Here is a 576716-nt window from a genome sequence, read left to right as displayed (position 1 = left end):
CAGGAAGGAGGCTGGCAGAGCTCCCTGCAGCAGACCAGACCATCCAGCACAGCTTTTGCAAGGTAGCTGTGAATTCCTTTTTGTGGTTACCCCCATATATAGGGATCTGCTTGCCATAGGGCTTTGATATGGGTGGTGGGACAAGACTGAGAAGTCTCTGAATATTTAATTTAAAACAGACTGGAAAATGTGCTGGCTTTAAAAACAAAAACTATCTAAAAAGGCCTATAAGTGGCTTGTTTCATGTCAGAAAATTACAAAAACTTCTGGAGCAAATGTTTATTCATTCATTCATTCATTCATTCATTTATAAATGCACTTATGTTCAAGTTGTTTTGCAACTCAGAAGGTCTGAGTGAGAACTGTGAAGCATGTGTTGTGCTTTTATTTTATTTTATTTTTCTTGTGTGTGAACTGCTCTCCAATAACTTGCAGGGACTTCAGGGTAAATCTGGCCAACATGTGAATGCAGCACCTCCATTCCAGAGGAGATGTGTGTTAAAGGGCTTTAAAAGCCTCGTGTGAAAAACCTCCTGGAATCAAACTTTACTGAATTTGTTCAGAATTCTGAGAAAACAAACATAGGCTCACCCTGCATGGTTGAAAGTCTCCTTTGCTAATCTGCAGCGAGGGGCCTATTTTAATAATTAGTGTTGCTAGTGTGTTCTAGGCATTAAAAGTAGCACAAATATATAGTACTCAATGTCTAGCACTATATACTGTGAAGTGTGCATGTGTGTATTCAGTGAAATGTATTTCCAGGCAGCATACTTATTTTGAAATATCAGACTTAAATCCTTGGGGGCCTGGGATGTGTGGAGGCCCTGGACTTTGTGGGGCTGGGGGCCCATTTTAAAATCTCATCTTGGCCCATTCCAACCTTGCTATGCCCCTGGCGGTCACTACACATGGGTTTCTGCACAACACCAGCACAGAAGAAACTTCCATGTAGAAAATGAGTCTCTTGTAAATTGACCGTGAATTTTCCATCCATGACTGGGATATTTGAGAGTTTAGAGTCAATAATAAAAGAACAGCACACTGCTTGTGACAGGAAGGGGCAAATTACAATGATTTCTTAGTCTGGCAGGGGCTGGTTTTGGCCCTGGCAGAACTTGGCTGTCTTGCTCCTGTTTCAACTGCCTCTGTCTAGTGTGGCAAACTAATGTATCCTCCTACCTCTTGATGTCAAAGTAAGCACTGGTGTGGTGAATGCACATATACCCCATCATGAGCCAACAGTCATCACAAGACAAAGGCTGGCAGGAATCATTCACTGGTTTATAGACACACACACACACCCCGCTTCTTCTTCCCCTATTTTGCTAGTGGCTATTTGGGCAGGCGATCCTCTAGGACAAAGTCATGTTTTTTAAAAAGCATGAGATGAGACAGAGAAAATGACACTTGGAATCCTCACAGAACTCCTGACTGTTGTTCTAAGTCTTTTAAAGAGATGGCTCATGTTTTCAGGTTTTGATCAACAACCATGTCTAGACGGTACAGTGTTCCTTTTAACAAGGATTTCCAAATATTGTTGACTACAAGTCCCATCATTCCTGTTTGGACAGGGGCGCAATTTCAGTGCTTGCCCTAGCCACTATTTTCCCTAGTTACACCTCTGGGATGAAGGGAGGGGGGAGAACGAACTGGGGAGAGCAGCTGAAGGGATGGGGGGGGAGAGGGAGAAATTCTGCACCAGGTCAACTAGTAAATTTTATTGACTCAAGGTTTTCAAAAGAACAGTAAGCACAAAATAAAGGGGAAAAAGAAAAACAGCACAATTGCAGCACATTAAGGTACAAATGACAACAAAATCAAATCAATGTTTATTTCAATCAAAGATCAAATACAGAGTTCAAAAACAATAAAAGAAAAATATTACAACTAACTGGATCATGACTGTGTCAATTGTTGTCATATTTTCACCATCAACTAAACAATACAGGACAACATTGATAGCAAAGAAATGCATTGGTTTGGTGTCCTTTTCTGTTGGGGAATCTAGAAAGCTAAGCAAAGGAAACCCAATATCATAGAAACCAAATGTTTCACTCTGATTTACACTTTTGCACATTTGAGATCTTAATGCAGACATTGCAATCAATTCCCACACTCTACTTAACCATCCTTTGCATGATGAGGGAGCTGTCTCTTTCCAACTGCTTGCCCATGCTACTATAGGCATTTATACAATTTTTTTTAACACAATTCAATATTGTGAGAGCCTATAATCAGATCATCATTAACAATGTGCAATAAGATGAATCTGAGCTCTTTTCTGATTGCTCAGCTCAATAATTCCCCACTTTTTATCTTCATCATATCTTCCTGAACTCACGGTCACTCCCACCAAAGATGGAAATAAGATCCAGTGGCTGCACAATACAGACAACAGGATAGTGATTATGAACTCGGACTTGTCTAGTGTACCAGTGTGTCATTAACTTTACTTGTATCTCTTGGAAGTTAGTGCATTCTGCTGATATGAATTTCAATCATTCCTTGTGAATGGATTCAGATGTCCTTGACTTACTGCCCCCATTCAAGGTGCTGAATCTCAGACAATTGTACCTGGGTTGTCCATTAATATGACAAGAGAGCCATAGTGGTGTAGTGGTTAGAGTGCTGGACTAGGACCGGGGAGACCCGAGTTCAAATCCCCATTCAGCCATGAAACTAGCTGGGTGACTCTGGGCCAGTCACTTCTCTCTCAGCCTAGCCTACTTCACAGGGTTGTTGTGAAAGAGAAATTCAAGTATGTAGTACATCGCTCTGGGCTCCTTGGAGGAAGAGTGGGATATAAATGTTTAAAAATATATAATAATAATAACAACAACAACAACAACAACAACAAACAACACCTGTCTGACTGTGTAAACAAGAAATAATAAAAATATGATTGCAATGGTTTCAGCTCTGCTAGCATCTAAAAGATCTAAATACTACTGCTAGCAGCAAAGATCTAAACACTGGATGGCATGTGAGCAAACAGTTCAGCGAGCCCTCCCCACACACACATTATTAGGTGAAAGGGGAAAGTGTGTGCAAGGAGGAGGAGGGATGTGTTCGTGCACATCCCTAATCATGGGTGGGTGGGGCAGGACTGGAAGTGCCATCCCAACTGACCCTGTTTATATGCCTTACCTCTTCTAGGGTTAGAGCCCCTGAAGGTGCCTTTCCCACTTGTGCCATAAACATTTACACGTCTGCCATCTTGAAATGGGGTGGATGACTTCTGAGGTATCCCTACAACAATTATGCTATTGAGGTGTCCCTATGTGTCCCTACAACTGCACCGAAATTGGTCCATATTGGTGCAGGTATTGCAAAGTTGATGTTGGGGTGTGGGGGAGAGAGAGACAGACATACCCAGGCTGCCTTCAGATGTAACGCAGCGGTGTGTGTCCAGTGGATCTGTGGTTCTGTGCCCACCCATCTGACTCTCCCGTCTGCATTCAGACATACTGGAGAGCAGAGGTTGCTGGCTGTGCAGGTTTCCTTCTTTCATGAAGGACAGTCCGCACAGCCGGAGCGAGGGAGGCTAACTGTAGTGCCAGTGTTTGGAGGTGAATTGAAACACATTAAGTAAAATTAACAGGGCTCCTTCTATTGCTTCTACTACCACTGTTTCTATTACTACACCAACAAAAACAACAGAATTGGTGCTCGTCCATAACTTTTTGCTGCCTGAAGTGGAGCATCAAATGCAATAACCCCAATTCCTTCCTTCCTTCCTTCCTTCCTTCCTTCCTTCCTTCCTTCCTTCCTTCCTTCCATTTCACCATCCTTTCTCTGTAGACTGACCATGGTAATGGTGCTGGTGGGCTGCTGTGATGCACCTGAGAACAGGCCCATAATCTTCTGTCTGAAGCAGCCCACTTCATCCTGCTTCATGGTAAGGCCAGCCCTGAACATAGTAACAACAGCACTGATAAAGATGTTTATCCCTCAAACTTCAAATGTGTGACAGGAAAGGAAAAGTCTTGACCGCTTTCTAAAAGTAAGAATAGGCAGGCTTCTGAGGGAGACCCGATCACAAAGGTGTCATTTCAGAAGGAATGTGGTCTGTAGTGCCCCACCAACCTATCTTTAGATCAGTGAAGGTCCAGACTCAGAGAGCACAGCTTCAATGGATGCCTGATTGCTCGAGGGTGTTCCTACAGAAGGAGGCCCAGATCAGCTCCCAGGATGTCTCAGGACACACGATAGTGCCACCTTGCTGAAGCCAAGCAGGTCTAGGTTTGGACAATACCTGGATGGGTGATTGTCTGAGAACACATGTAAGTTGCCTTGAGTGAGATGATGGACAATTATGCGTAGAAGAAATTAATAAGGAGGCTATGATCCAGGGAAATGTGCTGCAATAAGGATGGGCTTCTCTCCCACTGGGCCGCCCATCCCTGAAGCAGTTCACTCTGTGTGGAAGTGCAACCATTGCACATTTAGGGCTTCCCTGTCTCACTTTTGTGCATTGTAAATGTGTGTTTATTTCTGATGCATTCTGCACGGTCTTCATGCCTTCATTCAAGGCAGTTATTCTGCTGTGGGGGCATTTCATTTTCCCCACACTCAAACCACAATATTTTGTATCGGGGGCGGGGGGAGACTACTTTCTTCATCTTGTATATTGTGGTGCGGCATGCAGTGGTGAGCACACTGCTGACATCTATTGGATACATTTATGACTTGATTCATGACTTGACTGTGACTTCCATCCCTTCCCAGTGCCTGCACTCTTTAGATAACTTAAAATTTAAAAAAGCTTAGGAACAGAATGCAGCCTACATTTTTAGCCTACTTTCCTGAAGGAAAGTACACTTATGAGATCACCCAGCATTCTGTGTGGCCACATTCACATGTAACACAAAACTGAGGTCTCTTCACCTGCACGTCAGAATGCGGGCAACCACAATTAAAACAAAAAATGGACCCGCGGTTTCCCTACCCAAACAGAATTGTACCTTCAGTTTTCACAAAGTTTTGCCACTTCTAACCCCAGTTTAGCGGTCCCAGTTTTACATCCCACTGGAATGAGCAGGAGCCCTGTATTCCACAGGAGAATTCCCCCATGGATTATGCCCAGGATTTGTGGCATTAAATGCCAAATATCATACTTTTTTTCTGAAAGAAAAGCCATACATTGGCAGAAGCCCAAAACTAGATGTTCAGAAGCAACCTGCAGTTCCTGACCACTTCTTGCTGCTGAATGTCTAGTTTGGCTCAAACTTGTTTTGGCTTCTGAAGCTGAGTATTTTTATTTTTGCTTTTATTCATGTATTTGTTTTTATATTATTTTATAAAGAGCTATTTAATAGACGATCTGTACCTGAAACGGCCAATTTCGGGTGATTCGGATCCGAACCGAATCACCCCCGAAGCCCCCCGAAATTATTCGGATCCGAAACGAATCACCCCTGTTTCGGATCCGAAATATTTGTTGTTTCGGCCCTCCATTTTGTGGCTGATAAATGCCTTCTTCTTCCCCCTCCATTTTGAGCAATGACATCAATTTGAATTTCCCGCCTTTTTGCCTCCCATTGACGTCAATGCAAAAAGGTCTGATATGATGTCTACGCAAATTTCGGGTCCCAGGCCCAAAAGAGTGGGGTGGGGTGGTAGTGCGTAATGGGTGGAGGCTACCACCCAAATTGCAGAGGGATTGGGCAGAGGGCTGATTTTTGGTGAATTTCTGAAGTTTTTGTGTCTTTGTGGACGATTGGGGGCATAACGTGGGATCTGGGGCAGAAGAGTGGGGTGGGGTGGTAGTGCCTAATTGGTGGAGGCTACCACCCCAATTGCAGAGTGATTGGGCAAAGGGCTGATTTTTGGTGAATTGTTGAAGTTTACGCGTCTTTAAGGTTTTTCCCCATTAGGGAGGGTGTATTGCTTCACTTCGGGGGGAAAGGAGTGGCCCAGAGCTGTGTGGGGTTGGTGGTAGTGCAAGATAGGGGCAAGGAAGCTACCAGATTTTTTTCAAAGGATTTGGGCAGAGGGCTGATTTTTGGTGAATTGTTGAAGTTTACGCGTCTTTAAGGTTTTTCCTCATAAGGTATAATGGAGGTTTCAGCAGCCCCATAAGTGAACTTGGGAGGTGCTGGGGTGGCCCAGAGAGAGTGGTCATGTAGTGCACATAGGGTGCCAACCACCCCCATGGGTTTCTAACCCATAGGGTACAGGGTTCTGTTGTTTCTTAGCTGTTCTGAGTGTAGATTCTATGATAGCAAATGAGAGTGGATTCATGGTGTCTCATTGAAAATCTCATTTGCTATTAAAGAATCTACACTCAGAACACCTCAGAAGCAACAAAACTCCAACAAATGAAATCACCAAAAATCAGCCCTCTGCCCAAATCCTTTGAAAAAATTCAGGTAGCTTCCTTGCCCCTACCCTGCACTACCACCAACCCCACACCACTCTAGGCCACAGTTTCTCAACCGCCAGTCCCCGGACCGCTGCCGGTCCCCAGGGGGGTGAGTGCCGGTCCATGCAAGTCCTTTAACACCCTCTCCTTTTCAAGCATGCCAGTCCTTTAACACCCTGGAGATTAGCTCCCTGGAGCTAATCTTTAACCAGGCAGCCTTCGCTGCAGGGCTCTGTCTTCCTCCGGAGTCCCAGACAGCCTTTTCTCACTCCCAGCTAATCTCTCCAGTCTCTTTGATGAGAGGAGATAGCGAGAGCGAGTGACGTCACACACGAGGCAGGTAGCAGGGCAAGTGAGAGGGAGTGCTTGGCTTGGCTGGAGTGCTGCATGCATAAACTCTGTTCTGAACTTCTGCATGCATAAACTGAACTACTACAGAGGAGGAACAGAGGAAGGCAGGCAGGCAAAAGATAAGAAAACAATCAAAAGTAAGCAATAGTGCTGATCAAATGAAAAAAGAAGGGAAAGATAAGAAGAATGAAAGGGGTGGGGGTGAGGGGTGGGCTGATCATGTACTGACTCAACAAAAGGGGATGAAATCAAATAAAATGGGATTTTTAAAAGCAAGCATACAGGAGAGAACAAGTACAATCTGTGTGAACTGAGAAATAAAATGGGGGGGGGATGAGGGAGATGAAGAAAGGGGTGGCTAGGGTGAGCTACTGACTTACCAAAAAGGGGATGAAGCTAACATAAATTGGGATTTTTAAAAGCAAACATGCAGGCAGGAGAGAGAACTAGTGCAATCTGTGTGGACTGAGAAAACCAGTGGAAAAAAGAGATCACAAGAAAGGGGATGGAGTGGGGGCTGGGTGTAGCAAGGTATGAAATGGTGAATAGAGGAGAGCGGAGGGAAAGAAGGATGAAGAAGAGACCCACTAAAAGTCTTCCCACTCATGTGTGAGTACATAGTACTCCCCCTCTCCCTTAAACCTCTGCCTAAAAATCATTACAGTTGTAAAAACCTGGATATATATGAATGTGTGGTATGAAGGGTTAAATCTCCCACTCCATTCCCTGTGGTTTACTTTCCTAATGGGGATGCCATATTGATGTGTAAAGTTCATTACCATAACATCACCTTTTCAAGGTAATGAGTGTTTTAGTTCTGAGTGTACTGCTTGGAGGTTTTTTGGATGGTGTTTGGTTACAGACTTCCAGTATGATATGAGATGTCATGTTTTAAGCTTCCTATCAATTAAGTTGATAAGCTGGTTTTATGGTAGCAAACATGCATCGTCCCATTTGCTAAGGAGAGCAAGGGCAGTGATTACCAAATGAAGAGAGGAGGAAAGCTGGAGGGGAAGTACTGTGTGTGTAAGAGAGAGTACTATTTTAAAAGCAATATTAAATTACTATTTTTATGCATTTAAGAAGCAAGATATTATGTATACAGGAACTTGACACAAGTTCCTGCCTGCATGTTTATATGCAAAATAGATAGATGAGGAGTAAGAAAAGACAGAATTGGAAGAATGGAGTGTAAGGTTGCAACCTATTTTTAAAATATTGTAATGTTAAATCTGGACTGGACAAATCTCAGGTGCCAGGGAGCCATGATGTCTCATCCTTTCCTCCCTCCTCCTTTTGAGCCAGAACTTCAAATGTTAAATATTGATTAAATTCATTTTCATCAATTTCACTTTGATTTAATTGATTGATTAAGTGTTATTTTAATAACCAGCACCCTAAAAATTGACCTCGGCCCCCATGGGCCAAGTCACGGTCAGTTTTGGCCCATCAGGACATTTGAGTGGTGAACGCCTGTACTCATAGATAAACTTGAAACCCCTTTGCTAACTGCTGGTCTGGGACTAGAAACTGCACACAAAAAATGTAGCGGTCCTTGAAACTCTGCATGATGAATTTAGCGGTCCTTGACTCCAAAAAGGTTGAGAAACACTGTTCTAGGCCACCCCTTTCCCCCCAACGTGAAGTGATACACCCTCCATTATACCTAATGGCAGAAAACCTTAAAAACGCGTAAACTTCAACAATTCACCAAAAATCAGCCCTTTGCCCAATCACTCTGAAATTGGGGTGGTAGCCTCCACCCATTGGGAACTACCACCCCACCTCACTCTTTTGGCCCAAATCCCACGTTATGCCCCCAATCTGCCCCAAAGACACTAAAACTTCAAAAATTCACCAAAAATCAGCCCTTTGGCCAATCCCTCTGCAATTTGGGTGGTAGCTTCCACCCATTAGGCTCTACCACCCCACCCCACTCTTTTGGCCCCAGGACCCGTTTTTAATCCGAATTGATTCAGATTCGGATTCATTCGGATCCGAATCGAATCGGGGGTGATTGGGATGGGCCAGATTCGGATCCAAAACAGATCAGGGGTGTTTCGATTCAGATCTGAATCGAAACACCGAAAACCCGAATTGCACACCCCTACTATTTAATATATTTTTCATTCTATGGTTTTGTTCTAAAGTTTTGGTTGTATATCACTAAGCATTTTAGGGAAAGCTTTTTTTTTTAATGACTCGAATAAACAGACACAAATTACTTTCCTATTGTTGCAACCATATATAAACAGTTCTGCTGAAACAAAAAGCTATTCATGACAGCATTTGCATCACCATTTCCAATTCCCAAAACAAACCTCACTGCAACAAATTATTCCAGTTGAAATAAGCTAGGTCTGCCTAAGCCCCATTGGAAGTAATGAGGCTTAAGTTAGTCACATCTAATTTGCTCCAGTTAGACTTGGTCATGATTCATCTCTAACTTCAGCTGTATCCTGCCCATTGCCTTCAGCTCAACAAATGCCTTTTTAGCATTCATTTGAGTTCAGTCTGAAATATAACAAAAGCCTCTAGTAATTCTCAACCTTCCTCATATTTTGGTCAATTTCCAGTGAACTGCATGTATGCAAGGCATAAACTAGATCCTGCTTTTGAACATCAGCAGGTTTATGGAGCAATGCTGAGAGCAGAGCTGCATGTTCTTTTTAAATTAAGGCAATAATTTACTTCCTAATTCTCAGCATCATTTTATTGGTATCTTACAGCTTTGAAAATATCAAGACATTCTCTTTTAATTAAAGTCTGCTGAGGCATTCCAAACTACCAATAATACTTTAACATTTAAAGAATGACACTTGTAGCTTGACAACCATAAAGGGTGAAAAATACAATGAAGAACTACAGTAGAAAGATGTTCATTATTAATGATATAGCCCAGAGTCTCTAAAGCAGCATTGGAAGAAATGTCAGCAGACTTCATATATGCAGCCAGTAGTTTATCTGTTTCCATTCAATATTTGCTGGAGAAATCACAGAGTTCTCTCAGGCTGCAGCAGCACATAATCTCTTTGAAGGTTTTCCTCATCTCTTGGCTCCGGAATGCGTAAATAAGTGGATCAATGATAGAGTTGCACATGATAAGGATGAGGTACAAGTTAAAATGGGACATGAAACAAATGCAGTATGGATTGTGAGGGCATGAGATGTAGAAAAGCAGGTGGAGAAAGAGTGGGGCCCAGCACACCACAAACACCCCAATCAAGATGGTCAAAGTGATGGCTCCCTTCATGTTGGCACCTTGACGAATTGGGCCGGTCCCCCGAAGAATTGCAATCTTTTTCATATGCAGCCGTGCCAGCATGAACATGTGGACGTAGAGGGAAGCCATGAGGACCAACATGGTGAAGAACATGCTGATGAGGCAAATGATGACCACACTGCTGTCAGAGTAAATAATGAACAAGATGCCTGAAACAGTACAAGCAGCCCAGATACAAGTGATGATGATAACAACGCGCCTCACTGTCATGATGTTATGGTACTGGAGAGCATAGAAGATCGTAAAATACCTGTCCACAGCTATTGAAAGCAGACTGCAAATGGACGCAAGCAAGGAGCCACAAATCACAGAATCAATGATATTGTCAATGTTGATAGTGAAGCCTTGTGCTTCTGCATCTGTGTTGTTCAACAGGGTGATCACAATGGTTTCCGATCCATTCGAGACACTCACCAGCATATCGGCCACAGCTAAGCTGCAAATAAAAAAATACATTGGCGAATGCAAATTCTTGTTCTTGGCTATGGCCACAATCACCAGAATGTTCTCTAATAAACTGATGAAGCCTAGAGTGACAAACACTTCTGGTGAGACAAAAAGTTGTTCGTAGCACTCTTCCGTAGAGTAACTCTTCCCCATTGATCTATTCATGCCACCAACATGTAGTCTGTAGCTGTGATTCCAGGAGTTCAGCGACTGATGAACTCCATACTGATGGGTGAAGTTCATCTTACAAAGCACTAATCCAAAAGCAGGTGGTGCTTTGTCAGCTTGCTTGTTAATTCAATCCACTGATGCCTGATTTTCTCCTTTTGATGGTCCTTTGGGATTTTCACTGGCTAGGTAGCTGTAGCTAAGAGGCAGAATGCAATTTCAAGCAATGGCATGGTAGAGAACAGCAGGAAATCAGACTCCAACATGCAAGATAAAGATACAGTATTTTGCAGTCATTGCTAGCTTATCCGACTTCACAACCATCTGTACCCAGTGGGTGGTATAGCTGTATGCTGTTCCCCTATCAGAAAGCCCAGAGTTTCAACTGTTACAAGAAGTACTTCTCTGTTCTTCTTTCTTCTAAGATTAAAGCCGCAAGACCAAAATGCTCTAGTCCCTGATGCTGAGCAAAAAATAATTTCAAACTATAAATACTACTCAGCTTCCCATGCCGTGCTTGCCTGCTGCAGCATCTAATATTGTGTTGGTGGTGGGGGAGAAAGTAGTCAAAGGCATGCCCCACCTCCAATTTGCTGATCGGCCAATGGGAAGAGAAGGATGTGTGAGTGCAGGAGATGCTAGATGCATTTCAGAATTTCTATCCGGCTTGGAAAACAGCTTCAAAGGCTATACAGCTGCTGAGACATTGAGACAAATGCTATACAGCTGCAGGAGAGTCAACAGGAGTGCAGCTTTATTTGCTTCCTTCGATTTTTGTTTGGAGCTTATAACATTTCTCAGGATTGCTGTGGCCCCCAAAGACGCTCAGTGTGATGTAGAAAATAAATCCTCAAAATGCACACTAAGCACACACATAAGGAGGCTACGCACCAGGAACCTGTGCGCAATTCCCCCAGTCTTTCTGCCAGAAAGCTAAAGACTTCCCAGCACTGCCCATGCTCTCTCTGGAAGCACTCTGCAAGATTGAAAACATGTCGCTGACCCTCAGCGGTGTGTTTATGATCTTGTAGAACACTTCCAGAGCGTGGGCTGCACTTGAAAGTCATAGAGCCTTGGCACAACAGCACACTTGCTAGGGGGCTGGAGAAATGGGGGAGGGGTGATTTAACTGTTTATCCCTGCCATGGGGTCCCAGTCCAGATTGGGCCCCCTTGTGGCTGCTATTTTCCCTGGAAAGGAAGGCACACATAGGTGCTTTTCTCTTGGGGCCATCAGCTGCCACCATTCGGCTCCCAATATGGGATCAGGATCTTGGCAGGGGCAAAAGGTTAAAGCCTCTCTCTCTCATGTTTTCTGCGCTCAGTTGTAACACTGGCTGGCTTCCAGACTAATGAAGCACCAGTGCAACAGAAGAAACACCTGTAGCATCAGTGCTTCTAAAGAACTGCAAGCTTGCACCAGTATTTGTGTGTGAGAAGGGCTGAGGCAGCAGAAGAGCTGAATTAGGTGAACTTTTCAGAAGCACTGATGCTTCTCCCATTGCACCAGTCCTTTTAAAATCAGGAGGTCAGTCACTGCTTCTGATTTTGAGGAAGCACGGCCAGAACTAGACCCAGTCGTAGGACCCATTAGTGAGCCAGGGCCTGAAAGAACCCTAAACTGAAGCCCTCCAGAAATGGCTCCTCTAGAGCCTGAACCCCTGAAACCCATTTCCCACACCTTTGAGTTCTTCACACACCAGCACCGGCAACAAACTAGGTAGCATCTGATGGTGACAAGGAGGAATTCCAGACTCTAGGCCAGAGGGCTGCCCCTTTAAAGATTTCAACACATTGAGCAGGGAGGTGGAGCCCAGGAGGGGTAGCCTGAGTTCAGAAGTAATTAAGGGTTAATTTGGACAGTCGGTCAGTCAGTCTGTCTCTGACTGGAGTTGGGACAACTTGCTTTTTAGACTTATGAGCCTGCAGCCTCACCTTGCACGTTCTCCTTTGTGGAACAAGACACAGCCCTCTCCCTGGTGTCATTCCAGAGCAAGCCCTTTGTGGCTCTTATCAGGTCTCCTTATGTGTTTAATGTAATGTGTAGTTTGGCCTCCAGTGTTGTGTAGCAATTAATGTCAGACTAGGACTGGGAAGAACACTCTTTTTTCAGAGGATCCCCTCACTTCAGGTAACTAAAGGCCTCTGAGTTCCCAGGAGAGAGGGACTGATTATTAAACCAGTAGTAAACTAGATGCTATGAGTTGTGCACAATTGGCACTTTCATGGTGTGTGTGTGTGTGTGTGTGTTTCAATTTAAATAGTTGCTGTGGGGTGTGTGTGTGTGTGAGAGAGAGAGAGAGAGACTGGGACTACAATCTAAAAGAGAAGGTATTTAACCCTCTGCCCCAGCCATAGTCCTCATCTGGATTGGGCCCCCAAAGCTTCTCTTTTCTCTGGAGAATATAGCAGCTATATGGAGCCTGGTTCAGACTGGAACCATGGCAGCAGAAGAGTATTAATGCCTGAGTTTACCATGCTGACCATTTTGTGGACAATGAGTAGCATTACCAGATCAGAAAGGAACACTTTGGATTTATGTCTAAACAAATGAATTGCATTATGATCAACTGAAATGTAGAAGATAGTTCTATTTACAGGTACTTTTTAGAGTAGCTGCAAAAGCAGATTTCAGATTTCTATGAGACTCTTAATAGGAGAGAGCCTATCATTCCCTGACTACAAATGAGACATTCATTTCCCTAAACTGTTTATTTCTAGACAAGTTGACAGTGCAAATTGATGAAAGGTTTTTTGTGTTGTTGTTTTTTAAATGATATAATCAATCTACATTTATTGAAAGCCCCTGTTGCTCAGTGGGGAAAGGATGCTGGCTGGTGAGCCAGGGGCTGAGAATTCAACTCCCTGCTAGGGTACTTGGGCAAGTATTAGTTATGGAGGAGAGCTGGTCTTGTAGCAGCAAGTATGAATTTCTCCCTTTGCTAGGCAGGGTACACCCTGGTTTGCATATGAATGGGAAACTACATGTGTGAGTTGTAATATATTCCCCTTAGGGGTGGGGCCACTCTGGGAAGTGCACTCGCATGAAGAAGTTCCCAAGTTCCCTCCCTGGCATCTCCAAGATACGGCTGAGAGAAACTCTTGCCTGCAACCCTAGAGAAGCCTCTGCCAGTCTGGGTAGACAATACTGAGCTAGATGGCCTGACTTGGACCAATGGCCTGACTTGGTAGAAGGCAACTTCCTGTGTTCCCAAGAGGGGGACACACCATACCTAGACTTGAATACAGATCCAAGTGCCAATGAACATGAAGCAGCTATGGAGGAGTCATAAAGAATATAGACCAACCAATTCAGTGGCAGTGTTGCAGGAGGAACAGGGTGAGAAGGTATCTAACCTTCCAACCCAGCCATAGTCCTGATCTGCATTGGGCCCCCAAAGCTGCTCTTTTCTCTGGGGAAAATAGCAGCTGTATAGGGCCTTCAAGGGAATAAAAGTCAGAAGCTCAGGGAGATAGGCTATCAGCCAGAGCCCCGTGAAGGTCTTCCCCCAGATACTGCAGTCATCTAATCATACTCATCAAACGGACTTCAAAAACTGTTAAGTGCAAAGCTCAGTTATGGTCCCTTTAAAGAGATACTCCTTATCGTGGAGAGGAGCTTGGTTCTGACCTTCGTTGGAACAAGTTGCCAGCCTCAGAAATATTTGAGGTCTTGCCATTCACATCCAGAGAAACCGGTTCTGTGTTCCTGGCTGCGTACTCCCTGCTTTGTCCCATGGGGTCCTGCTAGAGGCCAGGACACTCCTCTTTTCAACTTTTTTTTCTCTGTGTGTGTGTGTGTGTGTGTGTGTGTGTGTGTGTGTGTGTTCTTGCTTCATTCTAAATTGCCTTCACTTACTGTCGGGGATGCTGTCATGTACCAAAGCCAAATTTTGACATAGTCCTGTTCACTGTGTTATGAGTATTTTACCTAATTAAGGATAAGAACAGCCCTGATGGATCAGGCCCAAGGCCAATCTAGTCCAGCATCCTATTTCATACAGCGGCCCACCAGATGCCATTGGGAAGCCCACATGTGAGGGCACACCCTTTCTCCTGATGTTGCTGTCCTGCAACTGGTATTTAGAGGCATCTTGCCTCTGAGGCTGGAGGTGACCTATAGCCCTTAGACTAGTAGCCATTAATAGACTTGTCCTCCATGAATTTATCTAAACCCTTCTTAAAGCCATCCAGGCTGTTGGCTGTTACCACATCTTGTGGTAGAGAATGTCACTGGATTAGTCATTCCATGTGACTAATCCAGAAAACATTGCCTTCAATCTCAATTGCCCTCATTCACCCTCAGAGATGTCGTCATCTGGCCAAAAGTGCTGTTTGATTTTTCTGAGAACATCCATATAACTGATCTGGGAAGGAGAAAGAAGCAGCAACTAGAAGGAATGATGCTGTTTTTTAAAAAAAGTGAATATTTGCACAGAGCACACTGTGCTGAAGTCACTATTAAAAATTTCTGTTTTATAATTTTATTTATCTCGTATTTCTATATTGCCTGGTATATACATCTCTAGGCAGTGTACAGATTAAAAAACACAACAAATGTAAAAACAGTATAAAACAATTAAAATTCACAAAACAAATAAAACAATCTCGCGAAATAAACATGCATTAAATAGTTTTTAAAATTTTCAGTTAAAAGCCTGCAAAAACAGGAATGTCTTGAGAGTCTTCCTAAAAGCAAATCAAGGACATGCTCTTATTTCAACAGGGAGTATATTCCAAACCCCCAGTGCAGCCACAGAGAAGTCACCACCAAACGAGGCAGCGGCAACCATAACTGGACCTCTCCAGACGATCTCAATAGGCAAAAAGATTCTTGACAAAGGAGGTGCTCTAAGTAACCTGGACCCTAGCCATTAAGGGCTTTATATGCAATAACCAGCACTTTGTATTTCACCCAGAAACATATCGGCAGCCAGAGCAATTCTTTCAAAATAGATGTTATATGGTCCCTTCGGGTTGTCCCAGAGACCAGTCTGGCTGCCACATTCTGTACCAATTGTAGTTTCCGGACTATGTACAGAGGCAGCCCCATGCAGAGTGCATTACAGTAGTCACGCTTAGAGGTTACCAGCAGATGCACCACGGTTTTAAGGTCATCTACCTCCAGAAATGGACATAGCTGATGTATTGGCCAAAGCTGATAAAAAGCGCTTCTGGCCACTGCCCCAACCTGAGAAACTAGGGAGAGTTTGGGATCCAGGAGCACTCACAAGCTACGTACCTGATCTTTCAAGGGGAGTGTAACCCTACCCAAAACAAGCAAATCTAAACCATCTCCTGGGTCCCAACCACCACCACCCCCCGCCGCAGTCAGTACCTCCATCTGGAGGTAACCAGTTATGGAGGAATATGACATGGTATTTAAGCAATGCTAATCTTAGAGGAAATCCTTTAAATAACAATACTGCTGATGTTTAAACCCTGTAAAATTGTGTCAAGTATGTGTGTGAGAGAGAGACAGTCTAGATAAGTGTTAGAAATACCCTAAGGCTGATATTTACTATTATGGCTGTGCTCCATGATGAAGGCATTTCAGTTGAAAGTGCTAGATAATGGAAATTATGGATTATTTACCATATAACCTGAAGACAGTTTTACTTGGTGATGTGAAAAGTGTGGTGGTAACAGATAACACTGAGCTGATATTTTCTTTATTGTCCAGTGAAACTCTGTATTGCCTCTCTTCCTGAAAGTCTTTGTATGCCCCTTCATTAATCGAATAGTTCAAACCAGGGGATCCCAAGCTGTGGTTCCCAACCTCCAGATGTTGCTGAACTACAACTCCCATCATCCCCAGTGGCACACCTAGGGAAACTGGGCACCCAAACCGCCCCTGCCATGAAGCCTCCCGCTGCCGTGGGCCCTCCTCCCTGATATTCTAGCCACCCATGTGCATGGGTGGGGGGTGAGGCGAGAAGGCCTCTCTGCCACCCGTGGCAACGGGCAGAGCAGGAACAGCCGCTGAGCTTGACTGTCTGGCTCAGCAGCCTCTGAGAACTGTGTGGTGCTCCAGTGCGCCTGTGCAGTTAGAATACAGTGTCACAAGTCCATGACATCGTGAGCTTGTGACACTGTATTCTAACTGTGCAGGAGCACCGGAGTGCCTCAAAGTTCTCAGAGGCCTCTGAGCCGGACAGTCAGGTTCAGCGGCCATTCCTGCTCCGCCCGCTGCCCCCACGGGTAGCGGGGAGGCCTGCTTGTCTCACCCACCCCCCACCCCTGGCCCCATATGGGCAGTTAGAATATCAGGGAGGAGGGCTCATGGCGGTGGGAGGCCCCCCGGCACTTGGAGGCCATGGGTCGGGGCCCCAAAGTTACAAGGATGTACTCTGATCATCCCCAGTCAAATTGTAGCTGGGGGTAATAGGAGTTGGAGTTCAGCAACATCTGGAGTACCACAGGTAGGGAATCCCAGCTTTAAACGTGTTTGAGATAATGCACTATCTACAAACTGACTTATTTTAGATCATCTTAAATAAGTGAGAAGGCAAATGAATTTGTGTAAAGATGGATTTTACTTGTAAACTATTGGAATATAAATTCTAATGATGCATTTCCTTATTTCTTATGATTATTATAACCAATATGTGTCTCTTCATTGGCAATAAAGAAATATAAACTGGATAATAGTTAGGACAACCCACTTTAGACCTTCAAAAAGAGGGACACTGTACTCCCAAGAGTGCCCGAAGCCCCAACCCAGTGCTGACATACTCAGAAACATCACCCCTGCACTGAACACAGTTACAGCATTTGAAGAGAGACGCTGTAATTGCAAAGAGATTATTTATGTGATTGGAAGGCTGCTTCAGAGTTCCAGTCACAGAATAATCTCTTCACATTTGTCTCGGCAAACAATGTAGCCATGTTCAGCACGGAGTTGAGGTTTCTGAGTATGTCAGCACCATGGGGTGAAGATTGCAGGCTCACTCTCGGGATGCTGTACTTATGTACACTCGCACTACTTTTCGAAAGTCTGAAGAGGGCTCTAATGTGGTTTTTGCTATTGGTTTTTCATTATAACCAGAAAATATGTGCCGTGTAGGCAGGCAGAATTATGCTTCCTCTGGAAGGTGAGGAGCAGACTCGTCCACTCCAAATTCTACTTAAGCAAAATCTGATTTATTTATTTATTGGTTTGTTTTGGCACAGAACATATAATTCTCTCCTTTTTGCCTGCCTAATTATAAGGCATAGTGTCTTATATAAGGTTCACAAATACATTTATTTAGCATCTTGAAGACAGGTCTTGTTGTAAGTGGATGTAATAAAATAACCATAGTTACGAAAAAGAAGAGGCAGGTAAAATATGTTAACTTTAACAGTTATCAGGAACATTGGAGAAGAGATGGCTTTTATGCTTGATCTATTGTTGCCAAAGTCTCTTTTTTGTTCCATTAAATATATTCAAACATCCCATTTTGGTTCAAAGTTTTTTGTATTTACTGTCACCTGTCTTCTTACCTTGGCTAACAATTGTCATCCATCCATCACCTAATTGATTATTTTATTTTTATTTATTTATTCAATGTATATATCACCGTTCCTAAAGTGGCTTGGGGCAGTTAACAAAATAAAAAATGCACAATAAAATAAAGTAAGAAAACATTTAAACCAGCTTAAAATTCATTAAAATTAAAACTATAAATATCATTAGAAGCCAGACTAAAAAGATGGGTTGTAAGGCTTTCCTGAAGGCCTCCAAGGAAAATAATCCTCTTATGTCCATGGGGAGCATGCTCCACAAACCAAGAGTGACAACTGAGAAGGCCGGATCCCAGGTTGCCACTGGATGGATCCCTCCTGATGATCGTAATGAGCAGTGGGGCTCTTGTGGAGAAAAGTGCTCTCTCAGGTAACGCAGACCTAAGCCATTCAGGGCTTTAAAGATAATAACCAGCACTTTGTAATTTGCCTGGAAACATATTGGCAGCCAGTGCAATTGCTTAAGAACAGGCATAATGGGGTCTCTCCGAGATACTCCAGAGACCAATCTGGCTGCTGCATTTTGGACTAACTGTTATACGAATATGACGAATATTTATATACCACTTTTCCAAAAAAAGTTCCCAAAGCAGTTTACATAGATTTAAATAAAATGGCTCCCTGACCCCAAAGGGCTCACAATCTAAAAAAAAACAACCACGCATAAGATAGACACCAGCAACAGCCACAGGAGAGATGCTGTGCCGGGGATGGATAGGGCCAGTTGCTCTTCCCCCTGCTAAATACAAGAGAATCGCCACTTTTAAAAGGTGCCTCTTTGCTCAGTTAGCAGTTATAAAGAGAGTCTTGTTAAGAGTCTTCATTATTATTTTTAAGAAAAAGTTACTGTGGAGACCTACTCCACCCCTTCCTCTGACAGGCCCCATCTTTTAAATTTCAGTCTTCACCCCAAGGCATGAGTTGCAGTCCTATCACTCACAGCTGAATGTGTGAAGTGCATCAATTGAAAAGCATGATGTCTGAGGGAATATGAAGTAATATCAATGCTCTGCCTACAGTTTGAGGGTGCTTTGTTTTGTTTTGAATCGATCATGGCTGTTATATACATGCAGGTTGTCACTTCAGCTTGCATATTCAATGTACCACTTCACTGCATCTGTGAACTCACTCATCTAAGTATCAATTTTCCATATTGTTCTAAGAAAAATATATCTTTCGAGAAGAACTTTTTCTTTGCCCTTCAAAATTTGACAGTTGACTTAAAACAATGAGCAATGAAAGTTCTTATGGGTTGTTAATTAAGCTTTCACTTTGAAAACAAGCCTGTGTCTGCAGCTGTAAGGGCTTCGCAACAGAATGGATCATCTCGGCAATAAACAAAGCATTTGCAGTAACGATGGTCCATTTTGTTGCCAAGCCCTTACAGCTGCACATATACATATGCTCATTTTATGAAGTGAAAGCTAAATAAAGAACCCATTAAGGATTGTCATGGCTGATTCTAGATGACACATTTTCAAAATATGCATGCTAATGTATTATAAGTAGACTCTCAATCTTTCCTGTGGCAGCTGCTTTTTAGAAGGCAGACTGTAAAAGGACAGGTTTCATAATATAAACTTATTCTGTTTTCCTGGTTTTTTTTTAACCTTTTAGTGTTATCAACCACATTGACATTGCTCTATGCTCCAGAGTATATTAGTCATGCTTAGAGTTGATACCATTGTTGCCGATTCTGGATTTGAGCCATAAGATTACTTTGCAATATTGTTGTGGCAACAGTTGCTACGTTGCAGCGCAAAGATTCGTGCTGAATCTTTAAAATCATTGGCGAAGCAGCTATGGCTTATTCCAGACATTGAGGCTCTTCACACAATTAGTGTGAAGAGCTGTACGGGGGTTTGCGGGGAGAGCGGGCTTGGCAGACGATCCAAAGGCAGCCTGGGGCAGCCGAACTGGCCACCCACATGGCTGCCGGCTCCGTCACTGAGCCGGTGGGGGCTGTGGGGATCGGGGGCCATGTAGCCCCCGGAAGTTCCAGGATGCCCCGCATGAGCGTGCAAGGCATCCTGGAGAGACCCCCAAGCCCAGGAGTCTACTCGTGTGTTGCCACACGCCGCAGCAACACACAAGCAAAAAGACAGGATTTATGGAGGCTTGCTGCCGGGAGCCGCACTGCTCCCGTTGCAGCACACGGTCACCCAAAAGCAGGCTAGGCTCCCTTAGCCCACTTTTGGGTGATGGTGAGAATAGTCTCATTATTTACCTTGTCCTTTCATTTCCCCACCCTCCACTTCCCTGCCTGCTGTAACCAGCAAGAGCCCAGGTGTGCTGCAAAGTAGGTAGTGGGGGAAAGGAGTAAAAAGACCCAGAAAGCCTGCAGAAGCCAAGCAGATTTGACTCCTACTTTGTTAGTGATTTTAAAGATCCAGCACAGTAAAGCCTCCCAGTAAACTCGTGGTAAAGCCTGCTGTGTGTAAAAGTCCCTGGAGAGTTTACAGACAGCAAGCTTTACTGCAAGTTTACTGCAAGGCTTTACTGCAAATTTGAAGTTAACCCCATAAAAGATGAAAAAATTGGATTTTTTTTTTTTTACCCTGGTTATAAATCAGGCTACACTCTAACACACAATGAAAAACCCAAATCATGTGTGAAGTGCTTCCTGATAGCTCGCAGGAACTTCGGGGTAAATCTGGCCAATATGTGAACTCCCACCTCCATTCTGGAGGAGATGCGAGCTAAAAGCCCTGTGTGAAAAACACCCCAACTGAGCAAAGAGGCACCTTTTTAAAAGTGGTGATTCTCTTTATGTGTCAGGGGGAGAGCAACTGGCCCTATCCATTCCCGGCACAGCATCCCTCCAGTGGCTGTTGCTGGTGTCCATCTTATGCTTCTTTTTTAGATTGTGAGCCCTTTGGGGGCAGAAAGCCATTTTATTTATTTATTTATTTATATCTCTATAAACCACTTTGGGAACTTTTGTTGAAAAGCGGTATATAAATATTCATCGTATTCATAAAACTCCATTCCACCTTTTCCTTATCATACAGTTTGTAGCTGCCTTGAACTTGAGCTTGGAGATGCGGAACAGTGGTGTAGAGAACGTATCCTTAACAATCCCTTCCAATGTTTTGGCTTGTGTTGCTCTCAATGGAGTGTCAAACTACCATGTGGCCATAGGGCTTGTATTGAAACTTGTAACAAGATTTTAGGTTTATTCAGACATGTTGTGGTATATGCTTTCCAGTGCTTGTACACATGTATGTGCTTCTGTATGCATGGCTGTACACACATTCATTTTTAAAAGTTAACTTGGGTATCAAATGCAGGGTACAGATAGGAAGTATATTGCTGTACGTGCATTGAACATAATGTGTGAATAACTATGTGCATACAGATCTGCATACTCTATACATAGATTGTGTGTGTGTTGAACATAATATGTGAACAGGGTGTTTGTCTTTACTTGTTAACTCTGCTTAACAAGATGCCTTGAGGCACTACATGAAGTCCAGGGTCTGAGACAGAAATACAATTGAATTTAGAGAAAGAACAGGCAAGCCTCTCTAAAAAGTAAAGCCATCGTTTGAAGAAATGAGTTTAAGAGATACGGGAGTGGGGAGACAATGACGATGACTACAGTTCTTGGCAAGATAGTGAAATTATAGGGGGGTTTTTTTGCCAGGACTTTATATTTTCCAAGTATAAGATTCAAAGATAATGCTTCAATATTATATTGCAAAAAACAGTGGCTGATATGATGCACAGCAGTCTGGTGATGGTGTCAACCATGCCAGGGCTGTTGCTGTGAATACACATGCAGTCCCAATGCTGCTGAGAATGAGTGGTTGTGCAAGAAGCACTCCCACAATTATGCCCTGTTATCAACAGCATTGGGGGCTTCCTATGTGCCTACAGCAGCAGAGGCGCTTTTACCCCTGGACTTTGGGGCTGATATCCAGCATTGGATCCCGGGTGGGCTTCCAAATCCTTCTTAGTCTGTCCCGGGTGGTGTAGTTGCATTAAAAATTTGTTTAAAATACTGAGGGGGGGGAGGGGGCTCCAAAGGCTTTTAGATCCAGACTCCAAAGTTACCCAGGCACACCTCTGTACAGCAGCCCCCCGCATAGTTTGCACCATCATCAGAACACTGTGCATCATATCAGGCACTGTATTTTAAAAGCATTTGTTGGTGCTCCCCTGGTTATACCTCATAATAATTATAGCAGTATTATAAACACATTAAACATTCCCACCCCCACTTTATTTGGGGTTTCTGCTGGATTCTGAAGTCCTCAGTTAGAAAGAATGGGCCTAGTGCACTCAGATACTTTCCCAGGAATGCCCCATTGTAGCTCTGCCAAGATTGGTTCCAACAGCTGCTATAAAACATTTCGAGCTCTGGTGATGTAGTCACCTATAAAGCACCTGCATAAACTGGCCCCGATGTACTGGAACTACAAACTCCAGGAATGGTTTGGGAAAGTCCACACCCTCATTGTTCACAAACTGTTTGCAAAATTTTCTTAGGTCTCTCTGGATGTCACTAAATGCCAGTGTGTTGAACTCCAGGAATTTCCATTCAAGAAATGACAGCAACGAAGTAAAGTACATCTGCAATTCTGTGCAAAAAGAGAGAGCAATCAGAAGGCAAGACTGGCTTTGGAGTATTCCAGGTCAGCACTTTGTTACACTTCATGTCATTGTTGCTTCTTGACCCATGGCTAATTTTTGTACGTCTCCTGCCCATATCTGCTTACTGCATTTTAGCAGCTGTGCCTACAGACAACTAAGTCAATTAGAGAGCAGTGAGCCAGAAATAGAGAAACCTTGAGACAGGATCACAAAGTAGATGTGTCCTGAAGCAGCTATTGACAAGACAGACTTCATTATTTAGGGGGCCTTAGATGAGAGATCATTACTGGGTCTTTTTAACCCATAGAAAGTGTGTATCACACAAAAGAGAATTATCCAAAGAGAGAACTGGCTAGTAGTAAAACATCGAAATAGCATTTAGTACAACACCTCCTGGAAGAAATGTTTATGGGTTTTGTTTCAAGTTAGCAATTTTAATCCAGCAATTTGTATGCATAGTTATTCTGCAAATTCCTGCAAGAAACATTCTCCCTATTAAAGACATCAGATATACAATTTGCAACTCCACCATACCTTACAGTGTTCCACCATAGCACTAGAATGTAGAATATTTTTCTGGAGATGTATACAAATTTGGTAGCTGTTACTTTTAACAAATGGCAATAGCAAGCCTTCTTCAGAGTCAGGACAAAGCAAAAACTAAGGTAGTCCCTTTGTGTTTTTAAAAAAAAATGGTTTCACCCGCTCTCAAGGTGTATATTATTATTAACATTTATGTAATACTTTTCTTCATCTTCTTCATCATCATCATCATCAACAACAACAACTTCTAACAACAAACGAGGTGGGCCAGGAAGATGAGCAGTATGGCTAGACCAATTACAGAAAGATTTGTATCTTTTGGATGAATTTCAGCCAGTTTCTGTCAAAGGCTCTGGGGGCAGAGGCAATGTCTTTTCTGATCCCTTGATTTCCCTCATGGCTTCCAGCTGTGTTCACTTCAGATGCCCAGGGTGTTTTTCACACAGGGCTTTTAAAGCCCTTTAGCTCGCGCCTCCTCCGAAATGGAGTGTGTTCATATATCGGACATATTTATCCTGAAGTCCCTGCAAGCTACTGGGGAGCACTTCACAGACAATTCAGTTTTTTCACTGCGCCTTAGAGTGTAGCTCAATTTATATCTGGGGTAAATAAAAAAATTCACTTTTTGCGTCAGTTTTTTGGGACAAATTCAAGTTCACAGTAAACTCCACTGTAAAGCCTGCTGTGTGAAAAACACCCTGCCCCAGTTGTCTGTCTATCAGTTGCATTTGTATTTCTCCTCTCCTGCAAATGCAGCATATATCATCTTCCCTCCTAATCCTCATTTAATCAGGCATCTTCTCCTGTCAGTGCAACACTTCTTAACAAATTCCACATGTGGAAGTGGTAAACATTCAAATATCAGGCTCAGGTTCAATCATACAAATTGCATGTTTGCACAGAATGTATTGATTTTCATGAATTACTTCAAGTGCATCACCTGAGGTTTGCTCATTAGAAGTGCAAGTTCCTTGTTTTGTTTTCATTTGGTGCAAAAGATGGAAGATCCAGTATATTCATTATTATATTATGATGCTGGGTGCTCTCATGAGCTTATGGGCATGTGGGACAGTTGTGCATGTAAGTAATAAATACATAAACAAACAGACTCGCATCAACATAGACGGCATCAGAGGAATGACCATGCAACAGGGTACAAGTGTATGATGAAGTAGAAAGAATATGATGGAGAGTGTGATTGATTGCAAGATACCTTAGTGGAGAACAGGTTTCACTTCCCAGTGGAAAATAAGATCTTCAGGACTGAAGTAAAGAGATGGAAAATTCCAGCTTCCAAGAGCAGGGAAATTCCAAGACCAGGAAAGCACTTGCCCAAGTGCCTGTCCCAGCAGCTTTCCTGCATGGAGCATCCTTCCTCACTCCCTCTAGTCTGCCATTCTCGTGAGAGAGTGTTCTGTGCCAAACAGACGGTTCTGCTCATGAGTAAGGGAGCGAACATCCCCGCCGGGAAGGGGCTGGGGCCTCCCTTCCCCACCCTCTCTGTGTGAAAAATAAAACTTGGCAGCTGCAGCTTCCTTGTTTGGGCCCACCTTGGGGCTCCCCGCTCCTGGCGCTGTGATGGGGTGCCCTGCTTGTGCTTCCACTTGGAGTGCTTGTGGACACCCATGACAGCCGGCCCCAAGCAGGTGGGCGGCTTGACAAACTGGCCGGTCTGGGATGGGGCGTGTTGGTGTCTCTGTAGCCTGGCAACTCCATAGCTGCTTGGCTGACAGGAGAAGCAAGGCTAGTTTTCTGAGCGGCTGCCAGCAAGAAGTGCCGAAAGGCTGGACCCACCATCTCTATGACTGGAGTAAGGGAATGGGTGCTTAACTGTGGTTAGGGATGGGTCAGGGTTCAGGCATAACACTTTGGTGGCATAACTGCAGTTATCAGTGGTGAACGATGGGGAAAATCTCAGGTTCGAACTGGAGTTAGGCAGACTGGAGTTAACTTTTTAGGCTTAAGTAGGGTTTTCCATGTTGAGGCATACTACAGTTACAAACACTGTTAGCTTTAACTGCAGTAAAACTGTACATCCAGACCGGGCCCAAATGTCCTCCCCCTCTGTTTTTCAAAAGCAACCAATACAAATAGGCTAAAGTTGAACCATGGAATTTGTGAAGGAACATAAACATGCCTCTAAGTAAGCGCAGAGTGCCTTCCTTGCCCATGCCTCTAAGCAACACCTTCTAAGTGTTGGGAATTCTCTCTGGTAAGAGATACCCTTCTATTACAGCAGAGTGCACTGAGGTACAACACAGTGGAGTCTGCCTAGGCATGCGTGTATGCTGAGAGTAAAAGAAACTTGGAGCCAGTTCATAGCTTCAAATCAATATAAGGAGTCTTTATTGGTGAACTCCATTCTAGATAGTAAAGTGGAGAGATGGGATCTCTAATCTAGCTTGCTAGATGGATGCAGAGGGATGGTTTCTGCATCTCTGCACACATGGTGCAGGGAGAGAGGAGCGTGTGTGTTGCAAGGGAGAAGAAAGGGAAGATGAAGAGGCAGGCAGGCAGGAAGTCCCTGAGTCCCTACATATCAAAGGGATAGTGTCAGAGCAGTATAGAAGGGATGACCAATGTCTTGACTCCTCTAGCCCTCTGACTCTCTAGTCTGTCCCCCTCTGTCATTGAGACATGAGACAGTGCAGAGTCCTTCACTTCCAACACTAAGCTCATCCTCACACACATAACGTCAAGGATCAGAGCTCTTTTTAGGAGAGGGCACTGTGACTCACAGTGACTGACTCATGCCCTCCTTTTGAAGCAAAAATCACTAGTATTTCTCATAAATGTGAGAAGGAAGCTCGGATAACAATGCTTTGTACATATTTAACCACAATTTCTAACTGCAACCGTCTATCAATATTGAGAGAATAAAAGATATTTGCCCTTTGCTGCAACCTATGGATTATCTCTGGCATGTCCTGTTTCTGCTATACTTCCACAATCTTGTGCTCCAGTTTGACTGATAGCACAGCAAGGAAGTAACTTGCCTAGGGAACAAGAGGTTGCTGGTTCGAATCCCCGCTGGTAGGTTTCCCAGACTATGGGAAACACCTATTTTGGGCAGGAGCAATATAGGAAGATGCTGAAAGGCATCATCTCATATTGCGCAGGAGGAGGCAATGGTAAACCCCTCCTGTATTCTACCAAAGAAAACCACATGGCTCTGTGGGCGCCAGAAGTCGACACTGACTCGATGGCACAACTTTAAAATGTTAATAAAAGCATAATGCAAAGAAAACTGAAGAACAGAAAATAGCTGCCCTTTGCCAACTGGTGTGTGTCTGCTTTTCAAAAGCATCAGCTGCTCACAGAGAGCACTGTTACATAGCAGAATGTTTACACTAATTACTCCATGTATAAATATTCAAATATTTCACCTTTCGTATAAGACAATTAGAAGCTTCACTCTGCTTTAAAATACACCAAGCTTGTTTACATTATAAAACAGACTCCCAATTCATAGGCCCTTTCAGACACATTGTTTGAAAGCTTCATTACACAAAGTTAATAGTTGTTTTAACTGAAAAGGCTGTAAGTCACTGCAATGTGTGGGAAGAATCTTTCCAACAATTAGTTCACTGCAGTAAACTGGGTGATATGGGTTTAAATACATGAATAATCATTCAGCCCTCGGAGAATTTCCCAGCATGTTTTACAAATTCTTTTCAGATTCTATTGATCATTGATAAAATCCACTGTGAATTGTCCCTGAGCAAGCCTTCTTGAAAGGAGTATGAGTTATGAAATATCTGTGCTGATCCACAAATCCTATTCCTTTCTATGGGACATGAACAAAACAAATTAATTTCTTCTTGGTGGATTGTGTCAAGTATCAAATATCAAAAGTAAAGGACAAAAAAGTCATCAGATACAACTGATACGTGAGTCAAATAAAGTTCTGTAGATAAGCAAAGCAGCTTAGCTGCAGGAACAAAACGAAGAATGACTCTCAAGATAAAGCATTATAAACAAAATGAAGTCCCTTGAAATTAAACTAAGTACCCCCCCCTACAATAACTGAGAATTAACTGAAATAATGGAGCAAGGAAGAACAGAACAAGGACAGGCTGGAACAGGGAAGACTGAGAAAATACAAGGACACCGTCTGCGAGAAAAAAGGCAAAGTTACTGACAGTAATCGGTGCCAAGAACAGTCTGCTTAATATAGGGCTCAAGATAACCAGCAGCCAGTCAGGCTTTCCTGACTCAGCACTTCTATTTCCTCTCCTGTGAGATCTTGCACCTGCGTGCCTCCCACTGAGCCTTTCTCTTGAGATGCCTTCTTAACACAGGCGAAATTCCAGCTTCCTCCTGATCAGCCTCCTCAGCCCTCATGCCTACCAGCTGTTCCAATTCCTCAGCTCCAGAGTCTGTTCTCCCAGCCAAATCCTGCTGCTGTGCCTCTGAGCCTGCATTCCCAAGCGAGTCCTCCCGTTCCTCCTTTGACTCTTCTGAGTCAGAGGTCTGAGCCATGACAGCACCATTACAGAATAGCCAAAACAGATACAGGTACCCTAATATAAAGTTATTTAATTACTGCATACGAAACAGTAATACCATAACATTTAATATTATACAATCTAAAATAAGTGCCTAAGCACTTATCAGATATCTCCATGATTTCAAATTTATTGGCCAGAATGTTGGAGGGTCAGAACAGGTTTACTTCTTAGTAAGCCATTGAGCAAAAATAATGGCTAACTAATGCAGCATTGGTGCTATGGGGCGGGGCAAGTTTTTCAATCTACCCTTCCCTCTGAAGCCTGCCATGCCCCCTGAAAATATGTCTCTGAGGGTCATGCAGCCTTCAGAACATATTTTCTAGAGGTGGGTAGGTTTTAGAGGCAAGGGGAGATTAACAAATATTGCCCATCTGCTGTAAAATAGTGATGTGCCCGGACCGGTTTGGAGGCCATTCTAAAGGCCTCCAGACCGGTCCGGACCTGGGCGGTTCGGGGTTCGGGCGATTCGGGTGGGGGGTTGCTTTAAGAGCGGGGGAGGGTTTAATTACCCCTCCCGCTGCTTTCCCCCTCCAGCGCCCATAGTTCCTTTAGAATTGGAGCAGCAGGATACCTCCCTGCCACCCCTTCCCCCGTTCCACTGCTCAAGGCTCCCAGGAGGACCCAGAGAAGTCTTCTGCGCGCGTGCACATCACGTCTTTAAAGCTATCCCCTAAGGGGAGGTTGCAGCATAATACCTACGGAGGGATTGCGGCGGCAGCGGAGGCAGTGATTGGAGCGGCAGGATACCTCCCTGCCGCCCCTTCCCCCGTTCCACTTCTAAAGGCTCGGACTGCCTTAGGCTCCCAGGACCCAGAAGTCTTCTGCGCGTGCCCGCGCTTCACAATGTGAAGTTCGCACACGCGCAGAAGACTTCTGGGTCCTTGGAGCCTAAGGCAGTCTGAGCCTTTAGAAGTGGAACGGGGGAAGGGGCGGCAGGGAGGTATCCTGCCACCCCAATTACTGCCACCGCCATCGCAATACCTCCGTATTGGGGGAAAGCGGTGGGAGGGGTAAGTAAACCCTCCCCCCGCTCTTAAAGCAACCCCCCACCCCAGTGCCGGACCGCAGTTCGGCGGTTCCGTGCACACCCCTACCATAAAACTAGCACAGCATTAGTATGGATGTGAGCCACTGCTTCCACACATTTCCTTACATCTCCACCAGTAGAAAATGCTAGAGATTCTCTTTCTTTTTAATGAATGCTGAACTTTCATGGAGGGTTAGAATATCTCTGAAGGAGGACAAGCCCATAGATATCCCCGCCCCCACAATGGCTACAGTCATCATGCAATAATTCTTCAGTCCAGAAAAGTTTGTTTTCCCCATTGTGTTTAAATAGAAAATCAAAATTCTCCCCCCACCAAAAATTAAAAAATACAATCAAGGTGGTGCTAAATGGAGGGTAAAAGAGAATGGGCACAGTAAGAATGGTGCACCATTGCTAGAAAGTGATTACTCATTTCAGTGAGGTTGATGAGGTTCAAGATCTTGTCCTTCTTCCAACAGAGGAGACTTGTTTGCATCACAGTGCGCATCCAGCCCTTGAACATGTGGATCCCTATGCAAGATGAGTAAATTGTGACTAGTCAGAGCTGGATCAGGCCAATGACTATAAGATTTTCTTAAACATGGCAGATAATCAAGGAGAAGTCATGGAGAGGTTCAGCACTCAGTATTGCTCCCAGCATTTGTAAAGAACCATTTTATTGTTATTGAGGATACTGGACTAGGTGGGCCTTGGGTCTGATCCAGCAGGGCTGTTCTTATAAGCCACAGCTGCCAAGGGCAGTTCAAATCTGGTCCAGATTTGAGCCAAACCAGCCAGCCGGCCCACACATCCCTATTTGGGGAGGGACTAGAAATAATATATCAAGCTATGTTAGCATTGTTCCTCTGCATTGCTGAGAGGCTGTAGGCATAGACATTAGCAGGAGCTACCATCCCTGCTATTTTCATCCAATTCTGCTTGAAAGTAACTTGTAACAGGATTACGGGATTACAAGTCACCTATGCACTTGAAATCCCTCACACCGATTTGCTTGACATGTTTCAGGCTGTTTTGCAGCAGCCAAGCTGGTCTCTGGGTCATTTCAAGGAGACCACTTGTATATTAAAAGAACTGCACTGGCTACCAATATGTTTCCGGGCAAAATACAACGTGCTGGTTATAACCTATAAAGCCCTAAACAGCTTAGACCCCAGTTATTTAAGAGAACATCTTCTTCATTATGAGCCTCACTACTCATTGAGATCATCCGGAGAGGTCCATCTGCAGTTACCACCAGTTTGTTTTCTGGCCACTCAGGGGTGGGCCTTTTCTTTTGCTGCGCTGAAGCTTTGGAATGCACATCCTGCTGAAATAAGACCCTTTCCATCTCTTCTAAGAATACTCTTAAGCCACATTTATTCACCCCAGTTTTTAAATTAGGATTAGGATTTTAAACTGTTTAAATGTTTAAATTTATGTTCTAATTCATTTTATGTTTGTTGTAAACTGTGCAGAGACATGAGCTTCGGGTGATGTGCAAATATACCAAATAAATAATCTCTTGGGGGTGAGAATAGTCTACCGTGTGTCTAGGCTTGTCTGGAAATGGGGAGACAAGGGGTGTATCCCCTGTAAGTAAGTAAGTTTATTGTTGCAACCACAGGTCATAACACACATATTAAAGCATAACAGAACAATATAAAACATAATAGCTAATACATCGTGCTTAAAGAAAAACAGATGACATAATAAGACAGTAAAAAGCATAATAACTAGTTAAACAACATGCTAAACAACATGAAAATAGAAAGAGATATAATCCTAAATACCTAACTGTAGTTACAACTCTGATGGGTTCAACTCGAATAAGAGAGCTAGTCCTAGAACTACAACTTAGCCAGCTTTGTAGCAGGGCTAGCAGATACATTTAACTTCCTAATTTTAAAATACAATGAAGCAAAAATTGTCATTTGATAACTCACACAAGGAAACATATCCACCAGCAAGTAATTAACACATTCTTTTCCAGAACCCGTGAATTTAGCAATCATCTGACCAAGTGTCCCCCCCCCCACGTATTGTTCCATAAAAGGAGCAGTGTAGGACATAATGTTTAATGTCCTCCACTTGCCCCTGGACACAGGGCAGAAATGCTGTTCCATGGGAACTTTGTGAAATCTACCCTCAAGATATGCCGAGGGCATAGTTTGAAAACATAAACCGGTAAATGGCTTTCATAGTGATGCACTGGTGAGGTAGATCCACTGCGAAGTGCATCTGTTTTTCTTGAAGCACGGATACCATAGGGAGAACTTTGAACGTTGGACCAAACCAGCATCTCAGCTGGCATCCCACTCAGTGAACCAATCATGGATTTTTCCCTACCCCAGGACTTAAGTTCCTCTAGTGGAGGAAGAGAGTAGTACGTTTGTAGAATACGAGATCGCATATCTACCCACTGATTCCCCTCTTCGTAATGCCAACAGCATGATTTAAATAGATGGTCTTCTGGAAGGTTGTCAAGTTTTCTTAAAATATTTTAGTAGTATCAGATGGACTCTAACAGAGATTGTGGGCAGCCCTGCCTTCATTCTTAGATGCACAGGAGGGGTGCCTGGGGTAAGGCCTAGAATTTTCCTCAGGAAATTATTCTGGACGATTTCTCACTCACTTTCAGATTCCACCACCAAACCTCTGCCCAATACAGAAGCTGCTGAATTACTTTGCCCTGAAATATTTTGAGTGCAGGAGCTATTAATTGCCCCTCACCCCCAGAGAAGAATTTTAAAATGATCCCCACTGCACATGCAGTTAATAGGGCTGCATTAAAATGGACTGGCCAAGACAAAGATTTCTGAAAGGAGAGACCCAAATATTTAAAGAAGGGGCATTGCTCTATTGGCTCAGTGTTAATTGTTCATCCACATTTGATTCTATTGATACCAAAAACTGCCACTTTTGTTTTATTGTAGTTGATCCTCAGCTTCTCCTCTTTGCAGTTGATGAAAGGTCAATAAATGCAACATAAAGTTTTTTTAAATGACAATTAGCATATTTCTGGATCAAGGCCTTCAAAGTGTTCAGTGTTCAGACTGGCTCGACAGGGCAGGGAGTGTTTCCCTTTAAAAGAAGGTACGGAGCAACTTACCTGCTCATCCCCACCCCACAGCGTTTTAACCGGCAGCGCCTGCTCTCCAAATGGCTGCACGGAGCTGCAGCACTGTTCCCTGCAGCCTCCGCATGGCATTGGCATGCACATGGTGTTGCTGACCACTCACATGGCCAGCAAATGTGTGCACTGCCCATATGCATGCTGATGACACATGGAGGCTGCAGGGAACAGTGCAGTGTGGGCACTGCCAGTAGAAAAGTTACAGTGGTGGGGACATGCAGCTAAGGTATGGAAGCTGCAGGGAACAGCGCCCAGCCCTGCACAGCTGTTTGGAGAGTGGAAGCCACCAGCTGCAGGGAACAGTGCTGTAGATACACAGCTATTTGCAGAGCAGGTGCTGCCGGCGGAAAAGCAGCAGGGCGGGGATGAGCAGGTAAGGTGCTTTTTAAGGGAACTGCTCCCTGCCCCCATCAACGAGTGCACAGACGGCTCATTCACATCATAAGAACAGCCCTGCTGGATCAGGCCCAAGGCCCATCTAGTTCGGTATCCTGTTTCACACAGTGGCCCACCAGATGCCGCTAGAAGCCACAGGCAGGAGTTGAGGACATGCCCTCTCTCCTGCTGTTACTCCTCTGCAACTGGTATTCAGAGGAATCCTGCCTTGGAGGCTGGAGGTGGCCTATAGCCCTCCAACTAGTAGCCAATGATAGACCTCTCCTCCATGAAGTTATCCAAACCCCTCTTAAAGCCTTCCAGGTTGTTGGCTGTCACCACATCTTGTGGCAGAGAATTCCACAAGTTGATTTTGTGTTGTGTGAAGAAATACTTCTGTTAGTTGGTCGTAGATTTCCCGGCAATCAATTTCATGGGATGACCCCTGGTTCTAGTGTTATGGGAGAGGGAGAAGAATTTCTCTTTCTCCACTCCATGCAGGATTTTTTTGACCTCTATTATGTCTCCTCACAATCATCTTTTTTTTCTAAACTAAATAGCCCCAGATGTTGTAGCCTTGCCTCATAAGAAAGGTTCTCTAAGCCTCTGATCATCTTGTTTTCCCTCTTCTGCACCTTTTCCAGTTCTACAATGCCCTTTTTTAGATGTGGTGACCAGAATTGTACACAGTACTCCAGGTTTGGCCGCACAACAGTTTTGTATAGGGGCATTATAATATTAGCAGTTTTATTTTCAATCCCCTTCCTAATGTTCCCTAGCACAGAATTGGCCTTTTTCACAGCTGCTGCACATTGAGTCGACACTTTCAACAAGCTGCTCACCATGAAACCAAGTTCCCTCTCCTGTTCAGTCACCGACAGATCAGATCCCATCAGCGTATACTTGAAGTTGGGGTCTTTCATCCCAATGTGCATCACTTTACACTTGCCAACATTGAACCGCATTTGCCATTTTGTCGCCCACTCCCCCAGTTTGGAGAGGTCCTTTTGGAGTGCCTCACAATCCATTTTGGATTTCACTACCTGAAACAGTTTGGTATCATCTGCAAATCTGGCCACCTCACTGCTTACCCCTACTTCTAGATCATTTATGAATAAATTAAAAAGCACCAGTCCCAGTACAGATCCCTGGGGGACTCCACTTCTTACTTCCCTCCATTGTGAAAACTCTCCATTTATCCCTACCCTCTGTTTCCTGACTTTCAACCAGTTAGCAATCCACACATGTACTTGTCCCCTTATCCCATGACCGCTAAGTTTCCTCAGGAATCTTTGATGAGAAACTTTGTCAAAAGCTTTTTGGAAGTCCAGGTATACTATGTCAACTGGATCACCTTGATCCACACACTTGTTGACACTCTCAAAGAACTCCAAAAGGTTGGTGAGGCAAGATTTACCTTTGCAGAAGCCATGCTGGTTCTCCCCCAGCAGGGCCTGTTCTTCTATGTGCTTTACAATTTAATCCTTGAGGATGCTTTCCATCAATTTACCTGGAACAGATGTTAAGCTAAGAGACTTGTAATTTCCCGGATCATCCCTGGATCCTAAGTTATATATTTTAGCAAGGAGGTAGGCAATTTCACATTTGAGTTCTTTGAGGACTCTTGGATGGATGCCATCTGGCCCTGGCAATTTGCTAGTTTTCAGTTTTTCCAGACAGCTTAGAACATAATCTCTTGTCACTGCTATCTGATTCAGTTCTTTAGCCTCCATCCCCGAAAAGCCTGGTTCAGGAACAGGTATAAACTCAGTATCCTCTTCCATGAAGACAGACACAAAGAACTCATTTAGCTTCTCTGCAACCTCCATATCCTCCTTAATAATCCTTTCACTCCCTCATTATCCAATGGTCCAACCACCTCCCTGGCAGGTTTCCTGCATCCAAAGTATTTAAATAAGTTCTTGTTATTCCCCTTGATGCTTTTAGCTAAATGTTCCTCAAACATCCCTAGAGGATACATCCAGGAGGCTGATTGGACAGTAATTACAAGTTCCCTACCTATTACCTTTTTAGTATATTGGATAAATATTACTTTGTTTCCAGTTTGGGGGGACCACCCAAGTCTTACCAATTTTTGAGAAAAACCTCACTAAAATGGGAGTCCAATGGTGGGCATTCAATTTAAATACCTCAGGAGGCACCATATCCTCTCAAGGGGCTTTCCCCCAAGGTCAAGGCACCAGTCAACTGCTTGCACTCTAGTGCTGCAATTGCTGGCCACTCTGGAAGGGGGCCAGATTTAGGAATTGGATGTTCATAAGTTGTCTCATTCTGAGAGCTACCATAGATAGCTGAGAAGTATTGAAACCAGGTCTCAGATGGGATATGTTCATCTTCGATGGAACTGAATGCCAGTTGCCACCATTTCACAGAACTTCCTAGCATTTCTCTGGATTATAGAGAAACCCAGCTCTCTCCATTGCTCTTTATAATAGGGGAGTTTCTTAACTTTCAAAAACTCCTTGTATTGAGAGTGGAACTGTATTAATGATTGAATCAAGGGGTCAGATCTTTCCACCCTAACTCTGGTCTCGAGTTGTTGCAAGGCCTGTCTCTCAAACTTCCTTCTTGAACCTTTCCTTCTATGGCCCCTCTGAGTTTGACCTGAGTTTGATCTGCTGTGGCCAAATGCGGGTTCATTATAGAAAAAATATCATGAATGTGAGCTGGATAGTATTGCAAGTAGCCTTTGTTTCAACAACTGCTGTAACAAAGTTGTGATCTTCTAATTAAGAGCTGTACTCCATTTAAGGCATTGTTTACCTTGGGTAAGACCCTCTAATTTCTAGTATGTTACAGGAATTATGAATTACTAATTTATAGTATGTTACATACTATCACAGCGTATGTTATAGTATGTTACAGTACATACAGAAAAGGTAAATGACCAAGGGCTGATGGTCACTCTTGATTTATTAAGTATGTCAAAATAATGAACCCATGAAAGGAATGTCAGTGATACCAAAATGTAATCTATGTCACTGACACTTTTAGCACTTAAAAAGATGTAGAATCTATGCGAGTTATCACTGTCAGTACCATGAAGACTATAAAGTCCAAATATGAAAGCCAGATTCAGGAGGGAAAGCCCATTCAGCAGGTTATCTAAGGAGGTCCATGTGAGATATCATGAGTCCTCTAAACTAGTTTGTATGTTTTTAATAAAGCTATTTATATTCTAGCATTGAAATATCCAACTAGTAGGATCCCAGATATTTGCTAACTATATGAACTGTCTGCATATACTCACTGAGGTGGAAACCGGCTTAAGGGAGCACAGCCCGGTTTCCACTGCGCGTGAGAACTGCTGGGAGCTGTGTGGCTCTTGGCGGCAAGCCCGCTTAATTCACCCTCCCCTTAAACTAGGTTAGCAGAGCACGCAATCCGCTAACCCCATTTAGTTGGTCATGTGTCATCACGGTGCAGCTCCATTCCATGGTGATTCATGAGAAGATCCCTGACTGGGAGGCTACAACAAGTCTCCCAGCGTCAGGGGCTCCCCAGAATGCCCTGTGTACCTGCAGAGAGCATGCTGGGACTTCCAGGGGCCAGGAGGCCCCCAATCTTCACTGTCCCAACCAACTCTGGCCGCCCAGAGCAATCTGACTGCTCGTGTGCAGGGAAAGTGGGTCAAGCCCACTCACCCCACAAACCCACTTCAGGCCTTACTATAATTTTTAATTTAATTTAATTTAACATTTTATATCCCACTCTTCCTCCAAGGAGCCCAGAGCAGGGTACTACATACTTAAGTTCCTCCTCATAACAACCCTGTGAAGTAGGTTAGGCTGAGAGAGAAGTGACTGGCCCAGAGTCACCCAGCTAGTATCATGGCTGAATTGGGATTTGAACTCGGGTCTCCCCAGTCCTAGTCCAGCACTCTAACCACTACACCACGCTGGACCAATCCCTTTGGTTAATATCTCCCTCAAGCTCCACTGATATTAATGTTTAATAGCCCTCCAGTTGTTCTCCCATGGGGACCCTGCCTGGTGGCTGGTAAAGCACAACTGTGGAAGCCCTACAAGTATAATAAAGACCTTTCCTGCCATCATGTATCCTGCAAAAAGAGGACATCAAGGTTTTTCAGGTATTGTTCAAAATTATTATCCACAAACTTATTCTGCTACCTAACAATATTCCTTTTATGGACCCAGGGTCTTTCGACAGTTAGTAGGGTTTGAAGATGCTAGCAAGTTGGGATCTTCCATGAGAGTGCCTCTTCTACATCAGGACTGGGGATTTACATAGATGTTAAATAGCGAGGGGGGAGAAAAAGGAGGGGAGAAAAAAATAACTGCTTTGCATAGAATCAGGAAAAGAGAATAGAGGGGTGGAAGAAGAAGAGGGGGTGGGAGAAAGGACTGGGGTAAACGGCTCTGTCAATGTAGTGTTTGTGTGTGGGTGTGGGAGTTTCAAGTTTATTACAATCCATGACCAAATCAGAACATACAGCCATAGTAAACACATAATTACACCAAAATAACACTTTTACATATCTGACATCAAACCAGATAAACTCCCACATGCTTTGATGTTCAATAATTAGTTCCAGTCCAGCTTAGCACCCTTTACAATCTCTTGACAGATTCTAATAGCCGCCGCACAAAACTTAGCAACATTGTAGGTGATATCTGCCTTCTTGTCTGCTAAAAGAAAAGAAACAGAATTTTTCTGAATATCCTCGTAGGTGTATTAAAATGGTGTAATAAGATTGTTACGTAGATCTCTATAAAGGGGGCAATAAAGCATCACATGTCCAGCAGTTTCAATTTCACCTGATCCACATGGACAAATCCGGTCTTTACGGGGAATGCTATGAAACCTACCTTGTAATAATACAGAGGAGAGAACATTAAATTGTGCTCTAGAGAAAGATCTTTGATGTCTAGCAATTACAAGGGTGGTAAAATAATTAGATGGTTCACTTCTAGTTCTCTCCATCCAAACCTTAATATCGTTCAGAACTAAATTTAAATCATTCTGAAATTCAATATCAAATATATGCTGTTTAATCACTTCTCTGGCCTGATTGTATCCCAGTGACGTGAACATATCTACAGAAAGACCATAATTCAAAGGTTTTCTTAACAGACTGCTTCCATCTTGATTGGCACTTATCACCCACTGTTAATGGTTCTAAACCTACTGGGCAGAACTGACCTTTAACCAGAAGTTGAGAATTATGATTTGGGGTTGGGGGTAGATTTGGACACAAAACAAATCAGGGATGATTTGTTTGGGGCACAAATTGAATTTTTAAAAATCGATTTGTGCATAGTGTGTGCTTGTGCCTGAATTGCCTGCAGGCTGTGAGAGGAGGATTAAGATGTGCTTTGAATCCTTCCTGTACTCTGCTGCTCTGGACTGAGGCAGTGATGCTGAAGCCAGAGATTCACCCTGGCTCATTCTGACCCTTCATTTGATTGCAGCTCATCTGCTGCTGTTCTGCTGCTGCCGCCACAGGCTCTGCAAGGACCTCACATGTCATGATCTGCCTCCTCCCTCCCCCCCCCTCTCTCTCTCACACACACACACACACACACACACCCCACCACTCCACTCCACTCCACTCCACTCCGGCCTCCTCTTCCTCCTCCCTCCCTGAACTTTGTGGAGGCAGCAAAACGGCAGCCCTGGACTCAGGTGTGTGTTAAGAGAGCCCCACCTGCACTGATTTGCCCTGAGCTGCGAACTTCCCTAGGGACAGCCCTGACATGCCCCTCATCATGCAGGGGTTCCCAACCAGTTGTCCTCCAGGTGTTGCTGAACAACAACTCCCATCATCCCCAGCCACAGTACATTGTGGCTAGGGATCACAACATCTGAAGGACCACAGGTTGGGAACCCCCATCATCATGCATTTGAGCAAGTCTGTATTGTCTGAACTGGTCCTATGATAAAAAGGGATACGAGAACACTTTAATGTGTCTAATGACAAACACATTAATGACAACCTGTGTGTTGGTTGCTAAATACTTATATTACAAAACCAAACAAAATTGCCCTATATATCTGCTGCCCATAAGCAATGGTTTTTTGTTATGGTTGGTGGTGGTGGTGGTGGTTTTTTTTACAAACAAGCAGTGAAGATAAATATGGACCCATTTGTAAGAATCAAGATGAACCCTTTTTTAATTGTTGGGGGCAGGGAAGAGAAAAATATTAGCATGCTTGGAGGATGGCTGTTGTTTGGTTTAGACTTTTCCGTTGAAGCATTGCACCAATACAGTTTCACAGGCCAGGTTTTCATTTACTTCATCTTTTTATACTTAATAACCTCAGTGATGTATGAAGAACCTAATTAAAAAGGTAAAGCATGATTTCCCTTGGGCCTAATGTTAGTGAATAATCTTTTCAGATTCATAAACAGATCTCTGTTTGAAGTTGAACTAATCACTCTTATTACTTATTGATATTCAAGAATCAGTAGGCTCTATTCCTCAGATTTTGAGCCAACTATCACTTAGACTGCCTACCAAAAGCTTCCCTTATATCAAAGTTGGTTTTTTTTTAAGGTTTTAGGAGTTTATTTAGTGATGTTTTATCTTCTGAAGCCTTATAAGGTTTGCAAAGATCTAAAACATGCTCAGGGAGAGGGTGTTTGTGAGTGACCAGGCTGTACTGAGAGATGCCCATCCTCTTTCTGGGGTGGTTCTTCTCTCCCTTCTGGCAATGGAACATGGAGATTTCTTCACTGGGATCCACAACTCTCCTATCCTGTGGTTTGTTTTGCTCCATCCCTTTCTCTCTTAGTCTTCCTGTGAGTTTTTCAGGATACCAGCATCCTCCACAGCCTCTGTGGCTGTCTCATCATCAGCTCTGCTTCTAAATCCCTCCCTACATGCCTTGCAAGAGTTCGGAATCCTGTCTTGTGATACCCCATACTCTGATGATATCCTCAGTTCCCACGAGGCCTAGGCCCTCTCTCTCTCCTGCATCCCAGGCTCTGATTTGCAGAGCAGTTATTCAGCCTGGCTCTCCCCTCTCTCCATCTCCCAGCCAACCTCTCAGGACATTACTGGGACATTACTCCCTGCAGTCGTTTTAAAGCCTGCTCAGGAGCCACCATGATCACAGGTGGTTTCCCCCTTTTTTTTGCCCAGTGAAACCTGCTGGACCATTGCAGTAAGAATGAAAATGACCCTGGTTGAGGGTCATTTGTGCAAAATGACACAAAAAATGGCTGTGGTTGGGAGATACTGGCTGACATCCTCACTAATGAAGCATCGGTGCAACAGGAGAAGCCCCAGTGTAGCCCCAGTCCTTCTGAAAAGTTCCAGACTAATGCAGCACAGGCATGTGTGTGGGTGTGCACACAATTCTGATGATCTCTCCTTCCCCTAGAAACTCTCTGTTTCATCCAAGAATATGCCCAAAGGCTGCGCAGCCCTCAAGGACATATTTTGGGGTTTTAGTTAATGCTTCCTCGGGAAAGGGAGCTGGTCAAAATTTGCCCCCACTGATGCTTCATTAGGATGTCAGCCACTGACCATTTGAATTTTTTAAAATGATATTTTAACAGTGCACTGATTTCATATTACCAGCTACTAATTTGCTATATCTTTGATCTACAGGCATCCCAATACTAAGCAATTTTTTTCACTGAGTTCATTGGTAAGAATGCTTATTGCAACCTTAGGACAAACTACACGAAATGCTCAGTTGTATCAGGTGTAACTTTCTCCCTTATTGTTTTCTTCTATAAAATGCAGCTACAGATGCTGCTATTATTCTTTTTTTAAAAAAAATCCACACAAATTAATATAGCAATGCCATTAAATAATAATTCTATATAATATACCAAACAGATGAGAAATATCTTTAGAACAAAGTAGCTTCACTTGCCAATGCTAAATAAATATTTTCCAAATATTCACAAAAGTGTCACTCCTTTGCCTGTCATCTCCTATCCTAATACTGTATATGCCATGAATTTTACCATTGTTGCAAAGTGATACGATGCTTCCTCCCACTCAGCTGCACTCAATATTGTTGTCAATTCCAGCATCTCTCATAAACTCTAGCAACAGTTATCATACAAGCAGAAAGTTCAACATACATCTTAGAAAGCTATTTAAAATAAGATAAGAGAAAGATAAGAGAGTCAGACTCTATCCTTACTTACTTATTTATTGAATTTATATACCGCCTAGTATAAAAATCTCTAGGCGGTGTACAAAATTAAAAAAATAACACACATTTAAAATTCATAAATTCACATTACCTTCTCCATTGCTGCCTGAAACCAGAACCCCAATTTCTGCCTGAAAATAGAACCCAAATCTCTCTGCCATAAATGGTGTGTGGGGGGGGCGGGGGTAGGTGGGGCTGACTTCCTATTTCTTTTTTTACACTTCCAATACATTCTTTTGCTAATATGATGCACAGCTTTACAAAGCTATAATGCTGCATTCGGGGGCTGCTGCAAAGTTGAAAATCAGCCCTGATGCTGTTAAGAATGGGTAATTGTAGCAGCAGTACTTCTGCAGTCTTCTGCTGCTGCTGGCACAACCACTCATTCTTAACAGCATTGGGGTTGCCTTCTGACTCTGCAACAGAAGACCTGGGGCCCAGTGTTATAGCTTCGTAATGCTGTGCATTATGTTAGCCATTATAATTAACTTTAATCCTCTTTAGAGATTATGGAATTATATACCATCTGGACATTTAACTTAGCATAATTCTCCTGTAGTTTTAGACATAATGATAAATTTTATTCCATATATATTCCCATATATCAAATGATATAGGGTATCCAAGAACTCCATGTAACAAGACAGGGGATATATGCTTCCTGCTGATATTTTGTAAGGAACTCTAGTATGATATCTATTTGTTTGTTTATTTTAATGCCTCACCTGTACTCTGAGAATCTTGTTCTATGCCTCTGGTCAACAACTGGTTAATACTTTGAAAAGTGACAAGAGGTTATGTGCCAGCACCTCAAACCCCACTCCCTCCCCTATCTTTAGGGTTGCACGTTTTGTATTTTTTCTGTTTTGATTTGTACCAAATCCGAATCAACCCCATTTTTTATTTTGTCCAAAACTAAGCCTTCCAAATCACCCTAGTTTTGTTTTGTATTCAAATTAATCCAAATCTGAATCAGAATTAATTCAGATTTAAAAATGGGTCACATGGTCAAAAGATTGGGTCTGGGTTATAGTGCCCAATGAGTGGAAGCTACCACAAAAATTTCAAAGGAATTTGGCAAACTGCTGATTTTTGGTAAATTTTTGAAGTTTGCGCATCTTTCAGATTTTCCCCATAGGTTATGATGGAGGTTTCAGGAAAAGTATAGCTTCACGTGGTGGTGGGGAGGCCCAGAGTGGAGTGTGGTTGGTGGTAGTGCCCAGTCGGTACAAGGAAGCTGCCACAATTTTTTCAGAAGAATTTGGCAAAGGGCTGATTTTTAAAGAATTAATGAAGTTACGCATCTTTCAGATTTTCCTTGTAGGGTATAATGGAGGTTTCTGCAGTCTCATAACTCCACTTGAGGGGCACTGGGGTGGCCCAGAGCAAGTGGCGGTGTAGTGCACATAGGGGTGCACTAGAGGTGTTCTGAGAGTAGATTCTCTAGTAGCATATGAGAGTGGATTCATGGTTTTTCATTAAACATCTCATTTGCTACCAGAGAATCTAAACTCAACACCTCAGAAACAACAAAGCCCAGTAACCTAATGGGTTAGCAATCCAGGGGGGTGGTTGGCACCCTCTGTGCACTACACCACCACTTGCTTCGGGCCATCCCAGTGCCCCCCAGGTGAAGTTATGGGGCTGCTGAAACCTCCAATATTCCCTATGCGGAAAAAATCTTAAAGACGTGTAAACCTCAAAAATTCCTAAGAAATCAGCCCTTTGCCCTATTTGTAATCTGGGTGCACCACCCTTGGGGCACTGCCACCCAACCCACTGTTTTGCCCCTGAAGCCCCACATAAACAAGTTGAAAGAGTGAAGAGAATGATGAACAACAATGACACTTAATTTTTTGGCACAGTTTGAGAATTTTGCAGTGGGTGTGAGCCTGTCCCTGTGGCACTAGCACAGCAGCACAACCCATTTGTGGATTCAAGCAATCTTTCAATAAAAACACTCCCTCGCCATGGAACAGTGACCACAGGTCATTTGAGATAGCAAGATAGACCAATGAGCCAGCATGGTATAGTGGTTAGAGTGCAGGACTAGGACCGGGGAGACACGAGTTCAAATCCCCATTCAGCCATGATACTAGCTGGGTGACTCTGGGCCAGTCACTTCTCTTAGCCTAACCTACTTCACAGGGTTGTTGTGAGGAGAAACCTAAGTATGTAGTACACCACTCTGGGCTCCTTGGAGGAAGAGCAGGATATAAAATGTAAAAAATAATAAAAATAAAACTGCCTTGGTACTATGGAACAGCTTCAAATGTTCATTTAACTAAAGTGGAGTGAGCCGTAGCCTAAACAAATCAGCCTACTGTTCAGAATTGTTGGTCATCACTGCATTTAAGAAAGTGCAAAACCATGCATCATGGTTACACGAAAGAGAGAAGCAACTAAGATTCCTGGGGATGTCAATAAATTGACAGGGATATTCCCCACCCCCCTCCTTTTGTCTCCTGTAATCCCATGTGGATGACCTGTCCCTGCAATGGCAAAAGTTGTGAACCACTGGCTTAGACATCGTGTCCCACCAAATTACATTAGACTGCTCAACTTGGGCAACAAAACTTAGACACCACTATAACTCATAAAAATCAGAAGAAAAACAAAATAGCTCTTCAAAAGAGTCCTGAACAAGTCAAGAGATTATTTCTAAACCTTTGGAAAGAAAAACCTGTGTAATTTCAGAACTTTCGTAACCAACTTCTCGAAAAGCTTCTCCACACAATTTATACCATGGCTTTTAGCAAGAGCTTTGGAATTGCATTGAGCTCCCAAAGATATTTGGGTATTTCGGTCTCAAAATGCTGTCTTCCAAATCCCTTTTCAAGGTCAGTTTGCATTTCAACCACAATGAATACAACACATACTTAACTAAACCATTCAAGCTCAAAAGCTTTTTGCATATCTAATCTTCTGCTAATCACTCAGTGCCTCAGCTGGGGTGGAGAGAGTCAGAGAAGTCAATTTCAATTGCAATGCTTTTCTGAAGAACAAAGCATTCTGTTTGAAACACAGTCATTTTGATTTGGAAACAAAAATCTCTGTTTTTTAATTCTTGATTTTGTTTTGGTTACAAAACCTCCAAAATGGCCATTTGCGGGCACAAAACGTTTTGTACCCAAATCGAAATGCACAAGCCTACCTATCTTGGTTGTATATCAGCAAGTTCTTTTACCACAGATGCCCTTCCACATCTAATTTGTCTCTGGCAAGTAGTTGGCATCCTTCGAGTGTTTTGGCCCAGGAGTTTCCAGTTGCTGGAAATTTCCAGTTGCCATGTTGTAAATCTTGACTAACCCCAAAGCATCAGGGAGCTGCTAACCTTTTCACAAGCTAATTTCTTTTGCACATTTATCTGATATTTATTTATTTATTTATTTATTTATTTATTTATTTAACATATTTCTATACCGCCCAAACTCGCGTCTCTGGGCGATTTACAACAGAAAGGTTAAAACGTTAGTTAAAACAGAATAAATGACAGAAAAGTTAAAACATTAATTAAAACAAAATAAATGATAACAGAGAAGATTGACACATAACAACAATTTAAAAATTTAAAATGTTTTAAAAACAATGTTAAAACTATTAAAACACTATTTAATTAAAAGCCTGAATGAAAATATATTCTTTTCTGTTAGGATCAGAAATATGGTACTATATTCTTTTAGAAAATAGAAATTGGTACTAAAACTCTGAAATCACCAGTGTAAGATCATCAATGAAATTAGTTCATGGAATCATACGTAATATCTGGTGGTCGCAGTGGTAGGTTTAGATGCAATAAATCTGAACTGGGATCAAGTTTCTGCTCCATTATGAAGCTCACTGGGTAGCCTGGACGAGTTGTCCCCCCACCGCCCTGCTGCCTTGCCTGCCTGACATTTAAAGTGATCCTTGGATCAGTTTCTGACTGAGAGCGGGCTTGTTGCAGTAGGGTCAGTGGGTCTGCACACTTAATTTTATCCAGAGTGACCGCAGGCACTCAAGCTGTTACTACTGTTTCGTGCAGAGTTTCCTACAGACACCTTGGCCTTCCACATTAAAAATGCTGGTTTAATGTTCCCTCCTCCATGCACCAGAGGGCCACCCCCTGTGTCTGCCCACTGCCCACAGGCAGTGTTGCATGCCACACCACGGACGGCTTGGGCAAACAGCATAATTATTATTAAGTAAGAATAAATGGTGTGTTGTTGTTTTTACTGTGATCTTCTTTGTGCCGTTCACATCGCCTTGGCCCCTGCCTTAACATCCCTCCCATAAACAGGTGGGAAAGGAGAGGGAATACAGCCCTTTCCAGGGCCTCGCTTCCTCCATGACAGGGCAAGTACCCAGGGGCTGCCCTTGCTGCCTTCTCCCTGCACTGTGACTGCACAATGCTGTGGTGTGTGGCTGCAGGTGGTGAGTGGCAGGAGGTGGGGCAGGCGGTGGCTGTCCAGTAGTATCCAAGCGATTCCGAGCAGCTGCCCAAGTTTTCTTACTAGAAGAAAGCAGCAGCAGAAGGGTCAGGCAGCACAGATAAGCTGCTCAGTGGAGGTGTGAGCCAAGCTCTGAGCCTCCTCCCATCTCCTGCCTCTCCTTCTTCCCACCCACCCCTTGCATGCTCTCCCTCCCCTGACCAGAACCAGCAGCTGTAAGGAAAGAGAGAAAAAATGAACATGCTCCTTTCTGGTGACTGGAAGAAGAGGAGGGGAAAGTTGTGCCGTGAAGGTGGAAATAACTCCTCCCCCTCCCTCCCGCATCCCTAGAAGGGCAATTGCCCCACCTATGCTTCCCATGGAAACCCACTGGAAGTTCAACCGGATGTACTTCATGCTTCAACCGAACATACACAAAACAGTCCTCCTGCATTCAACAAGGGGGAAATGTGGTGTCGCCCCTGCCCACACTTATAGCATGGCAGAAAAATGTGGATTTCTACATGCATCATTTATATGGGCCACAACATTCTCTGTTGAAATGAGCACTGAAGCTGGTTCAAATTGCCACTTAAGGCTCTTAGTCTGCCAAATGCAAAGCAAAGAGTGGGGCTTTTTAATAACAATGACTTTAAAAGATGAGCAGGGCTTATGATTCAAAGTTCTTTAGGATAAGTGGGTGATTTATTTTTTTTAACATATGCGGACTGGAATACAAAAGAATTAGTGTATCGGGGGGTGGGGGGAACTGAGTCTTAAAGTTAGCAATTGCCAGCATGGTGTAGTGGTTAGAATGTTGGACTAGGACCAGTGAGACCCAAGTTCAAATCCCCATTCAGCCTCATGATACTTGCTGGGTGACTCTGGGCCAATAATAATAATAGTTATCATTTTACATGATTTCAAAAAGATTTCCTTGTAGAGAAAAGGGGGGGGATGTTTTCCTTTTCATTGTAAGGGATTCCAAATATTAACACATTACTTCAAAAATCCTTGGTCAAAAGGTCTCAAGGAGCAGCCAAATATGTCAACATGGCAGACTCAAAATGTCTGATTTGTGTCTGATCTGCTGCCTTTACAACAGAGCTTCAGAATAACCTGCAGAACTTAGACTCTACTGCTCTCAGAATTGCCCAGAAAGCAAATAATGGAAATAACTGTCACTATGTTTGCTCCATGGCAATTTTCTATTCAAGCCTATTAATTTACTAACAGGCTTGGCTGGGTGATAAACATATTCCAGAGTGTTTGGAATTTCCAGCTGGCTTTTCCATTTTGCCTCAGAATGTGCAGAGCATGCCCTTTGACTTTGCAAAAATGTTATTAGCATTTGACCATTCAAGCCAGTCCTGAACAAAACATCATTAATAGTTTAGGAGAGAATATATTAGAATTCATTGGAATCATGTTGTCAACGGTCAACATAAAATGGAAGATTTTAACAGGTGACTTGAAACAGCAAAACAGAGACATTTGAGAGAAGCATCAGGAAATGTAGTTGCTGGAGGGTTGCATGTCATCATGTAGGCTGCGGTCAGAATTGTGCATACACTTTGTACTGAAGAAGTGCACCAGAAGTGCTGTCAGGACCTAGCCACTGCTTTGTGGCATCATTTTAATGAGCTACCAGCCATTGTACCAAGAGAGGCCTGTGTGATCCGCTGGGCCACGACTGCTAGCCCATAACCAGTGTAGGAGATTTTTAATTACTGGCTATTTTACTTGATCACCCTTTTTTAGTTTGTTGTTTTACTCACATTTTAGCTAATTCGCCATTTGTAACTATGGTTATCTTCATATTTACCCTTGTTTTATCTCTATTTTATTAGCCTCCCCACAATTTTTAGAGTTGTACTTCATTAATCACAATTTTATAGTCTACTAATTTGTAGTAATTTAGTTGTAATTATTTCAAGATAATAATTTTAATGTAATTGCCACATGATCTTTTATTTTATTGTATCTGTTTTATATCCTGTGCTGGTCTTTGACCGTAAAAAAGATGATTGATTGAGAGGAATGCCATGGTTCCACTCCCTCCCTCCCTTGGGCTTTTATCATCTGATGAAGAAGTTGTAATTAATCTGATGAAGAAGTTGTAATTATTTCAAGATAATAATTTTTATGTAATTGCCACATGATCTTTTATTTTATTGTATCCGTTTTATATCCTGTGCTGGTCTTTGACTGTAAAAAAGATGATTGATTGAGAGGAATGCCATGGTTCCACTCCCTCCCTCCCTTGGGCTTTTATCATCTGATGAAGAAGACCATTCTTTTTAGACAGGTCTTTGCCTCACAGGATCTCTCTCTCTCTTTAAATTGAAGTAGATGTCTATGAGTCTTGTCTCCTGTTTTGTAATTGGTTTTGTTTTCTTGTTTAGTGGTTGTTTCTTGTTGGAAGCCACCCTCTGACATTTTAATGGAGAGACAGTATACATCCTTAAAACAAAACATACAGACAGACAAAAATGGTGTTCCATTTATTATTTTACAAAAATCTAAAGCTCTAGGCATTTGGAAGGGAAGCTCCAACATAACCATGGAATATATGTTTTTATTCAACATCTTGATAAGACTATCCCTATATCCCCTAGCTTCAGTGCTCTCTTACATTGCAATATATGTGACACAGTTGTCCTTTTTCTTCCTCTCTCCTGGATAATTGACTTTAAATGAGGTGGCAAATGGCAGCATTTCCCCTGCTTTCTTCACAAATCAGGTAACTATACATAATCCAACAAGAAGTCACTTTCTAAAAAGGATGGCCACACGATTCTCAGTGTTATTGCAAAATTGCTTTCCTTTTTATGGCAAAATGAAAGTTCAGAGGAGTAATTGAAAGGCAGCAATTTTTGTTAACTTCACCCAAGAGATGGTGCATTGCAGACCAAAATGATCTAATACTCTAGGGGAGAAAGACAGGTTTTATGCCTTAATGTACTAGACTGGATATCAAGAAAAGAACATTTTGTACCCTAAAAGCTTCTCTCTCTCATCCAAGAGAAACCCGGTTAAACACAGGACTAGTTCAGCACATACATGCAATTTTAAAGATGCCATTTATCATCGTTAACTAGTTACAATTTGTGTAGCAAGAGTGCTTTATAGTTCTCTAGTCTGGGCAGGCAGAGGGTAAAACTGCATTATGTAGTTTGAAGGAAATCATTTCAGTATAAAAAAATTAAGTTACTGGATACCATTTCCCCTATCTGCCTTTGAAAACTGCTGTGCAGAAAATTCACTGGAACCTGTACACCTGGAGCCTAGACACTGCAACCTAGGCATTCTTAGGCTTGAATGTCAGGGCCAAAGTAGACGTGATTGGAGACATCTGTGAATGGATCCCGCAAAATCTGTTTCTATGTCTAGGAGCAGCTGCAGAGCAGACCTGAAGTTGGGGCTAGGTGGGCCTGCCCCACCAGATTTTCTCTGCCCCCCTAATTTTTTTTTACAGACATCTTTTACATAACTGAATGTTGCTTGTACTTAGGAATGATGGAGCGGGGGGCAGATAAGCTGGAGCCCCCTACTTTTTTGGCAGGCCCTGCTCCAAGCCTTTAGGCTGGCTACAGACCTGCTTTAGAAATAGGAGGAATTGGATCTGTATCCTGACACTGTGAGGGGGGTTAACATTGGCATGTTAACATATTGCCGTGCCGTTTCTTCAATGGAAATGCCTCCTCACCACTGCTAGTAGGCACACAGCAGGAGAAAGACAGATTCATATTGCATTTTCTTTCCCCTCCCATGTCTAATAACTTCAGGAGGGCAATTTCTGTCAGGGAAATAGCACCGAGAAATGGATGGGCTTAAACCTTCCTCCTCTGTAGCACCAATTCAATTCAAACACATGTATGCTGCTTTTAGGCAAAGATACTGTGGGATCCGATAATGGATCTTGCACGTCAGGCCCTAGTTTGGCCCTCACGTCCACAGGCCATCCAGCCCGTACCCATCATTCTCCTCACCAGCCATTGAAGAAGACAAGCTGAAGACAGATCATCCTGGAGAGAACCTATGTGGTCAGAGTCGACACCGACTTGATAGCACTTAATCACTCACTCACTCAACTGTTACAAATCAGCATCCCCTGCATTTTGGAATGTAACCTCAACTTGAGTGGGACTGTTGTAGAGACAAACATTTGGTGCCCTGAGGAAAGCAAGCCACCATTGGGACCAAAATCACATAGCTGTGCAACCTCAATTGGTGCAAAAACAGCCTGGAGAGGCAAAGTGCCCACTTGAGATCCCTTAACTTGTAATGAAGCTGAATTTCCATATGGAATATATTGGAGATCCAGCTCCAGATGGCATTGATGTTTTACAGTGATAATCCCAATGACCACTAGGGACATGTAGAGGTTGTCTGTTAAGGCCTCCTTCTCTTTCCTTTTTATTTCTGCCTCTATGACCCTTCAATTGAAAGAATGTACTCAGGAACTTCCTGGGAGTCACTTCCTCCTCCCCCCTCCCCATAATGCCAACCAGCCAATCAATCAATCAATCAATCACAGACCAGCATAAAGTATGAGGGTGATTACATATTAAAAGTGAAAGTACATAAAAGGTGATTACATATAAAATAGTGTATATTAGTGCTAGAAGGACTAAAAATAAAATGGTACATATTAATATTAGAGGGACTAGAAATATGAAAAATTTAGCTAATACACCAAAAAAAGCATGAGGGCCTGAACACCTGAGAAATGGTAAAAGTCATAAAAAGGCATAAAAGGCATAAAAAGCATAAAGGGGGGGGGGGAAATAATGCTTCTCTCTATAGGTCTCTCTCTGAACACCATGTAGCTAGCAGCTAGGGTATAGGTCTTTCCTGTCATCATGTATGTCTAAATACAGTAGATTAGTTTAACTAATCAATCTCCATGCTTATCATTTGCAAGCTGTTGCCCCTGAGACTGTTAGCTTCTGCTGTAATGGGAGTGAGTTAGCTCCTGAAATACTCTGCTATGTATATTGAAGTAGCCTGCCCATAAACCCTTACAGGTTTGGGTGCCCCAGGCTCAAACTTAAAAGTTTACTTATCTTCAACAGAATAAATAGAGGTCTTAGGACAAAAGGCAAGTCCTAGGAAATTGAGTAATATACACTGAAATGTCATGGCAAGCTCTAAGGCAGTAGTCCACATACTAGTGCATGTTAATCTTGGTGGTTTAGAATAGCAACTTGGTGCTATTCAGAATAGCAACTTATACACACCACAATAAAGATTCCTAATTATCTTTGTTCTTGAACCTCCCCATCTTTGCAATCCATGCTGGGAGGCCCCAGGAGGAGGGGGGGGGGAATCTATACATTGAGCAACATTTTTAGACATGTGTCTAAAATTAAGCCATAGAACTGTGGCAGTCACTCTGACCCTCTATGTGCTGGATTCCACATAGCCAAATCTTCTGCTAGTGTACAATGGCCCAATTAAGACATGCTATATGAGTGTACAGATGTCTGTACACTCATACGTATGTGTGTGTATGTCTGTGAATGGCTGTACCTGTGTTCATTTAAAAAGTGAACCTGGATATAGGTCCGTCAAATGTATGGTACAGATAGGAAGTGCTCTGCTGTACCTACATTCAACATAATATGTGAATGACTGTACTTGTGTACAGATCTGTACCTGTGTACACTGTACACCCTTTGTACAAGAACCAGCAGGCACAGTTCTTTTCTTGGGTCCAAGACGAAGAGACATGCACATGGGTGAAAAGTGGTCATTTTAATCAGAAAAAGATAAAGGGGTAAAAAGCATTCATCCCTGGAAACACACATGACTAGGGATCCCGTTGCTGTAGGGCAGGCCTGCACAACATACGGCCCGGGGGCCGCATGCGGCCCGTGAGGCCTTTTTTCCTGGCCCCTGGGGCTATTTGCCCTTCCTCCCCCTGCTGCTTAAACCCCCCCCCCCCCAATTCCAGCCTCTGCACGGCCGAGGAGATAGCTGCGGGGGTGCGGGTGTTCTTCCTTACCCTCCCCCACAGCAGCAGTGGTGCACAGCGGAAGAAATCAAAGTGACACTCGGGCCTGCCATTTGGCCCGGCGTTGCTTCCCAACTGTGAGGCGCGCCTTTGCAGTTAAGCCTCTTAATTGCGCAGGCGTGCCTCGCAGTTGGAAAGCAACGCTGGGCCAAATAGGAGGCTCGAGCATCGCTCTGAATTCTGTCGCTGTGCGCCTCCGCCGCCACCGTGGGGGAGGGGAGGGAAGGAAACCCGCAACCCCGCAGCCTTCTCCTCGGCCGCACGGCAGCTGGAATTTGGGGGGGGGGGGTAAGTAGCAGGGGGAGGAAGGGGAAATAGCCCCAGGGACATCTCCTTGGCTGCGCGGTGACTGGAATTGTGGGGCGGCGGCGATGATGAGGTAGGAGGCAGCAGTGGACAGTGCCCCACGAGGGAGTCCAGTGGTGGGGGCAGACAAAAATGGCAGGGACGGAGGGAGCCTGGCGGGGAGAGAAAGCATTACCAAGGGATGGAGAAGGAAAGCTGTTAGTGGCGGGAGGAGAATGGGGGCCTCCGGAACAACAGGGAACGGACTCTCTCTCACCAAGATTGCTCCATTCATGCTCTCTCTCTCTCTCTCTCACCCACCTGCTCCATTCTCTCTCTCTCTCCCACCAAGACTGCTCCATTCTCTCTCTCTCTCTCTCTCTCTCTCTCTCTCCAAGCCTCCTGCTGCATCCTTTCCATCTTTCTTTCCCCTTCTCCCTTCTTTTCCAAAATTATGAGAAGAGCTTCTCATTTTTTTCCCCCTTAAAAGAGTTCCATGTTATGTGTGATGATTTGGCAGAGGTGGAAAGGAAGAACAATGCATTTTATTATGTATTTTGTACAGATTGTATAATATTTATATTATTAGAATGAATTTTAATTCAACTTATTTCATATTAATTTAAATCAATTTTGGCCTCCCAGAACATCAAAAGTAAAATATTGATTAAATTCATTTTTAATTCATTTTTAATTCATTTCACTTTAATTTGGTTGGTTGGTTGATTGATATTAAGTGTTACTCTAATAATCAGCACCCTAAGAATTGACTTCAGCCCCCATGAACCAAGTCACGGTTGGTTTTGGCCCGCCAGGTCATTTGAGTTGTGCAGGCCTGCCTTATATTGACATTAGATTTCTTTTTCTCATCAAAGTAAGCAACACTGCACAACTTGATAGTGTCTGTGGCAGGATCTCACTTCTACCATCCAATTTCCCCCACTGTTCCTTGGAGATGTACACATACACTTCACTTCTGAACACTTTGATGTGCTTTAAACTGGGTTTTCTTCTGTTCCACAATCCAGAAGGAATTAATTCTTTGTTTTAGTAGGTAATCTATTTTGTAGATGTTGTCTTAATAGCTCCCCCCCACCGCAGTACTTATTCTCCAGTCCTGCATCAAATAGCATGCTTCTGCACACTTCAAGTAAAGTCCTATTTTTCCTCTCAGCTATTGCATATTCACTGCTGTTGTCAGTACACAAAATCTTAGGTTTCTTCCCAAATCTGTTAGTGATATTTTATTTTTCACCTCCAGCAAAAACACAGAGAGAGAGAGAGAGAGAGAGAGCAGGAAAAGTCATCAATAGGTCAGAAAATACAAATTTCTCCCTGCTGGTATTTTCACTGGAAAGGGACCACAAACATCACTATGGATTCAGTCCAAGACCTCATTAGACTGAATTTCCATGTTTGAAGAGCATGTATTTCTAGTAGCATTTGCTTTAACACACTCAATGCACCTATTTTCAAACTTGCATGGGTTTATTTTTATATCTCTTGCCAACTGCTCCTTTCCCAGCTTGAAGATGCTATCTTTACTTTGATGACCCATCCTACTATGCCATAAGGTTATGTGGTCCTTGTGTACACAGTCACTTACTACATTTGCCAACTCTCTTCTTGAATCAATTTACGTAGTAGTAGTTCTTTTATTGCAGCCATAGGCCAAACAAAAACAAAGGTGACAATAACAGAGCCATTCAGAATTTAATTTAATTCAATTTAATGAAGCTTGTCGTCTTTTAACATAGTTCTGATTAATAACTCTCCTTCTTTAAACACAGAACAACAAAGAAATTGCTTCTAAAAATAATTCTGCAGCCCCATTTTGTAGCTGTTTTCACACTTAGTAAACTATTCTGCAAACATGACACATAATAGGCATTTGGAGTGCTTGTTTCATTTATTTCACCTGCTCCAACATTCCATTTTAGAAGAACTGTGCCTTTTCTTTCTGAAAAAATTGACTGACCATTTGCCAAAAACATTTCAACTTTATAGTTTATATCAGTGTCTGAGAAATCATATAGAATGTTAAAGAAATGTGAAGTTTCTCCACTGTCTACGAATAACTTGTTTTTATTCTGGTTTGTATTAATTCTGCTAACAATTTCTCTTGCAGTACACACCTTTCTGTTATTCACAACTTTCTTTCCTCTACTTTCATTCCTGAATTTCGCTCAGTTTGGAAAGAGCTCTGGTGAAGTCAAGAGTCACACCAGGGAAGGAAGCAAACTTGATTTATTTCTGGAGACTTCTTGATTTATTTCTAAAGACAACAGCAAGCAAGCAAGAAAATAAATATATACATACAAACAAGAAAACAAGGAGGATAGGACAAAATTGCCTTGTCTGGTCTTGTCACGGCTAGGTTTTCCTAGAGTTTGATTTCTGGGTGGCTAAGGGTTTGTTTTTGACAAGGCAGTTGTAGTTTTAGTTTCAGCTGTGTTTGAGAGCCAGTGGGAGGGGGTTAGTTCCAGGTGAGTCACAGCTTGTGGGTGGGGCCACATTCCCGAGTTTCACTCATTTTGGAAGGAGCTCTGGTTTAGTCAAGAGCCACACCAGGCCAGGAGATCTTTGCTCCCAGGAACTTTGCTAGCAGTGGTTTACCAACAGATATCAAAGGAGTTTAGCGGGAGTTTGAAGGGGAAGTGTTCAGGGAGGCACAAAAACAGTCCCCCTTTAACACACACAAAAAGCTCCCCCTTTATCACAAAGGAGGTGCCAAGCACAAAGAGAAGATGAGTACTATCCCACTTTTGTAATTTTCTTGGAGGATAGAGCTTAAAACCTTTAATTAGCTTACAACTGAATCTAAGATCTAGCTTTCAAGTAAACAAGTTCTATGCATTCTAAATAGCCAATCAAACCAGTTATGAAGGTAGAATGCCAGCAGGGGAGGGGATGCTTCCCAGTGTATTGCACTGAGTGTTGCATGTATGACTATCTACCTGAGTGGCAGAAATCATGGGTGTGCACTCGGTGCAAAGAACTCCTGGCTCTCAGGGAACAAGTCTATTTCCCTGAAGCCAAAGTGGCCAACCTGGAGAAACCCAGGGAGGCAGAGGGGTGTGTGGGTGAGACCCTCAGGGATGTGATAGAAGCATCCCACTCCCAGGTGGGCAACTCCTCTGTTGTCATGGAGAATGAAGGTCTCAGGGAAGGAGGACATCAGTTTGAGGAAGAGGGCAATGCTCCATTAGAAAGGACCCCTTCCTTGGGTGATGCTCCCCTATCCTCTCAAACAGAGGATACTTTCTCCAGGGGGTGGGGCCTCCTAGTACTAGGTGATTCATTCATTAGCGGCATAGAGAGATGAGTTTGTGACCTGCATAAAGACTGCACAGGGACTTGCCTGCCTGGTGCAAAGATTGTAGATGTCACGCATCGAGATAGCAGTGCTGTGGAGGAGTCAGCTGTTGTGGTGCACATTGGCACCAATAATGTTGGGAAATGCAGTTGGGAGGCCCTGGAATCCAAAGGACCTCCTGACTTGGATGCTACCAAGGCTCCTTGGTAGCATATTGAAATCCAAGACCCCCAGGGTAGCATTCTCTGAAGTTCCCTGTTCCACACGCAGAGCCAGCGAGACAGGCGGAACTGACCATCTCAATGCGTGGTTGAGATGGTGGTGCAAGGAGGAGGGGTTTTGATTTGTTAGGCACTGGGATACATTTTTGGGCAAGCAAAGCCTGTACAAAAGGGATGGGCTTCACTTGAACCACAATGGAACCAGACGGATGGTGCTTAATTTTTTTTTAAAATCAAAAGCTGCAGAGCAGCTTTTAAAATGATGCCTGGGGGATTGGCGACATGAATTGGATGGTATCTAGTTTGGCAAGCAAAATCGCCTAAGGTGTGGGGGTGCAAACATTTCAGATAAACCTGAAGGGGATAGAGGAGAACCAGGAGTAGAGTAGACAGAAATACATGACAGCTGCTCAAAAAGGTCAAATAAAAGCAAGGGAGATAGCACATGCCAATGCCAGATAAGAGATTCGGCATATAGGTGTTTATATACCAATGCCAGAAGCCTCTGAGCCAAGATGGGTGAGCTGGAGTGCTTGGTTGCTATTGAAAACATAAATATAATGGGCATAACGGAAACTTGGTGGAATGATGAAAACCAGTGGGACACTATTATTGCCGGATACAAACTCTACAGAAAGGAAAGAGAAGGGAGGATTGGGGATGGAAACGCACTTTATATTAAAGACGGGATAGAATCCAACAAGATAGAAAACCTAGGAGGCCCAGAGTCCTCCACAAAAACATTATGAGTGACAATTTGAGTTTTTCCATATGTGGTGGACCTGTGGGAAGGCTAAGGCCTATTGGGAAATGATATATAATGAATTAAAGAAAATATTTAAAGTGACATTTCCTAAGAAGCCAGAATCCTTCCTGCTAGGAATAACACAAGGAGTAATTTCTACAAATAACTTAACTCTTTTCATGTATGCATCTACGGCACCCAGAATAATATATGCACAGAAATGGAAGAGTAATGAACTGCCTTCAAAAGAAGATTGGCTGATAAAAACTTTGGAATATGCAGAGATGGCAAAACTTACAACATTGATAAGAGATCGAAGCTTAGAACGTTTCAAGGAAGACTGGAGACCTTTTTTGTTGTATTTAAAGAATTATTTTCCTACTATTGATCTTACAGCAGGATTTGAAATTTGAAATGCAGGTTGGGTAGATTAATGGTTCTTTTTTTTTATTTTAAAGGTTTAAATTTGTGTTTTTTATTAATTTTATAATAAGGCTAAACTTTATAGTTGGTTTTTCATGAAGGGAGGTGCGCGGGAAGTCCGTTTGTGTTTATTATGATTGTTAATGGTTATTATTGTTAAAAATTAATAAAAATTGAATTATTAAAAAAAAAAGAGTGACAATTTGAGGACTGAAAGGAGACGTGTTACTAGGGATGTGCTATCGCCCTCCAGATCAAAATGCTGAGAGTGACCTGTACTTGGAGAAGCAAATCAGAGAGGCATCAAAGAGAGACAGAGCTGTAATAATGCGTGACTTCAATTACCCACACATAGATGAGGTAAATTCACATTCAGGTAATGACAGAGAGGTCAAATTTCTAGACATACTAAATGATTGTGCCTTAGAACAGTTGGTCGCAGAACCAACCAGAGAGAAGGCAACCTTGGACTTAATCCTGAGTAGTGCCCAGAACCTGGTGCGAGATGTCAGACTTACAGAACCATTGGGGAACAGTGACCATAGTGTGATCCAATTGAGCTTATATGCGAGGGGAGTATTGTCAAGGAAGTCCAACACGGATTCGTTGGAATTCAGAAGAGGATACTTCTCAAAAATGAGGGGACTGGTAAAAAGGAAGCTGAAAAGGAAAGTCAGGAGGGTCAAATCACTCCAGAAAGCATGGGATTTATTTAAAACCACAATAATAGAAGCTCAGATGGAACGTATAGCAAGGAGGAGGAAAGGTGCCACCAAGTTCAGGAAGAACAAGTAGAGCCAGGGAAGCTATAAAAGGGAAGAAAACTTGCTTCAGAAAATGAAAATCCTGCCCAAATGAACAAAGAGGATCAGAAAATCTGGCAAAAGAAATGCAAGGAGTCAATAAGGGATGCAAAAATAGGAGCAAATAGCTAGAAGAATTAAGGGGAATAACAAAAGAATCTTAAAATGTATCAGCAGCAGAAAACCTGCCAGGAAGGCGGTTGGGACCTTAGATGATGAGGGTATGAAATTGATATTTAAGGAGGATAAGGAGATTGCAGAGAAGCTGAATGAGTTCTTTGCATCTGTCTTCACAGTGGAGAATACTGACCATATACCCACTCTAGAAATGAGCTTCTCAGGCTCAGAGGCTGAAGAACTGGGCCAATTTAAGGTGACAAGGGAAGATGTTCTAAACTGTATTGAAAAACTAAAAGTGAACAAATAGCCAGGGCCAGTTGGAATCCACTCAAGAGTTCTGAAGGAACTCAAATGTGAAATTGCTCATCTCATAGCAAAAATATATAACTTGTCCCTATAATCAGTCTCTGTACCAGAGGACTGGAAAGTAGCTAATGTAACTCTCATTTTCAAGAAGGGATCTAGGGAGGATCTGGGAAATTACAGGCTGGTTAGCTTAACTTCTGTGCTGGGCAAATTGATGGAAAGCATACTTAAGGACAAAATTGTCAAACAAATAGAAGAACAGGCCTTGCTGAAGGAGAACCAGCATGGCTTCTGCAGGGCAAGTCTTGCCTCACTAACCTTTTCAAGTTCTTTGAAAGTGTCAGTAGGCATGTGGACAAAGGTGATCCAGTTGACATAGTATACATAGACTTCCAAAAGGCTTTTGACAAAGTTCCCCACAAAAGGCTCTTGCATATACTTAGCAGTCATGGGGAAAGGAGAAAGGTTGATGTGGATTTGTAACTGGTTGAAGGAGAGGAAACAGAGGGCAGGAATGAATGGTTTCCTTGCCAGGACACCTCCTTGCTAAGGCATAGATGGCCAGCTCTTGCTCCTGCAGGCACTGGAACAAGAGAAAGGTGGAGTTCCACCAAGTTGGAACATCCTAGGGATCAGGTGTTCAGGTAGACCCAGATCAAGCTGCCCCTCCCTGAGCGTTTGCCTACCCTTTTCGCTCTGGTGGAATTAAACTGCTATCTTGCAGCACCTGTCCACAAGAGCAGCTATGGAAGCAGCAGGAAGATACCCAGCACCTGCAGCGGGGATGTCTCAACTGGCCGCAGCCCCAGAAGTGCCAAGCGCATCCTGCATGACCAGGTTCAGAGTGTGCACTACACAAAAGAGGGACACAAACTGGCCCTGCTCGGGTGCTTTCATTACATTGGCAGCATTGACAGTTACCATGAACCCTTGGTGAAGGTTTGGCTGCCCTAACAGCCATGCCCCCACCTGGTGCTGCCAACAGCTCATCTGTGATGTGTTCAGTGTCCAGCAACACAGCCCACCTGTGCTTTGCTGCATGGGAGGGGCTGGTCATGCCACCAGCAGCAGTTGTCCCCTGCTCTCCTGCCCCCACCAGTGCACCATGAGGGACAGGAAAGCAGAGTGCTTCTCACTGGGACTGGTCCACAGATCAGCAGTGAAGTGTGTGCTGGTGGCAATCACTGCTGTGCGCAGCAACCCTGGCACAGCCTCCCTGCACAACTGGTACAGAGAAGGTACCATCCTCCTGCTAAAGGTGGTGCATGAGGGGATTTGGTCGTCAGGGGCAAGCAGAAGAAGCAGCTTGCAAAGCCAGCATTCTCCACCGCCTGAAATGGCTGGTTGTCCAAAGCCATCATCACCCCAATGGGTGATGAGAGTAGGCTCATCTGTAGGAGCAGGAGGGAGCAGAGCCTTGCCACTACCCAACACCAGGCCTATGGCTGCCAGCAGGAGCAGTCACCCCTGGGTGATTTTGTCACAGGTGCCACAGCATCCCTGTTGTCTCAAGGTCCTTACCCCTGCTGACCTGTGTCCTGCAGTGGAGGCATGGTGAGGATTACCATGGTAGAGCTCAAAGTGATCCCCACCATGCTGCAATCAGTCTGCGATAGTGGTGGTGATAGTGGGGCTGCTGTTCATTCTGGGGGCCACCATCCCACTCTATCCAGGGCTGAGAACATCCAGGAAAAACCAGAATGATGTCTGCCTAATCAGTCTCAGATGGAGGGGGCAGTCACACTGCCAATGAAGATTGGAGAGGATGGAGAGCGGTTTGGCTGGGCTAGCAGCCGACTTACACCTCCTCCTCTGTTACCACAAGAAGCTTCTTCCCTGACAGTGGAGGACCTTCCCGCTATGGGGTCAGGCTCCTCCAGATAGGAGAGCCTGTGTGCAAAACACATCCATGTGGACAACTCAGGGAGTAGGCATTTCTCATCATCACCCACCATGACCAGCATCACTCCCCCACCCCTCTGCCTGCCACTCTGCTCCTGGCTCTGGTTCACACCCTCCCAGACATCTTGGGTTTTTAAAAAAGAATTTTAATCCCCAACTCTGATGGGGGGGGGGAGAAGAAATGCCTTTAAGGGGGTGTGGGGTCGGGTTGTCCATATATGTTCTGTGTGCCACACACAGTGCTATCTATAGCACTGTGGTGAACACACAGAGGCTAGTACAATTAAATCCCCCCAAATAAAGAAGCAGACTTTATTCAGGTGGGATTATTTTGGGACAAAAGTGAACAACAATGGGGCAAGTTGAAGGGAAGGCAAGGCCAGGCCAGGCCAGGCAAGGCCAAGCCAGGCAAGGCAAAGGGCATCAGATATCTGCGGCCACTCTCTAACCCATTCCTCCTGTCCTACAGTCCTGCCACCTAATCCCTCCCTTCCCCAAACCAGGCCCTATTTAAAGAACTTAACCTGTCCATGGTGGTGGTGGTGATGGGGCTCTCCCCTTCCATCTTCAGCTGGGGGCTTCCAGTCGCATCTCCAGTGGTTGTCTGCCAGATGCTGCTCTGAGGCACTCTTGGTCTGAGCAGATCACAACAGCTACGGGGAGGGGAGGTGGGTGCCAGTCAGACACCCACCCACCTAATCAAAACAAAAAGGCGCACAGAGAGCAGTAGCAGAAAAGAGGTGCAGCTTGGGGATGAGCAGGTTGGGGTGGGGAAGAACATAGCACCCCGGTTATTAAAGTCGCTGGGGGCTCGTTAACTACAAGCAATAAGCCTGGGGGGGTTGGTGGGTACCAAAAACAATAAGCTTGCTTGGGAGGGAGCCACACAAGGAAAAAAAATCCCAAGCAGTCAGCATCAGCCAGTTTAGCCAAAGGGGCTGCTGGTACAATTTTAAAATAATTGGGGGGAGGGGTCAGCACAGTACTCCAGTTATTAAAGCCACTGGGGGCTGGCTACAAGCAAGAATAATAAATCCAAATAAAATAAAATTCCAAGCAGCACTCAGTTAAAGCCACTAGTGTTGCTGGTAGATTATTTCTTAAGTTTGGGCGGCAGGGGAAGAAGCAGTTGTTGGCACTGTAAATATAAAGTGGGGGGGGGGGGATAGAGAGACAGATCAGCCCATCAGGCTTGCTTGCGCTCTCTCTCTCTCTTCTCACTGGGAGCCAAGCAGGAAGACAGGCCCAGACCACTCTGCTTTCAGTGCTTTGTCCTCCCCTCCTCATCCCTCCCCCCAGCCAATGGGGGCACACACAGATTCCCATGCCATTGCTTGATTTGAATGACAACAAGCCGACCAAGAACCAAGGAGGTCTCAAGCCAATCAAAAGCCAGTGCCAGAAAGCCAATCAGCAAGGGAAACAAAATGGCACCTGCAATGTGAATCATGCAAATCGTGAATCGAGTCATGTTAAATTAGGGCTGATTCAATCCTATCTCAAATCAGGCCCTCCCTTTTAGGGGTGAATCAGTTCAAGGTCAAATCCACAGATCATCCACAATTCAGCACGAATCGAATTGCACATCTTTAGTCTGAATGCAAGAACTCATCCACACATACCCCAGGCTGTGTGGGAGCTGCTTGTGACTTTCCTATGTGTGTGAATACTGTGCATGGTAACTACATAAGTGAGGCCAATCACATAGACCTTTCCACTTGATTGGCACCCCGGTGGGTGACAAGATGCTGATTGAGTGGGAAAGACCGGGCAGTCGCCTCTGGCCATATTGTTCTGGCATTCACACGCATACCACAGTTGCATGAGATTGCATGATGGAGAAACAGTTACCACTCTAGTGTAACAATGTGTGAAGGGGGCCCATGTACAGTCAACTCATTATGGCTATCTGCTGCAACAAAGCCAAGGATGAATCATGTGAAGCAAGTAGCAGTATATGAAGATATGCATGGAGCTCTCATCACATTAACACATTCTGTGTATGATAAAGGGGGAGAAGCTGCAGTAGTTTGTGGCTCAGACCTGTCCCCTGCATCATGGGGAACTTATGTGGTGGGCAGAAATTGTTAGTAATTGTTAGCTCTGTGAAAAAGCTGCAGAACCGTTTGACTATAAGCGAACCAAAGCATCTCTGTTCTGCTTCTTGTCTTATTCACTGCCACTAGAAATTAAGTGTAACTGCAACCATGTTCAATTCAGACACGTTTAAGGCACTTCCTCTGAAGTCAGCTACATCCCCCTGTGAATCAGAGAGAGTTAATCTAGTCTAAAAGAATTCCCCAGAGACCCTTGCAAAACCAATGGCAGTGACGCAACACAGCATCCCAGGAGACACCAGGGGTTCACAAATAAGCAGAGAGAAGCTCAGTTAAATAATTGAACAATCAAGGCCTAGATGAAAGCAGCTGTGTGTAGAAATTATTGGTATGAGCTAGCTGTCTCACATTGCCCTGCAATGCAGGCCTCCTGTGGGCAGAAAGATGGCCTCAGCTAAGTTCACTTGCAAACTGCTATGTGTTTTGTTCTTGTAATTTAGAGACATGAATCTGCATGATTTGTACACTTACAAAAAACTGAATCATTTGAACTATTTGCGTAATATTACATGTAAACAATTGTTACTAAAAAGAGGGTGGAAGGTTGTCAAGAATACAACTGTTTCAGAACCCAGCAGAGACTGGGATCAAGGGAAATCAACATCACCTGAGGAGCCTCCACCCCAAAAGAAGCCTCATGAGAGGAGACTACAATCAGAATCCCCACAACCAGAACCCCTCTGCAGGCCTGGACTCATTCAGCATCACCCCAGATTCTCAGGAGCAGAAGAAGCAATGATGGGCTTGCACTATGTGCAAGAACTATGGACAGAACTATGGACACAGCATTCATTTGGTAGCCTGAGACCTCCCCTCTTGTGGCTTTGCACAAACGTAAGGGATGAATGAGGTCCTGTTGATTGAAAGGAGTGGGGTAGCAAACCTCATTCATAAAACTGCTCATTCACTGTCTGATTATTCCTGGACTACAACTCCTTAATCAGAACCAGAATCTTTAATTATTACAGTCATTGACTAGTTGACATAGGCACAGACAAACACGCATGAAATGTGAAACAAGAGATTGCCAAACCCGTGGTTAATTTTCCAAACTGTGAATTGCATCGCAGACATTCATCCAGCCTTCGGCAACCTCCGTTTTCATGGCAGAGGAGCCCCTTCCTCTTCCTGTTCTGCTGCAGCCGCACCCCAGCAAGCTCTGTAGAGCTCATGTCACCAGATTGTCGGCAAGGCATCAGCACGTCTCCAGGGCGGTAGCCATAGGCCACAATCTTCAAGGGGACATGCCAAGCAAGATTGTGCCTTTTTGGAAGAGTCTGTCTGCCTTCGGCAGGAAAAGGGCATTTATATCCCTTTAAATGCCATGCTATGCAAGCCCTTCTTCTGATAGCAATTGCACCATCGCCCTGGTAAGAGCCCTAAAACAAAACAGTCTCACACAAGCACAATTTGGGGGGGGGGTGGATCTTGGGGGTCACTATTTTCCTGTTACTCAGGAAAGGGAAGGGAACTTGATGGCTTCCTAGGAGGGGATATGCATATGAGGGAAGGCAAAGGATCCTGAGGTCTGGCCCTCTGTGACCAAGGATGCTCTTGCAAGGGCTCACCCTGGAAAAACAGTCCATGGAGACAAAACCACACTCCTGCCCCTGTGGCGGCTTGTTGCCAGGGTACTAGCACTCTCATGAGAGGGCCAGTCTCCTGGGGAGGACCTTAGGCTCACAAAAACCACTGGACTGCAAACTCACAAGTTGAGCAAACCCCCGAAGGGGGGCCTTGCTTGCATGGGCCACCTGCTCTCTGATTAATGAAAGAACTATTGCACAGCGACCCCCTCCTCTCCAGGGAAGCCTTCCACACACCCAAAGGAGATTTTGACACTCCATGTGTCTAGCTGTAGCCACTTGGGCATACTGGGGAAACACTGAGACCAGGGATGGATCTTTTTTCTCATTCAAATTTCCTGGATTTGGACCAGGGTTGCACCATATGCAGATCTGCTGAAATCATGGGAGAGGGGAGCCCTGATTTCCAGCTACCCCAGGAGAGTGGGGTCACCATTCCGGGCAAAAACAGAGATGGACATGTTCAAACGAGTGGATAGGCTGGCAAAGGGCACACTTTGCTATCCAGCCCCCATGGCCTGACATTCTCGTGAGAGAGCAATCTGGGGGAGCAGTGATGTCATCATACATTATTATTAACTAGCTGGGCCAGGCGCAGAGCATCTGCGCCTCCGGCCAAACCAGCCACTGCCACTGCTCCCCCCCCGCCCACATGCCCGGCTTTCTGGTCGGCCACTCCCCCCACCCCCCACTTCTTGCTCCGTCCCCACGCTTTCTGATGGGCTGGCTGGCCAGCCCATTTCTTCTCCCCCCCCCACCCCATGCTTTATGGCTTGCAGGCCAGCCAGAAAGCCTGCCTGCCACCTCCTCCCCCCACCTCCCCCCCCACCTGCCCACAGCGGGTGGTAGGGCCGGACCAGGTTGGCCCACCGCTGCGTCCTCCAGCCTCCTCCTCCTCCCAGCAGCCGGGCCAGGCCAGTCTTCTGCTGCCTCCTCTGACTGACCAGTGGCCAGGCCGGCCCGCTGCCGCCACCTCCAGGCAACTGGCAGTCAGACCAGTGCCAGGTTGGCCCACCGCTGCTGCCATTGTCTCCCATCCCCGTCGCTATCTCCTAGGCACTGCTCTTGCGAGAGCTGCCACACATGGGAATAGCAAGGGGTACGTTTAGGAGAATTAAATGTATAGATTCTGCCCAACACCTCTGTCCCCACAGACGGTTCTTCTCATGAGTTGTGAAGGGGTATCCCTAAGGCCTTACATTCTCATGAGTGAGTGGTCCACTCAGGAAGAACATCAAAGAGGAGGAATCTCCCCTGTCAGTGTTAGCAATGCTGATCCTGCTGTCCAGCCCTTCTTGTGAGTAAGCCTAGGGACCATACACACTCCTTCAAGGGGCAGGGGCTGGGCCTTCCCCAACATCACTGTACAAAAAAATAGGCCTTAACCGTTCAATAAATCCTGGTTGGGGCTGCCTTTGAAACCTGACCCTGCGTATCGCCACCCTGTCATATGTTGCCATCCCAGCACTCTAATGGGGGTTGCCCTGCTTATGTTGTCACCTCGGGTGCATGTACTTGTGAACATACATCTTTGTCGCTTCAGTTTTGGAAAGCAAAGCACGTAGTGTCCATCTTGCCATCCCATTCCCTTTCTCTCCTGATTGCCAAGAGTGGGGGAACAACGGGCAGAGTGTGTGACTTTGCTGTTTGACAGGCTGACAAGCTTGGGATGGGACATGGCAGCGTCCCTGTTGCTGGGCAGCTGCTTTATTGGATCAGAGACGGGGGTGCGGGGCTAGCACTTGGAGAGGCAGCCAGTGAGAAGCACCGCAGGCATAGAGTGGGTATGATCCCGAGCAGGTCTATGCCACCGTTTCTATTATTAAAGCTCCAGAAATTGAATGAAACTGTGGTTATGGTCACACTTCCGCACTGTGGTTTCCTGTTATGTGCAAATGTGGCCAGTAATGACATTTTAAATACATAATAACAACCACCTTTGTGTCAATATCCCAATAAGACTCTCTTTAATGGTTTCCTGATCTAGACAACTGTCTGCTGACCCAGACTGAGTCGCCTGCTTTTGCTGCTCATATCCTGACAAATAGTTCCCCTGCCCGCTAATGAGAAAGGAGATTAAGCCAAGGCATTGACGCCTCCCAATTCTAGCCATATCATGCCCCTCATAATCTCCTAAAGAGAGAAATGAATAGGATAGACAAAAAAAAGGATAAGGAGGGCTGGGTGCCATCTGCTGCTCCTGTAATATGAGCACCACCATGAGGTGAGCTGAAGCAAACTTTCTAGTTGGGGTTGTCACCTTTTTACTAGAGCTGCTACTATGCTTTTAATAGCAGGAAGAGCTTCTTTGGCTACATTTCTGAATATCAGGGCTGCTGTAAAGAGTGCAGAAACTGGGCCAGTTAAGGATGACAATCTTTTTTCTATCATAACTAAAATTTGGGTCACAGACATACTACTCTCCTAAGCTCTAATGGACCATTACTGATAGTAATTGTTTAAAATCTGTGTCTGGAAGAAGAAATGCAATACCTTCATTAAATAAAATGTGACCATTCAGTTTGACAAATGCCTCTCTCACCTTTTCTAGCTTGCATTAATAACATGCACATTCTGGCACAAAGTACAGATTCTGAGGCTTTTGTATTTAGGGATCAACTACACACTACCCTCACAAACACAGATTCCCAAACCCACATCTGTCAAGGTGCTTGTGGGGTTTGTGGAACACAACTGGGGAGGGTTAAGTACCTCCTCCTGCTCATAGATTTCCCCCTGCAAATGCTCCTAGCCCCTTCCCACCCTTGCAGTAGTGTTAAAAGACAAATTTGGCTTGGGGAGGAGCCCTTCATCTCTCTCATTATGTGCAGTTGTGCCTAAATATAATGTGTGAACAAGGCAAGCAGCTTAATCAAGCAGAGATGGGCAGTATCTAAAATACAAGTAATTAAAATAAATACAAGTATTTAAAATATGTATTTTCAATACTTTTGTATTTTGTATCTAAAATACATTTGCTCAGATATTTTGTATTTTTAAAATACATTGCCAAAACCAAAATACATCTCACCCAATCATTGCTTTGCTTTTTTGCTTCAGGAGCTGCCTTTTTATTGCAAGCAGGAAGCCCATTAGCTTCCAAGCATCCTCGTGTGTGTGTGCTCTGTTCCTCCCTTTCTGCCCCCTGAAGTTTAAATAGTTTTACTCTGCTGCTGACTGGTCAGCCAGCCAAGTTTGAAAATCAAAGGGGGAAAAGAGACTGCCCCTGTGAGTAAAATGGGAAATGAGAGTTTAGGGTGGCATGGGAGTCCGGGTGGGGCAAAAGGGAGCAGCCCCCCCCCCCTTTCTGATGCTATAGAACTCCCTATGCTGCAACTAGAAACCTGATCTGACCTGAAGTGGCTTAAGTTCTTCTGGTCCAGTCTCTGTGTAGATTTGCAACTTGCCTAAGGCAAAGGCAGTTTGTTTTGCAGAGCAGTTAACAAATATAGTAGCTAACAGAGTAGTTTCTGTGTCCCCTATTGTTTACTGTGACTGACTAATGGTAGCAAATTTCTATTTCTTTCCTCTTAATGAAACAAAGCATCAGCATACTCTCTGTCTGAAGTTCTCAAAAAGAGAGTTTTTTGTTCAGATTGCTAGAGGGCATGCTGAGTACTTAGTTGGGTTTCCAGGTTACCTGGCTGTGGTGAGAGTGGGACACATTGAAGCGATTCTCATGATTGCCGAGAGCAACAAGGGAGGGTGCAGAGAGAAGGCTGCTTTTAACTTGCCTTCCCCACAGATAACCAAGCCCTGGGTCTTTGGCATGCTTCCAACACACCTAGATGAGCTGAGCTCCGGTGGCGGGGGGAGTGCAGAGTAATATGTGGCAGGAACTCATTGTTTCGGACACAACGTACCCCATAATGCACCCAGTGTGATGTGCATTGGGGGATTTCCCCATCTCTGTGGCTCCTTGAGCTGCGCATAGCCCGAGGAGACACACAATACCCAGCACACAGGTTAAAGGTATGCTCACATCCTTAACCCCGGCTAACAGCTGGGTTTAGTAAGGGGTTCAGGCTGCATGGGAGCACTGGGATCCATGAGGATCCCAATGCTTCACACAAACAGCCCAATCCAACCCTAGCCTGGGTTAGGCTGGTTGTGAGAAGAGACTCAGTATCACTGTGGGACACACAGAACAATACAGGAAATCAAGCAGCCCTGCTTGCTTAGACTGGATTAAAAGCTTCTTAAATTTTAAAAGCCATCTTTTCCTTCACAACAATCTGTAAAGTTGGTCACATTGAGAGGGAGGGGGGAAAGCGGGAGATAGAGCGCACCTCACAGGAGCAGATGACTTCATTTACAGTATTCCAAGTTTGTTTCTCCCATTTTATCCTCACAACAATCATTTGACGTAGGCTAGGCTGAGAAATAGTGAGTGGCCAATATCACCCCATGATCTGACTGAGTGAAGGCTTCAACCTGGGTATCCTAGTCCTCATCCAACAACCTAATCACTGCACCACATTGGCTTATGGAGTAGTTATAATCTTCTTTATTTTCTGATTTGTAGGAGGATATACAAATAAATCCTTTAGAAGCTTTCTTTAGTTTTCATATTAACAGCTTGGTTTTAGGAGAATCAGAAGGATTCCCCTAAAGGAAAAGCCAGCCAAGCACTCTGCATGGGGGAGGGTTACAGAAGTAACTCAGCTCATGTAAAATACCCCCACTTCCGCTCAGTGCTTCAAGAATAGCATAGAGAGATAGGAAAGGGAGGAGTTGATTAATTGGGGTCAAAGGAATTGTTCTCCTCCCCATATGATTTGACCATATGATTGCTTCACCATAAATATAACTTACTGCTCATTTGACTATGCCACAACTATAGGTTTGCAGCCTTTGTCATGACTAACTTTCAGTTATTTCAATGGGTCTACTCTAAGCAGAATTAACATTGGATACATCCTGTTGTGCTTTGATTTCTGTTGACATGTTTTGTGTATAACCCTACCCACCCCACACCCACTACCAAAGCCTGCAGACACTCATAGAGGGTGGTAAGAATGGAGAAACATAGCAAAAAGAAACAGGGTATTATGATGTTCTGGAATTATTGATTTGATTGTTTAGAAAGCTGGAAATATTCCAGTCTTTGCAGGAAAAATCCAAGCACATTAGTATGTTGGATGGGTATCCCATTTTCAATGGCTTTTTTTTTTTTTTTTTTTTTAAGATAATGATTCCCCTAGTAAGACTGCCTCAGGTCTATTCATTAGCAGGTTTTACTCAAGAAGAGAGTTTTCCTACATTCCCAAAGTGATTTAAACAAATCAGTTCACTTAATAATGTATCCAGTTAGCACATCTGGCCCATGGGGCTTATTTCAAAAATCAGCTCTCACAGCTGGCTTCATTACAGCAGCTAATTCTAAGCATGCATACTTAGGGAAAAAGGTCAATTGAAAACAGCAGACCTTATTTCTGATGAAGCATGACTAGAAGCAGACTGGGGTATACACTCCCTTGGATCCAAAATGTATCTTGTAATTCAGAATTTAATTTTAATAGGCAGCCTACAATACATAAGGCTACTTTTACTGATAGCTGTGCTGTTATTTCTGCTTATCATGCTTATGATGAGCATAGACAGTTTTCGGGGTAGGAAGATAACCCTATATAGATCTTTAATGCCCCAAAGGTCAACTGATACAATTCACCCACCAGCTTCTACAACCTTTTTATTAGCCCTGCTGCTTTATCTTTAATGGCAGCCTAACACAGAGAATGCAGCAGGTAAAGCTTTGCCAGACACAAAAGTTAGTGTTGGAAAACACTTCACCTGCTTACCTTCTGTGGGTTAAGCTGCTGTTAAAAGGCACCAAAGGAGGGCCAATGAAAGGTGACAACCCCATCTGGCCATAATTACCCATGCCTTAGTCATATCATGCAATATCCAGAAACTGCAGCTAGTGCAAAATGCGGCAGATAGGATTTTATCTGGAGCTGCCCTCTGGAAAACATCACACCCATTTTGAAAGAGCTGTACAGGTTGCCAATTTGTTTCAGGGTCAGTTTCAAGGTGCTGGTTTTGACTTTTAAAGTCCTTAATGGTTTGGGCTTTGGATACCTGAGGAACCGCCTGCTCCCAAGGCAGGGGTGGAGCCACCACTGGGTGACTGGGTTCAAAGAACCCAGGCCACCAGCAATCAGGGGCCGCGGGTGCAGCCCCAGACATGCCCCTCGCGTCTGACATCAGATGTGGGGGCATTATTTCTGTCCCAAATGGGGCCCCGCAGCCCCATTTGCAGCTGAAATCGGCCCATGCTGCGTTGGCAGCGTGGCCAGAGTGACTCTCCCTGCCTTTAAGGCAGGGAGAGCCGCTCTGGCCCACCCTGCCCAATGCAGCTTGGGCCAATCTTTCTTCCAAACGGGGCTGCGTGGCCCCATTTAGCAGGGAGACCACGTCCCCTGCATCTGACATCAGACACGGGGGAGTGGCTAGCCGAGCCTCTGTGTCTGTCATCAGACACGGGTGGGGTGGGGCTGGGGGGGCCGGTGGCCACACATGGCCTGCCACTAGCCTCCTTATGCTTCTGTCCCAAGGGTTGCTGCTCACTTGACGAGGCCATCTGGCCGGACTCTGCTCTGGGTGCCGAGAATGAGGGAAGCTCGGTTGTCATGCACGCGGGATGGGGTCTTCTCAGTTGTTGCCCACAGACTTTGGAATGCTCTCCCAGTGGCCATCCGCTTCTCAGTCTCCATCACAGTTTTTAGAAAGCATGTGAAATTGTGGCTTTTTACCCAGGCTTTTATATGATTGTTTCTATTTTCTATTCAGCATGAGCCCCACCGCCTGGTAAGATCATCTAGAGAGGTTCACCAGTGGCTGCCACCAACTCATCTGGTGGCTACCCGGGAACAGGACTTCTCTATTGCTGCCCCTGGACTTTGGAATGTGCTCCCTGTTGAAATAAGAGCCTCCCCATCTCTGGTGACTTTTTAAAAGGCACTGAAGACACATTTATTCACCCAGGCTTTTAATTAAATCTGTGGTTTTTAAAAAAATTAATGTTGGTTTTAAATGATTTTAATGTTAATGATTTTAATTGGTTTTGTTTTTTTGTAAACCACCCTGAGCCATTTTTGGAAGGGCAGTTTAAATCAAATAAATACATTTAATATTGCTGCTGCTTTATATTTTTTTAATGGTTCTATTTTGCTTGTTTTTTAAAATCAGATCTGTATTTTTATATTATATCTTAATATTTTAATTGTGTAACTTTTATAGTCTTGTTTAACTTTTGTGTGAACTGCCTTGAGATTGTTTTAATGAAAGGTGATATAGAAACTTAACAATAAATAAATACGTCAATAAATAAAAATACACCTGAAGGTCAGCCTGTCATCTGGATTGTCTTGCCACAGATGAATTTCAAAACACAGCGAGAAGTACTTACATCCCAATTCTGCTCATGCTTACTTAGATGTAAGTCCCACTGAGTTCAGTGGGGCTTGTTCCCCAGTCAGCAGCAGACATATTACTTCAACCTTAGAGATCAACAGTTCCAGCCAGATTGTGTGTGAGCCAAGCCTAATTTTAAAATGAAAACCTCAAAAGCAAACACATGAAGGACTAACTCATTATTTTGACAAGTAGAAAATTCTTTTCCAGCTCCTAAAATAATGGTCACTCAGACCCTGAGTATTTATAATGATAGTTAACTCGTGATCTATTAAGGACTTATTACCATTTGATATTCTGGCTGCTCAGTTTAATCCTGCACCTTCAGTTACATGCTGGAAACCATTGTCAGATATTCCACCATGATATGAGGGGCTATCGGCAGCCTCCTCATATATGCATGAGGAATGGGACCACACACTCTAGCCCTGTCCCTTATGTGAGCATTGGGCATGCCTCTCTTCCGGTGTCCACATGTAGGGTTCCTGACAGCATGGAAAAGCCATATACATGTACAGCTATGTGTGCTTTCACCACTAAGGGCAAACATGAGAATGTCAGGGACACATGGCCAATGAGTACGTTAATGTCGGTAGGGGGTAGGGGTATAGCCAACAACCACAGTTCGTTGTCCCCTCATGTGTTCACTGACACAAGAAGAATAAGAATCTGTGTATCAGGCTCCTTAAGCCAATAGTTTACAATCTTGGTTCTTAAACTAGAACATGTCAAGTTGCTTAGACCATTAAGCCATCCAGCCTGATCCTGTCTGACAGTTGCTATCAGGAAGGATCTCAGTCTGTTTTCTTTCCAAGCCATTTGACTTGGGATCATTTTAACTGGAGGGATACTATAGCAAATTTCTGCACTGAGCAGGTGCCAGACTAGAGCAGAGGTCTGCCACCTACAGCTCCTGACTCACATGTGGTTCATTGAGTACATACACGTGGCTCTTTTGCCAATATGACTCATAGTAAATACAAGTTGTTCTGGTAAGAACTAATCTGCCGAATTTCCTTTCACTATAATCTTAATTGATAATTACCTTCTTCACAAGTTAGCCCACATCAGCCTTAAATGTTCACACGTCCACCATCTTGAATTGGGGTAGATTACATCATCACAAGCTATGCCGTTAAGGTGTCCCTATGTGTCACTCACTACAACTGTACCAAATTTGGTTCAAATTGGTTAGGCAGTCCACAAGTTAGCCCACTTGTGCCTTAACCATTCACATATCTGCCATCTTGAATCGGGGTGGATGACATTATCACAAACTATGGCACTGAGGTTTCCCCATGTGCCCCTACAGCTATAGCAAATTTTGTTCAAATTGGTTAGGCGGTTCACAAGTTAGCGCACTTGCAACTCAAATGTTCATGCATGCAAAATCTTGAATTGAAGTGTATGACATCATTACAAACTATGCCACTGAGGTGTCCCTATATGTCACTCACTACAACTGTACCAAATTTGGTTCAGATTGGTTAGATAGTCTGTAAGTTAGCCCAGTTGCACCTCAAATGTTCACACCAGCTTGAATTGGGGTGGATGGCATCATCACTGTGTGTGGTATTCGGTTCTGTACAGACCGGGGAAGTGTGACACTCCCAGCCCAGAGAGAGCTCTTACCAGGTATATTATTCAAACTTCCAGGGAGGGAAAGCTGGACATATAGAGAAGGTAGGCAGGCAGGAGCTTGTAGAAATAGGGCACTGGGTGGGAGGGAGAGAGCATTTCAGCAAGAGCGTGGGGAGGCAGGAAACCGATCCAGCTCAGGAAGGAGTCCAAACTTCCCATAGTTTGACAAGAGCAAGTAAAGAAACAGCCGAATCCCCCAGTTCTCTGCCACGGCTAGCATCTTGAGCATGGCTCTCTCCTGCAGCTTCCATGTTCCTCGCCTGTCAAAGAGGAGCATTAATCGGTTGCCTATGTTCAGGCATGTTTGTGCAGCTCTGCTGTCCAGTTGTGATGCTTGGTGTTAGAATCTCTGATCTGTAGGAACTTTGGTGGAGGTTTGTGCTTGGACACTCAGGCTGCTGCCCCAGGGGGTGGGTCTCATAGGTCTGTCCTGGCCACTCCGTTGCACCTGAATCTGGTGGGTGGTAGAAGTAAAACCAAAACCAATCTCCTCAGGGGTGTAGCTAGGGAAGAGGGGGCCCGTGTTCATCCCTCTCTCTGGCGGCCCCCCAGAGTGAGGAAGATAATGAAGATAATAGGGAGGGGTGGAGCTGGAGGGCCCTCAGGAGCTGGGGGCCCATGTTCTTTGAACCCTTTCGCTCAATTATAGCTATGCCCCTGATCACAAACATAGTTGTCCCTATGTGTCTCTCACTACAGCTGTACCAAATTTGGTTCAAATTGGTTAAGCAGTTCACAAGTTAGCCTACTTGTGCCTCAAATGTTTATGTGTCCGCCATCTTGATTTGGGGTGCATCATCACAAACATGCCATTGAGGTTACCCTATGTGTCCTTACAACTGAACCCAATTTAGTTCATATTGGTCCAGGCATTGTGAAGTTGATGAGGAGACACATCCACGGACACCCACACATAATGGGTGATCTCATAAGCTAACTTTCCTTAATGAAAGTAGGCTAAAAACGTAATTTTGACTTGTTCATGACAATATCAAGCATTTGTACTTTGCACATTTTAAATGCACAACTACTTTATATGTACAGTGTGAAGGAGTCAGGACTGCACAGCTAGAAGCCAGCCAGAGTTGCAGAGGGCACTATAAAGGGAAGACCAGAGGAGAAAGTTAAAGAGAAAAGAAGTAATGCTGCTTTGAGAAGGATGAAAGCTAGGAGTTTGCTGCTAGCAAGGTTTCTTGCTAGTGTTTTCCAATATGAATTTCATTAAAAAGCAAAGTAGCCAACTGACAGATGGAGGTCTTGGGTCCTACTTGAAAATGAAGATTATTGAACACTGAGAAATTACCTAAAGAAGTCTAAGAGCAGAAGTCACACTGAAAGGGGTTGGAACATGAAAACAACACATATATAGGTTTTGAACTGTTTTCGTAATAAATAATCAGTTAAATCGAAGGTATTTACTGGGAACTATATTTCATTCCCCAAGATCTTTTTAAGACTCTGGGAGGCCTGGGGGAAGGAGCAGAATGTTCATTTGAAACCCTCCCCCCACTTTCTTTTCTCTAACTGACATATGCACGCAATGGAACACAGTTGCACAAGAGAGCTGTTGTACAAGCGCAAAAATGGAGTTGTGCAACATTACAGCCATTATATATATAATGGATGCACTGTCATACAACTCCATTTGCACAGTTTTTGCACTTGCACAATAATGCTCTTGTGAAAATGCAAACAGTCTGCCACATGTGTAGCATTGTGTAGGAGTATGTCAGCCACTGCCTCCAGTGTCAATGTAATAACCCCAAATACTGGAATAACTCTTGATCTTGAGGTTGTATTATAACTACTCAGTTTTACTGTCTTGATTAAACTGATCTGATCATTTTATTTATTTATTTATTTATATTTATTAGAGACATTTAATATACCGCCCACTCTGAAGACTCTGGGTGGTGCACAATAACAAGCAAACAGGCAACATTAAAAATAACTTTCTAAATTAAAAACTAAAGTAACTACCAAAGAACAGAAAAATAAACTACAGGGCAAAAGCCTGGCGAAAAAGAAAAGTCTTTGGTAGCAACTTGAAGATTGGAAAGAACATAAGAACATAAGAACAGCCCTGCTGGATCAGGCCCAAGGCCCATCTAGTCCAGCATCCTGTTTCGCACAGTGGCCCACCAGATGCTGCTGGAAGCCACATGCAGGAGTTGAGGGTGTGCCCTCTCTCCTGCCATTACTCCCCTTCCACGTGGTACTCAGAGGCATCCTTCCTTTGAGGCTGGAGATGGCCCACAGCCCTCCAACTGGTAGCCATTGATAGACCTCTCCTCCATAAGGAGAAGGCTAGCCGGATCCTTTCTTCCATAAGGAAGGAGCTAACTGGATCTGTAGGGGGGGGGAGTTCCAAAGGAGTGGGGCTTTATAATACTGAACCTACTATGGATAGGAGCCCTCCATGTGTGGGTCCCAAGGCAATTGCACCCTGCCCCCAGGTCCTGGGTTCTCCCATGTAATGGTTCTCTCTCTCTCTCTTTCGTCACTCACAATTAATGTCGATTAGGCATGGTGTTGTGTGTATACAATATTTGCATGTGATGAGGCTCTCAAAATATTTTGGTAAAAGCAGGGGTGCCACCTCTGTCATGAGATGAACTGAGAAGAGGTTCTCTCTCCATTCAGTTCCTCACATTTCCTACCCCAGCGGGGCTCTTTTACAGGAACCCAAGCCTGGCTGGACTGGCTGGAAAGATACATAGGTGTTGTTGGGGAGGCATGAGGGGATTTCGGGAAAGTGTAGTTCCTCCCAGGACTTCCAATGGCAGTGGGGGATTGGTCATTAACTTGCAAGGAAATGAGAGGTGGTGGTGAAGTGTCTTGCATGAGGCAGTGGCTGCCTTGTATAGCTTTCTGGGCCATACATAGCAGCAGGGGCAGAGGGTAGATGGATTTGCAAGGGCACGTGACTCAGCAGCCAAGTAGCAATTGTACTTACAAGGGAATACAAGAGTGCAGCAAGGAGGTGGGGGCCTGGCAAGGGCATATGATGGGTGGTGGACTGCCTTTTTACATGGAGGTTTTACATCAGAGGCATACCATATGAACAGCCAGAATTCTGCATCTGAACATGTAGGGTTGCATTATCTAGTTGCCTTAGAACAGGGCTGTTCAACTTTGGCCCGCCAGCTGTTTTTGGACCTCAACTCCCACAATCCCCAGCCACAGCAGTCAATATCTAGGGACTATTTAATTATTAATTAATTAATTAAATTAAACAAACTTCTATACCGCCCAAACTTTCGTCTCTGGGCGGGTAACATAAAACAATTAAAACACATATAAAAAGTTAAAACAATGCAACAATTTAAAATCAGCCATAAAATTAAAAACAGTTTTTTAAAGCTGGGAAAGCTTGGGTGAAAAGATGGGTTTTCAGATTTTTAAAAAAAATTGCCAGAGATGGGGAGGATTGTATCTCAGCAGGGAACGCATTCCACAATCTTAGGGCAGCAACTGAGAAGGCCCGTCTCTGTGTAGCCACCAAATGAGTTGGCGGTAACTGGAGATGGACCTCATCAGATGACCTCAATGGGCGATGTGGCTCATAGTGAAGAAGACACTCTCTTAAATACCCAGGGCCTAAGCCATTTACCACTAACTAAGCCATAACTAGCACTTTGTATTTTGGCTGGAAACCTATTGGCAGCCAGTGAAGCTCCATCAGCAGAGGAGTAATGTGGTCTCTTCGAGATGACCCAGATACCAGTCTGGCTGCCACATTCTGAACCAACTGAAGTTTCTGGACTATGTACAAAGGCAGCCCCACGTAGAGCGCATTACAAGAGTCAAGTCTGGAGGTTACCAACAAATGTACCACTGTTTTGTTATAGGCCAATATCTACAGGAGGGCAAAAGTTGAGCAGCCCTGCTTTAGAACATGTAGACACATCTCCCTCCCCACAAAAGAGCAAACACTTCTGTTATAGGGGTGATGATGGACATGTTTGTGAAATATGCTCTCTCCTTTATTTGGCTTATCTCCAAATGGATTAGCTTCTGCCCTTGTTGCTCAATGTTTTCTTCTGTCCTCCAATGTTTAGTTAAATATGTCACCTCAGTTTGCTTTTTTATTGAACGTAATCAAAATATACTTTATAAATTACTTCATCAAGTTCCACTGAGTTCCACAGATCAGTTGGCAAAATAAATAGTATTTTCTGTTTGCAAACATTCTATGAATATATCAAGGTTTGGAAGAAGTTCTTATATGCTTGGGGGGAATCAAAGACTTAATCCAGCTGTCTGCGATTCCTCCAGCTGCTGTTACTAGCTGAGATGTAAGGAATTGGTGTCAGCCCAAAGAACTTTCCAGAACTGAAACTGCACCTTAACTTGCAATTTTCACCTTAAAGTTAGGGTACCTTAACTTGCAATTTCTATACTTTTTAGAGTACAAATGAACATCTAAAGCATCTTAGATGCATCTGCAGCACCACCACTGAAAAGGACTTGTCCGTAGTACCTGGTATCCTTATCTGTGTGTTACTTTGTTGCTGGTTTCTTTCCAAATGTTGGTTATAATCTTTAAAGCCCTGAATGGCTTGGTCCTAATTAACTGAAGGACTACAAGCTCCTAATTGATTCTACCCATTATATAAGATCTTTGAAGTGGAATATACTTTGCATGCCCACACCAGCAGAAGCTTGGTTGTCGTTCATGTGGGATAGGGCCTTCTAGGGGATTGCCCCCACATTGTGGAATTCTCTCCCATCTCTCTCAGCTGTTCGAAAATAGCTGAAGACCACCCTATTTACCCAGGTTTGGCTGAAATAGAGGGAGTCTTGCCAGCCTATTTGTAAAGTGTGAACTGTATATTTCTTCTTCTTCTATGTATCCCCTCCCAATAAAAATTAAATATGTATATAGCAAATTTGCAGAGTAAAGAATAATTTCACCACAAGGTGCAAATGGTGGCGGGGTGTATGTGCTCTATGTCAGAGGCCTGTTTTATTTGTGAGTGTGCCAGCAGTTGTTGTGTATGGAAGTGTTTAGTCAGTGTTACATTCCTGCCACATGAATGTGTGTGGGAAGAAATGTTTGTCTCATGTGGCTTTATGTTAACCCTTACATTTTGGGAGTGCAGTCTTGAATCAATACAAAGCAGCATCCACACTTGTGAGTGTGGGTTAGGATCTCTCTATGCTCACTTATAAAACAGATGCCGGTCTGTCTGTGTGTGAGAGCAGGCAGAGCCATGTTTCTAGAAGAGCAAACAGAGTTCCACATATATGAAAAATATCGGGGTCAGGATAATGCGGGTGGGTGGGCGGGAATCTGAATAGCCATTACAGCTATAAAGAAGGGTAGTAGACACTAGTGCTGGTTCATGGCTACCCTTTGTCAAGTGTGTTTGTAGGCCCCCTCAGAGGTGGTGGGGGATGGGGGAAGCTATACTTGTATAGATGATAGTCACTAGTGTGGCTGCTGAGGTCACTGCCACTGAGTCACTGCCACTATGTTAAGCCCCCATGTGGTTTTGTGGAAGGCTTACCTTAGCCACCTAATGGCACAGCAGGGAAAAGACTTGATCAGCAAGTCAGAGGTTACCAGTTCGAATCTCCCTGGTATGTTTCCCAGACTATGGGAAACACCTACCTGTAGATTGGGTGGCAGTGATACAGGAAGAAGCTGAAAGGCATCATCTCATACTGCATGGGAGATTGCAATGGTAAACCCTTCCTGTAGTCTACCAAAGACAACCACAGGGCTCTGTGGTGGCCAGGAGTCAACACTGACTCGATGGCACACTTTACCTTTACCTTAGTGAAAGTGGCAGCAGTATGGACTGCTCCTCAGTAACCCCACTGGAGGCCTCTAACTTTTTTCACTAGGACCTCAGTGAATCCTTGGACCCTTTTGATAGTCTTGGGTCCTTCCCCAAGTTGATCAACTCCTATCTCCAGCCATGGTAGACACAATGTATGCCAAGTTGTACTACAGAAACCTTTCTCAGGCTGATGCTCCTAAGAATTCCCAGTCATCAGACTCAAAACTGCTTATCTTGAAAGCTATAGGTTACCATGGTAACTAAAATATTAGATGAACCTGAAAGGCATTTTTAAAAATTCATGTGCTTATTTAAAGAAAGATAATCATACTTCATCACATTTTTAGTTAAATAACATAATGTGGATCATTTTCTTTGATAACTCTCAGAAACTACTTTACAAGGTTTTAACAGCAAAAGGAAGAATTAAGCAAAAGAACTGTATTTTCAGAGTTATTTCTTACAGAGTTTAATCAGAAGATACAAACTCCACCACTGCAGGAAAATAGTGCATTTTCTTACCATGACATGGCATTTTCTTACCATGACATTTTCTTACCATGTAGTCAAGTTTCTGTAGGTCTTTCTTATGAGAAATCACCTTAGTCTTCTAATTGGCTAGTATATAACCTGTGCAATATGAAATTAAATGGTGATATAAGCCTACAAGTTTCAAGTCAAGCCAGAGCGGAAAAACAAAGCTATCCAGTTTCCACAATATGATCTTGAGAATGTACTCACCATTTTCAAAGAGCACATCATGAACTGCTTTGAAGTTCTGAACCTCATTGATAGGGAACCAGAGCAGAGGAACTGTGGAATGATGAAATCAAAGAAGTTGTTCAGGACGAATGTGAAAAGAGACTGCCAAAGACCAAGAAACAGAAGAAAGCAAAATGGATGTCAGAACAGATGGTGGAAATTGCCAAGAAGAGGAAAGAAGCCAAAGTCAAGAAAGATAAAGACCTCAGGAAGGAACTTAACAGGGAATTTCAGAAAGCTGTTAGAAGAGACAAGGAGCAATACTACAATGACATCTGTAAAAACCTTGAGGATGGAAGTAGACATGGAAAAACTAGGGAAGTTTTCCAAAAGATCTCTCAACTCAGAAGGTGATTCCAACCTCAAATTGGTATGTTAAGGGGTGCCAAAGGACAGATAGTAACTGATTCAGAGAAGATCAAACAGAGATGGAAGGAGTATACTGAAAATCTGTACAGCAGGGATGTCAATATCCAAGATACTCTAGAAGATATCTTCTACTTGCGAGAACCTCTAGTATGGAAAGATGAAGTTAGATCAGCACTGCGGTCATTACCAAGTCGGAAGGCTACAGGAATTGATGGAATAGCTACTAGAAAATATGGCAGGCAACAGAAGAAGAATCAATCAAGGCTCTAACCAAACTATGCCAGCAAATTTGGAGAACGACACAATGACCAACAGATTGGAAGAGTTCAGTCTACATACCCATACCAACGAGACTTAACAGATTGCGCAAACCATCGCACAATATCCTTAATTTCACATGTTAGCAAAATAATGCTCAGGATCATCCAATGCAGATTAGAGCCCTACATGGAAATGGAAATACATTCAAGCTGGTTTCAGAAAAGGCCGAGGAACAAGAGACATCATTGCCGATGCACACTGGATAATTGAGAAAGCCAAAGAATACTAGAAAGAAGTCAATGAGGTCATTCACACAATCGAAAACTGTGTTCTACTCAGGTTTGGGAACTGTGTGTACTCCCAATTTTTGATTGTGTGGAAGCAAGGTTAGAGGAAAACCTGAGTAGAAGTGATTGTGTGGAAGCAAGGGTAGAGGGAAACCTGGGTAGCTTTTTCTCCTACCTTGCTTCCACACAATCACTTCTACCCAGGTTTTCCTCTAACCTTGCTTCCACACAATCAAAAATTGGGAGTACACACAGCTCCCAAACCTGGGTAGAACACAGTTTTCGATTGTGTGAATGACCTCAATATGTGATTCAGTGACTACAGAAAAGCCTTTGGTTGTGTCAACCATGTCAAGTTGTGGAATATCCTTATGAAAATGGGTGTCCCAGAACATCTCATTGTTCTCATGAGAAACCTATACACAGGACAGAACATGGTGAAACAGACTGGTTCCAGATCGGCAAAGGAGTAAGACAAGGCTGTATACTTTCTCCTTCTTTATTCAATTTATATGCTGAACATATACTGAGAGAAGCTGGATTGGAAGAAGATGAATGTTGTTTTAAAGTTGGAGGTAGAAACACAAATAACCTGCACTACGCTGATGACACCACTCTGATAGCTGAGAATGTGGATGATCTACAAACTCTAGTAATGAAAGTCAAGGAACTAAGTGGAAAAATGGGACGACAACTAAATGTAAAGAAAGACTAAACTAATGTCAATGGGTACAGCAACCAGCTGTAGAATTGATAATGAAAACATTGAAGTGGTGTGTAGCTTTTGCCTTTAAGGATCAAGCGTCAACAGTACAGGATATAGCAGTCAAGAAATACGCTGCAGACTAGCACTAGGTAGGGTTGCAATGAAGGCCTTGGAAAGGATATTTAGATGTCATGACATGTCTATACCTACAAAAATTAGAATAGTTTGGACAATGGTTTTTCCCATGACACTCTATGGATGCGGAAGCTGGACTTTGAAGAAGCAAGATAGAAAAAGTATTGACGCTTTTGAAATTTGGTGCCAGAGAAGACTTTTGAGGATACCATGGACAGCCAGGAAAACAAACAAATGGATCGTAGAACAAATCAATCCAAAATTTTCACTTGAGGCACAAATGACCAGGCTCAAACTATCATACTTTGGACACATTATACAAAAACCCAGCCTCCTTGAGTGTCCATAATGCTGGGAACGGTTGAAGGAAAGAGAAGAAGAGGACGACTAGCAGCAAGGTGGATGGACTCGATTACGACAACATTGAATGCGCCACTGAGAGACCTTAAAGGCCAAGTTGAAGACAGATCATCCTGGAGAGAATCTATCCATGTAGTCGCTAAGAGTCAACACCAACTTGACAGCACTTAATCAATCAATCATTCAATCAATCATAAGCCAACTTGAGATTGTTTTAATGAAAGGCGGTATAAAAATATAAATAAATAAATAAATAAATAAATAAATAAATAAATAAATAAGCAAGCAAGCAAGCAAGCAAGCAAGCAAGCAAGCAAGCAAGCCTAAAAGTCAGATTTGAATGTTAAGATATTCAAGTCTCCTGAGAGCCGGAGCAGGACACAGGAGAAGTCTGCACAAAGTGTAATAGGGCCTACTTGCTATGGACAGCAGCCCACCAGGAGCTGATTGAGCCAAATTAGACATGATGGGACTATCATTCAAGTCTGCCCTATGAAATGGGGAGTAGTTAATCTTGCTTTAACAATTAAGAGTGGGGGTGGGTTGAAACTTCCTATTCTTTCCCTTAGTCGGTTTCTCCTTTTCTCCATTCCTGGTTTTGATTCTAGCAATGAGCCAGAAATAGAAAAAGGTTTTTTAGCACTGCACTGATGAGAAATAAGGTGCAGGGTGGGGGAGGGTTCAGCAACCCTCCTCTCCTTGCTCCTTTTACTGGGTCATATGTAAGGTTTCCCTCCGCAGATATACTTTATGCATGAATGGAACAGACATATGAAAAGAAACATACATTAGCCACCATCACATCCAGTTTGGACTGGAAAATCAGGGTAGTTGTCAAACCCTCAATAGATCTCAGGCACCCATTGGAGCACTACCACCTGACCCACTCCTTCTGCCCCCAAACTCCCTTTCTGTCCCGAATCTGCCACAAAGACATGTCAACGTCAATTTATAACAAAAAACACAAAACACCCCTTTGCCCAATTTCTTTGAAATCTGGTGGTAGCTTTCTTGCACACATTGGGCACTACCACCCACCACAACCCACTCTGGGCCACCCTTGTGCCTCCCCCAGGGAGTTATAACTTAGGCTGTTGAAATTCCCATTATTCCCTATGGGGGGGGGAAGTAAAAGATGAGTGCACTTCAAATATCTTTTTAAAATCACCCCTTTGCCCAATTTCTATGAAATTTGGGTGGTAGCTTCCACCCATTGGCCACTACCACCCACCCCAGTCTTTTGCCCCTGGGACCCCCTTTTTGCTCCAAATCAATTCAGATTTGGAAAATTCAGTTACAAATCAAATCTGGGGTGATGTGGGCGCAGGGGGGGAGAGATTAGGACCCCAAACAAATCAGGGGTGATTCGATTCAGGTACAAATTGAATAAAAAAAATCAATTCATGCACATCCCTAGTCATAAGTTGTGTAAGAGCACGATCAATCATAGTATGAGCACCATTTCAGATTTGGGGGGAGGATGACAGAGTTTCAGCAAAATGTAAAGACTGGCTCTTTAATATATTCCAAATTAAATGGCAAAAAAGCAGATCTGGTTAGTGAGAAACCAGGTCACTGGTTTCTGGCCAACAATGTAGGTAGGTGCTCCTTGTGGTTTTAAATGTCACCTACACTCTAATAAATGGTACTTGCAATACATGTATCTGAGCAGGTTTTGCTTTAATCCGGGGATAGGTTTTTTAACTGTTGATCATTAGACTGGACAGTTGTTTCTTCTCAGGGCTTTATTTCTGCTAGGACTCACTGAGGGTCAGCCCTGGCATCTCTTCAGTGCCAGAATTCAAAATTCATCCCTGAGTAGGGATGTGCAGACTTGTTCAAATCAAACCAGCCAGGTTCGGCCAGTTTGAATTTGAACTGGCCCGGCCCCAGTTCTAAAAGAACTAGTCTGAACCAGTTTGGAGGATATGCTTGTAAAAGGGAATCCAGCGAGGAGTCACCTTTACAAGTAAAGGGACATTCCCTATACTAAGGCCAGTGGAGGGGCGGCAGCAAGAGAAAGTGTACTTAGTACCTTCTCTTTGCAGTGAAGTTGAAGGGGATGGCAGTGGTGGTGGCAGAGACATCGACAGGGGTGACTGTGCAGGCTCCTCCAACCCCCCCACCCTGCCGTTAGCCTCCTGAAGAACAGTCCAGGCAGGCTGCGGTTGTTTGGGCCTCTGTGCATGCGCGGCCATTTTCGTGACCTCCTCACATGCACAGATCACAAAAATGGCCTCCATGGAGGCCCAAATCAGGCATCCTAGGCTTGCTACGTTATGGTTTTGTTTATTAGTTGACTTGCTTTTTTTGCATGACAGCTTTCTTCAAATATTTGTTGTATTTAATTTGCTCTTTGCCTGTCCTTTCACAGTTTTATTCTCTGGTTTTTGTTTCCCTCATGGAACAGATAGCTTAGTGATGTCAGAGGAAACAATCTGATGCCAGCAGCTTTAGGATAGACAATGCTGCACATTATGTTGATGGTGTGGATCATGGCAATTAGATGCAAGATGATGAGACAGATTATTCTTCTTTGCTGTAGGGGCCTCTTAACCTTCTGGAATGTTAAGGATATTAATGACCCTGTGAAAAGACAGAAGATATATATATATGGCCTTATTCCAAGAAATTTCTCTTATAATTGTTGGAAAGCTGCACCTCTGGAATTTCTCCATGCATAGCTAAGTAGTAGAGATGTGCACGAACCAGTTTGGCACTCCTTTTATGGAGTACCAAACTGGTCTGGCATTCGAGCTGGTGGGGAAGGTGAGGGCACCCTCCCTGCCCCTTAACCCCCCCCCCACCTCCCAAGCACCCATTCATGCACATCCCTAATTGGAGTTGGGGGTGCTTAAAAGGATCTTTAAGACTGGTGGAAGGTTGAGAAGCCACTGGGTTATAAAACACATTTTAGAAGCTGTATCAAAAGTGATATCAAAAAAATTATAGCATTTGAGTATTTCATAAAAAGCTTAAATTAATAAACCTAAACAACACTAATGGAATTATTTTACATGCGGCTCAGTGGCACTGCAAATCATATGAGAACAGACATATGAGAACAGACTTCTCATGTGGCTCCCTCCCCCCCGCTAAGAAAAAAGGGGAGATTTTTCTGTTCTTGTAAAAGGGAGTTTTTAAAAAAACTTGGGTGCCCAATTTAGGACAAAAAGCCACACGTTCCTTCTAAGCCTGCACTTGCCCATGGTAAGAAGTGGAAATGTATCAGGTTTCAAGCATCAAAGTTATTCGGCTAATCCAATGGGCTGAAGCTATACATTTCTCCCCTTTCTTCCACACATCTTCTATTCTAGAATAATTATCCTTTGATTTTTCAAGACCTGTTCAGTGCTCACCGTTAACCAAGAATATTGGATCTATTTCAGTCATAGCCCAGATTCCAGTTACCATAGAAACTGTGTTTCTTACCAGGAATTGCCACTGAAGGCTGCATGACAACTGAATCCTTGTAAAGGAAGAATGTGTGAACACCATGGAAAGTGAGCACAACTACTTTCCCCATCTAAGACAACACTTGAAAATAACCTTGTGCTATTGGTGTCCTTCAAAACATTCATCTGGGACTTATACTAGAATGAGGTCTCAAAAGATGTGTTAATGAGTCAGAGGAGCAAGTGATAAACACGATGATCTTTATACAATCTACAAAAAAAGTGATGGACAAGTAACACTGACCCTGTTTCAATTTTTGAGGATAATGCTGATGATCTAGAGCTGAAGCAGCAACTAGCAATCTACAAACGTTTTAAGGATGGTCTCTCTCTCTTTCTTTCTTTCTTTCTCTCTCTCTCTCTCAAAAAAAAGTTATTACATTTTTTTTCTCCAAAAGCAAAACATCAGGGTACTGCTAAGTCACTGAGGCTAGAAGAGTTTTGTTGAATGTATGTGAAAAATAGATGGGTGTCTTCCTTTGCTGTGAAATATCTGCAGTAGGGAAAAAGGAAAATACAAAAAATTGTAGCCCTCTAAGCATCATGAAACTGAAGACAGATTATCATTTTCCACTCTAAGGTGTTTCATTAGAAGCATCATTCCCAGCAGTGTGTATCATCACCGTTCAGCAGTTATGTGGGGGTTTGTTGTTGTTGTTTGTTTTAGTGCTTCAAAAACTTGCAAAACCTAAGAAAAAAAGAAGGCTATAGGGCACCTCCAGCCTGAAAGGTAGGATGCCTCTGAGTACCAGTTGCAGGGGAGTAACAGCAGGAAAGAGGGCATGCCCTCAACTCCTGCCTGTAGGCTTCCAGTGGCATCTGGTGGGCCACTGTGTGAAATAGGGTGCTGGACTAGATGGGCCTTGGGCCTGAGCCAGCAGGGCTGTTCTTATAAAGCAATTTATTAAGTTAAAATTACAAGTTCACTTCATTATAAATTATGATTTTTAGTAAATATCTAGATCTGAGTGCCTGAATTGTTTAATATCCCAATACTGAATAAACAACTGAGGCTGCCATCCTATGCACACTGACCTAGAAGTAGGCCCCATTGAACATAGTGGGACTTACTTCTGAGTAAGCATGCATAGGATTGCACTGTAAGCCAACCAGCACTTGCCCAATCATTAATCCAGGGGGGAAAAGAGGGACATGAAATCCAGTTTTTTGTTTGCTTTGCTCATCTATTTGTTGTTTAAGCCTCATCTAGTTATTCATTCATTGAACTCGCATTCATTTTGAATGTTATTTTTGTGTTTTTCATTATTCTTTGTTTTAATGTCTCTCTCAGCAGCTGCCAAAATGAATTCTGTAGATGTCGGTAACACAAGACATCTCCACAAGAGTTCCAAATGAAAGGAATAATATTTGCTTCATTCAGAGCTATCTGATACCTCTGACATTTGTTTTGTAACTCATATTTCTCTTACATCCTTCCCTCCAAGAGCCCCAGGATGGGGCACATGTTTTTTCCCTGCACTGAATGTATCCTTTAAGGTGGCTTTGAGGCTGATACGCCAGTTGCGTTTGTTTCTTGAGATGAATGACCTCAAAACAGTGTTACATCTGCTGGTAACCTCTAGGCTGGATTACTGCAATGAGCTCTATGTCGGGCTGCCTTGGTACGTAGTTCAGAAACTGCAGTTGGTTCAGAACGAGGCAGCCAGGTTGGTCTCTGGGTCATCTAGGAGAGACCATATTACTCCTGTCTTGAAGGAATTGCACTGGCTACTGATACGTTTCTGGGTAAAATACAAGGTGCTGGTCATTATCTATAAAGCCCTAAACAGTTTAGGCCCTGGGTATTTAAGAGAACATCTTCTTCGCCATGACCCCACTGACTGCTAAGATCATCTGGAGACGTTCGCCTGTGGCTGCTGCCAACTCATCTGGTGGCTACTTGGGAACGGGCTTTCTCCATTGCACCCCTGGACTTTGGAATGCACTCCCTGTTGAAATAAGAGCCTCCCCATCTCTGGTAATTTTTAAAAGAAACATTTATTCACCCAGGCTTTTAATTAGAGTTATAGTTTTAAGTAATTTTAATACTGGGTTTTAAATGTTTTTAATCTTTTAAATGATTTTAAGTGTTAGTTGATTTAATGTTCCAAATGATTTTACTTGTAAACCACCCAGAGACACAAGTTTTGGGTGGTATAGAAATATTTTAAATAAATAATAAATATTCACATGCACATGCAAAACCACGCTAAGGGAGCCCAGCCCGGTTTTGCATGCGTATGTGAATCGCTGGGATCAGGCCCAATCTCGGCAGCACTACAGCGGCAAACCCAGTTGTACAGCCTCCCTCCAAAATGAGGTCAAATGGCCAGGGGCCATTTCTTCAATATTCATTAAAATACCTGGCACACTGCAGCTGCAATAGTGGCCAAGCCACAATAAGAGTAAGAACAGTGCACTTTGTGGCAACAGCACAAAATTTGACATATACAAATGGTACCCCAATATCCTCATAAGTTTTAATGTTTTTCAGAAGTTCAATCCAGCCTCCAAGTCAATGAGTTCAAATAGGACTTTCTCCCAGCGATGTGTACTAAGTGTTGTGCTTTTACCACATAGTGTGCACTTTTGGCACGCTGTAGCATTGTACTGCAAAACAAAATGTTTAGTCATAATTTTTCAAATTAGAAGTGGCCATAACTATAAATAAGTTACCCTATTGGGCCTGAAGAAACAATACAAAGCTTTATTCAAAGCTAAGAAAAGAGAGGCTCAAAGGGTGTCCTGGCAATGGCTGATTATGCCCGCAAGAGAGGGGAACTCTCCTCTCTTCTGGTGTATTATTATTATTACATTTATATCCCACTCTTCCTCCAAGGAGCCCAGAGCGGTGTACTACATACTTGAGTTTCTCCTCACATAAACCCTGTGAAGTAGGTTAGGCTGAGAGAGAAGTGACTGGCCCAGAGTCACCCAGCTAGTATCGTGGCTGAATGGGGATTTGAACTCGGGTCTCCCCGGCCCTAGTCCAGCACTTTAGCCACTACACCATGCTGGCTCCCTAATTGTAATAGTATATTACAACTGCTATTTGGAAAACTGCCCCTCCTGTCTGACCAGCCATGTCCCTGTAGAGATATGGGAATAACACTTTAGAGCTCTCTATGTGGCCCAGGAGTGAGGATAAGTACCATCAGATTTTAATAATAATTTACTCCTGGAATGGCCTCCCATCTCAGTAGCCGAAGTTAAGAAACATATTGTTTAGAAGTAGGCAAGGCCTTGGGAAATGACTGTATCTCTCCTGAAATGGTTAAACTCCACGCGGATTGGTAGGCTCTTGTGCTGGCCGCTCTCTTTACATGCATAGACCTCACTGGGCACATACCTGCATACTGGGGCATAACTATAATAGTCTCCATATTGAAAAAAGGGGACAGATGTGATCCTGCTAATTATCACCCGATCGGCCTGTTGAGTATCATGAGTAAGCTTTACTTGAGACATTGGAAGCTCCATGACTGGATGGAGAAAGAAAAAATCTTGGGGATGAACAAGCTGTTTTTAGAACACGGCGATCAACTACGGATCATGCCTTAGTACTACACCATCTTATTGAGATGTACAGCAGTAAACCCAAGTGCTGCTTCTATGTGCCTTTATAGATTTCACAATAGGCTGTGGGGAAAACTCAGGGATACCAACATTGTTACTTCTCCTCATTCAAAAACTTTATGAGAACACCAGCGTAAGGGTGATATGTAACCCCCAAGGATCACTTTCACACCCAATAACTTCCAGCAAAGGAGTCAAACAAGGGTGCATTTTGGCACCCTCTCTGTTTAACCTGTATATAAACACCTTAGCCAGAAAGCTCTCAGACACAGGGTTCAATCTGCCAAATATCGCAGGGGTAAAAATCCCAATTTTGCTGTATGCGGATGCTGCTGCAGTTATCTCTCAAACCCCATCAGGTCTTATGAGGGCTCTTAAGCTCCTGGCCATTTACCATCAAAATAACCACCTGGTTATTAATTTTCAGAAATTAATAACCAGTTGATGGTCTTTGCCAAAAAGCCTAAAAAATCTAATTGGTCTATGGAGGGTCATCGGATTGAACAGGTTAACAGCTTTAAATACTTGGGTGTGGTCTTTCATACCACAAGGTCATGGAAGTCCCATGTGGACTGCACTGTCCAACAAGCTGAAAGGTTTTTTAATGGGAAATTTCTGAAAATTCCCCATGCCAGTCAGATCTGCCCTTGTGGTAGACAGATTTAACCTCACCTGAGCCACATGTTGCTATGTTGTTCCTTTTATGACAGTCAGCATAGTCTTATTACTCCCTTGTTATTACATTACCCTGGCCAAACTGATGGATTTTACGTCACTTCTCCTTGCAGACAAGAAACCGTCTATTACACACAAGGTTGCTAAATTTTGTGCAGCTGCTGTTAACATCCACCAACAATTAATTTCTACTCTTTAGATCTCACCATAAAACATTGACTTTGTTTGTGTATTGTATGATAGATTTCTTATCTGAATGTTCTGTAATTGGTTATGTTTATGTCTGATCTATGATTGTAATAAAGTCATTCACTCATTCAAAATAAGTTATTGTAGGACATGTGCATTCCTCATTTGAAAGTGAAAAAATGTTGCAATAAGTCCACGTGGTAAATCTGCACATGCAGGGGTGGGCCCCTTCTGTTAGGCACATTGTATGAATGGCCCCTACACATATACAACTGTATACAGGTAGGGCTTCCACTCCTGACTGGGAACCTTGAAACTGCCATGGCTCCTGATCGCCTGTATGACTGCTTCTCTCTTTGTGCCCAACATGCAGGAGATGGTAACAGAAGCCATATGCTCATCAGAAGTGGGACCAAGCAGTGCAATCCCACTTTCTTCACACATTGACTCAATGGAGGGAGTGGGAGGAATGAGAGGGATAACTTATTTATTACAACTGTTATTTCCTAGTACCAGCATCTGCCCACATTATTTTTTGTATTTAACTCCCCAACTTTCTTGCCAGCCTTTACATCATCCAAGGGCTCCACAACTTGAGACTCCACAAACAAACACAGATTACCAGCCTGTCCTGTGACCTGCCTGGAGCATGAGAACTCTCCAGTTTTTCAGGCCCGAACTCGGTGCTTTGTCAAGCAATGGGCAGGCAATGATATAGGACTGGTGTGGGTGTTTGATTTGGTGGGACCAAAGTTGTGGAGGTCTGATTAAATGGTAGCAAGTAACTGCTGATTGCACAGCATGTGAAATGTAAAACAAAGGAAGAGGAATACCCCTTTCATCCATAATGAAGTCCCCAAAATCTGAATACAAGGCAATTATAAAGACATTTCACATTTTAGAAACACACGTTTTCACTGCTTCAGAAGCAAACTCTGTGTGAAGTGCCCCACCTAGTGAACAGACAGAGAATCACAGGTTGATTAGAATCTTGAAATTATTTCAAGATGATTTGTTAATCCCACCCCCCCACCCCTTGTCCGTATATTTGTACTAGTCCTGATCTGGCACTTGCTGCATGGTATTTAAGGGCAGTGGAAGAGAGTGTAGGGTGCTTGCTTTGTGCTTGTGCCTGCTTTGAAAAATTGGAGATGATGTATACTCCCAATACATGAAAGTAAAAGTGGATAGTGAAAATCTCAACAGCAGTGAGCTAAGACTCGATCAAACATCTGAAACAGGACTGATTACTACAACTGCAAACTTACCATCTCATCTGGCCTTTTTGCAGGCAGAGTCCTATTTGTTTGTCCCCGTTTACCATAAGAAAGCAAAACAGAACTCAAGACAAAATCAAAGAATTTTTTTTTTTAAACGATGCAATTTTAAAGTTGAGAAAAACCTAGGGCACTTATGATAACCTCCTGAAGGCCACCATGAGTTTCTTGGAAGAAGGGATAGAATGAGATAAACAATAAAAGCACCCAAATTATTTGAACAATCCAAAACAAGCAAACCAACCAACCAACGGGGTATGGTCAGTACTTTACAGCAAAATGAAAATATTTATGCAATATTGTCAATAAGCATTCACTGAGAACTCTATTCAAAAACAAAGATAAAGGAAACTCTGACAGCCTTTTCTCAAGTACTGGCTGACTTATAACAGCGTTGTCTATTGAAATATAGAAAAATCATTTTCCAATCATTTTTCCTTCTTCCAAGCAAATCTAAAATGCACACAAGTAACCACAGCAGAAAGTTTCAGGTGAAAAAAGAAAAGAAAAAGCCTGAGTGAAAAGTCAACAATGAAGAGTCACAAATGTAGACCAAGCTCACTCATGTGATACCCTTCTCATTTTGTAGAGTGAAAAAGGATTTTTGCTGAATTAAACTCTTGCAGCCACAACTACAGCGGCATCGATCATGCTGTGGAAGAAGAATCTGTTCCAGTCGGACATGACTTCTGCAAGTACTCTAAATGGACATCCAGCAGACCATATACTGAGTGCAGCACATTTAAAACCTTTTCTTGTATGAGCTCAACTTGCTCAGGGGGGCAGTAGTCATCTAAACTGGACCTGTGGGGCAATGAGGATATGTTAAAACTCAGGTTTCACAGAGAGCAATGCTATACAGGCTGACAAAGCATATAATAATTCCTGACCAAACTATTTGTTTCCTTTCTTTTGGATCAAGCTAGACTTTCAGCTTTTGATCCAATATTTCTTGCTGTCTCAGGTAATGTAATGAGTGAGGATTACTAACATGTCTTGCATGGCCTTTGTCACACCGTTCCTGAACCCTTCTGTGACAGAGGTAATATCCACATATGAAAGGCAAAAAAGTCAGGAGTGCTGTATAGGAAGCAGGATCAAATCCCATTCCTGATAGATGATGTTTCTTCTTCTCTCAACCCGCCTATGGTTGATGAGCCATAATGGAACAGAAAAAGTATATGTGAAGTGCTTTGAACACTGAAATGCTATCAATGCTTAAGAATTATATTAGATCTAATACAACTATTCACCTCTGACACAGAGAAGTCCCAATATCATTACCACCAAAACTGGCTGACATCCAGCCTAACTTATTCAACATTATTACTCAGGAGTTATGCTAATGGCCTACTTAATTTCAACAGGATTACTCATGAGTAATTTAGCCAGTATTCTATACATTTTAAATGCCCACCCACCCCAAATCAACTTAAACACACCCTAGCAACAACAAAAACAACCCAGCAACAAAAAAATCCCCAACAATTATCTTACTTATTTAAATTACTATTATTATTTTTTTTTTAAAAAAAGCTTTTCCAACAATAACTCCATGCATATGTTCTTGGCTAACACATTAATCTGGACAGTGAACATACTAATCCTAAACAGGTTTAGGATTTAAACAATGCAACAGGTTTCAATATAACTTGTACCAATGTAGCTGGAAGAGCACCTTGGTTCATTTTACCATGCTATAACGCTGAACACACCTACACTTGAGCTTACCGGGCAATTGTCACAAGAGTAGGCTTTGGCAAGTTTCTCAGGAGGTGTTCTACAGACTGCATGAGGCCCTCTATCTCTTGCTCAGTGCTAATGTGGTGAGGAATTTCCGAGTAATCACATGTGAGCCCAGCCTGATGGACCTGAAAAATTGATTGCACAAAGCTGTTCATTGGCTGCACAAGAGGGATTGATATGATTCAGCTGGATATAAAATCTTATACAAATGCTGCTCAACCTAAGTATTGAAACATGAGCAGCCAAAGCTTTCTTCAAGATGGGAGAAATGGTACAAATGTAATGGCAGGATAACCACATGCTTGCACATGTACAGCTGGTTCAGAAACAAGGCCTGGAAACTGCAGAGATGCTTCTGCAGTTCTACCCACGATGGCCATCACATCAAGGATCTGAAGCTGGTTAAGAGTAGAACCGGATTATCACTAGGGGGAAGGAACATGGGGAGTGCATGACTCCAGGGCTGTTTCCAGTCTTTTCAACATAGTTAAGAGGATAAGGCCTGTCATGTACGTATGTATGTATTATTACATGTATATCCCTCTCTTCCTCCAAGGAGCCCAGAGCGGTGTACTACATACTTGAGTTTCTCTTTCACAACAACCCTGTGAAGTAGGTTAGGCTGAGAGAGAAGTGACTGGCCCAGAGTCACGCAGCTAGTTTTATGGCTGAATGGGGATTTGAACTCGGGTCTCCCCGGTCCTAGTCCAGCACTCTAACCACTACACCACGCTGGCTCTCTGTACCAATGTCTGTACCAATTCACGGTAGACCTTTTCCTAACCTTGCAAGGTAGTTCTCGGGGACTTCTCACACCTATTTTAAGGTAACAGTCTCCAAAGCTGCACAGAAAAACACAAGATTGAATTTTACTGCTCTAAATATACTTTGATCCTCATGTCATCGTTTTCTTTATATTGTGCTTCAAGAATGCAGAATATGCATCTGAAAGCTCATTGGACGATGATAAAAAACTAGATAATGGTTTATTTGAAACCATTCCAGCCACACAAGTTTCCACCCAAAGAGGTTTAGCATTGCTGGAATGAGCAGTTCAGAGCTTCAGGTTCACATGTCTCTCTCCACACTGCCCCTGCCCCCCATGTATGTGGAGATTAGAAATTTTTGTATTTGAGTCAAGGAAAATTAAATGTTGACACACAAAGGAGAAGAGGCGGGGGGTGGGGTGGGGACGACATGCAAGCCCTGGACTCTTGTCTATCTGTGTACATACTGCAAACCCATGGTTTAGTATATGTCCCAACAGAATCAACATACCTTGGGTTCAGGAATTTTGACAAAAACTATGGAGAACTTTTCCCTAGCTTGATTTAGAATTTTAAAAAAAAAGTTACTAGATTTATTTTGGCAATGTCCTGAATCAGGATTGATGTGTTCAGACTGTGTATTTCTAAAGCATGATGGAATGGGGCGGGGGAGATTACTAGCCCTCATGATTGTAGGGGAATTTTAAACGCGTTGTTTTTTTAAAGATGTTTACATGTTTACATAATTTAAGAAAAGAAATGGGGAACATGCACTTTAAGGCACTTTGGAATCCTAGTTCATGGCTTTAGACCAGGGCTATACAACTTTGGCCCTTCAGCTGTTTTTGAACTACAACTCCCATCATTCCCAGCTACAGTAACCAATACTTAGGATGATGGGAGCTGTGGTCCAATGGCAGCTGGAGGGCCAAATCTGTGCAGCCCTGCTTTAGATTATACAAAGTAGCCAATACTAGACCCCTAAACAAGATCAAGTGGCTGAAGCATAGTAACTGAAGAAAAGGCAGGCTAACAATTCTACAAGATAAATACATTTACCATTTCATAGTCAGGGGTCCCCATCCGGTTTTTCAGGCTACGCACAAGCTGAACTAGAGGTTTCCATCTACAATTAACAGCATATACACGTCAAACTCTGAAATTAACTGTAAATGAAATATTCAGAACATATATTACAACAGGGATTCCCAACCTTGGTTCACAGATGTTGTTGGACCACAGTTCCTATTGCTTTTGGTCACTGTTGCTGGAGATGATGGGTGTTACAGCCCAACAACATATGGGGACCCAAGGTTGGGAATCCGTGTGAGAAGAACAGTTGCAGAATTCTTCCAGAAAATTCTTGCCAACATCAGTGTCAAGTACTTGTCAGTATCAGTGACAATATCAATATCAGTGACCAAGATTTAACCTTGGCTTCACATGATATCTGAACTGATCCACTGTGTTTAACACAGCCATTATGTTTTGTGGACTGCAACAGTAATCTTCAGCTTCTTAAGACCAGGGATCTGTCTTTTAACCTTGATCTGCAGCATCAAACTCTTTCTACTGCATTCATCTGTCTACTTGCCTCTCTTTGGTCATCAACCCGTCCATCTTTTTTACTTAACATCCACACAGCAAAGTAAAGCCAAAAGGAAGTGCCTCTTTTAGCTACCACTTTAGATCCATACCGAGGAATTGGCTCCCATCTTCTCAGAGTCTCTTCAGTGTCGTCATCACACAAGTCTGCAAAAGCTAGTTCTAGATCTTCTAATTGGTGGATCCGATTCTCAACGCATTCTAGCAAGTCCTCCTTTCAATATAAATGTAAAATATATTTGAGCAACAGCAACCAATGGGAACTTTAATTCCATACCAAACATGAGCTTAATCTAAGGGGCACAATCCAGAGAAAATTAGAAATCTATACATGCTAATCCAAAAAAACCAACACCATACAATATGATTCACTATATTGAATACCAGTTCCCATATTTCCCAAAGTTAAATTGCTGAAAATTTCTACTGGCCGATCATTTGCCAACTCAGCAGTTTCCATGGGACTTTTCCTGCCCAAAGGGGACCAAGACAAGAGAAGGAAGTTTGGCCCTCCCTGTATTGAGAGGACTGGAGCAAGGAAACCTGGTCAAATGACCTGTAATCTACAGGTCCCTTCTACCAGCAAGAGCCTAGACTCATGATGCAGACATGAGAGAAGCAAAGGAAAAACCAAAATAAATCTAGGATTAAATAGTCAGCAGTGATTAAGGTCACACAGCAGTCTTCATTTAATTGATTTAATGCAATTAATTATTTTATTTAATTCCTTTCTTTTTTCTTGAGAGGGCCTGGCCCCATTTGGCCCTAAAGAGGAGCCTCCACTAGTTCTACGCCTGTCCCCAATAACCTTTCTTCATTTTAAAGACTTAGTTTTCAGGAGCTGAGGGAGGGATCAAAAGCATACTTTGAGCTCTTGAGAGTAGAAAAGCTGATCTACTGTATATCTTCCAGAGCTCTACTAGTAGATCCTGACTTGCTTGCCCCTGAAATAGACAATTGATACAGTTGACTTTTGACACATCTAGTCACCAACTGGAGGGAGTAACTGGAGTAGAAGTTAAATTCTTTTTTCAGGGCTGGTGGTAATGTTCATAGCGCTCTGACTTCAGTAGCTTGCTCAAGCGGTGGATTACAATATTGGCATCTGCTGTACACATGCCATAAAGAAAGAATAATGGGGTGGGGGGGATATCCGTGTGAGAGAGGGTGGAATTAAAAGCTATACAATGTTTTATTTTGCTTTCACCTTTGCAAATTAACACTTTGTTAGCACAAGTTAAGTTCACACTCTAAAGTTGAATGCAAATTGTGTACACAGCTTTTGTCATTTCTAAGGCACCACACTGCATAAGTAATTTGCTTGGTATAACTGCAGACCAGTTTGTTAAGCTTAAGCATCTTTCTTAAGCTATAACTGCAGACCAGTTTGTTAAGCTTAAGCATCTTTCTTAAGCTATAACTGCAGACCAGTTTGTTAAGCTTAAGCATCTTTCACAGTTCTTCCCCCTCACTGTTCTCTTCAACTGCCTGACTCTGCAGCTTATAAACAAGGTTTCCCTCCTCCTCATTCCATAGGTATTACGTACCTCTAACGCAATACTTCTAGGCTTCGTAAAACTGTACAATTTTTGTAAGATCTTGTATTCTTCCTATTTTAAACGAAGAGAAGGAAAACATTATTCAAGGCATTAATTGCAACTAAACCATGTTGATTATGTCTCCCTCGAAGAACTGCCCATCCTGTCAAAAGGATTTTCCTTTTTACACTCTTACTTAGGATTTATTCATGTTGCAGTTTTGTTCATTGAAATTCAGACCGATTTTTGTAAAAATAAAAGAATGTCTGAGCAAGTCTGTATTTTGTCCAGCATCAGTTTCCTAGCTCACACCATTTTTCACAGAACTACAAAACCCTATGTATAATAATGAGAAATCCAATCCCTTAAAACCCCCAATTTTCAGCTTTTGCATCTTCTCTTTCCCCTCAATCCAAATCTCTACTGCCAGTTCACCATTCACACACTAGCAGAGCTACAGTTTTCTGCTTCTTCCTTCTGAGAGTGGGTAGGCGAGGGGGCTCCCACAAGGGACTCCGTACCACAGTGGCTCAATTCTGATGTCACACACAACCGTAGCTGGTGCTATAGGCAAAGGATTCTTTTTTGCAACATGTTTGAAACCTGCTTCCTGATAGGGGAACACCAAGCAAGACAAGCTCAAGCACAGCATCTCTCATAGAACAAAAGGAGAGGAGAACTGCTCTTGTGCCATCAAGCATCAACTGTCCCCTTTGCTAAGCAGGGTTTGCCCTGGTTGCATTTGAATGGGAGACTAGATGTGTGAGCATTGTAAGATATTCCCCTTAGGGGTGGGGCTGCTCCAGGAAGAGCATCCGCATGCTTACATACAGAAGGCTCCATGTTCTTTCCCTGGCATCTCCAAGATGGGGCTGAGAGACACTCCAAAGTTACAAACAGGAGAAGCCACTGCCAGTCTGTGTAGACAATACTGAGTTAGAGGGACCAAGGGTCTGACTCAGTATAAGGCAGCTTCCTAGGTTCCTATATCCAAACCTTGATATTTCTTTGCACATAGCACAGCTCCTCCTCCTCAAAACCGATGCACCAGAGTCTTTTATGGCTTGATTAGCTCCCCATGCTGGAGGAAAAGCTTTCTAGTTAAAAAATAGCACCTAAACCTACTTGTGTGTGATTGGTGCAATTTTGTCCAGTAGACAGTGCATTAATATAGCCCAACATCCTGACATATATAACAAATAACCACATAATTCGCTTAGATTATGAACTAGAGCTGTCTTCAAATTAAAAGTTAATCCATTAATTGGACTGCATCAATCAAAACTGCATACGTGTGTATGAATAAATCAATACTTAAAAGAGAGAATGCGCACATTCTCCAATTTTATATGTTGCAGAAAGCCACCTAATGGCAGAGTGGAGAAATGACTTGCCTAGAGAGCAAGAGTTTGCTGGTTTGAATCCCCACTGGTATGTTTCCCAGACTATGGGAAACACCTATATTGGTCAGCAGTGATATAGGAAGATGCTGAAAGGCATCATCTCACACTGTGCGGGAGGAGGCAATGGTAAACCCCTCCTGTATTCTACCAAAGAAAACTGCATGGCTCTGTGGTCGCCAGGAATTGACACCGACCCAAAGGCACAACTTTACATGTTGCAGAAGATGCCTTCTAAGAGGAGACATTCCCTCTTGTGTACAAGAAGATATGCCTCTGCAGGATAGCAGCTGCCACCCACCATTAGAGATTTGCTGCAAATGTGATCAAAACTGTGTGTAAGTGTGTTTTTAGAAGTGCAGTCTAAGAAATTAGCTTAGTACATGCTGCAGCCCCTACAGTTACCTGAGTGTATATTTCTTTGAAAGGGTTCTTAACAGAAAAAAAATCCAAGTCAATATCCAACACATATGTGGCACCCCTTTGCAAAGCTTGGAGAACTTCTTTCACAAGCTCTGTCGTTTGACACGTATGGCTCCCGAAGGAGCAGGATGCTGAGGAACCCTGGATGTTGGCTGAGTTGTCAAGCACCGGGATTCTCTTTTCTACCCCTTCAGTCTCCATCTCTGTGCAAGTGTGGGCAAGCACACCAATATCCTTCGACGAAGAGGCAACAGATGCATTTGCAGCATCACCCTCGCTTATCTTGGGTAGTTTAGCAGAAGGCGGGGCTCCACTTTCCGTCCATTTGTCCGAGACTCTGGTGGGATTAACGAGGCAGACATTCAGGTGCAAAGGCTTCGGGTTCTCCAGCTGATCAACAGATACGTAAAGGCCATCAGAAAGGAAGTAATTATCAATGCTTGTGACCCTGGAAAAAGAATACTTCTTAGCATTAACATTTCAAGAGGGGACATCATTATTTAAGAGCTGCCCTGCGGGATCAGATCAAGGGTCCAGACTCTCCAGCGTTTTGTTTTTAACAGTAGACATCCAGATGCCTCTGAAAAGACCACTGATGGCATGAAGGCAAGAGGTTTTCCATTTGCCCTTTACATCTGGCACACAGCTGGTTGTAGTCCTGCATGAAAGTGCCAAGATGATCATCAGAGAGGCCTTGCTTTGGGTACCTCTGCCTTCAGAAGTTAAGCAGGTGGCAGCTGGGGATAGGACCTTCTCTGGTTAGAAGAGGGCAGTGTCTCATCTCAGGATCACCTTTTGCAGGGAGGCTCACCTGGCACTGACCTTTTTTGTGCCAAGTGAAGGCCTTTTTAGTTTCTCAAGGTTTTTAGATGTTTTGTTTTAAACCTGTGCTTTGACCTACTGTGACGATGGTTCTGTTTTCAATTTAATTTTATATTTTGATATGCTACCTTATTGGTTTCTAAAATGGTTTTTAATTCTTTTGCAAGCTGTTCTGAGAGCTCTTGGGCTGAGAAATGAGATAAAAAACTTTCCAAATAATAATGATGATTAAGGTAGCAGGTGAAAACTATTCTATTTTGCTGGGCTTCTGCTTAGTAGACATTTTTGCTGCTGTTTTTACCACTAGTTCTATTTCCTTGTTCAATTTTAGCCTACTTTCTAAAGTGAAGAAGGCTTATAAGACCACCATGTCCATGTGTACCTCCCTACCAACTTTTGTATTTACAGTCCAATAAACATCAAGTTTACAGCACATGGGAGGGGCGGTCTGGAGTATCCTGATCTACCATCTTGAAACAAGATGGCAGTCACTGAGCGGTATGCACCAGCTCTTTAGAACTCACGGATAAGATCCAGATTAAGTTAGTCATGACTAATTCCCACTGAAATTAATTGAACTTAATCATCACAAACTTGTATTGTTTAATTTAAGTCCCATCAATTTCTATGCGACTCAATCACGACTAACTTACCTGGATCTTGTCCCACGTATGTACATTCCAATACAAATCAGACTGTGATACTGAAAGCACAAGAAAATAGGTTCTATTCATTCTGCTTAGAACTACTTGTTTATTATTAATTTTATTTTTACTGGTATAAAATCTCTCAATTGTTTAATTTGTTTGTTGTAAGTTTCATTAAGTACATATAACAGAAAGCAGAGATGTGGGTTTCCCAGAAAAAAACTGAACTGGAAAATTTTCTGGATTTTGTTTTCCCCCAGAAAAGGATTCCCATGCAAATTTCTCTCATTTACACAAAATTTGCATTAATTTTTTCCTCAAGAGAAAAATCTATACATATTTTCCTGATACCCTAAACAGATTGTGATCTGATTTAGCATGTTATTTGATCTATTTATACAGTTTTAAAAACCTACCTCCACCATATCAATTCCCCCTAACAGGATCTCAAATGTTTTTCAAGTAGCCATTAGAAATTTTAGAAATGGAAAATTTCTAAAAATTTCCACAGAAAAATAAAGTATGAGGAAAATTTCCCACCCCACATCTCTTACAGAAAGGCAAGTTTTAAATATGTATTTATTGCACTTTTAGCTGACAAGGAGCTCAGGACAGCATACGTTGTTCTTCTCCACTCCATTTTATTCTCTCCCAACAACTCTAGAGGTAATCTAGAATGGATATCAGCCTCTCAGGCCTGCACAACATAAGGCCCGTGGGCCAGATCTGGCCCACAGGTAGGAATATCTTGCTGCAACAGCAGGAGATATGAAGAATTCTTGGTCTATCCTGCTGACCACCAGCAATCAGTTTGGCTGCCTAAAAGCAGATCTTCCCCAGGTCTGGAGCCCACTGACATCATTCCTCTTTGCCCTCGCCTTTCCCCCTGACTCCAACCCTCTGCCTCCTCACATTCATTAATATCTTTATTTAATTTATTTTAATGTAATAATTACTGTGTTGAGAATTGATCTCGGCCCCAGCACACAAAGACATGGTTGGTTCTGGCCCAGTGAGGCATATGAGTTGTGCACCCATGGAACCTAACATTGCACATGTGGAATAATTTTGTGTGTGTGCAGTGGAAGGGGGCAATTTTCACCAATATCCTTTGTGCCACTTGAAAATATTCCCCTGAGGGTTGTGGGGCCAACAGGGACATAAATTTTGGGAGGCATAGGTGATGGAGGTGGGTGGGGAGGAAATCAGCAATTTTGACCCTCCCCTATTGTGCATGGAAATATTCCACATGCGCCTTAGTCTGGATGTTTGGCCAGAGACGGTCATTGGAATACTAAAAGAACCCACTGGCTCTAATACAACTACCATTTGGTCTACTTGCTCACAGATGGAATCTTACATGCAGAGTGGCCTCTATAGATGCTGGACAACAATGTATTATCTGAGGAAAAAACAAATCAGTACCAATCTAACTAAAGCTGACCAAAAAACATGATGGCAAATTGTTCAGGTGAATGTATGTAAACACAGACACAGACACAGCTTACACTGCTACAAAAGCACAGGTCATAGTCACCTTATTGTAGTGGTAGATATATCTTTACCCACAAAAAAGGCCTGTCCCCCTTCTTCAATTTGTTGAGCCCAAGCTGGGTGTAGCCATATAACGTTTGAAAAGTGGCCAGCATAAACAGCAGGCATAATCCAGTTTTCAATACTTAATTCACTGTAAGAGAACAAATGGAAACCATGAATTGAGATGGTTATTGCAATTGGAGATTGTTAAATGTGAATGTCATCATAATAAGATATTTCACGGACAAAAAACCAAACAAACTCATTATCATGCTTTTGATTAGAAGTGATCAGTGCTATATGATTATAGTCAAGAAAATATAACTTCTTGACAAGGATATTTAAATTCTGCGCTTACAAAAATCATTAAAAGTACATATATATGAATGAATATATTCAATGGCTGATGTACTGAAGAACAAAAATACTTAATTGTTTATAATTTCAGTGGGACTCCTTTAAGTAATTTTACTTAGTATGTCAGCTACTTAGTTTCATCAGAGAAGTGAGTTTATTGGGAAAAAATTCCAGAATTTTCCCCACGCAATTTTCTTATTTGTATGAATTTTTCTCTTAGGAATTTTTACTATGTAAATTTACCTGATATCCTAAATAGATTGTGGTCTGATCTAGCATGTTATGTTACCCACATATTTAGTAAATAAAACCGCACCATATAAAGCTTCCCATGCTATATCTCAACATTTTCCAAGTAACAACTGAAATATTTGATTTTTTTGAGGGGCAGGGAATGAAAGAGATATTTGTATTGGAGTACTCAATAAAGCAGCAATATGTACTTTCTCATACAACTGCTAGAGATAATTACCTAGCCTCCCAGCCCCCGCCCCCACAATAATTACCACTTTAAAATTACCAAGCTTACCTTAGTGCATTGGCATCCATTAACTGATACTTGTGCATTTTACAAAGCAATGAATTTTTAGCAATGGAAAATTTTACCGAGAAAATAAAGTATGAGAAAGTTTTCCCGAAAAATCTCCATGGAAAAATTTCTGAGTTTCTGATACTTGAGTCTGCTTTTGTGGATCCAGCTGACAAATGGCAGTGGTATATATGCTGTTAACCTCCAGACTTGACTACTGTAATGTTGGGCTGCCTTTGTATGTAGTCTGGAAACTACAGTTGGTGCAGAATGTGGCAGTCCGACTAATCTAAAGCATAACCCGAAGATACCATATAACACCAATCTTAAAAGAACGGCACTGGCTGCCGATATATTTCCAAGCGAAATACAAAAGTCATCACCTCCCTTTGTGCTGGTCATTACCTATAAACCCTGAACATCTTGGGTTCTGGATATTTAAGAGAGCACCTCATTTGTCATGAACCTTCCCGTCTATTAAGATCATCTGGGGAGGTCCAGTTATGGCTATCATCGGTTCATTTGGTGGCTACTTGGGACTGGGCCTTTTCTGTGGCTTCCCCAGGGCTCTGGAATGCCCTGTTCAAGTAAGAGTTTCTTCAACTCTGGCTGTTTTTAAAAGACTCTTAAGATGCATCTGTTTTCTCAGGCTTTTAATTAATTATAATTGGTTTTATATTATAATTGTTTTGATCATTTTATCCTGTTTTTATATTTTATTTTAACTTAAGTACTCCGCCTAGGGATGCATATGCCAGGCAGTAGAGAAATATGATAAATAAATAAATAAATCCCCAGCACAGTACCTCCAGTGACTGTTGCTCATATCTATCTTATGTTTCTTTTAGACTGTGAGCCCTTTGGGGACAGGGATCTATCTTATTTATTTATTGTTTATCTGCGTAAACTGTCCTGAGCCATTTTTGGAAGGGCAGTATAGAAATCGAATAAATAATAATTATAATAAAATAAATCAAACAAGGAAAAAAGAAACAGCAGCAGTGTGAAATGGAGGAAGAAGTCAAATGCAGTCACTATTTTACTGTGTAACAAGAACTGCCATCCTGTTCCTCCTGATCTTGAGTTCATGGATAGATAGGGGGGGAAATCCCTGCACAAATATCTTCACAAATTTTTGTTCAGTGCAGACATAATCCTTAATCATAGTTAGTGCTAAACTAAAGTGTTGGGGTTTTTTTTCCTTAATCCCAGTTAAATTCCTAGAATCAAAACTATAGCTTCATTTGCGGAGCTAAGACTTGCCCCAGAGGATGTATATACAAGAGCACCAGTGAGACATGCCCGTCACTTTGCAGGCATAGAAACTGCCTTAACCATGTTTTGCTCGCTACAGATGCAGTGCTTAACCATGATTAGTGCAAGCTGTGGTTTGCAAATCCCCTTCAAATGATTTCACACCCTGGCTTGTAGCAAACCCTTAAGAGTGGATTGGTTCAGGTGATCTTTGTCCTACATGCAACAGGATAACAAAGTCATGCCTGTCCACCTCACTTACAAACATCTCTCCATTCTGCTGGACATCCATGCATAGGTATAATTTTTGAATGTTGCATATGTGTAATGTGTATAGGCCTGAACAGGGTGATTAATACTATGAACAATCCTGTTGGATTTGTTTTTACCCTCTACAGAAATGTTACATCTGTGCACGGAATATCTGTCTCAGAAATGGGACAGGCAGGCCTGGTGGTTGAAGCACTCTTAATGCATCACCACACACAGGAAGAAGATAGTACAAATTGACCCCATAGTTTAGGTATTCAGACTTAACAGTGGCCAAGGAAAAGAAACCATGATTAAGCATTGCATCTGCATGCGGCATAAAGTGGCCATAAGAGCTCTTACAGAAACATCCCAGTTAGAAACTGTAGCAAATGAATCACTCCAACCACCTGAAGATGGCACCATGAAGCCTTACACCATTGACCAAGAGGTACTAGCGCAAACTCTCTTTATACCAACAATTTCACAGGATTGGATGTGTCTGTGTTGTCAAAATCTGTCACATGATGGGGTGGCCAAAGCCATCCTCAGCAGTCCTTCAGTGTTCTATAGGAGTACAGAGAATTGCTTTACCTAGAAACAATAACAACCCATTCTGATTTTACTACCAATTTATTTTTTATTAGTTTTGGGGTGGTGTTTTTTTTTTTTTTAAGTGAAGTTCTGTTGTTCAAATGGTATTATTGAGTTTGCTGGATATGTCCATTTCAGATGCTCTTCTCTGGCCATTCAGACAAGCAAGCACTTATCAACATGTGTTTCAAGATGCCCAAGGCCCATGAGTAGATTTAGTTTATCTTCTAAGAAGACCTGAGTCATTTTATGAATTTAAATTGGCTTGGTAAGCTAGTACTTTTAGGATCACAGATACATAATTTACTTAAGGCTCAACTTGAAATATTCTTCTCACATTGTATTTTGCGACATGAAGTACTTGAAGGAAGCTCAATGCCAAGTCTGAGGAAACAGTTCAACTGCATTCCTGCAGAGTTTTGACACAAAAATGTATCTCATCAAGAATTCCATCAGAGAGTGTGTGATCTCACCTAAACAGAGCTTCTTTGTCAAATACAGTGTCTGCTGGCATGTCCACTGGTATAAGGAGATCTGGGTGGGAATCCAAATGGACCAAGCTGATGTTACTGGCAGGCAGATGCTTTGAACCGATGGCTCTATAGATGAAAGGAAGAACCTAAGATGGACAGAAATAGAAGCATCTCAGTGAGTCAGTAACCAGGAAAGTCAACTTGTAGATCATCAGGAATGCAGGGGCAAATACCAAAAACAGGGAGTGCTACTAGTAAATAGGAATAGTTGGAGCACATGGAAGGGGCTGACTCATTTGGCTTTCTAGCAACCATTGCCAGCCTGATCCATGTACCTTTACCAATCTCAACAAGTTTTGTTCCCGAGTATAACTAAGGCTACAGTTCTAAGCAAGTGTACTTCCAAGAGGCCAAGACCCACTCAATTTGATGGGGTTTACTTCTACTAATACTTATATGACACTCCCCCCCAAAAAAAGTTCCCAAAGTTATTTACACAGGAAAATAAACAAATAAGAGTAAAATCTGAGTAAGCATGCTCAGGGCTGCATTACTTATTTATCTTAGGCAGTTACAGACCACTTTGCAGCCAAACCTCTCAAAGTAGCTTACAGAAAAATATGAAAATAGACACAGATAAAAATTATACAAAAAAACACCAATGGCAGGTAGCAGAAGAACTTTTCACCTGCACTCAAATCAGGTCAGCCAATAGTCTGTAAACTCCTTTTCAAAATGAGAAATCTGTTTTGAAATGCCAGACAAGGCATAATTCTTTCATACTCTAGCTTCCAGAGAGGTAGCCACTCTAATCTATTGCAAAAAACCAAACAAAAACAACAACCCACCAACAAGGTTGTTGTGAAGCACCTTAAAGACAAAGACATTTATTTCAGAATAAGCTTTCATGTACTAGCATCCACAAGTCCAAGTCCACCCATTCAGGCTCAATGATGCCCTTTCTCAGCACTTTAATTAAGCAACTTAGCATAGCCAGGAAGACCACCTGATCTATTTCAGGGCTGAACAACTTTGGCACTGCTTCTGGACTACAGCTTCCATCATTCCCAGCCACCATGGACAATAGTCAGGGATCATGGGAGCTGTAGTACAATATATGCAGGAGGACCGAAGTTGTGCAGCCCCACTGTTGTGAATTGTCACTCTTGCATTTTTACTTAATGCAACAATAGCACCAGACTTCTTTACTGACCATAAAGGAACAGAAAGGTTGTGCTTTCGAGTCAGGTGTCACTCCTGGAGACCACAGAGCAATGTGGTTTTCTTGGTAGAATACAGGAGGGGTTTACCATTGCCTTCTCCCACGCAGTATGTGATGATGCCTTTCAGCACGTTCCTATATCGTTACTGCCTGATATAGGAGTTTCCCATATTCTGGGGAAACACATATTCTGGGAAACACACCAGCGGGGATTCGAACCAACAGCCTCTTGCTCTCTGGTATACTTATCACATCTTTTCCACTCTTTCTGTATCGCCACATGCATACACCTGCCAACTCAGAACAACACTTCATGCATCTAATTGAGTAGACTCTAGCCCACAAAAATCAAAGTACCGTAAAGACTCTTCGTTGCTTTCGATCCGAGATACATTAAAACACGGTAATTCACAGCTGTTTGTACACCAATTAATCCGTAATGAAAAGAGCGTTACCAATAAATAAATTCGGGTGGTCTTCAGATGAACAAAAAAAAAAATTTGTATAACAACCTGTACAAGCCTAAGCATGCTTATCAAATAAATCCCACTAAATTCAATGCCATCTACTCCCCGGTAAGCACGCAAAAGACTGCAGGGTCTGTTTAAAGACAATGCAACTACATCCCGCTATCATTGCTGAAAGGCATTCAGCTTACATCGTGATGATCCTCCACCACCCAGACAGGCAGCGTTGGGTAAGCACGGAGCGCTGTCGTTTTCGTGCCGTCGTTTTCAGCACTCTGCTCCCCGCTGCCGCCGGCGCTGCTCATTTTCCCCGATAGGAGCGAAGTACTGGAGAACGTTCAAACACAACGTTCCAAAAGCAAACGCGAAGGTCTTTAGTGTGCTTTATGCTACAGAACGACGCCGGGCGACGCAGCGTTCCAAGGCCCGGACGCCGGCAGCGTTTTAGAGAGCACCGGCGGACGCGTCTATGCGTAACGCACGGAGGCATGGTGGGAAAGGAAGGCAAAGGACGGAGTAGCGATGATTCCATGTGCACCGCAGCTCTGCAGCAACGAGTACAAAGAAAGATCTTTGCTGGCTAGGGCTCTTCTCCAGATTCCTGCTACTGCTGTGCAAGGCTGCGCATGTCCTAACTCCAGAAAGCAAACTGTTTTTTCTCTCCTTCGTCGAGTCTCTGCAAGAGAGCTACGGGAATGTCTCTCTCAACTTCCGCTTTGCGATGCTGCTTTCGCCCCCTTCCTACTTTTCTCTTCCGGTGCTCATGTTTCCTCGCACATTTCTCTACCCGATCTGGACTGTGCAACCTGTGTTCCGAGGCTGGAGTGAGGAGAGAGTCTTTCCAGGTAAGAGAAAAGCTTTAGCGCTCCCCACTGTATCCAAGAGGTGCAATGAATATATGTTGGTGTGTGCTGAAGATAATGCCGTCTCTTTCATTTGTCTCGTTCTGTGTATTTGGAAAGAAGTGATCTCTGCGTTTTCTTAGTTCAATTACTTTCCCCTGTTATTCTCGGGGGTGCTCTCTTAAATACCTTATGAGTACATTCTCTAATTCATGCTGTTTATGTCCCTCTCTTCTCCCCAATGTGCTGTAAGACCTGGGAGCTCATTCAGACGTGCACAGCATTGGCAAGCAAATAATAAACACCGAGGTTTTGTTGTTATTATTTTTTAAAGCTACAGCCCTATGAATGCTTACATAGGAATAGCCCCATTGAACTCAGTGGGGTATAGTTTTTATTAAACGAGTAGAAGCAAATGTCAAGTCTCCAAGCTATTGCACTCTATAACTTTTGCACAGCTCTAGATTTAGGAGACTGAGTGCAAACCACATTTTTGTATGTTTTCATGAATTGTAATATGAACACTTAAGGTTTTTATTTTATTAAATAATAGTGAAACCCTCACATTTCAGGTATTAGTGAAACTATATCCTGCTCCCAGATTATTTTCTTTAAAAAAAATGTTTTGATGATTCCTAATAGAAATCAAGACAGTAACATTATTTTCCTGTAAAGATTTATATTGATTTCACTCTTATTTGTAGGCATATGTGGTTGTATTTCCCTCTCTTGCTCTGTACTCCACAATCTTGTTGGCATTCCTAAAGTTGTTTACAAAAAATAAGTGCTCTTGTATATGGTGCAGAGGTTCAAAATGTGTTGTGCACCTCACTGCTGTTCCTCTCTTGATACCTTAAAAGAGCTTTCCCATGTATGTTTATTTCTCCTCAAGTTCAGTATTTCTGTGTGTCATCTCTCACATTGCATTTATTTTCTGCAGTTTAGTTTCACTAGCTGACAAGCTATCTGAAGGCAGTGTATGTATGAGGACTTCTCTCAACAGCCATAGATGGTTGCGTTTTAGCACAGAAATCCAGGTGTGATTTTTAAAAAGCTACTATACACATTTTAAGCCCAGAGTAGAAAATTGGAAACCAACAGGCACATGGAAAGCACTTTTCACTGTAAACACATATGAAGAGCAGACATTCATCTTTGAAAATGTATCGGACATGCACTAGGGAGCCATAGTGTTTAGGTGTGCAGATCTGCCTGTCATGCACATGTTTAATAGTAAGGATGTCTCGCATCTACAGGTGAAACTCGGAAAATTAGAATATCGTGCAAAAGTCCATTAATTTCAGTAATGCAAATTAAAAGGTGAAACTGATATATGAGACAGACGCATTACATGCAAAGCGAGATAAATCAAGCCTTAATTTGTTATAATTGTGATGATCATGGCGTACAGCTCATGAAAACCCCAAATCCAAAACCCCAAATCGGACCTCTGAAAAGCATAAGCATGCATATGTATTCAGTACTTGGTTTGGGCCCCTTTTGCAGCAATTACTGCCTCAATGTGGCGTGGCATGGATGCTATCAGCCTGTGGCACTGATGAGGTGTTATGGAAGACCAGGATGCTTCATTAGCGGCCTTCTGCTCTTCTGCATTGTTTGGTCTCATGTCTCTCATCCTTCTCTTGGCAATGCCCCATAGATTCTCTATGGGGTCAGGTCAGGCGAGTTTGCTGGCCAATCAAGCACAGTACACTGTATACTTTTCAGAGGTCCGATATTGTTCTATTCTACAATCCTTGTCTTCTTGGTTCCATGTAATATTCTAATTTTCTGGGATTGTGGATTTGGGGTTTTCATGAGCTGTACGCCATGATCATCACAATTATAACAAATTAAGGCTTGACTTATCTCGCTTTGCATGTAATGCGTCTGTCTCATATATCAGTTTCACCTTTTAATTTGCATTACTGAAATTAATGGACTTTTGCACGATATTCTAATTTTCCGAGTTTCACCTGTATAGCACTAGTCAGACATTATGCTGTACATACATTCAGATGTCTGTACATGTGCTGATTTTAAAAGTGAACCTGAGTATAAGCACCCTCAAATGCAGGATTCAGATAGAAAGTGTATTACTGCGCATGTGTTGAACATATGTGAAAAACTATGTGCGTACAGCTCTGTACATGTATATACAGAACACAGATTGTATGTGCACTGAATGTAATGTGTGAATAGAACTTATATAACGCAGCTATGAAGTTGCCTCACCGAGTCTGAGCATTGGTCCAGTGTGCTTAGTATTGTCTAAAATGGCTGGCAGTGGCTCTCGAAGTTTACAGGCATGAGTCTTTCCTAGTCCTACCTGAGGGATTGAACTTTGAACCCTCCACATGCAAAGCAGGTGCTCAACCACTGAGCTGTGGCCCCGTGCCCACTTATTGAGTGTTCATAGCACTTCTTGCATATTATTTTTATTTATTTATTATATTAGTATACTGCTCTTCCTCTGAGGAGTGCATTATTTCCACAATCTATATAATACAAAGATTGTCACTATTATTATCCCCCAGAATTGATGGCGGGGCTGTTGGCTAAGAAAATAATGACTGCCTTAAGTGGCTGAGATGAGATCTGAACTGAAGATTTCCCCAGTCTCTCTCCCGGCTGCTACACTGCACCATCTCTCTATGTATCAAACAGGTGTTGTTGCATCAAACATGGTGGCTGAATAAAATGCTCTAAGAAAAATGGAAACTAGTGGACGGCGCTTGTTTATAATCATTTGAAACAAAAACTGTATTTGGAATGTGACCAGGAAGTGTTGTGCAAAGCATTTCTTTTCTTTTTCTTTTTAAAAGATGTATAATGTCTTTCCATTCTGGACGAGGGTGTCCCCGGGGCCGAGGAGGAGCTGCAGTCAGAACTTCGCCACAAACCTTTCGTCCCCAAAACTTGAGACAGCTCCATCCTCAGCAGCCGTCAGTGCAGTATCAATATGACCAACAAACTGCCACCCCATCTACCTACTCAAATCCTCCAGCTACAAGCTACGTCCCTCCGAGGCCAGATTTTGTTCCGTACCCACCACCAATCCCCCCCTCACCCCAGAGTTCCATCAGCCAGTGTCCCCTGAGACCCCCTTTTGCAGGCCACCAAGTGAGGCAGACCTTTCCACTCCCTCCTTGCTTCCCTCCGGCTCCACCACCTCTCCCAAATCCTGGCAACCCCCCAGTACCAGCAAATGCATCTGGGCAAAACACATTTCCCTATATGATGCCGCCTCCATCCATACCACATCCCCTTCCACCGCCTATCATGCCTCAACAGGTTAATTATCAGCCCGTGTACTCCCCAGCTTATTCCCAGCAGACTTTCCCCCCTCCTAATTTTAATAGTTACCAGCCTAATGCAAACTCTTACCAGAGCAACAATAGCAACACGAACAATAGCAGCAATAGCAGCAGTAATTTCCGGCACACAAGTCAATATCAAGTAGAAAAGTCCCCAAGTGAACGAAGGTCTCCAGAGAGGAGCAAGCACTATGATGAGCATCGGCACCGGGACCACTGCCACGGGCATGGAGATCGGCACCGGGCCACTAATCATGGTGATCGGCGGGATCGAGGAAGGAGCCCAGACAGAAGGCGGCAAGAAAGTAGTCGACACAGATCAGATTATGTCAGAGGAAGGACGCCACCACGCCACAGAAGTTATGAATGGTACAGGTAAGCTGGCATGAATCAGTCGTCATTATGAGCATCTTCCTTCTGATGAGTTCAGGTTGATATTCAAGGAGGTTTCACCACACAAGGAGGCTTCTCCACTTTTATTATCACACAAACTGTGAGGTAGATTTGGATGACTGGCCCAGGGACACACAATAATTTCTGTGGTTTAGCAGGGATTCATACCCAGATCTTCTCTAGCAGAGCGAGAAGTCCAACACTGTGCACCAAACCACAATGGTGTTCCTTATGTTGGATTACCCAAACTAATATTTCCATAATGAAGAATTATTGCCGAATGACATACAGCAAAGCTCAGACCCTTTGTGTACTATGTGGCACGCTTGATCAATAATCTGGTCTGGATTTTGATGTCCTGCATTTATTTATTTTCTTTCCCCTTTTCTTGTCATGTTTTTGGTCCTTGTAGTTTTGGGTGTTGGACATGGAAATGATTAGTAGGACTTTTTGCATTTAACCCAATTTATCTGGATCGCAAAATTATGCCGGTCTTGGGAATTAAGAATTAAGCTTGGATGATGCAGTAAGTGTCATCCAAGTCTCCATCTTCTGTGGTATCTTTAAAAATGGGAAGTAGCTCAGCTTACCTAACTGTCTGGTACTGGAAAGCTGGCAGTAGTCACTTGGTAATTGTGGTGATAACTGGCTTGAGAAACATAACTTGTCAGCTTTTTCCGCTATAATAAAAACTGCTCCAACTCCAGCAATTGCATTTCTGCCTTGCATTACTTTTTTGAACATTGTTTCATTGAATTTGTCCAATGGGTTCAAGATGAATAGTTGACAGCTTTTGGTTTCTGGAGAAATGTCAAAACATCCAGGAGAGAAAGGGACTTCAGTAGATTACTTAGCACTTGTTAAGGTTGTCTCCTCTTCTGTTTCTTGAGCTCATGATCAGAACAGCAAAGCCTCGCTGTTTTTCTTCTGAGTTATAGTTCAATACCTGCCACTAACCTGAGGTGGTAGGTACTGAAGCCTCATGGTTTGGAGGCAAGCAGGCAGACATGCTGGTATGGATGAGGTCTATGAGCACCTCAGCCTCTGTCTGAGGTACAAAGTGTTGAGAATGTGAATCTAGATAAGAATCAGCAACTTTATAGGAACTGGTAGAACCCTATTGGCCAGTTGTGTCACCTGATCACTCCTGGATTCGTAGTTGCAGTATCACTTTCTGGCCACCTGTAGTGGTGGAGCTACAGTTCAGCAGAGGGTTGTCCAGGAATTCTCTCCTCCAGCAAATTGCCATAGTGGCATATAGACTGAGGTACTTCGTTTTGTTGCTGTAGTTTCTGATTTGAAATTTATGGTGTCTTAGAGCAAGGAGGCTTAAAAAAAAAAGGCAGCACAAAAGCCCATCCATACTCTTATGTATGCTGGTCATATTGTGGTTTTTAAAACTTCAGTGTGTTGCGTGAGCTGTAATCTTTTATTTCATACTCTCTAAATGTTTTAGGTTGGTGATGTTTTAATTTTGGTTTACACTCTGTGTTTTAGGACAGGATTTTACTCAAACTGAAAATAGCAACTCTTTAATCTTTTAAAATTTAAATTCTTAAAGGGAACGACAAAGGGAAAGACATAGGCACCGTGACAATCGACGGTCACCATCCTCGGAGAGATCCTACCGAAAAGATCACAAGAGAACAGGAAGGTAACATGGAATATACATGACTCAGAGCACTGTTGGAAAGCCATTGGCTTTCTGGCTTGGGCAGAAATATGTAGTTTTTCATAAGACTAAACTGCCATCCCATTGATTATTAGATGGCACCTCTTTACTCGAGAAGTGGCGATATCTATATATTTAATTCTCCTGGGTGTGCCTTGGAATGTGCGTCCCAGCGCCCAGCTGACTGGCTGGGCAGCGGAGGTGTCTGATTGGCTGAGGTGCACCCAGGAGGATTGGTCGGTGGCGGTGGGCCCGGCCGCGGAGGCAAGGTCCAGGAGGGGGGAAAGAAAGTGGGGGGGGGAGTGTTGGTGGGGAGGAGAGGCAGCTGGGCCTGGCAGGGGCTGGCCATGGTTAGGAAGTGGAGACTGGGGCAGAAGGTGGTGGGGAAGAGGTAACCGCCGGCCCCAAAGAGCGCACAGATGCTCTGTGCGTGATCGGCTAGTATCTCTTTAATTGCTGTGCACCCTTTCCCCTCTCTTGGAGAATTTGTAACAGGTTGAAGTATCTAATATTCAGAGCAGCCATGGGATTAAATTTCTAATTCTTCCACCATCTTTGCTTTTTGTTTTTCATGCTGACATAGTCAAAAGAGCTTTTTTCCAAACATGGATGTGACACACACTTCTGCAAACGCATGTTTGTCCCACTTATTATTCACACTTTCAAATGTTCGCTTGGAACATTTCAGGTGTCCACTCAGAAAAAGGAGATAATGTTTTAATCAGTCCAGCTTCTTGTTATTTTTAGGGTTCTGTTAAGAAAATTGCCTCATAAGCCTAAAATTACAAAAGAGCCTCTCTGCCATTTTGGATTCTATTATTTAATTATTTCTTTGTCTTAATATTGATTCACTGAAGGTCTGGGATGATGTATGCACTTGCATCATGAATTGATTGTGATATCAAATGATGGCTTGCATGTGTGGATGAACAATTGACCACAGATAGATAGGTACTTTATTTACAGCCAATGGCCAAAACAAAACAACAACACAAAGAATAAATTCCAGCATTCATCATTAGCTCAGTCATTAACTTTAGCATCAATCAATGAACTATGAATTCTAATTGTGATGTAACAAAATTTTGCTACAATATGAGAGATGCAAAGTACATTATTTTCAAGTAAAAATTTCACCAGAAAATCATCTGATTGATGTTGAAACCTAGAAAGAAATGGCAGAATCAAATGACATCTAATGTTACTGTAGAATCTACAGCGTAATAAAATGTGAGCGATTGATTCAGGTTCACCCGAACCACAAGGGCACAAGCGAGTCTCCAGGGGTAGATGTTGAAATCTCCCCATTAATACAGCTGAAGGAAAGGCATTAAAGTGTGCTCTTGAAAAAGCCCAGCGGAACTTTCTGACAGTTATGATAGACAAATATGAAGCCGGGGGAAAACTCACCCTGGCCTTACTGACTGTAAAATGCCGGCAGACAAGCCAACTGGTTCTGAAACTCCATATCATTTAGACGTTGACGAACTATTTTTTTTGCATTGACTAGGATTGTCCACAGATAGAATTTACACACATCAAACACTGTAGCCTGCAAAGTAGGCAGTTCACATACCAATTCAGATATTGGTAATTACGTGATGAGAGGCTAACAGGGCAATTCTGTGCATGTCTACTCCGAAAGTGAGTTCCGCTGAGTTCAGTGAGACTTACCCCCAGATAAATGCATACAGGATTGGAGCTGAAGCATTCTATGTGGATGTATGAATAGACCATTGAACAGTGTACATGCATAGGTAACCTGGGCCCACTTCTTTCACAAAAGTTGCATTAATTCGCTTCCATTCCTGTACAGTCGATCCCCTAGTCAAGACCGAAAGAGACCTCGCTGGGAAGAAGACAGGGACCGGTGGTCAGAAAACACCAGTAGAGATAAGAATTACACCTCCATCAAAGACAAGGAGCCAGAAGAGGCTGTTGTTGAAAAAAATGAGGAAGATGATGAGGACCTGTTGAAGCCTGTGTGGGTTCGCTGTACCCATTCAGAAAGCTACTATTCAAATGACCCCATGGATCAAGTCGTATGTACTTTGCTGTACTGTGACTGTGTGTTACTATGGAATGATTTAGGGTTGTTTGAAATATGCAGAAATAGCACTTGGTATGGTCTTTCATGGAATTACCAGTTGAGACTCAAGGTGGGGAATAGCATGTTTGAATGAATCAGAGTGGATTGATGTAAAGAATAATTTAAGTCACCAAGAAAGAGAGCCAATTAAGTCATGGGGTTGGGGGGCATCCAAACTAGTCTTGTGCTAGTATAAGTGATGTTGCAATAGCATAGGGATGTAGCACAAGGTTGTTGCGTGAGGAAAGTAACTTACATTCCAGACTTGTCCTTCCACTAGTGGAAGACGGATCTTGCACTACCATGGCTTCTGTTGTGATATCCATTCTATTAATATGTTAGGCAGGTTTGATTAGTTTTATTTATCTCTCTTATCAGACCAGAATCCATTAATTTCTGACAGAGTTGCTAAGTTCTCCTCTATTGCTTGTACCACACACCAGAAGCTGATTAAAACGACATAATCTGAATGGTGGAGCATTGTTTGTTTTATGGTTATTGCTTATGTTAAATGATTATGTAGGACGGTTCTGTAGTTTCAAATGTAGGGCTGTGTACATGTTCTTTTTGTTGGATCTATGGCCGTAATAAATAAATCATTAATTCATTCACTTTCTCAGTAGCTTGCATTAGATAACTAGAAATTAACTATCCTGGTTAAATGTGAGGTAGCCATGGCGGTTTGACCAAGATTTCCTAGAAATTCTGGGTTCTCACAATCCGCTCTGCAGGACTCAGCAATTCTAACTAACTCCAACTAGGATAGCTGTAATCATGCTCTTGCTAAGAGTGAATGCATTTACTGCTTGCTGCACTCAGCCATGGCTTGAAAAACCTTTCCACGTACTTGAGCATTCTCTCCCCCATGAGTTACCACATGATCAAATGGCTGATGGTCCAACATGACTGATTTATGTGTTCCATTTGGTGTGTGTGATAGAGAGAAAGATTTGTTTACCTTCTGAGGGTTGGTGGGATTTTGTGTAGACATCTGAATTTTCTTAACTTTCTGTTTTCTCTTGGTTCTAATTGCAAGGGAGATTCAACCGTTGTTGGAACAAGCCGACTCAGAGATTTATATGAAAAATTTGAGGAAGACTTAGGAAAGCGGCAAGCAAAGGCCAAAGCAGCCAGACCACCATGGGAGCCACCAAAGACCAAACTAGATGAAGATGTGGGTAAGTAGCATATTGGGGAGAACCAGGGCATCTTGCTGCCTGGCATATAAGTGAGTAGCTTGTAGCTTGAGGGTTCTTCAGGTAGGGGTAGCAAGAAGAATAAAACATCTTAAAAATATAAAATGGGTTCCCAGCAGCATGTAGTCATGCGGCATAGCAAGAGCAGGAACATAGGAAGCTGCCTCATACATTCTGTTCTATACAGAATGTGTTTGTGTGTATTCTGTTCTAGAAGCCACTAGCCGTGGGTTCTCCAATGTTTCAGGCAGGAGCCTCTCCCAGCCCTACCTAGAGATGTTAGGGAGTGAACATGAGATCTTCTGAATGCAAAGCAGATGCTCTACCACTGAGCTACGCCTCCATTAACACCACTTCAGGCTGCAGGGTGGCATATTTTGAAAGCTCTTTCCACATGATGGTGATGTGGCCACCAGCCCAGCATGCTTTCAAGGCACTTGTATTGGGGCTGACAACATGAGCACACCGTTCCTCAGTCTCAGACATCAAACCTGAAAATGTGAACAGTTTAGTGAAGCATGTCTTGCTAATTACAGATGAGTTTACTTGAATGGAAGCATGTCTAGGATCACAGCCTTCCTTTGGATTTTCACCCATGTGCTGTCCATGTGGAAGCTGTAGATGTGGCCACTGCTATTTCTGTGATTGCAGCAGCCCTTTTAATGAGCTGCTGCAATCCAGCCATTTGTACCAGCCATGAATACAGCCTCCCCATAGAGGCTCCAGTTCACACAGAAGGTGCCTCCATGTTAAGTGGACCAGCCACAGTCTCAGTGGTGGCTCTGAGTGTTGTGCTTAGTGCCCTGCCTATTGCAGATACTTCTGCAAGGCGCAGTGTCTGTGTATCTGTATAGAGATGTTGCATCCTCATGTGGGAACCTTGTGACATTAAGGAGGACCGGTTTAACTCTCGCTGAAGCAGTGTACCCAAGAGCAGTGTCTCCCACCCCCCCCACCCCCGGAGTGGGTGACAACCATTTATGATGGGATCAAGTAAAGAAGTGCAATTAGAGCTGAACCATGGGTTAAACTGATTGTCTATTCCTAATGAGCCCAGTCTTTAAGGATCAAGTCTTCTACTGTCTGCCTAGCCCTGCTCTGGGTACTGTGCTTAGCAGATGGGGCTGTAGCTCAGTTGTAGAGCATCTGTAGAAGGTCCCAGGTTAAATCCCTGACATCTGCCACTGCCACTGCCTGTTAGTGTAGACAGTACTAAGCTAGGTGGACCAATGGTCTGACTCAGTATGAGGCAGCTTCTTGTGTTCCTATACCCTGCTCTACTCACTGATTCCATTTCTCTCCTTCTCTCCCATGGCCCAGAGTATGCTGGCTGTGGGGAGTGGGGAGGTTTCTGCACCTTTACCTCCATCACTCAGATGAGCTCAGCACTTGGGTGGGGCAGTGTGAGGGCTACTGACCAGCCAGGGCTACCCCCCTGCTAGACCTTCCACCTACTCATCTTGGTTCTCGAGCCCTCTTTTGTCATTGGCTGCAGACTTTTTAAAGAACAGCTCACAGCTGTTGCAAGTTTCTTGGGAAGAGAAACTCTCCTCTCATGAGAGTTTCTGCTCCCGCAAGGCTCCCTCACTTCGGGGACTCTACAGTATGTGGCACTTGCCGCTCAGTTTGCTTGGGTTTTCCTGACTGATGAAGTTGCTGCATCCAACCCCTGGATGCAAGCACTACATTGGAAGTGTACAGTGGTCCCTTGGGTGCAGACATGCATGTCCCATCAGAGCCAGTGAACTATCAGATCCCTGACAAGGTACTCTCAAGGTAGTCGTTTGGGGGCTACTAGGAAATGTGAACTGGCCTTCACTTTTCAATTAAAACTGGTTTGGGATTGGTGGTTTAAGAGCAAGTATAGAGAAGAAGTCAAAAGAAGTATATCTTCTTTGGCAATTTCGTACCATGCAATAGGCCAGGGCTACACAACTGTGGCCCTTTTGCACTACAAGTCCCAGCATCCCCAGCGACCAATAGTCAGGGATGATGGGAGTTGTAGGTCAATATAGCAAGAGGGTCAAAGTTGAGTAGTCTTTCAAAAGGTTCTGTTGTGAGCTGCCCAGAGAACAATTTGTTATGGGATGGATAACTAAGTTTTATTGTTACTATTATTTATTATACTATAGAAACACTCCATTTTTCTTACTTGGCACCATGCAGTGGTCCAGACTTGGGTGCTTTCCATCCCAGCCAGTAGGAGGTGGTATGTTCTTTTGAAGAAAGGGCAGCCTGGGGAAATATCCCAGTTGCCTAATTACCGTTTCAAGGGAGTAATAGCAGGAGAGACAGGGCATGCCCTCAGCTCTTGCCTGTAAGCTTCTCAGAGGCATCTGGTGGGCCACTGTGTGAAACAGGATGTTGGACTAGATGGGCCTTTGGCCTGACCCAGCAGGACTGCTCTTAAGTTCTTATGACTTGGCAAGAACTGGACCCAATTTGATGCAGGCCCTGTCAGATAGTTTTTTTCATTGGATAGGGTCCAATGAAAAAAATTCCTCAGTAGGCATGATCCAATACAAAGGTGTCTGATACACCCTGTATTGGAAGAGATTGGATCAGTGCTGGTGACCTTATCAGATGGCAGCACAATGGACTTTTAACTTAGAAACGCTGCTGTCTCCATTGGTGGCAACAACTGCATTTAAAAACTCCACTTATGGGAGCAACATCTTGGCAATCTGCAGCTTTATGGGGGAGGCATGAATGAGGAGCTTTGCTAAAGTAACATTTTGTTGGCATTTTGGGCACACAGGTAGCTCCAGTGATTCTGACTGCGAGTCAGATGATGATAGCTGCTCTAGCAGTTCGGATTCGGAGGTTTTTGATGTCATTGCTGAAATAAAGCGCAAGAAGGCTCACCCCGATCGGCTTCATGAGGAGCTTTGGTACAATGACCCTGGGCAGGTATTGCATGTAGCAAGCAAGCTAATACACTTATCTTTGATGAGTCACAAGCTGTACAGACCTGTCTGAACAGGACTCGCCAGCCATGTGTTGTTTCCTGTCAAGTGCTTGTCAATACTCTGTCTTTGCATTCCCAGGCTGGCAGAAAAAGGGAGTTTGCTGTAGCCATAGTGGGCTGCTAATGCCTGGGAGGTGTGTGTTCAGCTAGGTGGGGCTCAAGTTGTACAGGCTGGGTTTATTCTCTTGAGTCTCCTTGTGCTAAAATGCTATGGCTGCAATCCATCTTTTTCCAGTGAAAAATTCCCACTGGAATTGCAATGGGACTGAAATTAGTCATGACTAATTTACTGCATTGGTTTCCATGAGACAAAGGCCTAGTTCTCTCTAAGGTGGTAAATTGTGCCTCACCTCAATTTGTATGTATGTATGTATTTATACTTTATTAATTTTAGTAATTAGTCAATTGGACAGCCCAATACATGTAATGTATTAGTTTAATTGAGCCCCATTTGGCAATATTCTGACTGGGATTTAGGAGAATCTCCCTCAGATTGCCTTCATTTTGGTTGCTGTGGGAGCTGAGTCACAATCCTCCTTCAAATGAGATCAAACACTATGGGAAGAGGCTAACACAGAGAGACAAGGCTACCCCTGAACAATTTAAGGGTGGGGATACCTGATTTGGTGTCACTATGAAGTAAGAGGTTGGAGATGTAGCCCCATCCAGGCAAGAGAGAGCTCAAGCATTTCTGGAGCCTCCATCTCCAGTCTCAGCCCCCTTGCTTTGAGGATAGATGGCAAAGTTGAGTATTTGTTCTGGTTTTGCATGCACTGTCATTTTTTATATCCTTTACCCAGCCACGGCTTATAAGAAAGACACTAAGAGGGGGGAAAGGGTGGCTAGGAGCTAGCCAACACTGTAAGGGACACAATTGTCTGCTTGTGGAATGATGTTTGGCATTGCTTGCAGTCTTGCTTCGAAAGGCTATTGCTAAGGAATCTGCTTCTCCCCTACACCCCATCCCAGAACCCAGCAACCACCACTGTTTTCTAATGAACTTTATTTTGTTCAAGGGCAAAAATTGCACACTGCCATGGACATAGGTGATTACAACAAAGTATAAGATAGATTTTTGTTATGTCTTTGAAGCAGTGGTTGGCTGCTTAGGTATTTTGATACGAGCACAAAAAGAGTTTGAGCAGACCAAAGTAATGTGTTTGCTGGTTGCTAGGCCTTGTAGAAAGAAATATCTAGGGTTTCATGCTTAGCCTTTCAAATGGGTAGCCTGTCGTAATATGCTGCAAAAGAAAATAATATATCTTGGGAGTTAGAAGGAAATCTTTATCTAATACTTCTTGAAAGGTAGATAATAGATGAGGGGTTCGAGTGGGCATTGACAAACTATCTATGGATCTAGGAGCCAGTCCCAAAATTGAGGAGCCAGACAATAGACACTTGACAAAATTACCAGACTTAATGACTGACATTGCAACAGAGATATCCCCTTTATGTGTAACATACTTAGAACAGAAACAGGGCTGCCTCAGACAATTAAAGGTTTGGTTAAATAAGTAACTCTGCCTCTGAATATCCTAGTTATATCCTGTCCTAGCCACAGTTAAATTTCTAGACACCATGTCTCCAGTGATGTGTCAGGCCCTAAGTTGGAATCCCCACTGGTTAGTTTCCCAGACTATGGGAAAGACTATGGGAAACACCTGTATCGGGCAGCAGGAATATAGGAAGATGCTGAAAAGCATAATCTCATACTGCGTGGGAGATGGCAATGATAAACCCGTCCTGTATTCTGCCAAAGACAACCACAGGGCTCTGTAGTCACCAGGAGTCGACACCGACTCAACAGCACACTTTACCTTTTAAGTTGAAGTATCTTCTTTATGAGAAAAGACTGAAGCAGTTAGAGTTCGTAGGCGCTGTGTCTGTGTGTGTGTTTTAAAGAAATGTTTCTGATGGGGGACTGGGTTTACAAAAGTATCACTTCTTCAAAGAGTCTGTGGATAGAGAGTGATGTTTTGCCTTGTCGTCTCATGGCACTAAAAAATTGGGGTCATCCAATAAAATTAATTGTCACTAAGTTCAGAACAGATAAAAGGAGGGATGACTTCACTCAGTAAATTTCATGACAAAGTACATAAAAAATTTATACAGCTAGTATACATTTTTGAAATTTATTTCAAAATTGAAAATCTTTCAATTTGAAAAATTGAAAATTTATGTAGATGAAGAATTACCATGGTGTTACTGTTGCATGTGATGGCTGTGATGACATCATCAAGATGTCTGTCATAACACAACTATTAAACCTCATTATCTCAGTAACTGGACAATTTTGTTGTTTGAGGTGTCATTGGAAAGGTACAAAATGTGATCTTATGATTTCTGATGCTTCTCTCCCTTTGTTTACATACAAAAAGGGGTGTGTGTGTGGTTTTTAAGACTAATTTTGAACCAACTGGCCAGGATCCTGAGTTAGTCCTACTCAGAGTAGATCCATTAAAATAATAGGACTTTATTTACTCATGACAAACTGAAATCCCATTATTTCAATGGGTCTGCTTTGAGTAGAGGAATCCAGCCATTGTGTATAGTAAGGCTGCAATCCTATATACACTTCTGTGGGAAGAAGACCCACTGAATTCCCTCACTGAAGGCAGGCAAGATGTTTGAAGGAGGCAATGGTTAGACCTCTTCTTAAGAAGCCTGCTCTTGATCGCTTGGTGATGGATAATTATAGGCCAGCCTCCAGCCTCCCATGATTGTGTAAGATGATTTAGAAGGTGGTGGCTGACCAGCTCCAAGCAGTCTTGGAGGAAGCTGATTTTCTGTACCCATTTCATATCTTATGTTTCGTTTTAGAATGTGAGCTCTTTGGGGACAGGGAGCCATCTTATTTATTTATTATTTCTCTGTGTAAACCGCCCTGAGCTATTTTTGGAAGGGCGGTATAGAAATTGAAATAATAATAATACTGGTGGCACCTCACTCCAAACCTCCTGATGACCTCTCCCAGGGACTTCATATAGATATTAAAAAGCATAGGGAATAAGATCGACCCCTGAGGAACCACACAGGTCAACTCCCAGGGAGCCGAACAAAATTCCCCCATGACAGTTTTTTGATATTGACCCTGGAGATAGGAGCGAAACCACCACAATGTACCTCTAACCCCCAACTCCTGAAGCCTTTCCAAAAAGATACCATGGTCAACGGTATCAAAAGCCGCCGAGAGATCAAGGAGAACCGGCAGGGTAGCACAGCCCCTGTCCCTCTCCTGGTAAAGGTCATCAACCAGGGCGACCAAGGCCATTTCGGTGCCATGACCAGGCCTGAATCTGAACTGGAATGGATCCAAATAATCAGCTTCCTAACATTTGAGCCCATGTTAGGATTTAATTGTTATATTCATCATCAGTATCTTCATTGTAGTCTTCTTGGTGGAAGACATTATTACAAAGGAGTTCATCTCTAGTGCATGCACACATCTCAGTACATGTTAACCACACATTTTCAAGTTGGACAGCTTTTTTTCTGAACATATGAGCATTTGACCAGCTACAAGATCAATTCAGGAGCACATGGGATACCACACCTTGCAGGCGTAATGTGTTTGTCATAATTGTTTATCCACTCACCTCCTATTGGAGAAGCAAGCCTTTGTTTCGCCATATCACACACGGACTGCACTAGTGCTTGTTAGCTTGTCCTCATGAATGCTGGTATAAGCACATCTCCTGTTGGAGGCAATTTCCCCCCAAGGGATGGATTTCTTACAAACGTCCACTGGCATAACTCTGCAAATGCTCACTGACACAGTACACGATGATGGTTTCTGACCTAGCTGGCTAATCCTTTTGAAAAAGCCCAGTTTATGGAGAAAAGGTCTATCAATGGTTGTTGTCCATGAGAGCTTAAAAAAAAAAAAAAAGACTTCCAAGTTCAGAGGCAGTATGTTTCCTGGAAACCACTTGCTAGGGGCAAACGGCAGGAGAGAACTGTTGTGTCCATGGCTTGTTCATGGGCTTTCCAGGGACATTTGATTAGACCTTGTTGTACATAGGCGAATCTAGGATGGGGCAGCTAGGGCTCGTGCCCTAGGCACCACTTGAGGGGGGCAGTGCCAATCTGCTCCCTACCCCCTCCCCAATTCATGAATTCATTTATTTATTTATTTTTAAAAATTAAAAATTTAAACTGTAGCCCCTTCGGGGGGCTTCCTAAAGGCCGCGGGGGGGGGGAGGTCTGCAAAGGTTCCCCCTCCCCCTGCCGGCCTCTTAGATCACCACCTCAGCCCGCCCTGGTCTGATTTTCAGGCCTGTTCAGGCCTACACAGATCAGTGCAGTGGCCATTTTTGAGGTCGCCGCACATGCTCAAAAGGCCTCTGTGAGGCCTGGCAAGGCCTAGGACCTCACAGGGACCATTTGAGCATGTGGGTTGGCCATGTTTTTAAATTTGAGCACCATGTTTGAGCACCATGTTTTTAAATTTGAGCATTTGAGCACATGCTCAAATGGCCTCTGCGAGGCCCTAGTCTAGTTTTTTCCCTGATCTAGGGAGTCAGAAGAATGCAATGGACCTGAGCATTTAAAAAACAGATATAAATGGCACAAAAGTAAGTGGACAAAACATTCCTTAAAAATACAGTGTTGGTTTAATGCCTTGTAAGCTGGCAAAACTGAAGGGTGGGGGTTGAGGGGGAGAGGCAAGGAATACAATGGAAATATTCACTCGCATGCTGTTTAATTCTCTATACAGAGCTCTATCTTTATCTGCATATTTGTCAAGCAATCTGATTATAAGGTTTGTGGGATTTCAAACTTGGAAAGTGCCTGCCTTTAATTTGTCTGGTGGTTTAAAAAACAAACAAACTGCTGCAAGAATTCACACCCAGAAATGTTGCATTTACAATGTATTGCCATTCCTGTGTTGTGCAGTCTTACCATACTGATAAATGGCTTGTCTTTGGAAATAAGTGGTTAACGTGCTGCAAATTATTCCCTTCAATTTAGCTGAGTTGTACTTGGGTTTTTATTGCCTGTGCATCCCAAGTCGATTTGCTCAAGTTTCCTTGTCTTCTAAAAATGTTATATTTTAGAATGTCATCTTAAAAAAATCAATGCAACTCCCTTTTTACTTTGAGAACAATTGTTTTTAAAAGACACATTGAATAGTCATGCTGTGATTCTGAATGACTAGTGCATTTGATAAACTCGACATAAAGTTTACTGTCCAGTCTGCCTGTTGTCTGCCTCCGTATTGAACAGTTTGTCTCTTCTTAATTTATTTCATTGGCCCTTGGTCGCCTTCCCCCTTTCTCAGCCTGTAGCTACTTTGCAGGGAAGCCAGCTTGTTCTAGCTGGTAATATTTTTCCCCTCTGCATGCCAAGCAGATCTTGAGGGGATGGCACAGAGGCAACCTTTTATCAAACCTTTGCAGTGTGGCAGAGAAAGAAAATTGGTGACAGTAGTGCAGGGTAGATTATTGTTATAAATTCTTTCCTTCTCACACACACACAAACCATTTTTCTGATTTGAATATCACACAGTTTTGCTGTTCTGTGGCTAGCTGCTGCTTCCACCTTCTTCCTGATCAGGCTGCTGGATCCAAGCCTATTGTAAGCTGCTGGATAATTTCAGATTGTTTGGGGCCCCTAGGATTTCTCATTGCAACCATCTCCCTTTAAGGCAAAAGCTGTTTGGACAGAAAAAAACCCCTCCCTGAATATCTTGGAGGCAGCAACCTGTAGTGAGGTGTGCTGATGTGGCAGAGCATTTGCTAAAGAGAGCTTTCACTGCTTAGCTCTATGGAGGCATGCTCAGCACATGGATGTGCTGCGGGTAGGCTACTGGCACATATGTGCCACATGTGTGGTTGTATGTGTGTATTTCTTACAACCTGTTTCTTCTGAAAGTGTCTGGAGTTATATTTTTGAGCTGGTATTATGGTAAAGTTATCTGAAAGATGGGTGTCAGATGTTTGAACAGGGGCGCAATTTCATTTCTTGCCCAGGTGCTATTTTCCCTAGATACGCCTCTGCCGTTCTATACCACCTAGAGATACATATGTCAGGTGGTATGTAAATATGATAAATAAATAAACCAATGGTACCCTTAAGGTAAAGGTAAATACATACAAATTTGGCTATATAAAACCAGTAGGCTGAGAACAACTTCAGTTCAGATTTGCAGCAAATACTTTTGAGATAGCATAAATTATGTTTGTTACTCTCAAAACAAAATCCAGTTGCTCACAGTTGTACAGGCTCAGATCACACCAGCAAATCTGGTTTCTTCCTCCTCCTCCTCCTCCTCCGAGCATTTTGATTGGAAATCTCATCATCCTGCAATAAGCTGTTTGTTGCTGTGCTGGATCTGCAGAGTGCAAAACATGTCAGCAATCAGCATCCCATAAAGTAAATTCCTTTATCCCATTGTTTTTTGTTTTGCTGGAACAACAAATCAAAACATTCTAGCATATCAGTATGTCCATGTTGCTTTTGTTTAAGACAAAGACAGTGCTGAAAAATGTAGATTTCTTCGGCATCTAAGCCTGGTTTTGCAAATAATAGATCTTTGGCTTTCCGTGTTCATGATGTTGCAAAGGTCATAAAGCTGGGCTGAGTGGAAATTCTAGCCTCCCTTACCCTTGTGCTCCAAAGCAGTAATTCCGGTGAACTTTATCTGCATGTTTCTTTTTTCCTCTCTGAAAGTGCATACTAAATTGTTCCAGTTCAGTCCATAATAGTTCAAGACGTTGTTTTCAATACAGCACAATTTTATTTTGAACACTATACTTCACTGTAGTTTAAATGGTGCTCAATTGACCTTAACATAAGTGTCTGAGTTAGAGAGTCCAAAATGTGTTAGATGAAAAAAACATCTTGTAAAGCCAATGGCGAACAACTCTGTTCTCATATGAACCATTCTTCCCTCCTATCTGTAACCATTCCTCAGTATTTTTCTTGTTACTGCTTGATGGATGGACTGGATTGTCACTGCCTGAAATTGCCAGCTTGTAGCGAAAATTCTAGATAAAATTCTGGACACATGGGGTGGCATCGGGACTAGTCTTACGCTAGCAGAATAGCTGCTGCATTGATGTAAGGCTGTAGTGCACTGTCAAGTGAAGAAACTAGTTCTAGCACAAACCACTGCCTCTTCCACAACTCCATATATCTGTAGTGCATGGGAACTTCTTGTGCAGTATCTTGCACAGGACCATATAAGTTGAAGTGGGATCTCCTTGCACCGCTGCCAGTCTGTGGAGACAATACTGACCTAGATGAACCTATGGTCTGACTCAGTATAAGGCAGCTTCCTGTGTTCTAACTGTGTGGAGAACTGCAACAAAATAAGTCCTTCCTGTACTGCCCTGCTGGATGCTACCCATGGATAGTAACAAGGAAATGCTGGGCAGAGTAAGCAGCAGAAATAGTGTTTTCTCTATGCAATAATTAAAACTGCATGTTAACTTCTGTGTTTGTGTGTGCGCACGCACACTCTTTAATCCTAAGCAGCCTTAGCAGGCTACAAATTGCACAGAGGAAAGATGTGTGAAGAGGGACTGCCTTACCCGTTGCTCAGAACTGGTTTCTGCACTTCGCTTTTTCCTTCGCAGAAGGAACGATACGGAGTCTCCGAGACTTCCCTGTATCTTTCCCCCCACCTCCCATGAGTGGAAAAAAAAATTGCTTGGGGAGGGTGAGTAGAAAAATGTCCAGAGAAGAAGAGTTATGTCATCTCTTGCCATCCACCATTTTCCTGTTCATTTTGAGCCTATTTTTGTTTAGTTTTCAAACCTTAGGATATGATGTATTAGAAAGATAAATGAACTGGAAAAGGTCAGTTTGCATTGACACACACACACAAAATGGTTGTTTGAATCATCCCAGGAAGGTGTTTTATGCATATGAGTGAAAGATAAACTCCTGACTGAGTCTAATCCAAAGCAAGAACAAAAGCAGATTTCCTTGTAAAATCAATAATACTTTTGGCCAGTACCAATCATTGCGTATAATTACAGTTTAATGTTGGGCCACTTCAGATACCATGCAGAGCTAAGATTAAGCCTTAGCTTTGTGTACCACCTATCAATCTCTGTAGTGTGCCCTCCCTCCTCCACTGCCCACACACCACTCAGAAAAATTCGACTTCTGATCTTAGTTAGGCCAGGATTGGTCGTAATGCCCAAACTGATAGGGCCATAGCTCAGTGATAGAGCTAGGGATGTGCAGAACCGGTTCTATTTGAACCCAGAATAGAATTGGGATAGCTTGACCGGTTCGGACCCGGACAGGACTGACCCCCCCCAAGAGGGATGCTGATCCAGGAACCAGCCCCAATTCTAATGGAACTGGTTCTGAATTGGTTTGGCGGTTCGAGGGGCATGCTTGTAAAGGGGAATCCAGTAAGCATTCCTCTCTACAAGCAAAGGGAGGGGGATCCTTGTCTTTAAAATATTCTTAATGGGGGACAGTGAGAGGGCACCTTGTGTAATCACGCAAAGGGCCTCCACACATGCATGGAGGTCACACAAATGGCCTCCACACATACATGGAGTCCGGAACCGGACCATGCTGTAGCACTGGACCTGGTCTGGAGTTTGGAGGACCCACGTTGCTGCTGCCTACCACAGCTGCCAGTGGTGAGGTGTCCTCTCCATTAGGAGTATTTTAAAGGCAGGATTTCCTCTGCCCTTCGAGCCTCCCCCTCGAGCCAAATCAAACTGATTCTGAACTGGTTTGGCTCAGACTGCACCAGCGCCCAGTTCAACTAGAACCAGCTCACAGTCTGGCGGTCCGGTTTGAATTTAGCTTGAATTCAAGCTGAACTGCCGGAATCGGTTCCATGCACACCTCTAAACAGAGCATCTGCTTTGTATGTAGAAAGAAGGTTGCAGTTTCAATCCCTGGAATCTCCAGACAGGACTGGAAAGGCTAATGCCTGAAACTGTGGAGAGCCACTGCCAGTGAGTGTAGATAATATTGAACTAGATTGACCAATGGTCCGACTCAGTATAAGGCAGCTTCCTAACTGGCTTATTATAACCAAAGTGCTTGAAATAAACCATGATCTGAACCTAACTTTGAAGTTGAGCCAGTTCCTAAATTATTCTGGTTTGTGTCTACCTACAGCTGGACATAGGATTCTTCCAACTGGTGTGCGGGCAGGGGAGGAGGAGGAACACATGGTCCTGAGGTGATTGATGGTGCAAAAGCCAAGGTTTAATGTTGGCTCCATGTGACGTCTGAACTGACTTGTTTTCTGTAAATCAATGCTGAAGAAAGTATGGTGGGGAAGAAGGGAAAGATGTGCTGCAGGGAGGGCTAAAGCGGATTTGAAGATTCCAGAAAAAGCATGTGATGTAGACTATATTACTTCAGACTCAAAGCACAACTAGAAATCATAATTTTGAATGCTACCCCATTCAAAAACTCCTTGGGTGGGTGGGTGGGGTGGGGGTTAGTATATGGGTTGAAGGCTAGACATGATGAATAATTCTCTCAGGAGCAATAGTTTTCCACATGCAAGGAGGTTTTGACAGAGGCATCATTAAGAAAAGTCCTCCGCCTATATCTCTCCAAGTGTTTTGTGCTGAAGTTAGCTCCAGTTTTTGCATCTTGGGGAACATTAACTTTTAATTACTAAACAGCAATAACCTCTTTCTTTAACCAGTTGGTATCCTTTTTTTTATTTTTGACAGATGAACGATGGGCCTCTTTGCAAATGCAGTGCTAAAGCCAGACGAACAGGAATACGACATGGAATTTATCCTGGGGAAGAGGTAACTGGGTTTCAACATCACAGCTGCAAAGAATCCACTTATCAGATTCACTTATGAGTAGGATGGTCAGATGGCATTTAAATTAGAGGCATCCGTTATTTATTTATTCATTCATTCATTCATCACATGTATATACCACCCAAACCTTTGTCTCTGGGGGGTAAACATAAAACAAATAAAACACATATAAAAAGTTAAAACAATTCAACAATTTAAAATCAATCACAAAATTAAACCCAACACATTTTAAAAGGCTGAGAAAGCTTGGTTAAAAAGATAGGTTTTTAGATTTTTTTTTTTAAATTGCCAATTGTTCCATTAGAGTTACCTGTTATGAGTATGAAATGTAGACTTAGGGGAGATCCGCTGTGTTCTATAAGACTGAAAAGTTCTGGAACAAGAGGTCTCCACCTTAAGATAAGGAACACCTGATCTCCTGCTTAAGGATCATTGAATGCTATCTTACTTGCCTCTTATTAACTGATTTCAAGCCGAAGACAATGGTTAATCTTCTGAGTAAATGTGAGACTCAGAAAAATCTGCCCCCTTCCTGCCAGCCCTCCCAATGTGCCCTTTAGTCACCCTGGTAGTGTGGGGGGTCGGGGCGGGAGTTCTCCTCCCGCCCTTTCCCTTGGTGCACAGTGTTAAGGAGATGCTTTTCCTCCTTGTTCTTTCTGGCATTCTGATCTGACATACTGGGTCCTCAGCATGTCAGAAAGAGAGGTATGGTGGCTGTTCATTTCAGCAACCACTCCCAGCAGACAAAGCTCCTCTTTTCCTGATGCACTGAAGACCCAAAGCATCAGGTCAGAATACTGGAGGGAGCAATAAGGAAAAAAGCCGCCTCAGCACAGTGTGCCAGGGCAGCAGAGGAAGGAAGGACAGACAGACCCTCGCTCCCCACTCAATGACTGCCACCTGCCACTGGTGGGATAAGTAACAGGCACATTTAGAGGAGACTGGTGGGGAAAGCAAAGACTTTTTCAAATTGTGAAATAAGCCTTGGAGGCTTTGGAGGTTTGCCTCTCCTTTGGAGGTCTGTTTCTTTTAAATCCCCCAGGTTCATTTCCAAGCCTGAGCTGGGAAAACTTTGCCAGCATCTCTGCTTCTTATGAGGAGGCTTCTTTTTCTCTGACCAATGAAGAATTTGAAAATATGTGTTGGTGTAAGCTGCTGTGGGCATGTTCAGTTGAAGTTTGTTTGTTTGTTTGTTTGTTCTCGTTCTCTCCCTCTCTCCCCCTCCCTCCTTGCCTCTTTATTTTGCTGTTGATATACTAAGTAGATGCAGAAATTCGGATTCTGTCAGGTCTTAATAGAGGAGATGTAACAGAAGAAAATGGGTAGGATTTTTTCTCATCCATAAAGGCAGAATGGGTAATTGCCTCAACATATGCCATGCGGTGAGCTAAAGATACTGGGAGTGAGATACGTTTTTGACATGTCAAGATAAAATAAAAGTTGTTCTTTGAAAAACATGGGGGAAATGCTAATTCTTTAAGACATAACTCCTGTGGGAAAGGAAGCTGTTGACACATTAGCCCTGTTCAGACATTTGTACAATGAGTGTACAGCATGCACAGTTACAGATCTGTACACCGGTGCAGATCTGTACACCGGTGCAGTCATTCACATGTTATGTTGAACACAGGTAAACAGTGCATTTCCTGTCTGTACCATGAATTTGAGGGGCCTGTACCCAGAGTCACGTTAAAAATGAATATAGGTACAGTCATTCACACAAACACATGTACAAGTGTACAGACATCTGTACACTCATATAATCTAATGGGCTAGTTCAGATACTATGTGCTATTAGGGTGGGGATGTGCTGAGAATGTGCCTGCCCCGACATCATTAAAGGATGGGCCAACATGTTCTCAGCACATTGTTTAATTCAGGGTTGATTTGATTTATATCAAATCAATTTAACTCATTTAAATAGCTTCACAGAGGAACTCAATTTTAATGATTTAAATCACAATTTAAATTACTAATCAGGAAGATTTTGTTTAAACATCATTTTATATAAAAGTACATTCTTGTCTAATAAAACCTTAATACATATTTAGAGATAGATGTAGGTTTCATTTTCAGAAGGTAGGTACACACTGTAATAGGTACACACTTCTCATGATGCTGTTTTTCATTCAGGCAACCAGGCCTTTCATTTTTTTTTTTGTTGCACTGTCTGCATTTTGCACACATGCCTGTCTTACCCCAGGCACAGGAACTTCATTAAAATATTCTCAGATTGGGTCTCTTTTATGGCCTGCTGCCATGATAAGTGTTTTCCTTCTACAATGGACGATACATGGAAAAAGGTTTCCTCAGGACTGCATAAATAAGTTCTGTTCACTTTTGGTTTCACTTTCTATTCCCCTCCCCTCCCCATCCTGTGCATTTATATCCAGACTCCTCTTCCTTGTTCAGATCTACTCCATCCCCCAGATCCTCTATTCATTCATTGACCTTCTTTGTCTTTGCACACGGGGGTGCGGGGAGAGCAAGGGATTCACTGTGTGTGTGTCTGTGTGTGCTGCATGTACACCGCCTGCAGAATAGGACTGATCAGGTCTTTTATCTCTCGTCCCCATATACTACTGTTAACATGTTCATAGACTATAATTAGGATTAATATTCATGATGATATCTTTGACTAGGTTCTTTATGAATTGTGTTTTTTAAAAAATCAATTTAAATGAAAATAAATAATAAATAAATAAAATCTGATTTAAATAAAAATCTGATGATGATTTAAAAACATCCATTTTTATGAACCCTGCTTTAATTCCATGTGAGGGGTGATCAAATCCCTCTTGCACATGCATTCTTGGCATCTGGATTGCTCCTCTACACATGTTGCAACCTACAAAAATCAAATGGTCACCCTTTACACGCAGATAGGGGGCATGCCATGATTGTGTCAACATATGTTTTAATGATTTCAGGGTAAGTGCATTCACACAAGCAAATCTAACATTATTGTGTGTAGGACTGCATGGGGCCATTCATTTGAACCAGCTCAATGTCTGAATATCGCTATTGTCACTTAGATGGTAGCGTGACTTACATCACATACACAAGTTAAAACCCTTTACTCTGGATTAATTAATACAGAGGAATTACACCCAGCACTCACATTCCGTGGTTCTGTTCTGACAACAATCAGTACATTTTAGAATCTGTACTTTTCTGCTTTTACAGAGAGAATTTATTTATGAGGTTTTATTTATTTATGAAAATGAGGAAAGATGTGATATGGTGACTTTCATATTGTAGAACAGTGGGCTGGTTATGATGATATTTCCCCTCCTGATCCAGCCCATATAATTTAAATGGGAATACACCATGAATGCATACATCCTTACATCTTCCTGACACATCCTGGTATTTTCCCAGTTCATTTCTTAATTGCATGCCCAAACCACCCCTCTATACATGAACACATTCTTGTTTATACTAGCATTTGGACCATACATAGAGCAGGGGTTTGAACTAACTGCAGCCCCTCACCCACCTACCCCCACTCCATGATAAAAGAATGTGCTGGGAGGATGTTGAGACATTGTGGAAAGATATTACTTGCTTGCAGTGCATTCCTGTTTTAATCACATGGGCAGGTTGGTGGGCACAGGGAAAGATCCCAAATGACCCAATATGGTGGAGTAATGAGAGGCCCATCAAATGATGAAAACATGCCCATAAAGATGGGTAGTAGCTGACTGGTTGGGAGAGTGCCACCCTCAGCTTCCCTTTCCTGCTCCCAACTGGCTTTCTCTCATCTTTCTATTGACTCATCCTGCTTCCTGTGTCCCTCTTACTTCAGAGACAGTTGTTTGTGTCCAATAATTTTTCAAAATGTATCTGAACTTCTAGTGGGGAAGGGGAAAAGTAGGTTTGACACATCCCTTCTCCTTCAAGAACTCAGGTTTGGGCTATACATACAGCAAAATGAGGTGGTTCAGTTCTGTGGTAGTGAAATGGTACTGCATTATTTTAGACTGACAGGGTGAGTAAGGGGTGAGTAAGTAAGTGTGTGTGTGTGTGTGTGTGTGTGAGACTTTTAATGCTCCCTGCAGAAAGCAACTTAATACAGCAGGGAACAGACTGAGGTAGAATATTTCTCCCTAATATGCTAGTATTCTACTAACATGGGTTCTTTATGAAGGGAAACATTTTTTTAAAAAATGACATTCCTCATCTACAGTCTGAAGTGGTGCAGTCCATTCTGCCACTTTCATCTTCTGCAGCATATGAGAACCAGGCCTTAACTTGATTGCTTCTATCTATTTAATGGTATCCTTCTCATAGGACCCTCTTTAGAAAAGGTGAAAGTTCTCTCTCCCTCCTTTTATTGGTTCTGATCTTCCCTAATCAGCTATTGATTTCTTTTCCTAAAGCCCATTAAACCCTGCCGGCCCATGACCAACAATGCCGGAAGATTGTATCACTACCGCATTACAGTGTCGCCTCCTACAAACTTCTTAGTAAGTACTGCACAGAATAGTGGCAGCCCATTGACCTTTCTTTTGTTTTCTTTTGAATTCTAATAGTGGAATAGTGCTTTAGCTTTTTATCTTTATTTCTTCTAGACCGATCGACCAACTGTAATAGAGTATGATGACCATGAATACATCTTTGAAGGGTTTTCCATGTTTGCACATGCTCCACTCACCAATGTAAGTGAGCTTTGTTTTGTATTGATGTAGTTTCCTGCAAAGTAGTCAAATCCACCCCAGCTCAGTTTTTAAGGATTTTGTTATTTTGAGTCCATGACAGGGTAACTCCTGGCTCCTCAACTCTGTTTCCACACTCCCTCGCAGACCTGCATGTCTCTGACTTTCACACCATTCAGGCAGACCTCGCTATCCGTGGGGCTTCCCTTCTCCGCTACAACTGCAGATAACAGAACTGCAGACATTGAGGCATTAAGTCAATGGGATTGGCGGGGGGGGGGGTAGGTTCCCGGAGGCTTAAAAATAGCAGGAAAAAGTCAAAGGGCAGAAATAATTGAAACAGTGCCCTACTGTGCTTCACAGATCTGCAGTTGTCCCGCAATGCCCCCGCAAACATCTAAACTTGCAATTTTCCCACAATTATTTGCAGGGGGGATTTAAAAAAAACTAAAACAAATGAGCCACAAAATGTCTCCATTTGAGAAAATGGTGGCTGGAAATGACCTCGGAAGTTATTTCCAGATACATGGAATACATGGAATTAACCCTTTCTTGAGGCCCCCCCCCCAATAAAAAAATTCAAAGGTCGTATGTCAGTTACCCGGCAACAGAGTTGTAGGCATAATGAGCGTGAATCACTTTGAGTATCGTACATGTTGTATATGTTATATAAATACTAAGAACTATTAATCAAAATAACTGTCAGCACATGCTATTCCCTTGGCCTTTCCTGTGAAGAATGGGTTTGATTCTAGAGCTACACTCGTCAGTTGTGTGGGGTCTGGCACGGTAAAATGGACAAGTTGTTTTCCTAAACAAACCTTTTGTTCCCATCGAAATGCTCCTTTTCACAAGAGCATCACATCACACTTGATGTGATGGTGCTTCAAACCTCCGGTAGATGGCAGTGTTTGATCATGTCAGGCATTCCTTGTTCATCATACTACGTAGCAGCTGGCCATCACAAGGATTTTATATTTACGTCCCCTTTATGCTGAATTGGAAGAAAGAAAATGCTGTAAGAGTGCTGATTGCATTACTCTTAAAACTGAACCTCTGTTCCATGTTTCTCCTCTCCTCCCCTTTTTCTCCAGATCCCTCTGTGTAAAGTAATCAGATTTAACATCGATTATACAATTCATTTCATTGAGGAAATGATGCCTGAAGTAAGTTATTATTCAAGACATCTGTTTGCTTTGTGATGCGTCCAGATATTTTAGATTTTGGCTCATGAATATTCTGAGGAAGAACATTCTGTGTGGCTGGATGAGCCCTTGTGATTAAAGGTGTACAATCTTGGAATATCAATATGAAAATACAGCAGTAGAACATATAGGACAAGTTAAGCAAATGTAGAACAGATAGTCAACTTCAATTGTGTGTTAGTACCATTGCATGAATGTTACACTGGATAAAAAGTTGCATTTTGCCCAAACTGCACAGTTGAACATTTGAACTAGTGTTATTTCCTGGACTTGTGGTCTTAATTAGCAAAGGGCTGTAACGTATTAAATCAAATTCACATTGGCTGTTGATATAAGGGAAAGTAGGAGAAGTTTCTAATTTAGTGTGCATAGTTATACTCTTCAATAGAAGTAGTTTGTGGAGTAAACCCAACCCATCCGGAAGAGATATGAAGGTCGCAGGATTGGGGGCATAGGAAATCCAGTTTTCCTTGCTTCTTTGCAGTCCTTCTGGTCAACAGCACACAGCCCTTTGGCCCTGTGTGAAGTTCTTCCACATGAATATTTTGTGACAACATAGCAGCTCAGCCATTGTGTTGTAGGCTCACAGTCATGCAGTACTTCTAGGCAGCGAGGATGTGACAAGCAGGAAAGAGCATGCTTATCCCTTCCCGAGAGGTCCACAAATATTGGCTTGCCTTTACTAGCCAGCCTTTGTCCTTTCTGTTCAGCCCCTCCCAGTGTTTGCTGCCAAACACCTACTTCCACTCTCGGGCACGGGAGAACTGCTGCCGGTTGGTAGATTGTACTGGCGAGATGGACCAATACACTGATTTGGTGCACGGCCACTCCTCCTATCCTTAAACTGTGTGTTATGCAGTTGAACTCTTCTCTTCCCCATGGATGTAGGGGTTGTAGCCATTAAAAGAGACTCTGTGTGTGTGTGTGTGTGTGTGTGTGTGTGTGTGTGTGTGTGTGTGTGTGTAAGCAGGGTCCAGCCTGGTTTGCATTTGAATGGGAAGCTACATGTGAGCACTGTGAGATATTCCCCTTAGGGGATGGGGCCACTCTTGGAAGAGCATCTGCATGCTTGCATGCGGAAGGTTCCAAGTTCCCTCCCTGGTATCACCAAGATAGGGCTGAGAGAGATTCCTGCCTGAAGCCACTGCCAGTCTGTGTAGATAATACTGAGCTAGATGAACCAATGGTTTGACTTGGTATAAGGCAGCTTCCTATGTATAGATAGATAGGGGTTTGTGGGTGTATATAGATAAACAGATACGTAGATATAGCTTAGTGTGTGCATGTATGCGCGCATGTGTGCATGTGTTCCTCCAGGGTTGTATTTGCTTTATATTCATGTTTTTGAGCAATAGCTCTGTCACATTTGGATGAAAAATAGATAATTTAATTAGAACAGTGGCTTTCCAAGCCAGTGAACGGCTTCTCTCCCCATCACCTTTCTCCCACTTGTTCTTAAGGACAATAATCCCCAATTTGTGATGTACTGATTTGTGACAGGGGAAGTGTCTTGTTACAGCACCGATGGTAATTTATCAGCTTTTAGCCAGAACATGCTGGACTAAAAGAATTATGAGAGAGGTCCTCCTTTCTATATATATCATCTCTTCTGCTTATTCAGATGAAAGGCTTCTGGCACACTGTAAGTCATGGCGTAGTCCTCAGCTCGTAATTTTTGCCTGCAGTCTGGATTTAGACTTTTAATAACCCTGAGGGTGTATCAACCGTGCCTTTTAAAGAGGATTTTGCTTGGTTGCAGTGCATTCCACTGTGGGCTGGTTCACGTGGTACTCACCTGCCTGTGCTTGCTGCTGAAAAGCCCACGGCTGTGCTGGCCACCCACACATAAAGATTCAGGTTTGAGCTCCTCCTAGTCCAGGTGCCAATCCAAGTGTCTGCAGTATTGCTACGCCAGTGCATCGTATCTGTAGGGGCTGCTGATGCTGGCATTGAAATGCCAGCGGGCAAACACTTGGACAAAAATGCAGAAATGGACTGCAAGTTCTTGAGCAGCATGCGGAAGGCTTTTTTTTTTAAAGTGGTAACTTATTTTAGTGGCAGTATGGATGGGAAGGGCTATCACGCAGTGATAGAGCATCTGCTTTGCATGCAGAACGTCCCTGGTCCAATCCCGAGCATCTTCAGTTAAGCGGTTTTTATGTCTTGGGGTTATGAAAGAGACCTTTGGTTGAGACCCTGGGGAGCTGATGGCCACCAGTAGGGATGTGCCCAAAACCGGCTGGCCCGGTTTGGTTTGAGGCCAAGCCAGCCACGAAATCAACTGGGCCAGTTTGGTCCGGCACCCCCTCAAGCCCCCCTCCAAATGTTAACTTTCTACTCCCCTCAGGGGAGTTCCTGGAGGTGGCAGGGAGGGGGGTGGTCCACGGAGGTTCCCCCTCCCCCTGCCAGCCTTCTAAATCACCCCCTCGCCCTGTTTGGGGGCTCTTCAGCCAATTTTCGGCTTTCACCCGGTGGCCATGTTGGGGGCTGGGCGCCGGGTAAAGGCCGAAAACCGGCTGTAGAACGCCTGAACAGGGCGAGGGGGTGATTTAGAAGGGGGGAGGGGGAACCTCCGCAGACCACCCCCACCCCCGCCGCTTCCAAGAACTCCCCCAAGAGGAGTAGAAGGTAAAACAAAAAACAATGTTTTAAACAATTTTCTGTCCGTGAATCCCCTGAACTTTGTGCGGGTGGGGTGTGGTTGGTCCGGGTCTAGATCGAACGGAGGGGTGGGGTTGGTTTGATCCCCAAACTGTTGAACCCCTGAAACAAAACCGTGAACCCCCAAACCTTTTTGCACATACCTACCCACCAGAGTTGAAACAGACTGTATTTGAGCTGTGTGGGCGAATGGATGCTGATCAGGCAGCTTCTTACGTTCTTAATATGTGATTGAATCCTAACAATGTGAGCTAGCTCTCAGATGAGAAGCACTCCAGGTCACAGTAAAATATAGCAAAAATGTCACTGCATGAGCTATGAGAAAGAAAAAGAAGGGGCAGCAACCATATTAAAAAATGAGACCAGCCTCAAGCTAGTACCCAAGAGGATTTGTTCGCAGAGTGCGAATTGGAATATCTATAGGGGTAGCGGGTGGGAAATCTCAGTCTTCTTTCTTCCAAGATGCAGTCTCCAGTGCTCCCTAGAGAGAGAATTTTATTCCAGTAGATAAGGACAGAAGGATGTGTACCTGGAGAGAGAGAGAGAGAGAGAGAGAGAGAGAGAGAGAGAGAGAGAGACTCCATGTGCGTGCATGCATGCACACATTTTATATTTTGTGAATAAATCTATTTGTGTCCCGACTTCAGGCTCTGCTCCTTTTTTATACACATGAAATCCATGGGACTGGTGCCCACATAATGCCCCAAATCTCTTAAGGTATTAAGAGATTAGGTATTGGGAGTAGGTTATATGATTATATGATCCCCTCCTCACACACGCACGCTCTCTCTCTATCACAGGCCTTGTCAAATTTTATTTGCATCTAGGTGCCAGCCCAAATATTTGGGAGTCACAGTGGACACTTGACATTCTGACCGACAGAATGGGGGAGACTGAATTATCGCCTTTACAAGTAAATATGTAGAAGAGAAACAGGGCTGCCTTGGACAAAAAGATTTTATTAAATAACTCTACCTCTGAATATTCTAGTCTAGACTCCCTGGTGCCTGCAATTTGACAGGCCGTGCTCTAGCACATAGGAATATAGGAATGAGTCAGAGCATTGGTCCATCTAGATCAGTATTGTCTACACAGACTGGCAGTGACTTCTCCAAGATTTCAGGCAGGTTTCGCTCTCAGCCCTATCTGGAGATGCCAGGGAGGGAACTTGGAACCTTCTGTATGCAAGGATGCAGGTCCTCTTCCCAGAGCGGCCCCATCCCCTAGGGGAATATCTTACAGTGCTCCCACATGTAGTCTCCCATTCAAATGCAAACCAGGCTGGACCCTGTTTAGCATCTCCCCCCCCCCCGTATATTTTAAAGTAGGGCTGGTTTTTTGTTTATTTTTCTTTTAATGTGAGTTCTCTGCCAAGGTACCCCTACTTTTCTGCTCCAAGAAGAGCTAAAATTTCTGATCTGTATAACTTACACAAATTAGGTAAATGTGCATGCACATGTTGCTAGTCTGGCATAACGTATGCTGCTTCTGCTAATCATAGGGAGGGGCACAGATCTATGTAAGGTCTTGAGCTCGACTCCCTTAACTACAGCCAATCCTACTCACCAGGATTTACTTTCATTTTTTCAAGTGTATCTTCATAGACAAAAAAACTATTAGAAACTATTTTCTAAGAAGTTAAATTCTGTGACAAATATCAAATTTTGTGTGGTATTGTACAATAAACACAAGCAGTTGAATGTTGCCATGGTCTTGAGATGTTATTGCTGCTTCAGTAGTCTTTCAAAAACATCACATTGGCTTATTTTGCTTTCCAGAATTTTTGTGTGAGAGGGCTGGAATTATTCTCTTCATATCTCTTCAAAGATATTCTAGAACTCTATGACTGGAATCTTACAGGTAACTATTTGGTTTGATAATATATTTACAAGAGCAGTGGTAAGTAATTAAGCATTAAATAAATAAATAAACAGTATCACTGATCTTAAACAAATTAAATTGGAAGGAAGGCCTATTGATTTCTCTGGCAACTATTTGCAAGAAAGAATGCTTAAAATTGTGTATTGTAAAGACGGAACACCTAGGTTCACACAATGGTTTGGTTCACACATGACCAGTGTTCCTTCTAACAAGGATTCCCAGATGTTGACTACAATTCCCAGAACCCCCAGCTGCAATGGCTTTTGCTTGGTGATTCTGGGAGTTGTAGTCAACAACATCTGGAAATCCCTGTTAGAGGGAACACTGTACAGGTGAAACACTGAAAATTAGAATATCGTGCAAAAGTCCATTAATTTCAGTAATGCAAATTAAAAGGTGAAACTGATATATGAGACAGACGCATTACATGCAAAGCGAGATAAGTCAAGCCTTAATTTGTTATAATTGTGATGATCATGGCGTACAGCTCATGAAAACCCCAAATCCACAATCTCAGAAAATTAGAATATTACATGGAACCAAGAAGCCAAGGATTGAAGAATAGAACAATATCGGACCTCTGAAAAGTATAAGCATGCATATGTATTCAGTACTTGGTTTGGGCCCCTTTTGCAGCAATTACTGCCTCAATGCGGCGTGGCATGGATGCTATCAGCCTGTGGCACTGATGAGGTATTATGGAAGACCAGGATGCTTCATTAGCGGCCTTCAGCAATTCTGCATTGTTTGGTCTCATGTCTCTCATCCTTCTCTCGGCAATGCCCCATAGATTCTCTATGGGGTCAGGTCAGGCGAGTTTGCTGGCCAATCAAGCACAGTACACTGTATACTTTTCAGAGGTCCGATATTGTTCTATTCTTCAATCCTTGTCTTCTTGGTTCCATGTAATATTCTAATTTTCTGAGATTGTGGATTTGGGGTTTTCATGAGCTGTACGCCATGATCATCACAATTATAACAAATTAAGGCTTGACTTATCTCGCTTTGCATGTAATGCGTCTGTCTCATATATCAGTTTCACCTTTTAATTTGCATTACTGAAATTAATGGACTTTTGCACGATATTCTAATTTTCAGAGTTTCACCTATACATGACATTTCCAGGCCTTCAAACTGATTCCTCATTCAGGGAAATCATAATTCTGTTCAATTTAGATGTGATAACGTGCTGCAGTTTGGCTGAAACAAAAATCAACTCTGAGTGCACAAGGGCAGGAAAGTGGTAGAGGGAACACGCAAGCACAAACCCCGCTTCTGTTCTTCCAAAGTCTAGTTTGGAGGATCAGAAACATTGCATGTGGATTGATCTACCCTGGATTCTTGAACATTATGCTATACTTAAGCAACATTTCCTGTAAAAGGTGGGAAATTGTGAACTATCTCACACGGCTTGTTTTTGATGTGGAATGAGGTAAGAAAATAGTACTGTATAACAAAATATATTTTCTCTATAAGAAAATAGTACTCCTAACCTACTTGAGGCATGGGGCAAAATAAAAATAAATAGTTCGTTAAACCAAAGGCTGATTAACACTTTACATGGAAGCTGAAAGGGAGATGTGTGTCTGTAAGCACATAGTAGGCATACACCAATGTCCCATCACCAGTCCCCAAGTATTTGGAGGTGGGTGTCTTCCTGTCACCCTTTGCATGTTCAGCAGTGCAAACACGAGCACAGAGCAGCAAATGTAATATCTGAGTGGACTGTGAATTGGATCTTCATGGCTAGCTTTCCTCAGCCAGACCGTGCAGAGGGCTGCAGATGCCACCCTTTCTTCATAAACTGTAACTTCCATTCCTTCCTCAGCCATTTGTCACATTGGCGGGGATGAGAAGCAGGTGGGATTGGAGGGAGAGCCTTTACCACTGCCTTGGCTGTTGTCATCTCTCCTGCAATGGGCGAGGGCGATTCTTTTCCCTCAGTGTCAGGCGGCAGTGGCTTGGTTGCAAGGCTGAGGAGAAGGTTCACCCACTACAGACACTGCACTAGTGTAATTTATATAGCCCACTTATATATACATACTGAAATACAGGTGAATCCCATTATTATGGGGGCTCTGTTCTCTGCTACAGCTGCGGATAATGGAACAGTGGATAACGAGGCATTGTGGCAATGGGAACGGGGGTGGGAGTTAGATTCCTGGAGACTGGAAAATGGGCAAAAAGGTGTTCGTGTGTGTGTGGGGGGGTGCTCTGTGGGTCTCCAGCTGTCCAATAATGCCCCTCAGGTCCCAAATTCCCAATTTGTCCACACACAAAAACATGGGGGGATTTTTTTTTTAAACCAAATGAGCCACAAAATGGCGGCTGGAAATGACCTCCGAGGCCACCCCGAAACTGCGGATACATGGGTTTTAACCCTTTTGTATCCATGGGTAATGAGGGCTGGCAATTAGGCAACCATGGATACGCAGAAATGCGAATAACGGTACCACAATTAATGAGATCAGCCTGTATGTGCTAGGGCATTTCTTTCGTAAGTTTGCTTGCTGTGAATGGTAATGTTTTTAACTTGATAACCTGGCCTTATGAATTTAAAAAGAAACCCTCAACATCCATTTGTAGTCCTTCGGTGTTTTGTTTGGGGATTGGGAATCCAGGTGGAGATTTTAATTATTGTAAAGTGATAGAGCACATAAGGTGTACACAATGAGGTGTTTTCCTAGTGCCAGGCAAAAGTGTTAGCACCATGGAGCTCACAGGTGGAAGGAGCATGTGACTGGAGCACAATGCAATAAATTGTGCAAGTGTCATGTAACCAGTCACAGGTGACAGGCTGTCACTTTGGTTGGAAATTTTTACTTGACTTGTGACAGCAGGAAAAATGTCAGAATCATACAGGCTTTTTTCACTGAGCCTTGAACAGAAACAAAGGGTTTTTAAGAAGGATGTTGAGCTCAAGTATATAGGCTTCTCTTGGAGTTTGATTTGCCTCTGAAGATTGACTTTAAGGAAGTGTTTCCTTTGTAATGTACAAAGCCCAATGAGTTGAAGATTCTGTTTTGTGTGCTTCCCTTTGTTTTGTTAACAAATACGTGCCCAAACTCTAAGCCTGAATTAACAATGATGGGATTTTGCTTAATTGTGTTCAACACAGCCTGAAAGGCAGATTCAACGTGTCATCATCCACTCCCCCCCTCTTTTCTTTCTCATTTGCATAAATATTTTAATTAAACTTATTTCTTTCCTATCCTACAGTTTTATCAATATATGCTCTGAGCTGTATACACTCTTTGTTTTTTTAAAAAATTCTGCCAAATGGCAACCCAATTATGCCTCAAGAAAAACGGAATTCTCAATAAATCTCAGTGATAATAAATTGTGGAAATTAAGCTGATAAGCATATATTTGTCTAATTTATTCTGCATTTCCTAGTTATGGAAAGGTGCCAAGAACTCTGCAGGACACTGTTGCCTTCACCTGGCCTTAGGACATTTTGCTCAGCCCTGCATTGAATTCTTCAGGCCCACATACTTTCCAAACTTATTCATAGCCATAAGGCCTAGAAACTTGATTTTTGTAGCTGTTTTTCTTAGAATGCAAATTCTTTTGCCAAGTAGCAAACTCCTAGGCTACTGCAGTACTATGATGAAATAAACTAGCTCTCTATACCGTCATCCCTCGCCAACCACGAAGATTCCGTTCTAGAAAAACCTCGCCATTGACAAATTAGCAGTTGGCGAGCAATTGAAATAAATGGGATTCAGGGGGTTAGGGGAACTGCGGTCAAAAAAAGACCGAAAAATCAAATAAATACAAAAACATTGCCAAAAATTACCCAGAATCCCTTAAAATCACCAAGAATAAGCAAGATGAGTGAGAAAATTGAACCTCTGGAAAATGAAACCCCCCAAATCACTTGAAAGCACTTTTGAACCTGCCCCCCAAAAAACCCTCTCAAAATCACTTTAAATCATGAGGAGTTGGCAGGGTCAGCAAGAGGAATGAGTGGATTGAATCTCTGAATCCACCCATCCACCCTGAATTGTGGGGAAACTCCCCACGCATCCACCCTGAATTGTGGGGGGAAACCCCAAATCACTAAAAAATCTCACCGCAGATACTCGGGTCATGGATGGTGAGACTGGTCACAATTTCCCAGTCATGGATACTCAAAAACACAGTTGGGAAAACCGCTATTGGTGAGGAATGACTGTACACCTTTTTGTTTTGCTGACATCTGAAGATGCAGGCCTATGCTCCTTTGAAATACATTATCTGTGTTTTTACTTCTTTTCATTTTCTTATTTAAGGTCCTTTATCAGAAAGCTGTGATGCTTCCTGTCCACGATTTCATTTCATGCCACGTTTTGTAAGGTTTCTCCCGGGTAAGTCTTGTTTTGTATGCTGGTATAAAAGCTAGACTTTGGCCTAGTCATCACCGAGATAGCCAAAACACTGTTGTGTTGTTGCAAATGGTTTTCATGTGAATGTGGAAGACAGATTCCACATTCACAGGAAAATTCTTCATGTGCATTTCTCTCTCCCTCTTAGCTGCACATTTAAAAGCTCTGAACTCCTCAAATCTGCATTAAGTGGATTCTCCTCTGTACCTTGTGGAGATAAATGTGACAAAATTCATGCCAGACTGATAGTAATGTATGAAGAACCAGTTGCTTCAATCTCAGGTTGTTCAAACTAGTTACAATCCCCACATGATAGCGTGTGGAAGCATGCAAGGCTTCTGGCGAGCTTATGACTCTGCAGAGATCTCATGGAGGGCCCAGAATGTACAATCACAGTATCCACATGATCCCTTGTAAGGTCTGAACTAGCCAGTGGCCCTGCACAGATGATAGTGTAAGAGCTGCTGTCTGTCTGATAGGGGTGTGCGAGCTGGCTTGGCTCAAGCCAAGCTCAAAGAGTTTGGGGTCAAACTGGGCCCGGTTCAAGCCGAGCCAGCTCGAAACTTTACTGGTGAAAGGGAATCCGGTGAGGATTCCCCTTTATCACGAAGTGGGGAGGGGGGAGCAGGAAGGGGCTTCTCTAAAGGTTGATCGGGCGGGAGGGGAGTAAAAATCCCCACCCCAACACTGTGTTCCATGTTGCTCCTTCATGTATTCCTTTCCTTCCTTTAGAAATATTGTGCAGCATTTAAGATTGTTTTCACTTTTTGTTTTTAAGATGGAGGGAAGGAAGTGCTATCTATGCATCAGATCCTTCTTTATTTGTTACGATGTAACAAGCCATTGGTCCCTGAGGAGGAGATTGCCAATATGCTGCAATGGGAGGAGCTTGAGTGGCAGAAATATGCCGAAGAATGCAAAGGAATGATAGTTACCAGCCCTGGCATGGTACTGCAGATGTTGCCTTAAGAGAAAAGATTGTGTTCAGTTTTTGTTACGAGATGCATCCTTAATCAACTCCCAGCCAGAACTGAAATACAGATAAGCATTTGTTGTGTGTCTGTCTGTGGGGAAGCAGGAGCACATTGGCTAGCCACACCAGCTAGCCCTGCGTCCTGGGCATCTGCACATTCAGTGCTTGTCTGCAAAGGCAAGTGCTAAATGTGCTGAGTCTTTCTTTCATGTGGGGGTGGAAAAATTTCCCCATCCTTTATTTTTCTGTGGAAAACATTCCATTTTTAAGATTTCTGCTGGGCGAGTTGAAAAACTTTTGAGATACAGTGAGAGGGAATTAATATGGTGGAAGCAGTTTTTCCTGCATAAATTGGTGGAAGCAGTTTCTCCTTGCATAAATAGGTCCAATAACATCCCAAATCAGACCACAATCTGTTTAGGCCATTGGGGAAATGTCTATAGTAATTTTTTTGAGGAAAACGTTAATGTGAATTTTATGCAAATGAGGGGGGAACTTGCATGGGAAATGTTTCCAGAAACTTTTGCAATGTAATTTTTTTTTAAACCCACATCTCTGCTTTCTTTGCATGTCGAGGATTTACTGAATGTATGTGAAAAGCAAAGACTGAAGAGGGCTACAGAGTTCCATAGAACTTTGCCTCATCTATGCTTCTTGCTCGAGGCCCCTTTGTATGTTACCATAGCAGAAGCCATTTCCCCACACATTGCTGTGGTACCATTTGAAAGCCAGACAGACACATGCAGACACTCATTTTGCGCTATTGGAAAGAATCCAAATAGGCTACAGTGACAGAAAACCGGAGTAGATAGCAAGCTTTCATGTTCACCAGAACTCTTCTTCCGGCTAGATATTAAGTGAAGATACAGCACAAAATAAGGGTTTGTGGGGAGTGAAAAATAAGCTGCTGAGTTTGAGGGAAAGCCCTAACCTGAAGGTTGCAATAGTCTTAGGACCGGTTCAGATGATGCATCCAGCTTTTAACCACATGATGAGGGAGGTGAGCTCATCCTGCTCTCCTTCCTGTTGCTGATTCTGCTTTGCATAATTGTTTGGGGGGGGGGTATACATATTTAAATCACATATGGGGATGATTTGGGCAATCTTCCCCCTCACCATACAGTAATGTGGTTGTGGGCAGCACACTAGGATTGCAGAGGGTAAGGGGTAGAATGTTAGGCTCATGTCCCAAATCCCTCCTCATGTGATGAGTGGGACTGCTCAGATGTACCATCAGAATCAGTTCTTACTGTGGGATGGAAGAAGTGTTTATGCCAACTTAGACTCAATTTTGCCTGCTGTAGATCTCCATTTGTGAGAGGAAGGCACAATATTTGCCCCCTCTTTGAAAAGATAAAAACCTCAGATCTGTGAAACACATAGGTTTCCCTATAAGGGAAAGAGCAGAAGTAAAGAAGGAAAGGTAATCCTCCTATGACCAAAACTGGAAACTAATTTTGAATGGGTGCTCTGTAAGAGTCAGTGGAGATGTACAATTAATGCATTCTTTCCCTGAATAACAGGAATGACTTCCATGGATTTTGGTACTGAATTTCACCTCATGATTGCTGAAGTCAACAACATAGCACTCATGGACTGCACTAATGCAGTCATAGATAAAGGGAGGGTTATGAAGAGTAGTTGTCTCAGAGTGTTATGGGTTTTGTGTGTGTGTTTAAACCCACCCACCCCAACCCGGTTGAGTTCCTTCAGTGACAATAGCACTTATTTTAATTTTTTGCCAGGCACAAATAACAGAAAAGAATTGTGTGGCTTTGTTCTTTGTAAACCTGAAGGCTAAATAAACTACAGATAGAGAAGGAATGTCTTTCTGCGCCTCACACTCTTAAATGTTTTTTAGAATAGCTCTGCACTTACTGAAATAAAAAGCTAGCTTTTAAAACTCCTTCAAGCTTAACGTGTTTCTTCTGTCCACCCCTTTCTTCAGTGATGTCTCTCTGAAGTGAGGCTAGGCCGTGTGATGGAAACCACTGCAGAACTGAATTGACTGTGATGTTTTGATTGATTCACACCCACCCCCATTTGTTTTCCTCCTTTAAGCCATAATAAGCCCTTAAGGTAGATCTCTCACCTTGAGCACAAAGACTCTTGTGGCATCTTAAAGACTTACAGTTTGATTAACACTCAAGCTTTCATGGACTACAGTATGCTACAAAATGTGGGTTAATCTTTAAGGTGCCCCAAGACTCTCTTTGTTGCTTTTGCCACAATGGCCAACCCAGCTACACCTCTGGAAGTTGTTACCATGCAACTTAGTTTGAACAGAAAATAGACAGTTAAGTACTGCTGCTTTCCTCTTCTTTGTTACCTGCTTTTAACTCATGTCAAAAGTGGTTTGTGAGTGTGTGTGTGTGTGTGTGAATTCTCCTAATACTTTCATTACTTATTCTCAAATTGTTATGATTAAAAAATATTTATATACTGCTTTTCAACAAAATGTTTTCAAAGCAGTTTACATAGCAAAAGGTATGTGAAAATTGTTCCCTTTCCCCAAAGGGTTATAATCTAAAAAAAGCCCAATCACACACAAAGGAGACACCAGCAACAGCCCCTGGAGAGACACTGTGCTGGACTGAAGAGGGACAGTTGCTCTCTGCATGCTGGATATAAGCGAACCACCACTTTTAAAAGTGCCTCTCCATCCAGTTAGCAGGAGTTGATCCACCATAAGCCCATACAGATGTTTGTTGACTGCGTTTAACCAATCGGGATCCAGCGCCATGAGCGCATGCTGCATTTTACCAATCAAGAGCCAGCCTCTCTCCTCTTTTATTCATGGTTTGCCACCCCTGACCTTAACTGAGGCTCTTATTTTGTCAGAATCTGAAACAATTGCTTAGTGTAGGTTTCACGTTCATTTAACTTCTGAAAGAAACCCTGCAAAAGTTATAAGCTGGCCTGCAGTGTTCAGGACTAGCTCTTTCCATGGGGGGGTGCTAACTAGAACATTGTGGATACTTGTAACTATGTAGTGAACAATGGAGCCATTGTTAATTAAATTTACCCATTTGATCTTTTCCCTCCCTTTACTCTAGAAACCCAGCTCAGTTCGTATTGATCAATTGGATCGTGAGCAGTTCAACCCTGATGTGATTACTTTCCCCATTATTGTCCACTTTGGGATACGACCTGCTCAACTGAGCTATGCTGGAGACCCGCAGTAAGCTATTATTGTTAAGCTGGAGGTTAAATACAGTCTATCAGCCTTGCTGTTGATGGGCAGCTGTAGAAATTTGTATTGCTGTTAAAGAGATTACGAACAAATACCTCTTTAAAGCTTGGACTGAGGAGTTTGTGTCTTTTCGTTTGTCTACAGCAGGCCTGCTCAACTTAGGCCCCCCAGCTGTTTTTGGACTACAACTCCCATAATTCTCAGTCACAGCAGCCAATAGCCAGGAATTATGGGAATTGTAGGCCAACATCTGCAGGAGGGCCGAAGTTGAGCAGGCCTGGTCTACAGTATGAATTTTTGTTCAGTTATGTAAATGTGCACTGCAAACAAAGTTCATGTTATTTAAAAATATATATATATATTTCCAGTGTTTATTTTAGATTGTATGGCTAAAACCTAAGAGTTTGGAATATTTTTTTCTCTTGTCTAGCCAAAATCCCTATTAATTTACTACGAAAGTGTTTATTTTTTGTAATTGCCAACATTGTAATCCTCCAAGCATTTAAGCCAGTGCAGCGGGGAAATGACTTGACTATCAAGCCAGAGGTTGCCGGTTCGAATCCCCACTGGTATGTTTCCCAGATTATGGGAAATCTGGGATTATGGGAAACACCTATATTGGGCAGCAGCAATATAGGAAGATGCTGAAAGGCATCGTCTCATACTGCGTGGGAGATGGCAATGGTAAACCCCTCCTGTATTCTATCAAAAGACAACCACAGGGCTCTGTGCTCACTAGGAGTCGACACCGACTTGACAGCACATTTTACCTTTATTTAAACCTGTGCTGATTTGTTCCTGCTGTGGATTGATTTCTGAGCAGTATTAGTTATGTGAGAGTGGTCTACAGCTTATCATTTTCAGATTGATTTCTGAGCAGTATTAGTTATGTGGGATTGGTCTGCAGCTTATCCTTTTTTCCTATAGCACCCAGCAGAAAATCTAGGCTTCTGCTCAGAAGTCCATCTGGGAAATGTTCGAGCCCATTCACATATACTGCTAGTGACTTGGGAGCCATTTCCCTGTGGCGAGATCCCATGTTACTACTGTAACCGTGTAGGTGAGGCAAATTGTGTGGTCCCTTCCCACCCAACTATCACTTTTTCCAGGTGGCATAATTTCAAGTCCAGTGGCTATAGTCATAGGAACATAGGAAGCTGCCATATACTGAGTCAGACCATTGGTCTATCTAGCTTAGTATTGTCTTCACAGACTGGCAGTGGCTTCTCCAAGGTTTCAGGCAGGAATCTCTCTCAGCCCTATCTTGGAGAATCCAGGGAGGGAACTTGGAACCTTCTCTTCCCAGAGCAGCTCTATCCCCTAAGGGGAATATCTCACAGTGCTCATACTTCTAGTCTCCCATTCATATGCAGCCAGGGTGGACCCTGCTTAGCTATTGGGGCAAGACATGTTTGCTTGATACAAGACCAGCTCTCCTGCATGTCCCAGGAACCATGTGCTCTTCTGGTTTCTGTTACAAGTAATGGGAGAGAAAGGCCCAGTTCAAGACAGGCTGCAGCCTGGGACAGGGCAAGGTCTGATTCTGGTATGGACAGGTATGGAATGGAGGGCCAGAGGCAGGAAACAGAGTTCTAGATGGGCCACAGGTAGATGCCATGTCAGACAGTCAAGAAGCAGGGAGTGAGATAAGTAAGTCCAGTCAGTCTGTGTACTCCAAGTGGCAAATTGCTTTGATTGGAGAGCTGGCCTAGAGGCAGGGCATGTATTGTGTTCTCACTGTCTTGTGGGATTTGCTGACCAGGTACAGACTAGGAATCAGCTGACCGTATCCAGACCGGGTCTGACCGAGTCCAGACCAGCACTGTGACCTAGAGAATGTCCATGAACTTACAGAGCCTAGTCATCCTAGCTTGTTGAGGAGATAAGGCAATGGAGGCTATGTGCTGGAAGTCCTGATTTCAGAGAGAGAGGCAGACAGCATCTTGCTGATGAACAACCAGGAATGCAGGTCTTCATATAGCTGACAGAAACCACTGGCAATGTTCTTTTTCTATGTTGTGGCTAGTGTCTGTATGGATATAAAGATACTTTCAGCATGGAATTGGGTATTATTGGACAACTGTCCTGTCTTATACCAGATAAGCAGAGAGGTGCAATTATATTCAAGGTAAAGTTGTGCCATAGAGTCGGTGCCGACTCCTGGCAACCACAGAGCCATGTGGTTTTTCTTTGGGAGAATACGGGGGGGGGGGGGGGTACCATTGCCTTCTCCCACACAGTATGAGATGATGCCTTTCAGTATCTTCCTATATCTCTGCTGCCCGATACAGGTGTTTCCCATAGTTTGAGAAACATACCAGCAAGGATTTCACCAGCACCCTCTTGCTCCCTAGGCAAATTATTCTCCACTACACCATTAGGTGGCTGGCAGTTATATTATGATGGCTCAATTTTCTTCTTTTCTTTTCAGGTACCAAAAACTCTGGAAGAGCTATGTGAAACTGCGCCATCTGCTGGCCAACAGTCCCAAAGTGAAACAGGCAGATAAACAGAAATTAGTGCAAAGAGAGGTATGCTGTGTTTAACTTATTGCAGCAAATTCTGTTAGTGAATTTACAGCTCGTTCTATTATTTAGGATATCACCTTTGGTCAGAGGTAATAAAACTCAAATGCTATTGTGTTATAAAGAATTGGGTCTTCAAAAAGGTTGCCACAGTTTTAGGGGAATAGCACGATGTCCCTTAGTAGTTTATTACTGAAAGTTATTTGGATCTTAGCATTTTATGTCTCTTTGTTCCAGTGAACAAAGTATGCAACTTCTGAGCCACAGTACATCTGCCTTTGAGATATGCAGTGTGTCTGCTTTTTAACACCACAGATTTGCACCATCGATGTGTAGTGTCCAACACCTGAGAGTTATTTTTCTGTAGGGCTGGTTCACACAGGCATGTCTACTGTACATGAAGTATTTCGAACTTCAGAAAGTGCTATACATATGCAAAGTTTTGTCCTCACTTGATTACTCATGCTCAATGAATCTGAGCTGAATGTGTGAATGGTCTTTATGGAAAAGCACTGTGTGTGAATAGACCTGAAGGGATAATGGAAATTCTGCTGGTGGTCTTTGATCTGTGGGGGCTCAGTTGCACATGATGCAAATAATCCTTTTATGCCACAGTCAGCACTTGAACTTGCATGTGTGAATTGACCCATAGAGTACAATCGCTGAAAAATGCTACTTGTACCATCTAGTTTTGTTCTGAACAAAAACCAGACTCAAAAGAGCTGCTTTGAGTATGCCCGAAAGATTATGCATGCCCAGTGGAATTATTTGACTTCTCTCTTCTTTTTAACAGCAGAACAACATGCCACATCACACATTGCTTTTGAAACTCCCCTCAGTGTACAAACCAGTTTTAATGAGGCTGAAATTAGCCTGAGTTTGAAAAGCTATCATTCCCAAGACCTCTTTGAACCTCCAGAAATAGTCCTTTGGATCTTTGCATCCTGGCTGAATGAATAGGAGTGCTAATGCGATGGTGTGAGCACAAGCTTTCTTCCCCACAGCAACCTCTTGTGCCCCAACCCCCGCCCAGCTGCTCCTTAAGATTGGGGGGGGGGGGCCTCTGCAGTGGGATGGAAGGGCTGCAAGGGGAGCCCCTCACACATCCCAGAAACGTCTGTAAGCAGAAGTGTGTCCATCTGGTTTCCCAGGATTTCTTCCCTCCTGCTGCAGCCCCCACCCCCCCTGCAGATGCCTTCCCAACCCTTGGAAACAGCCTTTGGGTGAGACGGTATAGGAAGGTGCTGTGGGGAGGAGAGGTGTGCAAGATAGCTTGTATCAGCATTCCTCTGGATGCCACCCAATGATGATGATAATAGAGTTTGTGGTAGAGACTAAATTCAAACCAGGGTTTTGATGATTTGTAGCTCAGTCTTTTAGCCGCTGTGCTAAACCAGCACTAGAACAAAACAAAGATGAGAAATTAAATGAGTATAATGGTGATCGAGGCTATGTTTTTCTTTTACTGTTAGTATCTGTCTGTCTATCTGTCTAGTTTGTATAACTCCTGATATATGTATCTGTAGGCTGTATACATAATCCAAAATACAATATAAAACAGAATAAAAGCAATTAAAACATGTGTCGCAGAATAAAAACACAAAACAATTCCACAGAATAAAACAATTTCACAGAATAAAAACAGTTAAACATGTTAAACATTAATTTTAATTAAAAGCCTGAGAAAACAGGTGTGTCTTGAGGGTCTTTTAAAAAGCAACCAAAGATGGAGAAGCTCTTATTCTGTCAGGGAATGTGTTCCAAAGCCCTAAGATGGTAGCCATAAACAGACCTCTCCAGATGATCTTAATAGGTGGCACGATTCATGACAAAGAAGGCACTCTCTTAAGTACCCTGGACCCAAGCCGTTAAGGGTTTTATAGGTAATAACCAGCGCTTTGTGTTTCACAGTTTTCAGAAATCAAGTCACTGTTGATCTTTTAATTCACACATACTTTTTCTTAATGTGGTGGTATTTTATGCCATCCATATACTTGGTGCTTTACAAACAATGGGAGAACACGTCCCTGCCTCATGAGGCCGGTAGACTAGAAACTGACACAAGGGAGTGTGCTGAGGAAGAGGAAGGAATCAGAGGCAGGGTGAATCAGGGAAAATATGTAATTATTTCAGATACGTAGGCTATGTATCTTGTAACATTTGAGTAACTGTTTTTTAATAGGAAGGCCTGGAGAGGGCAAGGTCAGAAGAGGCTTGGATTTTGCCAGCTAGTCTCCTCCATTTCGGACTGGGAGATTGCCTCCCACCCCTCTTGCCTGGCCAGAGGATCAGCTTCCCTCTGCTCTTTCTCTTACTTGGCTGCCTTCATTGGAGCTGTAGCCTTCCATTCCTGATTGCCTGATTAGCTGCACCTGCAGGCATTGATTACCATCAGCCAAGACTTGGAGTCTCCTGTGAGAGGGGAGGCTCTGGGTTTCTGGTACTTAAAAGGAAGGAGGCATGCCGGAGGCGTAGGCGGCAAGCCTGTAGGTGGCTGCCGGGCCTTGGGTGTGGGATTGAGGGCTGGGGCAGAGTATATTCTTTTATGGCTCTTTTAGAAGCTGAAGCTTTTGCATATATAACTTCTGGTTCTTGGATGAGATTAGTCTACAATGTGTCTAGGTTTGTTTTGAGATGTGGGAGACGGGGTGTGTCCTTTGATTATGGGACAGCTATTCTGCTGGTGGTGGGGAACCGAAGAACTCATGTTGGAAGGTCAGCAGGCCATTACAGGGCAATCAGAAATCTAATAACTGTTTCCTCTTCCGGCTATCCAGCCAGCTCTTTGACCTTGAGGAGCAGTGCCAATTACCCACAGAGCCTTACCTTGCTCCTTTGTAATACCAAGTCGGTCCAGAATAAATCATTCATGATTGGATAATTGATGAAGGGGCCAGCCTGAGTTACAGAGACTTGGTTGGGGGAGGCTGCATCTTCTGCCTCCAGGGTGCTCTATTGAGAAGCAGGTGTAAAGATGTGGGTGGGGAGGTGGGCTGACAGTGGTCTATAAGAATAACATCTCCCTTACCAGGTTCCCTGTCATAGTAATTGGCCTATATTGAATGTGTGTACTTAAGTTGGGGACCAGGGATAGACTGAGATTTATGTTGGTGTACTGACCACCCTGCTGCCCAACATAGTCCCTAACTGAGCTGACAGAATTGGTCTTGGACTTGGCGTTTGAGTCTCCCAGGCTTATGGTGGTGGGGGACTTCCATGTTCACTTTGAGACCAGTTTGTCCAGGGTCGGGTCAGGAGTTCATAGAGGCCATGCCAATTATGGGCCTATGCCAAGTGGTCTTGGGACTGACATATCTTGCTGGATACACGCTAGATGTGGTCTTTTACTCTGATCAGGGTGGTATTCCATGGGTGGGTACTCCTGTGATTTCCCCATTGTCATAGACAGACCACCATCTGTTTAAGGTTGGACTCACAATCACGTCCCACCTCCGTTGGAGTGAGGGGCCTATTAGAATAGTCTTCCCAAGAAGGTTATTGGATTCAATAGGATTCTAAGAAACCTTGAAAGGATTTATTGTTGGCTCTGCCAGTAATTCGTTGATGCCCTGTTGGAGAACTGGAACAACTAACTCACCAGGGCAGAAAACATGATCGCTCCTAAGTGTCCTCTCTGACCCACTTCAAAATTGGCCCCTTGCTATACAGAAGAAATATGGGAGCTGAAGCAGCAAGGTAGACAACTGGAGTGCAAGCGGAGAAAGACCAGATTCGAATCCAACAGATTACAGCATAGAGCACATTTGAAGACCTATGCTCAGGCAATACGTGTGGCAAATAAGTGATTCATTTATGCCCTTATTGCATCTGCAAACTCATGTCCAGAGGAGTTGTTTAGGGTTGCAAGAGGGCTAGTGCATGCCCCTCCTCCCTTGAGTCAGAATTTAGGACCACCAATTACCTGCTGAGACATTTTTAATGAGTTATTTGTAGATAAAATTTCTCATATTCAGGCCGACTTAGACCCCACAATTATTTCAGAGTCTAATGTGGAAATGTCCAGCAACTCCTTTTATGTGGTTAGGTTGGATCAGTTTCAGTTTTTGACACCTGATGATGTGGATAAGCTGCTTGGAGTGGTGCAGCCTACCACGTGTTCTCTTGACCATTGTCCAACATGGCTTATACTATCTGGCAGGGGGATTGTTGTAGAAGGCCTGGTAGATATTATAAATGCTTCTCTGAGAGAAGGCAGGATGCCTTCCTCTCTTAAGGAGGCAATCATCTATCTAGGCCTATTTCCAACCTTCCATGGTTAGGCAATGTAATTGAGAGGGTGGTTGCCTCCCAGCTCCAGACAGTCTTGGAGGAAACTAATTATCTAGGCCCATTTCGAACAGGTTTCCAGGCAGCTATGGGATGGAGAGTGCCTCGTTCTGCCTGATGGATGATCTCCAAGAGGGAATTGACAGAAGGAGTGTGACTCTGTTGATCCTTTTGGATGTCTCGGCAGCTTTCGATACTATCGACCATAGTATCCTTCTGGAGCTTATGATGTGGTTGTGGGTAGGAAGCACTGCTTTGCAATGGTTCCATTCCTACCTCTCTGGCAGATTCCAGATTGTGTCCCTTGTATACTACTATTTTTCAAAATCTGAACTTTTATATGGTGTCCCCCAGGGCTCCATATTATCTCAAATACTCTTTAACATCTACATGAAACCCCTGGGAGAGATTATCCGGAGATGTGGTGCAGGGTATTATCAGTATGCTGATGACACCCAAATCTATTTCCCCATGCCAACATCATCAGGAGAAGGCATAACCTCCCTTTATGCCTGCCTGGAGGCAATGATGGGCTGGATGAGGGATAACAAACTGAGACTGAATACAAATAAGACAGAGGTAGTTATTGTGTGGGGTTGGAATTCAGGAGACAATTTTGATCTTCTGGTTCTTGATGAGGTCACACTTCTGCAGAACAAACAGGTACACAGTCCGGGTATACTTCTGGATCCAAACCTCTTCCTGGTCTCCCAAGTTGAGGCAGTGTCCAGAAGTGCTTTCTATCAGCTTTGGCTGATATGCCAGCTGCATTCATTTCTTGAGATAAACGACCTCACAACAGTGGTATATATGCTGATAACCTCAAGACTTGAGTACTGCAATGTGCTCTATGTGGGGCTGCCTTTGTACGTAGTCCGGAAAGTGCGGTTGGTACGGAAAGCGGCATCCAGGTTGATCTCTGGGTCATCTCAAAGAGACCATATTACTCCTATATTAAAAGAACTGCACTGGCTACTAATAGGTTTCTGGGCAAAATGCAAGGTGCTGATTATAACCTATAAAGCCCTAAATAACTTAGGCCCAGGGTATTTAAGAGAATGTTTTCTTCACTATCAGCCCCATCACCCACTGAGACTCTCCAGAGGTTCCTCTGCAGTTGCCACCAGCTCATGGGCCTTCTCTGTTGCCACCCTGAGATTCTGGAATGGGCTCCCCCCTGCTAAAATAAGAGCCTCCCCATCTCTGACACCTTTTTAAAGGTCTTTAAAGACACATTTATTCACCCAAGCTTTTAACTCGGCATGTGGTTTTAAATTGTTTTAAGGTTTTAATTCCTGTTTTAACTTGTTTTATGTTTATGTAAGCAGCCAAGAGATGGAAGTTTGGGAAGGTGTACAAATATAATAAATAAATATAAAATCCATGATAGCTCCTCCTCTTCCTCACCAAGCATAACTTCTGGTTGGATAAAGAGGGAGCGTACTTCACATTTGATTTCTCATGGCATTAAATCAGCATTGGACTTTCCTTGGTTCATAAATGGGAGGAGCCCCATGATACTAAAAACTCAGTGCAGTAATTTTTAAGAGGGATGCTTTTTCTATTGAAGCAAACTATTTTCAGCATTACAGAAGCCTCTCATTGCTGCAGTGGAGAATAAATGGAAGATGAGAAGTTCTTGCTAAAAAAAAGAAACCCTTCTCTATGGAATAATGGATGAGTTATTGTTGAAATTATAGCAGACAGGGCTTGTAGGTGATTATATTTTGTAGCAGAAAAAAGCAGGGAGCAGAAGGGAGAGAGACTGCTATTTTGACATTTATCACTCACTGTACCAAACGTCTCTGTTTCCAGATTGTATTGCTTGGATTGATTGGATTTCTGATATAATTGTCTCCAGTTCAGATTTTGCTTCTGTCATGTGCTTACTTGGTAGCCTAAGACAAACCATTTTCTCTCAGCCTCCCATCTGCAATCTGGGATAATACTGACTTGCTTTACGGGGTTGTTGAAAGAGTTAAAACAGGGGTGTATAACTTTGGCCTTCCAGTTGGCTTTGGACTACAAACCCTATCATCCCCACCCACAATAGCCAGTAGTCAGGGATGATGGGAGTTGTTGTCTAACAACAAATGAAGGGCCAAAGTTGTGCACCCCTAGATCAAAACAAGATAGTGCATCTGAAGCTATATAAATGCTAAGCATTAGTAGTAGTATTTGTTTTTTGTAAGAAAAGTGTAGGAAGCTGTTGGGGTCCCCCAGGGATTAGGTGTTAAGGGACGAGGTTTCTGAGTCTGGGAGGAAATAGATGTCAGTGAGGGCAGAGGCAAGAAGGATAGTCCCAGAACGAGAAAGGTCAAATCTAAAAGCTACAACGAAAGTCCAGAACTAAATAACCTGGTCCAAAGCAGACAGGAGGCCAGGTTCCAGAAGCAACAGCTGAAGCACAGACAGGCAAGAAGAAATCCTGGAGAGGGTGGAGGTCAAATTCCAAAGGTAGCCATGTAGAAGGAGAAGAGGGGGCAAGAACATAATGAGGCAAGTCTTTCTGGCTGAAGATCTTGAACCTCTCTTTTAAAAAATAAATAAATGGCCCTATGAAGCTGGATTGCACCTTAGACCTAACTGAGGGCTACGCCAAGTCAAGGAGCAGCCTGCAAGGTTTGTGGCAGAAATGTGGCCCTGGAGCCTGGCTGCTGGTGTACCAGGTTGACTCCCAATGATTCCTACCCACCCCCCAGCATTACATGACCATTCACTACAGTTCCATTCACTTCAGTCCTTCTGCACAGACGCCTCAAGAAAGGAACCCTGCATGGCCAAACCTCAGCCCTCTGCATACTTTCAACAAATGCATGTCGAACAGGGCTGGCAGCAGCCTGCATCCAGGCTGCATCCAGTTTCACCTGCATCCAGTGGCAGATCTATAATGTGCCTTTGTGCACACAAATGCCTGTGCATAGATCTCTCTCCCCATGATCAGGAACCTTGCCTTTGCTGGAAGGGGGTGCTTAGGCATGTTGCAGATGTGTGATGGGACGTCTCTTCATTGGAGTATGGCGCTTCTTCCTCACCTCCATCTAGTCAGTAAAGGCTTAGATGCTTAGTGGTTGGGCCGCCTGGCATTGTCTGTATTTTCTTCACCTCTGTGGGACAAACAAAAGCCAGGGTGGGGAGAATTATTTTGATTGGGAAAACAGTGGTGGGTGGGAGGTTAAACACCCTACGCCTCCTGCTATTGCTGCAGACAAAGAGCCCCTTGGGGGTGGGGGGAGTTGAGAGCTGCACTCACGGCTCTCCTACCTAGCATGGAGTTTGTGCAGCTGCTTCAGTAAAATCCCTTGAGATTGATTTGACTACCAATTTCACTTTGATGTTCCAGACAACAAGGGAATTCTGTCCAGTCTGACGTTTCAGACTGGCTTTCGGGCAGGCTATGGGGTGGAGATTGCCTTGGTCGGCCTGATGGATGATCTCCAATTGGAAATTTACAGAGGAAGTATGACTCTGATGGTCCTTTTGGACCTCTCGGCAGTTTTCGATATTATCAACCATAGTATCTTTCTAATGCGTCTGAGGGGGTTGGGAGTGGGGGGCACTGCCTTGCAGTGGTTCCACTCCTACCTTTCGGGCAGGTTCCAGATGATGTCCCTTGGAGACTGTTGTTCTTCAACATCTGAACTTTTGTATGGTGTCCCTCAGGGCTCCGTATTGTCTCCGATGTTGTTTAACGTCTACATGAAATCTCTGGGAGAGATTATCAGGAGATTTGGTGCAGGGTGCTATCAGTATGCTGATGACACCCAGATCTATTTCTCCATGTCAACCTCATCAGGAGAAGGTATAACCTCCCTAATGCCTGCCTGGAGGCGGTGATGGGCTGGATGAGAGATAACAAACTGAGACTGAATCCAGATAAGACCGAGGCACTTATTGTGCGGGGTCGGAACTCAGGAGATGAGTTTGATCTGCCTGTTCCAGACTGGATTACTGTAATGCGCTTTGTATGTAGTCCGGAAACTACAGCTGGTTCAGAATGCAGCAGCCAGGCTGGTCTCCGTGTCATCTCAGAGAGACCATATTATTCCTGTATTGAAAGAGCGACACTGGCTGCCAATAAGTTTCTGGGCAAAATGCAAAGTGCTGGTTATAACCTATAAGCCCTAAACGGCTTGGGCCCTGGGTATTTAAGAGAACGTCTTCTTCGTCATAAACCCCACCGCCTTCTGAGATAATCAGGAGAGGTCCATCTGCAGTTGCCACCGACTCGTCTGGTGGCTACTCAGGGACAGGCCTTCTGCGCTGCTGCCCTTATGCTTTGGAACGCTGCTGAAATAAGAGCCTCCCCTTCTCTGACAATTTTTTAAAAAATCTTTAAAGATACATTTGTTCGCCCAGGCTTTTAATTAAATACCGTTTTAATAGCTTTAACTTTGTTTTAAAATATTGTTTTAAGGTTTTAAATTGTTATAATGTACCTTCAGCCTGAAGGTTAACTTTTTGCTGTCATTTATTTCAACCAACGTTTTAATTTCTTTGTTGTCATTTATCTGTTTTAACTAATGTTTTAACTTTTGTGTTTTTGTTGTAAACCGCCCAGAGACATAAGTTTGGGGCAGCATAAAATATGTTAAATAAATAAAATAAATAAATATCCTAGGATTCCTTTTCAAGTCCTTTTCTCATTATGTTTCCAGGAGGCTTTTTGCTCAGTATAACTAATTTGTATTTCTTTCCTTTTTAAAATTTTACTTTATTTAAAGGAAGCACTGCAGAAGATCAGACAGAAAAATACCATGCGACGTGAAGTGACTGTTGAACTGAGTAGCCAAGGATTCTGGAAAACTGGCATTCGCTCAGATGTCTGTCAGGTGATGAGATAGCCTTCTCTTTCCCTAGTGGATGAAGAAAAAGAACCCCCCCCCATGCTGGCTGTTTAAAAACTGCAGGGTTGTGGGGCAGGGTTGCCAGAGCCTCTGCTGGAGCCCTGTTGAAGCCCGGCTCCTTACCCCTCCTATGACTCTTTTGCTCTTTTTGGAAGTAACCCAAGAGGTGCGATATAGGGAGCTGGAGAGAAAGACAGCCTCCAGTCCCCTCCCTGAAATGCATCTGAAGTGTGAGCAAGGAACCGTTCGACCCAGCAAGGTTCAGCTCCCAGCAGGAGTCTTTCCTGAGGCTCAGCTGCAGGGAGAAGAGGTCCAAGCTGAAACTGAGTAGTGAACCAATCTCTGTGGGAATTGCCACCTATTATGTAATGGCAGAAACAGGTTTGCATTGAAAGTACATAGCTGGGCCTGGCCCCCGAATGGGCATGTTTGCAAAAACAAGTTTCCCCCTCACTTCCTGTTTGTCCTTACAGATGTACACTTGAAGCATCTTATCTGTATACCGTCTCTCAAAAATGCCATGGCCCTAATCCAGAGACTATTAGTAGTTGCTTGAGTCCCATTGATATAAAAAGGAATTTAGGCTGCAATTCTTTTTAGACTGTGAGCCCTTTTGGGACAAGGAATCATCTTGTTCTTTTCTCTATGTCCCTTTGACAATGTTCCTTGTTGAAAAGTGTATATAAACAGTAGGAACAGGTAATAGTGATACTTCCAAATTAACATTCTCAGGATTGAATTGTTATGTTCATTCCAGCAAACTTGTTCCATTAGTTCGCATTGGGGCTTAATCGCAACTAATCTATGGTCTGGGAACCATAGTGAAGACCAAGGTTGAAATTCTCAATCATTGATGAAGCAAACAGAGCCTATAACCTTGGGTCAGTCTTAGCGTAACTTATCTTACTAGGCTGTTGTGTAGCTAAAAAGAGGAGCGGGGAAGAACCCTGTAGAGCACCTTGGAGGAAGGAATGACTTCCTTGTGTTTAGCAGGAGGAGAGCAATTGTCTATTTGTTCATAGTGGCTGACATCCTGACTAAGGCATGTGCTGTGGGAAGAAGAGCCTGTGCTGTGGAAGGCTTCCCAACTACCACCTCAGCACTGGGGGTGGGAATGGGGTTTTGCTGATCTCCACTCTCTCCCCCCTCCCCCCTGAAAATGCCCTGTGCCAGGGGAAAATATGTCCCCGAGGGTGCATGACCCTCTGGGACATATTTGAAAGGAGCTACACTGTGTTTCTCAGTGTGTTGAAAGAGCTACACTGGCTGCCAGTAAGTTTCTGGGCAAAATACAAAGTGCTGGTTATAACCTATTATGCCTTAAACAGCTTAGGCCCTGGGTATTTGAGAGAATGTCTTCTTCACTATGAGCTCCATCGCCCATTGAGATCGTCCGGAGAGGTTCATCTCCAGTTGCCACTGGCTCATCTGCTGGCCACACTGGGATGGGCCTTCTCTGTTGCCACCCCAAGACTGTGGAATGCGCTCCCTAATGAAATGCGAGCCTCCCTATCTCTGACAACTTTTTAAAAGCACCCAAACTTTTAAAATCTGACTCGGGTCTTAAATTGTTTTAAGGTTTTTATTTTCTCTGTGTTAACTTGTTTTATGTCACTGTAAACCACCCAGAGATGGGCGTTTGGGATGGTGTACACATTAGACAGGCAGATATTTCTAGATGGCACAGGACAATTCCAGGGGGAGGGGATATTGGTGAAAAGTACCCCCACCCTGCTCAGTCATCGTAGCTACGTTGGTAGAAGCATGCAGCCTTAATCAGGGTGCCAGCCATTATTCTTCCAATGGCTGTTGCTGGTGTTTGTCTTGTGTTTCATGGTGGGCCCTTTGGGAATGGAAATGATTCTCTTACCTGTTTTGCTGGATGAATCATTTTGATATATTTTTTGTTCAAAAGCGGTATGCAAATATTAAGAAGCAATATAACCAATAAGACCTGTGTCGTGCTGTGAAGGAAAGTGAAAGTTAGGGGAAATGGGAGGTGCCTCCCTGTCCATATTCACTGAGTGGACAGGAGCCTTCCTTCTAGTGATCAGAGCAGAGAGCACCCAGTGGCTGGAGCATTCCACAATCTCAGGTAGAAAGGAAATCACATTTATACCAGCGTGTGGTCCAACAGCAGGTATTATTACAGCACCGTATTCATCCCTTTTGTTACTGATTCTTTGGTTGTTTTGTGGCTGAAACAAACGAGTTGGAATTCATAGAAGTGTTTTTTGCACTTAGAAGCAGAATTGTTCATGGCCTCTAAAGCCTTTGCAGTTCATCTAGTTAGATGTTCTTGTTTTCTTTTTATTGTGGAAGGGCAGCAAAGCACCAAAGAGCAAAGAGTATGCTATATTGCAAAATCAATTGTTTTTGAGAGAAAGAGAGAGATCTCCCCCCACAAGAGGTCAAAAGGAGACAATGTATCTAAAAAACAAAAAAAAATTGAAAGCTTTCTACTTGTGTTTTTCAGCTTTGCTTTCTACTAGATTAAACTGTGGTAAAATTGAACAAGTGTATATATCAAGGCTGTGGGCAGGTTTAATGCAGAGTGGTTTTAAATGGCTGGGTTGCTATCTTCTTTATATCTAATCTACTTTCTGTATCTTTATATAGAATTGTCTTAAACATACCCGTCACTAATCCCATGTGTGGCAGCTGTTGTGAGAGTTTGTGAGCAGCTGCCAGATAGGATTGCGACGGGGACGGGGGAGAAAATAGGGATGCCACCAGGATCCTCTGCTCACAGACACTACGTCTGTGCACTGTATTTTTTCCAAGTAGAAGCCTTGCATGGTTAGGACAGATTGAAGCAAGCATGACTTATCCTCTTAGCTAAGCAGGGTCTGCCTTGGTTGCATATGAATGGGAGACCTGATGTGTGAGCACTGTAAGTTAATATTCCCCTTAGGGGATGGAGCCGCTCGAGGAAGAGCAGAAGATTCCAAGTTCCCTCCCTGGCATCTCCAAGATAGGGCTGAAAGAGATTCCTGCCTGCAACCTTGGAGAAGCCGCTGCCAGCCTGTGAAGACAATACCAAGCTAGATAGACCAGTGGTCTGACTCAGTATATGGCAGCTTCCTATGCTCCTGTGACATGATCGTTCAGAATAATTGGGCATTTCCAATGTATGCATGATCTGACATTAGCTTTAACAGCTGAAACAAATCAGTTCATTTTTCGCAATACTTGTATTGGCTAATCTGCCATACTTTCCCCTGTCCATACCCACATGCTTTCTCAAGAGGAAGGATTTATTTATTTGTTTGTTTTTTATTTGTTTATTAGAAGCATTTAGTATACCGCCCACTCCAAAGACTCCGGGCGGTGTACAATGGCATGTAAATAAAGTAACATTAAAAATTACAATCAAAATTACATTAAAAATAGCAAACTAAAATAGATAATGGAAAGGAAATAAAGTAAACTACAGGGCAAATGCCCGGAGGAAAAGAAAGGTCTTCAGTAAGGATTTAAAGACAAGTAAAGAAGGGGTTAGATGAATCTGATATGTTTTATTTACTCATTAACTGGCCTTAGACGAATCACTGTTCTCTCAATCTTGGCTCCAGTCTGCAAGATGTAGATAATAATGCTGGCCTACCGTACAGGGCTTTTGTAAGAATTTCTGAGATGAATGTGTGTGATATACTTTGGACACTTGCAATGCACTGTATAAGTCAGGGCTGCACAACTATGGCCTTCCAGCTGTTGTTGGAGTACAACTCCCATCAACCTTGACTATTGGCCACTGTGGCTGTGGATGATGGGAGCTGTAGTTCAGCAGCCGCTGGAGGGCCAAAGCTGTGCAGCCCTGGTATAAATGCAAAGTAATGTTGTTGTTGTTGTTGTTGTTGTTGTCGTATGCTGAAAGCTCTAGATAAATTAGTAACTGTGATTTTTTTCTCCAGCATGCCATGATGCTTCCTGTCCTAACCCACCACATTCGCTATCATCAATGTCTGATGCATTTGGATAAACTGATCGGTTATACTTTTAAGGACCGGTGCTTATTGCAGGTAAGCAAATGCTAAAAATCACCTACTTTTAATATGGTTAGTATCTTCTTAAGAACTAACTTGCGGTATTGCTGCATGAAATAGAAAAGGGGGAAGCCTATGGATATGTTTCTCTTGGCCTTTTGAAGAAAGTATAGGCTTGTGCTAAGGAGAAGGGTTGGACTGTTTCGGGGCCCCTGGTCTCAGCTGGCTAAGCTGCCTTATAGCTTGGCACCATTTTTCTTTTCCTATGAGCAAAAGTGTTGGCAAACCTTTTGCCATACAACTTTGATTGGGTTACCAAAGACCAGGTAAAATTGACTCAGGGGTGAATATGGCCTTTAGGCTGCCAGTAGTTAATCTCTGCTGTAAACAGTATTGGTGTTCTTCATGAAAAAGCAGTAGAGCGTTTTACATTTTTTTCTTTTTATTAGATGTATATCCTACTATGTCAGTCAGGGTCGAAGCAGTTTACTCATACAACTGAAACCTTTAGGGTTGTTCTTGTTTTTTTGAGCAGACAGTGTTTCCCCTCTCTTCTTTTTCTGTCTTTGTAAGTTTGTAACTTGAAGATTACCAATGTGTTATAGAGCTTGCTTGTTGTCTTTTTGATCTATAAATTGATGATGGGCCAAATGATGATGAAATAAAGACATCAAGAGGCATTGTTTAAAATACTGTTAAAGAACAAGGATACAGAGAGAAGCATGTTGTTACGCCTGAACCTTTTACATAATTATTTTTATCCAAATGCATTTCAGCCATTGGATTCTCACATCAGCTCTTATTTTGTTCAATTTAGATGTGTCTTCCTTATGAATATGTGAAATATATGTGTATTTGTGTTGGAGGCAGAGCATACCAATGAACGTCACATATAACTGAATCATAGGCCTGTACACAGCTGACTCCAGTTTTCAGAGGACTCCTAGAAAATTGCACTTTCTGGGTCCCCTTCCTGGCTAGGCCCCAAAAGAGTTGCTTCACCACTTCTATATAAAGGCTTTTGGCACAGAGCTGAATCGTCTTTAGCAGACCTCTGGTACTGGTCCCAGGCCTGTAAATAATCACACTTGGTCATTGGGGATAAATAGAATCTCCTCCAGATTATCAGACAGGAAACTTTGCAAAATTTTGCCCCCCCCTTCTTCTTTTAGGGGTTGACATACTTCAGGCTTGTAGGAACTATTTTGTTCTTTCCTCTAGTAAAGGTTCAGCAGCCAGTCAGGGGCAAAATAATGACTTGGGAAAGGGAGGAATCAGACTCAGAATGGTGGCTCAGCAGGTGAAGCCAATTCCTTACTGTGCCCTATGAGTTGGGGTTACCTGCTTATTAAGAGGAAGTCTACATCTCAGCTACTACAGATCAGCTATACAGAATTCTAAAACACTTGCAGTGTAATTGTTTGGGTTGAAGGAGGCTGTTGAAACTTCCTGGCAGCTTTCATTCTTAAAAGCTTTTCAATAAGCAATCTTGTATCTGGATTTTTTATTTTGGGTTTTAAATTCTACATTTTAGCTTGCAATGACTCACCCAAGCCATCACTTAAACTTTGGGATGAATCCAGACCATGCAAGAAACTCTTTATCAAATTGTGGGATCCGCCAGCCCAAATATGGTGATAGAAAAGTCCATCATATGCATATGAGGAAAAAAGGTATGCTGCACTTTACTATTCTTCCTTCTACCATTTTTTATAAGTAGTTGGCCATTTTCTTCATGTGCCTTTTTCTCTTTGACTTGGATTTTAAAGTATTTCTACAAAAGGGTGATAAAGAAAGTTGGCAGAGTTCTTGAGCTGTACTGCAGCAGGTGAGGTGTCTTAAGTTTTTTTTTAATGCTTCCTTGTAAAAATAATCTTATGTGGAGAAAAGGGAGCACAACAGAAACAAAGATGTAACATCACTGACTTCCTGATATTTTATTACATGTAGATTTTTTTTCTTTTCTCCCTTCCCTGCTCTTGTGTCTCCCCTGCTTTCAAAACATAGGTTGTAATCTCCTTGGGAAAGGAAACTTTTTTTTTATTTGCTTATATAAAATGTGTTTGAGCATTTTTATTACTATTTTAATTTGAACTTTTCATTTGTTTTAATTGTTTATAAATTTCTTGGTTTGTTTTATTGTTATAAACCGCCTAGAGACTTCGGTAGTGGGTAGTATAAAAATATGTTAAATAAATATATTGCTGTATAACATTACACAAAGTGGTGTGTAAAGCACCACTTACCTCAGTGACACTGTGTAAATAATTATGTGGATGGATACGTAGTATGTGGATACATATGTGCCCAACCATAAAGGCAGCACAGCTGATGGGGCTGAAAAGGGGAGTCTTGGTGTTATGAACTCTGAACAGGAATAGCATTACAGAAGGTGGATGATGAAGAGTGCTCCCCACAGGATACACTGGAGACCTGTATGGGAAGCGAGTTCATCATATATACCTTTCCATTTTGAGTCCATGGAGGTTAGAATTGAAAGGCTTGGGAGAGGTGGCCTTAGCCCTAGCTGGCTAGCATCCTGCCAGCCCTTCAACCATTATAAAGGTCAAGTGTGTCGTCGAGTCGATTTCGACTCCTGGCGCCCACAGAGCCCTGTGGTTGTCTTTGGTAGACTACAGGAGGGGTTTACCATTGCCTCCTCCCACGCGGTATGAGATGATGCCTTTCAGCACTTTTCTATATCGCTGCTGCCCGATATAGTACCTACGGGGATTCGAACCAACAACCTTCTGCTTGTTAGTCAAGCATTTCCCTGCTGTGCCACTTAAGGTGGTAGTCAACCATTATACTGTGGTGGAAACCACTGTGTACAGTTAGCGTTTTCCCCCTCTTTTCTCTCTCTCTCTCTCTTTTTTTTTTTTTGAGTGAAGGTAATATGGATACACGTGTTAAAGGAGAGTTTCCAAAGCAGAGCATCTTGCACTGGGGTGGTGGTGTGTTAATTGACCCAGAAAGGATGGGGACTGGCAGAAGAAATGGCAGCTGGCTCGCCTTTCCACAGTTCTGCAGACGCGACTGAAAACAGAGCAGTTGATGAGCACTGATGATATAAGGCTAGGTCATGTGCTACCTGATCCACTACTGGTCAGACAGGCCAGAGAGTCATAATTGAAAAGAATGAAAGGAAGTCTCAACATTGAACAGAAGTATTTTACACAGATCAGTCCACATGAGGATGCTGTTTTTTAAATACAGTCTTGTTTGCATCTTCACACAGGCATAAACACCCTGATCAATATTATGTCACGTCTTGGACAAGATGACCCAGCTCCTTCCAGGTGTGCAAACAAGTGTTTGTGTGTGTTTTTCCCCACGGGGGTGGCTGGTATTGTGGGATGGTGCTGGTATTTCAATCTTATTGTGCTTGCTTAGGCTCTTTAGTCGACCTAGTGTTCAGGATTGCAGTGGAAACTTGAGCTGTGGGAGAAATTGGTATATTCTCAGCAAGAAGATACTGCACTTTGAACGCTGGGGAAATGTGATTAAAGCTTTTTTTTTTTTTTTTAATATACTTTTTATTCAAGATTCACAACACAAAAGGACAAACACAACTTATACAAACATTCACGAAGACATACGATGAAGACTTCCATCTCAGTCATTGGAACAAGGGAAATGTGATTAAAGCTTGACTCTTCTATTATATGAGCAGATCAGCCATCTTGTCTGGGGGCTATAGAAGCTTTCCAAAGGATGCAGCTCCTAGTACCAGTGAGAAAAGTGCAATGAGGAAAATTGCAGGAATTGTTGTATCTGGATTGTGATCTGTTGATCCCATTAGAATGGGTTCTGCGCCTGCGCGGAAGCCTCTCGGTATTGAGTCTATAGCTCCTCTTGGGCACCTGCGCCCTGCCCCACATGACCACGTGGCTATTTAAGGCGGGAGGAAGTGCAGGCACCTCAGTTCCTTTTCAACCGCCGTGGGGATCGCTTCCAATTTCTGTGGCTCCTTCGTTTCGGTTCCTTGCTATATTAAAAAGTTCTACTGACTACATCGTTCTGATCTTGGACTGTACTTTGACTACTCTTTTGATCATGATTTGGACTGACTGATTACTGGCTTGACCTCGGACCATTTTTTGTTGCTGCCTTGCCTACCGATTTTGTACGTTGAAAAGAGCGGACTGATTCTCGGATTTAGATCACGGACCGTTTGTGGAGTGAGTACTATGGACACCCCTAAGGGAAAGAAAACGTTCAAACGCTGTGATAAATGTAAAGCGGAACTGCCCTCCCAGGACGGCCACAGCTTATGCCTGATATGTTTGGGGGAGGCCCACATAACTTCGGTCTGCAAAATTTGTCAGTCCTTTTCAAAGCAGATGAGGAGGAACAGGGAACTTCGTCTAAGGGCGGCTCTATATGACGATGTCTTAGCTGCACCTTCCACCTCGTCAAAATCTCCACAAGGTGTGAGGGCCCTGGGTTCGGCCCAGTCTAAAACCTCTATGCCCGCCGAGACTACCCCAAGTCCTTGAAGTGGCCGGGTGATAAAATGGCTGCCGCTGAAAAGCTATCGACCTCGAGCTCCACGCTGTCGCCAAGGTCGGCTCAAGAAGTGGACGTGGTTTCGATCTCAATGGCACCTTCCATATCAGAAAGACCGGTCCCGTTGAAACCGAGGGCTTGTCGCTCAACCTCATCGTCATCGATACCAAGAGAAGCTTCTCCGTCATGTCAACAAACATCTTAGACATCGAGAGACCCGGCATCGACCTCTGCATCGACCGTGACAACCACCTCGACATCGACTTTGGCAACCACCTCGGCATCAACCTCGGCATCGGCATCAACAGTACCATCGACAGAGACGGTTCTTATGGCCGCACCGGCATCATTACCCGCTATACATTCCGCCCGTGATTTGGTGCCTGCCACAACACCAATCAGGTCTCCATCGATGTCGAGAGAGGGGGAACAACCGTCAGTCTTGCATACACAGACCAATATCACTACTGTAACTCCTCATTTTAGAGCGCCCATTACCTTCTCTTTGGATGAGGAAGATCTTTCTGATGCAGAGGCGGCTCCGTTGGACCCTCTTCTAAAGATGCTGGACTCCACTACTGCTACCCCCTCGACTTTCAGAGGGTTTCCACCTTCTGACGATGACCAAGCGCCTGACTCTACCCCGGTTCCGAAGTTACTAACCTCTACACAGCTTACAACTCCGACACCTTGGCACACTTGTGGCTTTAGCCATGCTGTTACACCTTCGAGAGAAACGGCACTGCCAGGCGCCTCCTCACCAGGGATGGCTTATGACTACCTGGAGGACAGGGCTTGGAGACAACCAGGCAACTCCATGGCTTGTCAGGCTGAACTAGATCCGGCGCCACTCCGTGTACGTCCGCTTTCATCAGGGAATGCTCCTGTGAGACCAATGAAAACACTTTATATGGCTTCCACTCAGACTCCTAGACTTGTTATTGCCAAGAGATATTCCCAGATGGCAGTAGGTCGTTTTAGTGATTCAGCGGTACAAACTGAGCCCTTGACGATTTTGGCTCCACCGCCCCCTGAATCGCCAGGCCTGCCACCGTCCACTTGGTCTCATTTGAATGAGAGCTCTGGGGACAGCCATCACGCCTCCTCTGATTTTGAATCAAGACACGGAAACTGGGGAGTCAGATCCATCCCCAGATGTAGCTACCCCAGCCCATGTTTTACCAACAGAGGAACTGAAGGCATACCATTCACATGTGAAGCAGATGGCTGCTGCGTTAGGTCTAGACCTCTCTTCTCAACTAAAGACCATAGATGACCCGGTCTATAACTTTATGCAACGATCTCAATCAGCCCAACCAGTGGCTTTACCATTACTACCTATCATTTCTAATGCAGCTCAGTGTGCATGGCAGGTGCCGCACACTTCTACTCCCACATCAAAATGTTTGGAGGGACTTTATCAAGTTCAAGAACAGGATAACATGTACCTGTTCAAACATCCTGTTCCGAACTCCCTAGTCATTGACTGTGCCACCAATTCAAGGTCAGGAAGGAGACATACCACCCCTGCTGATAAGGAGGGGAGGAAATTGGATGTTATGGGGAGGAAGCTGTACTCTACCTCTTGCCTATCTGTTAAAATAGCTAATTACTCTGCCTGTATGGCAAAGTATAGTTATTGTATATGGGAAAGCCTGGAAAAGGACTTGGATTCGCTATCGTCAGAAGAGCTTAATAATAGATTCCGCAAGACTCTCCAGAAGGCGGCAGACCTCACCTGCCAACAACTAAGTACGGCCAAGCATCTGGTGGAATCTGAGTCCAGATCCATCTCCACAGCAGTGACTCTGAGACGTCATGCTTGGTTACGCTCAGCTGCACTCCAGCAGGACATGAAAGACAAAATAGAAGGACTTCCTTTTGACGGGAAGGGCCTGTTCTCAGAGGAGACAGATGCAACTATGGAGAAAATGAAAAAGTCGAAGTTTACCGCCAAGACATTTACGGCTTCAACTTCCGCTTCAACATCTTATGAGGGAAAACAAAGATCCTTCTGTCGCCCGCGTCCAGCCTATAGACAACAGGACAGACGAGACTATCACAAGTCTAACCAGCCATATAATAAAGGTAACAATCAGCAAAAGGGAAAACTCTGGACAGGCCAACGAAAAGCTGCAGAGGAGAACAAGCAGCGCCTTTGAGATTCAGAACAGCCCATCGCATCACTGAATGACACGTTTGCTTACCCCCCCTAAACATTGGGGAGATTTGGGAGCGGCGAACAGCAACAACATCGAACAGCCGCATCCACTAGCCACCAATTCCATCAAGTTGGCAAGTCATGCGAAAGCATGGCGCCACATAACATTAGATCACTGGGCACTAAAAATTATCCAGTGCGGTTATGCAATAGAGTTCAAAGCTCTTCCGCAATTCCAGGGCATCCACTTTACAAAGGTGACTCCAGCCTTGTGCCAGGAGGTGCAGGAACTATTGCAAAAGAAAGCGATTGTGCCAGTGCAATGGGCACGAAGACGGTAGGGGTTTTACTCTTGTTATTTTCAAATCCCCAAAAAGGATGGAGGGATTCGGCCGATTATGGACTTAAGACATCTGAACAAATACATCCATGTGAAGAGGTATCGCATGACAACGTTGCAGGATATCCTACCGCTTCTGCATCACGAACGGTGGCTGGCAACTTTAGATCTCAAGGATCCCTACTTTCACATAGGGATCTGTCCATCCTTCAGGAAGTATCTTCGGTTCACTGTAGGAAGTGCGGTTTACCAGTACCAAGTGTTACCATTCGGACTATGCACTGCCCCACATGTCTTTACAAAGTGCATGGCAGCGGTAGTGGCCCACTTGCGGACAAAGGGGCTAAAACTTTACCCGTACCTGGACGATTGGCTCCTGTCGTCAAGGGACGAAGGCGAGTTATGTTTGCAAATACAATATATGTTAAGGCTTCTCCTGGACCTAGAAATACAGGTCAACTGGAAGAAATCCAACCTCACACCTGTACCTGTCAGCTCATACATTGGGGCTGTGCTAAATGCTACCCTGGGAAGGGTGTTCCTTCCAGAGGATCGTTTCCAAACTATCACATTGCTGGTACATCATTTTCAGAGCAACCCATTACAACCAGCTCGTTAGGTGCAGCGCCTCTTGGGCCTGATGGCCTCCTGCAAGTCCACCGTTCGATACACACGTCTGAGGATGAGGAAGTTGCAGATGTGGTTTCTCTCCTCCTTCAATCTGCTGAGAGACAACCCAGTGAAACTCTTGCAGGTGCCCATACCAGTCCTACGCACGCTGTCTTGGTGGACTCAGAAAGCCAACCTACTCAGAGGTGTGCCGTTCCAAGCACAAGCTCCATCGGTTTAGGTGACGACAGATGCGTCCCTGAGGGGCTGAGGCGGTCATTGCAATGCCATCAAGACTCAAGGCCTCTGGACGCGCTCACAGACCCATCTACATATAAATTTTTTAGAGCTGTTTGCGGTGTTTCAGTCAATGAAAGCCTTCCTTCCGATGCTATGGGGCAGGGTCGTACAGTTGCAGCTGGACAACACTACGGCCATAGCTTATCTAAACAGGCAAGGGGGAACAGTCTCCAGGTCTCTGTGTGCCCTGAGCCTTCAGATTTGGCATTGGTGCATCAGAAACAGCATTACGCCAATAGCCATCCACATCAAAGGCGCGAACAACATACTAGCAGACAACCTCAGCCGCTCCTTCTCGACGGAGTTCAGGCACGGGTGGGAGCTGAACGACGCTTACTTACACAACATATTCCGGCTCTGGGGTTTCCCAGAGATAGACTTATTTGCTACAGAGCAAAACAAGAAATGCAAGCTGGTTTGCTCCAGGGCGGGTCACGAACCTTTGTCACTAGGGGATGCGTTCCAGCTGGATAGGTCAGGGCGCTGGACTTGCATGTTCCCCCCCTCTACCTCTTGTGAGCAGAGTTGTAGCACACCTGTTGTTGGGACATGTGAAGGGCATCCTGATCACACCTTGGTGGCCCCACCAGGCATGGTTTCCGCAGCTACTCAGACTAGCTTCAAACACTTTTCCGAGACTTCCAAACCATCCAGACCTCCTGATTCAGGAACACGGCCGTCTTCTACACCCAGAAGTTCTGACTCTACAACCAACAGCATGGAGGATCAACTCTTAAAGAGGATCCTGCTGAACCAGCGTAAACCGTCTACATGGCGAAACTATGCCAGCAAATGGAAAAGATTTGTTATCTACACTTCCCGACATGCTTTCCACCCAAAGGAGGCCTCCATCCAGCAGGTCTTACTGTATATGACCTCCCTGAAGACAAAGAATCTCTCCAATGTATCAATCAAAGTTCATCTGGCAGCATTGTCATCTAAGCATCCGGGATGGGATGGCAAGACAGTGTTCTCCCACCCATCTTGCAAAAGTTTCCTGAAAGGCCTCTCTAACCTATACCTCCCCCCCCATCCGAAAACCACTCGAACAGTGGAGCATCTCACTGGTTCTCTTGGCCCTGACTGAGCCTCCATTTGAACCCATGCATTTGGCAGCATTAAAACTAATATCCTTGAAGAGTGCCTTCTTGGTGGCTATCACCACTGCTCGCAGGGTGAGTGAACTAACTGCGCTCCGGATGGATGTCCCTTTTGCCCGTTTCTACCCAGACAAGGTTCTCCTTCGACCAGATATCACCTTTTTGCCTAAGATTGTGTCTGACTTCCATATAAATCAGGACGTGGTACTGCCCACTTTTTTTAATTCACCAACCACACCGTTGGAGAAGGCTCTGCATTCCTTGGATGTGTGCAGAGCACTTCTCTGCTACCTTTCAAGGACTAAGCCTTTCCGGCTGTCAAAACGACTATTCATCTCCTATAAGGGAGTGAAGAAAGGGCAAGCATTATCTAGACAGAGGCTTTCACACTGGATAGTGGAGACCATCCATATGGCCTACTCTCTGCAAAAGGTTCATCTGCCAAGGACCATTAAAGCACATTCCACAAGGGCCTATGGAGCATCAGCTGCACACCTGTCTGGCATATCCTTCTAAGACATTTGTAAAGCTGCTATTTGGTCTTCTGAGCAACCTCTCATTAAACACTATGCTATAGACCTACGATCTGCAGCAGAGGCGAATTTTGGGAGAGCTCTTCTTAAAAGGGTGTTGCAATAACTCTACTGCTCCCTCCTCCTTTAGGAGCTAACTAAACACCCATTCTAATGGGTTCAACGGATCACGATCCAGATAAACAGGTTTCTCACCTGTAACTGATGATCTGGTAGTGATCTGTTGATATCCATTAGACCCTCCCGATCCTCCCCTCCGCAGTAGTACTTACCTTCCTGCAGTAGAACTTACCTGCTTACTCGACTGCTACGGCGGTCTCCAAGGAATTGAGGTGCCTGTGCTTCCTCCCGCCTTAAATAGCCACGTAGTCATGTGGGGTGGGGTGCAGGCACCGAAGAGGAGCTGTAGACTCGATACCGAGAGGCTTCCGCGCAGGCGCCGAACCCATTCTAATGGATATCAACGGATCACTACCAGATCATCAGTTACAGGTGAACAACCTGTTTTTGTGTTACTGAAGAAAAGTGAGTGCATGTGAACATATGCAGTTGCCTTGCAATGAGTCAGCTGGTCTATATAGCTCAATATTTCTTCCTTTCAGTATATCTCCCCAGACATAGACTAAACACATGGAAGTGGAGTGGGACAGCACCCACTGTCCCTGCTCCCAACACTGTATGTCCATAGTGGCCTTCTTCGGATGTTCCTGCTAATGGGTCCAGGTCACAGGAATGGTTGGGGGGCATGGCAGCATCAAGGCCAGGGCCAGCGGGGGTGGTCTTGTCCCCCGTCTCCTTAGCCTACACAGGGAGAAAGGGGCTGTCACCTGCTCTGACTTTCAGTTCTCTGATCCCCGAGAACTCAGAAGGGACAGCTTTCCTAGTCTTGCTGCTTGAGATCTGTTTTAGCAGATGGTGCCTGGGACCCACTGCATGCCAAGCATGTGCTATTTCACTGAGCCATGGCCCTGAGTGAAGATTGACTGCATATTTGGGGAGAGTGTTGCAATCCAGAAAGGGCTAGGCACTAAATTGCTTTGGGAGCAGGTAGGGATGTGTGGACAGATGTTGACTCTTAACGAAATCTCCTTGTTCTTCCCTCATGCCATCTTATGCAGAGGTCTGAGCCTTAGAGGTTCTGTACTGGCCTTTGGGTTTATCTTGAAACGCTGTGTAATTACAGCAACGTAATACATATTAAAGTTCAGTACTTTTTGGTGGTTGTTGGTGGTTGTTGTTTTTACATAAAACTGTGGGGCGGGGGTGCCTAAGCCCTCTTCCCAGCGGAAAAGAACAATGCGTTCTAATCCATTATTCATTATCCCCCTCCTCCCCCCCACCCGCCCACTCTTAATTAATTTGACTGGGAAAGCCATACTTCTGAGGTTTATGCTTGCCATTCAGCTGCCGCACTTCTGCAAAGAAAGATTTTGCATGGACGTGATACAGCCTGTCTGATTGGAGTGAGTCTTCTCTGCTTTGCAAGAAGACGGACTTATTTCTTATGTGGAAGAGGAGATGTTGGGGGGTGGGGAGCTGCATTTAATTCGATTACACAAATCCAGAACTAAACTTGACAATTTGGGCTTTTTCCAGGGTGTTGTTTGTGTTCTTGAACTGTGTGTATCTGCAGAGTGACTTTAAACTAGGTGATGTATCTTTTCAGGGTGAAACAATGGTAGATTTCTAGAGGTGTCAGGGTGCCAGTCCTTCCCCATATGTTTCAGAGCACATGCGACTGTTTCTCAGGAACACCAGTATCTCTGGCCAGTTCCCTGTTCCTACCATCCAAGTGACAATGGCTGTAATCCATTAATGGGGCTATGTACTGGCTTTGCATACCAGACCTATTTGCTGAGGGCCGGGGGAGAAGGGTGAACAACACTGCCCTGTGTTGCATCCCTGACTATAATTGTTAAGAATTATAAACATATTTATACTAAATCATTGAAATGGATGTCAGGCTTCAAGCAGTTTAACCTTGTTGGTCACCAAGAGCAAGCCACTGGGCCATACTGTATTTTGCTCGCCTCTGCTTGAAAGCTTAAATGGTACCCCCTGAGAGGTGTTCAATGGCACCTCCTATTTATTTGGAGTTATTTTTATCTGCTTTCTTTAATCTGGCCACAGTACTGAAGTGGCTTACCAGTTTTTGTGCTTCCTGCTCCACAGAGCCTTGTGTGTTGCTGGCTACCAGAAACCAGTTAGCCAAAATAGAGAGATCCCATGGCTGTATTAAAAACAAACCAAGTCTCTAGTCCTGGTGCATGTGAAGATATGTTTGGAAGAGTGCAGGCAGAGAGGAGCTGAAATAGATTTCCAGTGGGTGGGACTTAACAGGCCAGTAAATACGCCTCTTTTCACAGAGGAGAAGCAGTCTGTGAAGTATGTATGTGAAGCCACTTCTCTTCACCCCATAACACTGAGGCTGCATCATGGCAAAAGACCCAGCTTGGTGCCATTTTGAAAAAGGCAATCTGCCTTCCTGTGTTGCCTCTTCCTTTGACTTGAAAAAAAATTATTCCTGTGCCAGGGTATACTAGAAACATGAGCCGATGGTCATCATAATACAATTTTCAAGCCCAGTTGGTGGCCGTATTTGAGGATGCTCTGGTCTTGGCGCCTTTTCTTTGCAGTACCCCCTAAAGCAGGGGTAGGTAACCTTGGCACTCCAGCTGGTGTTGAACTACAACTCGCATCATCCCCTGCCACAAGGCAGGGGATGATGCGAGTTGTAGTTCAACACCAGCTGGAGTGCCAAGGTTGCCTACCCCTGCACTAGAGGCATGCCATCCTCTGTCTCTCTTTATTATTTTTATTGATTTGATTTGACTTGATTTGTATACCGCCCTTCCAAAATGGCTCAGGGCGGTTTACAATTAAAACCAACCACTAAAACAGTAAAGAGCTAAAACAATTAAAAAATAATATAACAATTAACAATTTTAAAACACTTTAAAACAACAATTAAGCAATTACAGTGATTAAAAACCCAAAATCGGGTTTTCAATTTTAAAATAAACCAGATATTAAAACCCCGAAAATGTAGGAAGCTGAGAAAAGATGAGTGAAAAGATGGGTTTTCAGGAGTTTTTTTTTAATTGCCAGAGATGGGGAGGATCGTATCTCAGCAGGGAGCGCATTCCACAATCTCGGGGCAGTGACCGAGAAGGCCCATCTCTGTGTAGCCACCAAACGAGTTGGCGGTAACTGGAGACGGTAACTGGAGTTTAAGTGTGCTGTTGTTTTCTGACCCTAAAAGCAAGCACACCTTGCTGAAGCCACCCCCAATACATTTCCAGAGGATTTCCAAGCATCCACAGTTTGCCTTTCATTCACATCCAGAAGAGTGTGCAGAAAAAGACATGCAAGGCTTGCTATTAAAGCTGTTGCTAGAACAGAGAGGGGAGTCTCCCTGCTAGATGCTTGATTTTGTCTTCCAGGCACAGCTCCAGCAGTCTGTAGTTGGCCTAGGAGGAGGCCTTTCTTTTAAATCATTGGCGGTGATGGCGGTGCACGAAAAAGCCGGTCTCAGCGTGCCGCTGCACGTCGTTATCTTTTCCTTTTGTTAATAAGTTGACAAGACATTATGATCCATCTGATTACCTTTCATGCTGCCTGTGGTTTTGGTGCAGTGCCTGAGAAGCCCAAATATTCACTGTTGTGTCAGAGAGTGCAGCGAATAAAGAAGCAAAGCAGCAGGAGTCAAGGGTTTGACTGGCTGTTGTTTTTCTGTTTCTAATGTCTAAGACACATAGGGGTCACTTGTAACAATCTTTGCATTTGTTTGCAGGATTAACCATAATGAACGTTTGGAATTTTTGGGAGATGCTGTGGTTGAGTTCTTAACTAGGTGAGTCTGGAGCTCATGCCTAATGCACATTCTGTTAAATCATATTTTGCTCATTTTTTAAAAAATCATATCTGTTTATTTAGAGCTGTCCAGTGGTTAGAGTCATATTTTGCTAATTAACTTTGATTTTTCTTTGGCTGGTTGGTTCAGGAAGGAAACGAAAAAGAGCTCAACCATTTTATAACTAGTAAGAACTAATCACCCTACTTTCCTTTCACTGTCTCTACATCTGGACTAAATTTGGTGCAAATCAAGGTCCACAAGTTAGATCTCTTATGCCTCAAATGTTCATGTGTCCGCCATCTTGGATCGGGGTGGAAGTGATAATTACAAACTGCACCATTGAGGTGTCCCTGTGTGTCGCTCACTACAGCCCTTCCAAATTTGGTTCAAATCGGTTAGACAGTCGTCAAGTTAGTGCATGTGTGCCTCAAATGTTTATGCATCTGCTATCTTCAGTTGGGTGGATACCATCATCACAAACTATACCATTGAGGTGTCCCTGTGTGTCACTCACTACAAGTGTACCTAATTTGGTTCAAATCATTTAGACAGTCTACAAGTTAGATCACTTGCGCCTCAAATGTTCATGCACCCCCCATCTTGGATTGGGGTAGATGACATCATCACAAACTATGCCATTGACGTGTCCCTACAGCTGCAGCAAATTTGGTGCAACTCAGTTAAGCGGTTCACAAGTTAGCCCACTTGTACCTCAAATGTTTACGCATCTGCCATTTTGAATCAGTGTGGATGACATAATCACAAACTATGCCATTGAGGTGTCCCTGTGTGTCACTCACTACAAGTGTACCTAATTTGATTTAAATTGGTTAGACAGTCCACAAATTAGCCCGCTTGCACCTCAGATGTTCACGCAGCCGCCACCTTGAACTGGAGTGGATGATATCATCACACACCATGCCATTTGGGCATCCCTATGTGTCCCTACAGCTGTAGCAAATTTGGTTCAAATCAGTTAGGTGGTTCACAATTTAGCCCACCTGCGCCTCCAAAGGTTTATGCACCTGCTATCTTGGATCGGGGTGAATGGCATCAACACAAACTACGCCATTGAGGTTTCCCTATATGTCCCTACAACTGTACCCTATTTGGTTCATATTGGTCCAGGTGTTGTGAAGTTGATGGGGGGTGGGGGGACACACACATACAGAATTCCGGGTAATCTCATAAGCCTACTAGAAAGTAGGCTAAAAATAGGCTTGTGTGCAACACTTTCGATGTGCCCATCTTCTTGAGATCTCTTGCATTCTCTTATACCTTTGCAATGTAGATCATTACCATTGCTTTTCTGCTCAACAGATGGGGAGTGGAGGCCCTTAGTGTGTGACTTGCCCAAAGTCTGTCATCTTCTTTTTCTTTCCAAACCAATGGACTGGGTTTTCTTAGTTCAGGTAGACAACACAAAAGATCAGGTTCTCCCCTCTCCCTCTCCCAAGCTTTTGCATGGTGCTTCTAGCATATTGGAATCTGTATCTCAGTGAGTTGAGGATTAAGCTCAGAATTGAAGCAGGAAGTCTGGTTTTTAAACATTCTGTCCTGTGCGTGTCAACTCATAAATTTTGCCAGGACCGTTTTGCCATCATATCCCAAATCAAACATCATGGGTTTTTTTCAAGAAATATCCAGAGCATGTACTCTGCAGACAATACTGAGAGCATTGAATTTCTTTAGAAACACATTAGAGAGTTCATCTGCCATCACAGGATCAAGAGAAATGCGGAACATCCAGATTAAATAATGGATAAGCACCTTTGCATTGGATAAGCACTGGATCAGTTGTGGATTGCTTGGTAAAGAACAGAGGGTGAGAGAGGGAGGCTGTCTTTAATAAGTCTGTTGTTTCCTGCCAAGCCTCTCTGGAGCAAGTGGTTGTGAAGCTCCCTCTAAGTATGAGGGACCGTCCCCGCCCCCCCCCCCCGGCTTTCTGTTCCCTCAACCTTTCTGTCCCTCTCCTGACTACGAGTGACATTGTAATGTTGCATGAGGTATTTTGTCATAGTCGATATTACCACAGAAGAGAGGAGAACATGTAAGGCTTCATGTTTTAGAAACAGCCATGATGTCCAGTTCTGGCCTCTGCATCGCCTCCGATTAATCTAAACTCTTTCGCAATGTGTGTTGAGACCATTAATTAGTCAATTGCAGAGTAGTAGTCAGTCTACTCTGTAATGTTTTCACGGGCACTTAAAAGAGAGTGCATGCATGTGGACAATCTTCGTTAGCAATCCCTGCCACAACTTGGTCATGTCTACTTTTGAAGTTTCATAGCATGCCGAGGCCCTAAAGTGTAATATTGCAAGATGAAAAGCTGATGTCTCTGTCCCGTCAGATGTAATTTAAAGTTGCTCATAACTGCTCTGGAGAATGGCTAGTCTAGGGCCAAATGCTTCCAAGTTTATATCCAGCAAATAAAAAGAATACATCATTTTAGAACATGTCATCTTCTTGTCATGGAACTCCTTGATCTTTCCGCCTATAATCTCAAGTGAGAAGAGTGTTTACACATAAACTTGATTTTTTCTTTTCCCTCCTCCCAGTATAGGGTTATTATTCACTAAACCTAACTTCATAAAGGCACTCTTGGCATTCTGCCTTTCTTTGGGTAACATGCAGCTACGCTCATGTATTTGCAATTTAAAAAATAAATCACGAAAATATTCCCAGTTAATGGAAGATTGCTCCAATCTTTCCTCCACAGACATGTCTAGAAGTATTGAAAAACTACAAAAAGAACACAAAATTGACTTTTTATAGCCTAGTGCAAACAGCAGCCATTTTCTTGATAAGTGTCATTTGTGACAGAAGGCAATATCCAAAAATCTAGGGTGGCAGGTTTGAAACCCATTTCCAGATCTCAGGTATGTCCCCCTGTAATGGGGAAAGTGGTTGTCTTATTGAAAGAGAGGCTCTAAAAGTGTTAAGACGTTACAGATAAAGAAAAGAAAAATAGCACCAATGCCTCCCAACAACTACTTTGAATGAGTGGCTTCTTGCTTTGTTTTGTTTGCATTAAAATATATGTGGGCTTTTATCTTCTAAAATAACAGGTGCTGAAGTACTACAGATTTATTTAATGCTCAGAAACTAGCTCTTTTGGTATTTGTATTAATAGTAAAGCTCCGCAGTCCACTTTTACATGTGGTCTTTAGAGATTTGACAATTGGCACCTTGAATGTATAACTGTCTTGATGTAACTTTTGTGAATTTAGCAAAACCTCTGCAATGATCTAACAGCTAGATCCTATGCAACTTTACTCAGAAGTCCTACAATCCTGTGCACACTTATGAACCTATGAAACTGCCTGATACTAAGTCAGATCACTGGTCCATCTAGCTCAGTGGTCCATCTAGCTTATGGTCCATTGAGCTCAGTATTGTCTGTACTGACTGGCAGTGACTCTCTAGTGTTTCAGACTGGGGTGAGTGGTTTTTCCCAGCCCTATCTGGAGATGCCACAGATTGAACCTGGGGGCCTTCAGCATTTAAAGTATGTGCTTTACTGCTACTGCTAATCGCTTCACTGAACAAAATGGGACTTGCTTCTGAATAACCATACATATGGGCTACATAGCTGCAACCTTCTGCATGCTTACCTGTGAGTAAATACCATTTAATCCTGTGGCTTAGTTTCAGCATGCTTAGGATTGCACTGTAAATTTAGTGGGATTCGTTTTCAAAGGACTAGGAATTTCAAATGCGTCAAAAAAAGATCTGCCTGAGCTGTGGTTTTTCAGATAATGTGAGTGAAATAAAGCCGATCATGTGGTTGAACCAGTTATTCTTATGTATTTCTTGATCACCTAAGATTTATCTATTTACTTCTCTTCCTCCCTTTAAGGAGCTCCTTAAGACTTCAGTGTATTTGGAACGTGCCAGGATCTCTCTGCTGAACGTATCACACAGAGTGATTGTGAAGCTGAAACACCTATTTGAGTTCCTTAGAGGAACTGTGGGATGATGATGATGATGATTTGTTCAATTTCTATACCACCCTTCCAAAAATGGCTCAGGGCGGTTTACACAGAGAAATAATAAATAAATAAGATGGATCAAAGGGCTCACAATCTAAAAATAAACATAAGATAGACACCAGCAACAGTCACTGGAGGTACTGTGATGGGGGTGGATCAGAGGCGTAACTAGGGAAAACGGCGCCCGGGGCAAGCACTGAATTGGCGCCCCCCCCCCCGTGCCCCCAACATACTACATTATACTTAGGTTTTTCCTCACAAGTGCTCGCCGCCACCACCAAGCCAGGCCACTGACTGGCCGCCAGGTGACAGCAAAGCAATGGGGGGGGGCGCGGGCGGCGCGGAAGGGACCGCTCATGGGGGAGGGGGTGCCGACGTTCTCTCTTGACTGCTGCAGCGCTGCTGCACTGAGCAGGAAATATTTGTATTAACAAAAAATTAACAAAAAATTTTAAAAAAATTGTCATGGCGGCGCCCCCCACGTGACCAGAAAAGATGGCGCCCGGGGCACGTGCCCCCCCGCCCCCTATAGTTACGCCTCTGGGGTGGATAGGGCCAGTTACTCTGCCCCTGCTCAATAAAGAGAATCACCACGTTTTAAAGGTGCCTCTTTGCCAAGTTAGCAGGGATGCAACTGTTTCAATTATGGACTCAGCACTTTGGGCAGATCAGACCGTAATCTCCTCCAACCTGACCCATTGCATAGAAAGGAGTGGGTGTGCACATCTCCTCCCACCATCGCATTCCACCATCCCATCTTTGCCTTACACATGGGGATGGCATGTCCGAATGGCACTTAATCATGTAATTGACTTTCTCTCTCCTTCCATGTACAGGGATGAGATGCTGGGTGGGTGTGGAGACTTTGCATGTACTTTCTCTACACCACACAATGGGCTGTATCGGGGAGACATCCTGTCCAGTCAAGACCCTTAAAACCTTTTTGAATGTGCTGCCTTGCATTCTTAGGAATGGGTCCATAGCTCCGTGGTAGAGCACTTGCTTTGCATGCAGAAGGTTCCAGGTTCAATCCCTGGCAACTCCAGGAAAGACTCTTGCTTGAAACCCTGGAGAGCTGCTGCTAATCAGTGTAGTCAATACTGAGTTACATGGACCAAGAGTTGGACTCGGTACAAGGCAGCTTCCTGTGTTCTTTGTCTAAGCTGTAGTTTAGCCATATTGTTTTAATTTCAAGCTTCCATTTAGGTTTCAGAATAAGAAAGGTACTCATGGGAAACTCTCCAGTGTTTACTCGGTTCATAAATTACTGCAACATTAAATTACCAGAACAGCATGGGAAGGAGCCACAGGAAAGTGATTCCCACCCATACTGCTCTGGTAATATTTGCACGTGGATGGAGCCAAAGAAGTGGTTTCTTCTCATGAGAACTTCACTTGGAAGGGAGGGAGACCAGCATTCACTTGAGAAGAAGTTTCATCATTGTTCCCTCTCATATGATTCTTGTGTCTGAATATTTCCAGAAGGGTGTGACAAGAAACTGCTGAAAGGGATTCCTGTGTTGCTGCAGTAGCACGCAAGTCAGTTCCAAGACCAGCAGCATTTTGGAAAGGGCATTGTCATCTATGCAAAGAACAGTATTGTGTATCAGCAGATTTCAGAGCCCATATAGTGGTAAAAGCACCTGAAATTGAATGTGATATTTATCATTTATTTCCAGCGTCCATTTGTACTATCTCTTTCCAAGCCTAGAGGAAGGAGGGTTAGCAACATATCGCACTGCCATCGTTCAGAACCAACATCTTGCCATGCTAGCTAAGGTACATACAATTACTTTCATATCAAAATTTGAATTATTTAAGGTGTCTGGCCAAATTGGCGGATCTATTTGTCAATGAAGCTGCACAATTTGCAGCTGTATCTTTATTATGGCTATATTGCAAGTAACTCATATGTAGCAGAACATCTAGGAGAATCCACCCCATTGTGTCACTTGTTTGCTGGCTGTTGGGTGGCAGAAACTTTCTGAAAAGGATTCTGTGTGTTGAACAATGAGTTTTGGATTTTAGTTGGCTCATTTGGAACTTTATAGATGTTCTGTAAGAGTGACTTCTATAAGTGATGCCATGAGTTATTAAATGTTGTCTCTTGCATGCAGATTTCCCCATATATACCTCTTTTGACTGGCCAGTATCCTCACTAGCTGTATGCTTGCTGAAAAAGCATCCCTGCTGTGGAGAGCTTCCTGAGCTCCGCAGTGCTGATCATGTGAGGGGGGGATTTTTGCTGATCTTTCCTTCTTCCAGAAGGAAGAAGAAAAACCCTGCACCACCCATATTTTTGTGGGTCATGCAGCCCTCAGGGACATATTTTTGGGTGGTGCCGAGCGCTTCCAGGGGAAGGAGAGATGGGCAGAAATTGCCCCCTCCCCACATGGTAAGCACTGTAGAACTCAGGAAGCTCTCTTTAGCAGGGACACGTCTTCACAGTGCATGGTTAGTGAGGATGTCAGCTACTGACGTATGGTTGGAGCATTTATAACTCCCATTGTTACCAGTGTGTATTTTTAACACAGTGACAAAAGTAGAACAGAATGGTATAAAAGGCTAGGAATTTTTTTTGCAGATATGTACCACTAAGGATCTGTTTGATTTGATGAGAGTTCTAGAAAACCTCTTTTTCTGAGATGTTTTTCTGAAAAGGGGGATGAGAAAGAGAAGAGGGACAGAGAAGGAAGAAAGATGGATATGCATGGTAAAACATTCAAAGTATTTTTTGTGTGGCAGATTGGGGTTAAAAGTGGACTTCTGCTCTGAAAAGGTTGAAGACCGCTTGTAATCTGCTTTTTATGCTAGGCAAATAAAAGAAAATAAAGGTATTAAAGAGCTCTGTAAAACATTGCAATAGTGAAATAATTGAATTCAAGACCTCTGCTTAAGTAGGTAAAAATGTGAAGGTCAAAACCATTGCAGTGGCTTTCAACAATGATGACAGTGACGAATATTTCATGTTTCAAAGAAAGCATTCAAAATCCCCCTGTTCTAAAACTGAAGGCCAGCTTTTGTGCTTACTACATGATTTCAAATGAAGAACACATCCATCCACCCTCCCTTCCTTTTTAAAAGTCTCCTTTTACCAATTATCTATCTATCTATCTATCTATCTATCTATCTATCTATCTATCTATCATATTTCTATACTGCCTGATATGTGTATCCCTAGGCGGTGTACATAAGTTAAAATACAACAAATATAAAAACAGGATTAAATGATTAAAACAATTGTGATATAAAACCAATTAAAATTCATTAAAAGGCTGAGAAAACAGGTCTTTTTAAAAACAGCCAGAGATGAAGAAACTCTGATTTTAACAGGGAGTGCATTCCAGATCCCCGGGGCAGCCACAGAAAAGGCCTTGTCCCAAGTAACCACCAAAAGATCTGGTAGTAGCCATAACCAGACCTCCTCAGATGATCTTAATAGCTGGGAGGGTTCATGACAAATGAGGCACTCTATTAAACACGCTTGACCCAAGCTATTAAGGGCATTATAGGTAATAACCAGTATTTTGCTCGGAAACCTATTGGCAGCCAGTGCAGTTGTGTTAAGATTGGTGTTATGTGGTCTCTTTGGGTTGTCCTGGAGATCAGTCTGCACCAATGGTAGTTTCTGGACTATGTACAAAGGCAGCCCCATGTAGAGTGTATTACAGTTGTCAAGCCTGGAGGTTACCAGTATATGTACCACAGTTTAAAGATCATTTTCCTTCAGAAATGGGAGTAACTGATGTATCGGATGAAGCTGATAAACGGCACCCCTGGCCATTGCCTCAACCTGAGAGATGAGAGAGATTTGTATCCAGAAGCACTCTCAAGCGACATTCTTTCTGGGGGAGTGTGACCCCCATCCAAAACAGGCAGATCTAAACCATCTCTTGGGTTCTCACACACACACACACACACACACACACACACACACACACACACACACACAGTCAGCACCTCCATCTTATTTGGATTCCATTTCTGTTTTTTATCCCTCAGCCAGCCCAATACTGCCTCCAGGCAGGCATTTAAGGAACTTATGCCATTATCTGATGAAGTTGATAGGGAGAAATAGATTTGGGTGTCATCAGCATATTGATAAAATGCCTCACCAAATATCCTGATGTTCTCTCCAAGGGGTTTCGTGTAGATGTTTAAAAAGCATTGGAGACAGTATGGAGCCTTGTGGAACTCCATACATTAACTCCCACTTTGCAGAGCAACAGTCTCCAAACGACACCATCTGGAATCTGCCACAGAGGTAGGAATGGAACCCCTGTAAAACAGTGCCACCCAATCCCAACTCTCTCAGGTGACCCAGAAGGTCGATGGTATTGAAAGCTGCCAAGAAATCCAAAACAGATGTCACACTCCCTCTATCAATTCCCAATTGGAGATCATCCATCTGGCCGACCAAGGCTAACTCAAGCCCATAGCCTAGCCAAAAGCCAGTTGGAAATGGGTCTAGATAATCTGTTTCCTTCAAGACTGCCTGAAGCTAAGAGACCATCACACTCCCAGTCACCTTGCCCAACCATGGAAGATTGGAGACAGGTCTATAATTGGCTAACTCTGAGGGATCCAGTGCAGGTCTTTTCAAGTAAGGCCTAATAATAGCCTCCTTAAGGCAAGCAGGCATCCTGCCCTCCCTCAGAGAAGCATTTCTAATATATACCAGACCCTCTCTGATAGTACTATTGACAGATTAAATGAACCAAGTTGGACAAGGATCAAGAGAACAGGTGGTAGAACATACAGTGCGAAGCAGCTTGTCTGCATCCTCAGGAGTCACAAACTGAGAGTGATCCAATCTGATCCCATAAGAGGAGTTACTGGACATCTCCCTAGTAGACTCTGCAATAAATGTGGGATTTAGTTTGGCCCGAATACACGATATTTTATCAGCAAAAAAGTCATTAAAAATATCACAGCAGATGAGTGAAGGTTCCAAATTTGAGTTCAGACGGGAGGGGGCACATACTAGCCCTCTCACAACCCTAGCAACCCTGCTGGATGTGAAAAGCACCAGCCTGATTTTGAGTAGACTAATGCAGAGTGTGTGCATATTAAAGCCGGGGATCTCTCCATATTGGCAAAGGGGTGCACTCAGATGAGAAAATTGGCCACCCTTTCCCATGCAATGCATGGAAGCACTTTGGATCTTGGCATCTGTCTGTTGCCCCTGGTTTTATATGTTTAAAAAATGCTCCTCACCAGCACAACTTCAAAACGCAGCCAAAAAGCAAAGCCTGCCTCGTATTTAACTACTGAAAGATTTATTGATGTGTTAGATGCTACTGAAAACATAGAAGTGACTTGGTTACTGCCCAAAGGGCTTACGATTGATCTTTCAATTTACTTTACTTTAACCAGTGCCACTTAAACTTCTAAAGATGCATAGCCCACGGATTTTCCCTTTATATTTCTTGGGATCCTCAAATTCCCTCCCCCTCAATTTTAATTATCCCACTACATACTCTGCCCACACTTCATTGTTATTCATCCCAACAAAGTCCAGCATTGGGGCCATCATTCTCTAGATGACCTGCAAGCTGTTAATGAAGGCAGATTTGCATTTTCTCACTGCCTGATTCATCTGTATCCCCCTACACACACACACACACACACACACACACACACACACACACACACACACACACACAGTTTTATACCCCTCCAATTCAGCTGCAAAGAACCCTTAAGGCAACTTACAATTCACCCCCTCTGAATCCAAAAATTTAGGATTTGCTCTGGCAGTCACTCCATAGTGAATTGCTTATAGAAATGCAGAGAGCTGTGGGGCTCACCTCTGAGGTTTTCATGTAGTTTACCTCCTTTGGTTGCTTTAGTCTTGCAGGGAGGGGACAGAGTTATAACCCTACCTTTTTAAAATCCAGGAATAATTGTTTCAGGCTTTTCCTCAAAACATTCTCAAGATCATTGGCTTTCTCAAGGTTGTCACTTAGTCCTCAAGATTGTCATGTCTTGTTTCAAACATTACCTTTGTGACATAAGAATAGCCGCTTCTCCATGATTCTTCAGTGTTCTGGAAACGTACGGAAACGGGAATCATATGGGATGGACATAATCTTTTTCCTTCCCTGAGAACTTTGCCTGTAGTAAGGTAGCGATGACATCATAAATAACACATCATTTAATCCTCCAGCATAGTTCTATTAATTTCAAGTGTTATGGGAATAATATGGGACAGTGAAGTGGCTGATAACATCTGAAGGTAATGTTTGAATCCGGCTTCAGCATACCCCTCACATGTTTTTGAATTTACAGTCTACATTGGTACTTTAAAAGGGTGGAGGGAGAAGGGTGATGTTCTCTCCACTTTTTCAGAGGATAGTTGTACTGTATATGAAGCAATTATTTATTTCGTATTGCTGGTTGTGAACTGGCACTGGGGCAGCATTAGTTTGTTTAGACAAATGGATTTCTGGTTGAAGAGTGTAATCGTAAGTATGCATTGCCAGATGACTGTATGGATTAGTTCCTCAGGGCTGCACAACTCAAATGCCCTACTGGGCCAGAACCATCCACAACTTGGAGTGCAAGGACCGCGGTCAATTTCTAGCACATTATTACATTAAAATTAAAAATGTTAATAGTTAACTGTGGAACTGTTCCCTCTGTCAATGGACCCATAGTTTTAACCAAGAAATAGTGACCAGAAAAGGTCCTGTACCTGCTCAGTCACTGGGGCTCCTGGAGTGCAAGCCAGCCCCAAATAAACAGCGTGGTGTAGTGGTTAGAGTGCTGGACTAGGACCGGGGAGACCCGAGTTCAAATCCCCATTCAGCCATGAAACTAGCTGGGTGACTCTGGGCCAGTCACTTCTCTCTCAGCCTAACCTACTTCACAGGGTTGTTGTGAAAGAGAAACTCAAGTATGTAGTACACCGCTCTGGGCTCCATGGAGGAAGAGCGGGATATAAATGTAATAATAATAATAATAATAATAATAATAATAATAATAATAATAATAATAATAAAAAAATGCCAACTCCTCTCCTCTCCCTAATTGCTTTCAAGCTGCAATCCTGGGCATGCTTACATGGGAGTAAGACTCACTGGGTACACCATGGAACATATGTCTGAGAAAACAGGCATAGGATGGCTCTATAAGGCAGTTTCCAGCTCCTGTATTGGCTGCAGGATACCTGGAGGCCAGTAAAATAGTCCCTGCGGGCCATATCTGGCCCCTGGGCCTCATGTTGTGCAAGCCTGCTCTAAAACCTCTAAATGTTCCTCCAAAGCTCTAAATGAGGCTGTATGTGGATGGAACACTCCACTTTACCTGCTGGTACAGGCTTTCAAAGAAAGGAGGGGGGTCGCCCTTGCTCCAGGGACCAAAGCAGGCAATCATTGCTTGAGTGTGCTTGTAATGATCTCTTTTTAAAAACCTTCTCCTTTATGAATCTACTGCCGTTTCTGCCACATGCCGTGCAACTTGTAGCATCCTTTAGCTGCAGTTTCTAGCACTTTCCCTCCTCTCTGATAGTATTTATTTTCCCTTGAGAACTCTCGGGGGGGGGGGGCGGGAAGCAACGTCACCAGAACAAGTTGATTATCGGGTGGGGATGGGGAGGAGACAGACTGCAGCCAAAGGATGCTAGGAGCTTGGACCAAGGAGTGCTGGATTCGTAAATGCAGGCATGGAAAAGAGATAAGAGAACAAGTGCCCTCTCAAGCAATAGGTACCTCTTTTGTCCTCTGGATGTACGTGATGCCTTTCTGCCAAATTTGCGCGCTTCAGTCTTATGGAATTCTATGCGGTCAGAGAGGAGGTTGTAAATTTAGCCGTTATTTGAGCTTTATTTGTGAACTGACTCCCAAGACCATGCAATCTTTTGCTAACCCTTGCAGATCCAGATTTTGACTTTGCTTGCACAAAATCCAAGGTTTTGCTTCCTCTATGTATTAAGCAATGGAAAAAAACCCCCCAAAAAACCCACCCAACTCTGGCTGAAATCCAGAGCAATGGCTCCCTTGTGAATGACTTTACTTGGAAACCGTTAGTTGGAAACCTAAACGCTAGCATGAAACTGTTGTGCTAGTTAGCACTAAGTCTGGAACTTGCATTCCAGCCTAGTGTTGCACAGCTGCAAGCATGCTTTCCTAAAACCATGCCTGTTTTAAGCACAACTAAGCCATGCTTCACCTTGAGTGGCTCAGTGGGGAAATGCTTGACTAATAAGCAGAAGGTTGCTGGTTTGAATCCCTGTTGGTACTATATTGGGCAGCAGCTATATAAGAAGATGCTGAAAGGCCATCATCTCATACTGTCCGGGAGGAGGCAATGATAAACCCCTCCTGTATTCTACCAAAAGAAAACCACAGGGCTCTATGGGCGGCAGGAGTCAAAATCAACTTGACAGCACCCTTTACCTTTACCTTTAAGCCATGCTTGTTCCACATGCACCTTGCTCTGGTTGTTACCCCATATATTTTTGTTATCCCATGCTTTTCTCTTTTCTTTTGTTTGGCAGATCCAGTTTTATAAGAAGTTCATAAAGTAGACAAGTGATTTTATGGCCTTTGCTGATTTGAGTCAAACCTTATAACTCCACACACACACACACCCCCGCCCAACCATCCCCAAACAATAATTTCTCTTGAGCAGGGTCTAAAGGGGAGCAAGAACAACAGAAGATTAGACCCCAAAATAACCTTTAGGAAGTGTTAAAGTCAGCTTGAAATAGACACAATTTTAAATACTGTTGATTCTCCAAGGTAGCTTTCCTCCATAAAGAACTGCAGTAGAACAAATAGTTGATTTTCTTTAGGATGTGCAATCTGTAGGTTTTCAATAAATGTTTCATTAAATGATAATTTAGTGCATTTTTCAGTTGGAATGAGTAATTTTTTTTAGATTTGGACTTCTAATATGTTTCAGCTTTTTACCTATTAAGTATCCTCCACGAAAACAAAGGAGGAAATTGATGATTGGTCAGTTGCAGCCTGCACGGGTGTGGAAGGAGCTGTACTGGTGCACACAGGAACTTAATGAAAAATGCACAAATCTCTCTCTCTCCCTCCCTCCCTCCCTCCTTCTTGCCTTTAAAATACTTCAGTGACTTTCTGCCAAGTAGGATGAATACATAAAAAGGGAAGTCTAATAACTCTGGAGTCTACTTCTAACCCAGAATTAGCATGTATTACGTAATGCCTCTGATTTAAGACTTGAAGGAGATTAGCAAATAACTTGATATGAATAGCTAATCTATGGAAGCAAAGGAAAAGCTAGGTGGAGCTGTGGAGCAACATATCAGCCTTTCTCGTCTTGAGCTTCATGGCATATGCTGGAACTGTGCTGTGTGTCGTTAGTGAAGAGGGAAATCATTAGGACCTATATAGGAAAAGCAGAAGGGTCTCTTTTGGATTTTACGTATTTCCCAATTTTTCTTGGTTAATACATGACCTTTCAGTGGAACAAAACAAAACATAAAAAATATAATATGGCACTCTTTAAATAAGTTTACTCCTTTCTAAATAACAACTTATTCTCTTGTCTAGGGCCTGGTACAGATATCATGCTAGCCAGCCATATATGGCTAGCCAGCCATAGTTTGTAAATCTGAACAAGCCTCAGTAAACCTGTTTCCTCTGACCTCTCCTGAATGATTTTGCCCCTCCCTTTATATCAGTAATGATGATTTTGTATTTTATGGGACATTTTATTGAATACTGACTAACGTGTGGTTACCACAAACCAGATTTCCCTCATAACCACAGCTTTCAAATCCAGCTCAAAACATGGTTTGTTTGTGTAACTGGTTTTTATCCCACCTCTCTGTTAACCTTTTAACCACCTTGTGCCTGTGTTTAAGCATAATAAAAGCAAACAATCAAGTATAATTGCTGGCTCTGTCACTCATGGCCACATAAGGGACAAGTAGATGATGGTAATAAAATTCCTCCCCCTGGCCTTTGAGATCCCTGCCCAGGCTCTCTTGCTGTTTAGCTGGGCTGATAGGTTGCAGTCTGTTGGTTTATGAGGAAACCATGGTTAAGCTTGGTAGTCCATGAGCCGGGTCTCACAATCAGTGAGACCCGGTTTGGGAAGGGAAGCGGGCAGAGCGGGCTAAGCTCACTCTCCCCGCACACAAGCAGGGCGGAAGCCCTGTGCAGCCAGATTGGCCATCCACACAATTCCCAGCTCCGTGACGGAGCCGGCGGCGGTTGGGGAGTTCAGGGGCCGCACGGCCCCCCGGAAGTTCCAGTATGCCCTGCGTGAGCGCGCAGGGCATACTGGAGAGACCCCCAGAGCCGGGAGGCGACTTTTCACCTCCCCTCCTGGGGTCTACTCATGAGTAGCCACGGTGTGGAGCCACGCCATGGCTACTCGCGATCAGAAATACCGGGTTTGCGGAGCGCTCGCTCCACAAACCCGGTTTAAGGGGGAGGTGTACTTAGGCGGGTAAACCGCTGGAAGGCAACCAGGCTTGGCTGTGGGCTTGGCTGTGAGCCCGGTGGCTCCCACGATCATCCGAAATCGGGCTAGGCTCCTCTAGCCCGATTTCAACTGATTGTGGGAATAGCCTCCATATGTATTGCAAAACCATAGTTGGTACTGGGAGTGAGGGAGGGAACTGCTCTGACAAGGGGAGGGAGCATGGATACACAATTGACTGATTCTCAATTTGCAAACCATAGTTGTGCAAGAAGGCAGCACTATGTGCTGGGCCTAGGCATGAAGTTTCCTTGTTATACAAGCCTTCCAAGAGAAGAGTCTCTTATTGCTTTTCATTAACTCAGGTCTAAATTATAATTATAAATTGTTTTATAAGTGGAAGTGTGGTGAAAATGTAGTTGTCAAAAAAGAGCTTCATGTGTGGCTTGAATAGTCAATGGGCATTCTTTTCAGTGAAAACAACCTGTTGTTTTGGGGCGGGGTTTTTTCCTATTCAAATATGTGACTTGGCACTGAAATAGACAGACATTGGTTAAGCTTGCCAGCAACCAGCGAAGGGCATACTGGGCAGTGGTGGACAGTAATGCATGCTCATCCATTGCTTGGACTGGGATTGTTTGAGTTTGGCCCTCAGATGGGTTTGAGGCCCTTGGACCTATGCCTATCCAACCTATGGTGCTTCTGGATCTTAACAACAGAGTTGATAAAAAATTAACCTCGGAATAGATCCTTATAGTGTGAAGCTTATGTTTACACAGAAGTAAACCTTGAAGTCTCTGAGAAGTGAGCTCTCCTCATTCATTGGAGCTATTCCCATGATTGGGGAAAATCGGGCTAGGAAAGCCTAGCCCAATTTTTGCCGATCGTCAGAACCACTGGGCTTGGCTGCGAGTCCGGTGGTTCTCCAGTGGGTAACCCATTTTGGTAGCCAGCCCCTTAGCCTGGGTTTGCGGAGCAAGTGCTCTGCAAACCTGGGCTATCGAATCATGAGTAGCCACGGCGTGGCTCCATGCTGTGGCTACTTACGAGAAGACCCCCGGAGGGGAGGCAAAAAGCTGCCTCCCGGCTCCAGGGGTCTCGCCGGCAAGCGCGGGGCATGCTGGAGCTTGCAGGGGCCAGTCAGCCCCCAAGCCCCCACCAGCTCCGTCATGGAGCCAGCAATCGTGTAGGTGGCCACTCCGGCTGCCCAGGGCTCCCTGCTCAATTGTCTGCGGGGAGAGCGGGCTTAGCCCACTCTCCCCGCAGTTTTGGAAAAAGCGGGTCTCACAGTTTTTTTCTTAGGAAGTGAAAGCCTTTTATTGCACTTTCACAGGTGTTCATTAGCTACATATGGTGGGGAATAAATCTTCTGTCAGCTCACCTTGAACCTGTCTGGCCCAATCTGTGGAATCCTTGTGCATCAAACTCTGTGTATGTATGTGTTAGTTAACCACTAACCCATGTGGGTTGTTCTACACCAGGGCTGCTCAACTTTGGCCCTCCTGCAGATGTTGGCCTACAATTCCCATAATCCCAGGCTATTGGCCACTGTGGCTGGGGATTATGGGAGTTGTAGTTCAAAAACAGCTGGGGGGCCTAAGTTGAGCAGGCCTGTTCTACACACACAGAGACCTTATTTGTATGTGATGTCCAAAGTGTGGACATCAGGTGGGTAAGTGAGCTGGAGGTGGTAGGACAGGACATCGTGATCTTGGCTCCTCATTGTAGTGAATTGTGCGTAGTTGAAAATTTTTCCTTTCCTGACTCAGGCCAGGTTAAGGGATAATCTCCCTGGCAGAGATAAACCAGTTCTGCAGCATGAGGGAAAGACTCTAGCGCTGAGTCATCCCTCTCCTCTGCTTGAGAAGCAGACTAGCTGGATTTAAAATCTTTAAATTTCCAAAACCCAGAAAGAAGAAAGAAAATATTCTGGTAGGGTAAATCTCACTGCCACCAAGCCACCTCTATAGAAAGTCTTTCTCAACAGGGTTTGGGGTGACTAGCAATCCCCATTTTACTTTGTTTCCGCTTGCCAGAAAGCAACCCCGCCCCCCGCAAAAAAAACCCTCTCTCTCCCATGCATCTGCCTGCATGTGGAGTTAATTCTTAATTGTTAATTTAGCCAAGCTATCTTTGAGACATGTTCTGCACCAGAGAAATCCCCCTTATCCCCCCCCACACCGCTGGGTTAATAAACCAACCCGCTGAGGCTTGTAAAAAGAACAGAGTGGGGGGGACTTTTATTCAATTACTACAGACTGGTTCTGTCTGAGGTTTTTTAGCTTTTTAGATACCCTTGATTACAAGAATACTTCAAAAGCACCCTGAATGATGCTGGGGTGGCATACTTTAAAATCTTACTTACTCAGTTGCAAAGAACAGATATTTATGAAAATGCAAAGCACACACACAAAAGCAAAATAAGTTCCTGATGCACAGTCTGACTAAACAAACTGTTCCCTATGCTGGGTTCCCGAAGCCCACAAAGTCCTGGCTTCCCCTTTCCCTGACTTACCAAACTCCTGATGAAAATCAAGCCTCTTGCAGATCTCTCACCCTGCAGCTCCATCATGAGTCATCCAGCCTCATGCTAGTCTGCACTCCCTGTTCACTTCCTCCTTCTTGTCCCCAACAATCCCACCAACAGCTCTCCTGTCCCACCCACTTGGTCAATTAAGTGGTCGAGTGCTAAAGGTCACCAGCCTGTCAGTCAAGACAGAGGTTCGTTTCCTGTTAACTCTTTAGAGGGAGGGGAGGCTATTCACTACACTCATCCATACAGACTGCCTGTATAACAATTAAAATATCAGAACCAATGAGTCACAAGTAAAAGAAACTTAGAGAATATGAATACATGGAGTAAATACAACATGTTCATCAACTTTAGTTTATCATCCACTACATTCATCAAAGCATCAGGCAAATTCCATTAACTGTGTAAAAGTAAATAGGTCATTTTGCTGTGGTTCTTTGGCTCATGATGTGTTACCAGTTTGATCTTCAGTGCAGCAAGTTGCCCGAACATGCATATTTCTGAAGTTACCTATGTTTCTTTGTTTCTGCATAGTGCATATGGGTAGTGGTTTTAGGCTTTCTTCATTCTACTGTCATTATCTTGATGTTTTGTAGAAGCTGGAGCTGGATCGATTTATGCTTTATGCTCATGGACCTGATCTTTGCCGAGAATCAGACCTGCGCCATGCAATGGCCAACTGCTTTGAAGCACTGATAGGTAAAATAATAGTGCTTTGGCTTTTGTGTTTGTTTTGTCAGTCGTGATTTGTATTTGTACTAGGGAGGAACTGAATGCACACGCTCTCTCGCTCTCTCTCTGTCCTTTTTTGCATTATCATTTGACATTGATGACTGTCACTGTTTGTTCATTCATTCATGGGCAGCCACCATTGCATGAATGCTGCGCTTCAGAAGCCGCACCTTACACCACAGCCATGCCATGCCCGGTGCATCTAACGTCAGATGCAGGGGCATCATTTTGCTCACAAACGGGGGCAGCTAGAGCGGCCTTTTAAAGGCTGAGAGATTCGCTCCTGACCATGTTGCGAACTCGGCGCTGATTTCACTTTCAAACAGGGCCACGCGGCCCTGTTTATGCACGGCCCTGTTTAGGACCAGCTCTGCATTCAGAGTGGTCAGAAGCGACTCTCCCTGCCTTTAAAAGGAAGGTAGAGCTGCTCTGGCCACACCGTGAAAGCGGTGCTGGCCAAACTTAGCTCGCAAACATGGCCGCATGGCCCCGTTTGCGATGTAAACTACGCCTACATCTGAGAGGCAGGGGGAGTGTCTTAACTGCGCGCCCTGCATCTGACGTCACTCTTAAGACACGGGGGCGAGGCTAGGGGGCTGTGGCGGTGGCCTGAATGCGGGCTGCTGCTCGTCTCCCTCCGCCCCTCATTCATTCATTCATTCATTCATTCATTTAGTGAAGCCTGACATTTCAAGAAAACACATTACCTGTTTGAAAACTTCACCGAATGACCTTAGATTTCTCTAGAGACAGGATCTTATAGGAGAGGTTCAAGGTGTTTTAAAAAATCTCCATTGGTTATATGGCTCTTAAGGACTCAGAGGTTTTTATGACTGACACTTCATAAAACTGATACAGGAAATTACACACAGTGGGTAAAGAAATGTGGACTGAACCATAAGCAGACAGTGTAGAAATTGGCATGACTTCTGGATCTTGGTTTTCCTGTATTTTAAAGAAGTGGCTGTAGCTTCATGATTGTAGAAAAACATGTGAAAATGGGCGGGGACATTTTCACCCTAACACGGGGAAAGAATGGATTCTTTGGGCCACGATCGAGGCAAGCCAATTAGTTGCAGCCCAGAGGTATTTGAGCTCATAAATCTAATGATGCTCATTGGTAGTAAGTGAATGCCTGACAATGGGACATATTTCTTCACACAGCAGAGAATTAGTTTGTGGAATTCAGTGCCATAAGATTTGGTGAGACAAACTCATGGAGAATAGGTTTATGAATGAATATTAGACATATTAGATTGTAGCCCGAGAGTGAAGCATAATTAAGCACCATTAAATCAATGATACAAGTTAATAACTTAATGGAACTAAGCTAAGTCCCATTAATTTCAGTGTGGCTAACTTTCTTTGGATACAACCCATGCTAACTAAATGGAACCTCTATGTTCAGAGTCAGTGTACAATAAATTGTACAAGAAATGCTATTCCATAAATAAAGTTAAAGGCAGACCATGTCTGCAGCTTACCATCTTGCAGACAAAAAGGCTGTTCACACAACTGGGGGGTGAGGGGAAGGCTGCACAAAACCTACCTCCCCCACCCCAGACAATCTGGAAAGGTGGAGGGAAGCACTGACTGCATTCTCACACAATCCGTGTTGCTACACGCAGCACGGCTCTCCGGAGGCTGAGACAATGCATCCTGCCCTCCATGTATCCCACAATGCACCATGTGACGAGCGTGGTACATTGGGGGATAACCCCGTGAGATGGGCACTCTAGACTCCCATCTCTATGTGCACTTGGGCTGCAAGCAGCCCGAGCACACACACAATCCCAGCACCAGGGTTAAGAGCACTAGTGGGGCTAGGGAGGTGGCATTAGGCTGCTCGTGAGAACAGGGAAAAATGGAAGGAGAAGTGGTACAATAAGAATGGAAATGGTAGAGAATAGCTAATGGGTAAAGTTGAAAGAATAACAAATGCGGCTTCAAAAGTGAAAAACCAAAATTGATGAAGGTGCTCTGATATCAAGAGGCAGGTATTCTGTAAGGAATAAAAAGAGACAAGGGGTACAAATGAGAAATTACAATGAGATGTCTGGGTGAACTAGAAGTAAAGTATCACTAGAACCTAAAAAATAAGGGATATAAAGAAATAAGGGAGCAGAAAGATGGGAGGGAGTCAGAGGACAGACATATATGAATACAAAATGTTTAAACTGCCTTCTGTTTCCCTGAAGAATTCAGTGTAAAGCTGACAAAATAAGAGAAACACCAGTAAAATGGGAAACAAGAAAAAGCTAATGAGCTGCATAATTTAAAATAGAGGGAAGTGTCCAGACAGAAGTTTAATATTACAGTAACCAAACCTAGGAAGTATAAGAGAATGAAGCAAAGGCTTTGTAGTACTAATTGAAAGCAAAGCACATGTAGGTATGTTTAAAAGTTAGAACCAAAATGCTTATTAGAAATAAAAATGTTTTTTTTCTTGCAGCATAAATAAAAGAATGTAGAGAAAGATCAGAGTCAAAATAACCCCCAAATTGCAATCTTATAAAGAGGAAGAAAGTAGTACAGACCCAAAGAAAAAAGAATATACAGTAAGGGACAAAATCAGAAGGCCAAATCAAAACTTCAGTTCAGTTGTAGGTTATTAGCATACAGATAGATTATTATTAACATTAAATAAATAGATAAGGGAGATCTGAGAAAGTAAATACATGGGAAGCAAAAAAGGTGTTAAGAAAATAACTCTATGGTGCTTCCAAAGAAATAAGAGGTGAAGAAGAAGATGAGGAGCCCATAAGAACAAAAAGATTTGTTAAAGATTGGTAAGCATTAAACCAAGCAAGAACAAAATTGTACAAACCTAAATCATTATTACGATCAAAGATGAGCACACAGATCAAATCCAAATACAAGAGGAAAACATCAATACCAGTGCATGCATATATATATATACACATAAAATATACAACTAAGAACTATTACATAAAATGTAAAATGGAATAAGATAACAAAATAAAGACAAAACGAATTAAGTACCTGTATTAACCATCTCCGACACACCGTATGTGGGTCTTAATCGCAGCTGTACAGAATTTGGCCACCAGATGTGAGGAACGAGAGAGTAGAACATTCAGTCATATCAAAAGAAAGGAAAAATTCTAAAGAAGAAAAAACAGAATAATCGTCATAGGTTTTAGACAACAAAAAACCTAAAATACACAAGAGCACTTTGGGTAGATGTATGTGAGTAGAAGAGATCAAAAGAGAAATTTGAAAGGGGAGGGGGACAAATAAAAGAGGTGTGAGACAGAAACTATTGGATATGAGATTGAGCATTAAAAGCAAGGGGGATAGTAAAGTCTTCTATTATGATAATTGAAAATGAGGAAGACCAGAAAAAGAGCCAGCACTCAAAGTTAGGGATGTGCACGGAACCACGGCAGGAAGGCTCGAAGGCAGTTGGCACCATGCCAGCAACTTCCAGTCATATCTGGAAGTTGGGGGCAGCAGGCAGGTATGCTGTCGCCCCAGTGGGCTTTGAAAAACACAGACACTGACAGACACATGAGAAAATCCATGTTTCAGTAAGAACAAAACAAGAAACGTTATAAGAGATAGCTATATGGTTAAGTGCAACTGCCTTATTAACTACAGAACAACAGTTTTAATAAAGCAGAAGAAACTAAAGATGCAACATGAGAAATTGAACAAGATCATCCTAGTAATATTGTCAAGAAGCAGGACTAATGAAGTAATATTGTCAAGAAGCAAAAAAAATTGAGAGGCACAAATCAAGCAACACACACTCCTCCCCCCGCCCACGGTGTCATAGTTCAGACTTCTGACTCAGAAGAGTCAGAGCAGGAACGGGAGGATTCGCCTGCTAGTGAGGGCTCAGAGGCACAGCAACAGGATTTGGCAGGGAGACAGGACTCTGGAGCTGAGAATTCGGAACAGCTGCCAGACATGATTTCTGATGAGGAGGAGGAGGCTGGGATTTCACCTGTCTTGAGAAGACGTCTCAAGAGGGAAGCTCAGTGGGAGTCACACAGGCACGGGAGATCACAAGAGAGGAAGCAGAAGTGCTGACTCAGGGAAGCCGGATTGGCTGCTGGATCTCTTGAGCCATATGTATTTAGCAGTCTGTCAATTGCTCAGATGCTGTTAGCAACTTTCGCTGACCGCAGACCGTGTGCTATTTTGAATTCCCAACTTTTCCGAGTTCCAGTTTGCCCTTGTTTATGCTTTCCTGCTTTGTTCCGTTAATTCCTTGTTCTGGTGTCCTTTGTTCCTTTTCATTTTGTGTTTTCTTTTCAGTTATTACTTAGTTATTGTTGGGGGGGGGGTACCTAGTTCAGTTCAGGGGACTTAATTCATTTACTATTTTTCTTTGTGAGCCTTTTATTTTCCTTCATGTAGCTTCGCTGCTACTTTCTGTTAACTCACAGGGGGAGTGCTGAAGGGGGTTGTAAATCCTGTTGGGTTAGCTGAGCTAACCGATTTACGACACACACACCAAAAAAGAACCCACCAAAGACTAAAGGCAACTAATTGTAATTGCTACAATCAGCATAAAGAACAGAAAAAGAACCAAAAAGAGAGATCTCCTGCCTTCTGTCTCACCCAAATGGCAGTTGTCATATGATTCCCTGGTCCGGTTGGGACCAGTGTTCCCTCTAAGGCATGCACATGTACACGTGCTCACACGTTTCTTGAAGTCCGCTCAGTTAATTTTAGGCCCTGCTCAGGTTGAATCAGGAAGGCCCCATTCTGAATGTATGTGCGCGCACACTGCCTTGATACTGCCACCCAGAACAAAATTCATTCCACACACAGGTGAAAAAAATTAGAACTGGTGGGACCACTCAGAAGATTACAAATTCTCAGGCCTGAAAAAACACCCTGTGTCTGTGGTGATGGACAACAGTGGTGGTTAGAGTTCTCTGTTAAAGGCTATTGGGTCTCAGAATATATATACAAGGCAGGAAGGTGCCCCATCTCACACCCTCCACCTGAACAGCGGTAGAGCATTCCTTTCAGTACACTGAGCTCCACCCAGTTCCTGGCTGCTGGTCCTGCTGTCATACTATCTTAACTGGCACTGCAATGCTGCTCATTAGTCCAGCTTCTTCTCTCCCTTAATGGGATGTGGGAGAGTGGGGATGACAAGAGACAGGAGCTAGATGGGCCTGACAGTGACAAGGGAGAGGACTTGCTGCAACAAGCCAGTGCTTTTATCCCATGCTCGTCTTCTCTCCTGCCTCTACACAAGTGTTTAGCTGCTGGTCTTGCTGTCATGGTGACTGGCTGCTGCATATGTGCTGCTTGTTAGCCCAACTTCCTCTTCTCTAATGGGATGTTGGGATGAACAGGGTCTGCTATAAAACTGACAATAGCAAGGGAAAGATGGGGAGAGAGGGAGAGAGAGAGACTGGGCTGCAGACAGAATAACATCCTGACTCTAGCTCTTTGACAAGCTTTTACCATTATTTTTCCTATTCTTCCTGCATTTTGTCTTGCCTTAGAAAATATATTTTAGCTTTCTTACAAGGTAACAGCTATATGGGTCTTGCTTTGGGCTATATTGTGTTTCATCAGATCAAGATAAAGAAAAAGAGCCGTCCTTTTTAACTCTGCTTTGCTTTTCAGAAGTGCTTTGATGTTTAATGTTAAGAAAGGAAACTGGGAGAAAAGAACTAGAAAGTGATATGGATCTACTGTGAGGTTCAAATGCTCTAGCTTTTGGATGAGATCGTGTGGGCCAGACTGTTCTTTATAACAGAGTTGTTTGTTATTTTGTGTAGGCTAGGGATGTGTGCGGAACCAGTTCGGAGGCCCTTTATGGGCCTCCAAACCGGTTCAAAGAACCAGCGATTCCGCCGGTTTGAAGGTGGGGGGGGTCTGTCTTTAAGAGCGGGGGAGGGTGCACTTACCCCTCCCGCTGCCTTCCTCCTGCCTGCATCTGTTTTTGTAACAGCTAATCGGGGCGGCAACGTACCTCCCTGCCACCCCATTGTCCGGCTAATGGGGGAGACAGGGCAACAGGGAGGTATGCTGCTGCCCCGATTAGCTGTTTAAGAAAACAGACACCGATGAGGGAAAAGTGGCGGGAGGGGTAAGAGCACCCGCCCTCACTCTTAAAGATAGACCCCCGCTACCTTCGAGCCTCCCTGCCGCGGTCTTGTGCACAACCCTAGTGTAGACTAAAGATTGGCTTGAGGTCTTTGGATTTTCTTGTGTTGTAGTAGTAGTAGTATTGTTTATTTCGGCCCAAGGCCAGCATACAAAAAGAAAAACAACAAGAATAAATACATAAAACAGACAAAATACATAAAACCTAAAATAGATAAAACATTAATACCTTCAGATAGCGCACATATAACCAATTCCATTCAGATAGAATCGGTCAATCTGAAGTACACAACCCAGCACCTCGTGCCTCCACCATTCTAGACCGAATGATTTTCTTGTGGGGTTGTTGTCTTTTTGCCATCCGTATGTCTCAAGTGATGTCTAAGAAACAGATGGGCTCATAGAGGATCCTGCATTGTATCTGAAATCAGCTAAAGGCTACTTAGGAGTTTGTCTTCTTTGTCTTTCCATAGCTTAGAGTAAGAACAGCCAATTTGGGGGGCAAGAGTGCCGCAAACGGAGTTAAAAGGAAGAGATTGAGTCTGATATCCTGACTAAATTACTGAACAGAAGTAGTCCCATTGGAATTAATAGGACACAGTCATAAGTGGTCTTATAAATTTCAGTGGGACTTCCTTTGACTAACTTAGTATGTCATACACTGTGCTTAGTATATAGTACTTAATATATGTGGTGCACACACAGACACCATTGGTGAGGGTTTTCTTCTAATCTGCAGAGCTGAGAATTAGACCATAGGGCATTCAGCACAGGAGAGGCAGAACAGAAATGCTATAATCAGGCCCAAATTATCTCTGATCCTATCTAGTGGTGTCACAAAGCCCTCCTGCCTGTCTCTGTGCCCCCTTAACTGAGTGCACCGTCTTATGCATTCTGTGGTGCCACAGAAGCCTGATTCAGGCTTCTTTAAGCTTGAATCTAAGCCTTGTGCTTCTATAAGCACAAGCTTGCATGAACTTTTGGCTTGTGTGCCCCCCTTGTTATGTGAAGGGAGGAGACTGAAAGCTTCCTTTTGTGTTTGTTACAAACTCCAGTTTCCTGTTATGCCCCAACTCAGCAGACTGTAATTTATAGAAACCTCAGTTAGTTACAAAGCCAGGATATCAAACAAGAATCTGGCATAACTACCTGGCTTAAAAAAACAACAGTTTCTCAAGTTTGAATGTAACCGGAAATTTGCAGTTTGTTGCAAACCATGAAAGAAAGCTTTCAGTAGGGATGTGCAAAAAATTTTGGGCACAGAACAATCTGTGCCCGAAACGAGCAATTTCGGGTGATTCGGGTCCGAACCGAATCACCCCCGATGCCCCCCGATATTTTTCGGGCCCGAGCCGAATCACCCGAATTTCGGGCCCGAAAAATTTGAGTGATTCGGGATGACAGCTCTTCGAATTTCCCACCTTTTTGCATCCATTGATTTGAATGCAAAAAGGTCTGAAGTGATGTCAGCCCGAATTTTGGGTCCCAGGGCAAAATAGTGGGGTGGGGTGGTAGTGCCTAATGGGTGGAGGCTACCACCCCAATTTCAGGGGAATTGGGCAAAGGGCTGATTTGGGGGGAATTTTTGAAGTTTTAGTGACTTTGGGGCAGATTGGGGGCAGAGAGTGGATCTGCCCCAAAAGAGTGGGGTGGGGTGGTGGTGCCTAATGGGTGGAGGCTACCACCCCAATTTCAGGGGAATTGGGCAAAGGGCTGATTTTTGGGGAATTTTTGAAGTTTTTGTGTCTTTGGGGCAGATTGGGGGCAGAGAGTGGAATGGATCTGCCCCAAAAGAGTGGGGTGGGGTGGTAGTGCCTAATGGGTGGAGGCTACCACCCCGATTTCAGAGTGATTGGGCAGAGGGCTGAATGTTGGTGAATTTCTGAGGTTTTTCTTCATAAGGTGCTTTGTGCTAGATTGATTCATTCATCATACTCAACTTTCAATGACCCCACTCTCACTTTTTTACACTCTCATTTACTATGAGTATGATGAATGAATCAATCTAGCACACTGCACCTTATGAAGAAAAACCTCAGAAATTCACCAAAATTCAGCCCTCTGCCCAATCACTCTGAAATCGGGGTGGTAGCCTCCACCCATTAGGCACTACCACCCCACCCCACTCTTTTGGGGCAGATCCACTTTCTGCCCCCAATCTGCCCCAAAGTCACTAAAACTTCAAAAATTCCCAAAAAATCAGCCCTTTGTCCAATCCCCCTGAAATTGGGGTGGTAGCCTCCACCCATTAGGCACTACCACCCCACCCCACTCTTCTGGCCCCAGGGCCCGTTTTGCTGATCCGAATCGATCCGAATTCGGATTTAATCCGAATCCGAACCGAATTGGGGGTGATTCGGGTCAGCAAAATTCAGGCACAGAACAGGGGCGATTCGGTTCGGGTCCCGAACCGAATCACTGAAAACCCGAATTGCACACCCCTAGCTTTCAGCCTCCTCCTTTGTCTGTGGTTAATATTCATAACAACAAAGGCTTGTATTGGCTCATACTCATAACAATAAACCATGGGATGATGTTGTGTGAAATGAGCCAGGGTGTTGAGTTTGGATGTTACCTCAAAAGATTGAGGTGCACACCTTTTCTCTGACACCTTTTCTCTGACTCTATGGGATATTCATTTTATCCCATAGGAGCTTTCAAGCACAAAACGGCTTATACTTCGTTGTTGCCTGAAAAATTCTTGATGGCCCATGGAACTGGGATATTTTTGAAGCCTGAGATATTTTCCCTTTTATAGGGTTAGGGTCTATGTCTAATTCTATGTCTGGATTGGCAATCTGGAGAATAAATGCCAATAGGAGTCATGTTAACCAAAACATGTTCATCAAGACACTGCTCAATATCAGAATTCTTTAGATCCCTGTGACCAGTTTAGGTCACATATAGGACAGTAACAGACTGGGGAGGGTTCATGGAAGGCAACAAAAAATGTTTAAGTAAATTAAACTGTTGAAGCTTAACCACTGAAGAAAAATTAGATGGTCTTTCCTTCTAACAGTGAGTAATAGGTTTTGTACAATTATAAGCAATCTTATATTTGCTTCAGTTATCTTAAAAAAGGCACTTATATTGAGTGATATATATTCTGATGATATACAATTTATATAAAGTTAATGGCTAAACTGTAATTGTAAGTCAATTACAGTAAGTGATAACATTTTTAAAAATATATTGACAGCTCTAAATTTAAAACATTTGACACTTCATTGTGTGACCCACCAAGAAAGATAGGGAAAGCACTGGATATGTCTTGCCTAGAAGAAGAGTATTCAGTGGGGAGATGCAGGGGCGTATCTAGGGTAGGGCATGCAGAGCACGTGCCCCAGGCGCCACTTGAAGGGGGGCGCAATTTTTTTTTTGAATTTTTTTTTAAATGGCCACCCAAAACTAAAATGGCCACCACACATGCTCAAATGGCCTCTGTGAGGCCCTAGGCCATGCCAGTCTTCACACAGGCCATTTGAGTATGCGCGGTGGCCATTTTGTTTTCAGCAGCCATTTAAAAAAATATTTTTATTTTTTTTAAAGGCCACCACACATGCTCCAATGGTCCCTGTGAGGCCCTAGAGACCAGCAAGTGGAGGCATAACATTTGCAGACACACACACCCCCACAGCCTTTAGGAAGCCCCCTGAAGGGGCTACAGGTAATTTTTTATTTAAAAAAATTAATATAAGTCACTGATTACATATTCAGTTTGGCACTATGTACAGAGAATCAGGGTTTGTGAATACTGAGCTGAAGCTTATGAGCTAGGATTGTATTCATTTGCTCTTACTTTGCTTCTTGTGATAAGTGAGTTAAATGTGATGTCTTAATAATATGGCTATTAATGGTGAGTTTGTCTTTGAATCAGTGTGAAATCCTTAGTATTAAGACCCACTGGGAGTTTCTTGCTCTCTTTCTCTCATTTTAACTGTCTTTCTGAAATACTAGAATATATTCCAAGCAGTGACACAGTTTACTCTGCATATCTTTTAATTATTTTCATAGTATCTGGGAAAAGTTAAATTCTCCATGTATTTTTGAAACTTATGTAATAGTGATGCTACAATGCATAGTAGAGAATTAGACAGGCACTTCTGTTTAGTTTTCCAAATACACCTCCACGTAGTATTTGGGTATTTCATGAGCCCCAGCATACTGAAAGTTGTCATTTTCCAGCATTTTTTGATCTGGCTATGTCCACTGCTAAATAGTTTTTGAAATATTAAAAGATTAATGATCTTGTATTTTTGAGCTAATATTGTGGTAAATTTATCTGAAAGATGGGTGTCAGATGTTTGGACAGGGGGCACAATTTAAGTGCTTGCCCTAGGCGCTATTTTCCCTAGATACGCCTCTGGGGAGATGATAGCATCCAAATACCTTTTGTGAGGAAGAGGGAGTACAATAATTTATCATCATTCTTGAGGGATACAGAAGAATCAAAGCGAGCATAGCATATTAAGTTAGGATACATTTGTATACCTGTAAGAAGATTGGGAAGATCAGATTGCCCAGGGACATTGTGAAATTTTATCCTCTGGCAAATTCCAAAAGACCAAACATGAATCCATTGGATTCATATTCTAGTAAAATTCAAATAAATAAAATAATCAGTGAGTGTTAAACCTATTGAATCCTCCATTCATTCATTCATTCATTCATTCATTCATTCGATTTCTATACTGCCCTTCCAAAAATGGCTCATGGTGGTTTACACAGAGAAATAACAAACAAATAAACAAACAAATAAGATGGGACTCTGTTCCCAAAGGGCTCACAATCTAAAAAGAAATGTAAGATAGACACCAGCAACAGTCACTGGATGTCGCTAGGGAGCTGGATTAGATGTGTTGTAGACAGCCTTCTAATTGAATAATTAGGCCAATGTGCTGAATATCTCTTTCTGTCCTCCACCCTTTCCAGAAGATCCAGTTAAATTGTTTGTTTGTTTGTTTGTTTGTTTGTTTGTTTGTTTGTTGAATTTCTATACCGCCTAATATAGAAATCTCTAGGTGGTGTACAGATTAAAACATAATATCTTTATATATATTTCTCTAAGGTGTACTTGTGGCTAATCTCATGCATGGCAGCTCTCGTGAGCAGCTGCCAGATAGCGACAAGTTCAGGCTTGGGTAGAAAATGGTGGCGGCAGCTGGCCGGCCAGCGGGGGAGAAACAGTGGTAAATGGTGATGGCTGGACGCCGCCAGGCAAAGAAAACAGCAGCGACGGGCAGGGGGAGGCAGAGGAAGAAGGTACCAGGTGTGGAAACTACTGCAGCAATGGGCGGGCAGCGGAAAGGGTGGCGTCTCTCTGGCCCGCTGGCCGGCCAAAAGGAAGGTTGGCCTGGGCACCAGGCAGAAGAAGGCAGTGGCTGGCAGGCAGGCAAAACTGGGCAACGGAGAGAGTGGCACACTCTCTCTCTAGCCCGCCTGCCGGCCAAAAGGAAGGATGGCCCAGCGGCAGAAGTGCTGGGGGTAAGAGTGCCGGTTCGGGGGGGAGACACGGCAGCAGCGTGGTGGGGGGATGGGGGCTCAGATGCTCTGCGCCTTGCCCAGCTAGTAAAATATGAACCATTTAAAATTCATAAAACATTAAAATCATAATTGATAACACATTAAAGAATTTTTAAAAAAGATTTCAGTTAAAAGCCTAGGAAAATAGGTATGTTTTCAGGGTTTGCCTAAAAACAAACAGAGAAAGAGATGCTCTTATTTCCAAAGCCCTGGAGCAGCCACAGAGAAGGCCCGATCCCAAATTGCCACCAAACGGGTTGCCGGCAGCAGTAACCAGACCTCTCCAGATGATCTTAATAGGCGGCAGGGTTCCCTACTGAGAAGATGCTTTCTTAAGTACCCTGGACCTAAGCCGTTAAGGGCTTTATAGGTAATAACCAGCACTTTGTATTTTCGGAAACATATCGGCAGCCAATGCACTTCTAAATGGGACTGAAGCACGTTCATTCTTTAGTGGCATCATGCTTGCAGTTTGTTTTGGGGGGCAGTCCCTAGATATTAATGCATGACTTTCATGTGGTGAATTCTGTCACACAGGGGCAGTTTACTTAGAGGGAAGTCTTGAAGAAGCCAAACAACTATTTGGACGCCTGCTCTTTAATGGCAAGGTATGACATCATTTGTGACTTAGTTATGCCTTGCAGCCTGTCTCTTGCTTTGAGAACAGATTAAGCACATGTTTTGAAGCATAACACAAAGGGTTCCTTCCTTTCAGGATGTATCAGCATGCATTATCTCCTTTTTTAAAAGTCTGTTAAAGTTAAGTGGATACATACTTTTCTGTTACATTGTAGTAAAAGGATTTCAGAATTTGCAGGAAGGAAGTGAAGTATATGTTCATGTGACTATTTCTCTGTCTCTTTCCCCCTACAACCCCACCCCCAGCTGCTTTCCCCACACTTGATATTACAAACGTTTATCCAGTGGCTGGGGGGTGGGGGGAATGGTTGGCGATGGTGTTTGTAGGAGATGAGGATTCTCCTCCTTTGGGAACAGGATTCACCTTGGGCAACTGGTCCAAAGCCCATGAAGATCCAAAGGAGCAAACCCAGACTCATTGGGCCCAGGGTTAGGATAGAGCACTGTACTGGAGAGCACAGTAAACAGGTGCATATTGAACTCAGAAAGGTCAAGCATCCCCTCCTCTAGTCATTCTCCCTCCCCCCCCCCGCCCAAGCTGGGATTTCCAGATCTGTCATTTTTTTTTTAAAGCAGCTGGCTGCGGGTATTGGGGGACAACAGGGGACAGGTTAAATAATCCTGCCTGCTGCTGCTTCTGTCCAAATTGTACCTTGGCTGCTTTGCAGCAAAGACACATTCATTGAAATTCCCTGTGTTTGCTAGGGATGTGCATGGAACCGCGGCGGGGAGGCTCGAAGGCGGCAGGGGTGCTGCTTTAAGAGCGGGGAGGGTGCACTTACCCCTCCCGCCGCTTTCACCCAACCGGTGTCCGTTTTATTCCAAGCCCATCGGGGGGGGCAGTGTACCTCCCTGCCGCCGCGTTGCCCCCATTGTCTGGATATGACCAGAAGTCTCCGACACGCCTGCACGCGCAGGTGCATCGGAAACTTTTGGTCATATCCAGACAACAGGGCGGCAGGGAGGTACACTGCCCCCCCCCCCCGATGGGCTTGGAATAAAACGGACGCCGGCAGGGGGGAAACAGCAGGAAGGGGTAAGTGCACCCTCCCCCGCTCTTAAAGTTAGACACCCCACCACCACCACAACCATCAAACCGGCGGAACCGCTGGTGTTTCGAACCGGTTTGGAGATCCATAAAGGGCCTCTGAACTGGTTCCGTGCACGTCCCTAGTGTTTGCTGCCAGAAGTGTAGATTGGCCGTCAGTGATTTCGTTGTCTCTGTCCAGGTATCTTCCTGACTATCCTCTAGGCTCCAAGCTTGCCTTGTACCTTCCCAGTTTGCTCCTTCCTTACATCCTTGTTCCAGCCTCCTTTTGTCTGAACTCCATAACCCAGACCGTTGCTTGTGATCAACCCAGCCTTCAAAAACAAAGTCTTCCTGAGTGATCTGTTTCTTGCAGCTTCTGATGCAAATGCTCCATCCCTCCACCCATTCTTCCAGGACTCTCACCTGCTATTCTTCATGTACTTGGCTGCCTACAAGCCTGTGCTGACATACAGATATGTGTGTAGAGAAAGGTGGTACACATATAATATATTGGGTTCTCACATTTGGTTAATTCATGTATTTGATTCAATGTTGTCTGGTTTCTGCCTTGGCTGGAGTGACTGTCCTTGTTTTTGGCTGCAGCCCTTAAAGTGGGGGCAGGAAATGTAACCTGTTATGTAGTTCAAGAATTGTGTGTGTTCTCCCTCATGCCTAATTGACATGAGCTAACTGGAAGCACTACAGGCAGTCTGAGCAGAGAATACCCGCTTTTTAAAAATTAGTTTGCCAGCACTATTGAATTTTCAATAAGCAGAGTCAGCATCTGAAACTGTTTCAGTATTTCGCAGAATGACATTTTATTTAGCAATGTAGAATTTGTTAAACGACTCCCTTGAGCTTTAAAGGCGTCTCTCAATGTTTGCAGGACCTGCGGGAAGTATGGCTTAATTATCCACTACACCCTCTCCAAGTAAGTGTCTCCTTTTCAGTAGAAAATTTCAGAGTGTTTTCCCCCCCTCTTTGTTCGCAAGGATGCCTTTTATTGGCATTCAGCTGTGCTGACATCTTTGAACATTTAACATACACTTGGCCTTTGTGAATTTTTGTCACTAATAAGTGTCAGGCGTTCAGGCTCAAGGGTGGGCAAGTACCTTAGGGGAGACATTCAAGCAGTATGCAGTCAGTAATTTAGTAGACAAGAGTTGGTCACAGGGCGGGCAGATCAAAGGCCAGTAGTCTGGTGGCTCAGAAGAATAATCTGGTGGCCTTCCTCTGCAGCTAGTGGCCTGGAGTGAGAGTGCACAACAGATCTGGGAGCTTTATATCACACAGTGAGATGAAATTAGCCCTCTGATGTTCTCTTTCTGAGCCAGGAGTGTTCTGGGCTGTTGTATGGAGGTCCTGGCTCAAATTGTCTGCCCTTCTTTCCTCTGACAGCACTTATTGGTTCCTTTTCTCTGTATTTGAGTTCTTCGGAGTTGTGTCAAAGAACTCTTGTGAACTAAGAATTGAAATGGGTCATCAAGAGGTTGGTTAATCCCACAGAGAAACCACTCTTTCCGCTTCCTTTTATACATGAAGCATTTCCTATTCCTAACACTTCAGAAAGAACCTGCAGTTGGATGAAATATTCCTCACATTCCATTTTCATCTTTAAAAAGCTAGCTTTCAGCAAAATTGATATGCAGGAACAAACCCCTATGACAAATGCTCATTCTGCTCCCACAAAACCTCAGTGTATGAAAACCTGGGAATGCCCCCACTTTAGGAAGCATTCCTTCTAGCTTAAATAATTTTACTAGAAAGAAGGGTGTAGCGTAGGACTTGATGATGAAATAAAATTAGATTTATTTATTTTTTTACACCAACAGTTTTGTGGTGGTTTGGGATTTGGGGGTCGGGGGGATGTTGTATATTCTTAATTACTCTGGACTGCAGAAATGTCCCTTGTCCATTATGCCTTTTAAATGAATCTAAAATGTATAGTTACATCTAGCCGCTTTCAGTTTTTCGTTTAGCAAAGTACTGGCTACATTTAAATTAAATTGTTGCAGATGTATTTGTATTTGGAAAAGTCATTGAAGGTTTCAGTGGAGATGACTCTTTTTTAAAAAACCTCTGAAATAGCTACTCTCTTTCTACCTTCCTAAAAGATTCAGACCCATCCAAAAGCTTCTTCTTTGTATTTCAGCCCCACATTGCCTCAGTAATGTGCTCATAATATTCCTTTTTACACCAGGGCCATCAATCCTGAAGTTCCTCTGAAGTTCAGTTAACTTACTTTTCTCACTGTTTGTGTATATATTTACAGCTGCAAGAATCTAATACTGACCGACAACTGATTGAGACATCTCCCGTCCTCCAGAAATTGACCGAGTTTGAGGAGGCCATTGGAGTAATTTTTACTCATGTTCGACTTCTTGCACGGGCTTTCACTTTAAGAACTGTGGGATTTAACCATCTAACTCTGTGAGTTGTCTTTTCTTTTAAGAAAACTGGATGTCATGGATTTCCTTGAGGAGTGGTGGTTCTGTATGCAGTGAGATCTGGAATGGGTGCCAGGCTCATGAGCACCCACCACCATCAGCTAGTTCAGTATCCAGGATCAAGCGCGATTCTGTGCTGAAGTAAACACAAGACCTCCCAGTTTGGGCATTACTTTTTATGTGTTCAGAGGGAAGCAAGAGATAGGTGGAGAGGAAATGCATGAGTCCATGGCCTGCTCCAGTTTTGTTGCATGGACTAATGGGAAAGAATTATCCAAATTTCCCCATACGTTCAGACTTTGAGTCAAATGACTGGTTTAGGAATCTGAGCAAGAGAATTGAACTGAGTTATTACAGGATAACAGGTCTAGAGAATCAACGTTTTCCAGAAGAGGTGTGTGTGTGGCTTTTTATTAGCTATGAAGGAGGCTACAGGAACTCTTATTCTTGTATTTCCAACTGAGAGGCTACAAGAGGATCAGGCAGCTGCTGTGTTTCCTAAAAGATCCTTACTCTTCACATCTCCCACTCTGGTGGGTCAAGCTGAGAGAGAAAGTGTTTTAATTGTGATGATAATAAGCTGGACTCAGCACAAGCAGTTTTTGTGGCAACTGCCAAATGCAAACTTTCATCTCCATTTATTCACAGGTACTGCTTGCATGTATTGCCAAACAGAAAGCCAAAGATAACTTGTTTGTTGAGCTTAGTAGCTGTGATGCTCTCTCCAAAAGCAACAGCAGCAGACAGGGTAGCACTGCAGTGCCCACTCAGGGTCAGGCCCACAGCCACGGCTCTCTGGAGGAGTTCTTAGAGAAGCGGTCACTCTCTCTGCATGGCAGTGCCTTCAAAGAGTGGGTGTGGTGGGGGATACAGTCTGTGGTGACCGCTCTGTTGGGTCTTGCCTCACCCAGGCCCTGGTTGGGCACTGCCATGCTTGCATGTAAAATATTTATTTATTTATATTTTAAAGGGTCATAGATAGCTTCTAGCTAGCCAGCTTGAAAATGTCGATGGCAAGTTCCTTTGGACAGGGACTTCCCTTTTTTCTTATATTACTTATAAAGGACCATGTAGAGCAACTGAGCTGCATAAATAGTAATGATCTCACATTTTGTTGAAATACCCTTGCCACAATAAACCAATTAATATTTTAAAAAATTGTTCTCAGGTTAGCATAGCATTGGTGGAAAATAATATTTCTGGAAGTCTACCACTAGATGTAGGCTAGCTTCCCACTGCATGTGACAAAGGGGCCAGAGCCATGGGAATGTGTGCATGTCCTATTCCAGTGTCAGAAAAGATATGCTGAAATTCTGGTGTTGGAAAGGATATACTGAGATCTGTCCCTTGCTTAAAATCTTCGTTACAGTTGTTGGGTTCCATATCTCAAGTATGTCAGAATGTGCAAATATTGGTGGGTTCGGACAATGCACCCAATCTTGGCATATCCATCCTGACCCCGGCAGTAGAGTGAACATATATTCCCAGGGCATTAGCCGCTCCGCAAAACCTCTGGTTTGGCTTGGCATGTGAAAGCACCTATAGTGTAATTAAGAGCCTGAATTGTGAGTTAGGCATTTCCAATTCAAATTATACCTCAGCTTGAGTTCCTGGTGTGCTCTATGGAGATAACGAAATTGACCCATCCTGCAGGCTTCTGTCAAGATTACTGAGCAAATGCATGCAGCATGCTTTGGAAACTTAGAGAAAGTGTAACATAAGTACTGTGAGTTGATTCATACATACATGCTCATTTCAATCAAGTAACAAGCATATATGCATCAGCCACCCTTAAGTATTGATGTAGCATTTGCTTTTAGCTTATGACTGCAAAAGCAAGTGATTATTTGCATGGGTAAATAGGTCATCACAGATGTGAAAACACAGACAGAACAAAACACAGTGCTTTTCTGTTGAGTCAGTTTACACATTCATCTCCCTGTTATCAAGTGGAGATAAATTAAGTGAAGTACGTATGTGAACTAAAGCAGTTAGGTTTTAAAATGGTTTAAAACTTTGTTCAGTTTGAGTGTTTAATTCCTGTGGCTTCCACCAATGAAACCTGAACATTATAGTTGATGAAACTATGAAGGTGCTCCATTAGAGTTCCTTAACCCCATTAAAGAACTCAAATTCCCAGCATTACTTGGGGGTGACATTATGACAACTGAACCTGTGTAGACACATCTTTAGTGCTGTCTTCTGAGAATAATCCTAAAGCAAAAAATCTTTTTGCTTTTCATTTAGCCAATAGATATTTAGAATATGTTGGAAATGAACCATCTGGTTGTATTTAACATTAAAAAATAAATAAAAGCCAGTTATGTAGCAAGGTAAAGTCAATCAAATCTTTATTATGGACATTGACCTGTAAAGCAAGGTAAAGTTATTTCCCCTTCTTTAAGAGTTTAATTACCACTGTACCTTCATGTTTCAGGGGCCACAATCAGAGGATGGAATTCTTAGGTGATTCCATAATGCAGTTGGTGGCTACAGAATACTTATTCATACATTTTCCAGATCATCATGAAGGCCATTTAACGGTGAGCTTGTCAGACTTTCCACGAAGTGTGTGTGTGTGTGTGTGTGTGTGTGTGTATAAAGGGAGAAAGGAACTAGAAGCAGAATAGTGAATTATTCTGGATTTAATTAAAATATCAGCAAACTCAGTTGTTACTTGATCTTAATAATGCTCTGTTAATTTGAAGATTTAGATCCTGCTGTGATCAAGGAAATTTTGATTTATGGAGCCTGGGTGTGATGTCTTTGCTTCTTAAAAACAGATCAGTCGCTTTAATAACCACAATTATTAACTTGTTCCACATGACAACTGGAGGTTACACTTTTTCATTTGTAGGCATGTGAAGCTATTCGCTCAAGCAGCAGTATGATAGTGATCTCTTGCTGGTTAAAAGAGTATTCTTATTTATTCATATATTTTTATTGGTTTGTGTTTATATATAAATATATATATTGAGGCGGGTCTCACGATTTGTGAGACCTGCCTTTTCCAAAACTGGAGAGAGTGGGCTAAGCCCGCTCTCCCCGCAGACGATTGGGCAGGGAGCCCTGGGCGGCTGGATCAGCCGGCCACACGATTGCCAGCTCTGTGATGGAGCCAGTGGGGGTTGGGGAGCTCGGGGGCCACATGGCCCCCGAAAGCCCCAGTATGCCCTGCGTGAGCACACAGGGCATACTGGGGAGACTCCCGGAGTCGGGAGGCAGCTTTTTGCCTCCTCTCCAGGGGTCTACTCGTGAGTAGGTGTGGCACGAAGCCATGCTGCGGCTACTCACGATCTGGAAAACCAGGTTTGCGGAGCGCTTGCTCCGCAAACATGGTTTTGGGGCAGGGGTTCTTGAGCGGGTTACCTGCTCTAGAACTACCGGGCTCACAGCTGAGCCCGGTGGTTCTGACGATCGGCAAAAATCGGGCAAGGCTCTCCTAGCCTGATTTTTGTCGATCATCAGAATATCCCCATTCTCTGTCTTGCCTATAGGGTCATTCTGCCAGCTTTCTCCCCATGTGGATGTGAATCCATTTTCAAGGGTTTTGTAGGTCAAAATCTCATCCCCTCTGCTGCCCATCCACATCATATCCACGCTGCTCTTTTCAACAGATTACACTCCAGCAGCAGCTAGAGGAAGGGGCACCCCTAATTTCAAAGAACAGTGTGCTCTTTGAACCTGTAGTTGAAGAGGCAGAGAATTTTAATGTTTAACAAAACCTATGTTTTATGCTGAGAATGTTATCTTTGGCTTTCCCTTTCTAGGTGCCCTTGAGCTACCGTTTGCCTGGGGCCTTCCATTAAACATCATTTGGGTGTCTCTCCATTCCATTTTTCATTGAATAAATATTGTGTGTTAAATTTCTTATCGTCAGGCCAGCCCCTTTCTAAATTCTCTTTCATCTAATCGCACAGACATAATCTACAAAGTTGCTTTTATGTTGCATTCGTTACATTACCTTACATTTCACAGCATTATTGTGCTCTTACAGCCACTGCCCCTATCTTTCAATCTTTTCACAGAAACTTTACCTCCTCGGCTATTCATCCAGTCTTCGCATCCTATGCAAATTTTAACACACAGTTAAGTTCTGCTTTCCAACCCACTGATTCAAGGCAGAAGTTGTCCCAACAATAAGTTACATGCTTAGTCTTTTGGAAACTTACTGCTGTTAATTAAAGCACTTGTCTCCCTCTTCCTGTCAACCAATTCTTGATTCTTACCATTCTTAATTCTCAGTTGCCACAGATGGCTGCATTTAAAAAAATAATAATAACACTGTTGTCCCCTTATAATGGACTCTTTGGGGACCAACTTGTTTTGCCCAGTGTGAAAGGATCATGTCACCAAGTCTATTTAAGTTAAATTGGCGAAAGCCTTCATAACACCACTCATCCAGGATGAGAGTAATAAATCTACAGCATCATACCATGATTCACACAACAGCCTTTTGACAATTGGAGAGGATTATATGTAAGCAGTAACCTGGGCACTTCCACCATTAGCAAGTTCCCAGTTTTTCTTTGGTCAATTGTCAAACCTACTTCTCTGTGTTACGCAGGCACAGCAGAAGTTGAGCACCCCATATCTGTAAGAGAAGTAAAAATTGGTGTGCTTTCTGCCTTTACGTTTTCTTTATTAAAAAGAGGAACAAGTATCATGCAGTGGACTGTTTCAGTGATAACACCAAAGCCTGATTTGATCCTGTTTTGCAGGGCAAATGTAAACCAAAGTTTGTTGGTTTGGACAAAAGTGTGAACTGTGGTGTGCTTCACACCTGGAAACAAGGGAAAGAATCGCTGTACACAAGGGGAGGAAAGGGTGAGCTCAAGGATCCAGTCAGATTCATTCATGTCATGCCTGACTTAGTTCCACCTGAACCAGGTTCAGCTGGCTGGCATTTTTTGTAATGAGTGTAGCTGTTTAAAGTTTGTTACTTTTTTTGTTGTAAAACAATAAAATCACCTTTGGTTGTCTATGAAAGAGAGATATAGGGGCTGTTTAAATGATTGTGCGTGCAGCCAGGGTGGCGGGGCGAGGAGCTCTGAGTCCCTGTGGTGAACAACCGCAAGCCCACACAATGAGCGCTGCCCGGAGCAGTGTGAAGGACTATCTGCGCTGCTCACAGCAATGGGGGTAAACAGAGGCTGGAACTCATTGTCACGGCCTCCGAGAACCGCACAGTGCACCGTGCGCCGAGCACAGTATACTGGGGGATTCCCCCAGGGAATGGGAGCTCTAGGCGCCCATCTCTGTATCAGTGGGAGCTGCAAGCAGCTCACGTTGACACACGATCCCGGGACCTTGGCTCAGAGCCAGGCTTTGGCACTAGGTTTACCGCTGTATCACCATCGAGATCCACGTGGATCCCGGCGGTTTTGACAGGCATCCAAGCCCAGGCGTGGCTGCTTAAGCCGAGGTTTGGTTGCTTGTGAAAACAGCCTTATAGTATTTTTGGAAATGAAATGAAAGCCCCTCCGTTTATTTTATCTGCATCATGGAAACTCCTCCCAGACCCTTGCTGCTGGGGGCCTCACAGCAGAGGAAAAGCAGTTCTCTCTAACCCTTGTTGTAGTCCGTCCCTCAAGGCACCCAGGAACTATGAAGTGTCCCTCTTGGCCCTCTTCTGTTTCTTCTATACCCATCACCTCCTACTGTTCCTCAGCTATCCTGAGTCCTTAAATAGAGTTGTGGCAAGTTGTGTGTGCCCGATAAATCCTTTTTTTGTGCTCCGGAGCTGGAAGATTCCTGAAGTAAGTCCTAAGAAAAGGACACACACCCCTCATTTCCTGTTCCATTTGAAAGCAGCCATTTAGTTGGCAGAAACATGACACAGATATTGGGAGACAGAGACACTCCAGCCCTACATCTTTGTGGGCACATTACTTCTATGGGACTGGGTGAAATATGTATCAGGCAGGGAACAAGCAGTTTGCCATGTGGATCAAGCACTTCATGCAGAGAGTTTCAGCATCACTATCTACAGATTCTGGTGGCAGCGTGGAAACATGCAATGCATGAGGTAGCAAGCAACCAGTGCTGATGTGCTGCTGCTGTTTTCAGTAACCTTATCAGAGAGAAAACAGCTGATTTTGTCACGATTTGGCTATTGATTATATTTATTAGCCCTTTGACAACAATATTCTCAGCTTCCAAATCAAAGTTCTCTACCTCCTTGGAAACAGCTTGTGCCCTCTCTCCAATTTATAACCCAAACTGTATTCCAAGGGTTCCTTGGTTGCTTTTCTGTAAGATCCATAATGATAAACAAACATTCCCGAAAGAGATCTTGAGCACCACTACCAGTCTTATTGTACTGTGCATAGCCACTGGGCAGTAGAGGATGTGTTCCAGAGTGCACTTGGGATCCATGCAGGGTAATGGTGATGCCCAGCAAGACAGGGCCTAGCATGACCTGAGTGTGCCCCCTAAAAATGCCTCAGAATCCAGTATGCAAAGCTTCTTCGGCAAATGGAGAGGGATTCCTCAGTAGAGAAGTCAGTATGTAGGAAACTAAGGTAACAGATTTGAAAACTGTTGCCATAAGTGGCTAAAATGAATTGTATCAGAGGTGGGGGGGAAGAATCTACCAATTCTTTCTTTTCTGTTTGGTTAAGTCATAGAGAAAGAAATGGTCCACATCCAGACCAGAACAGGTACTCCTCTTGGACATGCATGAGATGTTTAATGAGGTATGTTATATTTTGTTACCAGTTGCTGCGAAGCTCCTTGGTCAACAACAGGACACAGGCCAAAGTAGCGGAAGAACTGGGCATGCAGGAATTTGCCATTACGAACGACAAGACCAAACGGCCTGTTGCCTTACGGACAAAGACACTAGCAGATCTTTTGGAGTGTTAGTACCAATTGTATTAATTTCTTTTTTACTCATAATTTGGGAGTAAAAGAAGAGGGGCTGTAGCTCATCAATAGAGCATTTGCTTTGCATATAGAAGGTCCCAGGTTCAATCCCTGGGATCTCCTGGGAGGGCTGGAATGTTCCCTGTTTTGACATTCTGATGGGGTACTGTCAGTTGTGTAGACAGTACTGAGCTAGATGAACCCCATATAAGACAGCTTCATATATCCATATAAATTGTGAAAATCAAAATGAAGTTCCAAAAATGGGTGGTAGAAGAGTTTTTAGTGTGATTAAATATTTCTTATGCTGTAATGATAATTCCTAGTTCAAGAAGACCAGATTTGGCAGCTTCCATATACCACTGAGGATAGCGTTATTGATTCACTAAAGGACTTATTTATTCATAATAAATGTGTGATCACTAGGGCAGCAAGGTTATATTATCACATGGCCATTGGTATCTCAAAATAGTACTGTATTGAGTTTGGAATACATATACTTACATTTAATTGACTCAGTTAAAAGGCAAACTAACAACTAAAATGATGTAATTGATTGATAAGTTCTCACAAGCAAGTGCCATTCATGGTGTTAGCTGTGGTTTACAAATCTGCTTCAAACCATGGTTTCAACTCGTGATTGGGAATCCTACTTTGTGTTAAGATTAAAATCAGTGCAAACCATAAATCATAGTTGGGACTGTCAGAGGAGGGGCAGGGCAGAAACTTGCACTGAAGAGAGAGGAAACTTGGAGGAGGGGCCACGTGAACATTATTTTAACAAATGATTTAACTTTTGGGGGTTTTTGCATGTTGTAAACTGCCCAGAGAAGTGAGTTTTGGGCAGTATAGAAATATGTTAAAATCTAACAATAAATAAAAATCAAACTGTCCACATCCAGTCTCTTAAGAATGTCTGTACTAGACTTTAATATCTGTAGCAGGAAGACATAACATTTTTCAGAGAGATATTACCTGCTCTTAGGTATAGCCTTTTGTGGCTATATACATTAAGAGAAAATAGGTGTCAGTATTTGACTTGAAATACTTAGTCTGCAGTTTCATAAATGGCATTGCTTCCACGGGTACTGTAAACCCACCCAGTGAAGTGCAAATCACATTTCAGTTAATTTGTAAGGTTTGGTTTTGTTCTGCTTTTTAAAAGTTCTTCGTTCAGTGCAAGTGAAATGGCAATAAATATCAGGTCAAGGAAGCTAATCTCTATCCAGAGCATTTTAATACATTTTGTGAGCTGAAGCAGGCCCCGTGTCTCTTGCCAGATCCTTTTAGTAAATGGAATTTGTTCACAAACAATTGTGATTTATACCTTAAGCAATGAGAGTGTATACTCTGCGGTGATTTATTTCCAAGAAGTTATAGCCTGCTATAACTTCACGGCTAAACCACGGGATTTAGAAGTCCAGACGCTGTCCCCGACTCTTCAAAATGTTGTCTTTTGTTTATTTGTGAAGACGCTAAAGTTTCAGTGACTCTGTTTTCAAGTCACAGTCACTGCACTGGATGTGTTTCTTAATGACCTTGTTCTAGAGCAGCAGTCTAGTAAAATGGATGGCCCAGTGTCTTGCCTCAATAGAAGGCCGCACCCTGTGTTCATAAGCAAACAGAGATCATTCAGACTGTCTGGATGCCACTTTCACTTGGGATTTGATGCCTTTGTTTATGGTGCCCATGGCTCTTGAGCTCACACTGGTGCCCTCAGCTATCCTCTTGTTTGATGGAAGTAGTAGGGCTGCTGGCTGTGCTACTTACACAGCCCAAGGTGCAACGTTCGCATGAGATGGTTCCATACCATGGCATGCCACAGTTAGCAGTGCCCATCTCCCAATCTTCCCAAAAGCCCAGCTGGCAACAGAAGGCGCTCCCATGCAGCTGTAACCCTTAGGTGACCTTCTTTTTACAAGTGTGAGTGAGGCCTGCAAAGATATAAATAGTTACCGGAAGAAGCACAGACTTCTCTGCAACTCCCACCCCCCACGATTGGGCTGAAAAGCTGAAGGCAGACTCATCCTCCCTACGGGGTGGGGTGGTAGCTCAATGACAGAGCACCTGCTTTTCATGCAGAAGGTCCCAGGTTCAGTCACTGGGATCTCTAGGTAGGGCTGGGACGGATTCCTTCCTGAAACCCTGGAGAGCCACTGCCAGTCAGTGTAGACAATACTGAGGTAGATGGACCAAATGGTCCAACTCAGTCCAGTGCAGCTTCCTATCTTCCACTGCCCCGATAAATGTGGTTCCAGCGGCTGAGTTCATTCCATTTGTGTTGCTCAAGAGTGCCGAGGATTAGCAAGCCAAGCCCACTATTTCATTTCTTTTGCTTTTCTGAATCTCTGTCTTTCAGTTGCCCTCTATGCATGCTGTGGGCCTTAACAGTCTTGCTACCTCTTTCCTTCATTCTGTCTTTCCCTGCTCCCAAGATGGTGAGAACACCACTGGCCAAGCCATCTGTCTTTATGTTCTGTCTTAATATGCGCTCTGGTGACTTAGCCAGTTAGTTTTTTTGACACAGGGATGTTCATTATGAGAAATGTTAAGAGCCCCACAGTTTATGGATTCTCTGGAAATGTTAATGCTTTTTATCCAACCAATAAGAATAATTCTGTTTACATATGGTGGGTTTTATTTTTTTCAGCCTTCATTGCTGCTCTGTACATAGACAAGGATTTAGAATATGTCCACACCTTCATGAATGTGTGTTTTTTTCCACGACTGAAGGTAAGGCTTTATTTATTTGAAATATTTATATACTTCTTTTCTAAAAAAAATACATGTATCCAAAGTGGTTTACAGTAAAATTAAACAAAACAAGAAGCCCAGCTGTAAACAAAATAAGACCAATGAAGAAGACCAAGGCAGCAAACAAAAGAAAACCAATAAAGAAGACAAAGGCAGCAAAATAAAACCAGCAGCAAAATAAAAAATAAAATCAGCATAACCTTTTTTCAGTTAAAAGCCAGCCTAAACAAATGAGTCATAAGGGCCCATTTAAAACTCATACATGTGGGGCTTGTGAGATCCCCTTAGGTAGGGAGTCCTGCAGATGCATGGGACCATTTCAAACACTGCAGAGCAACAAATCTGTTTAGCATCAGTTGCATGTACAACTTCTGTTTCCAGTTAATTGAGTCTTGCTGGTCATTGACCATAATAAAGTTTATTGAGTGAAAGCAGATGGTTGACTGGTGTATCATGTCCCTGATTTGGACACATTTGTTTTTCTCAAATTGTTACTTAATTGTCATTCGCACTAAGGGTGTTCGTGCACCCACAGTACACAGCTCGGAAACTTGCAGAGCTCGAACTAACTATTTTTTGGTGGTAAGCTCACCCCCTCTGTTATGTACTGTGTGACCCGCCTCCTCTCCCCAGTCTTTCTTTGACCACCACAGCAGTTGTGTCAAGGATCCTTCCACTTCACTGTTGTCTGTGAGAGAGCTTTAAAAAATTATTATTTACCATTTTCTTCTGTTTTACTCACAATCTCCTTCTTGTTTTATCTTTCCCATTTGCGTTTTTCAGTTCATCTCGGTCCCCCATCACCCCACCCCACCCCTTGCCATCATTGCTTTATGGCCATGAGAGTTACTTTTAAACACTAGACATCTTGCTTTGGCAAGATTCCGACAATGGACAGCCATTCTGAGTGCCTTTTGTACTTGGGGAAAACACACCAAGTAGATCAGTGCAGGATCTGCCAGTTTCACCCGACAAGCTCGCAGGAATCGAGCTTCCCGACTTCGGGCTATTCTGTGTTGCATGCCAGTTATACAGTGGAGAATGCCATGGCTCAGATAGGAGCTAAATAGCCCGATACAAGTTCTACAGCCCCTCTGTCAACACCACCAATTAACCTGAACATGGCAGGTTCTGAGGAAACAGATTGGCCAGAGACCCCCGCTCCAAATACGATCCTGCAGGAAACAGCTACCCCTACTATCTCGAAACCTGCAATCCCTTAACTTCAGATTTCTAAGAAAAACAAGGCTCCTGCGGAACAATCAGTGAAGAAAAGGAAAGTAGACAAATCCACTGTTTCTAAACCAGTCCTGAAATAAGTACAAACCACATTCGTGGCAACCTCATTTCAGGAGTTTTTCCCCCACCACTTGGACTCCAAGGCAGATCCCTTTCCAAACCTTGAACCTAACCTCGAGACCAAGTTGGAATGGGAGCCAGAGCTTGACTGTGAAAGGGAGCCAGAGCCCGACCACAAGCATAAGCAGGACGAACCCAAATTGGATGCTGACTTCGATCCCGAGCCAGAACCCAACCTGGGACAGTATTTTGATCCTGAATCCCTGCCTGCTGATAGGGATTAGAACTGACCACGTGGCTATTGGGAGCGCAGCAACAACAAGCATTCAGCATATCATAACATAAGAACAGCCCTGCTGGATCAGGCCCAAGGCCCATCTAGTCCAGCATCCTGTTTCTCACAGTGGCCCACCAGATGCTGCTGGAAGCCACAAGCAGGAGTTGAGGGCATGCCCTCTCTCCTGCCATTTCTCCCCTGCAACTGGTTCTCAGAGCCATCCTGCCTTTTGAGACTGGAGGTGGCCCACAGCCCTCTGACTAGTAGCCATTGATGGACCTCTCCTCCATGAAGTTATCCAAACCCCTCTTAAAGCCATCCAGGTTGTTGGCTGTCACTACGTCCTGCGGCAGAGAGTTCCACAAGTGGATCACGCGTTGTGTGAAAAAGTACTTCCATTTGTTGGTCCTAGACCTCCTGGCAATCAATTTCATGGAGTGACCCCTGGTTCTAGTGTTATGTGAGAGGGAAAAGAATTTCTCTCTCTCCAAATTCTCCAAACCATGCATGATTTTGTAGACCTCTATCAGGTCTCCCCGCAGTCGTCTTTTTTTCTAAGCTAAAAAGCCCCAGGTGTTGTAGTCTTGCCTCATAAGAAAGGTGCTCTAGGCCCCTGATCATCTTGGTTGCCCTCTTCTGCACCTTTTCCAGTTCAACAATATCCTTTTAAAGATGTGGTGACCAGAATTGTACGCAGTACTCCAAGTGTAGTCGCACTATAGTTTTGTATAAGGGCATTATAATATTAGCCGTTTTATTTTCAATCCCCTTCCTAATGATCCCTAGCATTGAATTTGCCTTTTTCACAGCTGCCGCACGTTGAGTCGACACTTTCAACGAGCTGTCCACCATGACCCCAAGATCCCTCCCCTGATCAGTCACTGACAGCTCGGATCCCATCAGCATATACTTGAAGTTGGGGTTTTTCGTCCCAATGTGAATCACTTTACACTTGCCAACACTGAACTGCATTTGCCATTTTGTCACCCACTCCCCCAGTTTGGAGAGATCCTTTTGGAGCTGCTCACAATCTGCTTTGGATTTCACTACCCGGAAGAGTTTGGTATCATCTGCGAATTTGGCCACCTCGCTACTTACCCCTGCTTCTAGATCATTTATGAATAAATTAAAAAGCACCGGTCCCACTACAGATCCCTGGGGGACCCCACTTCTTACTTCCCTCCATTGTGAAAACTCTCCATTGATACCTACCCTCTGTTTCCTGTCTTTCAGCCAGTTAGCAATCCACACATGTACCTGTCCCCTTATCTCATGACTGCTAAGTTTCCTCAGGAGTTGTTGATGAGGAACTTTGTCAAAAGCTTTTTAGAAGTCCAGGTATACTATGTCAACTGGATCACCTTGATCCACACACTCGTTGACACCCTCAAAGAACTCCAAAAGGTTGGTGAGGCAAGATTTACCTTTGCGGAAGCCATGCTGGCTCACTTCCAGCAGGGCCTGTTCTTCTAGGTGCTTTACAATTTTATCCTTGAGGATGCTTTCCATCAATTTGCCTGGAACAGACGTTAGGCTATCTGGCCTGTAATTTCCCGGATCGCCCCTGGGTCCCTTTTTGAAAATCGGTGTTACATTTGCTACTCTCCAGTCCTCTGGTACAGAGCCCAATTTCAGGGATAAGTTGAAAAATTTAGCAAGGAGGTCGGCAATTTCACATTTGAGTTCTTTGAGGACTCTTGGATGGATGCCATCCAGCCCTGGGTTTTTTTTGTTTTTTTCCAGTTTTTCCATAGAGTTTAGAACATCATCTCTTGTCACTTCTATCTGACTCAGTTTTTTAGCCTCCATCCCCCAAAAGCCTGGTTCAGGAACAGGTATGTGCTCAATATCCTCTGCCGTTAAGACGGATGCAAATAACTCATTTAGCTTCTCTGCAACCTCCATATCCTCCTTAATAATCCCTTTCACTCCGTCATTGTCTAATGGCCCAACCGCCTCCCTGGCAGGTTTCCTGCTTCTGATGTACTTAAAGAAGTTTTTGTTATTCCCCTTGATACTTTTGGCTAAATGTTCCTCAAACTCTCTTTTTGCCTCCCTTATTGTCACCTTGCATTTCTTTTGCCAGAGTTTGTTTTCCTTTCTGTTCTCTTCATTTGGACAGGCCTTCCAATTTCGGAAGGAAGTCTTCTTCCCTTTTATGGCTTCTTTGACGGTACCCGTGAGCCATGCTGGCATCCTCCTGGACTTAGTGATATCTTTCCTCCTTTTGGGTATACAATCTAACTGGGCTTCTAGTATTGTGGTTTTGAGTAAACTCCATGCACTCTGGAGCAAAGTGACTCTCCTGGATTTCCCTTTCAGCTTTCTTTTCACCATACTCCTCATTTTGGAGAAGTTTCCTCTTCTGAAATTCAAAATGTCCGTGTTAGACATCCTTGGTGATTCTCTCCCCGCATGTATGCTGAATGTGATGGCACTGTGGTCACTGTTCCCTAAAGGGTTGATGACACTGACGTCACGCACCAGGTCCTGGGTGTCACTCAGAATTAGGTCCAAGGTCGCCTTCTCTCTGATCGGTTCCATGACCAACTGTTCTAGGGCACAGTCATTTAGTGTATATAGAAATTTGACCTCTTTGTCCTGACCTGACTGTGAATTTACCCAGTCTATGTGTGGGTAATTGAAGTCACCCATAATTACAGCCCTGCCTCTCCTTGACGCCTCCCTGATTTCTTCCTGCAACTCCCAGTCACTGTTGGCATTTTGATCCGGAGGGCGATAGCACATCCCCAGTAGCACGATCCCTTTCCAGCCTTGTATAGTCACCCACAGGGTTTCTCTGGAGGACTCCAGTCCACCTAGGTTTTCAAAATTGTTAGATTCTATCCCTTTCTTTAACATACAGTGCTACTCCACCTCCAATGCGCCCCTCCCTGTCCTTTCTGTAGAGTTTATACCCAGGGATGACTGTGTCCCACTGGTTCTCACTGTTCCACCATGTTTCTGTTATGCCCACTATATCTATTTCTGCGTTAGCAACCAAGCACTCCAGCTCACCCATCTTTGCTCGGAGGCTTCTGGCATTAGCATATAAGCACCTATACTCTGAATCACTCCCCTTGATGTATGCTATTCTTATGACTCTTTGACCTGCTGGCACAGGCTCCTGTCTGATCCTTATGCGGTTCTGCTCTGTCCCCTTCTGTTTTATCTGAATTCATTGCACCCTCGCACTTTAAGGATGGCTTTTGCAAAACGGGATACTGCCCAGCTCCCGTCGGCTGTTCCACACGTGTCATTTTAAAAGCTGCTCTGCAACCTTTTTGATTTTAAGCGCCAGCAGTCTGGTTCCATCTTGGTTCAAGTGCAGCCCGTCCCTTTTGTACAGGCCTTGCTTGCCCCAAAATGTATCCCAGTGCCTAACAAATCTAAACCCCTCCTCCGGGCACCAAAGTCTCATCCACGCATTGAAACCCCTCAGCTCTGCCTGTCTCACTGTACCTGTGCATGGAACAGGTAGCATTTCTGAGAATGCTACCTTGGGGGTCCTGGACTTCAATACACTACCTATCAGCCTAAATTTGGCTTCCAGGACCTCCCGACTACATTTCCCCACATTGTTGGTGCCAACGTGCACCACGACAGCTGTCTTCTCCCCAGCACTGCCTAGGAGTCTGTCTAGACGCTGCGTGATGTCCACAACCTTCGCACCAGGCAGGCAAGTCACCGTGCGGTCAACACGGGGGTCACAAACCCATCTCTCTATACCTCTAATGATCGAATCACCCACTACAAGGAGGCCCCCACCCCCCAGAGGAGTATCCCCCGTGCGAGGGGATATGGGCTCATCATCCACAGAAGGGGCCCCTTCTAAAGGAGCATTTCCCTCTTCCTCAGACTGATGTCCTCCTTGCCCAAGACCTTCATTCTCCCTGACAGCAGAATTGCTACCAGCCCTGGAGTGGGATACCTCCATCACATCCCTGAAGGTCTCGTCCACATGCCTCTCTGTCTCTCTGAGCTTCTCCAGATCTGCCACCTTGGTCTCAAGGGAACGGATTTGTTCCCTGAGGGCCAGGAGCTCCTTGCACCGAGCACACACCCATGACTTCTGCCCATGGGGCAAATAGTCATACATGTGGCACTCTGTGCAATACACTGGGAAGTGCCCCCTCCCCTGCTGACTTTCTATCTTCATACTGTCTTGTTGGCTGTTTACAGTATTCAGAGATAGTTTATTGTAAGTAGTTTATTATCTGTTTATTAGAAGGATAGGTCACAGCTGTAATGGTTAGCTATTTAACTGTCTAAACAGCCTTTCCCAAGAATATGAGGGATATGAGGGAGGAATATGTACCTACGTTCTCTTCTCCACCAGGCTCCCTGTGATCCAAACTCCCCCGCACACTTCCCGCTAAACTCCTGCAAAACTCCTATGTCCTGTTTGCTATCCCTGTTCGCTATGCTCTGAGGCCTTAACTTATTTTGTAGAGTAGCCTTCCAACTGACACACAGGATGTGGGTCAAAGGAAAAGAATGTGGGGCCTCTCCCAGCCCTAGCTGACTCCACCCCCTCCAAGCAGGCACTAAGTAAACACTGGAATTTGGAACCCTATCAACTCCTGGCCCTAGGAAATCCTGGGAAATCCTAACCTTAACCCTAACCCACACCCACACTCAGACAGAGAGAGACTAAGATCTACCCCTTAAAGAGAAAGAGCCCCTTCAAATCTCCCCTCTTTCTGTTAGTTTGTTTGAAGGGGGAAAGGCTAGACGTTTAGAAAAGCTTGCTCACCTTCTCAGCTGTGTCTGCTCTTCACAGAGTAGCCTTCTCCTGGCTCTACTCGCTCTCATTGTTCACTGCAGCATGGTCCACATCTGTAGATCTCAAAGATGCATACTTTCATCTCTCTATCTGTCCATCACACAGAATATACCTATGTTTTTGCATAGGAGCCAACATTTTGAAGTGGCTATCACATCTGCCAAGAGAGTAGCAGAATTAAGGGCATTACAAGCTGACCCCCCTTTATTGTCATTCCAGCCAGACAAGGTATTGCTTTTCCTGGACACGTCATTCCTGCCTAAAGTAGTATCACAATATCACATCTCACAAGATATCTGCCTGCTGGTAGTCTTCTCTACTCCAGCATTAGAAGTGGAAAGAGCATGGAGTGAAAAGAGTTTCATCCTTCTACCCCTACCATACACAGTCATTTTGGAAGTCCATGGCTCTTTTCATTTGTTTTGCTGGACCGACAAAAGGACAACAAATCTCCTCAAAATGCTTATCTTCTTGGATAACATCTTTGTCAGGCTGCAATACTCGTTTTCAAACAGATCCCCACCACAAGCCTTGCAGGCACACTCAGCAAGGAATATACCACTTCTTCAAGGAGTCCTGTTGGAGGCCATCTGTGGAGCAGCAACCTGGCAAGTGCCTTTATCCTTCATCTGCCACTATGCACTAGACACCAGACCATGCAGTCATTCCCATTTGAGAACTGCAGTTCCTCAAACAGTCCTCCCATGAGAGGTCCCTTCTGCACCTGCCTTTGGAATGAGAGAGCTTGCTAGTCACCCTTAGTGTGAATGACAGCATGACCACTAAGATGAAAGTCAGGTTACTTACATGTAACAGTAGTTCTTCTAGTGGTCCGTTGTCCATCCACACAACCCACCCTCCTCCCCACTGCAGCAAGAACCTCTCAGGGTTCATCTGCAGAGGTCTAAACTGGGGAGAGGAGACGAGTCTCACAGTACATAACAAAGGGAGGTTATCACCAAAAAATAGTCAGGAAGTCAGAGCTCTGGAAGGTTCCAAGCTGTGTTCTGCACATGCATGAACAGCCTTAGTGTGAATGGACAATGGACCACTAGAAGAACTACTGTTACAGGTAAGTAACCTAACTTTCTATCGCATTCCCACATTTTGCTTTTAGGTATAAACTTTAAAAAGATAAAGTAGATACTGAGTAGCGTATTGTGGGCAGAAGGAAACTTGCACAATGTAACTTCTCCACCCCCTGAGAAGCAACTCCCAGTGGTTGGCAGACCTCTGGAGCAGGTTGGGATATGGCAGAGCAGGGAGTTGCCAGAATTGGACAAGACTTTGCACAAGTGGTTAAAAGAAAGTGTCTCTGCCTGAGCTGACAGTTTTTCACTTCACGCTTAATCTCCCCCCGTCACGCCCACACCGCACCTCATCCCAAGTGGCTGTTGCTGGTGCCTCTCTTATGTTTATTTTTTAGATTGTGAACCCTTTTGGGACAGGGAACCTGTGTGTGTGTGTGTGTGTGTGTGTGTGTGTGTGTGTGTGTGTGTGTGTGTGTAAACCGCCTTTGGGGACTTTTGCTGACAAGCGGTATATAAACATTGGTCGCATTTGTCGTCCTATTTCTAAGTAGTTCCAAAGGGTCACACAACCCTTAGGAGCAGGTTTTTTGGGTGCTGCTGTAGGTAAGAGTTCCCTCATGCAACCTTCTTTCTGCTCATGCTACTCAGGCGTCAACCCATGATGTGTGATAGGCCTCTCTTTTAACCCTAAAGTCGCTTCTTGTGTTGAGAATATCTTTCTCTCATTTTGAGCCTACTGTTGTTTCCCTGTATTTCCCCCCCACCTTAGGAATTTATTTTGAACCAGGACTGGAATGACCCCAAGTCCCAGCTCCAGCAATGCTGCTTAACTCTCAGAACAGAAGGGAAGGAGCCAGACATTCCTCTGTATAAGTAAGGAGTCCGTTTCTTCTCACTTAACATCAGTTCATTAACACTTTGTGAGCCAATCTCTCGGTTTCAGCTCAACCCCTGGCATTCATTTTTAAGCCTCAGTTTTCAAATGCCTTGGCCTAGCCATGAATCTCCCCTTTGTTTAAGGGAAGAATCGGTCTCGGCTTCTGTGACCAAAGGTACATCTTTCACTTTTGGAACTTGAGCTCTGCTTAACCCACTGCAAATGTTGTCAGTGAGAGAGTCATTGCATTTGAACAGTATGACAGCTTTAAATACAGCCAGAGCTTAGCGTTTGATCCTTGCAGTTGACCCAGCTGCAAATTATCTCCGCTGCTTCCCTTCACATATCAGTAGGGGCGGAGGGAGTCCATATTGCTGCCTAGGTGCACTCAAACACTTCTGCATATGTGAGGGAGCTTCTCATCCAGCTTGCTTAGTCTTAGCAACATTGTGTAGTGTCACTGGCAGCAGGAGCTTACTAGTGAGCGGGATATTCTCATTGCTGTGAATGGTAGTAAAGGGGAACATTGGGGATGGCAGTTCGCCCAGCAGGATCCAGGGCTGAACTTCTATTGAGCAAAATGGCCATCATTATTACAGGGTGGTATGTAGGCAGCGATAGTGTGATGCATATTGGAAAGGGGGGCTTGTATGAGACAATGAGACACGGTGCAGTCTTCCCCCCGCTACAGAATCCTGGTCAGTGAGGATTGGAGCACCGTTGGGATATGGGCTGGATTCTTCTGTGTACCCCTAACCGTGGCGAATCACTCTTCTTCCAATTTGTATAGTAGCTCACCTAATTTAGCTGCATGGCCTTGTCCTGTGCTCTGTTTCTTGGTCATGGCTACAGAATATTGGGAACTGGTTTTTGAGTATAACACCACTTCCGGCGTGATGCTCTCTGGGGAGAGCAAACGTGTGAGGAGCACAGTGAGATTGTGCCCCCTAGTTGTACTCCCAGACATACCAGCTTGCTACAGCCCCAGACATCCCCACCTTCAGTGTTTGTCTGCATGCTCTGGGTGACTAGGAATCCTGGAGTGCTCAGAAAGAAGAGGGAATGTTGCACCTCAAGAAACACTGAAGGTGGGGAGAGCAGAGGGTGTGGCTAGCCAGTGCATCAGCAGGAGAAGGTGATCCTGCTGTGTCCTTCACATGTTTGTTCTCCCCTAAGAGCATACAGGTGGACCTGGTTATCCGTAGTCCTGGCACCATTCATGGATACAGAAGGGTTACAATTTGTCTATCTACAGTTCCTAGGTGGCTGGAAATGACCTCTGAGGTTATTTTCAGCCACAATTTTGCTGATTGGAGCCATTTTGTGGCTCTTTAAAAAAAAAAATATTTCCCCCATGATTTTTCACAGAAAATTGGTGCAATTGCAAGGTTGGGAGGGGCATTGCTAGACAGATGGAGACCTGCAGAGCATGGCACGGCACGTTATTTCCTAATTTCTACCTTTTAATTTTTTTATTTTGCCCTCCAGGAACCTAACCCCTGCCCCCCATGCCCTTGACTTAAGGTCTCATTATTTGCAGATTCATTATCTTTGGAAATTGATAGGAATTGAACCTTTGCAGATAACAAGGTCCACCTGTAATGACTGAAGAGGATATCCCAGTGGTTCCTCCAGATGTTGCTGAACTACAACTTCCATCAGCCCCCAGCCACAGTAGCTGGGGCTGATGGGAGTTGTAGTTCAGCAACATCTGGAGGCTCCCAGTTTGGGAACCACTGGGATATACTATGATTGTAGATTATTGTTCTACTTGCTCTTTGAAAATTGCCTAGCAATGATCTTGTTTTAATTTCCTCTTCTTGTAGTTGTCTTGCTCCATGGTGGTTGAACTGTATGTAGTAAATGTATTTTTAATTGTTTGAGATGGGCTTTGTTGGTGGATTTCAACTGTTAGTGCATGTCCTCTCTGTTTAGTTCTACTACATGACTTGTATCATTTTTAAAACTTACCTTGTTGATAGTGGGCAACTTCCAGTCTAGTCACCATTGAAATCAGCGAGACACGTTAGGCATGACTGATTTAAGTCTCATTAATTTCAAAAGGATTAAGTCATGACTAACTTAGTCTGGATGCCGCCTGCTGTGTAGAATTAATAACAAGTGTGACAGTGGAGATATACAGCAGGTATAGATGGAAAAGCAAAGCAAATTTATTGTTTGTCTTAAGAATTATGTCTCATCTGGTTGCAGATTTATTTCCAACTCTTAGTCAAAGGGAAGGCTGCCTTGTTAGTGACAGATCCTTTAACTTTATGTTACTGATGAAGCAATTTGCAGTATTTGCCATTTAGAAAGACAGCATTACTCCTGTCATGAAGATCCAAGTTTTCCAAAAAGTGTAAATGCATATAATTTACACCCAAGTATGCATAAATCTTTACCTTTCAGTGAATGACATATTGGCAGTGTCCTATACAATAATACATAAAGCTATCTATCTGCAGTCCTGACAGAACGTTTGTAAAAGTGGTGACCTTTCTGTTAAAGAGCCTGTTTTCACACAAGCGCTTTCACTGTCTCTCTTGCAATTTAGGACTCTGCAAACAGTAGGACCTTCTCATGCCAGGACATACACGGTCGCTGTTTATTTCAAAGGGGAAAGAATAGGATGTGGTAAAGGACCCAGGTATGGTGAATTTTTTGAAGGAATATGTTTAACCAAAGTGATCAAACAGTTAGAACTATAGGGAAATCCTTGACATTTTAGGTGTGGCTCCTAGAGAAAGTAAAAAGTAGAATTCCTTTTCTAGAGGAGAGCTGGTAGCAAGCATGACTTGTCCCCATAGCTAAGCAGGGTTGGTTGCATATGAATGGGAGACTTGATGTGTGAGCACTGCAAGATATTCCCCTCAGGGGATGAAGCTTCTGGGGTGGGGGAGAGCAGAAGGTTCCAAGTTCCCTCCCTGGCTTCTCCAAGATAGGGCTGAGAGAGATTCCTGCCTGCAACCTTGGAGAAGCCGCTGCCAGTCTGTGTAGACAATACTGAGCGAGATGGACCAAGGGTCTCACTCAGTATATGGCAGCTTCCTATGTTCCTAATACTCACTGTTGCCTCTCTCCTTGTGATCAAAGTAACCCAGGAAGAAAATGCACAGACACGTGATGGCCATACTCTATGTAGTTGTTTGGTGTTCAGACTCAAGGGTGGGCAGGTAACTTGGCCAGGCAAATGGCAAGCTGAGATCAGGTTTGTTAAAGGATATAGGGCAGCAGGCAGGCTGAAGACCAACCCCAGTGGCCTTACTCAGCAGCAGTTTGCCCAAATGTGATGGAATGCTGTATCAGACAGTGGCTGGTATTCTCCACAGAGAATTCTGTGAAGAATACCAGCCACAGAGAATTCACAGGTATTCTCCACAGTGCTACAAAAATGGAAGGAGCACGCCTCCCAACTCCGGGGGTCTCCCCAGTATGCCCCTGCGGCCCCATGAGCTCCCCAGCCCCCGCTGGCTCCGTCATGGAGCCGGCAATCATGTGGGCGGCCGATCCAGCTGCCCAGGGCTCCCTCCCTGTTCGTGTGCGGGGAGAGCGGGCTTAGCCTGCTTTCCCCGCGCAGCTCCTGAAACCGGGTCTCACTGATCGTGTTTTTGCTCTGTGTGAACTTTGTCTTTAAGAGACTGCAGCAAGTGGTTCTGTTTGGGCTGGAATGGTTCACTGCCAGGCTGGCACCTCAGTTCTTCCAACTAGCAATGCATACACACTCAAGAGTTAGTGACCCATTTACACTCTGTAGCCACTAGGTTTTTTTTCTTGGAAATGTGATCAAAGGAGCCTTTTCCCACTCCTTCTTTGGATGCTTTGGTGGAGCCACGTGAGACCAAGCCACATAAAAGTGGTTCTTTGTTGTATGAATCATGGCTAATGTGAACCTCATGACGTGATGCTATGGAGGTAGCAAATGACTTCTTCATTGCTATTGGCTATGGCTAAGCCAACCTGTGCTATAGAAGTGCAGTATGTAAAACAGTATATAAGCTGTTTATGGTTCTTCCTGTCCCCATCCCCTCAATAACCCTAAGAAGTATAGTTTGTCAAGGATACTGAGAATCTCTCTTAGACTGGTTCTGTAAGGGTAAGAGTAGGACTAGAGATCTCTAAGTCCATTTTCAGCTGGAAAAGCTGCAAGTTATTACAGAGTCATGCTATCGTTGTGGATAGAATGTGGAAGTCCTGGATTCAAGTTCTGGTTCATTTAGGGACTTACTGACTCAGATACATTGCTGTCTTGCAGCCTGAGTTTCCATTAAATTTAAGAAATAACAGCCTCCTTCATAGGTTTGAAGATGAATGAGAGAAGCATTTTAAAGAACTCAGTACACTGAAAGTGCCAACCATATGATAAATGATATTTAAAGAGTTTCTCACTCTTCATTGATCACCTTCTTGCACTGCCTATGTTGATTTTAAGAATAAGATAAAAACAATTTGTAATAAAATATTAGGAGGAAAGTGTGCTGTAATATTGCCATTCATTTTCTAGAGCTGTAGGTTGGATTAGGGAGTATCTTAATAGTATTGATCTCAATGTTGTGGAAGGTAGGGGTGTATGTGTGTGGGGGGTGGTTTATGGGAATGTTGACCAATGATTATTTGAAGCATTGGTCTCAACAGAGCAATGAGAGCAATCACTTCTGAGAAGCTGTAATTTATGCCATAAATACATTTGCTTCTTTTTCTTTTTTTACTTTCTTTTTTACAGCATTCAACAAGCAGAAATGTGTGCTGCAATGGATGCACTGGAAAAATGTAAGAGGGTTTCTTGGAAACCATTGCTGATTATTTTATTTTATTGGTGGTTGTGGGGAGAGTATGGGCTGTGAATATTGCAGAGAGAGAGCATGAAGCACAGATAAAATGGTTATCAATACCAGTCCTTTCCTTTCTGCTTATTTCTTTGGGATAATCTTGTACTTGTACTGAGAATTGCCGTATGTAACACAAATTACTTCATTCAGTTGTCTGTTGGGGACAGTGATCCTAAATGTTTGCAGCAGAATCCTTTATTTTTATTATTTATTTTATTTATTAAATTTCTATACCGACCTTCCAAAATGGCTCAGGGTGGTTTACAGATAAAACAAAAACAGTTAAAATCAATCAACAATTAAAACAGAGATTTTAAAATACCATAAAACAACAGTTAAACAATAAAAACAGTTTCAAAACATGTTTACATGTTTACTTGGAAGCAAGTCCTATTGTGTTCCATAGTTTCTCCCAAATAAGGGTTGCATAGGATCGTAATCTTAGTTTTGGCCTCTGTATGATTCAGTGTAGTTTCCTTTCGGTCTGTTCAAACAGTCCTTCAGTTTATCCCGAAAGTTTATCCAGAGGAGAACACGAGCTTGTACACTTTTTTACCTCGAAAGTTAGAAGTGAACTGGAAGATCCTTGTCCGCTGAGATCTCCCTGGCCCTGATAGTGTGTGTGTTGCAGACTCAGAAAGGTCTTCTATTTAAATAACCTCCCATTCCCTGCACTGAGGAAGACAGAAAAAAGACACTTACCCACATTGAAAGCCTGAACAGGCTCTATGTACAATCTTTACTTTACAAATGTATGTGTGTGATTCTACACTGAAAGGGATAACGATAATCTAAAACAGGGCTGCACAACTTCAGCTCTCCTGCAGATATAGTACTGCAACTCCCATAATCTCTGGCTATTGTTCATAGTGACTGGGAAAGGGGGGGTTGTAGCCAAAAGCAGCTGAAGGGCCAAAGTTGTGCTGCCCTGGTCTAGAACCACATAAAAATTCTCCATAAAGTCCTTGCCTTTTAAAATCTATATTATTAATAAAAATGATCGAGCAGAGTGTAAAGTCACTATACTTTTAGAATGACAAGAATTTCCTGGTGGAAAGTGGTAATAAGAGATGCCATGTGAAATGAAAAATGAAATGTTTACGTACAGGATATCTCATATATATTAATTTTTTAAAAAAGATTCCAAAAAAGACATGCTAATCTCAAAATGTGCTTTGCTTTTCATGTGAACTTAAGTCATTTGAATGTCTCAACTCTTATCTCATCATTTTAACAAAATAGTGGGCATTATAATGGAAACTTGGGAAAATATCAACCATATATGATACAAAAACACCATAATTAAGTTGTACACTTTCTCTAAATGAATCGGAAGCTCTACCATTCTTCTAAAGCTGGAAGTCTTGCTTTTTCCTCTATGATATGTACAGATGGAATTGTGCACATTCACCCAGTGTACACTTGTAAGATGTCACATTTGCTTAGAGTCCTGAGTGCTTAAGGCCCAGTGCCTGGAGGTCTGAGTATAGCACAATTAGTACACCACAATATTGAAGCGTACAGGTTGTATGGATCAGGCCTATCTGTATGGACTGTGCCCCATGCAAATATGATGTCATTTGGGTGGGGCAGGGGCACACATGTCTGGAGGGGGCAAGTGAACACAACCTTGATCTGTTCATCATGTAAACTCCTGTGAAAAACTGCACAGGAGGATAATAAAACAAAGTTATATATTTTTCAGCTTAAAGGTACAGCTAAAACCTGACAAGTTTTCATTCGGAGTTTTCTGTTTAGCTTTTCCCCTTTGCAGTCATAATCCCTTGGAAGCATTCACAATATTTCAGACCCCGTTTTCAGGGGCTCGGTCAAGCAAAGTGCTGAGCTCTCTGGCCTTGGTCCAGCAAAGCACTTAAGCCCGTGCTTAAATTCAGGCACACGAGTCATTCCACTGACATTCATGATCTAGGCATGGTGATTAAAATAAAGTCGCTGCTTTGTTGGAGGGGGGCCAGAGTGCTCACCTTGCGGGATTAATTGCAAAACCCACAAGCTGCTGCCAAACAGGAACTTAAATCTTTGTGTTACAGCCCCAGATAACTCTTCATCTCATTGAAATCTCTGGCAGAGGTTGCCTTGCATTATCTTTCAGAGTTGAGCTCATCCACTTACATCAGCCAGACAGTCAGTAATCTTCAGGTCCTGACTTTAAAAGAGTAAAATTCTGATAGTCTTTGTAAATGTGTGTATTCAAAATGTTTGTTCCCAACAGGTGCCTGTTTTACCCGTGATCTAAGTTATATTATTGCCTCTCTTTTTATATATATATATATATATATATATATATATATATATATATATATATATATATATATATATATATATATGAATGTGGAGCATAAAATAGAGGGTTCTTACTGTCAGATTAATTAAGAACAAATTCTGACTCTGAAAACAATACACAGAATATTTCCTCCTGACTTCACTGAACTTCATCCCGCCCCCCCCCCCCCCAAAGGGTAACATGTACTTCTATGTCAAGAATGTGTGAATTATGGAGAAGTAAGGCATACCCTTTGCACAGATGCTCCAGAAGTTCCTATGTTTGTGCTTTTATGCTGTTTAAGCTGCTGGATTCCCCCCCCCCTCTCTGTGAGGAGCGATCTCTGACAGATAGCACAATGGTTCTCAGCACCATTTCCCTTCCCTCTGCTTCAGTGAGGCTGTTCACATGGGCAGCCCTACCTGGGGTTACTGCTCGTGTGGAGTGCCAGGATTGACGCTGATGTTGGCACTGCCCTCCTGGGTAGCCCGGGATTTTTACCCCATTTACCTGGGTAGAGGGGCATGAGGTCATGCGAATCCTCATCACGCTATGCATTTTGGGATATCTGGAGACCAGGACATATTTTCTTGGCCTACAGAATGCCGCACGCCTCGCAAAAGTGTTGGTTTTGTGATCCAGGACCACACTGGATCGTCTGGGGGGGAAGGTAGGTTGTATTCTGCCTCCCGCCCTCCCCAGCACTCTCAAAGGTCATGTGAACAACCTCCGTATCTCTTCTGCAAAGGCTCAGTTTGTGAGGTTTTATTTATTGAGATGGCCCTGAGTGCAGAAGTGGTTGGGCCCTTCACTCAAGCCTCCTTCTTAGCCTCTTGCTTCAGCTGTGTTTCCTATGCAGTACCCTATAGCATCATTTTCCCAAGGACACCAGCTGTTTCAGCATCAGCACTAGCAAGTCAATCACAAACAGCAATTTGTCTTCTGGCAACAAATCCAACATAGGCCATGCTTTCCGTGGCGACCTTCCACCTGGCATCACCACTGTTGATGATGTGTTTGTTGTACACCTTATTTTGCAGCAGTTTTGCTGAGCCTATCTTCACTGTCTTTGGCTTCGAGATTGTGTACATTGGTTTTTAAGAGCCTAGCAGCTTGTCTTTTAAACAAAACAAAAAAAAGTCGGATGCCCATTATGGTGGTAAAGGGGGAGATTATCTTGATTAGCTCCAGATGGAGCCCCTCTCATCCTTGATGAAAAATGTTAGCTTTTCAAACTCCTTAGATATTCCCAGCATTGTTTATGGATATTTGATACATTGCAAATTTGCCATGAGGATATTCTATCACACACACACACACACACACACACACTCCTCCCAAATGCTTTATGGGAAGAGCTGACAAATTGCTGAACAAGTTCTTCATGTAGTATATTTAATGGAAGGAAATATTTTCCTCCACAACATAGCAGTGCTCTGAATGGCATTGCCCCCGCCACCATAACACCCCAGTTTTCAATATACCATTCTGGTTATTCCCTTCCCCTTTTAATCTTCCCTGAATTCTAGTTTGGCAGTACAAGGACCAAACTAATATAGTGTTTAAAATGTATTTTATTACTTTCTCTTTTTTATGGTAAGGGGGCCCTGTCTGGTTCAGGGTCCCCAACACCTGCGATTTACTTTTTTTTTTTTTAATGAGTAAACATGCAGGGACAAACTATATGAGTAATGTCACATTTAGCCCTGAATTTTGCCCTGAGTGGACAGTTGTGACTATGTGCTTCCTTTCTGGCTGTAGGTTTGGAGTGGGGGTGGGGTGGGGGGACCAGGGATTGTTTCCACAGTTGCACTGGTCTTCTGAGGCCTTCAACAGGCAAGTGCAACTGTGGGAATGATTCCTGCCCCCCTGGGCAGCAGGGGATTGGCTCTAGTCAGAGACTAAGGCTGCATTATTTACACTTACCAGGAAGTAAGCCCTCTTGAACACATGGAGACTTTTGAGTAAACATGCATCAAATATGACAAATGCATTAAATGTTACTGAACCATAAGTGCTCCTCATCTTGTCATGCAGTCAGATGAGAAAATCTGGAGCGCTTTTGTATCGCCAGCTAGTCTTTATTTAACATATGACACATTAATTCTTGTCTCAGATAACTTTCCTCAGATGGCCCATCAGAAGCGGTTCATTGAACGGAAGTACAGGCAAGAGCTTAAAGAAATGAGGTGGGAAAGAGAACATCAGGAAAGAGAGCTGGAGGAGACGGAAGATATAAGGAAATGAATCAATGCCATGCAAGCAATGGTGTATTTGCTTGCTTAATACCTTTGATGGTGGCCTATGGAGACCTAGCCTTGTTTGATGTTGAATGAATTAATGAAGACTGCTCATTGGTTATCAAAATCATGTTTTATTATTTTTTTAAGAATGTGCTGTGTTTTATTCTAATTTTTAGCTGTAAAGTTTTATTAATTGGGCTTTAAAATTATTTTAATATACTTCCTGAAGAATTGTGTTTTTATTTTCTGGCTTGTTTATGTGAAACAATAAAGTGTTCTTTTCAGAATCCATAAAATTCTAAAAAGAGAAGACTTTGTATTGCTTAATCATCTGAAATAAGGGATAGATAGTTATTAAGAACATGTATATATCGCTTTTCAACAACAAAAAGTACACAAAGCAGTTTACCTAGCTTAAGGAGAAATATACCCCCCCTCCCCTGCCCTCCTGTGCTATGATATAACCAGGATAAAATGGGTTAATCTGTGCACAGGTTAGAAGGCAATAAGGGGTTTCTCCCTGGAAATGTTGCTCAGCAGGCATATGACTTGATATTGCATCATACAGGTAAATGGGGCATTCATTTGCATATATATTTTGAGTAGATAGACTAAAACAGGCAGGGCAGGATGACCATTTCATCCATAAGCAAAATCTGAAAAACAAGAATGTATTACACACATTTTTGCACCATTTCTCCTACATTTTCTACAAGATACTGGACCGGGTCTCACAATCGGTGAGACCCGGTTTGGGGCAGTAAGTGGGGAGAGCGGGCTAAGCCCGTTCTCCCTGCTCATGAGCAAGGAGGGCTCTGTGACGGAGAGGGTGGGGGCTGGGGGAGTGGGTGCTGATTGGTCCCCGCAAGCTCCAGCATGCCCTGCGCAAGCGCACAGGGCATACTGGCAAGACCCCTGGATCCGGGAGGCAGCTTTTCGCCTCCTCTCCAGGGGTCTCTTTGTGAGGAGCCGCACCGCGGACCCACACCGCGGCTACTTACGATCCGATAGCCCGGGTTTGCGGAGCGCTCACTCCGCAAACCCGGGCTAAGGGGTGGGCTACTTGAGCGGGTTAGCCGCTCAGGAACCACTGGGCTCACAGCTGATTCCAGTGATTCTCACGATTGAAGAAAATCGGGCTAGTGGAGGCTAGCCCGATTTTCTTCAATTGTGTGAATAGCCTCACTGCCACATAAATAGTTACAGTAATCCCTCGACCTACGAACTACTCGACTTACATTGTTTTCGAGTTACGAGTGACAAAAAAGACCGGAAGTAGTTGCCGGTTTAGATTCAGCTTACTTGACCTACGAATGTTTAGATGCGGATTCCTCGAATTACGAATGTTTTCAGACTTCCGTGGTGCGCTCCTCGACTTACGAAAATTTCGACCTCCGAACGTGCGTTCGGAATGGATTATTTATGTAAGTCGAGGGACCACTGTATATCAGTTCATTTTGAGTCTCTTCTAGTCATTTTGAGCCTTTCTGCTTACAAATTAGGCAAAAATTGTGGAAGTTATAGCCCAAACTGATGCAAACATTATTTGGAGGCCTATAATTTTTAAATGAATCCTGTGAGGAAAAAACGGCAGGAAATCGTTTGTGAACATTTAGCCTAAGATTAGTGAGGCTATTGGCTACATAGATGGAATCCAAAGAGAGAAAGTTCCCAGGTGAGGAACAAAGCAATATGATAATGGTTCCTGCCCAATGGCCGTAACATCATATAGCTGACTAGACTGTACATCTTAAGAAAAATGAGAGCTCATGCAATTTTATATACAGTCATCCCTTGCCAGCCATGGTTTTGAGTATATGTGAATAGGAAATTGTGACAATTCTTGCCAACTGCGACCCAAGTATCCATGGTTGATGAGGTTTTTTAGTGATGGGGGAGTAGGTTTCAGTGATTTTTTTTGGTGGGGGGGTTCAGAAGTTTGATCTGCTCATTCCTCTTGGTGATCCTTGATGACCCTTGCTGTCCCTTGTCAATTTAAAATGCCTTTGAGTGATTTGGGGGTTAAATTTTTTCCAGAGATTCAATCTGCTCACTCTAGGCAATATTATAGGGGTTTTAGTGATTTATTTATTTATTTTTGCTTTATTTTTAGTTTCCCCCCCCCCTTTATTTTTAGGACTTTTTGCAGTCATGGTTCCCCTAACCCCTTGTTTCTCATAGACTTTAATGACTCACCAACCGCTAATTTGCCAACGGCGAGGTTTTGCCAGAACGGAACCCTAGCAGTTGGCAAGGGATGACTGTATAGTAAACTACACACAATGATAAATCAGAACTTGTGAGCTGTTGGGCCTTCTTATATCAGCCATGGAGCTCACCACTCACTGGGCTGAATAGCACTGCCCTATCTCCTCTGCTTCTCCTTTTCATGTCAGCAGTAGAATATTGTACCTGGCTGTAGTCCTGGCCTTTTCAAGCTTTTATCTGGGAAAAACAATTAAGCACTATGTCAGCTTCCTTTGCACATGCTCTGTTCTGGTGAAGAATGTATGAGTCACCATAGTACTAGGAAAACACCACATTGCTATGACAGCTGTAAGTCTCTACCGTGTGTGTGTGTGTGTGTGTGATAGAGGGGAGGGGCGTCTTTTCAGACAGGAGTGCTGGGATTTTGCCATAGACCTGGTCTGCTCAACTTAGGCCCCCAGCTTTTTTTGGACAACAACTCCCATAACCCCCAGTCACAATAGCCAAGATTATGGGAGTTATAGACCATCATCTATCCACCTTAAATGGCACAGTGGGGAAATGCTTGACTAACAAGTAGAAGGTTGCCAGTTTGAATCCCCACTGGTACTATAGCGGGCAGCAGCGATATCGGAAGATGCTGAAAGGCATCATCTCATACTGTGCGGGAGGAGGCAATAGTAAGCCCCTCCTGTATTATACCAAAGAAAACCACAGGGCTCTGTGGGCGCCAGGAGTCAAAATCAATGTGACGGCACACTCTGCCTTGCCTTAGACCAACATCTTCAGGAGGACTAAAGTTGAGCAGCCCTGCTATAAGCAGTCATGATTTAACATCTTTACCAGCCTTTAAAAGAGCCATTTAGACACATTTTTTTAACCTGGCTTTTAGTGATTGTTGGATGTTTTAAACTGTGCAAAAGTTTTGTTTTAAAAGCTGTTTTGTTTTTATTGTATTTGTCTTTGGAGTCAGGTGATATATAAATGAAATAAATAAATAAATAATGGCTCTGTTTAGCAACATAGTGGCCTGAAATGACCTCTGATGTTATTTCCAGCCACCCAGGAAATGCAGATGGGTAACTCTTAACCATCCCCCCCCCAAACGTGTTTAACAAGGTTGGGTCTCTATTGCCCAACTTTGGATACACCAAACCATGGATGCCTGGAATGTGGACAACAAAGGCCCCCTGTACCCCATCTTAAATGAGGCCGGAAGTCCTACCCCGGCCTTGTCACTCACGATTAGAGCAATGTTCATCTTAAGAGCAGAATGCTGCTTCTGGGCACCCCAGCCTCTTGATCACGGAAGCAGTGTTTGCCTCTTCAGAGGAACACCACTGTAATCGTGAGCAGCAGGCTAAGAAAGTGAGTAATGGAGTCAGGGCAGAACTTCCAGTCCTGTTTGAGATGCTGTACCCAAGTATAGTGTCTCTTAGAATAATGTCTGAAGACGGTTTTTAAAATGCTAACGATTTGGAGATCAAAGCAGATGCGTTTGAGATGCTTATCAAGATGACAGTATAAGAAATCCTTCAGGGCTCAGTAACCATATCAAGCAAATACATTGATTTTTTAGGGAAAGGACTCACCTATTTAATTTTCTAAGTTAATTATGATCATTTAATTCCAGCATCCTATCATGTACATTTATACTATCTTAATTAGCCAGAAGAAGAAAGGAATTACTGATACACTTTATCTCAAATATTTCTTCAAGATACTGCAGATATTTCCAACTGGAGTTGATTTTTGGTGAGGAGGAGGCTGATATTAGCCTTAGTCCTCACTCAGTTTTGCTAAAGGAAGACTTTGAGGGGGCATGTGGGGAGAGGGGCAAGATCACATACTTTAAATTTCTAGAAAAAGTCCTTGTTTCCCTCTGTGATATGTGCAGATGGCTATGCATGGTGAAAGGATCCTGTTCATCTTCCTGTCACAACCCTCTGATGTCCACTTGTTGGCTGCCATGTTTGCTTAGAAACATAATGCACACAGAGCGTAGAACATGTAGGACTGAGCAGCAGGAGCTATATATCAAAAAATTGGCGTGTGCAATCAATTTGGCCTTGTGTTCATAGGCCCATTGCAAAAAATTTATCAACTAGGCAAAACCGGGTAAGGGCAGATCTGTGTCTCCAAGACGACAGGGAGTGAGCATGTAAAACTCTGATCCCTTCATCACACTGACCCCTTTTCTGAAACATCCTAGCTGTCGCCCCACACCTCCTCTACCTCCTTGACTGGCAAATTGAAGGGAAGAGGGGAGACCAGGTTTGGTCCAGGGCCCCATATTGCTGATCCCAACCCAAGAATTCTGTTAGATTTTCATTTGATCCTAGGAATGTGATCCTAAGAATTCTGTTAGATTTTCATTTGATTCTGATTTCATTTGATTCTCTCTTTTGAGAAGCCTTTTTCTTTGAGAATGGTAACCTGATCTGACTGCTCTTCACTTTGTCGGTCTTCTCCTAGGATAGATCTGTTTTTAACAGGATTTTGTTACAGTTACAAAGAGAAAAATTATCATAACAATATGGTAGATGGCACAGGGAATGAGCTTTCTCTCATCTTGTCACAGATTCATCCCAATACCCTTTATCCTTCAGCTGAACTGCTCATTAAACTATCCATTACTGATGTCTAAAGATGTTCATAGGCAAGGTAAAAATAAGATGCTTTATTTGGGGGTACAATCGCCTGTTGAAAGTTGGTTTACACACCAACTTTTCGATTCATTGTTATCTGCCTTTTACCAGGAGCAAGACCTATGGATTACCCTTATGACAAGGAGGGGGTAGATATGTTCTGAGGTGGCTTTTAGAATTAGTAATGTGAACTCTCCTCACTTCCTGTTTTGGGATACTGTGTGCTAGGCCTTGGCTTCAGATGGGAGAAAAATAAATTTTCCAAGGCAGTTTCCATTGATTAGATCAGCCACAACTATAACTCAGCCTGTCATAATAACATTTATATAGTAATATAAGCCAGCCCCCCGCCCACCAAAGCCATTTTGAATTCAGCGGATATTAATTATGCTAATGTTGTTCGATATCCAATTACAGAGTTTCAGGAAAAGCCAATTAAAATTCTGGAAGATAAGATGTCTCAACTTCATGGGACAGGTCAGCCAGAACTGCCTTATCAACCATCTGTTTTTGGGGGTGATAAAAGATTTTCAGTTGTTATCGTGAACCTTTGAACTTTGTCATAATTATTGGGTGGGGGGGTGGGGGGTATTTTTATCCTATCCATGTAAACAAAAATGATTTCTACTTTAGTCATTGAAGACCAGGTAGATTATTTTTTTCTGGTGCTGTGTTAAATCATACTGCTTTGGAATGTTGCTTTTCCAGTGTGCCCTACAAGGGGAAAGGTATTTTGAATAAACTCACTCAGTCATTACTGAGGATCCATCCACTCAAAAAGTCTTGTTAAAAAGTCACAATGGAATATGATCACACATTAACTTATCCTTTTAAAAGCTCGTTTTCTAATTAGCAATGTTTGCCACATCAAGGGAGATTTCATATTACAGTTTCACCGCATGTAACTCTCCAGGTTATCTCAAAGAGACCATATTATTCCTATATTAAAAGAACTACACTGGCTACCAATATGTTTATAGGCAAAATGCAAAGTGCTGGTTATAACTTATAAAGCCCTAAACAGTTTAGGCCCAAGGTATTTAAGGGAATGTCTTCTTCACTATGAGCCCCATCACGCCTTGAAATCATCCCAAGAGTTCTGTATGCAGTTGCCACTGGCTCAACTGGTGGCTACTCAGGGACAGGCCTTCTCTGTTACCACCCAAAGACTTTGGAATGTGCTCCCTGAACCTCCCCATATCTGACAGCATATCTGATCTTAAGAACCTCCCCATATCTGACAGCATTTTTTAAAAATCTAAAGACACATTTATTCACCTAAGCTTTTTAACTAGAATTGTGCTTATGTTTTAATTTTTTTTAATTTTTGTCTTGATTTGTTTTATGTTGTTGTAAACCACCCAGAGATGTAAGTTTGGAGCAGTATACAGTCATCTCTCACCAACTGCAGTTTTGAGGACACGTGATTGGGATTTTGTGTCTGGTCTCACATAACGCAACCTGGGTGTCTGCTAGTTATTGCTTAGTTTTGCTGGCGAGAAGCAGAGGAAAGAGAAGAGAGAAAGAGGAGAGGGAGAGGGGGAGAGAGAGAGCGCGCAGAGGAAAGGGAGAGCAACAGAGAGAAGATGAGGAAACCCCTTCCACTTTTACTTCTTGCCGCTCCTCTTTCTTACTGATGAACTTGGCTTGCTTTCTGGCTGCTGCTGCTGCTCTTGTAGCAGGTAAAGGAGCTGCTGGTGGTCTGTCTCCATTCCTGCTTCTAGGGCCTTTCCTCTGGCCTGCAGTACTCAGGGCAGTCTTGACCCCCCCCCCCCCGCTTAAAGTGGGGACTGGAGTTTGAAAATTAAGGGGTGGCTGGCAGGTAGGACCCAGGTGCTTTGTGGGTTAGAGGGGGAGGGCTAGAGAGATGGAGGAGAGAAAGAGGCAGAGGAGAGAGGGATTGAGAAATTCCCATTTAATTCAATGGGGCTTACCCCCAGGTAAGTGGATATCAGATTGCACCCACAAGCATCCCTGCGGCAGCATTCTGAACCAGCTGAAGCTTCTGAACCGTCTTCAAGGGCAGCCCCATGTAGAGCACATTGCAGTAGGCTAATCTGGATGTTACCAAAGCATGAGTGACTGAGGTCAGGTCTGACTTCTCCAAGTAGGGTCGCAGCTGGCTCACCAGCCATAACTGGTAAAAGGCACTTCTGCACACCACCGCCACCTGTGCCTCTAAGGACAGTGTTGGGTCCAGAAGCACCCCCAAGCTGCGGATTTTATCTTCCAGAGGGAGTATGACCCCATCCAAGACCAGATTTACCTCACTACTCGGATAATCAATTTTACCAACCCAGAGCACTTCTGCCACCAAACCATGGTTCAGAGCATCCACTGTCTCCCTGGTGTCTGCTGACTTAAAAGCTAGGTATTGCTGGGTGTCATCAGTATACTGATGGCACCACAGCCCACACCTACAGATGACCTCTCCCAGAGGTTTCATGTAGATGTTAAACAGCATGGGGGACAGAATAGAGCCTTGTTGCACCCCATAGGCCAAAGGCCAAGGGATGGAACAAGCATTTCCCAGCATCACCTTCTGAGTACGACCCCCAAGGTAGGAGCGGAGCCGCTGTATAACCATGCCCCCAAGTCCCAACCCAGAGAGATGTCCCAGAAGGATACCATGGTTGATAGTATCGAAAGCTGCTGAGAAGTCCAGGAAAATCAACAGAGTCACACTCCCTCTGTCTATCTCCCAGCATAGGTCATCCACCTGAGCAACTAAGGCAATTTCCATCCCATATCCAGGTCGGGAGCCAGACTGGAAAGGATCTAAGTAATCAGATTCACCCAAGGCAGCCTGGAGCTGAGATACCACCATGCTCTCCAACACTTTGCCCAAGAAGGGGAGGTTAGAAACTGGTCAGTAGGTATTCAGGTCTTCTGGGTCTAATGAGGGCTTTTTCAGGAGGAGCCTGATGATTGCCTCCTTCAATTGAGTGGGCACCACCCCCTGCCTTAGAGAGGCATTCACCACCCCCACCAATCATGGACCCAGTTCCTTCCTAGAAGCTTTCACCAGCCATGAAGGGCAAGGGTCGAGCATGCATGTGGTAGTTCTCAGTCTTCCAAGCAGCCCATCCACCTCCTTTGGCAACACAGTCTGAAAACCATCCAATATAACAGAACCAGAAGGTGCACTAGCAACATCCAGTTCTGGCACCGCAAAAATCTTAGCATCCAAGTCAGAATGGATGCAAGCAATTTTATCTGCAAAATGTAACACATTAAATGAAGAATACATTAAATGAAGCATTACATGAAGAATACATTATTAGTTGTAACATCGTTACAGTAGTCATAACTAAACACCATTGGCCATGTTCGGACATAATGCGAAACCAGAGGAAAACGTACCAGAAATTCAAGTTTGTGGCCATCCAAATGCGTGAAACTGTGGTTTTGTCACCTGACTGTGGGTCCATTTCACTCCCAAACCTGGATTTCAGGTTTGCAGTGAATTTTGCTGCTGAAACCTGATTAGAAGGCAGCATTTTTTCATTCAAATTCTGCTGCTGCTGTAACCTCGGTTTCATGGGCAAGTTCTTCCTGCTATCATCAAGAGGTCAGCACAGAGAAGCCCAGAAATGTGTCAGTTCTAAGGCAGTCACATTTCTCACTGGGTGCTTCTTGGAGCTGATGTTCCACGCTCCACAGTCTCCTTTCTCTTGCTGCTGCTTGGCAACAGGAATACTACACCCTACAGTTCCTGTTGAGGAGAACTGGTTTTGTAGTAGCAAGCATGACTTATCCCCTTAGCTAAGCAAGGTCCACCCTGGTTGCATATGAAAGGGAGACTAGAAGTGTGAGCACTGTAAAATATGCCCCTCAGGGGATGGAGCCACTCTGGGAAGAGCAGAAGGTTTCAAGTTCTCTCCCTGGCTTCTCCAAGATAGGGCTGAGAGATACTCTTGCCTGCAACCTTGGAGAAGCCGCTGCCAGTCTGTGTAGACAATACCAAGCTTGGAGAAGCTGCTGCCAGTCTGTGTAGACAATACCAAGCTAGATAGACCAATGGTCTGACTCAGTATATGGCAGCATCCTATGTTCCTGTATATAAAGGGAAAGACATAGATGAATGCCCGCTTTCCCCTGCATCTTAACCCCCACCCCCTGTCTATCCACACTAAAAGGATAGGATGACAAGATGGGGACAGCAGGAGAGGTCATCAGCAATTCAGGACTGCAGTGATTTGTGCACAAATACATGAAAAGAGGAAAGCTGGTCTTGTAGTAAGCATGGCTTGTCCCCTTAGCTAAGCAGGTCCGCCCTGGTTGCAACAGGAGCAGATAGCCAAGTTCTGCCAGGGCCAAAACCAGCCCCTGCCAAACTAAGAAATCATTGTAATTTGCCCCTTCCTGTCACAAGCAGTGTGCTGTTCTTTTATTATTGACTAATATCCCAGTCATGATATCCCAGTCATGGATGGAAAATTCAGGGTCAATTTACAAGAGACACATTTTCTACCTGGAAGTTTCTTCTGTGCAGGTGCTGTGCAGAAACCCATGTGTAGTGACCGCCAGGGGCATAGCAAGGTTGGAATGGGTCCAGAGACAGGATTTCAAAATGGGCCCCCAGACCCTCAAAGTCCAGGGCCTCCACACACCCCAGGCCCCCAAGGATTTAAGTCTGATATTTCAAAATAAGTATGCTACCTGGAAATACATTTCACTGAATACACGCATGCACACTTCACAGTATATAGTGATATACACTGAGTACTATATATTTGTGCTACTTTTAATGCCTAGAACACACTAGCAATGCTAATTATTAAAATGGACCCCTTGCTGCAGATTAGCAAATGATAATTTCAACCATGCAGGGTGGGCCTATGTTTGTTTTCTCAGAATTCTGAACAAATTCAGTAAAGTTTGATTCCAGGAGTCTTTTCACACCAGGCTTTTAAAGCCCTTTAACACACATCTCCTCTGGAATAGAGGTGCTGCATTCACATGTTGGCCAGATTTACCCTGAAGTCCCTCCAAGTTATTGGGGAGCAGTTCACACACAAGAAAAATAAAATAAAATCACAACACATGCTTCACAGTTCTCACTCAGACCTTCTGGGTTGCAAAACAACTTGAACATAAGTGCATTTATGAATGAATGAATGAAAATAAATAAAATATACTTGTTCCAGAAGTGTTTGTAATTTTCTGACATGAAACAAGCCACTTATAGGCCTTTTTAGATAGTTTTTGTTTTTAAAGCCAGCACATTTTCCAGTCTGTTTTAAATTAAATATTCAGAGACTTCTCAGTCTCGCCCCACCCCCCCCATATCAAAGCCCTATGGCAAGCAGATCCCTATATACGGGGGTAACCACAAAAAGGAATTCACAGCCTACCTTGCAAAGGCTGTGCTGGATGGTCTGGTCTGCTGCAGGGAGGGTCTGCTGCAGGGAGCTCTGCCAGCCTCCTTCCTGGCTTGCTGGGGCCTGCTGAGTTCAGGCTTCAGGGAGGCCTACTCGGAGGCCTCTCTGGAAGCCCCGCCAATCAGCTGAGAGGCGGGGAGAGAAGAGCTCTGCAGATCCTAGGCCGGAGCTGGAGGCAAGTGGCTGAGGGGCCCTGGGGCTGGGCAGGTGGGCAATGGGGTGGGGGTGGCAGGGACTGGTATGGCGCCCCCACCTCAGTGGCGCCCGGGGCACGTGCCCCCCCTGCCCCCCCCAGTTACGCCTATGCTTTTAAGAAATGTGAGTGGGTTTCCCTGAATGTTTTACCTAGCTCACTAGCTTTCTGTTTGCAGGTGATTTTAGGACACTCTTGCTCGTCCTCTGGGAGCCATGGCTTAGCCGCATTAAGTGGTAGTACTTGGTGGTATAAGCGCCACCTTGTTTCCCATAAATGGAAAGGGACTTTTTTCTCCTTAAAGAGAGCGATAGGGTAATCGGGTTGCAACAAGTACTGTGAAGTGCAGTGTTTGTAGCGTTTACGTTCTAAATCAGGTTTTTAAAAACCCACTTCTAGAATCTCTCCATAAATTGTTTTCCTTAGCTGCTTAACTGAGGAGAATCCTTTAAATAGATCCGGTTCAACCTTCCATTTTTAAAGTGAGAATAACAAATCTCTCAAGCAGTCTGGGTGTTCTCTTTGTAATACTTGTGTGATATTACCATTGAAAGATCCTTTCCCCCACCATGCTATGCCCCATGCTGACTTGCGCCAACGCAGAGCAAAAAGCGAGACCCAGGTTTTTTTTGCAGGAGGTTGGACATATCATGGACATTCATGAAAACCCAGTTTCCAAAATTGGAGGACATGAATTCAGTTACAAAATAGGGTTGCAAGGCAGGTAGGGCTAGGCCTCCCCGCTCAACCTCCTTAAATGCTACCGCACAGGCCAAAGGAAAGGACGTTGTGTGCCATACTAGACGGAAGATCTGGCTTTCAACTCTCCGAAGGAGATCGAGCGGGGGAGGATAGACTACCGCCAGGTTATGCACCGGGGGTATCAGGTAAGTCTGGATGTAAACCGCTTTCTGGTACATGGCAAGGCTCCATTTTTTCCACATGGTGATTTTAAGCATTACTTTTTCTTCCCAATCTGTCGAATCCCCCCCCCCGACTTTTTCCTTAATCCCATATTCAATCCCCAAAATGTTTACTGTATCTACCCACTTCAGTCTGGACTCTGGGGCCCCTTCGCTTTTACATTCAGAGATGGGTAGGCACGAGAGTTGCTGGTGTCTGGGGTCCATTATAAGAAATACACTTTTGTCAGCATTTAATTCTGAGCCCGAGATCTTGCCATATTCCCAGAAGAGGTCTAGTATTACAGAGATTTCATTTTCATTTGATAACAGTAATGTAACATCATCGGCATGAGCTACAAATTTTACCCTAAACTCAGAATGCGGTTCTGAGTGAACAGGTGGTTCGGCTATCCCATCACTCTCCCTCCTCCTCCCTCCTGGGAAGATCTCGCAGGGCAGAGGGATAGAGACCGAGAGCCCTTGCAGATGGGGTTCTCTCTGAATCCTGATCAGGATCGGATCCAGGGCCAAAACATAAGGTAATGGGCTCAGTGGGCATCCTTGGCGGACACCCGAATGCAAAATGATTGGGTCGCCCTGCCATCCATTAATCTGTGGTGTCACCTTTGCATTCGTATAGGGCAGCTGTATCCAAGTAACGAATAGGGGTGGTATACCTTTAGCTTTCAACAATGTCCACAGATAATTGTGGTTCACTTTGTCAAAGGCCTTAACTTGATCCAATAGGAGGAGGTGACCTTTCCAACTTTCATTCTGTATAGAGTAAAAAAATTCTCTCAGCAGACACGAGTCTGTCATCTTTCTTCTCGAGATAGCGCTTGTCTGCAAGCTGTGGACCAATTTAGGGGCCACTTTCGCCAATCTATTATTTAGGATTTTGGCAAAGATTCTGTAATGGATATTTGTGAGGATTATCTGTCTCCAGTTTTGTGGTAAAGTGGTGTCACCTTTCTTGGGGGGGGGGGATTAAGAGGCCGTCCCCAAAGAACCTATTTAAACGCCCATTGTCTAGGACAAAATTAAATTTTACTAAAACTGGTAGTAGCTGGTCTGCGTAAATCTTATAGAAAGGCCATGTCAGACCATCAGGCCCTGGGGCCAATGTGTTCTTTCCCGCTGAGATAACTGCTCTGACCTCTTCTATCATTACAGGATGGGTCAAAGAACTTCCCTCCCACTCAGTGAGGGAATAGCCGAGACCATATTCATTCAGACTGCAGAACCTATCTAGATAGGATTGAATATCCTTTACAGAAATATCCTTCAATGCATACAAGTTTCTATAAAATTGGGCCATGATCTTTAACATATCGTGGGGGTCAGCCATTAGTGGGCTACTTCCATCCGATCGCAGGCCTTGGAATGTCAAACTAGATGCATGCATCTTGTCCTTTGCCCACTCGCCCTTTTCAACTACAGACCCTTTGAAGCGATACCGCTTATTTTCTAAACGCCTGTGCCGCAGCTCATTTTGAAATGTCCTGATTGTCTCTTTGTAGCGGCGGCATGATTCCACGTCGAAGGCTTCTCCCCTGTTCATCTTATCAACAATCCTCAGATGTTGGGTGATCGCTTTCTGATAATTTTTGCTGAGAGAGATTCCTGCCTGTAACTTTGGAGAAGCTGCTGCCAGTCTGTGAAGACACGACTGAGCTAGATGGACTTATGGTATGACTCATTATATGGCAGCTTCCTATGTTCCTAGCCCAATAAAACAAAAAATTGAACAACTAGGTTGTTTTCCCACAAAGGGCATCTATGCCAGACCATTGGAGTAATACCACAGTGTTTATCAGAAATGTCAAATGTGCTGATCCCATGCACAGCGGGGTTCTCATCAAAGCGACATCAGAAACACACCTGAGGAAACTCCAGCTGTGACAACCTTCCTGCGGTCCAGTGAATTACGAAGAAAAAACGTCTCCTCACAAATCTGGTGTCTGCCTCTGATGCATCTACTCATCAACAGTGGGACTTGTGTGCTGGGAGGTGGCAGGAGGCTAGCAAATCAAGTTTTCTGTGGCACTTCTCCTGTGCTGCAATTTGAAAGACAAAGATTCCAAGGGTCTTCACCAGCAAAGCCTGACTTTCTCTGAGGAAGGGAGTGGTTGGTTTCTTGCACACTGGGCACCAAGAGGGATTGAGGACTGGATTTCCTAAACAACCTGCAACGCACACCTTGGTGTGTTGTTCGGCATGAAGAATCTTTATTTAGAATTAGCATAGAAAATGTTTTGACAGCTTCCATCTTGGGAAGAAGAAGAGGCACGCATGCAAGGAAGCCTTTCATTCACAAAATAACTGATCTAGCATGGCTGCTCAGCAAGGCATCCTTTTAAAGGTATTCCGTGTGTTGTCTGGTTGGGCGGCAAGACAGTGGGGCTATTCTTACGATCACAAAAATTGGGCTAGGAAAATCCTAGCCCGATTTTTGTGATCGTAAGAACCACCGGGCTTGCAGCCGAGCCTGGTGGTTCTGGAGCGGCTAACCCGCTCCTGTAGCCCTCCCCTTAGCCCGGGTTTGCAGAGCAAGCACTCTGCAAACCTGGGTTATCTGCTCATGAGTAGCTGCGGCGCAGCTCCGCACCATGGCTACTTGTGAGTAGACCCCTGGCCGGGAGACTTAAAAGCAGCCTCCCGGCTCAGGGGTCTCCCCAGTATGCCCCGTGTGCTCGCGCAAGGCATACTGGGGCTTCTGGGGGCCACGTGGCCCCCGAGCTACCCAGCCCCCGCCGGCTCCGTCTCGGAGCCAGCCGTCATGTGGGCGGACGATCTGGCCGCCTAGGGCTCCCTCCCCACTCGTGAGTGGGGAGAGCGAGCTTAGCCCGCTCTTCCCGCTCACTTCCCAAAACCGGGTCTCACAGATCGTGAGACCTGGTCCATTGGTTGCCTTGCATGCCCGTGGACCAAACCGCTCCTGCCAACTGTATAGATGGATGTCTATGAATCTGTATACACACAGATATGCATCTAGATGTTCAGTCTCAGCCCCTGGCTTGGAGGTACCCCAGACTGAAGAACTATTATGTGTTCCAGCAAAGGAAAATTTACAGTGAGTAGGATAACCCTAAGTTAGAGTTAAAAGAAAGCCCTTTGGGGGTTTCTTCCCCCAGTGATCCCGTTCTCTTTTTTGTACAAGTTTGTAGGGGAAGTCTACAGCCCCTTCTCCTGGGGTGAAAGCATGCAATCTCAGCTACACTTCATGAGCGGAACTGTCCAATAGGACAAAAGGATCAGGCTTGAAAATCCTGTGTGATTTTCATCCAATAGATGCTTATTCCCTTATTAAAAATCCAATAGATGCTTATTCCCTTCTCCCAAGGACCACTCTCTCATGAGATGCCTGGCCATAGAGAAACACATGCAGGCCGGAGGGCTGTTGCCACCCAGCCCAGTTGCTATCATAGGAAGCTGCCATATACTGAGTCAGACTGTTTGGTCTATCTAGCTCAGTATTGTCTTCACAGACTGGCAGCAGCTTCTCCAAGGTTACAGGCAGGAATCTCTCTCAGCCCTATCTTGGAGAAGCCAGGGAGGGAACTTGGAACCTAGATGTTTTTCCCAGAGCAGCTCCATCCCCTAAGGGGAATAGCTTACAGAGCTCACACTTCTAGTCTCCCTTTCATATGCAAACAGGGCAGACCTTGCTTAGCTAAGGGGACAAGTCATGCTTGCTACCACAAGACCAGCTCTCCTCATCGCCATGCAAGCCCCGGGGAAGGGTCCCTCAGCAACACTTTTTTGCCGGTCCTGGCGACTTCCATGAACCAAGAGTGTAAGCACTCCCTCTGACAGTCTGGTCTCCTTGTAACACATATCCATGCCTTTTTCTTTTCTTTTCTTTTGGCCCCACACTGTCACTGGCCAGCCAGGAATTGCTCTAATCCGCAGGTGCCCTGTCCTGGGATGCCTCACGATGGCCGATTTACATATGCTACAATGCTGCTCCCAGTCCAGCCTGTTTAGCAGTGGTCATAGGTTCTATCTCCCATCTTGCCGAACTCTGCCCACCCAAAACCGCTCAGACACATTAAGTAGACTGGAATCCTTGGAAGTCTGGAAAGGTTGATTAGAGGGGAAGGTACAGAGTATGATTTCTATTATTAAGCAGAGATACCAGGAGCCCCACATTATTACCAGGAAGGCGTACCTCATTATTGTGCAGTCCGATGGAGAGCTGAAGCACATGGTGCCTTAATTTTCCAATGGACTGAGCCTCTCATGAGAGGGCTAATTCCTGGCCAGCAAGCCAGCATGGGGACATGAGTGGGTTGAGGCCTCCTGGACTGCTTGGTCCAGGTCTGTGAATCCAAGAGCATCCTTTGTCACAGTGAACCAAACCCTTGTATATGCCTGCCCTCATATACATATTCCCTCATAGGAAGTCAGTAAGATCCCTTCCGAGAGTTACAGATGACCAGCCTCGGACCTTCCTCTGTTCCAGCACCAGGGTCCTCCCCTGTGATTCGTTGGCACATTACTGGGTCTGGTTCACCCATCTCTATATAAATTTACACCACAGAATCAAAGCTACATTGACTATAAACTCCATTATGAACAATGCAAACATCAACCCACCACCCCCTTGCCCCAATTTCTCAGCTGCTGTTGTTCTCTCCCCCAAGACCCCATTGCCATCTGCAAGTGCCCCTCGCCATCCCCCGATATCAATAATTGTGCTTGTGCAAGACTATAGCTGCAGAGCTCTTGCAAAGGCAGTGGTGCAAGTGGTGTGAGGAAAGGCTTAAAATGTCTTTTCCCTGCCAAGGGCAGGCGATCGATGATGAAAAAGGCATGATTGCACTGAGCATGCCCCCTCAAAGTTCATGGCCAATGGTTGCCACTTTATTGACATCCTGATGCCTTGCCCAGAGTCTGGTGAAGCGAATGTTATACAACTTGCTGGGATGCATTCTTGGCAGACCAAGAAGAGGGAGGGGTTCCTCCCCCCAGATGCTGGAGGTTGCTAAACTGTGGTTGATCTATCATCTGTTGAATGATTCCTGGCTTCACAGATTAACCACCGGTTCATCTACCTGAGGTTTCATGCCATGTCCGAACAAGCCCATTGAAATCAGTGAGATATACTATCTGCGACTAACTTAAATCCTATTAATTCCAATGGGACATCAGCATACTAACTTTCTTAGGATACAACTGTTTGAAACAAAAATATCAGTCCGTGACTTGGTTGTAATCTTTTAACTGATCTTGTTTTTGTATACGTTTGGTACAAACATTGAAATACAAGAAATTGGGAGTAAAGGAGGACAAGAAAAGGTCCAAAGAGGCCTTTACAAGAATCCTTCACCTCTTGAGCAACCCTGTCTTTCTCAATTGGTTTGTTTATTCGATTTAATGATACTGACCTTTGTAGTGAATATGTTGCCTTATAGCAAGGCTAGGATCTTTGGCCTTTCGGGACTTGTTGCTCAGAAGGTTGAGGAGATTTTCTTCACTATCGGAGGTCTGTAGAGATACGCCTTTGATGACCAAGTTGGCCTTTATCTCAGTTACCCAACTGCCCTTTATAATTTGATTGACAAGGTGGGTTCTGCCCCAAAGCTTCACACCAGTCAGTAGTAGATTAGAAAAGAATGTATAAACTTGTAGGGTGAAATGCCACTCGTCATGGCAACATATCATGTGAAAGCAGCCTAATGCTTCAGTATATCTTTGAGCATATGCAGGCACCTTTACTGTCTGACAAGAAGCATCTTTGTCCTTACATTTGTTTTTAAAGAGAGAGAACAAGCCTGGGCAGAGTGAGCATCTTACTTCTTTTAAAAGTAGAGAAATCGCAATGAAAACAGAAAGTACAACCCTCTTTTTTGGCTTGTTCTGGCGATTTGACAGACAGATTACATTCTGGTCACATCAGTAAAGTTCTGAGTGGGTGGCAATCCTAAAATAGACCCAATTACAGCTGTGTTGCATATAAATAAATATCTGGAAATACCAGCTTAAAGGAACACACTGGGACAGTTCGGGCTGGATGTCTGCCAGCCTGTCCTAATTGCATGGGGGAGGAATGTGGACAAGTACATCCCCCCACCGTCACGTCTGGTGTGCCACCCTACCACTGCTTAATCATGTGGGAAGGGGTGGTTTGCCTTTTCACTGACCAGACATATACACCCTGCCTGAGGAAGGTAAGGGGAATCACCTTGCACTTTCTCATCAGCCCCTCCCATCAGTTGGAGGATATGTGCCATCTTACAAAAGTTATGACTTTCCTCTCCAGGCTGCTCTCTCAAGCGTTTACTGATTTTTAAGAAGATCAGCTGGCATTGTGACCAATTAGCCAGTGACCTGCCTAACGAACGGACCAGCTAGCATTTACAACTGCAAACTTGTTAGAATATGAAATAAAAGGAGAGCCCTTCCAGAAGTTAAGGGCTGATTAACTTATGTAGACCTATGATGGAGACAAAAATTTGATCCCCATTATCATTATAGCCAAGGTGGAAATTTAATTACTATATCTGGCCTTTATAGTGTCAGCCTCAAGGCTTGTCCTTGTTAATAACTGGCATATGAAAATACAAAGCAACATAATGAGAGCATGATAATGTACTAAATGTTCCTTCTGCTGCAGGGGTTCAAACATTTCAGATCCATGCCTAAAGTTTTCCTTTATAGTCTCTTTAGTTGGATGTCAACTCGTCTACTATACTTCTTTTCAGTCTAGAGGTCCATTATTAAATGTTTTGTTTTAAAAAATAAGAGCTGCTGACTGCTCTCCATCAGGAAACCTAATAACTGGAGCAAGGCTGCCCAACTTAGGCCTCCAGCTGTTATTGGACTACAACTCCTATCATCCCCAGCCACAGTTACGAGAATTCAGGGATGATGGGAATTATCCCCAAAACAGCTGGAGGCCCAAAGTTGTGCAGCCCTTGATTAGAGGGTTCTCCTAAGCAGAAATCTGTTTATGGTGTAACCACTGCACTCCCTAAGGCTAGGGCAGGGCTGGATCTCTTAAATCTAAAGCAATTGTATGTTCCACGCAATTGCCAATTTACAATCACATAATGGGTAACATAAGATAATGATGAAATTCTTAATTACCTAATAAAACAAAGTAGTTATCCAACACTTCCCTGTTCAGCCTCACTAGAATTGAAAGATGGTGTAGTGTGAAGATGAAAAAGAATAGGTGATGAGCCAAGACATCAGAGACTCAGACACAAACTCATGGTCTGGTCATTATTTTCTCATACTCAACCCCTCTCCTTCAAATCTTCAGTGTACAGGGTTGTTGTAAGGGTTACTGGAATAATAGCACTTTGAATGCTTGAAGATAAATTCTTATTTTATTGTACCAGGTATAGGCACCAAGATACTCAGAGCTAGAAAAGGCTTTGTAGGGGCATCACATAGGATTACAACTGAAGAAAGCTGCTGGGAGAGATGGGCCTGATGTTAATACCCAGGCAGAACAAATTTTGTAAAGGGAATCACATTTTGAAGGGCTTAAGGACTAGTAGCACTGATTCAGTGCCAAATGACTCACATTCAACTGAGAAACAAAGGGCTCTAACCTCTTCCTTTCTCCTTCAGCAAGAACAGCATGTCAGACTCCTAGGGAACAGGCTGGCCTCCTAGCCCTCCTTGGACTCCAGAATGACTGGGTCAGTACAAAAAAAGGGGGGCAGCCTCAGGAACAGCCAGAGGAGGAGGTTAGCTTGTCACCTGAGTCCTCCTCTTGGCTTGCTGCATTCAGCCAGTTCCTTCTCCTGGAGAACTCCTGGCTCCCATACTCAGAAGCAGCTCCTCCTCATCAGCTGCCTTGTCTTTAAATACCCCAGTACAGAGCTGACAGGGCTCTGAGGGGAATATCTTACAGTGCTCATGCTTCTAGTCTCCCATTCATATGCAACCAGAGTGGACCCTGCTTAGCTAAGGGGACAAGTCATGCTTGCTACCACAAGAGCAGCTCTCCCATACGTTTGCATATGGATCAAGAAGCTGTGTACAATGTGCACAGAATGTACATATTTACAACATAATCACCCTCTGCAGATGGTATCCCTGCATTTAGTTAGAATGTGGGGAGAGGAGGAGTGGATGCCTCCCTTTGTCATACCCTTCATACTGATGCACTCTGTAACCACACTTCCAGCTCTCTCTACATTCAGCATATATCTGTGGAAGAGCATAGAATGCAGAGAGAATTTTCCTCTGTATTCTAGAACCCTGATTAGCCAATGTTCTAGAACTCATGGCGGGGGGAATCTCCCCATGTTCACCACTTGCCTCTGCAGACAAGTGCAGAATATGGGGTGAACTGGGGGTATGTGGGTCACCAGGGTGCTCCTGTCCCCCACTCTATTTGTTGAAGCTTGAACACCTGAAAAGGGGTAATCTTTGACTAGCCCATTCAGCACATTTAAGGCACCTTGTTCCAGAGTTCACTTTTAACAAGAAATTCATGTAAAGCCATTCACACAAAAATGTACATCTGCACACCCACCTATACACATGTTCAACCTCATGTGTGAATAGCTCTTTCATTCAAGCTTCTGTTGATATTTACACTGGAGGGGGAGAGGTTTAAATTCTGGGAGTTTTTGCTGGAGAGAAAAGCAGTAGAAGTGCATTATTTGAGATCATGAACTATGAAGAGGTTAGATAAGAAGTAACTGAGGGCTGGAGTTGGCTCCCAGGAACATCCCCAATGCTAACACTTCTTGGCTAGGTTCAGATGTAACACGAAACCAGAGGCTGGCAAACTCACAGTTTCAATTTCAAACCGTAAATCACACCACAGACGTTCATCCAACCACGGTCCGGTGCCCTCTGGTTCCAGGAGAAGGGAGTCCCTCCCTGTTGCTCAGCCACCGAGGCAGATCCCAGCAAGCTGCATGGCCAGGCCATGGGCAAAGTGTTGGCACATATGTGGAACGGCTGCAATTGGCCACAGTCTTGAAGGAGGCATGTCATTTTGGCTTGGCAAGAACCAGCTTTGCTGGCCGGCTTCTTCAGGCTGATGACAGATTAACCCCTTCCTTACTTTACTCCCAGCTATGTTGTCTTAATACATTTGCAAAGAAAAGCGGACTTGAGTGAGTACACTTGAGTGAGAGCAGAGGTGCACATCCTCACAGGGGTGGGGGCGGTTATGAGTGGGAGCACCGTTGTATTTAAAGTTCCATGCATTCTGCTGCATGGCATGTGAGCAGTGTAAGGGTTGGGTACCCGAGTTCAGGCAGCTTGCCATCCCTCCCCCCCATGGCTGCCAAATAACTCATTTTCCCCTTGCTCTTCACCAAGTACAGTGGGACCTATGGGCCTACACACACCCACATTGAGCAAAAGCAAGCCCCCCACACACTATCCATCCTCAGCACAGCCTGTGCCGTGCTAGCTGAGTCTTGGTGTGGGGTAGAGGATCCCATCTCCCTCCTTGCCCCATGCAATCCCCCAAACAGCCTGTCACCCTCCCTGCCATAGCCAAGGGGGAATCACATTGTTTTCCCTGCCCCATCTGATCCCCAAAACCGCTCATCACCCTCCCTGCCACTTGCAAGGGGGATCCCACATCCTTCCCTTCCCCATCCAATCCCCCAAACTGATCATCACCCACCCTGCCACTGGCCAGCTGTGAGGGGGGAGCTCTGTACTAGCATTTTGTAATAAACACAATGTTGAATGTTGAATGCTATTTTGAATGCTGAAACTTCTTATGCATAGATACACTGGCAGCCCTCTCATTACCAAGGCAGGGGCAGGTGTTTGCAATCTTCTATCCCTCCGCTGTCGCAGGTGCGGGCAATGTCCCCGTGCTACCATCAGCAGTTTAAAGGGCAGTGCACCATTCCAACACCATGCACCTGCTCACTTGGGTGGTGTGCCATGTCTTGTGAAGGCCACTCTCACTGCCTGTGCCTCCCTATTGTTGCCTGCTGGCATCCCCGTCTCCCCCAGGTGCACCGGCACCACCATCTTCACCCTCTGGATATGTGGTGGGGTCTACAAACTCCTCTAGAAGAATGTCTCCCCTGGTCTTGCAGATGTTCAGGAGACTGCAGCAGGCCACCATCATATTGGGCACAAGATTCTCATGACAGCCAGCAAGGTGTAGAGGGTGTGCCACTGGGCCTTCAGCCTCCCAAACCCCTGCTTCCCCATGATCCTGACACTGCTGTGCTTGTGGTTGAAGTTATTCTCCAGAGCATCTCAGGGTGTAGGACCATCCATTCCTGCAGACTGTATCCCTGGTCACCGAATATCACTGGCTTCACCCTTCGCCTACCCACCTGGATGGGTGCAATGTTCACCTAGATACCTCCAAAGAGCTTGAAGGCAAGTGCAGAGGTCCAGAAAATGGCCATGTCCTGGCTTCTGCCCAACACCTTGGTATCGGCATCCATGAACTGTCCTGTCAAATCCAGTGCACCTTGCAGGGTCATGGTGTGTTGCATTTGTACTTTGTCTTGGCAGGGGCCTTGCATGGTGACGGCTGTGGAGATGCACCACAGCATCCTTCTCCTGACTGCTTGGCACCCTGGGCTGTAAGGTGGAGAGGGGCTTGCAGTGGGGCCATGGCCTTGTTGCACACAGGGCTGCCAGCCTGCTACCCTGGCACACCCACAGGGCTGATAAATGGCCCTGCACGTGAACCCATGTGGGGGAGGAGTGTCTAGGGGTGCTTCAAGTGTGGATGACAAGCATCCAGCCTGCGGAGCCCTGGGGGCATGTGTGTGCTCCTGGTGTGGAACAAAGAACTGCCCCTGTGGGTGTCCTGGGCTCCACTTCTGACATCATATTGTGTGTCGTGACCTCTTTGAATTTTTTTCTTGAGGTGCTGCAGCCTCTCATGGCACTGGTTGACAGTATGTTGGTTCCCACAGTGGGCCAACTGGTCGGAGATGCAACCAAAGGTGGCCTCCTTTAGGTAGTTGCTCTGCAGCTGGGCCTGTACCCCCTCGCTGGTCCAGAGTTCACCAAAAACCCAGTCTCCCCATTGGTCCAGGGCTTCACTCACACCTTTCTGGAGGCATCCGCAGCTTGACTCCTCCCCGTGGCACTGCGAGCGGCAGTACCACCTGTTGATGCTGTGGATGCAGAAGACTGCTGAGACTCCATGGCTGTCTGGAGCCACTGGGCGCCTGTGCTAAACTCGAGGTTGTGGACCATCAAACTCCTGTGATCATGCAACTGGCAGTTGGGGTGGGTATATGCAATGGATCACCCACCGCATGCATACTTGTGTAGGACTGGGCGTGGGTGGATGTGGCAAGGCAAACGGTCCCACCATTGTGGGATAGGGCCAGGTGCGGGGACATTGCCATCATGCCATAGAGGCCCTATCAAGAGTATCTACTGCAAAAATTCCATGATAGCACAGTGGAGCACATCAAACAATGGGGCAGCTGCAGGGCAGTAGATAACAGCAAGGACAAATGGGGTGGGCATTGGTGACAGTCATCTACTGCTCTTAGGGAAGAAGCAGGTGTGGGCTTGAGAGTGGTGAAGGGCAGCCTTGTAGGGCCCCTGGCTCAGCATCTGTGCCCCAGTCTTTGAGCAGGACAAGGCTACTCTTGCCTACCAATACCCTTATCCAAGCATACTCGCTGGTTCAAAAATTGTGAGCCTCTTGCATGTGGAGGACAATAGATCCTCCCCATCCCCACCATGGTACTTACACAAATGCCAAGATAGATTTCTTCGTAGAGTTAGCCCATGTGGGAAGAAGCCGGTGTGCTGGAATTAAACTGTGCACCCCCACAGCGGCAGCCTGCTGGCATTCAGCCACCTCACTTTGGCCAGGTAGCATTCTTACAGCAGAGAATATTTAGGAGATGCTGCAGGGGGGCCATAGCAACCTTGCCCCAGGCTCTTAGGACCAGCAAAGTCTTTTGCTTCGCTTCTGGAGATGAGAGCCCTTGTTGTGGGTGCATTGGCACCCCCTGCCCACCACCTTCCATCTCCCTGGGACCCTGGCAATAGTGGCTGCTGTTGGTGTACACCTTTGCAACAGGTAGCACCTTTCCTATGCCAGGCAGCCTTTGGTAGGTGTTGGTGGGATAATGGCAGGGGTTGTTCTGCAGGGGCCATTGCTGTGTTAGGTACAAAAGCACTAGGCTATATTTGTGGAGCACCGCTATACATTTGAGGGGGCCCTGCTGTGGTGCAGTGCTGCAGCACAGCGCAGTGTGGTGTGCACCCGTGTTTCTGCATAGACATCCACCAGCTTGGCTGGAGCAGTGGGACATGAGCAGCCATGGGTGGGATTGCCTCCCCACTGTCTCAGTCATTTCCCCTCCCCCCCCATGAATCTGGGGTGGCCCTGACCCCCTTGACAGTTTGGCAGAAAGCCGTGAATGGACGAAAGGGTTGTTTCTCTTTAAAATATCCAAATATGTCACTGTTGCGATGAAGAATGGGGAAGAGATGGCAGGATGATGAGGGCATGATGCTGTGGCCGAGAGGTGGCCATCGAGAGCTGCGTTGTGCATAGATCAACCACATCCCTGGATGGGTCTGCATCTCCTCCTCTATGACTGAAGTTTCAAAAACTGCACAAAACCGCACTTCTTCTTCTTCTTCTTCTTATTATTATTATTACATTTATCTCCCGCTCTTCCTCCAAGGAGCCCAGAGCGGTGTACTACATACTTCAGTTTCTCTTTCACAACAACCCTGTGAAGTAGGTTAGGCTGAGAGAGAAGTGACTGGACCAGAGTCACCCAGCTAGTTTCATGGCTGAATGGGGATTTGAATCCAGGCCTCCCCGGTCCTAGTCCAACACTCTAACCACTACACCATGCTGGCTCTCTTATGGCGGCATCCAGGTTTGGACACATCAGCAGCCAAACCAGAGATCTTGGCAGTGGACCTTTGTGCAAACAGAAGTTTCAAATTGGAGTTTGATGAGGGAAACCGGAGGTTGCTTTCAGCATGAAACTGCGGTTTCACAAATTTGGATGTACTGGAATTCCAACCTCTGCCCCATTTAACTCCGGTTTTGCATTACATCTGAACCTGGCCCTTGTTTGTGAGCAAACCAGCCTGTCTTCCGCTGAAATGTCTCAGGTTAAATAAGAAGTTAAGACTTATGAACCAGTCATCCACAAGAGAACTGTCAAAATTCCTGGATTTTATGAGAGTATTCATTCCATCATTCCCATTAGCATATAACTAACGAGGCTGCATATGTTGGTATTTGCTTTAATTGTGCCTCTGCTACTTCCAGATATGTTCCAGTCTTCTAATTATTCTTAGCTTTATACTCATGTCTATCCTAAACCTTTCCTTCCTTAGCTTCAAAGCCTTTGCTCCTTGTTGCTTCCTCCTCTTGAGATTTTGAATAATTTTTCTTCTTTCTTTTCTGTTACCTTGAAGATGCTTCTGCGCTATGATCACATCCCTCATGACTCTTTCCTTTTTCACATTACAAAACTTTTTAGCTCTCTGATTTTTCTCCTGTGATACATTATTTCTATCTGTGCATAAAATTCACATGTACACGTATCCCAGGACTAGGATGGCAGCTTTCTGCAATTATTTTGACATGGCTTATTTCAAACTAGTTGTACTTCTCCAACTCCCTGTTTCTACCTCCCTTGGCCTAAAGGGGGAGATGTGTGAACTTTGTCAGTATTGGGGAGTAGTCTTATTTTATTTATTCTTGAAGTCAGGCAAATAAAGACTTGGGGATTGAGCAGATAACTGTTCAGGATTATAAAGACAAAAGAGAATAAGTCCATTTAAATGAACAAAGTACCCCAGTGTGAGTTTTTCTTAAATTATTTATTTATACATACATACATACATCTCAGGGCAGCTCACAACAACAGTAAAACAAATACAGTGTAAAGTAAAATATTAATAAAGTGAATCACCAGTTAAAAGACCAAGCTAAAACCACATTTAAAATTACAAAATTTAAAGGTTTTAAATTAAATATTTTTAATAGAAAGCTAAACACTGAGAACTAAAAAAACTCCAAGCCCCAGACTGTACAGAAAGGACAGGGAGGGGAGGACTGGGGAATGAGTAGAACTGTATATTAAAGAAGGGACAGAGCCCAACACAAGCTATAAAACCTAGGATGGCTGGAGTCCTCCACAGAATCATTATGGGTGACAATACGAGGTTTGGAAGGAAATGTGTTACTAGGGATGTGCTATCACCCTCTGGATCAAAACACTGCGAGTGACCTGGACTTGGAGAAGCAAATTAGAGAGGCGTCAAAGAGAGACAGAGTTGTAATAGTGAGTACTTTAAACACTTAAAGCTTTTATACGAGCTCATATAGTCACACCCATTCAACCATTTTTATACTCATTTTACCTGTTTTAACTGCAATTTAACAGTAGCTATATAACACTGTAAAGATTTTAGCCTTTATACTTGTCATTCCAGGCATAGCCTCTTTTAACGCTGCTTTAATACTGCTCTAATATAATCTACTTTATGCTGGTCCAAGACTGTAATAAAGATTGATTGATTGATTGTAATAATGGTGACTTCAATTATCCTCATATAGGCTAGGCAAATTCACATGCAGGTATTGACAGAGAGGCCACATTTCTGGACATGCTAAGTGACTGTGCCTTAGAACAGTTTGTCACAGAACTAACCAGAGAGAAGGTGAACTTGGACTTAATCTTGAGTGGTGCCCAGGACCTGGTGTAGGATGTCAGAGTTATAGAACCATTGGGCAACAGTGACCATAGTGTAATCCAATTCAGCTTATATGTGAGTTGAGCATTGCCAAGGAACTCCAACACAGATGTGGTGGACTTCAGAAGAGGAAACTTCTCAAAAATGAGGGGACTGGTAAAAAGGAAACTGAAAGGAAAAGTCAGGAGGGTCAGATCACTCCTGAAAGCATGGAACTTATTCAAAATCACAGTCATAGAATCTCAGTTGGACTATATACCAAGGAGAAAATGTACCACCAGTTTCATGGGAACTCCAGCATGGCTAACAGCATGGCTAGAGTCAGGGAAGCTATAAAAGGGAAGAAGACTCCCTTCATAAAATGGAAGTCCTGCCCAAATGAAGAAAACGGAAAGGAACAGAAACTCTGTCAAAAGAAATGCAAGGAGACAATAAAGGATCCATAAAGAGAGTTTGAGGAGCATACAGCTAGAAGTGTCAAGGGGAATAACAAAAACTTCTTAAAATATATCAGAAGCAGAAAACCTGCCACCAGGGAGATAGTCAGACCTTAGATGATGAAGGCCTGAAAGGGATTATTAAGGGGGCTAAGGAGACAGCAGAGAAGCTAAATGAGTTCTTTGCATCTGTTTTCATGGCGGAAGAATATCCCCACTCTGGAACTGAGCTTCTCAGGCTTAGAGGCTGAAGAACTGGGCCAATTTGAGGTTATGAGAGAGGATGTTCTAAACCATCTTGAAAAACTAAAAATTGACAAATAGCTAGGGCCAGATGGCATCCACCCAAGAGTTCTGAAGGAACTCATATGTAAAATTGCTGATCTCCTAGCAAAAATATGTAACTTATCCCAATCAGGCTCTGTACCAGAGGACTGGAAAGTAGCTAATATAACTCCAGTTTTCAAAAAGGGATTCAGTGGGGATCTGAGAAATTACAGTCCGATTATATTAACTTTGGTCAACTGATGGAAAACATATTTAAGGACAAAATTATTAAACACATAGAAAAATAGGCCTTGCTGAAAGAGAACCAGCATGGCTTCTGCAAGGGCAAGTCTTGCCTCACAAACCTTTGAGAATGTCAACAAGCATGTGGATAAAGGTGATCCAGTTGACATAGAGGCTATTCACACGATTGTAGAAAATCGGGCTAGCCTCCGCTAGCCCAATTTTCTACAATCATGAGAACCACCGGGCTCGGCTGCGAGCCCAGTGGTTCTCAAGTAGCCCACCTCTTAAACCACGTTTGCTGAGTGAGCGCTCTGCAAACTCTTTTTAAAAAAATTGTGAGTAGCCGTGGCGTGGCTCTGCGCTGCGGTTACTCATGAGTAGACCCCCAGCGGGAGGCTGAAAAGCAGCCCTGCTCTCCCTGCTCACTCTTACAAACCAGGCTCATAGTATACTTGGACTTCCAAAAGGCTTTTGACAAAGTTCCACACCAAAGGCTCCTGAGTAAACTTAGCAGTCATGGGGTAAGGGGACAGGTTCATGTGTGAATCAGTATCTGGTTGAAGGACAGGAAACAGAGGGTAGGAATAAATTGACAGTTTTCACAATAGAGGGAAGTAAGAAGTGGGGTTCCCCAAGGAGCTGTACTGGGACCAATGCTCTTTAACTTATTCATAAATGATCTAGGATTTGGGGTAATCAGTGAGGTGGCCAAATTTGCAGATGACACTAAACTATTTAGGGTAGTGAAATCCAGAACAGATTGTGAGAAGCTCCAAAAGGATCTCTCCAAATTGGGTGAGTGGATGACAAAATGGTGAATGCAGTTAAGAACATAAGAACAGCCCTGCTAGATCAGGCCCCTGGCCTATCTAGTCCCACATCCTGTTTCACACAGTGGCCTCTGAGTAGCCCACAGGGAAGAGGTATGTGCATGTTCTCTCTCCTGCTATTGCTCCCCTGCAACGGGTACTGAGAGGCATCGTTCTTCTGAGGCTGGAAGTGGCCCACAGCCACCAGACTAGTAGCCATTGATAGACCTCTCCTCCATGAATTTGTCTAAGTCCCTTTTAAAGCCACCCCATGGCAAAGAATTCTATCAATTAATTATGCGCTGTGTGCAAAAGTAGTTCTTGTCGGTCCTAAATTTCCTGACCTTCAGTTTCATGGGGTGACTCCTGGTTCTAGTGTTGTGAGAGAGGGAGAAAAATTTCTCTCTGTCCACCCTCTCCACTCCATGCATAATTTTATACACCTTAGTCGCCTCTTTTCCAAGGTAAAGAGCCTCAGATGCTCTAGCCTAGCTTCATAAGGAAGGTGATCTAGGGCCCTGGTCATCTTGGTTGCCCTCTTCTGTTCAGTGTGAGCAAGTGTAAAGTTATGCATATTGGGGCTAAAAAACCCAACTTTACATATAGAGTGATGAAGTCTGAGCTGTCAGTGACTAACCAGGAGAGAGATCTTGGGGTCATGGTGGACAGCTAGTTGAAAGTGTTGACTCATTGTGCAGCAGCTGTGAAAAAGGCCAATTCCATGCTAGGGATTATTAGGAACGGGACTTAAAATTTTATTTATTTATTATTTATTATTAAACTTTTATACCACCCTTCCAAAAGGCTAATATAAAATAAAACTGCTAATATTATAATGCCCTTATACAAATCTATGACTCTCCCACATTTTGAGTAATGCGTACAGTTCTGGTAATCGTATCTTAAGAAGAACAATGTGGAACTGGAAAAGTGCAGAAGAGGGCAACCAAGATGATCCAAGGCCTGGAGCATCTTTCTTATGAGGCAAGGCTATCTGGGGGTTTTTAGTTTGGAAAAGAGGCAACTTTAGGAAGATATGATAGAGGTGTATAAAATTAGAGATAGTGGACAGAGAAAAATTTTTCTCCCTCTCTTACAACACTAGAAACAGGGGTCATCCCATCAAAATGAAGGCCAGGAAATTTAGGACTGACAAAAGGAAGTACTTTTTGATACAGCATATAATTAATCTATGGAATTCTCTGCCTCGGGATGTGGTGATGCCCCCTAGCTTGGATAGAGCTTTAATAGGGGCTTAGACAAATCCATTGGGGACAGGTCTATCAATGGGTACTAGTCTGGTGCTATAGGCCAGTATTTCTCAACCACCAGTCTGTGGACCGGTGCCGATTCGCAAGGTGTTGGGTACCAGTCCGTGAGGCATCACTATAGAAAATCTCCCACCCCAAAAAACCAGTTTCGGGCTGGCGGGGGCTGGTGGGAGTTCACCGGAGCTCATTCCCAGGCAGCCCTTGCTGCTGGATAACGTTCATTTTGCTTCCACGAAATGAACATTATACAGCAGTGAGGACTGCCTGGTTATGTGCTCCAGAGAGCTGCCCGAAATTGATTCGGGGGGGGGGTTGCTTGGGGTGGGGGGAGAGGGTGACCCCCTTACTAACTGCTGGTCTGGGAAACTGCACATGAATCATGTACCAGTCCATTACTCCAAAAACATTGAGAAACACTGCTCTTGGTGCCTCCAGCCTCAGAGGCAAGATGCCTCTAAATACAAGCTGCAGGGGAGCAACTGCAGGAGAAAGGGGATGCCCTCAACTCTTGCCTGTGGGCTTCTCAGAGGTATCTGGTGGGCCGCTACATGAAACATGGTGCTGGACCTGATAGTCCTTGGGCCTGATCCAGAACTGTTCTAATGTTCTTGTGTTCTTAATCCAATTGTTGATGCCCCCGCCCCCACTCCAGAAGCGGCTCTTGATTTTTATTTTTATTTTTTAGAGGAAACATTTCTGGTCTTAAGCACACCTCTCAATAATACATTTACTGTAATGTTTTGTTGAACTCTGAGGAGGGACCTGTGTTCCGATTCCAAAATATTCCACTTTCCCCAATTACTGCTGTTCACTGTGTATCATTTCAATGTCACGTTCAAAGCCTTGGCAACTCTGGCCAACGATAAAAGAAAATGACAGGCCTGTGAAGACAAAGCCACTTTTCTTGATCAGCATCTGTGATTGTAACAGAGCGCTGTACTTAGTTATATTGATTTGCCTCTGAGAGCTCTTTCTGCCATATAAATCTCATCAAAAATCTTTAAAGATGTGGCTCTACCAGGCCATTGTTTCTCTCCATCCCCCGCCCACCCCACACCGTCTGAGGAAAAGAAACAAAAGGCAGGGATTCTTTTTCTCAGTTCTTCAGCTACAGTTTTCCTCTCGCGAGTTTCTTTTGAATGTGTGCGTAGTTCTACATTCAACTCAACCTGCCAGGTTTATTATGATTAACCTTCTGTGAATACAGGGATGTGTTTCTACAGTCCTGCAAAAATACAAAGAGGAGCTCCTATCCCTTTCTTTCTTTGAAAGGTATGAATAACAAACATTATTTGTTATCATTTAGTTTTGGAAAAGTTGAAGAAAAAACTGAAGGAAAACGGAAATTGAAGGAAGTTGGGGGTGGGTGGTGGTGGTAGCTAATAATCTGCCTGGCCCCATTCAGTGGATGAGGGAGGAGTCTGGCTGCAAATATCACCCTCCAACCCACACTCCTTCACTTAATTGCATAGGGCAATGGTGACTTGAATGAACCACTCCTAAGGTGAAGTACTACTAAATCCATGCACTGAGGGGCAACTGCCCCCTCCCCCGATTAGGTGGAAATACATCAAGGGGGAGAAAACATGCTCACCCACACGTCTTCCCCACATACGGAATTAAGACTAGTTGGAGTACTGTCCAGATTGACCTTTTGTTTCTTGTGCCTTGATCATTTTAGTAGATGCCTTAAATGCTGCTTACGGTAAAACAACTTTCACCCAAAGGTGTTTTTTTGGTGTGTGTTTTTTAAAGAGCCAAGCAGCCTCTTGTGGCATTAAGTAAGAAACAGTAGGAAGAGGGCCTAATAACTAGAAGAGGAAGAACTCTTTCTTGCTTCTCTTGGATTGGCTCCAGAATTATCTGATTTCTTCTACCCCAAATAGGGATAAAATTGGACATTTTCCAGTCCAACTCCTCTCCTCTCCAGGACAGATATAGCTGTCAGGTTTCTTGAGTGTCAAACTGTGCTGTCAAATGCCCATGAGAGATGTTTCCTGGGTGTGCAAAGGCAGCATTTGACAACCAACTACCTGAGCGGCATGCAAACAGCCCTTGTTCATAGCTGTCAAATTCTGGAGCCTAGGATTGTGGGAGGCTTGCAAGCTCTCTTTGATGCCTGTCTGCCTTTCAAGTTCTGCTGGGCGTCTTCCGTTCACCTTTGGAAGGGAACCTGGCACTGAGTGGCTTGCAAGTTTTTAGTGCTCTATGCAGCCAGGATTAGCCCTGCAGCAGTTTGCCCGGGCTGTGCAGCTGTCAAGAGATCAGTCTGCCATGGTAATGAAAGCATGGTCAGGAAGAGGAGGTAGACCCTCCTTATTTCCCATGTGTCACCACAGCTGCTCCACCCACTGAAACAGATATATAAGGGGCTGGGTGGTTGGTGACGCTCTGAGGGGCTGGTGGGGAATGTGGTTGAGACAGTTACCTTGTCAAAGTCCAGAGCTTTGGAGATGTTTACAGCTTACACCTCATTTGATTTTTACACAAACACCCCCCCCCCCTAATTCTTCTCCGAGGCCAAGCTTGGATTAGGCTGCCAGCATTTTCACTGCTTTTCCCTTTCCCCTCTGGCTGTTTTGCTTCTCATAATCTTCCTAGCCACCATTCTTCCATTTGGGAGATTAAAAAAGTTGTTTTCCCAATTGAAAAGCAACTGGTGAGGCGACTTTGAGCAGAAAAAACAGCTCATGGAGAGGTCTAAGCAGCCCCTTCCCCTAGCATACTTAAACTCAGAGTTTTCTATGGATGCTTTGGTTTGTTGTTTTTATAATAAAATATCAGTGGAAAGTTGCATATAATTCATGTAACATCTAGTACCAGCCTTTGTTAAATTGTCCATTGTTTTGACAGTTAATTCTTGGGTTGTTGTTTTTGTACTCTGTCAGTGTTTCAAATAGCTCCTCTAAGAATGGACTAAAGATCTCTTGCCTGTTTTTTTTAAAATAATCCAGCAACCAGATGCATTTTGGAGTTACAAGCAATTAACAGAACGCTTGTGGTATCTTCACATCACACGTTATTCTTTATTGTGATTTTTATAGGGAACCCCATTTAAGACTTTTATCTCCTATGTTAGACAACTTGCCTGGCCGGTCTGATGAATTTTATTTAAATTATCTTTTAATTAATGAGGACACTGATATTATTTCTGTTATGGCCAAGTTTTGTTATATTATTTGTAAAATACGTACTGGTTTATTGTAAATGTTTGCTGGTCAATGACCGAATAAACTCATAACTAATCTTCACATGTAGAGAACTCACCACTGTTAGAAAACAGAAGTTGGGAGTTGTCTCCTTAAGAAAATACAGCCATTGTCATGCAGAGATACAGTGAATAGGATACTGAATGAAAGTTTAGCACCCAGGTTTTGTCTTCTTATATTATAGACAGCATAGTGAACCTCACTTTCATTGCTTCCCCAGCTGTGTATGAGAGGGCATAATGCTGTGCTGTGTGAAGTAATTAATTAAATACATTGATGTATCTAGTGAGCCCAGAATATCCACCCACAGAAGAGTCTCCCTGCTTTGTCTCTGCCGGGTTCTTTGCTCTGCTCATGTCTCCCTACAACCAGCCTTCACTAATTATTTCTGCTAACAGGGCAAAGAGAAACCCTGTAAAGTGGTAACACTCTTATATTTAGCAGGGGAGAGCAAATGTCTCTATTCAGTCCAACACATTTCTGCTCTTTATCAGACATGATTGGATTATTCAATTGCTGATGAGGCAGAAGTCTCACATCCCTTTGGAGTAGACTTGCATAGAAGGCGAGGGTCAGTATTGTAAATATACAGAAGAACATATAAAGTTGTCTTATACTGAGTCAGACCTCTGGCCCATGTCAGTATTGTCTACATCAGGGATTCTCAACGTTGGGTCCCCAGATGTTATTGGACTTCAATTCCCATAATCCCCAACAAAGGCCATTGAGGATGGAGATTATGGGAGTTGAAGTCCAATAACATCTGGGGACTCAACGTTGAGAATCCCTGGTCTACATGACTGGCAGCATCTCCCCATTGCCGCCCCCCCCCGCCTCAGCACCGCCCTCACCAGCCGCCTCTGTTAATAATGTAAATAGAATGTTAGGGATGATTAGAAAGGTGTTGCATCCTTGTGTAAATCAATTATGTGTTGATGACTCAATAAATATATATGATTGCTCTGGGACTTCAAGATTACATGGATGCCAGTGCTAGCTCAGTTGCGGAATTTTGTTTGCCATTTCACTGTTAAAGGCACAGAAGCCCTGCCAGAAAAATGCTGCCAACCCGAAGTCGTCTTTACGGGAAACTTAACACTTCCCAGCTATTGTTGGAGCCTGCATCTGGGTTCCAGTCGGCATTTGGGCATCGATCACACCTATTTCATAAATGTGCAGATTTCAGCGGCTAGTGTTCTGTTATTGTTTTTAATGAAGGAGATTTAGGAAAATATTGCCACAATCTGAAGGACATATAAGAATACTTATATTGCTATTTATTTGCTTAATGAGCCCATTCTCATGACTGAGTGAGAGGGCCACTGGGTATGTGGCAGGGAAGTCTGTTTAAACTTACCTTCCCTGCAGATGGCCACTCCTCTGTTGCTGGGCGTGTGCATCACATGCCCAGACGATCCTCCACTGTCCCAGGCAGCACGGAGGGCCAGGGACAGAAATCTCATAATGTACCACACGAGTGCATGGTGCATTGTGGGTATTCCCCCCACCCCCACCCACTGCATGCCGGTCAGTCAGACTCAGTGCTGGCAGATGATTGCTCGCTCCCTTAACCTCATTTAAAATGTGGGCTCTGGAGGTGAGGTTACTGTTGAGACACCACAGGGAGCCCCGGGGCTACTGGTGGTTCTTACGAGCAGCCAAGTGTGAGCTTGGCTTTCTTGGCCCAGTCTTGGCTACTCGTGAGAACAGCCTCAATATATCTACAAGCTACTAGCCTGTGACAGATTTCTGTAAGATTGAAGGAGCACGTGTATGTGGCGAAACAGAGAGAATAATGGGAAGAGGATACTGTTCGTCTGCTTTATGAATCTGCATATAAATAGAAAAACAAGAGAGATTTTTAAAAAACAAATACTGCATGATTAATGTCAGAGAAGTGATCTAGGGATTTGTGTTAGGGCCATCACCTTCTCCCTGAAGCTGTGCGCCTTTATCAGCTGTGTAGAAAGCAGAAATGCAATGTGTAATTATTCACATCCTTTTACCTCCTTGCCGAGAAGAGCTGCTTCTGTTGATACAGCTACCTGGTATGCAGTCAAAAAACAACATAACCTCTGCCAGGCAAATGGGCAATAGTGAAAGCAGCAGCTTGTTCAAGAAAGCAACTCATCCACTGCTCCACTATCTTGACTGAGGGTTGCCAACCTTTCCCAACAACTGCTCCAGCCAAGCCTTCCACAGCTGCTCCATTTTCAGCCATGAGCATGCAGCTGAAGATGATGTTAAAGGCAAAGCAGCAAGGGTAGCTGAAAGGTTGGCAACCCAACTTTGACTGGTTCCTAGGAGCCTAAAGTCTTTGCAATTTGTGGATGCTGATCATTTCCCCTTTCTTTCATTATGTTGTTTTTGCTGCCGAAAATGTGGAACAGAAGAGTGAAGCCTTAAAGACCAAAACCTTGGTGTCCTGAGAGACAAAACAATATTATCTCAGCCCCTGTAAAAGAGAGCAATCTCGTTGAGTAATCCAGGAAGAAACAGATGTTTAGACACAGCATCTGGAAAAAGATGGATTTGTTAATTAGGATGCTTAAATATGGAAATGGCCAGAAAAGTAGTCTTTCAGGAAGCAATGCAAGCAAAACTGTGCATCAGTTGTACCTGGACAGAATAAATAAGAACAATGCCTCAGATTCATAGGAAGGCTCAGGAGACAGTGCAATATCTGACATCCACAGTTTCTTATCCTAACTCAGGAACTCTTCTTTCTTTTGCCAACTAGTTAAAAACCCATCATCATGAGGGACAAGTTGGTCTTGGTGCAAAGAAAATTCATTTAATTCATGACCCTAAAGACTCACCTTTATAAAGGGGCAGGTACCCAGCATCTGAGCAGGCCTTCTCCATAACCAGTAGAGCACTTTACTTCTGCCATAGGAGTGGATGTGGCCACCAATTGGTTGAAGAGAAAAAGCTGTGCACTCAGGGACGGTGTTGGGGTGTGGGGATAAATATGCTGCTGGTGGCCCCCACTTTCTTGAGAGGGAGGGTGCACAGAGAATATGTTAGACAGAATGCTAAGAAGAGCACACAGGCAATTCAATCTTATTACTGCTCCAGGGGTGCCCATTTTATCCCTGCGGTTATTAAACTCTTTGAGGAGGCCAAAGTCCGTGCACAGCTCTTGTATGGAGTGCAGCTGGGCATATACCCTAATTTCTCTAAATTAGAAGCAGTTCAATCTAATTTCCTGAAGAATCTATTTCAGGCCCCCAGCTGCGTTCCTAGGGCAATTCTGTGACTGGAAGCAGGGTTGCTCAAAATAGAGGCTAGTGCTTGGATTATTATTTTTGAATTATGGTTTAAACTGATTTCCCATCCTATTGGTTTAGCTCCATTGGTGCTAAAGGACATTTCTCACTCAGGGCGGGAAAACGGGATGGAGGAAAGGCTATATTATTACAGTTTCTCTCCCACCACACTGCTAACCCTGGGTTATGAAAACACCAGACTCAAAATAAGGGAAAGAATTTATTATATGGAGCGGCAAATGGATCAGGGCTCCATTCCGGTTGGTGTCTTTTGGGGCAATTCTGAGCTTTACCCCTGCCAACTATTTAAACCCGCTAACAGTCCCAAAGTACTGCAGATCCCCGACTTTGGCCTGATGCAATGCCTTGTGCACAGCTGTGATGGAAGGGAGATTTCAAAGAAATCCATATGGAGAGTGTATTTTCCCCTGTGGCTCTAGTGAGATTGAAACAACCACTCCTGTACTCTTGTACTGTCACTATTACCGTGATATTCGGCATAAGCTCATCTCTTTAGATATTAGATCATATCCAGGCTGTACTGGTTCCTTTTACTGAAATTTCCTCTTAGCAGAATGACTCTAGCTCTTATAATGTGGCTAAGTTCTGCCTTATAGCTAGCAAAATTCATTTAGAGCTCATTAAGAACTAAATATTCTAAAGCCTATATGTATGTTTCCTCCACTCGTTGGATATGTTGCTGCCATACGTAGTATAGAATACAATGCGGTATGAGATTTAACACTGCTCTGTATTAATTACATAATTTTGCTGTCTTGCTACCTTTATACTCAGTGTCATTCTATTAGTGTTAGATTTTATATATAGTTTTATGGTCATAGTTTTAACTTTTAGCTTCTTCTACTTATTATACTAAGTAATTTTATAGAGACTTTTTATTATTTTGTAGAAGTAGATCGTTTGAAACGTTTTTGTCTATTTTGCTGTTATGCTGGTCAAAGACCAAAATAAAGACTATGCTATGCAAGAGGGAGGCAGCTTTTGTCCCTCCCTGAGCTACCTGCTGATTGCAATCCAGTTCCTTTGTTGTACAGAACAGAAGTCATTTGAGAATCAACCCTGCATCACTTCACCCCTTAAGCTGGACTGGCACATCTTGGGTTCAGTTACTTGATCATACTATATTGTAATGACAGAACGTAGAAATGTCATAGAACCCAAGAACTGGCTATATAGAGATATATCGAAGTAGACATTATTTGAAGCAGATCCCTGGTTGTTTCTTCTATGTAAAAAAGCACACAGTCAATCTGGATTGGGACTGTGATGGTGATTGGGGGCTTAAAGTCTGCTCCCAACATGGTGTTGTAGAGAAATTACTTATCCTCTATAAGTAATTGAACAGGAAGGCTGCATTTGCACATAATACAAAACTGGAGGTGAATGGACTTCTGGTTTCATTTTCAGTACTTCCGAATGCAGGCAACTGCTCTTTCACAGGAAAATGGATCCGTGGTTTCCCTCCCCACACAGTGATTTGTACCTTCAGTTTTCAGTGAGGTCCGCTGCCTGGACCTCTGGTTCTGCATTGCCAGCATTAAGTCCAAATGCCGACACCGCTGTCTGGTTGCTTTATAACCGGAGTTGAGGGAGGAAGTTCCTCCTTCACTCTGTCTGCTATTGGTTGCTGGGGTTGTCCCTCAGTAAAGAAGGAAGCCCGGGTAGCCAGCTCCCCCTCCTCTCTGTGGTCAGTGAGACTGAAGAGAGGGAGCTCTCCTGAACGTACAAATTCAGATGGGAGAGAAGGGGAGGGGGTAGTGGAACTGCAGCTCCATTGGACCTGTGGTTCCACATTACATCTGAAGGCGGCCTAAGAGTCTCTTATGTACAGAGAGGGAGAACTTTTCAGTTTGAATAAGGCAACGAATGAGGAGCAGACAAACAAACTGTGACTCCACCTCCAAACCAGGACATCGAGACATTCACATAGAGAAGCATGCCCCATACTAAGAACTGAGGCAATATCTATGGCAAAATCCCATCACATGGTCCCCATCAGACCATTGTGCAGTTTCCCACTTGAAACTATGAATCTGTCCATTGTCTGAGGTAATCAGAAGAGACTCTCCTGCATATCCCACTTGTTTGAAGGCCAGATGGAGAATAGTTCCTTCTCCCTGGTGGCACTCAGATTTTGGAACTCCTTGTCCCAGAAGATTCATCTCATCTTCTTGGTCACATGTATCCCTCAACAGCTGGAAACCTGCCTTTAAAAAAAAAATAGCCTAACAAGTATGCACCCTCAACAGTATATCCCTGGTGTGCATGTGTTATCTGAGCCTCTGCCTGAGGGTGCTGAAAGCATTAGGTACTTTCTGCCTTCAGAAGCAGAAGGGGTTGTGACTGTCTAGAGGAAGTATTCTTCAAGCTTAGAAATGTCCCGCTCTTTGTGTTGAAGCTCTACCCGCTCCCTTGTCACTGAGTTCCATTAGATCCACTCTCTGACTCCATGAATATTCCACCCCATTCAGTTATATTGGGGCCGTTTAGGGGGGAAGGTTTCTGACCCCTTAGTTTTTTCTTCTTCAGATTTTTCTCTCTGTGTAACTCACAGGTGCTCTTGCTATGTATCCATAAGGGACCTAACAGATGGCTGTTTTGGAAACAGATTATCTAGATAGATAAAAATAATATATAGCACCTGTGGAGGGTCCCAGTTCAGAGGGGGACTGTGGCATGGGCAGAGTTGAGCCCCATTAAGTCCCAATTCAGCTTGCCCCTAAGCACTATTTTACATGGGAAAACAAGTATGCAGCTGCAAATATGTGCTTGAAGTAATGTGTAATTTAACCCATAAGCACAACTCTTCAGTCAGCATAACAGTGAAGAAAAAACTTCCATCTGTTTGTAGCTTCCTCAAAGAATTCCCAATACCCATCAAGAAAAGCCTTATTGTTAGACTACCTACAAACTTCTGAAAACCTTGAGGAGAACAAATAGCCTTGTCTATGAGGCTGTTCTTAAGCACAGCCTAAACCAGGCTAGGGAAGCCCAGCTTGGGTTAGGCTTCATGTGAGAACTGCCAGGATTGGGCTTGATCCTGACCGGGCAGCGCTGCATAGCCTGGTTTTTCGCCTGGGTTAATGGTGCCAGCGAACTAACCCAAGCTCTAGGATTGTGTGTCTCCTCAGTTCAAGGAGACACAGAGACGAACTCCTAGAGTGCCCATCTCCTGTGGGAATCCACCAATGCACCATGCTTGTCATGTGGTGCATTGTGGGATACCCGGAGGCTGGGATATGTTGTCCCAACCTGTTGGAAATGAAGGACTTTGTGCTGTCTCTTGTCTCAATGACAGACTAGTGAGTCAGAGGGCTAGAGGGTCAAGACATTGGTCATCCCTTCTCTACTGCTTTGACACTATCCCTTTGGAATGCAGATTGCTAATCTCAGGGACACTTCCTTCCTCTCTTCTCTTCCTGTGCCTTCTACCTTGCAACATGCAAGCAAGCTCCTCTCCCTGCACCATGTGTGTAGAGAAGATGCAGAATCCATCTGCATCCAGCTAGATAGATAGATTAGAGATCCTAACTCCTCACTTTCCTATCTAGAATGTAGTTCTCTAATATATATATATTATATATTGATTTGAGAGGAGAGCTGGTCTTGTGGTAGCAAGCATGACTTGTCCCCATAGCTAAGCAGGGTCTGCCCTGGTTGCATATGAATGGGAGACTTGATGTGTGAGCACTGCAAGATATTCCCCTCAGGGGATGAAGCCACTCTGGGAAGAGCAGAAGGTTTCAAGTTCCCTCTCTAGCTTCTCCAAGCTAGGGCTGAGAGAGATTCCTGCCTGCAACCTTGGAGAAGCTGCTGCCAGTCTGTGAAGACAATACTGAGCTTAGATAGACCAATGGTCTGACTCAGTATATGACAACTTCCTATGTTCTTCCTAAACTATGAACTGGCTCCAAGTTACTTTACTCTCAGCATACACGCATGCCTAACTAAATCCACTGTGTTGTGCCTCTGTGCACTCTGCTATAATTGAAAAAGGGTTTCTCTACCAGAGAGAATTCCCAACAACCTGCAGAGAAGCAGCACAGATAGTGAGGGTCCACAGTGGTGCACCAAAGACTCCGAAAATTATAATCTGGGGGAAGGTACATGGAGTATAGCCTTCCCTCCACCCACCCTGTCACCCACCCAGTTGTGTGAATGAGCTCCATGTTTATCCTGCTCAAAAAGATAGCAAAGTAGATAATTCCTCAAATCTTAGTTACCTGTAAAATAATTGACTTGGGTCCATCCATTACCTCCTAAAGGCAGAACTGCTCCATCCTCCAGTTCCCACTGTTTTGTGCCATGTAGACTCAAATGTCCACTAGAAGAGAATGCAGCCCAAAAAGTATCTGCAGACTGTTGGAGATGAACTTCCAGTGCATCGACCTTTTGCACCAACTGTCCAAATGACCACTAGGGGCATTGGGAGTAGAGACAGTGAGTCAGGGTCTCCCTATCTGTCCCTACTCTATGACCCCTGAACTGACTCTGCAGCACTTCCTGTGCTGAGTCACAATCCTTCCTTTCCTCCTAGAGAGCAGATGGAAACATCTCTCTCTCTCCTTACCTATCCACGATGTAGTCCTTTAGATTAGATATAGGTCTTTCCTATCTAAGTGTATTTAACCAATAAATGTTTAGTGTTTAGTCATACAAGGATCTCCATGTGTTTTCTCTAAATAGCTGCAATATCCGAACCATCCTCTGCTACCTACTCTGTAAACTGGAGTGTGTGCTCATTCCTTAGTGCTCTGCTGTTTTACCTATTGTGGGTAAAAATCAACAACCTCTAACACAGACTGGCAAAGGTAATGGGCAGTCTGCAAGGTTTGGGACTGTGGAAGCAAACAAGTCAAGCCACAAGCTGTGATTGTACAGAGAAGCTCTCAGAGCCATTAAGCAGGGCGAAGTAGCCACTTTCAGGTGGCAGATTGTGGGCCAGTTCTTGGGGGGAGCATGGCAGCCCACCATCATGGATGGCCTTACCTCATGGATGGCCTGTAGAGGAAGACAAAATGGCACTATGCTGCTTTCCCTCTTCTTTTCCTAACTGAAAAGGAAGAAAGGGGAACAGATTTGGAAGAAGAAAGGAAACTGGGGTGTGATTTTAATAGGAAGAAAGGATAAAGGAGAGAAGGGAGAGAAATTCTGCTGCATGAAGCAAAATGTCGTGGGCCAGCACTGAATGCTCTTGACCCTTCTCAAGATGCCTCGTCAGACTGACTGGAGCGGGGGTGGGTGGGAGGGTATTACAGTATTTTGCTGGCATGTTCATGTTAACACAGTCGTGTATCTAGGGATAAATAGTGTGAACTGCGGGCTGCATTTTGGGCATAGATAAGAAGGAACAGGTATACTTCTTGGTACAAAAGGTTCTCAGGAAACAATTTCCTGCCTAGGGAGCAAGAACAGCTAGTTCTGGCTCTACACCTGCTGAACCCTCAGGCAGCCCCTTCTTGGCTTAGCGTGGTCTATATATCTTTATAGCATCCTCAATAATTCCTATCGTTTATTTTCAGTGAAAAGGAAGGCACCTGAAAATTACGTTATGCCATTCAGTTATGCTTAACTTTTCAGTCTTTGGTATGCTTTCATATTCATCTCTGTGGGTATGACATCCTTGTGAAACATTAGCGACATATATCCAAACTTATTGTTGAAATAATTTTTTAAAAGCAGGTTAGAAAAAACAGTTTATTTTGTAGTATCATATAAATAACTTGTTACAAAAATTGATTTTCAAAAAAGGTAAATCCACTTTTTGTGTGTGTATATGTGAGAAATTACTGCTCAAATTGTTTGCTCATTAAATCTGAACATTTCAAACAAATGAAAGGGTGGGGAAAACATTACACTGAACAAGAAATATAATAGGAAAGTAGGTTTGAGAGCGCATCTGAATCTAGGGAGAGGAACTGAGTCATGACAGAGAAATATCTCAGCCGTAGTGAAATAGGGAGATAGTTGCAGCATATGCAATCCTGTACATGGTTACTCAGAAGTAAATCCCAGTTTGTTTAATGGGGCTTACTCACAGGTAAGTGTGCATAGGATTGCAGTACTAATCTTGCTATCTAGACCATGGAGAAGGTCCTGTTGGCAAGATGACTGTTCTTCGTAAGGAACAACAAAAAATATTATTCACAATTCCAGCTTTGGGAAGAGCCTTGATAACCATCCAACTTTTGGTGGGTGGCAGAACCATAGCCATGCACTGCCATTTTCCACTTCTCGCTGTAGTATCTATGCATTGCATCTACAAAAGGATGGTGGATGGATCTTAGCAGCCAAGTGGTTGGTTGCAAGATGATAGTTGTAGAGATGGATGTGTAGAGTGAGGAGAAGCAGAGCACCCTCTCATTCACAGCTGTCTTTTTAATAAAAGAGTGCTGAGGCTCACGTTTGTCTACGAACATCACTCTCAGATCTAAAAGCCTGTCTCTCTAATTCTTGATGTGCAGAGATTCGTTGATACTCAGTCATGGTGGCAGGAAATGCATACTCTATATGCTCAGGGACACTTTCATTTACTCTGACTCTATGTGTCCCAGGGTTGAGTCTTGGCATCGAAAACAGATTAGCCCTGGCACAAATTAAGCCTCACTGGAGCTATTCCACTGGAGCTATTCCACACCATGGAAATCCTGTAGGCAGCAGAGCCTCACCCTGACTAGGGTACAGGTACCCTAAAAGCATATGTCTCTCTGTGCTAATATTCTATCTTCTATTTTTCTCCTCTCTGGAAAAAGGAAAGAAATGTGACTGCAAACAGCTACCCAGAAGGAACAGCTATTCAATCTTGCCAGATGGCAGCATCCACTTAATTTATGTTCAGGCGTATTCATTTAATTAAAAGAAATCGATACAAAAAAGGCATTTATTTTAAAGGGTTCTAAAATCGCAAATCACAATAGGCATTTGCCAAATTGATTTAACCCCCATAGTATGTAGTTAAGATGCACATAGCATTTATTATAAGGCTATGAAAACAAAAAGAATGTTAACTTCCAGAGTAATGAAAATCACAGAATATAATAGTACAGTGCTTTTGAAGAATGTCCTTTTAATTTTGTCAGAATCAAAATAGCTTCATGTTTGCTCTGGGTTTTCTTCTTTTAGTGTCTTTACCTGAATGCCTAATAGTTCTATACATGTTTAATAAACACTAAACTAATAGATCTTAGAAAACTAAAAGCTTATAGAAAGTGTGTCTGGATGTATTTACATCAATAGTGCAGTCTTGTAGGAAAGGCCAAGTGCCCATGGAGGCGATAGGGTTCTCACGATATATGCTGGGCCTTCTTTGCCTCCCTTGTCAATGTAACTTTGCAACTTCTTTTAAATACACAAAATGTAAATGTTCATATATACTCAATGGCACTTCAGCTTTGTTTGCCAATCGTAAGGTAGAGTTATTACCAGCTGAATGGGGGGAAAGAAAAAAGCACCAACCCAATCTCCTGCTCCTATGTCTTTAACAGCAACTCTGCACGGTATGGAGCTAAATATCACCACTGGTTAATTGAAGATATTATTCAAGCTGAAGCTGTTATTAAAGACACAGGAGCAGGCATCAGCAAAAAAGATGGCAACCCTACTTGCCACTGTTCTGCCTAGTCTATGATTACAATTATAATTACAGTTAATTTCATATTACCTTCCCCATAAGTTTCTATCTTCATATCCCACCCGCACCCCAAGAGTATGTGTTAAATACTTGCAGATAACCAAATGTCTTGTCTCTGACTTTCATTCTTTTGCTTTAAGATGCTCAACAAAGATTGGATGAGACCTTCAGTATTACAACGTGTTGGTGAGTTTAAGATTGTCTCAGCAGGGTAGCTAAATTAGACAGTTAATAGGGACTGTAAGAAGCCAATAATATAAAAATAACAACTCACTTCATTCTCTTGTAATAATTATGCTAGCTACTATATCTCTCTCTGTTCAGAAAGCCTCTAAGCTTCTATAGACGTCAAGTATGGACTCAGTCATTTTTTTGTTTGTTAATTTGTACACAAATACCTATTTGGTTATTTCCATATTGCTTATTATTTGTGGCTATATTTAATCAACACATGTTTTCTCTCAGAACATAAGAAGCTAGCTTGTCATTTAGCAAGTGACAAGTAATCACATTAGACATTTCAAAATGAAGGACTCTCCAGGGCTGAGTAGTCCAGCTTCTATCTCCTAGAGTGTAGTCATGTTCCTGAATGCTATATGGGACTGTGATGTGCTGGAATGACAGACAATTCCTCACAATAAAGGAGGAACATCCTTTTAAATGAAGGAACATATGGCATTTCTATGCCCTTTCCCATTTTAATTCTATGAACATTTGTATATATAACCAAGAGGACTTCTCTATTCTCAAAAAAGAACACAAGCACCCTGGCCTTAAACACCATGCATTTAGATGTGAGCTCCATTTATTTTTATGGAATCTAAGAATGGGTAAGGATCACACTCCAAATTGTCCATCACTTAAGACAATGGGGCTTGGGTTGACTCATCCCAAGAGCTGAATAAATTGACCCCATCCATCTGAGTCAGCCAGGCAAGGATCAGCCACAGCCATTAAAAGGAACAGGCTGAAGTGCTGCAGGTGCGGATTGCTTATGACTGCAACTCATGTTTCCTCACTCTGAGCTGTTACTGAAAGTGTGAAAACATCCTCAATCTTTTAACACCATTTCAGTTTAACATCAAATTTATCCATTTGCACTTCCTTCTCCTACTCCACTGAGCAAAGTGCTGTTGCAGTTCTCCCTTTTTAGTCTACCATGACTCTCCAATAGAAGGTCTGCTTGTAGAATTTTGCTTTCAGTTGCTCTTTATGTTACGATGTGGGGGGAAATATAAAGGCCTTCATATATCAGTTGAGCATGATGCCCAAAGAGTCCTATTTATGGAAAAATCCATGCTAATAAATTGCATGGATAAGGGAAAACTTCAGGTGATTAATGAATAATGTGTCAACCTCCAGAGAATACCATAATTCATTTTTTATTCAGTTTGGCATCTTCATTTTGATGCCAGTATGTTAAAGAGTGTATATAATATTTATGCACAAGCTGCGGGTGGCTTACTGTCATTTTATTGACAAGGAAAAACACTTTGTCAATAAAATGCAAAGTCCTAGCTTGAATAGCCTGCTACTTAGTGTCACTGATTCTGGGAGGGGGAAAGCCCGCTACTTAAGCAGTCAAAGTATCACAGAATGAGCATTGCTAATCCAAGCTAAATCAACTTAAGCCATCAAAGTGAATTTGCTTTATCAGGAGAAATGTACAATCAGGGCTTGTTCACACAATGCACTCATTCAAGCTTCCTTCCGCAGCTTATTTGGCACAGTGCAGTTTAAAGCCCACCAACTTCTCTGCCCTGTGAATACTCAGGATAGCATTGCTCTACTGATGCCCCATCCAGCTGCTCTTGACTTGACCAACCTAATGCATTTCAGAACTCACTTTAAAATGGTTGATGACAAGCTTCACACGCACTAGGTTATTTCCCCCTGAAGTTTTCACTTCAGAAGCTGCCTGGCAGGAATCGTTCCTAGGTTCTGTCCTGCTTCTTGCTTTTGGCTAACTTCACCAATTTGGTCTGCTCTGGTATCATCTTCTTTCAGCAGCCCTAATAAAAGGAAGGAGGAAGAAGCCGAGGGCGTTTTTCACACAGGGCTTTTAGCTCCCATCTCCTCCGGAATGGAGGATATGTGTCCACATATCAGCCAGATTTACCCCAAAGTGCCTACGAGCTATCGGGGCACACTTCACATACGAGTTGGGTTTTTCATTGTGTGTAGCCCGATTTACATCTAGGGTAAAGGAATCCTCTTTTTGCGTCAGTTTTTTTGGGTCAACTTCGAACTCGCAGTAAATGCGTGGTAAAGCCTGCTGTGTGAAAAACGCCCTGGCAAGTTCCATCAGCATTTCATGGAGCTCTTTGGGTGTGCCTCATTCTATCCCTCTGTCCCTGAAACCACTTGGGTTTGCTTCTTTATATCTCCTACTATTTGCCTAAAACAATCCATCTGCCCCTTCCCAAGCCTGGATCTGCACTGAATTTAGCCTTGTCCTATTTTTGTTTGCTCCGTACTTGTCCCTGATTATACCCAAACTTTTATCCCAGCCCCCCGATTCAGTTACATCACTTACACCCCACCAAGACATTGCCTTACTTCTATAAACCCCCGCTCCCTTGCTTGACCAATAAACTGTTTCTTCAAGGCTAAAAATCCATTCAGTTTTAGCCAGGGCAATGGGAGAATCTAAGGGCTCTCATGCAACAGTGTGCATGTGGGGGGTGGTGGGGGGAGGGCAATTGTGTGAAGGCTCCTGTTGCACCCCTGCAGGCCCTCAAAGTCACATGCATTGTTAGTCAGGATGTCAGACAGTGTTCTGAGAGTTTGTAAGCATGTGAAACTTCACCCAGTCTCCTTTAGCTAAGGGTAATTAAACATTCAACTTGGTCAAGTTATTTGCACCACAGGAGTTTGTGCAATAACCTGCCAAAAATTACAGATGGCAATGTGCAAAATAAATAAATAAATGAAATATCAATTGATTATTTCTGCATCTTCTATATGGACATTGTAAAGGCATCTACTGACCTGGACTGTGGGCTGGTTCTGATAGTCTATGAGTTCTGTTCTCATCTTAGGGCCAAATTACTGGTTACATTAAGCCCATAATTAGTGCTGATGGGTTTAACATTCCTTTTAAAAACAGAAGCCATGGGGGGTGATTTCAATAACTGACCACAGGGGGCCTAACTCTTTGCCCCCATCACATCTCAATCTAGATGGCTTTTGTTGACTAAGGAAAAAAGATAGTAGCCATGGGACCACTTTGTCACCATGGGTTCCAGCTTGGGATGATGGTGGTGGCAAAGCCCCCTTGCCACAGTCCTTATCAAGATCACCCCGTCCCATGGCTATTTTTGAAAGAAACGTTAAGCCCATCACATGAATGATGGGCTTAATATAACATGCAGTTTGGCCTTTAAAGGCTGGAGACTGACAGTGGATTTTAGGAAAACTAAAAGCAGTTTCAGAGAGGTTTTTCCTCTCATGACATTCAGTCATTTATTTCATCTTACTGTTGTCTCTGCTGAAAGAGGGTTTCAGACCTTTTCCTTTGGCAAAGGTATATTAGGGGGGGAAATAGATGTTCTAAATGCAGTCTTTTCATCCTGGTCAACATAATAACCATAGGACAATGGAGCTATAACCATAGGAGCTAAACATACTGGCTCTAGCAATCAAAATGGGTGATACATAGTTTCGTGCATTTAAATTCTTAGAGGCATTTTCGTCTGTGATAATGGCTTGGTACTGTCAGTACTGCATAATAGAGGGATCTGCCCCCTAGCTCTCTGATGTCCTTTGTAAAGTTCCCAGGAGCTTTTCTAGTACCAGATCTGGCCATATTGGAGCTCTTTAATAACAGATGTGACAGTTGTATTGATGATTGCCCTGCCGGGTATCACGACCACAAAAGACTTTAACCAGGATTGACAGGGCTAGAAAAAGGGCAGATTAACTTTTACTTGGACCTGAAATACTCTGTGCCTCCTCCTTACTTCTTGTTCTCAAAGTATCCTAAAACTATATAAACAAAAAAATGTAAGTCATAAAATCATATACAAAAAACTATAAAGACTGCATCTTCTTTAAAGACAAAAGATTTACTAATTTGTTAAAAATAAAATAAAATAAAATAAAGCTTGTGAGGAGGTCTGATAGGACCCCCAGTTGACTCTGGAACTTTTGGTTTTGTTGGGTGTTCACACCAGGTGGATGAAAGGGACATACTGTTAGAGAGAGGCTGCACAAGTATTTCATATAGGTTCAAATTATCCCTAATCATCTTAGTCCAACCTTTCCAATGTATTAGTCTGAACCAATTATATAATCAATACTTGATCCTAGCTCTGAGCAAACCAAGCTGGCCTTGTTCCCTTGCTCCATGGTTCATCTCAGAAGAATGTTATTACCTCCCGTAACATTGGCACAGTTCTGAATATCACCTCTATAAACAACCCACTTTGAGGCATCCAGTTGTCAATGTGGACTCCTCCCCACCTCCCAATGTACTAGTAAGCAAGGCTGAACCTCTCTGCTCAGTGGTGGGTGAGTAATAAATTCAGCCCCTCAGATGCACCAGCACAGGTCTACGCTGAAATGAATGGTTGGACTCTCACTGATAACTGTGAGGCGGGGATTGTGACGAAAGTAAGCCACTTGGAAAACAAGACCTACAAATTCAGCTTTCTAGATCACTTGCCTTGCTCCACAAATACTATATAGGTACATTAAAAGAATAAACCATATGTATCAGTTGACAGAGAATGCAAAATTGCCAATGGTCATCGTATCTGCTTTCTCACTCCATGCTTTATTCTATGACCTCTATATAAAGAGGCCTCAGTGGCTGACATCCTGACTAACCATACACCCGCATGTTGGGAATTAGTGTCCCTGAGCTCTACAGGGCTTATTAGACCAGGAGGGGGTGGGTTGATTCTTGCTGATCTTCTCCCTCCCTCTGCAACACCTGAAAATATGTCCTCGGATCCTGCTGGGGGAAGGAGAGACAGATGGAAATCCCACCACCTTGCACAGTAAGTGCTGGAGCTCAGGAAGTTCTCTGCAGTGGGGGCGCTTCTTCCTCGTGTGTGGGCACGCAGTCAGGATGTTGGCCACCATCTCTATCATGCCGATGAATCAAGTGCTGATATGTGAGTTTTGCCCCTCCCTGGTTGCTTGTCTGGTTGCGACTGCCAGCTCTTCTTCTCGCTGGGAAACCAAGTGTTCTGCTGCCATGTCAGGCAGTGAAGTATTTGTTTTTCAGAAGGAGGAGGTGGCAGCAGCAGCAGCAGCCAGGCATGTAAGCAATCACTGAAGGGCAAGACTGACATATCACTTTTGGTTTGCTGGTATGCTAGAGAGAGACATTAACATACCAACAGATCTCAGAATGTGTACACAGTTTAGTGAGATCTCTCTCTCTATATATATATCACACATCTTCTGCCTTACCCTCTTCCTTGTTTTATTTCTGAACACACTCTTTCCAGATTGCCTGTGCTTTCCAGGAACAGAATTATGCTAAATGTTGTATTCTTTGTGGTACATTGCTACGGTCACACATGGTGAACCCACTGAGACCTCTCCCCTTCCACACTTCTTTCTCCTTTCATCACTTGATTGTCCACTACTAGTATGGATTAATTCTTTTAAGTGAAGTGGCTAATTCAAGATTAGCACTAGAGCTTGAATGGCCACTAGGATCATATAAAGTCTTAAATATCTGTATGTTTCTTATTGGCAGATTATGGCTTAGAATGAGCTATACCCCATCCCTTTTAATATTAATATAATAGTTAAGCTACACCACAGTGCATCCTAACAATGGGGACTTCCAATACATAATCTACAGAAAATATGTCTGAGCTGAATAATTAAAATACAGTAAGATTATTTGGTGAACTGTAACAGTGAGATAATCCAATTTACAAGATAAGCAGAACCAGTTAAAACTATTATTTTGTTGCCGTTGTCCTTCTGTTCCATTGCCATTGTGCCTGTTTGCCTGCCTAAGTAAACAGGATGCACTAAAAAAAAGAGAGAGAGATGTTTTCCCATTAGTTGCCTCGTGGAAGCTCAAAATTATATTTGGGACAGCGGGGGGGGGGGGGGGGGAATGACATTGGATCCACAAAGACTGCAGTCACAAAAACAATTTGAACTGGTAGAATAGAGAACCCTTTCAAAGAATTGTGGATAAATAGAAAGAAAGAGCAACATCACACATTTCAAATGCTGTTTCTTGGAAATGAAAAAGGCAACATATTAAGAGTCTTTATCACTGTCCACTCCACCATACATATCGGCCAGCTTTTTAAACCGAGGTCCCCAATCACTGAGGTAATCGTAGTCCTGGTCTCCATCCGTAGTCACCGACTCCAAGGAGCTGAGGGACTCTGCCACAGAGCCATTGCCTTCATAAGCATAGGTTGCTAATGAGTCATAAGGGGGTGCTGTTGGATCCGTATCATTCTCCTTTAACCTTTGGCTAATGAAATCTCTGACATCAGTGTTATCTCGTACCACTGGAGTCCGGCGTGGCATAAAAAGCGCTTCTGGCACAATGTCTCGGCGCAATTTATTGTCTTCTATGGCTTCAGGGTTTCTCAGTGTGCCAATATCAAATGCCTGGGTGTCTTCCTCTCCGCCACCTTCATCATTGTAACTGACAATGTTGTCGCGGATGTCCTCTTTGGAAATGATCAAAGGCTCTTTCTTCCGTTGCCGTCTCAGAGCTGCAAACAGCACCACGGTAACTGAAAAGAAAAAATAAAGCAGAATTGGGTAAGAGAGAGGGGAGAGGGAGTTAATTTGCCACCCAATTTGAACACACACACACACACACACACACACACACACACACACACACACACACACGTTGCTTGAATCTTGTCTTTGACAAGAAGCATTGCCAAACTGCACATTCCAAATTCGCATTCTCACACTGCAGCCAATCCTATTATGTTCACAGTGGGAGCTGAAAATAGGATAAATACTAGGGGAAAGGGGGATTTCAGGCTAAAAGGAAGATGAAGCACAGCTATTTTTTTATCATCAGCATTTAAAAAAAACTTTATGTAACTATCCTTTTGAAATCACAAATGAGTTTAAGGGAAGACAAGGAAAAAAACAACCCAGTTTGTTTTAAAATGATTGAAGTGCACTAATGCTGAACTAAACTGCTTTGGAATTTGTTCTAAGGAAAGTATGGACTTAGCACACTTTTCAAAGTGCAATGACATAATAGTTATATAAGAAAAAGAAACCACTGGGTTTCTTTTTTTCCTTTCCTTGAGATTTTTTTTTGGGGGGAGGGATTGGGCATGAATTAAGTTAGAATTACAATCAAGACTGTAATTTTAATCTGTTCCACATGTGGAATGATACCTATAATTTCCAGAAGAGAGAAAATATTTCCTGTATACTCTGTGTGTGTGTATCTATCTATCTATCTATCTATCTATCTATCTATCTATCTATCTATCTATCTATCTATGGGGGATAACTACAAAGGTACTATTTTTAAAAAATTATGAAAATATTACTTCACCTTCTTCTATTATCATCACTAATATTGCTGTGTGTGACTCCTTGAATAGAGGGGTGGCCCAAAGTAATTAGTCCTGGCAGTGGGCCACCTTGCAGTGAGGGATAGTAGATGATAGATGGCAGGGATGTGCAAAACATGTTGACGTTGAAATATTTTGACTTGAAATGGGCCATTTTCAGTATCTCGAGCTCGAAACAAAACACCCTTTAAATGAAGGGCCTGTTTCAGGCTCGGAACAAAACAATCCCATTTTGATTCAAAACATTTCAAGCACCATTTTGTCTCAGTGTTTCCCCCTTTTCTGGCACTGGATTCCAATGGGCTTGTAATCTCCTTGCTTCTTGGTTGGCTTGGTTGGCTTCATACAAATCAATTGGCAACTGTGCCCCCATTGGCTAAGGGGAAGGAGGGGGAGCCCAAATGAGGGATTTCAAAATGTATAAAATGGGACTGGGAGGCAGAGAGAGCCTTTAAAGTGTGCTTCCCTTGAAGAGGATACATCAGGAGAGGAGGAAGTATCAGAGACTGCAGCCGGAGAGAGGAGACTGGTGGTGGCAGCCTAGGCTTGCATTGCCCAGTAGAGAGAGAGAGAGAGAGTGACAGAGAGTGCCTGCTGGCTTATCTCTCTCTCTCTCTCATCTTTTACCTTTCTGTAGTGCCAATCAATTGGCCAGCGTGGTGTAGTGGTTAGAGTGCTGGACTAGGACCGGGGAGACCCGAGTTCAAATCCCCATTCAGCCATGAAACTAGCTGGGTGACTCTGGGCCAGTCACTTCTCTCTCAGCCTAACCTACTTCACAGGGTTGTTGTGAAAGAGAAACTCAAGTATGTAGTACACCGCTCTGGGCTCCTTGGAGGAAGAGTGGGATATAAATTTTAAAGAATAAAATAAATTGCTGTCCCCACCTATATATATTTTTTTAAATTCTACCAGCAGCCCAGTGGCTTTAACTGGGTGCTGCTGTGGATTTTTTCTTCTTCTAGCCAGCCCACAGTGGTTTTAATAACTGGGGTGCTGTGCTGACTCTTTTTTTCTTTTTTTTGTGCAGCTCCAAGCTGTACCTTTGCTGCTGCTGTATGCCTGCCCTGAAGTTCATTTTTTATTTGTACAGGCTGGTGTATTCTGTGATTTCTGTCTGGTGCCTAGCCTGCCAGGCTCTCGCTCTCTCCCTGGTATTCCAAAACCCCGCCCCCCTTCAGCTTTTTATTTTTTGCGTGGGTGGGTGCCTGCCCACCCGGTTAGCATTTTTAAAATCACCTGCTTGCCCATTTCTTTTGTGGGTTGGGTGGTGGATAGCACCCATCATGCTTTCCCAGTTCCCACCCCTCCCACTTTGGTGTCCCTAGGAGCTACCATGGGGAACAATGGGGTGTTTTGAGGTTCCCCATTGTTCCGTATGGCCAGAACAAGTTGCACTCACAGAGTGCACACAGGTTTTGCATTGCAATTTGCAATGCGTTTTGCAACCCTGCCTTGAGAAACACTGCAGAAACACACACTAAAAGGGAATCTGTCCCTTCCAATACAGAACACACATCTCAAACACAGTCAAAAATGGCCCAAAAAATATCACTGACCCAGAATCCACTGCCAGTCACAGTGCCTGCACTGCAGTAACATCCCTCTCACACAATTATGACTTCTTACTTCCTAGCATTGCAACAGCTGCCGCAGCAGCTTCCTGACTTAGAAGCAAGCACAGCCATAAGCTCAACTAGAGCAGCTTCAGCCGCATTTTGACTGAGTACTTCTTGCAATACAGATTGCAAAACAGATTAGAGCAGCGACTGAAGTACAAGTTATTCTCAAGGCCAGACATGGAGCTCATCACAGCAATCACCAAGAAATATTACACACACACACACACACACACACACACACACAGACTGCCACTGTCCATTTTTCGCCGGAACACTATCTCACAAACAAAACAAACCACAACTCAAGAAAGGTTCAAGGCAGACACCCAAGTTCTGCCTTTGTCAATCTGAGATCCAGCAAAACCAGAAAGTTATAGCTGCAATAGCACCGCATATTATACTCAGTGCTGAGAAAACCTTCTTTCCTTCCATCCTGCCTGCTACAGAGAAACAGGAGGAGAGAGTAGTCATCAGCTCTGAGCTCAGCTGTCTGAAGACTCTGAAAAGGATGCAAGGAGCAGAAAGAAATGTGAGCAGCACTCTAAGATGTGCCCCTGAGGGATGGGGCAGTAGGTTCTAGGTTCCCTCCCTGGCACCTCCAGATAAAGGATGAGGAAGAGATTCCTGACTGTAACCTGGGAGAAGTCTGACTCTGTACTGTAAAAAATACTGAGCTAGATGGACCAATGGTCTGTCAAGGAATAAAGTTCCTAGACTCCTACCATGAGACTAACTTTTTTCTTGTCTTCTTCTCCAGTGTATTTCCCATGACACTGCTGTCTGCCTGCCTGCACCTGGATAACACCATGGCCTCAGATTGGTGCTGGGCCTTGGCTGACAGGTGGGTCAGGGCACCAGTCCATCTCATCATGGGCCATGGCGGTGGCGTGAGTGTGTGTCTGTATGTGTCAGCAGCACGAATGGGCAGACTGTGACACATCTGGTTTGGGGGCTGGCCAGGGTGGGGAGAACTGCCAGTAGTGTTGCAGTGGGTAGCGATGACTTTGAGTCACTCACCCTCCATGGCCAGCTCTGGATAGCCCAGCGGGGGGAGGTTGGCCTTCAGGAAGACCAGCCTCCCAGCGTGAGGGATGGGGTGTCACAACGTCCCTGGACATGGAGCACACCCTCTCTCTTTCGACGTTGCTTGGCAGGTATGGGAGGAACCATGCAGCAACCGTCGCCAAGTCTGACCAGACTTATCGATGCTTTGCCCAAAACTGGGTTGGCCTGCCACCAGCTCCTACAGGAACTGAAGAACGGTTCGGCGGTTCAGCCCTGCTGCAGGGCTCAGTGGGCTCCTCCCATACCCCTGGCAAGGCACCAAGGAAACCTTCTGTGAACCACCAGGTAGAACACTGAGGTGGAACAACTGGCTCCCTTGGTCCTGCCAGGGACACCCTGCTGCTGGACCAGGAAGCAGTAGTGATGCTGCTGCTAGGGGTGGACTGTGCACTAGCAATAGGGGCTCCAGCACACTCCTCCTGGTTGCACCCCAGCCTCCTCACCTGGGCTCGCCTAACCTCTTCAACCAGGAAGCCCCTCCACCTGGGCAGCTGGTCAGAGGTGACAGCTTTGCCATGCATTCTTGGGTCACATAGGCAGGGCACCAACCCTGCATAAGATAGTCACCAGCTACAGCCACTGGAGGGATGCTGTGCTGGGGATGAATAGGGCCATTAGCTCTCTGCCTGCTCAATAAAGAGAATCACTACTAAAAAGGTGCCTCTTTGCTCAGTTAGCAGGACCAACCCTTGGGACTCGTGTGGAGGCCGGCGGGGGTTGGAGGAGCTGATGCTACCCGACCCCCTGTGGCTGCTGTGAGTACAACTTTTTAAATAATCGTACTGCACGGTAGGGGCTTCGAACCGGGCCAGAACTAGCTTGGCTCAACCTAGGTGAACCTTTGAACCAAGCCGGTTCGAACCAACCCTAACTCGAGCCAGTTTGCACATTTGAACAGGCAGGAATCTCTCTCAACCCTATCTTGGAGATGCCAGGGAGGGAACTTGGAACCTTCTGCATGCAAGCATGCTGATGCTCTTCCCAGAACGGCCCCATCCCCTAAGAGGAATATCCTACAGTGCTCAGATGTAGTCTCCCATGCACATGCAGACCAGGGCAGACCCTGCTTATCAAAGGGGACAATTCATGCTTGCTACTACAAGACCACCACTATTTGGCTGGTGGTCATCAGGTTGTACCACATGAGATTTCTAGGCAGTTCAGGCATGATTCTTTGCTATTTCAAGCTCCTCCCCATTCCCCAAATTGGAAGAGAAGAGCCAGGAATCAATCACACCCCCCCCGCAAGAACAATACTTAAATTAAACAGCAGTAGCTTTACTTTTCTGAACCCCACAGGCCCTTTATCTCCTTTTCTGCACAAACTGGAAGACAGATGAGCAGGTGTGTAGATAATCCAAAGGAGAAGCCTTCTGAGTGTGTAGGTGAATCTCAGATATATACTGTAAAACTATTTATATATGGGCCAAGAAATCTGGCAACTCTTTTATAGGCAGGGCTCCTGTTAACATGAATACATACGTGTTATTTCAAAAGCACGTAACCTTTGTATCCCCCTGCTCTTGTCTTGTTCTCTGAGAAACATGGGAGAATATTTTTAGATAAGATGCAACTTGAAAATGTGTCTGTGAAGCAGAAGGGCAATGGAGATGGCTATCCTGCTTGACATGAGGTGCAAATGCATACTCCAACAGAGATGATGAAGATTCTTAATTATCTGCATTACGCTAATGCTTTGAGATCTTCAGTGGTGATTAACCAAGATGGTCTGGAGATGCCATTTAAAGGCTTTAAGCACGTGCATCTAAATTCTGCAAGTGTGTAGTGAGCATAAGGAGGAGGAAGACTCCTTAGCCATCCTTTGGCTACTTCTCAGGAATCTGTCTTTGCCCATTATATTGTGATTGGTCTGAATCAGGAGGGCAGTTTGTAAGCACTGCACAGTCCCCAAATCAAAGAGGTGGCCTGTACAGCCTGTGTGTGTGTGTGTGTGTGTGTGTGTGTGTGTGTGAGAGAGAGAGAGAGAGAGAGAGAGAGAGAGAGAGAGAGAGAGAGAGAGAGAGAGAGAGAATTGTTGGAGATGGAGTTCCAATGCATCGAATTAGCTATCCTAATGACCACTAGGGGCATTAGGAGTAAAGGTAGTTAGTGAGGATCTCTTTACCTGTCCCTGCTAGCCTCTACTCTACGACCCCTGTCTTGACTCCACAGACACTTCCTGTAGTGAGTCAGTCCTCTTCCTTTCCTCTTAGAGAGCAGATGGAAACCTCTTTCTCTCCCTACCTATTCATTATGTAGCTGATAGATAGGACAAGGTTGTTCCTATCTCACATGTATTTCACCAGTAAATATATTTTGTTTAGATTGTACAACAATCTCCATGTGTGTTCCTTAAATAGCTGCAACAGCTAAACTCTGCACTCTGTAACTGGAGTGGTAGCTTCTAGGGATGTGCACGAACCTTTTTGGAGGCACTTCCATGGGCCTCTGAACAGGTCTGAACACTGGGTGGGTTTGAGGTTCGAAGGCAGCAGGGGTGTGTGTCTCACTTTAAGGGTGAGGGAGGGTGCACTTACCCCTCTCCCCACTGGCACTCGGTTCTGGTAAAGGCCTTCGGGGCGGCAGTGTACCTCCCTGCCGCCCCTTCCTCCTCTTCGGCTGGAAGTGGCCATGAAATGGCGTGCGCACCCAGTACTTCTGGCCACTTCTGCCAAAGAGGAGGAAGGGGCAGCAGGGAGGTACACTGCCGCCCCGAAGGCCTTTACCAAAACTGAGCACCAGCTGGGGGAAAGCAGGGGGAGGGGTAAGTGCACCTTTCCCCGCCCTTAAAGTGAGACCCCCCCCACCCCCTCGAGCCACCCCTGCCCCGTTCCATGCACATCCCTAGTAGCTTCTTTGGTGCTTTGCTAAATAATCACAAACCCCAACATTTATAAGCATATGGAACATGAAATAGGCGTATCCTTTGAAACAATTAATGCTACTGGCAATACTTCCTGGAGCCATTCTCTGCATTATAAAGAAGGAGGTGGCTAAACTTAGGAGGTTGAATTCTGTAGCATTTCAGATTGAAGGTGAGAGGTTATGATTCTGAATGCTTCTCCATGTAAAACCATACCTGCATATCAGAAACTAGCAGACCAGTGAGAAAGGTATATTCATTATATTTATATAACTCTGGGATCTTAAAGCAGCATACAGAAGATTCTCCAGCAGTCTCCCATCCACTTATCAGATCCAGAGCTATCTAGTGAGCCTTCACCCTGATCTGTTTATATGGAGGGGAGGGGGGATTAAAAATGACTCCCATCGGCAATTTGAAATATTATAGTTCAGACTGCTATCATCTCAGTCTCAGCAAGTGAAATGTGTGTGAGAGGGGGCCACTGCAGGTCTCTTTTTCTGGGCCTGCAAAACCCTGAAGCTATGCTTGATCAGCCTTAAGATGTTTCTAGGGATAAGTGTGGGCAATGTTGAGTGATGCAGCCAGCAAAGTTCCTCAACACTGTTCTGCCACTTTGCTGGATCAGGGCACATTTGCAACATAGACAGAAACTGGTTTAACAGTTCTGTGAGAGTGGCTAAGGAACTCTAACCTATTTCTCAGCAGCCTCACCTAACCACAGTTTCCAAGATTCTTTGGGGGAAGCTGGCTAAACTGGTATAACACTGGCGTTTATATTTTGAATGTACCCCCAGACTGAGTCTTTGGCTCCCCCCACCCATGCTCCCTTAACACAACTTAAACTATCTGAACATGGAGAGGCAAGATAATATTGAGTTTTGTCGTAAAAATGTGTACATGAAAAACATGAATTAGCCTGCTTTTAGATTCCTACTGTAAGAAATCTCAAGTACTTCATCAGTTCTGAAGATATGCTTTGAGGGGTCTTTGGGTAAAGCATCTTCAGGGGGCCCAATTAGCCTAGAAGGGAATGCAGACTGAGAGTTCTTGCATTCTGCCTTCTGAGTGCTCAATTCAATGTGAATATGGTGGCACTGTTGAGGTAGTAGTGGGTCCATTCCCCAGTCTTGGCGCCACGGTCAATGTGTGACCTCACTATCTTCGGGAGCTGAATGCTTCATCCCTTATTCTGATTAAGCAATATATTCTGCATGGCCTGGTTTGTTTTCTTCTTGTAATGCATTCATGATAAGTTCTCCCCCACCCTGGAGTTGTCTTTTGCTAAATATTTGTGCCCCATGTCATCCAGTAGACAACAGCTCAAAACCTCAGAGCTGATTTGTTTTTATTCTGCCTCTCTAATGTCAATCTGAATGAGATTTCACTGGAAGAAATGAATATTCAAATTAGATTTGTGCAAATCGCTAAGCTCAGCTCCAAATATAACTGTGTTTTTTGATATTCAGATTTGTTTTAAAGTGAACTTGTAAAATAAGCCCTCTTAATGCTCAACGAAATATCAAAATAAGTGTAAAGCCACGTTGTTGTTCTTTTGCCCTACCCTCAGCAATTCTTAGAATTATCTGAGGTTTTGCAATAAGTAGGCTGGGCTTTCTCAGGCTAAAAGTAAAATCTTCCATATTAACATAAGCAAACAAGGAAACAATAGACCTCACACACAAAAATGATCTGCCTTTGTTGCAGCTAAAAATGGAAATTGTAATTCAATTTTTTCCATGCCTTTGTTTCATGGTGCTGAAATTGCATATACAAAGCTTGAAAGCAGATAGAGAAAAAGACAATGATGTAGCAGCAGTTAATTGAAAACCAGATTATGCTAAACATTCCCTCCACTTCACCTCTGGGGCTGGAAACTAAAAAAGCAATGGTAGTTTTTGACCCACACTACTGATAGCGGCCTCCTGCACAACCCAAGCAGCTAGCCCTGAAACCTGTGCCATCTAATGGTTTTAATACTGTTTTAAAAATATTGTTTTAAAAATTTAAAATTTGTTGCAATGTTTTAAACTTTTGGTTTTTGTTTTAAACTGTTTTACCTTTTCTGTTCTTATTTTGTAGTAAACCGCCCAGAGACGTAAGTTTTGGGTGGTATAAAACTATGTTAAATAAATAATAATAAAATAAATCTTCAGTGACATCTTCTGAAGGAGCAGAAGAAGCCAGGAAAAAATAGCACAGGGGAAAGAATGGAACCCTGCAGAAGGAAACCCTTACTGGTGTTTTGATGGGGGGAAAACATCAGTAAGATGCTTTTATTGTTCTGGGTAACTTCAGCATCCATACTGAGGCTGCCTTGTCTGGGGTCTGCCTTGTCTGGGGAAGAGAGCTGGTCTTGTGGTAGCAAGCATGACTTGTCGCCTTAAGCTAAGCAGGATCTGCCCTGGTTGCATACGAAAGGGAGACTAGAAGTGTGAGCACTGTAAGATATTCCCCTTAGGGGATGGAGCCGCTCTGGGAAGAGCATCTAGGCTCTAAGTTCCTTCCCTGGCTTCTCCAAGACAGGGCTGAGAGAGATTCCTGCCTGCAACCTTGGAGAAGCCGCTGCCAGTCTGTGTAGACAATACTGAGCGAGATGGACCTATGGTCTGACTCAGTATATGGCAGCTTCCTATGTTCCTATGGGGTGGCTCAAGATGTTATGGCTGCCATGACAACCATAGGGCTGTCCTAAAATGTTGTTGGCCCAACACATGAACTGGGGCACACCCTGGATCTGCCCCCCCCCCCGACTGGACAGGAGGATGGTGATTTGAAGGTGGGGGGTATGTCATCTATGCCCTTGTCATGGTCAGATCACTTCCTTCTGAGTTTTAGTGTCTTAGAGGCTCTAAAATTATAAAAATGGTCCACCCCTGGAGACTGATGGACTCTGATCGATTCCTGAGGGCTCTGGGGGATTTTCCAGCTGGTATGGGAGGTGCTCCTGTTGAAGCTCTAGTTGCTGTCTGGAATGGAGAAATGGCTCGGGCGGTTGACACAATCATTCCTAAGTGCCCTCTTCCGCAAAGCAGAGCCCGTGCAGCACCTTGGTATACACCTGAGCTATACCAATGAAGTAAGCTGGGAGATGGCTGGAATGCAAGTGGAGGAAAACTCGGGGTTAGTCTGAGCAAACACAGGTTAGAGCTCATTATCAAGCCTACTCTGTTGCAGTGCTGGAACAGAAGAAACATTTTTCTCCCATTCCCCATTGCATCCTCTCAATGTTGTCCAGCTGGGCTTTTCTGGGTGGTGTGTGTCCTTTTGTAATCCAGCCCCAGGCAAGATGTATTAGAACCTCGGTAGCACGCTGTTATACATTTGCACAGCACTTTGAGGGGAAAGTTGCTTGCATTCACCATGGGTTGGACACTATTGCTGATGCAGGATATTTGGGAGAAGTGCCCAGAGTAAAAGCTGGTCTAGTTTTGCTGGAGGAGTTTTAATTATTGGTCCCTGAGGATGTGAACTTAGTTAAGTTCAGATGACCATATGCATGCTTGAATCTTGCCTTTCATGGCTTATTAAATCTAGTAGGGAGGGAATTTTTAGCTGGGTCCAGCAGGTTATAAACGCCTCTAGATGAGAGAGGGAGTGGTCCCAGCTCCATTGAAGGAAGCTATTTTTGGACCATGCCTAAAGAAATTCAGTCTGTACCCAGAGGATGTAAACAACTATAGGCCTGTGGCCAATATTCCCTTCCTGGGCAAGGTGCCTGATTGTGTAGTGGCTGACCAGCTCCAGACACTCTTGGAGGAAACAGACTATCTAGATCCATTTCAATCAGGCTTCAGACCCGGCTTTGGAACAGAAACAGCTGTGGAATAATCTGTGCAAAGACATAGAGAGAGGAACAGGGAGTGCAACCATGTTGGATCTCTCAGCAGCTTCAGACACCATTGACCGCGGTATCCTTTTGCATAGGCTAACTGAGTTTGGTGTGGGAGGCACTGCTTGGAGGTGGTTCTACTCCTACCATGAGGCCTGTTTCTAAAAGGTGGTGCTGGGGGATTACTGCTCAACCCCTTGGCAGTTATGCTTTGGGTTCCGTTTCTATGGGGTTCCATTATTTCCCCTATGCTGTTTTAAGATCTACATGAAACCGCTTCAAGGGGGTCATCTGGAGATTTGGCATGAGGTGTCATCAGTATGCGGATGACACTCAGTTTTATCTCTCCATTTCATCAGATGCAGGTGAAAGTCCTGAATCGGTGCCAGGATGCAGTAATGGGCTGGATGAGGCTGAACAAGTTGAGACTTAATCCAGAGAAGACAGAAGTACTGTTGGCCAGTGGTTCCTCTGCCCAGGTGAATGATGCTCAGCCTGTTCTAGATGGGGTTGCATTCCCCCGAAGGACCAGGTTCACAGTTTGGGGGGTGCTCATCAATCCAGCACTGTCACTAGAGGCTCAAGTGGCCCCTGTGGCTCAGAGTGCTTTTTATCAGCTTCGGTTGATATGCCAATTGTGACCTTACCTGGACAGAGATAGCTTGGCCACAGTTATTCATGTTCTGATAACCTCTTACTTGGATTACTGCAATACATTGTACATGGGGCTGCCTTTAAAAACAGTTTGGAAACTGCAGCTGGTACAAAATAGGGCTGCAAGTTTATTAACTGGAACTGGACATTTTGAGCATATTATGCCAGTGCTTCACCAGCTGCACTGGCTCCCAGTCCATTTCCTGGCCCAATTCAAAGTGCTAGTGTTAACCTTAAAAACCCTAAATGGCTTGGGACCAGGTTATTTGAGAGAGTGCCTTGCCCCATATTTCCCAACCATATGTACCAGTCCTTAAGATCTTTTTTGGAGGCCCTCCTCCGAATGCCTCTGCAAAATGAGGTGTGGCAGGTAGCTTCTAGGGAGAGGGCCTTTTCAATTGTTGCACCCCGTTTATGGAATAGCCTCCCCAGTGAGGTTCACCTGGCTTCATCACTTTGTTCTTTTAAATGACAGATGAAGACCTTTTTGTTCATTCAGGCCTTTTAAATTTTGATCTGATTTTAACTGATTGTTTAAATAATGTCTTTTAAATTGTTTTCATGTTGTGTTGTAAACCACCCAGAGAACAATTTTCATGAGGCAGCTAACAACGTTTTTATTATTATTATTATTATTATTATTATTATTATTATTATTATTTAACACAACCAGACAGATGTTATTGACTGGTTTGTTTTATACAGACATCGAGTCCTTCCCAAGGACCTGGGATGGCTGAATTTTATTGTCAATGTTGTTGCTGTTGTTATAGATATCGTTGCAGAATATTATATATTATTTTACACAGTCAGACAGGTGTTATTGACTGGTTTGTTTTATCCAGACATCGAGTCCTTCCCAAGGACCTGGGATGCCAGAATTTTATTGTCAATGTTGTTGCTGTTGTTATAGATATCGTCGCAGAATATAGGCTGTTCCCAGTAAAGCTGCTTTTTGTAATTGGCTGATGGTGATTTCTGTGGCCCCTATGGTGTTGAGGTGCTCTTCAAGGTCTTTTAGAACTGCACCCAGGGCGCCAATGACCACTGGGATTATTTTGGTCTTTTTCTGCCACAGCCTTTCAATTTCAATTTGTAGATCTTTGTATTTTGTGATTTTTTCTATTTCTTTTTCTTCTATTCTGCTATCCCCTGGTATTGCTATGTCGATTATTTTGATGATGATGATGATGATGATGATGATTTACACAGTCAGACAGGTGTTATTGACTGGTTTGTTTTATCCAGGCATCGAGTCCTTCCCAAGGACCTGGGATGGCTGAATTTTATTATCAGTGTTGTTGCTGTTATTATTATAGATATCGTCGCAGAATATAGGCTATTCTCAGTAATGTTGCTTTTTGTAATTGGCTGATGGTGATTTCTGTGGCCCCTATGGTGTTGAGGTGCTCTTCAAGGTGTTTTGGAATTCCACCTAGGGCGCCAATTACCACTGGGATTATTTTGGTCTTCTTCTGCCACAGCCTTTCAATTTCAGTTTGTAGATCTTTGTATTTGGTGATTTTTTCTATTTCTTTTTCTTCTATTCTGCTATCCCCTGGTATTGCTATGTTGATTATTTTAACTTGTTTTTCTTTCTTCTTGACTACAGTTATATCTGGTGTATTGTGTGGCAGATGGTGATGATGATGATGATGATGATTAAACTGGAAACATGGAAGCCCCTTCAGATTAGGGATGTACACAAATGGCTTGTGCAGGCGTGGACGGGGAGCGGTTCCCTAAAAAAGTCAGAAAGCATGTCCTTACCTGCTCCACTGCATCACCGCCGATTTTCTGTGGTGCAGTTCCCTGTGGCCTGCACACAGCAACCATGTCTGTGCTGACGCCATGTGCAGGCTGCAGGGAACAGTGCTACAGCCATGCAAGGCCTTTTGTAGAGTGAGTATCGGGCCTGGAAAAGTGGCAGGGTGACAGTGGAATAGGTAAGGACCTGCTTACTTGATTTTTAAGGGAACCGCTTTCTGCCCTGCCAAATGGTTCCAGCTGCAGATGCCTGAGCCAGTTTGGCACTTCCTAAGGGAGGTGCCAAACCAGTTCTTGCACATCCCTACTTCAGATCCCAGCCTAGGTTACTGGACATCACAGGACAATGATGGATCTATCACATTTAGAAACATGATATTGGTGGCTGGTGCTACAAGTCAGAAGGGTAAAGTGGATTAGGGGTGTGCACAGAACCGCAGAGCTGTGGTCCGGCACTGTGGGGTGGGTTCCTTTAAGGGCGGGGAGGGTTTACTTACCCCTCCCACCGCTTGTCCCCCTCCAGCGCTCGTATTTCTTGTAATATTTGGGGCGGCAGGATACCTCCCTGCCGCCCCTTGTCCCTCTGCAATGCAAAAGGCTCTGGCAAGCCTTTTACGTGCGTCAGGGAGACGTGTAGCTTGCGCGCGACGTGCGTGTGCGCAAAAGGCTTGCCGGAGCCTTTTGCATTGCAGAGGGAGAAGGGGCAGCAGGGAGGTATCCTGCCGCCCCAAATATTACAAGAAATATGAGTGCTGGAGGGGGACAAGCGGCGGGAGGGGTAAGTAAAGCCTCCCCGCCCTTAAAGCTACCCCCTCCACCCAAACCGAACTGGCCAGGTCTGGACGATCCGGAGGCCTTTACAATGGCCTCCGGACCAGTCCGGACCCATCCCTAAAGTGGATGAGCTGCAAATATTATGGTGGGGGTGAAGATCTGAAGAGTAGTACTTTCTGGCTATGAAACTCTAGGCTATGTGGACCTGAACTGCAGCTGTGTACAGTTGTGTCAGTACACACTTGCAGAGTGCAGTTATGATTAGTGGTTCTGTGAATCTATGTTGTTTATAAGTAGGTTATGTGTTTGTGTGCTTCAGGTTTAATGGGCATGTGCCAAAACATGTGGTATGTTAATGATGGTTGGCTGTATCTTTGCCTTAGTGGCCATTTGCAGTAGGTTCTGACTGTGGCTAACATGGGTATGACTGAGGCCAATGGGTGGTGCCGAGGTGGTTTCAATGTCTGTACAATTCAGATCTTTCAGGCATCAGTAACCACTGAAGACATTTTGCCTGTTTTCTCATAAACGTACAGGCAGGGGAAGGGTTCAGGACATCACTGTTGATTCAGGACATCACTGTCGACATCAAGTCAATTTCGACTCCTCTCACCCAGAGAACTCTGTGGTTTTCTTTTGGTAGAAAACAGGAGGGGTTTACAGTAGCCTCCTCCCATGCAGTATGAGATGATGCCTTTCAGCATCTTCCTATATCGCTGCTGCCTGATATAGTACCTGCGGGGATTCGAACCGGCAACCTTCTGCTTGTTAGTCAAGCATTTCCCTGCTGTGCCACTTAAGGTGACTCTCGGGTAGGGCAGTGCTATTCCAGGTAGGGCTGATCGTGAGAAGCGCCGGGATCTCTCCAGATCCCAACAATCCAATGCCGGGTAGCCCAGGTTTGAAACATGGGCTAAAAGTGAGGTAGAAGGATGCACATATGCCTCTTACCTCACCGCCTGGTCATGTGGGTGAGTGGGCTGCTGGCAGCTCCCTTCCAGCTGCCGGCAGCCATATTTACCAGAGAGCCAAGGGGAAGGAGTATTCTGGCAGCCAGGGATATCCCAGGGCACTGCAGGACATCTGGTAGCTGGGCTGTCTCTCCCCTGCCTGCTGTGCTGGTCACTGCCACACCACTTGTGTGGTGTGGCAAGAGTCCTCTGGGAACTCCTGCCTCCCCAGCCTCAGTGCCCAGAGTTGTGAGAATGACCTTTATGTCTTTGCTAACTACTGCTAACTATGGACTCCAGCTAACTAGGCAAAAAGGCACCTTTTAAAGTGGTGATTCTCTTTTATGTAGCAGGGAGAGAACAACTGTCCCTATCCAACCCCAGCACAGCATCCTTCCCAATGGCTGCTAGTGTTTCTACTCAAAGTAATAATAAATATCCATGTCTGCATTAATGAGTAAAACACAGATGCAGACATGTTCCACCAATTCTATGGGAGCATCCCCGCCCAACTCATGCAAGTCCTTTACCTAGCAATATAATGATGCAGAGGAGAATTGCAATCAGAGCGCCTGTGCTAAGGCCAGTAGGGTGGATCAGTGCTTCAGCATTGCAGGACAGCATTTTGCCTCGCTGGTCACAGGCACACACTCGAATCGTCACAGTTTCTGTGCTACTCTGAATTGGGTAGTCGTTGTCCGATATTACCACAGGCAGGAGGTACATATTCATTTCATGTCGGCTATATCTGGTTTTCTTGGTGAAGATCCCAGCTGTATTATCTGGAAAGACAAACCAATTCTATAAGAAATGTGTTCCTTCTGAATATCAACACTCAAAGAAGGTGGAAGGGGAATATAGTGTATATGTGAGTATACCTCTGTTGTCCTGAAGGGTGAAATTGGAGCTACTGGCTACTTCAGGAGCCAATGAGAATGAAAATTTGTGTCCTCCGAAAGAGTCATCTTTGTCAACAGCACTTAGGGTCTGTATGAGCTAAAAAAAAAGAGACAACATTATTATTAGATTATAATTGTGGCGATAAAGTACCAATACCTTATCTATATATTATTGTTTAGAATAATAATAATAATATTGGAGCAAAGAGGCAGCTGCTTTGAAAGAAGTGGCTTCCATTCCAGAGATGTAGTAAAAGATGAAGAGTGATCCTCTCTCACTGGCTGTCATACTGTTCAATGGACTGTCCATTGAAGAGGGACACACATACATGGCTAGAGAGCCAGCCAAGAGCTCATCTTTCCTGGCAGTGGAGGCTCTGTGCATACTTGATTGATGATTGATTAAGTGCCGTCAAGTTGGTGTCGACTCTTAGCAACCACATAGATCGAATCTCTCCAGGATGATCTGTCTTCAACTTGGCCTTTAAGGTCTCTCAGTGGTGCATTCATTGCTGTCGTAATCAAGTCCATCCACCTTGCTGCTGGTCGTCCTCTTCTTCTCTTGCCTTCTACTTTCCCCAGCATTACGGACTCCTCAAGGGAGCTGGATCTTTGCATAATGTGTCTGAAGCATGATAGGTTGAGTCTAGTCATTTGCGCCTCGAGTGAAAATTCTGGATTTATTTGTTCTGTGATCCATTTGTTTGTTTTCCTGACTGTCCATCAAAAGTATCCTCAAAAGTCTTCTCCAGCACCAAAGTTCAAAAGCGTCAATGCTTTTTCTATCTTGCTTCTTCAAAGTCCAGCTTTCTCATCCATAGAGTGTCATGGGAAAAACCATGGTCCATGGTCAGTGCATACTTAGCTGGGTATAATTGCTGCTGCACTGCTCTTGCCATTATTCCCAATGGCAGTTATGGTGCAGCAACCATTACGCACAGCTGAGCGTGCACAGAGCCTCCTTCACCTCTGCTGCCAGGAAGGATTGGCTCTTGGCTGGCTCTCAAGCCATGTGCACAAGTTCTTCTTTGATAGATGGCCTGCTGCACAGTATGTCAGCCCATGTTTGGGGGGTTCGTACAAAGGGGGAGTATACATAGTCACCATACCCGTTTGCTTTTCAGTGTTTTTTCGATGTTTGCTTTTCAGGATAGAGCACACACATCCTTGCTGAGGTTATGCACATCCCCGTGCTTCAGAGAGGTGTATAGAGGTGCGAGAGAGGAAAGCAAATTACTCACACCTCTTTTCTGAGTGCTTTACTAGAACATGCCAAGTGGTTCTGATTATTTTTCAGTATGGTTGTAAGGATAAGGTTGATGTCTGCAGCTTGCATGGGGGTGAATCATGTGTCTAGTATGGGTGCACATCAGATTACCTGCAAACGGCTGCAGAGACCCAAACACTGGAAGCTGCATGGGAAGGATGAATCCAAATGTGTGTGTGTATACACACACACACACACACACACACACACACACACACACACACACACGGCTCATTTAACAAGCAGATCTTGCAGCTAGGAATGATTTGGTGTCAAGTGCCGATTCACATTGCACACCATTTGTCCAGACATGCAGGTGATTTATCAAGAGAAGCACTATGTAAGCAGATACAACATCCCTTTGTTAAAGGCAGCAAGTAACAGAGATGGTAAACCAAAATACATAGGCAGCACTCACACTGCCCTATGTAAAATGCAGTGTTGCATCAGCTACAGAATGCCAGCTGTAATCAGACTCAAGATAGCCACAGTTTGATTTCACTTAGCAATACTGACAGTTCCTCGCAATGCAAAGTGAGCACAAGGCTAATGCTTAACACAAATCCTATTTGTATTTATTCAGTTATTATGGAGCGCAAACCTGCTCAGCCTTTGCATTTTCACAGACGAAAGTCTCATAAAACATGGCAAACTCGGGGGCGTTGTCATTCACATCTAGGACTTTAATAAATACTAGGACGCGGCTGCTTTCCTTTGGATTATCTGCAATGATACAAAGAGAGGGATGTTTTGATTAAAAAACAAATATTCAGTATGACTTTGCATAGAGATGCTGCTGCTGCTGCTGTTGATACAAGACATTTGTAGGGCTAATGCAAGCATCTGTGGGGCTAATGCAAGCGTTAGGGTTATTTGCATGTACAAAGAAACAGAATTGAAAGTCTCTAAAACAAAGCTAGTTATACGACATCTATTTTTTAAAAACATTATTCAGTTTTCAAAACAATTTATAATTTCACTTACAAAATCAATTTCAGCCATACCCCATATTCCAACCCCCCTTGCACTTATAAAGTGATCCCTCCACATTCCCTCTTAATTCTACAAAACAAAAACTTATTATAGGTTTACGAGCTATAATGTGAAGATGAGCTTAAAATACTTATGTGCTATGATGTAAGCAGTATAACAAATTTTAAAGCATGTCCAAAAGTAAAGATGTTTTTTTTTCTCACTTTCCCTACTTCTGTTGTATACCATTTTCTTCTTTAATCTGGCTTCAAGCCTCCAGTGTATGTCTCTACACAGATCATACTGAAATTGAACATAACTTGCACAGAGGGCTTCAGTTAAACATACTGAAACTAGGTTTATCCATGCAACAGAGTTAGGTGGTAGAATCCTGAGCTGATAGACTGTTCCACATCAGATTACAAGTAGGCATTTTTGAATACTCCCACACAGATGAAGAAGAAGAAGAAGAAGAAGAAGAAGAGGAGGAGGAGGAGGAGGAGGAGGAGGAGTGTGTGTGTGGGGGGGTTACTCCTTGTAAAATAAAGAAGTTCCACATCAGGCAGAAAGGTTCTATCTCAATCTGCTCCTCACTATGCTAGTTTTATACCTGTAGGGAATTACTCAGGGAAGCATTCAAAAGTGCCATTTCTTATCTGTAGTCTGAAGTGGTACAATTCAGCTTCTATCTTCCTCATTCTGTTTTATGTGTGCAACAGGCCTGCTATGAAGGCATCAAGCCCTGCTTAGAAAGTGCCTGAGGTACATTGCAGGAGAGGTGTTTTTGGCAGCAGGTGTCATACCAGGAGCCACTGAGCCCCCAGGATGCCGGATGCCCATCCTAGGGCTTCTACTGGCTCTGCACCCCCACTGGATTGCATCCACTGTATCTTGAAGTTCTTCAGAGCACACTAACCCTAGTGAACTTCCTCCCCCTCTCCAGGGAACTCTGCAAGAGGCTCCTTTGCGCCACTGATGTCACTGTGTTGCTGCCTCTGTAGGATCCATCAAGCTTTATTATGGTTCTTTTTACCTTTGCTCACCCTTTGTATAGATCAGTGGCTACGAGTCTGAAAGTGGCAACATTTTTAAACATAGCAATGTAAATAGGAGAAACTTGCTTAAAAATGCACAATCGATATTCTCTCCTGTACACAAGCAATCTGTTCTTGAGTGAAAACTATCAGGAACATCACTTCCCAATGTGCTGATGCAAATTCTGACCTTCCTTCCTCCTTCCTTCCAAGTCCCTTTTCTCCAATAAATAAATCGCTTGACTTTGGTCTCATCAATGTAACCTAATTGTCACCTGATTCTTCTGTAAAAATGTGTTACTATATGGAGCAGGCAGCTCCTTCCTCTCAATGAATAATGTAAACACGCCTCTTTTAGTTATTCATGTAGCGTCTATCAAGCCAGGGACTGAATTCCTAAATTTCTCTTGATCTTAGCTTTGAAGTGCTTTCTGTGGTGCAGTTGCTGTTTCACCTTTCATAGCTTTCAGGGCATAGAAAATTCATCATTCAAAACAACCTCAGATCTCTCATCAGAAAGGCAACTGCATACTGGAAGAAACCATTTCTGCTTCTGTCATTAGCTTTTGGGGACTCATGAGTAGATCATGGAGGCCCAGATTTCAAAGATCAATGCGAGTTGTTCACATGTGAGTTGTCCTCAGGTGCATATTTCTCAGGCCTGGGGCACATGTTATAACAGCTATGAAAATGGCTATCCTGTGGTGAGCTGTCCTATGTGGCTGACAATATATAGAAACTTTCCAAGCCCTCTTTCATGCTAGTTCATATTCTTTAGATTGGGGGCCTGTCCATGTTATTTCTGTACAATGCCTGTTATAAATATGATGATGATTATGATAATGATGTGCTACAAGACACTTTTTTTTCCCATTTAGTAGCATCCATCACATAGAAATACTTGACTACTGTGTGCACCTGTGGCATCAAAACTATCTTCTTAAGAGACATATAAAACCTTTGAGGTGCTGGACTTGATTCAACTACTTGAAAGCCAAGGATGTTGTTGCTCTTTATATGTGAATTGTATTATGTACATAATTTTAATTAAATTCTTCAATGAAAAACCCATTGGCTAACATACTGCACAAGGGAACATTATTTAAAATAGGTGTTGCATCATGCTGGGCAGCAAGGAAATGTCAATCCTGGTGGACAGCTAGGTGGCCAGATTTGGCTTTAAAAAAGCCAAATTCTGGCTTACGGCCCATTTGACCCACAAGTATACCCCTTAGGTTCTAGCAACTGGTGGACAGCATGGTAGGCTCTTATACTGTAACAAGAACTGGTAAAGTGGAGGCAGAACTGTCATCAGCATGATACACCCTTGGGCAGCTGTGAAAGGCCGTGTGTGTATGTGTGTGTGTGTGTGTGTGTGTGTGGTGTGTGTGGAGGGGGGAGGGAGGAGGATTGCTGCTGCTTGTCATGCCCTCTGCTAAGCTAAGTAGGGCATCCCCCCACTGATGAGGTGATGAATACCGGTTTCTTTTATTCTCAATGGAACACCGCCAGCAACAGGAACCTTCTAGCTGGTTGATGCTGTCTATCATGTCCCCCCCCCCCCCGCCCCACTGCTTTTGTAACATTATGTGAGGCATTGTGGGGGGAAACTATGGCAGGCAGTAGCTGCTGGTGAGGACAGCTGTTGCTCTTGGTGGCCTGCAAAGAATGAGCGAAATCCATGGTAAAGAGAAGGGTGTCCATTCAAGTAGGAGGGCGTTCACCAGAAGTCATCTTGCTGAGGTCCCCCTCAACCTGGAACTGACCCTGAGTGCAGTGTGACTGCTGGAAAATTAGGAGAAGCTACTTGCCTACCCGTGAGTTCTTTCAATTTGTGATTCTATGTAATAATTTGTCTAGAGATTGTGGGGAGATGAACAAAGCCTGATGTTTCTCTTTTCTTTTTTGTAAGGATAATCAGAGATCATTCACCAGAGATCATTCACTCAAGGCCCAGGCTTTTCCCTGGTATTATTATGCAGATTTCTAGAACTAAGCTTTTGGAGATATTTCAGTAACCTGTTTTATAGTTACACATGAACAATGCATGGAAATATGACAGCATTCAGCAGGCTGTGTCTATGGGAACACAGCCCTTATGGCTGTGGAAAGAACCTTGAAAGTGTGTAAGCAATGCCTGATGAGATTCAAAAAGGGGATTCAAAAAGGGGCTAGAAGTTAGAAAAGGGGCTAAATAATATATTATTATTATTATTATTATTATTACATGTATATCCCTCTCTTCCTCCAAGGAGCCCAGAGCAGTGTACTACATACTTGAGTTTCTCTTTCACAACGACCCTGTGAAGTAGGTTAGGCTGAGAGAGAAGTGACTGGCCCAGAGTCACCCAGCTAGTTTCATGGCTGAATGAGGATTTTAACTCGGGTCTCCCCAGTCCTAGTCCAACACTCTAACCACTACACCACGCTGGCTCTCCTGTGGATACTTCTGTGGATGGAGCTTCAATGGTCTACATGTTCCACAGTTTAATGCAAGCAGTTCCCAGCTACATGCACTACTGCAGACTTCTAATGGAGTGCTGGCAGACACCCACACTTCAGGAGCAGTGTTTCTCTTATGCCTAATGTAAGTACTACTCCAGAAGTGTGGGAGCACTAGTTTATTTAAGTATTTGCTGTCTTGCACATGACCACCAATGTTTCATCAAGACTCCACAGAAGCTCAAGTGGCTGGAACTGCCTTGTTAAACTATGGAACAAGTGGGCCAGTGTCTTTGCCTTCCATGACAAGCTAAACTAGAATACTGTTAATTATGCAAAATAAGAGGAAATCGTGCACATCTGCAGAACTGATACAGATAACAGAATTCTTTTTTCTTGGCACAACATTTGGCTTGGATTAGGAACCTGTTATTTGTTTGTTTGTTTATTTAGCGTGTTCACAGTGTTGACATTAAATTCCTCTCACTGAACCAGAAAATAGCTTTAAGTCTTCAAAAAACACAAAAAAGTCTTCCCAAGTCACCCAGCTTCCCAAGTCACCCATTGATGTCATCAAATACATTAAATAACATCATTCTGTTGTATTCTAGAGTCAAATACAACAAAATAAATGCAGCTTCATTTTCTGAACTACATTTAAATAAATATTTATTTATTTCTCAATTTCTCAGTATATAGGTACTAGAAATGTATTGGCTCTGTCCAACTGGGATGGCCAAAGCTTACAAGTTTGTAAGAAGACAAAGGCTACTTGCTCAAGGTCTCTTTGAAATATCACAAATCATTGCCCCTGAAGAAGGCCTCTAGGCTGAAACACATTGGCTCCGATAAATGCTTCACAGCACTGTGAGACTGTGCCTCCTTTTTTTGCTTGTCTGGTTGGGAGCTTCCATCTGCAGGAACTCATCAGCACCAGCACTTTTCCTATAGCACCCAACTTTGTTAGTCTGCACATCTGCTTTTGTGTTTTTTTAAAAATTTTTATCATCGATCAATATATTTGTATATATATACAACATCAATATATATAAACAGCAGTGTCTCATGGGCTCACTTCTGCCTTCTTCTAATGTATGGGAAAAATCACCTCCTGAAATTCACTTTGCCCAATCTGTGCCCCTCCCAGTAGATTTTGTTTCTGGTGCCATCACTACCAGATTCCACCTCCAAGCAGAATGAGGTAGAATCTGGAAGTAGGTCCCATTTAAAACAGTTTTGGGTAAAAGGGTTTTAGGAGCGATGTGCTGAGCTACAGGTTTCTAATTAAATCTGGCCCTTCTGAAAGTAAGAGGGTTATGCCAAAGTAAGTGGCTTTAAGATGGAGACAGTTTAAAAGATCTTGATCAGTGCTACAAGATTAAATTTGGCTGGCACCTGAAGAACAGTGGATTTCCATCCCCCTCCCCAGTATTAAGAACCTAGTTTTTGGTACAATCTATGCAGCTTTTCACAAATCAGCAATCCTGTCCTAATTAACCAATGGCCGGGAGGATTTCTCGGGTCTATTTGATCTGAAAAGAGGAACGTGTTAATTTTCTTTCCGTTTAAGCACATAGTTGCCTTGTCATAATCTGTAGCTTTAGGAAAGAAATGAAAAAAAACACAGAAGATTGTTCAGGTTTACTTCCTTGATTAACAGCAAGCATTCAAAGTATGGCGCCTGGCTTCTTTTCAGCCATTCTCAGCTGGAAGGCTGCATTTGTTAAGGCAATGATGTTTGTGCACAACTTACTGATCTCAGCAGCTATTACTGTAATGTTGTGCCACAATAATGTTTCCCGGTCAAGAGGTTTGGAAGTAAATATTGAACCATTTCCAGAATCAATGTTGAATATTCTGTCCATATCTGTATGCCGATCTACAGAATACCTGAAAAAAAGAAACACAGTCATTTAGAGATCCATTTCCATGTCACAATTGCTTAAAAATGCACAGTGCTTTCTAGACAGAACAATCCATTTACAAATTGAATTTGCTGGATCAGTACTATGAATTGCAGCATCTTTTTACTTACTAAGAATTTATTAAACATATATTTCTATAATTTAGCATTCAAAATAAAACAATGTACAAGAAAACAATAAAAATAATAATTAATATATTACATTGATTTACACTCCCATCTTATTACAACTATTTACTCAAATCACACATCCAATTTATCCCTTAGATGTCCAATACACAAAAAATAACCCCAATATCAACACCCTCCCCCAACAATAAAGAAGTGGGCAAAACAAAGAAGAGAGAGATAAGAGCTCTAATTGCTGTGCCAGAGTATACCTGTCTCCACAAGAGATAATCATTACAATGCATATAACTCTAAGAAATTTTTCCAAATTTCTTGGAATACATCATAACTTCCTTTCTTAAAATAAATATTTTTTTTAATGTGCCACCAAGTTCAACAAGTCAATTCTCCACTGCTCCACCTCAGGAGGTGCTTTGATTTTCCAGTTTCAAAGTAGCTGATACTTTGCCAATATCAAAGCTTGAAGAAACTGTGTCTTTTCATATTTGGACAATTTCCATTCATTTGGAATTACTGTATCCTTAGCATTACAGTTCTTGATGTAAATAAAAGGTTAATATTCATAGTCATGCCTATCCTTTCCAAAGCATCCTTTCAGAATGAGCACACACATCTGCATTCACCCAAAAATGCTTCTCTGAGGGCAGGATCAGATCAGATACTTTGTCCTAATGCTCCTCTATACTTGGCGGGGAGCAAGTCTGAACCTTTCTGCCCTGACAATCTAGTGCATCTGTTCCACCTTATATCACAAGATGTCCACCCAGCGTGCAAGATTCCATTGGGATGCATATGTGTACAACCCATCCCACAGGCCCAGAGAATATAGCAGATTTCCCCAAAACCCAGGAATTGTCTGCATGATATGTGTTTACACACACAAGATTCCACATATATTTGTCTGACTGGAACATTGTGTCTCTGTATAGACATCTGGCAACAGCAGAGGTGGGGCAGATGCACTCTTGCTCCCCACCACATGGAAGGGTATGATCTGATCCAGACTTAAGATTCTGAACAGTAGATTATTGGAAAGTCTGAAGTCTGCCTTAAATATGCATGTTGATCACTTAAGAGCTGCATAATCAAGTGAGGACTCATATGTGTGAATAGACCATCAGCTATGGCACACCAGAGGTTGTCTATATCACTTCAGTTACAATGTTTTTCAGTGTAGTCATCAAGTGTGCTGTAATCAAGTATACAGAAACCAAGTGCAGTACATGCACGTGCAAAATACCCTGAGTTAGAAAGTGGGGCACTGACTGTGCATATGGCTCTAGCTTTAATCTAGGCACTCTAGGTCAGGGATCCTCAGCGTTGGGCCCCCAGATGTTAATGGACTTCAACTCCCATAATCCCAAGCCCCAGTGGCCTTTGGTTGGGGATTATGGGAGTTGAAGTCCAATAACATCTGGGGGCCCAACGTTGAGGATCCCTGCTCTAGGTGACCTAGGTCCTGAATGCTCAAGGCAGTCCTTATGTAAAACAAGGTGAAACAGGCCACTACATTTCGGAAGAAGCACCTTTTCCTGCCTCCAACTACTGCCTCACGCTAGAATTTAAAAAGAAAGAAGGAGGAGGAGGAAGGAGGATGTAGATTTTTTGCTGAAATGATCTAAACTGGCCACCAACAAGACAATGAGGCTCTACACACGATCAGTGTACAGAGCCTAATTGGGTTCTGTGGTTCCGCAGATGATCATCAGGCTAGCCCAACTACCGGCTCTATCACACAACTACCGGTTCTATCACGGAGTCGGAAGGGGTGGCAGGGATCGGGGGCCGCCCAGCCCCCAGAAGTCCCAGGATGCCCCACACGAGTGTACAGGGCATTACTGGGAGACCCCCAAGGCTGGGAGACTTGCTGTTGCCTCCTGGTGGGGGGTCTACTTGTGGGTCGCCGTGGTGTGGAGCTGTGCCATGGTGACTCAGGATCAATTAAACGGGGTAGTGGAGCGCTTGCTCCGCTAACCTTGTTTAGGGGGGGCAATTAAGTGGGCTAACCGCTGGGAGTCGTGTGGTTCCCAGCAGTTCACACGTGTTGGGGAAACTGGGCTGGGCTCCCTTAGCCTGGTTTCCTCTGCGCATGTGAATAGCCTCAAGGTCTCTCCTCACATGAGCTCCCCTCATCTCCTGCAAACTGTGATCTACTGAAAAGGCCTTGCTCAAGATTCCCTCATTTAAAACATCTAATCTGCTAGAGGATTGGCTTGTTATGCCCCCAAGAAGCATGAAATCCTACTGGGCTTGTCAGGTTTTGAGAAAGGCTGCAATCCCCTGCTCTTTTTGTGAGGTATGATGTAGGCACTGATACTGTTTTACATGGGACATCTAAAGAACATGATGTTCAGTCAGGTCTTTCAAATTTGATTTTTAAAATTTGATTTTTAAAACTGATTTAAATTTTTTTCAGGACTGTTTTGTAATATATTTTGGGTTTTGTTTTTGTTGTGTTGTTATTTTATGTGTTTTATATGTTTTAACTCGATGGTTTAATGCTGTGTTGTAAGCCACCCAGAGAACAATTTGTTATGGGGTGGCTGACAAATAAAGTTGTTTATTATTATTGTGGTTGTTTCTTTATTATTTAACCTGATGTCACATTTTATTGGTTTTATTGATGATTATCACTGTTGTGCTTTTATTTATTGATTGATTGATTTGATTTCTATACCGCCCTTCCAAAAATGGCTCAGAGCAGTTTACACAGAGAAATAATAAATAAGATGATGGACCCCTGTCCTCAAAGGGCTCACTCCAAAGCCACACATCAGCTTATCTGCCTTGGATGCTAGTATCCTGTAGCACCTTAGAACAGATTTGCATATTAATCTCCTCAAGGAAGAACACTGGGGATCAAATGTTGGGTTTTTAGTGCCAGGAAGAAGCAAGCAGTTCCTGCTCTTCCATGGTTGGTACGGGTGGTGAAGGCTGGCAATCTCTCATATTATTTGCCTCCTACTAGTCAAAAAAGCAAGTGTCAGGAGCCGTCCCCAAGTTCTACGAGGATGGGAAGAGCAGAGAGGAAGAAAAAGAGAGAGCAGTTTCAGAGAGGAAATGAAGGAAGAGAGCCCATTCGTGGCTTCCTTTTCCGTGGTTCTGACTGTACAGATGGTGGGTGGATGAAGAGTTGGCTTTGCAGCTCTTCAGTTACTACTGCCATCACCTCATTCATCTGCTCATCGTTCTGTTGCAGTACTTGGGAGAACAAGCAAAGGACTAGGCTCTTGAAGTGAAGCAGTGTGATGTCTGCTTTTGCCTCTGCTAGACAGATAGTAGCTGGGAAATTTGCAAGTTCTGTGAGGAATCTCCAGTTTCAGTGCTTGTCTTGGCCTCTGGAACACAGGCAGCAGGAAGCTTGATTCTGCCCATTTCCTTGTTATGAGGGCAATCTGTAAACTGTCTTTGCAAATGTTGTGGTCTTGCCCTGGCAACATTGCTCTTGCTACATCCCATTCTAAGCACTGGTGTCTTAAAAATAGGCTGTGTTTTGAATTCATATTAAATACAACACTGTTTTGTACTTTGACACTCCTATTCTGTCCAATCATTTTGCTCAGGATGCAAACTTTCCGTCCTTAATACAAAGCAATGGCTGTGTGTAGAGCCTGGGAGGGTTCTGTGGGGAGAGTGGGCTTAGCACTCTCTCCGCTAACGCCGTTTAAGGGGAGGGATTCTTTGGCAGGCTAGGTGCCAGAGAACCACTGGGCTCGCCCGGTGGCTCTCACGATGGGAGAAAACGAGCCTGGGCTCCTCGGTTTTCTCCCATTGTGAGAATAGCCTCAGTGTGTGTCATAATCCAAATAGGCCAATGTGTTGATTCTTAATAAATGCATGTGTTGACACTTGAAAGGGCAAAGCTACTCATTTCACTCTACTTGGTGGTAGAAATAAAAAACTGAGCTTTTCAAGCTTTACTTGAATATGAATCTGAAACAATGCTTCAACTATCTCCCTCTTTCTGCATCTGGGACAGAAATTCAAGGTTCAACAGACAAATCACTTGCATTCTTCATATGAGTGACACTTTTAAGACTCAAGAATCATATAGCAGGGCTTCTGTTTGAATTAATATTTACATATATAGATATGGCAGAAAAATCATCACAAGATTTTCACTCTGTACTGAGGTGGCTTCTTGAAAGCTCCTTATACATGGCAATACTGTGAGTTAATGTGGCACACAAATAGTGATGCTTTGGCTGTAGTAACTTTGTTTCTTCCAAAACCTGAAGGAGCAGATCACTTCCTGTATCTTTTCCACCTCAAAAATGGTTGTGTGAATGGACCCTGCAAAAATCGGCTTTGTTATCCTGTCCTCTCTGTGGTTCTCAGTGTAGGGTGCTTATTTGGGAGCAACGTTCAGGAGATAAAAGGAGATAAGGAATGAAAAAGGGCACTATAAGTAGGTATAGGGAACTTCTTCCTCTCTGTGCCAGACTAAAAAGCCTCTTGTGTAGCAGAATTACACTGTACAGTGAGAGGAGGAAGAACACTGGCCTACATTCTGAGTAGAGAGCTGCCGATCTAAGTTCATTGCTTCAGAGCTTCTTTAACTCTGCTGGTGGCACCAAAGGCAGGGAAGCTCCATGGCTGCTGCTGCTACTAGTATGGCTATAATTTCCAATGGGAGTACTGGTGCAAATGCAATGATGCACTCCTTAGCAGTCATGGAGCCTTCCTCCCTTCAGAACCAGCAGTATGGGTGTGGCGTAGAGTGCTGTGGACACAGTGAGAATGCCTCTCCTTTGGACTGACCCATCACTGTGCAGAACGTAAGCCACTGTAGCATTGACTCCTGTGCTATGCAAAGAGATGACTGATCTGCTCATGCCAGGGGTGAGCTGGACTGAGTGGGCATAACATAAACATGGTGGAACTGTGACAACCAGTGGGACACTGTTATCCCTGGATATAAACTCTATAGAAAGGACAGGGAGGGACGCCTTGGAGGTGGAGTAGCACTCTATGTTAAAGAAGGGATAGAATCTAACAAGCTAGAAAACCTAGATGGACTGGAGTCCTCCACAGAAACCCTGTGGGTGACAATACAAGGCCTGAAAGGGAACGAGTTACTGGGGACATGATATTGCCCTTTGGATCAAAACACTGACAGTGACTGGGAGTTGCAGGAGGAAATCAGGGAGGTGAAAAGGAGAGGCAGGGCTGTAATAATGGGTGACTTCAATTACCCACACATAGACTGGGTAAATTCACAGTCAGGTCATGAAAAGGGGGCAAATTTCTAGATATGCTAAATGATTGTGCCCTAGAAGTTGGTCTTGGAACCGACCAGAGAGAAGGCGACCTTGGACTTAATTCTGAGTGGCACCCAAGACCTGGTGTGTGATGTCAGTGTCGACGACCCTTTAGGGAACAGTGACCATAGTGCCATCAAATTCAGCATACATGTGAGGTGAGAATCACCAAGGATGTCTAACACAGATATTTTGAATTTCAGAAGAGGAAACCTCTCCAAAATGAGGAGTATGGTGAAAAGAAAGCTGAAACGGAAAATCAGGAGAGTCACTTTGCTCCAGAGTGCATGGAGTTTACTCAAAACCACAACACTAGAAGCCCAGTTAGATTGTATACCCAACAGGAGGAAAGGTACCACTAAGTCCAGAAGGATGCCAGCATGGCTAACAGGTACCGTCAAGGAAGCAATAAAAGGGAAGAAGACTTCCTTCCAAAATTGGAAGGCCTGTCCAAATGAAGAGAACAGAAAGGAACACAAACTCTGGCAAAAGAAATGCAAGGTGACAATAAGGGAAGCAAAAAGAGAGTTTGAGGAACATTTAGCCAAAGTATCAAGGGAAATAACAAAAATGTCTTTAAATACATCAGAAGCGAGAAACCTGTCAGGGAGGCGGTTGGGCCATTAGACAATGAGGGAGTGAAAGGGATTATTAAGGAGTATATGGAGGTTGCAGAGAAGCTAAATGAGTTATTTGCATCCGTCTTCACGGCAGAGGATATTGAGCACATACCTGTTCCTGAACCAGGCTTTTGGGGGATGGAGGCTAAAAAACTGAGTCAGATAGAAGTGACAAGAGATGATGTTCTAAACTCTATGGAAAAACTGAAAAAAAAAAATAACCAGGGCTGGATGGCATCCATCCAAGAGTCCTCAAAGAACTCAAATGTGAAATTGCCAACCTCCTTGCTAAAATATATAACTTATCCCTGAAATCGGGCTCTGTACCAGAGGACTGGAGAGTAGCAAATGTAACACCGATTTTCAAAAAGGGATCCAGCGGCGATCCGAGAAATTACAGGCTGGTTAGCTTAACGTCCGTTCCAGGCAAATTGATGGAAAGCATCCTCAAGGATAAAATTGTATAGCACATATAAGGACATAGAAGAAAAGGCCCTGCTGGGAGTGAACCAGCATGGCTTCTGCAAAGGTAAATCTTGCCTCACCAACCTTCTGGAATTCTTTGAGAGTGTGAACAAGTGTGTGGATCAAGGTGATCCAGTTGACATAGTATACCTGGACTTCCAAAAAGCTTTTGACAAAAGTTCCTCATCAAAGACTTCAGAGGAAACTTAGCGGTCATGGGATAAGGGGACAACACGTGTGGATGGAAAACTGGTTGAAAGACAGGAAACAGAGGGTAGGGATAAATGGAACGTTTTCACAATGGAGGGAAGTAATAAGTGGGGTCCTCCAAGGATCTGTACTGGGACCAGTGCTTTTTAATTTATTCATAAATGATCTAGAAGCAGGGGCAAGCAGCGAGGTGGCCAAATTTGCAGATGATACCAAACTCTTTCAGGTAGTGAAATCCAAAAAGGATTGTGAGGAGCTCCAAAAGGATCTCTCCAAACTGGGGGAGTGGGCGACAAAGTGGCAAATGCAGTTCAATGTTGGCAAGTGTAAGATGATGCACATTGGGATGAAAAACCCCAACTTCAAGTATACACTGATGGGATCTGAGCTGTCGGTGACTGACCAGGACAGGGATCTTGGGATTCTGGTGGACAGCTTGTTGAAAGTGTCGACTCAATGTGCGGCAGCTGTGAAAAAGGCCAATTCCATGCTAGGGATCATTAGGAAGGGGATTGAAAATAAAACTGCTAATATTATAATGCCCTTATACAAAACTATGGTGCAACCACACTTGGAGTTTTACATACAATTCTGGTCACCACATCTAAAATAAGGACATTGTTGAACTGGAAAAGGTGCAGAAGAGGGCAACCAAGATGATCAGGGGCCTAGAGCACCTTTCTTATGAGGCAAGGCTACAACACCTGGGGCTATTTAGTTTAGAAAAAAGATGACTGCGGGGAGACATTATAGAGGTCTATAAAATCATGCATGGTGTGGAGAAAGTGGATAGAGAGAAATTCTTCTCACTCTCCCATAACACTAGAACCAGGGGTCATCTCATTAAATTGATTGCCGGGAAATCTAGGACCAACAAACGGAAGTATTTTTTCACACAACGCATAATCTACTTTTGGATTTCTCTGCTACAAGATGTGGTGATAGCCAACAACCTGGATGGCTTTAAGAAGGGTTTAGATAATTTCATGGAGGAGAGGTCTATCAACGGCTACTAGTTGGAGGGCTGTGGGCCACCTCCAGCCTGAAAGGCAGGATGCCTCTGAGTACCAGTTGCAGGGGAGTAACAGCAGGAGAGAGGGCATGCTCTCAACTCCTGCCTGTGGCTTGCAGCAGCATATGCTGGGCCACTGTGCGAAACAGGATGCTGGACTAGATGGGCCTTGGGCCTGATCCAGCAGGGCTGTTCTTATGTTCTAGGGGTGAGGTGTGTACATCCAGTTCACAAGACAATGCCACAGGGCTGATTTGGATGTGGAGCTGGTCATTCACATCACCCAAAAGCTCACATCCCTGTAGGAGCTCCATGCACCTGGTGCCATATTTATATGGTTCTTATAAATACACCCTCCTAGGAGTGTGCAGTGCCTGCACAGCAGCATGGTATCTGCCTGGCCAGAGATTGCTGGCATGTACACATTGCACACTTATGGGCTTGATACACAGGGTAAAACCGGGTCTACCTATGTTGAAGAATGAAGTGGTAGAACCCTGAGGTGCTAGGATAGAATATACCACTGCAGATGGGGGATACCATTTTTGCAGGTTTCTTCTCAAAGAAACCTCCTCACAAGTGCCCCCCTCCCTGACTACACATCAAGGAAAAGTGCTCTAGCTAGCCTGCTTCCTGTTGTGTTCGTTTTCTACTTGCAGGAAGTTGCTCACTTCAGGAAGCATTCAAAAGTATGATCCATCACTTGAAATCTGAAGTGGTAGCATCTATTTGATTCAACCATTTCACTTTGTGGCAGGCGTAGATTAGAGATCCTTAGGCCTGGTGATGATTTTGGCCATGTAGAATTCCTATTGTTGGGGGTGATTACTGATATAGTAGAGTATTTCAGGAGGTAACTCACTCCCACTTAGAGTTGCCAGCATTTTGTTGCCAGAATGAGGGACACATGTTTAGGCTGGCTGGCTGGGTGTGGGGGAAGTGTATGCAGTGGTAATCAAGAGCCTGAGTATCATTGACATATATTTAATTGAATTATATGCTATTGAATAATGCCAGCATTGTTATTATTTAGAACATATTCAAGTTATAGCACTTTTCAACCAAAAACTTCTCAAATTAAGAAGCTGCTCGCCTCATCACCAAAATGAGGGACAACCAACATTTCATCCCTGAAATAAGGGACGTCCTGCATAATGAGGGACAGTTGGCAACCCTACTCTCATTACAGCAGAAGTTAACAGTCTCAGGGGCAACAGCTTGTAAATTATAAGCATGGAGATTCATGTGAGGTTAAATTAATCTACTTTATTCAGATGTACATGGTGATAGAAAAGACCTATATCTAATAGCTGGATACATGTTGGTCAGAGAGAGACCTATAGAAGCATGGTCCTATATAAGCATAAGAGAGCGAGCGAGCTAGAAGCATTCTGGGAAAAATAAGGAAGTCACTCCCAGGAAGTTCCTGAGTACATTCTATCAATAGAGGGGTCACAGAGGCAGGAAAGAGGAAGGAGATCCTAACTATCTATCTCTGCTCTCAATGCCCTAGTGGTCATTAGAGTTACTGGTGCAAAAGATCAATGCCATCTGGAGCTGGATCTCTAACACCTTAAATTAGTGAAGGCCTTCCCAGTGGCTGAATGAATTCCTATTAGCCAAGTCCTTCAATGGTGCTGCAGTTAGCCAGGATCACATCTGTCAAGCCTTCCCGATTAATGGATTAAAGTACATTCAAGAACATGAGAGTTTTTGTGCTTATTTATTTTAAGTGAAAGGAAAGAACTTCTGCTGGCTACTTTTTCAAAACCCTGGAACTTGAAGAGTATGTGTCTGGTGACATCAAAGGCTGCACACTATCAGAAATTCTCATGGAATTATATGAGTTGCAAAAGGCAGGACTTCAAGCTGGGGCAACAATTAATATCTCAGACATACTGGAAGTTGGCAGAAGTGCCATCATTTGGATTTGGCAAGTTAACAAGATTTAAGCACACTTCTTTCATATGTTCAGTGAATTGGGGATTAGTGATGTAGGGTTTTCAAACTGAAGTCTAATAACCAGAAATCCGAATGTCATGGATTTAGCACAGTGTGTGTGACACTGTTCCCAGAAGCAATGGCAAAAGCCTGTTTACGTTCCATACTTAATTTACAGCCTGATGCTAACCACTTGTTTTGCTGCAGTGGCTCTTGGGAAGCATTCTTGCTGCAGTGATAATCAGTTAAGCTGTGGGTGGGGGGAAGAAAGGAGCCAAGCAGGTTCAGCATAGCCTGTGCTGGGGAGAAAATGACACCCAGGAGAAAAGACAGTGCTCTGGCAGTTCAGTCAATGCCTAGCAGGGGCACCCCAAGGCACTGCAGCAAAGTGCTACCTTGCCGCACAACCCTGTTGGGGACCAGTCCCCGTTTGAAACCAACCCTTGCAAGCTTTCAAAGAGCCAATGGGGAGGGGAGAGAAAGTTGCCATCAACCTCCTTGTCTCTCCCCATGCTTCTTGCAAATCTTGCAAGGAAAGTGAGGAGAAAATCCCTTTGCAAAGCTTGCAAGTGTCAGATCCTGAAGGGTATGAAGGGTATCCTGAAGGCTAGGGTAGAAAGCAATGCCTGGACTCTCATCTCAACCAGAGCTGAGCACTCACTCTTCTCTGTCTTCCTTGCAAAAGAGAAATAATGGATGGAGCATTAGCTGCAGTATACTGCACCCTCCAGCAGCTTCACAGCTAAACCAACTACCTGCTTTCTTCCTAGAGGTAGCATCATCACAAAGGTGGTAGACTGTGGGGGTAGGAGGTTGAGTGCCTCCTGCTCTCCCATCCTATCAAACAGTCATTTCATCTCAAGTAAGCCAAGGAGCTAATGAATTCTGTCAGATTGCTGCCCGGTCTGTCCTGTCAACTAATCCGCAGTGTGATAGTGCTGATGTTGGGAGAGCCAACGTGGTGTAGTGGTTAGAGTGCTGGACTAAAACTGGGGAGACCCGAGTTCAAATCCCCATTCAGCCATGATACTTGTTGGGTGACTCTGGGCCAGTCACTTCTCTCTTAGCTAATCTACTTCACAGGGTTGTTGTGAAGAGAAACATAAGTATGTAGTACACTGCTCTGGGCTCCTTGGAGGAAGAGCAGGATATAAAATGTAGAAAATAAATAAATAAATAAATGGTATATACAGTACATTGACTTTATTCTTGCCACTGAAGTATTGTATGTATATTTGTGTAGGCTTGTGGCAGAGCTTAGAATGTTTGTGTCAATCATCAGTTCTGTAGACTGATTGGTTAGTTTATATTTCTTACTGGATGTTTGAGACTGTTACTTTTCAGTTAGGATGATCCTTCACTCAGAGTAGGACTGCTGTCTATGATTTGGTAATAGTTAAGTAATAAACTTTAGTAACTTTGTTCAATAAACTCAAGAAGCCTCAGTTTCTGCTCTGTTGCACTCTGCTACTGCTAAAAGGGGCCGCGGGGGCTAGGCCATGAAGCTTCCAGGAATGCAGTGGGGGCTCAGGCCATACCCCTCACTTCTCTTCTCTTCTGTGAGAAGGAAGGAATGTTGCTTAGCTGAGCCAACAGGATCTATATATTTAATTCTCCTGAGTGTGCCCTGGAATGTGCATCCTGGCGCCCAGCTGATTGGCTGGATGGCGGAGGCGCCTGATTGGCTGAGGTGCACCCAGGAGGATTGGTTGCCGCTGCAGCGGTGGGCCCGGCTGCGGAGGCCACAGGCGGTGGCAGGCCCGGCCTGGCCACAGAGGCCAGAGGTGGCGGCGGGCCTGGCCTGGCTGCGGAGGCAAGGCCCAGGAGGGGGGAAAGAAAGTGTGTATGTGGGGGGGGGGCAGAAGTGGCGAGGAGAGGCGGCTGGGCCTGGCACGGGCCGGCCATGGTCAGGAAGCGAAGACTGGGGCAGGGGGGGGGGGAGGTAAACGCCAGCCCCAAAGAGCGCACAGCTGCTCTGTGCAGGGTTGGCTAGTTATAGCTAAAACTTCCACCCCTGCATTCTGTGACTTCTTTTTCATGGATCGCCACTTGGCTACGATTAATATGGGGAAATGTAACCTCCCTACACACACAGGATCATTTGCAGAATAAAAAGTTAAACTCAACACAGCACTGTGGCTCAGCAACACCTTAATTTTATATTATTTTTCTTATTCAGGAAGAAAAAAGCATATAAGACAAGGTTTAAGTATAGTATTTATAAGCATATTCTAATTATATTGTTAACCCTGACCTAGAAGGATGCTTTTAATAGGCTACCCTGTCATTGCTTTCATTCATTTAAATAATCTCAGGTCCTTTTTGATCAAGGACTGCTAATTATGTTGAACTGGTGATGACTTTGGCTTATGGATCATAGCCTATTAAGAATTAAGTCGACAACATCGACTTAATTTTTTGCATTTCTTTAATGAAATTACTGGTGCGTATATGTCAGTTTGGGGGATTTTATTGCCTTCAAACCCTGGGAAATTGATGAGCTAGAAGGTTAATAAATACACGTAGATGCCGTTGAAGTTGTATGCATAAATACTGAGCATAGGAGAGTAAGGGTGGTAAAGCAAAAGTCTGGTTGGCATCTGATCAAAAGAGTTCAGAAATGAAAAAGTAATGGCTAACATCCAGACAAATGCTGCTAATGCTATGCTGGTGCTAGGAGGAAGGGATAATTTTCATCTAATTCTCCTTAGCTCAGAAACCCTCTATGTCTCTTGAAAATACATCTCTGAGGGTTGCACTACCCACAGGGATATATTTCTGAAGCCAAAAAGTTATTTTGTAGGGAGGAGATAGAAGAAAATAGCTCCACCCCGTTCTGCCCACTTTTGTCTGCTTGGCAACATGCTGAGCAGAGGTCTGATACTGTGTTCCCTCTAAGGTGTGCGCATGTGCACACACATACACACAAGGTTTTTGATGTCTGCTCAGTTAATTTTAGATCCCACTCAGGTTGAATCAGAAAGGCCCCACTCTGAATGCACATGCGCACACACTGCCTTGATACTGCTGCTCAGAACAAAACTCATTCCACAAACACATGAACAAAATTAAGAGCGAACACTGGTCTGATACAGTGTGGTTTCACACACATTGCTCTTTTACTACTTAATGCTGCACAGAATGAAAGCCAATATTAATATTAATCCTGATACCACTTTTCAATTACACAGCAAAATGAATAAGAAAATGGCTCCCTGTCCTAAAGGGGCTCACAGTGTTTAAAAAAAGGAATGCAAGGGAGTCACCAGCAACAGCCACTGGAAGGCTGCCACGCTGTCAGTTGCTCACCCCTGATTAGAAGCGAACCAGCACTTTAACAGAGCCTCTTTGTCCTATTAGCAGGAATTGTGCTTGGGAGCAGAATGGAAACCAATGCAGCTCTTTAAAGGTCTGTAGGATGTGTTCCCAAGGATTGGTCCCAATTAGTAGCCTAGCAACTGCATTTTGGACTAACTACTGTTTCTGGATAGTCTCCAAAGACAGTAAAATACATTTCAGTAGTCCAGCCTAGAGGTTACCAGAGCATAGGTAATCATAGGCTTTCTTGTCCAGGAGGGGCTGCAGCTGGCACACCATCCTCAAATGGTGAAAGGCATTCTCTCTCACTGATGCCACCAGGGCCTTCAGTGACAAAGCTGGAACCCCCTGACTGAGCACCTCCAGACTGCAAAGCTGATCCTTTAAGGGAATCCAACTTATTTCCTCCACCTTTCCTCTATGATGGACCTCAAGGTGGCATCCATGGGGTTCCCCAGGTTGTCTCCCAGGCAGGCAGACTTATGGCTGCATTATATGCCTGGGACCATACAGCACCTTCATGCCTAGTGTGAGCTTATTTGCCAAACAGCAGGGCTACATCATTCATTTATTTATTTTGGCCAATTTCTTTGGTGCCATCTTCCCTCTGCCAGTGCTTAGGTGACAAGATTGCACATTTGCTGTATGGTAAACATGGGAGGAAGGCTAGTGGGCAGACGGCAGCTGCACATTGCATTTGACCCAAGAGGTAGTGCCTCTCGGGTCAAATGTTGTTCTCTACCATGAGGTATTAATAGGACTGGAGCCTCACAGGAGCCTGGACTGGAAACTGTCAGATCCAATATTGTGATAGTTGTACATCACTGCATGAACGGTGAATGCATTTATTCATCTGGAGTGTCAATCAGCACCCAGGCAGACAAGGAGAATCAGCTCCTAAAATGTTATTCTATGGACAAAGTACGTGTCACTCAATTGGCTCATGCCAAAGGCACATTTTTACAAAATCCACCCCTCAGAGATCTTCTCTTAGTTGTTTTCTTAAATATAGCATATTCATGTTTAAGGCAAGTCGAGAATATTTGTGGACCACCAAGGAATATATGTTAATGTTTCTCCCACTAAGCATTTTCATAATGATATTATGAAGTATTTTTAATGGGATTTAAAGGGCTTTCAAACTGACAGTGCTTAGGTCCCCCCCTCCTTTTAAAACTACAGTCAAGTGGAAAAAAACTGAGGGTTTTCAATGTTACATCAAGTGTCTGAAGGTTTTATTTCTAACTGTCAGGGAAACCTGACAAGCAAGTGACAAGCAGTACATATAACAGTCTAATTGCATCCTCCCCCGAGCTTAGAGAGGGAAAGTCAGAGTTAGCATTTACACTCATGATGGGGTGTGTGGGGGGAATCACTGTCAAGACGATGCAGCTCTCACAGATCCTGGAAGATGCTAGGGGAGATTGCACCAGAAAGGGCTCTTGAGAGCCACATCTTACTTGAGGTGTGTGGTTTGAACGGCACCACACTCCTGCTTGCTTTGTCTCTGTTTCTGTAATTATTTCCCTTGAATATACCTCACTTCCTTGACTTCCAGGGTGTATCTCTAGAGAGACCAATTTGGATGTGATTTGTTGCTAAGCATCTTCATCCGCATCCAGCACAAACTTCTAGTTCTTACCTTTAAAGTTCTCCGTTGCCTCTCTCCTCCCCCACTTTTCTATTCTCAGTTCTCTTTCCATGATCTTCAGTCCTCCAGCGACACCACCCTGAGCCACCTTAAGGATTCTGACTCTCTATTCCTCCTTATTCCCCCTTATGCCTGGAGCTCCCTCTCAGAATACATATAGGGTGCACCCTCTCTCTCCCTCCCTCCCTCCAAACCCCAGCTTAAGAACCATCTCCTCTGTGAAGCTTTTGGCTTAACCAATTAAGCTTCACCTTCCAACCGAAAATGTATATAATTGCATTTGCTCATATTTTCCTTTGGCTACTCAGACTTCTTCCTCCTCCGCCACCCCCCGCCTTATTCCCCACCCAACTACTTTTGAATTGTAAGCTTCTTGGGGCAGGGACTTGTCTTTAGCTTAATTTACTCTGCAAAGTATATGTACAAGTGGTCCTCGTTATCTGCAGAGGTTCCACTCCCACCAATTGCCGAGGAAAACAAAATCATGGATAATGAGAACTTGAGGCAATGGGAATTGGGGGGTTAGGTTCCTGGAGGTGAAAAAAGGGCAGGAAAAGGCAGGAAAAATAGAAATAAAGTGTCATACCATGCTCTGCAGGACTCCAGTTGTCCAGCAACGCCCCCCTCGCAACCCACAATTCAGCCGGTTCTCCGAGAAAAATTGTGGGAATATTTTTTTAAACAAAAGAGCCATGAAATGGCTCCATTTAGCAAAACAGTCATTTATGGCCACTCAGAGAGAACAAATTCTAAGTATTTTAAAAATAGTGTATAATGAGTTCAGGTATAATGAGTTATACACTAATAATAGTGTATAATGAGTTCATAGTCCAACCGCAGATACACAAAACTGTGGGTGCCAGGACCACGGATAATGAGAGCCAACTGTACATTGATGACACAGTGGCTGACATGATACACAATGTTAATGGTGACAGGAGCATCACAATATGCTTTTGGGCCACAATCACCCATATGAATCTGACAGGGCCCTCAGATCATCCAGTCGAGCGCTTCTCTCGGCCCTGCCATTGTCACAAATCTGGATGGTGGGGACTAGGGATAGGGCTTTCTCAGTAGTGGCTCCCCATCTTTGGAATATCCTCCTAGAAGAGCTTCACCAGTCTTCCTCTTTGCTTAGTTTTAAAAAGTCCTTTAAAACCTTGCTTTTTAAAACAAGCTTTTAAGGACTGGCTGTGATTATCATTTTGTTTTAATCCTGGCTGCTCTTCTGCTTTTATCTGCTGTTTTTTACTGTGTTTTAGGATGTTCATTGTCTTTTACAGGAGGCCCTCGTTATTTGCGGGCGTTCCATTCTGGCCCACAACCGCCGATAACAAAATCTTGATTAATGAAACCTTAAGTCTATGGGAACTGGGGGGTTAGGTTCCCAAGCCCAGGAAAATGACTGTAAAATCACACACACACCCCAAAAAGGGTAAAAGCAGAAATGAGGAGCAATGTGTCTTGGCCACCTCAGTTCTTTTTTTAAATTTTGGATTTTATGTTTTTATGCCCCCCCCCCGCCAAGCAGTGTGCTAAAGGGGCCGGGATACATATATTTTAAATAAATAACTAAAATGCCTGCCCAAGTGTAAGCAATGGGAGAAAATTCAGTAACACTGGTAGTACAACCACTGGTGTCATCCCCAGTGGTGCCACTGCTTCCACGTTCATAGCAAAGGCTTTGCAATACCCTCCCATTACCATTAGCACGGTTAGAGATATGCGGGCCGGCTCGAGTTTGAGCTGGCTCAGTTCAGTGGTTTGCCCTCAAACCTTGGGGCCCCCGGTCCAAGGCCCAGTCCATCGAGCTACACCCTGGCTTGAAGACCTGACTTGCGAGCTGGCTCGATGGGCATACTTGTAAAGGGGAATATAGCAATCCAGCAATGATTCCCCTTTACAAGTAAAGGGCTTTGCTGAGAGTAATTCTGAGTGAGTGTGTGTGTGTGTTTGTGTGTGTAAATGTAGTATTTACCTTAAAAAACAAGCCAATGGCAATGGTGGGAAAGGGATGGCAGTGCTGTCCAGGGGCAAATAAAAATGCAGTATGTTCCTTTAAAATCAAGCGGATGGCAGCAATGATGGTGGGGATGATGCAGCAGCTATGAGGGCTCCTCCAACCCCACTGCCAGCCTCCTAAATCTCAGACCCAGTCATGCTGTGGCCTGTTTAGGGCCTCTGCGCATGTGCAGATGTGAGTAATGGCGAGCAAACCTGCTGAACAGTGGTGTGTATGGAACTGGTGCCTGCTGGTTCAAAGGTGTGTATGTGGGGGATATCTTTAAGGATGGGGGAGGGTACTCTTACCCCTCCCACCGTGTTCCCCCACCGCGCTGTCTTTTAAAACGGTGCAGTGGGGTGGCAGCATACCTCCTTGTCACCTCCTTGTCACCTTGGGCTCTGGATTCAAGTGAATCCAGCTGGAGGTTTTGGGAGCTGGGTGATGATAAAGCAACCTCATGATCATTCATAAGGAGACTTCCAGCCTCCTCGGACTGGAAGTGCCCAATTCGCATGCACACATCGAGTGTGCATGTGATGTGCATACATGCACAATGTACGCATGCGTACCGGGCACTTCTCGCTACTTCTGGTCCGAGGAGGCACCGGGGTGGCAAGGAGGTACGCTGTCACCTTGCCGGACCGTTTTAAAAGATAGCGCCAGCAGGGGAAATGCAGTGGGAGGGGTAAGAGCAACCCTACATCCTTAAATATATCCCCCCACCTTCGAACCAGCTGAACTGCCAGACATTTGAACAACTTCTGAGGCCTATAAAAGGGCCTCCAGATCGGTTTGTGCACATCCCTACTGCTGATTTCAAATTGAATTCGAATGGAAATCCAGATTCTGTGCAAATTCCTAAGCATTTGTGTATCATGTCAGCCATTGTTACTAGTAAAGAGCAATCAACAGTTCTATACTTCCTTATGAGATCTGTCCCCATCAGAGTTCCTTTCTGGGTTGTTTTTTTTTTAGAATGTAAACTTAATTCCTCATTAAACACCATTCATTCTGTGATGCTATTCCTTGCTTACATTGGAGCAAGCATCTTGTGATGTGCCTCCTTTTGACTATTATCCCACCTGTCCTCTTTTATTATCGGCATGGTTTCCTGTTTAAACTTCACCCCAGACACCCTGCATTTCATCTGCTACTTTACTACGTGCGTTGAAGAGGAATGGAGTGTTCTGACCTTCCAAAACCTTAATTCCTTCACAGTTCCCAGTGCTCTGCTTCTTTATTTTTTGAATATCACTGTCAAACAAACAAACACCAAGTCTGCAGCCCCTAAAAGAGGAAGGATGTATATACTGCAAATATAGTAAAAGCTGCACAGAGACAATAAGGAACAGTGAACATTGTGGGTGGCAGTGGAAGGACTTTCCAACAACATGAAGATAGAGTTGGATGTCTAAACCACTGGAAGAGATCATCAGGAGATTTGATGCAGGGTGTTATCAGTATGCTGATGACACCTACATCTATTTTTCCATGTCAGAGTCATCAGAAGAAGGCATAACTTCCCTAAATGCCTGCCTGGAGGCAGTGATGGGCTGGATGAGGGATAACAAACTGATATTGAACCCAAATAAGATGGGGGTGCTTATTGTGCAGGGTCAGAACTCAAGGGACAACTTCCATCTGACAGTTCTGGATGGGGTTACACTCTCCCAGAAGGAACAGGTATGCAGTCTGGGGGTGCTTCTGGATCCAAAGGAGAGCTGGTCTTGTGGTAGCAAGCACGAATTGTCCCCTTTGCTAAGCAGGGTCTGCTTAGATGGGGCCGCTCTGGGAAGAGTACCTGCATGCTTGCATGCAGAAGGTCCCTAGTTCCCTCCCTGGCATCTCCAGATAGGGTTGAGAGGGACTCCTGCCTGCAACCTTGGAGAAGCTGCTGCCAGTCTGTGTAGACAATACTAAACTACATGGACTGATGGTCTGACTAGCTATAAGGCAGCTTCCTATGTTCCAAACCTCTCTCTGGTGTGTCAGGTTAAAGTAGTGGCCAGAAGTGCTTTCTATCAGCTTCAGCTGATACACCAGCTGCTCCTGTTACTTGAGATAAATGATCTCAAAACAGTAGTGCATCTGCTAGTAATCTCCAGGCTTGACTACTACAATGCACTCTATGTGGAGCTGTCCTTGAATGTAGTGTAGAAACTGCAATTGGTCTCTGGGTCATCTCAAAGCAGCTACTGTATATCACTCCTATATCAAAAGAACTATACTGTCTACCAAAGTTTCCAGGCAAAATACAAAGTGCTAGTTATAACCTATAAAGCCCTAAATAGCTTAGGCCCAGGGTATTTAAGAGAATGCCTTCTTTTCTATGAGCCCCATTGCCCACTGAGATCCAGAGAGATCTGTCTGCAGTTGCCACTGGCTTGTCTGGTGGCTACTCAGGGATAGGCCTTCTTTGTTGCCGCCCCAAGACTTTGGAATGCGCTCCCTACTGAAATAAGAGCCTCCCCGTCTCTGACAGCTTTTAAAGAGTCTTTAAAAATGCATTTATTCACCCAAGCTTTTTAACCAGAATTGTTTTTAATTCTAATTTAATTTAATTTAATTTAATTGGTTTCAATTAGTGGTTTTAATTGTTTTAATTTTTGTCTTAATTTGTTTTATGTTGTTGTAAACTGCCCAGAGATATAAGTTGGGGGCAGTATACAAATATAATCAATCAATCAAAGCATGTTGTTGGCAGAGGGGTGGAGAATAGATGCATCATTGGCACATATTTATGTCCCACAATCCATATTTGAAAAACCCTCCATCTTGCATAGAAACACTATCTATCTATCTATCTATCTATCTATCTATCTATCTATCTATCTATCTATCTATCTATTTAAAACATGTTTATACCGCCCAAAACTCAGAATAAAAACAAAGTAAAACATTCGTTAAGACAAAAATGGGGGTGGGGACACACACACACACACACACACACACACACACACACACACACACTACAACAATTTAATTTTTTAAAAAATAATATGTTAAAACAGCATTAAAACCATTGAAATAACATTAATTAAAAGCCTGGGTGAAGCGATGTGTTTTAAAAGACCTTTTAAAAGCTGTCAGAGATGGGGAGGCTCTTATTTCACTAGGGAGCGCATTCCAAAGCCTCAGGGCAGCAGCGGAGAAGGCCCGTCCCTACGTGGCCACCAGATGAGCCGGTGGCAGCTGCAGACAGACCTCTCCAGCAGATCTCAGTGGGCAGTGGGGTTAATGACGAAGAAGGTGTTCTCTTAAATACCCAGGGCCCAAACTATTTAGGGCTTTATAGGTTATAACCAGCACCTTGTATTTTGCCCGGAAACATATCAACAGCCAGTGTAGCTCCTTCAATACAGGAGTTTTATGGTCTCTCCGAGATGACCCAGAGACCAGCCTGGCTGCCGCATTCTGGACCAACTGTAGTTTCCAGACTACGTACAAGGGCAGCCCCACATAGAGCACATTACAGTAATCCAGTCTGGAGGTTACCAGCAGATGTACCACTGTTTTGAGGTCATTCACCTCAAGAAACGGATGCAGCTGGCATATCAGCTGAAGCTGATAGAACGCACTTCTATCACCACCTCAACTTCTGGTCACCACCTCAACCTGGGAGACCAGGGAGAGGCTCGGATCCAGAAGCACCCCTAGACTGCGTACCTGTTCCTTCTGGGGAAGTGTGACCCCCATCTAGAACAGGCAGATCAAAATCATTTCTCGAGTTCCGACCCCGCACAATGAGTACCTCAGTCTTAGCCGGATTCAGTCTTAGCTTGTTATTCCTCATCCAGCCCATCACCAACTCCAGGCAGGCATTTAGGGAGGTTATGCACTTTCCCGATTATGCTGACATGGAGAAAGAGATTTAGGTGTCATCAGCATACTGATAGCACCCTGCACCAAATCTCCTGATGATCTCTCCCGGCGGTTTCATGTAGATGTTAAACAACCTTGGAGACAATATGGAGCCCTGGGGCACACTATACAAGAGTTCAGATTTTGAAGAACGGCAGTCTCCAAGGGACACCATCTGGAACCTGCCCGAGAGGTAGTAGTAGAACCACTGCAAAGCAGTGCCTCCAACTCCCAACCCCCTCAGACGCTCCAGAAGGATACTATGGTCGATAGTATCAAAAGCCGCTGTGAGGTCCAGAAGGAACAGCAGAGTCACACTTCCTCTGTCAATTGCCAATTGGAGATCATCCATCAGCCAACCAAGGCAGTCTCCACCCCATAGCCAGCCTGAAAGCCAGTCTGAAATGGGTCAAGATAATCAGTTTCATCCAAGACTGTCTGGAGCTGGGAGGCCACCACCCTCTCAATTACCTTGCCCAACCATGTAAGGTTGCAGACAGGCCTGTAGTTGTTCAAGTCTGAGGGATCCAGGGTAGGCTTCTTCAGAAGCGGTCTAATAATTGCCTCCTTAAGACAAGGAGGCATCCTACCTTCCCTCAGAGACACATTTATAATCTCTACCAGGCCTTCTACAACAACTTCCCTGCCAGATAATATAAGCCATGTCGGACAAGGGTCAAGAGAACAGGTGGTAGGCCGCACCATTCCAATCAGCTTGTCCACATCCTCGGGAATCACAAACTGGAACTGATCCAACCTAACCACACAAGAGGAGTTGCTGGACACCTCCACATCAGACACTGAAGTAATTGTGGAGACGGAGTCTAAGTTGGCCCAAATATGAGCGATTTTTTCCACAAAGAATTCATTAAACACATCACAGCGGGTAATCAATGGTTCAAGATTCTAATTTAAGTGAGGAGGGGCACTCACTAGCCCTCTCACAACCCTGAACAATTCCGCTGGATGTGAACTTGCAGATGCAATACGGGCAGAAAAGAATCGCTTCTTTGCCACACGTATCGCCTGAGCATAGGTCTTCAAATGAGCTCTATGTTGCAATCTGTCAGATTAAAGCCGAGTCTTTCTCCACTTGCACTCCAGTCGTCTACCTCGCCACTTCAGCCCCCATAGTTCTTCCTCGCCGCTTCAGTCCCCGTATACCAAGGGGCAGGACGCTTAGAAGCAATCATGTCTACTGCCCCAATGAGTTTGCTGTTCCAATTCTCCACCAGGGCATCAACAGGATCACCAGCATAGTCAACACTAAATCCCTCCAAGGCTGCTTGAAACCCTATTGGATCCAATAACCTTCTTGGGCGGATCATCCTAATAGGTCCCTTGCCCTGCAAAGCTGAGAAGTGATTGTGAGTCCAACCTTAACCAGATGGTGGTCCATCCATGACAATGAGAAATCACAGGATTCCCCACCCACAGAACACCACCCTGATCAGAGTGAAAGACCAAATCAAGCATGTGACCAGCAATGTGCGTAGGCCCCGAGACCACTTGGGATAGATCCATAGTTGTCATGGCCGCTATGAACTCCTGAGCCGCCCCGGACAAATTGGTCCCAAAGTGAACATTGAAGTCCCCCAGTACCACAAGCCTGGGGGACTCCAATACCAAGTCTGAGACCCAGTCCGTCAGCTCAGTTAGGGACTCCATTGAGCAGTGGGGTGATCGGTACACCAACAAAAGTCCCAGTCTATCCCTGGTCCCCAGACTTAAGTACACACATTCGATATGGTCCGACACCCTAACAGGGATCCTGGTAAGGGAAAGGTTATTCTTATAGACCACAGCCATTCCACCTTCCCGCCCATGGTCCCTCACTTGTTCCTCAACAGAGTAGCCTGGAGGAAGAAACTGGGACCACACTGGGCCCCCGGCCTCCCCCAGCCAGGTCTCTGTAATACATACCAGGTCGGCACCTTCATCCAGAATCAAATCATGGATGGTTTTTTATTTGTTCTGGACTGACCTGGCATTACAGAGGAGCAAGGTGAGGTTCCAAGGATGATCGGCACTGCTCCCCAAGGTCAAAGAGCTGTCAGGACAGCCAGAAGGGGAAACAGCTATTAGATTTCCAAGTCCCCTTCCCCTGTAACGGCTCGCTGACCTGCCAATGTTCCTTCTTCTGTTCCCCACCACGACCGGAATGGCCACCCCACAGTCAGTGGACACGCCCCCTGTCTCCCCATCTCCAGTTAAGCCCAGACACATTCTAAGATTATCTCACCCAGGACAAATTAAAACAAAAGCTCCACTATTAAATGCCCCCCCCATATACAAATACCTAGGCCAAGAGACCTGGCCCTTGCCGTCCCCCGAAGTAGCTCCCCCAAAGGAGCGACCCTCTTTGGTGTCACCCCTTCGGTGGTGACCCCACCAGTGGCTTGTCTTTGCCTGCCTACTTTGTAAGGGTGGGCTGTGAAGTCTACATAGCCTGATTCTCAGCGATAGGATGCAAGCAAGCAAGCAAAAAAAATGAATTTTGAAGGTATGTGTTGCTAGTTTCCTGCTTTGCTGCCTTCCTGACCTTCTGTACTGGAAATTGCCCCACTGGACAAGTGTTACTGAACTGCATCATTGCATCCCATTGATTTCAGTTGGACATAAACAGTGGCAAACACTCTGGATCTAGACTCTTTCATCCATGTCTTGACCTCCATCATGTATGTCTTGGATGATTAACATCTCATCCAATAAATCACACTCCAATAAACTGTTCCTAAATTTACATTTTAAAAAAGTAGGAATGCACTAGGGGTGTGCACGGAACCGCAGAGCTGCGGCCTGGCACTGTGGGGTGGGTTCCTTTAAGGGCGGGGGAGGGTTTACTTACCCCTCCTGCCATTTCCCCCCCTCCAGCGCTCATATTTCTTGTAATAATTAGGGCGGCAGGATACCTCCCTGACGCCCCTTCTCCCTCTTCAATGCAAAAGGCTCCGGCAAGCATTTTGTGCACGCGCACGTCAAAATGAGAGAACCTCTTTGCTGATCGGGGCTGTCAAAAGGCTGAGACAGGAGGCCCCCAGTCTGGGGAAAGGAAAGGAGAGGGCAGGTGGGGGTGGGGGGACCCGTGCCATCAGCCAAGATAATTTGAAGTGAAAAATTTTTTTGACAGTAAAAAAAAAAAATTCCCTCTTCAATTTCTAAAAGGCTTTGCACTCGGAGAACTATGTGGCAGGGGGCGGGGTGGGGCGGGGCGGGGGGCGGAGAGAAGGGGGGACTTTACGGAAAGCCACATCTTAAAGCTGAAAAGGGCAAAAGAACTCGAATTAGTTGTAATAGATAAAAAGGGCAAAAATAAAGAGTCAAGGGTACTTGACAGTAACAGCGAAAAGTGGAGTCCCTGGGGAGATGGGTTTGCAGGCAGAGGCTGGACGTGCGTCGCGGAGACGTGAAGCTCTGTCAAAGAGGTTCTCTCATTTCGATAATATCATCCAAGAGAGCGAAAGACAATATAATGACAGGGGGGATATAAGGAGGGGGCGACACGGGGGGCGGGTTGCAGTCCAGTTACAGCCGCTTGGAACGAGAGAAGGGAAGGGCTGTGCGACAGCAGCTTGAATCTTGCCGCAAGTGTTGTGTGCTGCTCACCCTCTTTACAAACCACAATCTCCCCTCACTATACCGTGAAATGACACCCCTGAAACTGAACTCTGGTGTGATTGTACATTTGGATAGACAGCAATCTCCAGATTCAGTCCACTGTAAGAGAACTCCATCGTTTTTGGCTTAAGCAGGTTATGGATCAGGTCTTCAGAGGTTCTGTCTTTGAAGGGCGGGAAAATATAGAGTGGGCGGGCCCCGAGAGCTTCTAGCAAGACCTTTTATATTCTGCAACAGTGGAACCGAGCGACGCTCGGGCGAGGAGCGCGGACAGTGGAAGGGAGGGAGCTGATGTTGCTATTGCTGCTGCTGACACACGTCGGGGAGACAAGAAGCTCGCGCGCGATGTGCGCGTGCACAAAAGGCTTGCCAGAGCCTTTTGCATTGAAGAGGGAGAAGGGGCGGCAGGGAGGTATCCTGCTGCCCCAATTATTACAAGAAATATGAGCGCTGGAGGGGGAAAAGCGGTGGGAGGGGTGAGTAAACCCTCCCCCGCCCTTAAAGGAACCCCCACCATCCAAACTGAACCGGCCACGTCCGGACCGGTCCAGACAGTCTGGAGGCCTTTAGAATGGCCTCTGGACCAGTCCGGACCCATCCCTAGAATGCACCTTTTAAGGTTGCTGTTGTGTTTGAATCTAGCCAATGCTTTATGTACTCCTCAATAAAACTATCACAATTACTCACAGATGGGCCTAGACATTTTTTTAAAAAACAGACATATTGCTACCCAACAATGTCGTTTTTAATAATGGTAAAAGGTTGACATTAAAAAAACTGGTGCGTTTCAAGGTACATACAGGCAAAACTTGTTATCCACGGTTTCAGCACTTGTGGTTTTGTGTATCCATGCTCAGGGAATAGGCACCCAAAATCAGCATACACCGGGAAGGGAGGGGGGAGACTTGCGTATCTGCGGGTCAGCCACGGCAATATTTGTAAAGGGGAATCCAGCAAGTAAAGTATAGGGCTTGGGTTGGAGAGGGGTGAGGGGAAAGGAGGCAGCATTTACCATTTAAAATCATCGCAGATGATGGTGGAGGCAGATACAGCAGTGGGGATAGGGAGGCAGCGCGTTCTACCTTCTAAAATCCCCGCAAATGGCAGCACAGGTGGCCACAACAGCAGGGATTGCAGAGGAGGAGGTGGCGCATTTTCCTTTTAAAGTCACTGTGGAGATGGTTACAGCAGTGAGGACTGCAGCAGGAGCAGCAACGGGGACTCCTTCTCCCTCCATGCGTGCTCAGAGAGGCCCAAAATGGGCTCCAGAGCAGCCCACGTGGTCAGTTGGAAGAGAGGCTTGGAGGGAGAAAAAATCCCCATTGCTGCTCCCACCAAAATCCCCGCTGTTGGGGCCGCCTCTGTGGCAATTTTAAAAGTAAAAATGTGTCGCCTCCTCTGCAACCCCTGCTGTTGCGGCTGCCTCTGCCACCATCTGCGGTGATCTTAGAAGGTAAAATGTACCACCTCCACCTCAATCCCCACTGCTGTGGCTGCCTCCGCCATCATCCATGGTGATTTTAATTATAATTATACACCACCACCATTTTAGTCCAATTCCCCCCCCTTACAAACCTAACCCCCGCAGTTCCATAGCCCTAATTACCCAGTATTCATAGTTTTGGTATCCACGGCACTAGCCGGGAACAGAAGCCCAGTGAATACTAAGGTTTTCCTGTAATAAACAGATGTTTAGATATACCGGTACATAACAAAGACACAAATGTATTCAATAGAGGGAAATCATATAAAAATAAATAACATGTTGAGAAGCAAATAACAAAACCTGAAATGATCTCCACTTACTTTATAGGATTCTTGGCAATGTCGGGATCGCGGGCAGTCACAGTTCCTATGACAGTGTTTATCTGGACATCTTCCTTCACTTCCAGTACATATGCTGGCCTGCTGAACACTGGGGGCTCATCTACATCTTCCACCAGGATTCTGACAGTAGCAACATCTTTGAAAGGCCCCAGGTAGAGGAATCTGGGATCCACATGAGGATTGGCAGCCTCCACTTTCAGAGTAAACTGTCTTTTCTTTTCAAAATCCAAAGCCTACAAAGGAAAATGTACATCCTAATCATAAAACTGAAAAGGGTTTTGCAGGGAGACTTGACATTTAAAGAGGCTCTGAAATATATTGAACAAGTCCATGTTGCTGAAAATGAGATTCAGATTTTGAGGACTTCAGTGGCATCTCCATAATACCTCTCAACGTGTTGCCATCAATGGATTGGTGTGCGTTCTGTGTCAGGCTTGCACAATGAGGCCTAACCAGCTGAATATGGCACATCAGCCATGTACAATGGCTATCATAATATTCATAGACTTCTTTGTAGCCCCAGGCAGCAGCAAAACAGGAGCTTAATTGAGCTCCTGGTGTGCATCTTGTACTTGCCAACCATGAGTGGTGCGGCTAGATTTCCCATCATACAGATGAGGCTGGCTTGCTCTCCAGCAGGGCAAAGGCAGGACCAGGTCGAAGTGTACTGCAATCTCTAGCTAGGGAGTCAAGCAGAGGACAAGTTGCTGGGCAAAAAGAGATGTTCCAGCAGGCAGCAAGTGAGCAGATTGGCCTCACTCCTGCCTGCAGCATCAGCAAAGCCCAGATCTAGTGTATGCTCATGTTATGGATTCCTTCTTCTGAGTAAAAGGTGGGAGGCATGATGCTGCCAGAAATGTGTGGTACCTTCTGGTCATGCTTCAGCTGAGGCTTGTCACTGCCTCTGCTTCTGGTAGTGATGGTGACTGGTTGGGAGCTAGGAGGTGTGACCAGTCAGGCACCATGGATCCTCTGACTGGAGGTTCTGGATGGCAGCCTCAGGCTATGCAGACTGTCCTTGGTCTAGTACATGATGAGGATGGCAGCAAGGTCCTCCTCCTCCTCCAGAAAGGTTTCACCTGATTTGGGGGCAGGCTGATCCTGACAGTGTGCCATAATAAATGGTTATAGGCGGAACTGGGGGGGAGGGCAGGCAGGGCACGTGCCCTAGGTGCCACTGAGGTGGGGGCGCCACACCAGTTCCTGCCACCCCCACCCCATTGCCCACCTGCCCAGCCCCAGGGCCCCTCAGCCACTTGCCATCCTGCTTGCCTTCTGCGAGGCCTAGGATCGGCCTCTAGCAGGGCCTGCAAACTGCAGAGCAGCTCTTCTCTCCCTGCCTCTCAGCTGATTGGTGGGTGGGCGGGGCTTACAGAGAGGCCTCTGTGTAGGCCTCCCTGAAGCATAAACTCAGCAGGCCCCAAAGAGAAGCCAGGAAGAAGAAGGCAGGCAGAGTTCTCTGCAGCAGCAGACCCTCTGCCCAGACTATCCAGCACAGCTTTTGCCAGGTACTGTGAATTCCTTTTTGTGGTTACTCCCATATATAGGGATCTGCTTGCCATAGGGCTTTGATATGGGTGGTGGGGCGAGACTGATAAAATGTGCTGGCTTTAAAAACAAAAACTATCTAAGGCCTATAAGTGGCTTGTTTCATGTCAGAAAATTACAAACACTTCTGGAACAAATATTTATTTATTTATTTATTCATTCTTTCATTCATTTATAAATGCATTTATGTTCAAGTTGTTTTGCAATCCAGAAGGTCTGAGTGAGAACTGTGAAGCATGTGTTGTGCTTTTATTTTATTTTATTTTTCTTGTGTGTGAACCTATCTCCAATAACTTGCAGGGACTTCAGGGTAAATCTGGCCAACATGTGAATGCAGCACCTCCATTCCAGAGGAGATGTGTGTTAAAGGGCTTTAAAAGCCTCGTGTGAAAAACCTCCTGCAATCAAACTTTACTGAATTTGTTCAGAATTCTGAGAAAACAAACATAGGCTCAAACTGCATGGTTGAAAGTCTCCTTTGCTAATCTGCAGCGAGGGGGCCATTTTAATAATTAGTGTTGCTAGTGTGTTCTAGGCATTAAAAGTAGCACAAATATATAGTACTCAATGTCTAGCACTATATACTGTGAAGTGTGCATGTGTGTATTCAGTGAAATGTATTTCCAGGCAGCATACTTATTTTGAAATATCAGACTTAAATCCTTGGGGGCCTGGGATGTGTGGAGGCCCTGGACTTTGAGGGGCTGGGGGCTCATTTTAAAATCTCATCTTGGCCTATTCCAACCTTGCTATGCCCCTGGCGGTCACTACACATGGGTTTCTGCACAATACCAGCACAGAAGAAACTTCCATGTAGAAAATGTGTCTCTTGTAAATTGACCCTGAATTTTCCATCCATGACTGGGATATCTGAGAGTTACAGTCAATAATAAAAGAACAGCACGCTGCTTGTGACAGGAAGGGGCAAATTACAATGATTTCTTAGTCTGGCAGGGGCTGGTTTTGGCCTTGGCAGAACCTGGCTGTCTGCTCCTGTTGCAAATGCCTCTGTCTAGTGTGGCAAACTAATGTATCCTCCTCCCTCTTGGTGTCAAAGTAAGCACTGGTGTGGTGAATGCACATATACCCCATCATGAGCCAACAGTCATCATAAGACAAAGGCTGGCAGGAATCATTCACTGGTTTATAGACCGCCCCCCTTCTTCTTCCCCTATTTTGCTAGTGGCTATTTGGGCAGGTGATCCTCTAGGACAAAGTCATGTTTTTTAAAAAGAATGAGATGAGACAGAGAAAATGACACTTGGAATCCTCGCATAACTCCTGACTGTTGTTCTAAGTCTTTTACAGAGATGGCTCATGTTTTCAGGTTTTGATCAACAACCATGTCTAGATGGTACAGTGTTCCTTTTAACAAGGATTTCCAGATATTGTTGACTACAAGTCCCATCATTGCTGTTTGGACAGGGGCGCAATTTCAGTGCTTGCCCTAGGCGCTATTTTCCCTAGCTACGCCTCTGTAAATGGTCATTCAGTTTTGTGGGTCACATTGTGTAGGCCTGGTTTAGAATTGTTGTGACTACTGATGTCGTAAATATCAGGACTATTTTTGTAGGAATTTCATTAATAGGACTCATCCGGGGTTGGCGGGGGGGGGGGGGGGAGAGAAAGAGAATGTGTGTGACATCTACATCTACAAGATAACTGCAAAGCAAACAAGAACACACACCTCTCCTGGCTGAAAGTGGCATTTCTGAAAGATGGCATCTTTCCTGCATCTCATTTTAGGTTAAACCTTGTTAAACTGGATGTATCTTTTGATTAGTCATCGTAACACAATCCTGAACTTGAAGGGGAGAATTACACATGATTTAACATGAATGTGGGAGGCACTTGCATGAAGGAAAAGTGACAGAGCACCTATCTTGCATGGATAACGCCATGCTATTGGTATTGTAACTGTTCACCACCTAGAGTCTTTGGAGGAGGTGGTATACAAGAAATCTTAATTAATCAATTAATCAATCAATCAATTAATTAAATGCATAAATAAATAAATAAGGAAGGAAGGAAGGTAGGTCCCAGGTCCAATCCATGGCATCTCCAGTTAAATCTAGACCAAGAACAATCCCTTTCTGAGGCCCCCAGGGAACTGCCGCCAGTCAGAATAGAGAACACTGGCCTAGGCAGACTAATGCTGACTCAGTATAAGGCATCTTCACATGTTCATATATGAACTGGCAGGTGGGAGAGAGAAGTGCTTAAATCTCCTGCACCTACCAAATCTTTCCTGCGTATGTCCTGCAAGGCTGTCCGCCACCCGCCGCCCCCTGAGCTTACTTCTCATTTCTCCAGCTGAGAAAGAATAGATTAAAAATTACTGATTAAAATGTATAAGGAAGAACTTGGCCATCAGGGAAAAGGTTCAGCATCCCCTCTCACCTGGCAATTCTGTCAAATGATCCCCATTGGACTTCTATTAGCAGCATGAGGGCAAGCACAGAGTTAGGTGCTTCTCATGTACCTTGTAGTATCTGCCCCTGTTATCTTTTAAAGTGCTGACTCTTATATTAAGTAGGGGGAGAGCAAATGTCTCTGTTCAACCCAAGCACAGTATTCCACCCCCACCCCCAGTGGTGGCGGCTGGTGACTACCTTGTGATTCTGTTTAGACTGAGAGCCCTTTAGGGACAGGGAATCGTTTTATTTACTTTGAGATTTTTTTCCTTGAAAAGCATTATATAAATATCTATACAAGTAGTAGCAGCAGGGCCGGCGCATCCATTAAGGCAAACTAGGCAGTTGCCTAGGGCGCCAAAATGGAGGGGGCACCGCGCTGGCCAGCCTGCCGCCCCCCCACCCCGAACGGTCAGCCTGCAGGCCCCTGCCTGGCGGGGGAGAGCGAGGGGCCAAGAAGGCAGGACAAGGCAGCAGCCCTTTGTCTGGCGGCCGGGCGAGGCGGGGGACCCAACCCGGGGCTGCCGCCGCCCCCCTCCCAGGGCTCCCCCCCGCCGCGTGCGGCGGGGGCCAGGCAGGCAGCAGCAGCAGGCCCCGCCCAGCCCCCGAGGCAGCATCAGCAGCAGCAGCAGCAAGCAGGTGGCGCCGCCTCCTCCGGGGGCGGGGTGGGACTCAGCTCACTCTCTCTGGCCGCACCGCGCCTGCTGGACGAAGCAGTCCAGGCCTTGCGAGGACCGCCTTCGCCTCCCGCTCCAGAGGGAGCCCCCCGTGAGGAGGCTCCCACCGAAGGCCAGCCAGTGGGGGCACCTGCCAGGCAGCAGCCTGCTGCTGCTGCTGGGCACCCCGCAACCCCGGCCAGTCAGCCAGCCGCGCCTCTGGCGTGGCGGGGCTCCCCAGCCCGCCCCCGCGCCCTGCTTTGCCCAGCCTGCCAGTTGAGGCTGCAGGAGGAGGAGGAGGAGGGCGACCACCCTCACCCCGAAGCCCCGACCGGCCACTGGGCGCCCCAGAGCCGCCGTCAGCAGCGGGCCGGCTCTGCTGAGTGACTCTCAGCATGGGAAGCCCGCCGCGGCTGAGTCGAGGGCCTCGGTGGTGGCGCCCGCCCAGCAGCAGCCTGGCAGTTGCCCGCTGAGGAGCTCGCGGGGCGCACGGCGCCGCCGCCGGCACAAGCGGCAGGAGGGCGGAAAGCAGCGCCTGCTTGGTCAGCCGCGGAGGAGAGGCCTGCAAGGAGGAGGCTGAGGCCGCTGCTGCCGCCGCCTACAAGAAGGCTGCCCCCCCGCCCCGCACACTCAGCGGGCTGCCGCTGCTCCCTCTCTGGTGTGGGGGGGGGTAGGATTAGGGTTGTCGGTGGCACAGAGACATCAGGCAAGAGGGCTGCAGAAACCAGCAGCCACAGCCCCGGGAGAGCCTGGCAGTGCCTGGTGGCCGGCAGTAGCCAAAGGGCCACCAGCTCCATGGCAAGACACCACCACCTCCCCCCAGCCCCCCGGACACAGCCAGCTGGCTCACTGCGGGGAGAGACTGCCCAGAAGGGTCCCCCCCCATCCCTACTGCCTCTCATCCCATTGGCTCCCCTGGCTGCCTAGCTCCTGTAAGTCTGCTCCATGGGCCCCACATTAGGGAGGTGCATGGAACTGGCCTGGGGTAACTTTAAGGGCAGGGGAGGGTGCACTTCTCTCCCCTCCCCGCGCTCGATTTCCTAAAAGTCCGTTGGGCTGGCATCGTGCCGCCCTGTTGCCCCCTTTACCAGATGGAACTGGAGGTACTCAACATATCTGTGCGTGTTGGGTGCGTGTGCAACGCACACAGGCGTGTCGAGTACTTCCAGTTACATCCGGTAAAGGGGGCAACGCTGCTGCCCCGATGAGCGCTGGCGGGGGGGGGGATGATTTCAAATTCTGTGCTTTTCATTCTTCCTATAATACATCTGTGTTTGAAATATGATTGGCCGGGGGGGGGGGGAGACAGAAGGTGATCTCGCCTAGGGCGCAAAAAACCCTGGCACCGGCCCTGAGTAGCAGTAGTTCCACATCAAGCATGATCGAAGTTCTACTAATACTACTGCTTTTAAGGCTCCAGTAGAAGAAGATGGCTGTGAATGCATAACGTGACAACTATGAAACTAGCTGGTGTGGGAACATTCAATGTCCAAAATTGGGGTAAAGCCCTGCTGAAATGTTCTGATGATCTAGGTTTCTCCTCAGAAGCATGCTCGGTCTTACACCTTTTACAAGGTGATAATGGCATCAGCAGAACACCAGATACCTATTTAAGGTGAGGATATACTAACTGAAGGTTCGAGTTCATACTCTCATGTTTCAGTAATGAACACCTCCCAAATGTGTTTGCCAAGGGATGTTGCTTTCTCACATTGTCCCTGCCGTAATGGAACATTTCCTTGCAAATGGGAAAATAAATTGCTCACTTTGAATTGTCTTTCCTTTCCTCTAAAAGCATCTATCAGAAAATGGGCCACATTCCTGTACAAGTCAGGTGTTAAACATATTGGATATTTCTCCGCTGCAAATGCAACCAAGTATGTTACTGTCCGTGATGTCAAAAGCAATCTAGCATCACATTCAGTAAAATAGTGTAAGGGAAATACGGTTGTGTTGTGTCAAGTGAAGAGATAACCATCATTTGCTTAACCTGACTGCTTGCTAATGATCAGCGGATGTCCGCAAAACTAGCCGAAGACCTTAGTTTAATAGCTTTTGACGGCTAGTAGATTTTTCTTCCACAAGAATGGATAGCTGGTGGTTCCTGAGCTAGTGCACACCCCACATAATAGTACTTGAGGGTTGGACAAGCATCTGGTAGTGGAAATACATCCAGAGAAAGAGAAATGGGTCTGAATTTTGTAGGAGGTTGGAGGAAGGAGCCTTGGGGGAGCAGAGAGGCCTCTAAGTAAGTAGACATTGTTTGCTTTGGGAGAATACTGATTTATGGACTAGCCCCATCTGTCCATGTGCTTGCCTGCTCCTCCATGCTAAGGATATACATTTGTAAGAAAAAAATATGTAACAAAAATGCCATAAGCTTCCTCACAAGGAAACAGCCCCTGGAGCTTCAGGGAAGGGGGAACTGCGTGCAAGAAACAATATAATGTCACAGTTAGATTTGACTACATCATGCAATCCCGAGGGTACAGAAAAAACATCATGAGCACTTATAGCAATTTAGGTGGAAAGGAGCCACAGCACATTTTTATTCCTCGTGTTCTATGAAACCTGGCCAAAGCATTATTTTCAGAATCGGTCACAAGCATTAATAGAAATCAACTGATATCAAAATCAAGTTGTATGAGGCTTTTCTGTAGGAACAAGTAATGACAAGTGTCATATGGATATCCACAGGCAAAACTGCATGTTTGAAAATCTACACAATGTCTCTTTCATGTTGGCTAAGCTTGGGCTGATGCGGGCTGATTCAGGCTGATATCTGTAACCTTATTAAGCTTGCCAGATAAGTTGATTGTAAATAAGATTAGTGAAACTCTTTCTGACAACAATAGTGTCATATAATCAGATGATGCCCACCATGATCTAATAAGGCACTGTTCTTTTACAAAGAGAGTGAGTGGAGACACACACACACACACACACACGACACACAGAGAAGATGCATGCTAATAGAATTAATCATTGCCTTAGATCTGAGATGCACAACTCCAATGCCCTGGTGGGCCAGAAACAACTATGATGTGGTTTTGAGGGGCTGAAGTCAGTTTTCAGCATATTGCAGGGGTGTAACTATAATAGGGCAAGGGGAGACAGTTGTCTGGGGGCCCACTGCCTTGCGGGGGGGGGGCCCAGAGGCAAGTCACATGACTGACTCCCCCAGCCGCGCACCCGCCCGGGCTTCCTTCAGTTGTATTCATCCTCCAAAATTGATGTGGGTGTTAAGACCTGGAGCTGCCAGAACAGCACGTCTTTCTCTAGTACCATTAAATGACTTGCATCATCCACAATTTACAAAACCTTTAAAAAATAGTTTAGGATGATGTTCTATTGTGGCACAGAGGGGTGTGTATGTATGTGTATTTCTATCTATCTATCTATCTATTTATCTATCTATATCACTATGCTTTTTGTTAGCACTATTCAGCCTCATTTAATACTTCTTTACTTCATGAACTGAGCTTCAGTGGGGAGGGGAGAATTTTAAAATCTTGTCTCTGGGCCCACTCCCACCTTGCTACGCCCCTGGCATATTGTTATATTATAATTAATTAAACATTTTAATGAAAGCAGTTATTAGCTACTTGTGGAACTTTTTTCAAGGAACCCATAATTCTAACTAAGGATAGTGGTCAGAAAACAGGCCCTGTCCCTGCTTAGTCAGTGGGGCACATGGAGTGCCTGCCAGCCCCAACAAATGTCAAGTCCTCTCCTCTCCCTAAACCACTGTGGCTTTCAGATTACAATCCTAGGCATGCTTACTTAGGAGTAAGCCTCACTGGGAACACGATGAGAATATTTCTGAGTAAACATGCATTGGAGGGTGTTGTAAGGCAATTTCAGAGAGGACAGAGGATGGCCCACTTTAAGAAGAGGGAAATGACCCAAAGAGTCTGATTGGGCTACTCTGCTACAGGAGTTTGGGTACTGTTTGGGTACTGTTGCTGCAAGATGTTCCTACTTGCGGACCGGCAAAAAAGTCCCCATGGGGTTAGGGTCCTGGCCCCTGGGCCTTATGTTGTGCAGGCCTGCCTTAGATGAAGAAATTTAGCAACATAGGACTAAGATCATTTTAACATACAAGATTTAATCAATATTATGCTACATTTCAAAGGTAATGTTTAATATGCAAAATGTTTTATTTCTGGAGACAATGATTTATTTCTGGAGACTAGTGGTGGAGTTTCCTAACAAGTATCTGCAAACTGTAAATAGAAAACACTTGTGTGAAAAGAGGCCAAATTGCAACTTGGCAAAGCGGAACCTTTTAATGTGTGATTCTCTTTATTTAGCAGGGGGAGAGTAACTGGCCCTATCCACCCCCAGCACAGTACTTCTAGTGACTGTTGCTGGTGTCTATCTTATGTTTCTTTTAGACTGTGAGTCCTTTGGGGACAGGAATCCATCTTATTTATTTATTATTTCTCTGTGTAAACCACCCTGAGCCATTTTTGGAAGGGCGGTATAGAAATCAATCAATAATAATAATAATAATAATAATAATAATAATAATAATACAAACAAAGAAATGACAAAGTAGCAGGGATGATACACTGGAACATCTGCAAAAAATACAAGCTACCTGTAGCCAAAAATTGGTGGGACCATAAAATTGAAAAAGTTGAAGAAAATGAAGATGTGAAAATATTATGGGACTTCCGACTACAAACAGACAAACATCTGCCACACAATACACCAGATATAACTGTAGTCGAGAAGAAAGAAAAACAAGTCAAAATAATCGACATAGCAATACCAGGGGATAGCAGAATAGAAGAAAAAGAAATAGAAAAAATCACCAAATACAAAGATCTACAAATTGAAATTGAAAGGCTGTGGCAGAAAAAGACCCAAATAATCCCAGTAGTAATTGGCGCCCTGGGTGCAGTTCCAAAAGACCTTGAAGAGCACCTCAACACCATAGGGGCCACAGAAATCACCATCAGCCAATTACAAAAAGCAGCTTTACTGGGAACAGCCTATATTCTGCGACGATATCTATAACAATTGACAATAAAATTCTGGCATCCCAGGTCCTTGGGAAGGACTCGATGTCTGGATAAAACAAACCAGTCAATAACACCTGTCTGACTGTGTAAACAAAAAATAATAATAATAAATAACTTAATACTGTATATGTGCTGCATCACAACAGAAGTGACATTGTGAGAAACAGTAGCTGCTTCACATATACATTTGCTCATAAATGGAGATATGTAGCATAACATCCTTCCATATAAAAAACAGTTCCATCTATTTCACTACACTATAGTATTGGGCAAGGTTGCTTGCATAAAAGTGCTTTCCTCTGAAATTGCTATTCCTTGTCACTAGCATTTTATGGAGAATCCAGATGACATTGTAGTAAACATGTTGCATACCTGTGCTTTCTCTGTTGTTCCCTTGTGGTATTTTTGGGTTTGATGTCAATTTTTGCTGTATAAAAGTGCAATTGCAGCACCAGCCTGAACAGTGTGGGCAGACAAAACGCTATTGAGCCCCTGGAGGCGCAGTGGTAAAACTGCCGCCCTGTAACCAGAAGGTTACAAGTTCGATCCTGACCAGGGGCTCAAGGTTGACTCAGCCTTCCATCCTTCCGAGGTCGGTAAAATGAGTACCCAGAATGTTGGGGGCAATATGCTAAAATCATTGTAAACCGCTTAGAGAGCTTCCAGCTATAGAGCGGTATATAAATGTAAGTGCTATTGCTACTGCTATTGCTATTGGGGCTTTGAAAAGCCACTGTGCCTTTAATGGAAAGCTTCCTGACTGCTGGTTCTGCCTCCTTTTTGGAGGCTGGAAACAGATGAATTGCCTCTCATTTGCCCTTATTAGTCAGCTTCTGTCCCCTTCTTGGGGTAGATGGAGAGTTTCATTATTAATTTTCTAGGATTATGCTTTCTTTTTATACTCAAATAGGAGTGCTTTGCTATAAAAGGGAAAGAATAGCAAAAGAAAGCCCGAAATCAAATCCCCACATCCCTTTGGCATATTGAAGTGACTAATATGGTGCAAGTCGGGAGCAATTTGTCACTAATCCTTATGAACAGGAAGCAATACAACTTGGGACCAGAAAAGCTTTTAACTAACTTTGGGAAGGCCCATTCTTAACTGGACATACTTGTGAGTATAGAAAGATCTTGGCCATAGCGAAAGGCATTATTGGATAATACAACACTACACTTTAAGTGATGGGTGAAAGTTCTATTGTGAGTTCATTTCCAGCAGAGCTGAAGGTAGAAGCAATCCATGAAACAAAAGACAGGAAAGGAGGCTATTGAGATAGCAGCAAATGCAGGGGCATAGCTAGGAGAGAGTGAGCCTGTGTTTGCTCCCCTCCCCAGTGCTTCCCGCCTTTCTGCAGCAGTGTTTCACATGTGCCCCCCTTACCATTGGTTGTCCTACTGCCAGTACCACAGCCACCACCCGGGCAGCCTGCCTGGGTGGTGAGAATGCCACTCCTCACTTGAGCCTGCTGCTGCCAACCACCCCACCCCACACGCAGCCAGTTCCCAGGCAGTGGGAAAGGAGGACAGAGCCAAATGGCAGGTTCCTCCTCCTGACTGGCTTGGTTGCAGTTGAAGGATGCACAGGCAGGGCCTTCATTTACAGACAGTTCTGGGCCATGTGGAAGGAGGAACCTCTCATCCCACCACCTGGGAGCCGGCTGCATGTGGGGTGGTGGCAAGTGAATGGCCGAGGGCAGGAGTGGGCAGCTGGCCAGTGGGGGGAGGGAGCAGGCAAGAGGACCCTCCCAGATGCTGAGCGGCTTGTGTTCTTTGAACACGTCCTCCCAATTATAGCTCGGCCCCTGAGCAAAAATGTGTTTCTTAATTGCTGGTGCCAAGGGCAGGAAGCATTTTTGCCCCACCACACTGGTGCGTCCTTTTATTTCTTTCCACATAAATGAATGGTTGCTAACGGTTCCCATATACATTTCACTAGCACAGCTAACAATACCGAGTATTTAGTTATGGTGCAAAGTGCTTCATGTATATTATCTCAATGAAGCTTACAACAGCCCTGGAAGGCAAGTCACTACCATCATCCCTCTGTTGCAAAAGGAGAGCCAAGGAGAAGAGAGTGACAATTTGCTTAAGGCTACCTTAAGTGCATGGCAGACAGGGGAGCTGAACCAGACACTTCATGTTTCACAGCTCAGTCGCTTCGCCATTATGATGTACTAGTTCACACCATGGCAATTAAACACTGACTGGCTGAAGAAACGGGCAATATTCTGCCATATCCTCCTATATGGAGAAGTGGAAAAAAGCTGTACTTGTTTTTTAAAAAAATCTGGCTGCACTTCCATTCAAAAGCAAAGATGGGGAAAAAGCAGCACCAGACAATGAAAAATGAGAGGAGAGGTAAGCCTCAATAGTTATTCTTTTATAAATCTTATAAATGTACCGCTTTGAGATATTGGCCTCTCTTCTTGCCTTTGCATTGACATTCCCTAGCTGCAATTCATGACCCAATAGAGGCCTGCGGCACTCATGCAGTGATATTTTACAGCGCAACTGCACGAGCTGCAGTAGAGGAAGCAGCTTAAAGCAAGCATGAGGTCAGAGAGCAGAAATGATATGGTGGTGAAAGGTCCTGGGCAGCTTCCGCACTAGAGCTCTTTAAGAGCACTGTGAAGTTTTTAACTCCACTTCCAGGTAATTATGGAAAAGCAACATTGCCAGGAACTAGAATTAAAAGGTAAGTTCCACACAACACATAACGTAGTGCTACATTATCCAGCGATGCCCTTCCCCATGGCCAAGATCTTTCTATAATCTTTATTCATAACTATGTCCCATTAATCAAAAGTCCTCTCCAACATTTATTAAAATGTCCCTATTTACAGTTTCTGTGCATTGTATTTCTTCCTGTAGATTGCACAGGGGGATTTGTGATGAATTGCTCTTTAGTTACTCCTTGAACAGCCTTTCTTAACTGCCTGACTGTCAGTTTCTGTTCCTGCAAGGGAGTGGGGGCTTTCCTTGAATCATTTTGTTGTTGTTGTTGTTATAGCAAAATAGCACTATTTTTTTGAAAACATAGAAAAAGAAGAAAATAATGAGGATATCAGGAATCCTCCCAACCTGTGGGAACAGAAACTGACACTGGAGAAATTAAGAGAGGCTATTCAAGGGAAAATTAAGAGGCTGAGGCCTCATTTGCATATAACATGAAAGTGCAGTTAAATGGAACAGAGGTGCGAATTTGTGAACGTCCAAATGTGTGAAACTGCAGTTTCACAGCAAAAGTGAACTGCAGTTTACCTCACCAAACTCCAGTTTGAACCTTTGGTTTGTAGTGAATTTTTCTGCCCCTACCTGAGATTTGAGGGCAGCAGTGTTATGTCTGAACACAGACGCCACCATAACAGCCATTTCATGCAGTTTCAGGGACCATAATAGAGAGGACAGCCAGACCTGCCCGGGATCATGCCCACTCCATGCCTGTGGCGCTTCTTGCTGGCTGCCTCTCTGAGCACTTTCTCTGCCCCCCCCCATCTCCAATCAACAAAAGCCTTTGCCTGGCAAAAGGGATGCAGCCACGTCCCATCCCAAGCTTGTAAGACTGTGAAATGAAAAAGTCACATGAGGCCATGCTCTCTTCTGACTTTGTCCCTTGTCTCCCCCCCACACCTGGCAATCAGGAGAGAAAGGGGACAGGATGGCAAGATGGGCACTATATGCTTCCCTCTCCGGAAATGAAGCGATAAATAAATATGTTCACAAGCAATGCAGTCGCGGTGGCACCATGAACTGGGCAACCCAATTAGATCACAGCAAAAATCTAAGATTGGCCACTTCCCCTTGGGTTAACACATAGGGTTGCTCATGAGAAGAACCGTCCAGCAGGATCAGCATTGCCTCAAGTGACAGGGGAGATTCCTCCTCTGTGATGATGATGGATACTGCTTCCGAGCAGACCACACTCTCTTATTTATTTATTTATTTATTTATTTATTTAGTTAGTTAGTTAGTTAGTTAGTACATTTCTAGACTGCCCCATCCAAAGGCTCTGGGCAGTGCACAACAATTTTTTTTAAAAAACATAACACCATTTAAAAAAGCATTTAAAAAAGCATTGCATAAAACAACTCGGAACCATTTAAAACCAATTATACCTAAAAACTATTTAAAAACCTTGGAAGGCCAAACCAAGTAAGTAAGTTTTTAGGGCTCTCTTAAAGGCCAACAATGAGCCTAAATTATGGATATCTGCCATGAGTGCATTCCATATAGCAGATACAGAGAAGGCACAGCTCCGAGTCGCCACCAGATGTACCAGTGGTAACTGGAGATGGATCTCTCCAGATGACCTCAACATGTGATGGGGATCATACAGAAGAAGGCACTCTCTAAGGTATGAGGTACTTCTCATGAGAGTGGAAGGCCATGGGGATACCTGTTCACAACTCAAGAGAAGAACTGCCCGGGGGTTCAGGCAGAATCACCAATAATGTGACAACAGGACTTCTCTCATGAATTCCTCTCTCACAAGAGTGTTAGGCCATAAAGACCTATGCAGGCCAGATGACAGATGCTGCCCAGTCTGGTTGCTCCACACAAGCAAGACGTGGGGAGGGGTATCCCGGCAACACCTCTCCAAGTCTTGGCAACTGCCACGAAGCAGTCCAGCCAGACCCTCTGCCAGTCTGGTCACCCATTGGGACATATATATTTTTATTTTTGCCTGGCACAGCAACCCCACTCTCCTGGGATCGAGGGAATCCCCTCTCCCGTGATTCCCCATGGCAACCAATTTGCATATGCCACAATGCTGTTCCAACCCCGAGAAATTTGAATTAGGGTTAAGATCTGTCCCTGGTCCTGGTGTTTTCCTAGTCTGTCCACCTGGTACCACCTGGGTGTGTCAAAAGCTTCACTGGAGAGGAGGGAGGTCACTGTGGGTAAGTTCTACCATAAACCATAGAGAACCGGGGGGGGGGGGGTTTCAAGACAAGTGGGGGTCCCTTTTTTTAGATGGCTCAACTCATGAGAGTGCAGTCCAATGGAGGACTGAAGGTTTACGAGCCTAAGGTCCTCTCCAGTGGAATGGCCCTCTCATGAGAGGACTAATCACCAGGCAGCAAGCTGACATGGCGGCAGGAGTGTGGTTTGGTCTCCATGGACTGTTTTGCCAGGGTGAGCGATCACAAGAGCATCCTTAGTGGCCAAACCCCAGGATCCTTTGCCCTCCCTCATATACATATCTCCTCCTAGAAAGTCATCATGTTCCCTTCCTGGAGTAACAGAAAAATAGTGCCTCTCAGCATCCCCCGCCCACCCAGAAATTGTGCTTGTGTGAGACTGTTTTGTTGTGGGGCTCTTACGAGGGCGGCGACATGCTCACAGTCAGAAGATGAGCTTGCATGGCATTTAAAGGGATGTAAATGCCCTTTCCCTGCCAAGAGTGGGAAGACCATTCCAAAAAGGAACAATCACACTCGGCACACCAGCTTGAAGATCGTGGCCAATGGCTGCCGCCCTGGAGAAGTTCTGACACCTTGCCCACATTCTGGCGACACAAGTGCTATGCGCTTGCTGGGATGTGGATTCGGCAGACCAGAAAGAGGGAGAGTTCCCCCTGCTCTGAACCTGGAGGTTGCTGGGCTCTAGTTGGAAGAACGTCTGCAATGCAATTTACGGTTAGAAAACTTAACCCTGGGTTTGGGAACCTCCAGTTGCCAAACGTGCAAATGTGGCCTGAGATAGTCCAACAATTAAGAGACTTGAGACCAAGTTATGGCATTTAAAGGAGTTCTTTAAACACTTCAGCAGTATTTTGTCTTTCATAGTGGTCAGGCTGGTGCTGAAATGGTATTTTGTTTTTAAAAAAATGCTACGTAAGGTCTGAAAAACACAAAATAGGAGGATAGCATTGGCCTACAACAATATGAAGACATCATCTCGATGTTCCTTAAAATGTGTGGTCCTATTCGGACATTATGTGTTACATGTGTACAGATGTCTGTGCACAGGTACATTTTTTGTGAATGTAGCTGTTTTCATTGTAAACATGAACCTGGGTACAGGCCTCTCAGGTGCATGGTACAGATAAGAAGAGTGCTGCTGCAATGGTGTTCAACATAACGTGTGAATAATTGCACCCGTGTACAGAGCTGTACCTGTATACACTGCATACTTGTACAAGTGTGGAACATAACATGTGAATAGAGCTTTTGTGAACAAAGGATTGCACCTGGGAAGGACAATGTCAGAGCAATCTTGGGCTCTGATTAGTAGATTAGTACTGGGAAGGTCAGAAATGTGGAGGGAAATGTGGAGGACCTGGGTGTGGTGAGTGTCATTGATGTCTCTGAGCTGCCCCTGGCCACTTGACCAGACCTGGATAGCCACTCCCCATTTTTCCACAGTGGTTGACTTGGACCCTGAAACAATGGATTACATGTGACACTAAAGCTTATCTTTGCAGAGCATGGTGGATATTTGGTTAACAAAGCATTAAGAGCTGAGAGAAATAAAATGCAGGTCACAAGGCATATTCAAAATTCAAGTAAAACATCTTAAAATATGCACCTTTTTGACTGTTACAATGCCTTCTTGGGTCTCCTTGTCAGTGACGACGCCAAACATTTCTGCACCATCCCCTTCAATGATGCTGTATTCCATCTCTGCATTTTGGCCCACGTCAGCATCACTGGCTTTTATCCTGCCAACTGGTGAATCAGGTGGCATGGACTCTGGTATTTTGAACTGGTAAGCACCTACAGGTAAAGAGATAGAAACTTCAAACAGTCAGTCAGAATGATCTGGTGTTCTTTTCTTCAAAAACCTCCTGTCATGTGCAGTATTTTCCTGCTATGCTCATTCTCTGCCAGTGTCTACACAGGTTGCATCAACAGTCTACTACCCCTTTTTGGCTATCTAGTGTCAGAATGGGGATAATCTGCTCTTTTAAGTACTTCTGTTTCTCTACTTCGAATATTAACTGCTGCTTTTACTCTGTATATTCCCTTGGGATGATGTTAAAGGTGATCAATAAATTCTAAGAAATAAACTGATATTTATTTCCTAATTTAAATGAGATGTTGGCTGTCAAGCATTTATCTATTCTGCATTCCATGTGACCTGGCAGTATATTTAAAAGGTTTCATTCTGTGCACTGTCCCCTATATAAGCAGTGTCTGCATACCAACAAGGTTTCCCTCTGGGCCTTAAACTGTTGGCCTGCAAGTGCCATGTGTGTTTATTGGTTGGTACATGGGTTAAGAATTCTTTCCACTGTAAGGCACTGGGGGTGTCAACATGGGGACTTTTATAGGAAGGTTCAGTGCTTGCACTGCTGCAGCTGTTTGCAGTGGAGGGAGCTGCTGGCGATCACTGCAGATGGCTGAAGGATGCTAACATAAGGAACAAATAACAGGATCCCACCTATGATTTGCTGGCTCTCCCTGATGAACCAGCCTGAGCAGCTTGTTGTTGCTCAGGTGCAGAATGGGCTACTGGTCCCTGCAGGCCCACCTGCCAAACCACCGACTTGCCTCCAGGTCACCAAACATAGGAAGATTGCTGAGTAGAACCCGGCATTTATGTCCGCCCAGTGTCACCTATAAATCAGGCTGTCTTCATTCCATAGCAAGCCTGTATAAGACAGCTCTTCCCCTACCAGCAAATTATTTCATGGTAATTCCTTTCACAATAATCTAAAAAGGGGCATTTTTGAACAGGGCAAATGAAATGCCTCTACATGTCAAGTGAGTGAATAGCACACAGTGAGCAGCCATTGTCCAATGTGACACAGTGACATGAGAATGAGCCAAGCCAAAACCTTCTTGCTAACTAGATGCACTGCAAATGACCCACAGATATTGTCTTGGGGAGATCTGATCATTGTGTTTCCGCATCATTGTCTCACAGCAAGTGAGAAGCCTGTGGGCCAAGATGATGATCTTTAGGGCATAGAGTTGTGGTTCACATTATGGCCTATTCATGTCAAGAGGCATCTCATGCTGCCCTTACCCAGAGGCAGATGCTTGCCCTACATTATGAGTTATTCCAGAATGGGGGGAGGGGGGCAAACTGAATCTTAGTATGTAAAACCTGGCATAGTTTTGAACCCAGAATTATTTTCTTGAAGACAAAAACACTTGGTACAGTCTGCCTGGTCTGTCTTGTTTCAGGATTAATCAAGAACTCTCTGACATACTAGCTTTCCATGTGCAGGGAGAAGGGCTCTAAAGTAAAGTGTGCCGTCGAGTCGGTGTCGACTCCTGGAGCCCACAGAGCCCTGTGGTTTTTCTTTGGTAGAATACAGGAGGGGTTTACCATTGCCATCTCCCACGCAGTATGAGATTATTTAGCCCGGCTGTCTTCCTGATGTGCACATTTTCCCCAGTCAGTGAGCTGTTTTTTTGTTTGTTTTTGTTTTTAAGAGGTGGTGGAGGATAGGTTTTATGGTATGTGGCAATCTAATCTTGAACCCAGCACTAAATTAACTAATACATGCTGGTAGTATTAAATCCTACAGACTGCTTAACTAGTGACAGAAAGTAGATAGGAATAACCTGTGTCTACGTGCTCTGATGAACACAGAGTAACAGCTGGTCTACCTTTCCCCCTTACCTTGTAACTCAGCTGAGTTCAGTGTAATTTCTTTTGACCCTTTTAAATAGTGTAATAGCACAGGCACTAAACAAAGCAGAGGAGAAAGCTGCTTTGATGTAAGTGTCAACAGTCCACAGCAAGAAGCTTATTTGATCTAATCAGTGACTTTTAATGAGAAGAAAAATAGTTGGGTTTTTTTTTAATTTAAGAAAGGGAGTACACCAAAAGGGGTCTCCGTTTTCCGGCAACACAGCAGGAAAACATTCCAATTTCTGCACCAAGAACAGTGGACTTTTCCAGCCTGCATACACTGTAGATTTATTTCTCTTATTTTACAATGTATTTTGCTTCCACTAATCATAGGCAGCAATGCACAGTATCAAAGTCTCCCTCTGATGACTGCCAGTCTTAATTTGCAACTCTTGGCTTCTGAGAGGTCACCAGAAGCTTTTTCAGATGGGACTTTGGGAGGGTGGGTGTGCATTCACATATCGCTCAGATTTACTCCAAAGTCCATGCAATATTTCAGAGATCACTTCATACACAATTTGGGGGTTTCCTTCCATATTGGAACCTAGCCTGATTTTTTAAAATATTCCTTCTGTGTCGGAATATCCACTATGCCCTGAACTCACGGTAAAACCTTGCGGTAAACCTACAGTAAAGCCTGCTGTCTGAAAAGCCTCCAGGCAGTGCTTTTCAACCACATGTTTGCAAACATAAGAACCAGAGACCTTAAAAAAAAAAAAAGAAATGTCAGATTTCTAGGAAGCTGAATCATCATCCAGTGCAACATTAATTGCTTTTTCTATACTTACATATAAATTCAAGGTATACATTTAGTATAGTGCTGTGCCTAACCTTGTCTGTAACATTACACACACACACCCAAACCATTTTCATTCCCACTAGGTTTTAGGTAAGCTATAAGGCTATGTACTCATAAGCTTTATAATATCTGACTGCAGAACTGCTCAGTAGATTTACTAAATACGGGTGAATGATTCAATTTCCCATACTCTGGGAGAAGCGTGGTGGGTTGTCATTGACATCAGTCAGTGTGATGTTCACTGTGGTGGTTCCTGATAATCCACCCATCTGTCCTCCCATATCCTTGGCTTGGATGACCACTTGGTACTGTTCTTTATTTTCCCGATCCATGTTCAGCAGGGCAGTTTTTATTATGCCTAAGAAGGAGAAAATGAAGGACATAATTGAAGAGACTAGTTTTTATTGGAAATGCTTACATTAAATAACTGGAATGCAGCATATCTGCAAGGACATTTTCTCTCATCTCCCACCCCTGATACCAAAGGGTGGTGGGGTGGCACTTCTAGTATATGTTTCTGTTGTTTTCTAATGTTTGAGCCATTTTCTATGTTTCATTTGTACATCTCTTTGAGTATTCAGTAGAGGTGCAACCTTGAAACTTTACAAAATAAATAGTGGGAGACATCGAGCAGGATTTGTGCAAGGTCATTATGTGGAGAAAATATTCTCTGTTCCAGAGCAGTTCTTGCACCAGTGGAAGAAAATGCAACGCACTAAGGCAACCTCTTTCGTGTGGAGCACCTGGATCTGCGTGGCCTGGCTCTCCCGCTCTGCCTAACTCCACTCCTTAGCCCAGCTCTTAGCCGAGGTTGAGCACACCCTCAACCCGGCTGCCAGGATCCTGTGTTTCCTTGAGCTGCATGCAGTGCAAGGAGATGCAGAGAAGAGCGCCGAGAGTGCCTGTCTGACGGGGGAATCCCCCAAGGCATCGCACTCATTGCACAGTGCCTTGCAGGATATCTGGAGGCCGGGAAAATGAGTCCTGGACTCCGTTGATCCACACTGCTCCTGGCACTGCGGATTGTGTGGGTGTCTTTGGCTCACATGCCGAAGACACAAACATTGATCGTCTGGGTGATGGTAGGATGAACCCTTCCTCCCCCCCCCCGCCCAGTCACGAGAATGACCTCACTACAAAATCTCTTTCACAAGCTTCACCCTGCTAGCGGTTCATTTTCCACAAATGGTTGCGGAGCACCACCACTAAAACTCCTTCCACAAGCGACACTGAAGATGTCAGTACATTCAAACCTCTGCTTCCCCCTCTTGGCAATAATCACACTGCAATGTGTAAATATATAACCATTGCCAAATTATCACACTAAATTGCAGCCTTGTCAAATTCTGTCTCATGCTGTCGCTTTTGTGACCTACGCCGTATCAGACTCAGCCATCATGGGAAAAGCTTCAGGCTCCTTGCATACATGGTTGCATCATATATTTCCTTTATCAACCTATTCTGAATTCTTTCATGAAACTGAAAGGAGCATGGCTTTTTATCTGCTGCATATTGTCCTAAAGCTCATTCATTGTATGTGGGTAATTCCTTTAAAAAAACACAAAAAACCCCACCTCCTTTTTCAGTCAAAATGTTTATTTTAATAGCTGGGACAAAAACAATGGCCAGCATCCTGGCTAACACTGCACTTGGATAAGGACGTTGCACTATATCCAGAACTAGAGTTCCAGAATTAGTGTTGCAGTAACACAATATGTTTGCACTTGAGCAACAAAGTGCAGAACCTGAGACATGCTTCATATGTTTTCCAGGGAATATTTGTGCAAGAGCACAATTCTGAGCAGCCCTGTGATTTGCACAGCTTCACCATCTTCTTGCACTAGCACAGCTTTGTTGTACAAGTGCAGCATTAATTTGGATGTCAGCCAATGTAGCAAACTTTAGCAAGGCTTCATTAAAAATATAGCGCTACGATACCGAAGAGGAAATTCATTAAGAAAGAAAGCAGTGAGTATGGTGCCTTTGCAGATTTATACAATATAGAAGTCAGCTCCTAAGGTTCTGTCACACTTTAGTATGGCCAAGAAACAAAAGCCAGGATTGGGCTATGTGGAGAGGAGCACGTTGCAGGGCTGGGAAGAGGCCAACGTGCATTCCAGGATATTAAGCCTGGGAAATATACGGAGGGTAAACTTAATAGATTTGATGATAAAGTGACCTCTGGTCCACGAAAGGTTATGCTAAAATAAATGTGTTAATCCTTGAGGCACCACAAGACTCATTATTTCCCCCCCATTCCTTGTGGACAATACTATATGCACATCACTTACTGTATATGTACATATGAAGCTGCCTTAACTGCTATCATGCAGTTGAAGATGCTGAGAACAGAGCTTGGGACCATTTGCATGCAAGGTAGGTGATGGGCCACTGAGTTATGGGGCCTTGTAATGGCTGGGGGAACAAGGGATGGAAAGCATGTCTGCCATTCACTCCCAGAGGGAAAAATAAACACTGCACGTGGAGACACCAGCTTTCCATCCAGATATCTGGCCCTGAGTAACCTGGTTCTCAGTGGCCGGTGTCTTGAAGGAGGGTGCATTGTGTCTCCTAGAGTAGAGCAAACACAGAGATGCACTGCACAACCCTATATTTGTCCATACAATATCTGTTACCATTAACTAACAGCTAGCAAAATGCCTCATCATCAGGACAGGAGGGAGGGCTCTCTCCCTCCTGCCCTGATGATGAGGCATTTTGCTGGCTGTTAGTTAATGGTGAAGCGAAAAGGACAATCATTTTATGAAAACAATAGACCAATAAGATTCTGATATATAACAATATAGGATAATTTTCATTTGAGCTGCACCAATTTACACTGCGGAGGAAAGTTTTAAGAGGTCTGGCAAAAAAACCCCCTCACCTTTCACCAACACCCTACCCACCGCCGCCCTAGAAGCAGGCCAGGAGAAGGTGTATGACTTTAAAAGGCTTAAGAAGTCTGCACACACACACGCTCCTCAAGTGCATTCAACTAGATTTACTTTGCTGTAAGTGTGTTTACGGTCAGAGTGCAAATGTTTTATGTTATAATGCTACCACGACCAGGAAAAGCAAGGTATTATGGAGAAAGCAACACTAACTGTCCCAACAAACATATTTGTCCTATCCCAGCTAGGGAATATACATGGCTGGAAAAACATCTGCATGAGTATCCCTAGCTGGTTGAGGGAATATCTGCATCTGATCCAATACAGATGTGTTGCTATCTTGAAAAAAGGCTGCAGATGTGTTGCTATCTTGAAAAAAGGGGAACCTTTGCTGATTGGCTGTTTGGGAAGAGGAAGAGGAGGAGGAATGGAAGCTGGATTTAGCCCTTATCTACCACTCACCCTTTCCTGCCAAATGGCTGATGGGTAGAATTTCAAGCTCTTTTTCAAAGAGCAGTTTGTGTAGTCACATCATGTTCTCTCAATCTGTCATAGGCTAAATCAACTAGAAATTCAACTGTTTAAGACATTTCCCACCTGTCTGCCCGCCTTTTACTGTTGATGACTTTGATAATTTCATAACTATAAGGTTTACTCAAAAGAGGAGGGGGGAAAAGTTTGTGCAGTGCAGAATTTAAGGTGGGGGGAAGCATGACTATGTGTTCCTCTCTTTCATATGCTTCCTTCCACTTTATCCATTAAAATTGAGCTGAACTGGTTTTCAAGCTTTCTGTACAAGCTACAGAAGAAGAAAAATGCCAGCTATAATTCAAATCTGAAAAAAGACATGTGATTAGGCTTTCTTTTTTTCCTTGAATCTTGAATATTCCAAGTGTATGTTTTAAACTCATCAATACCACTCTGCATCCAGGTGGAATTCTATTTATTAAGCTAAGACATCAAGATTAAAACATAACGTGTCATGCTTGCAGATATAATGCTTTACCAGTTTTCCTAAATTCTTCACCGAGTCAAATGGAATCCCCTTGAAGAATTTGCCTAATGTGTCCTAGCTTGACTTAACATGTCATTTTAAATTATGCAGGTTGTCAGAGAATGACAGATTAACGTTCCCTGACCTGTCTCAGACTCGACAGAAAAATATGGCTGCCCCTGAAGAATGCTGTAGACAACTCTAGCACTGTTCCCATACGTAGGATCATCGGCATCAGTTGCTGTGACTTGCACGACAAATGTACCTGCAACAATAAAATATAGACAAATTTATGCTCTTCTGCTGAAAGGCATCACCATTTTAAGTTGTCGTTCTTGCTTCTAGCCAGCTACATGTGCTTTGTACCCAGAATTTCTATTATGAGGTGTGTGTGTGTTTTGGAGGACATGGAAAGAGATTTCAAGGGGAAGCCAAGCTTCAATGGCTTGCTCCTGTAAGTGCATTTTCTGGGACTACTTTTTATATGACTCATAATATCCAGAGGTACACATGGGGCTAAGGAAGGCCTCTAGAAGGGGCGTGAGGTCTGAGAACACTTCCTATAGACAACATGGTGTAGGTTAACATGTTTTGCTTGGTTCTCATTTTGGCTTTGCTCAGAATAGAGGATATATTCTATTTATGGACTTTCCTCTCTGGGGGAAGCTTTGAGAAGAAACAGAGGAATGGCAGTAGGTTCTGGGTCTGGAAATGCTATTAAGGAAAAACCAACAGGTCTGAGAAGAAGTTCTGTCAGCACACTTTGGTCATCCAGCAGGGATTAAAGAACAACCTGAATAGTCTCAGTCAGCCAACACAAACACAACTTGTCCATAAAGAGAATATTCTCTCCCCTATCTTACTTTTCTTCATTATGGACAACAAAAGATTTTCATAAAGCATGATTACTATTTACTTTTACCACATAATATGGTGGCTTCCAATCTAGATGGGACAAGTTCATGAAGTCTGTTCATGGCTATTAATCACAATAACTAAATGGGCTTTCCATGTACAGAGGCAGTATGCAAGATATGAATTGCAGATGCTGGGGAGGGGGACAGGTCATAACTTCATGGTCTTTGTCCGATACACAAGGCCATCCTTATGGAACGCCATATCTGCAAATATCTACCAAGTGGAACATAGGAACATAAGAGCTGTCATATACCAAATCAGACCATTGGTCCATCTAGTTCAGTATTCTCCGCACAGACTGGCAGTGTCCTTTCCAAGGTTATAGGCAGGAGTCTCTCTCAGCCCTATCTTGGAGATGTTGGGGAGGGAACTTGGAACCTAGATGCTCTTCCCCGAGCGGCCCCACCCCCTAAGGGGAATATCTTATAGTGCTCACATGTTGTCTCCCATTCAAATACAAATCAGGTGGGACCCTGCTTAGGAAAGGGAACAATTCATGCTTGCTACCACAAGGCCAGCTCTCCACCTGGTAACTAACAATAATGAATATGGTAAGCTGGACATCTGTAAGACCATGCTCACCATGTGATGGAAAGTGCTTTACTGCTACCCTCCTTTCTTATTTTTCTGACTGGGTGCAGATGCTTGGAACAATTCTTTTCACCACCAGGTGGGATGTTACAAACAATTGGCTTCCCACATGCCTGCATGTGTACCATGGTCAGTTACCACCAGGCAAAAGATCATCTATGCTGACCCAACATTCCTATTCTCACATTCTCTCTTACTGTCAGTGAGGGTTAATTAAGATGGCATATCAAAAAGGTAGACTGAATGGATTCATATACAGTTTGGCACATGAGGATTGGAAGCAATCCTATGACTTGAGCCTCGAAAACACAGATCTAGAGAACTGCCCCCTGAAGAACTCAGAACAGCTAGTGAAAACCATTCTTTGCATTGCTGATTGATTTGACACCTACCTACATCAGACATTTCTGGGACGCTGGCATTGTAAATGTCCTTTGTAAACAGTGGCTCGTTGTCATTGATGTCATGGATCTTAATGATGAACTCTGACTCTGGCTCCACCGGTCTTCCAGTCTTTTTGTTAACAGCCTGAGCACGAAGAATGTAAACAGGCTTTTCTTCTCTGTCCAGTCTTCTTGTGGCCTGTATATCACCAGTGTTTTCATTGATAATGAAGAGATCTCCTGCTCCATCTCCTGAAAGGATGTATTTAAGGGAGCCATCTCCTTTATCCTGGTCGGAATGAAGCTGTGAAAGAAATAAGAGATAAATACTGTAATTCATTCCTGAGGCTGAATTGGTGCCAATTATGATTCAGGTTTAACCAGTATTTACTGCCTAGAAAACCCCAGTGAGTTTATTTACTGCATTGTTCATATTTAGATTCTTCCCCATCATAAGTTCTTTTTCACTTCAGCAAGACAACTAGAATTCCTTCCTTCCTTTCTTCCTCCTTCCTTGGAAAAAGGACTGATAGTTGGGGGTCAAGACCCGAGAGATGGTTTAGATCTGCCTGTTCCCAATGGGGTTACTCTCACCCTGAACGATCAGGTATGTAGCTTGGGAGTACTCCTGGATCCCAAATTCTCTCTGGTTTCTCAGGCTGAGGAGGGGCCTGGAGCACTTTTTATCAGCTTCAGCTGATATGTCAGCTACGCTCATTTCTGGAGGTAAATGGCCTTAGAACAGTAGTACATATGCTGGTGACCTCCAGGCTTGACTACTGTAATGTACTCTACATGGGGCTGCCTTTATGCATAGTTCAGAAACTACACAGAATGTGGCAGCCGGACTGGTCTCTGGGACAACACAAAGGGACCGTATAACACAGATTCGGAAAGAATTGCACTGGCTGCTGATATGTGTCCAAGTGAAATACAAAGTGCTGGTCACTACCTATAAAGCTCTGAATGGCTTAGGTCCAGGGTATTTAAGAGACTGCCTGCTTTGTCATGAACCCTGCTGCCTATAAAAATCATCTAGGGAGGTCCAGTTATGGCTGCCACTGGCTCATCTGGAAGAGATTCAGGGTGGGGCCTTCTCTGTGACTGCCCCAGGGCTTTGGGATAGATAGATAGATAGATAGATAGATAGATAGATAGATAGATAGATAGATAGACAGACAATTAGTATAAAAAGAAGGTTGATGAACCTGGCTCTGTGTGATTTCTGAGTGATTTCCTATTTTAAAAACCCTATTTTTGTTAAATGCAGTAATTTGCCTCAGGATCTGAACTTTCTGCACATATCTAACCCTGTCTTAGATGCAAACTTGTAACAGATATTTTGATATATTTTGCAGGATAATGTAAAATAATATACTAAGAGAAACTGAGGCATTCCAAATGTCTAGAGAGCAACAGAACAAAAGCCCATACATGCTTTATTTGGTGCCCATTTTGGATAGGTGGCAAAAAATGATTACAATTTTTGTCTTTAAAAAATGATAGAGAAACATCTAGGGGTGCAAGGTTAGAGTTTTGTCAAAAACTCTGTTTGACCCTAGATTATCCACATGGGCCCTCCTACAAAAATGCTATAACTTAGTCCATACAGAATAGTTATATGGAAGGAAATATACAAAGCATTGTGTTGTTTGTGCAGCAGAGGAAAAGGTTTACTGTATAGAATATGCCAGTCATTCACCATCAGTTCTTTATATAAGAACAAAACGCCATCTTCAATCCAGCTTAAAGGCACAGCTTCACTGCGGGTGGGGGAAAATGTTATTTTTAATACATGCTGCAGAAAAATCTGCAGATTTGTTGTCACTGTTGCAAGATGTATTGACAAGATCAAGAAACCATCAAGGTTTAATTCTGAATCACATGTTTCTGCACAATGTTGTTTCTTGTTCCTTAACATCTGATGATATTCACGTACAAGGCATCCCATCAGGGGGCAATTAAATTGTAGGTTGACTGGCATATGTATGCATGCCACTTGACTTCAGACTGCTTGCTTACCGAACACTTGGTGAGTCACTCACATCGACATCACTAAAAGATGTGCTGACACAATCTTAGCCAGTCCTTTAATAATGTGTGAGTAGTGTTCATTGGAATCACTCTCCTATGCATGATACAGAACTCTGTAACTGGCCCAAAGTTAATTATCAAATTAAGGATCATCATTATGATCCAAAAGTAGGGCCACCTGTACAACTGGTACAGGAATCCTAAAGCCAAAGAAGAAGAAGAAGAGGAGGAGGAGAAGGAGGAGGAGGAGGAGGAGAGGGAGGGTGGAAGGAAGGAAGGAAGGAAGGAAGGAAGGAAGGAAGGAAGGAAGGAAGGAAGGAAGGAAGGTCCTCTGTGATCTTGGTCAAATGCCACATTTCAGTGTGTGTGTTTGTGGAGGGGGACCCTAAGATATACAAGCCACAGCAGAAGAGCATAATAACCATGATGGGGTGCCATTCAATTATAATGAATGGAGATTTTCAGTCGTGAACAAGCACTGATGCCTGTCAGTCATGCCTCACCAAAGTAAATTATTACTTTCACAAGTGACTCTTAAACTATGTTGGCTGACATAGTGAGAAAAATGACTCAAAGCAGTCCCACTGAAATTAAAAGGACAAGTTAGAAAATGCCCTACTTGTCCTTTTTAATTTCAATGGGAACTAGGGATGAGCATGGAACAGATTTTCCATTCTGTTTCGAGCTTGAATGTAAATGGCCAAAATGTTCTGTTGAAACAACTGGTCCAACCAGTTGTTTCAACAGAACAAACTCAAAACGTCTTGAGTGTTTCACTATAGGGAACAATGAAGAACACAAAACACCCCACTGTTCCCCATGGGAGCTCCTAGGGACACCAAAGTGGGTTGTTGGGTAGGACATACCTAGCTCCCAACCCACAAAATAATTGGGCAAGTGGGTGATTTTAAACAAGTTTTTAACTTTCCCTCCAAACCCCCATAGGATTCCCAGAGTTCCTTATGGCCGAAACAAGCTGCACTCACAGTGCACTGCACACTAGTTTTGCACTGCAATTTGCAATACACTTTGCAACCCTGCCTTGAAAAACACTGCAGAAGTACACAGTAAAAGTGAATCTGTCCCTCCCAACACAGAACATAAATTTCAAACACAGTCCAAAAATAACTAAAAAAGAATCACTGAATCAGAATCCACTGCCAGCCACAGTGCCTGCACCGCAGTAATATCATTGGCACAAATTGCTCTCTCAGACACATTTATTTATTTTTATTTATTTATTCATCAAACTTATATACTGCCCAAACTTTCATTTCTGGGCAGTTAACATAAAACAATTGAAACACATATAAAAGTTAAAAAAAAATTAATAGTTTAAAATCAACCATAAAATTCAAATTTTAATTGTAAAATTAGCGAAGAGAGCAGCTCGCAGAGGCCATTTGCGCATGAGCGGCTGCTGTTGTTCTGGCCATCGTGCCATTTTAGGAAGGCCCGGATGGGCTAAAAAATGGGCCTAAAAGGCCCGAGGGGGGCATTTTGAAGGCCAGAGGGAGAGGGGGAACTTCCGCGCACACACCCTGCAGCCTTGACGATCACTTTTAAGGTTAATTTTTAAAAAAACTTGGAAAAGTTTGCAACCCTCGCCGCTGAACCATTGGGGTGGTTTGGTTCTAGGCAGAACCAAACCTGGGGGTGTTTGGTCCGGGGGTTGAACCGTCAAACCCCTGACCCAGACCCTCAAACCATGAACCCCCGAACCTGTTTGCACATCTCTATGCCACAGCAGCTCCCTTACTTAGTAGCAGGCACAGCCACAAGCTCAACTAGAACAACTTCAGCCACATTTTGACTAAGTATATATACACACACACATCATTGCCACAATCCATTTCTCACCGCAATAGTATTTCACAAAGGAACCAAACCACAACTCAAGGAAGGCAGGCACCCAAGTTCTGCCTCTTGTCTATCTGAGATCCAGCAACACCAGATAGTTATAGCAGTGACAGCACAGCATATTTTATTCAGTGTTGAAAAAACCACAAAATAAAACCTTCCTTCCTTACATCCTGTCTGCCACAAACAGACAGGAGAACAGAGTACTGTGGACAATACTGAACTAGATGGACCAATGGTCTGACAAGGCACAAAGCTTCTAGACTCTTACCATGATAAGAACTCTTCTTTATTCTCTTCCTCTCCAGCGTATATACCATGGCACTGCTGCCTGACTGTGTAGATAACTTCATGGCCTTAGATTGGTGCTGGGCCCTGGCTGACAGGTTGGTGCTGGGCTCCGGCTGACAGGCTGATCAGGGCACCAGTCCATCTCATCATGGACCATGGCAGTGGCATATGTGCATGTCTGAGTGTGTCAGCAGCACTAATGGGCAGACTGTGACACATCTGGGTTTGGGGTGAGCCAGGGTGGGGTAAACTGCCAGTGGTGTTGCAGTGGGTGGGGGTGACCATGGGTCACTCACCCTCCATTGCCAGCATGGGATAGCCCAGCAGGGGGAAGTTGATCTTCAGGAAGACGTTCAGATGTTCCACCAAGCCAGGATCCAAGTGTGTCACTATGCCCCCCACTCCCCAGCCATGGAGAACACCCTCTCACTCTGGTCACCCTCTCACACAACTTGGTGGGCATGAGAAGAACCATCCAGCAACCGTTGCCCAGTCCAAACAGACTCGGTGGTGCATTGCCCCAAACTGGATCGGCTCAATCTCCTGGCCAGCCACTGGCTCCTGCAGGTACTTTAGAACACACTGCTCAGCACTGCTGCAGGGCGCCATGGGCTCCTCCTCCTCCTTGCTTGCAAAGTGCCCGAAAAGCCCTCTGTGAACCACAGGGTGGAGTGCTAAGGCAGAACTACCTGCTCACTTGGCCCTGCAGAGACACCACACTGCTGGACCAGGAAGTTGTGATGCTGCTGCTGCTGGGGTGGATGGCACACTAGCAGTAGTCACTCTAGCACCCTCCTCCTGGTTGCGCTCCAGCCTCCTATCCTGGACTTGCCTAACCTCTTCGACAAGGAAGTCCATCCACCTGGGTAGCTTGTCAGGCGTGACCACTTTGCCCTTCATCCTTGGGTCATATAGACAGGACAAAACATGCTCTGCCATTTTACTCAAGGGTATCCTGAGATGATCCACCACTCCAGTCCTCAACCGATCTGCCAAGGTGATTGCTTCCTCAGTGTTCAATGTGGACTGGAGCTCACCCATTGTCTTATTAAGGAGAAGAGCACTGCTGTCTCAGGCTCGGGATACAAGCTGCTCATGGCAACGAAGAACGGTTTGAGTGTGAAGCCAACCTCAGAAATGAGCACCCAGTTCTGAGTGGATAGGTCATACACTTCCAAACCATGCCTCAATGCCAGGCCATGGTTGGCAAGCTCTTGCTCCTGCAAGCGCTGGAGCAAGGGAATGGTAGAGTTCCACCGGGTCAGAACATCTGGTGGATGAGGGATCAGGTGTTAAGGCAGACCAATCTCAAGGCCTCTCCTTGAGCATCCACCTACTCTTTTTGCTACAGTGGAAGTTGCTATCCTGTGGCACCTGTCCAGAAGAGCAGCCATGGCAGCTGCAGACTGGTGCTCAGCACTTTCAGCAGGGATGCTTCACCTGGCCGCAGCCCCAGAAAGGCGAAGCGCATCCTGCAGAGTGATGCAGGTTCAGAGTGTGTGCCACACAACAGACTGACACAAAATGAAGCTGCTCGGCTGCATTCACTATGTTTGGACCACTGTCAGTCACCATGAACCCTCTGTGAAGGTTTGGCTGTCCGGACAGCCATCCCTTCACCCGGTAATCCACAGCCACTGAAAGCTCATCTGCTGTGCTCATCAACACCTCCACATGCAGCAGAGCCCACCTGTAGTTTGCTGCATGGGAAGAGCTGGCCACACAACCACCAGCAGAGGCCCCCTCACTCTTCTGCCCCCACCAGTATGCCATGAGGGACAGGAAAGAAGTGTACAGTCCACTGCTTCGCAACCACAGATCAGAAGGGAAGTGTATGCTTGTGCCAGGCGCTGCAGCATGCAGCAGCCCCAACACAGACTCGCTGCATGCCCGGTACAGGGAGGGCACCACCCGCCTGCCAAAGTTGATGTGTGAGGGGATCTTATCATCAGGGGCAAGCAGCAGGAGCAGCTGGTGGAAGTTGGAGTTCTTCACCACCTGGAATGGCTGATTGTCCAAAGCGATCATCTTGGCAATGGCCCGGGTGATGAGACAAAGCTTTGGACAATCGGACTGCTTGCCCACCGACTGCACGCACCCTGCAGGCAACTTTCCTTGCTTGGGAGCAGGAGCAAGTGCCTTGCCACTAATCAAGGGCATACCAGGCCTATTGCTGCCAGCAGGAGGAGGGGTGTTCAGTTGATGCCGTTGAAAGTGCATCATCATCCCCAACATCCCAAAATATTTAGGTTCCTTCCCCCAGCTGATCTCTGCCCTGCAGTGGGTGCAGACAGCATCATTGGGTCACCATGGCAGGGCTCAAAGTGGTCCCATACCATTGGAGCCAGTCTGGCCCCTTTCGGTGGTGGTGGTACTGGGTCTTCTGGTTCCTTCTTGGGGTCACCACCACTGATGCCCTCAGCCTGGGGCTCTGAAGGTCCAGGAACAGGAAGTGGAATGCCTTCCTCCTGCTCCTTCTCAGTGTTGAACTGGGGGGTCGCACTGCCAGGGGGGATTGGGGAAGATGGTGAAACCAATTTGCCTGGGCTTGCAGCTGACACAACCATCTCCTCCGCTGCCACAGGAAGAGCTTCTTCCCTGACGGGAGGATCTCTCCACTAATTCTAGCTGAGCTGCCACTGGCATATGCGCTGCAGGACCACCCTCCTCTGGAAAGGTGAGCCTGCGTGCAGGAGCAGGCCCCTCCTGCTCACCACAGCCAGCATCACCCCTCCCTCTGACTCCTCCTGGCTTTGCCTTGCATCCTACTGGACATCTTGGAGTTGTTATTTTTTTTTAATTCAAGCCCTAACTCTGATGGGGGGCAGGGGAGGGGAGAAGTGCCTTTAAGATGGGCATTTTTAAAAGGGGTTATGGGTTGGGGTGGTCTATTTATGCTGTGTGTGCCACACACAGTGCTATCTATAGCACCGTAGTGCACACACAGAAGCTAAAACAAAAAACAAAAAACACCCAAATAAAGCAGGCTTTATAGGGGAGGGGGGTTGGAGGGGAGCGAGCAACAATGGAGTGAGTAAGTCAAAAGAAAGGAAAGGGAAATGGCCTCTCTTACTGTGGCCTCTTCTAACCCACCCCTTCAGTCCTACGTACCTAGTACCTAATCGCTTCTCCAAACTAGTTCCTATTTAAAGAACTCTAATTGGTGTGTGTGTGTGTGGGGGGTTACCTTTCAGCATCTTTTGTTGGAGGCTGACCAGGTGCTGCTCTTGGAGGCACTGGGCAGAGCAGACACTGGGACTCAACAGCCGGGCGTCGGGCAGGTTGGCACCAGGTGGGCACCCATCTACCCAAAAATTCAAAAAAGAAAAAGCTGGCAGGGACAGGACCAAAAAATACCAGGGAAATAGAGAGAGCCTGGCAGGCTGGGTCACAGAACACACCAGCCTATTGAAACAAAAAATGAAGTCTGATCCAGGCACACAGCAGAGCAAAGGTGCAGCTTGCGGATGCAAAAGGAAAAACAAACAACAAAAAGAGCCAGCACAGCACCCCAGTTATTAAGGCCTCTGGAGTCTGGCTACAAGAAGCCATCACTGGCACTCTCTGACTCTCTTTCCACTGGGCCAGGCAGGCCCCAGGTCACCACCACCACTCTGCTCTGCTGCAGACAGCAGTCTCTCTCTCTCTCTGATCCTTCCTGAGGCATCCTCTTCTTTAAGAGAGGCACAAGAAAGGGCTCTCTCTGCCTCTCAGGCCCCTTAAATGCATTTTGAAACTCTCTCCTTTGGCTCCTAGCTCCCTCCCCCCCCACACCCAATGGGGGCATGGTTGCCCATGACAACACCTGATTTAGATGACAACAAGACAACCAAGAAGGATCACAAGCCAATTGTAAGCCAGTGCCAGGAAACCAATTGGCAAGGGGGAAACAGGCATCCAAAATGGCACTCAGAACGGTGAGACATTTTGATCGAAATGAGGTTGTTCTGCTCCGAGCTTGAAACAGGCCCTTTATTTAAAGGGTGTTCTGTTTTGAGCTCAAAACCTTCAAAATGGCCTGTTCAGCTGATGAAACGTTCTGCCCATCCCTAATGGAAATGCTTTGAGTAGTTTTCCTCATTATGTGAACTGTTGCTGCCCCCCCGCCCCTCGCTGCATGTCTCATGTCTGTAAATCAAGTGAAAAAGAAGGTACATTGACTAGCGAAACATTCCTGCATCTTCTGCACAAAGAGAACAAGGCACAGAACAGCTCTACCGGCAGCCGTCTCCAGCTTTGGCATCCTTACCCACACCCCCAACATGCCAATTCAGTACCTGTCAGAAGTACATGCTCTTTGTGCATCACATTTACTTCATACACTGAACTCTCAGGCTGCACATTGAAGCATTCAGCAAGGGCTTCCTGCCCAGGCCCCTGCATGCACTGTGCCTCCTGCACCTACCAAGTGGAGCCTGTGAACTAAGAAGCTGGAGAGAAGCATCATGGAATGCTTCAAGCTGAGACACTGGAGGGCCTCCCTTGCAGTGAGTGTTTTAGTTGTGAAGCAACATCTACTGAGAGAAGTGGCAGCACAGTGTGTGTTTAAGGAGAGTGTTTCATTTAGCATCCACTAGAGCTGCAAGTAATATATCCTGCTTGCCATATGCAGAACAAGCAGGTATGCAGCATAGCAGTTCAAGAGTTCCAGACCTGGGCTGCAATTCTGCACACAACTGATGCAGCACTGGACAATACCTTTAACCCCAATGGGCAACATGGGGCCCAATTCTGGATTTTGAAAATTGTATATGTCCATATTTCTCCTTCCATTCCCTCCTTTTCTGTCTCTCTGCATTTTGTCTCTTTTCTCTATCTTGCTCTTTTCTTAATATTTTTTAGAAGAAAGAGAATGGAGATGGTGGTGCTGTGGTCAGGGCCCTCCAATTGTGGGTAGCCAATTGATTAGAATGTGTGCATGATATAAATCAACAGATTAGAACGTGTGCATGATATAAAAATGAGTCTCTTCCACTTTCTATCCTGTAGTGACACAATTCAAGATGAAAACAACCTTATCACATAAACATCATAAAGAGCTGAATTGTATGTCACAGCGATATATCAATTTATTACCATATGATGACATACTTTATACATATTATTGTGATATTTGCATCAAAGGGCCAAACCAGACATTAAAAAAGTTATAGAGCTCCTGCAATTCTGCATCTCTTTGCAGTTTTTTAAATCCTAACATATAACACAGTGAGGCTATTTTCACTATCAGGCGAAATTGGGCTAGGGGAGCCTAGCTGATTTCTCCAGATCGTGGGAACCACCTCCAGGTGGTTAACCCGCCAAACCACCCCTCCCCTTAAACTGGGTTTGCGGAGCGAGCACTCCACAAACCCGGTTTTTTACATCGTGAGTTGCCACGTCACGGCTCTGAGGCACGGCCAATCAAGAGGAGACCCCTGACCGGGAAGCTGAAAAGCAGCCTCCCCGCTCGGGGTGTGTGTGTGTGTCTCTCCAGCATGCCCTGTGCACTTGCGCAGGGCATGCTGGAGCTTCCAGGGGCTGTTTGGCCCCCAAACGCCCCAGCCCCTGCCGGCTCCGTGACGGAGCCAGCAGTCATGTGGGTGGGTGCTGCAGCCGCCCAGGGCTGCCACCCTGCTCGTGTGCAGGGAGAGTGGGATAAGCCTGCTCTCCCTGCTAACCCCCTAGAGGTTCTTTTCACAGATCGTGAGAAGAGCCTCAATGTGATGTTAACACTCTGCATCTCTCTTCCCCAACATTACATTCTTGGCAACACCGTGAGGCTATTCCCACGATCACTGGAAAACGGGCTAAGATAGCTTAGCCCGCTTCCCAGTGCTTGTGGGAACCACCGGGCCTGTGGGAGAGCCTGGTGCTCCCAAGGCAGCTAGCCCACCTAAAACACTCTCCCCTTAAATGAGGTTAGCGGAGCAAGTGCTACGTTAACCTCATTTGGTTGCTCGTGTGTCGCCGGGCTGCAAGCAGTCTCCTGGACTCAGGGGTCTCCCCAGGATGCCCCGCGCACTCAAGCTGGGCATCCTGGGACTTCCGGGGGCTGCACAGCCCCCGATCTCCACAGCCCCTGCTGGCTCTGTGATGGAGCCAGCAGTCATGTGGGCAGCCAATCCAGACACCCAGGGCTCTGCTGCCGATCGTCTGCAGGGAAAGTGGGCTAAGCAATCGTGTGAAGTGCCTTCATGCCTCTGACATCAGAGTCAGAGACTTCAGTGTTAACATTGGAGAGAGCTTGAATTGCATCTCTTCAGTGACTGGCTGTTGCAATGCCAACCATTGCATTTTTGTTGTTGTTGTTGTTCCATGTTGCAGATTGTTGAGACAAACCATTATATATGGGCTCCCTCACACATGCCAGAAATTACTGGGCACACCTCCGAGAACATTCCACACTCCGTTAAGCAACTTTGTGCCCGTTGTGATTAGACCTATAGTGGAGCCTGTAATGTTTGTTGCTTCAGTCTCTAGAAAGTGATGGAACAGAAGGCTGCAATGTGGAACAAACTTTGTACCATACCCACAATGTTCCTGTACCAAGAGCTCTTATTCAGTCCTTCACAATTGTTTACAGGTCACTGATAAGATGGATCTCTGTTGATGGAGATCAAGAAAGTCCCAGCTGGTTTTTCTGGGAAATTTGAATGATGATTCCTGGAACCATCCATAAAACATGTTATGTAGGAAAAGGAGAAAGGAGGGTTAGCAAACCTGTGACAAAAGAAAGATGGAATACTGGTTAAATTGCACAAAGCATGGCAAGGAGAAAAGGGGCTTTAAAACATGGGCCATCCCTTGTAGAGACGACAGGCCCAAACTCACACTGCTGTCCATTACCTACCACTGCCTTGAAGTTGAGGTATCTGGGTCACAGCTCAGGAGCCTGAGTACCATCCAACCAGCTTAGAATTGTCATGAACTGCTATACTGGCTGTCATGTTTTATAGCTTATTTGTGCAATGCAGCTGTTTTTCTGTTTCTGCAGTGATCAGATTTGTGATTCTTCCCTAACAAGATTCTGAACATACGGCAAACCGCTTGAAATACTGAAGAGAAGGTAGGTGACTAGCTGTCAGATTAAAATACTAGTTTACACATGGCAGATGCTGGCATCATTTGCACCATTACTTTCCCAAGTAATAAGTGCCTTTTGAATAAGAGATTTATAGAGTAAGAAACAGTCTGCTGCCTAGCTAGGAAACAATTCAACCAGGTATGTGATGTTCAGCTTTATACAACAATATTAAAAATCCCAAAAAGACTCAAAACAAAAAATAATCTCAAACAAATGAGATTCCGCAGCCAACTTACATCTAATTTTTCTTTCAAATTAATAAACTCTTTTCTTAGTGAGACTGTGCAACTGTCAGCAACACTTTCCTTCCATTAATCTACCTAGCCAGAAATCAATGTTTTCCCTCTAATTTATGAAGCTAAAGGGAAGGGAAGAGAGAAGGAGAGAACACCTTAAGCTAAACCAAAGACTCTTCGTCTGTAAAGATGCTTTCATAAGTAGAGTGGCAGTGAAGTAACTAACATGAACAACTCCTAGACTGTCTGCAAAGCTTTACTAAATGGATTAGGCTTCACTAATCCACTGGGCGGAAGAAGAAGGGGTAAAGGTAGAATGTCATATATAGTCATTAGGTTGTATTCTTTTGCAAATATTAAATCAGGAACCTATATAATCCAAGTTGTGAAGTCACAAAGTTGTTGGGTTTATAATGCAGTTGGTGTACAGTGCACGCTTAAGCAGGGTTGGGTTATTTTTTAAATTATGTAGGCAGATTTCAATCAAATTTATGTTAGTTACTTCAAAGGAACATCCTCAACAACATCTCTGGGAGTGATACTACCAGTTCTGAAAATAATTTAGTATTCGACACACACTGAGGCTATTCCCACGATCACTGGAAAGTGAGCTAAATGAGCTTAGCCTGCTTTCCAGGGATCGTGGGAACCACCAGGCTCACAGGCGAGCTTGGTGCTCCCAAGGTGACGAGCCTGTCTAATTCCACCGCCCCTTAAATGAAGGAGGTTAATGGAGCGAGCACTCTGTTAACCACATTTGGTTGCTTGTGTGTTGCTGCAGCACATGGCAGCACATGAGTAGACCCCCAACCCCGCTTGGGAGGTCTCTCCAGGATGCCCTGCACACTCGCACGGGGCATCCTGGAACTTTCGGGGGCTGCCCACAGTCCCCACCGACTCAGTAACAGAGCCGGAAGCCATGTGGGCAGCCGATCCAGCTGTCCAGCTACGAGCAGCTGCTTGTCTTCAGGGAGAGTGGGTTAAGCCCGCTCTCCCTGCAGAACTCCATCAGGCGCTTCACACATGTCATGTGAAGTGCCTCACTATCACGCTGCTGACCCAAATGCTGATGAAGATCTTGAAATGAGGAGAGAATGTAGGAAGGCATCCAAAGTAAAAATGTTTTAAGAATGCTGAGTAAATCAACTGAGTAAATGCATGTTTTGGTCATGATAAAGAGACAAAGGGGACCTCAAAGGGGAGGGAGTATTGGAAACCTTTCTTACAGAGAAAGGCTAAAGTGTTTTTTTTGTTTCAGAAAAAAGACAACCAGGGGGACATGATAGAGGTTTATAAAATTATGTAGTGTAAAGACAATGGGTAAAGAAAAGGGTGTCTTCCCCTCTCTCGAAAGGGGAAACTAGATCACGGGGTCATCCAAAGACATTGATTGGCAGTAGGTTCAACAGAGACAAAAGAAAATTCTTCATCACACAACACATAATTATGGCATTTGCTGCCACATGATGTGGTGATGGCCACTATCTGAGATAGCTTTAAAAGAGGGTTAGACAAATTCACAGAGGATAATCCAGGAGTTCCCAAACTGCACCCACAGATGTTATGGGACCACAACTCTCATCATCCAACAACACCAACAACATATGGGAAGCCAAGATTGAGAACTCATCAGTTAATCTATGGCTGGAACCTCCAGAGACAGTATGCCACTGAATAGTAGTTGCTGGTGAGCCCCATCAGGAGAAGACTGTTGTCTTCAAAACTCACTTGTGGGTATCTTAGAGGCATCTGGTTGACTGCTGAGGAAAACAGGATTTTGGACTAGGTGGACCTTTAGTCTAATGCAGCACAGCTCTTCCAATAATATTATGAATATTCTGAGCCCTTTCTCACGATCAATGAGAAAGGCTTGAAGGAGCAAGGGGAGGAAGCCTCGAAAAGCTTATCTCCTGCACAGATGATCCTTTCCTTGTTGCTTGGCAGGCAGATTGCCTGCCCAAACAATTGTCAGCTTCTGCTGGCAGCATGGAGATTTGGGGGCTGGGAGCCCCCCGTAACTCCCATAATACACTGCACGTGTGCATTATGGGGAGTATTTCAATGCTGGCCAAGAGGCTGCCACGTGAAGCCATGCAGCACTAACACACAATCAGTTAGCCTGGGCAAATGGCACGTGTGAGCCCTTAACCTGGGCTATCAGCTGGGGCTCCCTTGTGGGTTTGCCGCTGTGCAGCTGCTGGGAGCCACTGCATTATTCCTGTATAAGGATGATGAGCGAAGGCTGCAAGAAACTGTCTTGTCTGGGCTGCACAAAGTTCATGATAGAGACCTACTTCCCAGAGTCCTTCAACCAACAGACAAAGCTAATGCTCCAAGGTACTTTGCAAATTACTCATGAACTTCATTATCCTTCCTTATGTATATCTGTTGTGTTATATCCAGTATGTTTTACGTTCTGTTGTGTAGAAGTCCCAGTGGGGATCCTGTGGGGGTGGGTGGGGGTGGAGTCAAAAAAGGAAAAGTGAGGGGAAGGAGAAGGAGAACATGGAGTTGTTTTATAGACATGGAGTCTATAAAAATTACTTTGTGTTTGTAAGTGAAGCAGCTATAAAACAGTATCCTTATCTGTTGTTTTAACACCATATCCCAAAGCTGACAGGCTTTTGTGAAGCTACTACTGTGAAGTTACTTCACCTGTCTTACATATACATCCCATGCTATTTCTCCCATGGCTAAACAATCTCAAGCTACTTCATCTGTAACTGAGTCTCCATGAAGGACTTGCTATTTTTCTCCCCCTTTTCAGTGATTCAAGGGAGCAGGAAAGGGGTGGAGTTCACTGGGAAACACTGAGCTATTTATAGGACCAATATCAATGATGCAAGCAGAATTCTCTCTCTCTCTCTCTCTCTCTCTCTCTCTCTCTCTCTCTCTCACACACACACACACACACACACACACCCCATCTCTATAATTAATAAATTATAATTACAATTGTTATCATCCTCATCATCTTTTATTATAATAAATGGTTTGGCCCCTAGTTTGAGAAACACTATCTGAAATAGATTTCCATCCATTAGAAAAGTATTAGCCTTGAGGCCATATATATTAAATATTTGGCTATATAAATAGCCAACTATTTAATATTTAATAGCCAAATATTATAATATGTGGCTATACATTAACTATTTTGGGTTCACTCTAGTCACTCCCTATCCCATCCTGTGAGAGATTTTTTCTTTTATCCCCTTCTCCCTATCAACAGCCCTCTCATGAGTGGAAAGCTGCACTAGCTGGTGGATTGAGTATACCTAATAGCATGTAAAAAGATCTATTCAATGTGTTTCATAGTTCTAGCAAATTAAAGCCTTTGTCTCAGAGCAAGGTCACGTGAGGGAAAGAAATGCTGAATCATCCCTGCTGAGCTGCCTGGCTAGGCTTCTCCTAAAACTATTCTGTACTATTTGTAGGTTCAAAATGCTGCCACCACACCCCTTTTGTCTACAGAAACTCTCTGGGCTTGGGGTGGTATCACCCAGAAGAAAAACTCTCTTAATTTGGCTTTTGACAGAAAGATAGAGCCAGAAAAATAGAGCCTATTTTTATAAACCTACTAAGGTTTATAAAAATATGTTGTCTTAATGCACATGTAAATGTTTATAGAGACTTTTGCAATGCCTTAGGTAGGATGGGTTTTGGCGAGTATTTCTTATTTCAATTATGTTGCAGGTAAACTAAAATAGAACAGTATCCAGAATACGCAGAGCACACACACTAAAGAAATATAACATCCCTAACACAAGGTCTGACTAAACAAACATTTCCCTAGACTAAACTTCCTTTCCCCTTGAATTCAACAAACTCCTGATGAGACTTCAAGCCTCCTGTAATCCTGTCTTCCCAGGCTTTACAGTTATCCTCCTGCAGCCAACCTCCATGGCCACATGTCCTCCTATGCACCTCCAGTCTAGCATCTCTCTCACAAAGAACTCCCTTCTTCCTGGCAACAGCTCTCTAGGTCCCACATACCTGGTGTGCTGATTGGCTGAGCCCTGGAGTTCACCAGCCTGCCAGTCAAGAAAGGGTTCACTTCTGGTTTCCTCTTTAGGGGGAGGGGAGACTGGTCACTACAATATTATTTGAGAAAGAATCACACCACATAAAAAGATTTTTAAAAATACAACACCACACACAGTTCACATATGTATCCAGACTGCTATTGAAATAAGAAGCTTAATATTAGACCATCGAGTGGGTGGGGTTTTGATTAGATGCAAGATCACAAAATTGAAGGCCTGCTTCCAGGGCAACTATGTGATTATTCCTCAGGAGTAGCTAGATTTCTGGCCAACTGACTGCTTGTACATACTCAGTGATTGATTCTCCATATGAATAATTAAATTTGCCTATGTACTAGTTAAACATGACAAAGGCACAAGTCCCTTTGCCAAAAAATAAAAATAAAAAGTTAACTGTCTGTCCTGTATTTATAACATTGCTCTGAATATTATAAAGTATAAAAATTCTCTGAGCAATCTTTCTTCAAAAGGTCTCCATTTTTTCCTTTTTTGGACCAATTTGATCCTGAATATGTATAAGAGGTCTTAAAACTGCTGAGAACCTTGCCTCACTTCAGTCTCTTCAGTCCTACAACCCCTTGGAAATCTGAAATGGTGCCCCTTCCTTCTTGATTTTCTCTCATAGCAAGCACTGCAGCGTAGAAAATATCCCATGCCTCCATATGCAGCAGGCACAGCTCTGCTGAAAATCTAAACATCATTCCAGCAGGAGCCATGATAAAAAAATTTGGAGGTATGTATTACTTAGTTCTCATTACTGGGGGGAAGATGGCAAGTTGTAATACATAAAATGATGCTGATGGACATTAAGCTTGGTGGTCACTCACCTTCAATGTTTTTTCCTAAACAGAAATAGGATATGAGATGTCTAGCCACAAGCTTTCTCTTTGAACCCATCAGACTCCCCACAGTACTACCATTGGAAAGTCATGTACCAATTTCCAAGGCAATACTTCACCACCCCAGTGGAATCTGTAAAAGCAATAAAAAATTTAAAAAAAAAAATCCTGGGTATTATGAATGCTCTGTATTCTACATATAGCTACGGGAGTGAGGGAATGGAAGAGTGTTTTAACAGTATTTTATTACCTAGTGTATACACTTCAGTGATCAGGAATGAAAATCCAAACCTCTGCAGACATGAAAGTCGTAAAGAGCACGTAAGTTATTTTCTTCTAGGAAAGAGAACAATGCTCCCTTCATTGAAAAATTAGTATCACAACTGAGCAATCTTACAGTGTGTTCAGTGTTCAGAATCATGATTCTTAGGGGTTAAATGTGCGAGGGGGGGTGGGTAGGGAACAACAATATATGACAAATTTATTTCTGATATTCTGCCCTATCCACATTGATTATTTGTCAATTAACAACCAGGATATAAGGGTCCTGGGCATGATCTGAGGGCAGTTGGTACATTTACCATGCTGAAAGTAGCAAGTCTAGGTCTGATCAGTACTTGGATTGGTAACCAATAATGGAAATAAAGTGGAATATAAATAAGAGCTTGAACATGCTTTGATATTCCTGTTTGGCAGAATATAAAACATAGATAAAGGAAGAAATCTATTGATCAAATCTACTAACTGCATTAGAGATTCTGTGTTTTCCCCCCATGACCTATTGGCCGACATACTTTTTTGTGATTTATTGTTTATAAATGTCTTAATAATACTACACACACACACACACACACACAATCCTAGACAAAAGGCTGGGAAGGGAGCTGATATATCTTAATAATAGAGATCCCTGCAAACTGTGCAAAGAGGCACCCTTTAAGATTTTGGTTCTCTTATAATTTATCAGGGGGTCTCTACTCCTCCCATGATAGTACTCCTCTGGTGTTGCTGGTGTCTCCCTTGAATCCCTTTGGGACAGAGAACCGTTTTCTCATACCCTTTACTCTGTAAAGCACATTGATAATTTTTGCTGTTTAAAACCATTTTGTGAAAAGCAGTAGGCTAGCAATAATAATAATAATTAAACCAAACAGTATCTGATCCAAAAATACCACCTAGATTCAAGGAAAATTAGAGAAGTCCTGGAAATAATAAAGCAGCAAATAACAGCAGTGTCAAAGAAGATTAGCAGATACGTAGCCAGAATCACACAACACAGGCAGAATCTCCAATTCCAGTCAAATCAGAGACGTTTCTACCAAAGCATAGAAGGAGAAACTGCAAGAAACGTAGAAACACCAAATAAAGAAGAAACAGTGCAATTCTGGGGGAAATTATGGGACAATCCAATAGATTATAATAAAAATGCAGGCTGGATGAAAGAGGTCGAAAAATGTAACCAACAAATGCAAGATCTAATAATAACACCAGAATTAATAAGTGAAAAAGCAAAGAAAATTAAAAATTGGACTGCGCCAGGCTACGATGAACTGCATGGCTTTTGGCACCTAACACCTAACAAGCCTTCATAAACAACTACCAAAACAGTTCAATCACATTTTGCAAAGAGGTGATATTGAACAATGGCTAACAACTGGGAAAACTCATCTCATAATGAAAGACCCAGCAAAAGGTCCAGTTCCAAGTAATTATAGACCGATAACCTGCCTGCCAACCATGTTCAAATTATTAACTGGAATAATAGCAGATGAAGTGATGCAACACTTATTAACTAACAAACAGCTTCCAGTTGAACAGAAAGGAAATTGCCCAAACACCAGAGGCACAAAAGACCAGCTGCTGGTTGACAAAATGATTTTAGAAAATTGCAAGAGAAGAAAAACTAATCTAAGTGTTGCATGGATTGACTACAAGAAAGCCTTCGATTCATTGCCTCACACATGGATACTAAAATGTTTAGAAACAACTGGTGTCAGCAAAAACATTCAGATATTTATTTAAAAAGTCATGAACATGTGGAGTACACAGTTAACAATCAATGGCAAGACACTTGGACAGGTTAGCATTAGAAGAGACATTTTCCAAGGGGACTCACTATCCCCTCTGTTGTTTGTAATCGCCATGACCCCACTTTCACAAATACTAAACAAAACAGGCCTCGGACACCAAACATCTAAAACATCAAGTAAAATCAACCATCTGCTGTACATGAACGATCTGAAGTTGTATGGGAAGTCCCAGTCAGAAATCAAATCACTGCTAAACACTCTCCGTATATTCAGTAGTGATATAGCAATGGAGTTTGGACTAGACAAGTGTGCTGCATTAATAATGAACAGAGAAAAAATAAGAAAAACAGAAGGAATAGAACTACCCAATGGAAGCAAGATCAAGAACCTGGAAGAGAAAGAACCTTACAAATACTTGGGCATTCTCCAGGCTGATAACATCACTGAAGTTAAAAGAAAAATGGGAAGTGAATACATCAGGAGAGTCAGAAAAATCCTGAAGTCCAAACTCAATGGCGGGAACACCATACAAGCCATAAACACCTGGGCTATACCTGTTATCAGATACACTGCAGGAATAATAGACTGGACCCAGGCAGAGCTAGAGACACTAGATGGTAAGACCAGGAAAATCATGACCATCAATCATGCTCTGCACCCCCGCAGTGATGTAGATAGGCTATACCTCCCTCGCAGCTCAGGTGGAAGAGGAATGCTGCAAGTCCATCAAACAGAAGAGGAGGAGAAAAGAGGCCTTGAAGAATATATCAAGGACAGTGAAGAAGATGCACTTCAAATGGTCAAAAATGAGAAACTATTCAACACCAATGAAACAAAGCAGGCCTACAAGAAAGAACAAGTCAAGAACCAAGCAGAAAAATGGAAAAATAAGCCCCTGAATGGTCAATATTTGCACAATATAAGTGGAAAATCAGACATCACCAAAACCTGGCAATGGCTTAAGAATGGCAACTTGAAGGAAGAAACAGAGGGTTTAGTACTGGCTGCACAAGAACAGGCACTAAGAACAAATACAATAAGAGCAAAAGTTGAAAAATCCACAACAAACAGCAAGTGCCACCTTTGTAAAGAAGCAGATGAAACAGTGGACCACCTAATCAGCTGTTGTAAAAAGATCACACAGACTGACTACAAACAAAGGCATGACAAGGTAGCAGGTATGATACACTGGAACATCTGCAAAAAATACAAGCTACCTGTAGCCAAACATTGGTGGGACCATAAAATTGAAAAAGTTGAAGAAAATGAAGATGTAAAAATATTATGGGACTTCCGACTACAAACAGACAAACATCTGCCACACAATACACCACATATAACTTTAGTTGAAAAGAAAGAAAAACAAGTCAAAATAATCGACATAGCAATACCAGGGGATAGCAGAATAGAAGAAAAAGAAATAGAAAAAATCACCAAATACAAAGATCTACAAATTGAAATTGAAAGGCTGTGGCAGAAAAAGACCCAAATAATCCCAGTGGTAATTGGCGCCCTGGGTGCAGTTCCAAAAGACCTTGAAGAACACCTCAACACCATAGGGGCCACAGAAATCCCCACCAGCCAGTTACAAAAAGCAGCTTTACTGGGAACAGCCTATATTCTGCGACGATATCTATAACAATTGACAATAAAATTCAGCCATCCCAGGTCCTTGGAAAAGGACTCGATGTCTGGATAAGACAAACCAGTCAGTAACACCTGTCTGACTGTGTAAACAAGATAATAATAATAATAATAGGAGCAAAGGTCCAAAAGTAACACATTACAAACAATTGCAAAAGATTCCCCCAAGTAGCCCTTCTTCCTGCAGTTTAATTTATTGCTGCAGAAAGCAGGCTAGTTACTGAGATACAATTAATTATATATATATCTATATATATCTAGAAACTGTGACCAGATCTCAATTTTTAACCCCACCCCCCACCCCTGGGCAGGCATTCTGTGCATAGCTAGTAGATGGCAATAAGCCAAAGCAACCATCTGGTCTCAGAAGATCTCAGAAAAGCAAAGTCAGTGCTCTATTAAACAATCTGACTCTTTCCTGCAGGGATATATTATATAAACTGAAGAAAGTATTCTGAAAAGCAAAGTCAGTGCTCTGTCAAATAATCTGACCAAGGGGCATAGCTAGGGGAGAGGGGAGCCATGTTCGCCCCTCTCCCCTTGGAGTGAGGGAGATAATGAAGAAAATAGGGAGGGGTAGAGCTGCAGGGGCCCTCAGGAGCTGGGGCCCTGGGTTCTTTGAACCCATCAGCTCAGTTATAGCTACACCCCTGATCTGAACCTTTCTACAGGGATATGAAGCAAGTGCTCTCTTAAATGAATCAGACACTGCTTTCCTGCAGGGAAATCCGCATGCTCTGAGAGAGAGACCTTGTGTCCAGGTTCCTTTCAGAGAGATGATGTCTCTCCACGATGGTCTCCTCCATCAAAGCTGTGTCTCAGATGACTCTCTGAAGGGAGGTGGAGGAGGGAGGTGGTGGAAATCAGGATTTTCCACTGTGTGGTTGTGAGCAAGGAAACGTAGTGGGAATTCGTGACTGTCCCTTGTAAACTGGGGCAGCTGGCAGGCATGTTGCCTGCATTATCCGCCCCCTGCCTTTTTTGGTAAAGGTTTGAGCAACTATCTCAACTTTTCAAGGATTCTTCTGTAAATGGAGATGATTAAATTCTAGGGGCACATTATTATTTTCCTATATAAAGATAACCCTCCATTTCTAGGGGCACATTATTATTTTTCTACATGAAGGTAACCCTCCATTTAGGAATGTGTGAAGTTTGGTGTATTTTTTGTGCTACGACCACACAAATTAGTCAGCCATTGTTGTGTAGCTGATACCCAGTTTATTTATATCACAAAAAAAACCTATTCGTGTTATACTTAACTTCATACATTATAATTTTGTCCACTGTTTTTTTCTCCCCTGCCAATAATTTTTGTAGCTTGCATTTCTTTCCTTTAATTTTGCTTCTAATTTCTTTTTTCTCCCCTGTAATATCTTTTTGTATTTTTCCTGCTTTTGATTCAACTAGCTTTTTATTTCACTTTCATTTCTGTCCAATTCAACCTTCTGACATTTTAATTCATTTGTAAATATTTCTTTTATTCATTTGAAAGTGTCTAATGGTTGCATATTCATCATAATCTAAAATCAAGTTCCTTTGCTTCCCTTTTGACACCATTTCATGAAAATGCTTACCAAATTAGTTGTAGAATGCCCACAATGTGCATGAATTAAAGAATAAGTAAGTTTTTAGCAGTGCCAAAGGAACATTTAACTGCAATTATGGGCAAACTGGGATATTTGCACCCCAAAGTCAAGGGGAATGAATGGGTGATACTGTGGTCCTCTCTCTTAACTGTGGTTAAGAGATTGACGAGTGAATTGTCTTAGCAGCCCCAAAATGGCAATATTAGGAACTACAAGTAAAACTGGATTTGACACAAAGTTTAGCACTGTTTTATCAAAACGTAGGAAACTTGAGGACAAACTGTGTGCAATGACAGGGTTTTATTTCCTCAGACAGGTCAAAGAGATGAATGCCAGCTAATATATGATGAATGCCAATATAACAAATGGAGTTCCATTGTGATTTTATGTAAAGATGCAGGATGAATAGAGATTCCGCCGCCCCCCCGCCGGGTCAGCCTTCTTGCATGCAGAAGGGTGGTATGCGTAAGTTTGGAAGATGGGCCAGGATCCAACTCCTGCCTCATACATGCACTACCAAACTGAGTATTGCTGCTGTTAATAAAAAAGAATTGCTGTATTAATTATTCTTCCCCCACCCTCTCTCTCCCCCCATGGTATAAGCATATCAAGTGATAAATATTTCCACTCCATTCTATTTCTTCTCCACAGGAAACGGTACCCATTACTTAAAAGGCAACACACACCTTAGAAAGAAAAACTGGACAAGAAAAAACAAACAACTGGTTTTTTAAAGTGTGAAATTCCACCTTCTGTTAGACAACAGGCAGCTTTATTTGAAGGACAGATCCAAATGTAATTGAAGTGGAATAAAGAACCTCCCATTTATTCAGTAGTACCTTAGATGATCCAGTTATTTGTTGGAGCTAGGGCCCTTGCAGCATCCACTCTCAGCTGCAATGTCTCACAGTGATCACAGGGTGGGTGGGTGGGTGTGGGGTGTGGGTGAGTGTGGGGGTGGGGAGGGTTAGTCATGGATAAAAGTGCTGGACTCCTCCCCTCTTTGTTCTTACAGTGTTTTGTCTCTCCAGAGATGGCTACTTGTTTTGGTATTTCTCTTCAGCCATGAGCAGGGGAGTAACAGCAGGAGAGAGGGCATGCCTTGAACTCCTGCCTGTGGCTTCCAGCGGCATCAGGTGGGCCACTGTATGAAAAAGGATGTTGGACTAGATGGGCCTTGGGCGTGATCCAGCAGGATGTTCTTATGTTCTTATGAGCTACAGCTGAAATTAAGCTGCAGGCTTTTTCACATTGGTTTGTAACCTTTTCTTTACATAAATCCTTGTAGTTATTCAACACTAAAGAACGGTCTCAAGGCTTTTTGCCTTGCTGCTTTCTCACCAAACTGGTTTTGCTTTGCTATTTGGGGACTCAACTGCGATTCTTCCCCTACAAAGGGTTATAAGGCCCAAAAGCCAGTGAATAAAAGATAAAAGCCTAGAGAGTTAAATAGAAAGCAAAGCAAAGAGAAAAGCTTTGGAAATGGAAAAAGCAAAAGGATTCCAGATGACTGAAAAATTGCAAGGTCCTGAGTACTGGCTTTGGTCTTTCAAGATGGAGATGCTCCTCAAGAGTCATGGACTTGGCAGTGCTCTGCACACTCAGCATCCTGCAGATGCAGGAAAGGAGCAAAAATAATGGGACAGAGCAGATGAAAAGGCATCAGGAATGATTTGCTTGGTGGTGAGTGACCCAATCTTAATACATCTAAGAGACAACGAAAATGCAAAGAATATGTGGGAAACTCTGAAGGGATTATATAAAAAGTTTATGGTTTACAAAGTGGATCTAGTAAGAAAACTGAGCAATAAAAGACTTAAAGAAGGAGAAAGTCTGTCCAAGCACATAAATGAAATGTTAGAAATATCTAGGCAACTGAAAGCTCAAGAAGTAATCATGCCAGATGCAGTTTTGATAGGATTGCTATTGAATAGTTTGACACATTACTTTGATAGTATGACTAGTGCCTTGGAAGTCAAGGAGGATGCAGACTTACAATTTGTAATTAATTGTCTAGAGGACCTTGATTTGTGCAGAAGGGATGATAAGCAACCAAAGGAAAGTGAAGAATATGCATTTAGAACCTTGCAAAGAAATGTTTTATTTGTTGAAGCCCCAAACACTTGCAGAATAAGTGCCTCGAGAATAAGGAGCCTGTAGACAAAAGGCAAGCAAAACAAAGTTGCAAAGATAGTGAGCCATCTGAGAAAACAGAGTACAGAATTTACAAGCAACCAGGAACTAAAGCTAATAAGCAAAGGATATACCTTGCTAGAACTGATAAAGTTTTAGAAGCTAAGTCTGAGAAATGCAGCAATGGCATTTGCATTGACTTAGGTGCTACAAGCAACCTGATTAGAGAAAGGGAGAGATTTATAAACCTAGATACTAGTTGTAAAATCTCTATCTATTTGGCAGTTGGAAAACTGATGTATACAGAAGGGAAAAGACAGTTGCTCTGCAAACTGGAGAAAGGGGAAACTATTGGATTAACAATTGAAGAAGCTTTGTATGTGCCTACTCTAGAAACAAGTCTAATGTCTGTAAAATATGCTACAGAAAGGGGCCGCGAAGTAAAATTTAAAGGAAGGCACTGTTTCATTACTAATAAACAGGAATTGCTTATGAAAGCAGTTTTACAAAAGAATGGATTGTTTGAAGTAGAATGTGTGATTGAAAAGGCCAAAACTGTGAAGGAATACACAAACTAAGGAAGTCTTGATTTGTGGCACAGAAAGTTAGGCCACAGAGATGCCAAAATGATATGTCAGGCTGATGAGTTGGATTTGGTAAAGGGTCTAAAAATAGCCCCCTGCAGCACTGAAACAAAGTGTGCATGCTGTATAAGAGCAAAGGCAACACGGCCTGCTTTTCTTCCACGCAAAGAGAAACACAGCATCCTTTGGATCTGATTCATAGTGATGTTTGTGGACCTATGCAATTTAATACATCAGGAGGGAATAAATATGTTCTCACTTTTATTGATTACTGTTCTAGATACACAATGTAGTGATCAGTCACTGACCAGCCCCTCCATAACCAGAAGTGAACCCTGTCCTGACTGACAGGCTGGTGAACACCAGGGATCAGCCAATCAACACACCAGATGGGTGGGACCTAGAGAGCATTAGGAGAAAGAGAAGAAGCTAGGCTGGAGGTGAGAGAAGCATGGGCAGAAAGGTTTAGTGAGGAACAATGGAGTTTTGCTCCCTCATGGTCAACAGCTAGCCAGGAGATTTCTCTTATGGAAGGACCTCTGCAGATCCTTGAGAGACAGGACTGCAGGAAGCTTGATTCTCATCAGATGGTGGGCAAGTTTTCAAGGAAAAGGGATTCAGCCTAGGGAACAGTTTGTCAGTCAGATTTTGCATTAGAAACTTATATTTCTTTTGTGTGCTTTGTAAATCCCTGATACTGTTCTAGGATGGTCTATTAGTAAGCTTTAAAAAGTGCTTTTGTATTTTCCTACATCCATGTTCTTTGCAACTGGGTAACCACGGTTTTTAAAGGGCACTGCCCCAACATCATCTGGGGTGCTTTTTGAAGTATTCAAAAAGCAACCTACTAAGTATTTCTTTTACCTGTAACTAAAAGCTGAGAGAGCCTCAGACTGAAGCAGTCTGTAGCATTTGAATAAAGTTTATTTCTCCCCCCCCCCCCCTTTGCATTTTGCAAGCCTCTCTGAGTGGATTTTTAACTCAGGAAAGGGAGAGGCGGGAAGGGGGTTTCTCTGAACATCCTCAGATGTTCAGCAACTACCAATTTTCTCAATAGGTGTAAGTGTGCACGTGGGAGGTTTTTGTATACTTTTCCAGTAGCAAAGGAAAGAGCGTTTTCCCTGGGATTTACACCCAAGCCCGGGGAGTGGAGAAGAGACTCTGTTGATAATTGGGTGGTGGTGGCAGTCTAGATCCTACCAAGATTACAGGGAAATTTGGTGAGAAGCCATTACTCGGAAGCATAGAGGGGATGATTCAGCATTTTTCTTCCCATCATGTGGGCTTCCTCTGAGACAAACGCTTGTAATCCGCTACACACATATACATACCTGTTAAGTGAAAAGGGACAAGTACTAGAAAGACTAAAAAAATATGTTGCAAGAGTGAGCATCAAGTTTGGGAGAAAGCCACAGATCTTCCGCACAGATAATGGTAGCGAATACCCTGAGAATGATGTAATCAGATTCATAAAGGAGGAGGGTACTGAACACCAAAAGACTGTTCCTTATACTCTGGAGCAAAATGGAATAGTAGAAAAATAGAATCGCTCTCTTTGGGAAATGAGAAGATGCATGCTTGAGATGCTAGTTTGAGTACTAAATTTTGGGGAGGAGTAGTGATGACTGCTACTTACCTGCAAAACAGATTGCCAACAAAGGCCACAGGAACAATGCTACATGAGTTACGCCATGGCAACAGGCCCACTTTGAATCATATATGAGTGTTTGGCTCTAAAGTATACACCTATATACCAAAAGCCAAAAGGATCAAACTCAACTGTAGAAGTGAGGAAGGAATACTTGTTGGCTATTTCATAGGATGTAAAGGATATAGGATTTTATATCTTGCCACAGGAACAATTAAAATATGCAATGTAGCATACTTCAGTGAAAATAAAAAACCAACCACTAGTGAACTGCCAAACTTACAGAGATAGGCAGTATCTAAAATAAATGTATTTTAAAATACGTATTTTCAATACTTACGTATTTTGTATCTGCAATACATTTTTTCAGGTATTTTGTATTTTTAAAGTACACTGCCAAAACCAAAATACATATGCCAACAATTGCTTTGGGTTTTTTTGTTTGTTTGTTTGTTTTGCTTCAGGAGCTGCCTTTTTATTGCAAGCAAACAGACCATTCCCATCAGCAAGCTTGCATGCTCAAGTTCATCATTCAGTTGAACAACCCAGTAAGTCCTATGTTGTCTTTATAGCAACTCAGCAAACAAGTTCTTAGGAGCCTTTCACTCTAGGAGATGCTTCACACAATCAAACTGAAGTGCCTCGAGGTGGTTTGCGAGGAGAGTGGGCTTAGCCCACTCTCCCTGCACATGAGCCAAGAGCCGTCCCTTGCTGGCCAGATTGGCTGCCCACACAATTACCAGTTCCATCATGGAGCCAGTAGGGGCAGTGGGGATTGGGGGCCACCAGTCCCCCAGAAGTCCCAGGATGACTTGCGCAAGTGCACAGGGCATTCTGGGAAGATCCCTGAGGCCAGGAGGCTTGTTGGACCCTTCCAGTCAGGGGTCTCCTCATGAGTCACCATGGCACGGAGCCACGCCATAGTGACTCACGATTGCCATGTGGGGGTTAGCAGTGCACTGGCTCCACTAACTTTGTTTAAAGGGGTGAATTAAGCGGGCTAACTGCTTGGAGCTGCATGGCTCCCAGTGGTTCTCACGACTACTTGAAAGTGGGCTGGGCTCCCTTAGCCTGCTTTCAAGCGATTGTGTGAATAGCCTCTAGGATTCTCTGATTACAAGTAGTATAACAAGGAGAAAAGCAAGTGATAACTGGCTAGACCAGTTTGAAATGACCTGTCTAATGTCTTTCAGTGATCAGTGAACACCCACATTGGGATTCAAATTCTACCCCCACCCCCTTGGAAGGTGGGGTGAGGGGTGTTTGCAGACATGTGGATTAATTGAGATTTGCCTACACACTGCCCTTCTCTATTCTGACTTTCCAAATCCGGATGCCTAAATTGGCTTGAAAATAATTTTTGAGCAGAATAGTGACTGCACGTTTTGCTCCAAAAATCTACTTCTACAAGGACTAGAGCTTAGCTTTTATTATTATTATTTTTTAAAATGAAAGCTGAAATCTGGGCAGATCTGGGTGGGCTAAGCAACCTGGATGAGATGCTTAAAATCTGGGTGAAGCCCGGAATTTCAGGGCGCATGGCAACTCTATTCTCTGGTCTACAATACAGCAATCAGCAAAGTGCATTTAGGAGGAAAGAGGTAAATATTTATTTTATCTTCTTAAAAACTCTTTGCAAACACTTTGGGCTTTGGGCTGGCTGGGAATCAAAGTCTGATTCGCAGCCAATAGCTACCCTGTTTGTTAGGTATTTATGGGATGGGGAGCTGTTCCATCCTGAGTAATGTATTCTTTTGTAGGGTTGTGGTGCGGGAGAGAGGAGGAGACTTTCATTTGCTTCCTAGTTGCAAAGAGGTGAGAGAAACTGAGAATCCTTAAGAGATCATAGTATTAACTACATGAATTGGTGCCTCCATGTGGTAAGGTTTTCCTTTTCGTTACTTGATCGTATAAGATATTAATTCAGCAACCACCATCTTTTTTGCCAGGGTTCTTATTTATTTGGTCAAGGCCCATTTTTATTTATGTTTTAAGGGTGAGGGTGAGGAAGGGAACACCCTGCCAATTACTTCATCTTGATTTTGCCTTTGTTCAAACCACGTTTTTCTGGGGCCAGGGAGGCTCTTTCACTATTGAGATATCTTTCACTATTGAGATATTGAAATATTGAGAATCTCTGGAATGGAGTAGAGACTAGCCAAATGGCATCACTTGAGAGTGCAATGACCTTAGATTGCCTCTCCATGGAGAACAGGCCTACAGGCAGAGAAAGCTCATGATTTCTACACTCCAGCAGATTGATCCCAGTGAGCACCTGCAGTCTTGAGGGAAGAAAAACACTCTTATGGATGAACTATAAATAAAAATCAACCTCTGGCCTAAATATTCGCAAATGTTTTCACTAGGAAGTGGTTGAATAAAACATCATGTCCTTGCAGAGGCAGGTAACAGACACTTACTACTCCCTGATGGATGCACTTGAAAACAAACTCTCATCTTTTGCTTATTGACAAAGTCGACCTGGTGGAAGGCTGAATGCTTGATGTTTGCAATCATGTGGACGTATGTGTTACTCATAAATGGAGGAGACAGGAGGAGGAGACTTAACAGGAAGAAAAGGAGAGAGATGTTGGGAGACCAAGTCTCAGACAAGCCAGAAAGATTATCTTTCAAATCCAAAGCTACTTAGAAGCATGCACATTGTGTACAGAGACATGCAAATACACACACACACACACACACCATCATGGCACAGCATATACTCTCCCTACATACATATACACTTTTTATTGTGAAGACTGCATTATTTATTTATCACAGCTGACATACTGCATAGCATTCCAACTGCCTTGTAACAGAACCTGTGTGCACTTGCCCAAGAGCACTCTTGTGCAAATCTGGGAATTGGTGCAAACACAGTTACATGTTCAATGGTCATTATTTCCAATGACCGTCAATTGCACAACTGCACCTGTGCAACTTCCCATGTTTGCACAAGCTTTCTTGCATACGTACACAAATATTCTGTTACAAGGCAGACAGGACATTGCGCGATACGTCAGCCAGTATTACACAGACACAGGAGTGCCTGTGGTTGAAATAAGTATGTTTTGAATTTCTACAAATTAAGAAAAAAGAGGGTCCCGTAACCAGTGTTCCCTGTAACAGGGATTCCCAGATGTTGTTGACTACAACTCCCAGCTACAATGGCCGTTGGCTGGGGATTATGGGAATTGTAGTCAACAACATCTGGAAAACCCTATTACAGGGAACGCTGCCCGTAACATCAAGTTCTGATGCGTTCAGTTCAGTCAGAATGTTCATGAGGAAAAAAGGAGAGGGAGAAGGCAGTGAACGAGTAGAGAAGGGAGGAGGGAGTAAAGAGGCCTCTGCCCTGGCTGGCTGGTGAAATTCCCTCCCCCCCTACTCCCAGAGAAGTGTTGGAGCTAGGACCCTGGCAGCATCAGCTCTCAGCTCTTTTTTTCACAATGTCTCATAGTGACCGTGGGGGTATGCAGTCATGGATAAAGGTGTGGGACTCCTCCCCTCTTTGTTCTTCCAGTGTTAGCCTCCATTTTGTCTCTCCAGAGATGGCTGCTTGTTTTGGTCTCTCTCTTCAGCCATGAGCTACAGTTAAAATTAAGCTGAAGGCTTTTTCACATTGGTTTGTAATCTTCTTTAAATAAATCTTTGTAGTTTTCAATAATAAAGAACTATCTCAAGACTTCTTGCTTTGCTGCTTTCTCACCAACTGGTTTTGCTTTGCTACTTGGGGACTGAACTGCCATTCTTCCACTAAAGAAGGAAAAATGTCTTGAAAGGGTAACCATTACAGTTGAATGGTTTAACTCATATATCTGCGGTAAACAGAAGAGGCTGGATCACACAGGCTTTGCTTCTTACCTCTGGATGCTTCTATTTTGTTCATTTTACCTCAGAACTGGTAGGCCTCACTGCTCCTGTGTGGCTATTACCACCTTCCAATCTTCTTTCTCATAAGAGGAAAGGGCTGCTGTGTTCCTTGTGGATCCCCAAGAGCCCAGGACATTTAATAGTTGTGTGACAAGCAGACACTTAAAAGGTGCAACTTTGGCTAGCATATGAGGGTGCAAGCAGCACCTGTTGATATTCTGAACTTCACCAGCCTGACAGCCAGAACTGAAGTGAATAATGGCCCCACGCTGGCCACCATTGCTGATGCTGCCGACTCCACTCTGGCTGTCTTTGCCACCGCTGGCCATGCTCAAGCTGCTGGTGCCACCAGCATTGCTCTGGCTGTGGCTGCCAGCCCCACTCTAGCCACCATGGCTGCTCTGACCCCACTCTGGCTACCACCACCAGCCCCACTCCAGCCGCTGCCACCAGCCCTACCCTTGATGCTGCCGCTGTCACCCCACTCACCAGCCAGCTCACACGCAAGTAGGATGCAGAATGGCCCTTTTCCTCAGTTTTGGGGGGGGGGGAAGGGAAGGCAATGTTCATTTATTGAACACAGGTCTGCTCTGACCTCTTTATGCCTCTATAGCACTCTATTTTAAAGAGCAAGGAAATGCAATGAAAGAAGAAACAACAGAAACTTTGGTTTACATGATAGTTATGCGTGTGGCAGTTCCAACTGAGCTCCAAAAAGCAAGGAGATTCAATGGCCCATGTGAAATTTCTTTCACTGAGTGATGGCCCCATCCACTAAGGGGAATACCTCACAGGGTTCACATGTAGTCTCATATCCGAAGGCAAACCAAGGTGGACCTTGCTTTAAAAAGGGAACTATTCATGCTTGTTACTGCAAGATTAGCTCCCCTTCCCTGTCTGGGCCTTTATTGAAACTCTTTCTACCATATTTCATATATTTCATTGCATGCAGAGTCTCTGTTATCAAGGATTTCTTCAGGACTGACCCATGCCTGAGGCAAGGCACCAAATGCAGCCATTGCCCCTTACACAGCAATGCACAAAATGCCTGCCTCTTGTCTGGTGGCATCTTTCACTTGCTGCTACTGCTCCTTTTCCTCCTCTGTATTCGCTTAGTTTATAAAGAAAGAGGGGAATGGAGCAGAAGAGGACATGTGGAAGATAGAAGTTGTGGTCTAGAGAAATGTCTCCTGGGAAATGCTCTAGGCCACCACTCCTCTCCTCGATACTTCCTATTCCTCTCTGTTCCCTTCTTCATTTTAAACTGAGGGAGCACAGGTGAAGGACATTCATTAACTTGATGCCTAAGGTGACCACCTCACTCCACCTTATGGATGGGCCAGTCTTGGGTTTCTCGGTAAAACATTTGGATTTGGATTTTTTTGTGTCATCATTGCTAACAACTTATTAACAACATATTTCCCAAATACAGCATTCAAAACAATATTCTCAGCTCAGAATACTAAGAGTTTTAATGTGTTTGCCAGGAACTTTAGATAAAGACCTAATAGAAGAGAATGGAAAGACATGATGTAACAAGATCCTTGTCACTGAAGGATGGCTGGTTTAATGAACACTTCTAGATTGCCTAAGGGACCTTAAAGAAACAGGTAAGTATTAAGGAGATATATTCTTAATTTGAAGAGTTGAATTTGATGTGTTCTACAGCTTTTGTTTTTACACCCCTTGTCTCCTCCGGGCTCCATATTTGATTTTCTCAGTATTACTGGGCCAGTATGAAATGTTCAGTTTGTTTTTAGAGCTTTCTCCCATCTCACCCTGTAGCCACTAACATTTCAGTTGCTTGTCATTTCAAAAGTTACCTCTGTAGTGTTATGATGGATTGACAGTGCCGTGAACTTTCATCAATGTCAGTGATTTGAGGGGGGGAAGGGTTACAAAAGTCAAGTGAATGTCTATGTTCAACCATGGGAACAAAGGGAGATCAGGAAAGTCAAGGGCACATAGAATATTGACAGAAATCAAAGTAATATAGTTCCATGTCCACCTCCCCCCCCCCCCCCCGCCCGGCTTATTCCACTTGAAAGAAAGCTATGCACTCAGCCTGCAAAACCAAAAGAAATACAGCCTATGAATCACAAAGGACTTGTAAGTGTTTGTGGACAATGGGAAGGAAGAAAGATCCTTCCTGAAGAGGCCAACCAGTTGATAATAAGCACACCTCCACTATACATTACTCTCTCCAACACTATGTACTAATTAAATATCCATCACTAAGGCATGCAACTGTACTTTCTAGAGATGTGCACAAATAGGATATTACGATTCAATTCAAGCTCAAAATGAATAAGAAAATCCTCAAATTGTTTAATAGAAACAGTGGCCATCGCCAGCTATTTCAACAAATAAACTTTAATTGATTTGAGTGATTTGGCCATAAGAAACAACGGGGAACTCAAATCACCCCATTGTTCCCCATGGGTAGGTCCTAGGGACACCAAAGTGGGCTGTGTGATGGGGCGTGATGGGTGCTACCTACAAACTACCCCCCCCCCCCCAAATGGGCAAGTGGGCAATTTTAAGCAAGTGTTTAACCTTTCCCCAACCTCACCATAGGATCCTATGGGGGTTTGGGGGAAAGTTTAAAAAAAGTTTTAACCAACCACTTTCCCATTTCTTTTTTGGGTTGGGTGGTAGGTAGCACCCATCACACCGTAAAACCCAACCCACTTGGTCCCTAGGACCTACCTATGGGGAACAATGGGGTGTTTCGAGTTCCCAAATTTTCCCTATGGCTGAAACAAACTGCGCTCACAGAGTGCACTTGACAGGTTTTGCATTCCAATTTGTAATGCATTTTGCGTCCCTGCCTTGCAAAACACTGCATATTAGAAGCTCACAGTTAAAACAATCTGTCCCTCCTGACACAGAACACACATTTTTTCAAACACAGCCAAAAAAATGGCCAAAAAAGAATCACTGACCCAGAGTCCCCTGCCAGCCAAAGTACCTGCACTGCAGTAACATCAATGGCACAAGTTGCTCTCTCACACACAATTATGACTCCTTACTTCAGTATTGCAACAGCTGCCACTGTTGCAATGTTATGGCAGCAGGCATAGCCATAAGAACAACATCTACAGCCACATTTGACTGAGTGCACTTTGCAATGCAGATTGCAGAGCACACAAGAGCAGTGAGTGAAGCACAAGTTAGTCTAAAGGCCAGACATGGGGCTCATCACCACAGCAATCACCAAGAAAATCACCACAGCAATCACACACACACACACACACACACACACCCCTGGAATGAACACTATCCATTTTTCACCACAACACCATCTCACAAACAGACCAGACCACAACTCAAGGCAGGCAGGCACCCATGTTCTGCCTTTGTCAATCTGAGATCCAGCAGTTAATAATAAAGCAGCAACAGCTTTATTAGCTGATCTTGTGGTAGCAAGAATGAATTGTACCCTTTGCTAAGTAGAGTCTGTGCTGGTTTATATTTGAATGGGAGACTACATATTTGAGCACTGCAAGATATTCCCCTTACGGGATGGGGCTGCTCTGGGAAGAGCATCTACATGCAGAAGTTTCCAGGTTTCCTCCCTGACATCTCCAAGATAGGTCTGACAGAGGAGAAGCCGCTGTCAGTCTGTGTAGATAATACTGAGCTAGATGGACCAATGGCCTGACTTGGTATAAGGCGGCTTCCTATGTTCCTAGCATATTATACTCAGTGCTGAGAAAAGAAAACTACAAAATTAAATCTTCCTTGATTCCTCCCTCCCTCATCTCCTGATGCATTCATTTCAACACTCTCTCTGCCTTCCCTCCCCAGGTCCTTCGAAAGCATTTTGAAATTACCTCTTTTTTGTTTCCCCTCCCTCCTCCCAGCCAAAGGTGGCACAGTTGCCCATGACAGCACTTGATTTGTATGGTAACAAGCCAACCAAGATACAATGAGATCTCAAGCCAATCAGAAGCCAGTGCTAGAAAACTAATCAGCAAGGGAGGGAAAGCCTGCCACAATGGCGCTTGAATCACTCAAACTGAATCGAGCTCGAATCAAGGTTTAGATTCAAACTTGAATCAGGCCTTTTATTTTAAGGGCATTTCATACAGAGTTCAAATAACTCGAAATGTCCCAATATGAGTGCAAATCAAATTGATTTGCACCTCTCTAGTACTTTCTCATAGATTCCCTCTCAGCAGGGCACAGGTCACAGCATTTCAGGCATAAAGAACAGGCTTTATTCTCAGCACAACCATGTTTCTAGCTCCTGGCTCAGTGTACTGAGGGATGCTGGAGGACATTGTCCTCTGGCTCCCTGCTCTGCCACTTGTTGCAGCACAGTTCGTGTGATGTGCAAGCAGCAAAGCCTTCAAAATAATTTTGATGGTGTGCAGGGAAGCAGATAGGAGCCTGCCTGCCCGCCAGACTTCCCCTTGGCCAGTGTTTTTGGTCATGTGAACAACCTTGTAATGTTATATATGCCTGTATCCTATGCACTAAACGCATGGGCTGACATACTGCACAAGAGTACGTCAGCATAGTAATGTTGCATTTGCACAATTTTGGTAAGTTGCACATGTTGTGCAAATGCAAAATCTGCACAAATTGCATTGCACAAGAATAAGCCAATTATTCCCAGTGGGCTTACTCTTGTATAACACAATTTGGATACATTGTGCATTTGTGCAAATTGTGTAAATATGTTACTCAGCTGACATACTCTTGCACACTATGTTAGCCATGGCATGTGGTATTTTATAATATTTAAAAACATGTTTGGTTTGAGTTTGGTTCTCTGTAGTATTTATGCATATAGAGAAAATGGTTTTTGCATCATAATGTGCCAGGTATCCATGAGCTAAGCAATTAATGTAGTTTGGATAAAGTGGATCTTGTCTGAGTGCAGGAGTTTGAAGAAATGACATTGTTCCTTCCAGTTTTACAATTCTATGGTACTATAGTTTTGAATGTGAACAATGAACAATGTGAACAATGTCAAGACAAAAGAGCAATCATATGAATGAGATAAACCCTGTACACTTCAGCGTTCTGTCTTTATGCTTGTGATTCCAACATTGTTATAGAACCAACTTCTGCTTTACTGTCTTGGGAAAGTTGCTTCTGAAAAAACAAAGCATTTTTTAAAATACCTTCTACCGAAAATAGAAACACTCGGGTGTGTGTGTGTGTGTGTGTGTGTGTGTGTGTGTGTAGGGGGGGCAATATAATCCAGACTAGAAATGTGCAACAAGCATGAAAGAAATAATTATTTTTATTTATTTATTTATTGTTAAATTTATACCCTGCCTTTCATTAAGAAAATCTCAAGGCGGCTCATTATGTTATGTTATCTGGTGTTATTATTAGGAAACAAGAAAATATATAAAGAGTAAATAATTCCAGATAACTAAAGCATGTGGATCATGCCAAGAAAAAAAACCAGAATAGACATTTCGCTTTATAAACAGAGCCCTGCCTTTTTCTCTCTGTGCATGATCATGGCATTGTTGTACTTGGCCCAAAGAGAGATCTATAAGCCCAAGACTAGAGAGTAAGTCATAGGTGAAAAATCGATAAATATACAAGGCCAAGAATGGACTTCATATACACAGAACAAATCCTTACACTCCAAAGTTGATAAAATCAGTATAAACACTTATTTTACAGCACAAAAATGTCATCATCAAGGCTGACCTGCCTGCTAAGAGAGCTAAGTGACTGCTTTGGGTGCAAAGTGGGCAGGGCAGTGATAGCCTGGGTTACATGGGACCCAGGGTCGCTGCCCTGCATCCCTTCCTGTGGCCTCCACCCCGACCCCTGCTTTCATGGTGGTGGGCCGTGGGCTGACAATGGGGAACACCCACCTGCTCGCCCGCACTTCCTCCACACTGTTGCTGCCAACCACACCTGCCACTTTCGTGTTGAGTGGAGGCGGTGGTGGTGAGGAGGGTGGATTAGCTGGTGGGTTTGTCTGCCCACCCGCCCTCCTCACCATCACAAAGCAGTGGGTAGAGGCGGTGGCGAGGAGGGCAGGTGTCCGCATGCCCACCACTTCTACAGTGTTTAACCACATCTGAGACTGTGGCCAGAAGGACATCTGGCCGGTGATGGGGCAGGCAGGGGGCGCCCGGGTGGGCTTTGCCTGGGACACCCCAGAGCTGTGGGCCAACTCCGGTCATCATCCAGATAGAAGACAGAATACCTTATGCAAAGATAATCCCTGGATAAATCAAACCATTCTATAAAATAGTCTTGATGGCTGAAGCAAATGAATGAAGTCACTCTGAGAAAGAAAAACTCCCAAACCTTTCTAATGTATGCAAAAATGCCTTCCTGAACCCAGCCACAATCTATATCCCAATTCTAAGGCAAAATCCATACACAAAGGTTTCCACAGAATGTCATTTCCTAGCTCTAGGTTTCAATACTGCTGAGTCTCCTTTTGCTATTCAACACCCCTAGGACAACTGTATGAGCAGGCTAATCCAAAAGAGAAATGCCACATGCTCCATTTCTCAAATTAACCACCTGGCTGCTGTGGTTAGAGTGTTGGACTAAGATGAGGAGACCCAAGTACAAATCCCCATTCAGCCATGGAACTCAGTGAGTGACTCTGGGCCAGTCATTTATCTCTCAGCCTAATCTGTTCTTCCTCCATGGGCTCCTTGGAGGAAGCGCAGTATAAATGTAAATAAATACAAAACAAACAAACAAATAGAAGAGCATCTACTCTAGATTTCTGAGACAAAGAAAGTTCTGGGCACTCATTGCTAGGTTCAATTTGAGCCAGAATTTCCCAGAAAATATGAGGTGAAGGATTGGTGGGAGGGAGGCATCCTGAATGTACCCCAAGCAATCTTGCTCCACCTGCTGTCTCCCTCCATCAGCCAGTTTCCACCTCCACTCCCCCTTGCCTCTCCTCACCCAGCCCAGTGATGTGTCAGTGGCATACTAGGCCAGCCACTAACCACTGCACAATTTTAAAGTTTCTTCCAGCTCTATGGTGGTGTTTTTTGTTTTCTTTAGGCTCTGCAAAATGAACAAAGTGGAAGAGGAACTGGGAGATGTTCTAGTCCACTTGCTACTCTCCTCCAGATACTTGATCTTCCACTCAGTTTGTTCGTTTTTAAAACCAGGGAATAAGAGTGGTATAAGGAGTAGGAACAATGGTGGTGGCTCTTGAGTACCTCCAGGGAAGGACGTGGAAGGGTGTGTATGTCACCAGGAGGCACTGGAACAACAAGGGGAGACAGTGCCTTACTATGCCACCTCAGGCTCCACAGGATGGTGTGTGGGTGGGTGGGGAGACAGGATGGCCCTACTGGAATTATTAAAGAAGATACTCAAGAACATGTGCAGAGTGCCTTCATTTTACCAGTAAGTAACTAAATCCAGGTCTCAAATAGGAGGAGGGGGCATCGCTCAGTTGTAGAAAACATCATAAGGTCCCAAGTTTGATCCCTGGTTTCTCCAAGAAACACTGGAAAAAGATCCTGGAGAGCCACAGTAAATCATTGTAGACCAAGAGTCTCAAACTGTGGCCTCGCCAGCTGTTGATGGACTACAGCTCCCATCATCCTCAATCACAATGGCCAGTAGCAGATATCATTATTTCCCAGGTTATAATGCAAATCAACACTTTAATTATAAATCTAGGGGGGGGGGGAATCAAATATAATGTATAAGCTCCTATGAGGCAGTCTGAGCTCTAGACAGTATAACAATCACACAGCCTGAAAATTGGATTAGAACAATTAGATGATACAAGCATACAGGCCTAGTTAGGACAATACTGCCCCACCCACCACCACACAATTAAAAATAGGCATGCATGTTCCTCCCTTCCACCTGGTGTGCTCATCACACCCCTTGTACCTGGCATGCCATTCTGCTCTGCATACTCACGTGGGAGGTCTGCCTCCCTACTTTGAATACTACCAAAGCAGTATTTAAAGCACATTATTGGAGTGGCTGGGATGTCTTGCTTCCCCACGAGTATGCAGAATGGAATGGTGCACTGGGTGAAGGCAGCAGGACGTCCATGCATTCCCATTTGTAACTTGGTGGGGTTGGTGGACAGTATTGTCTGAACTGAACTATCAATCACATTGGGACTTTCTAGAGGGGAGATCTTTGATACATCTGCTGGTCTGTCCTAAACATGTATGTATGTATGTATGTATGTATGTATGTATGTATGTAGTATGTATGTATCAATAAAATTTGTACACTGCCCCAAATTTTTGTCTCTGGGCGGTTAACAATAGCATAAAACAAGTTAAAAACATATACCAAAAACTTAAAACAATTTAACAATTTAAAAATAAACCAGAGATTAAAACCTAAAAATTTAAAAAGCTGAGAAAGCTTGGGTGAACAGATGGGTTTTCAGGTGTTTTTAAAAAACTGCCAGAGATGGAGAGGATCGTATCTCAATAGGGAGCGCATTCCACAATCTCGGGGCAGCGGCCGAGAAGGCCTGTCTCTGTGTACGCACCAAACGAGTTGGCAGTAACTGGAGACGGACCTCCTCAGATGACCTCAGTGGGCAGTGGGGCTCGTAGTGAAGAAGATGCTCTCTTAAATACCCAGGGCCTAAGCTGTTCAGGGCTTTGTAAGTTATAACTAGCACTTTGTATTTTGTCCGGAAACCTATTGGCAGGCAGTGTAGCTCCATCAGTAAAGGAGTAATGTGGTCTCTCTGACATGACCCAGAGACCAACCTGGCTGCTGCATTCTGAACCAACTGGAGTTTCCGGACTACGTACAAAGGCAGCCGCATGTAGAGCGCATTACAGAAGTCAAAACTGGAGGTTACCAACAGATGTATCACTGTTTTGAGGTCATTGATCTCAAGAAACGGGTACAGCTGGCGTATCAGCCAGAGCTGATAGAAACCAGAAGTACTCCCAGACTGCGAACCTGTTCCTTTTGGGGAAGTGTGACTCCATCTAGAAGAGGTAGATCAAAATCGTCTCTAGAGTTCTGACCCCGCACAATAAGTACCTCTGTCTTATCTGGATTCAGCTTCAGTTTATTCTCTCTCATCCAGCCCATTACTGCTTCCATGTAGGCATTTAGGGAGGGTATGCCAGCTCCTGAAGAAGTTGACATGGAGAAGTAGATCTGGGTGTCATCAGCGTACTGGTAACACCCAGCTCCAAATCCCCTGATGATCTCTCCCAGCAGTTTCATGTAGATGTTAAAAAGCACTGGAGAAAGTACGGAGCCTTGATGGACACCATACTTAAGCTCAGATTTTGAAGAGCAACAATCTCCAGTCAACACCATCTGGAATCTGTTCAAGAGGTAGGAGCGGAACCACTGTAAAACAGTGCCTCCCACCCCAAACACCCTCAGATGTTCCAGAAGGATACTATGGTTGATATTATCGAAAGCCGCCGAGAGATCCAAAAGGACCAACAGAGTCACACTTCCTCTGTCAATTCCCAATTGGAGATCATTCATCAGGCCGACCAAGGCAGTCTCCACCCCATAGCCCACCTGAAAACTAGTTTGAAATGGGTAATCAGTTTCCTCCAAGACCCCCTGGAGTTGAGAGGCCACCACCCTCTCAATTACCTTGCCCAGCCATGGGAGATTGGAAACAGGTGTATAATTGCTCAACTCTGAGGGATCTAGAAGAGGTCTAAACATGGCAGGGGAAAGCATCTTCTTGCCATCTGACATCCTGTTCTGCTGCCGTTTAATTGTGCATCGCATCCTGCTTTTAAAAGAATGTCAATTCCTGGCCCTAGCTCAAATGCCTGGCTCCTGCTCTGCCCCTTCCTCCCCAACTCCTACATCAGAAGAAGCCTTAGTCCTGCTCCCTTTGTAGCACCATCTCTCAGTTCAGTTTTCGTTTGGAAGCTTGGAAGCCATCTGTCTCGATGCGACTACCTTCCCCTCTTGCCTTTCAGAAATGAAATAAGTGTTGGCTTTGCCAGGAATCCTTCCTGCACCTGCGGCAAACCAGATGGAGAACTTGCTCTTTGAAGACCTTGTCCACCTGAGAGCAGTTTACTACCAGCCTGTCAGTCAGTGCCTGGCATGCTCTCACTGTTACTGCACTGTCTGATCTTGGGCTTTGCTCTATCATTATCACGGCTCTTCCCTGCCAGGCTCCCGCCTGGAATGCTCTTGCATGCCTGGTATGTCAGGTAAGATCCTCGCTTCCCAACAAGGTGTTGCCTGTACACTGTTCATTCCTCATTTTAACTCCTCACACAATGAGAACCAAGCAGAAGTTAAAACATGTTTAACTGCTGGAATAACGTTGTTGGTCTTATTAAATGAGTCATGACTGCTAATTATATTATCTTCTAATTCTCAGAGTGATCTAATTCTCATAGCAACAAAAGAACTTTTAAACACTTCAATACAGATACTCAGGATTGTATGGTATACAAAGAAACTGGAAATGGTTAGCTTTTTTTTTTAAGCCTTTATCCAGTTATATTTTATTTTTGTGCTAGAGCTCTTGTGAAATGTCATATTCTCGAATCAGAAGAAAAGATACCTGAGGTTAAAATGTTACCATGCCCATCAATCACTCTGGTGAGCAGCTACAGCTCACAAGACACTATGAATAATTCCAGGCCAGAAGTTTCCTCATCTGATAAAGCCTGTGTCTCCAACTTTGAAGATGCTCTGGAGCTCTATTTGTCTGGCAGATGTCACACTATGTCCCTGCTGATACAACATAAAAAGAACATCAGAGTGTTCAGTGTTCATGGCTGAAACAATATGTCCAAAGCACATCGGTGGGGGGGACAAAAAGCACCTCCTGCATTATTAGTGCTTAAACGTTTCCCAAAGGCAGCTCTAATGAGGGCTTTATTGGTCAATGAGTGAGATACACATTGTAGATAAATAACTATATTGGGAACTGGCCAACTCTAGATTCCAGTCATATGCTGAGCCAAGGTTGATCATATTCTTGCAACCACAGAATATTGGAATTTGTAGTAAAATTTGGCTTACTATGTAGCTAGTAGGGATGCGAGAACTTGAAATGGGCCATTTTGTGTGTTCCGAGTCCAGAACAGAACGCCCTTCAGCTTGACTGGTTGTTCCGGCGAAATGTTCCAGGGATTTAGAATTCCATTCCGAGCTCAAAATGGAACACTAAATCCATTTTGTGCATATTCCTAGTAGCTAGAGGCTACAAAGCACTAGCTCCCCAAACAGTTATAGGCTTTGCAGAGAGCATTTTAGTGTTGCATGGTACTGTTGCTTTCCTTCCCCCCTGATTTTGAACATGTCCATTATTTCAGAGGGAGGGTGAGAATCTTCCCAATACACCCCTCAATTTTCATGATTTTGTATACCTCATAAGTACAATGAACCAAGCTTATTACACATGTTATGATGTATGCTTTTGGAAAATTTTAATTTTATTTATTTATTTTTAATTTTTTTACATTTTATATCCCGCTCTTCCTCCAAGGAGCCCAGAGCAGTGTACTACATACTTAGGCTTCTCCTCACAACAACCCTGTGAAGTAGGGTACGCTGAGAGAGAAGCGACTGCCCAGAGTCACCCAGCAAGTCTCATGGCTGAATGGGGATTTGAACTCAGGTCTCCCTGGTCCTAGTCCAGCACTCTAACCACTACACCACGCTGGCTCTGAATGAAATTCTTTCATTCATTCATTCATTCACAGTACTTAATGGCCCATAACTTTAGTCCCATGGCTTACACATTTAAAAAACAACAATAAAAACCCACAATAAAACAATATACAAGAGTAAATTCATCCATTCATTCAATTTCTACACAAAAATACTACAACCCATTAGCAATATAGCAAAAAATGTGAAATAAAAACACTGTACCCAGCTGCAGCTGGGCAAAAATGACTTTGTTGATGCACTAGGCAACAGTAGGGCCCTGCTCACAATCACATGGAGGTGATTTGAAGGGGGACAAAGAGCTCCTACCTAGCCTCAGCAGGTAAGCAGACTCTCTGTTTGGGTCTGCAATCTCAGCACCTAGAAAGTCCAGTAAGCCACAGTCTCCATTTTAAAAATCAGGATCTGGGTCCTCCAAGGATAAAAATAGCTATCTCAGCATGTATTGTGCTAGCAGAAAACCAGGAACCCTCATTACATCATTAACTGCCCTCTGATGGGCCACAAGGGGCAGGAAGTAGGACCAGCCCTACTGAAGGCATTGCAAGCAAAGGGTCATAGAGTGTGCTTTGCATTCACAGTTGCCAGCCCCTGTAGCCACAGCTTTCTGTTACAGTCATGCTACTGCTTCCCAAGACCTGCTACTGAAGGCAAATGCACCCAGTGGTCCAAAACATCATGGTAGGAGTGTTTACTTTTCATCCTATCTGGGTTAAGAGCAGAGTAGAGGAACTGGATTACCCAGATTTGAGCAAGATGGGTTGGAGGGATTCCTGAGGGACCTTGAGTCCCTGGGTATATTGCCTTCTACCCTCTGTTTCATGATTATGTAAATGGGCCAAAAATGTTAAGAGATTTTAACAGAGGTATGCCATTACTGACACATCCTTAGGAAGAAGATGCAGAATGATATGCATACAACATATTTAATGTGGTTTAAATCTGTTTAGCTTCTTGACATTTCTATTAGAATACGGTAAATTGTAGGCATTCCCACCACTCTCATAAGCACATGCCTTGCTGGATCCGGCCAAGGACTATCTATTCTGCCATCCTGTTTTCTGCAGTAGCCAATGAGATGATTCTGGGTAGCCCACCAGCAGGAGATGAAAGCATACACCCTTTCTCTTGCAACTCGCACAAAATGACAGTGCCCAGTTTTCCTTGCTGGCAAACCCACTGGTTTAAACCTGTTTTAATGTTTACTACATAGGCATTCTAATTACTTTTTAACATATACCTCAATCAAGGTGAAATTTCTCTGACATTTTTTGTTTTTCCATTTATATGAAATGGATTATAACCCACATTACTGATTGTGAGCTATTAGATGAGATTTAGTCCAGGCTAACCAAATTAGATGATGATGATGATGATGATGATGATGATGATGATGATTAAAAGCTGTCAACTTGTGCATGTGACTCATTGTGGTTGATGCACTCTGTAATGTACCATGAGATAAAAACATGCTAGAAACTCGGGCTGTTAGACTAAGAACAAGTGCAAACATTATCTCTGTGAGTTCATTGTCATTGCTGTATTGTGTTGACTCTGTGGTAATCAATGAGACATTTGCATACTGCACTCTCTTTCTAACACTTCAGCCACATCTAATATATGTGTTTGTCTTTCACGCCTCATGGCTACTTGTTCAGTTACAAGGATGTGAGCCACTCTGACACCCAAGAACATACTTAAGGCAAGTTGTGAAGTGCTCATGGCTACGGAATCAATGACATTTATATACTATGTGTTTTTTCCCACACTTTGCAAAATAAAGTGCCATACTTTGCCTCCAAACTTATTTATTATTTCTCTATGTAAAACGCCCTGAGCCATTTTTGGAAGGGCGGTATAGAAATCGAATAAATAAACAAACAAGTGAACAATATTATAGTGATGGGCAACCTTCCCCCCAATCAGGCTTGAAATTTGGCTCAGAAAAAACTATTTCCCCAAACCCACCAGTTTTAAAAGCCTGTTTTGGAAGTCACTGGGAGGATGTCAGGGGTCCAGTCCTCCCACAACCCCCACCCCCATACATGCTCTTCTCACCCACCTATCCACCTGCTTCCCCCTCCTAAGTCCCTTCACTGTTGCTCCAGCAACAGGTACAATATCTCTCTCCTCACACACCCTCCTCCTATGCCTGGACTACTGTGATGGAAACATGCCAGACACTAAGGAGTGGGCATTGTAATTTTTCCAACTTTACTGATCCATGTCAGTAGCACTGTTAACACTACAATTCCCAGCACTCCTTAAACACGGCACATAGGCACTGCAATATGCCAGGCATCAGAGAGGGATGGAGGGAGCAGCTCCTCCATCCTCCTGCAGCTGCTGTTGAAGCAACAAGAAAGGCCATGGGATTAGAGAGGCTTGAAGATAGGTGGAGGTGTGGGAAGCAGGGAGGAAGCGGGTGGGGCTTAAGTTACTCTCCAGCTCAGATTAAATCTGAGCTGAACAAGAAATTTCAGGTCATAATGGTTGTTTTGCACAGGAGACAAGCCCTGGTGGATTTGATTTCACAGCTGTGCATAGATGTTTGCCACTACTTTTTACTGTGACATTTATTATGGGGTGTGTGTAGATACAGGCACACATACAGGTGAAACTTGGAAAATAAGAATATCGTGCAAAAGTCCATTAATTTCAGTAATGCAAATTAAAAGGTGAAACTGATATATGAGACAGACGCATTACATGCAAAGCAAGATAAGTCAAGCCTTAATTTGTTATAATTGTGATGATCATGTACAGCTCATGAAAACCCCAAATCCACAATCTCAGAAAATTAGAATATTACATGGAACCAAGAAGACAAGGATTGAAGAATAGAACAATATCGGACCTCTGAAAAGTATACAGTGTACTGTGCTTGATTGGCCAGCAAACTCGCCTGACCTGACCCCATAGAGAATCTATGGGGCACTGCCAAGAGAAGGATGAGAGACATGATACCAAACAATGCAGAATTGCTGAAGGCCGCTAATGAAGCATCCTGGTCTTCCATAATACCTCATCAGTGCCACAGGCTGATAGCATCCATGCCACGCCGCATTGAGGCAGTAATTGCTGCAAAAGGGGCCCAAACCAAGTACTGAATACATATGCATGCTTATACTTTTCAGAGGTCTGATACTGTTCTATTCTTCAATCCTTGTCTTCTTGGTTCCATGTAATATTCTAATTTTCTGAGATTGTGGATTTGGGGTTTTCATGAGCTGTACGCCATGATCTTCACAATTATAACAAATTAAGGCTTGACTTATCTCGCTTTGCATGTAATGCGTCTGTCTCATATATCAGTTTCACCTTTTAATTTGCATTACTGAAATTAATGGACTTTTGCACGATATTCTAATTTTCTGAGTTTCACCTATATGCACACACATCCATACATGAGCGGAGGTAAAGTGAACAAGGTAATACAAGATATAAACGTAAGACAACAGAACGGCAAGTTCACATTCTTTTCCTTGGTGTCTGAATCCTTGATAGCAACACATAACCTGAAAATCTTCTAGAACACAAGAGTATGAGATAAACAACTGCTGTACTACAACAGAGCAAATAATTATCTAAACAGAGGTTGATCAGCATTGTTAGCTAAATACATTTACTATGTGTTTCCTTCCATGTAGTTCCACAGCAGTAACATCCAAACTTCTAATTTTTCAACATGTCCCTACCTAACTTGGTCCATTCCAATAGTAAGGCTGGTTCATATGAACCCCAGCCAGCTATAGATGGGGACACACTGAGAATGTACCTGCCTTGACATCCCTAAAGGAAGTTGCATTATGCTGCTGGGACATCCTTTACTCACATGAGAATGGTGTTCAACCGCCCCTGCTTAAACAGTGTTTTGGAGCACATACGGAGGGGCAATTCGGATGAGCATCCCTCTGACGTCAGTAAAAAATGTCCCAACAGTGTGAAGGGATGTCCTTTAGTGACGTCAGGATGGGTGCATTCTTGGGACATCCCATCCTTCAATATGTGTGCTGGCTGGTGATTGTGTGGCCCAGCTCACAGTTGTAATCCAGAAGGAACACAGTTTCAGACTCTAACAACAAAACAGTACGTCCAACACTTGACTTGTACTTTCTCAGCTGTTCATCTGCATGTCAAATTTTCCCATGGTCGAGCAGCTGATTGGCAAGCATGAGAAGTGTCCATCTACTCTGAGGGAAACAGTCAAAGCCCTGTGGAGAGAGATCAGACTACATGCACCACAGGTCAAGATGCCCCGAGACTGAAGATGTTATGTCCACAAGGTCCAAGAGGTCAGCTTAAATCAAGAACTGCTCAGCCGGAACAAGTGGTGTTGGATCTGAAAGGAACACCACGTTATTTCTGCACATTGTTGTCCTTCCTGATATTTACAGCCTCAGAAGTAATACTGCTGTTTTGTTAAAATTCATTCTGTGCTTCTACAATTATTGTAGTAGTTACCTACCTGAGAAGGTCTCTTTGAAGCCATTCTGCAAGATTTTTAATGTATTTAACATAAAGCAAAGATTTTCCGACCGTGGGATCACACCTCCCGCCTGTCGTATCTGAGACCTTTACATCTTTCTCCATTATAATTTTGCAAATATAAGCATACTAGTCCCCCCTGCCAAAACGACAACCCAAGTATGTCACTTCTATTAAATATTAAAAACATAAAAAGTAGAACTAGCTGGAATTTTCTAAAAATATTCTGGCTGGAATTTGAGGATCACCTTTGATCAGGAAGCTACTGATTAAACTGTTATAGTTGCCAGAACCTGCACAGCTCCTTCCAAAGTGCTTGGGGGGGGGGGCATAAAGGGTAGCATGGTAGCCAGGGGCCAGAAAGCCCCCATACCACATCAAAGACAGAGAGAGACCATACAAATTATGTTTATTTCACACTTTCCTGTTTTTTTTCTAGCACAAACCTGCTCACAGAATGAGATTTTAATACATTATGCTCACAAATCAAGACAAAAGCTATGTTTCACCAAGTTAACATGCCCCAGTTTGAGAACTCATATGATGTGGGATTGTTCTGCTGTTGGGGGCTTTCCGAAATCCTCACCCTAAGTACAGATGCCCCAGTTCAAAGCCTCTTGTGAGCCTTCCAAAGTGCATGCTGAGTTCCTGTCTGTGGTGCCCAAGCATCAATCCTCTGCACCCAGTGCCTTCTAGAAACATAGGATCTCTCCTTCCACACACACACCCTGCCCTGAAAGACCTTGGATATCTAGAATAACCAAAAGATTGGTGTCATTATTGCCCATTTCTTCATTTCCCTTTAGTGCTTTATATTTCTGGCTGTTTGATTTGCATTCACATGTGGCAGGTACTGTATATGCATGAACTCATGTGTCAAATACCAAGTGTCTTAAGTATCTGTGAAGAAATGCCCTTTCCTTCTCAGCACTATTCCCCATTCCTGTGACAGTTCTTCTCTGTGCAATCTGTAGACCAAGCCTTACTCACTGACTCGCTTTGGGGTCTGTATATTCTACCAGCTCGATTACAACAGCAAGGAATGCACCACTGAGAGACCTTAAAGGCCAAGCTGAAGACAGATCATCCTGGAGAGAATCTATCTATGTGGTCGCTACAAGTCGACACCGACTTGACAGCACTTAATCAATCAATATTCTACTAGCAGCATTGGTAGCTCTCATTCTTGCTGGGGTCAATGGCCCTGATTATGTGGTGCTTTGTCCTTCCCATCAGATGTCCCTCACCACCTCAATGCAAAAGGAACTCTGGGACTTGTATTTCTAGGAAGAGCATGACACATAATTTTATTTATTTATTCAATTTCAATAAGGAAGCATAAATCTCTTGGTCTCTCAAACCTCAGACTTTCGGACTTACTGCACAAACAGACTTTCTCTGTTCTATAGAAGGATCCTGGGCCAGCTGGCAATTCCTTGTTAAGAATGTTGCTTGTTCTAGTCAAACATTCTTGGAAATCGGTTCCAGCAAATCTTACAACTCGAGCACCCCAATTGATTTCAATGGAATATACATTCATATAAAACAGTGGTGACCAATCTGCCACTCTCCAGATGTTGCTGGATGATACAATTGTAGTCTAGTAATACCAGGAGAGCCTCAGTTTGGCCACCCCTGACAGAAAGTATTTAGGACTGGAGGACAAGAGTCATGGATTCAAGTTCATAATGTTGTGGCCACCCTGGCCACCACATTGGGCCTGGTGGTACCAATCCAAAATCATGTGAAATCAAGGCCTGTGTCTGATTCTACCTTATTAAGAAATCAATTGATACCTGAACTCAGAGTGAAATGACTAACTCCTAAGAGACAAGCCAAATTGTATGGATTTTGCTCTCAGGTAATGGCTTTGGGAAAGCTGGAAGCTAATCCTGCATTTCCTCTGGCAGAATGTTTATAATAGTCAAATCACAGAGCAGAACTCGGTGTGACATTATCATTTCTGTAAGGAACAAGCCAAATTCTTTATGCTTTTGTTCTCTGGTGATTTCAATATTTACAATGTTGAATTAGATGCTAGGGGTGTGCACGGAATCGCGGAGCTGCGGTCCGGCACTGGGGTGGGGGGTTCCACTCAAAACAGGGGGGGCTTTACTCACCCCTTCCATTAAAGTCCCGTATTTTTTGTAGTAATCGGGCAGCAAGGTGCCACCCGCTTCAATCTCCTCTCGGCGCGGGCTCCTCGTATCCATAATCGGGGCGGCAGGATCGCTCCCAGTCCCTGCCGCCCCCTTCAAGCTAAGTCCCCCTCGGCTGGCGGCCACCCCTGAAGCTCCCCAGAGGTCCCCCGCCGCCCCCTTCTTTCCAAATCTACCCCCATTACAAGAGGACGGCAGGAGAACTCCCTGCTGTCCCCTTCCCCCTTGCCAGCTGGGCTGCAAATGGCTTCTAGGAAGCCTTTCATGCGTGTGCGCGAAAGGCTTCCTAGAAGCCATTTGCAGCCCAGCCGGCAAGGTGAGCGGACGGCAGGGACTTTAATGGAAGGGGTGAGTAAAGCCCCCCCCTGTTTTGAGTGGAACCCCCCACCCGAACCAAAACCACCCCGTGCCCGGACCGGTCTGGAGGCCTTTAGAATGGCCTCCGAACCGGTCCGTGCACATGACTACTAGATGCATGGATTACTACTCTCACACATATATCCTCTTGCTGTTACTTTGGAATGTTTTGGAATTGCACACTGGGTAGATTTACACAAGAAGTGATTTAATTGCTGTCTCTCACACATAGCTTAGGCTCCTCCTGCTTCCTTCCTAACACCTTTGACTTTTAACGTCCTTTGAGGAAAGAGCCAGAAGGTCTGTGGACAGGAGATGGCCCTCAGAGATGCAGATTTGTTTTGGGAATGCTAATAGAACAGATTCTTCCCAATAACAGTTAACGACAACAAGAGAGTGAATTCAGACTGATCTGATCAATAATTGTCAGAAGACAGGATCCAGAGGATAACCGCAATTAGCACTTTGAGAGTCAGGAATGATGCTGATATCTTGAGAAAACGCTTATGTTGAGATCAAATGATCAAACAACTATTAAAAAGTGAGCAAGCTGGGCATAGCTTCAACAATCTTTGCCTAACCAGCAGATCTTTGTTCATGTGCACACCCCAAGTGCCTGCTGTCTAGCTGTGTAGCTAGCAGAGGCCTGGGACCTACAAGAGACTGCTTGGTGATTCTTGCCACAGGGCAAAGAATCAATTGCTAACTCTGCCTGTGAACCACAGCACCAGCAATCCACTGGAAGTCCTGTTTACAACGCTCTCCAGCAACAGATACTAGCCTCGCATGTATCTGGCCATGGCAAAATCTGGTAAAATGCCTCTTTCAAGAGCCAGCCTTTGCCCCCAACTTCTATCCCTTTTACTATCCCGGGCACTCTGCCATCCCCCCCTCCATTCCAAGCAACTCCCTCCTCCTTTTCCTTCCCAATTTCTCTCTGTCTTGCTAATGGTAAAGGTAAAGTGTGCTGTCAAGTTGATTTTGACTCCTGATACCCACAGAGCCCTGTGGTTCTCTTTGGTAGAATACGGGAGGGGTTTACCATTGGCGCCTCCCATGCAGTATGAGATGATGCCTTTCAGCATCTTCCTGTATCGCTGCTGCCTGATATAGATGTTTCCCATAGTCTGGGAAACATAGTCTGGGAAACATACCAGCGGGGATTTGAAACGGCAACCTCTGGCTTGTTAGTCAAGTCATTTCCCCACTGCGCCACTTAAGGTGACTTATCTCTTGCTAGTTCAAAGTAATTACTGAGATGACAGTTATCTCCACATGTATGGTAGTTAGGAACACTGCTTTGCTATTGCTAGTAGCCATGATTGATTGTTTTGTTTCCTGCTCAGTTAAATTGATGCCGTGGCTCTGACAATCTTTTATACTCAATAAAACCCATTGAATTATGTGAGAGTGTTTGGTCTTCTTTCTATCTTCGAGCCCAGAACATACATGGTCACCGTATAAAGAACTGGTCACTTTGTGACACTGGTGAAACAAGCTTAATTTCCTATGCTAGCCCGGGAGCATATCTAGTGTACAAATTAGGCTTGGCTCACAACAATAACAATATCAATTAGCTTTACAAGTAAGTCATAAAGGTTACTAGCTTACAAATACAAGCTGCTTGCTCACAAATCCCAAATTATTTTCTTTATTTAAAATATGGTATGTGTATCCCAAGGAGATATTTAAGACAGCTCTAAAATTATTTTAAAACCAATTAAACAGCCCTAAAATCACACATCAATACCTAAGTTAGTATTCATGGCATAAAAGAATAAAGAACCAACTTTTCTAAAGACTGTCTGCCTGGAGGCAATTCTTACTCACCACAGGTGAGCTTGGTACAAGTGGAAACAACTAGAGAGATCCCAGCTTTAAAGTTCCTTTCTAGCCCTTGCCATATCTGGATCAGAGAATTGCTCGAGACATGCCGTACACACAGTGTATCTTAACAAGCAGGTATAAGAAGTCATGCACAACTTAGTGTTCCTCAGATTTCAGCTAAACCTCAAGACTTCTAAGGAGTATGACAGCAGCTCCGATAATGAAACTAGATATGTTCAACAAACACTGCTCCAGAGAATATGACACCAAGTCCCAAATTATGTCACTATCGTATGCAGTACCCTTGTAATTGGTGGCACTGCGTGACTAGGCACATACCCACATTTTGGGGATGACAAGCACATCTCTAATTTTGCCCGTTCATATTTATGACATTTTCTGACTCACTTTGGAAAATAAATGGGAATATTTCACTATTACATCTACAAAGCACTTGAAGGGTATATTCTGTTAAAATATCTTCAATGAGACAGATCCTTAGTGTAAATCAAGGTACCTCTACTGAAAGCAATGCTAATTTCCTTCATGTAGGTTCAGCATAGGATTTTTTTTTAATACAACAAGATGGTTTTTTTCTTTTTAAGACAACAAAGGTCTAATTGCACCTATTACCAGAAACACCAGTGGGGTCTGTTATGTAAATCAGACCACTTTCCCCTCTATTTCCTGCATTGTTAGCTCAGCTGCTGAACTGCACTCTATAATTCTCTCGCTGGATCTATTTATCAGAAGTCTTTGATAAGATACAACCTTTGTAATGGAATGGCATGCCATTCTGACTTCACTATGATAAGAGATTTCTCAAAGCTTTAGAATTAGAAGTTCTGTTAAACATCCTACCTTGCCAACATATTGATAGTCAGAACCTGTGTACTCCTCTAAGAGAAAGAACTGATTCCACATCCAACTTCTTTTGGAACGATTAAACTCTTTTCTGTTGTTTCTAGATAGATCCAAAACCTTTGGGTTTTCTGGAAAGCCACTAGTCCTTTTGGATAATGGAGTGGGAGAACTTTGGTGGGGATGTCCAACCCAAAAGAGGAGCCAGAAGCAATGATAAGTTCTCATCATGGCAGTACAAAACAAGGATGAAGTGGTGATTTCTTTCTTCACATTAATGCAAACTAGTTTTCTGCACTGAAGCCAATCTCATTCCTCTTTCCTTCCTTAATATTCTTTGCCTAGGTCTCTGTAGATCTATGAAAGGAAAAAGAAATGACAATTTATCAAGCATTTACGGAACTACTTAGCATGCAGTATAACAGCAAATATGACAAAAAGGCAGACGTAATTGCCACAAAAAGAATCCGATGAGGCTCTCAATTCTTGAATGTTGCAAGTGGTCCTTTACATCAACTTAATGTAATATCTGTGTTGAGTAGGAGGAATAATAGAACTATTTATTTTTTTGCTCTTTATTCCACTTACTTAAAAATACTAGTTTGGACAATTTGATTATTCCTTCAACTTTTTAATATTTGTACTTGTAGGCATCTGCCAGACTAAGTTAGTCATGACTAAGTCCCATTGAAATGGATAGGACAAGTTAGTCATGACTAATTTGTCTCATTGATTTCAATGGTGCTTAGATATGACTAAATATTCTGGATGTTGCTCAATGATTATTTATTATTATTATTATTATTATTATTATTATTATTATTATTATTATTATTATTAAAACTTTTATACCGCCCTTCCAAAAGGCTCAGGGCGGTTTACATTAAAACAATGATTCCATTCATTGTATCAGAATAATTTGTTCTTGCCAACTGAGGCATTCTTAACTGTGGGAATTAGGGACAGTATGGCACTACATGTGTTAGGTCTTCCTGTAGATGGTCCTCTGTGAAATTTTGAATATTGCTTGATGAAGCACATACAATAAGATGAGGTTGGGCCTAATCAGTTTACCAAAGAAATCTGCTTGCCTCCCCATCTGTACTGATTGATGACATTGTCAACCAACTGGGAACCCCCCTACTATTTTTGTGGGGACAGTCACAATTCATTTCTCCCCTCTTTCCTTGGGGGCCTAAAAGCACATCACCCACCTGAGCTTTCTCTCTTTAGACCAGCCAGGTCATATTACTGGAACCTCATTGGCCCATTTTTGTTTTCCTTTAGTTGTGCTCAGGAAGTCATATTTTTATGTTCACATGATATTTCTAATTACCTTAAGCATCATTAAAATGCTTTAAAGCATAAATAGTAAGTCAGAGAAACCACATGCTTGGATAAATAATCTGACGACTCAGTGGGATACACAAGAATGAAATACATGAGGCAATAATTTGACGGAATGCATTGGCCAAGGGTTTGGGGAACACTGGCACCAGGAGTTATAATCTAAATTACTCTAAGTATTGCCCAAGAGCAGTGAAACACTTGGAACAATCAATGACATATATGTGGCTTGACAAGGAACCTAATGTTGTTTTCATCTGTCCCCCAGTAACCCAGGTTCATGTAAAACCAGGGAATCAAACCAAACGTGAAAAGCAGTTCAACCAGATTTTTACAGGGAATCAGAACTGAACCTGAACATAAAATCTCTTGGTTGTCTTGAACCTGAACTAGAACTGAATCCCTAAACAAACAAACAAACAAACAAACAAACAAACAAACAAACAAACAAACAAACAAACAGCCTCAACAAGAAGAAAAGGGAACCGATTCAAAGCAAATTGAATGATTGGATCTCACCCTTAATAACAGATTCTGTGACTAGTTTCCCACCGCAAAAGTACAGTTAGTGACTACATATCTATCTATCTATCTATCTATCTATCTATCTATCTATCTATCTATCTATCTATATGCGCATGCCTTAGAGGGAACACTGCTGCCAGTCTTTTACCCTTTCCTCCTCTCTTCTTTCTCCCTTTCTCATGTTCTTCTACATGAAAGGTTGAGTAGAAATCATATTATTAAAATATTCAGCATTTATATAGCTCTTTCTGGGTGTTCAGAGCTCTCAGTGACAATTATTTAATGATAAGCCTCACAACTATCTTATAAGGTAAGCAGTACTCTTATCCTTCTATTGCAGATGGAAGCCAAGGAGGCAGTTCTCATGAGCAGCCAAGCTTGGCTGTCCATGAGAACCACCGGGATCCACATGGATGCCAGCACTGCCGCAGCACCAAACCCAGCTTTAAAGCCCAGCTTTTAGCTGGGCGTTAATGGACTGAGCACTCCACTAACCCAAACTCCAGGAGTGTGTGTGTGTGTGCTCCGCCTAGAGCACCAGTCCCCTGGGGGAATCTCCCAAACGGGAATCTCCCGAATTCTCTAGAACGCCACACCAGTTGCCATTGCAACAATCGTGTGTGCAGTGTAACAGCATGGCTGGGGCCAGTCCAGGATTGTCTTACGGGAAGATAGGCTTAAACCTACCTTCCCCCCACCCACTCATGTGATCGTGTGAAAGGCCCCAAAGCTTAACAAACAAGTGAGATCTGAACCTGATTTATAACTCAGGGCCAAACTAGATGTCACTTTAAACTTATCTTTGTTTATCCCCCACCCCCGCTTTTAACCCACACCACTGTGGTAAAGAGATCCAGATTGGGACCATGGTATGGATATACAGTGGAGTTAACCCTTCCCCCTTGCTGTTGTCCTGCTCAAAACTGCCCCTGCTATTTGTTCTCAAAGTTGTTATTTGTAATTTGGGGAGATTTCTCAAGAAGAAAATGAAAGATTGGAAAAGGGTGAACTCCATGCTGCAGTCCTAATCCAGATTGGGGACCCATGGCTGATTTTTGGTTATGGTGGACCAGCCTTCATAGATGTGTTTAAAGTCACATCTAGTTTGTCCCTCAGCCTTTGGCCAAATCAACGGACTTCAGAATGGTGGAGCAGAGAGGCAGACACTACTCTTTATCCAAGCAGGCCAATTCCCAAGATACTGGGAGTGCAACAACGAAGAGGGATGCAGCAGCAGAAACAGATATTATTCTGTGGCTGTGCATTGAAAATCTGTTGTGGTGGGCAAGGTTGTTTACCATTACTAATCTTCTCATTGAGGAATGCCTGGTTAGCTTCCAAAGAATTCAGTGCTCCTTGAAAGAAACCACTGGCATATAGTATTTGGCAATATTTTATTTTTGACATGAAATTGTATTATCTATCTGACAGCATCTGATAACATCCTGTGGTATTTAATACATTACAGCATTTGATCAATACCATGCACTTTTAATTAGTGTCTGACAGTATGTAGTATTTGAGCGCTCATGGGATTCCATATTTGAAGACAGTTTATATCAAAACAATGAAAGGATGACATCAAACCTAAAGCATGCACATTTCAAAATGTGAGGTTAAGATCTCAATATTCAGAGTATGCAGGGTGACCTTAGAAAATACATTGAATGTCACATATTTGCAAACATTCTTTTGCAAATATGTGGAACATTCAACCTTCCCAAGGTTACCAAGCTTTAGTCTTTTGTTCTGGTGAAAAATATTTATTCCAGATGAAGGAAGGGATCTCCTAGCAACAGAATCACCGACCATTTTTTTTTTTAAATTTAGCCCTAGAATGTCTATAGAATCTCTTCCTGGAGGCCTTGCCCAACTCCTGCTATAACCTTCAGGTTCTTCATTCTTGCTTCTTTAGAACATATTGACACATAAGAGTGTCTTATACTGAATCAGACCACAGCTCCATTAACCCAGTATTGTCTACTCTCACTAGTTGCAGCTCTCTAGAATTTCAGGCAGCTGTCTTTCCCAGAGCTTCCTGGAGACACCAAGCACTGACCTTGGGACCTTCTGCATGCAAAGCATGTACTCTACTACTAGAATTTTGACTGGCTGATTTTCTTCTTGGCATTTTGGTTAAAAAACAATTTTAATTTTATGTATCTATATTTAAATAGCACATGCAAATGAACAACAGGCACTTATTCGTCCTGTGGGAGAGCTGGTAATTATACGATTCTATTACTGCTTTGGTGTTTTCCAAAATAGCAGACCCTACAATGTGACTGATTTAATCAATATTATACTGTTTGCTATCTCATTATGAATAGGGCTGTGTGTGCTTTGCATCAAAAGTTTAAAATTCGATACTTGGGCAATCCTAATCCATCCCCCCCCCCCAAAAGAAGTTCTGTAACCTGTCTGAGCAAATCTGCATACACTGACTAACTCTACCTATTTTTCTTACTTTGCCGTGCTTTTTTAAAAAAACTATTTTATACAATTTATTCTGGCTCGCTATTCAAAAGAAGAGGCAAGAAGATATGTGGACTGCTACCACCCTATTCCAACCCATGAAGAACTTATTCAGCCGTTCATTTGGCTTCTGAAATTTCAGCACAATTTGCCAATAGGTTAGCTTTCTGAAAAGAAAAGAAAAGAAAAGAAAAGAAAAGAAAAGAAAAGAAAAGAAAAGAAAAGAAAAGATGAAGTTGATTCTCTTAGGGGTGTGCTCAAACCACGGTTCGAGCACTGGTTTGGCGTGGGGAGGGGAGTGGGGAAACAGAAAATTTAAGAAAGAGGAAAGCAGGTCCTTACCTGCTCTCCACCCCACCCCCGCAGCTTCCTGCTGGGGCAGTGCTCAGCCAAAAATCCCAGCATGCTGCCAGCATGCACATGGTGTCTGTGCATGCATGGGCAGCATTTGCATGGTCAGCATGGTGCTGCTGACTATGGCACCTAACTATGCATGGATGCCATGTGTGTGCTGGCTCTGTGTGGGGATTCTTGGGCTGAGCACTGCCCCAGCAGGAAGCTGCATGGGGCAGCAGTGAGCAGGTAAGGACCTGCTCTCCAATTTCGTAAAGCTCCCACTCCCCTCCCCACACCGAACCAGTGCTCAGACTACACCAGTGCTCAGACCAGTGCTGGAGCACACCCCTAGATTCTGTATCCTATCACCGTATTTTCTGCATTCCAACAGAACAGCAGCACACACATAAAGCAAACCAGTTACCTGTTTTTGGTGGACTAATGTTAGTAAGGAAGGTATAAGAGGTTCTACATAAATACACATTGGGGCCTTTTCTAAATTTGTCTAAGATTCTAAAATAGCTTGCAATATTTCAAAAAGACTTCCCCAGTCTCCGCAGGGAAGAACTTGACCAATAATAAATACCTGTGTGCAGTTTTACTCCTAAGTGTATATTCAACATTTCCCAAATTAATTTGCAAATTGAACAAAAAGTCAAGGTGAAGAAATATTGCCGGAAACAAGGCACAGTGGGTGGGTGTGGAATGGAAATGTTCTGAAGAAATCATCAAGTCATATCATGGCTTGACTTAATTGGCACTGCAGTGATAGTGCTCCAGAGAAGCCCCTGTGTGGTGCAGCTGTGCCCAAGAAGGTCAGGGATGGGGTGGGAAGGTAAGACTGATGGCAGCCCTTGTGCCACACTATGAGGCTTATTCCCACCATGCCTGCTTACAAACATTTAACAACACATCATAAATACAAAACAATATAAAACATATCTATACAAGCTATTGCAGCAGCAATCAAATCAGAGCAAAATCAATACATTCCAAGCAGCAGATCACAGATAAAAAGTGTGCCAACTCACCCCTGCTAACTGAGCAAAGAGGCATCTTTTAAAGTGGTGATTCTCTGAAATGTAAGAAGAGGAGAGCAACTGTAGCTCTCCAACCCCAGAACAGCATCCCTCCAGTGATTGTGGCTGGTGTCTCCCTTGTATTTCCTTTTAGACTGTGAGTATTTAGGGACAGGGAACCATCTTATTCATTATTTGTTTATTTATTTTTGTGTGTAAACTGCTTTGAAAACTGTTGAAATGCAGTAAACAAAAATTCATAGCAGTGGTAGCGGTGGTGGTGATAGTAGTAGTACGACTAGTAGTAGTAGTAGTAGTAGTAAAAACAACATTAACAGTTAAAAGCAAACAAAAAAAGTCTTCAAGAGACATGTAAAAAGAACCCCAGGTGCTTTCCCAGACAGCAAGCTTTTCTGTGGGTTTTCTGTGAGGCATTACTGCGATTTCAAAGTTGCCCCCCCAAAACAATGCAAAAGTGCACTGGGATATTGAGATACAAAATTGGAATACAATATTGGGATACAAAAGGATATAAATCGGGCTACACTTTAATATGAAATATTAGAGTGATGAAATGCCTGAATTGTGTATGAAGGACTTCGGGGTAAATTTGGCCAATATGTGAATGCATACCTCCAATGTGGAGGAGAAGCGAACTAAAAACCAGATGTGAAAAACTTTCAGGAGATGCACCAGGCAGCTTTCTACAGGGAAGGCATTACATGGTCTCAATACCACCACCAAAATGGCCCTCTTGAGAACCAACCCATGTAGAGATGGAACCAAGAGTAGAGCCTTTGAAGCAGATCTTAAGTACCCGGCAAACTCATTTGGGGATAGGCAGTTTTGAACATACCTGAACCCAAGCCTTTCAGTGTGAATTCTAACACTTGAAATTGGGTGTGGGGGCAGGGGTGGGAGGTGGAAAGGAAGGCAGCCAATGAAGATGACACAAGATCAGTTATACAGTATGCTCTGGTTGTAGGGCCCTAGATAAAAGTCTAGCAGATTAGGCATTTATGGAACGGCAAAGTTCATTTCATGGATTTTTCTTTTGAAGTACGGTTAGTAACCTCATATCGCTTATTGGAACAAGAATAAGCCAGAGGAGACTATGAGATGTTAGGAATGGTTTAATAATTGCTGTAAGCTGTTTAATACTGTGTTGGCTACTTGGTTCATTTTCTTGACATTTTAAAAAATGTCTTCTGAACAAACTATAAATACTTTTTTTTTTAAAAGTAAAGTGTTTATCTTTAAAGTCATCTGCAACCCTCCATCCCACCGCAGTGAGTCTCTGGGGCCCACCTTTTCTTTCATGTTAGAAAGTGTGATCAAACCCTATTCCCTGGGCATAGAAGAGAAGAAGACATCTGGATGAAGGAGACTTATGGGGTTTGGTTCCTCTCCAAGCCAAAGCACATGTTAGCAGACGTGTGTATTCCTTTCTTGAATAAATGGAAAGAGATACCAGTGGGTCCCATTCATATTTTCCCCATTCAGTGGGAGAGGAATGCACTCCGGAACAAATGACAATAAATTCAAAGAATAAGCTTTCAATTCTTGACCTCCCATACACTGACATTTCTTATAATTACTGTTTTCCTTTTGGTGAGGAAATAAATATTGGCTTCCTACTTTACTTGCTGTCTTTGGACCAGCTTGGGCTGGGCTGCATGTCCCATTCACCTCATCTTTCTAAGCACTGATATTCTTATCTAATGTGTCTGCTTTCTTAGTGTCCAGAGGCCAAGCTGCATTTCAAGGAGGCTTCTAAACCGCTACAGAACAAGAGTCATCCCTTGCAGAGGTCAGAAACGAACATCCAGCCCCTCTCTTGCAAGGACTGTGGGTTGGGCGTGTGTGTCCCTGTAGTGATCAGCCTCCCCTTCCTCTAAAGAGTTAACCAGAAGTGAATCCTTGTCTTGACTGACAGGCTGGTGAATTCGAGAGATCAGCCAATCAGCACACCAGGTGGGTGGGACCTAGAGCGCTGTTGCCAGGAAGGAGGTAGTTCTTTGTGAAGAAGCTAGGATGGAGAACGACATGTGACTATGGAGGTTGGCTGCAGGAGAATAACTCTGCAGATCTTTGAAAGACAGGACGATAAGAAGCTTGAATTCATCATCAGGTGTTTGGTGAGTTCAAGGCAAGGAGTCAGGGCTTATGGCTTTGGGAAGGTTAGTCTAAGGAAAGGTTTGTTAAGTCAGAGTTTGCGTGTGGGATGTTATATTTCTTTGGTGTGTGTGCTTTTGCATATGCCTGATACTGTTCTGTTATTAAGGCAACCTATTTTCATAACCCTACTAAGAATTCTTAACTGAGAAAGCTGAGAAAGCCTCAGACGGAAGCAGTCTGTCGTAATTGGGAGAGGAGAGCTGGTCTTGTGGTAGCAAGCATGACTTGTCCCCATAGCTAAGCAGGGTCTGCCCTGGTTGCATATGAATGGGAGACTTGATGTGTGAGCACTGCAAGATATTCCCCTCAGGGGATGAAGCCACTCTGGGAAGAGCAGAAGGTTTCAAGTTCCCTCCCTGGCTTCTCCAAGATAGCGCTGAGAGAGATTCCTGCCTGCAACCTTGGAGAAGCCGCTGCCAGTCTGTGAAGACAATACTGAGCTAGATAGGCCAATGGTCTGACTCAGTATATGGCAGTTTCCTATGCTCCTATGAGTCATACAACTTGGTTTGCAAATCTGACAACATTCAGAGTGTCCCAGACTGGCCCTCAGCAGTCAGCAGGCACATAAACTGTGAAAATAGGTACTGAATGAGCAGTGGGAAATGACTTGACTAGTAAGCCAGCAGTTGCCGATTTGAATCCCCGCTGGTATGTTTCCCAGAAACACCCAGAAACTATGGGAAACACCTATAGAGCCCCTGGTGGCGCAGTGGTAAAACTGCTGCCCTGTAACCAGAAGGTTACAAGTTCGATCCTGACCAGGGGCTCAAGGTTGACTCAGCCTTCCATCCTTCCGAGGTCGGTAAAATGAGTACCCAGAATGTTGGGGGCAATATGCTAAAATCATTGTAAACCGCTTAGAGAGCTCTGGCTATAAAGCGGTATATAAATGTAAGTGCTATTGCTATTGCTATTGCTATATCAGGCAGCAGTGATATAGGAAGATGCTGAAAGGCATCATCTCATACTGCGCAGGAGGAGGCAATGGTAAACCCCACCTGTATTCTACCAAAAGACAACCACAGGGCTCTATGGGCACCAGGAGTCGACACCGACTCAATGGCACACTTTACCTTCATTATTAACTGTACTATTAACTAGGTGGAGCCAAAACAGGGGGAATGAATAAAGGGGTATACAGGGAGGGCAGCTCTCATTACACAATACACTACTAATGTGATCCAGATTCATTCATCTGTCACCAGGTAGCCTCCACTCTCCCACAAGATGGTCTTTGATACATTCCATTTAAACCTGTGTGGTGCAACGATTATAAAATGAAACAGTCAGCCTCACAGGTTGTTTGAAACTTTCTTTTTCACCATCAGTCTTTCTTGTGGTTTTTTAAAAACACACACACACACACAACTTGGCAGCACGCTTTGGAGACTGCATAAAGAGTGTGGCGGCAGAGCATGAATTCCACAGGTGAGTTAATTAGTGCTGCGATCGTTTGCAGTCCTGGCAAGCTGCCAGTGAACAGCGTGCTTGTCATTATGTTTGCTCGGAGTGCAGATGTAAAGTGACTGATGATGGGTTGGTTCTCTGTGCTCCTGGCTCCTTCTTATCAAGGAGGAAGGGTCTGTGGGTACGGAGCAGAACATACGAAGCAACCTATTATTCTGTCATTAGTACAGGCTGGATGGATCGCTAGGGCATGGGGGGAGGTAGTGGAAATCACCCCATCCCAGGCTTCTCTATCATTCCTTTTATTTTCATTACCCCTGTGGATGAAACCTGCAGTGAGACATTATTCCTGCACTAGATTCCTTCAGCCATGCTGGGAAGAGCCAAGTAAGATGGAGAGGCTGGTCATTTAAAGAAACAGCCCTTGAAATGTCAATTGTCAGGAAACGATGACTCCTGTGGGGGGACATTTCTGTACTTCAAATCTGCTATTTTTCACAGCTCTGATGTCACAGGAGAGGTTTTATAGCAGCTCGGGTTGAAATATGTCTTGCGAGGATGATATCACAGCTGTTAAACACAGCTTTTTAATGCCTCCCCAGCTGTAATATGCTACAGATAACCACAGCAGGGGATCTAATCCAAAAGGATGTTCCCTAACTCATCTTCCTACATCTTGTCAGAACCACCAGGAGCATCACACATCCAGGCAGCATTATCGGTGAGGCCACATGTGTTAAATGTAAAAACCTTCTCTGTTAATGTTCCATAGGTCGACACCATAGAGATATATGTGGACTTGAACCTTACAACAAAATGGAATGATTCTGTAATTCTTGATCAACCACCAGTCTGCATCTCAGGTGAGAAGGGTAGCAGAAGAGCAACACAAACCATTACATATTTGAAATGTGTGTAAGGTGACCAGATGCATAGAAAGTAATGCACTGTATTGTTAATAGTTGTATTGAAGTGGAGACTGGTGAGGTCTGCTTTTTCTCACCCCTGCATGACAAACCGCTCCACGGGATTGTAAAATTTTAGAGTTGGAAAGGACCTTGGAGGTCTTCTAGCCCATCTGCCTGCTCAGTACATGTCTTCCTGTAACGCAGTAATGGTTGGCATGATCTCCCCTAAGCATACTTTTTTAAAAACAGAGGATTGAACTGATTTAAGACATCCAACTCCAGCTGAGAGCCAAAAAGAAAGTTTTATTTGCCTTGGCCCATTTCTTCCATGAAGACCCCAGTATGGAAATAAGCTGGACTTGACTATTTCCAGATACTCAACAGACATCCAAGGGATTATATGTAGAAAATGGAATTTACCTGTCCCTGACACCTGTGGATGTTTACTACCCTAATGATGATGAATTCTAAGAAGCCTTTACACATGTGTCCCATTCACATGACCCTTTTAGGACACAGCAACTGTTGGGATTTATGTACATATACATTGAGGTTGTTTTCACGACTAGGTGGGTGGGGCAGCAGGCATGGTGGAGAAGGTGGCAGAAGCCGCCTTCCTCACAGATGATCTCCAAGAACCGTCTGGGCATGCAGACTGTGCGCCCAGACAGTCTGCCACTGCCCCAGGGAGTACAGAGGCACAGGAGCTGGGACATGTCATCCCGGCCCCCGGAAATCCCACAATGCAGCACGCAAGTGCATGATGCATTGTGGGGAACCCCTCAGTGCTGGCACACAATCGGGAGGAAGTGGTTAAAGGAGTGCTTTGTCCCTTAACCTTGTTCATGAGGCAAGCTTGCCATTGAAATGCTGCCAGGAGCTTTGAGCCTCCTGGCGGTTCTTGCAGGCAGCCAAGCCCAGGCTTGGCTTCCTTAACCTTATCTAGGCTGCTGGTGAGAATAGCCTCATTGTATTTGTTCATGCCACTGATGTATGTATATTAGGGATGTGCAAAATGGTTCAGATTCAAACCAGTTTGGTTTGACGGTTCGAATTCAAACCAAACCAGGCATTCGGTTCGACCTGCTGGTTCAAATTTGAACTGAACTGAGCCTGGTTTGTTTTGAACCAGTCTGAACTGGTTTGAGCCTCCCATAGGTTCCAACTACCACCCCAACCACAAAGCAATCGGACGCTCCTACGATTGTTAATGAATTTTTGAAGTTTTTATTATTATTGCCCATTATTCGCTATGTGAAGTACCTAGGGGCAAAAAACTGGGCAAACCACAAGGCAATTGGACACTTTGGGGGGTGCCAGAGCACCATACAGTGGGTCTGGGGGCATGGCAGGACTGGCTTCATCTCCCCCCAGGCACCCCCAAGTTGATAGGAATTATTTATTTATGAATTTTAAAAAAATTAATTTTTGGCTCCATAGACATGCATTAGCTCCATAAGAAATAAAAGAGTGCCTTTCCGCCTACTGACCTTAATTGCTTATTGCTCTGAACTCTGAGCTCGGGTCATAGCAATTAAGCTATTAAGGTGAAAGGGAACACAGTGTTTTTTCTGAACGGAAAGGCTCAGGCAATGGTTTCCTATGGAGCCAATGCACGTCTATGGAGCCAAAAATCAATTCTTTAAAAATTCCTGATTAATGAACAATAAATCTTTTCAACTTTGGGATGCCTTGTGTGGGGTGGAGGCCGGCCCTGCTGTGCCCCCAGACCCACATTTTTAAAAATGGCTGCCACATGTGCACAAATGGTCTCTGCGAGGTCCTGGGCCATGCCCAGGCTGTTTCTGCATGTGTGGCAGCCGGCATTTTGGCCACCACGTCACTTCAGGAAGGCATGAATGGGCAAAAAAAAAGGGGGGGGCCCAAAAGGCCGGAAAGAGGTATTTCAAAGGCCGGCGGGAGGAGGGGGAACCCCCATGGACACCTCCCCCTGCCGATCCAAGGAACTTCCCTGGAGGGGAGAGAAGGTTTTTCCAAACAACAACAACAAACAAATAAATAAAATTTGTGAACTGGTCAAGGTGGTTCGGTTCCGGTCTGGATGGAACCAGGGGGTGGGGGGTTTGCTTCAATCCCGAACCAAACCCCTGAACCATCGAACCATCAAACCAGTTCGCACATCCCTAACTCATCCCTAACTCAGATTAGGACTGTTGTATATGATTTGGTAATAGTTAAGATAAATGATAAGCCTTAGTAACTTTGTTCAATAAACTTAACCATCATTTTCATATCATATATGTATGTATCAGCATGCACATATGTATCAGCATGCACATATGATACATGATATGTATCAGCATGCACATATCTGGCTTAGTCACATATCAGCACCTGTTTCTGTGAACTTCCAAGCTTGTTTGAGTTGCTCTTAAAAGTCAAGCCTTCAAAATATTGTAGTGGAAAAATGGCAGACCCTATTAAGTGAGCAGCATGATTTGCAAATCTGAAGTTTATATTTAATAGGGCAGCTCACAATTTCAAAAAAAATGTACAGTATTCTGTGACTTTTAATGGACATGTCGAAATCCATGTTAGGGTTTGCAGGACTGTGGCTATAGCCATTTATTAAGCAAAAATATTTTGATGCCATTCTCAAAATATGGCGCTCAGTCCCATTTACTTACCCACACAGCACACAAGCCTCTCCAACCAGAATCATCAATTTGGGAAAGACCACAAGGTCTACCAATTCTGCTTCACAAGCAAGGCTGTCCACATACCAGCTCTAGATTACTAAGCAAAGGGGTTCCCAACCTGTGGCACTCCAGATGTTGCTAAACTACCATTCCCATCATTGCCACAATTTATTGTGGCTGGGGTGATGGGAGTTGTAGTTTAGCAAAATCTGGAGTGCCACAGGTTGAGAACACCTGACTTAGACCATGGAATACCCAGACACACAAAAGCACACGCAAGGGATGCACACTGCTGAAAGAACCCTGTAGAGCACATAGCTTTGCAAATAGGCAAGTATTCAGTTTGGCATTCAGAGCATTCAGATCTCCCCTATTTAAATTTGGTAATTTGGATCTGAATCTTCTATTTGGCTGAATAGTTGCCCCTAGGATATAACAGGGACAATTACTAAAAAGCTGCAGAATAGCTTGAATGTGATAGCCCTTTAACTGGGTATGAGGCCTGCAACATTTCAAATAAATAGGTGCCAGAGTTTTCTAATAAATAAACATTTGGTGGCTGGGGGAAGCCTGATATAATTCATTTCTGCTATTCTGTAGTGAGGTGAGAATAGCAGGGAATTGGTAGTCTGAGACGCATCAACTTGCAGAAGGCACTCAGGCTGAGCAAATGGAGCTTGGTATATTCTTTTTATCTCCCTCCCACAAAGCAGTACGACTGGAAGGGAACAGAGAGGCTGAGCAAAGTCACTGGTCAGCTTTAGATCCAAGGGATTCTTTCTCCCTTTCAGCATTTTCCACATGCCAAAGATCACCTCATTCTCTTTTTTATTTATCAGTTTCAACTTTATCAGTTTTATCAGTTTTATCAGTTTATCAATTTATCAGTTTCAACTTCAAAATTCACTAAGAGAACCAAGTGATTGTGGTATTGTGGTGTACCTTATTAGAATACCACAATCACTTGGTTCTCTTAAGTGAATTTCTAGAAATAACAGAGGTGACTGTACACACTATTGGATTTTGCAGCATTGACCAGTGTTGTCACTTTTTAAAAACGGTTCTCCATTTGACATTGAAACGGAGGTCACCGGGTCACTGTTGTGGATTTGTGGACTTGTTTGTAACAGACTGTATTACTCTCCACACAATGGACTTCACAATTTCTCCAATGTAATATATTTAGTTTCATCTATGTCATTTCCAATTGCTATATTTTGTTTTATCTTAGGTTGTGAATATCTTTGATTATAACATTATACTGGACCAAATTGTTGCATGCTTTTTATTGTATGGTTTGTGCATAGTATGATGAGGATCTTATTGTTTCTTGTTTCCCATAGATGTATTCATATTTGCAACATCTCTGAAACAGAGTCAATATCTGTAAGAAAATAAATCTGCAACACCTGCTGTTATTTCATAGGAAGCAATGCCACAGCTGGATTCCAGCTTGGTCCTAGGGAGCACTGTCCCTAAGCACTGCATCTCGGGAAGCCCCAGCATCACCATTGTCAATGTGACTTAGCATTAGTAATTCCTACTAGGCAGCCACTTGGTCTACTTCCTGCTGCTGATCCCTGAAACAAATGCTCAATGGCTCTGTAATGTCGCATCCCATTGACCATTATGGAAACAGCTGCTTATCTCCAAAAAGTTTCAGGGCTCTTTAAAACTGGATTTATCGGCTGATCTTTCCTAGCACATCTAGAAAATACAAAAATGGCATACAATACAAAATACAAAAATGGCACCAGAAGTAGTAAGAAGAAGCTGACCCCCTAGGTAAGTACCAACAGGTCCTCTTATTCATATGCTACCTTCACAATCAATTCTTATTTCCCTTTTTCAAAGTCATTGTTCTTAACAGTTCCCCTGCTGGGCCCAATTTAAACATGATGCCAGACATATTAAAAACACTTTACTCATGTAGGGTTCCATGCACTTAGCATCAGGTTTAAACTTGGTTGTTTACATATGCAACCTACTCTTGTAGCATTAGAATGCTGGCATGGTATATATCCAGCCACAGATCCCTGGTATGCTAATGTAATGTTGCACATACATAGATGCAAGTAACCTGGATTAAGATGCCAAACTCATCGAACCCCAACTGGTCCTTTAAAATAAAGATAAAAATCCTAGCATTGTGTTTTAAGATAAAGCCTTAGTGGGGCTCACAGGATATTGAGATCCCTGGAATGTTAACTAGGCCATGGTATGTTTGGAAAGAAAAAGTGGAAGCTGTTTTTCCTATAAAGAAAAAATGCCCCCTGCTGAATACCTTAGCTTATCCTGCCAGTGGACACTAAGCAAGATTTAGATGAGCTAACTATTAAGGACATAATAGTTCTAAATGAGCTGGCTGAATTTCCTGGGAGCAGTTAATATGGATAAGACAAAAAATGGAGGAAATTAAGGGGGTGAAGGGCAATAGCTAAATAAAAAAGAGAATAAATAAGAAGTTTCAAAATGCTTTTTTAAAAAAAAACATATGGTGATACCGCTTTGGAGGATAGTTTGAGTAATTTCTGTGTTTCAGATGCTGATGATTCATAGCATTGCAGAACCATCAATAATGAACCTGGTTCAAAATAGCAAATGAGCAGCTTTGAGGTTGCCTTCAAATTATGCCTCTTACAAGAAGTTACACTGAAAGCCTTCTTGCATTTTCTGGATTTTGAATTAGCTCTTTCAATAATTTCATCATCATCATCACCATCACACCACCACCTTCTTCTTCTACTACTACTTCTACTTCTTCTTCATCTTCTTCTGTGAAACAACCTTTTCTATGTGATAACCAAATAGAAAGAAAATGCTATTTTTAAAAAAGGCAATTGGAGGAAAGTTTAATGATTTTCAATGTTAGGATTGGGAAAGGACTTGAATATACACATCTTGCTCTGCTCCAATTTCAGGCCTATCTAGACCTTGTAAGTATGACATTGTTCAGCAAAGTGATTGAAAATGGCAAGTATATTATAAAAATGAAGCATAATTATTTCCAAACAGCATCTTACATTTCTTTCAAAAAATATTCTTCACTCAATAAGGTCAACCCAAAGAAAAAACCCTCAAAACTATCCAAAAATAAGTGTGTGTTTGTGTGTGTGTGTGTGTGTGTGTGTGTGTGTGTGTGTGATTTCAAGTTATGTTTCCAATGTGGGCACCCATCAGTGCATTTCTAGTGTAAAAATGCTTGATCACAAAGTGTGATCATGTGTTGGTGCTAAAACCCCTCTTAAAGGTCATGCACATGACTGAACACACAGGGAGGGCAAAGGACTTGTATGGAAAAGCAAATCTGTTTTATAATGGTCACACTTTGAGATTTTTGTTAAACTGAACCACCACCAATAACGAAATGTCTTTTCTCTTCAGTAACATAGAAGGTGCCACAGTATAATGCAAAAGCACATGTATAGTGTGAAAGGAGCAATCAAAGGTCAGTAGAGAGGCAAGTTAAAAAACAAGAAAATCAGTTTGTAGTGCATAAGAGTAGCTCCTTTCAGGACTCATTATAAGAGCAGTTCAATAATAAAACAAGCTGCCAGGGGAAGTTTTCTTGGATGTTTTCAAAAAAAAAGTTGGAATAATTTTTTTTAGGGATGCTTCAAGTATATTTCCCATCATCCCAAAGGCTCCAGATGTTTACATGACTTCAACAAAGCAGCCCTACCTACTGATGAACAAGCAGCCACTAACACTTTTTGATGCAATAGGTAGAGCTGTTTTCAGAGAGAAAAAATGGCAAGAGCACACACAAACCTTTGTGCACACCTGGTATACTGTCTAGTCCCAAGTATGGTGGTGCAACAGTGGATCCTTGAACATCTTCTTAACTGTGTTTTCTTCCAAAGACAGGCCACTATCTCTCATTTATTTTCAATATGGGGAGCACAGTAATGGTGTCCCCCCCCCCGAATCTGGAAATTCTAGTGTCCAAGTGATTCTTTGAGCCCTTATGAACAGTTAGAAAGGGCTACACAGTTTGCACAGAGGAGGCCTGAAAATGCTTACCTCCCTGCACGAGCAGTTGTCCTTCCTTAGGTGGGCGGATCACCCGCCCAGAAGAACATTGGTTCCTGCCGGTAGCTTTGAGGGTTGGGCTGCCAAGACGTACCACCCCGTGTCGCCCTGCTCCCCCGAAGCTCCAATAGTTCACCGTGCAAGTCTTAGGTACATTGTGGGGATCCCCCTCCGCTCCTCCAATCTGCCAGAGTGTTCACTCTCCTAAGCCCATTTAGAAGGGAGACTTCATAGGTGAGTTTGCTGCCATGGTGCCACCAGAATGAGGCTCGATCCTGGCGGTTCACATCCACACACACACACGTGCAAAACCGGGCTGGGCTCCCTTAGCCCAGTTTTGCACACACATGTGAATAGCCTCTCTCAGCCCCATCTTAAGCTTTTGGCTTAAATGATCAGCTATCCAAAATGGGTTCCAGAGCCAAAATAGTTCAGTCTTTATCACTGGTGTCTGACACTTAATGTCATCAGGTACATAATCTACCAATCCTTAATAAATAAGGACAAAATAGATTCAACATTTGATTATCACAAATGCCTGCTTAAGCAGTCCCCCCCCCGCCCCCAAGAATGATTACTTGGATGAAAATTCAGATGAGGTAGAAGGGTCGTTAACTAAAGGTATAGTCTGTGGGGCTCAGTATTCTGACTGAAATGGGCATGTGCAGAAGACAGACCATCTAAAGAGACCATTCTTGAGGAAACTGAGTCTAACTCAATTGTGGCCATGAGGAAACATGTCTGCTTTTCAACATCTGCTTAGCCATTTTTCCACGGATTCATTTTTTTAAAAAATGGACACATTTGTTCAGCAGGCGATTCTGTGTATAAAAATGCCCCTTCTAGCATGGATAGTAGAAAGGGAAAGTTTTGAGAAGCCACAGAAGAGTGGTGGTGGTTTCTGAGTGAAATAACATGACAGAATGTTGTTTTACCTCACCACCCATAATTCAAAGGCACTATCGTGCCTATGTAATTCAGCCAGTTTGAACAATAATCAATAATCCAAGTCTTTGGCTGGTTTATCCTAGTTATGCAGAGAGGGAGCGTGGGTGTGGTTCAGGATGACTCATTGTACAGGGAAGATGGAGTACATTTGACTGACTGGGGGAATGAGCTGTTCCTCTGGGACTTGCAACGAGGTCTTCAGGAAGTGCTAACAGGGTGGGGTAAGCGGAGCTAAACAGTGGTTTGCCCCACTTTTGTGGCAGGAGAGTGCTGGTGTTGGGTAGGTAGATTGACGAATGGTATTTGGTGGGAGGGCCATTTGGGTGAAGGGCAGGGCAAGGGTCTGCCCTTCAGGGTTTTTGCGGCCTGGAGGGCTGGGAATGGCCCTCCCTTGGGAGGGTGGCTCGATGCACCCACTCAGAGTTTTGGTTGCTTGGGTTGGGAGCAGTGTTCTTTCTAGTTTTCATCATCTGTGTGCACAATGAGTTTTGTTCTGGGCAATAGTATCAAGGCAGTGTGTGCACTCAGAAACATGCATTCAGAAAGAGGCCTTCCTGATACAACCTGAGTGGGATCTAAAAAGCGGACATAAAAAGACTTGTGAGCGCAGGCATGTGCACATGCCTTAGAGGGAACACTGGTTGGGGGTGGGTCGGGCCACTCACCCCCTCAGCAGGGAAAAGCCTTGCGGTGAGAGGAGGTCAGAAAATGGTGCCTGACCAAATCAGTACCCATCCTGTTGTGGGTACTGGTGAGGGACAGCCATCCCTAGGAGGCAGTCCCACATGGGAGGAGTATCTGCACTCTGGTTAATTAGGTACCTCATTGAAAGCCTTATGCCTTGTATTTTAATAAAGTGGCGCTATTTTACTCCAACTAAGCGTGTCCTGTCTTCATTGGGGTCTAGGGGTGCAAATATGGTTTGCAACTTGTATGACTTCTCTCTCATAATTTCATGAGATTCTGGTGGAGAGATGTACATGAGGGTATGCTTCTTGGATATAGGTAACTAGGCTGACATTTTTCCACTAGAGCCATCTTAATTTCCTGAATGATACTTCTAACCTATTCTAATTCTTCAGATAATTGCTTATTTACCTTAAAGAAGTATTGCAATGAGCTAGTAATTATAGTTTATTCCACTCTTTGAAGCTTAACTGACTTTCTGTGGATTATATGGAGACTAATCTTCAGTCCGTAGTTTCATAATAGCAGAGCCTTTCTCCTGCCCCTCTTGAAATATATATTTATTAAATTACTTGTATTTGGTGATACAGGGCAAGATGTTTATTAAATATACCTTACCTTATAACTACAAGAGCTGTAATCATGTTTCAGTACAAAGTCAGCAAGACTTTGCCATCTTGTTTATGGATGGAGGATCTGTACATTCAATTTATCGTGTTTTTCTCTGAGCCTTCTCCAACTGCAAGGAACTCACAGTTGCATATATGACAGGGGTAGCCAATCTGAGACACTCCAACTCTTGCTGGACTCTATCTTCCCCTTCCCCAAACTGCAAAAAATTGATGCTGGGAATGATGGGAAGTCCAACAGCAGCTGGAAAGCTTCAGTTTGGTTACCCCTGTCTATGGATTTTCCCTATATGGATTTTCACATTTATGTTTACACCAAGATAATTTAGGTTGAGACACAGTGGCCCATGGTCACCCAGTAAACTTCACAGCTGAGAGAGAACTTCATGGAATGCCTGTGACCCTGCGATTCTAGGCAGGTTGAAACAAGAGCACATGTCCTCCCCCATTGCCCATTCTACAGAGACATCTATCTATATTGCCGTCATCCTCCCGCAATTAATCAAGTCCCCAGGTTCCTCAAAACAATTCTACATCTCTCTCCTGCTCTCTGACTCCAACCCTGTTATCACACATAACGTTGTCAAGTTCTGTGTAGCAGCATGTAAAATTTGTTGGGTCCTGACAGACAGCAAGAACAAAGCAGGCCCGACACAACGCACGGTCAAACAGTTCAGTTTGAAAAACCCCATAGCATATTATCGTTTTATAGTTTTACAGATTGATTTTAAATTTTTTTTAACCACTTAAAGCTTTTATATAGTCCCACCCATTTTACCCATTTTGATTTTACCTGTTTCAACTGCAGTTTTAAGACAGCTCATCGCAGTTTAGCAATAGTTGTATAACAGTGTATGGCTTTTGGTAAGCTAAGAGCAGCTGCTTTGCTGCATATGTGCTGCCTTCTGGGTCCATGGAGGACCCAGAACAGCTTCTAGCTCTTCTATTGATGCTCTGCCACCACCCACCCCCTACACATGTTGCTGTGTGACCGGCAGAGGTTTCAGAAACCTCCAGTCATCTGCAGGGAGTCAGGGAGGAGCCTGCCTCTCCACCCCCTCTCTCCACTGCCTGAGTAAGAGGTCGTGAGAATGGCCTTATGTTTGTTGTTACAAATGGGAAGCAATGCAGGAAGTAGACTTGTAAAATAATATTATCCAACGCATTTAATAGAATGGGTAGAATAATTCTCTAAAATATTCTCTCCTATTCTGAATGATGCAGGAAAATATTCTTTTCCAAGTGTAACTGGAAGCAATAGACAGAGAACACAGAAATGCTTATGCTTGGTTCAGTTCTATCACAGTTTTCATTTGGTTATAATACAAGTCCGGTTTTTTTAAACCAAGGAAGCCAAGCATTCCAGTATTACTCAAGTGATGCCGCGCTGCTTCAAATTGTACTGCATTGCTGGAACCACAAATTGCAAACTTGTATCTGGGCAACTTATCCAATTTGGGATACAACATAATCTCCTGACAAATATGCACATGGTCGGGGTTCAATGGCGCTATTAGAATGGGACTAGATGCTGCTGCTGTGCTGCACAAGTAAAAAGTCGTCGTATCTACTAAATATTTTGAAGAATTTGTTTGTGTGATATAAAGTCATACTTCCTGATGACCAACAAATACAAAATGTTGACCTGTTACTGTTCTCAACAGATTTTTAACACTCCATAATCAGATCAATAATTCAAAAACATCATCATGCCCAAGAGAAGCAGAAGATCTTTCTCAGATTTAAATTTACTCTGATTCAAATTGTGATTTGATTCAAATATGGCCATAATGAAATATGGTCATCTGATTCAAATATGGTCATAATTGAATACAATGCAAGATGTTTGAAATTAAAATCCTACAAATTAAAAACTGTTCTTTCACTTCCCTTTTGCAAGCACATTTATTTAAAAATCTATTACATATGTCTAATTTCTGTCTGTGTAAGCTACATAAAATGCCTTTGCCCAGTCAATGACGGGCCTCACCTACTCGTATTTATAACTCACTTCCCAAGTGAAAAAAATTCTTCTGCAAGTAAGTCCCCTCATATGGAATGCTTTGACTACTCTGTATGTCTTAAATGTATGGAATACGAATTATGACCCCACCTATAATGCACTGCAATGAGGCAGCAGCTCATAGGAACAAACACACTGGTCTTTTTGGCATTGCTACCTTGGTGTCTTCTTGTACAGCCCAGCTGTGCCAGCCAAGGAGCATTGCAAGGCTGCCTTTGAACCTTTTTATACAGCCATAACTTGAACAGAGTGCATATTGTGTGTGGGCAGGAGTTTCACTGGCAGTCAGGGCTAAGCTAGCAGATTTTATTTATTCCGATACTTCTACACTGCTTTTCTGTTTCTTTCATGGAACTCCCAAAGTGATGTATGAGATTTTGTCCCACTTCCAAACACAGTATCCAGCTTTTGCTTTACTGATATAAGATAGCACTTTACTTGTACTAATGCAGGTAACCCCAGCCCAAGAGATTGAGATTGAGATGGTTCAGTTACCAAATAGGAGAAGGTTTTTTTAAAATGAACAACAAACAAGAATGCTCTTTACATAGTTGTTTAGTTCATTATATTTACTCTCTTTAGGTTTTTTTAAATTATCTGTAAGCCACCTTGGGCTAACTCTAGAAAGGCAGACTACATCCAACCCATCATAGCCTCCAGCCACTGATTCAGGACATCCACTGCTTCCCTAGGATCAGGTGACAAGGAGATATAGAGCTGAGTGTCATCCGCATATTGCTGACAATTCAGTCCAAATCCCCGGATGACTTCTCCCAGCGGTTTCATGTAGATGTTAAACAGCATGGGGGACAAGACCAAACCCTGTGGGACCCCACAGGCCAGTGGCCACAGAGTAGAGCAGTAGTCCCCCAGCACCACCTTCGGGACCCTCCCATCAAGAAAGGACCGGAACCACTGCAAATCAGTACCTCTGACTCCCATACTAAAGAGGCGGCCCAGAAGGATATCATGGTCGACGGTATCGAACGCCACTGAGAGGTCCAGCAGTAGTTCCCTCGGAAGTGCTTTGTGCAACACACAATATGTCCCTGATGGCTGTGCAAACTTCAGGGACATATTTGAGCCAGAGTGGTGTAGTGGTTAGAGTGCTGGACTAGGACCGGGGAGACCCGAGTTCAAATCCCCATTCAGCCATGATACTAGCTGGGTGACGCTGGGCCAGTCACTTCTCTCTCAGCCTAACATACTTCACAGGGTTGTTATGAAAGAGAAACTCAAGTATGTAGTACACTGCTCTGGGCTCCTTGGAGGAAGAGCGGGATATAAATGTAATAATAATAATAATAATAATAATAATAATAATAATAATAATAATAATAATAAATAAAATAATAAAAAATAAATAAAAACCCAGTGAGGCACTACCTTGGTGTGGTTGTGGGGCTTGTGTGCTCTGAGGAAGGTGAGAGCTATGCCAGAGGTCCAACCATACTGGACAGGTCTCACCAGAGCAGCCAGACAAAGAGTGCCTCTCCCATCAAGAATATGGTGAGACGCAACTTTAATAAATCTATACTGGATCGGTCGTCACCCGGATCAACAAGGACCGCGCCAGTTGTTGGAGTCCCTGGACATCTGGTGGCAAGTGGGCAACAGGACTCAGGATCTTCAGTTGAGCAACCAGGGCTGGAGACTGCAAGATTACTGGAAGAAACGTCGCTTAACCAAAAAAAAATACGAAAAATGCCAACAAGGAAATAATGATCTGCTATTACAAGTCTAGTCCAACTAGAAGAGGTCATTTAAAAAGAATGTGGCAAATGTGGAAAGAGAAGCACCCAGATACAGAAATAACAGAACAAAGGCTAGCAGACCAGAGAAGATTCATAATAAGAAATAAAGTATTCACAGGAGTTGAGCTGGAAGAACTGCAAAGAGCAACACAGGCTCAAGATATGGAAGAAGAATTACCACCAACTGAAGTAGTTGCTCAGGCGCAGGTGGAGGAGGTGTTGGAAATAGAGGATGCCACTGTTGCTGAACTGTTTCAAAATCAAAACCAGGCAACCTCCCATTTGCCTTCACCTCAAAAACCTGAATGCCGTTTAACAGAAAAGCAACAAAAACTAAAGCAAAAAATAACTGAGCACATGAAACAAACAACCACCAGGGTTCAACTTACAGCTCTAAAAACAGTTGCCAAAAAACAACTTGCTCAGGCATTAAAAGATGTCAATGCTGCACTTGCAGAAATAACAACCAATAATGTGCAAGAAAAAAACCAACTAATGTACAGTGCAGCAACAATAACAACACATGAGCTCGGATATAAGATCAGTGGACCTGTCCAAAAATAAAGTAGTACATCACCTAAATGGAAGATTAGATTAGAAAATAAAATCTCCAGCCTTAGATCAGATGCTAGCAAACTGAAGGATATGAAAGACAAGAAGCTGAAGAATGAAAACACCAAACAGTATCTGATCCAAAAATACCACCTAGATTCAAGGAAAATTAGAGAAGTCCTGGAAGTAATAAAGCAGCAAATAACAGCAGTGTCAAAGAAGATTAGCAGATTCGAAGCCAGAATTACACAACACAGGCAGAATCTCCAATTCCAGTCAAATCAGAGACGTTTCTACCAAAGCATAGAAGGAGAAACTGCAAGAAACATAGAAACACCAAATAAAGAAGAAACAGTGCGATTCTGGGGGAAATTATCGGACAATCCAATAGATTATAATAAAAAAGCAGGCTGGTTGAAAGAGGTCGAAAAATATAGCTGACAAATGCAAAATCTTATAATAACACCAGAATTAATAAGTGAAAGAGCAAAGAAAATTAAAAATTGGACTGCTCCAGGCTACAATGAACTGCATGGCTTTTGGCTTAAACACCTAACAAGCCTTCATAAACAACTATCAAAACAGTTCAAACATATTTTGCAAGGAGGTGATATTGAACAATGGCTAACAACTGGGAAAACTCATCTCATAATAAAAGACCAGCAAAAGGTGCAGTTCCAAGTAATGATAGACCGATAACCTGCCTGCCAACCATGTTCAAATTATTAACTGGAATAATAGCAGATGAAGTGATGCAACACTTATTAACTAACAAACAGCTTCCAGTTGAACAGAAAGAAAATTGCCCAAACACCAGAGGCACAAAAGACCAGCTGCTGATTGACAAAATGATTTCAGAAAATTGCAAGAGAAGAAAAACTAATCTAAGTGTTGCATGGATTGACTACAAGAAAGCCTTTGATTCATTGCCTCACACATGGATTCTAAAATGTTTAGAAACAACTGGTGTCAGCAAAAACATTCAGAAATTTATTTAAAAAGCAATGAGCATGTGGAGTACACAGTTAATAATCAATGGTGAGACACTTGGACAGATTAGCATTAGAAGAGGCATTTTCCAAGGGGACTCACTATCCCCTCTGTTGTTTGTAATCGCCATGACCCCACTTTCACAAATACTCAACAAAACAGGCCTCGGATACCAAACATCTAAAACATCAAGTAAAATAAACCATCTGCTGTACTGGACGATCTGAAGTTGTATGGAAAGTCCCAGTCAGAAATCGAATCACTGCTAAACACTGTCCGTATATTCAGCAGCGATATAGCAATGGAGTTTGGACTAGACAGGTGTGCTGCATTAATAATGAACAGAGGAAAAATAAGAAAAACAGAAGGAATAGAACTGCCCAATGCAAGCAAGATCAAGAACCTGGAAGAGAAAGAACTTTACAAATACTTAGGCATTCTCCAAGCTGATAAAATTGCACACACTGAAGTTAAAAGAAAAATTGGAAGTGAATACATCAGGAGAGTTAGAAAAATCCTCAAGTCCAAACTCAATGGCGGGAACACCATACAAGCCATAAACACCTGGGCTATACCTGTTGTCAGCTACAGTGCAGGAATAATAGATTGGACCCAGGCAGAGCTAGAGATGCTAGATCGGAAGACCAGGAAAATCATGACCATCAATCATGCTCTGCACCCCCGCAGTGATGTAGATAGGCTATACCTCCCTCGCAGCTCAGCTGGAAGAGGAATTCTGCAAGTCCATCAAACAGTAGAGGAGGAGAAAAGAGGCCTTGAAGAATATATCAAGGACAGTGAAGAAGATGCACTTAAAATGGTCAATAATGAGAAACTATTCAACACCAATGAAACAAAGCAGGCCTACAAGAAAGAACAAGTCAAGAACCGAGCAGAAAAATGGAAAAATAAGCCCCTGCATGGTCAATATTTGCACAATATAAGTGGAAAATCAGACATCACCAAGACCTGGCAATGGCTTAAGAATGGCAACTTGAAGAAAGAAACAGAGGGTTTAATACTGGCTGCACAAGAACAGGCACTGAAAACAAATGCAATGAGAGCAAAAGTCAAAAAGTCAATAACAAACAGCAAGTGCCACCTTTGTAAAGAAGCAGATGAAACCGTGGACCACCTAATCGTGGACCACCGTTGTAAAAACCGTGGACCACCGTTGTAAAAAGATCACACAGACTGACTACAAACAAAGGTATGACAAGGTTGCAGGGATGATACACTGGAACATCTGCAAAAAATACAAGCTACCTGTAGCCAAAAATTGGTGGGACCATAAAATTGAAAAAGTTGTAGAAAATGAAGATGTAAAAATATTATGGGACTTCCGACTACAAACAGACAAACATCTGCCACACAATACACCACATATAACTTTAGTCGAAAAGAAAGAAAAACAAGTCAAAATAATCGACATAGCAATACCAGGGGACAGCAGAACAGAAGAAAAAGAAATAGAAAAAAATCACAAAATACAAAGGTCTACAAATTGAAATTGAAAGGCTGTGGCATAAAAAGACCAAAATAATCCCAGTGGTAATTGGCGCCCTGGGTGCAGTTCCAAAAGACCTTGAAGAGCACCTCAACACCATAGGGGCCACAGAAATCACCACCAGCCAATTACAAAAATCAGCATTACTGGGAACAGCCTATATTCTGTGGCGATATCTATAACAACAGCAACAACATTGACAACAAAATTCAGCCATCCCAGGTCCTTGGGATGGACTGGATGTCTGGATAAAACAAACCAGTCAATAATACCTGTCTGACTGTGCAAGCAAGCAAGCAAGCAAGCAAGCAAGCAAATAAATAAATAAATAAATAAATAAATAAATAAATTGCACATTCTGCAGAGGATATCTGGTGAAGGGGAGTCTGGCAAAATTGCCCCTACCCACACTTCAGACGTAGGAGTGCATCCACTGTACTTGCACAGCATTTGTCTGGATGTCGACCAATTATCTCATTCAGAGAGACAAGTGCTGTGTAGTGGTTAGAGTGTTGGACTAAGACCTGGGAGACCCGAGGTTCAAATTCTCATTCAGCAATTAAACTCACTGGGTGACTCTCAGACAGTCACTTATCTCTCAGCCTAACCTACCTCACAGGTTAAACATAACCATGTACACTGCTCTGGGTTCCTTGGAGGAAGAGCACGACATAAATGTTAAAATAAAATAAAATAAAGATAAAATAAAATAAAATAAAGATAAACGTCCCAGGTCCAGCAGTCACAATAAAGGACCATCAGATCCAAAGGGGAAATTTGCACATGGAAGTTCCACGGGCTACACACCCAGCCAAAGCCTGCACAGCTTCCCTTTGCAAAATCCTCCTTTAGGTGTGCTGATCCTGTGCCACTAGCTGAAGTCAGATGTGACTGCACATTTTATTGGCTGCTTGGGGTTATAGATGTAAAGATGGCATATGGTTGACTGCGTAGGTGCCAGTCTCAGCTTCCCCTTTCAAGTACTTTTGTTCCATCTTTCCTTGTCTCGGCTTCCTGCTTCCATCATACCTCACTCCCTTGGGATACTTCCCCTTGTCCCTGTACCCTCATGTCCTACATTGCCACTCAGTTCAGGTTCCAGGCAGCAGTAGTACTGGTAGCTGGAGTCATTCCAATGTTCACATTCATTTTTTACCCTTTGCTTCCAGGCCCATTAAGAATCTCTCCCCCTTTTGTGTAGGCACACAATTAAGTCTTAGATAAGGAATGCAGTATTGGTGGGGGGTGAAGTACTGACTCTTCCAACACAACAAGGGGGGGGGGGGCACTGGGTTTTCTCCAAAATGAAAAGTTGCAGCTTCGGTGCTTTTCACTTCCTCTCAGTTTTCAAATAGTAACTCTTCTGCGCACACCAGCAACATAGATCAAGAGGAGAAGGTAGACAGGCAGAGTCCCAGAAGCAAGGGACAAGATTACAGAAGACATATCCTGTATCCTTAAAAAAAAAATCTGCTCAGTTATTTAATCACACATTCCTCTTTAAATTCTATAAGTATTCAGAGAGATCACTGTAGGAACAGGAGGATGTGAATTTACAAATGTCGCATGTGCATGGGTGTGTGTAAGAGAAAGACAGACAGACAGAAAGAAAATGGAAGAGAAAGAGCAAAGACCTCAGAACACAATAGGGAAGAAGCCTAATCTGAAAAGAAGTATCAATGGAATAGCAAAGGCAATTTACTTTTGTTTTTATAGAGGGTAGATGTAACTGTACACATTTTCAATGTAAACCAAGAGGTTAGTAGAACCCTTTAAATTGCATGATCCTTGGGTATTACTTCTGCAATGATCTTTTTGCAGGCACATAATTTGATATGCATGAATTCCTGCCTAATGAAGAACATTTCTGAGGACTCATAAAGATGCCATTTAAGTGAAAACTGTTGCAAAAGCATGATCTAACTCATCTTGACTCATGAGCAATATACTTTTAAATTGCTCCTTCTGTCAGAGCTTGGATTGTTCTGTTAATGTCCACAAAAGTTCCACTTTATGAACTGTGTTTCCACCTGCTGTGCAGGTAATGGCTGTTTTAAACTGTGCTTACAACCAGTTTTTTAAAGAATCTACTCAAACTGTACACAGAGTAGCAACAGAAAACAATAGAGAAGATAAGTATAGTGAATTTTTCTTTATTTCTTTGTTGCAAATCATACTGAATTTAAAAGGGACTATGTGCAGATGAACATTATTCCTCAAATATATTGAGGAATATACTGAGGAATAATGGGACTGTATTCCAGAAAACGCCCTCAACTTGATATTAATACCAAAGAGACACACTTCCGTCCCTGCATTCTTTAGTTCATTTTTAATCCCTTACATGTTTAGATTGTGTGTCCCTTTGGAATTGGAATTTTCTTATTCCTTTTGCTGTGTAATCTTCTTTGTGATTTATTTGGCTGAAAAGCAATATATAACTATTCTTAACAATCAACCCATTAAATCTGTAAGTGTCTCTATGCAACCAAAACAGCTAAGGGCCAAAAGCATGTTGTTTTAAGCACAGGCTACACAGATGTATGGTTATTTTGTTGTTAAATAACACAGATTTGAGCATGCCTGGATTGGGGCCATGGCAAAGGCAAAGTGTTAAAAATCTCCACCAAGGTGGTCAAAATCCAGCTCAGCCCTCCCCCCGCCCTTTAGAAGAAAATACAAAAAGACCAATGCATGACACCTACTTAAAGTTACATTTAGTTTAACTCTGGGGTGGGGGAGGTCCAAGATCCAAAGCACAATACAATAGGATATATGTTCCCAAGAGGGCCTGCTGTACAAAGAAGACCACCAAAGCAGAAAAACCCCAAGGGCACACACAACTGCTTTGGTATGCCCAAAGTAGCCCTTTGGATCCCAGTCTAATTTTTTTTTTTAATGATTGTAAGGATTCCTATAAAGTTAGCAAGAACCTGTAAGCCAAAGTGCCCCAATAATTACATCAATCACAATATGGATGCACTTTAAAAAGGAAATTCCAGATGTCAACAACAATACTTAAGCTGTGAAAGCATCTCTTCCCCTTCTTGATTTCCTCTCTTCTTTTGTCTTCATTTCATTTGTATGCACTGGACCAGTTCATGATAGAGCAATGTTGACACTTATTTAATGCTAATTTTCACTAATGTACTATTTTAGGGACTTTCGGGTTTACTGAATGAGTAAATAGTACTGCAAAAGAACCTCAGCAGAAACTCAAGGGCTAAAATAAGCTCCAGAAGTTGAGGCTAGCATTAAATTTAAGAAGGGCAAATCTACTTAAATATAGAGATGCTATTATCAAATGTGAAGAGATTTGCAATTACACCCCATGTGTAATTTGCTTGGGGAAGCTTATTAGTTTTGTTTGGTGAGTGGGATGAAAATGAGACAGATAACTGACGCATGCACTTTTTTTTCTATAACAGTGGGATGCATGGAAAAAGATAGAGATAATTTTTTCCCTTAAAGGTCTGAAAGACAAGTTGTCAACCTATTTTATTGTTACAGGTCTCATCAGGCTTTTAATAATTCTATTCTAAAATATTATTGCTGGAAATTCTTTCCTAAAACTGTTATCTGGCATTTTAAAAGGATATGCCTTTTGTTAAACTGAAGAAGGATAAATTAACATCTAGTATCTGTAGCCAGGACAACCTGGAAAGCCTTCACTCATGGGAGTCTGGGCTCCGTGGTACTTCATCCCATTCCCAGCACTCATGGAGGGAGAGAGATGGACACATTCCAGTGCAGAGGCCACCATTCTCAACTCTAGCCTAAAAATCCCAGACAAAACAAAACACGGGTGTAGCACCTTCTCTATCGGAAAGCGAGAGGCTTTTCTATTAAGAAAAGAAGTGTCTAGTGTGGGACTCTACACAAGTTAATAAAATTATGAACACTGGAGGCAGAAGACATTTTCTCTTCAGTCACAGTCTCCCACATTACACTGGAGCTTGTAGCTATTCAGTGAAATTAACCGAGGAGGTTCAGGATAGACAAAAAGTACTTTATCACACACCTCATCAGCATAATTAACTTTTGGAATTCATTACCTCTGATGGCCATGAGCATAACTGGCTTTTTAAAATAATCAAATTAATTGAGGATAGGTCTCTTCGTAGATATTAGCCATATCAGCTAAATGGAACTTCCTTCTCTGCTAATAATATATTTAAATTTATAAAATACTTTGGATTAACGTAAGGCTTAAGGTGAGACTCACTTCTACCCATACTTTGAAAAGTATGGTAACTGAAACTTAGTGAGCCTTCATGTTTCCCTCATATAATGATGATTCACGTCACACACCCTTGTATATTACATATATATTTAAATTAGTGACTTAGATCTCCCACAGTATAAAACAGGTTCTATACCCACCCGCGCTTCTGTGGGGCTCTAAAACATGAAGTGATGCTGCTTCACAAGAGGCCAGTACCAGGACTGCTGACACTTGTATAACTCTTCCATTGGAAGTTTCATGCAATGTGCAGTCACTCAAGAGTCAGCAGTCCTGGTACTGTCCTCTTGCGTAGCAGCACTACTGTATTTTTTAAGTTTGGCACACTGGCACTACATTGGAAGCCTTGGAAGCCATTGTCTATGTAAGACAACTTCCCCCTTCTTCTTTCATGTCCACATCAGCCTCGATAGAAATAGTTCTACCCCCAAACTCAACATGTACACCAATAATCCTGGCCATACATACCAAATGATTTCCGAAGGTGTTCATGCTGAATGCATTAATCTCCACCAAATTTATACAGCAATAGTGTTTATCACCTAGTCCATCTGTACTACAACTCAAAGCAATGGAACTTATGAAGGTTGTTCTCATGACCAGTGTTCCCTCTAAGGTGTGCACTCACATGTTTTTTGTTCCCTCTAAGGTGTGCACTCACATCCATGCACTCACATGTTTTTTGATGTCTGCTCAGTTAATTTTAGAACCTGCTCAGGTTTAATCAGAAAGGTCCCACTTTGAATGCATGTGCGCGCACACTGGCTGATACTGCTGCCCAGAACAAAACTAATTCCACACATAGATGAAAAAAATTTAGAGAGAACACTGCTCATGACCAGCTATACCCAGGTAGGGCAGTCCTACCTGTGTATAGCCTGCTCGTGAGAAGTGCCAGGATCGCTCTCGATCCCGGCTCTCTGCAACGGGGTAAAGTAAAGATAAAGTTGTGCCATCGAGTCGGTGTCCACTCCTGGTGCCCACAGAGCCCTGTGGTTGTCTTTGGTAGAATACAAGAAGGATTTACCATTGCCTCCTCCCACACAGTATGAGATGATGCCTTTCAGCACCTTCCTATATCACTGCTGCCTGATATAGGTGTTTCCCATAGTCTGGGAAACATACCAGTGGGGATTTGAACCAGCAACCTCTTGCTCCCTAGGCAAGTTACTTCCACGCTGTGTCATTAGGTTACTCTGCAACAAGGTAGCCTTGGGGTATTACCTGGGCAAAATAGTGGGGTAGAAAGGTGAAAGCACACCCTTCTACCCCACTGCCCATTGTGTGAATGCTCAGGCTCCTGCAGCCCGAGCGTTCATAAAGCTAGGCAGCAAGAGCTACCAGCAGCAGGGGAATCCCCCAATGCACCACATTTCTGGTGTGGTGCATTGTGGGATGCTGGAGGACTTCCTCCTCCAGCTCCTGGCTCTGCTGCTCAGCATGGCTTATGTGCCATGTGAGCAACAAAGCTGCCTGAAGAACTTTGATCATGTGCGGGGAGGCCTGCCTCCCCACCAGACCTCCCCACCCCCAGTCATGAGAACAACCTTACGGTATAGATGTTAGCAAGCATAGAATGTGAAACACCTCAGGGGAAAACGAATGGGAAAACAGTCTGCTTTTATCCTTCACCTTACGAATCCAGGCATAACCATTACAAGATTATTATGTGATTAGGAGCTGCTAGGGACAGGGTTTGGTTAGAGTTGTTTGAGATGCAGCATTGCAATAACATTGCAATCTCCTAAGAACACTAAACAGTTATCACAATCAAGCCCTGCACCTGGGCTTCCCAGGGGGATCTTACTGGCCATTATTGAAATGGAACGCTGGAGCTTGATCTGATCCAGCAGGTTATATGTCCTTTGAGCTATTATAGCAAGGCTAAACTAGATATGATATGGGAGATCTGTGATCTGAGATCTCCCGATGTCTTTTCCTTCGGTAGATAGCAGGCTCCTTCCCCCACCAGTGCTGCAGCCTCAATTTAAATGCCCCTGGTGGTTCTTTTTAACTGAAGAAAAAAAGTGTCACTAGATCTGATAATCATTCTTCCGCATCATCTTTTAGTTGGGCCCAGATCGGCCACGCACGCGACTGCTGGCTCCGTCACGGAGCCGGTGGGGGCTGCAGGGATCAGTGGCCGTGCGGTCCCCGGAAGTTCCAGGATGCCCCGCGCAAGCGTGGGGGGCATCCTGGAGAGACCCCCAGGGCCGGGAGGCTTGTTTCAGTCTCCCGCCGGGAGTCTCCTCGTGTGTTGCCACAGCACGGAGCCGCGCTGCGGCAACACACAATAAAAAAGACGAGGTTAATGGAGCGCTCGCTCTGTTAACCTCGGCTAAGAGGAGGAGTACTTTAGGAGGTTTGCTGCTGGGAGCCGCCCGGCTCCCTTTGCAGCACACGATCAGCAAAAAGCGGGCTCAGCTCCCTGAGCCCGCTTTTTGCCGGTCGTGAGAATCTCCTCATGGTTGCAAAATGCAAAAGACAGTGAAGTATGCCCACTGACATCCGGAGTAAAGTTACCCTAGTGCAATTAACAAAGATGTGTACGTACAGGATTAGGTAGCTGAGTGGATGCTCAAAATTGCTCAGTCTCTTGTGCTCTTGCACAAGGAGCGTGGATACCTTTGCATCATTTTCTGTAACATACATGGATTGAGGGAGAGGTTTCATAGTAGGAGGTGTACCACAGATTGCACAGGCACACCCTGTTGCACCAGTGCAACACTGGTTTGGAATATGAACTCCTAACTTAGCAGAACTAGCTAGTGCAGCATCTTAGCACTAGTACAATATGTTTGCACAAGTGTAGCATTAATCTGGATGTCAGCAGGCACAGGAAACAGACACATGCTCCAGGAAAGAGAGTGCCCATACATTCATTTACTACTTTTAAACTCAAGAATCATGGGAAGATAGGCACTTCCAGTGACGCATGGAGTCAGGAGCAGGTGATGTCAAGGATGAGAAGTCTAGTGGACTTCCCTTATTCTGACACACTGCCACTATTGGCACCAGGGGCATAGCTATAATTGAACAGTGGGCGGGATGTGCCTGGGCACGTGAGGGAGAGGGGGCCTGCCTAGCTGAATGGCAGCTTGCTCTTTGCTCTTGCCCTTCTGCCTCTCCAAAGTAGAAGGTGGGGAGGAGAGAGGCTTATCTTCACTTGTTTTTTGTCCCAGGGCTCACTTCAACCTTGATATGCCCCAATTGGCACTGTGGATGGGGGGAGGGATTAAACCCATCCTGCCATTGCACTACTGTTTACCGTTATCTGTCTTTTGGAGGCCAACTCTGCTCTCCTCTTTTGTAGATGGGGATGTAAATGTTGGGATACAGTTGAACCTCAATATCCACAGATTCATTATCCATGGATTTGTGTATCTGTGGTTGGATAATAGACACCTGACCTTGGCATGCGTGGGGGAAAAAGTGTGTGGGGGGGGGCCGGACACATTGACCTTGCATATCTGCAGGCGGGCAGTGGCCAGAAGTGAGCGCGGAGGTAATTTCCAGCTGCCATTTTCTGTTTCGGAGCTTCAAAATGGCTCCATTTTTTAAAAAAAAGAAAAAAATGGCAAATATTTTTGCCAATTTGGGAGCATTCTGGGGCACAGTGCAACTCAGGGGGAGCAGCTAAGTATGGTAGGGAGCTTCCTCCTGCATCCCTCACTCATGAAATTCGATGTTTTGTTGGTTTTCCCCCTCGACCAGGAGCCAAACCCCCAATTTCCCACTGCCGCAATGACTCAATATTCACAGTTTCTGTATCTGCGGTAGTACCATGGAATGGAACCCCCATGAATATCAAGGTTCTCCTGTACACATACCACATGCTGAGTATGGGAAGTTGGGTGGTTGGTTTTAAAAGGATTCCCAACCATGCCAGTTGTGGCTTGCTACCTAAATTCCATGAAAACAGGGAGATGGGTCTCTTGACACAAAGATGTGTGAGCAAGAGAGTTGGCTTGTGCAATAATATGTACAGACACAACCACCACAGTGAAATTATGAAGGGGCTTCTCAATATAACACAACTGGTAAAGGTCATTCTCACAACCAAAAGAGGGCGGGGGAGCAGAAGAGAAGGTAGGGACCTACCTTCCTACTCCCACATGACTTCGAGCCTTCTCTAGATTCTGCCACTCACATACACACATGAGCAGCAAGCTCCAGAGCTCTGATGTGAGGGCAAAACTCACACTCCATCTTCCAGGGTCTCACAATGCAATGCACAAGCAGTTCTTGACAGCCACCAGCAGTCAGAGCCGCTATCAAACTGTATCATCAAAGCAGATGACCAACTGCTGAAGTGAGAGAAGAGTGGTTTCCCTTCCACCTTTTCCTTCTGCTCTTTTCCTAGAAGGAAAACCGATCTTCTCCCACCTCGGCAGGAGTATAAAGTCAGGTTACCCAAGTAACAAAGTTAGATGAACCAGGTCTGAATGGGGCAGGTGTGAAGGCTTCCCATGCACACAGATGACCACGACAAGCTGGGTTTTCTCTGTACAGCCCAGCTTTTCTGGTCATGAGTATGACCTTGTAGAGTGTTGATCCTTGATTATGGAAATCATCTGGACTCAAATCCTCACTCAGCCATAAAGTTCAGGGTCAAACTATGTATTATGTTAAGCACATGCTTAACATAATGTATTGTTTGACCTTCGATCATGAGTTGATCTTTGTGCAAGCTGCTATTTCTCAGTCTAACCTACCTTACAAGTCTACCCTACAAGTAACTCCATGGCTGTCCCCATGTCCTCCCTAAGGAGAAGGGCATGATAAACAAACAAAAATTCTAGCACTTATGGGAAGGGAGAACATCTGCAGGTGGACTGATGTGAATGTGTCTGTGTTTGTGAACTTGTTCTGGATAATTGTGTGATTGGGTTACCTAGAACAGGCAACAACCATCATTCATGAGGTAAACCTGAGGTTCAGCTGTACTGAAAAAAAGGTTAAGATCCTACACCCACCTCCCTTTTCACAACTTGTGTGTATTGAGCACAGTCGCCTATGTGTAGTGCGGCATTGTTCTGTTTTCCTCAGGATAATAAGCTACTACATTTTAAACTATTGTTATTTTATTCTAGTTCACTTTCCAAGGGCAGGTCAACAGTGGAATAGGAGGCAAAAACCTTCTTCCTCCCAAATAAATAAATAATTTGCAGTGGAATAAATCTCCTGGTTTTTTGTTTCTTTTTACGCTAGCTTTTAAACCTTTAATTTATAGGATTGATCTTTTGTTTCCTCCACCAAACCACATTAAAGTGTAATGAGAAAATCTTTAGCAGAAAGGTTGGAGCAAATATGCAGCTTCCAGCGTATTACTCTCAGCAATTGTAATTCCTCCCTTCCCCCCTTACTTTCAATGATAGTTGCTTTCTGGCATGGGATTGATTTCATATAAGTTGCTAGGTTTTTCTATTCCTGTAATTAGACTTGTGCTATATATGCAAATTTTTCAAACCCAATGGCACGTGAAATTCAATGCATGAGCTGTAATGTAAGCAACCAGAGAGAGAGAGAGAGAGGAAGAGAAAGAAAGAAAGAAAGAAAGAAAGAAAGAAAGAAAGAAAGAAAGAAAGAAAGAAAGAAAGAAAGAAAAAACATGATAATACAGTCACTGCAGCAGAACAATTTGGTTTTTTTAAAAAGGCAACCAGCCAAATTATCTTCTTCTGAGCAAAGGAATCTTTCAGACCTGTTTTGAGATCCTCCAGGCCAAATCCTGACTCCTTAGTTTAACAAAAGATCTGTTCTGCTGGATCAGCCCCAGGTCTATTTAATCTAGCATTTAGTTTCCAACAGCAGCCAGCCAGATTCTTTGGAGAGTTCACAAGCAGCGCATGAAGGTGCCTGTTTGTTACTTGCATCTGGATCTAGGATTGCCAGCCTTTTAAACTGGCCTTGAAGCTATGCCTTTAACAGAAGCTTCATCTGCAGCCATTATAAGGTGATAATAAGTATTGCTGTCTGGTGAAAAGCTTCACTGCTGATTTTCTACAGATTAAGCTGATGTTACAGGTAGTGGTGCAGTGGGGAAATGCTCAACTAACAAGCAGAAGGTTGCCAGTTTGAATCCCCGCTGCTACTATATCAGGCAGGAACAATATAGGAAGATGTTGAAAGGTATTATCTCATACTGCACAGGAGATGACAATGGTAAACCGCTCCTGTATTCTACCAAAGAAAACCACAGGGCTCTGTGGGCGCCAGGAGTCGAAAGCGACTTGATGGCACACTTTACCTTACAGGTATAGAAGCAGACCAGGCTGGTGTGTGTGTTTTAATCAGTTGGCAACTCACAGCAGCTCAAATGGAGGATGCAGGTACTTGTGAGGCAAAATGCTAAAGAAATTCTTTGTCCTGTATAAACTTCTATTTTTATTTCTGGTCAGTTGGCAATCCCCCTTAGAACATAAGAACAGCCCTGCTGGATCAGGCCCAAAGCCCATCCAGTCCTGCAACCTGTTTCACACAGTGGCCCACCGGATGCCTCTGAGAAGCCCATAGCAAGAGGTGAGGGCATGCCTTCTCTCTTGCTGTTGCTCCCCTGCACCTGGTATTTGGAGGCATCTTGCCTCCAAGGCTGGAGGTGGCCTATAGCCACCAGACTAGTAGCCATTGATAGACCTGTCTTCCATGACTTAGTCTAAGCCCCTTTTAAAGCTGTACAAGCTTGTATTCATCACTACATCCTGAGGCAGAGAATTCCACAGATTAATTAATTAAAAGCAAAACTTATTTCCTTTTGTTGGTCCTAAAATTCCCAGCCTTCAGTTTCATGGGATGACCCCTGGTTCTAGTGTTGTGATAGAGGGAGAAAAATTTCTGTTTGTCCGCAATCTCTACTCCATGCATAATTTTATACACCTCTATTATGTCTCCCTATAGTTGCCTCTTTTCCAAACTAAAAAGCCCCAGATAGTCTTGCCTCATAAGGAAAGTGCTCCAGGCCCCTGATCATCCTGGCTGCCCTCATCTACACATTTCCCAGTTCTATACCGTCCTTCTTAAAGATACGGTGACCAGAACAGCATGCTGTACTCTAACTGTGGCTAAACCATAGATTTGTATAAGGGCATTATAATATCAGCATTTTTATTTTCAATCCTCTTTGTAATGATCCCTAACTTGGAATTTGCCTTTTTCACAGCTGCTGCACATTGAGTTGACATTTTCAATGAGCTGTCCACCATGACCCAAAGATCTCTCTTCCGGTCAGTCACTGACAGCTCTGACCCCATCAGCACATATGTGAAGTTGGGGGGGAGGGGTTACCTCAACATGCTTTGCTTTACACTTGCTTACATTGAACTGCATTTTCCATTTTGTCGCCCACTCCCTCAGTTTGGAGAGATTCTTCTGGAGCTCCTCACAATCTGTTTTGGATTTCACTATCCTAAATAGTTTAGTATCATTTGCGAATTTGGCCACTTTGATGGTTACCCAAACTTCTAGATCATTTATCAACAAATTAAAGAGCACTGGTCTCAATACAGATCTCTGAGGGAACCCACTCCTTACTTCCTTCCATTGTGAAAACTGTCCATTTATTCCCACCCTCTGTTCCTGTCCTTCATCCAGTTACTGATCCACACATGAACCTGTCCCCTTATCCCATGACTGCTGAGTTTACTCAAGAGCCTTTGGTGTGTCAAAAGCTTTTTGGAAGTCCAAAGAACTCCTCTCACTATCAGTGAGAAGAGCTCTCAAGCTGTCTGCGGGGAGAGCAGGTTTCGCTTACCTTCCCCGCAGCTCCAGGGGTCAGGGTGCCAGGAAGCACTGGTGCATGTTGCCCCACCTCCAGGAATCCCAGTAATGCACCATGCATGTGTGCAGTGCATTATTGGGATCCCCCCTCACCCCTGAGTTAAATGTAGCTGACACAAATGAAGTCAAGAGAGCGTTTGGTCCCTTAATCACGTTTAACTAGGTTGCTAGTTAGGTGGTTTTGCTGCCATGTAGCACATTCCCAGTGGTTTGCACGAGTGTGCAAAACTGGGCTGGGCTCCCTTAGCCCAGTTTTGCAAGCTCATGTGAATAGCCTCCAAGTATACTATGTCAACCGGATCACCTTTATCCACATGCCCATTGACCGTCTAAAATAACTCCAAACGGTTACTGAGACAAGACTTGTCCTTGCGGAAGTCATGCTGGTTCTCCTTCAGCAAGGCCTGTTCTTCTATACGTTTAACAATTTTGTCCTTAAGTATGCTTTTCATCAATTGACCCAGCACTGAAGTTTAGCTAACCAGCCTGTAGTTTCCCAGATCCCTTTTTGAAATTGGGAGTTACATTAGCTGCTTTCCAGTCCTCTGGTACAGAGCCAGATTGCAGGGACAAGCTACATATTTTTGCTAGATCAGCAATTTCACATTGAGTTTCTTCAGAAGTCTTCAGTGGATTCCATATGATTGCCATGTGTGTGTGCATGTGCCTGCTCTCTTTATTTTCTCATTTTTTAATATGTCATGTTTGAAGGACTATATGCATGGGAAGTGGCAGGGCCAATAAATGTGTCCTATGGAGGGCTAAGATAGGTTAGGGCAGGGTGGGGATAGGCCAAGGGGAGATTTAGGTTGGGGGCCTGAGGTCTACCTTGGATTTTTCAAAAGTGAATGAGAACTGGTGGGAGAAACTAGACTTCCCTTTAGCATATCCTCATAGATTTAAGCCTTTCTCACTGCCCTTTTAAATGGGAAATCTGTAAAAATGTTTGGTAGGAAGCAGATGAAATGAGAATTGCAAAGTGCTTTTCATGCTGTGAAATTCACTCTCTGTGTGATAGATGTTAGTAATAATAACCTGCTCTGAGCTCTTTTGGGCAGGGTCGGTCATAAATCTAAATAGAACACTCTTAACTTAATTTGTCTTTCTACCCAAATACAGCCCAGGCTGATAAGCCAGACTTACTGAATGACACTCCTTTTGTCTATTATCCACACCCTACACTATGCTATTTCTGCTGATGGATATTCCCAACCATTTTGGGGAGAACGAAAAGTTACCACACAGGGCAGCAGTATACCTTATGACAAGGAATTCTCAAATCTGGGTCCCCAGATGTTGTTGGACTACAACTCCTACAATCCCTGCTAACTTGGCAAAGAGGCACCTTTTGACGTGGTGATTCTCTTTATTTAGCAGGAGGAGAGTAACTGGCCCTATCCACCCCCGGCACAGTACCTCCAGTGACTGTTGCTGGTGTCTATCTTATGTTTCTTTTTAGATCTGGAGACAGGGATCCATCTTATTTATTTATTATTTCTCTGTATAAACCCTCTGCCTTATGACAGCAGCCTTGAATCGAGTTTCTCCTCCCCATTCTGTAATATGTTGTATGGCTTACTTTGCTCCTTGACATCACTAGCGTGGGTGTTTCCACCCCAACTCTCACCTCCTCTGATTGGCTGATACTGCTGAGGGTGGAGAAACTATGAGGATGTAAAAGAATGACATGACATAAATTTGGCGGGTTTTATCAGTACAGTAGCTAAATGTTTCTTTAAACGTGTGAAGAAACTTGGGGCTACTGCCCCAAAATGCAGCCCCATGTCAACTTCTCCCATTCCCACTTGATAACAGGTAGCACAATGGATATAATACTGAATTTTGGTCCTAGATTATGTGGCAACACTCTGGGATAGGGGTGTGCAATTCGGGTTTTCGGTGATTCGGTTCAGGACCCGAACCAAATCACCCCCGATCTGTTCTGTGCCCGAATCTGGGCCACCCGAATCACCCCTGATTCAGTTCGGATTCGGATTAAATCCGAATCTGAATCCGAATCGATTCGGGAAGGAAAATTGGGTCCCAGGGGCAAAATAGTGGGGTGGGGTGGTAGTGCCCAATGGTTGGAGGCTACCACCCAAATTTCAGGGGAATTGGGCAAAGGGCTTATTTTGGGGGAATTTTTGAAATTTTAGTGTCTTTGGGGCAGTTCGGGGGCATAGAGTGGGATCTGGGCAAAAAGAGTGGGGTGGGGTGGTAGTGCCTAATAGGTGAAGGCTACCACCCCAATTTCAGAGTGATTGGGCAGAGGGCTGATTTTTGGGGAATTGTTGAAGTTTACGCATCTGTAAGGTTTCCCCCCATAGAGAAGCATTGAGGTGTCAGCAAATGGATAGCTTCACGCGGGGGGCAAAGGGGTGGCCTAGAGCAGTGTGGGGTTGGTAATAGTGCCAGGTAGGGTCAAGGAAGCTACCTGAATTTTTTCAAAGGATTTGGGCAGAGGGCTGATTTTGGGGAAATTGTTAAAGGCAATAAATACGCGTAAACTTTAACAATTCCCCCAAAATCAGCCCTCTGCCCAAATCCTTTGAAAAAATTCAGCTAGCTTCCTTGACCCTACCTGGCACTACCACCAACCCCACACTGCTCTAGGCCACCCCTTTGCCCCCCGCGTGAAGCTATCCATTTGCTGACACCTCAATGCTTCTCTATGGGGGAAAACCTTACAGACACGTAAACTTCAACAATTCCCCCAAAATAAGCCCTTTGCCCAATTCCCCTGAAATTTGGGTGGTAGCCTCCAACCATTAGGCACTACCACCCCACCCCACTATTTTGCCCCTGTGACCCAAAATTCGGGCTGACATCACTTCAGACCTTTTTGCATTCAAATCAATGGATGCAAAAAGGCGGGAAATTCAAAGAGATGTCATCCTGAATCACCCAAATTTTTCGGGCCCGAAATTTGGGTGATTCGGCTCGGCCCCGAAAAATATCGGGGGACACTGGGGGTGATTCAGTTCGGACCCGAATCACCCGAAATTGCTTGTTTCGGGCACAGATCGTTCTGTGCCCGAAATTTTTTGCACATCCCTACTCTGGGGCTATTCTCACGATCAGGAAAAATCGGGCTAGGAAAGCCTAGCCTGATTTTTCCTGATCGTAAGAACCACCGGGCTCGGCTGCGAGCCCAGTGGTTCTCCAGAGGGTCACCCTCTGAAGTGCCCCTGCCCTAAAACCAAGTTTGCGGAGCGAACGCTCTGCTAACCTGGTTTTAATTATTGTGAGTAGCCACGGCGGAGCTCCGCGCCACGCCTACTCATGAGGAGACCCCTGGAGGAGAGGCAAAAAGCCACCTCCCGGCTCCGGGGTTCTCACCAGCATGCCCTGCGCACTTGCGCAGGGCATGCTGGAGCCTGTGGGGCTGATCAGCCCCCGCTCCCCCCAGTTCCATCACGGAGCCGGCAATCGTGTAGGCGGCCGATCCGGACGCCCAGGGCTCCCTCTCCACTCGTGAGTGGGGAGAGCGGGCTTAGCCCGCTGTCCCCGCTCACCCTGCAAAACCGGGTCTCACGGATCGTGAGACCTGGCTCTCTAAATCAGGGCTGCTCAAATTTGGCCCTCTTGCCGATGCCCTTATTCCCTGGCTATTGGTCACTGGGGCTGGAAATTATGGGAGTGATCATGCAAAAACAACTGGAGGGCCAAAGTTGAACAACTCTGCTCTAAATGAATAGACAAAACTGCTGTGTAGCCCAGTACTGTCTGCTCTAGCTAACTGCAGTTCTGCAGGACTCAAGCAGAGAGGCCTTTCCCATCACTCGCTACCCAATACTTTTTTAAATGGAGACATTCTGCATGCAAAACCTGTGCTCTATCATTGAGCTAAAGCCCCTTTAAGTCAGTAACTGTCACATTTCTCAGATGCAGAATCTGCCCTTAGCTTCTCTCCACAAATCAAACCCACTTTTAGCACAGGGTGTTTTGGTTTGGTTCGGTTTTTACCATGTATTTATTTCTCTTCCCCTCTCTCCTTCTTTTAGCTTTTAAAAACTCTCCTTCTTTTAGCTTTTTAAAAACTACGCTAATGTTTCTGGTGCAACCCATTTTAGGTCAGAGAGCACAACCCAGCTTAAGGTCACAACTCACCAGCTGAAGATCAATGCTCTCCTAGTTCTTTCATGGGCTAAGCATTGCTTGGGTGTACTTGCCTGCTGCGGACCTACGTGTGTGAGGTCACTAAAAAGAGGCCTGCTGCATTAGATGCATCCTCTACTGAGGTTTTTGATAACAGTTGGAGAGTTTGCTGCAGTGCAATAAATCTTAACATTTGCTGAAGAAAGAACTGTTTTGGAAGCTTACAGTGGAATGTGCCTTTTCAAGTGCCTAGATCTGGCTCAGAGCCAGCCATGATGACAGCACATGGACTGAAATTTTTTCAGGTGTTGCATACTGGTTTATTTTAGAATAAGAATGGAAGCATTTTTGGCTGGCATTTCAAAGGGGATTGTTGTGCCTTCCCAGAGGTTTCAGATCCATTACTTGCCATATTATGTTATTTTAGCAAAACCTTTCCTAATTCAGAGTCTACATTTCTAAACTGGAAGATGCTGGGGCTGACACTCAAGTAAAAAGCACATCTTTTAATCTGAAAGCCTTTCTTACCCAGCTTCACACAGGGATGGCTGGAGCTCTTCACTGGATAAGGAAGTCACCCTGAATATGCATAAGTTCACTCTTTTTAAAAGCCACAGGGCTTAGCCCTGACATTAAAATAAGTAAGTAAAGTTGTGCCAGTGTCAGCTCCTGGCGCCCACAGAGCCCTGTGGTTTTTCTTTGGAAGAATATAGGAGGCATTTTCCAAGCCATCTCCCGCACAGTATGAGATGATGCCTTTCAGCATCTTCCTATATCGCTGCTGCCTGAACATACCAGCGTGGGGATTCGAACCAGCAACCTCTTGCTCCCTAGGTAAGTTACTTCCCCACTGTGCCATTAGGTAGCTCCGACTAGGTTGTCACAAATAGTAAGACACCAAGATCATGCAGCGGTTCATCACTCCAATGCTGCAAACAATTATTAGCCTTGATAAAGCCACAGCATATGTGCACAGAAGAATCCCCTGCACCTAATTCCTAATGTATATCCCCGTTAAGATCTGGGACCCCACCTGAGAGCATGTTGACAAGCCCATCCCCTCAGCCCCCAAACCTGGAATTGGCCCTGGCTGTACAATCATATCACAAAGCATCCTTGATCATTTGCTTCACTTCTTTATTAGCTGCTATGATTATGCTTCACTTAAGAGACTGCAGGGAGCGAGAGAAGGTGACTCATGTATTCTCTTTCAACTAATTGTATTTCATGTTGCTAGATAAAAGATTGAAATTATTTCAGCTTGGAATATATATTAACCTCAGATTCACTATTGTTACCCACTACATTTGATTCAATTGAGGAATGCAGTGGGAGGCAGATTTTGCTGAGAATGAATGGAGCAAGAATTAAGAATTTCTGACAGCAACAGCTAATAGGCTTCTAAATTTAACAAGTGCAAGTGCAAGAAAGTTGAAAAATAGAATTTAAACACAATGGCTCCCAACCCAAACTTCCCCTGCTCCGCACAAACTGGGTCTACTCTGTTTGCTTCAGGTCAATAAGTGTCCTGCACTTTCAGCAGGACTGTAAATAGGGTATCCCTCAATACTGACATTATCAGGGAAGCCCTTGCTTATTGTGGTATAGGGGTTAGACTCCTAACCAGGGTTCCTCCAGATGTTGCTGAACTACAACTCCCAGCATCATCAAATACAAATCATTATGGCTGGGGATGCTGGGAGTTGTAGTTTTTGCTGATTGTGTAAATCACCGGCCTCGCAGGCAAGCCCAGTGGCTTACAAGCAGGTCACCCGCTTCTGTAGCCCTCCTCTTAACCCGGGTTTGCGGAGTGAGCACTCCGCAAACCCGGACTATCTGATCGTGACTAGTTGCGGTGTGGCTCCACACCGCGGCTACTCACGAGTAGACCCCCGGAGGGGAGGTGAAAAGCCACCTCCCTGCTCTGGGGGTCTCCCCAGTATGCCCTGCGTGCTTGCACAGGGCATGCTGGAGCTTCCGGGGGCCACGTGGCCCCCGAGCTCCCCAGCCCCCACAGGCTCCGTGACGGAGCTGGCAATCGTGTGGGCGGCCGATCTGGCCGCCCAGGGCTCCCTCTCCGCTCACGCTTCTAAACCAGGTCTCACTGATCGTGAGACCCAGCTCACTTTCTCTGAGTTGTTGTGAGTATAAAGGGGACTATCCCATGTTCCTTGCCCTGAATTCTTTGAAAGATGGGTGAAATACAAATGTGAGTATTACATCTCTGCCTGTGTGTAGAGCTTCTAGATCAGGATCAGGATCAGTGTAAACAACTCAGAAAAGGAAATGCTTGTTCTCACCGAAGCCTTTAGAATTTTTTAAAATAGCAATAGCAATAGCACTTACATTTATATACCGCTCTATGGCTAGAAGCTCTCTAAGCGGTTTACAATGATTTAGCATATTGCCCCCAACATTTCTGGGTACTCATTTTACCGACCTCGGAAGGATGGAAGGCTGAGTCAACCTTGAGCCCCTGGTCAGGATCGAACTTGTAACCTTCTGGTTACAGGGCGGCAGTTTTACCACAGCAGTTTTAAATGTTGATGCTAATTTGGAAAGAGGATCTTATTACACACACCAAAGCAGCATAAAGGGAACTGAAGTAGGGGACACTTTTATACAACTTCTACCAGTCATAGGTAGGAGGAGTAAACATGCCATGACCCCTGAGTGCTTTTTGCCCAGTTACCCCCTGCTAACTGAGCAAAAAGGCACCTTTTTAACATAGTGATTCTCTTTATTTAGCAGGGGGAGAGCAATTGGCCCTATCCACCCCAGCACAGTACCCCCAGTGACTGTTATTGGTGTCTGTCATGTTTCTTTTTAGATTGTGAGCCCTTTATGAATACAACGAAAATTTATATACTGCTTTTCAAAAAAAAAATTCCCAAAGCTGACATTGGAGACAGGGATCCATCTTATTTACTTATTTCTCTATGTAAACCGCTTTGGAAACTTTTTTTGAAAAGCGGTATATAAATATTTGTTGTTGATGTTGTTGGAGCATTCAGGCACCATGGCTGAAAAAGGGTGCTCCATTCAATGGCTGTTGATTGCATGCCTTGGAATGGTACATGAGCATTTAAGCACCACAGACAGCAAGCAAAGTTAAAAAATTCAGGAGTCGGATCCTTAGCTGTGCATACACCTAAATGGCAACAATGGAGGAGAGTAACACTTGCAAAGTTATTTGTTACCTTGCACTGCTTCCCCAGGTGTGTATGCACTTGGCATATTGCAACTTGTTGGCAGAAACAGTGGGTGGTAAAACAAAAGGAGCCAGACAAGTGCTGAGCGGGATCACAATCTGCAGCAGTATGTGCAATAGTATGTTACATTTTACACCTGCAAAATGTAAGTATGGATGGGAAAACATAGAAAAATAGCACAAGGGACAACAGCAAACAGAGGTAGGTGTGTACACCCCTCGTTCTCTTCCGATAGGATAAAGTGTGAGAGTTCACGCATCCTCTCACAAGAAACTTCTCTGTCTTCTCAAAGGTGGCACAGTTCAGCTGTATGCAAGAATGGCTTTGATTGCTGTATAACATGGCAGGGATGGGCAGTTCAACCAATTCATGCTTTCTGATCTCCACAGTCCTTTATTATGTTCAAAGCTGAACTTCTGAATCTTTTCTTACAGTCAGATATGCAAGCTCATGATGCTGGAACAGCTTGCTCATTTAACCAATGGAAAAATATGAACATTCCACTTTGGACATCACAAAGGAGTGCAGAGAAAATATGGGAAATTACGACTATGACAAATATTTATATTCTGCTCTTCAACCAAAGCTCTCAAAGCGGTTTACATAGAAAAATAATAATACATTAAAAAGATGGTCACCTGTCCCGAAAGCTCTCACGATCTAAAAAGAGACATAAGGCAGATACCAGCAACTGCAACTGGAGGTTAGGGATGTGCATGAACTGGCAGACAGGTGGTTTGGCAGTGATGGGGTTTACCTTTAAGGAGGAGGGAGAGTGCTCTTACCCCCCCCCCCCATATTTCCCCACCAGTGCTGTGCCCAAAATTGCAAATTTTTGGTACCCAAAACTGCGTACCCTCTTGCAGCCATGTTCAGCATCAGACTGGAAGTGGCCGATGTGCATGCACGCATGCACACATGCATACTGCGCACACGCATGCGCACCAGCCACTTCCGGTCTGATGCTGACCGAGGGGGCAAAAGGGTACGATGCCACCTAGACCAACGATTTTTGGCACAGCGCTGGTGGAGAAAACATGGCAGGAGGGTAAGAGCACCCTCCCTCCTGCTTAAAGGTAACCTCCCACTGCTGAACCAGACAGACCGCATGACCAGTCCAGAAGTCCAGAAAAGGGCCTCTGAACCGGTTTGTGCACATCCCTACAGGAGGGATGCTATGCTGGAGTTGGATAGGGCCAGTTGCTCTCCCCCTGTTAAATAGAAGAGAATCACCACTTTAAAAGGTGTCTCTGCTCAGTTAGCAGGGTTTACTAACACAGTTACTAGCACTGATCAGTTACTAGCACTTACTGTTTCCACTGCATTATGCAGAATCTGAAAACCTCAATGCAACACAAACGAGCAGACAGCAAAGCACAGGTAAACATCTTATTAAAATATTTTGGCCAGTTTAACTAGCACTCCCATCACTCCTTACTCAATAGGATAGGGACCCTGGGGCTATTCTGATGATCGGCAAAAATTGGGCTAGGAGAGCCTAGCCCGATTTTTGCCGATCATAAGAACCACCGGACTCGCAGCCAAGCCCAGTGGTTCTAGAGCGGGTAACCTGCTCAAGAACCCCTGCCTTAAAACCAGATTTGCGGAGCGAGTGCTCCGCAAACCTGGTTTTAATAATCGTGGGTAGCCATGGCGCGGCTTCGCGCCGTGCCTACTCACGAGGAGACCCCTGGAGGGGAGGCAAAAAGCCACCTCTCGGCTCTGGGGGTCTCGCCAGCATGCCCTGTGCATTCGCGTAGGGCATGCTGGAGCTTGTGGGGGCCGATCGGCCCCTGCTCCCCCCAGCCCCCGCCAGCTCTGTCTCGGAGCTAGCAATCGTGTGGGCGGCCGATCTGGCCACCCAGGGCTTCCTCTTCACTCATGAGCGGGGAGAGTGGGCTTAGCCCGCTCTTCCCGCTCACTGCCACAAACTGGGTCTCACGGATCATGAGACCCGGTCCCCTTTCTTATTAACCCCATCTTGCCTCAATTTGCTGTTTCCTCTGTTCTTTCCTCAAGCTTCCTCCTTCACTTACTATTCTCTCAGGTTCCTCTTTCTCAGATCACTGTTTTACTTTCCACCTTTTCTTCAGTCATCTTGAGCTCCAAAGCCTCTAACTTCCTGGGACCTCTTCTCAGTCCTCAGCTTTCCCCATTAGCTTTGAAATCCCCATAAGTTTTTAATCCTAGTCAAAGTGGCACCATTCCTTTCTCTCACAGAAGGTGAACTGAAAATACTCAGTTTTGTTTCTTAGATAGTTGGAATGTTCATGAACATTCCATGCCATCTTTTGCCTATTCACACTTTTAGCAAACAATATGAGCACACCCATCACATACAGAGATGTTATCAAGCACATGCTCCTGTGCCCACCATGCATTCTGTTTATGCAGTTTGCTGAAGGTATAGCCAGGCCCTAAGATAATGATTTCAAGGGACTTTGTGTGATTTAGTTAAGAGTAAATGTTGCCTTCATTACCCTCAGTATACATCCTGCATTAAGATGCTGTAATATTTATTTTTTCCTCAGTACACATTTGATTAATCCGTTTTTAAAAGTCACTTAGTTGACTAACTACTGCTAATCTGTTGACAGTTAATGCATACACATGACATTCACCTACATATTGCCAGTGACAAACTCCTATTTAATCATGTACACTTGTGTTATTTCCCCCCATCCTGTTCCTTTATGTGTGGGTTTATTTGCTGGTGTATAATTCTACAATAATGAGCTTAAATATAATAATTTGTCTGCCATCTGTAGCTGATAAAATTGAACAGAATGATTGGCTTATTCAAAATACCTGCTTTCAGTGTGATGTTAAAACCAGGTTTCCTCACCTCAGTTAAATAGAAGCAGGATGGGAGCTCCTGAGGAATGGCTAGCATGGCCCAGCAGGCAGAGAGCTGGGTTTGAATCAGCAGACAGTGAGGCTAGTCACACACACGGAGGAAACCAGGCTAAGGGAGCCCAGCCCAGTTTCCCCTGCGCGTATGAACCACTGGGAGCCATGCAGCTCCCGGCAGCTAGACCACCTAATTGCCCCCCCCCATTAAATGAGGTTAGTGGAGCGAGCACTCCACTTACCCCATTTTTCGGATCGTGAGTTGCCTCGGCGTGGCTCCACACTGTGGTGCCTCACGCGGAGACCCCTGACCAGGAGGCTACAGCAGGCCTCCCGCTGTCAGGGGGCTCCCAAGACTGCCCTGCACATTTACACAGGGTATTCTGGGGTTTCCGGGTGCTGGGAGGCCCCCGATCCCCACTGCCCCTACTGGCTCTGTGACGGAGCCGGTAGTCATGTGGCTGCCCAAGGAGGGCTGAATGCTTGTGTGCAGGGAGAGTGAGTCAAGCCCATTCTTCCTACCAAACCCCATCCGGCTCTCCACATTGCTTGTTAACGGGGGCGGGGGGGGACCATAAAAAGAAGAAGAAAATTCCCTGTCCCCAAAGGCTCACAATCTAAAAAAGAAATACAAGGTAGATACCAGCAACAGCTACTGGTGGAATACCTAGCTAAGATGATGGTTAGGCATTTCAAAGGTTTAAAATGGAGCATTGTGATATTGATGGCTCTTTGCCATGCTAACAAAGAGGATCCTCCATGTTCACAAGCAGTCTGAATACCAGTGATGCAGCTGCAAATTCAGAAGTGCAGGCACTTTCCATGACAGCTCCCATGGCCATGCCCACCCCAACAGTCAGAGAAGCCGAAAGCACCAGTGCTCTGTCCCTGCATGTGTCCCTCTCCACTATAACCCTGCTAAATACCATAAACAGATGACAAACAACAGAGTGGAGGAGGGGTGCAATCACCTTTCTGTCTTGCTTGCATCTGCCTATTTGGCTGTGAAAGAGAATGCTGGACTAGATGGCCTGATCCAGTACAGCATTGTGTTACACACCCACACTCACCACTCCAAATGAAGCTTTGGCCTATGATTCTCATAACAGAGCAATAATTTTGATTTGAGCATTCTAGATTTTATTGTTATTGTTATTGTTATTTTTACATTTATATCCTGCTCTTCCTCCAAGGAGCCCAGAGCGGTGTACTACATACTTAAGTTTCTCTTTCACAACAACCCTGTGAAGTAGGTTAGGCTGAGAGAGAAGTGACTGGCCCAGAGTCACCCAGCTAGTATCATGGCTGAATGGGGATTTGAACTCGGGTCTCCCCGGTCCTAGTCCAGCACTCTAACCACGACACCATGCTGGCTCTCTTATGTCTTAGTGTATCACACCATTCCACACCTATCCATGCCCCTTGAATTGCAGCAGCATTTCACTGACCCCCTGCTAGTCTAGTCTCTGAAATCCAAAGAAAGAAGCCAAGGATAAGACCTGAAAGTGAAAAGTCCTGGATGTTCCGTCAACACAAAAACATACCCTCTTCGGAGGCTCTGAGCCACTTGCTTTTTGTCCTTCTCTTACTACCTAAAGCACAGCTTTGTGTGCTTTGTGACTAGAGATTACACATCGAGAGCTATTGAGTCTGCCATGGCTCTCTACAGTGTACAATTAGAATAAAGCTGCCTGTTTCACTCACATAATTCTGTAACAGTAAAGGAGAGAGAATCATTCAATTGTGTAGTCAATAGCTCTGAAATTCACTCATCTTCCTACTCAATGTACTCACATAAGACCAAACTGATTCTGTAGCAGTATAGAGGCTGACACAAGGAGGCTGTTCTCACACACAGGCAAAACTGAGCTAAGAAAGACAAGCCCATGTATGAGAACTCTGCCCGCGTATGAGAACCCCTGGGATCAGCCCCAATCTCGGCAGCGCCTCAATGGCAAACCCACCAAGCCTGCCACCCTCCTAACTGAGGTTAAGAGAACAAGTGCTCTCTTAACCCCATTTTTGAAATCATCAGCTTGCAGCCAGGGCTGGCAGACTACGGGGCTCCCAGCTGGCTTTGGGGAGGGGGATCCACATAATGTACCACGCACTCATGCGGTGCATTATTCATTTTCAATTTGTGACTCCTGGGGAAGTGGACAAACTGATTCGGACTGTGCATCCTACAACCTATTATCCTGACCCTTGCCCAACTTGGCTTATCTCATCTGGTAACCATATTATCAGAGAGGATCTGGTAAATATTAGGGGTGTGCATGGTCCGGTGGGCCCCCGGTCTGCCACGGGGGGGACTGTTTCTTTAAGCGGGGGTGGTGGTGGTAGTACTTACCCACCCGCCGCCGCTCTTCCCCCTCCGGCGCTCGTCCTTTGTAAAATCTTCTTGGGGAGGCAGAGTTCCTCCCTGCCGCCCCTGCCCCCATCGTTGTTTGTAAAGGCTTTAACGAGACGAGTGCTAGCGGCGCGCATGTGCCCTCCTCGGCACGCGCGCTTGTCTCTGACGCTGCCACACGTGCACCGCATACGTCACGGCGCACGCACGGCAGCATCAGAGATGAGCATGCACGCCGAGGAGGGCGCATGCGCGCCGCTAGCACTCGCCTCGTTAAAGCCTTTACAAACAATGACGGGGGCAGGGGCGGCAGGGAGGAACTCTGCCGCCCCAAGAAGATTTTACAAAGGACGAGCGCCGGAGGGGGAAGAGCGGCGGGGGGGGGGTAAGTACTACCACCACCCCTGCTTAAAGAAACAGTCCCCCCCCGTGCCGGACCGCCGGACCGGTTCGGCGGTCTTTTCTATTGTGCCGGACCAAAACCGTGCACATTCCTAGTAAATATTATAAAAGCTTCTCTGAGGGCGGGCAGGATGCTTTCTTGTCTTAATAAGGCTATTATTAGACCACTTTTGAAGAAACCTGCATTGGATCCCTCAGAGTTAGCTAATTATAGACCTGTTTCTAATTTCCATGGCTGGACAAGGAGATTGAGTGGGTGGTAGCCTCTCAGCTCCAGGCAGTTTTGGATGGTGCAGATTATCTAGATCAGGGTTTCTTAACCTTGGGCCCCCAGATGGTTTTGGACTACAACTCCCATCATCCTCTGCCACAAAGGCCATATATGGGGATGATGGGAGTTCTAGTCCAGCAACATCTGGCAGCCCAAGGTTAAGAAACCCTGATCCAGATCCATTTCAAACTGGCTTTTGTGTAGGCTATGGGGTGTAGACTGCCTTAGTCGGCCTGATGGATGATCTCCAACTGGCTATCGACAGAGGGAGTGTGACTCTGCTGATCCCTTTGGATCTGTCTGCAGCTTTCGATACCAGTGACCATGGTATCCTTCTGGACCTCCTGAGGGAGGTGGTATTCGATGGCATTGATTTACAGTGGTTCTGTTCCTACCTCTCCAGTAGATTCCATATGGTGTCATTTGGAGACTGTTCTACAAAGTGAGAACTGAAGTGTGGAGTTCCACAAGGCTCCATACTGCCTCCAATGCTCTTTAACATCTACATGAAAACACTGGGAGAGATCATCAGGAGGTTTGGTAAAGGGTGGTGTAAATATGCTGATGACAACCAGATCTATTCTCCATGTCTCCAATGTATGCTGATGACAACCAATGTATGCTGATGACAACCAGATCTATTTCTCCATGTCTCCAATGTATGTCCATCAGGAAATGGCATATATTCCCTAAATGCCTGCCTGGAAGCAGTAATGGGCTGGATGAGGAATAACAAACTGAAGATGAATCCAAATAAGATGGAGGTAGTGACTATGGGAGGTCAGGATCCAAGAGATTATTTAGGTCTGTTTGTTCTAGATGGGGTTACACTCTCCCTGAAAGATCAGGTGCATAGCTTGGGAGTGCTCCTGGACCGGAGTGCTCCTGGACCCCAAGAGCTTTGGTTTCTCAGGTTGAGGCAGTGGCCAGGAGCGCTTTTTATCAGCTTCGGCTGATATGTCAGCTATCTCAATTTTTAGAGGTAAGTGACCTTAAAACAGTGGTACATATGCTCCTAACCGCTAGCCTTGACTACTGTAGTGCACTCTATGTGGGGCTGCCTTTGTATGTAGTCCGGAAACTACACTTGGTACAGAATGAGGCAGCCAGATTGGTCTCTGGGACAACATGAAGGGACCACATAACACCAGTTTTAAAAGAACTGCACTGGCTGCCGATGTTTGTGGGTGAACTATAAAGTGCTGGTTATTATCTATCAAGTCCTTAGTGGCTTGGGTTCAGGGTATTGAAGAGAGCACTTCCTTTGTCATGAACCCTGCCACCTGTTACGATCTTCTGGAGAGGTCCGGTTATGGTTGCCACAAGCTCGTTTGGTGGAGACCCGGGTCCGGGCTTTATCTGTGGCTGCCTCCAGGGCTTTGGAATATGCTCCCTGATGAAAAAAGAGCATCTCCTTCTCTGTTTGTTTTCAGTAAGACCCTCAAGACTCACCTGTTCTCCCAGGCTTTTAATTAGAATTAATTTTAATAATTTGTTTTATTAACTATTTAATGCTATTGTTTTTATTGTGACTCGTATATTTTAATCTGTGTTGACTTTTAAATATGGTTTTAAATGTTGTACACTGCCTAGAGATGTCTATATCAGGCAGTATAAAAATATGAGAAATGAATAATAAATAAATAAATAATGAAGGTTCCAGGGGGGTGGGGCAACACCTCCCAGCACCCCAATTTCCACGCTGCCTGAGGATCTCTGCGCCCAGACTCTCAACGACGATCATCTGTGGGGGGGTAACTTTTTAAGGCTTCCTCCCTGCTGACCCTATAGCCCTTTCTCACCAATCCTGAGAAAGGGCTCGAGATGTTGCATAGATATATCTAAGATTTCTTTTCCTTTACCATTTTCTGTATCCACAGGTGTCTTCCTTGTACCTAGTGGCTAACATACAGCACAGGGTAACACAGGTGGTTCAACACTGCCCGGTTGCCCTGCGTGTGTCTAAAACACCATCTGAGATATTGTGGAACAAGGTTGTTCCACTCACTGTTCCCTCTAAGATGTGCGCAAGTGTGCTTGCTCACAAGTTTTCTGATGTCAGCTCAGTTAATTTTAGATCCTGCTCAAGTTGAATCAGGAAGGCACCATTGTGAATGCACTGCCTTGATACTGCCGCCCAGAACAAAACTTATTCCACACAGAGGTGAAAAAAATTAGAGGGATCACTGGTTCCACTCTGACTTGAAACTGTACAACTGCAATTTGGACACAACATTATTTACAATGGAGGCAGGATTTCACAACTGCGCTTGCACAATTTTATGCCAAAGCGGAACAGCCCTGTTCCACAACACAGTGTTTTAGATACACGCAGGGGCAGGGACATTGCTGAACTCCCGGCCTTACCCTACACTGTATGTCAACCACAAATTTTAAAAATTCATGCAAAACACCCAGCACAAAATTAACCTTCAAAACTGTCACTTCCAAACTGTACCTAACAGACTGGCTTGCAGTCTATAGTTGTATGCAAGCAATGCCGTCAACACAAACAAGGACTGTACAAGGAAGCATTGCTCATTCTGTTTCCCTTGCATTTATCATGGACTTTCTCCCTCTGATCAATGAGGAGCCAGAGGAACTCAAAACTTCCTCTGGCTCCTCATTGATCAGAGGGAGAAAGTCCATGATAAATGCAACTTTGTAGCACGTTATTGTTTTGCTATGAATTGGATCAATTAAACATGTTATAGACCTTACTACAGGCCTGCTCAACTTTGGCCTCCCAGGTGTTTTTGGACTACAATTCCCATAATCTACAGCCACAGTGGCCAATAGCAGGGATTGGCTATTGAAGGTAGGCCAACAGTTGTAGGAGGGCCAAAAGTTGTAGGCCAACATCTGCAGGAGGGCCAAAGTTGAGTGGCCCTGCCTTAACTGTTATACACAATAGGCCTTACTAAGACTATAGGCCTTACTGTTGTAGACTAGAACCAACAAGAACATAATACTGTATAGAACCAATACTGGTAGAACCAAGTATACATAATACTGTATACTAAAAAACAAATAAGTATTTCCAAAATGCTTTGAAAATCCTTATTCGTCATATATGGGTTTCATTATACATCCAAATTCAACCTTAGAGAACCTGAAAGAGGGTTAAATAAGCCAATTCTTATGAGCTTATAAAATGTTGGTATAAAACCAATAAGCATACAGCAAAATGGCAAACAGGCCTGTGGCTAAATGCACTCTGTGAACTGGATTGTCATCCCAATCACGACACACCACATTTGGTGTTACACCTCATGATGGCAGCTGAGGGGATACTTAACACGATGCTTATAATTTAATGGTTGTAGCAACATGTATGAATGAGCATTGATCAAAAACAACAGGCAGAACTTTCATATTGTCAGCTCAGTTAAGTGTAATTTAGGGCATGTGGGAAGCAGCCTTCAATTTGGGGTTCATTCTGCCAATCTGTCCAAGAGTGGGGACCAAGACAATTTTTTTTCTCTGACTCTACAATTCAATTATAGGCAAGCCTATTTACTTACTTACTTACTTATTTTCACACTATACGTGTGCAAATGAACCATTACAGATTTCACAGTTATTCAGGGAAGAGGCTGAAACTCCATGCTTTTAGACTCTTTCTTGCTGAATTTATGCTACCTTCAGGCTGCTAGAAACCCTACAGAGTTTCAATAAGAAAGCTACCAATGGCAATGCTGTTTGCTAGATTGTAATGCCGGGTGCATTCTGGCTTTTTGGTTGATGCAGGTGTTTGGGCAGAAAACCTAAAATTAAATCTTGCTGTGCCTTCCTTTTTGTTTTTTGTTTTTAACGTATTCCATGGAAACAAATGGAATGGTGGCTTTCAGCTGACTGCCTCTCAGGAAATGTGGCCTGTGACAGTAATCTCTGAAACATGCCCACAAGCAGAGCGCGCCTTTCCCTCTTCTGAAGTGCTCCAGCAGATTAAAAACAGTGGGACAGAGAGGGGAGAAGTTGCTGAGTACTTAATGGCACTAGAACTAGGAGATCACATGCAGTGATGAACATTGCTACAGTTCGCGACCTTGCCTGCCTCACACAGGGCTGATTATACCAAAGAATCAAGCAGATGTGAAGGGCAATTGAGTTGCATCTCTTCACAACTCCTCTTTGGTAAGTGGAGGATTATGATACTTTAGGAGGGGAAAAGCCAACATATATGTCTGTATGAAGTTGCAATAATGATAGATGGTTAAAAATTGTTATTATTCCAGCTCAGGAAAACATGACTGATGATTGCAGCTGGCTGCAACCTACACGAAATTAATTGGAGCAAAGGAGGCAGAAATAGTTAAGAGGGTTATTGTGGTGTGTTCTGGTGGGGGGGCATGCTCATGTTCTACTGATAATTTTCCTATTCAGCTATCAAAAACAGATTATTTTTAAGAAATCAAAAGTAAAAGGCAAAAAGGGCAGAATTATGCATCTTGGCAGAAAGAGTTACACTGCAGATGGCAAGGAAGTGTATTGCCAGTGTCAAGTCACAGAGAATGCACGGCATGGTTCTGCAGAAATAGCACCCTTCTGATGTTTTCCACTGAGCTTAATTGCACAACATGCAAGATTAAGAACATTAGAAGATCCCTGCTGGATCAGACTAAAGCCCTCTTCAAAAGTTCTAAAAAAAGAAGAAGAAAGAATGTTGTGCTCATGCACATACTGTAGTCCTGCCTTGCCACTGATGCACTGAGAAGCCCACTTTCACCTCTTCAAACAAATGCTGTAAACGTGGAGAGCGCTATGACGTGGGGCTTCTCAACATGTCAGCACTGGGGCAGGGCGTACCCCAGCACACACCCTGCACTGGAGCACACCCTATATGTAGGTACAGGATTCCTTTTTTTAGTCTGCTGTATCCGCATATAGGGTGTGCTCCAGCACAGGGTGTGTGCTGGGGAACATCCTGCCCCAGTGCTGACATGTTGAGAAGCCCCACACCATAGCGTTCTCCATGTTTACAGCATTTGTGTGAAGAGGTAAAATTGGGAAGCATGACACTTACCACTTCTGATCACTTGTTTCCGTGATCAGAAAGGAAACTAAACTTATGAGATCACCCGGCATTCTGTGAAGCTATTCTCAAGACCAGCAAAAACAGGGCTTGAGATCTGAAGGCGGGGTTAGCACTACCGTGTGGAACCTCAGCAAACTCTCAAACAGGGCTCTGTCAAAAGAGGGTCACCCAGTTCCCAGCCCCTCCTCTAAAACCAGGTTCAGCAAGCAGGGGAGGTTGCCTACCGCCTCCCAGTGCCCGCGTGGAGCCATGGGCTGTGGGACGCTGCTTGAGGCTCCCTCCCCCGGGATACCATAGAGCCTGGATAACAGAGTGGGCTGCAAAGCACAGCAGAAGTTTGCTTGGGGAAAGCCTGTCCAGCAAACAGCACTGAGCTTCTTTAAAGTGGCAGGCGCCTTGCAAATGAGCCCAAGGGAAAATATGAACATAGGAAGCTGCCTTCCACTGAGTCAGACCATTAGTCCATCCAGCTCAGTACTGTCCCAAGGCTCTCAGGCAGGATTCCCGCTCAGCCCGACCTGGAGATGCCAGGCAGGGAGCTCAACTCCTTCTTCCTATAGCAGCCCTATCCGCTAAGGGGAATAGTTGCACAGACACATGTCTTACTATTCATTCATTTTACATTTTACTAGCTGACCCTGCACAGAGCATCTATGTGGTCTGGCACTGAGCCTGTGGCATTGCACCCCCACAACGCTCTTGCTCGCTCTCGCCACCCCCCGCAATGCTCTTGCTCGCTCTCCCCCCCCGCTCGCCCCCCGCAAGACTCTCCCCACTCCCGCAAGCCTCTCGCTCACTCTCGCCAGCCCCGCTCGCCACCCGCAAGTCTCTCGCCACCCCCCACAATGCTCTTGCTCGCTCTCGCCAGCCCCGCTCACCCCCCACAAGGCTCTCGCCACTCCCGCAACCCTCTCACTCACTCTCGCCAGCCCCGCTCACCCCCCACAAGGCTCTCGCCACTCCCGCAATGCTCTCACTCACTCTCGCCCCCCGCAAGTCTCTCGCCACTCCCGCAAGCCTCTCGTTCACTCTCGCCCCCCACAAGTCTCTCGCCACTCCCGCAACCCTCTCGCCACCCCCGCTCACCCCCGCAAGTCTCTCGCCACTCCCGCAATGCTCTCACTCACTCCCGCCAGCCCCGCTCGCCACCCGCAAGTCTCTCGCCACTCCCGCAAGCCTCTCTCTCACTCTCACCCCCCGGAAGTCTCTCGCCACTCCCGCAACCCTCTCGCCACCCCCGCTCGCCACCCGCAAGTCTCTCGCCACTCCCGCAAGCCTCTCTCTCACTCTCACCCCCCGCAAGTCTCTCGCCACTCCCGCAACCCTCTCGCCAGCCCCGCTCGCCACCCGCAAGTCTCTCGCCACTCCCGCAAGCCTCTCTCTCACTCTCGCCCCCCGCAAGTCTCTCGCCACTCCCGCAAGCCTCTCGTTCACTCTCGCCCCCCACAAGTCTCTCGCCACTCCCGCAACCCTCTCGCCACCCCCGCTCGCCCCCCGCAAGTCTCTCGCCACTCCCGCAATGCTCTCACTCACTCTCGCCACCCCCGCTCACCCCCCCCCGCAAGTCTCCCCCACTCCCCCCCGCAAGTCTCATGCTCTGTCTCGCAGTCCTTGCTTCCCCTGCCACTGCCAGGGACTGTCGCCTGCTCGCCTGACAGCCTCCGAGCTCCCTGCCGCTTCATGGCGCAGCTTAGCGAACCGTCTGCCGCCCGCAGCCCTCAGAGCCAACTGTCCAGCTCCCGAAGCTGCCCCCAGTCTCCGAGCTCTCTGCTGCTTCACAGCGCCCCCGATCCAACTGTCAAACTGCTTTCCAGCCGCCCCACAGGGTGCATGGCCCGTCTAGAAGAATTAATAATATAGAATATCCCACTCTTCCTCCAAGGAGCCCAGAGCAGTGTACTACATACTCAAGTTCCTCCTCACAACAACCCTGTGAAGTAGGTCAGGATGAGAGTGAAGTGACTGGCCCAGAGTCACCCAGCAAGTCTCATGGCTGAATGGGGATTTTGGGGCTCCTTCCTGTCCCCTGCAAGTCACTGGACAAGAGCAGGAGTGTCCCTGCCCTTGCCTGCAGCTGCCCTTGCCTGCAGTGGTGTAGTGGTTAGGGTGCTGGACTAGGACTGGGGAGACCCGAGTTCAAATCCCCATTCGGCCATGAGACTTGCTGGGTGACTCTGGGCCAGTCACTTCTTTCTCAGCCTGACCGACTTCACAGGGTTGTTGTGAGGAGGAACTTGAGTGTGTAGTACACCGCTCTGGGCTCCGCCGGTTCCTAAACTGCACAGGTGATAGGGCTACTGCTCTCCCCATCCTGTCCTGGTGCCTGGGGGAGGGGAGTGCATGCTTGTCTACTATATGGTAAGAAGAAGCCTGCAGCAGGGCGGCAGCATCAAAGGAGAGAGCAGCTGCCATGGGGAGAACGGCTTCGATTAGCGGGGACCCACCGGTGTTCCCCTCCCAGAGGTAGCAGTAGCAGTGCACACAGCAAAGAGTGTTCCTTGACTGTGGGTGACATTTAGGCACAAAAGGCGCAGGAGCTCAAGGCAGCAGCCATGCAGATGTTTGGCTTCTGGCACTGCTGTCTGCACACGCTCTGAAACACTGTAATCCATGTGAATTTCTCCTTTGAGGAAAGATGCTGGGTCCAGCTTCTTGGAACATAGCCCCCCTTATTTGTGTTAGCCTGCCCAATGGGCACCTGTGCCTGAGAGGAGAGAGGAGATGAGGTGTATGGACAGTGAAACCTCGGGCCCTTTGGCAGGGGGATAGGCATGACCGCAGGGTGTTGCAGGATGGCATGACAAGGTGAGCTTTGTGGAGAGATAACGCTGCTTCTTCTCAAGGGAGGCGGTGCGGTCCCAGTGCAAGATCCCTGGGAAGAAAGAGAATCCCCACCCATAGATGGGTGGAGTGCAGAAGGATGGGTGGCAAGGGGCACCACTGATAGGGTGATGCGAGTGTGGAAGAACTGCTTGCTTACTTGCCTGCTCACTCACTTGCCCATCCGCTCATTTGCCTCCTCCCCGCCACTTGCATGCTTGCACGCCCCTCCCCACCCACTTGTTCACTCTCTTGCCCCCTCTCAGCCCTCTCCCCAAGGCCTCAGTGGCAACCCCCATATGTATGTGCTTGCATGTGTAGAGTGCGTGTGCCTGCTCTGGTGTGACATGAGTCCTGCACACCAAGAGGGATGGCGGGGCAGGGGGGGTGCTGGAGCCAGCTCCCGTTGGGGAGGGGGAGAGGGGAACAGGAGTGACTGTGACCGCTGGATTGACAAACTGTCCATGCAAGGGTCACGGAGGCAGATGGTCAGCCCAGCAGCCGCTCCCGCTCTGCCCGCCACTGCCCCGGCGGGAGGGGGGGGAGCGGTGCGCACATGGTGACTGGGATACTTGCAAAGTGTTTCGGCCTCATGGTGGCAATGGCAGCGGCGGCGGGGGGGCTCAGCAGCGGGCAGAACAGCTCCTACACCCACTCGCCTGGTAACATGAGTGGCCTCTGTGCACGTGCAGAGGACCCAAATGGGTTGCAGATTGACTTCCCTGTTATTTGGGAGGCTGCCAGGGAGTGGCAGTGGCAGATTGATGGGGAGGCAGAGTCACCACTTGGCTATGACGGCAGTGGGGGGGCAAGGGGGGTTCTTACCGTCTACACACACTATACAGTGGGATGGGGGGGTGGCACGGAGGCCACAGCTGCGGGGAGGGTGAGGGGGCGAGGCAAGTTCCCCCTTCTGCCTTCCCAAACCATCCTGTTGTACGGTGGGATGGGGCGATGGGGGCTACCACAGCAAGAATGAAGGGGGTGGTGGCACATGTGGCAAGGAGGGCAGGTGCACACTCCCCATTGCCTGCTTGTCTACCCGCCCACTGTGATCAGGGGGGCAACTGGACAGGTGTGGTAGGAGACATATCTCATCACCCTTGCCACCAGATTAGTGCCTGGACTAGTTGTGGGGCAACTGGCAGCTGCTCTCACCGGCATCTGGCAACTGCTCCAGGGGGCATCTGCTGTGTCCCTCCTGGATTTGGGGTGTGTGTTGGGGTTTGTGTGTGTTCATGTTGGCTTTTCCTCTGCTGGTAGCAGCAGCGGCAGCAGCAGAGGCTCTCTTCTCTCTCCTGCCTTGTTGTGAGCAGGGTGTTTTGGGCATGGGGATGGAGTTCAATGCCTTTGACAGTGCTGCAGTTGCCAGGAAAGGGTTAACTGAGGCTACCAATCAGGGAGCAGCAAAGAGGGACTGCAGCTTGGCGCCCTCTGAGTGGTCTCCTTGGGTCACGTGCTTGCCCCGTCCACTCAGGGGACTGCTGTTGTGAGGGGCATGGTTGGAGGACCAACAATGCTACCTGGGGCTAGAGAGAACCTTAAAAAGTTAATCATGTGTCGCTCACACTCCCTGCCGGGTTTGCAGCATGTGCCCATCTGTTTGCTATGAGGTAAAAATAGGGTTCTATCTGCTTTCGGGGGGGTAACCCTATTTTCTGCTCGTCTGAATAGCTTGTGTGTGTGTGTGTGTGTGTGTGTGTGTGTGTGTGTGTGTGCGTGTGTCCGTGTCCCCATCAACTTCACAATGCCTGGACCAATATAACCCAAACTGGGTACAATTGTAAGGACACCGCAACAGCGTAGTTTGTGATGATGTCATCAACCTTGATTCAAGATGGCAGACGCGTAAATGTTTGAAGTGCAAGTGGGATAACTTGTGAACCGCCTGATTTAAACCAAATTTGGTAAAACTGTAGGGACACATAGGGATGCCTCATTGGTGTAGTTTGAAATGATGTCATCCACCCCAATTCAAGACAGAAGATGCATGAACGTCTGAAGCACAAGTGGGTAGACTTGGGGACCATCTAACCCATTTGAACCAAATTTGGTACAACTGTAATGAGTGACACCTAGGGATACCTCAACAGCATAGTTTGTGATGATGTCATCCAGTCCAATTCAAGATGGTGGACACATGAACATTTGAGGCACAAGTGGGCTAACTTGTGAACTTAACTGATTTGAACCAAATCTAGAACAGTTGCAGAGACACATAGGGACACCTCACTGCGATAGTTTGTAATGATATAATCCACTCCAACTGAGGATAGCAGATGCATGAACATCTGAGGCGTAATTGGGATAACTTATAAACCGCCTAACCAATCTGAACCAAATTTGCTACAGCTGTAGGGATAGTTAAAGGAACATTGGCGGATTAGTTCTTACCAGAACTACTTGTTCGAACATCTGAAGAGGGCTCAGGCATTCATCTGTTCTGGCATCCTGTTTCCAACAACAGCCAAATGCTTCTGGAAAACATATAAGTATCAGATCCATAACCCTGTTGTTTGTCCCCAACTGGTAAGAACATGTATATTAGGTGTTTTATGAATAAATAAATCATTATCATTAAGGATTAAGGAATGAAAATTCTGCTAGATCAGACCAAAGGTCCATCTGGCCCAGCAGCACGTTTCTAGCAGTAAACAGACAGAAGCCTACATGCTGAGCACGAAAAAAAGAGCCCTCCCCTGTTGCGTGTCCTCATCAAGTAGTTTTTAGAGATATACTGAATCTGAACATGGAGGTCCCATTTACCTGTCACAATTATTCGGCACTGGTCCTTGTTTATTCCTTTTTGTCTATTCCTCCTCTTAAGGAACTGAATTCCTTGTCACAAGGAATTGTCACAAGGAAGTTGTCCAGTGGTGACCAGTGTGGACAGTACCAGGGGTGGGGGGTGGTGAGAGGCACCTTTAAAAGTAAATTAGAAGGTGCTTACCAGCAGCACCACCACTCCAGCAAGCTGCCTCAAGCAGCGGAGCTGTGCCTGGCATGGTGGTGGCGCGGCTCTGGCACTCACCTGTGCATGCAAAGAGGCCAGGTGAGTGCCAGAGCAGTGCCCCACCGTGCAGGGTGCCAGGCAGAGCACTGCTGCTCGAGTCAGTTTGCAGGAGTGCCAGTACCACTGGTAAACATCTTCTAATTTACTTTTAAAAGTGCCTCTCTCTGCCCTCACCAGCAGTGACTGGACAAATTCCTTGTGGATGTGTATCCTTGTTTTAAAGGAATTTTTTGCTAGTCATCATCACTACATCTTGCGGTACCACATTTCATTCATTAATGGTTCATGGGTATAAAATCATACTTCCTTTCATGTGTTTTGAACCAATTTCCCATCGATGCCATTGGGTGCAGTGTTCCCTGTAATGGAGTCCCAGCTGTTGTTGACTACAACTCCCATAATCCTCAGCTGCAATGGCCTTACAAGGAACACTGATTGGGAGGCCCCAAGTTTTAGCATTATGAAAGCGGGAAGATCTCTCCATCCCATGCATAACTGTACAGACCACTACCACATTCCCTTTAGTTGTATTATTTTTCTAAACTAAAACCACTAAATGCTTTATTCTTTCAAAGGTATATTGCTCCTGGGTTGTGGCCCTGATTCTCTGGACTCAGATAACGTTTTGGTCTTACTAGTATCACAGAAGGAACTAGATTCACAGCACAAGCCTACACATGCCAATTCAAAAGTAAATCCAGCTGGATTCAATGAGACTTTATCCCAGGTAAGTCTCCTAGCTCTAGTCATTATTCCTGGATGTTCTGTCTGACTCCTGGGATGCTATATTCAACAAGAATAAAGAGGATCTGGATGGCAGAACAGGAGCTTGTCTAGAAAGCTGGTGACATTTCTCTGTGTAAGTAAGTATTAATATAGCTTAATCGGAATGTGTACGAATCGCAATTTGTGCACAGATTCGAAGCTCAGCTGGAGCACCTTTAAAAGTGGAAACACGTAGATACCTGCTCCTCTGCTGCTTGCCACAGCTTCCTGCTGCAGTGGTGTGCCCCCAGCACCCCTCGTGTGGTGTCAGTAGCACACACATGGCCTCTGTGCATGCATAGTGGCCATGTGCATGATCGGCATGGTTGCTGACCATGCAAATGGTTGTCACACATGTGCAGAGGCCATGTGCTTGCCGCTGTTGTGCCAGCACCACACAAGGGGTACTGGGGGGTACGTTGCTGCAGCAGGTAGCTGCAGAAAGCAGCAGAGGATCAGATATCATTTTTAAAAGTGCCCCGGTTGAGCTTTGAATCTGTGCACCAATTGCAATTCGTGCACATTCCAATAGAATAATAGGTGAGTATATGCTTGGTGTGTGTAAGGTGCACAGTTCAACCTCTGAGGTATAGGTTCCCAGGTATATGAGCGAGGCCTTGGAGAGCCACTGCTAATCAGGACAAAGGATACCGGGTAGCTTCATATGATGCTTCACCTCTTATCTGCTGGTGCAGGAATTAATACTTATGTTTTGATGCTCCACAAAATGACAAAATGTTGTGTTGTTACATATTTTATTCATTGAGATTCCTCCTCTTCCTCCTCCTCCTGCTGCTGCATTGTTTTTATCTCTAGTTCCCACCTTAATCATGTAAAGTTCACATTGGTGAATTTAATATGCAATCATGCATGCAGGGCAAAATTAGATCTTTCCCCAAACTGGGGTCATCCCTTTTACATTCTCTCACATAAATACATGGCTGCCATACATTCCCATGAGAAAGAATCAGACCCCATTTGAGAAGTTTGGAGGGTGGATCATAAGACTTTGTGTTCAGTGTTCTGCAACTCCATTTTCCAGGTCAGAATCAACCTTAATGAGGTTAAGTAGAGATGCAGGTTTGGGGCGGTATAGAACTATGCTAAATAAATAAATAAATAAATATCCTATGGTGTTTCATCCATACCACCCTTTGTAACACAGTCTAAAAATGCCATTTTAATTAATACTAGCTGACCTGGCACAGAGCATCTGCGCACTTAGTTCTCCCTGTCTCTCCTCCCACATCTTCATTTCTTTCTAACCCCCAGCCCCATTTTATTCTCTCTCCCTCGGTGGCCAGGCTGCTTCTCATCAGCGGCCACCTGCTAGCCTGATGGCAGCCGCTTCCCCTGCGCAGCCAGTAAGCCTGGTGCACCACTTCTCCTCCCGTTCCCATTGCTAATCAGCAGCTCGTTTGTGAACTCTCGCGAGAGCTGCCACACATGAGATTAGCGACGGGTACATTTAAGAATTAAATATATAGATAGATGGATATTGGGGTATCAATAAGCCCGATTACATTTCATGAGAAACTGAAAGTACTATGCACCAAATGCTGTCGTAATACTGTAAGCACTCTTTAAGACTATAAATGCATGACACCAACTGCAATTTAAGAAATCAACACCTTATTTACTATTAGGGGGCCTCTGAACCAGTTCCGTGCACATCCCTATTTACTATTCATTTTTTAATGGGAAGGAATAAAATAAAGAAGGCACTGGGTACATGTCACCCCCAGTGTTACTGGCATTACTAGAACAGAAATGGTTTCAGGGCATAATGTATCCCATTGCTTTTAAATACTGTATGACAAGACCCATTACAATATAAAAAGACTCATTACAACATGAACAACATAGGAGAAACATAACATGAACTGTAACAAAGGGTAACATAACTTTCCCATGCTCAGTAATTGAAACATAAGCAGTACAATTCACAACGGTGTGAATTTTCAAATGGGATACAATCCACCCCAATTTTTTCTAAGGGTTAATGGAAATATGTAAATTTACATTACATATTACCGCCTGTAATAATATATTTATTAATAATAAATTAATGCAAATTCCTGTAATAATAATGAGATATTTCGATTTGGTTCCTTTTTCTGGTCTGTGTGCATGAGCTCAGCAAATGTCTCTTGATCAGTCAAAATGAGTAGTTGATAACCACTTGCTCAGCACTGAACAATTAATTAGCATCTATTTAAAAGCCTCAGGTATGCAAAATGCCAGGCATATCAGCCTGTCAGAATTATACAATATTCCAATGTGTTTGAGGTAGCATTTGTTTATCGCAGTCCCCGAGTTTTGATGTGACAATGAACATTTCAAATATCTCATTGTTTGTGGCCCTTTCCTACTTCTTTGTGGGAACATCTAAGGTCCCCTTAGAGTCCACTGCAGTGTGAGGAACCAATGAAGTACAACTCCTTCTTGCATCACTGGGATGTGAGATGCCCCAAGTCAGATGAGAGGAGGAGACCGATGCTGTGACTCCTAACCATATCCACATTGCCCTTTCTCCAAACTGGGGCAATGGTGGCAAGGACAAAAGCTGTAATGGAAAAGGGGGGCCCAAGACCTGTTCAAAGCCTATTCAAAGCAGTGAGACTGTCAGAGTGTCTGCAGACTCTGCATCATTACTTCTGCATTGCTCCTCCCTCACCAGATTCAGAAGGGCATGCAGTTTTTCTTGTCTTTTGCAATCCACAAGCCATGCTGCTTACTGTGTCTGGAACTCACTCATTGACTGTGTGAATTGCTGAGAGAGTAAAAAGCCTTGTGTGTGACTGCTGCCAGATTCAATGAACAGAGCAGAGATGAGATGTGGGGGAAAGTGGACCAAAACAGAAACAACACCAGCTGGAACAAACAAACAAGCAACAACAAGAAAAATCAGAGGTGTGTATATGGAGGGGTGTGTGCAAAGAAAGAAAGAAAAGGACTAAGAAGTGAGGGTGCAAAAAGATGGACAGGGAAAGAAAAAGAGGGAGGTAATAAATAGACTTGGGAGTGAAGAGCTATCTTGTGGTGTGGAAAGAAAGAGAGCATTCCTCTTGGTGGATCGAGAAAAAAGGGGCTAACATGACTACAAAGACACCTCTGAAGAATAAAAAGAGAAAAGAGGATATATGGCTGAGACATGGAAGTTAAAAAAAACACCCCTCTTAGAAATGGGGACGCTGATGACATATCATGGTGCATAGCAAGAGGCTGCACTAGGGGGTTCTGAGACATAAAAGACAGCATGTCCCATATACAGTATAGTGGTATGAGAAAAGGAAGGGCAGTTAACAGAGAGAGATAAAGAAAGACATTGGGGAAAGCAGGGAGACAAGAGAACACAAGTTATGCATCACAGTGAGAAAGAGGGGTCAGCATAGAATAGAATCAATTAAAAAGAAAACACTAAGAATGGAAGCAAGTGATAGCTTTTCCACAACCAATGCAGCTACACAGGCCTCTCGAGTTAATAAAATGGAAACGCCGTCCTCACAGTCCTGCTTAATAGTCAATACATATATTTCCATGATGGTAAAGCAGCTACGCATCTGCTGTCAAATCCCCAACACCTTTACTTATTCACCACTTCCAAGAACACTGACAAGCAGTGGTCCCTCTCATTTTTTTCATCTCTGTGCGGAATGAGTTTTGTTCAGGGCGGCAGTATCAAGGCAGTGTGTGCACACATATATTGAGAGGGGGGCCTTCCTGATTCAACCTGAGTGAGATCTAAAATTAACTGAGCAGTCATTTTAAAAAAAAACCTTGTGAGTGTGTGCACATGCACAAACCTTAGAAGGAACACTGTTGTCAAGGAGTTTTGTTAATGTGCCAGGGGAGATTTGACCTTTTGGCTTTCTAAATGTATAAAAACATTTCCTTATGCCATCAGTATGACATGCTCAGATATACAGAAGTATATATACATATACTCATGAAGTAATGAAAAGGAAGAAAAAGGAAAGATTGTGCCATTGAGTCAGTGTTGACTCCTGGCAACCACAGAGCCATGTGGTTTTCTTGGTAGAATACAGGAGTGGTTTACCATTGCCGTCTCCCATGCAGTATGAGATCATGCCTTTCAGCACCTTCCTATATCACTGCTGCCCAATATAGGCGTTTCCCATATTCTGGGAAACACATCAGCAGGGATTCAAATCAACACTCTCCTGCTCTCCAGGCAGGTTGCTTCCTCACTGCAGCAGGGAGTAAATGCTCCAATTAAAATTGCCTTTATCTACATCTACTAATCACAAGAGCAATTCTTGTTTTTCTAGTTAAGAACTAAACACATCATATTCAGCCATCACTGGAGTAAGCTAATTAATTCATCCCATGAACCAATGTGTTCTAGACCTACTGGCTGACATCCAGAGCAAGGAACCGCATGCGAAATGAGCATTGTTGTAAGTAATGCAAGAGGATGGTTTAGCTGTGCTAAAAACAGGGATTGTGTCAGAGCTCTTTTGTGCCAAAGTTCCCACTGAAATCAAACTATTGCACAACTGCACACATGCTTACACAACATTAGTCTGGCATGCTTGCTCCAGGCTTAGCACTAGCAGTTAGTGTAATAGTGAATAATTGTACCTGTGCACAGATGTACACAGATTATACGAGTGCCGAATATAACATTTATTTATTTATTTATTTATTAGATTTATATAACGCCCTTCCAAAATGGCTCAGGGCAGTTCACAGCATGGTAAAAACAATTAAAACAAATTAATAATTAAAATCAAACTATTAAAACACAATAAAACCAATAAAACAGCTAAAAGCCCTGAAAATCAGGGCAACAATTAAAACGGTTAATCATTTAAAACCCTGGAAGGCCAGCCCAAATAGGTAGGTTTTAAGGGCTCTCCTGAAGGACAGCAATGATCTCAAATTATGAATTTCTGCCGGGAGTGCATTCCACCAGACGAACCGGTGGCAACTGGAGACAGACCTCCTCAGATGATCTTCACGTGTGGTGGGGATCATGAAAAAGAAGGCGCTCTCTTAGATAACTCTCTTAGATAACATGTGAATAGAGTTACAAGAATAACTCTCTTAGATAACATGTGAATAGAGCTATTGTCTTTGAGGTAAAGTGAAGTGATATGAAATTGCTGTCTGTTCATAAACATTGTGAATTTGTCAAGTCTCAGTAGGCCCGTAGGCCATATATTCTATGTGTCTAAAGATATATGTTGTTGGGGGGAGGCTGAAATCATGCCCACTGACTCAGACCCATCATTGTGCCCATTCTCCATGCATTCAAGGACCCATCTGCCTATGCCAACAACTCAACGTATAGGCTTTTGTACACTACGTGACATATTTTGTTTGGAAACAAAAATAATATAAGAAAAATCCAGGGTTGAAATTAATCACAGGTCAGGCACGCTAGGGCAAGAATTTAAATTTGATTCACAATGGAAAAAGAAGTTCAGTTATAAACAACAGTGTTTTCCATTCAATAACATTTAACAAAGTGACGTTTTTTGCACATTGTTAAGAAAATGGTTCTGTACTTGAGTAAGGATGGACCTGGTGGGAGGAAGAAAAAAATAATAATAGAAAACATTCAAGAGTTACATTCTTGTCTGTGCTTAAAGGTGGTTGCAATGTCATGGGGAAACAGATTTCATTATTTAATGTTGAGGCTATTATGCCTACAAGAGTGTGAATAAATGTTAAGAGGCATCTTCATTATTGGATGAGTACTAATACATTTTTGATGCTGTTCTGTGCCACTGGCTTTTTTTGTTTTTATTCTCCGTTCTAACACTTGAACTCAGAGTCACCCAACGAAACTGATTGGTAGTAGATTCATGATAGCCAAATGAAAGTACTTCTTTATACAACATTTAGTGAATGTGGAATTTATCAGCACAAGATATGGCAATTTTGACTGGCTTAAGGAATTCACAAAGAATAAGTCTATCAGTGGCTAGTAGCCATGACCATGACAGTTAAATGGAATTTCCATGTCCAGAGACAATAGCTCTATTCACATATTACATTTAACATGCATACAAATTTGTGTACAACGTAAACACAATTGTTGGTCTATCTATACATATGGACAGTTATTTACACATTACATTTGAAACATGAATATTTGATACACACGTGGACAAACGTGTTGGTACCCGTCCACGAGGGCGTTTGCCTGCATGTCAGAACAGCCTTGTGGTCTGCTCCTGTAGGACTCTTTTTACATTACTGAATTCACTTCTTTTCCTAACTATGCTCTTCTTAGGAGGCACAATCTTGTATGATTATGAACACTAACAAGGTGTTTTCTTTGTTCTCCCTCTTATGCTAGCTTGGGCTGCTTGACAGCATTTTGTTTATTTTGATGTATGCGGTTCTGAATTATTCTGGGGCATACATCTTTGGGAGTGTTCCATGTTTTAACATTTGGAGGGGTGAATCTTTCTCTCTCTTAGGCTTTTTCCTCTTCCAGGGCTTAGAAACCTAGCTCCTTGAAACTTTATTTTTTATCAAATTTGTACACCGCCCCAAACTTTCATCTCTGGGTGGTTTACAATAACATAAAACCAGTTAAAAACATATACAAAAACTTAAAAACAATTTAACAATTTAAAAATAAACCAAAGATTAAAACCCAAGAATATTAGGAAGCTGAGAAAGCTTGGGCGAAAAGATATTTATTTATCAAATTTATTTCCTGTAGAACAGGAGAAATATCAAATTATATAGCCAAAGGAATAAAATCTGTCATAGCTTGAGGGTGATGCTATCCTTTCCCCACATTTTTTTTAATTTTTACATTTATATCCTGCTTTTCCTCCAAGGAGCCTAGAGCAGTGTACTACATACTTGAGTTTCTCCTCACAACAACCCTGTGAAGTAGGTTAGGCTGAGAGAGAAGTGACTGGCCCAGAATCACCCAGCTAGTATCATGGCTGAATGGGGATTTGAACTCGGGTCTCCCCGGTCCTAGTCCAGCACTCTAACCACTACACCACGCTGGCTCTTCATATCACATATCATATTGTAACAGGTGTTAGGGTAACATGACCATCTAGGTGAATGGTATACATTTGAAATTGCTGCATGTATTTGCTGCTCCCTGCCTGTACCAAGCAGAAGGTCACACTTTTGGCAAGCTAGTGCTAATCCACAGCAAGGACAGTTCTTGGAAATGTAGAGGACATCTGACAGTATGCGTGGTGCTCCTGTGCACGATTGACCCAGGAATCCAATGAACGTTGCAACTCAAATTTGATACTCAGATGAATCAACCATTAGCACCAATTCACACCATTTATTACACACTGGTACACATTTGGTTAGGGGTGCAGAAAAAGGTATCGGACATCTGATTAGTGGACCCTGTACAGATTCTCCAACTTTTTGGATGTAGGTTGGATGGACGCTGGTTTGGTCCAGGTGGCCTTAACCACTTCTGGGATGGTAGGGAGCAGCGGCAAAGATACTGGTGCAACTGTAGATAGCTTAAGTAGCCCAAACACTGGGTCAGACACCTCATGTTTCAATTGCTGAGTCTCCAGCCCCAGGGCAGATGCCATATGCTGGATTTGCTTGAAATAGGATCTATAGTCTTCTGAGGGCTGGCCCTTATCCCTATCCAGGGTGTCTTCTGGCACTGGTGAACCCGGAACCACATAAAGATCCTTGTTAGTCAAGGAGGTGGCATCCTCTTCAAGAGTCAGAAGCAATATCTTCCAGACTAGCAGGGGCAGTAGGCTTGACATTCTGGTCAGACTGGATAGACTGCTTGCCCACTGATTCATGGCTGAGTAGTTCTTGCAGTTTCCCCTTTTCCCTTCCTGTTCTTTCTGGGAACTGGGTCACTTTGAGAGTCCCTAGGTGAGTGGGACCTTGTCTGTGAACGTGGCCATTGACACCTTGGGGGGCCACTCTCTCTGTCTTGGGCTCCAGCAGCACCTTCCTCTAAAATCAAGTGCCGCACTATGGTCCATATACATATACTCCTAGGGAGCTTGGCCATAATCACAGTCATAGTAGCCAGGGAGGCAGGGTTGGTACCAGACAGTAGCATAATGCTGCATCTCCTTGGCTCAGCTCCTGAAGAAACGCTCCCTCCTAGCCTGCTCTTCCCACTCCCAGTACCAAAAAATCTCATCTGACTTGGTATTGGAGCTGTCGGGCCCGCAATCCCAGACCAGGTTACTTCCTTCCTCCATGTCAGGATCATCATGCTCATCCTCCGGGTCTCACTCCCGTGGTATTGGGTAGGTGGCTACTGAGTCGGTCAGTGTATGCTTTTCTTCTTGCGCTTCTTTACACCAGCATCCTCTGGTGCTGTCGGTCTCTTAGGAGCCTTCAAACCTGATAAGCAGGGCTTCAGGTTCGGGGCTACCTCTCTCTCCAGCGAGGCAGCAGGTGGGCTGCCCCTGGGCATCACCAGAAGCATGGAGACCTCCTGTAAGGGCGGAGGAAGCTCTCATGAAGAGGACATCCCACCGCTAGTATTGTGCTAGCAGGATGGCTCCAAAAAGGCAGGGGACTGAAGGGCTGAGGTGACAGTTAAAGCCCTTTCCCAAAACAGTGCCCACAGACATGAGGCACTATTCCTCTTGGCCTGCCTCGTGAAAGCCTTGCAGACAGGGCACAAGTCCATCCTGTGAGCCTCCGCTAGATAAGTGAGGCAGCTATTGTGTCCGTCTGAAGCTGGAAGCTTCACTGTGCAGGACACACAAGCTTTGAAACAGGGTTTAGCAGCCTGTCATGGCTCAGACTTTGGAATCAGAAGACTCAGAGCAGGAAGACTAGCCTGCTAGTGAGCCACAGCAGCAAGATTTGGCAGAGAAACCAGACTCGGAACCTGCGGATTCTCAACAGCTGCCAGACTTGAATTCTGATGTGGAAGAGCCTGGGATTCCACCTATAGTGAGACGAAGTATCAAGAGGCAGGCTCAGAGGGACTCAAGCAGGTGCAGGAGATAACAGGGAAGAAAGCCAAACTGCTGACTCAGGGAAGCCTGATTGGTTCCTGGTTCTGTTGAGCTATATATATTCAACAGTCTCTCATGGCTGAGTTGCTGTTTGCAACTTCACTGGCAGCAGATACTATGCTCTTGGAATTATATCTTTTCCGTGTTCCAGTTTGTCTTGTCTGTACTTTCCTGTATTGTTCCCTTAATTCCTTGTTCTGTGTCCTTCGCTTGTTTCATTCCTTGTTTTGTCTTTTCTTCCACTTATTACTCAGTTATTGTTAGAGGGGGGTAGCTAGTTTCAGTTCAGGGGACTTAATTCATTTACTGTTTTCCTTGCGAGCCTTTTATTTTCCTTCATCCAGTTTTGTTGCTGCTTTCTGTTTACTCTCTCTCCGGGGGTTGTAAGGATAGCCGGGCTATCAGTTCACGACACAGCCGTAAACTGTCCTCAAGCTGACAGTATTGGAAGGACGCTTCGGGAAGGTGCTCTATGATCAAAGATTATGCCCCTGCCAGAATGGTGGAGACTACCGAACATCTGATGCTGAAATGTAGATTTTATACTGAATTAAAGGGAAAGCTTCTCTCCCCTCTATTAATTCATTACAATTCTAATTGCCCTTCTGATGGGGACAAGGTCCTTTTTCTGATTACTGCTAAGTCAGAGTATGTTTACAGGAGGGTAGCAAAAATAATTTTCATAGCAAGCAAGATTTGGTTTAGAGTGATTGAGGCATGAGATGCCGGGCTGTGCATTTCAGATTAACCGGTTTCATTTGAATGAAATTAGTCATGTATACGGTATTTGAAGGTATTAATGTTTTATGTATTTTATGTATTTTTTTGTTGTTGTTTCTTTTTCTTGTATTTATGCTGGCCTTGGGCTGAAATAAACAAATACATACATACTGTCCTCAGGCTGAGGGTGGGAGGAGAGACAGGAGGCCATTTGGGGGGGGGGTATATTGAAAGAAATGAACACGCAAAAAAAGAACAAAAGATATAACCAGAAGATAGATAGTAAGAATAAAATAAAACAATATGTGTGTGACAGAAGCAATAAAGGCTCTTTCTCTCTCTTACTGATAATATATTAGTATTATTATTATTATTAGTAGTAGTAGTAGCAGTAGTAGTATTATTATGCTATTTACACACAGTCTACCAGAAGTTATTGACTGGATTTGGTACTTTAATTATTGGGCCCTTTCCAAGGATCTAGGATAACTAAAGAAAAATTAAAGATATCATCATAGTATCCATGCTGTCCCGAGTAGTGTGGCCTTCTGTAGTTGATGTGTTGTAATTTTATCGATGCCCGAGGTGTCAAGATGGTGTTCAAGTTCTTTTGGTACTGCACCAAGGGCACCAACAACTATTGGCACCACTATTGTTTTCTTTTTTCAGAGCCACTCAATTTCAATCTGAAGGTCCTTGTTTTTAGCTATTTTCTCCAATTGTTTTTCATCAACGTCTATCCCCTGGGATTGCAATATCAATTATCAGAACCCGATTCTTCTCGATGACTGTCAGAACTGGCATATTGTGTGCTAAATGCCTATCAGTTTATATTCAGAAATCCCAAAGGATTTTTGCCTCCTCATTTTCTGTGAGTTTCTCAATCGGATGATTTCACCAATTCTTGCTTGCTGGCAATTTGTAATTCTTGCAAAAGTTCCAGTGGATCATCACAACAACTTTATTGTGTCTTTCCTTATAATCAGTCTGTGTGATTTTCTTACAACAAACAAGGTGCTCAACCGTCTCACCCGCTACCTTGCATAACCAACACTTAGTCTTTCTGGGTCTTATCAATTTTTGCTTTTAGAACATTTGTTCATAGTGATTGTTCCTGGGCTACAAAAATGAGACCTTCCATTTCTTTCTTCAGTGTCCCCATCTTTAACCTCTGCCATGTTGTGCTATTGTTGACTTTTGATTGTACAGTATGTCATTAAAGAACTGACCATGAAATTGTTGTGCCATTTTTCTTGATTCCTCATCTGCTGTTCTTTGTATTCATCCTTTGATTCCTTTATTTTCAACAGTCCTGTCTTATTCACTTCCTGTAGCATTTCTTCTTGGCTTTACATAAGAACAGCTCTGCTGGATCAGGCCCAAGGCCCATCTAGTCCAGCATCCTGTTTTGCACAGTGGCCCACTAGATGCCGCTTGAAGCCACAGGCAGGAGTTGAGGGCGTGCCTTCTCACATGCCATTACTCCCCTGCAACTGGTACTCAGAGGCATCCTCCTTTCATTGATGTATTCCACCAATGATCATTTTTCTTCTTCAACAGACTGTCTGACTTGCAACATTCCACGTCCACCTTCATTTCTTGGCAGGTACAGCCTATCAACATCACTTCTTGGGTGCAGGGCATGATTGATAGTCATTATTTTCCTGGTTTTCCGATCCAGTGCATCCAGTTCTGCTTGTATCCAATCAACAATACCTGCTGTATATCAGATTACAGGAATTGCCCATGTGTTGATTGCTTTGATAGTGTTACCACCATTAAGTTTGGATTTCAGTGTCTTTCTTACTCATCTGATATATTCCTTACTAACTTTGGTCTTCACTCCAGCATGTTTGATCTTGTCACTTTGGAGAATGCCCAAATACTTTTAACTTTCCTCAGGTAACAGGGAGGTATGTGAGGGGATGCTTATGTCACTTAGGGGGTGGGGCCTCTACCAGCAGGCTCTGATAGCTCTAGAAGGTTCCCCAGGGTTTGTCTATGCAGGTGCAGACATCCTTAGTGTGGAGGAGAATAGAACCACTACCAAGAACTTGATTTTGTATGGTAACAAGAAAGCAAGGAGATTGAAACCAGGAAGCAAGGAGATCGCAAGCCAATCAGAAGTCAGTGCCAAAACCAGTCAGCAAGGGAAAAACACCCCCCCAAAATGCCGCTCAGAACACTTGAAACATTCCAAATTGGAACAGGGTTGTTCTGTTCTAAGCTTGAAATAGGCCCTTCATTTGAAGGGTGTCTGTTTTGAGCTTGAAACACTCATAATGGCCCATTTCAAGTCAGAACATTTTGAGCTCAAAATATTCTGCACATCCCTAAGGTACAATTGGTGATCCCTAGGCTTCAAGGCTCATTGACATGGTGCTAGGGAACTTCCCTCCCCTTTCCCACAGAGCATTCCAAACCTTATAAAGAAGAGGGGATTCAAGTATTTCTTAGACTGCAGTTTTCTCTTCAGCTTTCTCAGTCCAGGCCTCCTACTGGGGCCTTGGGAAGAAAGTGTGACCCCAAACCTTTCTGGCTGCTTTCTCTTCAGCTTCCAACAGACTGAACCACTAAACAGAAACTAGCTCCAAACTTAACTGAGCTATTGACCCATTCTCCCGAAAAGAGAGGGGGGGGGAAACCACTTTTGAATTTGCTTGGTCTCAGACTGGGTCTGGCTACCAAGCTCAGGGCTCCTGTGGATTTCCAGGCCCTATTAACTAACTATCCACTACAGATTATTTCATCAAAAATAGTATATGCATATGAGAAATGAAAAACAAGGTGGAAGCAGCAGGCAACAAACCTAGGAATTTAATACCATAGGATACATTTTAAAGTGGCAAAACAGGGTTTAAAGTTATATGCTATAGCCTGAAACTCTTCTACATTCTGAATTCACTTGCAGGGTATACTTACTGAAGCGGGTGAATAAATGTTGCTTTTTCACTAGCTTGAATAAGTATCCACTTGAGGGAGCTCCAGTCTTTCAAAGCTGCTTTGCGTACTTCAGATAAACCATAGTTAACAGTGGCAATCTGTCTATTAGCTTTTCAAAAGCCAGAGACTATACACTTTGGTTTCACAAATAATTTCAGGGTGGAAGGGAAACAAGTGCCAGCCTTAACAACCAGGGACTGTATTTGATCCCCCACCCCCCATGTGACACATAATTCAAATGGATAACAGTTTTCTGTTTTCTGATTATGTATTTAATGCCATTTAAAAAAGCTTTTTTGAAAACTTCAGGCAACTCAGCTGGAAGCACGAAAATTAGCATGGAATGAAATATTTATGGAGCTTCATTCTACTTAAGATGTGTCATTTTTCTGCCATAGAACACCAAGGCCAATTAACCATTTCCAATTAAACAACCTCAAAACTAATCTCACACATCCAGAAATAGCCACTGAATCATAATGTCCACATTTCTGAATGCAGGAAGGTTGACCTTTGGTGGAGAGAGAGGTAATTTCCAGAGGAAAACACAACTAATGCTGCTAAGCCATAAAAAGGCATATGCTATTCTAAATAAAGACTACAGCAATTGTCAATTTTAGTTATAAGGTACAACTTATAATTATCCAGCTGAGTATATTCATTAATTGACTATGTTGCTGTAACAAGAAATTTAGCACCATGGGTGGGGTACTTTCAAGTGATACCTCGCCCAGAAAGTGACCATTTTCCATTACTGTTGAACATAACATTAAGAGGGAGAAATTCTTCGGACTGTGAATGGGCTTTGGGCATACCAAAGGGAAATGCCCCACAAAGGGCAAAATGGACTGCCGGGCAGGCTGCACGTCTTACTGATTTACTAAACTCCTCAAAAGCCCGGTTTTTACAGGATGTTATTATTCAAGGGACATCTGTGCCTGATGGTAGCTGCCTGTTAGATCACTATGATAGTCTCTTAACCTTAATACACCCAATGCTCATTAACACTATGCCAAAAACTGGACGGAAAGCTCTTTCTCGTCCCTGGTTTGATAGAGATTGCCACGAGGCAAAAGGTACGTTAATAAAGGCACTTGATAGATATACAGATGATACAACTAACCTCAATGTACAGGGTTTACTAATAATGAGGAGGCAATATAAGAGACTATTAAAACAAAAGAAATCTCAATGGATGATACAGAGAGGGGAGGAGTTAATAGAAGCGGCCAAACTGAAAAATCAAAGCACCTTTTGGCGCTTGGTAGCACCTTCATTAGGAAGAGCCCCCACTTTACCTGATTGTATAATTCCAGCTGACAAATGGGAACATCATTTTCATGAAATGTATAGACAAAATGACACCATAACAGTGAATGTTGAGGCATACACAACTGATCCCCTGAGATGGGACTTGGTCTCCTGCTCAGAACTAGAAGGTCTTGTAAGACAATTTTAAAAAGGCAGAGCCCCTGGAACCGATTATATTACTATAGAGGTGATTCTGTCTAACCTAGACTGGTGGGTTCCAGTTTTAGCCTCACTGTTCACGTAAATCGATAATACGGCAAAAATTCCACCACAATGGGGAGTGGCAATAATAGTCCCAATATACAAAAAAGGTAGATGGAGTGATCCTGCAAATTATAGGCCTATAAGTCTCCTGAGTGTGATTAGTAAAATTTATGCTAAACACTTAGCAATTAAGCTGGTGGACTGGATTGAAGAAAAGAACATTCTTGCAGTTGAACAGGCTGGCTTTCGAGCAGATCGTTCTACTATGGAACATGCCCTGACCCTCCATTATCTTGTTGAAAAATATACAGCTAAGACGGGTGCTGCACTTTATACTGCATTTATAGATCTGAAATCGGCGTTTGATTCCATATCAAGAGACAGGCTCTGGCAAAAACTAATAGATTTGGAAATAGATAAGAGATTACTATTATTAATTTATAAACTGTATGAGAAGTCTCGATTGCGGGTCCACTGTAACCAGTATGGTTATTTAACGTCAGATGTTCCAACTAGTAGAGGGGTAAAGCAGGGTTGCATTTTGGCACCTACTTTATTTAACATCTATATCAACTCAGTGGTGAGCTGTTTATCCTCCAAAACTGGCACAGAAACACATTGCAGTCCTGCTGTATGCAGACGATATGATCCTTTTATCCCAGACGCCCATAGGACTACATCGAGCACTAGCACAATTAAGTTTGTTTTGTAACAGAGAGATGATAGAGGTAAACCACCAAAAGACAAAGGTTTTGGTGTTTGCTAAATGGCCAAAGAGATATATTTGGCACATGAATGGGAATACAATTGAACAAGTTCAATCTTATAAATACTTAGGTGTTGTATTCCACTCATCTGGTTCCCATATTGCGCAGCAAAAACATATTATTCAGAGTGCCCAATTATCAATTAATCTAATCAAATCATTTTATTTCTCATGGGGAGCTTCGTACATCCCTGTTGCAATAAAATTACTATTGGCCAAAGTGTATCCTCAGATAATGTATGGTGCACTATTGGGCCCATTTAGTAATTTTGCTCCGTTAGAAACACTTCAAACTAAGTTCATAAGAACTATATTACAGCGGCCGTGTTGTGTCCCAAATACTGTTATTAGAAGGGAGGTGGGTCTGGTTAGATTTGAATCATGCTATTGGAGATCTATCATACTTTACTGGTTAAAATTGGTTTTCACGAAAGTCGGCTTAGTACATTTAATTTTGGAAGATTCCTTTAAATCCAAATGGAAATCGGCAATTACAGAAAAATTACTATTATACGGATTCTCTCATGATGATTTTATCAGATTAGGTTTCGATCAGGCTAGAAGAGAAATTGTGCAACGTATCCATGACGTGGAGTTGCAGATGGAACATGCAAAGTTACCGAGTAGCATTTACATAGGCAGTCAGTGCACCGAGCTCAAGCCTGCTACATATTTAAGTAGCATCTTAATTCCAAAATTTAGACGAGCTCTAACACTTGCCCGTGTAAATGCTCTCCCAACAGCTGTGCTTCATGGGAGATTCCAGGGTATACCATATGCATCAAGATTATGCCCTTGTGGATCTGGTAACGTTGAAACAACTGCTCACATTTTACTGCATTGTGAATATTACAGAGACATAAGACGCCAGCAAATTGCCCCACTTTTGATTAATTTTCCGGGTTGTGGAGAGGATTTTTATTTAAACTATTTACTCACTAATCCTAATTCGGATATTATTTATATCGTGGCCAAATATTGTTATATAATATGCCAAATGCGTATAAATGTAGTCTGATTTTATATTATCATGTTGTTGTTGTTGTTGTTGTTGTTGTTGTTATTTTAATATTGTTGTATTGCTGGTCTACGACCAAAATAAAGTTTTACTTACTAGTAAACAACCAAATAGTTTAATTGCAAAAGCCACAGGGACTTTAGGTTTGTCTTTTCTGTAACATTTAAAAACTTTTACTATGCTTTCTTAATATTGGATTAACATGGTTCTGCATTATCTTAGTTTTTATAATCAATACTTTTTTTTTTAGAAAAAGGAAAATGACAGGTTGCTTATCTGTAACTTTCATTCTTTTAGTGGTCTTCTGTGCCTTACACCAAAGGATGCCTCACAAGCTCCGGCTTACCTGGAGGTGCGAACAAGCAAAAAGTGACTGGAGAATAGTCTGCCCAAAAGATCCATATCTGCGTCCCTGGTCGTCCAAGGTGTAGTGCTGTACGAAGGACAGCAGAGAAGACCTAGTTGCTGCTTGACAGATGACATCCAGGGGAACAGACCAGTCGAATAAGACCCAAGTAGCAACTGATCTAGTTGAATGTGCCTTCACCAGTAGAGGGAAAGGCATGCATGCAAGCTGGTAAGACAGTTCAATCGTATTCACAAGCCACCTGGAGAAAGTCTGAGCTGAAACTTGGCAACCCTTCTGAGGAGTAACGAATGAGACAAACATCAACGCAGAGTTGCGCCAAGGGGCAGTACAGTGTATGTAGAATGCCAATACCCTGTGAACATCCAGGGAATTGAGTCTCAGTTGTGCCATCAGGGGGAGTAGGAAATAAGGTTGCTAGGACCAATGGTTCAGAGAGGTGGAAAGAAGATACCACCTTCAGGAGGAAGGAAACATTGCGGTGCAACACCACCCTGTCTTTATGGAAGATCAGGTACGGAGGGTCCACCCTAAGGGCCCAGAGTTCACTGACGTGTTGGGCTGATGTGACTGCAATGAGGAAAGCTACTTTCCAGGGAAGCAGGTGAATGTCAACGGATGCTAAAAGCTCAAAGGGTGGACTTGTGAGGTAAGAGAGGATGAGTGAGATGTCCCACGCCAGCACCATGATTTGGTCATCTGGGAATTTGTGCTGTAACCCCTTAAGAAATTATTTGACCATGGGGTTCTGGAACCACACTGGACAGGTGGATGGCATGTAGGCAACTATTGCCACCAGGTGTACTGGGATGAGATCTTGAGGATGGATTCTTTGAGATGAAGTAAGTAAGAGCAGATAACATCTCAGGTGAGTTAGGTTAGAGCGAGGACTCTTGAGAGGAGAAAGGCTTGAAAGTGTTTCCACTTCGGGGAGTCAGAGGACTGTGTGGAGGGCTTCCTTGCAACCTGGATCATTTGTTATAGGTGGACAGGAAAGGAGGCTGTATCCTCCATGCAGTGAGTCTGAGGCTGTGTAAGTATGGGTGAAGGATTTGCCCACTTGACTGCATGAGGAGGTGAGGATGATGTGGGAGTAGTACATGGGAGCTGGCAAAGAGGTGGAGGAGTGCCAGAAACCACGGGTGGTGAGGCCAGTATGGGGTGATGAGGATGCAGTCTAGTGCTTCTTGTTGGATCTTGAGGAGAATGTGAGGAAGTAGGGGTATTGGCGGAAAGAGGTAAATGAAGAGGAAGGAATTGCTAGTGACTGCAAATGTGTCTTCAAGAGAGTTCTTCCCTAGATCCCCTCTGGAGCAGAAGAGGAGGCACTGAGGATATTCTTTGAATGCAAAGAAGTCAATAGTGGGGTATCCCCATCTGCAGAAGAGGGGCAGCAGCATGCAACTGTCCAATTTCCATTTGGGGGTGTCAGTGCATCGTCTGCTCCAAGTGTTGGCTTCTAAGTTTGTGATGGTTCAAATATGCATGGCCTGGGGGAGAATGTGATGGTTCCATAAGTCATGGTAAGTTGTAAGAGGGCCCTGGAGCCGGCGCCTCCCTGCCTGTTTATGTAGGCCTTCACCATGGTATTGTCTGTTTGTATGGTCACCACTGAATCACAGAGGAGAGGAGGGAATCCTTTCAGGGCCTTGTAGATTGCGAGAAGCTCTAGGAAGCTTATATGATGACAAGCTATGGTCAAGGGCCACAGGCCACTGAGACAGAGGTCTTGAACAAGCACTCCCCAGCTGTGTTTGGAGGCATCTGTGCTGAGTATATGGGTAGGCCTTGGGGACTGGAAGGGTGTACCCACAGAGAGATGATAGAGCTCTGTCCACCACTGCAGAGAGTGTCAAACATGAGCGGGGTCCGTCTGATGATCGAAGCTGAATCGAATCAACACTTGTGGGCGCGAAGGTGAGCATGAGGAAGAACATGTGTACTACACATGTGTAGTAGTGGCCAGGTGACCAAGATGGCATTGCAAGTTCCTTGCAGAAGGGGCTGCAGTGGAAGCGACCTTGGTTTCCAGTGTAAGCAATGCTCGTTTCCTGCAAGGAGGAAGAAACACTTCAGCATAGTGAGAGTGGAAAATAAGGCCCAGGAACTCAATGATGGTGGTTATGGATGCGGCTAATGCTGAAGGAGAGACTGCCACAATTAGCCAGTTGTATGGCTATGGGAAGAGTTGGACACCTGCCTCTTGAAGGAAAACTATGACTAGTGCCATGAATTTTGTGAAGATCCATGGGGTGGGGAAAGGTGTTGATCTGTCAGCAGACGAAGAAAGGCTGAGGGAGAGCTCGTGCTTATGCATAGAGTATAAGGGCAGGGACTCCCACCTAAACTAAAAGAAGCTTGGAACATTCTGAACTGGGTCTCTGTGGAGGCGCAAAGCTTTTTGGTGTAAGGCACAGAAGACTACGCAGAACAACAACTGCTTAATATTGAGAGCATTTCATTTACATTTCACTTTGAAGGTGATAGCTTATATTGATTGTCTGATAAGAAAGTTTATAGCTCATGTAGGATTAAGGTGGGATAATTCAAACATCTTTGATAAATTATTGTTCTTCCTAGTATTTCATATCCGAGCTTCTTAGTAAATTGTGGTTACAAGAAGCCAGGATTTCCCAGGTTCAGATGTCACAACAAACTTCAGCTTGTTCAGAACGAGAGACAGAGAGCACATTCCTGTTCCTGAAGGATTCATAGACTTGGGTTAGATGTTACAAGAAACCAAGGTTTATCATTATTTCATTTAGCCTGATAATTGTGAGATGTGCATTTCTCCCTCCCCTTTAGATGTGCACCACTAGTAGTTCTGAACAAGCTGAAGTTTGTCGTGACATCTGAACCTGGGAAATCCTAGCTTCTTGTAACCACAATTTGCTAAGAAGCTAGGATATGAAACTGGGATTGAGGAGGGAGCATACAAGCCGGAGCCTCAATCAAGATGTTTAAACATGATTAAACCATGATTTTTGTCTGAAATATGAACTGAGCAGCAGTGTAAATGATGATTTCTTCATATGAAGGAATGGGGGATCTGCATATTAATGAGGGGCACTTCCCTCCCCTCCCGAGAGGCATTCCCAGAGAACTCCCCAGAGAAATTCATTAGTTTGGTGCTGGGTTACAGATTTCCATAAACAATCCTTTTTACCCACTGGATTAGTACTAGTTGCCTATACGCTGCTGCTAATGAACTTCGGTGCCACTATAATTCTGGCACTTAACCCCCAGGTTTTATTGCACATGTGTACTTTATTCATAGTTGCATTGCATTATGGGTGTGTCCAGTGGGCGGCCCCACTGTGCTTACTGCTCCAGCCAGACATGTAGCGGCAGCAATGGGGGCCGGAACAAGGCCAAGTGGCAGCAGGATGGCTAGGCCAACCGGAGACAGGTGGAGATGCCGAGCTTGAGTGAGGCTCCTGGTGGGTGGCTACATGAGAATGCCTTAGGTGAGGCGCCTCTCACAAGGAAGGGTGGGGGCGAACAGGAGGAGGGGATACAGGGATCAGAAACAGCTGCCAGTGAGGGGAATGTAAAGGTGCTAATAAAGCAGAGCTGAGGCCCGGAGTGAGGGGAAAAGAGGTTGCTCAGGATGCCAGCAGCTATTTAGGGCACAGATAGCTGGTGATGAGGAGCAGCTAGAGGGAGAGTGGTGGAGTCTTCTGTAGAGAGGCTGCCACACTGAACCCAAAGAGCCCAGAGGAGGAGGCAACGGGTGAATGCTAATCCCCTCTCCTCAACCACTCTGAGGCCCTGCTGCAAGGGCTGCAGGCGCAGGACACCTCCTGGCTGCGACAAGGTGTTTTAGTTTACATTTGCTGCATACATTTTAGTCTACATTTGCTGCATGAATTTAATTCTCATGCATTCTTATCCATCTTTAGTACTATATTTTGCTCAGCTCCACTTATGCAATCAAATCTTGGTTAAAAAAAGAAAAACCAATAATAATTCTTTCCCCGCCATATACAACCTAACCACTAGTACCAGAGCAGAAAACAGATCTCTCCCCAAAGGCTCTGAGCCACTGTTTAGTCTGGTGGAGACAAATGCTTGGCTTAATGTAGATGAGCCTGCCTTGGCAGGCATGTAAAGTTTCAAGAAGCATAAATTGCCTTTCCTTGGCCCTTCTCAAATGCATGTTTTCCGTTAGCACACATGAATCAACCATATTCTAATGCAGATCATGGTTCCATCTAGACTAGAACTGACTATTCTTACAGGCAATAGCTCTCCAAGATCTCCGGCAGAGGGTTCCACCCCCAACCCCAACCCCAGTCCTGCTATCCAAGATCCTCTAACAGGAGATACTAGGACTGAAGCTGATATCTAATGCAGGCTAAGCATGAACTCTGCCAATGAACTTCCCAAAGTAAAAGTGCCCATAAAGTGTTAGCATGCTGCCACTTAATTAGTACCACACAGAAGACTATTATGTGCCTTTCTTTATCTCAGTGCTAGGGCAAGTCAGCACAATTTATCTATTTATTATTTTCTATATAGAGCCTTTTTCACAGTAATCCTCTGGCCCATGTTTCCTGCTCTGTCCCCTTTCCTTTGATCTCATTGTCGTGAGTGATGGGCAAAAGAGAAAAGTTTGTTACACCTCCAGGTCTTTCCAGATAATAACAAAAAGTGCTAGTAGCATAATAGTCCCCCCACCACACACACACACACACACACACACACACACACACACCACCACCACCACCACCATCACCACCACCATTATGAAAGGAATTAGTCTTCCTACACAGGAGATATTCAGGGTCAGAGCTGTCCTATAAGGGAAGGTAGTGTGATTGAATGCCACTTCAAAATACCATGGAGATATTGCTGGGTACTGGTAACACAGGCTCTTCAAATACCCGATTTTTTAAAAAGCAAATGGTCCTCGAAATGACAGGGCAGATCTTTGCTGCTGGGGACAAGAAGGATGGTCTTGTTTGTGTTCACTATTTCCTCATGCTTGAATGTTATAGTGGAGGTGTATTTAGCTTCTAGCTACTAATAATGACAATACACAGCTTGTGAAAAGGTCATCAAATGGCTTGGACATGACAAGGGGGAAGTTGTGTAGCTTGTCCTTAATGGTGGAAAAAAGGAAGAGAAAAGTCCAAAGGGTGTTGGTGATTTAAGATTTAATTAAAAGTGACCTGTGTTTAAGCCCAATGCATTTTAGTACAGATACCCTGCTTTAGAGACACAATGGTTGTGTTGTGACAATTGCATATGTTACGATCTCTAGCTATAGTAGCCCTAGAGCCACTACAGGCACCTTATGCTTTTTAAAAATTTGTCGCTAGTGAAATCAGAGGTACTTTCCAAGAGACGATGTCCCAGGCACTAAGCCAGCAAAAGCTCCTGACACATACACTGGCACATACGTAACCATGTTTTACACTGCATTCACAGACGCACCCAAACTACCAGTAAAATAATAAACAGCATTTCCCCATGTGTATTGTGGTTTGAGCCTGCAACAATTGTACTACCTTGTGTAAAGATTTCAAGAGGGCTGTGTTGCATTTTCCATAGAAGCAGCAACAGAGGACAGCAAGAGTTGCTGGCATTTTCTCACTCCAGCTTTCTGGACTTGACTGAAAGGGCGTGTGTATGTGTGTGCGCATGCACATTTTCCCGGAAGAGGAATGCATCTATCTCCGCAATGGGAGAACATGCAGGAGATATACACAGCCTAGCCCTTATTTATAGAAGTGGCAGAAGAAGAAGTATGAGTCCTCACATTTCTTCTCTTGCCACATCTTTGGAATATTATGCAGAGCAACACTGTTATTCCCCAAAGTAAATCAGCAGCAACAGTACATTTACTGCATGAAAAAAGTCAATCATCCAGAAAGGCCCTTAGTTATATTTCGGCAAAAACAGTTTTGATCTTTGATCTTTAACTTACAGAGGTTGCATACGATAGTTTGATGACTTTTGGTTTAATTGGACACACAGGTCAATAATAATGATATGGCTTAAAAGCTTAAGTGGCTCAAGAACTATACTGGGGGGTTTCTACTGTGTTCCCTTGTAATGAAAGGTTGACCTGTAAACCCTAATTGGAGTTCATTATATTCAGGAAATCCTATGAGCACAATACATTTATATCAAAGGTCTGCAACGGTTACATCTGGCGTTCTCATAAAATACTTACAGAAGCTCAAACTACTGCAAACATTTTGTATTTTAGGTATATAGCCATGAGGTACAATCATGAGCATGTGGAAGGTCCCAGGTTCAAACCCTTGTATTTCTGATTTAAAAGGATCCCAAGTAGCAAGGCTATGAAAAGATCTAGGCCTAAGACACTGGAAAGCTACTACCAGTCAGGAGATGATGGCTCAGAATCTGGCTCAGAATCTCAGATGATGGCTCAGGAGACACGGGATGATGGCTCAGAATCTAGTTGACAACTAGAACTAAAATCTCACAACCTGAAAATCCTGAATCAAATTTAAAGCAAAATATAGCACATCAGGATGGCACTACATGTGAGCACGATTGCCGGCTCCGTGACGGAGCCAGTGGGGGCTGGGGAGCTCAGGGGCCACACGGAAGCCCGGAAGCCCCAGTATGCCCTGCGCAAGCACGCAGGGCATACTGGGGAGACCTCCAGAGCCGGGAGGCGGCTTTTCACCTCCCCTCCAGGGGGTCTGCTTGCAAGTAGCCATGCCGGGGAGTCGCGCCGCGGCTACTCATGACCAGATAGCCCGGGTTTGCGGAGCGCTCACTTGAGCGGGTTACCCGCTCGAGAACCACCGGGCTCGCAGCCGAGCCCGGTGGTTCTCACGATCAGGAAAAATTGGGCTAGGCTTTCCTAGCCCAATTTTCCCCGATCATGAGAATAGCCCCATTGTCTACCCCTGCCTTAGAGATGAACTGTTTTGTATTTGAAGTAAACTAAGAGCCCTTTCTCATGAGCAGTGAGAAAGGGCTACCAGGTTTGCAGGGAGGAAGCCCAAAAGAGTTTACCTCCCTGCAGATGAGCATTCTGCTGTCCCTGAGTGGGCGGATCGCCCGCCCACAAGAGCACTGGCTGCTGCCAGCAGTTCCGAGGGTCAGGGTGCCAGTACGCATTGCCCCACACCACCCTGCCCCTAGAGCTCCAATAGTGCACTGTGCAAGTGTGTGGTACATTATGTGGATCCCCCCTCGGCTCCCCGAGTCTGCCAGCCGCAGCTGCACACACAGCCAAAAAAAAAAAAAAAAGAGGTAAGGGGAGCCCTCGCACCCTGAACCTCGTTTTGAAAGGTGGCTACAAAGGCAGGTTTGCTGCCATGGTGCCTCCGGGATTGGGCCTGATCCTGGTGGTTCACACACACGTGCAAAACCGGGCTGGGCTCCCTTAGCCTGCCTTGCATGCGCATGTGAATAGCCTCTGTGTGTGAAATAAAGGATAACAGGAAAACACCTTTTAGTTGGGTTTCAAAACATGAACACAGGTTTCCCCATCCCTGTCCAACAGTCTATTCTTCTTTATGCCTTTATCCAAAGAAATCCGTCTGACTGAGGCAGCCGTACCCAACCCTAGACTGGAAGAGAATCTTCTGCAGGTCAAGGATCCTGTGGTAAAATACTTGAGCTGGAGCTGAAGTTCAGCATACTGGTGTTACGCGATTGATCAGGGAAGGTCAGAAGGCTAGAATATTAGTATTTATACCAGGCCTAGAGCATAAGAACATAAGAACATAAGAACAGCCCTGTTGGATCAGGCCCAAGGCCCAACTAATCCAACATCCTGTTTCGCACAGTGGCCCACCAGATGCCGCTGGAAGCCACAGGCAGGAGTTGAGGGCATGCTCTCTCCCTCCTGCTGTTACTCCCTGGTACTCAGAGGCATCCTGCCTTTGAGGCTGGAGGTAGCCTATAGCCCTCTAACTAGTAGCCGATGATAGACATTATCACAGACATTATCATAGCCCTCCATGAAGTTATCCAAACCCCTCTTAAAGCCATCCAGGTTGTTGGTTGTCACCACATCTTGTGGCAGAGAATTCCACAAGTGGATTATGCGTTGTGTGAAAAAGTACCTCCATGTGTTGGTCCTAGATTTCCTGGTAATCAATTTCATGGGATGACTCCTGGTTCTAGTGTTATGTAAGAGGGAGAAGAATTTCTCTCTATCCACTTTCTCCATACCATGCATGATTTTATAGACCTCTACCATGTCTCCCCACAGTCGTCTTTTTTCTAAATAGCCCCAGGTGTTGTAGCCTTGCCTCATAAGAAAGGTGCTCTAGGCCCCTAATCATCTTGGTTGTCCTCTTCTGCACCTTTTCTAGTTCTACGATGTCCTTTTTTAGATGTGGTGACCAGAATTGTATGCAGTACTTCAGGTGTAACTGCACCACCATTTTGTATAAAGGCATAATAATAGTAGAAGTTTTATTTTCAATCCCCTTCCTAATGGCCTGGTGAATCCAGGGGTATCAGAGCCCATGGCAGCTTGTTAAACTACATCCAAGTGTCAGTTTCTGATACTCCTGCTTCTGGAATCCACATAAAATCATGCCAATATCCTGCTGACAAACCCAGAGATATCCAACAGTAGAGGCATAACTCTAATGGAAATAAATGGTTAATAAAAACTATGCATACGTTTCCCATTAGTGTTATCCCCATTTACACTGTCAGAACTTTTAACAGTTTATCTGCTTGTTAAAAGACAGGTTTAAATATTTTGCTTGACTTTTTAGGTGCCCCAATTATAATTGTCACGCTGCTGAATATATGTTTCCTGCGTTGTGAAGAAAAGCATGCTGATCCAATCTGTTCCTTATTTCTAACTTGTCAGTGGTTTTTTTTTCCACTCGTAATTATTTTGGTTTGCAACTCATGTTTTCTTTTCAGTGTGGCCCCCCTCCTTACACTTGTTTTACTTGAAAATGTTCAGATTAGCATGCAGATGGTTTTTTGATCACAGATTTTTTCCCCCATCTTTCCCATTTCGTACAGCATATTTTGTTTTCCTTTTTCTTTATCTTTGAGTTTTCTATTTTAGTTTCAGTGTGTTACCACAGTACTGTATTGTGGCTGTAAACACCTTCTGCTTATTCTTCTTTTTTCCGTGTGTGGGGGGGGGAGGTGGGGGGGAGGGGCAGACAGCTCTAAGGGAGGTTCTCAAACATTTTTCATATCAGGGCTGGCTAAGTCAGGAAAAATTAAACCACTAGAGCCTCATTGGAGGTCAAAAAAGACAAGGTTCTCCAAGGTTGCAGGTAGGAATCTCTTTCAGCCCTATCTTGGAGATGCCAGGGAGGGAACGTGGAACTTTCTGCTCTTCCTGGAGCGGCTCCATCCACTAAGGGGAATATCTTAGTGCTCACACTTCTTGTCTCCCATTCATATTCAACCAGGGTGGACCCTGCTTAGCTAAGGGGACAAGTCATGCTTGCTACCACAAGACCAGCTCTCCTCTCCTTGTGCTGAACATAAGAACAGCCCTGCTGGATCAGGCACAAGGTCCATCTAGTCCAGCATCCTGTTTCACACAATGGCCCACCAGATGCCTTTGGGGAGACCACAGGCAAGAGGTATGTGCATGCCCTCTCTCCTCTTGTTGTTCCCCTGCAAATGGTATTGAGAGGCATCATGCCTCTTAGGCTGGAAGTAGCCCACAGCCACCAAACTAGTAGCCATTGATAGACCTGTCCTCCATGAATCTGTCTAAACCCCTTTTAAAGCCATCCAAGCTGATGGCCATCACCACAGCCCATGGCAAGGAATTCCATAGATTAATTATGCGCTGTGTGAAAAAGTACTTCCACTTGTCAGTCCTAAATTTCTCAATCTTCAGTTTCATGGGGTGACCCCTGGTTCTAGTGTTGTGAGAGAGGGAGATAAATTTCTCTCGGTCTACCCTCTCCATAATTTTATACCCTTCAATCATGTCTCCCCTTAGTCGCCTCTTTTCCAAGGTCAAGAGCCCCAGATGCTGTAGCCTTGCCTCAAAGGTGCTCCGGGCCCCTGATCATTTTGGTTGCCCTCTTCTGCATCTTTTCCAATTCTACAATATCCTTAAGATACGGTGACCAAAGCTCCTGCAGCATTTCAGTATTACTACAGTGGAACCAAACTGCCCATTGGCATTTATGACTTGAAAATGTATTAGCCAATTCATGTGGCTATAATATTATAGAAAGATCAGTTACAAACTCATCAGATACCAGCTGATGACTAAAAGGCGTCTATGAATGATTATGCAATTTGTGATTCATTCTAACAAAACTGCCCCCTAAATGTTTGCCCTGCAAAACTTCCAGACAATTTTCAATGACTATTTTTCAGCCAAAACTGCACAGATAATAAAACATATTGAAACAAACAATATGCTCACATTGACTCAAGCAGTGGATTTCACTACTTGTTAAGAAAATGAGAAAGCCTATCTCTACAACATCTTGCATGCATTCAAATGCATACAGTTCTTTGCAACGTAATTTTTAAATCATGTTGAGAAACAGTGAGTGAGGATTAGCTGCAGGTGAGTCACAGAGCTTGTGGGAGGGGCCATATTCCTAAGGTGGCTCAGTTTGGAAGCAGCTCTTGAGAAGACAAGACTCAGACCTGGGGAGGCAGCTTTTATTTATAAACAAGAAAACAAGAAGGAAAGGACAAGGTAGGTTTGTTAGGACTAGTGTTTTCTAGGGTTTGATTTCTGGCTGTCTGGGGGTTTCTTTTTGACAGGGCAGTTTCAGTTGTGCCTAGAGAGGCAGTGGGTGGGGATTAGCTGAAGGTGAGTCACAAAGCTTGTGGGAGGGGCAACATGCTTGAGGTGGCTCAGTTACGAAGCAGCTCTTGAGAAGACAAGGCTCAGACCAGGGGAACTTTGCTACCCGGAACTTTGCAAACAGAATTTTGCTAAAAGATATCAAAGGAGATTTGCACAAAGTTTAGCAGGGAAGTATGTGGGTAAGCACACAAGTGGTCTCCCTTTATCACAAAGGAGACACTTAGCACAGGGAAAAGTACTACCCCACTTTTGTAATTTTCTTGGAGGATCCCCACCACTCATTGAGATCATCAGGGGGGTCCATCTTTGGGTGCCCTCAGTTCATGACTTGGGATAGGGCCTTCTCTGTTGTTGCCACTAGGTTGTGGGACGTGCTGCTGCCAGATACGAGGGGATATTCCTTGGACACCTTAAGGAGAGCCTTAAAGACCCATCTTTTTAGACTGGCTTTTCATGGTGTTTATTTTAATTGCAATTTTAATCTGCTTTTAACTGGTTTCTGATTTTAATTGCTATGTATTTCTGATTTTAGTATAAATTGCCCTGAGCCACTTTAGGTATATAAATCGATCAAATACATACATACAATGCATGCATGCCAGCAAGGGAGGGGGTACTTTCTAGTATATTGCCTGGAGCACTGCATGTATGACTATCTGCCTGAGAGGCAGAAGTCATGGGTGTGCACTTGATGCAAAGAGCTCCTGGCTCTCAGGGAACAAGTTTGTTCCCTCGAAACCCAGGTGGCTGACCTGGAGAAGCTCAGAGAGAGAGATGTGAATGAGACCCTCAGGAATGCAATACACTCCCATGCTGACACTCCCAGACTGACAGTTCCTTTATTGTCATGGAGAATGAAGGTCTCAGGGAAGAGGAACATCAGTCTAAGGAAGAGGGGAATGCTCCAATAGTAGAGATTCCTTCCTTGGGTGATACGCCCATATCCTCTCTCACAGAAGATACTCCTCAGGGAGTTAGGGACTTTCTAGTAGTGGGTGATTTAATCGTTAGGGGATAGAGAGATGGGTTTGTGACCCACATGTAGAATGCATGGTGACTTGCCTGCCTGGTGAAAAGGTTGCGGACATCATGCAGCATCAAAATAGACTGTTAGGCAGTGCTGGGGAGGAGTCAGCTGTCGTGGTGCATGTCGGCACCAATGATGTTGGGAAATACAGTTGGGAGTTCCTGGAAGCCAAATCTAGGCTGCTAGGTAGTACACTGATGTCCAGAACACCCAGGGTAAAGTTCTATGAAGTGTGCGCACCAAGGCCATTTGAAGAGATAGCCTGGTGTTTCTTTTCTATAACACCAGTGTTTTAGCACAAAACACAGATGTGCTAGCAAAGAAACAACAGGCTATCCCTTTAAATAGCCTCCATGTGCAGCAGCATTTTAAAAGATAGCCCAGCCCCAGTGTGACAGCTGAGTGACCGGCTGGTCATAGGAAGGGATGGCAGGTCAGGTTGGATTCCTACCACCTCCACCCTCCTCCCCCACTGATTCATACTCTACAGTTACCACTCCAGTGAGTGGTTCAAGGGCACATCTGCACCTCTTCTTTTTGGAATCAGTGGCCAACAGGACACGGAGGGACGGCAGGGCAGGTTGCCTCTACCTCTCCTCCGCTGCACTCCCTGCACAAAAGTTACTGGTACTATTGGGTGCCTCAGCGCCTCTTTCTTTTAAAAAAAAAAAAGGTTGAAAGTAGGCTATCCTCCCTCTCCCTCCTGCCATTAAACTTAAAAGACTGGATCAAATCAGGCTTGTTTTAGGGAGATTGGATTAGAGGTCAAATTGAAACCCACGTTTTTCAATTTAATTTGAATCAAATCTCAATTTTTGATTTGTGCACATCCCTACTAGGTACATGCTATCCCACTCCAGATCAAATGCTGAGAGTGACCTGGAGCTGGAGAAGCAAATCAGAGATGTGTCAAAAAGAAACAGAGCTGTAATAATGGGTGGCTTCAATTACCCTCACATAGACAGCACAAATTCATGTGTGGATATTGACAGAGAGGCAAAATGTATAGACATGCTAAATGACTGTGCCTTGTGTTGGTTGGTTATGAAACCCACCAGAGAGAAGGTGACCTTGGACTTAATCCTGAGTGGTGCCCAGGATCTGGTGTGAGATGTCAGAGTTGTCGAACCAATGGGGTTCAGTAAGCATAGTGTGATCCAATTCTGCTTATATGCGACTGGAGCACTGTCGAGGAAGTCCAATGCATCAGTGTTGGAATTCAAAAGAGGAAACTTCTCAAAAATTAGAGGGCTGGTAAAAAGGAAGCTGAAAGGGAAGGTTAGGAGGGGCAAATCACTCCCAAAAGCATGGAACTTTTTTAAAACAGCAATCATAAAAGCTAAGTTGGAATGTATACCAAGGAGGAAAGGTACCACCAAGTTCAGTAGAATATAAGCATGGCTAACAAAGTCAGGGAAGCTATAAAAGGGAAGAAGACTTGCTTCAGAAAATGGAAGTCTTGCCCAAATGAGGAGAACAGAAAGGAAGATAAACTCTGACAAAGGAAATGCAAGGAGACAATAAGGGATGCAGAAAGAGATTCTGAGGAGAATATATCTAGAAGTGTTAAGGGGAATAACAAAAACTTCTTTAAATATATCAGAAGCAGTAAACCTAACAGGGATGTAGTCAGACCCTTAAATGATGAGGGCTTGAAATAGCTTATTAGGGAGGATAAGGAGATTTCAGAGAAGCTGAGTGAGTTCTTTGCATCTGTCTTCATGGCGGAGGATACTGACTATATCCCCACTCTGGAACTGAGGGCTTGGAGGCTGAAGAACTGGGCCAATTTGAGATGAGAGAAGGAAACTATTCTAATGATCACTGGGATTGGAGAGAGACCGGAGCTCGCTGCCCGAGCAGGGAGAGCGGAGCCCACTGTCCATGCAGAACCTGCTAAGGCTCTACACATGGATCGTGTGTAGAGGCTCTCTGTATATGTTGTTCTCCCTCAACAATAATCATGTATTTAGTAGGCTTGTTCATACAACCATTAACTGGGTAGGCCAGATGTCCTACCAGCTTCAAGAGCTGTGTGCACCCTGAATTTTTAATGTATGTGTACAAAAGCACATGCAGTTAGCAGTCGGGAAGAGCGATAGAGACTATGAAGCATCAGCTGTGTATAATGAGCATGCCCTACCCAGATTTCAACCCCAGCTTTTGAGCGAGATAAAAGGGAACTGTCCTTCCCAGCTGATGTTTTGCAGACTATCACTCTGCCTGCCTCCTACCTAGGCTTTTCCCCACATAAGACTCAAAATCAGGGGCACACACAGTTCTCAAAGCTAGGTAGGATGCTGGTCCTACACAGTTTAACAGTCATGTGAACAAGTCTAGTGCCTCTTATATCAGAAATCCTATTTTCTATTGGTTAGTAAATACAGATACTAAGCATTTGCATACCTTACAGAATTCAAAACTCACTATTAAGATGCTATTTTACTTTTATCAGTGTAAAAACATATTTTATTATTCTGCCAAACTTGTAAATTCATATCTGAGTAATGCTCCTATTCTAGGGGGCAGAGGATAAAAGACCGTCTCTAAAGCAGGACAACATACTTGCAATCCTACTTCTCCTCTGAAAGGAATCACAATCTGGTTTGAGCTCAAAATTATATAAAAATTTTGAATTCAGCTGAAGGCTTGCAAGATATATGAGAGAGGGAGAGAGCAGGGCGGGATATAGTGCTGCTCATAGATTTAAATATCTGCTTAACTATGAAGCTCATTGGTCATGACTGAACTCATCACTCTCTCTCAGCCAAAATCCTTTATAAGGTTGTTGTGAGGATGAAATGGAAAAACGATGTATGCTGCACATGAGGAGGATTGCCTACCAATCATATTAAAAACCTTGTTTGGGGCCAGCTGCCATAAAAACAAGGCCATTTTTAAAAGTTATATACCTTTGTAAAGTAAACTGCTTTTGCACTGGGATCACCTCAAATCCACTAAAAAATACTCATCTTCCCCCCTTGGCTTAGCCCACCAAGCCCACTCTAGATTTCACCCTTTGATCCAGAGGGCTATGTCAGCCCCAAGTCCCACTCAAGTATCAGAATGTGATTTCAAGACATGGCCACCAAACATCTGACCTCATTAGAGGAAGGAGAGGATACAAGTGTGGTGAACAAATGAACAAGCAGAAAAACAGCAACCTCAGAAAATGGCTCCTCCAAACAGCAAGCTGTTCCTGTGCATTAGCTGAACACAAGGATATAGCAATTTTTACATTATTTCAAGCAGTATTTCTTTTAAATACATACATACATACATACACACACACGGTGACATGGAGTAAATCCCTTGAGGCACTTTTATATAAACAGCTTGCCATTCAGGACAGATTACATGCAGTGGAATTTCAAGGGTCCACCTCATCACTGCCTGTCTATATGCTTCAGGCATAAGATTTGGTGCACTAAAAATTAACTCTAATGATGTGGCATCTCTTACTGCTGCATCATGATTACCGCTGCATCAGAACATTCACAATATAACTGCAGACAAATACATTGGTACAAATGTTTGGGAAATCAGTGGTCCCTCTAATTTTTTTTCATCTCTGTGTGGAATGTGTTTTGTTCTGGGCAGCATTATCAAAGCAGTGTGTGCAAACCTGCATTCAGGGTGGGACCTTCCTGATTCAACCTGATCAGGATCTAAAATTAACTGAGCGGACATCCAAAAGCTTGTGAGCGCATGCACATGTGCACGCCTTAGAGGGAACAGTGTTTGGGATTCAGGTGTAACTGTTACTGTTGACATTTTTGTGGGGGCTTTTTAAAAATGTGGAATAGACAGCAGCAATCACTTCATATTGTTTTCTGAAACTCCTGAACTGGAAGAAATGTCTTCTGGTGATTTAGAGCTAAGGTTGCCCAGTTACTCATCTTGGCAGTGGAAACAGGCAGATACATATGACTCAGAAGCATTTGAAGTATATCCATGTTTATTTTATAATTGGCTAATGTCTCTTTCAAAGCTGAAGGCTCGAGGCTCCATATTGATGGGCTAATATTGACACAGGACTGGTTTGGACAACACCATTCATGATACAGTACATGTCTTACCTCTTCCAGACATGCTGTTCAGCTCTGTATAATTGCATGGGGGATGGATCAGCGAAACCACCTTTCACCATGTGAGTTAAATTCAGTTTTAAAGTAGTATTTAAATCTTGTGTAAGGAGAGATTCTGGCATGACTCCTGCACTGAGTAGTGACTCTGAATCTGACTCTGAAGAGTCAGCACTAGGCCCAGACCCAGACACAAGGCGAGAGCCTGAAAGAACCCAAAATATGAGGCCCCTGAAACAACACCCTCAGAGCTTTTTCAACTGGTTGTTTTAAACCCTATTACATAAGCCACCTTGAGTACTTTGCTGCAAGTGGGAAAGTATGGTATGAAATTTTAAGACAAATAATAAAGTAAAGCATGCTGCACTGATCTCCTTGGAGGAAAGGATGGATTAAAGTATCCTATATAATAAAAGGCTAAGTGAGTGGCCATGGCTTTGGAACGTTGGGGATCTGCGTCCCTGCCTCCCTGGGCTGTTTTGGGCCTGCGCAAAGCGCAGGCCCAGAAGAGCCCAAGGGACACAGGACCTCAGACACCAGTGTCCCACAGCCACGGGCGGCCATTGAGCCCAAGGGACACAGGACCGCAGACACCAGTGTCCCACAGCCACGGGCGGCCATTGAGCCCAAGGGACACAGGACCGCAGACACCAGTGTCCCACAGCCACGGGCGGCCATTGAGCCCAAGGGACACAGGACCGCAGACACCAGTGTCCCACAGCCACGGGCGGCCATTGAGCCCAAGGGACACAGGACCTCAGACACCAGTGTCCCACAGCCATGGGCGGCCATTAGCCGGTGTGTGGCGGCGGGGGAAAGTGGCCGAGGCGGCGGCAGAGCCACCGCCTCGGCCATGAGCTGCAGCATGGCGAGAGGAGGCCGAGGCAACCAGAAGCGGCCGCCCTGAAAAAGGCGAGGGCAATGGCGGCGGGGGAAGACCGAGACGGGGGACAGGGAAGCTGGGCGAGGTGGCGGCGAAGCCGCCAACGAGGCCGTCGCCCCCGCCTGCTCACCCGCCCTCCCAGCTGCCCAAAATGAACTGGGTGAGGTGGCGGCGAAGCCGCCAACGAGGCCCCCACCCGCTCACAGCCGCCGCCGCCTGCTCACCCGCCCTCCCAGCTGCCCAAAATCACCTTCCCCGCTCCCCCCCAAAAAAGATTAAGGGCCAAAATGGCCCATGAGAAGGTCACCGCCCCTGCCTATCGCCCTCCCGCCCACCCAGCTGCCGAAGACCACCTTACCCGCTCCAGCCCGAGGGAAAAGAGAGGAGCTCACGAGCAGAGCTCCTCTCTGTGCTAAGTCACTGCTCAAACTGCCGCTATGGACGCAAAGGACGCCTATTGCGTCCATTGCGACAGTATGGGCAGCAGCTTAACACAGAGAGTAGCTCTGTTCCCGAGTTCCTCTCTTCTCCTTCGGGCTGGAGCGGGTAAGGTGGGCTCCGGCAGCTGGGTGCGCGGGAGGGCGATAGGCGGGGTTGGCCACCTTCTCATGGGCCATTTTGGCTGTTATTCATCCACACACGCCCCACAAAACGGTAAAAGCAAAATAAGGAAGAACAAAAACAGAGACAACAACAACAACAAAAAGAGAGGGGGGGGGGACAAGGGGGAAAAAAGAGAGAGAGAGAGACAGAAAAGACGGGATAGAAAGCTAGCACCCGTTATCATAACGGGCTTAAAAATACTAGTAATTAATAAATCCTCAGTCTTTATATTGTAACAACCACCTCCACCTTACAGAGTTGAAGTAAGAAGTATGGAGAAAATGGTTATGGATGGCCTCATTAGGGGAAGGACAGGATACAAGTGTGATGAATGAATGAACAAGCAAGAAAAGCACTATATAAAAACACATCAACGTTATGATTTTATCCCAACTCTTTCAGGGTTTCCCTCCTTCCTGCTGACTATCATATAAGACCCTGTACACCCAGTGGAGATTTCAGTGGTGGGAATACCCAATTTGTCTTCCCACCATAGATATCTTCAGCAGAGATATGGAAAATGTCTATTCTATGGGCAATTCTTGAGAGTTGTCTTGTAATGAGCCCTGAGGCAGCTCTGCAGTGAGGGGGAATCATACTAGACCGCTATTTATCTTTGCGATGCAGTTACTGAAGGAACACTTTCTGGGACTGAATTGTACAGCTGTAATCATTTCATGCCTGCTTGGAGAACCCACATAATTTGGAAGCCTCATAACAAGAAGACGGTACTGTGAAGATCCTTGAAACCTTTTCAGCTTGACATCAACCAAATGGACCATGTTTCTGTAAAACCACTGCTAACTGTGAAATTTTAGCAAGAGGTAATCCTGACTGCATGCATTTGGAAGGGATTACTACATGAAAGGGAGGGGAAAGGGTTGGTATGTTGCAACCAGTCTCTTTCGCTATACAAGCCAAGGTGGCATCAGTACTTTAAATGTTGCAAAATGTCAGCCAAGTTAGCAGGTGTTTTTTGGTTCACTACTGGGGTTGGCAACAGAAGAATACAAAAGATGCAGGGAGGGGGAGGATACAGTGAAGACTGGCGGGTTTTTATGTATGTGAAAGAATACTATGGAATAGATATGCAAAAATACGATTTAGATTTTTTTAAAAAATAGTACTGCTGTAATTCTTAACAATATCATTTAAAGTAGTAGTCTTTGCTCCCTCTCTCTCTCCCAGTAGCAACTGCCAATTGACAGCACTATGGGGAATGCAGGAATGCTTGTCTAAAAACCATTCAAAAGGAGTTTTAGAAGCCATTAAAAAGAAATATAACACAATCTTCATAAACTGTTTTAAACTGTGGTTTACTGCTCAGTTCACTTCCAGCTATGCAACAGAAAGAAGGAGGGAAGGCTCCTTCTTTGGGGATTTGAACTCGGGTCTCCCTGGTCCTAGTCCAGCACTCTAACCACTACACCACGCTGGAATGGAATGGAATGGAATGGAATGGAACATATGGAAGATGAGCAGGACTGGGCTGGCTGGCCCCATTGCCCAGCCTCTGTGTGTCTGCCAGCTCTGCCTCCAACCTTTGCACATTCAGCCAGAAGTTAGGACTATGCATGTATAACTGCCAGGGACAGATCCTCTATGAGGCACAAAGAGGCCACTGCCGCAGGCAGCACCTTCTTTGTGGTGGTACCATGTGCCCCTGTCCCCCTCCACCACCCTCAATGGCACCATAATATTCTTCCTCATCTTTGCCCTTTACTGAGTGCTGCCACTCTTTTCCTGTGTGCTGGCATGACCTCTGATCAGCAAGCAGCATCCTCTGCTCTATGGGACATGTGGACTTGCAACTCACCACCCTTCCACAGCAAAGCTATTCAGTCAATGGGAGGGTGCAGACTTGCCAGTTTAAAACGATAGTTTAAGCCATATTTAACAAACCACAGTTAAAACTAATACTTGCAGTGTGTTTAGAGGTGCAATTTGGATTATTCCTCCCACACAATTAGGGAAATTCTTCCTGGGAAGAAAGGATGTGTGCACTGTGAATCCTTATGGCATGCGCTGGAGCCAGTGACAAAATTTTGTTTGAACCAGACCCAAATGTTTGATCTATGAATGGAGGATGCAGTGAGACAAAGGCCAGTGATTTGCCCAAGCTTGCTTCAGGGCTGAGCCAGGATTCTAATCGAGGTTTTCCTGCTCTGAAGATGTTAAACAAACAAACAAACAAACAAACATCTTTAAAAAAAAGTTAAATGAATAAAACAATAAATCCAGTACTCATTCCCAACTTGCATTGCACTTTCATTTGTGTTTCCCATGCTGTTGGTAGGGCTGTTCTATACATTAGGTAGAATTATGAACAGTATCTCTCTGAACTCATGTTTTAAATCTTTTGTGGAAATGCAAAGTGTTGGGTAGCTTCTTTCTCATAGGTTCCTTCTTTTGGGAAAAGAGAGGTTTTTATCAACCAAGGTTTTACCTTCTATAATTCTACTGCATTCTCAAACTATTTTCAAGCAGGCTAAAGGCATTGCACAACCCACTAAGGGCCAGTTCATATTAAGGTCTAAATTCTAGGAATGTGCACTAATCAATTTTTTTGTTTTGATTTGTACCTGAATTTTCCGAATCTGAATCAATTTGGATTAAAAAAGAGTCCCGGGGCAAGAAGAGTAAGGTGGGTGGTAGTGTCCAATGGGTGGAAACTACCACCCAAAGTTCAAAGAAATTGGGCAAAGGGGTGATTTTTAAAGAATTTTTGAGGTTGGTGCATCTTTAAGCTTTTTCCCATAGGGAATAATGGAAATTTCAGCAAACTTATAGCTCCACGGGAGTGGAGGCACCAGGGTGGCCCAGAGCAGGTTGTGGTGGGTGGTAGTGCCCAATGGGTGCAAGAAAGCTACCACCCAGATTTCAAAGAAATTGGGCAAAGGGCTGATTTTTAAATGATTTTTGAAGATGTCATGTCTTTGTCACAGATTCGTGGCAGAAAAGGGGTTGGGGGGGGGCAGAAGAGTGGGTCAGGTGGTAGTGCTCTAATGGGTGCCTGCTACCACCCAGATTTCAAAGAAAAATCTAAGGGGTGATTTTTAAAGAATTTTGAAGTTTTTGTGTTTTTAACCTTTTCCCCAAAAGGAATAATGGGGATTTCAGCAGCCCCATAACTCCACTTGGGTGACACCAGGGTGGCCAAGAGCAAGTGGTGGCGTAGGGCACATAGGGTGCCAACCACCCACAAGCCCATGGAGCACTAGGTTTTGTTGTTTCTGAGGTGTTCTGAAAGTAGATTCTCTGGTAGCAAAAGAGAGTGGATTCAATGTTTGTCAAACTTATATGAGAGTAAAGCATACATAGGTCAAATATGAGCACTATACTTATTGTTCTAATACTGTGCAAGTAAAGTCTCTATGAATTTGTCATCTATCTAATGCCCTTCTCTAGCTCAAATATAATTTGTTAACTTAGTCATTTCCACCACATGCCACATGATAGTCAAACCATCTTAAACTTTTGGGGTTGAAGTTCATTTCTAGTTGGCTGCCACAGTTACCCTACCTGGGCAAAGTAGCTTAATGACAGATTCCACATCACAGGTCTCTTAGGTCACACAGAAAAAAATATGGATGGATTCCATGGAAGCTTATATACCTTCATTTTGGGGGAAATTAAAATGGCATCAAAGCACTGTCTAGTCAAAATGCAGCAGAAACTGGATTAACAATGTATTGTACCTCCTTATAAAAACCATAGCTAATTGAGAACATTCTGAAGCACTGATAACGCATGCAGTCACAGCTCATATTTCAAAGCTATGGGCATAGAAAATCGGACAAAAGCAAAATGCTCCTCATTCCTCAAACTAGCTGGTTTTGATTCTGCTGGGTAAAGGGAAGCTGTGACTGAACTTTAAAAATCCAGATGCCAAATATAGCAAAAAAATAAAATAAAAAATCCCTAAATTGTCTTTAGCCTTGCTGCAGCAATCAGCCAGACTATAGCCAGAGCAGTGGAATACCAAGGGATTTGGATTCGTGCCGCTTATTGTCCAGTTCAGAATGTGCTGCAGTAAGAGAAGAATGCAGCACAGTTACAAACACTCTGGAGTACGAGGATTTGCAAATGCCAGCCCAGTTTCTACCCTCTCTTCCGTCCATGTAATCCCATGAAGAAAATGGAATGGTACATGTGCAACTGAGGGCAGAATTTAGCCTGAAGACATCCTCAGGCACTATTCTTGACCTCCACACTCTTCCCCAAGGCTCTTTTTATGTGCTGCTTCATTCTTACTCTCTAGTTTTTGTTTAGTTTACTTTTAAAATTTGGGCTTCAGCTTTTATCCCATGAGGCAAACTGAGATAGATTTTTAAAGACACAAACAGCAAGGAGCTTTCAGCATACAAATCTTTATCACCCTTGGGAAGAGACAAAAGTAACTGGAACATGTACTACAGTCCTCACACACCAACCACCACACAGGCCCAGGTCAGAAGATCAGCACCTCTCACATGATTGACAAGAGTGTGCAGGATTGACAGCAAATTACAGTCTGGAAAAGACAGCATAGAGGCACTGATTATATGAATCAACATTTCCATGTAAACCATGGCCACTTTGATCATCTCGACTGCAGTGACAGTATGTGTATAGGTCCCATGTGCCAGTTCATGAGCCTTGAGGTGAGCTGCTCTTAAATCCCTGAGCTTCAAGCAGCAGTACTACAAGAAGTACTACAAGTAATGTAAGACAATGAAGCTATTCTGACAACCAACCTTGTTTTTCTGCTTGTGTGCCACCGTGGTGCACGGCAACTCACAAGTAGACCCCTGACCAGGAGACTGCAAGCAGCTTCCCGGGCTCAGGGATCCCCTCCCCCAGAATGCCCCGCACACTTGTGTGGGGCATCCTGGGACTTCTGGAGGCCGAGGGTCCCCAATCCCTGCAGCCCCCACCAGCTCCGTGACAGGAGCTGCTAGTCGTGTGGGTGGTCAATCTGGCCGCCCAGGGCTCCACAGGCGATCATCTGCTAAGCCCGCTCTCCCCACAAAGCACCTTGAGGCGCTTCACACTAATCGTGTGAAGCACCTCAAAGAGAGCCAAGATTGGGGTCAATGTAAGCTTCGGAGGCTCAATGAAGAGATTTTGCTTCAGTTTGTCACTAAGAATACAAATATGATGACAATTTATACACCGCTTTTCAACAAAAGTTCCCAAAGCAGTTTACATAGATATAAATAAATAAATGAAAAGGCACCCTGTTCCCAAAGGGCTCACAATCTAAAAAAGAAACATACGATAGACACGAGCAACAGTCACTGGGGGGGTGCTGTGCTGGGGATGGATAGGGCCAGTTGCTCTCCCCAGCTAAATAAAGAGAAACACCACTTTTAAAAGGTGCCTCTTTGCTCTGTTAGCAGGGGAAGGAAGGATTTTCATGTGTTTAACATAGAAGTCATTACTAGTAACATACAGAGGCATCATCATGGCACTATGGCTGTTTCTTGGTCATTCCTCTCTGTGTACAGAAATGATTGTTAACAATGCCTGCATGTATAGGAAGTTTTCAACATGGAAACAAATCGATGCTGAGCCAACAGAGGAGACAATGTTCTAAAAGCATTTTTGAAACTCCAAAAGTTTCCCCTTTTGGTGACTGGGGAAGGGGTCCTGAAAGGTCACAAACATGTTCGATGAGAGATATATCCCCACAATGCAAGGACACAGAGAATAATATCCCTGTCGCCAAAGCAGCACATTCTCTCTCCTTTCTTACACCAATTCAAACTAAGAGCAAAAGATTGGCTTTCTTTGCTCTCACCAACATAATCATGTAGCCAAATCTGGTGCTGTGACATCATCACATTCACTGCATGAGCCCTGATGAGCTTCAATCACACGGTAAAGAAAGCAGCCTTTAAAATGGCATCAAAGCAGCAGCAGCAACAGCAGCATTTATCAGCCCTGCAAACTGGTACAAAGCAAACTGAAAGATACAACACTGGGTGTGTGTGTGTGGGGGGGGTCAAGGTATTTTTTTTTATCCCACCCAATTCTTTCTTCAAAAATGTATGAGCACCAAAAATCCATCACACCAGTAATTTCAACCATAATTGACTGAAATATTTGGGATCAAAGAAAACAATTCTCCCAGGTCAGCCTATTTTGTGATAGGGTGGATATTTTTCCTTGTCCTCGTCAGCAATTATTTCTGAAAGATGGCCACACTGACAAGGAAATAGGCTTTAGCTGCAAATCCCATGCCCAACCCCAAATGGCATGCTGCCAAGTCCCAGTGTCACAGATGCTCATGCACTTCCCCTTTTAAGTCTACTTTCCAGTAGGCTTATGAGATCACCCAGAATTCAGTGTGTGTGTCCATGTGTCTTCCCATCAACTTCGCAATGCCTGGACCAATATGAACCAAAAGGGGTGCAGTTGTAGGGACTCAGGGACACCTCAATGGTGCAGTTTGTGATGATGTCATCCACTCTGATTGAAGATGGTGGACATGTAAATTTTTGAGGCGCAAGTGGGCTAACTTGTGAACCACTTTACTGATTTGAAGAAAATTTGCTACAGCTGCAGGGGCACATGGGGAAGGCTCAATGGCATAGTTTGTGATGATGTCATCTACCCCAACTAAGATGGTGGATGTCTGAATGTTTGAAGCATAAGTGGGCTAACTTGTGGACTGTCTAATAGATTTGAACTAAATTAGGTACAGTTGCAGTGAGGGACACATAGGAACACCTCAATGGCATAGATTGTGATGATATCATCCACCCTGATTCAAGATGGCAGACGTGTAAACTTCTGAGGCGCAAGTGGGCTAACTTATGAACCGCTTAACCAATTTGAACCAAATCTGCTACAGCTGCAAGGGCACATGGGGAAACCTGAATGTCATAGTTTGTGATGATGTCAACCACCCTGATCCAAGATGGCAGATGTGTGAATTTTTGAGGCACAAAAGCACTAACTTGAGGACTGTCTAATTTGGACCAAATTTGGTACATTTTGGTGAGTGACACACAAGGACACCTCAATGGTGTATTTTGTAATGATGTCATTCACCCCGATTCAAGATGGCTGATGCATTAACGTTTGAGGTGCAAGAGATCTAGCTTGTGGACCTCAATTTGAACCAAATTTAGTCCAGTTGTAGAGACAGAGAAAGGAAGGTAGGCTGATTAGTTCTTACTAGAACAACTTGTTTCTTCTGAGGTAGGTGGTACAGTGAAGTAACCCATGCGAATTAATTGGGCCTAGACAGTACATGGGGCAAATGCTTGAAGCATATGATCTCAGAGTCATAGTCATATGGCTAAGAAGACTTTAATCATAGCATTATTCATGTTGCATGTGTGTGCAGGAGTCTATATACATGGACATGTTTTTGTGTGAATGACTGTACATACTTCAGTTTAAAAGTGAACCTAGATACAGCCCCCACTCCTCAAATGCAGTTTACAACAGTAAGTGAGCAACTGTATGTGTGATAAAATTTGCATTCACTGCACACAGATTGAACATGTGTTGAACTTTTCTGTCTAAATATGCCTATAGGTACCATGTTGTTGGGGCACCAAAAGTGGAGATATTATTCTTGTCTTCTTCAAAAGGCTGACCACAATGTCAATGGGAGTATCCCTTTCTCTCACAAACCAGTATTCACACATTCCAACGTGAAACATGTGATTGCTCCATTTTTCTAACCATAGGTCGTTAGATTCCCCTTTACAGCATATTAAAGATTATTACTTCCATTGCTTAAACATCTCTCTCTCTTTCGCTCTCTCTTTCCCTCCCTCCCTCCCTCTCAGATGTGTTGTTCCGCTTGATCTCATTAGATGCAAGGTTGAGACAGTGAGGCCCTTTACATCAGCATGGCTGAGACCAGCTGCCATTTGGCCCCTCCCCTACCATATCTGTTTCCATCAGTCCCGCAGGTCATTATGTATCGATTATGTAATATTATGCAAGAGCTGGAAACAAATGTGTAGGCCTATGCACTACCAGAAATATTGAATCAATGCTGATTGGATAATGATATGGCCTCCCAATACTTTCAGGTTGACATTAAGCCAATATTTTACCAATAATCCTTTTCGGAATCGGGCTTGCAGAGAAAGCCCCTCCAAATCTGCTCAAGACCTGGGTTTAAAGTACTGCACTCCAAAAACTGGGGGGTGGGGGCCCAAGGTAAACCCACAGGAAGCACCTACTGGGCCAGGGAGTACAGTACATCTCAGAGGCACAGTCCTTAAGAACCAGCCCACAGAAAAAGTGCAAGTCACTGCGCTGGTTTTGTTCAGAATAGAATAATTCTATTCTGAGGAGAGCTGGTCTTATGGTAGCAAAGCAGGGTCCACCCTGGTTGCATTTGAATAGGAGACCACATGTGAGCACTGTAAGATATTCCGCTCAGGGGATGGAGCTGCTCTGGGAAGAGCAGAAGGTTTCAAGTTCCTTCCCTGGCTTCTCCAAGATAGCGCTGAGAGAGATTCCAGCCTGAAACCTTGAAAGCCATTGCCAGTCTGTGTAGATAATACTGAGATAGGTAGACCAATGGTCTGACTCAGTATATGGCAGCTACCTGTGTTACTATGTTCCAATGTAATTTCCAGTAGGACAGCAGGGATTTTAGTAGGAATCACCATTATCGGGCTCCCTGCTGTTGTATTGGAAATCCTTCCAAAAATGACTGATAGTGGGCATATATGATTGCACAGCCCTATTAATTTCTCTATTTTCTTCTTCCCTCCCTGTTCCTTTTTCTTTTGTATCATATCTGTCAGATTATAAGCCATTACTTTAATTGTAAACTACCTTGAGTACATTCACAGAAAGGCCATATGTAAAAAAAGTTTGTAAACAAAGAAACAAATAAATCATATGAGCTACAGTCTCATCTTCTTTGCTCTTTATTAAAATTACAAGTGAATTTTAGCCCGTTGAAAAACGGGCGCTAGTAATGCTTTCGGCCCCCGCCGCCGAACCTCCCAGCTGCCCGATCCCACCATTTGTACAGGAAAGAGGAGCTCGCCAGCAGAGCTCCTCTTTCTGCAAAGGCTCTTCTCAAACTGGCGCTTTGAGCGGAAAGGGCGTCCTTTCCGTTCAAAGCGCCAGTTTGAGAAGAGCCTTTGCAGAAAGAGGAGCTCTGCTGGCGAGCTCCTCTTTCCTGTACAAATGGTGGGATCGGGCAGCTGGGAGGGCGGTTCGGCGGCGGCATTTTTCAGGGCCAATTTGGCCCTTAGTAATTTGGCGGGGGGACGGGAATGGTGGGATCGGGCCCCAAGGTTTCCCCCTCCGCCCGGCTTTACTGGCGGCGCCAGGCCTCGGCCGCGGCTCCGCCGCCACCTCGGCCAGCTTCCCCGCCGCCTCTTCCCCCGGCGCCTCTCTCCTTTATTTCTGGCCCCCCCGCACTCCCGCCGCCAGTTGCCCCGTCGCGGCCACCGCCACCTCTGGCCGTGGCCACAGCTGCGCCGCCGCCTCTCCCGCACTCTCCTCCTGGCGTAGGCGGCGGCCACTTCTCCTTCTCCCGGCCCCAACATGGCTGCCGGGTCCTGCCGTTCGTGCCTCCCTTGCCCTGTTCTGGGCATGCCCAGAACAGGCCAGGCACGAACGCATGCTTGGTGTCCGTCCACGGACGGACACCAAGCGTTTTATTAGAGAGGATATTAATCCTGACTCTGAGCTCAAGGACAACATCAGTCTTTCCCACACTTTCTAGGCAAGTATGGGGAAAACGTTTTGTAACTTGCATTTGTTTACATATCAACTTGTTTAGTAATCTTAAAATATTTAGATTACTGCTGTAGGACATCATACAGTAATTGTTGGTGCAACACCATATGTTATGAGATTGAGAACAGTGAAAAGTTTGATTAATTTAGTACACAACAACAAGGCACCCATCCCAAAATAAGATGATAGATCAGTGTTGTCCAAACTAAAGCTCTCTGGCTGTTCTTGGACTACCATTCCCATTATTCCCAGCTGTAAAAAATAGAGCTGGGAATGATGGAAGTTTTAGTCCAACCGTTAGAGAACCTCAGGTTGGCCAATGTTATTCAAATTCATTGTGCAAGTTTGTAGAGTTGGTTAAGTTCTAGAGTCAATATAGGTTAGACACTGAAGGTCACACAGTCAAATCCAGCCTCTTCAGGAGTACCACCTGGAAGTATCACAAGCTAAACTGATGTATTGAGGGTATGTGGGAAGTGGCAACAAGACTTGCTTACATCCTTTACCTAAACCACTTAATCTTCACCCCTTAAGGAAACTAAGCCTAGGTACTATGTGCAATTACATTCTTTCTATTGCCATTCATTCATTCATTCATTCATTCAACAGATTTTATACTGCCCAAAACTTACATCTGTTATACTTATCTCTGTCATACTGCCTTTACCTCACTCTGTTGTCTCCTCATCTGTTAAAAATTTGGATTCTAAGCTCCTCAGGTCAGGGACCTGTCGTCTTGTTTACAGTGGCAGATATGCGCAGAGGCAGAGGAAGGCCTATGGCATTTGCCTATGTATTTGCCTGTGGCAGCAAAATTTGAGGAGCTGCAAACTCTGCTGCTCCACAAATTTTGCTGCCTCTCTTTGGGGTAGAGGGGAAAGCCACCGCTTTTCTCTTTAAAAACCACCACTATGCGTGGCGGGATAAGGTCAATGAAGGCTGCGCAGTGGCTGCTGAGGGGAGGGGGGCGAGGGGAAAGCCCCCTCCCCTTACTTTTAAAATGCCATGCAGGAGACGGGGCAACAGTGGCTGCAGGAGGGAAGGTGGTAGTGGGCCAAGGGGAAAGTTCCCCCTTTTAGCAATGCCGCTGTGTGGGCAGTGAGGGAGAGCTCCTTCCATCTCCCTCTCCTCCCTCCCAAATGACTGCACACCCCGTATGCAGTCCATATACAGGCCTTTCTCCACATGCGGAGGAGTAAGCAGGCGCGTTGGGTACTTCCGGTGACGTAGGGACTGAGGAGGCAACAGGGTGGCAGGGAGGTAGGCTGCCGCCCCAACGGTCCCTTTGCAAACAGAGTGTCGGCAGGAGGAAAGCGGAGGGAGGGGTAAGTACACCCTCCGCCGCCCTTAAAGTCAACCCCCCTGCCTTCAAACCGGTGGAACCGCTGGCCATTTGAAGTGGTTCGGAGGCCCATAAACTGGTTCTGTGCACATCCCTACTACAGGTGGCAAAAAGCCCTGCTTGTTTATATAACTCTGTGAAACACCACATGTGCATATTAGGTTGTGCAAGCTCAGATTGGGGGTCAAGAATGGCCCAACACTGCCCACTTTGAAGGGTACTGGAGATACTCTGACCTCGACCCAGGGTAGCTGATTTCAGGTCGGGGTTCTCCAACTCCATTCAGCTAAGTTCAGAACATTTTTTTAAAAAAATCCTAAATAGCAGTGGGAGTCTACTCTCCCTGCCAATAGCACTTGGGGATGGGGACGCTATCTTCTGGCATGTCTCTGCCCACCTGCCTGCCTCTCATTGGTTTATGCATTCATTAAAAAAATTTTTTAGACATTTTAGCCCAATATTTTACTCACAAAAAGTGGGGGGAAAGTGGGCTAAAATGTTTAAAGTGGGAGAAAAAGAAAGTGAGAGATTCTCTGATGTTACACCAATTTCCGTGAGATTATCTGGTGTTACATTACTTCCTGTGAGATTTTGGGATGTTTCATCACTTTTCCATGATTCTCTGTGAATATAATTTACAGGTTACTTTAAAAATAATAATTTAAAAACAACAGATCGTTGGATTTATTTGTAATTAACTCCACAGAATACAGCCATCCTTACCTAATTCTATGTTTACTTTTCAGAGTTCCTTTTCTAGCTCCCCCCTGATGCTTTTTTATTATCATTTAACTTTTCATTTAGCTGAAATGTGACCCCGTTAATTAGTGAGGGGCAAGCTGACATTCAGTAAGGCTGAGGTGAAATACTGCAAGTATTTTATTCCCTCCACCTACAAAATATTTTATTCCCTTCTCCCATTTCAATAATCTGGGGGGGGGGGATTTTGGGAGCAGGTTCTTTTTTCATGAGCAAGGCAATAGATAACATTCAGGTACCCCTTTGTGCCTGGGATTCAGGTGGGAACAGAAGTTCTCCTTGGTGAGCCTCTTCACAGCTCCAGTTGGCTGAACTTGGTACCACGTTGTGGTACCATGTTGTGGTTATTCAAAGAACCCTTCTTCAAGTAATGGTGATACGATCATGCAGCCAAATTCAATTGATTGTATTATGACATCACTGTTCCTAAGAAGGATTATTTTTCAAAGGAATAAGAATGGAGCTGAATCTAGAGCCAACTGAGGGTGCAAACATTAGTACACTTTTTCTCCTGCTCATGAGGGAGAAAAAGGGAGCAGCCAGGCAGTGATCAAAGTGATTACCAGTTGGAGAAGGCAAGGAGCTGTACGTTTGTACCCAATGCCAGGTGCTCCTTCTGCATTGGCATGCTGACACAGGGGAAGGAGCATGGCTGGTGCAGATAGCACACCTGGCCTCAGTGGCAGGTGGGGGAGCATGGCAGGGGCAATGGAGCAGGGGAGAGGAGCCGCCTTGGCGCCCCCCTTGGTGCCCCCATAGCTCAGGGACATTTGTCTCCCATCTGCTCCATTATACCTAAGTGCCTGAGCCCTACCATTTTGGGGTTTTGTCTCAATATCTTGGACAGGGCCTGCCTCCATCCTCCATCCTCTCCTGAAATCGTCCACTGCTAAAACTAAACTGCTGATGAAGAACAGAGGAGAGCAGAGACCAAACCCAGAGCAAGAGATGGATCTGAAACAAGCTTAAATCACTGGAACCAGAACCCAAATCAGCAACTGCTTTTTCAAGGTCTGTGTTTCATTTCTGCTTTGAAGATGGATCAGCCATTCATAGACCATGGATCTCTAACTTTTAAAATGTAAAGCCCCTCAAGCTGTTGATTAAAAGGAAAGCTACAAAGTGAAATAAAAACGTAAAGAGTTCGAGCAGGGCCAAAGGAAAAAATGCCAGTACTTAAATACCAGCATCTCCTTTGAATTTTATTTTAGTGTTTCACTTACTAAAGGTAGTGAGACCCCAGAGGAGGGAGGGAGAGAGAGTGTTTTCTTACTGCAAACCAGATGAGTTACTAAGTCATAGATGGAAATCCTGTATCACTTCAGGGTACAGCCACCCATTTTAACCTTTTAAAATAAACACTGGATCCAGTGAAGATTAGATTAAAAATGGGAAAATATATTACACATGTTTAGGACTTTCAGCTGTTTTTTTAACAAGAAATTTCATATTTGGAGGCATAACTACCACTAACTGCAAACCTGAAAGAATTTTTAAATTGTTATACTACTTTCTCACATTGGAAGCAAATTACACTGGACTCTGAAGACTGTTTGGAAACTTCAATTTATTCAAAATGCAGCAGATTGCTTACTTACTCACAGATATATTTAAAAGCAAAAACACCATCAAGTGCTTAGTTATGGCTGTGGAGAACTGAAATGCCAACATGGCCCAGCACCATTTTGTAACATATGACCCAGGGTATACTGCTGCACACAAAACTGCAAAATACAGAAGAGCTAGACTGCCCAGACCACTCACTAGTCAGAGCGGTCAAATGTCTGCCTTTCTCTAGAGATGTGAACACTTTGCAGTCAAAAATTGCCCCAGTTGTATATGGCACATAACCTTCAGAATTAAGTGCAAACATTATGTACAACAGCAACTGATATACATCAGCAAGAAAATATGCACTATATCTATTAGTGTGTACCCCCATTTCAATTCATGAGTCATGAGTATTCACAATTCATGAGTACCCCCATTTCAATTCATGAGTCACCTCAGTGCTTCAGAGGGATCTGCCATTTGATTTGGACCCACTGGAGGGGTTTTTCTAGGGATATGCATGGACTGTGGAAGAATGGTCTGGTGCCGGGGGGTGGCTCTTTAAGGGCGGGGGGGTTGTACTTACCCCTCCCGCCGCTTTTCCCCCTCCGGCGCTCCATTCCTTAGTTCAAATTTTGGGGCGGCAGCATTCCTCCCTGCTGCTCCTGCCCCCTTGTAAAAGCGGAAGTAACTTCCATGCATGTGCCCGCCACTGACGCGTGTGTGTGGTGTGTGCACGTGCGTTAGCGGCGGGCGAATGTGCGGAAGTTACTTACGCTTTTACCATCAACAAGGGGGCAGGGGCAGCAGGGAGGAACACTGTCGTCTCGAAATTTGCACTAAAGAATGGAGCACCAAAGGAGGGAAAGCGGCAGGGGGGGTAAGTACAACCCCTCCCGCCCTTAAAGAGCCACCCCCCTGGCATCGAACCACCAGACCAGGCCACTTGCGAACCAGTTCGCAGGCCTCCAACATGGCCTGCAGACCAGTTTGTGCACATCGCTAGGTTTTTCTCCAAGTTGAATCCTGCCATACTGCAAGGCTTTGTTTCATCCTCTCCATCCCTATCCCTAAAACTGCCTACAGAATCAAGCAGAGAATAGGTGGCTTTCTTGTATCTTCACAATGGCTGAAGCCTCAGAAAAAGTAAAAATCTCCAGAAGCACCTGGAGCACCTGCCCCATTCCCAAGGCTCCAGGGGAATGAAAAGAGGGGGAAAGGGCATTTTAAAATTTCAAACATGAAAAACACAGCCTGTTCCCTTGCTGCTGGGAGTGAAGATACAGCAAAGCAGCCCACTTTGGCCCCAATCAGACAGCATTTCAATGCAAACTTTGTACAGCCCTAATAGCTATTAAGTAGATAGAGTGAAGGGTGTAACAAGCCTTGGCCCACTCGATGTGATGAGTAAGGGCAACTGACTTGGGTCAGGTGTAAGAATCTTCAAGGGTCTGTCTGAAGTTGTTCTCCTTTCAGCCCTGGATGAAGGTAATTTACATATGTCAACTCATTTAAATATATGCACATTTAAACACCATTGACAATTTGTGAAATTTAAAAGGTGACAGGCTTATTTAAGCATACGAAGTGGCAATCCTAGATTTCTAGGTAGAGGGCAGTTATGCTTTCTTGTATGCCCACAATGTATTTCTTTATTGCTTTTACATTCCACCTTTCTTCCAGTTCCACAGACGGCAAGGAGAGATGTTTATTCCAGCTGCCATCAATTTATTTAAGGCGAAGTTGATGGTCCAAATGTTATATGGGGTGCAGTCAGGACCCTATAGCAATTACACACTTTTGGAGGAGGTCCAAGCCAGGTTTTTAGGAGCACTATTTCTGACCCCTAACTGTATTTCTAACAGCACTGTGAAACTGGAATATGGTGTTATTATGATTGAGTCCAGAGCCTGGTATTTAATACTAATAACCTGGGTAAGAATCAACTTAACGTCCTTCAGTCTCCTGTCATTATTATCAGATAGACACGGCTTGAGTTGGCGGGAGAACTGCATAAGGAAATTCTGCAGAAATGGTCTTTTGCCAGAAGCAATCCTCTCAGTGGGATTGGAAAAGGCCAAAGAACTTATCGAACAAAGGATTCGTGATATCGAGATTCAGAATGACCTGACGAGGACACCTGGGGTATTCCAGCTGCTTAGTGGTGCATTGATAACTCACCCAACAGATTGAAGTTCTTCTCATGATTGGTGAGAAGAGCTTCTTCCAGGTCTGTGGGGAGAGTGGGTTCAGCTTGCTATCCCCGAAGATGATCAAAAGGCAGCCCCGGGTGGCTGGATCGGCCGCCCACATGACTTCCAGCTCCATCATGGAGCCAGCGGGGGCTGTGGGGATCCATGCAGCCACCAGAAGTTCCAGGATGCCCAGTGCAAGTGTGCAGGGCATTCTGGAGAGACCCCCAAGCCCAGGAGGCTGCTTGCAGCCTCCCAGTCTCGGGTCTACTCATGTGTTGCTGCATGCCATGGCAACACACGAGGAAAAAAATGGAGCACTCACTACGTTAACCTAATTTAAAGGGAGGGGGAATTAGGGGGCGCTACTCGCCTTGGGAGCACCAGGCTTGCCTGTGAGCCCCGGTGGGTCCCATGATCCCAGGAAAGGGGGATAAGCTCCCCTAGCCTGCTTTCCAGGAGTTGTGGGAATAGCCTTGTTATCTAACCTTCCTTAAATATAGATGGGCTTTCCTGAGGGCCCTCCCCTCAGAATTACTAACTGGGTAGATATAGTAGGGTAGAGAAAGCCAAAGATTACCAGAAAGAAGTCAGTATGTGCTTTATTGACTACAGAGAAGCCTTTGATTGCGTTGACCATGTCACGTGGAATATCCTTAGGAAAATGGGCATCCCAGAACACCTCATTGTTCTCATGAGAAACCTATACACAAGGCAGGAAGCCACAGTCCAGACAGAACATGGTGAAACAGACTAGTTCCAGATTGGGAAAGGAGTAAGACAAGGCTGTATACTTTCTCCTTATTTATTCAATTTATATGCTGAACATATACTGAGAGAAGCTGGATTGGAAGAAGATGAGTGTGGTTTTAAAGTTGGAGGAAGAAACATCAATAACCTGCGCTATACTGATGTCACCACTGTGATAGCTGAGAATGCGGATGATCTGCAAGTTCTAATAATGAAGGTCAAGGAGCACAGTGAAAAAATGGGACTACAATTAAATGTAAAGAAGACTAAACTAATGACAATGGGTATGGCAACCAGCCTCAGAACTGACAGTGAAGATACTGAAGTGGTGCATAGCTTCTGCCTTTTAGGATCGACCATCAACAGTAAAGAATCCAGCAGTCAAGAAATACACCACAGACTAGCAGTTGGTGAGGTTGTAATGAAGGCCTTGGAAAGGATATTTAGATGCTGTGATGTGTCTACAAAGATTAGAATCATTTGGACTGTGGTTTTTCTCGTGACACTCTATGGATGCAAAAGCTGGACTTTGAAGAAGCAAGATAGAAAAAGTATTGACGCTTTTGAACTTTGGTGCTGGAGAAGACTTTTGAGGATACCATGGACAGCCAGGAAAACAAACAAATGGATCACAGAACAAATCAATCCAGAATTTTTACTAAAGGCACAAATGACCAGGCTCAAACTATCATACTTCAGACACATTATGCGAAGACCCAGCTCGCTTGAGAAGTCCATAATGCTGTGGAAAGTTGAAGGAAAGAGAAGAAGAGGACCACCAGCAGCAAGGTGGATGGACTCAATTACGACAGCAATGAATGCACCACTTTGAGACCTTAAAGGCCAAGTTGAAGACAGATCATCCTGGAGAGAATCTATCTGTGTGCTATTGCTAAGAGTCGACACCGACTTGATGGCACTTAATCAATCAATCAATCAGATATAGTAGAATTCCAATAGAGCAGAGATATTGCCTCTGCAATTCAGAAGAGATTGAGTCAGTTGCACATGTGATCTTGTGCCATGCACACTTAGGCTTCCGGCAAACATTAATCGATCCTGTTCGACAAAACCTTCCAGGTCAATCAGACAAATTGTATGTCAAATGTTTCCTAATAGATATGAATTCAATCATATTCAATCATATACTCAGTTCAGAAATTTTGTTGCTCTACAATACAAGTTCGACATATTCTGCCCGTGAATGGCTAGAACGAATGTACAGATATGTTATTAGTATAGCTGTGTTCAAATTATATAACTGTTTTAGGTATACCGATATTAGCTAAAGACCTTAATAAAGACTGACTGATTGACTGACTGACACCTTTCTTCTATCATGGAGCTCAGTGCGGCATACAATGTGGAATTCCTCAGTGTGGGATACCCAGGGAGTCACCTATTCAGGCACTGACCAGACCATACCTTGGGAATGTTGATCTCAAATGGAAATTTGAATGTACATTTCTTCACACCTGAAAACAAGCCAATGCATGCAGCTTAATCTTTTGCACATATGCTTGGAAATTTAATGGGACTTACTTTCATGTAAGTATGTATGGGATTGCATCCTTGAGAACTACTATTACTATTATGAACACAATAATTTCCTTTTTGGATCAGCCCAACATCTATGTAGTTTAGAACTCTATCTAGTCTAGAATTCTATTTCCGACAACATCTGTCCAGATTGCTCTGGGAAGCTCACAAGTAGGGCATGAAAGGTGATGGCTAACCTCTGTTGATTGTCCCCAGAATCTGGTAATCAGAGTTATACTGCCCCTGAACATAGAAGTTCCATTTAGCCATCATAACTAGTAACCTTGACAGACTTTCAAGTTGGATACTTGAAATATTAATATGGAACACAATTTCAAAACCACCAAATATAAAGCATAGTGATAAATGTCACTAAGATTTCATTTTTTAAAAAACTTCAAGATGCAAATTAAGAGTTAAATATCAAAATGATAGGCTTCTGTTAATCCTTCTTATGGAGACATAAATTGTTAATCACACTCCGTGTGCTGCGGTTTAATACCAACTTTAATAAAATTGTTGCCTAGAGCCAAAAGACAGTTGGAATTCTGTCTGTTAAAAGTTTGGTGCCCCATTCGCATTTTCATTGCCGGGGGCTCTCAGGCTGCCATTGATATCAGCCCCTTTGAAATATGCTCATTTTGAAGATACTCTAAATTATTAAACACCTTATTAGGGAACAGATTAGCTAGGGGGGGAAAGAGTTGTATTTAGACAAAGGAAAAAAAACGGTTGGGAGACATGAGGGGGGAAATGGAGGAAATATTATTTACAATAAATGATACAGCTGCACTGTTGATAGATAAAAGTGGTAATCCATAATCCATAATTCATTTTAAGAAATGAACCCATCATATTACATCACAATGTGTGACAAATTGCTACTGTTGAGCTATAAATTACACAGACTCATTCCTGTCATAGTAAAAACTTCTTTGTGGCTTCAAAAAACAATGTCACTACAAGGTTATCCTCTTATTGTTCCATAGGACTTTCCTATCACACAAATCATCTTGCAATTCCATCATAGATTCCAGTGAGAACAAAGGAAAAGTTTCACCATGTGACAAAATCAGGAACATTATTATTTTAAAAGGAAAATTCTTCTGAATAGCATCGAACAAAAAAGAGTGCCTATTCCCTTGATTCCTTAATAATACTTGTCAGTCAGGTGATCTTTGCATATATATATATTTTAAAATCCTCAAGAGATATCATTTCCTCATATACAATGTCTTCTTTACTGTCTGCCTAGAGTTGCTTGTTAGCATGTTAATTGTTCAGTTTAATATGCAAGACAAAGCCTGTTCATTGCTTTGAAGTACTTATGCATGATGTCATGGATATTAGCATATATTTCTTAATTATAAAACAGAACAATCTCTGTTCCCTTCCCTTCCCCCCACTTTGCTGTTAGTGGCTTCTAAAACCAGCCAAGATAATCATTTTGCCACACAGAAGCAGATAAGTCATACAAAAACAGAGAAGTGGAGGGAGAAATCATTTTTTAAAAAAATTAATAACAAACTGGAGCTGCAGTTTGTGTGAAATTAGCAGGGCAGACCTCATATCAGTGTGAAGCAAAGCTCCTTTGCTGCTGCTTAATTAACCAGTCCTGTTTCCATATGAATGAAAAGTTTTCTATCACTCTGTATCTTCCCTAATATCTCTCCACAGACTCCACAATGAGTTAATCTCACTTTCTACAGAAACTTATTTCTGTTCCGAAAGGCTCTCTGCTATTTGCTATAACTCATCTGGTCTTGGCATTGGAACCAAGTAAGTAGTGTCTCATTTGTTCGTTTGGGCTACTTCCAGATGAGGGAATGTTTGCACTTGGTGACTGCAATTGTTGCTAAGTTATTGCGGGGAATCCAGACAAGGGTTCCTTGCCCCGCCTTCTTTTCTAGCACTTCTGTTGCTGTGAAGTTGTTATTTTCCAGGAAAAGCCTACAATATTGAGTTACTCAGAAAAATATAATTCCTCTCTCTAGCTAGAGCTTTTGTTTCAGAAAGGGTGTGGTGTGGATTGTGAGTGCGGGAATATCAACGGCTCCACTGGTCTCCACAATATCATTCAAGACGAGCTGCATATTGCTCCCTACGGTAATGCCCCCTATTTTTTTCTTGTTTTTTTCTTTACAAAACAACAGAGGGTATATTTCTGCCTTGCTCGATCACAGGAATGCACATGCATGCCTTCTTCACGTCTGCAGGTTATCCATTGCATGAGGGTCTGGATGTGGTGCAGTTATTTATTTATTTACCTATCTATCATCATATTTCTATACCCCCTGATATGTGTATCTCTAGGTGGTATATACAATTTAAAACAACAAATAGAAATCAGAGTAAAAACAAGTTGTTAGCACTGAATCAAGTTCAGCCCTTGTGTCTAACATTAGCAACCTCCTCCCCCCCCCACGCCCACCCCACTGTTGTAGTCTCAAAGCAGCCTCTAAATCAAGTAGCCCAAAGCGATGAACAGTCGACGGACGCCCTCCTTCTTTGGGCTGGAACTCAGTGGGGAGAATGAAGCTGACCTGAACTCATTTTAATCTGATGTACTATTTTACATCCTGTTGGTTTTAGAGGATTTTAGAGGAGTGGGGAATCCTTGTTTACTGCCACAAGCCCTGTGGGATGCCCTAGGTTAGGTAATCTGAACTATGTAATTTAAATATAAATAAGTCATGAATTACAGTATGCATGCATGGACTGAAAAATAGCACATGAAGAAGAGGAGACTTTTGTTAAAAGGGTTGCCAGGCGTTAGAGTGCAATCAGAAGTTTTAGGGGGTTTTAGCCTCCTTTTCAAGGGCCCGCAGGAGAAGGTGTAAAATCTTATAACCAGGGGCCAGATTCAAAAGGGCAAATGGTCAAAAGATTTTGGCCTAGTTTGAGAGGTTTTGACCTTACCTCCTGCCCTCTCTGCTGTGTTGTCACGTCTTGAACATTTTCTGTACTCCTACATTTCCTTCTCTTCCCAGGCCTGTACACAAAGGCGCTCTTACCCCTGGACTTCTAGGCCAATGTCCAGAGCCTCCACACCCTGTGGGGGCCTCCAAATCCCTTCAACTCCTGGCACCCATAGAGCCCTGTGGTTTTTCTTTGGTAGAATACAGGAAGAGTTTACCATTGCCATTTCCCGTGCAGTATGAGATGATGCTTTTCAGCATCTTCCTGTAGTGCTTCTGCCCAATACAGTAGCAGAGGGGATTCAAACCGGCAAACTTCTGCTTGTTAGTCAAGCATTTCCCCATTGAGCCATTAGTTGGTGTGTACACATGCCAATGCTCTACTTCTGCTATATAATATGGACATCTATAAACATACATGTACCTCCACAATCACTCATATGGGGGGATTATGTGTCATGATATATGTGGTGTGCTTGTATGCCAGCACAAGAATATCAACTGCCAATAGCAGTGGAATGGCTTATATACTTATGAGGCGAGGAGCTTGTACTAGATTGACAAATTGTGACATGCTACATGGACAAACTCATGAGCATTTCCTCAAATCATTGCACACGACAGGTAGAAATTCAACCAGTGGAGCTTTCTCAGCACGGAGATACAAAGAGGGGGATTCAATGGCCATGGTACAAGGCACAGAAACCCTGCTATCAAAAAAGTTACAATCCAGTCATGGTCTCTGACAGAAAAAGAAAGACTAGTATGAAAAGGCCAACGTCAGTTTCCTCTCATCTGTCTGCCAAGTTTGTCTACCCTAAGTAAGTTAAAAGATGAATTGGGAGCTATCTAAACAAATCAATATGTTGGTTTTTCGCCCCAGATAAAGGTAAATGCAACCAGAATGCCAGTTTCTAACACAGGGATGACCCATTCATTCATTCATTTAGTTTATTTCTATACCGCCCTTCCAAAATAGGTTACAACATTGAAACCATTTTCAACAATTTAAAAACCCAGGAAGCCCAGGACAAACAGATAGGTTTTAAGGGCTCTTCTGAAGGCTAATAAAGAATTCAAATTACAGATTTCTCCAGGGAGTGCATTCCACAACCCAGGAGCAGCTTCAGAGAAGGCCCGCCTCTGAGTCGCCACCAGATGCACCGGTGGCAGCTGGAGACAGACCCTCCTCAGATGACCTTAACACGGCTGAGGATCATGCAGAAGAAGGCATGTCCCCACTTCTGTATAGTGGGGACAATTCTATTCTGATGGTAGCCCAGAGACCAAAATGTATTTTGCCACATAAACTGAGCCTTACACTGATAGCCAAGCACAATAATAAAGCTGTGCCATCCAATGGTCTCCTATTTATGGAGCATATTTGCTCAGGCATAACATTACAGTTGAGTATGCACATTTGAATAGTACATACTCAAAATCAAAAAGAAATCTATCATATTAGAACAGGAGTGAGCAAACATGGCCCTCCAGCTGTTGTTGAACCACAATTCCCAATAAATTGTGGCTGGGGAGGATGGGAGTTGTAGTTCAACAGCAGCTGGAGGGCCATGTTTGCCCACCCCTGCATTAGAACGTGGAACGTTTCTACTGCTTGGAATTTGAAAGCAACCCCCACCCCCACTTTTTCTTACCAATAAAACCATGGGGAAACTTTTAACGAGAACTTCAATAAAATTTAGACGAGTTGTAGGTGCTTGATACACTTGCCTCTGGGGCCAAACCTGGTCCACGGGCTGCGGCTTGGCCATCCCTGACCTAATCCAGAGAGTATTCCTGGATGCTTGATACTTGCATAGCAAGGAGAGATTTGCTTGGTGTGACTTCTTCAGTCATCAAATGGCAATGAAGACAGAAGATGCTCTCCCTCCATTTCTCTGTGTCAAACTTAAAACAACTAAAAGACACAGAAGTGCCTTGTGTGGGGCAGCCATTAGCAACCCTAACACACAGAGAGGAAAGTATGTGGGAAAGGGGAGCTACCATACGAAATGATGAAGGGTCTGAAAATATGCACCTTGCCCGAACAGCCTGCACTCTGTTTTTTAACTTCCTTGTTAGCTCAGAAAGAATACTGTGTTCCATTCAGAGAAGTCGGAGATGTAAAAGTCCTGTTTGCTCATCAATAGTCTGTTGCACCATAATGGCCAGGCTGCCAGCTACGCAGTGTTTCTGCAGTCCTTTCTAAAGCAGCAGTTCCTGACAGAGATATACATTAAGTGATGCACGTTTATGAGCTCAAACTCTGGGGAGGTGGTTTCAAAATAACCTTGCTGCACAGAAAAATCCCTTCATGCAATCTGTAGCCTGTTAGCTGCTTTTGCTCCCTAGGTGGCACCATCGATTAAGTAGCCCATTTTTGTTCTGACCAACAGGAGATGTCCTAAGCCTTTGCAGGTGGTTGGTGAGCTGAGGGTAGGAAAGAAAACCTGCCGGCTGAAATACTGAATGGACATGGAAGGCACAGTTGAGGTTAGCCTTGTTAAATCTGAATGCTCCCCAGTTGTCCTGTTAAATGTAAATGCTTTATGTACTGTATACACTTGCCCGGACTGTCAGCAATGAATGAGCTGTCATTATGAACAATGCCTGCTGTATATTGAGTGTATACAGTGAAGGTTCAGTGTAACAGATCACTGGGAAATGAAGGTGAAGGTTGTACTTTAACTCTACATGATTGTGTCAACTGGCAAACAGACAGTGACCTCACAGTAACCAGCCTGATGAAATTACAACCAGTCGCTGGGTGGTGGGGGAGGCAAGGGAAAAGGGAACTCTGATATCCTTAAAGAGAATGCATAGCAAATATAAAGAGGCTTATATTTCTTCCCCACAAAGCCTTTTAATATCAGTTTTGTTTTTACCAGCTAAATTTTGTCCCAGCATTGTATCTCCTGCTTTTATCTATTGTTTAGCACACCATCAGTGTATTCTCCCCAATCACCAATTGTTGGTGAACTAACACTTTTATCTATTGTTTGGTGTGCTAAAGGTTTGGGAACTTTTGTTGAAAAGCGGTATATAAATATTTGTTGTATTCATATTCATAATATTTTAGCGAATGTATGTATTCTTTATTTGGGTGCACTGTTGTTGTTGTTGTTGTTAGACACCTTAGGCTTTATTTACAGAAAGGTGGGACAGAAAGAAAGAAGAGCAAGCTATGAAATTTTGCTGTGAAATTTGAACCCTTCTGTAAGAAGTCTGAGATGGCACCCCTGCTGCTAGTATGTTTTTAGCAGGTGAAGATGTTTCCATCTCAACTATATTTAGGAAAACCTTTACCTGCTAAATTCCTGGGTGTCAAGCTGCTGTTAAAGACACAGACATATTCCATCCCATCCTGAGAGTTAGGCTTGGCTGAGAGTGCATAGCTCAAGGTAGCCCAGTGAACTTCATGGCTGAGGGGAAGTCTGGACCAAGTGCTTCCCAGTCCAGGCCCAACATTCTATTCCTCTTCACACAACAAATGAGTGTAGAATGGACATGTGAAAGGTTTAGTGGGACTATGCCCACTTATCCTGTGCCTGATCACTACACATTTATCCCAAGGTCTGAACAGAGCCTACACCAGGGCTACTCAACTTTGCCCCCCACCGCAGATGTTGGCCTTCAGCTCCCATGATCCTTGGCTTTTGGCCACTGTGATTGGGGATTATGGGAGTTGTGGTCCAAAAACAGCTGGGTAGCCTAAACTGAGCAGTTCTTCTGGCCTACACACAGAAGAGATTCTATATGGATAAACCAGGGGCAACTCTAGAACAATGGTTTTGGGGATCAAAGGGGTGGCAAAGGACATTATATGGGGAGTGAGGATTTTGCTATACATTGAATACTCACAGAGGCAAGGTAATTAATGTTGTCAGTGTATTTATCTTATTAATTAAGCTTGCTTGACACTTTCAAACTTATTAGAAAATGAGCCTGCTTCCTCTATCTTCTTGCAATAGGCCAAGCTTTCCAGTCTGCTTACAGGCTAGTTTTTAATTCCTGTCCAAGACCATGTGGCAGGAAAGTGGTGGGGGAAGAGGTCAGTACCAGGCCAGCTGAAATTTGTAGGGGAGATGTACCCCACCTGCCCGCGTACACATGGTCTCCTTCAGCTCAGTTCCTGTCCTGGAAGGAAGCTGGCCTGGCTTCTGGGAGGCTGGAGTCTTCTTCTTCTTCTACTACTACTACTACTACTACTACTACTACTATTACTACTAAAGGTAAAGTAAAGTGTGCCGTCAAGTCGAGTTCGACTCCTGGCGCCCACAGAGCCCTGTGGTTTTCTTTGGTAGAATACAGAAGGGGTTTACCATTGCCTCCTCCCGTGCAGTATGAGATGATGCCTTTCAGTATCTTCCTATATCGCTGCTGCCAGAGGGGATTCAGACCAGAGGGGATTCAGACCAGCAACCTTCTGCTTGTTAGTCAAGCATTTCCCCGCTGCACCACTTAAGGTGACACTACTACTACTGATATTTATATACCAATCTTCTCAAAGCACTTTACATAGAAAAATAAATAATGCATAAATAAGATGGCCCCCTGTCCCCAAAGGACTCACAATTTTTTTTAAAAAGGCTGATACCAGAACCAGCCACTGGCGGGATGCTGTGCTGGGGTTGGATAGGGCCAGTTGCTCTCCCCTTGCTAAATGTAAGAGCACCACCACTTTAAAAAGTGTTTCTTTGCTCAGTTAGCAGGGGTAAAGGTAGGAGTCAGTTAGCAGGGGTAAAAGGTAGGAGTCTCCTACCTTCATGGCTGCATTGACTTATGCTTTTTGTTCTGGGGAAGAGAAGTGAGTAAATGAGGCTTCTTTAAACAACAGAGGCCTCTGAAAATAATTAATTCAAGCTATAGGTTCACAGTATAGTCTGATTGTATTGGCTGACACTTTGTTGTGGAGATCCAATCTGGTGGATGAGGGAACAGGAAATATTTGTTGTGGAGGGGGGAGTTCCTGCTACCCCTTGGAGTCATCCATTTCACTTATGTGGCGTGAACAAGGCTACTATCTATTAATACATTTGCTTTATTTAAAGTGGATCCATTTAAGGCTACATTGCAAGGGGAGGAAAGGACATTTTAAGAGTATTAATTGTAGTTTTCTTTTTATACTTTATGATCACTACAGAACCAAATCACTTTATTGCGGTCAGTGACCAGCTTGATACAGAATACAGAATATCATATTTAAAACAAGAGTACATTACATGAGCTAATACACATATGATAAAACTACTACTAATGAAATCTTGTCCATAACAGTTATTTACCAGGAGTGTCCATAACTAACGACTTTCGTGACTTATATGCAGCAGCACAGAACTTAGCAACTTAAAGTGATTCCTGTATATTGTTCTGACAGTAACCAAGAAACAGAATTCATCTGACTGCCCTTGAAATTTGTATAACAAAGTTCTGTAACTATGAAGATCAAAGACATCAGCTCAGGAAGAAAGAGTCATTCTTGGGGCGGGGTGGGGGGTGGGTGAGGCAAAGAATGTTTTGCCTTTGAAATGCACAGCTCATGCAAAGGCCCATTTGTTACAACAGTAGTCATTCTGCGTACACCACCATATCTGCCAACATGTCCCTATTTTCCCATTCTTTTGAATCAGAAAATAGGGACATGTGGGCAGGTATGCACCACTCATCCTCAATGGAAGCCAATGCCCAATATGCGGCCATGGCTAAAGCACTGATCAGCATAATTGTTCCCAACAGTCCCATTCACCTAGAAATGCTTTTCTCACAAGTCTAGGCAGACAACAACAGAAAAACCTGTGGATTAGTGTGACAGCAATGTTTAAGAAGAATTTGGTATCATGTGCCTCTGAGCATATGGTGAGTACTGTTACCTATGCAACCTATGCAGGTAGTGGATTGGAGCATGGAGGAACTAGCCAAATTGTGTTTCTGTGGTAATGATTTTGTAAGCCAATACAATAGCTCAGACTGGACATCAGATCTCATGCCCCATGGCGTGAACATGATGGGCCATCAAATCTCCTTGCTTTCTGGGGGGGAGCTCAGCTGGAGCTGCCACACTCATAATTATCCTGTAAACCCAGGGTTTTTTGCTTTAGTTGAATGTATTTGTGTTTTAAAATGGAGGGTGTCATACTAGCGTAAAAAGGCCAGAGGGGGCCTGTGTTGAATACATGAACATTGCCCACCCACCCTCCCCTTTTTTTCTGGTCCAGCAAGGAAAGAGGCTATTCTGCTTCTTAGTAGCGTGCAAGCTGGCTGTCGAGTGCAGTGGCAGCAGGAGCAGCAAGAGTGAGGCAGCAGTGACAGCCAGAGTGGGGCCAGAGCAGGGCTGATGGTGGTGGCCACAAGTGGCAGAGGACAGAGCAGCATCATTACTTGCTTCAGTTCTGGCTTTCAAGCAGCTGAAATACAGGCAAAATATCAACAAGTGTTGCTTACACCCTCATAGGCTAGCCAAAGTTGCAGCTGTTGTGTGTATCTGCCTGTCATGTAGCTGTTAAATGTATTGAGCCCTCTGGCACTTACAAGGAACTCAGCAGCCCTTCCCCCTCATGAGGGAGGAGAATTGGTCTAGTGGTCGTGAGCAGGAAGGGTCTGACTTGGTTTGCATTTGGATGCAAGCACTGTAAAATATTCCCCTTAGAGGATGGGGCCACAGGTTCAACTCCTGGCAGCATCTGCAGGTAGGGATGGGATACACTCTTGCCTGGAGTGCTGCCAGTCAGTGTAGACCAGGCATCCCCAAACTGCGGCCCTCCAAATGTTGATGAACTACAACTCCCAGCATCCCTAGACACAATTTTTGTGGCTGAGTATGCTGGAAGTTGTAGTTCAGCAACATCTGGAGGGCCGCAGTTTGGGGATGCCTGGTGTAGACCAGGGATTCTCAAGGTTGGGTCTCCAGATGTTATTGGATTTCCAAGTCCCATAATCCCCAGCTCAAGTGGCCTTTAGTTGAGGATTATGGGAGTTGAAGTCCAATAACATCTGGGGACACAATGCTGAGAATCCCTCGTGTAGACAGTAATGAGCTAGATCAGGCCTGCTCAACTTAGGCCCTCCAGCTGTGTTTGGACTACAACTCCCATAATCCCCAGCCACAGTGGCCAACAGCCAGGGATTATGGGAGTTGTAGGCCAACATCTGCAGGAGGGCCAAGGCTGAGCTACCCCGAGCTAGATGGGCCAATGGTCTGACTCAGTATAAGGCACCTTCCTGTGTGCCTACTTCCAAAAATCCAAAATACTGGGAATGAACAGATGGGTGTTTGGATGGGAGACGCTCCTCACACAGTTGTAACAGTCCCCCATGCCTGTGTGATTATTACTAATATATTTTGCATGCCATTCTAACTCTACAATTGGTATAGTTTCTGGTGGCATGAAGGAGAATCAGCATGTGTGTGTGCTTACAGTGAGTTTGGCATTGAGGAGGAGGCATCATGGGCAAGATCTCTTCCTGACCCGAAACAATGGCCTTTTACTTATAAGCAAGCTTTCCAGAAACCAAAGCAAGTCTTTTCCATTCAGACCAGATAATAGCATCCTGAAAAGCACAGCAATCTGAGAAAACAGTTGTTTGTCAAGCCATGCCCTTGTTTATAAAACACTGATCAAAAAGATGCATAGCCTGGCACCATATTTTGTCACACGTCCCTAGCAGTCCTGAGCTGAGCACACTTAGAACCAGGCCCGTAGCCAACTGGTGGCATGGGGTGTACCTGCCACACCAACAAATTCTCTTTCCTCCCCAGCCTCACTGACAGTTTTCACTGAACATTTTATAACCTGCCTCCCCTGACTTCTGCTATCCTCCCCAAAAGGTTTTTTTGAAGCTGGTTACAAGCCTGCTTAGAACCACTGATTTCAATGGGCTAAGGCACAGCTAACTCTGCATAAGAATAAGATCAGGCTACAACTCCTTACATGCGAGGTGGGAGGTGAAGTCCTCACAGACAGGACTTCAGAGCCTGTGGCTAACAGGGAAGGTTGAGCCCCCACATGTCTCTAGCTTTTTTACAAATTAAGCACTAGAGAAAAGAAAGCTGTTTGCAATGACAGGCATTATAGGAGAGCAACAGGACATGGCTGGAAATATATTCCTTTGGGCAGAGGAAAGGGGAGCATGCCATGCTGCGAAATGAGAAAGGTCAAGACAGGTAAAATATATCTTTCAAGAGATCAGCTAGAGTTGTTTAGAATCTGCTGTAAGCATTTCTCTGTTTTGCTCCCTTGCTGGAGGCCCCATGAGTTTGAAAACTTGCAACACTTATTATAAAGGTATGGAAGATTAATGAATGATATGCATTTACCTATTCAATACACCTCATAGTGTGAGACCAACATCACACAAATGCTGCACAAACTTCCAGCCCCATGGACAGGGCTGCATTTCAGATTTCAGCAGGGGGCAGATGTAAAGAGATTTTAGGGGGAGGAGGAGAATTACAGAAGGTTTAAAGGGATAGTCATGAACCTTCTTTGTCGTTAACCCTGCCACTTACTGAGATTACATCGGGAGGTTTTATTACGGCTGCCACCAGCTCGTTTGGTGGTGATGTGGGGCCGGGCCTTCTCTGTGGCTGCCCCAGGGTTTTGGAATGTGCTCCCTTTCAGTATAAGACCTTCTCCATCTCTGGATGCCTTTAAAAAAAACACTCAAGACACACTTTTTCTCTGGCCTTTTGCTAAAACTATTTTGAAATGTTTTTTGTTGAAACTATTTTTAAAATGTTAGATTCTTAGAATTATTTTAATAGTTGTTACTGAGTTAGATTTATTGTTTTAAGTTGTGTACACAGCCTTGAAATCTAGGTGTTGTACAGTTTATAAATGTAATAAATAAATAAATAAATAAATAAATAAATTTGATCCTTTGTTGACCTCTGTGGTGAACAAATGGGAAAATCTGGGGTGAGTCAAGAATGGTTTCGTAACTTTAAGGGCAAAGTGAGTAGATGTCAACTCCTGGCAAATGGCCTGCTCCTACTGTTTGCGACTCTGTATAAGGCAATTCAGAAGCTGTGATAAAGAAAACCAGTCGGCAGCTGAAGTCCACAAAACAATTTTCTCTTTTCTCATCAGCAGTACAAATAACAGCTAAATGTGCCACCCTCCTGGACTGCTGCCCTTACTAAGCCTCCCAGCAAGTTGATACCATCAGTCACCTTGAAAGCATGTCTTATTTTAACTGAAAATAAATAATATAAAACATAACATTCAAGTATATTTATTATTATTACATTAATGTTGAAGCCCATTTTACATGCCTAGCTTGGTTGCACCTGAGGCAGGTGCTCTCCATTGCTCCTATCTAGTTACATGAGTGGACTTAAACCATCCTTAATATATCTTATCTTCCAAAGCCTCCAGGGAGGCGCATTCTATCAAGATTTCTTCCCTGTGTCCAGCTGATCTTTGAATTAGGAAACACCTCCCAATGTCCCATTAATAATCCTGGCCTTCCTGGCCTTCCTGAAGTGGACAACTTCAGTTATGAAGTTCCCTCTTTATGGAAACATTCCGAAGCGTGAAGTGAATACTACTACCATGCTCCATCGCAACTTTTCTTGCACCTTTAGGCAGCAGATCTGTATTCCTGTCAGTCATTATTTTCAGCAGCTTGCTTTGCCCAAGTTAATTGGAAGTGTTATGTGTTCCCTAGGACTTGCTTTGCAAAATTGTTGGCACCAACTGTAAGCAAGAAGTACTTTGCAGGGGAACAGAACAATGGCATCAGAGCAGACCTCCTTGCATGACTCCTTAGAAGTTAGCTACAGTCAGTCGACATTTGCAAGAGCTCAGCTAGGAACAGAATGGACAAGGCAAAAATCATTCCCTACTTCCCTTTAACAAGAAAATGCAGCTATATTTAACCTCAAGTGTCAAAATATTTTCCTCTCTTTTTTATGCACATTATGGGTGCTGGATGTGCTGTATAATAATTCGACAAGAACCTGGTATAAAATGACTGGAAGCTTTTTTAGAAACAAAGCAGCCCTCTCCTGGCTCCTACCTGGACATAACAACTCAGGGGCATAACAAGGCTGGAGTGGGCCCAGAGACAAAATTTTAAAATGGGCCCCTCGCTGATGCACACACACACACTTCACAATATATGGTCATGTGACTTGCCTCATGTGACTTGCCTCTGGGGGGCTCCTCGAGGTGTGGGGAGCCCCAGGCAGCCGCCTCCCCTTGCCTAATGGTAGCTATGCCCCTGTAACAACTGCTAACCCAGAATGAAAAGTTAAACCTGACTAAAGCAACCACTTTGCTAAGAGGCCATGTAAAAGTAAGTATACAATTCAGGATGGGAACACCATCAAATTCACAATTGCCTACAACATATATTCCCCACAATATGGAAGCTGGGAATACCAATTACAATGAAACAGTGATTTAGCTAGTAATTCTAGATTTAGCTTCTAATTCTAGAGCTAAAAATTTTTTTGGAAGAAGTGGAAGGCAGCAACTCTCACATCATACACAGACCGTACGAGTAAACTCTCTTCCACATCTATGAAGAAAATGATCCCATTGTACAGGAAGGACTGGAAAATATATGAAGTCTGATCTCATACGAAAAAGTTGAACTCCCCCGGGCCCCCCCCCCCCCGCTGCTAAATATCTATGTCCTCCTCTGCTTCCATGCCCTCTAACACTTCACGGATGAAAACAGGTGAATCTATTCACCTGAAAGTATAGCAAGATGTTTCCGTAACACCTGTACACTCCTGCCAGGGATCACCTCCTGCACTGGCCTCTGAAGTAGAATATGTTTTAAACTAAAGAATAGATCTGGTTGTGCTTATTCATCTCAAACATTCTCAGCAACAATTACTATCTAGAATAGATTAGTAGGACTAGAACCCATATGTGAACTTAAATACTTATGCATTAGAGTCCCAGACTCATAAAGGTTGTCCTCATGACCCAATGGGGAGAGCAGAAGGAAAGGGGGGCTCTTACATTTCTGCTCCCACATGGCACGAGCGTCCTCTGGGCTCTGCCATCCACGTGTCCATGCAAGCAGTGTGGTGGCGAGCTCCAGAGCTCAGATGGGAGGGAGGAAACCTGCGCTGGGTTCTCCAGAATCCCACAGTGCAATGCATGAGCAGTGGAGTGGCTGCCCTCAGCAATGCAGCACCTCCACTCTTTCCGCTCAACTCTCTGATAAACATGGCCACTGGCTGCCCGGGAGCAGTGTTGGAAGCAGCAGTGCACACGATGAGTGGAGGAGGGAGGAAGGGGTTTGTTCTCCTCCTACCTCACTTTAACCTGGGTAGCCAATCTGGGCTATCCAGGGGTGGAGCTTTTGGGTCGGGAGAGCTCCTGCTGCTGGAGACAACCATATCTACCTGGGTAGAAGAGGGTTAACCCGGGGGACTCTGGTCATGAGAGCAGCCTTATAGAATTGTAGAGTTGGAAGGTACTAGAGGTCTTCTAGTCCAGTCCTCTGTTCAGTGGAAGAATTTGCTACAGTGTGCCTGAGTGATGGCTATCCAGCCTATGTTGGAAAATCTAAAAAGAAACATAATGTAGATACCAGTAACAACCATTTTTCTTTGTCTGGTAAACAAGGGCAAACTAGAGCATATGTGCTGTTTTTGTTTTGTTTTGTTAAACTTTTTATTTATTTAAGCTGGTTAGGGTTAGCAATAGTGCTCTTTGGACTCATGGATCTTTGGATCAATAGTGCTCTTTGGACTCAAAGACTTTTGCCTTTATTTTAATCTTCTCTAGACTGTGAATTAACATATAATTTTTCAGCTTGTGATGCTTTGTTGGCTTTTTCTCTCTCCCACATTTGTGTATACAGATCTAGGTTTTCTTTTTCTTTTTTAAAGTAAACTTGTCACACAACAGTTACATGGAAAAATTAAATTTGAAATAGGAATATTTTTGCTCTCAACCATGTAGGGTTGTGATCTGAATAACTGCAAATATGCAAACACCTGGGCTGTATTTTTTAATTATTATTATTTCCAGCATGGAGCAAGAGTAACAGATATGATTATGGCAGAGGGAACAGAACTTTCTAGCAGCCTAAGTTCATTGAGATTACTCCAAATAAACATGCTTAGGACAGAGATACAAATGCCTTCCTTATCCTTTCGACAGTTATGCATTTATTTACCTGATCACTTACTTACTACATTTATATCCCACTCTTCCTCCAAGGCTATGCTTATCCTCACAACAACCTTGTGAGGTAGGTTGGGAAGAGAAATAAGTGACTGGTCCAGAGTCACTCAATGAGTTTCATGGCTGAATGAGGGTTTGAACTTGGGTCTCCCCGGATATACTTGAGGGCCAATCTAGGCATGAGAGAGGCCTTTTTATTTTTTTCCAAAAAAACAGCGAGTTCAGGGCCACAGTATGGAGGTCGGGGGAGGAAGCAGGTTCAGCCCTTTGCTCCTGCACCATTTTCCTCACTTACCTCACCTCTTCAAAGTTCCTATCAGCCACTGAAGGGAAAATCTATGGTTGCAATTTTTGTATCTATACCCTACACAGCTATCAACAGTTTCGGGGCAATCTGGCTCAGAGCTGCAGCCTGGGAGGTACCCCCTCTCCTGCGCCCCAAATCCAAATTGGACCCCATCCCATCCTGTGACTGCTTTTTTAAAAATAAACTATCGGGAGTTCCAATCAAGGTTCTCCCACCTTGTGCCTAGTTTGGCCCTGAGAACTGATGGAAAGATGTCTCAATTCTTTTGAAGATCCAGCAAGAAAGGAATCTCCTTCCTTTAGATATTGCTGCTTTGCAGTGCAGGGAAATCATCACTGAGTCTCTGCAGTGCAGGGCAGTCATTTTGATCAGAGCACGATCTACTACAACTTAACTAACTTGGCTTTAATGTCAAAGAAATTTTTGATTCCCATCTGTGTTTGGAATGCTAAGTCCAAGCATCACCTTTTTCTTGTCAGAGCAGATCTGTATCCTGGAATCCCCACTTTCCAACCCACCTTAGTCTGTTTTACACTTTGCACTACAGCAGCAAGCCACCTAATAATGACTGTGTTGATTAGACACTGATTGTAGTTTTGGATTCTATTAACTGACATTTGAAATGTAGCAGGATTTAAGACACTGGGTCACTCTTGTGCTCTTGCACATAGGGAAAAAATATATATATACTTGTGGTACCTGCAAAAATGCATCTACAAGTTTAATTCCTCTAGTAATTTTATCTCCATTGAACATATCTTTCTCGTAGCTACTCTTTATTTGGCTCCATAATTAGTCAAAACAATTGGAAATGCTGAACAGATTCAACACCTATTATCTCTCATGCAGCTTTAAACATTGCAAGGAAATAAAAGAATCGGCTTCCTTGTGAGGAACTTACTGTAAGATATACAAACAGGTGCACTGGTTGCTCATTCATAAACTGTTGTTTTCACAAAGTGTGTGCGTGCACGTGCACATGCACAAATACCATAAGGAAAAGCTTGGAAGAGATACAGTGCATATTTTATGTTGCAAATGAAATCTAATAGTCACATTCTGGCTATAATTAAATATTTCTGCATAATACATATATATATTCTGGCAAGGCAGCCGAATTAATCCATGAAATGCCTGCCCACATTGCCAAGGCAAAGGCATTATTAAATGGATTGTTTTGAAACACAGGAAGGCTGGCAAGGTTCTGAGCCTGAACAGATGGAAGATGTATATACCATGAGCGTTTTTGGGATTGGAGGATTGTGTGCAGGCAACAGCCAATGTATCGTTGCTATCCTGGACTTTTCACAGTACTGACTGGGATAGGAGCCCAATAAAGTTGTCAACAGCTGAAGACAGACAATGGTTTTTTAAGGGTGTTCTCTCATTTTCCATGGTGTGTACACATACACACACACACACACACACACACACACACTCACTTTCTCCTACTATTGTGTCTGGCCAAACAGGGTTGGCAGAGGTTTCAAATACTACTAGTGATGGGTGAAATTCCCTATTTTAATTCATAATTGGCTCAGTCTTTCGGAACTTCCCTGGATAACTTTTGGAGATAACTCAGGGTTGTTTTTTCAAGAGCCCCAAAGCTCTGAAAACTCCAGCAAGGGGCACTCCTCTGGGATTACCAGGCCTTCCAAGAGTAATGCTGATGCCTGTCCTATTTCTTGCAACTTGGTAAATTTTGGAAAGCGTGGGGAAGGGGAAAAGAAGGAAATGAGTGACAGAGAAAACCAGAGGAAGCTAGCTTCTTTTCTGGAATGAAGGCTTCTGAGCATATGACCTCACTGCCAATGGAAACTCTGAGAACTGTTAATTTTTCAATTCCTATAAGGAATCTTCCTAAGGATGTTGGTTAAAATAATTCCAATTTAACAAGGGTGTGAGGAAAGGATTTCTTAGAGGAAACAAAAAGGCAGCATTTCCCAGAGTCATAATTTAATTATGAGTAGCCTTTTTTTCTTCCCAATAGTTTTGTGCTACCCAAAATGATAATATAGATGATCTTTTTTCATAACTTTAACTCTTTTTAGTTGTAATTCTGTTTTCAATGCTATCATTTAGTGTTATAAATAACAACATATCTTAACAAATAACTCTTTAAATATTTTTAAAAGTGTTCCAATCAGCACTGTAGCTTCTGAGGATGTTCAGAGGTTTTTCCTGCTGACAGGAATCATGAGAATTTAGGATGAGCCTCAGGTTTTCACCAGTTGTCTCTGTGCTGGTTCTTCCCCTCCCTTTCCAGCCTTTCCAAACTTATAGAGTTGTGAGGGGATGTGGAGGGAAACTGGCAGCAAGGACGAGTTATGGTGGAGGGCTGGTGCTGAGGCATTATTTGCTCAGCTGAAATTCAGAGGAGGGTTGGCTTGGCTCATAATGGCTCAGGAATTTCCAGTCTGGTAGACTCTGTATGCTGAAGTTCCCATTCCCAAAATGTACTGTCATCAACACGACAAAACTCATGCAAAACCTGAGAACAAACAAGAGGGTGGGATAGGTGTGCATAAAATGGACAATGATGTCTCTATCACACTAACCTTCAACTCTTGAGGGGGGGCAATGTCTCTCCAATCTAGCTTTAAAGAAGCAGCAGAGTAGCTATTGTAACGATTCACTGAAAACTCAGCGAGGGCCAGGCACTACACTATATGAGTATATATTACCATTTGGTCTTACTGAGAGTCCATAAAGTGTGCTATGCTTCAAAAGGGGGAGAGGACAGCAAAAATATGAAGAAGGAGGGACTAGGACTGGGTGGAAATAAAGCAGTGTAAAATGGAGAGGGAAGGTCCCAAAAGCCTAGTGTGGACATGTTCTGTTCAATTCCTCTCTCCTTCTGAAAGAGGAACAGAAAGAGAAGGTAAAAATATTTCTTCTCCTGGCAGAAAAGATGATTTAAAAAGAAAGCTTTTCCTGAAGGAAAACTGGTAGTTTTGGATGATCCTACAAGCTTTTGGAACCCTCCAGTAACATGCATTAAAATGCATCCAACCAATCAGAGTTAATCTATTTCCCATGAAGGAGTAATGCTTCTATATGAAGTAAAGTATCAATCTGTTTTACCCTGAGACAAAACTGTTTTATCTGTATCAATCTGTTTTACCCTGAGACAAACAAAGGGCCAACAGCAACTTTAGCATAGTGAAAGCAAGTGAATGCCTGCACAGTTAGGTACATCCATCAGATGTGGACCTACTAAAATCAGGAGTAGACCACATACTGCAACTTTATGGAGGCAGAAGGGTTATCAAGTCACAGCAGGGCTGCTATTGAAAACCTCTAAAAAACAACAGACTTCCAGATGTCTGTCCTGTATGGACTGTTCATATTTCAGGTATAGACCACAGCATTTATGATGAACCAAGCTTTACCATATATATTGGTCAAGGCAAAAATAAGCGTGTGAACCAACTTTTATCAGACCTGCCTTTACTCTTAAAAATATGTTCAAAAATTTTAAAAAGACGGCTTCTGGGGGCAGCAAAGAGCAATAAGAAGTATGCTTCCTATATTTAAAAAGAAAAAAGAAACAGGGCTGCCACATAAAGTCAATTAATCAGTCAGATTAATTGATTAATAAACTTTTATTTGACTTAAAAGCTGGCCTTGATAAATTGGGCATGGTTTAAAATATATATCGTTTTTTAAACAAGTACCTATAGGAGCCATAGAAGGCAGGGAAAGCCATTTCTAAGATGATGACAGCTGTGAAAAAAGAATAACATTTTAAAATGTTGTTTCCTCAAAAGCGATCACTGAGATTGAACTGACTCTTAAACTCATATTATTAATCAACTCAGATTTTTGGAAGGATAACTTATTTTGTAGAACAACAACGTTATGCCCACTTCTGAAAACTGAAATTGCAGAGTGGAAGAATAATTTCTGAATTATAGAAATTGCTTGTGTAGGAAAGTAATGGGTTATAGTCTGTAATGTTCTGAATTAGGAATATTGATTATGCTCTAGGAATGCTGTGGAATAAGGGAAACCTATTAAAATAAAGAACATCTGAGAAGCCCCATTTGTACATAGTTTTCATACCACTGAAGATATGTGAATGTTGCCATTGTCTGCAGTGAGACACTGTGCCTGAGGAGTAGGTTCCTCAAGAATGTGCCTGAGATGTAGGTGGCATTAATATGCTGAATGTCACAGTTTACTAGTGTCCAGCATGGCCACAGTGCTGCACTGAGCAACACTGCCCATCTATGCACAGTGCTTCTGATTTCACACCATTTAAAAACAAAAAGGATGCCAACAATCAACAGAATCTGCATTAAATCGGCTCATGAGTCTTAAAAACAGCATTGTGGCCACAAGTTAGTTAATGGCTTTTTGTCATAAGTATAAGGACTAGTGACATAAGGCAAAATTCAACTGAAATTAAGCATTGTGAATTCCCACTGCTTTTTCTTACAGAAATCAATGGAAATTCAATACACTTAATCTTGGCTGAACAGTGCTCCCTTTTTTAAAAACCAAAAGTTCTAACATTCTTGATTATAGTAAAAGGTGGTTGTTGTTTTTTTAGGTCTTATGAAACATTCTATCTTACAATAATACAGAAGATATTGCTAGATTTCATAACTTTTAAAATGAGGCATGGCAAGGTTGCAGTGTGCCTTGAACAAAAGTGAAGATGGGCCTCTACTGCCCCTGCCTTCCTCTTTAGAGAGGTGCAAGGAGGAAAGCAAAGAACAAGCTCAGAGGCCCAGGGACATTTGCCCCTTCCTTGTTTACTTGTAGCTATGTCCCCGTTTTAAATACTGTGCAGAATACATTTACTGAGGGGAAGACTTCCTGTTACTTTTGAAGCAAATGATGCTAAATAACTTGCCCACGGTCACATAGGAAGTTTGTGTCGACAGCAAAAAACTATGCAGTTATCAAAATGTCCACCTCCAAATGAACAACCCAACCTTCAATTCCCTGGCTAACAATTTTCAAAGGGAATGTGAGAATGAACTGCTATAACAGTATTTAAAGATTTTTAAAAGCCACATACAACAAATAAATAACGTTTTCTGCAGGCTCCTTGTTTGAATCATGATCTGGATACTTTGTATTTATTATTCAGTATTCAAAGGGGGGAAGGAAAAGGACTGAAAATCTGTTTGTGTACCTTTTTGTCACGCAAATGAGGTAGACACTAGACAGCAGCTGAGTCAAAATACATTCTTGAAAGAATCATACATTCCAAGTTGAGTCACCCTACCCCAGACCCCTGATTCACTCAGAACCTTAAGAATGGGATGCCAAGGCAGAAACCAATAATGCAGTGAAATGTGCTTATGCCAGAATTCCATGTTTTCCCTAATACACAACTTTAACAGAGCTAAGAACCAATATTTAAAGTGCAAGTCAACTCCTGCACCAAGTCAGCTGTACAGATCAATTTTCTAGCACAAAGAATAGCAAACAGTCAATGGACTCTGTGTGTGTGTGTGTGTGTGTGTGTGTGTGTGTGTGTGTGTGTGTGAGAGAGAGAGAGAGAGAGAGAGAGAGAGAGAGAGAATGAATGGCAAGTATAAAATCCTATCTCAAAAAAATGTCCAATATTGAAACATATTGGTTATTGAAACTAAATTCATGTAGGTGCACCAAGAGAGCCAGAACACCCTTCTAGGATTACTCTATTTTTTAAAAAAATATATTCAATAAAGACATTGGGAGAAAACCAACTTTAAACCAACAGGAACCAGAAGACATTATATTAAGTATATCTGCTTTATTTTTGTATAATTTCACAGGTCAAGGAGTAAATCCAGTTAAGGCAAAAGTAAATTAAATATGCCATAACTTGGGCAAGTTCATAAATGCATACTTGCCCACTAGAGGTACTCATTCTTGATCTGTGCCTTTTGGTGTTTTCCTCCTGTCATATTATACAGAATTTCTATAGATTCCTCTCAAGGAAGGAAATTGCTGTCATCCTCACACAATGTGTGAAGAAGATCCACACCTGGGCCTGATACAATTGCTCTGTATGAATGCGACCATTATTTATATACTGCTTTTCAACAGAAAGTTCCCAAAGTAGTTTACATAAATATAAATAGATAAATAAAATGGCCCCCTGTCCCCACAGGGCTCACAATCTAAAAAAGAAACATAAGGTAGACACCAGCAACAGCCACTGTAGGGATGCTGTGTTGGGGATGGACGGGGCCAGTTGCTCTCCCCCTGCTAAATAAAGATAATCACCACTTTAAAAAGGTGCCTCTTTGCTCAATTATCAGGGGATAATTGTACCACCAATTTGATTTATACTCCACTCCTAAAACGGACTGGGCCAGCAGCAGATCAGACCTTGGAAGGTTGCAAGATACAGCTACATTCATGCAACATCACACATTGTGACGTTGGGCTGGTTTTGCAGTGATATTTACATGATGCCACAGACAGTGCACTTGGATTCAGGATAATATCTACCTTTTCATTTTTTCAATTGCTCACAGTTTCATCTGGGATTCAGAAACAATGTCCTCATAATGAGCTTTAATACTGGGAGCCAGCATTAAAAAAAAAAATCAATATCAGAATGACATCACAACAGGAAACGAGAGGAAGAGAAAGAAAGATTTCTGGGCAAAATGGATCACAATATTCTGCTGCACAACTGCAACTGTACAAGTTCTCCACTTATAAAAGGACTCAGTTTATCATGGTGAATGGAGCACAAGGTTTCATGATCCAACTAAGATATGTTCACATCCCAGATAATCTATGAAAAAGAGTCTATTAAAAAAAGTCTCCACTAAAAAGAGATGAAAATACAGAGAGAAAATTAATGTCTTAGGAAATGGAAAAACCTGTCAGTGGATCATTAGTTCCATGTAGGAGTCATGAAAGCAGACCTACAGTCTGATAACACACCTTGCCTGTTCAAAACTTCCATCAAGTTTTCAAAAGTAGTTGACTCATATATGGCAGAGAGAAAAAGAAAGCTAGACATTTCCCTCAATAGATGTTCCTGAATATATATGCATTTTTAGGAAGCTAACAGCTACAAAATGCAACTTTCCTTTTCAGAGGCGGGGGGAGGAAATTACTCTTTAGATGCAGGTGAATGCTTGCACAGGGAATTTGATGTAGGGGTGAGGAAATGGATGTTGAGATGCATTTTTTAAACAGATAATGCGGTTTTAACTTATTTTGTTTAAACAATAGATTAGAGATGCAAAATTTGTTGGCTTGCCCTGAGATATGTGATATCAGGAATCTGGTGTGAAAGCTGCTATAAAGAGGAACTAGCAAGTCCCCAGAGGGGACACTAGCTTTCAAAAGCCTCAAATCGCTGCAGAGGATAACTGCAGGGAGCCACAGACTGAAGCATTTCCACTTGGCTTTAAGACATTTTTCTGCCACTGACTGTTATTTCTGAGGAACCAGTTACTTTTGATTGCAAATTGCTTGAAATTTGGGGCAGAGTATTCCTGGTGCAAGAGATAAGTGCTAGAACCCTGCCCGATAACATCAGAGAGCAGAGATTCAGTCCTGCAGTTATTTATTAGCAGATTTGAGCTGCTTAAAGGAGCCCATTTAATCAGATGTTTTCAGTGTGACAGCCTGATGGAAACCAGCATTTATATCTGGTGGTGGTGGTGGGGAAGAAATCTGCTTGATCTCATCCCACCAGACTCATCTGCACATTCCACACCCTCTTTTCCACACTGAAAGTGATTGCCTCAATCACTCCTACTAAAAAAGAGGGACTAGGAATATAAGGAGGGGTAATACTCCACTATCATCACCTTGGTGTGGAGTCAGTGTTAATCAGATTTATAAAACACTGAAAGTTCTGTGCAAACACTTCCTGGAGGAATCTAAACATGTTGTTGAAATGTTAGTCCTGGCTGCAGGGAAAATATGTATCTGGTGAATATATACATGTACATTCCAGACAAATTCTTTCCTGGTATACATTGTCAGATGTGGCCCCTACATAATGAGAGAAGAGTAATTACATACTCTGCATGTACACAGCATATACACCTAACTGTGGGGTTCTTCCTAATGTAGTCTTGCATCAATATCTGGCATCTTCTGTCTTGCACAATTTTGCACAGTATCTTGTGTATTAAACGGCGTCCACAGTTTTTGCACGCAAGTTTCAGAGCAGTGAGCCCAATCTGCATATGTCTCTTTTATTAGATATCCGATGTACACTATTCCATCTACGGAGCGGCTAACATAGTACGCAATGAATGGCACATTCACATAACAGTTAGGTGTATACTATAGAGAGCTGCATCAGCCTCATTTCAAGACTTTTACTTGTCTGACCAATGAATGACCTCACCCTCTTAGAAGAGATCTGGCTAAAGAGCCCACCCTTCTTTTGGATAACAACACTTTAAATTGTAGGTATCATAAAGAGGTATCTCCCATTCCCTTTCTGGCTAAAGGCAGCAGAGGTGCTGCTGGGGTGAGTGTAATTTTGGCCATTAAACTTCTTGATCCTTGAATGTCACCAGGAGTTACCCTAGATGAACATCCACTTGCACTTACAAAGTACTGCATTTAACTCTCCATAAAATATGGATTTTATTGCAGCACTGTTGAGACCTCATTCCACAGCTGCTGACCTCCATGGTACAGTATCTGCCTATCTCCAGACTCAGATTCTGGAATAAAAATGTTCGTTCTCTCTCTCTCTCTCTCTCTCTCTCTCTCTCTCTCTGTACAAATATGCACACTTGCACATGTATATGATAGGAATGCATCCAGAGCGCTCCAACATATAGAGTTTAACCAGAGACATGTTTTACCCTAGTCTTACATTTCCTATAATTGCTAAACTTCTATAGCCCATCTATTCACCTTACACACCAACCTTTCTTTAATATGCAAAAGACTGCAAATTTTGCTGCTTTGGTAGCATCTCCTGCAACTCCTCCAGCTCTCCTGACTTCTTCCTCAAAGGAAGACCTAATTTCAAATTGTGCACCCGCTCTGGATCAACATTTCCCCCCAATAACTTTCCTTTTGCCTAATGAGATCAAGATCAGATCTGAGAATAGTTTTCCCCTTCTCATTCATCTAGTTTATAAAAAGGTTACAAATAAGGGTGGTGGGGGTGGGGTGAGGTGTTAGGGATATATATTGGGGAGTCTAACGGGGTTACTAGCAAGAGAAATATTCCAGAGGTCAGCACCTAAAACTGAGAGCATGAATTGCTCCCATACAGCCGGCATCCCATTCATGCACCAAAACCCATCCCCTGCCTAAAGAGCGCATAGCTGTCCATGTGCTACTACGGTGCCCCCATAGTAACGGACCTGCCAACTTTTGCAAATAACAGGGTTTCATTAGCATTTGAAGCAGACCAAACAAGAAGAGGGGGAAGGGAGGGGCACACACACACACACACACAGACAGACAATACACACACACACACACTCCAGACTCAACAAACCAAGACAAACAGAGGGGAAGCATCTGCTACCATTTCCAGGCTGCTTGAAACAAGCGCAAAGCCTCGCTTCCTTACCGGTAAGAAGAGAAGGAAAAAGGATGAGTCAAGCGGCTCAGCCTCAAAGAGTCAGGAATAAACAGGGGGCCAGCGCTGGTAGCAACGGTGCCGCTTCTCTGCCTGCCTGCCTTCCTCCTCCACTGCCGCTGAAGCTACTTGCATGGAACTGGGGCTCTGGCTCTTTCTCGTCCAGCATCACTTTCAAACTCTGGCTTGGGCTGCAGCGAAGCCGAAAGGGCTCTCTGTCTGCTCGGCTTCCATTCAGTGCTCCTGATTAATTGAGGGAAATGAAAGAGGGGGAGGAATCTCTCTCTCTCTCTCTCTCTTATATACTCTCGCTTCCTCGCTCTGCCTCTTCTTTCTCTCTCGGGCGCACACACACACACGCACTGCGCGCGAAGGGTAGTGCGGCTCTTGCCGCCGCCACTGCCGCTATTACTGCTGCGCCTCTGGAGCTGCGGCTCGGTATGGGCAGGTTAAGGGCTGAGGAACAAGAAAGCAGACACTTCCAGGCATCCAGCGATTTGCAAATGAATGCGGTGGGAGGGGACGAGGAGGAGGGCTTTGTGGAGGACCTCCCCCTCCCCGTGACAGAAAAAAAATATATATATATTTATCAATATATAAATATATATATAACTGGCTTCTTCTTTTGATGTCTCAGGACCTGCCCTCCCTCTCAGCTGCTGGTTGCGAGAATATAAAAGGCAAACGCGGCCGGGTGGAGGCTGCGGGGAAGGTGGCGACTGCCTTATAACCTGTCAGAGAGGTGTGCGATGTTTCAGCTCAGTCTCACCTCCATTCATAACCACCACCCCCACTCCTCGGTGGTAACTTTTAAAGGCTAGACTCGCCCACACAATCGGTGGCTGCTCTTATAGCCCTGGAGCAACAACTCCGTTTCGAGTTTCTTCTTGTGGTCTGCCTCACGGAAGGAATACGACGGCGGATATTTAGATGACGCTTTCCCACAAAAGTCCCCAAAGCGATTTATATAGATAGAAGTCAATCCAATCCAATCTTCCAATCTTTATTACAGTCATAGACCAGAGTACAAAAACACAAAAAAGAACAGACACAGAAAAACAGAAAACATAAGAACAAATCAAGATCAAACATTTGAAAACCTGAACGGATTTTACAAATTATATAAAAGTACCTGGCCACTCTATTAATAACATTCTCATCAGGATTGGCTAATAAAAACTTCAGATAAAAATCATCAGGATGCCCTATAAAATCAGTCAGCAAAGGGGAGATTAATCCTAAATGGGCATCCCTATCAAAATCACAATATAAAATAGAATGTGCGCTGTTCTCCACTTGGCCCGTACCACAGGGACATATGTAAGCGGGAAAAGGAGTGCCTGAGGAGTGCCTCAGATAATGTGGCAAAGTTCTGTTTTGTGGCGTCGAAGCTCCGTAAAGACTGTATTAGTAATTTGAATAGTTTGTGATTTTGTTAACTTTTGAAATTTTTGAATGTGCTTATTAATGCTATTAATTGTTATTGTTTGTTAATCTGGTCTGTGACTACAATAAACATACTACCCTCCAAAACAACGGAGGGGAGGACGTCCAGACGCGCTAAAGTCAAAGCGTGTCTAAAATTGGGACTAGAAGTCAATCAATCAAATGGGCTTCCCAAGGGCTCGCTGGCCTAGAACAGGGCCTTGGTTCCCCAAGGGCTCGCTGGCCTAGAAAAGAAACAGGTACCAGCAGCAGCCACTGGAGGGATCCTGTGCTGAGGATGGATAGAGCCAGTTGCTCTCCCCCTGCTAAATAAAGAGAATCACCACTTTTGAAAGGTGCCTCAGCACAGGATTAATGAGTTCTTAATCAGATCTGGCGGTGATGGTACTTGCCATTTATACAGTGCTTTTTGAGCACTCAGAGTACTTCATTATCTCAGTAACCTTTACAACAGCCCTGTCAGGTAGGCTGTATTATCATCCCCGCTGTGGCAGATAAAAGCTGCCTGGGAGAGAGATGTTCCATCTCTCCATGCAATTATATGGTAGCAGAGCAGCACACTGGCTGGAACGGAGATGTGCAAATGCACTGCATCTCACATGAAGGAGGGGCTTGTCAATTATGGACTGAACGGTTCCAGTGCTTTTCGATAGGCAGTGCAGACATTCAGCTGTGATTGATCAAGTATGAGTTTTTGTGTGATGTGTGTACTTGAATGAATCAGCCTAAAAATTCAGTTATTATTTTAAAAATAACGGTTTACAGCAGGGACATTGTAGCAAATTCCTGCTTTGGACGGGGGGGGGGGGGGGGGTTGGACTAGAAGATCCCCAAGGTCCAGAGGTGTAACTAGGAAAAATAGTGGCTAGGGCAAGCACTGAAATTGCACCCCTGTCCAAACAGGAATGATGGGACTTGTAGTCAACAATATCTGGAAATCCCTGTTAAAAGGAACACTGTACCATCTAGACATGGTTGTTGATCAAAACCTGAAAACATGAGCCATCTCTGTAAAAGACCTAGAACAACAGTCAGGAGTTATGTGAGGATTCCAAGTGTCATTTTCTCTGTCTCCTCTCATGCTTTTTAAAAAACATGACTTTGTCCTAGAGGATCGCCTGCCCAAATAGCCACTAGCAAAATAGGGGAAGAAGAAGGGGGGCGGTCTATAAACCAGTGAATGATTCCTGCCAGCCTTTGTCTTATGATGACTGTTGGCTCATGATGGGGTATATGTGCATTCACCACACTAGTGCTTACTTTGACACCAAGAGGGAGGAGGATACATTAGTTTGCCACACTAGACAGAGGTATTTGCAACAGGAGCAGACAGCCAAGTTCTGCCAGGGCCAAAACCAGCCCCTGCCAAACTAAGAAATCATTGTAATTTGCCCCTTCCTGTCACAAGCAGTGTGCTGTTCTTTTATTATTGACTAACTCTCAGATATCCCAGTCATGGATGGAAAATTCACGGTCAATTTACAAGAGATACATTTTCTACATGGAAGTTTCTTCTGTGCAGGTGTTGTGCAGAAACCCATGTGTAGTGACCGCCAGGGGCATAGCAAGGTTGGAATAGGCCAAGATGAGATTTTAAAATGGGCCCCCAGCCCCTCAAAGTCCAGGGCCTCCACACATCCCAGGCCCCCAAGGATTTTAAGTCTGATATTTCAAAATAAGTATGCTGCCTGGAAATACATTTCACTGAATACACACATGCACACTTCATATTATATAGTGATATACATTGAGTACTATATATTTGTGCTACTTTTAAGGCCTAGAACACACTAGCAACGCTAATTATTAAAATGGCCCCCTTGCTGCAGATTAGCAAAGGAGACTTTCAACCATGCAGGGTGAGCCTATGTTTGTTTTCTCAGAATTCTGAACAAATTCAGTCAAGTTTGATTCCAGGAGGTTTTTCACACGAGGCTTTTAAAGCCCTTTAACACACATCTCCTCTGGAATGGAGGTGCTGCATTCACATGTTGGCCAGATTTACCCTGAAGTCCCTGCAAGTTATTGGAGATAGGTTCACACACAAGAAAAATAAAATAAAATAAAAGCACAACACATGCTTCACAGTTCTCACTCAGACCTTTCTGGGTTGCAAAACAACTTGAACATAAGTGCTTCTGGGTTGCAAAACAACTTGAACATAAGTTCATTTATAAATGAATGAAAGAATGAATGAATGAATGAATATTTGTTCCAGAAGTTTTTGTAATTTTCTGACATGAAACAAGCCACTTATAGGCCTTAGATAGTTTTTGTTTTTAAAGCTAGCACATTTTCCAGTCTGTTTTAAATTAAATATTCAGAGACTTCTCAGTCTTGCCCCACCACCCATATCAAAGCCCTGTGGCAAGCAGATCCCTATATATGGGGGTAACCACAAAAAGGAATTCACAGCCTACCTTGCAAAGGCTGTGCTGGATGGTCTGGTCTGCTGCAGGGAGGGTCTGCTGCAGGGAGCTCTGCCAGCCTCCTTCCTGGCTTGCTGGGGCCTGCTGAGTTCAGGCTTCAGGGAGGCCTACTCGGAGGCCTCTCTGGAAGCCCCGCCAATCAGCTGAGAGGCGGGGAGAGAAGAGCTCTGCAGATCCTAGGCCGGAGCTGGAGGCAAGTGGCTGAGGGGCCCTGGAGCTGGGCAGGTGGGCAATGGGGTGGGGGTGGCAGGAACTGGGGTGGCGCCCCTACCTCAGTGGCGCCTAGGACACGTGCCCTGCCTGCCCCCCCAGTTCCGCTTATGCCAAGGTCCCTTCTAGTTCTAAAACTCTATGATTCTCTATTTCAGTGAGATAACTTGTAGAACAGTGCTTTAAAAATATATATCTACACTGTTAAAGTAATGAATGTATAACCTGAACAATATTAGGAATTTCAATTTGCCCCTTACACAGAAATGACAGACAATTCACAACATGCCTAGTATCCGAAGCTCCTCAGGCAGTATTGCCCAAATAGCTGAACGCTGATCACACCATTTTCGGGGGGGGGGGGAGCGGAGATATGCTGACTTTGACACACAACCCCCCCCCCCGCCATCCAATATTTTATTTTATGGAATAAAATTTTATTATATTTATTTTCACATATTATGAAACCAATGGAAGCTTTAGGAATGTGCACAAAGCCGATTGGCCCAGTTCGGTTCGAGTACGGACCAGTCACCAGGCATATTCATTTTTGCACACCCCTGAATACTCCAGGCTCAGCTTGAGTTCGAGCCCCTCCCCTGCCCTTCAGGCTGTTAAGGCCCGTTTTTTAGCCTTTCTGGCCCTCTCCTGGCTCATGGCAGCCTTTGCATGCCCAGCAGTGAGAGTTTTTATTATTATTATTATTATTATTAAATAATATAATTCACATTTAGAACCCCTGAACTGGCAGGGGGGGGGTTGCTTCGAAGTCAAGCTGAACCGAACCGGGCCCTGTTTGGCTTGAGGACAAGCCATCAAACAGGCCCGGTTTGATAGCAAACCGGCTTGACTTCAAGCCGGTTCGCACATCCCTAGGAAGCTGTACCCACCTACAACTTCTGTGGAAGTAGCCAGCAAGCCCAGCCCCCATGCCAATGTGACCTATAGTTCTATTATCTACAGATACAGCATGTGTTTGCAACGATAAACACTGTACTCAGGGAGACATCCTTCCTTTGAATGAAATGCTGAGCAACCAGCACCCTCAGCCATGGGGTGGATCTCTCCTTCAGAAGGAAGAGCTACACAACACATTGGGGTGGCCTTGTATAACACTTTCTTTATACTATGTATGGGTGTTTTACAATTGGCAGTGTGATCCTGTCTGTGAGATTTCTTTAACTTTCCATATAAAGGGGGGGGGGAAGCAATCATAACAACAATTAAATGATAACTTTGCTCTTTAAAGTTTCTTTCTTAACACAAGCAACAGAATTTACAAAATGAATTTTTAAAAGGTTACAGACTTGTTCAGATGCATATGTCCAAGCAGGTTTTTCCTTTTGGTGTTGTTTTTGGCTTGTTTAGAGTTCTTTCTTTGGTGTTAAGATACAGTCTATTTCTGTCTCCCCTTCTGAAAAGCCTGAAAATAATAAATATAGCCTTAACAAATAACCAGCAGGGGAGCTCTCTCTGCAGGGACTTCTCCAGCAGGCCTCTGGATCTTCTGAGGAGGATAGTGGCTTTTTTACCATATATGGTAATCCCAATTCAACTTGCAGCTGCTGGACAAGCCTATATCACCTGTTATTTTAACCCTTAAAGAGCACTTGCTGTGCTCCTGTGGGAATTGTACCTGGGTACAGCATTCATGGTTTTCATAATGTGTGAACATGGCTTGTGTAAGAACTTTATGCATTTAAAAGAGCCTACCTGCTGTGTTCCAGAATGGATATGCACTTGTCTTCTCTGAAGGAATTCTGCTGTACCTGTGGATCAGCAGTCAGTGAGTTGATCCAGTCACATCTAGTGCAGAGATATGCACCCCTGCTGACTGAGCAAAGAGATACCTTTTTTAAATGGTGATTCTCTTTATTTACAAATATGAATGTGACAAATATTTAGTCGGGGGAGAGCAACTGGCCCTATCCATCCGTAGCACAACATCCCTCCGTTGGCTGTTGCTGGTGTTTACTTTATGTTTTTAAATTGTGAGCCCTTTGGGAACAGGGAGCCATTTTATTTGTTTGTTTATTTGTTTATTTTTAAATCACTTTGGGAACTTTTGTTGAAAAGTGGTATGTAAGTATTCTTCATATTCATATTTGTAAATGACATGACCAGCTGATGAAAAGGAGGTGAGGGAAAGCAGAGGGATGTGTGTGTGGGTCACCAAAAAACTGAACCAAAAAGAGAGAGGAGGTGCATAAAATATGTTTGATACAAAATCACGGTGCGTTTTGAGTATACACTCTTCATCAGGGAGAAAATGATCAAGAAACAGCAGTGTTCAAAAAGATACTGCAAGCTTTGCATCATGTTCATGCAGTATCTTTTAGAATACTGTTATTTCTTGATCATTTTCTCCCTGATGAAGAGTGTATACTCAAAACGCACTGGGATTTTGTATCAAACACATTTTATGCACCTCCTCTCTCTTTTTGGTTCAGTTTTTCATGACCCCCACACACACCCCTCTGCTTTCCCTCGCAATAAAAATAGCTGGAACAGTGTTTTTCCAATTGTGATTCCACTCTCTTTCCACACATCTCAGCAGACTTCCAGAATCTTAGGCCAGCTCTTGCTTTTTGTGAAGAACTACTGTTTGCCAGAAAAGTAGGAAAGTTCTTCATGGAAAGCTAGAGCAGAGTAGCAGGGGGCACTGAAGAAATCAAACTAGGACCCTGCTGAGCATATGGAGAGCACGCGACGTATCCGCAAGTCTGCCAAAGTGTTCCAGAACATAAGAACAGCCCTGCTGGATCAGGCCCAAGGCCCATCTAGTCCAGCATCCTGTTTCGCACAGTGGCCCACCAGATACCGCTGGAAGCCACAGGCAGGAGTTGAGGGCATGCCCTCTCTCCTGCTGTTACTCCCCTGCAACTGGTACTCAGAGGCATCCTGCCTTGGAGGCTGGAGGTGGCCCACAGCCCTCTGACTAGTAGCCATTGATAGACCTCTCCTCCATGAAGTTATCCAAACCCTTCTTAAAGCCATCCAGGTTGTTGGCTGTCACCACATCTTGTAGCAGAGAATTCCACAAGTGGAATATGCGTTGTGTGAAAAAGTACTTCCGTTTGTTGGTCCTAGATTTCCCAGCAATCAATTTCATGGGATAACCCCTGGTTCTAGTGTTATGGGAGAGGGAGAAGAATTTCTCTCTCTCCACTTTCTCCACACCATGCATGATTTTATAGACCTCTATCATGTCTCCCCACAGCCATCTTTTTTCTAAACTAAAAAGCCCCAGGTGTTGTAACCTAGCCTCATAAGAAAGGTGCTCTAGGCCCCTGATCATCTTGGTTGACCTCTTCTGCACCTTGAACTGCATCTTCCATTTCAACAATGTCCCTTTTTAGATGTGGTGACCAGAATTGTACGCAGTACTCCAAGTGTGGTTGCACCATAGTTTTGTATAAGGGCATTATAATATTAGCCGTTTTATTTTCAACCCCATTCCTTATTATCCCTAGCATGGAATTGGCCTTTTTCACAGCTGCTGCATATTGAGTCAACACTTTCAATGAGCTGTCCACCACGACCCCAAGATCCCTCTCCTGGTCAGTCACCGACAGCGCAAATCCCATCAGCATATACTTGAAGTTGGGGTTTTTCATCCCAATATGCATCACTTTACACTTGCCAACATTGAACTGCATTTGCCACTTTGTCGCCCACTCCCCCAGTTTGGAGAGATCCTTTTGGAGCGCCTCACAATCTGTTTTGGATTTCACTACCCGAAAGAGATTGGTATCATCTGCAAATTTGGCCACCTCGCTGCTTACCCCTGCCAATCATTTTATTGTCATTTTATTTTATTTTATTGTCCAATTTGTTACATTTTACATTTTATTTATATACAGTTACATATTATTGTCATCCGGAAGTGGCCTGTGTAGATTCACATTAAATCATTGCTCATGGCTCACCAGCAGTTCTGTTGCAGCACATGGATGTGCCCTGGTGTACAGGTTAGTGTACATGTGTCGCAGCACATGGGTGTGCCTTGGTGTACAGGTTGGAATTACTGCCCTAAGGCTGCAACATGTAATGAGGAGATACCTGAATACACTTTAATAGGATTTGGCAGGAGAAGAAAAAGAAGGTAATCATAAGACTGCAATCATACTCACAGGGGAGTAAGTATAAACAAACTCAGTTGAGACTTACTTCCAAGCAAGCATGAATATTTTTTGTATTACATTTAAATCCTTCCTTTCTTCCATCATGAAACTCAGGCCACTGTGTATTAAGTTCCCCAGTGGTCATGCATCCAGGCATTGTCCAGATCTTGGCCTGCTTAGCTTCAGCAAGGTAGCTGTATTATGTGCTATCAGACTACACCCTGGGACCCACAGGTCTCTAAAAGGCTAAAGTAAATACCCATTTATCCACTTTCAACTCTCCTGAAATTCTCTGGAACCAACCCCCATTGAAGAGAGGTCATACAGGAGCTTCACTCTCTGGCATCTCAAGTTAAAATAATTCAGGCTTCTGACTGAGAACCCGGAGAGCCACCATCAGTCAGTAAGTAAACAATATTGAACTAGACAGACTCCGTACAAGGCAATTTCGTATATTCATGTAATAGCAAAGGCAATGATCCAGGCAAGCCAGCCGTGTTTGTGTTGAACTCTGAGAATTCTGTTCCCAGTGCCTACAGCAAAATCAGGAGTTTGTCTGTTTCTCCAGACTCTCTTCCAGTGCATAGGAGCAATTTTACATTAATTCATTAATGCATGAATACACTGATATTTTTCTTTTTCTTTTAAATTTGAAAACATACCATCCTCACATCCCCCCCCCATAAATTTAGGGTTAACTATGGCAAAATATTAAGACTCTAGGATAAGAGCAGCATGTCCACCAACTGTGATTTGCCATCTGCCCCATTCATTAACTTTATGCACATTTTCTGATTCAAATACAACTCAGTATTCAAAAGAGCTGTAGCCTCCTGTCTACTCCTGGTAGAGTTTCAAGATAGCCACTGATGCTCTTCATGTTGCCCAGCCCAACTCCCAGGGGCTTAAAAAAGAAAAAAGCAGCACACATTTTCCCCTTGCCTATAGCCCCATAAAATTGTACTGGTAAATGTTGCCTGTGGATCTTGTTTATTTATTTATTTAATCATTCCTCCTTCCCAGTGCTTCTTATATCAGACTACATAATCCAGTAGGGGTGTGCACAAAATGGATTTTGCATTTTGTTTTGTGCTTGAAACAAAACGCAAAATGGTTGAAATGTTTTGTCGAAACAGTGGTTGAGTTGACTGCTTTGATGAAACAAACTAAAAACATTGTGTTTCGAGTGTTCTGGCCATAGGAAACAAAGAGGAAACTTGAAATACCCCATTGTACCCCATGGGTAGCTCCTAGGGAAATCAAAGTGGAATGGGTGGTAGGGCATGATGGGTGCTACCTACCATCCAACCCACAAAAGAAATGGGCAAGCAGGTGATTTTGAACAAATGTTCAACCATTCCACCAAAACCCCATAGAAAGGATTCTATGGGGGTTTGGGGAAAAGGTTAAAAATGTGTTAAAAATCACATGCTTGCCCATTTCTTTTGTGGGTTGGATGGTAGGTAGCACCAATCATGCCCTACCATGCAACCCACTTTGATTTCCCTAGGAGCTACCCATGGGGAACAATGGGGTATTTCAAGTTTCCCGATTGTTCCCTATGGCCGAAACAGGCTAAACTCACAGAGTGCACTGCACAGAAGTTTTGCATTGCAATTACAACTTCTTATGTTACTTCCTAGCATTGCCACAGCAGCACCCTTACTTAGCAGCAAGCTAGGTATAACCATAAGCTCAACTATAGGGGTATGCATGACTAGTTCAAAATGAACTGGCTCGGTACAATCTGGGTAGGTTCGTCTGATTTGATTATAAACTGGACCAGCCCTCAGGAAGGTGGTCGGTCTGTGATTGAACCAAATGAAACCCGGTTCAATGCGAACTGGTTCAAACTGGTTTGAAGGTTGAAGCAGCTATGGCAGCCACCATTTTGTCTGTTTAGTTGTTTTTCTCCCTTGCTGATTGGTTTTCTGCCACTGCTTGAAATCTCCTTTTCTCTGGTTGGCTTGTTATCATTCCAAACCAAGTGTTGTCAGGGCAACTCTGCCCCCATTCGCTAGGAGGAACAGATGAGGGAGCAGGGAGCAAAAAGTGTATTTAAAGCCCAGGCAGACAGTGCCTGGCTTCACTCTGCCTCTGAATCTGGAGGAAGAGAACTGGCTGCCTTGCTACATGTCTTGCCTTGCCTTGCCTTGCTACCTTGCTGTGCATGCTGCCTTGCTTTTGCTGGGCCCCAGTCCTACCCTGCTAGGCCTGTCTGCTGCCCTGCTGGACTCCTGTTGGACCTGCTGACTTGCTGGGCCTTGCGGGGCCTGTTGCCTTGCTGGGCCTTCTGCCTGCTGCTGAATCACAGATCTGAACAGTGAATACATTGCTCCGTTGGGCCTTCTGCTGGTGGGTGGGGGGAGAGAGAACCATATCTGTCTCTGTCATTTTTATTTTTATTTTGCAGTAACAACAGAGCTAGGGCCTGTTGGTGGAACAACACCCTCCCCACTCTATCTGAGGCTGAGGCAGAGCAGGAGGAAGTCATTCCCGTTGTTCATGGACTTTCTCAGTCCCAGACCAAGGGGGGATGGCGGCCCCTAGCAGAAACCAGCAGCCCCAGTACCACCAGCACCAAAATGGTCCAGGACCAAGCACCACATGGCATGGGAGCACTTTGAGGTCTGCCAAGGTGATCCTACACATGCTGCTTGCACCCAGGTCAGCAGGGGCAAGGACCCTAAGTGTTTTGGGATGTTGAAGATGAGAGATTCCTCTTAGGGGATGGCGCCGCTCTGGGAAGAGCATCTGCATGCTTACATGAAGAAGGTTCCAAGTTCTCTCCCTTGCATCTCCAAAATAGGGCAGAGAGAGACTCCTGCCTGTAACCTTGGAGAAGCTGCTGCCAGTCTGTGTAGACAATACTAAGCTAGATGGACCAATGGTCTGATTCAGTATATGGCAGCTTCATATGTTACTATGAGGGACCTGAAACATCATTACCTGGGGGGTCCTTGCTCCTGCAGGCAGCGCTAGGCCACCTGGTGTGCCCTCTACTAGAGACAGCAAGGCACATGCTGCTGCTCTCAAGCAGGGGACATTGCCAGTGGCACAGAAGGTGCAGTCAGGGAGCAAGCAGTCTAGTCAGACAGAGTCTCGTCTCATCACCTGGACCATTGGAGAGATGATGGCTCTGGACAACCAGCCAATCCAAGTGGTGGAGAACACCAGCTTCTGCCAGCTGCTACAAATGCTTGCCCCCAACTACAACATCCCCTCACGGACCACCTTCAGCAGGTGGGTGGTGCCTTCCCTGTGCAGGGTGGTCATGTCAGGGCTGCTGGAGTCAGCAGCACCAGACACTAGCATGCACTTTACCATGGATCTGTGGACCAGCCAGAGTGGGAGGTTTGCTGCTTTCCTGTCCGTCATGGCACACTATTGGGGGCAGGAGAGGGAGGGGACACCTGCTACTGGTGGCGTGGTCAGCCCTTCTCATGCCACAAAGCCCAGGTTGTCTGTGCTGCATGTGGAGCCAATGGACGTTGATCACACAGCAGATGAGCTGTTGGAGGCCATCGAATATCAGATGGAGGAATGGATGTCCAAGCAGCCAGACCTTTGCCAAGGGTTCCTGGTCACCAACATTGGTGCCAACATGTTGAGGGTAGCCCATCAGCTGCAGATTGTGTCCATCCGTTGTATGGCACACATGCTGCATCTGGTCATGTTGAATGTGCTTGGACTGAAGCAGGGTGGATTTGATTTAAATCACTAGCAGGGTGGATAAAAATATAAAAAAATCCGATTTAAATTTAAAAAATCCGATTTAAATAAAAAAATCCGATTTAAATAAAAAATCCGATTTAAATAAAAAAATCCAATTTTTTAAATTTAAATTGGATTTTTTTATTTAAATCGGATTTTTTTAAAATTTTTATCCACCCTGCTAGTGATTTAAATCGTGATTTAAATAGTGATTTAAATCAGTTTGATTTAAATCAAATCCACCCTGGACTGAAGGAGGCAAAGGCCAAGTGACAGCAAGGCCACAGCTGCTCTTGTGGAGAGGTGCTGCAAGATAGCAGCCCATTTCCACTGGAACAAAATTGGTAGGCAGATGCTCAGGGAGAGGCAGTGTGTGAGCTCCGCCTACTTGAACACTTGATCCGTCAAGACGTTCAGACCAGGTGGAACTCTACCTTTTTCTTGCTCCAGTGCCTGCAGGAGTAAGAGGCAGCCATGAGTGCCCTGGGAAGGAGGTGTGGCTTGGGAGTATGCAACCCATCCAACGTGGACTGGAAACTCGTTTCTGAGGTTGTCTTGACACTCGAGCCATTCCGTGTTGCCATGAACAACTTGTGTGCTGAGAGAGCAACACTGAACCAGGCTTTGCCCGCTGCTCTTCTCCTGGAGAAGACAACAGGTGAATTCCAGGCCTCGCTGACACTGGGAAAGCATGCACCCTGGCAGGTTGGCTGAGGATGAGTGATGGAGTGGCTCAGCAACATCATGGGTCAATTGGCAGAGATTGTTTAGCCCTGCCTATCTGACCCAACGATGAAGGGCCATGCCGTCATCCCTGATGATCTGCCCCGGTGAGGGACCTCCTGGTTCAAGAGGTGAGGCAGGCTGAGGGAAGAGGTTGGGTTTTGAACCAGGAGGAGAGTGCTGGAGCACTTACATCTAGTGTGCACTCCACCCCAGCAGCAGCATCACCATGGCTTCCTGGGCCAGCAGCCAGCAATTGCTCCTGGTCACCAGTGGTTCAAATGGGGGGTGGTGACTTGGGGCCTTGTGGAGGTATGGGAGGAGCCCATGGAGCCCTGTGGCACTGCAGAACAGTCTGTTCTGCACTACATGCAGGAGTCAGTGGGGGACCCAGAGATGGAACCGATTCAGTTTTGGGCAATGCTTTCTAAGTCTGGCTTGGTGGCAGTTACTGGACATTTTCTCTCATGCCCGCCAAGTACCAAGAGGGTGTTCTCCATAGTCAAGGACATGGTGACACCCCATTGCTCATGCTTGGATGTTGGCTTGGTGGAGCATCTGGTCTTCCCTGAAGCCAACTTCCCTGTGATGGGTTATCCTGAGTTGTATGTGCAGGGTGAGTAACTCATTGAAGCCCCTGCTTGCTGCAACACTACTGTCAGCTCTCCCCATCCTGGCCAACCCCCAAACCAGATGTCTCACAATCTGCCCCTTAGTGCTGCTGACACACAGAGACAGGGTTAGGGTTGATCTACTGACCCAGGAAAATGCAAAAAATCCTTAAAAATTGCCTGATTGCCTGATTGTTTTGCGAGTTGGGTGGTGGGCAGCAAACACCAGGCCCTACCACCCAACCTATTTTGGTGTCCCTAGGAGCTACCCATGGGGAATAATGGGGTGGCCTTAGTTCCCCGTTATTCCCTATGAGCGAACCAATTTGAACCGGTTCAAGTTGGTTCATCGAGTGGACTGGACCAGCCAGTCAGTTTGACTGACCTTCTTCATGAACCCACAGTCCAGTTCAAATTCAGTTCAAATTCTAACTGAACTGTGACAAATGGTTCCCTGCACAGCCCTACATAACTAGAGCAACTTCAGCCACATTTTGACTGAGTACATCTTGCAATGCAGATTGCAGAGCAGACCAGAGCACTGAGTGAAGCACGAGTTAGTTGCAAGGCCAGACATGGAGCTCATCAGAGCAATCATCAAGAAATATTACACAGAAAGAGAGAGAGCCATTTCTCACCACAATGCTATCGCACAAACAAAAGAAACCACAACTCAAGGAAAGCAGGTATCCAGGTTCTGCCTTTATAAGTATGAGATCCTGCAAAACCAGACAGTTATAGCAGCATTAGTACAGCATGCTATACTCAGTGCAGAGAAAAGAAAACCACAAAATCAAACCTTCCTTCCTCCTGTCCTGATGTCTTTTCTTCAAAAGAGATACAGTATAACCACCCCCTCTCTGCCTCCCAGTCCCTTTAAATACATTTTGAATTTGAAATTCCCTCCTCCCTCCCTCCTCCCAGCCAACTGGGGCAAAGTTGCCCATGACAACACATGCTTTGTATGACAACCAGCCAACCAAGAAGCAAGGAGATTGCAAACCAATCAGAAGCCAGTGCCAGGAAACCAATCAGCAAGAGGAAAACAGGCCTGCAAATTGGCGCTCAAAACATTCAAAACATTTTGATAGAAACAGGGTCATGCTGTTTTGAGCTCAAAATAGTCCCTTTATATTAAAGGTGTTCTGTTTTGAGATCAAATCACTCAAAATGTCCTGTTTCGAGATGAAATGTTCTGAGCTCAAAACAATTTGCACATCCCTATAATCCTGCGAAGCTGGGTTTTTGGGCAGCCCCATCCTAAGTAAAGATATGTCCCCTTTGGGGACAGGGATCCATCTTATTTATGTATTTAGAAGGGCAGTATAGAAACTGAAATAATACTAATAATAACAACAGCAACAACATTGACAATAAAATTCAGCCATCCCAGGTCCTTGGGAAGGACTCGATGTCTGGATAAAACAAACCAGTCAATAACACCTGTCTGACTGTGTAAACAAGAAATAATAATAATAAATGAAGATGTAAAAATATTATGGGACTTCCGACTACAAACAGATAAACATCTGCCACACAATACACCAGAAATAACTGTAGCCGAGAAGAAAGAAAAACAAGTTAAAATAATCGACATAGCAATACCAGGGGATAGCAGAATAGAAGAAAAAGAAATAGAAAAAATCACAAAATACAAAGATCTACAAATTGAAAGGCTGTGGCAGAAAAAGACCAAAATAATCCCAGTGGTAACTGGTGCCCTAGGTGCAATTCCAAATCAACTTGAAGAGCACCTCAACACCATAGGGGCCACAGAAATTACCAACAGCCAATTACAAAAAGCAACTTTACTGGGAACAGCCTATATTCTGCGATGATATCTATAATAACAGCAACAACGTTGATAATAAAATTCAGTCATCCCAGGTCCTTGTGAAGGACTCGATGTCTGGATAAAACAAACCAGTCAATAATACCTGTCTGACTGTGTAAATAAATAATAATAAATATAGTTTGCTTGGTCTCTTGAAGGCCTCTGGGCCCTGGAATTAGTCCAACCCTATCAATGTTTGATAGTAGTGATCCTGTCATCTGTTATATATATTGAATAATTTGTTTGTATGTTTGTGCAAAATAAAGTCATACTTCCAAGTTCCCAATGACTGTCAGATACAAAATTTTGTATACACAACCCTGCCGCTGAAATTAGCTGAATGCACTGCTTTTTACACTGGAATATGCTTGGCGGAAATTTAAATAATTTTTGTAGGTTTTTGGAAGTAATTCTGAATATCATACTTTTTACATTGGCATAGGCTTGGGGACATATATTTTTATAGCAGAAATTCTGAATTAATCATATTTTAACTCTTATTGTTCTCAGCAGATTTTAACACTCAGTAATCATATCAATAATTCCAAAGTGACATAATATCCCAGAAAAGCAGAAGATCGTTCTCAGATTCAAATTTACTATGATTCAAGTTTACTATATACGGTCATTAAATAATAAAATAAATAATGTTTGAAATAGAAATCCTACAAATTTCAAATTGTTCTTTTTCTTCCCTTTTGCAAGCACACTAATAAAAAATTCTATTACATATATTTAATTTAATTGAACTTTTCAGTTATGAACAATGACTTTGCCCTGTCAGCTATGGGCCTCACCTACTAGTTACAGATATTTTGGCTAACGTTATGTGCAGCCTAGTCTAGGACTGCTGCAGACTTCAAAGAAAACCCTGATACTATTTTGAAGTAGCAACTGCAAAAGCTGTGTTTCCAGAAATTTCCCCATTGTTGCAAATGGGGAAACCTCTAGAAATGCAGGTTCCACAATCAGAGGCGTATCTAGGGAAATATCACGTAGGGCAAGCAGCGAAATTGCGCCCCTGTCAAAATAGGAATGATGGGACTTGTAGTCAACAATATCTGCAAATCCCTGTTAAAAGGAACACTGTACCATCTAGACATGGTTGTTGATCAAAACCTGAAAACATGAGCTATCTCTGTAAAAGACCTAGAACAACAGTCAGGAGTTATGTGAGGATTCCAAGTGTCATTTTCTCTGTCTCCTCTCATGCTTTTTAAAAAACATGACTTTGTCCTAGAGGATCGCCTGCCCAAATAGCCACTAGCAAAATAGGGGAAGAAGAAGGTGGAGGGAGGAGGGGGGGAGAATCTATAAACCAGTGAATGATTCCTGCCTGCCTTTGTCTTGTGATGATTGTTGGCTCATGATGGGGTATATGTGCATTTACCACACTAGTGCTTACTTTGACACCAAGAGGGAGGAGGATACATTAGTTTGCCACACTAGACAGAGGCAGTTGAAACAGGAGCAAGACAGCCAAGTTCTGCCAGGGCCAAAATCAGACCCTGCCAGACTAAGAAATCATTGTAATTTGCCCCTTCCTGTCACAAGCAGTGTGCTGTTCTTTTATTATTGACTCTAACTCTCAGATATCCCAGTCATGGATGGAAAATTCACAGTCAATTTACAAGAGACACATTTTCTGCATGGGAGTTTCTTCTGTGCAGGTGTTGTGCAGAAACCCATGTGTAGTGATCAATTCGAATTAGAACCAAACCACAATTTTGGGTTCATGCACACCGCTATCCAATAGCAATAGTGGACTGATATGATCCAGTCCATGCATAGGCTCATTGTGCAGGCATGGCAGCCTCCAAAATGTCCACCGCACTGGGAGGGGGGAAGGCTCAAACGGGCCAAAGATTGGCTGAACGGGCCAGTTTGGGATGAATGGCTGGCTGGCAGGGGGGGAAGGGGAACCTCCGTAGCCCCCCTGTCACCTCCGAGAACACCCCCCCCGAGGGGGTAAGTTTAAAAAAAACCAATTTATATTAAAAGGAAGAAAAAAGCTTGCAACCTCCCCCCCTGGACTGGACCAAATCGGGGATGGGGGGGTTTGACGGGGTGTCGGACCGAACTGGTCTGGTCCAGGTCCAGTTTGGACTCAAACCCAAACCGGACCAGCTGGTTCCTTGCACATTCCTACTTGGAGAGACTTTCTCTCCAAGCCAGCTCTCTATAAGGATTATTGGTAAAATATCAGATCAATTCCCACCCTGTACCAATAAGGATAGTGTCAGTAAGGCCTTATCATCCCTCCCCTCATCTTTTTTGCATATCATTATTGCATCAGCATTGATTCAATATTTCTGGTGCTGCAGAGACCTAGTAAATACTAGTTAGTTATAATACCCCCAACTAATATGCAATGACTGATTATGTCCAAATCCCATTTATTAGAATTTCCATTGCATTTCCCTCTTGTAGCTGTAGGACAATATAATTTTTCATTCTTTTTAATACAATATTATGATTATATGAACATTTACAGCAGAATAGGCATTGCTTTCCACACAGTAATAAAGTGTGTAATATTCAAAGCTATCATGCAAGTTCCAGGCATGATCTTATTCCTAATTACACGTTGCTGCAGGTTTCAGTACTACTTCTAGCGCAGACTTGCCCTCTTCATGCATGTTGAGCAGGGACCTTGCGTAATTTTCATGGGTCCACCTGCGGCCAGCTCTTGTATTCAGAGAAGAACCCACCCCTTTTCATTACCACTTTTGTGACAATTGAAGAAAAGAGCAGGTTCTTCTCAGAATGCAAGAGCTGACCATCAGACGTTGCAAAATTGTATGAGGCCCTTGCTTGGCATGTGTATGGAGGGTAAGAGTGCACTAGGAAGTAGCATGGAAGCCTGCAGCAGCATGTGTATGAGGAGTAAGACTGTGCTTAGAACTTGCATGAATGCTTTGAATATCCTGCACTTTATCCCATGTGCAAGTGGCTAAGATCTGAACCTGAGACCAACAGCTTCTTGGTTCAAGCCCTCAAGTCTGTAACAAGAGCACAGCCTACAATTTAATACATCCTAATGCACTCTGCATTTAATGAGTTCACTGTTCTGGTAATTCAATAAAGGCATCTTTAACAATACTTTCTCCAATTATTCAGAGGAAGGCAACAAACCTGGGGCCAGCTTGTAAAAAACTGTACAGAAGAGGGAAGAGATTCCTGACCAAACTTTGTGAATGATCAAGTGACACCATGAATTATGAGGCTAGAATAATATTATCTTTGCCTGCATAGCTACTGATGTTATTGATGACCACAGCTCTCTCCAGATCTTTGAAAATCCAGATGCATTGTTTGACTCCTTGACCTTCTTCAGTAATGAGTTCCACAGGTGGGTTATACACAGCATAAATATTTCTTTTTCTTTGCTTTACATGTCCTACCTTGTATGTTCAAAGAGTGCCTTCTTATCATCCTCGTCTTGTGGGGTCAGGGCAAACAGGAGGCCATTTTCTTCAATGGGTTGTGCTGGCAGAGAGTCTCTTTGTCAAGTTTCATATTGTTAGATTCTCACATCCAATTCCTCACTTGTTTTGTTCTTCCCATTTTACCCTACATAACACCCATACTAAATGCTATAGTGTCTTAACTTTATATTCTGCCATCAGCAGTAGAGAAGTCACTCTGGATTTTATTTGTACAGTCACTCTGGGAGAAACTGTTTGTACAATTATGGTTTTGCTGACGCATGAAACCCACCCAGAAAACCAATTCTTCTTGTTATCTTTTAGTATTTTCCATTCAGTTAAGGGTCTCTTGAGCAGAATAAAGTGAGAGTTCACACATACATGTTCATCCCTTGATGAGTGTAATGCTTTCTTATCACCACACTTCCTCTCAAAAATAATAATCATCAAAGGAAGTTGTTCACATCTTCAGGGGCAAGGGATTGAGTGCTAAGTGAAGAAACCTTGAATACCATTATGCACTGGAGAAGACCCATCACTCCACCCCCTACGTGGATTATGAGTAATGGGCTTTGGGGAAGAGGGCAGTCTGTGGAAAGCAGAATGGATTCTTCTCCTGACAAACAACATTATTTGATCTGAAATCCCCCTGCGCTTTCTTAGGGCACAATGCAGAACATTCATTGGGTTGTATATGGGCCACAGATGCAACTGAACACAAATAAATCATTTATTTAAAAACTAGCTGACCTGGCACAGAGCATCTGCACTGCTAGTTCTCCCTGTCCCACTCCCTTCAGCCCCATTTCATTCTGCCACCCACAGCCCAGTTCATTCTTCTCCCTGCCCCAGTTCGTTCTCCCCCACCAGCTCATTTTCTCTCTGAGGCTAGCCAGCCTGGCCACCGCTTCCCTTTTGTGGCCAGCTGGGCCGCCACTTCCCCTCTGTAGCTGGCTGGGCTGCCGCATTCCTTCTGCAGCCAACTGGGCCACTGCCGCTGCTTTCCCTCTGTGGCTCACTGATTGGGCCTCCACTGCCGCTTTCCCACCATGGCCAGCCGGGCCACCGCTACCACCTTCTCTCTGTGGCCATCCTGGCCACCACCGCGTCCTCCACAGCCAGCTGGCTGGGCTGCCACAGCTGCTTTTCCTCTGCGGTCCGTGGGCCAGGCCGCCGTTTCTCCACCGGCCGGCCAGCCTCCACCACCTAGCCAGCTGGCACCACCATTGGCTTCCCTCCCACCCGTGGCTATCCGGCAGCTCTCCGAACTTTCATGAGAGCTGCCATGCATGGGTTTAGCCACGGGTATGTCTTAGAGAATTAAATATATAGATGAACACCTATAAAAAGCATTTATTTAAAAATAAATATTTTGAAAAATAAATACTTAGCATTTATTTTAAAGAATGCACACTTGGCATTTGAAGATGTGTACAGGAGAGGAAGATTATTCCCTTCATCCAGCCTAACTTCATCAAGACAACCTCTATACCACTACTCTAAAACCTAGGCGTGTCTGATTCCAAGCAACCAGAAGTGGCTGATAGGAGTGTGCAGAACCAGTTGGAATCAAACCTGGTTTGATTCAAAGCAGCCTAGTTCAACTGGTTCAAACTCAAACTGGACCACCTCCCAAAAAAGGGGGCCAGTTTGAGTCCAAACCAAACCGAGCCCAGTTTGGATTGAACTGGTCCAGTTCATCCAGTATGAGTGTCCATACTTGTAGCAGGGAATCCGATAAGGATTCCCCTTCACCAGCAAAGGAGATCCCTAACTCTAAAGGGGTTCAAGGGACAGGAAAAATGGAACCTTACTGGCAGCACTGCCATGGTGGCTGCTCGGTCTTCCAGTGCTCCCTCCAAAACTGTAGGCCAGCAGGCAGCCTGGTTTTGGCCTCTGAGCATTTGCATGACCTCCATGCATGCACGAAAGTAATTTAAATCACCACACAAATTTGCTGTAAAATTGATATAAATGGTCTCTGCACACGTATGGAGGCTGGAACTTGGCTGCCTGCAAGCCCAGGGTGCAGGGGGGAAGTTCCAGCAGGGCCTAGAGGTGCAGCCTTAGTGAAAATTTATCCACATTTCAAGGTTCCTCCCAAATTCTAGGAGCATTTTATCTGTTTCTCCACATCCCTGTGGAGAAAAGCTACCCAAGGAACCATCTGAAGAAGCATTCAGCTTCTCCATCTTCTGGGCACACCAGAAGGACAGTGTGTCCCATCTACAGAATTGTACATCTTGTAAAAGCTTCCTTTCTTCTTGAAAAACCGATTGATTGATTAAGTGCCATCAAGTCAGTGTCGACTCTTAGCTGTTGGAAGTGAAGGATTCTGAGCTGTCTCATGTCTCAATGACAGAGGGGGACAGATTAGTGAGTCAGAGGGCTAGAGGGGTCAAGACATTGGTCATCCCTTCTCTACTGATCTGACACTATCCCTTTGATATGTAGATTGCTACTCTCAGGGACTTCCTTCCTGCCTGCCGCTTCCTCATCCCCTTTCTTCTCCCTTGCAACACACATGCTCCTCTTCCTCTCTCTCCCTACACCATGTGTGCAGAGATGCAGAAACCATCCCTCTGCATCCAGCTAGCTAGCTAGATTAGAAATCCTATCTCTCCACTTTCCTATCTAGAATGGAGTTCTCCAATAAAGACTCCTTATATTGATTTGAAACTATGAACTGGCTCCACGTTTCTTTTACTCTCAGCATACACGCATGCCTAGGCAGACTCCGCTGTGTTTTGCCTCTGTGCACTCTGCTGTAATAGAAGGGTATCTCTTACCAGAGAGAATTCCCAACATTAGCAACCACATAGGTAGATTTTCTCCAGATCCGGATGATTTGTCTTTAACTTGGCCTTTAAGGTCTCTCAGTGGTGCATTCATTGTTGTTGCAATCAAGTCCATCCAGCTTGCTGCTGGTCATCCTCTTCTTCTCTTTCCTTCAACTTTTCCCAGCATAATGGACTGGGTTTTCACAGAATGTGTCTGAAGTATGATAGTTTGAGCCTGATCATTTGTGCCTCAAGTGAAAATTCTGGATTGATTTGTTCTATTATCCATTTGTTTGTTTTCCTGGCTGTCCGTAGTATTCTCAAAAGTCTTTTCCAGCACCAAAGTTCAAAAGCATCAATACTTTTTCTATCTTGCTTCTTCAAAGTCCAGCTATCACATCCATAGAGTGTCACGGGAAAAACCATTGTCTGAACAATTCTAATCTTTGTAGGTATAGACACGTCATGACATCTAAATATCCTTTCCAAGGCCTTCATTGCATCCCTACAAAGTGATTGCAATTTCTTGAATGCTGGATCCTTTACTGTTCATGGTCGATCTTACAAGGCAGAAGCTATCCACCACTTCAACGTCTTCATTATCAGTTCTGATGCTGGTTGCTGTACCCATTTGTTATTAGTTTAGTCTTCTTTACATTTAGTTGTATTCCTGTTTTTTCACTGTGCTCCTTGACTTTCATTACTAGAGCTTGCAGACCATCCGCATTCTCAGCTATCAGAATGGTGTCATCAGTGAAGCGCAAGTTATTGATGTTTCTTCCTCTTACTTTAAAACCGCTCTCAACTTCTTCCAATCCAGCTTCTCTCAGTATATGTTCAGCATAAACGTTGAATAATAAGGAGAAGTATACAGCCTTAAGTGGTGCAGCGGGGAAATGCTTGACTAACAAGCAGAAGGTTGCCGGTTCAAATCCCTGCTGGTACTATATCGGGCAGTGATATAGGAAGATGCTGAAAGGCATCATCTCATACTGCGTGGGAGGAGGCAATGGTAACCGCCCCCCCGGCTGCCTGCCAGCCTGCTGTCTTCAGAAAGCCTGACAACCAACACCTGTGTCGGCCAACAGTCCTTTGTGGCAGAGGGGGCTGTTGGGAAGCTTTAGAGACATAAATACTACTGAAGACACGCTGGCGGCGTGGCCGGCGGCGTGGCCGACAGCCTGCCTGTAGGCAGCCGCCAAAGGGGGCCGCCCGCCAAAGGGGGCCGACCTTTGGGGCTGGGCCTTTGGGGCTGGGCCTTTGGGGCTGGGGCTGAGGGCTGGGGGATGGTTCTTTTGTGGGTTCTTTTGTTGCTGTTTTAAAATGTTTTAAAATTGTTAATTGTTGCTATATTGTTTTTAATTTGTTTTAGCTTTTTATTGTTTTAGAGGCTTGTTTTAATTGTAAACCGCCCTGAGCCATTTCGGAAGGGCGGTATATAAATCAAATAAATAAATAAATAAATAACCCACTGTGGGTGCCAGGAGGTGAAATCGACTTGACGGCACACTTTACTTTAGTTATACATCCTTGCCTTACTCCTTTGACGATCTGGAAAAATTAGCTGTAATAAAATATCAGTGATATCAAATAGTCTTAAAGGGCACCCTGCTAAAGATGTAAAGAAAAGCCTTATAATCAATTAGACCATTTATACAGCCCAGTACTGTACCACTGATCTGATGGGCAGTAGTTCTCCAAAGCTGAAGACAGAGATCTTTGCTAGTCCAGCTACAGAGATCCCTTTAACCAGAGACTGAAGGATCAGCATGCTCTCTTTAAGATCTCATGGCTCTCATCGCTCCGTTACAGACATTTTATAAATTTGCGGACTTCACCTACCTTTATAAGTCTGGTCTGAATCTTAATTGGAACCTCTTGAACCCAATCCATCCTGTTATTTTTATACTATATGAGAGCTGTGTTGTAAAAATCTTCCTTCACAGTTTAATGTTATGTTAGACAGATTTTCCTCTATCACCTATGTGAATGGGAACATAGAAAATCAGGTGTGTGAGTAACTACAAAAGCACAGGATCTTTTACTGCCAATGCAGGTCAATGAAGTTATGACTTTAATCAGATTCTCACAAAGCTGTTAACATTTCCACCTGCCATGGTACATTTTTAAAAATGCAAAGCTTTTTCTTGCTTTTAGAGTTCTATGTACTGCCTCTGAGCAGTAGATTTATTCTACTTCACCTTCCTTATTTTTGTGGCAAGCATGGTTACACTATGCCAGGTTTGCAGGGCATTTTGATATTTCACTCCATTAAAAAAACAAAAAAACCTAAAATGATATACATTATAAATTAGTTGCTTCTACCTGTCATCCTGGGAAATAGTCACGTGAGCTCAACACAAGGGGTGGTAGTGGATTGTGGATGTCCAGTTTTCTGTGCCGTTCAGGAAGCCAAAAAAAGTGCAAATTAAAATAGATTTAAGCGACAATTTTGCATATGTTCTCATGCCATTTGAAATGGAGCTCCAGGTTCCACTACTCAGGGATATACCCCAAAACAACTCAGGATGATTCCTTTATTAAAAGCTCCACACATTAGGATCATATCCATATCATATTATTGAAATCAATTCTAAAGGAAAGTACTGCTCTGAATACCAAGATACAGCCTAAATACAAATGTAGTAATCATCATCATCATCCATAGTAGGGTTTCTTAACCTTGGGCCCCCAGATGTTGTTGGACTACAACTCCCAGAATCCCCAGACATGGCCTTTGTGGCTGGGGATTCTGGGAGTTATAGTCCAACAACATCCGGGGGCCCAAGGTTAAGAAACCCTGATCTATAGTATATACTATTTCTGAAAGTGCTGAAATTTGGGGTCCTTGTGGACGGTGAACCAGAGTGCCTGGAGGCAAGTGGAAGATACTGGTAGGCTCAAAGTGACCTGAAGAAATGTCAATATTCAAAAAATCCCAAGGAAAAAATCCTAAAGAAGACAACACCCCAACTGCCCCCATGTTAGTTAAGGGGAAGGAGTTTGACACTTTTAATCTCTCAGTGTTATGAAGTACTGCTCTCCCAGATGCTGGTGGGAAAGTTTTGTGGGAGTTTCCTCACAACTCCCCAGCTATACAGGAACACCCTGGAGGTTCAGGTAACCACAGTAAGACTTAACAGAAGAAAATGCCTCATTCATTCATTCATTCATTCATTCCATTCCATTCCATTCCATTCCATTCCATTTCTATACCATCCATCCAAAATGGCTCAGGGTGGTTCACACAGTCAAAAATAAAACAATTTAAAATAATGACAGAAAAATAATTCAAAACCATTAAAACAATTTAAATACCAAGCCAAGCTTAAAAAAAAAAAAAAAAAGCCTTAGCCCACTCTACAGCATAACTGAAGAGCCTGGCTTTGTAACTCTTCAAGCTTTAGGGATGGATGAAAAGGAGCTGAGACTGAAAAGGAGCTGAGACTGAGCATTGGTGCACTCCCCACAACCCCACAACCCCTGAAAACAGGAAAAATACATTTTTCATACACATAAAACCAAGTTAGAGCAGGTTAGAACAAATACTAGGGTCTTTGTAGATAATTTTTTCTTCTTCACTCAGGCATAGCCTCAGGTACATGGACACCAAGGATGTTCTGCAACATTTGTTTGTGGGTCCATACTTTGTAACTGTTGTCATCATCACCATCCTCATCCTCATCATCATCACAAATTATCAATCCATTTATTCTAAGGTCATTTCCAGATAACCATCTTTTCCAGGTATCACGACACTGTGGCAGGTAACCAGGATGACTATTTGAATTTTGCTCACCTGCAAGGTACATATTCAGGCAGGTGAAGAGAAGAGCACTATTATGATTGTTGTTAGGCCACATGGACTAGCAAGTACACTATAGAGAGCAGAAGATAGGGATGCTGTTAACCTCAAATAGTGATGGGAACGAGTGAATTATGTCTAGGTTCAGAAGCCATTGCCAATTCAATAGGCCTTGTCACACAGGGCAGGGTGTGCATCATTGTAGTGTGATGATGACATTCATGCCACAGAACGCTACTCCCTGCATATGTAGTGGTGAGGTCTGGTGCACTGATGAAGCCTCTGGAGCTTCAAGGGGTACTGGAATCTGGTAGGTTCAATTGTGGAACTGGAGCCACCAGAATCTGTTACAGATATCTATATTGAAATATAGTTTGAACACTTGGGAACTGTATAGTTTGAACACTTGGATCCAATAGGATTCCAAGAAGCCTTGGAAGGGTTTCAAGCTAGCTCTGCTAGTGATTCTGTTGATGCTCTGGTGCAAATATGGAATAATGAACTTACTAGAGTGGTAGACACAATTGCTCCTAAGCACCCTCTCCGACCTGCTTTAAAGTCAGCCCTGTGGTATTCGGATGAACTGCAGGAGTTGAAGTGGTGAGGCAGACGACTAGAGTGCAAGTGGAGGAAGACTCAGTGTGAATCTGACAGATTGCAACACAGAGCTTATTTGAGGATCTATGCTCTGGCAGTGCTGACAGCAAAGAAGCAGTTTTTCTCTGCCTGCATTGCTTCAGAATCACTAGCACGTTCAACTGAGTTGTCTAGGGTTGTGAGGGAGCTAGCTCGTGCTCCCCCTGTGTTGAATTTGAACTTGGAACCATCTGTTACTCACTGTGATGCATTTAAAAACTTTTTTGCAGATAGACTATCTTGTATTCATGCTGAACTAGACACCACAGTTACTGCAGAGTCTATTGTAGAGGTACCCAGCAACTCCTCTTGTGGGATTGAATTGGATCACTTTCAGTTTGTTACTTCTGAGGATGTAGACAAACTGCTTCAGACTGTACGCCTCACCACCTGCTCTCTTGACCCTTGCCCAACTTGGCTTATTTCATCTGGCAATCCTATTATCAGAGAGGGTCTGGTACATATCATAAATGCTTCTCTGAGGGAGGGCTAGATGCCTCCTTGTCTTAAAGAGGCTATTATTAGACCTTATTGAAGAAACCTGCATTAGATCCCTCAGAGTTAGCTAATTACAGACCTGTCTCTAATCTTCCTTGGTTAGGCAAGGTGATTGAGCGAGTGGTTGCTTCTCAGCGCCTAGGTGGCCAGATTTGGCTTTTAAAAAGCCAAATTCTGGCTTATGGCCCATTTGACCCACGAGTATACCCCTTAGGTTCTGGCAACCCTGTGGAGAGCCAGGCAGTTTTGAATGACACATATTATTTAGATCCTTTCCACATAGGCTTCTGAGTGGGCTATGGGGTTGAGACTGCCCTGATCGGCCTGATGGGTGATCTCCAACTGGTGACTGACAGAGGGAGTGTGACTCTGCTGATCCTTTTGGATCTCTCGGCAGCTTTCAGTACGATTAACTATGGTATCCTGCTGGGTTACTTGAAGGAGGTAGAATTGGGTGGCACTGTCTTACAGTGG

At 44.0% G+C, this 576716-nt stretch overlaps 4 protein-coding genes and 4 long non-coding RNA genes across 19 annotated transcripts; 4 read left to right on the top strand and 4 right to left on the bottom strand.

Annotated features, from left to right (window-relative positions):
• Positions 1-8963: 8963 nt before the first annotated feature.
• Positions 8964-11149, bottom strand: MC4R (melanocortin 4 receptor). The gene has a single exon (XM_053242507.1). It carries the CDS (start codon positions 10686-10688, stop codon positions 9690-9692), a length of 999 nt encoding a protein of 332 aa, XP_053098482.1. The 5' UTR covers positions 10689-11149; the 3' UTR covers positions 8964-9689.
• Positions 11150-89675: 78526 nt separating this feature from the next.
• C4H5orf22 (chromosome 4 C5orf22 homolog) lies at positions 89676-105683 on the bottom strand. The gene is made up of 9 exons (XM_053250295.1): positions 105431-105683; positions 103551-103696; positions 100096-100245; positions 97072-97537; positions 95276-95338; positions 93821-93942; positions 93183-93249; positions 91342-91481; positions 89676-90414 (listed from the first exon to the last, which is right to left on the bottom strand). Exons 1-9 carry the CDS (start codon positions 105542-105544, stop codon positions 90258-90260), a joined length of 1425 nt encoding a protein of 474 aa, XP_053106270.1. The 5' UTR covers positions 105545-105683; the 3' UTR covers positions 89676-90257.
• A 35-nt stretch (positions 105684-105718) lies between these two features.
• On the top strand, positions 105719-236424 carry DROSHA (drosha ribonuclease III). Of its 4 annotated transcripts, XM_053250285.1 has the most exons (33): positions 105728-106084; positions 107022-107118; positions 108907-109773; positions 111353-111445; positions 113280-113505; positions 114589-114730; positions 117507-117658; positions 127382-127462; positions 131863-131949; positions 132055-132141; positions 133233-133304; positions 137783-137864; positions 142160-142234; positions 143031-143200; positions 146282-146406; positions 148850-148949; positions 157955-158062; positions 161992-162099; positions 163598-163736; positions 165302-165362; positions 175409-175468; positions 181143-181242; positions 192997-193099; positions 205292-205362; positions 207310-207354; positions 208696-208853; positions 211308-211413; positions 215591-215732; positions 218388-218470; positions 226654-226757; positions 229316-229408; positions 231482-231528; positions 235988-236424. In XM_053250285.1, exons 3-33 carry the CDS (start codon positions 108914-108916, stop codon positions 236116-236118), a joined length of 4011 nt encoding a protein of 1336 aa, XP_053106260.1. In that variant the 5' UTR covers positions 105728-106084; positions 107022-107118; positions 108907-108913; the 3' UTR covers positions 236119-236424. The 4 variants fall into 4 exon arrangements, with proteins under 4 accessions (XP_053106262.1, XP_053106261.1, XP_053106260.1 ...); XM_053250284.1 differs by lacking the exon at positions 107022-107118; XM_053250286.1 differs by lacking the exons at positions 107022-107118; positions 111353-111445 and having other exon boundaries at positions 105727-106084.
• LOC128324995 (uncharacterized) lies at positions 231767-246413 on the bottom strand. The gene is made up of 2 exons (XR_008307211.1): positions 246328-246413; positions 231767-232261 (listed from the first exon to the last, which is right to left on the bottom strand). It is a non-coding gene; the product is annotated as an uncharacterized LOC128324995 (long non-coding RNA).
• Positions 246414-277319: 30906 nt separating this feature from the next.
• On the bottom strand, positions 277320-555572 carry LOC128324989 (cadherin-6). 6 transcript variants are annotated; one of them, XM_053250290.1, is made up of 13 exons: positions 555397-555572; positions 472219-472301; positions 410785-411141; positions 359613-359907; positions 357857-357976; positions 354017-354184; positions 350970-351157; positions 334770-335023; positions 308699-308835; positions 303099-303220; positions 301210-301327; positions 300862-301113; positions 277320-285991 (listed from the first exon to the last, which is right to left on the bottom strand). In XM_053250290.1, exons 3-13 carry the CDS (start codon positions 411013-411015, stop codon positions 285501-285503), a joined length of 2376 nt encoding a protein of 791 aa, XP_053106265.1. In that variant the 5' UTR covers positions 411016-411141; positions 472219-472301; positions 555397-555572; the 3' UTR covers positions 277320-285500. The 6 variants fall into 6 exon arrangements, with proteins under 6 accessions (XP_053106265.1, XP_053106264.1, XP_053106263.1 ...); XM_053250289.1 differs by lacking the exon at positions 555397-555572 and adding an exon at positions 553871-554017; XM_053250288.1 differs by lacking the exon at positions 555397-555572 and adding an exon at positions 549996-550480.
• Positions 471312-492545, top strand: LOC128324994 (uncharacterized). The gene is made up of 3 exons (XR_008307210.1): positions 471312-471437; positions 473413-473564; positions 489834-492545. It is a non-coding gene; the product is annotated as an uncharacterized LOC128324994 (long non-coding RNA).
• On the top strand, positions 499329-508549 carry LOC128324993 (uncharacterized). Of its 2 annotated transcripts, none has more exons than XR_008307209.1 (3): positions 499329-499463; positions 505681-505839; positions 507888-508549. It is a non-coding gene; the product is annotated as an uncharacterized LOC128324993 (long non-coding RNA). The 2 variants fall into 2 exon arrangements; XR_008307208.1 differs by lacking the exon at positions 499329-499463 and adding an exon at positions 500462-500548.
• LOC128324991 (uncharacterized) lies at positions 519777-537240 on the top strand. 3 transcript variants are annotated; one of them, XR_008307206.1, is made up of 10 exons: positions 519777-520083; positions 524916-525113; positions 526094-526275; positions 526782-526883; positions 527099-527210; positions 528647-528843; positions 530419-530515; positions 531994-532254; positions 533796-533878; positions 537109-537240. It is a non-coding gene; the product is annotated as an uncharacterized LOC128324991 (long non-coding RNA). The 3 variants fall into 3 exon arrangements; XR_008307207.1 differs by lacking the exon at positions 519777-520083 and having other exon boundaries at positions 522204-525113; positions 537112-537240; XR_008307205.1 differs by lacking the exon at positions 519777-520083 and having other exon boundaries at positions 522204-525113.
• Positions 555573-576716: the final 21144 nt, after the last annotated feature.

The sequence above is a fragment of the Hemicordylus capensis genome, chromosome 4 (assembly GCF_027244095.1).
Source record: "Hemicordylus capensis ecotype Gifberg chromosome 4, rHemCap1.1.pri, whole genome shotgun sequence".
Lineage (NCBI taxonomy): Eukaryota > Metazoa > Chordata > Lepidosauria > Squamata > Cordylidae > Hemicordylus > Hemicordylus capensis.
Note: the sequence above shows the minus strand (reverse complement) of the source record. Positions and strands in the feature narration are given on the sequence as shown.

Coding starts and splice junctions, on each gene's coding strand:
- MC4R (XM_053242507.1), bottom strand. CDS start 10,688: ATGAACTTCACCCATCAGTATGGAGTTCATCAGTCGCTGAACTCCTGG.
- C4H5orf22 (XM_053250295.1), bottom strand. CDS start 105,544: ATGAGCAGCGCCGGCGGCAGCGGGGAGCAGAGTGCTGAAAACGACGGC. Junction 103,697..105,430: donor TGGTGGAGGATCATCACGAT/GTAAGCTGAATG, acceptor TGTCCATCTTAG/GTTCTTCCTTTCATCTATAG. Junction 97,538..100,095: donor ATATCTACCACTACAATAAG/GTGACTATGACC, acceptor TTCTTTTTCCAG/GGTCACAAGCATTGATAATT.
- DROSHA (XM_053250284.1), top strand. CDS start 108,914: ATGTCTTTCCATTCTGGACGAGGGTGTCCCCGGGGCCGAGGAGGAGCT. Junction 211,414..215,590: donor ATCATGAAGGCCATTTAACG/GTGAGCTTGTCA, acceptor TTTTGTTACCAG/TTGCTGCGAAGCTCCTTGGT. Junction 229,409..231,481: donor GGATGTGGTAAAGGACCCAG/GTATGGTGAATT, acceptor TCTTTTTTACAG/CATTCAACAAGCAGAAATGT.
- LOC128324989 (XM_053250290.1), bottom strand. CDS start 411,015: ATGATGAGAACTTATCATTGCTTCTGGCTCCTCTTTTGGGTTGGACAT. Junction 359,908..410,784: donor ACTATCAATATGTTGGCAAG/GTAGGATGTTTA, acceptor TTTCTTTCACAG/CTTCATTCCGACCAGGATAA. Junction 301,114..301,209: donor CACCCTTCAGGACAACAGAG/GTATACTCACAT, acceptor TTGTCTTTCCAG/ATAATACAGCTGGGATCTTC.